Source organism: Haliotis rufescens, unplaced genomic scaffold (genome assembly GCF_023055435.1).
Source record: "Haliotis rufescens isolate VD_foot unplaced genomic scaffold, xgHalRufe1.0.p SCAF_2, whole genome shotgun sequence".
Taxonomy (NCBI): Eukaryota; Metazoa; Mollusca; class Gastropoda; order Lepetellida; family Haliotidae; genus Haliotis; species Haliotis rufescens.
The window spans coordinates 17,288,301-17,779,625 of NW_025963890.1; the positions used below are offsets into that span (position 1 = coordinate 17,288,301).

Here is a 491,325-nt window from a genome sequence, read left to right on the forward strand (position 1 = left end):
GTGCTCAAAGTGAAGCCCTTTCCCCTCTACATTCTCAACATAGTCTCTATCAGAAGTGTTTGGCTTGTGTTGGGTCCGACTTGGCCCGGGCGGTCAAAATCAACTTTAAACGCACAGATGTATCTTCAAATGTGATTAAATCTATAGATTAGTATTATATCTACCTATACACCACTTTATAATGTCACAGATCGCAGTATTATTAGAAAACAAGGTGCTCAAAGTGAAGCCCTTTCCCCTCTACATTCTCAACATAGTCTCTATCAGAAGTGTTTGGCTTGTGTTGGGTCCGACTTGGCCCGGGCGGTCAAAATCAACTTTAAACGCACAGATGTATCTTCAAATGTGATTAAATCTATAGATTAGTATTATATCTACCTATACACCACTTTATAATGTCACAGATTGCAGTATTTATAGAAAACAAGGGGCTCAAAGTGAAGCCCTTTTCCCTCTACATTCTCAACATAGTCTCTATCAGAAGTGTTTGGCTTGTGTTGGGTCCGACTTGGCCCGGGCGGTCAAAATCAACTTTAAACGCACAGATGTATCTTCAAATGTGATTAAATCTATAGATTAGTATTATATCTACCTATACACCACTTTATAATGTCACAGATTGCAGTATTTATAGAAAACAAGGGGCTCAAAGTGAAGCCCTTTTCCCTCTACATTCTCAACATAGTCTCTAAGTGTTTGGCTTGTGTTGGGTCCGACTTGGCACGGGCTGTCAAAGTCAGCAGATGTATCAAATGTATTAACATGTATAGATAGTGAAGCATTGTTTCGCCTTAGCCAAAATTCACCATAACCTTATAGATTTAAACGTTGTATATGTCATTTTAACTGTAACCTTTTGATTAAAATCCTATTCTTTAGTAAAGGAAAATAACTTACACGTTTAAAGGCCTCCCAATCGTAAATCCTTGGTAGAAAACGATTGACAAGGTAGACGTTACCCATAAAATTGTGTCTACCTTGTCATCCGTCAACTTCAACAAAGAGAAAACAAATGTTTCAACTGTTAGATGCATGGACGTAACACATCCTTCGATCATTGTAGTGGTCAGTTTACTGACCCGGTGTGTTGACATTTGTCATCAGCAGGTTGTCAGTTACTGACCATACCAAACCACACCACGTGTTTGTGTCTACGTAAACATACCAATTGTGTTTTTTAGATCACAGACCCCTACGTATGAAATGAGTCCTTTATAATTGAAAGAAACGCCGGAAAGGATTATACCCTCCTCTCTCTCTACATATCACTAATTAGATCAAAACTAGACTACGGCTGCGCCATATACAACACCCTAAACAACTCTCTATCTAAAAAACTTGACTCAATACAATATCATACTCTCAAAATAATTACACGCACCCAACATGGCACCTCCTACACCTCACTTCAGGCCTTAACAGGAGAAATGCCACTAAGTCTACGCAGGGAACAGCTAAGCTTAAATTTCTGGGCCGCGTCCCAATCAAACCCTCTCATCCAAAACTTAATAAACCAAAACATCAGCCCCAAAAACCAAGCTCTAGCTCGCAAACACCCCTTACTTACCCCAATATCCCAAAGAATAACAAACTACCTAAATGAACACCAAATTAAAAATCTTAAACAAAACTGCAAACAATCAAATATCTTCACCCCTAAACTTAAAATACCCAAAATAGACACAACACTAGCTAGCCAAATAAATAAACAAACCGACCCAAACATAGCTAAAACTACCACACTAGCATACATACACGAAAATTGGCCAAATTGGTGTCACATTTACACGGACGGATCCTCAGATCCGACCTCCAAACACACAGGTTTCGGAGTCCATACCACACAACCAACTAAAACCACACGATCCTTCCGACTCCCAAACAACCAATCAATATTCACGGCAGAACTAATGGGCATGGCCTCAGCCCTCCATAATCAAGAATCCAAAAAACACAAAAATATACTAATACTTACCGACTCCCTAAGTGGACTGCAAGCCCTCCAAGACAAAAATACCAAAAACCGACCTAAATTAATAAATCAAATACTTAAAAGCTCCAACGACCTAACTAAGGCAGGCAAACAAATAACCTTCTTGTGGATACCCGCCCACGTAGGAATATACGGTAACGAAAACGCCGATAAAGCAGCTAAACTATCCCTCAAAATCCCAGAAATAAGCTTAAACTTACCCATCTCAAAATCAGAAATTAAAAGTGTAAACAAGCAAAAACTCACAAAAAAATGGCATAACCTATATCTAAACTCAAATAGCCAAATCATAAAAGTGCTCAGCAAACCACTAACCAAACCCCAAATTCTCCATCCATCGAAAAAAATCGACAGAGTAATCACTAAACTCCAAACAGGGCACACCAACCTAAATAACCACCTTAAAAAAATAAAAAAACACACTACAGGTAACTGCCCACACTGCAAAAAAACAGAAACCCCAGAACACGCACTCATCCACTGCACACACTACCTAACACATCGAACCGCATTACAAACCACCCTCAATCTAAACAAGGCTCTAACTCTAGAAGCAATACTAAACCCACAAAATAAACTAGAAAACTTCAAGGCCTTAGGCGTATTCTTAATAAAAACGGAACTAATAAAACGCATCTAAAAACACAATAACCTACCAAATCAAAATCACATAAACAAACAAACATCCACCATACCCAGCTCCCTTAGTTCTCCTCCCCAATCCCATCGGCATCTATTCCAAATCTCAAAATTCCCAAATTCTATATAAGCAACCCCTAAAACCCCCCTCTTGGGTTGCACAGACCACCTTCGCCCCTTTCGGAAACACATTAAATGGCCTGGCCGGGCCCGTGTGCGAAATACGCATCAGTCGGAAAGCGCACGTTAAATCTCCAAAGTAAGTAAGTAAGTAAGTAAGATTATTCCAAATAATTAGATACTGGCAGGCTGCGTAGACGGGGCGTAGTTGTTGGCATCTAATTGTGTCACTATTAGTACGATGTATGTACTACATGCCATTCCACTTCCCGTTATTAGTTATACAATATTTATAATTCCAAAATAAGTGAGTAAATGCTTTTGACTTCCCCATTCTCGAGATTAATCTAAGCTTGTATACCTTGTTTGATCTCATTGTAGTGTAAGTTTTGCAGCTATGTTGCTGAATAAATTGTAACTTAAGCTGTTTATTCCAACAACAGATAACGTGTGTTGAAGTCTTGGCATGTTTATATGGTGTCATAAGCTATGATCTTTAGTCAAACGTGTTTTGAATTTATAAGAAATGTAAAAAAACACTATTTCAAGACTCACACATGTTCCATTTTTATGCTGATTCAGAAAACCCAACATTCATATTCATATTTATTGTAATGTGAATTTTAAACATGTGTTTTAACTTTCTCAATTATGTTTTGCCATTTTACGCAATATTTGTTCTTACATCAGGTGTAGACACTTACGGTTTCTTTCCCGAACGCAAATTATAATCTCAGACGATAACTAAACTGTAATTAGGAATATACCGATGCGGGTTGAGAATGCATTTACAAAACTGATTCACATGTACTCATAAAACAAACGCATAATATTTCCAATTGAGAATTATTCGTAACGTACTACTGGTTAACACATGTGAACACATCTCAATGTTGAAGATTATCGTGAACTGTTAGTATTTGTACTTACATCTGAGGTACCACTTAGGGACCAGGTTTTCGTACCTTAACATATGTACATGTACATCTTTTTTTGCCAGAAAAACACTTCCTGCACCCGAACTTGAGTTGATAACATTAATGTTTGGTTTCACAGTTCAAGCATCGTCTCACAATACGCTAATGTGATTATTCGATTATACTGGAGAAACGTTTTTGCCTTACTTCAAGTCTTGTGTCTCATCGATCCTTCTCATTGCGTCCGTATATGCACGTTAAGTGTGGAATTAATCCAAATTACACCTGTACCCAGCTTGCTTAATTGCCCCTTGCTTAATTGCAATCAAGTAGGGGTTGCGTAATCAATCAACCATTTGCCCTTAATTAGCTGTCTTGAGCTGTAGTTAATAGCAGACCGTTTCATTGATAATAATGCATTTGGTGAGGCTAATTAACAAAACCCATTTATTTTCTTAAAATACGTTAAAAACTTACGTTAACATGTTTGTCCTAAAATGCTTCCAGAATACTTTTGTAAGCTATGATAGTGTCGTGTCCCTCGCAAATACGAAATAAAGTTATAACATATCACCATATTGGTATGAAAGATACTATTTCATAAAACATACTATCACTGGCCACTGACAAACATTAGCAGTATTAGAATAAGTTAGTGAGTGAGTGAGTACGGTTTTACGCCGCTTTCAGCAATATTCCAGCAATATCTCGGGGGGGGACACCAGAAATGGGCTTCACACATTGAACCCATGTTGGGAATCGAACCCGGGTCTTCGGCGTGACGAGTGAACGCTTTAACCACTAGGCGACCCAACCGCCCTATTAGAATAAGAAACATAATTAAATACAGTATGACGTTTAAGCATACAGAAAACTAAGAGAGCCCAAATTACTTCAGTTTCTGTACTGTACTTGGGTTTACCTCCTTTTGCATCCTGCGTATCATCCTACCCGTCGGATCGACTTGACCCGGGTGGTTAATCATCTTAAACATCACGACTGTAAAAACAAAGTTCCTAGATATATATAGAACTTTAATTTTCGGCGTCTTTTCCCGACTAGAACAGGATATAAAAACAGGACAGCTAAACAAGCAATACACCATAGGCATATTCCTCGACTTCTCTAAAGCTTTCGATATAGTATGGCACCACGGGCTAATACAAAAACTTAAAAAAATAGGACTAAAAGGCCAAATAATAAACTTCATCCAAGATTTCCTAAACAATCGCAAAATAACCGTGGGTATAGACCAGTGTCCCCTAGAAAATGGCACTCCCCAGGGCAGCATCCTCAGCCCAACCCTCTTCAATATAATGATAAACGATCTATTCGAGGGCTTATCCCCTAAACTAAACACTTCAAAATTCGCGGATGACGGAGCCCTATGGATCCTCACTAAAAGCATTAAAATGGCAGAAAACTTAATCCAAAAATCTCTAAATAAAATACAACAATGGGCAGACAAATGGGGCTTCTCCCTTAACTCAGATAAAACAACAGGAGTAGTATTCAAACATAAAAACATGAAACCTGCCTTCCCAATCCTCCAGCTAAACAACCAAACAATCAAATTCCAAAATCAAACCAAATTCTTAGGACTCATTTTCGATCAACACCTCACCTGGGAGGCTCACGTCCAAAACCTTAAAACTAGATGAAGCAAAGACCTTAACACACTAAGATGTCTCACCGGCTCTAACTGGGGAGCCTCCAAAGATACCCTCCTCTCACTCTATACAGCACTAATTAGATCAAAACTAGACTACGGCTGCGCCATATACAATACCCTAAACAACTCTCTATCTAAAAAACTTGACTCAATACAATACCAAGCCCTTAAACTAATTACACGCACCCAACATGGCACCTCCTACACCTCACTTCAGGCACTTACAGGGGAAATGCCACTAAATCTACGCAGGGAACATCTAAGCCTTAATTTCTGGGCCGCGTCCCAAACAAACCCTCTCATCCAAAACTTATTTAACCAAAACATTAGCCCAAGAAACCAAGCTCTAGCTCGCAAACACCCCTTACTCACCCCAATATCCCAAAGAATAACTAATTACCTCAATGAACACCAAACTCAAAATCTTAAACAAAACTGCAAAAAATCAAATATCTTCACCCCTAAACTCAAAATACCCAAAATAAACACAATGCTAGCAAACCAAATAAATAAACAAACCGACCCAAACATAGATAAAACCACCACACTCGCATACATACACGAAAATTGGCCAAATTGGTGTCACATATACATTGACGGATCTTCAGACCCGATCTCCAACCACACAGGCTTCGGAGTCCATACCACACAACCAGTTATATCCACACAATCTTACCGACTCCCTAACAACCAATCTATATTCACGGCCGAACTTATGGGCATGGCCTCAGCCCTGCATAACCAACAATCTAAAAACAACAATAAAATCCTAATTCTCACCGACTCCCTTAGTGGACTACAAGCCCTCCAAAACAAAAATACCAAAAAACGACCTAAATTAATAAACCAAATACTTAAAAGCTCCAATGACCTAACAAAAGCAGGCAAACAAATAACCTTCTTGTGGATCCCCGTCCACGTAGGAATTTACGGCAACGAAAGCGCCGATAAAGCAGCTAAATTATCTCTCAAAATACCAGAAATAAGCCTAAACCTACCCATCTCAAAATCAGAAATTAAAAGTGTAAACAAACAAAAAATAACCAAAAAATGGCATAATCAATATCAAAACTCAAATAGCCAAATAAAAAAAGTGCTCAGAAAACCACTAGCCAAACCTAAAATGCTACACCCCTCAAAAAAAATTGACAGATTAATTACAAAACTCCAAACAGGACACACTAACCTAAATAACCACCTAAAAAATCTTAAAAGGCACACCACAGGCAACTGCCCCCACTGCAAACAACCCGAAACCACAGAACACACACTCATCCACTGCGCCCACTACCAAACACACAGAACCACACTACAAACCAACCTCAATCTAAATAAGGTTCCTACTCTAGATGAAATACTAAACCCTCAAAATAAGCTAGAAAACTTCAAGGCCCTAGGCGTATTCCTAATCAAAACAGACATAATTAAGCGCATCTAAAAACTAATTAATCTACCAATCCAAAATCCAATAAACATACAAACACCCACCTCACCCGGCTCCCTTAGTTCCCTCCTCCACCCACCTCGGCATTTATTCCAAATTTAAAAATTCCAAAAATTCAATATAATTAAGCAACCCCTAAAAGCCCCCTCTTGGGTTGCACACACCACTTTCACCCTTTTCGGAATAAACTAAATGGTCTGGCCAGGCCCGTGTTGGAAATACGCTACAGTCGGAAAGCGCACGTTAAATCTTCTATATCAGTCAGTCAGTCAGTACGGCGCCTTTTAACCATCACGACCATAATACTGAGTGGTCCAAGTCAGGTTCAGGAGAAGTGTGTTTTCACTGTACGAGCTTTGTCGGAAATGGCTGCTCGGAGATGCAGCATGTATTCTCGCGGTATGGCAGATTACAACTGTCTCAGATAATCCTGTTTTCCTAAACACACAGATAATAGAAGCATTAAGCAGGGTTGAGGGAGAGGTTTATCCTGAAATCCAAAGTGTCTCACCTTACCTTCTCCAAGTGTTACCCTATATAAGTGACGAGGTAGCGCACTGACATCCCAATCCCAATCCGCCACCCCTTCAGACAACACCCCCCAGCAACCCAAATTCAATCTCAAAAAGGCTGACTGGAAAACATTCCACACACTCTGCAATCAAATAAACACACACCATATACACAACACTGACAACGACATTTTCAACACAAACTTTACAAATACAATTCACAATATAGCCCTCCAATGCATCCCAACAGTCAAAACCTCACCGCACCATATCACTGTCCCCTGGTGGAGCTCAGAAATAGAAAACTCTAGAAAACTTAGGAAAAAAGCACTAAATAAAGCCAAGCGGGACATAACCAAACTCCCCTTGGCAAAAAATCTCAGAAATTCAACTAAACAACTTATAAGAGCAGCCAAAAGAAAACATTGGCAAACATTTACCAGCTCCTTGAAAATTGGGAAACAAAATACCAAAATTCTATGGAAAAAACTTAAAGCCATAAAGGGCACTTCAAAAACCTTCTCAGCCCCATCTTTTCCTAACCTAAATACAGACAGAGAAAAGGCTAATGCCATGGCTGCTCATTTTTCGGCCACTAGCAGCTCCGCCAACCACACCCCCATCATGCAAGACACTATTAAAAACCACCCCACCTATTCTCACAGACCACCCCTCACAAGCATGTCATACAATAAAACAATAAACATCTATGAACTACAAACAGCCATCAATAACAAAAATACAGCCCCAGCCACAGGCCCAGACAACATTAGCTACACTATCCTTAACCACCTTCCCCCTAAAATTCAAAAACTCCTTCTTCAATTATTTAACCAAATTTGGATTTCTGGCTCCCTCCCCCATTCTTGGAAAACAGCCCTAGTAGTACCGGTTCTCAAACCAGGCAAGCCCCCAAAGAACCGGATTCCTACCGCCCTATCTCACTAACTTCCCATATTTGCAAAATAATGGAATCCGTCATAAACAATAGACTAAAATTCCAAATTTCATCCCAAAAATTACTTAATGAGGACCAGAGTGGTTTTATGTCTAATCGACAAACTTTAGACCACTTTTTTACATCTAGAACATGACGTTAAAACAGCACTCGCCCAAAAACAATATACTGTGGCCATTTTCATCGACTTTAGTAAAGCATTTGACATGGTTTGGCATCACGGCCTAATCCAAAAACTTAAAGCAAAAGCCATAGATGGTAGAATTCTAAATTTCATACACTCTTTTCTAACAGACAGAAATATCACAGTTAAAACCAACAACACACTATCTGACCCACATCCTTTAGACAACGGCACCCCACAGGGTAGTATAATCTCTCCAACACTCTTCAATTTTATGATTGACGACATTTTCCCATCTAAAATTAAAAGAACAACTACTGCAAAATTCGCAGATGACATTCCTTCTGGACGTCGTCAACATCTCTAAAACAGATCCAAAAAAGAATTCAACCCCTCCTGAAACACATAGAACTTTGGTCAACCCAGTGGGGATTCCAAATTAACACTAATAAAACCATCGGCTTACTCTTCAAAAATAGACATATGCCAAATTGTACACCCAAACTCACCCTTAATGATCAAACCATTTTATTCAAAAAGGAAGCTAAATTTCTGGGAATTACTTTTGACCAGCACCTAACATGGGCTCCCCATATTCATAATTTGGTCACATCATGTCAAAAAGACTTAAATCTAATGAGAGCCATCAGCGGCACTGATTGGGGCGCTGACAAACAAACATTACTGAATATATACAAGTCATTAATTCAATCTAAGATTGACTATGCCGCTCCAGTCCTCAACTCCATATCAGAAACACTCAATAACAAACTAAATTCTATTCAATATAAAGCCCTAAAGATAGCCCTGGGTACCAGGACCGGTACAGCCCTAAATACCCTCCAGCTATTATCAGGAACCACCTCCATCCAACTCCGCCGCAATCAAACCACTCTCAACTACTGGGCTGGGGCCCAACAAAACCCTATCCTAAGACAAATCATCACTAAATACAACACTCTTAGACCTGCAACCTTAAAGAAATTCAAAAACAATCACACACTAGCCCCCTATCTCACACATCTCTACAAACTCTTAAAAACATATAAGTTAGAAAATATCAAACACATAGACCCCCCAAACATATTCATAAATGACAAACCCCCCCCTGAAACAGACCTCTCACTCCACAAAACATTCATCTCACATCCTGACCCCAAAAACCTAGACAAAAAAGAAATATCAAATAAGTACATACACCAAAACTGGCCCAACCACACCCATATCTATACCGATGCATCACAGACTAATAACGACATAACAGGACTAGGCATACAGATCACACAACCTATACCAATCACCACAAACTTCCACTATACCAACTACACACATATCATCACAGCTGAACTACTGGCTATACAATGTGCATATCACTACATAAAAATATCTACTGACACTAACTTCCTTATAATTTCAGATTCATTAGGCGCACTAACCCAAATTCATAATAAACAATCTAAATCAAGGCAAGACATAATAAACAATATCATAGACATTCACACAAAACTCATAGAATCTAACAAAACAATAACTCTCCTATGGGCACCTGCACACACTGGCATAACAGGCAACCAACTAGCAGACACAGCAGCAAAACTAGCCACCACCCAACCATCACCAAGTATTGACTTCACCACCAGTAAAGCCGAGATAAAATCACTAATCAAAAGAAACACATTATCTCAAAATTTCAAAACAAATATTCAAAATTGTAAGTCAATCTTGACAAAATCCCTTTTCAATAAGCCAGTCACAAAGTGTCGGAACTTCACAAAGTCCATTTTAGCAGATAAAATCATTAATAGAATGTTAAGCGGCCAAACTAATTTAAACGAAACACTCCACAAACAAAACAGACACCCACATCCAAACTGCATACACTGCAACACACCTGAAACACTAGACCATATATTCAACCACTGCTCACAATATAAACAACAACAAACACAACTATACAACTCTCTTCCCCCACAGCTCAAAAACAATATCCAACTGCTCCTAGACCCCTTCAACCATACCGCTAAATTTACCCATATAGCCACATTCCTTAAAACAACAAATCTAATAAGCAAACTTTAGAAAAATCCCAACAAACTACAGCTTAAACACTATATCTAAAATCCACACAATTACAATTTAGGATCGGGATCCAAATTCTCAGCGCGGACCGACTTCTCCGACGTCCGCGCGACAAATTCGCCCATATCCATACTATAATAAACATGACCATTTAACCAGCCACCAACCCAAGCTCAGCTTCCACGCTCACGGCCAATACTCTATAATACTTTTACTTTACAATACATATTATTACATAGCATATCAGCTTAACTGATTATATATCATTCTAAGTCTCTACACTAGTTACTTCCCTTAGACTAGGTTTCTTACAGCTCTACACTACTACTGCTAAACCTCTCTCCCCTTCACACCCCTTTACTATATTTCTTTCTTCTTTAACCCCCCTAATTTACATTTTTTTGGGCCAGCCGATTACTTATGTATTACCCACTATTGTTTATTACTGTTTAACCCGTCTGGCCCCGACTGCGAAATAGCCAACGGCTGAAGCGGTCGTAAAATCTACAATACTACTACTACTACTGACATCCTATTCCAAATATCACGATCAGAAATGACTGCAATACTCGTTGGCGACTATTTGGTCAAATATCTTGGACGGTACACTGAGAGAGAAGACATAGTTACGAGATCTCTGTCAGGAGCCAAGGTGGCTGACGTCCCCGATCTCCTCTGGGACATTGAGAGGTTTAAGGTAGGAGACGTCTTCATATCATATCTTTTAGCAGTTAAAGAAAGTAACATTTTGCACATTATGAGGACTGTTCCACGCACGTACTAATGAATAATCAGTCATCATAAACTCACCCCAATGATAATTGAAACCGGTTTGGATAGTTGATACAGACACTGTGTGGTAAAACATATTTCCAAAAACCTACCTTACGTTTCGGACCGAACATTTCTGACTTGGATTTTTTTAAGAAAATACAATAAAAATGCTTCACTTTAACGGCGCAGATTTCATTAAATGCGATACACCTGGACATTATAAATTGGTGTATAGGTAGATATAACACTAATCTATAGATTTAATCACATTTGAAGATACATCTGTGTGTTTAAAGTTGATTTTGACCGCCCCGGCCAAGTCGGACCCAACACAAGCCAAACACTTCTGATAGAGACTATGTTGAGAATGTAGAGTGAAAAGGGCTTCACTTTGAGCCCCTTGTTTTCATTAAATACTGCTATCTGTGACATTATAAATTGGTGTATAGGTAGATATAACACTGGTCTATAGATTTAATCACATTTGAAGATACATCCGTGAGGTTTAAGTTGATTTTAACAGCCCGGGCCAGGTCGGACCGAACATTTCTGAGTTGGATTTGTTAATGAAAATACAGTATAAATGCCTCAATTTAACGGCGCAGATTTCTTTAAATGCGATACACCTGGACATTATAAATTGGTGTATAGGTAGATATAACACTAATCTATAGATTTAATCACATTTGAAGATACATCTGTGTGTTTAAAGTTGATTTTGACCGCCCGGGCCAAGTCGGACCCAACACAAGCCAAACACTTCTGATAGAGACTATGTTGAGAATGTAGAGTGAAAAGGGCTTCACTTTGAGCCCCTTGTTTTCTATAAATACTGCGATCTGTGACATTATAAATTGGTGTATAGGTAGATATAATACTAATCTATAGATGTTAATCCATTTGATGATACATCTGTGTGTTTAAAGTTGATTTTGCCCGCCCGGGCCAGGTCGGGCCGAACACTTCTAACAGGGATTCTCTCAAGAAAATACAGTAAAAGAGCTTGACTTTAACGGCCCAGTTTTCTTTGAATGCGATATACTGTGACATTATAAAGTGGTATATGGGTAGATATAACACTAATCTATAGATGTAAACACATTTGAAGATACATCTGTGTGTTTAAAGTTGATTTTGCCCGCCCGGGCCAAGTCGGACCGAAAACTTCTAACAGGGATTTTTTTAAAGAAAATACAGTAAAAATGCTTCACTTTAACGGCGCAGATTTCTTTAAATGCGATACACCTGGACATTATAAAGTGGTCTAAAGGTAGATATAATACTAATCTATAGATGTAAACACATTTGAAGATACATCTGAGCGTTTAAAGTAGATTTTGACCGTCCGGCCCAAGTCGAACCCAACACAAGCCAAACACTTCTGATAGAGACTATGTTGAGAATGTAGAGTGAAAAGGGCTTCACTTTGAGCCCCTTGTTTTCTATAAATACTGCGATCTGTGACATTATAAATTGGTGTATAGGTAGATATAACACTAATCTATAGATTTAAGCACATTTGAAGATACATCTGTGTGTTTAAAGTTGATTTTGACCGCCCGGGCCAAGTCGGACCCAACACAAGCCAAACACTTCTGATAGAGACTATGTTGAGAATGTAGAGGAAATATGCTACTGAAATATGAGACAATAAAATGGTAAATAATTAGATATAATACTAGTCTTTAGATATAAATAATGTTAGGAACTTTAGAATGCAAAAACCTCTGCCCAAACGGACTGTCCAGGCATATGCACACCCTGGTGCATCCACTGCAAATCCATAAAACACTCATCACTCTCGAACCAATGCCCCCACAGACTATCACTCACCCAACAGGCCAACAGACATATAGACATAAACACGGCCAAAATCCAAACCAAAAAACCCACACCGCAAGCATACAAACAACTACTACCAACACCACCCCCAAACAACAACACTAACGCACGCAAAACAGTATACCCAATCTCCGTATGGGACCAAAATCAGCGAGACGCATACATCGCAAATGAAACAAACACCCCACACATCCCACAAACTCACACTCTCACCCTCCCCGCCTCTCACCCCACAATTACCACATCTACACCCGCAAGCAAAACCCAACGCACAACGACCACCACACAACCAGCACCAACACAAGCCATCACAGCCACAAGGGCAACAACACTCCAAAACCTACAGGCACCCCCCGAACACCCAGTCAACAGGGAAACTACAGAAACCACTCAGACTCTCTCACCCAAACCCAGCATGCAACCCACCACCGAAGAGAGTGACCAAACTAAAGATAACTTAACCGAAGAGGACGAGTACACATCCTCAGAGGAAATAAACGATCTTACCATGTCAGCCCCCAAAACCAAAAGCTATAGAAAAAAACTCACCCAAAACGTAGCAAGCAAAAAACTAAACAACTTAGTCATCCTACTAGCTTACATGTTAAAGCAGTCTAATCCATAAGCCAGCTCCAAAGCCTTCTTTGGTGTAGCACATAAACTAAAACTCGTCACCACCTCTTTTGACTGTTTCAGCAGCAACCTTAATAACCTACTAAAGTAAATACCTAAACCAAGCCTAAACCAAACATAAATTCACCCAGTTTCCCAATGGAAGGCCTAAACATTTTTCAATGGAATGCCAATGGCCTCGCCGGCCATGGTTCTGAACTTAAAGCTAAATTCAAAATAGATAAAGGTTCCCATGTAGCTTGTATTCAAGAAACCAAATTCTCACATAAAACTAAATTCAACCTACCAGCTAAACCACCACACCGACGCTAGGAAGGTGTGGCGCAAAATTCACGCCATCCGAGGCATCAAACGGCACAAAAAAGCCCCAATATAAACAACTCAACTAACCCCACCCAAAAGGCCAACAACCTAGCCAAACACTTCTCTAAAGTTAGTAGCAACAGTAACTTCAGTAAGAAATTCCAAGATAAACTAAATAAAGAAACCAAATTCTCCAAAGAAAACAGACAAGACAACCTAGAAATAAATCAACCTTACACCATAGAAGAACTAAATCACGTACTAAAAAATAGAAAAAATGGAACAGCCCCTGGTCTAGACCTCACCTCTTACCAAATAATCAAACACTTACCTACCAAACTACTCCACTTTACTTAAACTATACAACCTAGTCTACCTAAACGGACAGGTCCCATCCTCATGGAAGGAAGCTCTAGTAATCCCAATACCTAAACCAAATAAACCAGCAGATCAGGCAAACTCCTATAGGCCCATCTCCCTAACCTCAAATCTCTGCAAAATAATGGAACTTATGACTAAAAATAGGCTACAGCACTACCTAGACCAAAACAACATCATAAACCCCGACCAAAGCGGCTTCACTCCTGGCCGATCAACTCTCGATAACCTTGCCCGACTAGAACAGGATATAAAAACAGGACAGCTAAACAAGCAATACACCATAGGCATATTCCTCGACTTCTCTAAAGCTTTCGATATGGTATGGCACCACGGGCTAATACAAAAACTTAAAAAAATAGGACTAAAAGGCCAAATAATAAACTTCATCCAAGATTTCCTAAACAATCGCAAAATTACCGTGGGTATAGACCATACGCTATCGGACCAGTGTCCCCTAGAAAATGGCACTCCCCAGGGCAGCATCCTCAGCCCAACCCTCTTCAATATAATGATAAATGACCTATTCGAGGGCTTATCCCCAAAACTAAACACTTCAAAATTCGCGGATGACGGTGCCCTATGGATCCGCACAAAAAGCATTAAAATGGCAGAAAACTTAATCCAAAAATCTCTAAATAAAATACAACAATGGGCAGACAAATGGGGCTTCTCCCTCAACTCAGATAAAACAACAGGAGTAGTATTCAAACATAAAAACATGAAACCTGCCTACCCAATCCTCCAGCTAAACAACCAAACAATCAAATTCCAAAAACAAACCCAATTCTTAGGACTTATTTTCGATCAACACCTCACCTGGGAGGCTCACGTCTAAAACCTAAAAACTAGATGCAGCAAAGACCTTAACACATTAAGATGTCTCACCGGCTCTAACTGGGGAGCCTCCAAAGATACCCTCCTCTCACTATATACAACACTAATTAGATCATAACTAGACTACGGCTGCGCCATATACAACACCCTAAACAACTCTCTATCTAAAAAACTTGACTCAATACAATACCAAGCCCTTAAACTAATTACACGCACCCAACATGGCACCTCCTACACCTCACTTCAGGCCCTTACAGGAGAAATGCCACTAAATCTACGCAGGGAACATCTAAGCCTTAATTTCTGGGCCGCGTCCCAAACAAACCCGCTCATCCAAAACCTATTTAACCAAAACATTAGCCCAAGAAACCAAGCTCTAGCTCGCAAACACCCCTTACTCACCCCAATATCCCAAAGAATAACTAACTACCTCAATGAACACCAAACTCAAAATCTTAAACAAAACTGCAAAAAATCAAATATCTTCACCCCTTAACTCAAAATACCCCAAATAGACACAACGCTAGCAAACCAAATAAATAAACAAACCGACCCAAACATAGATAAAACCACCACACTTGCATACATACACGAAAATTGGCCAAATTGGTGTCACATATACACTGACGGATCTTCAGACCCGATCTCCAACCACACAGGTTTCGGAGTCCATACCACACAACCAGTTATATCCACACAATCTTACCGACTCCCTAACAACCAATCTATATTCACGGCCGAACTTATGGGCATGGCCTCAGCCCTGCATAACCAACAATCTAAAAACAACACAAAAATCCTAATTCTCACCGACTCCCTTAGTGGACTACAAGCCCTCCAAAACAAAAATACCAAAAAACGACCTAAATTAATAAACCAAATACTTAAAAGCTCCAACGACCTAACAAAAGCAGGCAAACAAATAACCTTCTTGTGGATCCCTGCCCACCTAGGAATTTACGGCAACGAAAGCGCCGATAAAGCAGCTAAATTATCTCTCAAAATACCAGAAATAAGCCTAAACCTACCCATCTCAAAATCAGAAATTAAAAGTGTAAACAAACAAAAAATAACCAAAAAATGGCATAATCAATATCAAAACTCAAATAGCCAAATAAAAAAAGTGCTCAGAAAACCACTAGCCAAACCTAAAATGCTACACCCCTCAAAAAAAATTGACAGATTAATTACAAAACTCCAAACAGGACACACTAACCTAAATAACCACCTAAAACAACTTAAAAGACACACCACAGGAAACTGCCCCCACTGCAAACAACCCGAAACCACAGAACACGCACTCATCCACTGCACCCACTATCAAACACACAGAACCACACTACAAACCAACCTCAATCTAAATAAGGTTCCTACTCTAGATGAAATACTAAACCCTCAAAATAAGCTAGAAAACTTCAAGGCCCTAGGCGTATTCCTAATCAAAACAGACCTAATTAAGCGCATCTAAAAACTAATTAATCTACCAATCCAAAATCCAATAGACATACAAACACCCACCTCACCCGGCTCCCTTAGTTCCCTCCTCCACCCACCTCGGCATTTATTCCAAATTTAAAAATTTCAAAAAATCAATATAAGCAACCCCTAAAAGCCCCCTCTTGGGTTGCACACACCACTTTCACCCTTCTCGGAATACACTAAATGGTCTGGCCAGGCCCGTGTGCGAAATACGCTACAGTCGGAAAGCGCACGTTAAATCTTCTATATCAGTCAGTCAGCCAGTTAGAAGTGCTTGGACAGTTATTAAAACGTGTCGTGTCAGTCTTTTGACATTCGCGAATATCCACTTCCAGAAAACATCCTGTGTTGTTTAACACGAATTAGTAAAGGTTAATTACCTTAACACGTTAATTAATGAAAGAAGAGTAGTCGAAACACTGTCGTTTCCTGCCCAGGACATCACACCCCTACACACTAAGGTCGGTGAGAAGCATTCTAATCAAAGAATACACACAGTCAAGACGCTGACTCACGGTATGTAGTCATAATCATCAGTTACCGTATTCGCCGTATAAGCGCCCCTCTTTAATAAACGCCCACGGCGATATTTGCTAATATATTGGCTAGTGAACAATCCCTATTAGCACCCCTTCCGATTGAATAATGTGCACAAGACTTATTTATTCGTGTATAATACACACTCGTGTGTTATATGCACCCTTAATTATGGGCAATTAAATTCTGGAAAAATATATATGTCGTGTATAATACGCATAGACTTTTATTTTGTATTATTTCAGACTGTCAGCATAAACCACGGAATTTACGATCTTTCAACTCCGGTTTTTTTCACCCCCTATCTGTAATTTTGAGAGCGCCCTGGGCGTTTATTACGTCGAATACGGTAATTACATTGTTGAAGGTGCATTTTTATACAAACTCAATTAAATGAGCAAAACTATACGTTTGTGGACATTTGAGATCTGCCTAGATATGCGCGTTTCGTTTTATTATTCTGCAATCCATTTTTAGTATTACCCGCTGGCCCGGCCCGGCCCGACTTTTCTTGGCCCGACTTGTAGGCAATCCCTAAAACTTGATTTAGTTGATTTAGTTGTAATCGATACGAATGTTGTTTTGGCTTGAAACCGTTTCACTTGATGCAAAATACCCACGTCAACTTCAACCGGAAGAGTAGATGTTTTGAAATCATTCGCAATTCGTGTTATAATGTCATAATGTCACATATTATTATTTCTCTAGTTTACTGACCTCATACTGAATGCGAATGTGATCATTGACCCCAAATCGTGTCATATGATGATTTGACATGGACACGGAAAAAGAAACATTATAGCGTCTATGTATGGTTTGCCATATTTTGTTAATAAATGTAACCTTCTTAAAGGGGCACTGATCTAACGCAATTCCCCGGACTGGTTACTGTTTAAGTCATGAGGAAATATCTGTTTGTGACATTTAGCCAAAGATATTTGCACTGGCATCGCAAGATTGTTTCATGGCGAGTCGCCAGGGAAAGTGGGTCAGAGGGAGACGTGGGTCAAAGGTGGCCCAGGCGGAGAATCGTTAACAACATGGCGAGCACAGCACTAAGCAGGGATATTCCTGACATCGAGGTACGGTACTTCTTCTTGACATCCTATGTTGCCATATTTCATCAATGCAGATGTTCGTATTGCTTTGCGTAAATGACAAATAATAAGCACAAAGAACGCCACTGTAAGCAAGGGACCGTCAGTACTTTGCATTTGAAGCGCTCGCTGGTGTACACGCATCGTGTACACTGTAAAGTTTAGACTCGACTTGGATTAATATTGATTGAGCTTGGGGCGATCTTATGATGCAACAGTCAACAATGTCGCCTTGGCACTGTAAAGGATAAAATATAATTGACGGAGCACAGTTGTCATAAATTCCAGTGTTAGGGCCTATAAGTTTTTTTAATCTTGACTGCGAATGGGACTCAAGAACCGATTTTCAATATATGCTATGTTAGCAGCTTTAGTCATATGACAGCTGATACGTTGTATTTCATTTGCACAGTTTAGCGAAGAATACATGTCAGAATGCACACTGTTAGTTGTGAGAGGGGACGAGAAACCTACAAGTATCATTTGACACTCTTTTTAGGACCAACACTTAGTCAATGAAAACATTTCTTTAAAATTATAATAATTTGTTTCTTCCAAAAAACCTTTCCTCTTCTGCTGTTGTGCATATGTGTAATCAAGCAAAGTAGACTTGGTGTAGATTCTAGTTTGATCTAGACTTGCCTAGGCTTTTAGTTTAAAAAAACTACCTAAAAAATATATAAATGCCACAGTCATGGTGCATGACCAACTCTTTTGGATTCTGTATACTTTTTGAGCAGGCACCTGCATTGTGTGTCCTATTCACCTGAACAAAAAAGGCATGGATGTAGGCAAATGTGCCAGTCCTGCACATGACTGTGGAAATTATATGTGTATATTACTATATTAGGGCTGCAACGATTACACTATGAGGCGAAATATGATTTGTATCAGAGTAACGAATACGAATATTAATTCACGAATACAATAACAAGTCAGCAGCTGAAGTATTATTTGTTATATTCAGTGAAACATCAACAACATAAATTATATGACATGGTTTGTTAATTATTAATATATTATACATTTATATACTGCACTTATCCAGGTACTAGTATCTGCTCAAATGCGACAATGACCAGTGACCACAATACTGTCAAATTAAATATTGTAAGAGTGTTGTCTTTATAGAAATCTATGCATATAACATGTTCTTATGGATATTTTTTAGGTACAGGGTATGTAAATGCACATGATTGCATATTCATAAATATTCAATTCTAGTGGCCATGAATAATGAATTCAATTCATGAAGGGATACTTTTCGTTTCCCCGAATATGCGAGTGAACTGTAACAGCCCTAGTATATTATATACATGTATGATTTTTGTTACAAAAAAAAGCCTGGGCAAGTCGAGATAAATCTAAACCAAGTCTAGTTTCCTTCACTCTACATAGGAGAGGAGGAAAGGCTCTTTTGACAAAAATAAATTACGATTATTTTAAAGAAATGTTTTCATAGGCTATAGGTGTTACTGTTAGTCTAGCAATATGCAAAATCTATTGAAAATGGAACTTTTTTGTTGTTGACATTTTGGAAACTACAGAGCTATGAAGCTGATTTGTGACTCTGGGGTATAATAGAATATCCCACTCTTGTTTAAGAAATGACTAGGCCTTTAAAGGGGCACTGATCTAACGGACTGGTTGTTGCCTTTGTTATTGTTTTCCCCCCGTGAGTACCCGGATGATACGCAACGCAACTGAGCGTGAGACCAGAGACTGGGGTACCGTCTGCAAGGACAGCTAAATAAACTTGGAGGCTGGAGGCAATATTTGTTTTACGCATTTTTGAACACTGATTGGTTAACTGTGATCTATAAAGATTTCGACAAAGGGCGCATGTTAATTAATTTCTTCAGCCTAAACAAACAGACAAAAAGAACAAGGGAGCTCATCGGATGTCGTCATTTGGAAATACCCCAGATGGTTATAGTTTAATACTAAAAACAGTATCCATGCAGTGAAAGCATTTTCGGATTTCGGCTTGCGTCATCCACGTTTTCTCGTATAACCCTACACTTGTGTATTTGTCGTCATTCACTTGATGCTCAGTTAATGAATTTATTACAGGTACAATTAGTGGTAGCACCACTTATATTACCTGACAAAGGTTCCCATTTGGCATTTATTGTGTCTGGGGTAATTATTCAATCTAAATCCAGGTTTGAAGTGAGGTGAAATGTGTGTTATGTAATATGCACGTGGCAGCCCAGCAAGAGATGAATGATCAGTTGATTTACTTTTTTTTGTAAATCAACGGATCGTTCCTAGTCATCAAAGGATTAACAGAAAATACGTTGATTGATTAATCACTGTTATCTTGCACAGTGGATATGTCAAGAGTGAGTGTTTACATGTCTAGGTTTACTAAAACAAAGGGAATACACTCATATCATGGCGCGAAGTGCCGATGTAAAAACAACATACTTTGTTCAAAGGGTTAACTGATAATACGTTGATTGATTGATCATTGTTATCTATCACTCAATGGAATTTTTAGGAACCGTGGACGCTATGAAAATAGTTGTCACGTGGGCTTTCTCAGCCGACCATTGAGAATTGACACCTATGTAAAACACCTGAAACAATCCAAGCGATCAGTTGAGAACACGGGTTATAATATCCCGAAACGATATATATCTTTTAAAATATTTGATTGTTACTGAGACAGGTGACATCGAATAAGTTTCTTTGTACAGCTGCAGACGAGTGGGATATTGTTCCTTTGTGTGGATATTCACGGATACATTCCTCCAACAAGGAAGCTGCCTAAAACTTATACACATAAATTTGGTAGGTTGTAATTATGATATCTGCATTTTGTTTTCCTTCATTTGAACCGATTCGTTCTTGTTTCTCTACGTCTTGGTTGGGAAATTCTTCAATGCGCGATAGACGTTGTTGTCACAGGTCTTTTCCTTTGTAAGCGTGTATATATTACCGTCAATTTGTAAAATGTGATTCTCTCAGGCAATTTATAAAATGTGTAAATATTTCAGTCATTTTGACTAAAAAATCTGTCCAGATTGATCAAGACGATCAAAAAGGCCTACAAACATCACAACAGATTATTATGTAGGATTAAAAGCCAAACAACTTAGAAATGTACTTTTCAACGTTACATTTTCAGTCTCTTGGTGATGACATAAACATCAAAATGTTTGGAATTCGTTGTCATAATAATACAGATGGAAATGTTTTACAGTCACTTTGTAAAATAACTGAATATTTAGACGTTTAATAAATTTGTTACACATTTGACAGTAAAAAAATATACACACTATAAAAAAAGCATATGCTCAGGTGAAATATATACTTTGTGTTGCAAGTCAAAATAGTGTAAACGAAAATCGCAAATTACCAAGCAAGTGACTTATCAAAACTTCGTCACCATTACCGATGCTGCTCACAAAGATACCTACATTTCCTTATTATCTCGAAAACTGTATTTCCTTTTGTTGATCAATGTGACCATACGCCCTTATTACTACCCATAAAAGTGACTAATGCGCTTACGAATGGCGCAGCAGAGGTCGCGAACTAGTCTAGATTTCTGCTATACATCCGGGTATTCACTGGGAAAAAACAATAACAAAGGCAACAACCAGTCCCGGGGAATTGCGTTAGATCAGTGCCCCTTTAAGTGCAAGCCTCATGGGTATATTCCACTTTGCAGAATTGGATAGATCGTAACATTGTTAATGCAAACATCGCAGTCAAAATATCAAAAGCAGTGCATAAATAAGATTTATTTGCACTTATACTGTCTGTCAATTTCAAAGGCAGAAACGAAAATACAGGGAAGATGGGGTCTTTATATACAGATGCTCCATATATGGTCATGTTGAAGGAAATGTCCTCCCAAATTACATGCTTGATTGCACAACAGGGACGCCCCTCCGTTCGCACCCTACCAAACAAGCCTTCGTCAGTATTGGCTGCAATATTCTCTGCAAAGGATCTGGTGTCCCCCGCCGTGATATTGCTAAAATATTGCTAAAGGCGGCGTAAAACCAAACTCACTCACTCTCTGCAAAACAAGTCTATTCTTCACTCTTTTTGACCCTCAGCCATTCTCCAATACAAAATTAAACAATTTTATTCATTTTGGTTAGACTTTTCTTTGTTGGAAATACTGGCTGATCTGTGTGTAAAATGATGAGGCATCGATCATACTTACTTCGTTCCTTTTCGTATTATTGTGAAAACAAATTGATCCTAACATGCCGATATGTCCATCTCTCAGAGTGACACTTGTTTTTGAGTTATCATGGAATGTGAATGTTTCTCGGAAGATGAATGGGTGATTTTTCAGGAAGAAGTACAAGTGAGTCCCTATGTATATGTTTGAACCTGTGAACCAAAAATAGTGATGAAAGTAACCAGGACGATCCTTATGCTGGATGCATGGATCACAGGTGATTGCAAGACACAGCTTTCTTAGTTTGTTTTATAGTTTCTCCAAATCATGGTGTCCCGTTGCGGTCTTGAAATAGTATCTTGATAAAACATTTATACTAAGTTTTCAGACCTGTGAAGATTCCGGGGTAGAATAAGTCTTCAGCAACCCATGCTTGCCTTAAAAGGTGACTATGCTTGTCGTAAAAGGCGACTAACGGGATCGGGTGGTCAGGCTCGCTGACTTGGTTGATACATGTCATCGATCCCAATTGTGTGGATTGATGCTCATGATATCAATCACTGGATTGTCTGGTCCAGACTCGATTATTTACAGACCGCTGTCATATAGCTGGAATATTGCTGAGTGCGGCTTTAAACAAAAAACCAACCAACTAAGTTTTCATGTAATAATTAGATCCACAGCAAGCGCTTTTATAAGTTATCATGGTATAACATTTATACAAAATTTCATATAATTATAGAATAGCAAGTAATACGTATAAATCAAGGTAAAATTCATATACAAAATATTAGTAGTTTCAGTTATAGCATTTTGATAGATGCTAGCCTGAGGTAACGAGAACACATCTCCTAGACATAATATTCAATGACAAAAGATATGTTTACATAGTTTTATAGATTGCCTTGAACCATTTTATTTAAGTAAATCTGTCATCACTTATATTTTTAAGACATTGAAAATCGTTCATTGTTCTTGTAAATAAAATTGTAGTTTGTCTCTTGTGACTCCGGTTCTTTGCTGACTAATTCCCCCCAAGAAAACCAGCACTCCATTTGGACGGTTTGTACATCAGAAGGTCTCCTCCCATTAGTAAGACAGCCTAGTTGTGAGACACCTTAAGACAACAATGCCATACCTGGTTGCACATGTTAATCAGGTAATGAACCCCTATCATGAAAAGGGACTTGTCTTATTATAGACAAAAGAAATGACTCAAATGCTTGATACCCTCTTTTACTTTATTTCATTCAACATTTTAATTCAGCATCAGAACAGAACCATCATAATAGCCCTACAAAGGTGAATCGACATGTCATAGACTCTGTTACACAAAGCACATGGGCATTTATGATCCCAGGACTGACTGCTAGCATACACTATGCAATGATCTACTGCAGGTGCATGCAGTTGTTGTGAGAGGACAGTGACTGCAGGTGAGACAAATACTGTTTGGGTTAATTAGCACTAATTGGTGACAAAGATCAATCAATATTTATCTTTATAACAGCAGGGATTAGGGGAGGGGGGCCTAAATTTGAAAAAGACAATATTGTACAATGTTAAGATTATATAATTGATGTTAACTTAAAGGGGCACTGATCTAAAGCAAATCTAAAACCTAAAATAACCAGCACTAAAAGAATTACATCAAATAGGAACGGTAGAATAACCAACACGCCGATAGTCATCATAAACTTCCAAAAATCAGAAACGTATCCAGAAGCCCCTAAACACATCTCCTTCGGAGCGTCATCTAAATTAGAAGTTAAACCCTATATCAAACAAGTCAAACAGTGCACAAACTGCCTCCAATACAATCACACCGCTAACGGATGTAAATATCAAAAAACTAAATGTAGAAACTGCGCTCAACCTCAATGTCTAGGGCCATGCGCCCCCTGGTGCATTCACTGCAAAACAAACACCCACTCCTCACTATCCAACAAATGCCCCCACAAACACACACTCACCCAACAGGCCAACCGACACATAAACATCGACTCGGCCAAAATACAAACACGAAAACTGACACAGCATCCAAGAACACCCCTACTACCCACACCACAACCAAACAACCAACCACACCTACAGAGCCCGTACGACGGCGTCCTCATGCCAACACCACAAGCATCAGCCACAAACACCCAAACCCAACACTACCCGCCAACATTCGCCACACCCAAACCAGTCGCCGCATCCACACCCGCACCTAAACCAAAACTCACTAAACCTACCATATCTCACCCCAACACCATACAATCTACAGCCACCAGGGCAACAACAACCACACACGAGCAAGCAACACACGAAAAACTAAACATTACTAAACCCATTGAAATACCCAGTACACCTACTCCAACACAACCAAACACCCACACAACTCCCATGGATAGTGAGGAAACCAATCTAATTAACCTAGATGACTCCCAAACCACAACTGATCAAAACATAAATGATAAAACATTTTCAGCCCCCAAAACCCTGAAAAATCGCAAACGCAAACCCCAAACTCAACCTGAACCCGAAACTTTAACCACCAAACTAAATAGCTTCACACTCCTACTAGTATACATGCTTAAAGAAATCAAACCAGACCTTAAAGCCACTAACCTACACCAGGTAGCACATAGACTAAATCTAACTACCCAAACCTACCAAGAATTCTACGATAGTTACAACCTAGCAATCGCAGGACTATAAACCAAAAACCAAACCAAAATCGTAATCTCCAAACACTAAAAGCCCACATAATGACAGGCCTTAATATCTTTCAGTGGAATGCGGCCGGGCTTAACTCCCACAGCCACGAATTAAAAGCTAGATTTAAACTAAAACAAGGACCACACATAGCGTGCATCCAGGAAACTAAATTCTCCAATAAATCCAAATTTCACCTACCAAACTACAACATAGTCAGACATGATCGACCTAAAACCAAAATAATAAGAGCATCAGGTGGCCTACTAATACTAATTAGAGAAGACATAAGCTACGAGGAAATCAAAATAAACACCCCAAACCTAGAAGCCAATGGTATCCAAATCACCCTTAAAAACCAAAAAATAAACATCATAAACATCTACCACTGGCAACAACAGAAAATCCAACCGGAGGATCTAAACATACTCACAAAGATAGGCAACAAATCTACCATCTTTCTAGGAGACTTCAACGCCCACCACCCTTCCTGGGGCACGGGAGATAAACTAGATAATCACGGCAAACTAATATCAGAATGGATAGAAACAAATAATTTAGTACTACTAAATAACAACCAACCTACCAGATACGACAAAAACAATAAAAACATGTCGGCTATCGACCTAACCATATGTACAGCAGACTTAGCTCAAAGTACCCAATGGGAAGTTCACGACGCCCCCCTAGGAAGTGATCACTTCCCCATAAACATAACCATAGGAAACACTAACGTCCCAAATCAATCCGAAAGTTCAGAACCTAAATTTAACTACAACCAGGCTAACTGGGATAAATTCCAAGACATATGCAACCAAGCTAACCTAGTAGAACTAGAAAATAGTGACCCAGAAATATATTGCCAAAACCTAACGGACTTCATAATAAACGCAGCCAAAAGCGCAATCCCCTTTAAAAAACCCAATAAATCGGGTAGGCCCTCTGTACCCTGGTGGAACGAGGAAATAGAACTAACTAGACAAAAACGTAAAACAGCCTTCAACAAAGCCAAACGCGACCATAACCACATACCAGTAGCTCACCAACTAAACCACAAGGTACAAAACCTAGTTAAAATAGCAAAAACTAGAGACTGGAAAAAATTCTGTGAGGGATTAAACAACCGTACAGACGCCAGAACGGTCTGGCGTAAAATCCACGCCGTTAGAGGCCTAAAACGTCACCAAAAGACACCTAACATAAATAACTCAACAACCCCTAGCGAAAAAGCAGACAACCTAGCAAACCACTTTTCGGCCACAAGCAGTAATAACAATTTCAGTGACAAATTCCAACTAAAACTTAAAACAGAAACCAAACCTAGCCAAGACCCAAATAATGACGCCCTAGAAATAAATCAGCCGTACACAATAGAAGAACTCAATTATGTACTCCAAAATAGGAAAAAGGGAACAGCCCCAGGACTAGACCTAACCTCCTACCAAATATTAAAAAAACTCCCCCCTAAATTACTCCAGACACTACTCAAACTATATAACCTAATCTACATAAAAGGCCATGTACCAACCCCCTGGAAAGAGGCGCTAATCATACCTATTCCCAAACCCGGTAAACCAACCAACCAAGCTAACTCCTATAGACCAATCTCTCTTACTTCCAACCTTTGCAAAGTAATGGAATCCATGGCCAAAAATAGACTTCAACACTATCTATCTCAAAATAACATAATAAACTCAGATCAAAGCGGTTTCACTCCTGGCCGCTCCACCCTAGATAACCTCGCTCGTCTCGAACAGGATATTAAAACCGGTCAACTAAACAAACAATACACAACAGGCATCTTTCTGGACTTCTCTAAAGCCTTTGATATGGTATGGCATAACGGATTAATCCAAAAACTTAAAAAAATAGGACTTAAAGGTCAAATCGTAAACTACATCCAAAGCTTCCTCCAAAACCGCAAAATTACAGTGGGTATAGACCAGGCCTTGTCAGAGCAGTGTCCCCTGGAAAACGGCACCCCTCAAGGCAGCATTCTTAGCCCCACACTTTTTAACATAATGATAAACGACCTATTTGATGGCTTATCCCCCAAAATAAACACCTCAAAATTTGCGGATGACGGAGCCCTATGGATCCGCTCCAAAAGTATCTTAACATCTCAGGACTTACTACAAAAATCCCTAAACAAAATACAAAACTGGGCAGACAAATGGGGCTTCTCCCTAAACTCCGAAAAAACGACAGGAATAGTATTCAAACACAAAAATATGAGACGGGCCTCCCCTCTCCTCAAACTAAACAATAAACCAATCATATTTCAAAAGCAAACTAAATTCCTAGGTCTAATCTTCGACGAGCATCTCTCCTGGGATGCTCACGTCCAAAACCTAACCACCAGATGTAGCAAAGATCTAAACACACTAAGATGCCTAACCGGCTCCAACTGGGGAGCCTCTAAAGATACCCTCCTCAGCCTCTACACATCCCTAATCAGATCTAAACTAGACTACGGCTGTGCCATATACGATACCCTAAACGAAACCCTAACCAAAAAACTAGATTCAATACAATATCAAGCCCTCAAACTAGTAACACGTACTCAACATGGCACCTCCCTCACATCACTTCAGGCCCTTACAGGAGAAATGCCACTAAATTTACGTAGACAACACTTAACACTAAACTTCTGGGCAGCATCTCAATCAAACCCCCTTCTCCAAAACATGCTAAACCAAAACATACGTCCCCAAAACCAGGCACTAACTAGAAAACACCCTCTACTCACCCCAATATCCCAACGAATAATAAACTACCATAACGAACACCAAATAGGAAACCAACAACAAAACTGCAAACAATCAAACGTATTCACCCCAAAACTTAAAATCCCCAAAATAGACACATCCCTAGCCAACACAATAAACAAACAAACCGACCCAAACCTAGCTAAAAGCACATCACTAGCTTACATCCATCAAAAATGGCCAAATTGGTGTCACATATACACAGACGGATCCGCTGATCCGATCACAAATCACACAGGTTTCGGAGTCCATATAGCCCAACCAGTCAAAAATACTCAATCCTTCCGACTCCCAAACAACCAATCTATATTCACCGCAGAGCTCATGGGTATCGCCACGGCGCTCCACAGCCATCACACCAAAAACCAAAAAAAAATCTTAATACTCTCAGACTCACTAAGCGGACTTCAGGCCCTCCAAAACAAAAACACCAAAAACCGCCCCAAATTAATAAACCAAATTCTCAAAAGCGTAAACAAACTAACAGAGGCAGGCAAAAACATACAACTTATCTGGATACCAGCTCACGTAGGAATTTACGGGAATGAAAACGCAGACAGAGCCGCAAAACAATCCCTAAAAATACCAGACATAAGCCTTAAGCTACCAATATCTAAAGCAGAAATCAAAAGTATAAACAAACGTAAAATCACCCAAAAATGGCATAACCTCTATCAAAACACAAAAACCCAAATCCTAAAAACCCTCAAAAAACCCCTCACCAAACCAAAAATCCTCCATCCCTCCAAAAAAATCGATAGAATAATCACCAAACTCCAAACAGGACACACCAAACTAAATAACCACCTTCTAAAACTAAAAAAACACGCAAACGGGAAGTGCCCACACTGCACTCACCCAGAAACAATAGACCACGTACTACTACATTGCACCCACTACCTCACACAACGTACAACATTACAAACCAACCTAAATCCAAATAACGCTCTTACCTTAGAAGCAATCCTTAACCCCCAAAATAAAATAGAAAACTTCAAAGCCCTAGGCATTTACCTAACCAAAACAGAACTAATTAACCGTATTTAAAACTTCACTAAACCACCAACACTAAACATCCAAAAAACATCAACTCACCCCCACACACTCCCTTAGTCCCAACCACTCCCCCAAGGCATGTATTCCAAATCTCAAAATTTCAAAACTTTATATAAGCAACCACTAAACCCCCCTCCTTGGTTGCACTCCTCTCGCTACCACTTTTATACCACTAAATGGCCCGGCCGGGCCCGTGTGCGAAATACGCTCCAGTCGGAAAGCGCACGTAAAATCTCCTAATATAAGTAAGTAAGTAAAGCAAATCCCCGGGACTGGTTGTTGCCTTTGTTATTGTTTTTTCCCAGTGAGTACCTGGATGTATAGCAGAAATCTAGACTAGTTCGCGACCTCTGCTGCGCCATTCGTAAGCGCATCAGTCACTTTTATGGGTAGTAATAAGGGCGTATGGTCACATTGATCAACAAAAGGAAATACAGTTTTCGAGATAATTAGGAAATGTAGGTATTTTTGTGGATAGCATCAGTAATGGTGATGCAGTTTTGATAAGTCACTTGCTTGGTAATTTTGCGATTTTCGTTAACACTATTTTGACTTGCAACACAAAGTAAATATTTCACCTGAGCATTGCTTTTTTTATAGTGTGTATATTTTTTTACTGTCAAAATGTGTAACATTTTCAAATTTATTAAACGCCTAAATATTCAGTTATTTTACGAAGTGACTGAAAATCTTTTCCATCAGTCTTGTTATGATAACGAATTCCAAACATTTTGATGTTTAATGTCATCACCAAGAGACTGAAAATGTTACGTTGAAAAGTACATTTCTATGTTGTTTGGCTTCTTATCCTACATTATTATCTGTTGTGATGTTTTTAGGCCCTTTAATCGTCTTAATCAATTTAAGTGATTCTGGACAGATTTTCTGTCAAAATGACTGAAATATTTACACATTTTATAAATTTCCTGAGAGAATCACATTTTACAAATCGACGGTAATATATACACGCTTACAAAGGAAAAGACTTGTGATCCATGAAAACAACGTCTATCGCGCATTGAAGAATTTCCCAACCAAGACGTAGAGGAACAAGAACAAATCGGTTCAATGCTACAGCAAATAAAGGAAAACAAAATGCAAATACCATAATTACAACTTACCAAATTTATGTGTATAAATTTTAGGCAGCTTCCTTGTTTTGAGGAATATATCCGTGAATATCCACACAAAGGAACAATATCCCACTCGTCTGCAGCTGCACAAAGAAACTTATTCGATGTCACGTGTCTCTGTAACAATCAAATATTTTGAAAGATATATATCGTTTAGGGATATTATAACCCGTGTTTGTTTCTCAACTGATCACTTAGATTGTTTCAGGTGTTTCACATGGGTGTCAAGTCTCAAGGGTCGGCTGAGAAAGCCCACCTGACAAGTATTTTCATAACGTCCATGGTTCCTAAAAAATCCATTGAGTGATAGATAACAATGAGCAATCAATCAACATACTATCAGTTAACACTTTGAACAAAGTATGTTGTTTTTACATCGGCACTTCACGCCATGATATTAGTGTATTCCCTTTGTTTGAGTAAACCTATACATGTAAACACTCAGTTTTGACATATCCACTGTGCAAGATAACAGTGATTAATCAATCAACATATTTTCTGCTAATCCTTTGATGACAAGGAACGATTTACAAAAAAAAGTCAATCAAGTGATCATTCACCTCTTGCTGGGCTGCCGCGTGTTTATTACATAACACACATTTCACCTCACTTCAAACCTGGATTTAGATTGAATAATTACCCCAGACACAATAAATGCCAAATTGGAACCTTTGTCAGGTTATCTAAGTGGTGCTACCACTAATTGTACCAGTAATAAATTCATTAACTGAGCATCAAGTGAATGACGACAAATACACAAGTGTAGGGTTATATCAGAAAACCTGGATGACAACAAGGAAGTAGTAATCATATTATCGACGCAACCCTAAATCCGAAAATGCTTTCACTGCATGGATACTTTTTATTATTATTAAACTATAACCATCTGGGGTATTTCTAAAAGACGACATCCGATGAGCTCCGCCGTTCTTTTTGTGTGTTTGTTTAGGGGTAAAAAATTAATTAATATGCGCCCTTTGTCGAAATCTTTATAGATCACAGTTAACCAATGAATGTTCAAAAATGCATAAAACATATATTGCCTCTAGCCTCCAAGTTTATTTCTTGCAGACAGTAGCCCAGTCTCTGGTCACGCTCAGTTGCATTGCGTATCATCCGGGTACTCACGGGGGAAAAACAATAACAAAGGCAACAACCAGTCCGGGGAATTGCGTTAGATCAGTGCCCCTTTAAGGTTACTTGACCCCCCCCCCCCCCACACACACACACACACACACACACACCCCACACCCGCCCCCCCCACCAAGGCATACTCTTGACATCCATACTGGTGTTACATATACAAAACACCACAACTAATGTAACGATCGCGTATATTCTGTACCCGGGTGGTGTTATACCCAATCAGCTTGCAGGCCTAGCCGGCCGTTAATTAAGCCACACTTCCTTGTCAGTGCTTTTATGGTTCTCTCTCTCTTCTTCCCCCATTCTTCCCCCACCCCTGCCAGGTTGCCTTAACTTTTCGGACAAATCTTTTTCGACCAACCCACTAATGGCCTGGCGGGTCCCTACAGAAAATTTGCAATATGTTAGAAAGCGCACACAAAACACTGAACTCAGTCAGTCAAGTATTTTTAATTAAATGATTAACACTAGATTTACATTCTCACACTGTCTCTCTTGGCCATCATATTCTACATCAAACCTTAATGGATGGATTGGTCAGACTGAGTGTTGATTGTGAAAGTCTTACATTGATTTTGGCTTGGTTTAAAGATCCGCTGATCTTAAAATGTCAAGATTGTTTTAATACTGCCGTCAGTAACAATCGCTTTAACAATAATAATAATCCAAGAGTTTTATATGTGACTAAAACAGGAATTTTTCCAACGATAAATCTTATGATTTTATCACCTACCATTCCAAATCAAACTTTTAGATGATTAAAATAATCCAGTACCTGGCATTTCTTCCCCCTATATACTGACCAGATCTTTCACTATCAAAGTCTGTAAAAGCCCGCAAAAAGAACAAATCTGTCCTAGTCTTTGTGCCCTATTGGCATAAATAAGTGCTAATGCTTTCAGTCACTGGTTCACTTGGCCCAGACTTGATTATTTACAGATAACTACTGGAATAATTGTTATCATTATCAAGAGAATAGCCTAATATACTGAGGATCAGTGTGTAACTGTGACGTAGCTAAGGCATTTAACAAATTTTGGCAACTTTGGAGATATAAATTGGGAAACAATTTCGCAAGGACACTAGCCACGTAGACCACTGCAGTTCTGAACCTTTCCCCAAAATTAAAACAGTTGGATTTGGCCGAAATATGTCCGAATTGATACCTTGTTTCGTTTTGTTGTTGTGTGTACATCTGACCTCACTTCGCAACGTTATGACAGGACAGGCAGACTCGAAACAAATGTAACGTCTCATGGGCAGTTACTCTAGTGGTCAGACTGATGGATTACCATGAAAGGCAAGTAGAAACAATCTGTATTGGCAATTGACTATATTGACTTTTGTGACTGTCCAACTGACACATCACTTACCTTCTGACGTAATATACATTAATGTGCACATTCCAGGAGAACTTGAAATGTTTAGATAATGTTTGTGAGTGATGGGAAGAGACACAGAGCACAGAATTGAATTTTTAGGTAATACAATGTACATAGTTCTGACCGGAAGCCATTTAACCAATCAGGGCACTGCTCTCCTTCACTGCCAATTAGCTTTCACTTGGGTGCCATCTTGTCCCCCAAACGCTAACGTTAGCCAAGACCTTTACAGACATGTGTTGTATTAGCGTAATGGCATGAAGATGACTTTTATTTTAAGTATTCGCATGAAGGCGAATGGCAGTGCACATATAAGTTTCATGTTGTTTTGCTTGTATTTATTTAAGGGACTATGATTGAAGGGGCGGTGTGAAAAACTAATCTGTACTCATTGGTGTTAGCTGCATGTCCAAAACCTGAACTATGTTCATTTAGAACTGATTACTAAACTTCCTTCACCTTATCTTAATCTGCATAAAAGAATCATTAATGTATATATATATTTTGATTTACATATATAATTTGCTGAAGTTATGTGCATCAAGTTTGAGATTTTTTCCCACACCCATAGGTTGTAGTTATTTGTGTGATGGTGGTTTCATGTATACAACTGGCAAGATAAAGGCAGGAGAGGTTTATTGTATTGAAGATGCAGGATGCACTATGCAACATTGATAAGAAACTGTGAGGCACAAGAGGGAGCAAGCCATGCATGTCAGTTTATGAGCAGTGTTATTGTACATGAATGGGTGAGCAGTCTTTTTGCTTGTAAATATATGATTATTTAACAGGTTACCAAGTACAAAGACTCTTGTCATTTGCTGTAGCACTCAGTTACACTGTTTATTTGGATTTCCGATATGTATGTCATTGTTATTGCCAACTATGCTTGTTGTAAGAGGCGACTAACGGGGTCGGGTGCTCAGGCTTGTTGACTTGGTTGATGCATGTCAATGTATCCCAAATGTGTGGATCGAGGCTCATGACATCGACCACTAGATTGTCTGGTCCAGTGTGTTCAAACAAACAAACAAATGAAACATGTGTTAGTGTAATTCATCCCCAAGCATCTGATCTGTAGGGGATTCAAGGGCAGAGTGGGTCCCATACCCAACTTGAACTTGATCACACCCATTGTTCTGTATATCCATTCATGCTTATCGTAAGAGGCAACTTACGGGATCGGGTGGTCAGCTTCGCTGATGCATGTCAATGTATCCCAATTGCATGGATAGATGCTCACGATATCAATCACTTGGTTGTCTTGTCAAGACTGACTTTTCTACAGACTGCCGTCATATAGCTTGAATATTGCTGAGCGCAGCGTTAAACAACAAATAAACGAGGCTGCAGCAAATGTCAAATATTCCTAAATTGGAATTTCATATATTTAATATTCATAATTTATTTTATAGCTTATTGCAGGTGACTTGTATTACACTGACCAATTTGAGCAAAATAGATTTTTGTTTCCCAATTTGCCTGCCAAGGGCATTTAATTTTAAATCATGGATAAATCCCAGGTCTGTGTCCGTTAACAGAAGCAACTGTTGGAATAACATGCTTGCTATGGTGCTAGAAAACTTTGCTCAAAGCGATTGGACCTGGTATTACAAGATACTTGCAAACATTGTATTTAGAAAATCACCAAGACAACCATAGATTTAAATAATTGAGTGTTAAAAATCTTAAGCTTAGTCAAATAGAGTATATTTTGGACATTAGGTCAATTGACCTTCTCCAGATACCAGTGTTCTGAGGTCACTGACACATGTTGTCAACAGAGACTATAATGATAGGAGTCAAGAAAGTGGACTATAGAGAAAATCAATCTATGTCAACATGATGAAGTTTACCAGATGGCAGATGGCACATCTGGTACACATTGAGATATTGAGACATCCAGTATGTGTTATTCTGTTTCTACCTAAGTGAGCCTTAGGATGTTTTGTCAGTTTTCGGGTGACAACTTCTAAATCTCATTAATACAATATATATTTAAAGCCCCCCCCCCAAAAAAACAACAACAACAACCCACCCCTCACCACCCCCACCAATCCAATTGTGAGATACTGTGATGTTTAGCAACAGACAGAGATGAAATGTGATATTTCCGAGCTGGAAATGAGATATTGCTGGGTGCAGAATGTGCAGATCTGTGACAACTCTGTGAAATCAGAAATCACAGTGACTGGTGTTTGTAAAGGAATCGAAGTTGTGTCCTGAAGAAGTTGTCGTGAATTTATTTTTATAGAACTATTTGTTTTGAAATTGAAACCTGATGTGGTATGGGGTGAATTGAACTGGTAAAACAGATCTTTTTGCCAAACCTACAATGTGGAAACTGTGGAAGAATTAGGTCGTAGTATGACCTTGAATGACCTAGTGTGTTATCAAATAGGTTCCAACAATAGGTTAACCGAATTGGCCTTATCATCATAGGGTCACTGGACTCGGGAGAATTCAGTGTATATACATCCTCAAACATTGGTCATGTAGGTCAAGATTTTAGATGTCATTGTCATCGTCATGGAATATATAAGCAGGCAGTTAGATGGTTCAGAAATGTGTGTCTAGTACACTCAAATGGATAGAATGGATGCAGAAAACTAATATGTTGCAACCTGAGGAACGTATATTGATATCCATTGTACAAAACTCTTGACAAGAAATATAATGCTCCTGTAATTAAAGTAGGTCAAGGTGAAACCCTGCAGTGTATGAGAAATGCTGAACAAAATAGTATTATCTGTCTAAATAAGAATGAAGTTTACATTTTGTTGTAATTCACTTGTAGTGTATGAAGGTCAAGGGAGGGAATAATTAAAGTTCTATTTAAAAAGGTTTTCAGGATATCATCTTTTTGAAAGGTGCTGAAGTTGACAAATGTCATTCCTCAAGTCTTTGGGGATGTTCTCAGGTTGCATGTTTGATAATTGCCCAGATGATAGTCAGTCTCTGATGTTGAAACAGAACATGTATTTGCTTTGATTGTAACACTTTTATAAGTAAGGATCAAATATGAAATATACTATTTTAGAAAAAAAGAACTTGTATTAATCTTTAATGGTGCTTTCAGCTTTCTAATAAGCAAGCAAGCAATATGTTATGTTTTTCACAATTTAAATGTATGAAAACACTTGTTTTACAATATACAATTTTGTATAGGGAACCCATCGGGACCCTCATATATGCAGTATTACTGCAAATGTCACATGTTGCTATTGTCACGAATAACCTATTAGTAATTATCACATGATGTTGATTTAAAAATACTTTAGACACATGTCATTTTTTTTATAGTTTTCAAAAAGTAGTAAAATTTTATAACATTGGACATATGTCGATAATTTTATAGTTGTTACTTAAGTGTGGTGAGATAATGCTCAGCAGAAAATAAATTTTGCTGGTTATCGCAAACTGGTTATAAACTAGCGTTGTCACAGGTACTCAAGTCCTCAATAATGTGGCTGGTGTGGACAGACTAAACTCCGTCTCTATGGACACTGTCTACCTGAGGAAAGGGAGATAACTCTGAATGAAACCTGTTGATAGGGATATATATAACTCTTGTTAGCAGTACACATGGTTGCAGTAGGCCCATGAAATGGATCAGAAACCATTCAGAACTGTATGGTCACACTTTGACCTTGATAGGTCTAAAAATAAAATAAAATGTCGGTTATGGGCCCTATTGAAAAGAATCAGTGGAATTTCAACCAACTTAACATGTAAACACGTTCGTATTGATATCAAGTTGTTGCAGTCACAGCAAAGCACAAGGCAAACTTGGTGACTCTGCTACATTAAAACACAAGCCTCTGGACCGGGAATTCTACCAGATCCTATCTGCTAATGTAATGCATAAGGCTGTGCGAGCTCTAGGGCCTCTTAGTACTAAGTTCACTATTGTGTGAGTTACCATTTTTATCAGCCTTGTGTTCTTGTCGACATTGGAACATTTGTTGTACTGTTAGGATTCACACCTTGATAAGCAGTTGATACAAGCAAAATGCATATTTGTTGTTGATAGATAATTTAAATATGACACCCGTAAAGATCCAAGGTTTAATAGGTCTTCAGCAACCCATGCTTGTGCTAAGAGGCAACTATGCATGTCTCAAGAGTCGACTGATGGGATTCAGTGGTCAGGCTTGCTAACTTAGTTATGATTGGCCAATTTCTGATATCCCCCGCCGGGATATTGTTGGAATATTGCTAAAAACGGCGTAAAACCATACTCACTCACTCACGTGTTATGATTGCAAGTGATATCACACAGGGTGGTCCATGCATTGTTAATGACACACAGAGGGTGGTCCATGCATTGTTATTGATTACACACACAGGGTGGTCCATGCATTGTTAATGATGACACACAGAGGGTGGTCCATGCATTGTTAGTGATAACACACACAGGGTGGTCCATGCATTGTTAGTAATAACACACACAGGGTGGTCCATGCATTGTTAGTGATAACACACACAGGGTGGTCCATGCATTGTTAGCGATAACACACAGAAGGTGGTCCATGCATTGTTAGTGATAACACACACAGGGTGGCCCATGCATTGTTAGTGATAACACACACAGGGTGGTCCATGCATTGTTAGCGATAACTCTCACAGAGGGTAGCCCATGCATTGTTAGTGATAACACACAGGGTGGTCCATGCATTGTTAGCGATAACACACAGAAGGTGGTCCATGCATTGTTAGTGATAACTCTCACAGAGGGTAGCCCATGCATTGTTAGTGATAACACACACAGGGTGGTCCATGCATTGTTAGCGATAACTCTCACAGAGGGTAGCCCATGCATTGTTAGTGATAACACACAGGGTGGTCCATGCATTGTTAGCGATAACACACAGAAGGTGGTCCATGCATTGTTAGTGATAACTCTCACAGAGGGTAGCCCATGCATTGTTAGTGATAACACACAGGGTGGTCCATGCATTGTTAGCGATAACTCTCACAGAGGGTAGCCCATGCATTGTTAGTGATAACACACAGGGTGGTCCATGCATTGTTAGCGATAACTCTCACAGAGGGTAGCCCATGCATTGTTAGTGATAACACACACAGGGTGGTCCATGCATTGTTAGCGATAACTCTCACAGAGGGTAGCCCATGCATTGTTAGTGATAACACACACAGGGTGGTCCATGCATTGTTAGTGATAACACACAGATCAACCATTTACTGACAAAATGAAATTTCAACCTGTTTCCAATGAATCAATTTATGTCTTTGAATGAATTTACTGACTGTGACTGCCTGCTGTCTGAAGACCTCCCCAATCATCACCCTCTAAAAAGTACTTGTGCACATTTGTATCCTGTTTGGTTCTATGACTAATTTGACCTTTGTATCTCAGCCCACACATGAATGCTTCCCCAGACATGACAGTAACCTAAATTTCCTGTTAAATTTCCGGTCATAGTGCCGTTGTCAGTTGATAATCAAATGTAGCTTAGTTGGTTATTATACTTCAGGTTTAAAATGTTTGATTTGGCTTTGTTTATACTATATCAAGAAACTGGTTTGGGTGCCATTGGTTTTATGCACACAAAGTCCAGGCGGTCTGTAAATAATCGAGTCTTGACCAGACAATCCAGTGATTGATATCATGAGCATCAATCCATGCAATTGGGATCGATGACATGTATCAACCAAGTCAGTGAGCCTGACCGCCCAATCCCTTTAGTCGCCTTTTACGACAAGCATAGTCACCTTTTACGGCAAGCATGGGTTGCTGAAGACCTATTCTACACCGAAATCTTCACAGGTAATTGCATCCATGACATCAGCTGAACAGATATCAGTATCTATGACATCAGCTGAACAGATATCAGTGAATAGATATATCAATGAACAGCTCAACTGCGAAGCGCTAGACGGATGTTAATCCTTTATGAAAACACTTCCTGGAAATTGTGTCACATTTCCTGTGCACACACCATGCCATTGACAGCGAGCTTGCAGTTGTAATCCAGTCTTTTGTGTGTACAGCTTTTATGTGTGTACAATCTCATTTGAAACATGTACACATTCTATGGTACAGACTTTGCCATAGAAAGTCCTATCATGTTCAGGGTTAGCTTAGCCAGGGAGAACAAGAGATGACTTGTACAATATACACAGGTTTATTTACATGACCATCATAAATATAAGTAGCTAACAATATATACAACAATGGTGAAAAACAATAGACTTCCCGAGCATGTTCCTAGGAAAGTGCATGTCTGTAGACACTGGGTAGGTAGATTAAACATGCACTTTCCAGCTGATAGGAGAAAATCCCAAGCGTATTTCACACGCAGGGTTGCACTATATTTCTGGTTAAAAAAAGTTTGCAATAATTAAGTGAGAGGGCAACCCAACCGGAGCTGTACCCAGAGGCCTTTTCTTCTGAATGAGGTCTAAAGAGATGGAGATGGTGGAAGTCTTTGTGCTATAGCTGGTGTTAAGGGAAAAGTCCCCAACGCGATATGCTAAGAGCGGTTCCAGGATGGAGACTAACTCCCTCGGGAGAGCTTTGCTAAGTTCACGTGGCATTGTAAGTGTTTGTGTCAAAGCCAACTGGTGGTGTGGTGGTGCAGACACTTCTTCCGGACCGATATTTATCCTGACAAGTCTACGTGGTATAGTGTTGGTTTGGGTAAGGGGACCAATCACAACAAGGGTAGGTTGTGTACACCGACCATTACTGTAGCTTCATATAGATTAATAGCTGATATTTACATTATGCAGTAATAATAATAATGACTCATGATTACTGTAGCTTTAGTACATATCCAACGGCATCAAGAAATTGCATTACAGTTTTTCTTCCACTAAGAAGCTGTGTCTTTATGTATATTTGGTGAATAACCACCACTTTCTAACAGTAACTTCAGTGTTAAAAATTAAGCAAATTACAAAACTCATGTTCATATTTAATGCCATTGATAGTCCACTCAATTCGCTAGAATGGTATCTAACAAGAATGAGTGTTGTATTTTCTAAGTATTCTATCCCTGCTGCTGTAGCGATCTGGAGTTAATGATGTATTGATCAACCTACCATGCTGACAGTGAAATAACTAGGATAATATGGGCTCTTGTTGATCGAACACCTGGTGTAATGTAGCAGTTGGTTGATAACTTATGCATACATCAATACACAATATGTTTATGTGTGGAATGTTTGCACAAGCATGATATTATTTCCCTGTGTTATCATACCCAAAAGCAGGGGTCTGGAAACCGTCATATGCGCCGGACATGTCCGATTGGGAATCTCAAATGTCCGGTTGAAAATATTGCTTACCGGACATTAAATTTTTTCTGTCCGGACATTTTAAAAAGTATTGTCCGGACATTCTTAAATTTTGACCGGACATGATCAACAGTTAGGACTGAGCAGTTTCTGTCTGCAGTTGTAACACAATGAAGATTATCTACACTGACAAGCTTTGTTTGTTTGATTGCTGTAAATACATCGTACCGACATGATAGTCCAATCGGTCAATCACTGTAATAGGCAATAAACTGAGTTGACACTGATTAATCGAGGATTAATTACTGAGAACATCTTGTTAATTTGAGTGAAAGGTGTTTACAACTGTACATAAATACTTTGCATCATCGATGTACCTCATTATCCTCACAATGCGACGATACGTAACCTCAGACAAGTAGCGTAAGCGTGACGACAGCCAGTCGACCGAATCTGCTAAAACCCTCAAAGTCTGGACGATCATTTGTAAGATGTGGCTAACTACTTTCACTTGGTTGACATTCAATGAGGATTTGCAGATTTTATTGTTTTCAGTAGCTAGTCGTATATTGAATCTTGATTGACCGCCATTTTGCTTTCTGTGACGATCGATAAAATTTGTATATGGTCAATAATTAAGTACAGATGAAAAAAGTATTCAAATAACTATTGCTATCAACGATATTTTAGTATTTGTGATTATATTATCTGTCTTGTTTTAAATAATCTTTAGTTTAAAAAAACAACCGTTTCCCGTGAGGTCACGTGATAACCAAATATGGGATAATAGTCTCGATCCAAATGTTACAACGCGTACACTTGAGCAGACTCATGAATATAACTCATGAATATTAATTAAACCATTCACTACATTAACAGATCGTTATTATAACAGAAACAAACGTATGTTTTCCATGTATATCAAAATGATATTATTTGTTATTAATTGTCCGGTGAATTAACAATTTAAATTGAAACAATTCATAATTCATCATATTATGAATACGTAAAAACTTGTAATGTGTGTGAAAAGTCGTCCTAAAATACGCTTTTTGAAGGGGGCGTGGCCTAAATGCAAATGTCAGATTGGGATTTAAAATTTTCCGGACCCCTGCCCAAAAGGCAATTAATTTGTAAAAAACATTTTTATGGATCTGCCAACATGGACATGAAAAATGCAAAATGAGATTATATTAATAACGCCAAATCTATTAGCTTAAAATTTTATAAAAATTTGTTCACATGAAATATCATCCAAATTAGGGAATTAGAGATTCCGGGTTAGAATAGGTCCCAGGAACCTCTGCTTCTATGTGTGACTGTATGGATTGCGTGATCAGTGTTGGTGACATGCTTGATTGTTTAGCATCGTACACTGACAGCATCAACTTCCTGAGGCAAGCTTATCCTCTAGCCTATATCAATTAAGGCCTAGGTTCTACCCTTGCCACATCAAGGCCACGTTTCTTGGCTCGACCCTGTTGCCACCTCAAGAAGATCAAGAGTTTTTACCCTTGTAATGAAAACGTGATATCCAATCAGATCACTGTTATCTCGTATAGCTTCACAAAGATGGCGACTACCTTGGGCAACGACCTAGTCAAGCAGATAACGAAAACATTCATGTTTCACTGACACAAAAACATAGGCAATCGTTGCAGGATTTAATACATGTAGATGAAAAACATATTCATGTCAACAACGATAGGCAGTCGTCCCTGACTTTATTGCACGAAGGTGAATCAGTCGTGGATGTTGATTTTGTGAAACATTCTCTGATTGGACTGTCGATATGTGCGATAGTCCAATCATATATAGCACAGGAAAGGGGGCTTGATTTGGCAAGGGTGGAAACAACACTTTGATAAAAAGGTTAGTGGATACTGACATCAATCACTTTATTGTATGGACCAGGCTCAGTATTGTGCAGTATTAAACAACGAACATGTCCAGCCTGAATTTCATTTAAATCAGATCTTAATTCTCCCTACCGCTAAACAAAGATCTGACGACATCCATGAATGGTAACGTCCCATTCTACCATGACATTGAAGAATGCTTGATTCTGATTGGTTAAAAAGAGGTTTCCTTTTTACTTCGGAAATCCCTTTTGAATACACTAACCCTTTTCACACAAAAAACGTGCACGAATACATTGATACATCGATTCATAAAAAAAATGGCTGCCGATCAATCACCACTAGGAACTGTAAATGTATCAATGTTTCCTCTATTACAGGCTTGGTCTGTGATACATGCCAAGTCAATGGCTCTCACGAAATTAATACATGGTCTAGCGTCTAATAGAGGAAATATGGTAGTTTGATATCAGATGTTTTTTGGGACGAAATGTTGTTGTATGCATACAACCATGGTTGACTCAAGGGACTTAGTCCAAACAAATGGGTTCTTTTCAAATCAATTTCAAATGGAGGTACGGGTAATTCCACTGCAAGAACTTTCCAGAAACTATCAAAGTTAATGTGTATACTTATAAGTAGACGTGACATACTTCAACGAGTCCTGTATTCGATCAAACAATGGAATATCATGCTTAGATTTGCATAAGTAAACAGTCGACAGGGGATATGGATTATGAGATTTACAATTCCACAGCTACAGCAACATATGTTTGTCAAATGAGGTGACATTAGGGAATGGATGGTCAGACTCAGTGACTCTGTTGGTTGTGTGTCATCGAATCCTAGAGTGGATCATTGCTCACAATATCAATCAATGGATTGTCTGGATGGCTTTTGCCTGATGTTTTGTAAAAATATTGATGAAAATATAATAATGCATTTGTTTTTATGGTTGTGAAAATTTCCTGTTTTAAAGAACACAGTTGGGAGACCAATATTACATGTCCTCTGACCCGTGAAGATCCAGGGAAGAATAGATTTTCAGCCACCCATGCTTGCCGTAAAAGGCGACTATGCTTGTCGTAAGAGGCGACTAACAAATTGGGTGGTCAGGCTCGCTGACTTGGTTGATGCTTGTCATAGTATCCCAATTGTGTGGCTCGATGCTCATGATGTCAATCAGTGGATTGTCTGATCCATACTTGATTATTTACAGAACGCGGTTATAAAGCTTGAGTATTGCTGAGTGAGGCGTTAAACAAAACATGTTCTCTATTGCTAAATTAGATATAGCTATTCAGCCTTTGTCCTTGTACTTCACAGAATATCCTGTCCCTGAACCCACGGGTGACAACTCATGCCAATGCTGTCCCCAGCGCTGTCACCAAGACAGCCAAGAAGCTCTGGAAGAGGAACCAGGACAAGTCTTGCTCTGTGAGTAGTCCCATTGGGGCACTGGTTGTACAGACTCTGTGAGTAGTCCCATGGGGCACTTGTTGTACTGACTCTGTGAGTAGTCCCATGGGGCACTTGTTGTACTGACTCTGTGAGTAGTCCCATGGGGCACTTGTTGTACTGACTCTGTGAGTAGTCCCATGGGGCACTTGTTGCACTGACTCTTTGACTAGTTAGGATAGGGATTTGAAAGATCACCGGTCCCCTAGAAGACTACTTTACTTTTTCGGAATTTCTTTTTGTTTTACCCTGAATTCTCTAACTTTAGTGATATTTCATGCGAACATATCTTTATACAATTTTATACTATTAGATTTGGCAGTATTAGAATAATCTCATTTTGCTTTTTTTCATCATGCTACATAAAAATGACAAAATCAAAAAATTAATTGCCATCAGGGTGTGGTGACACACAATCTGCCAAGTCACTGAGTGTTATCACCTGATCAATTTAATCACCTGTGATACCAGCATAGGATGCTGGTGACCAATTCTAACCTGAAATCCCCACAGTACAACCAGCATAGGATGCTGGAGACCTATTCTAACCTGAAATCCCCACAAACCAACCAGCATAGGATGCTGGGGACCTATTCTAACCTGAAATCCCCACAAACCAACCAGCATAGGATTCTGGAAACCTATTCTAACCTGGAATCCCCACAGTACAACCTGCATAGGATGCTGGAGACCTATTCTAACCTGGAATCCCCACAAACCAACCAGCATAGGATGCTGGGGACCTATTTTAACCCAGAATCCCCATGGTACGATCAGCATAGGATACTGGGGACCTATTCTAACCTGGAATCCCCACAGTACAACCTGCATAGGATGCTGGAGACCTATTCTAACCTGGAATCCCCACAGTACAACCTGCATAGGATGCTGGAGACCTATTCTAACCTGGAATCCCCACAAACCAACCAGCATAGGATGCTGGGGACCTATTTTAACCCAGAATCCCCATGGTACGATCAGCATAGGATACTGGGGACCTATTCTAACCTGGAATCCCCACAGTACAACCTGCATAGGATGCTGGAGACCTATTCTAACCTGGAATCCCCATGTGGGAAGCCAGAAGCAGTATATCTTGGTAATTCTATGATAAATATTTGAATTTCATCTTTTAGAAATGCTGCATGTTGTATAAGTAATGAAAATGTGTTAAACATTTTTTGCTCATATTTGAAAAATGCCAAGAGCATTATCGTCTGTCATTATCAGATGCTATATTTACATCATGTCACAAGTATAGCTCCCTTGAATGATGGTTCATGCCATTGTTGCTAGACCTGTAATCAGGACGTTAGACAGGAATCATGATAAATGAACATTGTAAGTGGCTTTGAAGGGTTTTCTGATAGGCAAATGTTGACAAAGGTCACTAAGCCACTGATAATCTGGATTGTTTGAGGTACACATACTCAAGCATAGAAGTAATCTTGCCTAGTAGTAATATTTTCTGCTAAAAGATTTGCGTGGATGACAGTTCTGAAATAATGTACTTTTATCAGTGTAGTCCGCTGACTTCCCCATTACCACAGTACTGACATGCACATGCTCACACCTATATTTGTAACCTTGCTTACATACATTTTCCTCACATACAGTTGGGTTGCTTAGCTCAGCTTGTCACAGTTTGCCGAGCTTATACAATGACATAACTCCAGCATGTATGTCAAGTTTGTCAAGTTTTATGACCACCCCAAAATCTAGGCAAAAGGGTCAAGGTCATGAGATCATGGCTGAAAGGTGAATGAAACTTGTTTTGAACAACAAATCTGGACAAGTAAGATTCATATCCAACTGAATTACATAATATTAAGGGTTCAAAGGTCACATTATGATCATGACGTTCGTAATATGTTCTTGAACTGGTTTGAACTTTAATAGACATCATAACGACAGTCCAATGGCAGTCCAGTAGCAATGGAGTTTGCTGATATGAGGTGCTGTGTTTGAACATGAACTACCAAGACGTCATGAACTCTGAATTTTTAATTAATTGGTTGTAATGATATGTGCAACCTCCCCCAGTTTGTTTTGTTGTTTAACGCTGCACTCAGCAATATTCCAGCTATATGATGGTGGTCTGTAAATAGACAAGTCTGTACCAGACACTCCAGTGATTGATATTATGAGTATTGATCCATGCAAGGCTATGATGACAAGCAGTCAGCCAAGTCATCAAGTCTGACCACCTGTTCCACAAAGTCGTTTCTTATCACCAGTTTAGGTTGCAATGCTGGGGACCAATTCGTATCTCTTTTCCCCTACGATCGCCCAGAATAGTTTGTACTCCCTCAAGTGACTTCAGAGCAGTTCATACCAAGGGCAGTTATGCAGAATAAACAAGATCAACACGATAGTAACTGCAATTAAAAGTATTTTGTTTATCAATGAGAAATAAAGTAAAGTTACTCACCAAACTATGAAGGAAATGGAAGACACACATACTCGTTCAGATTGGGAGAAAAAAACTGACCTATTTTAATACTGAGCTGGCATGTGAAAAAACTCTCTTACAGCCTATCATTAACCTATATACCGACTTTTTCCTATCACCGACTTATCCCCTGACTAAAGTATAACTATAGGGCCTACATCTATTACCTTGTTTAACACTACTAATATTCCGGGATAATCACTATGGGATACGGTGGCCTCCACCTGAGGGTCCCCTATCTGGAATTACTTATCAGGAAACCTGACATGCTGGACAATGGCCATGACCGTATTAGGCCCTTATTTACCCTGAGAAGTTCACCTTAAAGAGGTAAATATATCAAGGGGTACATATAGGTCTCACGGACATTGTCCAGCCAATGCTAGCGCTAACCAATCAGACAGAGCATTCCTGTCACAACCCACATGAGAAAACAAAGATGGCAGACAAACATCATGGTTACTACGTTGCTCAGTTACTCTATTAAAGCTGGAGACCCTTGAATATCTGGGCTAGAGTAGGTGTTCAGCAATTCATGCTAGGGCTGCAACGATACAGGAAGGTCACGATACGATATGCACCTCGATATTCTGGTCACGATACAATACGTATCTCGATACGCCAAAAAACAAGACTTAAAGCATGTAAAGATTGAACCTTTCATGATTTTGGAACAGTCAAAATTATTTTATAATAACAAGACTACTGAAGTTGTTCAACTTTCCTTCAAAACAATTCAAAGTTCAAACACCAGAAAATAATTAATGTACTCCACCAGTGATACAACTTAAAAGAATTTTGATGCAATGGTCGAAGAAATTTTATCTGAAATTATTGTTTTATCAGGAATAATTTATTCCAATATCGTGTTACCTTAGTTGCAGCTTTTACTATATAATTATATATATAATTATAAGAACCACAAGTGTAGCATTTTGGTACTGGTGATTGCTGTTGCAGGATAATTTTACGTATGGAACAATTTGACCAGTCACCCTAGGGACTTCCTGGCTACATGTATTTTGATTGTGATAACGTTATGTTGACATATATTAGCCAAATTGCCATAAATATGACTTTTAACGAGTCAAAGTATGGCATTTTTAATATATGTATCCATTCTCTAGCAACTAAAGTTCGTTTCAATGCGTCAAAAGCGGTAATCCGATCGTGGTTGCTTTATCTCTTCACACCCGATTTCACATAACTTAATGAAAACAATATTAAATGAAATTTTGAATAAAATTAATAAAATATATTACAAACACAAGCCCAGATTCAATGAACACGTCTTAATAACAAGATAGTATAATAATGGTATTGAATTGCGTACTTCAGTTCGGATTTGCTGACTGGTATTTTCGGTGTTATGTGCTTGCGGTGATCAGCTGATAATGTTTTATGAGATGTGGAAAAACATCTGTCGGTGTAAAACCTGAGCTTATAACAAATGTAAGTACGTTTTTGGGAGCCATGCGTTAACGCGCTATAATCAAGTTAGCGGTTTATTGAAAGGCACAATACCGAGGAAACACTGTACTTGAGATTTGCGTTCCGTATCGTGGCGTATCGATAAATGGGCCCATGTTTATCGTATATCGTATCATGGATCAAGTATCGCGATGCATCAGAATATTGGTGTATCGTTTCACCCTTCATGATTGTCGTAAGAGGCGACTAACGGGATAATCAGGCTCGCTGATCAAATCAACCACTGGATTGTCTGGTACAGACTCGATTATTTACAGACTGCAGTCATATAGCTGGAATATTGCTGAGTACGGCGGTTAACAACAAACAAAATAAAAAAATATTAAAGCTGGAAATATGCCTGAAACCTGAATTGTATGGTAAAGCATAAGAAGTGGAACAATGTGCTAAAAATATTGTCTCACAAGTGTAAGCTGTTGTACAGTGTTATATTCTGTTCTCATAAATATCTAAACACATCTAGCTGTCCTTTCCACCTTAATATGCAACTTCTTCCATGAGTGAGTGAGTGAGTATGGTTTTATGCCGCTTCTAGCAATATTCCAGCAATATCACGGCGGGGGACACCAGAAATGGGCTTCACACATTGTAACCATGTCAGGAATCGAACTTTAACCACTAGGCTACCCGCCCGCCCCACTTCCATGAACAATGACCGTGTGTATTGATGCACTGGTAGGGTGATGGGAAGCGCATTCCATTCCACAACTCATCTCCTTCTCAGCTCCGTCAGCCTGAACTCAACCCTCTCTCAGCTCAGGCTAAAATTACGAGACTTATTAATGGAGGGTTCCCTGTTAGAAATATTATTAATTCCCTTATACATGTACCTAACATTACTTGGACTGTATCTTGCATTTGGTGTCAGTTGTACAATAAAACCCAGGTTAATAATATTTTTTCAGAGTTGTAACAACTTGGTGAAAAACTTTGACGACATCAAACACACGACACTTAGCGAACGCGCTGCACTTCGGGAGTCAGCACGATGTCTCAAATGTGCCGACGCCCCCTGTCAGAAGAGCTGCCCCACCCAGCTGGATATAAAGACGTTCATCAGCTGCATCTCTACAAAGGTAGCTGAAGCTCATCCTTGAGTAGCCAGTATTGTCCATCTCTAATCTACTGAGATCACATGCCCTGAACCAATTCACTGCAATACTTTCACTGACAGTCAGGTTCGAATGACATGGTGGTAAAATTAGAGGTCCAATAAAATTACGTGTTTCTTTTCATGATTTTTACACAAGCTTTGTGTGCAACCTAAAATACACTGAACTTTCAACCCAATCTTAGAAATACAAGTTACTGTTTTTTTGGTTGCCTAAGGAAGAATATGCAACATTGTGTATTGAATTGATTAACTTTTGATTAACAATGTCTCACAAAGAAACATTTTAATGTCATGATTTGTCAGTAATTTTGTGAAAAAAGTTGAAATTATTTTCTTTGAATTTTCGAAATAATTGTTTTGCTGTTAATTAAGGGGGATGTTTGTTTCAGAATTACTATGGTGCTGCCAAGGCCATCCTGTCAGACAATCCTCTTGGGTTGACCTGTGGCATGGTGTGCCCGACCTCTGACCTCTGTGTCGGAGGTTGTAACCTTGATGCCTCTGAAGAAGGACCAATCAACATCGGCGGCCTCCAGCAGTTTGCCACTGAGGTAAGGTGACGAGGATTAGGAGGATAATGACAGGACAGTCCCGGGAGGGATCCAATAGCTTGCCATACATTAAGAGCCAAGTGATGATTGTTTATTGTTTACTGCCGCTATCAGCAGTATTCCAGCTATGAGATGGCAACCTGTAAATAATCAAGTGTGGACCAAACAATCCACATTATCGGGGCCTGATGAAACATAATCAACGAGCCTGACCACTGATCCATTTTGTTGCCTCTTTCGACCTGAATAGGTTGCTGGAACCAATTCTAACCATGAATCCCTGACTGAGAGGCTAGTGGTTTTCCTGGTCCAGATATAATGCTATAAGCTGCCATAATGTAGCTGTAGCTGTTACCAACTGCAGCATAAAACAACATTCATTCACTCATGATATTGGACAGTGAATGTGATATGAGAATACTCTACATTTTTAGCTCACCCGACAGAAATTCAAGTGATCTTGTCATTGCATGTTGTCCATTGTCTGTTGTAAACTTTTACATATTCAACACGTCCTCTACAATTACAAGACCTAAAGAGTTGAAACTTTGCATGAAAGATCTTAGCAATGGTTTCCTTGAAATGTGCCAATCTGATATTAAACATAGCGAGGGCACGGGTGGCCCAGTTGTCTAAGGCGCCGCAATTCGCTTTACAGAGTTGTGTCCTTTGGGCATGCAAGAAACCTATGATAGTGGGTTCGAATCCCGATTTGCCCCAGCTTGTGGGTTTCGCCAAAGTGGTAAACACCTGGTTCGCCCCGATTATGAAAACTTCTAGGTTTGTCAGCACCATACCCATGCTTGTGGTTTTCACCGAAGTGGTAAACATCTAAGACCTGCATCATTTCGGGCTTTCCTCCCACATTAAACTGACATGCCGTGATATAACTGAAATTTTTTAGAGTGGCGTTAAACCCTACTCACTCACTCACTTAAACATGGCACTTAAACAATTCCAGTGAGCTACAGAGGATGTGGTCCTATTTTATTAGCATTAGTATGCTGAATGTTTTATAAAATATGGTTGATCATGAAACATGTTTGCTTGTACAAAGCTGTGCATTGATGTTCTTCTTTTAGATATTTAAGACCATGAACATACCTCAAATCCGTGATCCGAGCTCAGTCCCTATTGACCAATTACCTGCCAGCTACAAGTACAAGATTGCCTTGATTGGCTGTGGCCCAGCCAGCATCAGTTGTGCCACATTCCTTGCTCGACTTGGATACAGTGATGTCACAATATTTGAGAAAAATGAGTATTTGGGAGGTCTCAGGTAAATTAAAAAAGACACTCAGATATTTGCAGACTGCTTTGATATAGCTGGAATATTGCTGATTTGTGTAATCTGGAATTTGACATAAACTTACATCCTAAACTGAGACTTGGTGTGTGTGTATTTCAGCTACTATGATTAGTACAAGAACAGTCAGTATTTGTACCGAAAGCATCTTCGAATACAGTTTGAGCTAGGTGAGCTATTTATTATACCATGTAGACATGGTGTGTGTTTTACTTGGGTATCATACACTGCATGTTTCAGCACGTCAGAGATCCCCCAGTTCCGGTTACCCATCAGTGTTGTCGACTTTGAGATCCAGCTGATGAAGGACTTAGGAGTCAAGGTGTGTCTCCTTGCTTTTACTCTGAATTGATACCTTTCTGCTTCAAAATCTGCCATGATAGGGCTGTGGTATAGCTGTGATATTGTAGCAGGGCGTGGAGTCATCCCACAGAAGGCAGCCTTATCTTGTCAGCTTGATGATGGCATCTTTATATATATATAAGTCCCTTACCAAACTAGGCTGGAATTATGGAGTTTTATTTTGGCTGGACCAATGAGTCCAATCAAAATTGCATAACAAAATCAGTATCCCCTTCGGAAACTGTTTGCAAATTTCGGTCAATTGCAGGATTTGCAAAGCATGTGTACTGCCAACCAATATTTTCCAAATCTGTTCATGTTTTTAATCAAGGTGCTTACATGATTTGATGCACTTTTTGAAGTACGACCCATTTTATTAGATCTTGATCAGATTGTCTTGACTGGGTGCCGTTAGTGATATGAGATGTGGAATCTGATTGGTCAATAGGAGGGACATAGAAGTAGACATCACTCGTAATATCCTCTGGTGGTGCTACAATCGAGCTCAGAAATTCTAACCTAATTCTGTAAAGGTGGAAACTGGACTTTTATGGAAAGATGGATGACAGGGTTAACCTTTTTGTCATATGGACAAGGCATTTGACCTCTGTTCTGAAGGTCATCGCTGTGATATAACTATAATACAGCCATATCACTCTGATATAACTGTAATACAGCCATGATATAACTGTGATATATTATAATACAGCCATAATATCGCTGTGATATGACTAAAACAGCCATGATATCGCTGTGATATGACTAAAATAGCCTTGATATCATTGTGATATAACTGTAATACAGCCATGATATCACTGTGATATGACTGAAACAGCCATGATATTGCTGTGATATGACTAAGACAGACATGATATCATTGTGATATAACTGTAATACAGCCATGATATAACTGTAATATAACTGTGATACAGCCATGATATCGCTGTGATAGAACTGTGATACAGCCATGATATCACTGTGATATAACTGTGATATAGCTGTATTATGGTAGACATGTGACTGTTTCTGTAATATAACAACGATATAACCATGATAAAGCTGTAATTGATAATGGTGTAATATTGGAGACTGTTATAAACCAACATCCTCTCATTGACTGTGTGTGGCTCAGGTTGAGACAGGTAGATCCCTCAGCACCAAGGACATCACCCTCAAGTCACTGCAACAACAGGGCTACAAGGCTGTCTTCATTGGAATGGGTAGGCAGGCTCACTAGGAACCAAAAATGCTTCATACTTCCAATTTTCAAAATCATATTGATACCAACATGTACATGTGTTTGAATTGTTGATGTATGCATGTACCTAAGGTTTGAACTCTCTCCTTTAACAAATGCAGGGTCTCCTTGTGATGTGTTTCAAAAGTAACTACCAAATACAAAACTGAATACCGGTATGCTTCATAAAAGCTCTTTGGCCAGCTGTTGTTTGTTGCTAGAGGTGAGGTGTGTCACATGATCAGACTTGGTGACGTGTTTGATTGACTTGTGAAGATCCTGGTCAGAATAGGTCTTCAGCAGCTCATGCTTGTCGTATTAGGCGACTAACAGGATCTGGTGGTCAGGCTTGCTTACTTGGTTGATGCATGTCATTGTATCCCAATTGCGTGGATGTCAATCTCTGGATTGTCTGGTCTGGACCCAAATATTTACAACCTGCCATCACATAGCTGGAATATTGCTGAGTGCGGTGTTAAACAACAAGCAAACACAACATCGTAGCCTGATGGCATGGGAAGTGCTCATAATATCAGCCACTGTTATTTGTGGTGCAGGCCGCTGTGATATAGCTGACATATATCTGACTGCCGCATAAAACAACAAGCAAACAAAACTGTTCTAGCATGTAGGTCTGTCATGTCGAATTTTCCTATCTATTATCATGATGATTCCATTGTTACAGGCCTGCCAGACCCCAAGAAGATCCCAATATTTGCTGACCTCACGGAAGACATGGGTTTCCATACGTCCAAGAGTTTTCTGCCAAGGGTGGCAGCAGCAAGCAAAAGTGGCATGTGTTCATGTAAGACACAGCTACCTCAACTCCATGGCAATGTCATCGTCCTCGGAGCAGGAGATACAGCGTTTGATTGTGCAACATCGGCGTTGAGATGTGGTGCTAAACGCGTGTTTGTTGTCTTCAGGAAAGGCTTCACCAACATCAGGGCTGTTCCTGAAGAGGTAGATCATGCACTTGATTTGAATGAGTTGGATTGCATAATAAATGCCATATAGGAATATCTGATCAGCACTCCAGTGTCCAGCGCATGTTGTAAGAGCACATTAATGGGGATCTGGTGTTTAACTCGTGGATGCATCGCTTGAGAGCCAAGAGTTTATCTTACTGTTGAAACAGCACTTGTAAAGAATATTATTTATGATACCTTTACCATTAGGACCACCGAAAGGGTTGTTTCAAGTCCCCCCCTTCCTCATTTTTACCCCCCTGGTCTTTTTAAATTTTTGGACTTTTTTTAAAGGGCAGGTAGCTCTAACCTGCTTCCCTAAAACAAACATACAAACTGACCATGATGCTCGATGCGTCTCGTGTCTTTGCAGGTTGTGCGTATGTGGAAGATTATAAAGATTATAGGATTATTGAGTGCAGTTTAGACATCACTCGGTGTGAAAAGGGCATTTTAATACCAGAGACAACTATATGTTCTTGCCTTCAGATGACAATGTCATGCAAGATGTCATTTCAAAAACAAGCAAAAGAAAGCCCCACAAAAGCTGCGCCATCGCATCATGAGACAAACCAAAAGATCAGAAACAAGACTTTTAATCCCCCCTGCAAATAATGCGGGGGGATATAGTCATCATCTGGCCTTTCTGTCCATCAGTCCGTCTATCAGTCTGTGTTTTGTTGCCAAGCAAAACTTGAAAACCATGAAAGATTTTTCATCCAAACTTGGTACATGTATTAACCAGTGGCTGAAGTGCTTCCTTTTGCTGTTATTGGGGCCAGGGGGATTTGTCATCTACTTACGACTCTTGTTCTTTTAGCCTTAGGCAAACTGACAAACTACTGGCAGACAGATGTATTGAGAACTGTGCAGATGCATTTATGCAACGTATGCTTAGGACCATACCATTTGGACAGGTAGTTTTCCTTTGCAAGCAATATACCTACCTGGCAGCCACATGCATAGGTACTAGGGCTGCAACGGTTCGGTTCGGTGCACCGAGAACCGGTACTTGTCGTCTCAATTTTATCTTCGATCTACAATGTCTAGATTTCGATTCAGTTCATTCCAATTTTTGTAATAAATTTAAAATTAACAAAAATAACCTACCTCGTTGGCGAAAAAAATAAAAGACTTGAGTTCATATCGACGAAGTGAAAATGTCCAAAAAAGCATTTGTTTGAAACTTTTGACAACTGTCACTTGAAAACGAAAATAGACCTCCCTTTGAAAGCATCGCAGACGACGTGCTGTAACCAGCCCCAAGTCATCTAAAATCTAAGGTTTGGGCTCAAGTGTGGCTAGTGAGAGGGTCTTTTCAACAGCCGGGGATGTTGTGACTGCTCAGAGGGCTTCCCTCAGTGGTGACAATGTGGACATGCTTGTGTTTTTATCCAAAAACATGATCATCCCTGATGACCTGATTGACCTCACAGTCTGAGGTGATGAGTTTGTCCTGTTGGTGCACAGTGTTGCACTGTTCAATAAAAAAGTTAAAGTAAATACATGTTTTGTTACTTATTTATGCATATTATACATGAATCATTATATATTATTAGACTAATGAATCGAATCGAAAATAATAGAATCGAATGGAAATAATCGAGCATCGAACCGAATCGAAGTATTGGTGAACCGTTGCAGCCCTAATAGGTACATGTGACTGTGCTGTGCCCACACAAGTATGGCATACCCATAACCCCTTACAAAATTTGGATAGTGCCACTTATTCATATTCATTGGGGCAGGTCTCAGTGTGTAGTTTTCAATTTCTACCCAAGGCTAAAGATGACTTCACAATATCTAATGTGGTTTCTATTTCTGTATCTGAATCTAGCCATACCTAAAGGATACTTTACAATGTCTAATGTGGTTTCTGTTCCTGTATATGAATCTACCAATGACACTGTTGTCCACAGATGGAGCTAGCAAAGGTGGAGAAGTGTGAGTTCATGCCGTTCATGTCACCCAAACAAGTGTTGACCAAAAATGGCCGAGTTAGCGGGATGGAGTTTCTGCGAACTGAGCAGAATGATGCCGGAGACTGGGAGGAGGATGAAGAGCAGCTTGTCCGAGTGAAGGCCGACTTTATCATCTCTGCCTTTGGATCTGGACTCACTCTGGAGGATGGTGAGAGTGTCATTATTTGTGAATCGTGAACTAGTCATAACCACAGGGAATTCATTTTGGACAGTTTTTGAACATTTTGAACATCACGGCATGTTAGCTTGATGTGGGGGGAGAGCCTGAAGTAATGCAAGTCTAAGACATGTACTGCTTTGGTGAAACCCGTGAGCATACTGATGATTTAAAACTATTTTATTGCGAGAAATAAGATGGATTAGTCACATGGAAACACTTAAAAGGCCTTCTCCAAGAAACATAATCATGGCAAACCGTGATTTGAACCCATGATCATAGGTTTCTGTTGCACTTAAGGGAAACAACTCCGCACACCCGAGAAAAATTGTGTTAGTACTTAAACTGGTAGTTGAATCACTAACTTAGATATGGAATATAAAAGTTTTTATGTTTTCTTGAGTTTTGTTTGATATGCCAAACTGTCCAGGTATTCATGCCCCTGGCTTTGTTTCAGTGATTCAAGCCTTGGACCCCATTAAACTGAACAGATGGAACCTGCCAGAAATGAACGACAAAACAATGCAGACATCCGAACCGTGGGTGTTCTGTGGCGGTGATATTGCTGGGGTAGCTCAGACGACGGTGGAGTCCACAAATGATGGGAAGATCGCTTCCTGGCACCTACATAGATACTTGCAGGTGATGACCGGGAACTCCGAGGGGAAGGGGCTGCACATCAGACCTGCTTCATCCCTGGATGGGCACCGCAGTGAGATGTACCGTATATTGCTGTCTATAAACTAACCCCACTGTAAAAGCCATGAAAATTGATGCTAATTTATATACCCTGTCTATATAGTGAAATGTAATGAAGCACATCACCAGTGCACACACACAATCCCTACATTTGAAATAAAACGTGTCTTCTGCAGAAAAAATTTACATCATATCCCTTCAGCGAATTCAGGTAAATGAACAGGTGATAACAATTTATATTTGTCAATACAGATTTGCACTTTGAGATAAAAAATCACTAGATATGACAGGGCCTAGTTCTATACAGCTGCAGTAACCATATCTATGCCCTGCGCCCTTCATTTTGACTTGTCGCACTACACAGAGCTACAGGCTGTCCCATTATGTTCTAATATATTTCAATTTCGGAACATACACAATTAACAGCCATGCCTTAATGTACATGAATTGTAACCCATGAAATCAACAACATGATCCGTTTCCTAAACACGTGCTTTGAAATATGTGTACTTCTTTGATCATGCTACTTTCCATGTACTTATTGGGTTGGGAATATTGAGAGGGTGCAGATGTTTGGTCACCATCACTGACCGCAATTGCTCACAAAAAATCTTTACAGATCCAGTTTCAAAATTGATAAGTAAGTATATTATTGCATGATCTAAAATATAAGTACTCATATTTAAAGGCAAGCGTCTTAGAAAGTGAATCATGTCGCATTTGTCGTAAGATCACGACACGTGAACATGGCTGTACCATATATATTGCAATGCATATTTGGATTGGGAATCTGTTGGATAAATAGTATGGGACAGCCCGTAGCTCTGTGTAGGGACACGTCATTATCTGAATCGTTTATAGGGAGCAGCACAGGGATACGGATACCGCAGCTAAGTGACATACAGCTGATTTAACAATAAGTTTGCAGGGTGTCGTAATTCCTTGTATTAGGACACATGGAAAATAATGATCATTCTTAGTGAGCAGTGTGGTTAAGAAAGCTGCAGATGGAGAAATTGATATGGTTATTATCAATCTGAATGAAAAAAAGGAGTAAACTATCTAAATAACAACGGCTTCGTTTGGCCCAAGAAGGTGATGTGTGTCCAGGAACTAACACGGATAATGGATCCATATTTCTGTTGCAGAGTCGAGATGAAGTCATTGTTGCCCCAGAGCCAAGTCTGCCCAACTTCTTCACCCCTATAGACGAGGTTGACCTGAGTGTGGAGATCTGTGGTCTCCGCTTCCCCAACCCCTTCGGCCTGGCCAGTGCCCCGCCCACCACCAGCAGCCCCATGATCCGAAGGGCCTTCGAGGCGGGATGGGGGTTTGCCCTGACCAAGACATTCTCCCTCGACAAGGTACAGGCTTTGGGATAACTTGGGTGACTACTGAGGAACATTATAGTATTGCCATAGTATTTCCATAGTTAACACTGTTACAATATGTTGCAGTATATTATAAGCCAGCAAGCATCGTCCACCTGATCCCATTAGTCGCCTCTGACGACAAGCAAAGTGGCCTTTTACCTATTCTATTCAGGTCTATGAAGCCTGTATACAGAGTCCTAGAACCTGTGAATATCCGGGGTAGAATTGGACTTAAGGAACCCATGCTTGTCATAAAATGCAACTATGCTTGTCGTAAGAGATGACTAACTAGATCGGGTGGTCAGGCTCACTGACTTGATTTATACATGTCATCGTATCCCAATAGATGCTCATGATGTCAATCAGTGGATTGTCTGGTACATACTCAATTACATACAAAACGTCATCATATAGCTGGAATATTGCAGAGTGCAGCATTAAACGCCAAACAAAGAAAGTCCTAGGTTCAGCTTAGTATATTGTTAGTGTTAAGAGAGGTACCTTCTATTTTTGTCTGATGTATAATGTTGAATATTTTCTGAATAGATACACTCGTCTTTACATTCAATGTGTATTTTGGATATCAATGAATGGAAAGGTTTGTGATTAACAGTATTATGTCATTTTATTTTGTCTTTCGATACTTGCGATAGCGTAACTCAACATCAATGTCAGGTATTTGAACTGGTTATCAGTGTATTGCAATGCATTGATCGATTGTTACAACCCTAACTGAAACATATGGTTTCTTAGTTGTATTCAAGGCTGGTTAATTTCAGGTCATGCATCACTGTTGGGATTCTGTGTCAGCAGGTCCCAGCATCCATACTTGTCAAAAGTGGGAGGTCAGACTCACTCAGGCTAAATGTGTGTCTTTGTACAGCCACCGTAGAAATTGGGATGCTGTTATAATCTCATCAATATCAGTCACCTACTGGTCCAGATAGTTCCTTGACAGATGATCGTAGGGGAGTCTGACTGGCCAAATGTGTGTCATCGTACAACTTGGGATGTTGATATAATCTCATTAAAATCAGTCACCTACTGGTCCAGATAGTTCCTTGACAGATGACCATAGGGGAGTCTGATTGGCCAAATGTGTGTCATCGTATAACTTGGGATGCTTATATAATCTCATTAAAATCAGTCACCTACTGGTCCAGATAGTTCCTTGACAGATGACCATAGGGGAGTCTGACTGGCCAAATGTGTGTCATCGTATAACTTGGGATGCTTATATAATCTCATTAAAATCAGTCACCTACGGGTCCAGATAGTTCCTTGACAGATGACCATAGGGATGTCTGACTGGCCAAATGTGTGTCATCGTACAACTTGGGATGCTGATATAATCTCATTAAAATCAGTCACCTACTGGTCCAGATAGTTCCTTGACAGATGACCATAGGGATGTCTGACTGGCCAAATGTGTGTCATCGTACGACTTGGGATGCTGATATAATCTCATTAAAATCAGTCACCTACTGGTCCAGATAGTTCCTTGACAGATGACCATAGGGATGTCTGACTGGCCAGATGTGTGTCATCGTACAACTTGGGATGTTGATATAATCTCATTAAAATAAGTCACCTACTGGTCCAGATAGTTCCTTGACAGATGACCATAGGGGAGTCTGACTGTAACACTAACCTACAGTTACTTGCTTCTTTTGTGTAGGATATTGTGACCAATGTGTCCCCCCGTATTGTCAGGGGAACCACCTCAGGTCACCTTTTTGGACCAGGTCAAGGGTCGTTCCTCAACATCGAGCTGATCAGTGAGAAGACCGCAGCCTATTGGTGCTCCAGTGTCACTGAACTCAAGAAGGACTTCCCAGACAGGGTAACAGTGCTCACAGTCTTGTAGTCCCATGCTTCATATGTAGATTTCCCCTGGTGTACGTGGGGTAGAATGTGTCCTCAGCACCCCATTGCTGGTCGTAAGAGGCGACCGAATTGGGCTACCTTTGAAGATCTGGGTTAGAATTGATCTTCAGCAACCCTTGCTGTCATTAGAGGCAACTAATAGGATTGAGTGGTCAGGCTCGGTGAATTGGTTGATGCATGTCATTGTATCCCAATTACGTAGATCTATGCTCATGATGTCAGACACAGGATTGTCTGGCCCAGACTCAATTATGTACAGACAGATGTCATATAGCTGGAATATTGCTGAGTGCTTCTTTAAAAAACAAGCAAACAAGACTATATGCAGGTTATTATGTAAGTGTGTCATCATGTAGCAATAAGTGCCAGAATTTGATGACTGTTTGAGCACTATATTGGGTGCGTTATTAATAGTGTTGGCATATATTTACCATGAAAAAATGATCTTGTGATGTTTTCTGTCATTTTCAAAAAGGAAATGGTGATTTACAGAAGACCAGTCGTAAATAGTCATTATTTTTTAAAAGTTTTTGCATCAATGATGATCACTTCTGAAAATCTAATTGTAAACAAAAATGCAGGCAAAAAAGCAGGATCTTGTGCTATGTAAAAACCCTTCATATCAGTAAACACAAAAACATGTTGTTTCTTTTGCATTTTCGTACCTCATAATCAGCAGTTGAAAGAATTGGAAGTGAATTTTCATGAAAGGTCCACATCTAAAGGCTTCCAGAAGTATTATGTGACATCAATATGTCATGCTTTGAACACCTTCCTTTTACATTACACGTACTAATTGTGACAACTATAGTCAACTGAACTGCTTTCCCTGATGCTGTTTGCTTTGTTGCAGATTGTGATAGCCAGCATCATGTGTGGCTACAGCAAGGAGGACTGGACACTGCTGGCCCAGATGGCCGAGGTCAGTGAGCAGGAGCAGTGTCTGGTCAGGGATTTATCTCAACCTCTAAAGGGGCCGATATTCGGCCCCAAACCTGCAACAGATGATAGTGAAAAGGCCCAAATTGAAATAATCTTTTCCCAATTCTCCGGAGTTTATTTATATCATTAAAAACTTCCAATTTTGAACAATATTACCAATTTGGGCTAATTTTAAAAGGCACTTAGTTTTGAATGCTAGATAACTCCCTGCAGGTAGACAAATCCCCACCCAACCCCACCCCACCCAGTACTAAGAAAACCTTCCCCAACTTCCCCCCCCCCCCCCCCCCCCCCAAAAAAAATAAATAAAAATAAAAATAAAAATATCTCCATCCACATCAATCCATTAGCCAAGTGTGTTTTCATATCTCAAAGGCTTGCATACTGGGTAATACATGTTTATTCCTAATATATATATATGCTATTTATGATACAGAATCACAGAAGGCTAATGATCGTATATGGTGTCATTCTTAAAATGATATATTTTCATACACGAAAGCAATTTCAAATGTCTGAGTGAATTGCCCTATTTATTGTATAGACACAAATGAGGTGCTGCCCAGTTTATTTCTGGAAGCACTCACACATTGAGAAACCCTATCTAAATATGTTGGTATCATCAGCAATAGTTTTCAGTTCTCAGATCAATGTATGGAACTTACTGCAAGTAGTCCCTGCCAGAGGGCCTCATTTACTTGTTTATCAGATCATGATGCCAAATTTATCAGATTGTTTTGTGTTTTTTGCATTGATAACACTTTCAACTGTATGTTAAAACATTACCATGCATATGTTTACCATTGTACCATTCTAGAAAGCAGGGTCGGATGCTCTGGAACTCAATCTATCCTGTCCCCACGGTATGGGAGAGAGAGGCATGGGGCTGGCCTGTGGACAGGTGAGGGTGACCTTGTGTTTTGACTGTATCCCACAGGTTCATTTTGACCTGAATGTTAAACACTGTTTCCCACAGGTTCATTTTGACCTGAATGTTGTCTGTTTTTATCAAGAATTAAAATAAGAATGGGTTGAAAATATCACTGATATTATTAAAACAAGATTTAGCCATATAAAGTCTTGTATAATGATAGTGATCTTTTAATCTCATCTCAGGATCCCGAATTGGTGCGAAATATTTGCCGGTGGGTGAGAGAGGCCATCAAGATCCCATTCTTTGCAAAGCTGACCCCAAATGTGACCAGCATCGCTGTCATAGCTGAGGCTGCGTACGAAGGTGAGAGTGTTGCTGCTGTTGCATGTTGTCATGGTGTTACTGGTGTAACCATGTAGTCTGAAGTCAGTAGCTGTTGCCTGGAGCTATTTATATCTGTCTTATTTTATTTTCAATTTAATCTCTTGCATTTTGACTTTCAAGTTAAGTTTAACATTTAGTTAAACTTTATGAAGTCATAATACCACAAGAACTTTTAAAAGTAAGCATTATTTATTTTGAATTTTGACTGAAGAGCATAGTCCCCCTTTCACTGAACTCCTTAAGTTTTGACAGCATGTATCAAGATGAAATTGAGTTTTGCTTTTGTTACCAACCACTGGTTTGTCTGGTCCAGACATTGCCGAGAGACCACCATGATATAGCCTGCTGTGCCATGACACAACTGTTTGCTTCCTGCTATGCTTATTAAATCCATAACTAACATCCAGGTAAAGCTGACGGAGTGACTGCCACAAATACTGTCTCCGGTCTGATGGGATTACGGAGTAATGCTACTGCCTGGCCCAGCATTGGCAAGGAACATCGCACCACATATGGAGGTGTGTCTGGCAATGCTATCCGACCAATTGCACTGCGTGCAGTGTCTGACATTGGCCGCCACCTCCCTAACTTCCCTATCCTGGCCACTGGTGGAATAGACTCAGCTGATGCAGGACTGCAGTTCCTTCAGGCTGGGGCTTCTGCTCTACAGGTAGGGTCACAAGGGTGGACAACTCTGAACACAAGGGTGGACAACTCTGAACACAAGGGTGGATAACTCTTAACTCAAGGGTGGAATGTGTAAATAGTTGATGTATTATTTTTTCAAAAATATTTATGTTGGTTCATTGAAAGGATTAGTTGATGATTACAGGCTATCTAACCCAAATTCTTCCATGTAGTATGGCTATAACATAGAGATCCTGAATTGAGGTATGCTGTATGGAACTTGGTAATGCTACAAGCTCCTCACAGCGATAGTACGTTCCCAGAGCTCTCTATACTATCGCTGCCACCAGTCAAAACTCCCCACTGTGAATAGGTGGCCACAACCATGCTTGGAGTTGAACTCGCAACTGAATGACCGTTATGTTTACAAACAAGTGACGACTGTCGGGACGCCGTATACACTTATCGCTGCTAAATTACTTTCTTCGTTTGTCAATTTGAATTTCTGTTTCATTAAAACTATCGTGTTATTGATATAGTAAGAATGTAAGGGAGAAGTTGGTTGATTTTCCGTTAGTCTGCAATCTCGAACCAATCTGATTATCAAAACAACAAAGTAAATTCATCTGGAAAACATGGTCAGTCGTAAACCTTTTCAAATTGAAATATGATGGCATTCCCAAAGACATAAACAAAAGTATAAATGTTACTACATATGGGGTTTTATTTTGCTGAATTATTGTGACTTTGGAGCTGTGATCTCAGTTTTTGTCAGTGACTGTATTTTTGTCATTGCCGGTCAAAGTTTCTTAATTATTGCTTTTATCCGCTTTGTATTTGATGGGTGTGTTGTTGTGAATAATGCTTTATCATGCTCATTAAACTTATACTAATTAAGGAATGATTTTTACACTTCAGTTGTGCGAGGTTCACTATTTAATACAATATAATTCATCTAACATTTCATCATGTAACTTTGTACTCATATTATACTTGTGGTAAAATAATGGCATTTGCGATTAAGGTAATTTAAATTTTTTAAGTTTTGTTATTTCCATGTGAACAAAACATGACTTATTTTCTTTCTTTCATTACTTTTTTCTTTTTCTTACTCTTATTATCAACAATTTTTTTCATAATTTTTACAAGGAACCATTGTGGTAGGGGGGTTATCTACCTGTGTACGACAGTTCTGACCCATGCAGTGTTGCTGTAGGTATGCAGTGCTATACAGAACCAGGACTTCATGGTGGTGCAGGACTATATATCTGGTCTGGGGGTGGGGTTGGGTTGGGGAGGGAGGGGAGGGGAGGGGAGGAGAATGTCGTCTACCTGTCTACGACAGTTCTGACCTATGCAGTGTTGCTGTAGGTATGCAGTGCTATACAGAACCAGGACTTCACGGTGGTGCAGGACTATATATCCGGGCTGAAGACCCTGCTGTATCTGCAAGGCATTGACCAGCTGGTCAACTGGGATGGCCAGAGTCCTCCGGTCCCAAAACACCAGAAGGGAAAGCCCGTGCCCCGGGTTGTCGACCTCATCGGAAAAGTGAGACTTAATTGTTTTCCTTGACAGCATGTCTAATAATAATTCCAAACTATACTGAGTTAGTGTCCATGGCTTTAAAGAGGTTACAAATTCAATTTTAATGGGTGTTGTTTAATAGATAATTTCTATATGGAAGATTTCCAGAATGGTGGTTGTTTTGTATTGGAAATATGGACTGAGTCTTTATAAGTTGTATTTGTTGAACCTTTGTCACACAGCATAGTAATTACATGTGCAGAGGTCTTCTTTAAAAAATAAGATGAATATATACTACTCAAAAGAAGTTGAGGACCACCTGATTCTTTCTTATTACTGTAGTTATTTTGTCATGCAATGACATGTTATATCACAGCATGACATCTTGATGTGGGAGGAAAGCCTGAAATGATGCAGGTCTGAGACATTTACCACTTCAGTGAAACCCACAAGCCCAGGTATGGTGTTGACAACCCTAGAAACATAAGTGATGCAAACTGGGATTCTATTCCACAAGCATAGGTTTCTGGTGTGCCCAAAGGATGCAACTCTGCACTCTGCGATGGCCACACCACCTGTAAAATGGCTACTGTCAAACTCATTATCAGTTATATCATTTTGACATCTCCAATTACCAGCTGGTAATTGGCAGAGAATAGGAGCCCCTTGGAGTGTAGACAGGTTGCATCTGCTGCACTGTGCGCAGGTGCTGTATGTCACAGACTGGCTTATCGACTGTCAAAGGTGAAGGGCATGATGGAAATGTTTGTGTTTGGTCTTCCAGCATCTGCCATCATTCGGTCTGTACATGAAAGAACGGGATGAAGCTATAGCAAAGGTGAAGGTCAAGGCCGACTTGCTGGGGAATGACAACAAACTGGTACCTCTCCGACCAGCAAATGCGCCAAAGAAGTCTGTGCCCTCTGTGAAGGATATGATTGGTAAAGCTCTCCCGATGATCGGCACTTACAATGACCTTGACAACAAACAGCAAGTAGTTGCCTTGATAGATGAGGTGAGCGCAGATGGTGGATTGGTATTCACAATAAATAGATTAAAGTTATCCGTGATGTTTTGCTATATGGCAATTATTGTAAATGAGAGTCATCAGCTTGAACGCATCACAGGCAATTTTAAATACATGGGTTTTTTTTATAGATTTTTTATAATAGGATAAAAATAATTGACACAATATGTCACATGTCTCAAGTGTCATTAAGTGTTCCTATCTCCAACCCTGTGATGTAGACACACACACACACACACACACACACACACACACACACACACTAACGCACACACTAACACCAATACTCACTAACACACCCAAACATAAACACAGTGACACACCCACACATCAACACTAACACACTCACTGACACATCCTAAAGCACACACACACACACTGACACACCCACACACTATTACACACACCCTACAGCACTGTCTTCACTTCCAGGACATGTGCATCAACTGTGGCAAGTGCTACATGACCTGCAACGACTCCGGTTACCAAGCCATAGAGTTTGACCCTGAGACGCATCTCCCTCATGTAACAGATGACTGCACAGGTAGGCAGGAGCAGGCAGTTACGATGCTACTTTGTTTGTGGATGTATGAAACTGTAGGATGTCAGTTCACCAGGGATGTCACAAAAGTTGGAATGTAATTTTGATAAGTGGGTTCACAAAGTGATGAGAACATAAAGGTCGTATTGAGATTCTGTTTGCCTTGCGTCTGCAACAAAGATGGCAGCTACAGTATGTGATTGTATGTCTGAACATTCATTCTTACAGCCTCTCTTTCTGTTGTGTTTGATGTATACTGCTCAAAAGTAGTTAAGGAACTCCCGCTTGTTTCATATTACTATAGTTAATCTGTTATGACAGATTAACTATAGTAATTTGAATAAATCAGGTGTTCTTTAGCTTCTTCGGTGTAGTATACTTTCGTTTTTAAAAATCTTTTTGCATCTACTAATGTAAATTGCATGTTTGTGTTATGGGATGTAGACTAGTGGATAATTTGGTAGTCAATCGGTAAATGGATTGAAGTTCATTGGTTACATTGAAACCAAAATGATTGAGTGTCAGTGGTGCTGTCAAAGCTTCAACACAGTGGTGCAGTGGCCTAGTGGTTAAAGCGGTCGCCTGTCATGCCAAAGACCAGTTTCGATTCCCCACATTTCGTGTCCTCCGCCTTGATATTGCTGGAATATTGCTAAAAGCAGCGTAAAACTTACTCACTCATTCAACATGTTCAAGTTTGTGCTGGAATACATATTGTTATTTGTTTTTGTCAGTGAGAAACAAGAAAACAACAACAGTGCCTCAGCTTGACCAAATACTAACGTTAGAGGTCTCTGTTCCACAAAGAAATCCTAGAACAATGACTGTTGTAACTCGCTTACTCCAACAGTGAGTTTTACGTTGCTTTTAGCAATATTCCAGCAATATCATGGCGGTGGACACCTGAAACTCGGCTTCCCACATTGTACCCGTGTGGGGAATCAAACCTGGGTCTTAGGCGTGACGAGCAAACACTTTAATCACTAGGCCGGCCCACCGCCCCTTACTGGAACAGACCTACATTGGAGCTATGATGGCATGTGGAAGAGCCATTGCTTTCAGTTCTGTAGCAGGAAACTATGGTTAGGATGGGGCACCCTGTTTGACCTCAGTGCTGTTTGACCCAAGTGCTGTCATGGCTGTATGTTGGTCACTCTGGTTGTGTTGCAGGCTGTACCTTGTGCTTATCCGTGTGCCCGATCATGGACTGCATCACAATGGTCAAGCGAGAAATCCCCTACATCCCCAAGCGTGGCATATCCCTCAATGTCAGCAACATCTCCGCTCCAGCTGTCGTCTTGGCAACCAACTAGAGAGACATGCCAACATAAGTCCAGATGAAGTCTGCTTCCTTGAAATAACATTTACAACAATCATGTCTTTTGAAAAACATACAGTACTATTTGAAGCCAGTTGTAAAATCGAAATATTGCCTCTTAAATATTTTAACCACATATGGATAAGACGTTCATCTATACATTTCTGTATGTTAGTGTGCTATCGTATTTACTGTAACAAGGGAACTTAGGAAATTGGCATAAACAAAAGGAGCGAGGAGACTTATTAATACCTTACACAAGTTAAATTTGTTTTTAGACATCAAGCTTTAGTGAACTAACTCAGAACAAACTTCAATGAAACAAACTTTTTCCAGAATAATTACTTGACATTTATCTACCTTGATATGCAGCTGTTTCCTGCAACATATCTGAAATATACACAAGAACATACAGACTGTCATGACAGTTTTCGCTCTTAGTCAGAGCGCATATATAGATTAATTACAATTTGGCCTAGAAGTTGTTCAGGTGAATATGGTAATTATTTAGCAAATGGATAAAATGTGTGCATTTACATATTTCCCTCAGTTTCCAACATGCATTTCATTTCATGGATGATGTGATACAGTGCTATGATGTCATGAAACGAGGTTACACAGCTTTGCAATAATTCCATTCACTTTTGTTGTAAGCAATGATATATGATGCCATTTCTTTAACGTTTAGTCCATTATTCTCAGCTTTATCGTTTCATCTTGACAATGGATTTACCGGTACTTAAAATATGTTGTTAAGGGATTTCTGATACACGACTTGAACATTATAGTTATAGGTGCAAAATGGGATTTCAAGTATGTGATGTAAATTTGATATTGATATCACTAAGTTTGCCTGTCACCTTAAAGTAAATTGGGACAAGAATCTCTCTGTTGACATTATTAGGATTACCCATACACTAGCATAAACTATTTACGCTGTAAGAAACAAGATACTGCTGTCCTGTGTTTGGGAGTAATTTTGTACACGCAACTGCCGTGAATGAATGAGGTGCACATCATATTGGGGTCATTCAGATATCTGCCCAAAATTGAGAACGCAGCAGACTATTAAGAAAACACCATAGGAATAAAGGCAAATCAGCTGTATGTGAGGAAAGTGTTAGCTAGCAGTGTTGTGTTTGAGTTTTGTTGTCAACAATACATCTTTGAAAAAGTTCTCAGGGAAGTGGTGCTGATGGTGTATTAGAATATCAACTTGAGGCCATACAAGGGAATGCATGCTTCTTTTCCTGTTCCCACTTAATACATACATGCACAAGTACGCATCAAAATATGTATGAACATACACATCCAAATGACATCTTTGAATTTGTTATGACAGTTGACTTAATAGTGATGGAGTCTGTGTCGAAAGGCAACAATATGGATATAGTTATAGTCATTGGAAATTGAGACCATGCCTTATGAACTGGATATGAAAAGCTAAAGAGGACATATTAAAACAATTACAAACAAATCTGACATAAAAAGAATGTTATGTATGTAGATTTTATGATGATTGTTATAATTGTTTTTTGTGAGAAGAATATCTGTATTAATGTACTATTCCTTCAGCTTAATGAGGGTTATTTTTTTTTCAGTATTCGGAATATATGGTCAAATGCATGGTATAAATATGTATATGTTAACATTTGTTGATTTTCCTTGTGGTTGATTGTTAGAACTGTTGCATGCGTCCACAATCATATGTTGATCTCTGATGGAGAATCGCTCCTCTCAAGTCAAGTGCTTGTTGAGTATGTTAGTATGACCTAGCCCAGGATGTCATTGCTTCCTTCTGCTGTATGTAGTGTGTGTGTCAGGGTAGGTCATGTACAGTAACAGGCTCTATACGGGCCAGTTTGTTGTCGACTACCTTCCATGTAGCGGTCGTAGAGCTACAACTAGCGTAAGTCTAAACATATGGGAGTTACAACAATCACCCCACCATGGTAGCATTGTGGTAAACTCACCAGTATTTGGATCACCGATTCAACATTGAAACAAATGAAAAATGGTGTACGTAAAAATGTCCTTTATAAACAATTTTTTTTAGTAATTTGTGATTTGTGTTAATTAGTATTCAGGATTTGGGGGTGAGCAATGAGACTCAGAGTGAACAATAAGATGGTATTTGGAATTCAAGTGAGGGGCTCAGTGGTAAGATCGCTTTGTCAGAGACACCTCCGGTAGCTAATGTGATAAACTCATTTCACAGAGAGGCCTTAGTGACATGTCAATCATGGTATGTGTATTGTAGTAACACAGTCTCTTACTGTTCCTTGCCCAACTTCAAATGGTACTCACAGCTTTATATCTAATACATGTTGTTTTCTGTACAATTTGAGTTTCCAATTGTGCATAAGTTTTGCTTATGATCAAGGCATTCATTACAATCTGTTTCAGCTCATCGTTTACGTACCATTTCATGGTTTGAAGTGAGCTCAATATTCCCAGCATGCAGAGTTTTACTGATTCTTGACCTTCAGATAACCTTGACCTTCAGGATATACATGACCTTCAAACAACCTTGACCTCTTGACATTAATCCAGTGTATAGATCTTCTATACTCCCTCTTGTAACTCAGGTGAAGTTAGGAATCACTGACAGTGCTGCATCAGTTCATCTGGTCATATGTCATGTGAGTTTGGTGTGACAAGTTGTCCTGTGTCATCTGTAAATGTTTCATACGTTCAACTTCTCCAGAACTGCATGACGGATTGAGCTGAAAGTGTGCCTTATACCCAGAGAATCCAACGCCTTCAGATCTGAAGCCTTGTTAACAATATTGTAAAGTAGTTTACAGATCCAAGCATCATCTTCAATTAGATTGCATCATGGTAGATGATCTTGGTAATAATATTTGCTGTTGTTTATTCCATGAAAACAACTGATACAGTGATTCTGAAAATGTTCATGGTGATTACACCTGTTTTCTCTCACCAAATCATAAATTGGGATGGAATTTTTTTTGAGACAATGTAATACCAAAAGGCTAAGTGTACACCGTGACATTTGATTTGTGCAAGGCGAACTTCTCAGTAAAGTCTTTTTGACATTTTTCCCAATTTATATTACTAGTTTACCAGACAGGTAATTATGTAAATACTTGGCATCATGCATGTTTTGACCTATACATGAAACAGGAATCCAGTAGAGCATTCACACTGCTTATACAAATATTCAAGACACAATTTTGGGGTCTTTTATAATATTGACTTGTGGTTGATCTATGTGTCACCTGACCTCCATAATCTCAAATCAGTGACATATTGGGGAATATGTATGCAAATGTAGACAACTGGCAATAAAATCATACATAGATAGTGACATTGTTTTGTTTTTAATATATATATATATACTTATTGTACAGTATTAAATAAGACAGTCCAGTAAGGATTTGGGGTAAAATAGGTGGTCAGCAACTATGCTGGTGGTATGAGGCGGTAACAGTTTTGGCGGTTATGTTACCCCATCTGGGTGGATTGTTGCTAGGGCTTAGATGGGTCCAAATTAACTACCTGGGTACCGATACCCCTATTGCGTGACCCTACCCAGGTACCCACTGTAGGTTTCAAGAGATATGTACAAAATATTCGATATAAATAGTTTGACCATAGCCCTGGGAAATGTATTGCGATACATGTATAAAACGATCTGATCATGCATACATTGAAGTTGACTGAAGTTTTATCCTTATTCAAACATATAATAGTCAGAAGGAGTGGGTGCATAGTCAGAAAGAAATGTGAAAATTATTACTTGTGGCATAACGATAGAGTTAGATAATATATCATGTGACTAACAATTGGGTCCTTTTGGTCCTGTGGGTACCTGGGTCCTTCTCAGGAAGTTGGTCCAACTGACCAGAGTACCCGCATTACCTGTCCAAGCCCTTATTGTTGCTCATAATATCAATCATGGGTTTGTTAGGTTGACACATATTTCTTACAGACTGTGTCATTTATCATCCAGCTCCCGCAGGAGATATCCTTGGGTGAGATCTACATTGTAGATATCGCTGCAATGATATTGCATCAAAATGCTTTGCAGACCATTGTGATGTCATTGGTTACAATCAAATGAAATCACTAATGGCTCTGCTACTGAAGCTGTTAGCAGTACTTTTTACACATAAGACACTGCTTATTACTGTCTACAAACTGAAAAAGTTGGAAGAATGATGTTGGATGACAAATAAAATCTCACCCTGGTGTCTTTTGATAGCAAATAGCAATTGGTACATGATGACATGCATCAAACTAAGTCAGCCTCGCTGACTATTAGATCCTGTTCTCGCTTCTTGTCACAAGCATGGGTTGCACAAGACCAATTCTGCATGGGTCTTTTGAACATTATGTCAGCCATATCAGCTTTAAATGGATGTAAGCCCAAATTGATATTGATTTTTACCACTTGGTTGAAATCCACCTGCACAGAGGTTCATAGTCAGTGAAACTGGGCTTTCGAGCCCAGGGATCCAGGCATGACAAGGGAACGTAACTCTGAAAAGGTGTATTTTTGCATCCACCACTGGGTCTTCCTTGCCCCAAGTAGCATTGAAGACATTTGCATCTGAACCAGCATACGGCAGTGGTGATTCTGGGTTAGAATAGGTCCCTAACAACCTATGCTGGTCGTAAGGGTCAGGGACTTGGTTGATTGCACGTCATCATACCCAACGGCAGGGATCGTTGCTCATAATATCAATCACTGGATTGTCGATTATTTGCATCCAGCTGGAATATTGTTCAATGTGAGTCAATATTTCTTTCATTGTCAGATCAAGTTGGTTTGACTGTATTATACCACATGCCTTGAATTAGAAAAATAACACAAACGTAATATTCTATTAAAAAAAGGTTAAAGAACACCTGATTTTTCATACCACTACACTATATAAAGCGCCATGGCAGACATAACTATCCTTGAGTAGTATATTGACAAACAAAACAAAACCGTCAGTCTGAAATAAATCTGACCCAACATCGTAAAGTGAGCCAATAAGGACATAAGGAGAAACACAACGGTTATTTTGGGGATGAATAGTAATTTTTCTTATAAAATTTCCACCAATAATCACATGAGGAAACTTAGTTGGTTAAGCAAATAAGAAGAATAAACAGAATCAATCTGTTTCTAAGATGTATTTATTTTTATATCTAAGATATACATTATTTCGTCTTTTGTTCATTCCGAATGCGGTAAAATCCTGTTTCAAACTCATGTGAACCTGCAGGGTGGTTTAGGCTACACCCCGATGACTTTTACCCGCTGTTAACTCATGTGATTATAATGGTACCTACGCGATAAATCGGAAAGAGAAATGAAGAACGAAGCATGGTTTGTTTCGGGATAAAACATTGTTCTATCATAAGGTCATTTCTGGAGATTCGAATATGCGCTCGCAACGTGATGACGACGTGATGATATTGGACGACGTTATTTTTGAAAGGGAAGTGTCCAGTGAGTTGTTCCCCATAGATGTAGCTGGGGTACGCAAATAAACGCAGTGGCCGAACGATCGCATCCAAAAGTGGGATATGGCAATCTGGGGCATTAGGGGAAAGGGTACAGATAATCGAAGTAAGGATTGTGGGAATATGCGGGAAAGAACAAATTTAACCCACCTGTTCTTAAAATAGACGTGTCCGACATTGCCGAGGTCATCATATTAAAATAAAGGTAACTATTTGTAAAGCTTGCACATGTTATCAACATCCTTAAATAGGCTATACATAATAAAAAGCTGCTGTATTTGGGTCCTCACTTCGGGTGTTTCCGTAAGAAACCGCTGCCTTGCGCCTCTCATGGTTTATCCTCCCTGCAATATTTTATTGTAGGATAAACAACTCCCTAGACTGGTTCCCGGATCCTCCGCTTGCTGTCACTTTTCTTGCTCTGCTTTCCAAGGAAAGGACTGGTATCGCCCACCCGTCTGTCGCAGGAACGAACAGGAACCAGTCTAACAACCCCCACTCTTCGTTTATTTCTTAATTAAATGTATTAAATTTTATTTCTTTCATTTGGTAATTATAAAAGCTCCAGGAACATAAAGCACCTGGAATATGAGATTTTTGAACTAAAAACAACAAACCAAACCAAACCAAAGTAGGAGGCAGCCAGATGTAAGTCGTGTAATCCCGAGCAAAGAAATTGTGACGACTACAACACTATTACGTCATCACAAAGAACGTGACGCATTACACACTTGTGACGTCACAGAAGGCAAGCGGGCTTTTCTACTCCACGAAGGCATCATCGCAGAGAGTTGCGGAGAACTGCAATTTGTTAGTAGTACAGTTTAACTACGCCAAAGACGATTTTGTTTCCACACAATGGATAACGGGTATGCTTTTTTACCTTTGTATTCGTAGCATCTATGAACAATGACTACCTTTAAACGAAAACACATCTTTCAAAGATATGTATGCCGTTGCCATGGCTTGTTCATCAGCTTGAAACTATGCTGCCCTGATAAACTTTCCCTGGATCTACACATAATGACAAGGGGTAAATCCCCTTTAGACACCTAACAACTCGTATACATCTTCGTTACGTGACAAATGCAATATATTATTGATCAAATTCATTTTAAACTCTACAGTATATACTGTAAGTTGATACGTAAGTAAGCACATTTATTCAGAATCAGATAAATACTTGTTTTTTTTCATGCACAAATGTGCACGCTAATGTATCCAACTACAGCGTGTGATATCCGATATATACAAAACATGTATATACCAATAATACACTTGTACACATGGAAATGAAGACGCCACTTGTAGAATATAAGTGTGTTTACATTATTGTTTATTCGTCATTTGACAGATCACATGTATGTAGTTGATTATTTTCACGAGATAAGGAAATCACAGCATGACAAACACCTCATAACATTTACTTAACAACATATGGCCTGAACTAGACATGAAATTGTTTTACCCACAGACAAGAAGGACCCCCACCCCCTTCGAGGGATGGGCATGGCAACACCCGGAGGGTCATCGGCATCAGGAGGTAGGGATGCTACTCTTTTGACACTGTCCCGCCATCTTGTTATGCTTACATATCTTGGGCTGTGCAAGGAATTAAATATTTCTAGGGCACTGGAATACTGAACATGTGAAACATTTACAGGACTGTAAATCATGAACTTAATGCGAGTGCCGATACTGAACCAAAAATGCCTCCTGAAATTAATGCGAGCAGCCCAACCTTTGATATTTCATATTATATATATGTTATGCTTACATATGTCGGGCTGCGGAAGGAATTAATTATTTCTTGGGCACAGGAATACTGAACATATGAAACATATACAGGACTGAAAATCATGAAATTAATGCGAGTGCCGATACTGAACCAAAAATGCCTCCTGAAATTAATGCGAGCAGCCAAAACTTTGATATTTTATATCATATATATGTTGTTTTAATAGAAAGGTCTAGTGTGCGATTTTGTGTAGTGATTCCTGAAAAATACTGTCTTCTTTTTCGCCTAGTAACGAAGGATTAAAACATCATAATATTGTTAGATTAGAATATCGTATACGTTCTACGCAACACACTGTCAACGTGTGAAGACGTACCCTCGACCTGCTGCAGTAACTCTTACATGTTCAGAGGGGATGAGATGCTATTTAAAACTAATGTGGTACAAATAAATAAATAAATAAATAAATAAATAGCGAAGAAAGACACAACGAGTGACAGTACCGTGTCTGAAAATACAGCACTGCCGCAAAGACAAGAACCCGACAATGTCTTTAACAGTTTCATGTTCTTGCTTTGCTTTAAAATACATTTTTTCAGGTTAATAGAAATTGTACAAGGTCGTTCAAAGGTCTAAAAATGTCTTTTATTCTCATTTTGTAAAATTCCCTTATGTAGTTAGAATTATTACCTTTTCACTTTGATTTATTTTACGTATCAAACGTTCAATTCATTATTATATTTCTACCTTCTTCTCTTCCGTTGTCGCATGCTTTAAGTATATATACCACTCAAAAGAATAAAAGGAAATGTCATGACAGATTAACTACAGTAATATGAAAGAATAGGTTTCTTTGACGTCTTTAGAGTGGTATCAATATAACATACGTTTTGTCTTATATTTCTCAAACACTAATGTTTTAAACACGTGACTTATGTTTACATATCCATTTGTGTAGAATCCACTACGCGGGGACAGGGCTTCCCCCAGTGGAGACAGCGGATTCCCCCGAGAATATCCACAGCGGAGGGGCCAGTCCTTCCGAGCCAGTCGCAGAGAAAGAGGGGTGGGTGGATTGGAGTTGTGGGCTGTTTAAAGGGTGGGTGGGGGTTCGTGGTCTGTGAAAGGAGAAAGTAGTTTGTGTAGTCTTGAGTTTTGTGTTGAGTTTAGCTTTTTTTTTTTGGGGGGGGGGGTATTTACATGGGTAATGAAATTTGAGCAATTTTGTGGCAAACTTTCATAAATTAGATTTGAAGAGGACATTGAATCCATCACTATAAGCACACCACCACCACCATCATCATCATCGTCACCATCACCACCACCATCATCATCTATTATGTCTTATGATAGTTGATACCTTAACCCTCGTGAAATTCTGATAAGAAAGCATTACAGCTTAGTTTAATCAGATTCTGACTTCCTACCCTATTACAGCGAATCCCCCGAGCCTCCAAGCTCCCCGGAACTTCCCGTCCTCAACCAGCAGGAGATCCAGGACTTCTACAGGGAGTCTCTCCTCGCCCAGAAGGCCGCAGACAGGTCAGAGATAGGCCTTGGTGTACAGCAGGGAGTCTATTGTATGCCTTAGTTTAACGAGAGATCATATTACAGCAAGGACACTGTATTAAGCCTCTTAGACGCCATGGTTTAGTGTAACGAGTGAAGATGTTATAGCAGGGAGTCTATTGTATGCCTTAGTTTAACGAGAGATCATATTACAGCAAGGACACTGTATTAAGCCTCTTAGACGCCATGGTTTAGTGTAACGAGTGAAGATGTTATAGCAGGGAGTCTATTGTATGCCTTAGTTTAACGAGAGATCATATTACAGCAAGGACACTGTATTAAGCCTCTTAGACGCCATGGTTTAGTGTAACGAGTGAAGATGTTATAGCAGGGAGTCTATTGTATGCCTTAGTTTAACGAGAGATCACATTACAGCAAGGACACTGTATTAAGCCTCTTAGACGCCATGGTTTAGTGTAACGAGTGAAGATGTTATAGCAGGGAGTCTATTGTATGCCTTAGTTTAACGAGAGATCATATTACAGCAAGGACACTGTATTACGCCTCTTAGACGCCATGGTTTAGTGTAACGAGTGAAGATGTTATAGCAGGGAGTCTATTGTATGCCTTAGTTTAACGAGAGATCATATTACAGCAAGGACACTGTATTAAGCCTCTTAGACGCCATGGTTTAGTGTAACAAGTGAAGATGTTATAGCAGGGAGTCTATTGTATGCCTTAGTTTAACGAGAGATCATATTACAGCAAGGACACTGTATTAAGCCTCTTAGACGCCATGGTTTAGTGTAACGAGTGAAGATGTTATAGCAGGGAGTCTATTGTATGCCTTAGTTTAACGAGAGATCACATTACAGCAAGGACACTGTATGAAGCCTCTTAGACGCCATGGTTTAGTGTAACGAGTGAAGATGTTATAGCAGGGAGTCTATTGTATGCCTTAGTTTAACGAGAGATCACATTACAGCAAGGACACTGTATTACGCCTCTTAGACGCCATGGTTTAGTGTAACGAGTGAAGATGTTATAGCAGGGAGTCTATTGTATGCCTTAGTTTAACGAGAAATCATATTACAGCAAGGACACTGTATGAAGCCTCTTAGACGCCATGGTTTAGTGTAACGAGTGAACATGTCATAGCAGGGAGTCTCTTGTATGCCTTAGTTTAACGAGAGATCATATTACAGCAAGGACACTGTATTAAGCCTCTTAGACGCCATGGTTTAGTGTAACGAGTGAAGATGTTATAGCAGGGAGTCTATTGTATGCCTTAGTTTAACGAGAGATCATATTACAGCAAGGAAACTGAATTAAGCCTCTTAGACGCCATGGTTTAGTGTAACGAGTGAAGATGTTATAGCAGGGAGTCTATTGTATGCCTTAGTTTAACGAGAGATCACATTACAGCAAGGACACTGTATTAAGCCTCTTAGACGCCATGGTTTAGTGTAACGAGTGAAGATGTTATAGCAGGGAGTCTATTGTATGCCTTAGTTTAACGAGAGATCATATTGCAGCAAGGACACTGTATTAAGCCTCTTAGACGCCATGGTTTAGTGTAACGAGTGAAGATGTTATAGCAGGGAGTCTATTGTATGCCTTAGTTTAACGAGAGATCATATTACAGCAAGGACACTGTATTAAGCCTCTTAGACGCCATGGTTTAGTGTAACGAGTGAAGATGTTATAGCAGGGAGTCTATTGTATGCCTTAGTTTAACGAGAGATCATATTACAGCAAGGACACTGTATGAAGCCTCTTAGACGCCATGGTTTAGTGTAACGAGTGAAGATGTTATAGCAGGGAGTCTATTGTATGCCTTAGTTTAACGAGAGATCATATTACAGCAAGGACACTGTATGAAGCCTCTTAGACGCCATGGTTTAGTGTAACGAGTGAAGATGTTATAGCAGGGAGTCTATTGTATGCCTTAGTTTAACGAGAGATCATATTACAGCAAGGACACTGTATTAAGCCTCTTAGACGCCATGGTTTAGTGTAACGAGTGAAGATGTTATAGCAGGGAGTCTAGTGTATGCCTTAGTTTAACGAGAGATCATATTACAGCAAGGACACTGTATGAAGCCTCTTAGACGCCATGGTTTGGTGTATCACAGCAATTACATAAGAGTAGACGCCGACATTGGACGGTACACATGTATACTCTCTCAGGACTTGATCAAATTACTCGTGATGGGTTCTCCGCTGAGACAGAGGGACCGACCATTGGGTATTCTGGTGGGGGCGTGGGGTTTTGTAAGGAAACTGGGTATTTTTTCAGCTATATTTTCAAATCCATAAAAAAATGTTTAATCAAAACTATGAGCCTAAACATTTCTTTACCCAAAACACGTTGCAACAATGTTTACCCATGCACAAAAGTTAAGCGCCACCCACCATATTTGTGAGCTGTTACTTTTGGCACTTAATGATGACTTTTATAACGAGATGAACAATTGTTATAAGCCGTATATGTAAATCTCATGTGATGCAAAAGTTGTCCCAAAGCAAGTTTATCTTGTGTTCCAAAAGAATATGAGCAGAAAGGAATTTTACCAAAGACCAGAAATTGAAGGATTAGAAAACATTGAAAAACTTTTTTTGTCATGTAACTGTCATGATATGATCAGACCATATCAGATGTCACATAGACACCCTAGGGAGTGGAGAGGCTATTGCAAGACCGAAACGTCAGTAACGTGTGTATGATCCACGGACATTGACCACAGCTTCAACCCTACGCCTCATACTCATTACAAGTCGTTGAATGCTTCTCTGAAGCAAACGGATCCGTTCTTCATGAAGTGCGGCTTCAAGTCCAGCGAGATTTTGAACTGGGGGATCACGATGGCTGATTTTCCAGCCAAGAATGTCCCAGAGATGCTCAATCGGATTAAGATCCGGACTACAGGCCGGCCAAGGAAGAGTGGCAATAGCTTCTTGACGCAAATAAGCTAAAACTGCCCGAGATCTGTGTGGTCTAGCATTGTCGTCCATGTAAACAGGTCTTGTCTGAAGGGGATGGTTGTCAAAATGAAGGACTACCACTGGACGAAGAACGGCATCTTGGTATTGTTGGCCATTCAGGTTTCAACGAATTGACACCAGCGGAAATTTGCAGCCAAAGGAAACACAACCCCATATCATGACAGACCCCCGCCACATGCTAAGGTCTTCTGGATGTTCCTTGGTGCAAAACGAGTGTTACGTTGCCTCCAAACACGTATTCGACCATCAACAGTTCGTAGCAGCATTCGACACTCGTCAAACCAATGGATTCTTCTCCAGTTGGTCAAGTTCCATCGACTACGGGCACGACACCATATCAGACGATTCCGCATGTGCCTCTCAGTCAGGACGTTTTACTGGTCTTCAGCCGCTCTGAGGTGACACCTTACGGTCATCGTCGAGAGTCTCTGATGGGTAATCCACTGCAGTCTTAAATCTGTTGAAGTGGCAAATGGATCTCGTCTGACTATCCCGAAAAGACGTCTATCCTCTCTGTTAGAGGTCTTTCTTGGCCTACCAGACCTATGCCTGTCATTGACAACATTGGTTTGACCATGTTTGACAATCAAACGAGTGATAACACTGTGATGACGACCCATTTGTCTTGCAATGGTCCTGCATGACATGCCAGCATTTTTCATCACTTGCCATCTTTCAGCGTTCGTTAACTTTCTCCTCACCATGGCTGATTTTCAACCTCTATTGGAAGGGGAATCTCACACAGGAGCAAAATGCAACCACGTGTCTGAAACTTGAATTTCACTATTTATAGGGTAAGGGAACTGCAGAAACACGTAAAGCACGCTTTCTGTGTTGTATCTGGACAAATTTGGGTTCTTGAAACTATGGAAGCCTAATTCAGTCATACATCATCATGTTTCGTATTTCTGATTCCCACACGTGACATCAAGAGACTATGAATATGGTGGCGCTTAACTTTTGTGCATGTATATATTTTGTGTGGCGGCATAATCTGGAAGCATAATAATTGTTTTCAAGCATTTTCTGGGACAATACCTTCTTTGCGATAAAATCAATGCCATTTAAAAGATATCATCGCCTGTCATGTCCTCACTGGGATAACAATCTTGTGTGCTCTAAACGGTTATACACCATATATGATATGTGGTTTCAGTGCCAGAAAGCTGACCACATCCACTAGCCCGGACAATGAGCTGATGTTCTATGACTCGTAAGTTTCCTGTCTCCATTAGCACTTACTTAGAACATAAACTTCTCTCCGACACTCTGGAGGATTAATTTCATTACAGAATGATATACTAATCCACTTTTGATAGGGATGTTTGGTTTTTTTTTATCTTTCTAGGATACACACAATTGATTCTTATTGCACGTCACATGTATATTTAAATAAAACGACATATCTGATTGTCCCTGTCAAAAGTTGAGTAGTATATAATAGATGTGGTCTTGGCTACTAGATATATTCTAGTTGTTGTCCTAACCAGACGTGTATTTACCAAGCCCAATAAAACCTACTTGTCGATGTTAAAAATGGATAATATTATTGGCTGAACCTATTTGTACATATACGATATTCAAAACCAGTTCAAGAACACCCACAATGGGAAAGCTCAGTGTTGCAATATCGACTAGCAATGACAGATTAACTGTAGTCGTAAAAACGAATCAGGTGTTCTTTAACTTCTTTTGAGTAGTAAATACAGTGAGCTGAAATGGTAACCATGGACACCAACACCAATCCCCAACACGAGGGGTTGTGTGACAAATGGTTTTCTGTCGGTACCAACAGTTCCCGGGCCCTATTCCTCAAAGCGATCTTAGTGCAAAGACTAAGCTGACTTTAAAGATGGGAGTCACAACCTTGACTCCAAGGCGGCTAAGATCGAATTGTGCATAATGAATAAGGTTTCGGTATGGTGATTGTAAAGTTGATTGTAAGCGCCTAAGATCGATTGTAACTAAGGTTGGTCTGTACAAGTGGAAGGGCACGGGTGGTTGAGTCGTCTATGGCACCGCGATTCGCTGTGCAGAGTTGCGTCCCTTGGGCACGCAAGAAACCTATGATTGTGGGTTCGAATCCCGGTTCGTACCGATTATGTTTCTAGGTTTGTCAGCACCATACCCGTGCTCGTGGGTTTCACCGAAGTGGTAAACGTCTGAGACCTGTATCACTTCGGGCTTTCCTCCCACATTAAGCTGACACGCCGCGATATAACTGTAATACTGTTAAAACCGGCGTTAAACCCAACTCACTCACTCACTCACTCACTCACTCACTGTATAAGTGGGCCCTGGAATTGGTTTAGTTTAATCCGAAACATGAACACGGGTCTGCTGCTGAAATGATGTTATAACGAATCAAAATAACATTGATATTGTTCTTTCTGGTTCCCAAAGCCAACTAAACACACATTTCAGACTGTTTTTGTATATACAATGCTCAACATTTGCCAAGGACCAACATTGTCATCTTCGGGCGGTGATCCTTAGCAAATGTTGAGTAGTATAGTTATTGTACACACCAGTAATGGTATTATTGCTGTAAAATAAGACTTGACAATAAAAGGACAGGACACTGATGTTTGTTGCCTCGTTTCCTCAAAGCGCAAGCAGTGGAAGCCAGGCCACCAACCCAGAACTACTGGAGGCAAAGACTGGATCGAGATCCGACATGGCACCATACGAAGACAGGTACTTGCTTTGGGTGAAGTTAAAAAGTACAATTTATGATAATACACATTTCCGTAAGTATGGAGAAAAATACCCCACAACTACGACGGATATGTACGGAGTTAACGGAGTTAACTTATGGCGATTAGAGATTTTACTGTTTGACTGGGACTGTCAAGGTGTTATGATTTTTATCCAACATCAAACTATAAAACTGGTGTTAGAGAATGTTTTTTTATTGAGTTAAAATTAATAATTTTGGGAGTTCTGAAATAAAGGAACATGTGTTTCAGTGTTATTTTTGTTTGATTTACATGAAAAATAGAAAAATAATAGAACGTGTTCCCTAAAACCACATCTGAGCGTTCGTCGGATTCGTTTTATATAGTTAAAACAGTCCACATCATGCCCCATAACCTCTCCACCAAGGCGTGAAGAACGAACCTCTAAGAACCGTTCAAGTATCTGTTTACCTGTATTTAAGTCTTTGTTATCTTTGGTGTTATTTATTCATTAAACATATGATCAGTTTTCAATAACACTTGTTTCCTTTTGAAAAACATGAGGCTGTGTCTACATTGGACACGGTTGAAACGCATGGCATTACTATTTGTTCTTTGAATAATACAGGTCATATTTACGAAATGTTATCATTGTGAGTCCCATTGCTAATGTCAACACTTTATATAGTGTATGTATCACTAACAACATTGACATTACTTATGAAAGATTCTTTCGTTTGTTGCAATTCTGTATTCCTATTTCAGAGGTCTGTCGCCTAGTTCGCTTGTGAACGATGACTTAAAATGCGAGGATGCACGTGCAATCTCACCCTCACTGAGTGTACACATCTCACGTGCCACCTCACCAACAGGTGTTAGCATCTCACGTGCAACATCACCAACAGCAGGTGTCAGCATCTCACGTGCCACCTCACCAACAGCAGGTGTCAGCATCTCACGTGCCACCTCGCCAACAGGTGTTAGCATCTCACGTGCAACATCACCAACGGCAGGTGTCAGCATCTCACGAGCATCAACACCAACAGTAGGTGTCAGCATCTCACGTGCCACCTCGCCAAGAACAGGTGTCAGCATCTCACGTGCAACATCACCAACAGCAGGTGTCAGCATCTCACGAGCATCAACACCAACAGCAGGTGTCAGCATCTCACGTGCCACCTCGTCAACAACAGTTGTCGGCATCTCACGAGCATCAACACCAACAGCAGGTGTCAGCATCCCACAAGACCCCTCAAACGAAGGTAGAAGTTCATTGAGTATATATATAGTGAGCTCAGGAGGCGATGTGTTGCTCAGGAAGCGCTCGTAAAATTTCAAAATCTATGTAACATATCCTCAAGCAACATTGATCAATAGTAACAATTTTCAATATAATGCAATAACCTGATGCATCCAGTTTGATGGTAGATTTGGTCGGTAGTGAAGCAGTCGGTGATGGGATGGCCGGTAAGAGGAAACTGCTAAAAATAACCTACAATTACCTGTCACATATCCTCTAGTTGTCTCACAGTCCCAGAACCATATCCTTTCCCCATCCGCCTAGCCCTTACAGTAATGCTATAGCTCTTAAAGAAGCAAGTTTAGATTTATTATTGTTCTCAATAATATCATGTATTTACTTACAGTGGTATCTGCAGCCAGGCAAACAACAGGCATCCGCAGACGCATTCGTCGGGTAGGTACATATGTCCTTGATAAATTACATTTACTTGTCATCAAACACAACCACCAAAATAGTCCGTCATCAATTATATAATCACTGCAATGTGTTTTTTCAAAGGTATCTGACAGTGTCTGCTGTCTGTTACTTCATGCCAGTGCCTGCCAGTGTCTGCTAGTATCTGACAGTGTCTGTTACTTCATGCCAGTTCCTGCCAGTGTCTGATAGTATCTGACAGTGTCTGCTGCTGGTGTCTGTTACTGCATGCCAGTTCCTGCCAGTTCCTGTCAGTGCCTGGCAGTGTCTGCTGGTGTCTGTTACTTCATGCCAGTTCCTGCCAGTGTCTGATAGTATCTGACAGTGTCTGCTGCTGGTGTCTGTTACTGCATGCCAGTACCTGCCAGTGTCTGCTAGTATCTGACAGTGCCTGACTGACAGTGTCTACTGCTGGTGTCTGTTACTGCATGCCAGTTCCTGTCAGTGCCTGGCAGTGTCTGCTGGTGTCTGTTACTTCATGCCAGTTCCTGCCAGTGTCTGCTGGTGCCTGACAGTGCCTGCCAGTGTCTGCTGGTGTCTGTTACTGCATGCCAGTGCCTGCCAGTGTCTGCTAGTATCTGACAGTGCCTGACTGACAGTGTCTACTGCTGGTGTCTGTAACTGCATGCCAGTTCCTGCCAGTTCCTGTCAGTGCCTGACAGTGCCTGTCAGTGTCTGCTGGTGTCTGTTACTTCATGCCAGTGCCTGCCAGTGTCTGCTAGTATCTGACAGTGTCTGCTGCTGGTGTCTGTTACTGCATGCCAGTACCTGCCAGTGTCTGCTAGTATCTGACAGTGTCTGCTGCTGGTGTCTGTTACTGCATGCCAGTACCTGCCAGTGTCTGCTAGTATCTGACAGTGTCTACTGCTGGTGTCTGTTACTGCATGCCAGTTCCTGCCAGTTCCTGTCAGTGCCTGACAGTGCCTGTCAGTGTCTGCTGGTGTCTGTTACTTCATGCCAGTGCCTGCCAGTGTCTGCTAGTATCTGACAGTGTCTGCTGCCGGTGTCTGTTACTGCGAGCCAGTACCTGCCAGTGTCTGCTAGTATCTGACAGTGTCTGCTGCTGGTGTCTGTTACTGCATGCCAGTACCTGCCAGTGTCTGCTAGTATCTGACAGTGTCTGCTGCTGGTGTCTGTTACTGCATGCCAGTGCCTGCCAGTGTCTGCTGCTGGTGTCTGTTACTGCATGCAGGTACCTGCCAGTGTCTGCTGGTGCCTGACAGTGTCGGCTGGTGTCAGCCAGTGACTTCTGGTGCTTGGTGGTGTACGTTACTGCATGAAAATGTCTGCTAGTGCCTGACAGTTTCTGCTAGAGTCTGCCAGTATCTGTGAGTGCCTGATAGTGTTTGCTGGCGTCTGTTACTGCATAACAGTGTCTGCCAGTGCCTGACAGTCCCAGCCAGTGTCTGCTAGTGCCTTCTAAAGCATGCCAGTGTCTGCTGGTATCTGTTACTACCTGGCAGTGTATGCCAGTTCCAGACAGTGTCAACCAGTGTCTGCCAGTGTCTCCTGGTGTCTGCTAGTGCCTGATGATGTCTGACTGTATCTGCTGGTGTCTGTTACTGCATGCCAGTGTCTGACTGCCTGACTGTCTGAAAGTGTCTGCTGGTGTCTGTTACTGCATGCCAGTGCCTGCCAGTATCTGGCAGTGCCTGACTGCCTGACAGTGTCGGCTGGTGTCAGCCAGTGTCTGCTAGTGCCTTCTAAAGCATGCCAGTGCCTGCTGGTGTCTGTTACTGCCTGCCAGTGTCTGCTAGTGCCTGCCAGTATCTGACAGTGCCTGACTGTCTGACGGTGTCAGCCAGTGTCTGCTAGTGCCTTCTAAAGCATGCCAGTGCCTGCTGGTGTCTGTTACCGCCTGCCAGTGTCTGCTAGTGCCTGCCAGTATCTGACAGTGCCTGACTGTCTGACGGTGTCTGTTACCGCCTGCCAGTGTCTGCTAGTGCCTGCCAGTATCTGACAGTGCCTGACTGTCTGACGGTGTCTGTTACTGCCTGCCAGTGTCTGCTAGTGCCTGCCAGTATCTGACAGTGCCTGACTGTCTGACGGTGTCGGCTGGTGTCAGCCAGTGTCTGCTAGTGCCTTCTAAAACATGCCAGTGCCTGCTGGTGTCTGTTACCGCCTGCCAGTGTCTGCTAGTGCCTGCCAGTATCTGACAGTGCCTGACTGTCTGACGGTGTCTGCCAGTGCCTGCAAGTGTCTACAGCTGTCTGCTAGTGCCTGAGTGTCTGGCAGTGCCTGCTAGCGTCTGTATTTCAATTTAACAGTTAACATTACACAGACAAACCCGTGAAGATGAGGGTCTTCAGCAACCCATACTTGTCGTAAGAGAAGACTAACGGGGTTGGGTGGTCAGGCTCGCTGACTCGGTTGATGCATGTCACCGTATCCCAAATGTGTAGATCTATGATGTTTATCACTGGATTGTCTGGTCCAGACTCGATTACATACAGACCGCCGTCATACAACTATTGCTGACCCCGGCGTTTAAAAACAAGCACACAAACAAAACACAGATACACGGTCTCAGTTTCAGCCTTGTATTAAATACAAAATGTAGAACAAGGCAGCAGATAGGCAGCAGATCCCTCCTTGAGGATATTTGTTATCTATTCATAATACACAAAACTGATTCTCATAACATGTCAAGTTTAGATTCAAATAGAATGACGTATCTGGTTTTATTACCCATATGGGCTCAAATATGCAGTGTAATAACTTTTTGATATTTGCACAGTGTGCAATTAGTGATTCTTGATCGGCGACAGTTGATGTTTTTTTTCTTGAAACATGTCTTTAATATGAATATGGGTAATAAATAGAATAACCCACTCGGTACGAGTGATTACGCAAAATATGTCACTCGTGAAATTAATGTTTTAAGTTCCTCGCTAAAGCTCGGAACTTAAAACATTAATTTCACGTGTGACATATTTTCCGTAATCATTTGTACCTCGTGGGTTATTCTATAAATCCCTACCAAATGTTCAGTAATATAATAACCAAAGTGTTCACTTTGCTAGCCCTGGAGAAGGAAACGTGTTGCTTGAACTTGCTTTAAATCATGAATACACAACTGAGTTTAAACATTATTTTCAGGCATTCTCCCGACTTCTCAGGCCATTCAGATCCTGCTTTGGCCACCGCTAAGATCCTTGGTTCAAAACGATATCACGGCAGCAACACTATCATTGGCTCTCCAAATCACGTGTGTAGAGGTCAAAGGTAATCCAGGTGTGTAGTCAGGGTAGTCCTGTAAAAGTGCATTGTGAAAGGGTGGGATGGAGAGGTCGTCAATGTCAATGTCCCTGTTTTGATGAGTACTCTGTTAGATGGAAGTTCACAATGCAAGTGATATTTTTACCTAATCAGTGTTTTATCCCCCCAAATATGGTGTGGCATTTTATCGAAATACGCTTTGAATTACCTGAAATTTGTATCTATCAATACATAACAATGTACGAAAAGCTATGTATTGATATAATACAAAGATATATTGCAAAAGATTAGTGAATAATATGTGAATTAATTTGAAATATAAGCAAAATGTTATGAATATGAAACACACAGGCAAAACCTGAACAGAGGCAAAGCATCAACGCCCTTGGGGTTGTGACAATAAGTTTCACTTTCTCAATAACTGAAATGCCTATTCATATGTACAGAAGCGATAAATTAATAAAGCAATTATAACTGATAATTTCGTAATGTAAACTAGTAAAATACGAATTATGTTGTGTGAAGGCACAATAATGTATGTGTTGTTGTCGATAAATGTCCAGTGAAAACAGGAAAGCAATGCACCTGCTGGTTATCAAAACTATTTGTTTGATATCGGTAAAAAGCGTTTAATATACATCCAGTTAAATAATAAGAATTGTGTTTAGTGAAGGCACAATAAAATATGTATTGTTGTTAATAAATATCTATTGTTGTTAATAAATATCTAGTGAAAACCGAAAAGCAATGCGCCTGCTGGTTATCAAAACTATTTGTTTGATATCGGTAAAAAGCGTTTAATATACATCCAGTTAAATAATAAGATATGTGTTTAGTGAAGGCACAATAATATATGTATTGTTGTTAATATATATCTAGTGAAAACAGAAAAGCAATGCACCTGCTGGTTATCAAAATTATTTGTTTGATATCGGTAAAAAGCATTTAATATACATCCAGTGAAATAATAAGAATTGTGTTTAGTGAAGGCACAATAATATATGTACTGTTGTTAATAAATATCTATTGTTGTTAATAAATATCTAGTGAAAACAGAAAAGCAATGCACCTGCTGGTTATCAAAACTATTTGTTTGATATCAGTAAAAAGCGTTTAATATACATCCAGTTAAATAGTAAGAATTGTGTTCAGTGAAGGCACAATAATATATGTACTGTTGTTAATAAATATCTATTGTTGTTAATAAATATCTAGTGAAAACAGAAAAGCAATGCACCTGCTGGTTATCAAAACTATTTGTTTGATATCGGTAAAAAGCATTTGTAAACTGAAAATGTCGTAATATATATACGGTGAAATAAGAATAATTGTGTTTAGAGAAGGCACAATAATATATGTACTGTTGTTAATAAATATCTAGAGAAAAGAGAAAATCAATGCACCTGCTGGTTATCAAAACTATTTGCTTGATGTCGGTAAAAAGCATTGAATTTACATCCAGAAAAATAATAAGAATTGTGTTCAGTGAAGGCACAATAATATATGTATTGTTGTTAATATATATCTAGTGAAAACAGAAAATCAATGCACCTGCTGGTTATCAAAACTATTTGTTTGATATCGGTAAAACGCATTGGTAAATTCAAAATTTCATAATATATATGCAGTGAAATTATAAGAATTGTGTTTAGAGAAGGCACAATAATATATGTACTGTTGTTAATAAATATCTAGTGAAAACAGAAAATCAATGCACCTGCTGGTTATCAAAACTGTTTGTTTGATATCGGTAAAAAGCATTTAATATACATCCAGTGAAAAAATAAGAATTGTGTTCAGTGAAGGCACAATAATATATGTATTGTTGTTAATATATATCTTGTGAAAACAGAAAAGCAATGCACCTGCTGGTTATCAAAACTATTTATTTGATATCGGTAAAAAGCATTTGTAAACTGAAAATGTCGTAATATATATACAGTGAAATAGTAAGAATTGTGTTTAGAGAGGGCACAATAACATATGTATTGTTGCTAAAATATATATAGTGAAAACAGAAAATCAATGCACCTGCTGGTTATCAAAACTGTTTGTTTGATATCAATAAAAAGCATTGAATATACATCCATTGAAATAATAAGAATTGTGTTTAGAGAAGGCACAATAATATATGTATTGTTGTAAATAAATATCTAGTGAAAACAGAAAAGCAATGCACCTGCTGGTTATCAAAACTATTTGTTTGATATCGGTAAAACGCATTGGTAAATTCAAAATTTCATAATATATATGCAGTGAAATTATAAGAATTGTGTTTAGAGAAGGCACAATAATATATGTAGTGTTGTTAATAAATATCTAGAGAAAAGAGAAAAGCAATGCACCTGCTGGTTATCAAAACTATTTGCTTGATATCGGTAAAAAGCATTTAATATACATCCAGTAAAATAATAAGAATTGTGTTCAATGAAGGCACAATAATATATGTATTGTTGTTAATATATATCTAGTGAAAACAGAAAATCAATGCACCTGCTGGTTATCAAAACTATTTGTTTGATATCGGTAAAAAGCATTTGTAAACCGAAAATTCCGTAATATAGATACATTGAAATAAGAAGAATTGTGTTCAGTGAAGGCACAATAATATATGTATTGTTGTTATGTATATCTAGTGAAAAATAGAAAATCAATGCACCTGCTGGTTATCAAAACTATTTGCTTGATATCGGTAAAAAGCATTTAATATACATCCAGTAAAATAATAAGAATTGTGTTCAGTGAAGGCACAATAATATATGTATGGTTGTTAATATATATCTAGTGAAAACAGAAAAGCAATGCACCTGCTGGTTATCAAAACTATTTGTTTAATATCGGTAAAAAGCATTTAATATACATCCAGTGAAATAATAAGAATTGTGTTCAGTGAAGGCACAAAAATATATGTATTGTTGTTAATATATATCTAGTGAAAACAGAAAAGCAATGCACCTGCTGGTTATCAAAACTATTTGTTTGATATCGGTAAAAAGCATTTGTAAACTGAAAATGTCGTAATATATATACAGTGAAATAGTAAGAATTGTGTTTAGAGAGGGCACAATAACATATGTATTGTTGCTAAAATATATATAGTGAAAACAGAAAATCAATGCACCTGCTGGTTATCAAAACTGTTTGTTTGATATCAATAAAAAGCATTGAATATACATCCATTGAAATAATAAGAATTGTGTTTAGAGAAGGCACAATAATATATGTATTGTTGTAAATAAATATCTAGTGAAAACAGAAAAGCAATGCACCTGCTGGTTATCAAAACTATTTGTTTGATATCGATAAAACGCATTGGTAAATTCAAAATTTCATAATATATATGCAGTGAAATTATAAGAATTGTGTTTAGAGAAGGCACAATAATATATGTAGTGTTGTTAATAAATATCTAGAGAAAAGAGAAAAGCAATGCACCTGCTGGTTATCAAAACTATTTGCTTGATATCGGTAAAAAGCATTTAATATACATCCAGTAAAATAATAAGAATTGTGTTCAATGAAGGCACAATAATATATGTATTGTTGTTAATATATATCTAGTTAAAACAGAAAATCATTGCACCTGCTGGTTATCAAAACTATTTGTTTGATATCGGTAAAAAGCATTTGTAAACCGAAAATTCCGTAATATATATACATTGAAATAAGAAGAATTGTGTTCAGTGAAGGCACAATAATATATGTATTGTTGTTATGTATATCTAGTGAAAAATAGAAAATCAATGCACCTGCTGGTTATCAAAACTATTTGCTTGATATCGGTAAAAAGCATTTAATATACATCCAGTAAAATAATAAGAATTGTGTTCAGTGAAGGCACAATAATATGTGTATGGTTGTTAATATATATCTAGTGAAAACAGAAAAGCAATGCACCTGCTGGTTATCAAAACTATTTGTTTAATATCGGTAAAAAGCATTTAATATACATCCAGTGAAATAATAAGAATTGTGTTCAGTGAAGGCACAAAAATATATGTATTGTTGTTAATATATATCTAGTGAAAACAGAAAATCAATGCACCTGCTGGTTATCAAAACTATTTGTTTGATATCGGTAAAAAGCATTTGTAAACTGAAAATGTCGTAATATATATACAGTGAAATAATAAGAATTGTGTTTAGAGAGGGCACAATAACATATGTATTGTTGCTAATATATATCTAGTGAAAACAGAAAAATCAATGCACCTGCTGGTTATCAAAACTGTTTGTTTGATATCAATAAAAAGCATTGAATATACATCCATTGAAATAATAAGAATTGTGTTTAGAGAAGGCACAATAATATATGTATTGTTGTTAATAAATATCTAGTGAAAACAGAAAAGCAATGCACCTGCTGGTTATCAAAACTATTTGCTTGATATCGGTAAAAAGCATTTAATATACAACCAGTGAAATAATAAGAATTGTGTTCAGTGAAGGCACAATAATATATGTATTGTTGTTAATATATATCTAGTGAAAACAGAAAATCAATGCACCTGCTGGTTATCAAAACTATTTGTTTGATATCGGTAAAAAGCATTTGAAAACTGAAAATTTCGTAATATATATACAGTAAAATAAGAAGAATTGTGTTCAGTGAAGGCACAATAATATATGTATTGTTGTTAATATATATCTAGTGAAAACAGAAAATCAATGCACCTGCTGGCTATAAAAACTATTTGTTTCATATCGGTAAAAAGCATTTAATATACAACCAGTGAAATAATAAGAATTGTGTTCAGTGAAGGCACAATAATATATGTAGTGTTGTTAATATATATCTAGTGAAAACAGAAAATGAATGCACCTGCTGGATATCAAAACTATTTGTTTGATATCGGTAAAAAGCATTGAATATACATCCAGTGAAATAATAAAAATTGTGTTTAGAGAAGGCACAATAATATATGTATTGTTGTTAATAAATAGCTAGTGAAAACAGAAAAGCAATGCACCTGCTGGTTATCAAAACTATGTTTGATATCGTTAAAAAGCATTTGTAAAACTGAAAATTTCGTAATACATATACAGTGAAATAATAAGAATTGTGTTTAGAGAAGGCACAATAATGTATGTATTGTTGTTAATATATATCTAGTTAAAACAGAAATGCAATGCACCTGCTGGTTATCAAAACTGTTTGTTTGATATCGGTAAAAAGCATTTGTAAACTGAAAATGTCGTAATATATACATCCAGTGAAATAAGAAGAATTGTGTTCAGTGAAGGCACAATAATGTATGTATTGTTGTTAATAAATATCTAGTGAAAACAGAAAAGCAATGCGCCTGCTGGTTATCACAACTATTTGTTTGATATCGGTAAAAAATATTTAATGTACATCCAGTTAAATAATAAGAATTGTGTTCAGTGAAGGCACAATAACATATGTATTGTTGTTATTAAATATCTAGTGAAAACAGAAAAGCAATGCACCTACTGGTTATCAAAACTGTTTATGTTTGATATCGGTAAAAAGCATTTGTAAAATGAAAATTTCGGAATATACATCCTGTTAAACAATAATAATTGTGTTCAATTAAGGCACAATAATATGTGTATCTTTGTTATGGAGTTTGAAAAGGATAATATACATCAAATATAATAATATGTGACATACTGATCAAAAAGGTAATATGGTCAGTGAAGCTAAGTGAAATATTTTGATACATAACCGTACACAGAATATAAGTATTGAATCATTTTGCACGTCTTATCATGAACAAAAGCATTGAATCATTTTCTGTATAATGTATCATCGTTAAAAGTATTGAATGATTATTGTCTAATAATGGACCAAATAAGTTGAAGATTAATCGTGGACACCAGTGTGAACAGGAGCATTTGTTTATAATCATGGACAGAGTTATGATAAGTTACTTGAAGTAAAACCATGAACGTATTTTCTCTGCTTGGTAGCTATAGGACCTGAAATATCCACACAGGCAAAGGTAACTGCGACCGTGTTCTCAGTGGTCCTGTTTTGTTTTGGGGAAGCATTAAACTCAAAATACCCCTATCGTTTACATTGAAGATTTAAAATTTTCTTGCATTTAAAAGTGAACCCCAGAGGCTTTCTTTAGAATCCATTAATAATTACAATGTAGACAACTTTCAACTTCTACTTCTGTTTAGCAATATAAGAGTTCTGGATGCAAGTTGGGGTGAACTCTCTGGCTATTTTCACCCTCAGTTAAAGTTGTACAACAGTTGGAAATAAATATCATTGGAGCTGTAACTTTTTTTTACATTCAAACCGTATTAAGTTCATGTAACCCAAATGTCAAATTCTACTTTTGCTTGGCTGTATCGGAGTTGTGGTGAAAACTCTGGTTATTGTCATCATCCATTAAAGGTGTACAGCAGTTCGAAAAGGAAAGATAATTTGAGCTGTAACTTTCTATTTTTCATTGATACTCAGTCAAACCGTATCAAGTTCATAAAATTGAAGATGGTGAAATCTACTTCTGCTTAATATTATTGGAGCTCTAAATACAAGTAAGGGTGTAATGTCTGGTTATTTTCATCCTCAGTTAAAGGTTGTGAAGCAGTTTGAAAGAAATATAATAATTATTGGAGATGTAACTTTCGTTTTTACAGTCAAACCGTATCAAGTTCCTATAACTCAAAATGTAAAATTCTACTTCTGTAATTCTGCATAGCAATGTCGGAGTTCTGAAAAGGGTGAAATGTCTGGCTATTTTAATCCTCAAAAAATGTGTATAACAGTTCGAAAGGGATAGGTAATTTCTGCTATAGCTTCCTTTTTTACATTGGTTCTCAAACCATACCAGGCTTGATCTTGAGTTGTTTATACAAGTTTTCACACATTTCGAAACCTGATTAATCTGTGAAGTCATTTAGTCAATAACACAATAGTTATTATGCATTTTCAGTAATAAATAAATTTAAATGCCCACGGTTTCATTTGCATCTGAGTACTCTAGTCGACAATAAATCCGAACAGGTAGCTGTTCCACAAAGCAGTCTTAGCGTTATGACTGCTATAAGTCTATGTTCACGTATGGGAGTTTGCGGAAGCGGGACCTGAAGAAGTAAGTGTCAAATTGTTTATGTCAATTATAATCACCAGCCGAAGTATCAAATTATTTAATGTATAATCATGAACAGTAATATATGTAATTATTTGTTATAACAAATCCCTTTTTATATCATGAACAGAAGTGTTGAATTTTGTCGAATCATGAACAAAACTGCTGAATCATTGTATGTCTAATCACGAACAGAAGAACTGAATCATTGTATGTCTAATCATGAGAAGTATTGAAGTATTTCATGTCTGATCACGAACAGCAGAATTGAAGCATTGTATGTCTAATCATGAACAGAACTTGCTGTTTAGTGATGAATATACATTGTATGATTGGTAGCTACAGGAGCAAGACCTGAAGTATCACGTTATACTCACAGGCAAAGGTAACTGTGACCATGTTCTATGTGGCCATGTTATGCTTTTTGGAAGCATTGAACTCAAATCACCCCTAATGTTTACATCGAATATTTAAAATGTACTGGCATTTAAGAGGCGAAATATGCACCCCAAAGGTTTTCTAAAGAATCCGTTTTAAGAATTAGATTGGAAGCAAATTTATAATTTCAACTTCTACATCAGCTAAGCAATATTGGAGTTCTGAATACAGGTTATGGTGAAATGTTTTACTATTTTTATCTTCAACTGATGGACACAAAGATAATTGGAGTTGTACCTTTCATTTTTACTTTCAAACCGCATCAAGGACATATAACTAAAACCGTCGAATGTACTTCTGCTTAGTAATGTTATCCATAAAGATCCTGGGTAGAATATGTCTTCAGCAACCAATGCTTGCTGTAAAAGGCGATTATGCTTGTCGTCAGAGGCGATCGGGTGGTCAGGCTGGCTGACTTGGTTGATTCATGTCATCATATCCCAATTGCATAGATCGATGCTCATGATGTCAATCACTGGATTGTCTGGTCCAGACTCGATTATTTACAGACCGCCGTCATATAGCTGGAATATTGCTGAGTGCGGCGTTAAACAAACAAATAAAGCTTAGTATTTCCACCCTCAAAGGTGTTAAGCAGTTCGAAAAAGAAAGATAATTTGAGCTGTATCTTTCTTTAAAATTAATACTCATTCAAACCCTGTTAAGCTTGGTCCTAAAATGTTTTTTCAAAGCACACATTTGGAAAACTAATTAATCTGTGAAGTCATTTAGTCCATTCGAAAAAGAAAGGTAATATGAGCTGTAACTTTCTATTTTTACACTGGTACTCTTCAAACCTGAGCAAATTGTAATAACTCAAGATTTCGAATTCTACTCTGCTCAGCAATTTTGGAGTTCTGAACACAAGTTCTGGTGAAATGTCATCCTCAATTAAATGTGTACAGCAGTTTAAAAAAGAAAGATAATTTGAGCTCCAACTTTATTTTCACATTGATACACATGCAAATCCCCAAAAGCTTGATCTTTAGCTGTTTATTCAAGTTATTTGCTATGCATACATTTCAAAAACATGAATAATCTGTGAAGTCATTGAGTCCAAACCACAATGATTATTATTAATTGTCAGTTCAAAAATAAGATAATTTGAGCTGTAACTTTCTTTTTTACATGTGACAGTCATTCAAACCTTATCGAGTTCAAACAACACAAACGCCGCGATACAACTGGAATATTGTTAAAAGCGGCGTTAAACCCAACTCACTCACTCAAACAAAACAAGATGTCAAATTCTACTTCTCAGCAACATTGGATTTCTGAATACAAGTTCTGGTTAAAAGTCTGGCTATTTCGTCCTCAATTAAAGGTGTGCAACAAATCGTAACATAATTATTATGAAGTTTCAGTCATTAATGACTTTAAATACTCAGTTTTACATCCTCAATTAAATGTGTACAGCAGTTCGAAAAAGGGAGATAATTTGAGATGTAACATTCTTTTTACATTGGTACTCATTCAAACTGTATAAGCTTAATCTTCAACTGTTTATACAAGTTATCTGCTTGCACACATTTCGAAACTTGATTAATCTGTGAACCCTTTAAGTCAATAATAGTTATCATGAATTTTCAGTAATGTTTCAATTTAAATGCTCACAGTTTCTTTTGCTTCGGAGTACACTCGTTGATAATACCGAACAAGTCATTGTTCCACAAAGCAATCTTAGCATTATGACTGCCGCAAGTCTATGTTAAGTATGGGAGTTACGATTATCTTAGCGCTAAGATCGCTTTGCTGAGCTAGCCCAGAAGTAGTAAGTATCCAATTGTTTTGTCAATAATATTGACGAGCAGAGACATGAAATTATTTAATGTACAATCATGAATAGTAATAAATGTTATTATTTTTTGTAATAAATCCTTTTGTAATTATCATGAACAGAAATGTTGAATTATGTTGTCTAATCGTGAACAGAATTGAATCATTGTATGTCTAATCATGAGAAGTATTGAATTATTGTATGCCTCATCATGAACAGAAGTATTGAATTATTTTATGTCTAATCATGAATAGAAAGTATTGAATTATTTTATGTCTAATCATGAACAGAAGTTTTGAATTTTTTATGCTTAATCATGAAAAGAAAGTATTGAATCATGTGCTGTGTATTGATTCACAGATAAAATTATTTTATTATTATTGTCTAATCATGGACCAAATCAGTTGAGGATTAATTGTGGACACTAGTGTGAACAGTAGAAATTGTTTATAAGCATGGACAGAATTATAATCTTAAGTTACTTGATGTTTAATCATGAAGATATATGGTATGATTGGTAGCTACAGGAGCAAGACCTGAAGTATCACATTATACTCACAGGCAATGGTAACTGTGACCATGTTCTTAGTGGCCATGTTATGATTTTTGGAAGCATTGAACTCAAATCACCCCTCTTGATACATCGAATATTTAAAATGTAATGGCATTTAAGAGGCGAAAGATGCACCCCAAAGGTTTTCTAAAGAATCCGTTTTAGGAATTAGAATGAAAGCAAGTTTAAAATGTTCACTTCTACTTTTGCTTAGCAATATTGGGAGTTCTGAGTACAAGGTAACGGTGAAATGTTTTGCTATTTATATCTTCAATTGAGGTTGTACAACAGATGGAAACAAAGATACTCGGAGCTGCACCTTTCTTTTTAACTTTCAAACCGTATTTAGGACATATGACTCAAGCTGTCGCATTCTACTTCTGCTAAGTAATGTTACCCGTGAAGAGGCCACACTTGCCGTAAAAGGCGACTATGCTTGTCGTCAGAGGCGACTAACGGGATCGGGTGGTCAGGCTCGCTGACTTGATTGATGCATGTCATCGTGTCCCATTTGAGTAGATCTATGTTCATGATGTCAATCACTGGATTGTCTGGCCCAGACTCGATTATTTATACAGACCGTCATCTTATAGCTGGAATATTGCTGAGTGCGGCGTAAACAACAAACAAATAAAGCTTAGTAGAGTTCTGAAAAAAGGTTTGGGGAAATTGTCTGGCTATTTTTATCCTCAATATAAGGTGTACATCAGTTCAAAAATGAAAGCTGATATGAGCTGTAACTTTCAGTTTTCACACTGATACTCATTCAAATTTTATCAATTTGAGATTATTCAAGATTTCGAATTCTACTCTGCTTAGCAATGTTTGGAGTTCTGAATACAAGTTCTGGTAAAATGTCGGGCTTTTTTCATCCACAATTAAATGTGTACAGCAGTTCGAAAAATAAAAATAACTTGAGCTCTAACTTTCTTTTTACATTGGTACTCGTTCAAACCCTATTAAGCTTGATCTTCAGCTGTTTTTGCTATGCACACATTTGGACAACTAATTCATCTGTGAAGTCATGTAGTCAATAATACAATAATTATTATTAATTGTTTAGTTCGAAAAAGATAGTTTGATACTCATTCAAACCATATTGCGTCCAAATAACTCAATATGTCAAATTTCTTGCTATTTTCATCCTCAATTGAAGGTGTTCGGAAATGAAAGATAATTTAAGCTGTTACTTTGATTACATTGATACTCATTCAAACCGTATCAAATTCATACAACTCAGACATCAATTTCTACTTCTCCACAGCAATTTATTTAGTTCTGAATACATTAGGGTGAAATGTCTGGCTATTAATCTTCTCAATTTAAGGTGTAAAGCAGTTCGAAAAGGATAGATAATTTGAGCTGTAACTTTTATTTTACTGTGATACTCATTCAAAGCTTGATGTTCGGCTGCTTATACAATTTAATGTACACATTTGGAAAATTGATTAGTCTTTAAATCCACAACACAATTATTAATTGTCAGTTCGATAAAAAAGCAAATTTGACCTGTAACTTTCTTTTTCACATAGATATTTATTCAAACCATATCAAGTTGAAATAACTCAAGAATTCGAATTCTACTTCTGCTAAGCAATGTTGATTAATCTGAATAATCTCTAATGGTTAAATGTCAGCCTATTTCATCCTCAGTTAAAAGTGTGTTACAAATCGAAGCAGATACTTGTTATCAATTTTCAGTAATTAATAACTTTTAATGCTCATGGTTTCTTTTGCTTCTGAGTATATTCGTCAATATGAAATACCGAGCAGGTCATTGTTCCACAAAGCGATCTTTGCGTTATGACTGCCGTAAGCCTATGTTAAAGTATGGAAGTTACGATTGTCTTAGCGCTAAGATCGCTTTGTGGAAGTGGGCCCTGAATTGTTTTATGTCAATTCATAATCACAAGCCGAAATATCAAATTACTTAATGTATAATCATGAACGGTAATATGTATTTATTTGATATAACAAATCCTTTTTATAATCATGAACATGAGTTCTGATTTTACTTTTTACAATAGACCAACTTATTATTTTGTTAGATATATTATCATGAACAGATGCATTGAACTGTGTGATTTATAATCATGCACTGTACCGAAGTTATAGGTTAAATCATGTTCATCAGTATTAACTATTTCATGAACAGTTAAATACTTAATATAGAATCATGAACAAAATATTGAAGTAAGTTGATGTATAATCATGAACAGGGCCCCATTCCGCAAAGCGATCTTAGTCCTACGACTGTCGCAAGTCTATGTTAAAGTATGGGAGTTACGACAGTCGTAGCGGTTACGTTTAGATCGTTTTGTGGAGCTGGGCCCACACATTTTAAGTTGTTTATTTCGAATCATGAACAAGTGTGTAAAATTAAAGTTGATGTATAATCATGGATAACAATATTAATTAAATTATTTAAATTATTATGAACAGGGGTGTAATTCGATGCTAATCATTGACCATTTATTGAATTAGTTGATGCAAGATCAACAACAACGTTATTGAACGAGTTAAAGTGTGAGTACTAAGAGCATGGACAGAAGCATTACTTTTTCCTCAAGGCAAAAGTAACAGTGATCAGTCTCTCGGTTAATAATATGTTTTTCAGATAACTCAAAACTCGTGCCGAGAATGGACCCAAAAGGCCTTTAAACGATGCTGAACTTTGTCATTTTCATTCCTTAGTTTATTTCTCATAATGCTCAACAATTAGGAAGGGAAAGAAAATTGAGTTTTGAGCCAACAGCACCTAGATTCCCTGATCTGCCTTGACAAGTGTTTTACTGTGTACACGTATAAAATTGAATAATTCCAAACTTCATCTGGGCCACATTGTCACTGGGTTATGAACACAACTGATATGATCACAGGTACTTTTGCCACAGAGAGTATGTGATGGGGAGAATCATGAACAGCAATGATAAATGTATTAAAAAGATTATGAACAGCAATGATAAATGTATTAAAATTATTATGAACAGCAATGATAAATGTATTAAAATGATTATGAACAGAGGTCATAAAATATTTGATGTATCACGCACGGAAATATTATATTACTGGATGTATTTACACAAAGAAAAAAATATCAACAACTTCAGATACAGTGTCAGTGCCGCAGGGCTGGTACTCTAAGGTGATACATTGCAAGATAGTGCACCACATTAAATACAAATCCTCTGTGAAAACATAATCCCGATGCCATGTGATTAGAAGTGAACAAACCATATAAATAAAATCACATTCATTCTAAGCATGGTTATAAAAATATATCAAAGCAATCACGAAAACTATATTTTCTGTACGAACAAATGATATAAAATCTCATGAAATAAAAGTGGTGTTCATGGATGGCACAATAACACTTCTAAGGTATATGTCAGGTATATGAAAACGGTAAACCATCCAATATATTTGATGAATATCTAAAGTGTGTGTTTGATGTTAATAAAATAGCATTTGTAAAGATACTTGAAAATGATTAAACATCAATAACATTGAAATGTATAATTGAAATGAAAAAGGTAGTGAGATCTGAAGATACTACCAACATAAACATATCTAAACTAAAACGTATATTAAAAGTAAACTGTATGATCCAGAATAATGGAGAGATTCCTTATAATCTTATCATATGATCACAAAATAAAGGCTTTAATTGCATTTGTGCAATCATGAACAGAGATATTGAATCATTTTATAATCACGAACATTTAAGTTTCATGTAAAATCATCGTATTATCATGAACATATAAGTTTCATGTTATCATGAACATAAGTATTACAGTGATGTAATCACGAGGAGAGCTTTTATTAATTAGTTTATCATTACTTGATGCATGATCATGAACAACTAACTTTTTTTTACCTAAAATCATGAATAGATCTAACTTAGTTACTTCATGATAATGAACTAATACTGTATTTAACGTGTAATCATGGATAGAAGATCTAAATTAGCTACTTCGTGATCATGAACAGGACCACCGTTCCACAAAGCGATCTAATGCTACGACTGTGGTAACTTCCATACTTTAACATAGGCTTACGCCAGTCGTAGGGCTGAGGTCGCTTTGTGCAACTGGCCCTGAATGAAAGTGAACAGGACCCCGTACCACAAACCGATCTAAACGTAGCCGCTACGATTGTCGTAACTTCTATACTTTAACATAGACTTACGACAGTCGTAGGACTAAGATCGCTTTCAGTAACTGGACCTTGAAGTATTGAATTATTTGTGTGATGTGTAATCATGAATTAATAGATGAAACTATTTGTGTATAATCATGAAAAGCAATGAAACCAACCTCCTCCACCCCAGCCTAAATCTACTGTTGATTATGTTTTGATTTTTGGAGATGATCAACACACCTGAACACCTGACCTCTACACACGGTACTTTCCAAAATAATTGTTTTATGTAATATTTGCTTTTAAAAATATATAGCTTATCATTTTGGAGAAATAATATCCAGTCACATTTTATTAAATTGTGTTGCATGCCAGGTGATATAAATATGATTGTAAAAAAAAGGTGTTCACCACGGATGTTTTTTGCATTTGTCATGAGTTTTCTTCACAAATACTGTCAGATCTTTCCCATTTCACACACTTTTTATATCATGAATTCTCATCATGGCGAATTGTACACTTTTGATTTTGTGGAACGTAGCGATAATTTCTTGATTTTCTGTACCAACTAAATAATGTGCAAATATTTATTCAGTAAGATTTTGGTATATTGTTAATTTGTGTAAAAGTAATATCTGGGTATATTATTAATATGTGTAAAATTAAGATTTGGGTGTATTGTTAATGTGTGTAAAAGTAAGATTTGGAAATATTGTTAATTTGTGTAAAAGTAAGATCTGGGTACATTGTTAATTTGTGTGAAAGTAAGATTTGGGAATATTGTTAATCTGTGTAAAAGTAAGATCTTGGTATATTGTTAATATGTGTTTATTCGAAATATTTAGGTATGTTTAGGAATTGTTAAATAAACGATAATTACACTGCAGTATGTGGTCGTTATGTTATGTATAAACACGTGAACGTTGAAGAGTTTGGTTAAAGGCAACTTAGATCATGTCTTTCACTTATATCACTGCGTGTCAGCTTGATGTGGGAGGAAAACTCGAAGGAACATAATCTCGGCAGATCGGGCATTAATACTCGAACCCACAATCATGTGTGTCCTCCACGCGGCGGGTGAGAGTGAAAATTTAACGTCGCATCGGCTATATTTCAGCCGTATAGCGACTCACGCGGGGGACCTCAGCTCTGCACAGGGAATTGCGGTGCCTCAGACGACTGGCCAACCCATGATCCCAAGATGACCTTTCGCTTATGAGTGTGTGAGCTACCTATCAAGTAAACCCCGAATCCGTTAAAATATTTTGTAGCAACTAGATTTTCATGAGTATACACGGAACAACATCCTGGGATAATGCTTTTATCCCCTTTTACAACCCTACCGGTCATCTGGTCATTCTGGGCTATAGATCTACACACCCAGTAAGTTCATCAAAACAATATCTGTTGCAGCAAAGGCATTTCTGTTTAAATATAACTGTGCTTTTAACGTCAACATTCCAGAAATTCTCAACTTCCAAATTTGTTTGTAAGTTCCCTTGATAAATTCTGAAAATACCAGTCACCATAACCCGAAAAGCTCTTCCCGCACACGGACATTTCAAACATTGCCCATTAAGTCTTGTAATCCAATCGCTGTACATCAAAAGAGTGAGTATTTCTGTTCCTTCATTTCTGTTATTCGTGGCCATTAGTATCATTCTGGGTCAAGCCTTCTTCTACAAGAATGCGAATGTAGAAGTGTTCTGTACCGGAGAAACTACAACCATCAAAGTCATCCGCATCAACCCCTTGTTTCAATGAAAATCTGAGAACACATAATACATAGGGGTGTGTGGATCACGAAAACAGTGTCTGGGTGTTGTATCAAACTGTCGCCTACATTGGAAGTCACTGTATCGCCTCAAGCAGTCTTTCCCACTGTACACTGTCAAAGGCTTGAAACGGCTTGATACAATTCAATGTGTCTGGAGTCTCGCATTCCTTGATCTTTATTGGGAGAACCGTGTTGCTCTGTTTCTGGTTCAACATCCTGGTGATGGCCGTCTGCATTTCATGATTACACCAGGCGTTGTCAAGGAAGTCGGGACTCAAGATCAGCAGGGCCTTGTAACTGTTCTCAAGCGCATACTCAAAATTATGCAAATGGGATTTGCCAGGAATAGCATCACGGTCATCCACAAATCCCTTGAAACTAAACTCTTGCTCAAGTTTGAGCAGAAGTGAATACAGGACCCAAGGCCTGTCGCCATCGCTGTAGATGATAACAAAGTCATACTTGAACCCGCATTTATTTCTGGCCGTGGGCGCCCTGGTCGACAGAACGAACTGTTGCGAATCCTTCATGACAGAACAGGTTTCCCTCATCCGCTGCGCATAATAACTAGCGCTCGTGGCCTTTCCGAGTCTCAGACATATATCTGAACATATTTCTCCAACAGAAAATGCCTTCTCTGCTATTGCGATATTGATAGTCATATCAGTAAATGCAAGCGGTTCCTTTATAGCGCAGGCCTCTAAAGCCAGCTTAAGTCTCTCTGCGTCGTATTTGTCGAAAGCAAATATTACCCAGAAGGTCATTTCAGAGAGGATGGAGTGAGACTGATCCCGGTCGCCGTTGTGGATGTACTCCTTGCACAGACTGTCAAGAAGGTGTTCCAGACAACCTGTCTTCTTGCTACCTTTGCTGTGAGACTCCACAGAGCGCTTGAAGGCTTCGATGGCGTACCTTAACTCTCCGAAATTTTTCAAGCAGAGTCCGTGGAAATAGTGGATATGTGGAAGTTGACGCCCGTCTAGGGTAAACAGAGCCTGCTGAAAACACTCCAGGGATTTCATGGTGTATTCATTGGCTGAAATACGCAACAATCGGTGTCATTCTATACTTATGTTTAGTGCATACATGTATAGGGGTAACATGAGCATTCAGTCACGTGAGGTGAAATGTGGTTTTACGTCGCGTCCAAAATTATTGCACTCATACAGCGACGGCATGCACGTATTTATGTGTGGCTGCTTGTACTAGTCCAAACTTATGCTGATTTTATAGTGCTATCCAATTGAGATACCTTGCCGCCGTTTAACATGAATACCCTACTCAGACACAGTATACTGTCTCCGAGCCGACCAGTCCTTGTTTTTGCCCCTTAATGCCGAGCGCCAGGCAGGGTGACAAGAAGTACCATCTTTTAACGTATTTTGGTATGACGCGGCTGGGGATCGAACAACCGACTTTCTGCTCTCCGGGCGGGCGCTCTACCACTAGACCACGGAAGCGGTCGCATTAAGTCAGCTTTTGTTCTGTTATGATGGTTTTCTCCTTAATTAAGTCCAGTCTGGGCCGGACACATCAGCGGGGTACGATGACCTGCATTTAGTCGCCTCTTACTAGCTGCGCGCTAGGTTCCAAATTCAAGTCTTATGCCGTCAAGTCAACAAAGCCTCTGCACTGAAAACACAGTTTTTCTTCTGCTTGCCGTAAAAGGCGACTACGCTTTTCGTAAGAGGCGACTAACAAGATCGGGTGGACAGGCTTGCTGACTTGATTGACGCATGTCATCGTATCCCAATATCAAGGGTTGATGCTCATGATGTCAATCACTGGATTGTCTGGTCCAGACCGCTGCCATATAGCTTCAATATTGCTGAGTGCGGCGTTGAACAACAAACAGTGAGTGAGTGAGTGAGTTGGGTTTAACGCCGCTTTTAACAGTATTCCAGTTATATCGCGGCGTGTCAGCTTAATGTGGGAGGAAAGCCCGAAGTAATGCAGGTCTCAGACGTTTACCACTTCGGTGAAACCCACGAGCACGGGTATGGTGCTGACAAACCTAGAAACATAATCGGGGCGAACCGGGATTCGAACCCACAATCATAGGTTTCTGGCGTACCCAAGGGACGCAACTCTGCACAACGAATCGCGGCGCCTAAGACGACTGGGCCCGTGAACAGTCCAAGTTATAACAGGGGGTGTCAGCTTAACGTGAGAGAAAAGCCCAAAGTGATGTTCACTACCTTGGTGAAACACATGATCATGTGCATGGTGCTGACAAGCCAAGACTCATTTTCAGAATAGGACTCAATCCAACGTTCAAATGTTGGCACGTCGAAAGGACATAGGGGAATTACTGCGCTTTAGACGACTGGACCACCCGTACCCCTAGTAAAAAATGCGATAGATGACTAAAATACAATATCGGTACGTACCCTGAGTTTCTTCAGTCTGTTTGTAGTTCATTGCAATTTCACAATACACCATAGCCAGTTCACATGTATAATATGGACACGGGGTGCATTTGATGATGAACAGGTAGTCCTCCACAGCTTTGAGAAGCAGGCCCCGGTCAGGCACAGAGCCGCTGTCTTCCCATGCCCGCTTGTCTGCTAGGTACTGCCTTCTGCGAATGTCTGCTCGCTCGAACCTTGCAAACCAGTTGACCGGAGATGGATCAATGCCGATTGACTGCTCAAGAAGTTCCAATGAGGTATGCATGTCTCCATTCAGATACAAACTCATTGATCTTGCATACATGTTTATGACCTTGGTGCTACTTGGTGCCAAGGTCATTGCTCGTTTGAAGCATTCCAGATGATCTTCATACTCCCAAGAAAGATTGGTGTCTTTTGCTTGTAGCTTTGATTTCAAATTCCACTGACTGTTATCAATGTTTCTGAACTTCTTTGACAAAAAATATCCGAGATGAACCAACGCATGACCTTCCAATAACGCATATTCCTTTTTCCCACGAACGGTTTCGTAGAGACTACAAGTGAGATCCACGGCCTCTTGGTAATATTCTTTAATTGTTTGAGACGTTTGCTCAAGACGATCCCAATTTCGACAAATATTTCTGAGATTTGTTATCATGAGAATCTTCCAGCCACCAAACTCCCTTTCAAAAGGCAGATCCTCAACTAAGGACAGTGCTCTGGAATAGAGTTCATTTGATCTGAAAAACCCGTCGGTGTCGGCAAAGGTGGCGGCACACGTTCCACGTACTGCAAAAGCCTGTTCAGCCAAGCACCGAGCCAGACGTCTTGCCATATCTTCCTCCGTGCCGCCCGCATCATTGGCCTTTTTCAGATGGTCATCGAATTGCCGACCGCTTGGACTTTTTAAAGAGAGGTGTACGTGATGCAAATTTGCCCGCGCGTTAATATTCCCAGGATCTTCGTCTAAAACTCGTTGAAAATAGCCTGAAGCCTCCAGAAACTCTCCTTGGTGAAATTTGAATGCCCCGAGTGTATTTAATGCTGCCAATTTCAAATTCTTAAACTCAGTTTCCTTTAATATGCCTTCAACGATGTTTGTCCGGTATTTAAGGTACTTTTCCTGAGCCCCAATCTTCAGCGTCAGGCTCAGAGTGCCTGGTTGGGTGTCAGGAATCATATCCAAGATGTCAGAAATATGCCTATATGCTTTTGTCACGATTTATCGCTGTCATCTCCTATATGATTAACGCGACTGATTCGGATGTTGTTGACACACTGAACGTGAACAACCTGACAACAATCATATAGTGAGATATATAGGTCGCACCAACGCTTGTATATAATATAGCTAGATTGTGAAGCCAGCTCATCGCATGACGCAACGGGTGTGCAATTACATCTCAAAATACTTGCCTCATCGGGACACATCGATTGTGCGTGTCCTGGGTTGCGCTTACTGATGCAAGGTGAGACATGTGACACTGGTTATTTACGTTGTCATGCTCAGTCAACCGGAACTGGTGTTCCTGGCTGATGAAATTGCGTAACAACTATCTCCTCATCTAAATATCTTTTCATATGCGTCTACCCTTCAATATGTCCTTGTGTCAACCATGCCATCTCCTTCCTACCTACACACCCAACTAGCATTCCCACCCAGCTGCCTCTCCAACCACCCACCAAACATTTTTCATCTTTCAACCTAACCACCCTTCTATCTCTCTGCCTGACCACCCTTCTATCTCTCTGCCTGACCACCCTTCTATCTCTCTGCCTGACCACCCTCCTATCTCTCTGCCTGACCACCCTTCTATCTCTCTGCCTGACCACCCTTCCATCTCCCTACCTGACCACCCTTCTATCTCTCTGCCTGACCACCCTTCTATCTCTCTGCCTGACCACCCTTCTATCTCTCTGCCTGACCACCCTTCTATCTCTCTGCCTGACCACCCTTCTATCTCCCTACCTGACCACCCTTCCATCTCCCTACCTGACCACCCTTCTATCTCCCTACCTGACCACCCTTCCATCTCCCTACCTGACCACCCTTCTATCTCTCTGCCTGACCACCCTTCTATCTCTCTGCCTGACCACCCATCTATCTCCCTGCCTGACCACCCTTCTATCTCTCTGCCTGACCATCCTTCTATCTCTCTGCCTGACCACCCTTCTATCTCCCTGCCTGACCACCCTTCTATCTCTCTGCCTGACCACCCTTCTATCTCTCTGCCTGACCACCCTTCTATCTCTCTGCCTGACCACCCTTCTATCTCTCTGCCTGACCACCCTCCTATCTCTCTGCCTGACCACCCTTCTATCTCTCTGCCTGACCACCCTTCCATCTCCCTACCTGACCACCCTTCTATCTCTCTGCCTGACCACCCTTCTATCTCTCTGCCTGACCACCCTTCTATCTCTCTGCCTGACCACCCTTCTATCTCTCTGCCTGACCATCCTTCTATCTCTCTGCCTGACCACCCTTCTATCTCCCTGCCTGACCACCCTTCTATCTCTCTGCCTGACCACCCTTCTATCTCTCTGCCTGACCACCCTTCTATCTCTCTGCCTGACCACCCTTCTATCTCTCTACCTGACCACCCTTCTATCTCTCTGCCTGACCACCCCTCCATCTCCCTACCTGACCACCCTTCTATCTCCCTGCCTGACCACCCTTCTATCTCTCTGCCTGACCACCCTCCTATCTCTCTGCCTGACCACCCTTCTATCTCTCTGCCTGACCACCCTCCTATCTCTCTACCTGACCACCCTTCTATCTCTCTGCCTGACCACCCTTCTATCTCTCTGCCTGACCACCCTTCTATCTCTCTGCCTGACCACCCTTCTATCTCTCTACCTGACCACCCTTCTATCTCTCTGCCTGACCACCCTTCTATCTCCCTGCCTGACCACCCTTCTATCTCCCTGCCTGACCACCCTTCTATCTCTCTGCCTGACCATCCTTCTATCTCTCTGCCTGACCACCCTTCTATCTCTCTGCCTGACCACCCTTCTATCTCTCTGCCTGACCATCCTTCTATCTCTCTGCCTGACCACCCTTCTATCTCCCTACCTGACCACCCTTCTATCTCCCTGCCTGACCACCCTTCTATCTCTCTGCCTGACCACCCTTCTATCTCTCTGCCTGACTACCCTTCTATCTCTCTGCCTGACCACCCTCCTATCTCCCTGCCTGACCACCCTTCTATCTCTCTGCCTGACCACCCTTCTATCTCCCTGCCTGACCACCCTTCTATGTCCCTGCCTGACCACCCTTCTATCTCTCTACCTGACCACCCTTCTATCTCTCTACATGACCACCCTTCTATCTCTCTACATGACCACCCTCCTATCTCTCTGCCTGACCACCCTCCTATCTCTCTGCCTGACCACCCTCCTATCTCTCTGCCTGACCACCCTCCTATCTCTCTGCCTGACCACCCTTCTATCTCTCTGCCTGACCACCCTTCCATCTCCCTACCTGACCACCCTTCTATCTCTCTGCCTGACCACCCTCCTATCTCTCTGCCTGACCACCCATCTATCTCTCTGCCTGACCACCCTTCTATCTCTCTGCCTGACCACCCTTCTATCTCTCTGCCTGACTACCCTTCTATCTCTCTGCCTGACCACCCTTCTATCTCCCTGCCTGACCACCCTTCTATCTCCCTGCCTGACCACCCTTCTATCTCTCTGCCTGACCACCCTTCTATCTCTCTGCCTGACCACCCTTCTATCTCTCTACCTGACCACCCTTCTATCTCTCTGCCTGACCACCCTTCCATCTCCCTACCTGACCACCCTTCTATCTCTCTGCCTGACCACCCCTCCTATCTCTCTGCCTGACCACCCTTCTATCTCCCTGCCTGACCACCCCTCCATCTCCCTGCCTGACCACCCATCTATCTCTCTGCCTGACCACCCCTCCTATCTCTCTGCCTGACCACCCTTCTATCTCCCTGCCTGACCACCCCTCCATCTCCCTGCCTGACCACCCTTCTATCTCTCTGCCTGACCACCCTTCTATCTCTCTGCCTGACCACCCCTCCATCTCCCTGCCTGACCACCCATCTATCTCTCTGCCTGACCACCCTTCTATCTCTCTGCCTGACCACCCCTCCTATCTCCCTGCCTGACCACCCTTCTATCTCTCTGCCTGACCACCCTTCTATCTCTCTGCCTGACCACCCCTCCTATCTCTCTGCCTGACCACCCTCCTATCTCTCTGCCTGACCATCCTTCTATCTCTCTGCCTGACCACCCCTCCTATCTCTCTGCCTGACCACCCTTCTATCTCTCTGCCTGACCACCCTCCTATCTCTCTGCCTGACCACCCTTCTATCTCTCTGCCTGACCACCCTTCTATCTCTCTGCCTGACCACCCTCCTATCTCTCTGCCTGACCACCCTTCCATCTCCCTACCTGACCATCCTTCTATATCTCTGCCTGACCACCCTCCTATCTCTCTGCCTGACCACCCTTCTATCTCTCTGCCTGACCACCCTTCTATCTCTCTGCCTGACCACCCTCCTATCTCTCTGCCTGACCATCCTTCTATCTCTCTGCCTGACCACCCCTCCTATCTCTCTGCCTGACCACCCTTCTATCTCTCTGCCTGACCACCCTCCTATCTCTCTGCCTGACCACCCTTCTATCTCTCTGCCTGACCACCCCTCCTATCTCTCTGCCTGACCACCCTTCTATCTCTCTGCCTGACCACCCTCCTATCTCTCTACCTGACCACCCTTCTATCTCCCTACCTGACCACCCTTCTATCTCTCTGCCTGACCACCCTTCTATCTCTCTGCCTGACCACCCTTCTATCTCTCTGCCTGACAACCCTTCTATCTCTCTGCCTGACCACCCTCCTATCTCTCTGCCTGACCACCCTTCTATCTCCCTACCTGACCACCCTTCTATCTCTCTGCCTGACCACCCTTCTATCTCTCTGCCTGACCACCCTTCTATCTCTCTGCCTGACAACCCTTCTATCTCTCTGCCTGACCACCCTTCTATCTCCCTGCCTGACCACCCTTCTATCTCCCTGCCTGACCACCCTTCTATCTCTCTGCCTGACCACCCTTCTATCTCTCTGCCTGACCACCCTTCTATCTCTCTGCCTGACCACCCTTCTATCTCTCTGCCTGACCACCCTTCTATCTCCCTGCCTGACCACCCTTCTATCTCCCTGCCTGACCACCCTTCCATCTCCCTACCTGACCACCCTTCTATCTCTCTGCCTGACCACCCTTCCATCTCCCTACCTGACCACCCTTCTATCTCTCTGCCTGACCACCCTTCTATCTCTCTGCCTGACCACCCTCCTATCTCTCTGCCTGACCACCCTTCTATCTCTCTGCCTGACCACCCTTCTATCTCCCTGCCTGACCACCCTTCTATCTCTCTGCCTGACCACCCTTCTATCTCTCTGCCTGACCACCCTTCTATCTCTCTGCCTGACCACCCTTCTATCTCTCTGCCTGACCACCCTTCTATCTCTCTGCCTGACCACCCTTCTATCTCTCTGCCTGACCACCCTTCTATCTCTCTGCCTGACTACCCTTCTATCTCTCTACCTGACCACCCTTCTATCTCTCTGCCTGACCACCCTCCTATCTCTCTGCCTGACCACCCTTCTATCTCTCTGCCTGACTACCCTTCTATCTCTCTGCCTGACCACCCTCCTATCTCTCTGCCTGACCACCCTTCTATCTCTCTACCTGACCACCCTTCTATCTCTCTGCCTGACCACCCTTCTATCTCTCTGCCTGACTACCCTTCCATCTCCCTACCTGACCATCCTTCTATATCTCTGCCTGACCACCCTTCTATCTCCCTGCCTGACCACCCTCCTATCTCTCTGCCTGACCACCCTCCTATCTCTCTGCCTGACTACCCTCCTATCTCTCTGCCTGACTACCCTTCCATCTCCCTACCTGACCATCCTTCTATCTCTCTGCCTGACTACCCTTCTATCTCTCTGCCTGACCACCCTCCTATCTCTCTGCCTGACCACCCTTCTATCTCTCTGCCTGACCACCCTTCTATCTCTCTGCCTGACCACCCTTCCATCTCCCTACCTGACCACCCTTCTATCTCCCTGCCTGACCACCCTTCCATCTCCCTACCTGACCACCCTTCTATCTCCCTGCCTGACCACCCTTCCATCTCCCTACCTGACCACCCTTCTATCTCCCTGCCTGACCACCCTTCCATCTCCCTACCTGACCACCCTTCTATCTCCCTGCCTGACCACCCTTCCATCTCCCTACCTGACCACCCTTCTATCTCCCTACCTGACCACCCTTCTATCTCCCTGCCTGACCACCCTTCCATCTCCCTACCTGACCACCCTTCTATCTCCCTGCCTGACCACCCATCTATCTCTCTGCCTGACCACCCCTCCTATCTCTCTGCCTGGCCACCCTTCTATCTCTCTGCCTGGCCACCCTTCTATCTCCCTGCCTGACCACCCTTCTATCTCTCTGCCTGACCACCCTTCTATCTCTCTGCCTGACCACCCTTCTATCTCCCTACCTGACCACCCTTCCATCTCTCTGCCTGACCACCCTTCTATCTCTCTGCCTGACCACCCTTCCATCTCCCTGCCTGACCACCCTTCTATCTCTCTGCCTGACCACCCTTCTATCTCTCTGCCTGACCACCCTTCTATCTCCCTGCCTGACCACCCATCTATCTCCCTGCCTGACCACCCCTCCTATCTCCCTGCCTGACCACCCCTCCATCTCCCTGCCTGACCACCCATCTATCTCTCTGCCTGACCACCCATCTATCTCTCTGCCTGACCACCCATCTATCTCCCTGCCTGACCACCCCTCCTATCTCCCTGCCTGACCACCCCTCCATCTCCCTGCCTGACCACCCATCTATCTCTCTGCCTGACCACCCTTCTATCTCTCTGCCTGACCACCCTTCTATCTCTCTGCCTGACCACCCCTCCATCTCCCTGCCTGACCACCCCTCCTATCTCTCTGCCTGACCACCCTTCTATCTCTCTGCCTGACCACCCTTCTATCTCTCTACCTGACCACCCTTCTATCTCTCTGCCTGACCACCCCTCCTATCTCCCTGCCTGACCACCCTTCTATCTCTCTGCCTGACCACCCTTCTATCTCTCTACCTGACCACCCTTCTATCTCCCTACCTGACCACCCTTCTATCTCTCTGCCTGACCACCCTTCTATCTCTCTACCTGACCACCCTTCTATCTCTCTACCTGACCACCCTTCTATCTCTCTGCCTGACCACCCTTCTATCTCTCTACCTGACCACCCTTCCATCTCCCTACCTGACCACCCTTCTATATCTCTGCCTGACCACCCTCCTATCTCTCTGCCTGACCACCCTCCTATCTCTCTGCCTGACTACCCTCCTATCTCTCTGCCGGACCACCCTTCTATCTCTCTGCCTGACAACCCTTCTATCTCTCTACATGACCACCCTTCCATCTCCCTGCGGACATAACAAAAATATCACTTTTACATCACCATCGCCAAATGTGTATTAAGTTAGTTGTTTATTTGCGGTGTATTTAGTGACAATCTGCCAGAAACCTATGCTCGTGGGTTCGAATCCCAGTTCGTCCCCGAATATGTTTCTAGGTTTAACAGCACCATCCCCGTGCTCGTGGGTTTCACCGAAGTGCTAAACGTCCGAGACATGCATCACTTCGGGCTTTCCTCCCACATTAAGCTGACACGCCGTGATATAACTGGAATACTGTTAAAAGCGGCGTCAAACCCAACTCACTCACTTTACATCTCCATGTATAACTGAAATGCTGGTCTGTATTATGCCTCTATACTTGGTCGTACTAGTAAACCTGCTGCTCATGTCCTACTTGCCCGATATGACTTTACTTCCTGCTGAGCATTGCACTGGGGTCACCGTTGTAAATCACAAAAGATGTAAACTAACATGACATTAACACGCCAGAGGGGATTTTTTAAAGATTTGTAGCTGTATAAATATACACCGAGTACAACGCATGTCGGTGTCAAAGAAAACTGCCGAGTCATTTCAGAAAGGAAAACTTACAACCTGTAATGGCTTACTGAAATAAAGTGAGAGGCAGGATAAGGCCTTTCTTGGCCCACTTAAATGTAAAAACAATGAGAAGAGACGATTTATCAAAATTCAAAGACAAACTAACAATGACCACGACCGTGACTGGTTTTTGTTGTTGTTTTTTAATGGAATCTAAAAACATTAACTTGGGTCAACGACGTGCTTTTATTTAAATATCAGAGAAACGCTTCATGAAAACCTCTAAAATCACTCTTTTGACATATTTTAGTTTTAACTTTTAATTTAATGTTGTAAGTCCGAAATATGCTAGTGTTGAAATAAAAGTATCATTATGAGCCATGTGATAGCACATCTGACGTGTTCCCCGTTTCTTAAATAATGCAGATCCTGAGTGTCAAAAGGTGCCTTTATCGTAACATATCCTTTGTTTCTAAAATCGCTTTGTGAAACCGGGCCCTGGTTTACAGGAACGACTAGTCTGGGGTTGTTTGTTTGTTGTTTAAGGCCACACTCAGTAATATTCCAGCTATATGATGACGGCGGTCTGTAAATAATCGAGTCTGAACCGGACAATCCAGTGATTGATATCATGAACATCAATCCACGCAATTGGGATACGATGACATGCATCAACCAAGTCAGCGAGCCTGACCACCCGATCCCGTTAGTCGCCGCTTACGACAAGTATGGTCGCCTTTTACGGCAAGCATGGGTTGCTGAAGACCTATTCTACCCCAGATATTTACGTGACCTATTGTTTGTATTACCGTCCTAGTTGTGTGCCCTTCCTCACGCCGCGAGCTTAATTACACAAAATGGCGATCTTGATATACATGTTGATGTTTTTGGTATTGTTGGACTATATTGGGTGAAGAGTGACATTGGTATTTCTTTTTGTGAGGCCTAGTTGTCCGCTTAAAACTTCACACCAGAGTAAATATCCGTGATCTAATTCAGGATATGCAAACAGGATACTTTATTTCATAAACTTGACATTTAAACAGGTGTAAGAGTTAACATGCAATGCTCGTGACGATTGCATTTGATTTGTTTATACCCCCAGAACGTATGACGAAACAAGGAATGTATCACTCATTCCCGGATTTAGGTGACACTTAATAGTTTGGACACACCGACTACCACACATCTCACACAAACGTCCACCTAACTGATACAAACGCTGCCTAACCCTCACACGCAGAGACCACAGACGTCCCCTCTTCACACCGCCTTTTACCCTCTCAAAGAAACGCTCACCCCCTCACACTAACACTCACCTCCTCACACTGACACTCATCTCCTCACACTGACACTCACCTCCTCACACTGACACTCACCTCCTCACACTGACACTCACTCCCTCACACTGACACTCACCTCCTCACACTGACACTCACCTCCTCACACTGACGCTCACCCCCTCACACTGACTCTCACCTCCTCACACTCACCCCCTCACACTGACACTCACCTCCTCACACTGACACTCATCCCCTCACACACGCGCTCACCCCCTCACACTGACTCTCACCTCCTCACACTCACACTCACCCCCTCACACTAACACTCACCTCCTCACACTGACACGCACCTCCTCACACTGACACTCACCTCCTCACACTGACACTCACCTCCTCACTGACCCTCACTCCCTCACACAGACACTCACCTCCTCACACTGACACTCATCCCCTCAGACTGACACTCATCCCCTCAGACTGACACTCATCTCCTCACACTGATGCTCACCTCCTCACATACACACACTCTCCTCCTCCCACAGACGCTTACCCTCTCACACAGACGCACATACCCTCACCTCCTCACACACACGCTCACCTCCTCACACACACGCTCACCTCCTCACACACACACACTCTCCTCCTCCCACAGACGCTTACCCTCTCACACAGACGCACATACCCTCACCTCCTCACACACACGCTCACCTCCTCACACACACGCTCACCTCCTCACACACACACACTCTCTTCCTCCCACAGACGCTTACCCTCTCACACAGACGCACATACCCTCACCTCCTCACACACACGCTCACCTCCTCACATACACGCTCATCCCCTCACACAGACGCTCACCCCCTCACACAGACGCTCACCTCACACACACGCTCATCCCCTCACACACTCACTTCCTCACACAGACGCTCACCCCCCTCACACTCACACTCACCCCCTCACACTCACACTCACCCCCTCACACTCACACTCACACTCACCCCCTCACACTCACACTCACCTCCTACACACTGACACTCACCTCCTCACACTCACACTCACCTCCTCACACTGACACTCACCTCCTCACACTCACACTCACCCCCTCACACTCACACTCACCTCCTCACACTCACACTCACCTCCTAAACACTGACACTCACCTCCTCACACTGACACTCACCTCCTCACACTGACACTCACCTCCTCACACTGATACTCACCCCATTACACTGACACTCACCTCCTCACACTGACACTCACCTCCTCACACTCACCCCCTCACACTGACACTCACCTCCTCATAAACACGCTCACCCCCTCACACACAAACGCTCGCCCCCTCACAATTCCCCCTCATACAGACCCTCACATCCCCACACACACACGCTCACCCCCTCACACACACGCTCACCTCCTCACACAGACATTTACCCCTCACACAGACACTCACCCCCTCACACAGACACACATCCGCTCACCCCCTTACACACACTCACCCCCTCACACAGACGCTTACCCCCTCACACAGACCCTCACATCCTTACACACACGCTCACCCCCTCTCCCACACACTCACCTCCTCACACACACTCACCTCCTGACACAAACAACCCTCACACAGACGCTTACCCTCTCCCACAGTCTCACAACTGATCACACATACGCTCACACCCCGTCTACCCTGCGAACACCGTTGACGATTGGTTATGAACATGAACACGTATTATTGTGTACCTGTGAGGGCAGAGGAGACATATAGTCTGTACCTGCTCACACAACATTTCGTCAACTGACTCAAACAAAAGCACTGTGAACCGATATACTCAGACCCTGTATGTCACAGTGTATTTCTGAACTCCCAATATCACAACCTACTGAAGTCCCTTTCTTTCGCCTCAAGTATGATCCTATGAATGACAAAGGTAATACTTTCCAACATGTCCATGAATAATCTCCCCTGCTTGTAATCAAACACCGGCGCGAGCCACAAAGCACTCTTAGTGCTGTTTGGCCCTTACTACATAAGCAGTAATAATTAAATCTTTTATACATGCTCACAATTGCTGCTACGTTGTAGTCCCAAACAAAGTTAAACAAAGAATTGCGCTGGGCAACTGGGTTCAAATCTCAGACCTTTTTATCGGGATCAAGTCGCAAGAGATGGCACATGTGACCAAGCGTATGGTGAGTTTTATGGTACTTCCTATCTTTCCTGTCCTTATATGATGAGTATTTAGGAAGTTGAACTTCTATCTGTCACGTTAGGCATGAGCGTTAACTCTGATTTATGTATTTTTAATTAATTTGTCACCAGTCCAGTAAGGTTGTGTATCTGCTGCCAGTCGATCTTTGAACGTACACTACTATTATTATTGTTATTATTTTGGCTGCCTATCGTATTAAGCATTTCTTCCAAACACCCACCTACCTACCTCCCTCCCATCATCCACGCCGTCGGGGTACGATGACACCCAATCAACCATGTCACCGAGCCTGACCACCCGATCCTTTTAGTGGCCTCTTACGACCAGAATATTTGAAGATCCGTGTTAAAATAGGTCTTCAGCAACCCATGATTGCCGTAAAAGGCGCATATGCTTGTCCTAAGAGGCGACTAACGGGATCAGGTGCTCAGGCTCGCTGACTTGATTTGATGCATGTCAACGATCCCAATTGTGTGGATCGATGCTCATGATGTCAATCATTGGAATGTCTGGTCCAGACTCGATTATTTACAGACCACCGTCATATTGCTGGAATATTTATGATTGCGACGTTAAACAACAAACAAACTTCACTCAATATGTCAACTTTCAAAAACATATTAACTGATTACCTTCCACTGTCGACAGCCACATGCTCAACCTGTGTCTGTGTGCACTCAGGCAAAATGATCACACCGAATATCAGCGATGTTTGACACTGTAGCGTGTGTTTGGACTGTCAACCGCCATCCTTGCTCTTGGAATGTACGCGTTTGACACCTGTGCACGTGCACTAACCATACGCCGTAGGGGCGTGGTGTCACGTTCTGCACGTGCACGATATTCAAATTCAGGCAGACGGCTCTATATCACGACAGACACATATTCCATTAAATATCACTATATAACGAATAATTTAAGCTTGAGTGTACATGTTTACAAGGGAGGACCAGGAGTATATTTTATTACTGAACAATATGTCAGTAGGTCGGAACTTGTTTTTTAGATTAAATTGGGTAAATATGTGGAAACATCTGGTGTCATGTGTCATTTAAATAGAATGTAATTTTGTTTGTTTGTTTGTTTGTTGTTTAACTCCGCACTCAGCAATATTCCAGCTATAAGATGGCGATAACATGCATCGACGAAGTCCGCGAGCCAGACCACCCGATCCCGTTAGTCGCCTCTTACGACAAGCATACAGTTGCCTCCCTTAACCGTGCCATGCAGGATCCGCAGATCACGATTTCGAATCGCAAATACACCCCATTTATGACCATAGATTCGTCAGTAATATACCTTTGTTCGTGGTTTTCACATTTCTCTGGGATTAATTCCGAGAGTGTAAGTGACGTAAGTCTTGTTTATTTTTCATTTTCCATTTTCATCAGTGGTACAAGCATGGCATGATCATGCTGATATAGTCATAGTCATTGTCAATATTTAACATTTACTTTTCGATTGACACGGAGAAGGACATAATAAGATATAGGCAATTTCTAATACTGTACAGTTATGTATATCTTGTATTAGCCTATACTACGAAAATTAACATACAGAAAAGGCCTCAATAATACGAATAAGAAATTATATAAGGGGATGAAATAAAGACTTACTGGTGTATGCATAATTGACCAGAAACAGTAGAAATAGTCCGGTTTGCACACAGTGAGTGAGTGAGTGAGTTTGGTTTTACGCCGCTTTTAGCAATATTCCAGCAATATCACGGCGGGGGACACCAGAAATGGGCTTCACACATTGTACCCATGTCGGGAATCGAACCCAGGTCTTCGGCGTGACGAGCGAACGCTTTAACCACTAGGCTACCCGACCGCCCGGTTTGCACACAGAGAAATATATACATTTTGTAATAATAGGCGTGTTCGTTGGTTTTGCCAAAGTGGGTGACTCTCCTCCAACAATAATCAGATACGACACTCGCCCGTTATAAAACCGAAGCTGCCATGCATTAGGTATCACCACAGCGTCTAACTTCAGACCGTCTGTCTGACGCAGGCAAACACGTGCATGCACGTCGCTATTTAATTGAATGAAACCCCATTTCAGCTCGCCACAACTGGATATTTTACTGTCGCTTCAACATGCTTGGGCTATGGAAATAGTGAAAGGTGCGAATATAAATATACATCAGCCGCGGTGGAATGTCCTCTTAATACATGCATCATGTATATGCATGAAACGAAACTGAAGAGGCAGTGACAATGGTTGTACGTCTAATTAATATGTGTGGACAAGACATCACAAACACACACCTGCAAGTCGCTTGCGGGCGGCATCGAGACAAAATAATTCAAATTACTGGTGTCAGTGGTAAGGGGCACGGTAGCATAATAGAAATTGTTGCAAACGTTATCAGGTATAAAGGTAGACTAAAATCTAGTCTCTGAAATGAACATATCGTACATAAAAAAAACAGTTGTTCAGTTATCTTAATAAAAATATAATAAAAAGGAGCCCAGTGGCAGTGATCTAGACTTGCCAAACATTATAGACTTGCATGGGCTGTATTTGATATATATTTGTATCAGGGTCTGTAAGACAGACTAGTATAAAGGTAGTATTTGAGAGCTAAACCACCATTGATCACAGACGAGTCCATAGCTAGATTTTCTCTTGAAAGTTGGAAACGGTGGCCCATTTCTGCTCCTTTAGCCATCCCTGTGTACTTGAACATGCCAGAAGTCAAACGTTGCAAGTGACAGAAAGATAGAAGGCTATTTTTCAATCATTTGAAAATGTCTACTATTTTTTTTATACCTTTATTACAGAGTTGCAGTTATTTAAAACTTTACTGTGGGCTAAAAAGGACCTTTTTCCTATCTCGTCCTCTTCAGAAAAACAACTTGTGCCAGGGGATCTGTATTAGCTATAAGGGTATTGTCAATAAGCACGTGGGGTATTATGTAAACATGGTCACCATCCATTCCATGTCATTGTGATGGGGGTGTTGCTTTCTAAAATAATTCCTCTTTTTGTACACAAAAAAACTCCATGGGAACTAATTTAGCGCTCCCTGCTATTTTGGCCACGAGCTTTCAAACCTTGTGTGCTGGCCCGAAATGTATGACACAGAACATGTGCTGTTTCCTCAAAGAGTAATTCTTTATCGATAGATTAGTTCAACAAGCATGACAGTTATGAACGAGGTGTCTATGATATTTGTGGACAATTTACTGTGAGTATTGTTGTCAAAATCGGTACGTGACTAAAGTGAGGACCTGCATGGTGCCCTAATAATGGCCGTTACGGCCCCAACATGGCTGTCTGTGACGAGCATGTCAATGGTCACGTGCATGTTCTGGTAACCATGCCCACGTTGTAGCCATGGGACAAGCTACCCGATTATGGCTGATCCTTCCCCAAAAGGAATAGTCCTGCACGCTGACAGGGGAATATATTTATTTTATGAAAACAAAACCAATCTAGATATGCATTAGCCAGCTCTATTCCACAGCATTAGTAAAATTATTTGTTTTGATTTTAGAGGAGAGAAATGTATTGTATAATAAAAGATTTCATAGAATGGGGATTATGGGACGAATGTTAAACTCTGGGCATATTTCTTTGCCACAAGACCCGTCACTCATCTGTGATACGCAACAAGAATCTGCTTCCATCCGACTAGTAGTTCTTCATCCATGTCCTCAGACTCCAACAACGCCTTAACAAACACCACGCAAAACTGTACCTGCGACGGTAGGACTCTTGATCACACTCCTTGACCCCAAACCTGCTGATCTGAGCTGACTTCTCAATGTCCGTGAATCCGTGAAGATCTGGGTTAGAAATGGTCTTTAGCAACCCATGCTTGTCGTAAATGGCGACTATGCTAGTCGTATAAGAGGCGACTAACGGGATCGGGTGGTCAGGCTCGCAGACTTGGTTGATGCATGTCATCGTATCCCAATTGCGTGGGTCGATGCTCATGATATTAATCACTGGATTGTCTGGTCCAGCCTCGATTATTTACAGAGTGCGGCGTTAAACAACAAACAAACAAACAATATCCGTAATGACAGTTGTCTGTGAGCATCCAGTTCTCCTTCAGACAGGTGCTCGTGGCAAAAGGGTTGTCCGCTAACCATGCGGAGTAAGTCTCGAATGGTTGCATGTGCAACATGCACGTGCTTTGCGCGAGTGAACTGCAAGCCAACATTCACATCTTAGCCATGATTGTATATCTGTTCGCGCCCACACAAAATGATTATACTTTTGACATCTGCGGTTTATATTATGAATATTGTATGGTTATGATGACATTGAACATATTGAATGGCCCGAAAATACATTTGACTCCTTAAATAAGCGCGAATATAAATTCCCCCCCCCCCACATCCCCCCCCCCCCCCCCCCCCCCCACACACACACACACACACCCCACACCCCACACACATACACACCCCACCCCACCCAAAAATATATCCCAGAGTGTATAACCATTATATTCTATATTCCAGCAAGACATTTAAAAAGAAAATAATAATATCTTTATTATTTACATCATTCTCGATTACCCGGTGTATTGTACCTCCATATAGTACTATGCACATGATAGAATGGAGATATATGATACTCTGGACTATCAAGGAGGTATAAATATTTGCTGACGTATTAATCTATATAACTTATAACACCGGCCCATCCTGTGTATACGAGTTGACAGGTTCAAGAGCTCATCCTTTTTGAACGATGCCTGCCAAGGGCGGCATAACAATGACTCTGAAATGACTTTTGTCAAGTACCTTTTTCTCATGTTTATATCGCGTGTGTGTTTGTTATACATTCCCTCCCGGTGTGCAAACAAACAATGCATGGGTTTTAGCAATGGCAATTCCTACTTTCCACATTCTGGCGTTGCGCTGTTTCTTCGTGCATTTTACTGTTATATATAGACAGGCTGATATCTTCACTCACGAATTGCACGTGTAGATTTTGTTACAAAGAGTCATTTTGACCAGGGATGTTAGATCGAATACCTGATATTCAATTCGTTGCTGATATATTAATATTTGCCGTGACAAAATATAAATATCGTTCAGTCCTCAACAACTAATGTCATTTCCAAAACAGAACAAATAACAGTAGTGGAGATTTAAAACAATAAATACCACAACGTTAGTTCACTTTTGGGAGGTTCAAATTACACATCTATCCTACATGTATGGTCTAATTACGAGTGTTTGAGATAATAATTTCCTTCATAATAAATATTTCAGCTATATCATGCCGATGTTGTGCACATCATCTACAACAAGAGTTTGCCACTAACGTGGCTATATCCCCCGCCCCTGTTGCAGAATTTATGACATAATTAAATCTAAACAAACCCTAACCTTTTTTAACCGAGGTGGAACTTGTCATGGAAATTGTAAAAAAAAGAAGAGTTTGGACCCTAAGTCCATCTTGTTGCCATGGAAACGTAAAAAATAAAAATGTCTAAATAGCAAAAGGCACCAGTTCAGCATGTATCTGACAAACCTACAAAGTTTGATAAAAAAATATTGAACGGTTTATGAGTTATGCTCCGGAAACGAACCCTACCCTCACAGAACCTAAGTCCATCTTGTTGCCATGGAAACGTAAAAAATAAAAAATTCTAAAATTTCTCAATAGCAAAAGGCACCAGTTCAGCATGTACTTGACAAACCTGCAAAGTTTCATGAAAAAATATTGAACAGTTTCTGAGTTACGCTCCGGAAACGAAACGTGACGGACGAACGGATGTACGGACGCCCGTTTCTATATCCCCCGCCAACTTTGTTGGGCGGGGGATAATAATTAAAGATATAAGGCACCCATGTCAGCAACTCCGGTATAAGGCACCAATGCTAGCAACTCCAGTATAAGGCACCCATGTAAGCAACTCGAGTGAGTGAGTGAGTGAGTGAGTGAGTAAGTATGGTTTTACGCCGCTTTTAGCAATATTCCAGCAATATCACGGCGGGGGACACCAGAAATGGGCTTCACACATTGTACCAATGTCAGGAACCGAACCCGGGTCTTCGGCGTGAGGAGCGAACGCTTTAACCACTAGGCTACTCGACCGCCCCGTGTGTGTGTGTGTGTGTGTGTGTGTGTGTGTGTGTGTGTGTGTGTGTGTGTGTGTGTGTGTGTGTGTGTGTGCGTGCGCGCGCGTGCGCGTGTGTGAGTGTGTGAGTGTGAGAGAATAAATTAATCCTTTTGTAAAGATGAAATCTACTCAAAGTATATATATTTATATTTGTATGCGTGTATACTATATAGTAGGTGTATGTATATACCCTGCGTGATGTGGGGTGTCCGGGTAACAGTATGAAGTCTCCAGTACCTGATTGTTGCATAAAGAGTTCACTGAAATGGGATCCGACCCGTGAAGATCAGGGTTAAAATAGGTCTTCATGCTTGTCGTAAAAGGCGACTATGTTTGTCGTATGAGCCGAGAGGTGGTCAGGCTCTCTGATGACATCGTAACCCAATTGCGTGGATCCATGGTCATGATATCAATCACTGGGCTGTCTGGTCCAGACTCGATTATTTGCAGACCTCCGTCAAACAGTTGGAACATTGCTGAGTGCGGCATTAAGCACCAAACAATCAAATAAATAGAATCCAGTGCTAAAGCTCTGTGATCTAACTGATTGCATGACACGCAAACAGGTGGATCGTCACTGGATGTTCAGTCACTGGTTTATCCCAGCAGTGCATACCGCTGTCGTCTGTCATACCGACCCTGAAACATACACATCCAGTACAGCCCATGAAAATCTATAATAGTTTGCAAGTCTAGATTACTGCAGTTCTATGTGCACCTATTTATTATATTTTATTAAGATACTTTAACAACGTTTTTTCTATAAAATATTTTCATTATTAGATGATTAGATGTTAGTCGATATACCCAAGCCGTGAAATCATTTTAATGTTGTTGGATGTCACAGGACAAACCCTACATATGGTCAAACTCCAGTTTTATGTCTTCATACATGGACGTAGCTCTATACTAAAATTGTAACTTAAAGTAGAAACTGGTAGCTGGTCTAGACATAGCTGATTTGAATATGGCTTCAGTACAGTACTACATATACCGTATTCGACGTAATAAGCGCCCCGTTCTAATAAGCTCCCACGGCGATATTTGCTAATATATTGGCTCGTGAACAATCCCAATTAGCACCCCTTCCAATTGATCGATGTACACAAGACTCATTTATTCGCGTATAATAAGCACTCGTGTGTTATATGCACCCTTAATTATGGGCAATTAAATTCTGGAAAAATATATCTGTCGTACATAAACATTTCAGGCTGTCAGCATAAACCACGGAAACTCTGGGTTTTTTCGACAAAATAATATTCTATTAAGAGCCCCCTATTTCTAATTTTGAGAGCGACCTGGGCGCTTATTACGTCGAATACGGTATATCGAGTAAAGCTATAAGGTGACTTAAAGCTTTGATTATTTATGATTTAATGACAAATGTTTTCTTTGTTAGAAGCTGGACACAAAGAGTAAATGAACACGTGGTTTGTTTAAGATAAAACCGCTTAGCAGATTTACTACCGATTATAGTCTGTTCGTGAGTAACGCACTTAAAGCCTCTTCATCGCCCTTCATTCTGTCAACTTTGACCGAGTACCCGACATGGCAAACTTTGGAAGAGTTACTTCCCTTAGTTCGTCTGCTACAATCATTTTGGAAGATTTCCGAATGTTATATTTTTATTTTGAGTGCATTGTCAGATGTTGTATAGGTCTCATTGATTGGTGTTTTGGGTGAGGTCTATTAGTAATAAGGGTGGTGTTGACAAAATAATACGTCGTTAGAAAAATACATGTTGACATGTGTGTCGACAGTATTAGTTCCCTGTGAAATATGGTTACTTTTGAGCGGGGATATTGTTGATGAGAATATCATAGTACTTAATCATAAGTTTGCTCGGATAAACAGTCTACTGAATAATTATGTGTTTTGCATTTATATTGTAGTATTGGCATCGTCAAAGTCAATGTAACAAAACAATCGTATTATGAATAATAAAAGACCGGATAAAATATTCCACTTCACCGAAGACTGCCGCGCGAATGTGTAAACAGCAACGATAGTGAAACTAACACGCTAGCCTTTCAGATGTAAATGTTATCGGAGAACACTATTGCCTGTGGCCTAAGCAAGGCTGTTAGCAGGGTGGCAACAGAAGCAAGCCGTAGCTTTTTGGAATAGAATGCTTTGGATCTAAGTTTACTGTTTGGAAAAAATAGCAATCATGCCGAAACTTGGGCGCCGGGTAAGTTATTTGTCAAAAGTTATCTGTTCATATTTAGAAATTGATAGTTTATGATTCATTTTAATATCCATTCTCTGGCTAAAGGATCAAGGGTATTATCTAAGTGCCCGTTTCTTGATCATTTCATAACGGTATTCTGTAAGAGGGATTTTGTATATAGAGCCGCTTTCCTTTGTAGAAAGGCGCTCGGATTTGTTGACAGTATCTCATATCTTTCGCATTGAACAAGTATTTAGATGAAAGATATTTCTTAATGTTCTAGATGTAAGATAGACTAAATGGCACGAGCAGAATTTATCACTTGATATCATGCTACCCTGTGCCACTCAGCCTAACTTTACCTGAAGTTCTATTGTTTTTGTTCATGTTCTTTGATGTTGCGAAGCATTGTTTTCTTCAGCACGGCGATTTTTTCTGGTGCTGAAAGGAATTTTTCTCTGAAAATGGAAACTCAATAGATTTAATCATAAGGCACTGTGTTTGAACGCAATGTCTTAACTTTGATTCCAGGCTATTTAAGACATTGTTTGAAAGGATTATATCATGTAATTTTACAGTTTTGTAAAGCTTATTAATAATAATGATAATAATAATGATAATTTGTCAGAACCTTTTTGCAGTGACTACTATTGGCTATGGCATTTGTGGAAAAGTCAGTACCAAATACATAATTAGACATACATATTGTCTGTTTGTAATTATGTTGTCATTTATGGAAATACTTATTTCAGGATTAATTGTTAATTGCCTTGAGAGGTGGATATTGTCTTGCAGTAGCAATGTAGGCACAAGGACTTCAGGAACCCCTTAATTTCTGACACTGAGTAAGCACAAACATGATTAAGGGGTGGGTGTAGTGTTAGCAGGAGCACAGGGGACTTTCATCATGTGGTTATTGATGTAATAGGAACAAATTAAATTGTAACCCAAGTTACCCAACCAAGTATGACTCAAAAATATTATTTCCCAATCAATGTTTATTTAAACTTTAGTTTGTAATAAGCAGTTTCAAAGTTTATGGAACAAATACTTCTGGAGTGAAGTATCTATCCTATAGACAGTAGATGTATTTGGGTTTGCTATCATTTTGAACTAAACAAACCTATTCAGTCGTCATTAACACTTGACACATAGGTGCCCTATAGGTGGGTTAAGAGCCAAACCCACTCTGAAGATAAGGTAATGTCTTTAGATCAGATGCAACATTGAGGCCCCATATGGGAGACCCATTTGGTATTCTTTAAAATCATTCAATCAAATTATATGATATACTGATATTTGAAATAAAAGTTTAAAATATATGGTAGGTATTTAATCAAATTTAAATTTCTTAAAAAAAGTTTTTCTTGTTGAATTTTAAACTGTTATTAGAAAAAAAGGTTATTTGAGTTGTTGAACCCCAAATACCCCTACCCCCTCCCACACCACCATCACCTACCCACCCCACCCCTCTCTCTCTTCCCCCCTCTCCCTACACACACACAGAAGCCTATTGAGTTCATCACACTACACAGTTAAAATGTATATCAAGGTTGAAGTGTCTTTTGAGTGTAGTTAGGGAAGGATTATTTATGTTGTTTAATTTTCAAGTGAATGACATCCTTGTACACCTGATTTACAATCTGTTTACTTTGTGGATAAACAAGTTGTAAACATAGGGCATGGACCATGTCACTCTGTAGAAAAGGTTTGTTTAACTTAGCTAAATGATATTGATCTATCACTTTTAAATAGGTTGTCTACTAATTTATGCATTAATTTGGTGCAAATATGCTTTTCTCTGAGAGTTATTGTCAATAAATTGTGTTGTAAGAATTCAACTTGTCACAGGGCTAAGACTGTTCAGGTTATACCAGTGTATAGTGGAATTGCTTGATGTGTTGGCAGTTAATAACAGTGATGAACGTAAACTCTTGGTGATAAACTAAGTTCACATGAACAAGTACTGTTTGTGATCTCTCTGCTTTGGCATAGACCTAACAACCCAAAACAAATTGATAGACATCAAGAATCAAAAGCCAAGGATCTTTAGATAAGACAGTCTGTGTCAAAAACTTTGGAACTGACTTGACCAGACTTGCCTCTGTATCATTTGCAGATTTCGGTGTTATATGGACTGTTTATAGCTGAACTATAGAATACTAGATCCAGGCTTAGGACTAGTTGCTAAAGTGAAACCTTCACTTGGTTCCAGACAGAGATTTGAACCCCAATTTTTTTATGTAAAGTGACTCAGAGCACATCCTGTGCAGGTGTTGGCAGATCTTTCACGCAGAGAGGTACTGACTGAAGAAAAAGATGTGGCTGTTAATGAGCTTTATGTTTCTTGATATCACACTGGTGCACTCTTGATTATTTACAGACCACTGTCATATTTTAGCTGGAATATTGCTGAGTGCGGCGTAAAACAACAAACGTTCAAAACAGATTAACTACAGTGATATGAAAGAATTGGGTATTCTTTAACTTCTTTTGAGTAGTATATAGTGTAGGAGCAAGTGGCAGTGGGTGTCAGTGAGGGATTGTGAAGTGTTCGATTGATAAGTGATCTGTCACTGGATTGTTTATACAACAATTGACTCTCTAATTGTCCGTGGAAAGTGACTCAGAGCACCTCCTGTGCATGTGTCGGCAGATCTTTCACGCAGAGATAAAGATGTGGCTTTTAAAGAGCTTGATGTTTCTTGATATCACTGTTTAAAAAATAAAATTGGAAGGTAGGTCAAATTTTAATTTTGTTTTGATTTACCCAAAACACTAACCTATATTCACAATTCATATATATTGTACTAAATGAAAGAAGAGTATGGGCTAGATTCCCGCATGTGACTCTACCGAAATAAAAAAGTAATAGTATTTGTACTTTACTAAGAAAGTGTAATCCCACTTGTAATATAACATGTTATAAAAGAAAGCAACCACAAAGCCTTTCTTGAGTTGATACTTTGCTGGTCATAAGGATGCATTACACCAAAAAGTGCAACTGTGGAATGGAAAATAACTGTAAACTTGTAGAACTGGAATAAAGGTCACAGTCTTTTCCACTTTTGTGAAACCACAAGCACTAGTATAGCGCTGAGAAACAAGGATCATCACCATGGCGACAGGGATTCAAACCAGCTATCAGCACACAGTGAATTATTGTGCGTTTGACTGCTGGTCAACCCTTCACTTTGTGTGTTGAGTAGTACATATGGACCCTACTTTTCCCGAACTGGCAACTTGAAAATTGTAGGGGTGCTCAAGAATTGAGTTGGACACACTAACTCTCACAAGGTCATAGCAGCAGCTATGGTCTCTGATAGCAGTGAGGTGGTCTTAGGGGATAGCTGGGGTGGTAATATCAACACTATGCACCTGTTCCTAATTTAATTGAAATGCTCAACACATTAATGATGTTCTGGGTAGCTATTCTGTCTCTGGAACCCCATGATGACTTATAACAAAGGGCTCTTAATCATCTATGTATAAGATCATGGTACAGTCTATGTCATGATTGTACATCTCTAGCAACAAGCCAGGTTGGATAATTGGCAACAAATAAACTGGCCTCTCCTCGTCAAAAAGAGGTTTTGGGATAGATAACAGGACATCGGGTTCAGCAGCCTTAGAAATTACAATTTACAAAAACTAGTCCAAAACTCTTGTGTAAACCTTATTTTACTAGTCCTCAGAGTTGGTAGCTAGTCCTGGTTGAACAAGACAAAAATATTTACTATATTTACATTTTCTGTTCCATTTAGTTGCAAAATTGAAACCAAACTGGTTCAGAATTATAGCCAAGAAATGTTGCCAGTCATTGAGAACTACATGTACCATCATTGGATTTTTACTTGTCCTCAGCAAAATTTATTAGTATCGGGCTGGACTACCAAGAATTTTGAAGGCTTTTCAGTAATACATCTATTGTATTCTTTAAAGAGTAAATAAGTCAGATAGAATTAAGAAAATCAATACATTTTGTCACACACCGAAACAATAGAATTGGTGAAGCCACATACCTCCTATTATGTCTACAGAAAGTGGAGTGAAATATTTATATTTCTTGATTCTAAACTCTTGGCTCTTCTTAAACTCGTTTAAGGCTCATATATACACTGATGTGAAGTTTGTTGACCAACTGTGTATTTACACTAATTGACCTTTCAGCGAAAGTGATTTTACAGAACTTATAAATTGCAACAATAGTCTGTAGATGTCCGACCATGTTGTCGTATGAAACATTGAATCGCAGTGCCACTCAAATTATAGTTTTTAATATAAGTATTTGTTTGAACATAACAAAATGCTTAAAAGAAGTGTTTATTTTCATTCTTGTCTACGACAGAATAGACATTTCTTAGGCGTTGCTATGGGCAGGGGGTCATAAATACAGTTCAATTCTGTTGAGAATAATCGACACACTTCGAGGCATTTATCAATTGATTGCAGTGCCTATACACTCAGCTCTAATGTTCAAATACCAACCGTTGGCCACTGATTTACTGTACAGCTCTGCATTTGTTGCCTTCATGAAGAAACACTCCTGTTAATTTGCAAAGATATCTGTCTTGGCAAACAACGGTTGTTTGATATTGTCAGGAGAAGATGAATTATGGCTTTATATGTTCTGCCTTTCCTTTGTGTTTCTAATGTGGACACAGCGGGGACTGACAAAAAGTAACACAATGGTGAAAATGACCTGTTAATGTTTATAAAGGTAATGTGTGACATAAAAGTTTTGAGGACTTCACTGACGTTGACTGAGCATGATGAAAAAGAGGACACGAATAGATATAGATAGTACATTAAGATAATAACAAGATGTAGAGATATGGTGTTGTGGTTACTAGGTGTGTCCAAGACTGACCAAATTTATGATCATCATGAATCATTTGGTATTGATTTAATCATTCAATTTTGTATCAGAATAATGTTACCAACACATATTATATGAATTAAGAATATATATTTTGGTGTACTATGGAAGTTTGTTTACAAAATCAATACATCTTGTTTTCATTGATTATAAGTTCAGAAGCCCTGTAAGTTAAGATTTATGACATGGCCTTAAGTAAAAGAAAGAAACCTTTTGGTATATACTATGTCTATTACACATGCGTTGTGACCATAGCAACATCCAACAAAGTGGTGGACAAAGTTGTCAAAAATGTGCTGAGAAAGTCTGATACAAGGGTCCATTTTTTATTGAGGTTAATAAGTTACAGATGAAAGAACAAATGCAACATATGTGGTATGTTTCGCAGTACATTAATCGTTATTGAAATATATTGCAATATGAAAGTCAGGCCAGGTCACTACTGAAAATGATGCCAAGAGACAATTTTGAGCTGTTAGACTCAAAGGTTTTTGTCTCTGTTGTCCCGTTGAAATTGTCTGGAACCAAAATTAAAAATCATTATTATTAATCAAATCATATATATAAACATCCAAACAGTACTTTTTCCGGAAATAGGGTTTCAGAACAGATAGAGTTTCAAAGTAGACACAATTTATGGATAACAACTTCTTTAATACTGTATAAGACTTGCTTGACAAAGGTATAAGTATCTATACAGTATAAGTATCTACACCGAAATGTCGCTTATACAGTATTAAAGAAGTTGTTATCCATAAACTGTGTCTACTTTCTCATCCGTCATCTTCTAAGTAATGCCTATCAAACAATTCAGAGTTTGTTTCATAGATTCATAAGCTTAATTGTACTGTTGTATCATTGATTTCATTTCTTTTTTGTATTGGGTGACCAGTGTCACAGAGTGCAAGTTGTCTTACATATTAAGTCTGACACTTTCCAAACACATGATACAGTTACTTGCATGATCATTGACAGACCAGCAAACTTATCACCCAGGGCCCGTTCCATAAAGTGATCTTCGTGCTAAGATGATCATTACTCCCATACTTTAGCATGGACTTCCGACGATCGTAGCACTAAGAACAGACAATTTTAATACAGCTCTTTGAAAGGCCAGTCTGCCAGACTATTTCATGGATGAGTTTGTATGTTTAGGGGATTTTTGTTTCAATATATCTAGCATGTTTTGTAAAGGCAATAAAGTTTTATACGTCATGTGTGAGCTCGTCATGCAAAATCTCCCGTGCTTATGAAACTCATAGGCTTCAATAATACCATACATTTTTATAGTTGTATAAACATAAGTAAGTATTCAGATAACCTGTTGGGGCTCAAGCCTTTCTCTATTCATTAACCATGTGAAGCTATCACATAATTTCGCATTTGACACCAAAACCCCCAACTCAAAACCATGTTTATTGGAGCATGTGTCTGGAACAATGATACCATGATATACGAAAATCATGAGTATTTATGCCATGGGATATATCTCCATTTCAACACTAAGTACGAACAGCGGGACATTTATATATTCTGTCACGCCACAAAGCTTTCTCAAATTGTGCTCCAATAAGATTCATAGCAACTGGGTGACTGTTACCCTCTCACAGAGCTTTGTAGCTGTCAGGTCCGTGACTTGTATACCCCGAGTAACAGATACCTATTAATGAATGTGGATTGAATTTGGGTTATGATAGTGGGCTCCTGTGTGGTGTGCTTCATGCCTGCTGGCTTTCGTCATGTGTAAGAGAGTATTTACTTTTGTGTGAGGTCTATCATTGCAGTACTATAGAGTTAGCCTTACACATGTCTCCCTCTGTGTTACCGTTCTGCCCATTTAACGTCCACGGGAAAGGTAATTTATTATGAGATCGAGTGGGATGGGGGTGGGGTATCTGGGGGAGCATTGCCATTATATATGAAATCTTCAGGGGTCAGGTTGTGAATAAATACAAACATTGGGGACAGTTATTTTAGTTTAGAATATAAATTATATTGGAACCTACTTTGACAATTTTGTGGAGAGGTCCATGAAACGTGGAATAGCATTCAGGAAAGGTTACAGTTGGGAAATGGCAGCCTGTGCCAGTTAGACTAATCTATACTAATATTACAAAAGGACAATCCACTAGTAGTCGAACGATACACCAATGCATCGGTGGATCACGATTTAGTACTTCTCAAAACAAGTATCGATCACAATTGTACTCTAAGTGTAAAAAGTATAGATTCTTACCGAATATGTATTTTTTTATACATGTTAAACCAAACACTAATTTCTAGAGAAAATGAGTAGTGAAAACGTAAATATTTTCATCCATGTGTCGTACTTGACACTGCCAACTGTAAATCGTCAGTGTGCCAGGTATTTGGCCACAGATAAGAGCACATTCAAGTATCGTGATATGTATCGTATCGTGAGCAAGGTACCGTGATACATATCAGATCGCACAGTTGGTGTATTGTCCCAGCCCTACAATCCCCTCACTCAACCACCTCCATCGCTTTACCCCTCACTCACTCACTCACTCATCCACCTTACTGTCTCAACCACTCACTCAGCCATGCTTACTCAACCACTCACTCACCCACCCAACCACTCAATCAACCAATCAACCAATTACTTTACATTCTACAACCACTCACACACTCACTCAATCAACCACTGACTCAGCCACTCACCCGTCAATATCCGGGTTAAAATAAGTTTTCAGCAACGCATGCTTATCATAAAAGGCACGTAGATTGTCAGCGATGCTCATGATGTCGATCGCTGGATTGTCTGGTCCAGACTCGATTATTTACAGACCGCCTTCATATAGCTGGAATATTGCTGATTGCCAATTACGTAATCATCAGCGATGCTCATGATGTCGACCACTGGATTGTCTGGTCCAGACTTGATTATTTACAGACCGCCATCTTAAAGCTGGATTGTGGTGATAAACAACAAGCAAAGAAACAAACACTTAACCACCTCACTCATGCAGTCAGTAAGTCAGTGTAGCAGATTCAAGATCATGTAATTCCACTGTGTTTTCACTGCGATTTGTCACCAAGTTTAACTGGAGGACTATAATGTGAAGCAATAAAACCAGGTATAGCAGTACAGCAATGTTCACAGTGTACATGGTCTAGTTCAAGTCCACAGGCTGAATTTACACCTGTGCACTCAACAGTTACATAGAAAGCAGTGAATAGATCCCCGTTAACACTGCAACTTGTTAATGTGTCAAAGAAAAACAGACATTTTTAAATCCCTCTTGGACAACTACTGGATCAAGTTTTCATTGTCAGAACCATTGATAGCATTACTCACAACAGAACTTGTACCTAAATCTCATAAATGTAATGCCACAATGAATAATCTTATTGTGATTAAGCACAGTGAGATAAAATATCTCATAAGGTTCATGGCCATTGGCAGTCTGTGCAGAAAACTTTTAAGTCTACAAGCCCGAACTTGTATTTTAATGTTATTAATATTTTCAGTACATTTTAGTCTCAATAGACAATTAGAAGACTCCCAAAATAGAATATACTAGATTCAGGCTTCAGACTAGTGGCTAAAATCGCAGGCTGCATGTATATTCAATGTGTTTAAGCTTTGAATTATTTGTGCAGCAAATGCTTATGCACATATACATTCTGCACATGCAGGCTGTTTGATTGGGAGCATACGATCCCTCAACCCTAGAATCTATGGATCCTGAACTATAACCTTTTCTTTGAAATTTATTTGCAATGTCAGCTGGTTTGAATGAAACATGTCTGGTGTTTTCGATATTGAGGCTTGGGAAGGTATCCAAATAAATGTAATCAATGTTCATAATCTGGTTATAGATCTAATAAAAGTTTATTTGGTCGGGAATAGAATCGCTCTGAGATTTAATGGAGTCACCAGTGAATTTTTTATATCATGCATTGTTTAACAGCTGGTCAACAAGGGAATTCCATTGTGAACTTTGTATGGCATATCATGGATTGAGTTCGTGTATCAGCACAATGACGAGACTATAATTTGAGTGATACTGGGATGTTTGTTCCTGGGAGTTCCTTTGAAACTTTATTAAGTGAAAAGAAATGTGCACAGGGGTGTTAAAATTGAAAAAATGTTCAAAAACTGTCAAACTGAAAAAATATAGTTAACACTGATATTGAGCATTGCCTTTGATGAGTTAAGTCATATACTGCGAAGATTGGCGATGTCAAGCATTAGGATGAGTTTGATATCAAGGTGAATTTATTATTAGTGCATTTATTATCCCCCGCAATGCGCCCATGCAAGATTGTTTCTAGAGCAGATCTTGAAAAACGTACAATATTTCTTCACCAAACTTAGCACATAGATCGGTCTAGCGGTGAACTGGAGTCTTTTGAAGGTTTGGGATTTTAATATTTTTAATTTTTTTTAGTTTCAATGGCAACAAGTTTGACTGAGAATGGAAATGGCAGTAGTGTTTGTTTCCAGAGCAGATCTTGAAAAATGTATAATGTTTCTTCACCAACCTTGGTATATTAATGGGCCTAGTGATGAACTGGTGCTTTTTGGTAACATTGGGATTTAATTATTTTATTTTTTTCGAGTATTAACCTTGGCAACAACTTTGACTAAGGCTGGAAATGGTTGAAGTGCTTGTTTCTGGAGCAGATCTTGAAAAGGATACTACATTTCTTTACCAAACTTGGCACATAGATAGGTCAAGTTATGAGCTTGTGCCTTTTCATAGTTTTGATTTTTTAACCCTTTCAACACTGCAGGCCGTTCCACCGAGACATCATGAGTCTCCAGACTCCGCAGGCCAGTCAAAATAATATTTTTATGAACATACATGTCATATCATGCATTTATTAAATATCTCTTTTCACAAAGTCTGAAAATATGTGTGTCATTTCAGTTTATTATATTTTATCCATAGATTTAAAATGTATTTACTATTTCCTGCAATGCTATTAAAAAAATAATTCTGGGACACATACTTTGACCACGGGTCCATATCAAACATGTCAAAAGCAAAATAAACATGCTTCAAACAAATCTTTTAATATATCACTTAAATAAATAAAATCAACCAATCAATCAAATAATGTAAAAGTTGTCAAACTTACATCTCAGGTATTATTTCCATCTTTTCGAGCGTCGCGTGTAATGTAAGTCGAATGACATCTCGGCTTTTGTTGCCTCGATTTTTAGGTCAGAGTCTGACCGTCAGACACAATGTTTAATGCCAAAGTATATACATGAGAAATCTTTGTCACAGGTCGTAATCTAGCCTGATCCATTCATGAAGTTACATATATTTAATATAGGTTGCAATTTCCTGCTTAAAACATCCAGAGTAATACAATTTAATCAAAACCTTTTGTCTTTTTTGGAATTTATCATACACGAGGACGGTATCCATCACTGTAATTTAATCGGCTGCCTTAGTCACATGCTTCATTTTGGCCAATCACAATCCTTGTAGCTTATTACACAAAGCATCTAGAAATCAATTTCTATACAATAAAATCGCATGTTACAACTATGAAATAATCAAGGGGAGGCTACTGTAATATTATTGATGTTCACAGCTTACTAATGGTACCAAACACCAAACGAATCGTCACATATGTTATTCATACAAAGCTTCTCAATAAGTAGATATTATGAATACTTACAATTGGCAAAAATGGCCCCAATTATTGCTTTCTTGGCACTTAATCTGGCCATTAGGAATGTGTTAGCTTACATTTTCTTTTAATACACAAACTTAATTGTAAGTTGTAAATGCATTATTTGAATAATGTAATAAACGTAACTTTCATATTTAGGGTTGCAACAAATAACTATGAGGCGAATACGATTCGTACCACGAATATAAGATAATGAATACGAATATTAAATCACGAATACAATAATAAGTCAGCAGTTGATGTATTATTTGTTATAGTCAGTGAAACATTAATAACATAAATTATTTGACACGGTTTGTTAATTTTCTATATTATACATTTATATACTGCACTTGTCCAGGTACTTAGTCTTGGTATCTGCTCAAATGCTACAATGACCAGTGACCAAATTCCTGTCAAATTAAATATTATAAGAGTGTTATCTTTAAAGAAATCTATGCATATCATATGTTCTTATGGATGTTTTAGTTACAGGCTATGTATATGCACATGATTGCATATTCATAAATATTTGAATCTAGTGGCCACGAATAACGAATTCAATTCATGAATGGATACGGTTCGATTCACCGAATACGCAAGTGAATCGTAACGGCCCTATTCATATTTATGAACAGTAGGATTTGACCTTTTAAATGATGTATAACATGTAGTAGCAAAGGTAATTTCTTTGATAAATGTCGACTTCATCTATCACCCAGTAGTCTCAGGTAACTTGGTGTCATAGAAGTAAAATATTCTGGTGTTGAAAGAGTTAAATAAATATTTTTTGTGTTATCATGGCGACACTTTTCATATATTTATTCTCAACAAGTATTTACCATTGCGGGGGAAATTGATGACTTGGTCCTCTTGTTACAACTTGGAAAACAATATATTCTGTAAGTATATGAATGCAGGGAAATTTGAGTAGCTAAAGATTAAAAATCACTTGTCGCATGGTCATGGTCAGGCATGGTGTTTGCTCACCCCTTGTAATGAAATGTGATATCGCACAAGTTAACAATATTAGAACTATATCATCTGTATTGGCCTGTACATTAGCAAACCACTGGTTAATAGTATGAGCATTAACCCACAACATGGGGGTACCATGGCACACAATCAGAAACGTCACACATTTCCTATTCTCAATTCAAATTCTCATATTTATATGCATGCAATGGCAATCTCATTAAAATCCGATCTTTCCTTCTGGTACAAAACATTTCTACATGAAGATCTGATGACATGTCCATAGGATATTGCATCAGGTAAACTTTCTAATCAGTGTCGAGGCTGGTACATTCTTAGTATAAGTCAGCAAATTCTGTTCCGAATGTCAATAATAAAGCATCTGTAAACTTGAAAACATCATAAACTGACAAGTTCCAAATGTAGATAAATAAGTCTGCTCCATTATGTCGTGGATATTTGGCCCCAAGTCTGCAGTAAATGCCATTAGATATTCCCAAATTGAGTTACCGTATTTGACGTAATAAGCGCCCCGCTCTAATAAGCGCCCACGGCGATATTTGCATATATATTGGCTAGTGAACAATCCCTATTAACCTTCCGATTGATCAATGTACACAAGACTTATTTATTCGTGTATAATACGTGTGTTATATGCATCCTTAATTATGGGAAATTAAATTCTGGAAAAATATATCTGTCATATATAAACATTTCAGGTTGTCAGCATAAACCGTGAAATTTACGATCTTTCAACTCTTTTGTTTTTCACCAAAATAATATTCTAATAAGAGCCCCCTATTTTTTTTCAAATTTGCCTGCAAAGGGCACATAGTTCCAAAATCCTGGATCATGTGGATAAATCCCTGATAGAATTGACTGGCAGTGTTGCTTTGCACTGACAGTGACAATGACTAAAAACACAATGACTTTTCTTTGTGTCTCGTTGACATTCAAACCACAGGAATCCAGATTTCCACAAGATGGTAACACTGTGAGCGACATGCCTGGACTCCCCCAGGTATTAACACAGGATCATGAGCATCATTGACTTTTCATATATGATGTATAGTAACACAGCTGACATGCTTGCTAGGGCATGGCTGACTTGATTGAATCTTTTTAGTGCTCAGAAGTCATACTGCCATATCCCTTGGAGACTTAATTCACAATGACTTACCAAGACGCTGATCTCATTGTGGCAGTTTGAGTTATGAATGAAAGGTTTGAATACGGTTTGATTAAAATTTTCAGTCATTTCAAGGTTTATGAACGTATTATTCATGGTATCGTATTCAATCTCTCTGACATGATAAGTCAGTGTTTAATGAAAGGGTGAGAAATAGTGGGCTTGGAGGTGCTACTCCTGGACAAGGCTGCTTATCTTGATTTCCAGATGAAAATATACCTGTATATCGAAAACCTGAGAGTTGGCCCATTCCATGTGTTTTTACAATATACTGTATTCGACGTAATAAGCACCCAGGGTGCTCTAAAATTAGAAATAGGGGTCTCTTATTAGAATATAATTTTGGTGAGATAAAAAAGAGAGTTGAAAGATAGTAAATTTTGTGGTTAATGCTGACAGCCTGAAATGCTAAAATGAAGAATCTGTGCGTATTATACATAATAGACATATTTTCGAGAATTTAATTGCCCATAATTAAGGGTGCATATAACACACAAGTGCATATTATACATGAATAAATAAGTCTGTACATTGATCAATTTGAATGGGTGCTAATTGGGATTGTTCACCAGCCAATATATTAGTAAATATCGCTGTGGGTGCTTATTACATCAAATACGGTAATTCAGTATGAGATGAATTCTGAGGTAAAATTATCCAAATTTTGCACTAAAATCACCAAAATTCTAGGCTAAAATTCCACAATTCTGAGGTAAAAACAATACCATTCCCCCCTAAAATATTTACTGCTTTTTTTCTGTTATGTTTTTTTACTCTTGCATTTAGACATTTCAAGGCATAAAATTATGCATGTAGATATGCTAAGTGTCACTGACATTTTTAATGGTTAGATGTAAACATAGTTTATGTAGACATAATACCACAAGAAGGTTTAAAAGTGAGATTATTTATTTCAAATTTTGTTTAATTGTAGATTCATATTTTATATGATTGAATCATGTGTCAAACGTTTAGGCATCATTCGAGAGCAAAATTCGAGAAGAATAATTTTCTGCAATTGTTTCGGTAAATTACATTTTCTGCAGATCTTTCCTCAATCGCGGAATCCCAGAATTCGTCTGCGACTGATATGTTGGACTATTATGATTCTGTTTGGATTCAGGATCAGAATAGGTTGCTACTGGATGCTTACAGTGTGGCTGGGGGCGGTCGGGTAGCCTAGTGGTTAAAGCGTTCGCTCGTCACGCCGAAGACCCTGGTTCGATTCCCAACATGGGTACAATGTGTGAAGCCCATTTCTGGTGTCCCCTTTCGCGATATTGCTGGGTTATTGCTAAAAGTGGTGTAAAGCCATACTCACTCACTCACTCACTCAATCACTTCAGTGTGGCTGCGATTATGTGTCATCATATCCTACTGATGCAGCTGCTAAAATCTTTCGTTGTGACATTTGTCCGATGAACAGACCTAGACTGCAATGCCCATTTACCCCAGTGAAGGTTAGAATTGGTCTTCAGCCTCCTATGCTTGTCTAAAGAGAAGACTAACGGGATCAGGTGGTCAAGCCCGCTGAATGTCATCATATCCCAATTGCATAGATTGATGCTCATGATGTTAATCACAGGATTGTCTGGTTCAGACTCAATTATTAGACTGCCATTATATAGCTGGAATATTGCTGAGCATATGAGTATGGAGTGAACAACAAACAAATATTAGTTAATACTGTATTCGACATAATAAGCGCCCTGCTCTAACAAGCGCCCACAGCGATATTTGCTAATATTTTGGCCAGGGAAAAATCCCAATTAGCACCCCTTCCAATTGATCAATGTACACAAGACTGTATAATATGCACTCGTGTGTTATATGCACTCTTAATTACGGGCAATTAAATTATGGAAATCTATATCTTTCATATATAAACATTTCAGGCTGTCAGCATAAACCACGATTTTTACGATCTCTCACCAAAATAATATTCTAATAAGAGCCCCTTTTTCTAATTTTGAGAGCGCCCTGGGCGCTTATTATGTCGAATACGATACCCATTTATCATGTATGTCCAAATATATATTGATGTTTGTCACCAGACTCAGCGGGTTCGAGATATCAAGCTTTTACTGTCACCATGCAAGGTTAAGAAAATGTGAATCACCAGAATTTAAAAAATGCCACTCAATGACATAACAATATCTGACCTATCAATGTGCAAGGTTGTTTTATCTTGAGGGGACGATTACTGTGTAGGTATTCCACTTAAATCCTGCATTTCAATGTTGTTAAAGTTGGACATGACTTTTAGATCTCAACTTAAGGTTGAGGGTGCAGTAATTGATTATTTTAAAGCAGAAAATCAATAATTACATTATCATCAATCATGTTCTGTTAAGCTGTGTTTGATGTTCGCATAAAAAATAACACAAGCATTGTATATATAAGTAAGTAATAAAAATTGATAGTAACTATCCAAAAAGCATCTTCAACACAGAGTACTTCACAGTACCAACTTGTAGTTGCATAGTAAGTTGTCATGATTCTTAGTGATACTCAAACACATGTGTCTAACATTAGTCGTTAAGCAGTGAGGACTGCTGCTGTGGTCTAGTGGATAGAGAGTCTGCCTGGAGAGTATAAGGTCTAGGATCGATCCATGGCTGCGTCATACCAAATGATGTTAATAAATTGTACTCAGCATTAAGGGGATTAAACAAGGAGTGGTCGGCTCAGAGTCAGTATACTGTGTCTGAGTGGGGTATCCATGTTAAACTGTAGCATGGCATCTCAGTGGGCTATCTTTATGAAACCTCATCAGACTGGGCTAGTGCAAACAGTTACTAAGTATTGGGACGATACATCGGTTGATTGGGCTTTTTCTCTTCTCGATACAAGTATCAATCTCAATCGGACGCTAAGTAAAAGATATCAGTTCCTACCTTTTAAACGTTTGCTTTAATAAATTTTTCATCAAACACTAAGTAGTAGCGAAAATTAGTGGTGAAAATGTACATATTTTCATCCATTGTGCCATACTTGACACTGCCAACTGTAAATCATCAGTGTGTCAGGTATTTGGCAATCTTGTCTATGAAAAAGATGGCTTAAAGTTAAACTCCATTGATAAACGTGCATGCAAGTATTGTGATATGTATCGGATCATGAGCAAGGTATCGTGATGTGATACTTATCGAATCGCACTGTTGGTATATCGTCCTAGTCCTAGCAAGCAGCCGCACGCACGCACACACACACACACACACACACACACACACACACACACACACACACACACACACACACACACACACACACACACACACACACACACACACACACGCATGCATATGTCACTATATAGGAGCAATAATCTTGAACAAGACGTTTAACCCCATATCACCTCACCATTAAACATTGTTTGAAGTTCAGAATGAAAGGTCCTTGTCAAAACCCTAAGTAAGTGATAAGATATTTTAATTTTTGGGGTCCATAGTTTCAGATACTACAACAACAACAAAAAACAGGCCCTAGGACCCACTAAGTTTCCAACTTTGATAAACCATGTCATGATAAGGTTTCAAACTCACATTGTAGACTGTTAATGATTTGAAGTATATTCAAGGGAGATAACTGAATGTGATCCCATACCTGAAAACCATTGCGGCAGGTACATGTTTGACTTGTATGCCTGGCTGGTAAACACTCAAGTGGGGAAAAGTTAGAATTTTACTTGAAACCACTTTTTGTCTTGCTATTCAAAGCATTAAAATAAATAACAGTTAATAGTTATTTTTAACATATATTGTAACCATTGTAATCCACACATAAACTAGTGTCAGTATGTATTATGTTGTCTGTATCCAACTGATTCGAAAGCCTTATCCATGTGTTAACAGTGGAATTACTGGAAATTAACACTAATGTAATTTCATAGGTTAGCCATAAAACCTTGGTAATACTGAAATAGGATTACCATGTTACAATAATGAAGTCATGACTGTATGCATATCAAGATACTTGATGCATGTTGTTTGATTATAGATAAGAACCTTTGATATAAACTTGTTAGAATATACTGTTGTTGAATAAACTATAGTCAGGTAAAACAGTGTTCGAAATTTAGCATGAACGCCAAGGGCAGTCTGCAACTATAGCAACTAGTCCGAGACCCAAGTCTTGTAAAATTCTGTTTGGTCTTGAAAGCTCAGAAATATGAGTCCATACAAAAACACCAAAATTTACTAAAAATAATGCCGAGAGCCAAATTTGGGCGAGTAGCCTCAAAAACTTTGGGCACAGACTAAAGTGGTCTTTGTCATAACCCTAATGTTTAATGTTTAATATATTAGGGGGTACCTTGATTCAAATATTATTGGAGCAATTCACAAGGACCTGATGAGGACCCCTCATGTCATGACATGCACCCTAAAATAACCGCTGATCTCCATAGAACTGTCAAAGGATGGACTGTATTGAAAGTGTTTAACTGAATGGAAAGTATGATGGTTATTGATGGTGATGTATTTGATACAGGTATCATAGTTACGTTTTGGACCTTACGTTTGCAGTGTTTCGTGACTGCTTTCAAATCCAATTTTCTAATGTATACTTTGTGTTGCCCTGCAGATTATGTAACTGCTGACATACAGTCATCGATTTTGTAATGTACATGGAAACAGAACTTGAAAGTAATTGTAGCAAAAGGAAAAAGTAGGAAAAGTGCCATGAGCTGTGCTATCTTGTGAATATATATGGTAGCTAGTATATATATGATTCTAGTACTGACACATATTTATCATATCTGACTGGGATTCTCAATGATCAATCTGCAGGTACTTCTCGAAACATCCTAGTTTGTAATGATTTGTCAATAGACTTTGTCCCACAGTTGATATATAGCAATAGTTCCAGACATCACCACTAGTCTATTAATGCCAAGACAGTTAAAACCTGGAAGTACTACCTATTTTCTCCACATCGGGTAGAATAGGTCTGGGTAGAATGGGTCCCCAGCAACCCATGCTGGTTGTACGAGCAGACCAAATGAATCAGGTGGCCAGGCTCGGTAACTTGGTTGGTGGCGTGTCTTCGTACCCTAAAGACCTGGATCATTGCTAATGTAGCACCCATAAAATGTCCAAGTGCTGTGATGGGATTTGAACCACGACCTTCTGAACTGAGGTCGGATGCCTTGTCCACATGACCAAAGAGGTTAATCCTGTCAGCAAGCTAATGTTGGTACTCTGTTGATTGACACTTGGTTCAGTTGATGCCGTCCTCTTTATATACATCAACAGACATTTGCAGGGAAAGTTTTGGTGAACATCAACTAGTGTTACTGTAGATCTTGATTGTCAAAAGTAGTTTCAGGTCAGCCGGCAGTTTATTGATGTTGGTTTCCTGCTCCATACAGCTATACAGTACACATACTAGGGCAACAGTTGGCCTTTAAAATAATTGTTAAACATATTTTTTTTCCTAATTTGATTTTGTGTAAGTTGGTCAGTTTTGTAAACCAACAAGGTCTACAAAAACATAACAGGGCACTGTGAGTCAAAACATCATGGCACATCAGTGAATAGTTATATCTGTCTTGAATGATTTAGCATGTTTAGAAGAGACTGTAGGGAACATTTTGCCCATTTTACTTTAATCAAAACAATTGCTTCACATGTTACCTCATTGCAAGTCAGTGGCCCCATGACCTAAATATCTTTAGGCTGTCAAACACGAAGAGTGTCAAATTACAATGACAAATATCGGGAAACTTAATAAGAAGCATATGAACATGATCAGCTCCTCAAACCATATTGTATGTGAGTATTATAGCTATCTATCTTTTAAGTTATTGACAACCACCAGTTGCTGGGGAGGGAAGAATTTTATTGACTATTTTCTGTTCATAAGTGTTATATCTTGTCTGTGTGGGATTACTGTATCAATATTTTGGGGGGAATTTGGTTTTCCGGGGCCGGAAATATTTCATCAAGGAATATTGTACTGATATTGGATGACCATCCCCAAATGAAACTACCTGCAGCATCTGCAGCTGCTGATGCAGTCACATTTTTAGTTAATACATTTTCTTTAGCTACCACCATGAAGATCTGGGTTAGAATTGGTCTTCAGCAGCCTTGTCGTAAAAGGCAACTACAGGTGGTCAGGCTCACTGACTAGGTTGATGCATGTCCCTAAACTAATGCTGATGATGTCAATCACTGGATTGCCTGGTCCAGACAATTCTTTGCAGACAGCCATCATATGGCTCCAATATTGCTATGTGCTGCATCAAACAACAAACAAACAAGCACCTAACCAACTGAAATTTGTATAGAAACTGCTACATGGCTCGAAAAATCTTAATCTATGAACCTGCATTAAAAATAACCAGAAACCATCTGTGAATATTTTTTTTAATTTATTCTTCCTACAACACTGGTCAATTCAAACATGTGAAAGGGAGTGTCACAGTGTGTACCAGAAGTGGTTTAGTCTACTAGTGTGAACTTGTATTTTCTACTAGGGCTGGGAGGAGTCCAAATTTACTACCCAGGTAACAGACCCCTATTTCCCAACACTACCTGGGTACCCGCTGTAGGTCTCAAGAGTTGGATAGAAAATGGTTTTACTGGAGAAGGAATGTGTGCATTGTCAGAAAGAAATGTGGACATTTGCGACTTGTAGTGTAACCATGGAGTTATATTGTTATTGTCATTAAACAATATATAACATTTGCTAACCATGGGTCCGGGTAGTCCTGTGGGTACCCAGGTTCTACTCAGGACCCACCTGACTCTAATACCTGAGTTACCCATCTCAACCCTACTCCATACCCCGATTTAATTGGCTTTATCATTGTCACTATTGATGCCAATCATGCTAATTATAGTAAGCATTATGCCTGTGATGTGGTTTAAAAACAACAACAACATAATCATGATAATAGTAAAGTAAGATAAACACAGCATACAATCTGTGTGTATTTAAATTATTATATGGACTATTAATATTATAACTGATTTGATTGAAAAGAATTTACTTGTCTCAAGCTTGAGATTAGTGGTAAAGACACAGACATATGATGTGACATGTAAAGCAACAGGTTTTGTTTGTATTCTTGTTTTGGTGGTTGCTAAATTTCACAACTGACTCCCAAGTGTTTTCAGTCCAAAAAATGTTAACAATTACATAGAGCCCTGCTCTTTGTTGCTAGGGAAGTTAGCAGGGTGTTGAAATAACATGCACACTTTGCCTGATCCTGTACATTTGACTTGCATGACAAGCAGACATTTGTATTGTGGTGCGCGGTTAACAAGAGAAATATTCACAAGTAATTTAATAATGTTTCACATTTCCAGATATTGTATAATATTTGTGGCCATATGCTATCCATCCCGTAGGCAGGTGAATTAGTCCCTTTATTTCTGGAACAAGATTTTGTACACTCCCCATGAAATTGAGAAAATCAATTTGAATGTGAGCTAATCCATTGACTAGGTTTATAACTCTGAACATGCTCCTGTGCCATGTCTGTGGTGTGACTACATTCTTGTTTCTTTTTTATTGGAGATAAAGTACTTAAGAAATGCACCCCTTGCCTTGCACTGAGGAAAGAACTGATGCATCTCAAGCAAGCAGTTTTATTGTAAACATTCAAAACAACCTGGTGAAAGGTAGTTGCCTCAAACAGGTGAACAGGCCCATTTGAATTTCCACCTAGACGTGGGAGGGGCAGATAGGAATAGGTGCTGTCCACCCTCCATCACTTTCTCTTTCTTGAGCACAATACAAGACCATTCAATAGTTCTTGATCAACTTTTGCACAGATATCAGTTTAACCATGAACTAGTGCATTTTGCTATTTAGAAATTTAAAAAAATATTTTCAAGCTTTCATGACATGAAACCATTTGTGTTTCTTCACTTATCAGTCAAGTGATCAACTGGTAACTTTTATGTTTTTGGAATGTTTGCTCTCATTGCATGGAAACAAGGAAAAACCCCATTGTATCAAATGGTAACCAGTGCGGCCAGGGATCTTCTCATAGTGACAGGATGAGGACCTACTGAAGTGGCTACATGTGCCATTCAGCTAGCAGCATATTTTACATTGTTATATTTAGCGTCATTGACTTTTAGCACAAGTCCCAGGCAGCTTTTGTGGTCAGCATGGTCAGAGGCTTGAGTCTTACACTCAGTATGACATACTGTCATTGGGGAATATGAGTATTTCATGCTTCTTGAACTAGTCCTGGTTGCATATTAGGTGAGAAATGGCAGATTTGTTGAGTATGTATCAAGTGTATGAACATTCTCCTTATTTGAAAGAGTTGACATGGTTAAGATTGTTATCAAATCAAATTTATACAAAGTAGTTCTCTACTGAAGTATCTGATAATGCCTGACATGGTAGGTCAAATTGCTCTGTAATCCGGTTCTAACAATTGCTGAAGATTCTTTAAAGGTACTTAGCCTACCCTGGAGGCCTCCAGGGGTACATAGGAGAACACCCTCCACACAAAACAAAACAAAACATTCTCAGTGTTAGAAATTAAAGGGAGTTCCGGGGCCTTAAGGTTTTCTGCTGTAGTATTTTAAGCTAGGGCCCCTTTTAATCTTAAGCACTAGGGTTATGTTAAAGACCACTTTGACTTACACTTGTCTCACATTCTGAACACTGCTTTTGATGTGTTCAAGGATGATAGTGTTGGTGTTGATGTCTTTAAATGGCATTTATGTTACAGTGCACTGTGGCAATGTTTTGACAGTTCTTAAAAAGTACATCAAAATGTCAGTCTGTCTATAAATATTTGTTTCACAAAGCACAACTCTCCAATCAATATGCCTTGACGAAATCTTTGCACATATAACAACTTTGAGGTAAATCATTTGATGCCTGATTTGATTTGGTAAATTTCCACCCTTTTGACATTTTCATTGAATCGACGGGGACTTAATTAGCATTCTCAGAATCATTTTCAAATATATCTGAAAAATTTATAAAATCCTTCCTGAATTTGGTTGCTTGGGAGATAAGTAATCTGTTGATAAATCTTGCTTTGTGATTTAAAAACACTTGACACAACACCTATGTCACATCGGTTCCCATGCAGTGTTAAATGCAAAACCTGACACTGGTGTATAGGAGATATTTGTTATAAACATGACACCATAGTATACCTCTTGCATGCAATAGAAAGCGCTGCTTTAACAGACTGAAGAACTACCCTTGTTATTGTCTGATGTAATAGATTGTGGTTTTAAAACAAAAACGCAACCTTACCTTGTACACTTGGCTGAAACTTGCCACTGTTAACTTGGTTATGGGTCTATATACTTAGTCTGAAGACTGATTTCACACAATTCTCGATGGAATTGTAGCATATACACATGCGTATATAGACATGTGGCACAATGCTGATATGCAGTTAACATTATGACAAGTTACTTCATCATTATACTCTGCACATAGGTCATGGCTGACCAATGAACACTCTACAGGGAAAGTTCATTTATAACTACATTTATTACATCTTCTTTTATTTTAATTCAATATATTGTAGATACATTTATACCATTTTTATGAAGAAACAGCAATAATGGAGCATATGAGTGTGCTTGAAAACTAATAAGATATAATATTTTGAAAAAATGAAAAGAGCACGAAGAATGTACACTATAACACACTAATGTGTCACTATGGTAGAGAAACATGATAGTCATTGGCCTTTCTTCTTTTTCCAATTTGTATCTAAATTTTCTACATGCCACAAAATTTAATAACTTTACCAATGTGAAATTATTTGATAGGCATTACTTAGAAGTTGACGGATGACAAGGTAGACACAATTTTATGGATAACAACTTCTTTAATACTGTAAAAAGCGATGTTTCGGTATAGATGTGGCCTTATGTAATCTCATATAAAGATATAAACTATGTTGATTTAAGTGGTTAGTTTTATAAAAGCATACAAGCCTTAATTATCAATTATTTCAAATTCATTTGAACACAATAGCTTAAAGAAAAGTACCACAACTAACCTTGCAAACACGCAAATACATTTAGAATACTATTTGTGTTTCAAATCACCCTGTCAACCTATACGATGTGCCTATGTGTTATCGAATGCTTATGTTCAAAGGTTTTATCAGTCTTACTTCGGACCTTTGTGTAAATGCCATTTCGTTTTGAAAGATTAATTGTTGGCGATAAGTGTGTCGACAAGGCAATGCTAAGCCCTAAGTAAACACAACCAACAAGGTCACGAGCTACAGTCTTTTGCACACCAATTACAGCAGCATGTGTATAAGCTTAATGAATACAGGGAAGAAATATAATATTTATGTAGGGTGTGTACATAAAATATAGACGACAACAAAGTCGTGATGTCTGAATAGATATGGTTAAACATGTCTTAAAGAGGACCTTGTGAACATGTTCCACCTTAGAAACAGATAGTTAAGGACTAAAGCCGTCCCCCTGCTGTAAACCCTTCTCTCACACCATGCTTACGCTCGTATCTTGCCCCCTTGAGGTTGCTATTGGAGAGTAGCCTGTGTATTGTGTGATTAGTTGTCTCTATGCAAAAATGGCGTGGATCTGGCCTCAAACTCCGACTTCTTCACCAAAAGACAAACGCCGCACTACAAATGTGCTACACATGTCTAAAGAAAATGACATTCCATTTAAGGTAGGAGTTGTGAAAATACTAATTCATTGTTATCTGAGATGGTGGTAATTTCAAACCAATGGGTGTTGTTTAGGGTGGAAATCAATGAGGCATACCAGAGCAAAGTGACGGTTCGGTCAGGTTCAGGGACTTATTTGTAATGAAACCAGGTGTCTGTGTCAATAAGAGACTTGGAAGACTTTGTATGCTGTGTAATTAATGTGTTCAATGGCTGGATATTGAACGAAAACTGATTGATATGGAGTTTTTTATTGTTCGTTTATGACCTTTTGTGATTCAAACAGTGTACAGACACTGAGACAGTATGGTACAAAGTGGTCACTAATTCTGTTACCTGTAACTTCAAGTATATTTACAGTAGTTCAGTAGGGTGTCAGTAGATTGTGGTTTTGAATTTCTATTAATTATTGGTGATGATTTTTTTTCTCTGGGTTTAAATTTTGTCACAGTTTATGAAATTAGTTCATTATTTTGTAGTTTAAATGAAATAATATATTTCTGAACTCTTTCGAAAAAATATTTTTTGAGCGACAAATGTGGACATGTCTGAGGCAAAATATCCTGAAGGTTTCATGTAATCCAGAAAGTTCGGGACTATTGAATGTAATGACATACAGCATGTGAAGTACAAGTAATTAAGGCCACACATTTTTGTCTTTGATTTACAGATTGAGACGATCTGAGCCCAAACACACATGCAACCAGAAAATGAAAAAATATAGTTGAAATAAAATGGTTCTTATGATTGCAAATTACCCACCCTTGATTTTCATTAATATTTAAATGTCGACACAAGGGAAAGGGTAAAGGACAGAACGCGTATAACCTAGAAACCAAAGTGACCACCAGTTTAATGGACATGAAGACATCCTTTGCATCAAAAAGATTTTTGAGGGCTCTCTTTTTCGTGTCAGTTTTTCAATGTTGAATCTTTCGCAAACTCGATCATAATTCATGGGACTGGCCAACCCAACATTGAGACTAGTTTGTAACCTCAATTCTGATTGGTACATAAGACCCAGTAGAGTAGCCAATCAAACTGGCAAATGGAAGTCAAGGGCAGGTAATTTGAGATTGCGAAAACCACGGAATGGATCCTAGAGTTAGTGTAGGTTTACTGAAATGTTACCCCTGGAGATACAGAGGATGTAATAATAGGGGCAAAGACACAGTTCTAAAAACATGATAGTCCAAAGACCAATCTCTCCATGGCCCCCAATAAAAGACTAGTCCCTTAACAGTATGTGCCAAATACTTTTAAGTCTTCTAGCCTGAACATGTATTTTGGAATTATTTCCTATTAGATAGGGTGCCAAAAATAAGTACTATTGTACATCGGCCCCGAGCTATTCAGCATGAGTTTTGTACACATGTGTATTTAATGAAGACAGAGTTGACTTCTTGACTGTTTCAATGCAAACTTCAGTGCAGATATCACTTGTTTGATAAAGGTACTGGCATCTGTAGCGAAATGTCACAGAGGAATATTAAAGAAATTTAAATCCATATCAACCCTGTCTTCACTGATACTACAGCTTCTAAAATGCCCTAGCTATTATACTTTTGAATGGCTAATTTTATGATCTGATTTGACAAAGAGTTTACTGAAGCAGGCAAACTTGGATCATATTTGGCATAAAGTTGGCACTTCCAAATGTAGAAGATAAAACTGATACATCAAAACAGAGACCAGAAAATAGATATAATATTATATGGTCACTGGGATTTGAACCCTAGATCATAGGCTACTGGTATGTCTGAGGAATGCAAGTCTGCACAGAGAATTGCTATATCATAAATGAAGGTGCCAACACTCCTCTGAATCCTGAATACCATCTAAATTTTCCCTCTAAGTCTCATTGTTCACCTATGAATCCCAAATACTACTTTACACAAATCTTAAAAGTATTGAGAAAAGGGTGCAATTTCAAATTTAATTACTGAAAAAATATAACATTTAAAGGAAATATTTACATATACCATTATTTTTTTTAAATGTTGAATCCACGTACCAAATACAATTTTATTTGTGTCCCGCGTACCACACTCCTGAGTCCTGAATAACCTGTAAACAGACCTCTGAATCCCACGTACCATAAGTGAGTAATGTCTGCTCATTCAGAGACTTGAAGAGGATTTAAATGAAAGAGGATAGCCTTGTCGATTTCTGTACTGATATAGCTTTCTTGACTGAAAATATTTAAATGTAATGTGCAAGAAAGCTTTTTTAAGTCAAAAGGATCATGGAATGTTTTTTGTGCAGATTTTTTTCAATCCTTTCCCCCAGTGATTGACTGCCATTAACAGATTTGACAATACAGTTTTGATCTTAAAAAACAAATTCTACCAAAATATACAATTACTGTCAATGCAGGGTGTGTGAACATTATTCTGTTGTATACAGTACTCATCTCAACACAACAGAACGAGAAAGTATATGTAGGAGGACAATGGAGTACTCTGAGGACACTTAGGACTTTCAGTTTGGGGCCGACAATGACAAGAAGATATGAATTATGTATATAGGGTTGATTGTTGGACAGGGTCGAGGAGAGTGCTGTTTGTGATTTGTAATGACTTTCACATGTAGGACATTCTGATCTAATGTCTGCCTGGCTTCTTGCATACACCCAGCAGAGTGTTCAAGTTTCTAACCACCATGATCCCTACCAAAAGTTATGGATATGTAGTTCATCTGATCACAAAATAACATATAAACCAGTCAATGATTTATGGATTCCCCTTTGATAAAAAAAACGGTGTTAGCCCAAAATGAACTTATTTGTGTGAATTTATTTGGTTTGAGTAAATAATCTTTAAATGAGTGTCCATTTACCAAAACATACTGACATTTGAACCATGCACCTTTTAGCATATCATTGTTGTAGATACCCCCTACAAAGTCGTGAAATTCACAGCATGTGGTAACCCTGAGGCTTTTGGGAAAATAAATAAAAATATTTACTTGTGAAATGATGATAATTTTCATTTGGGATCAGAAGGTTCAGAGTCAATGAGTGTTTTGTAATTCAATTGCTGCCTAGCCATGGGAAGATTATGTCCCTTGTGATGAGGACAGTTGCATACTTGTTCAGGAATAGGTCTGTTTAGGTGGTCTGTTTGGATATTATTTTGTGGGTGGTTACACAAAACCAAATGTTTTCCCATCTTTTTCTACAGTAACGTTATATTATCTTTTTCAATTACTACGCATTTAACAGCCATTACATGTACATGTAGGCACAGTCTGGCCTTAAAGCTGTGATAAAAGTATAAATTTTGGCTAGCTTAGCCAGTTCCTTTCCGAGTACAGGAAGCTAAACACACCACCCCAGCTCTGCTCCAAATATCACCTGTTTGAAAATATCTGTGGTCACATTCAGCGTATATCCTAATGTCAAAGAAAGACAGCACTAAATACTGAAAAACATTGTCAGTTTTAATTACTGGATGGATGTTCGTTTAAAAATCATACACAATATCATCCCACAGGCACAGCTGCCCAATTTCTCAGTCTAGACTCATCTTCTCTGAGAAAGCATCTGTCCAAACAACTGATTCTGATTGGTGTAGTAGAACCTCTAAGGCACCACAATTCACTGTGCAGTAGTGCGTGCTAGAACCCTGAGGTCATGGGTTTGAATCCAAGATTCGTTTGATTATGTTTCTAGGTTTGTCAGCACCATACCTGTGCTCGTAGGTTTCACCAAAGTGGTAAAGGTCTAACACCAACATCAATTCTGGCTTTTCTCTCGCATCAAGCGGACATGCCTTGATATGACTGAATAACTGTTCAAATTCAGCCCAGCCCGTATTCATGCTTACAGTATGCATATTTTACTTGTCTTGGAACATTTTGTTTAAAAAAATAATATAAAAAATAATTCCATTTTCTTCAATTTGAAATTAGGATGAAAATATAATTTTGTGTGGACTAACACCAAATATTTCAATCTTTACTGTTTAATTGGCATTCTAAAAGTTGGTTAGTAAATAAGAAAATGTACATCTTTATGGAAACTGACTTCTGTTTTTTTGCATTAGCGACAGTTGTTATCCATAAAGATGTATGTTTTATTTTTTGTCCTTATCAGCCAACAACCAATGCAGAATAGAGTACCCAAATGGTAAGTGTAATAAATATCTTGAATGACAATGAGAATTGCATTTCCATCTCCAGTTGACATCGTTGTAGTCCAACTAGTAGTTAGTTGTTAGACCATCTAGTAGTTAGTTGTCAGGTAAACAGTGTCAACTGTCTGGCTTCTCTTGGCAACAATGCCTACCGTACATGGCTACCGAGGACAGGTTGGCAGAGTCCTATGTCTGATCTGTTGGGTTTTACTTATGTCTTCTGTTGCCCGAAGTTAACACTTGACAATCTCAGACTTATCACACCTGATCATGGCATTTGGTTGAAGTGTGTTTGGGATTTAACTTGTATTCTGATGTCATTATATTTGTGTCTAATTACTCTTTTATCATTCAAAATGACAAATAGTTTGAAGTTGTTAAACTGTTGCTAAATCTTGTAAATCATTTTGGTATTAGGCCCAAGTAAAAGTCAAATTTCACTTGGTAACTAAGGACAAATGACAGTATCTTTTAGTAGCTGATATTGATATACATATGTCTTTGACAACAAAAGGAATATAAAATGTCCTTGCCTGAGAATAACTACCGTATAACGAGTAAAGTGCGCACCCTAGTCTCAATTATTTTACAAAACAGATGCCATTAGGCGTAAAAGGCAAAATAGCGGCGAAAATTGTATGTATGGACCACTTAAAATCACCTACAATTCCCAGCTTATCTGAAGCTGTTACACTCCTAATAGCGAATACAATGATGGTATTGCAATAGCAAGTCATGAAATTGTTGATCTGATTACAATAATATTGTATTTTGATATTCTATTTCAGATATTCTGATTCTTGAATGGCAAATTGATTTAAGACATAATAAATATATCTTTAACTATTTCATCATAGTTAGTGAGTGAGTGAGTGAGTGAGTATGGTTTTACGCCACTTATAGCAATATTCCAGCAATATCATGGCGGGGGACACCAGAAATGGGCTTCACACATTGTTCCCATGTTGGGAATCAAACCTGGGTCTTCAGCGTGATGAGAGAACGCTTTAACCATTAAGCAGCTCTCACACTTTGCCGAGGTAGTTGCCGAGCTCGGTTAGGACTCGGAAAGAGACTACATATATACGAGTATCATACAAGTACGCTACAAGTGTGTTACGAGCCCCATAGGAGTCCAATATGAGTCCTATTAGGAGTCTATTAAGAGTGGCATACGAACACAACGATCTCGATACGAGCTGTACGACTTTGGTACGAGGTGGCTACGAGCTTCTAAATAATTCGGCAGGAATTTGGCACATGATTTAACATGGAATCTCGTCTAGCTTGTATTAGACTCGGTCAACTCGGCAATAAATTTTGCAGACGATCCTCATACGAGTTCTGTATAACCACCATGAGGTCGCCACGATGGTACTACGAGTAGGACGAGTGTGTTACGAGTGTGTTACGAGTTTGTTACGAGTTTCTTAGGAGTTGGCTGGCGGCCCGAATGTTTTGAGCAGTTCCAAAACTCTCGTAGATCAGTACGAGGTATCCGGAGTTACCCCGAGTTTAGTACGACCTCGCTACGAGCTCCATGTGAGTTCCCCCGAGTCAGCTCGGGTCCATACTCAGGACGCAACTCGGCAAAGTGTTAGAGCCCCTTTAGGCTACCCCACCACCCCTATTTCATCATAAGTTTATTTCGAAATTTAATATAATTTTTAAAGGGTCTGTTACCAAGAAGTTTTTTTGTTGTCAGCAGGCTGGTTCATAGTAGGGATTGTCTAATGTTTATATCCTCTGCTTATAGCATGGGTCGAGTGTATGTACTTGTGTGAGTTGTACACAAACTTGCATAAAATTAAAAAAATGACTCAAAGAATCTTAATGAGATATTTATTGAATGGAATATGTTGTTAAGTCATAACCTGCCCACTGAGTGAATGCTGCTTGAGGCTGCACAGAAATGGGGACATTTTTCCTTGAACATGTTAATTGTGTTATGAATAGGGATTGATAAATGGGTTATGAAAAGGATAAATGTATATATTTGAAAGTCAAATATGGATCTCTGAGATTTCATTTGCTGTATTCTTAGATATTATAAGTTGCTAACCAGTCTCGAGGGGGACCGAGGGACAACAAATTCATTTTACCACATACCTGATATTATATTACAGGTATGTCTTATGCGTGCTTGCTTTAGTCCGAATCAGTAAGAATACCTCAGTTAGGCATTTATCCAAATAGCAGATGACAGAAAAACAAACTTAGAATTATTCCCCCCTGTTTCTACATTGGAAACGTAATGCCAACAGTTTGGCAATTTGCGCAGGGAACATAGCATATGAACCTCAAATGTTAACAGGGTTTGAACTAAACTTAAAAGCTTCACTAAAGATAAAATGCCCTTGTTAAAACAATGGGGAAATTTGAAAATTTGTACTTGCCCACAGGAATTTGTACTAGCCCCAGTGTAACATTGAAAATAATAGAAAGCTTCTCAGTATTATCGGTAAATTGAGGTACATTTTTTCCATGATACGTATCACAATATCATTTTTCAATGCTCGATATATCGGGTGATTTCAAATTGTGATTTTTATGATTTGTTTAATGTTTTATACTTGCCAAATGTCTTTGCTGCCCCAGGGCCATAAGATGGCTGTGTAAACTTTATGTTGTACCAGCATCTTGTTTTGTATTGTGTAATATTGCCAGTTAGAATGATGTCATTTGCTAATGCAGAATAGGTTCTCAGTGACAATAGATTGGTAATATTAACACGATTAAGTCAATGAAACTGATGACATTCTTTGGACGAGGCCACAATCGGAAAAGTTCTTCAGTAACCTATGGAAAATATAGAAAAATGTTTGTTTCTTGTGTGCAGCTACTCTATTGTTGGAACGTCACATAAAATCATGTGTGATGTCACAAACAATGGATAATGTAATCTTCAATAATTGATGACAATATGTTCCTATGATGTCACAGTGCTTTGAGCTGCTTTGCAAACAATGAAGACAGTGGAAGAATTGGAATGAACTAGTCATTAATCGTGAAGTAAACATTATGGTGCTCAGTAACAATTACTGTAAATAATTGCATCACTATCAATGCCTCTATGTATAATATATTCTACTCAAAGGAAGTTAAAGAACACCCAATTCATGAAATGAAAGATTAAGTATAGTAATGTGAAAGAATGGGGTGTTCTTTAACTTCTTTTTAGTTGTATATTTGCATAATTTCACTTAATGCACAAGTGATTACCAGTAATGAACTGACTTGTCCAGGCTGTAAATTATTATATTACTGTACGCAGGTGGTGGGTAATGATGATTTCAATCCCCAGTGATAGTCTACCTTGCCAATCTTGTAAATATTAAAACACGATGTTTTTTTATGAATAATAACTTGTTTAATCTTTGTAACAACATTTCAGGGCTGTACATATTTCTGTACCCAGGTGTCGGGCAATGGCAATTTCAAACCTCAGTGATAGACTAACATGTCCAACCCGTATATGTTACTGTACGTGGGTGACAGGCAATGGTTTCTTAAATCTCTATGTACTAAATAAAGTAAAATGATCACATGCAACTATGAATGATATGTGTTATTGTGTATCCATAACAAGGGTGAATTAAGAGCATTATATGTATCTAATTTCAGAGCGAGCAACAGCAGTTTGACTTGCATCATGTCAATACATCTACAAGGTATGCTCCCTTTGGTACCGAAAACACACCTATGTTCCGCTCCAAAATAGTTGGTGGGAAACTAGTACCAGTTGTTGAGAGGCAAGCCAATCCGTAAGTAGTCATGTTAAGTATTGTAACTACATGTCTGGGATTGTCAGAAACTTGCATTGTAAGGACAAGAAACAAATTCTAGTGTTTCAGATAACTAGGCACTGACAGATATGGGATGGTTTGTAAAAAGAAAAGAGAATGATTTGTAACATATATGGCTTGCTTTGAACTGATTAAAATATTCAGATGGAATATTTCTTGGATTTGTGGGCCAAAAATGATATGAAACATCCAATGTATTTCAAAATGGAAATATGGGTTTCTTGGCAGTTTCTTCTATCTTGGTCACAAGTAAAATAATGGGTCAGTCAGGTTACATGAAACACAAGTATTTCTTTTCACTGATACCAGCTGAGGGACTCTCTCTTCCAAAAGAAGCTTTGGACGGGATTTGTCTTAAACTTGCATCACAGCACCTGTTGAGAGACTAGTTCTTACATAAGACAAATTTGGTTGATTTTCCTGATACAAAGTTCACAATAGGGTTATTGTGTCAGAAGAATATCACTTGAATCCAATATGAAAAAAATAATTCTCATCCTTGGTCTTTTAGAATGCAAGTTTTACTATGTTGTACCTGTGATTGTATTGTATTGTATGTGTATTGTATTGTATGTGTTGTATTGATGACTGATGTTGGATATGTTTATGTTTTGCATTGAGTATATTAACAGGCTTTTTACCTGATAGATTTTTCTCTGGTGTTTTTCATCATGGCAAGACCAGTCTATTTTCTTGATGTATAGATGAGCCTACTATAGATAAAATATAAGATATGATTTTTAGCACCTAGTTTGTATTTGTTAAAACTTCAGTTTTAAGACATATTTTTCAGAAATTAACTAAAAACAGCCTGACAATAATTGATTTGGTTCGGCTTTAATTTGACATTATGTCATCAGTATTACATACTTTTAGGGATATACCTTGGTATGTATTTCCTAAGCTTACCACTTAGGGCTGGGACGGGTAACAAGGGTACCCGGGTCGGGTGGTTACTGAATAGGACCCGGGTACCCGCAGGAATACCCGGACCCGTGGTTAGTCACATGATATATTATTAATAAATAATTATCTAGAACTCTATGGTTACACTAAAGTCACTAATGTTCGCATTTCTTTCTGACTGTGCACCCATTCCTTGATATAACTTAATTCAAATTCAGTGTATGAATGACCAGATTGTTAAATACATGTATCTAAATATGTTTTGCCAGGGCTATGCTAAAAATGTTCCCAATCGACATTTTGAGACATCTCCTGAGACCCACAGTGGGTACCCGGGTAGGGTCAGGTAATAGGGTGGTGGGTACCCGGGTAGGGTCGGGTAATAGAGTGGTGGGTACCCGGGTAGGGTCAGGTAATAGGGTGGTGGGTACCTGGGTAGGGTCGGGTACTAGGGTGGTGGGTACCTGGGTAGGGTCGGGTAATAGAGTGGTGGGTACCCGGGTAGGGTCGGGTAATAGGGTGGTGGGTACCTGGGTAGGGTCGGGTAATAGGGTCGTGGGTACCCGGTTAGGGTTGGGTAATAGGGTGGTGGGTACCCGGGTAGGGTCAGGTAATAGGGTGGTGGGTTCCCGTGTAGGGTCAGGTACTAGGGTGGTGGGTTCCCGGGTAGTAAATTTGGACTCATCCCAGCCCTACTTACCACCACATTTTACCATGCTTAATCTCACACAGCTGGTGACCTTAATCTGTTTGTGTACTTTATCAAACCACTATTTCTACTATAATGCATTCTCCAACAAATATTGAATAACATCAACAACAACAACAACAACAGATATCTGTCAGAGTATATTCTATGTTTGTAAGAAATGAATACCAGTATGTTTTATCCAGCTGGCTGCTGTGTTTACAACATTACAAAAGACCACATGGCTTGTGACTTGTGACAAAACAATGTCCCTATCAGATTCTATAATGTTTGTGTCCTGAAATCTGCCTTTCAGTTTGGTAGATCAAGCATTGGGTGCAGAGCAGCTTAACAAGTAATGTGATATGATAACATACATATTTTTCTAGGTTTGGTGTTTTTGTTGGCAATTTTTATATACAGAGACTTGGCTGACCTTAGATAGCGCTAGATAGATATTTGTGTGAGATGGGAAAGATGTATGTTTTAGTTGTGTAATATTTATTATCATATTTGGGTGTCTATATTTGCAGTGTTCAAAATTAAGGGGATCCCAGGATCCTTGAGTTTTCTATATTTTTCAAATCTATGGACCCCTGAATCTACACCTTTTTAACATTAGGGTTATGACAATGACCCCTTGACAGTCGTGCTTGATTGTGAATCCAGCATTTATGATGCACGTGTATTCCATGTCTATATATTGTTTACCCCTTTTGAACCTCAAACTGTTGCAAAACATGTAGCAAAAATTCAGATTCAAACTGTTTTAAATAAAGCAATGTTCAAAATATAGAGGACCGAGGTCCTTTAGGTTTTCTGTTATAGTAGTTGAATCTTTGAACACTGTTAATTTGCGTTCTGACAGTTGTGATGAAAAAAACAATAGAAAGTTAAATGTATATCATTTTCACTTCACTATTTGTTTACATTTATTGATTTTATCAAATTTATGATACTTCCTGCTTTGAGTCTGATGAATTGGAGTATCAACTAATTTCCGTTTTTTCAATGTAGGTCTCTTTCTATGGATGAGTGAGTGAAACTTATGTTATTGCATGAAAAAAAAATTCACAAGAAATAGATTTGTGTAGAATTTGGGTCTCTGCCATATACTGTAGTGTTAACCAGAAATGATCCAATCCATTCACAGCACATTGCATATTTTTATTAAACTAATTTTTATCTCGATTAAGGATTTACTTTCTGATGTCATTTCCATTCCTTTGATTGCTTCACTGAGGTGAATCACATCATTGTGGTTGTTGTGTCATTTGAAATATGTTTATGTATCTCTATTACCCACACCAACCTTAACCAACCCCAAGTTACAGTGAATGTGAAAGCTGTCTTAAGTTATATCACAGGGGTAGATTTAACAACAAATTTGTATGTTCCCAGCATGGCATGCACCTTTCAAAAGTAACTGACCCTTCTCCAAACTAACTGGCCCAAAACTAAATTTTGGAGGCCATGGCTGAGTTACCCAGGGTGCGCTGAAAATTTTAGAACTCTTCACCCCTAAAATGTCATTTCCGGCACTCTGAGATTAAATCATGGCTTCCATTTGCTTCATTTTGTGGCGATTTTATGAGCAAATAAAGATGTTGTTAATTACAAATAATTACATTACAAAATAGCCCTCTGTTGTGTCTTTCTACCAAGCATTCGTCACCACTCGCCCCTTTCCATAACCTCAAATAACACTCGTCCCCCTATCGATGAATGTTATGTGCGAAAATACAACAAACCAATCAGAATGCATGTATGATTTCAAATTCTTTGTCAAAGAATCCCTCAAGAAATAATTTATTATTTTACATATGTCTTGATTTGAAAAATATACCCAAGACGCAAAAATGGCCATGAGAGGGGCACGAGTCGCTATTCAGCTTGTCCTGGGATAACACGAGTTGGTCACAAAACTCAACCGAGAGCCACCATTCACATGACTTCATCCCCAGCAAATATTTTCTCATGAAAATTACATGATTCACAAGCAGTGTCCATTTAAACTTATTAAACATACACAGAGAAGGGATGACATTTTGACAAGACAGATGTGCGATCTACTTTATGTTTCAGCAATCCTTTCATAGGTTTAACTGACCACTGCTTGTGAATCATGTAATTTCGATGAGAAACGGGCAAGCAGTTAAATCAACCCCTGTATCAGAGATGCTGTTATGTAAGCTATCTTGGAGTGAAGGACATTCTCAGACCAAATATATTTGCACCCAGCTCTCATATCAGTGGGTTTATCACATCCTGGATAGGCCTCTGTACAACAGAATTTATCATTGCCCCTATTGTAATGTATGTCCTTTTGTTAGCTGAAAATGAGTCAATTCATTTATTTTTGTAATTATATCCTTTTTTGTAATCTGCATAATTAATGCCCCCAAAAAAGTCAGGGATGCATACCCCTGTACCTCTCCTACACCACATCATGGCTATATATATTCGCAGGTGTTGGATGAACTTAGTGTACACAAACCCTTGCAATACTGACGTTAGAAGCCCAGGGGCTGTCTGACATAACATCAAAGGGTGAATTTACTTTTCAGTTGTTTATTTTGTGTAAGTAGTGTAAACAGTCCCAAACATGCCATGGTAACTTTAAGTATTTTCACGTATCTACCCTATCCACGCTTCATAAAGTAGATTTGTTACAGAAAAATACACTCGAAATTGTTGATTTCCCTGAACACACTTAATCTCCACTTCATCTGGCAAGCAGGTTCGATAATACCAGTGTCAAGCATGCGTAATGACAGCCTTGATGGATCAGCTGATGCTATTAAGATCGTTCCTACAGTGGTTTCTTTGTCAGCCCTCGATGATGTAAAACCCCCTTAATCCATACGAATGTGTTCCTACCGTCCATGTTCCTGCTTGATTTCCATCAATCAATGTGCAGAGGCGTGAGACGGCACATAAATACTCAGTAATGACACAGTTTTGATTGACAGGTATGCATTACATTTGTTGTTGATTGCTGTTGTCAATGACATGCTTGGTAATCATGTTAATTACGAGCTGTTAAGTAGCCACTGTATAATATTATTTGCTATTCAGCTTGAGCGTTGATATTCCTTCACCTGGTAGGGCTGTAGAGACACAGCTGTATGAGACTAGAGCCTGGTGCTAAGACTAAAGCTGGTGACTTTTGAAGCATAATTTTTTGTTCCTATTTACATTATTTTATTATTGAAATAACAAGTTCATATTAGGGAAATGGCTACATTTAAGGACTGTTTGTTCCAAAAGAAGTTTTTGTGACTGGTTAGAAATTGTCTTTTGTGGTCATTTTTAGTAGATTCTTTGGTTAATATATCTACAATATTAGATTATCATACTAGACAGAATTCCAGGTTAGTTCCCTAGCAACCAATGCTTGTCGTGTGAGGCAACTAAATGGATTCGGTTGTCAGGCAGGTGACTTGATGGATAGCGTGTCATTGCACCATGATGGCGTTAGGATTCCTGTTTAGATTTGGTCCCCAGCAATCGATGCTTGTCATACCAAATCTAAAAATATTGGTTGGTCAGATTCAGTGACTAGGTTGATTACATATCATGGTACCCCATCTGTGGGACGCTGCTCATGATATCAATCTCTGGTTTGTCTGGTACAAACTTGATTATTCACAAGGTGCCTCATATAGCTGGGATATTGATGAGTGTGTCATTAAACAACAAGCGGACAAATACAAGACAGAAAGACATCTTGCTGGATTCGGGCTTCAGACTTGTGGCTGTGATAAATTCAGAAATAGTGTTTCAAATGTAACAAATGTTATATCTGGGATAATACTTTTTTAGTAAAGTACAGATTCTAGCACTTTTTTGGGTTGATTCTGATCCGAGATTGGAACCCACACTCCCAGAGTAAAACAACCTAACCACGAGCACACAAGCTCAGCGATGTAAGCCACTTAACCACTGAGGGTTCCACAAAAATGAAATTCCGACAACTGCTAGTCTAGATCACTTACTTTGTGTACCCCTCTGACAAGTGTAAATTGGCACTTCTCCCATCATTATCCCAAATATAACATTTGTTACATTTGACCACTTTCTAAATGACACTGTGTATTCACAGTGTTTCCAGCACTGGGAGTTTCACAGTACAGAATTGAAATTTCTAAGCTATTATTTTTATTTCATGCAACCATGGCAACCACAATTCACAAAGTTTCCTGATAAGAACACTTGAAATTTTTGCCTAAAGCCAGGCTATTATGTGTTGTGATCAGAAACTGAGAGGTAAAGCTTTAAACAAAGGTGATTTATAGAGGACCCAGCCATGGTTGTTTTATGTGGTCGAAATTCATGGATTCAAATCACCTCTGATGTGAAGCTGAAGGTGGGTGTTGATAAGCTTGAGTCATGTTGGGTATTACACGGCCTTCCCCTACATAGCTTACCTTATCATAGAATAAGTGAATTGGTTTAACACTGCTTGGAATAGCAATTCAGTTCTATCGCAGTGTTCACTAATGTGTGAGGACAGCCTGAATCATGCAGGTGTTTAATGTTTACTTCTTGTAAAACCCATGAACATGGGCAGGGTCTGACATAAACGTACGTTTTATAGAGACTAGTCAAATTGTTGAAGTACTAATTAGATTTCCTTGTGGACTACCACTTTTGCCATGACACATGGCTGCTCTGTAGAGTATCATTTTTGTGGACTGGTGGAAATAAAAATTAATTTCTAACCCTTATCGGAATGGTGCTAACAAACCAAGAATCATCATCAGGGCAATTCTGGGATTTGAACCCATGATCATAGCATCCTGGCATGTCTAAGGGATGCTACTCAGCACCGCAGGTTGATGTGGCTTAGATGTCTAGGCCATTCATGGCATTGAGAACAAGACTTTGGAGAAGAGTAGTCTTCACAATTGAATGATGCATTGCTTGACTGTGGCCAGCACAGAAAACTGAGGACCTGTTATTTTAAGTCAGTTCCCAGCTAGGCCTGTATATAATACTGGTCTTAGCTAAAATCGTATGAGTCTACAAGCTCGAATTTGTCTGTTAGCATCATTTTCCGATGATATTAGTTTCAAGATGTGGACTAATGGTTAAAGTCTGACTGTAGTACTTGGCTAGTGACAGTTTTGCAGGGGCAGTCATTTTTTATCAGTCACTTTTCATATAAGAAATCTCTGCCAAAAACAATTGTACGATTCCAACATGAGCATGTGTTTATGAATCACTATCAAATAGTGACAATACCGGGTGTTTGTGCATAGATGAGCATATCCTGCCCCACTAGTGGCCCCTGTCACAAACACATGCAAAGCCAAGTCAGTTGTTGACCTGAAAAAAACATGGGAAGATATGGTACAAGTCAAAATAGAGAATTGCATTGGACATAGTTATGTTACTGATGCCTCAAAGTTAGAAATGTTCTCCACATCTCTACCATGAAACCTTTTGAAAGCTTTACTGAGGCCTGGAATGTTGTAGCCATGGTCAAACAATTTTGAACAAGAGTTGTGTGCCGCTTTTTAAAATCTTGGTAGAACTAGCATGCTCGATTGTACCTTAAAAGTTGTGAAATGTAGACAGCAAGGGCTTGAGCTGCAGGAATATTTAGGGAACTTGATTCAACTGCACCAGACAAAACCAGGTTGCATCCTGGTTCCATAAATTTATCAAAGTTGAAATGTGCACCTAATTTTGTAATACCCTCATTTTCATGGCATTAAGCCCTCAAATGCATTACACATAGCATGGGGATTGAAGTCGTATGGTAAATAAAGCTTAAAGGTATTGAATGTGTTCAAAGATCGATGTTGTGTGGACATGTAAGGGTTAGACACACGTGAAAGATTTCAGCATGCAGTTGGTGCACGTAGACATAAATATTAGGTTGCACCTTTAGATCACATGTTGCGCTGGTGCATGTTTTATACAGTTAAATCTAACCCTGGGAATGATTCCCTGAGAAAGAGATTGTTATCTCAGGATAAATTTTTGAAAAAGATAATGTTTCAGCACACTTCCAAAGTGCTACCAGGCCTTTTTATCAAACATTACAATGATCCTGATGATGCTTAGTTGAAGGCTTTAGCTTAGGCTTTTGCTTCATATCATTGTAGGAGGAGTAAGAGTATGACTTTACATGGTAGAGCCATGTTTGTTTGTAAACATACAGTGTTCAGTAAATGTTTTCTTATATTAACCCTGTAGGGACCTGGGTCAGATAAGCCCACAGGACTCTATTCTTTGGCTAGCGGGATGATTAAATTGGATTGGGCGGTTAGGCTAGGTAACTTGACTGTCATCATGCCCTGATGACATGGGATGTTGCTCTGGTCCAGACTCGATTATTTCCAAGGCATCATCATGTAACTGAAATGTTGTGTACCTTGGTGTAATACAACAAACAAATATAAGATAATCATGTTGACCAAACAGAATGTTCATGATCATATTTAACCAGATTTGTTAATCAAGTAGGTCACAGTTCGAATAACATTTCTATAATTCAAAACATTGTCAAACACTTTACATACAGATCTGCGATAATTATTTCCTTTACAAGAAGAGTGAGTGAGTGAGTATTGTTTTCTGCTGCTTCGAGCAATATGCCAACAATATCATGGCTGGGGACAACAGAAATTGGCATCACAGACTGTACCCATGAGGGGAATCGAACTCAGGTCTTTGGCGTGTAAAACCAACGCTTTAACCACGAGGCTACCCCACCACCCCTTTAACTAGAAGAACAATGAAAATCACAGCAACACTAATGTGTATAACAATAGTTTAATTACAGGCATTTACATTCACTGTGTCAAGTGTACTACATTGTAGTCCTCTCATAAATATATTGTCCCAGGGCGATATCAGATTGCCGTCAAGGTTGTCAACCCTTATCTTGGACCTGGTGCCGTACCATTTGATAAATGATATCACATACCACCATATCCAGGCAGTGCCATACGAAATCAGAAAGGTCAAATATTGACTTCTCCTTGATTGAGATACAATCAGTATGACCTATAAAAAAGTTTGATAACATTATTGCACCTGTATTGAGAACTCTTAATTGACTTGGCTCGTAAGACCTATTTATTGCTGAATTGTACTCAAACGCCTTTGATGAGCTGTAATACGCACATTGCTTGTCAGTGAAGAGTGAAAGTGTGAAATATTGCTCAATCTGGGAAATAAGTGTGATAGTTCGTAAGTTAGTTCATGATAAACTGGCTGTGTGAACTGATAGAAGACAAACTATTTGCTGTTTATATGTGACAGACGAAGGAATAAACAAAAGCCAACTGTGTTAGGCTTGTTTGCCAATGGCTGATAGATAGATAGACATAAATGATTTCAGTTTGACAGCCATTTGTGGTAATTCATCTGCTGATACTGTGATAGATCGAGGCTAAAATAAAATGATTGTGTTTTGGATTGGGTGAGCTGTGTAAGTTCTAAACTCAAACCATGAAAAATACTAGCTCAATACCAATAAAGTACTAGCTCAATACCAATAAAGTACTAGCTCAATACCAATAAAGTACGAGCTCAATATCAATAAAGTACTAGCGCAATACCAATAAAGTACTAGCTCAATACCAATAAAGTACTACCTCAATATGTGCAAAAGTAATATTGTAATAGAAGAAAAAACACCTGTTTTGCTCTTTTTATTATACTGGATTTTATAAAACATATTCTGTTTGAAGATATGATGACATAATACAACTTTGCTGTTGAAACTACATGTCCTCACAACTTCTATGATGTCTATACAGGGTATGACACCAAGAAGTATCTCATATAGCCCATATGCCGATCAAAGAATATGTTCTGGTAACCCCAGAACCTTGGAAGTTGGACCACCCCACGTGTGAAATGTTCTGGTCCTCTAGGGGTGTACAGGGGCATGCACCCCTTGTAAAGTTTAAAATCTAGACTGCAAATGGTCAAATAGGGTGCAAGAATAAAGACCTTTTTCGAACATATTTCTTGTTGCATTTTAAGCTGGATAAATGAATAGATGTTGTCAAATCGACAAGATGAATGATGTCTGAACAATTTAAAATGTGTAAACAAACTTATCACTTCGACGTTCTAACTGATCCTATAAATTTAATCTTCACGGACAATCGGTCCAGCTTAGTTTCTCTCATCGCAGACCAATAAGCATTTTGATAGCTACAGGCCATAGGTCTGATGTTCATTTCGCACGCTGTATGTACACCTAAGACATAAAATCCCATGTGTTAAAATACTGTCCAATCTAACGATAATATTAAATGTCTTGAAGGGTGCAAATAAGAATTGTTTTTGCATTTATGGAGGTATACACGTTAAATAGTTGTGCACACTCCATTAATCTGCATCCATAAACCCAAATAATATTGAAGTCAAATCTTATAAATACATAAGTCAACAATAATAACTTCCCGGACTATTATTTAATCATTATCATAAAAATATGTAGACAAAGATATGATATTAGTGGCATCAATCAGTACAGTAATGCAGCACAAACTTTACCCACTCTATAAGCAGCCAATCAAGAAACAGTAGTCTGTATGTGGGCATGCTCTAATATATTTTAAGTTTATAAAAACAGGAACACAAAAATAACTGCTTGGTTAGCTAATCAAATGCCATGGAATCTTGCAATGTATTTATACTACTTGAAAGAAGTATTCATATTGCTATAGTAAATCTGTCAATCTGGTGGTCCTTAACTTCTTTTGAGTAGTATATATGACACGTTGATCTCGACCCAGAATGAATTTGGGAATAGATTATAAATTTAGGGACTATTCATACAGGGTTAGAAACTAACAGTCTTTGTCCACTAGTCCATATAATGATAACATATAGCAAAACCCTTAAAATAGGCCAATTTCTACTAGTCCTTAGGATACTTTTACTATTAGGCAGTTTGGTAAGGACTACAGTGCCAATTTCTAACGCTGTTCATATTGTCAAAGTACCAGTCAATTCACCAATGAAATAATTTAATTGGAAAAGACTAATCTTTCCTTGAGCTAAACAGAGCTGTAGGTTGTATTGCAGGTGACATGGACAAGATTCCTGGGATTACCTAACATCAAGTGGTATATCTTAATCTCCTGTTTTCCTCAGCTCCAACATGCCACAGTAAGGTGTAGGCTTCAAGTGCTTCTATATAGAAACCTCAAATCTCAGATCCAATATGATATATGATATATGACAAAATCAGATTATGCATGGCATTAACCAAACCATGAAGTACAAAATCCCTTGTCATAGCATGCTTTACAGGCAAGACAGGTGTGTTCCTGTAAATCTGGTAACATGAATCCTCCACTGGGATAATGTGTCCTGTTTCTTTCTTATGAAGATGATACTGACAGACTCATCTTGTGACAAACAGTGCTGAGTATGTGGGATTAGACGACTATTTAGAAGGTATTCTGGACTTGTTTCATGCAGTATGCAGGGCGCAGATAAAATTGTATTTAGTATGCAGATTTAAAAATAATAAATCCATTTTTTATACAGATAAAAACAAACTGATCCATAATATATTTTATTATTTTGATATTTTTTCAGTAATGTTACATCAATCACACCATTTCCTCAATGTTTTTGAGATATGTGTCAAGTAGTAGGGTGAGCAACAAGACTTAGAGTGAAACATTAGATGGGATTCAGGGCTAGGGGTTGGCACCCTCACTTTTGGATTCAGGGAGAACTATCGTGTTTCTTTTGTTTTGTTTTCTGTGAACTCTCAGAAAATATAAAAATGTTTCATCTCAATGAAATAAGCAACTGTATAATGTATTTGTACCTGGTATGTTCACTTCATGTCTCTGTCAGTGGTCGTGTCCTTCCATCATAACATTTTGATGGATGACAAATTACTTCCTGAGAACAAAGTGAAGAGCATTTAAAGCTGCAGTCAGCAATATCCCAGGTACAGCACTGGGGCCTGTTAATGGTCAAGTGTGGAGTTGGTCCCCAGCAACCTCCGCTTGTCGTAAATGTAAATGAATGAATTTGGTGATAAGGCTCAGTGACTTGGTTCATGACATGTCATCATACCCTGACAGCATGGGACGTTGTGCTCATGATAACAACCACTGGTTTGCCTGATCCAGACTCAATCATTTACAGGCTAGAGTCATATAGATGGAATATTGCTGCATGAGGCGTTAAAATAACAAACTAACAAAACAACTATGAGTAGCAGATTAAATGTTTTAGTGCTAAGGAACTTCAATACAATCAGGAAACAGAAGGCGGTCAGGAAAAAAGAGGATTATGGAATAAGACAGTACACAAACTGCAGCTGTCACTGTACAGACTCAATGGTGAAGGGTAGTCTGTATTCTAGACCCTTGAGAATAAATTAAAAAATTAATCCAACTCAAGTCTGGAATGATTTGGCAAGTCTAGATTGCCTCAGCAGTGAAATGAATCATTGTTCTTGGCTCCATTTGGGTTTTATTTGGGAGTTAGTAGATGTATATTTTGAAATAAGATCATTTTATTTCTGGGACTTAATGTTAATCTATGTGGAGGGTAGTAGGGACTATTACACCAGGATAACACACAACACCAAATCCTACTTCCTCAATCCTTCAGTCTACTATGGTTGAGGTGAAGTCAGCTATCATAGCAACAGACAACACAGTTGGACCTGCAGGAGACCTCCTGTATTGTAATGCTGGTTTGTTTATCACAATGGGAGCAGAGTAGTGCCATATATCATACTTTGGGGATGTTTGCTTTTCAATCTTGGTATCTTGAATCCTGTGATCTTGAATCTTGATGTAATATGGGTAGGAATAAAGGGACCTATTTTACAGCTCGGTCCTAGTGAGATTCATAGAGGTTATTATACGAGCATGTGTGTCATACTGGTTTTACGAAACGAGTGTTAGAATGCTTGTATTTCTCGAGCGGGTGCGAGGGTAATACATGAATTCTTACGTGAGTTTTATAAACCCAGTATGACACTCATGTAAGTGTAATAATTTCTTTATTACCCATCATTTCATAATCCTTTTGAGCACCCCTTTACAAAAAATGCCCTGATCACCACGGGTGTCCTAGAAAACAGCAATTTGGTGAATGACTTCAATAATCTTCAACTATGGCGTCGTGATGTCATTCCGTCCTTACGTCACAATAAGATTTAAATGACATCAACAATGACCGGATGGTGGAAACAACACACTGGCGCTCAAGAAGTGATATTTGCACAAGTTCACATACGTTTTTTATTAACTCAGTTATTTCTCAGCCTATGGGTAATAACAGCTGTTAAGTATATCATGTGTTGAAGGATATAGGTGTAGATGCATTGGGCATTTTTGCTTGGAGTGTTCTGATTTACCTATGTATCTATGCATTGCAAATTTATCAAGACAGTATGATACACTATACGCCTACCCATGTATTGGTATTTAGACCAGACCAAATTAATTACTTCTTTTACAGGATTTTTTTTAAATGCCTAGTTGGAGGGAAAATATAAAAATATAATAATTTGAATCTATAATTATTGAAAACAAGCAGTTATGCATAGAACTGATGTCTATCACATGTTTAGTTTGAGATGGTTTGTGTTTTTCTTCAGATGCACACGTGAACTGTTTATAAGAACACTCTCGATGTTCATTTTGTCAAGAGCATCTAGTCTTGAAAATGACCCAATAAATTATCTGTGTCTCAAATAACCCTTAACCTGTGACTTTAATCACACCCTCGTACTCTGTGCACGAATAATTCAAACAGACTTCAACATCATAATGGTGGCAGAAAGTGGACACTTGACCAGATATACCAAGTACTGCAAGGTTCAGAGATACTCTCTCGGCCACAGCACACGCACATTTACTGATTAGACATGCTTGAGTAGTGTCATTCACAATACTAATGCCCGGCTTATGGTGGCCTGAAGGTACTATAGAATGTTTATGATCCGTCCTAAGCAAATATGAGTGTTAATTTGTAGTTTAGTCAGGAGGAATGTCATGTCAGGGACAGAGACTAGATCTTGGTTAGATATTAGGACTACTATTGTAGCTGTCTCGGACAAGAAACTGCAGACAAGTCAGTGCTTGTTCAAGGGAACAGTTTAAAGATTTTAACTTTATGGTGATGGTTGTGGTTGTTTACATCACAAAAACAACAATTGAAAGCATGTTTTTTGCTCAAGACATATTGTTACATAGGTGTGTTATAGCAGTAGGCAAGATATTTTGGTAATAGTGATGTTCAAACGAATAATTTGAAATAGCTGTACAAGAATCTTTAAAACGAAATAGATCCCATGCAGTTTTTCACTGCAGATATTAAGAATTATTCCCAATAAATCCTAAGAGCAGTGAAACATGGAAAGGTATTTGGCGTCAAATTGTTGTTTTAAAATCAGAATTTATCATATTGCCAGAGGCCATCGAAAAGCATATTTTGCCAGTTACTTCCCTTGGCAAACTGCAGTATGAGTCAGCTCAAATTAGTGTTTCAACAATATACAAAGATCACCCAAAGCAGGAAATATCACATTTGTAGCCCCATCTAAACTTTCCCAGGCAAAAGAGTTAACTGACATTAAAAGTCCAGTGAAGTCAGTTGACTCCCTTGCCTCAGGAAGATGGCACCATAATAGTGTTTATTCATGTGACCAATTTTGAATTCAGCTATCTCCTTGACAAGTATGGAGAGTAAGTAAAAGAGTTTTTGACTCTATGTAGTTAGCAACACCATGTCTGTTCTCATATCTGCATAGTAGTAAATAGTAATGCCACAACGATCTGCAGTAATGTCTTGCTGTACATCTTCAGTAACAATGTCCACTTCTTCAGCAGTGTTTGAAATTAAGTTTGAAGACCAATAATATTTCATTTTAACGTTTGGGTCATGACAAGGACCCTTTCAATTTGTGCTTAATTTCGCACACTGCTCAGTAAGTCCTATTGGGTATTCTGCAGTATGTGCGTACTTACTCACTTTGAATATGTTATGTGACTGTAAAGAATTATATTTTTTAGTTGGATTACAGAATTTGGTTTTGTTCTTACAATGAACAAAAAAAGAAATCTCCCCAAATCTCAATTGCAATGCCAATTGACCAGCTAATAGACTGAGCAACAGGATATGTCCTATAGAACAGCCATAACTCTTATCGGTCCACATCACTTGCAGTAGACACTTTGCTATGTATTTCATATTTCGCAATGAATCATAAACTATTTGAGTGATATTTCATGTTAACTTATTTTTTTATAAACAAATTTTGTAAATTTTGGTATAAAAAAATCTGGAAAAAAAATAATTTAATTATATTTTCTTTTTGCTATTTTCAATGTCAGTGGATCCACAAACCAAAGTTTTACCAAACACAAATATTTATTGCCTGATCAATGTTCAGTGATCAAAGTTTTCTGTTTCAAACCTTGCTTTACTGTCGTGGGTATTAATGATCTATCATGAAAGATTGTAAGCAAGAAATTGATCAAAACATATGTCCTTCTGCCTTATTTATTTTCTGAGAACAGATATGGTAATGAGAATGATGTACATGTATGCCTTTGCTATGTGATTATTTGAATTGAAAACTGCTTAAAAGTTATAACTGCAACAAGTGAAATGTATATTAACTATTTCCACATCATCATCACTATCACTGTCGACCCGTGAAGATCTGGGGTAGAATAGGTCTTCAGCAACCAATTCTTGCCGTAAAAGGCGACAATGGGGATCGGGTGGTCAGACTCGCTGACTTGGTTGATGCATGTCATCGTATCCTAACTGCATGGTTCGATGTTCATGATGTCAATCCAGACTAGATTATTTACATATAGCTGGAATATTGCTGAGTGCTGTCATCACTGTCATTATCACCATCGTAACAATTTCAGAAATTGCTGTTGTATAAATGAGGCAGTATTATTATCTTGTTTAGTGAGTTTTCTTTTCTTTGATTGGCTTACTAATTTAGTAGCACTATATGCAAATAGAAAACCAACTTTCAGCACCTGAATATAAGTATTATGCTCATAATAAACATCAAATCTATAGACATTAATTGTCTTTGCGTAGTATAGTACTAATATAGGGCTAGTTTATAAACCTTTCATCCATTATTTAACATTTGAACAAAAATGGCATCTTAATTATATAATTTTGTTAATATCAAGATATTAGAAGACTGATTTAGGGTATGTGAAGTAGTAGTACAAGTAGGAACTCGGGGAAAACTTGGGTAGCAGGTGGAACTATTGACACCCAAGTTATGGGGATATTTGGCACCAAGAGTTATCTTCCTTGATGTGTCCACTGTTTGATGATGATAGTAAGCGTTAATGATATTCAATGATCGCACTCCCATTTGTTATGGACCTTACAAACAATCCTGGGTCGTTCCCTCAGATGTTTGTGTACTCTTAATCACCCTCTCCCCACCATTTTTGAAGACCATGCCTCCTAAAGAATTTTGAATGTACCGTAGCCCTGAGATGCCTTTACCATCACACAACTTACCAGAAACAGAATAGTGCGTAGGTGCTAAATGTTTTCTTTGCGAATATGTGACAGTATATTTGACATTGTATGTTTCAAGACAATATGCTGTAATCAAAAGATAATATATCTTTTACAAACACAACCTTAATACATATACTGCTCAAAAGAAGTTAAAGAACACTCGATTCTTTGGTATTACTATTGTTAATCAGTCATGCTATATTAAAGCCTTGACATGACAGATTAACTATAGTAATATGAGAGAATTGGGTGTTCTTTAACTCATTTTGAGTAGCATATAATGCAATCATGGACCTTATGTGTAGAAAACAAGATTTAAAACCACAATGCTGTTTTTGTATTTTGTTTATAATAAGATCAAAAAGTTTACCTGTTAGAAATGACCTCCATATTTTAGAAGTTCTTATCATAATAAATGTGCATGTAAGTGGCATGTTTGTGACTTCCTAAGTACAGTGTTTGTACCAACAGGCTGACTCTAGCAAAGGTCTGGTTGTAATGTGTTGCTTCCACAGTCACAATTCCATTCTACGGCTTCTTTAAGAAATATGTTTTTACAAAAGAAACGTGTAGTTAATATTTGCTTTGAATGAAGTGTGTTTGTGTCATTGCTCTGTGGGTTTTTATCTGTGACCTTTTGTGTATGAAAATAGAACAATTATATGTTAAACACAACACAGACTTTTCTTTCTGTTCATACCTGTGATAAATTTAAGTCAACAAATTTTGTCTCTTGATAGATATCTAGAAGAGGTAGGGATGTCATTGTATTTTGTGATATTGATGTACCCTTAAATTTGTAATATTGATGCTGTACATGTTGATGCTAATTTCATTTCTCGTAACTATTTCAGCCAAGGAGGAGTGAGTCCACGCGTCTACCCTCGAGTAGAAACACTTCATCCAATCACAGAAAAGCCGAATCACCTTGACCCCGCAATGCTCCGAGAATATACTCGAAAATTGCACAACGTGAATCAGGTAAGTAGAAGAAGTGTAATTACCTCATGTTTGATTAAAACATACCAGTAAGTTAAATAACTTGAAAATTAAGGAGAGTATTGTGGACATTGGTCGTTGCTCATTTGTGTTAATAATATTATCAGCAGCATTGTCACTATTATTGTTATTTTAATCACCAGCATTATTATATATTATATATTATTATTATTATTATTATTATTATTATTATTATTATTATTATTATTATTATTATTATTAAATAACTTTCTATTATTTGAGACATTCTGTTTGATATTCAGCATGTGGAAACAAATGAAGTTTAAAGAAGTGCTTCATAATAATCCTTTAATCTATCAATACATCATTCCATAAACAAATTATCTGCTCAAACATTTTTCAAACCATTCTATGGCAGCATCCACTCTGTTCCATACAGATGCAATATTTAAGTTTTTCTTCACAGAGTTATAAGTCTGAAAATTACAGTTTCAATTTGAATTAATTTGTCTGCTCAGCTGATCTATGAAGAAACTTATATGCATTATTTTTCCTTCTTATTTTATAAGTAAAGTTTACAGAAAAAGATCCATGCTTAATGACTATGACAAGATGTACATTAAATTATATTCCTAGTCCAATAATGTTGACTATGAAATAGGCAGTTTAAAAAAAGAAAAATTGTTTCTGAATGAACAAGAAAATATTTAATTCAGAATGTATAGAAAACCTTAAGTATTAACAGTAAACTATTTGGAACCAACCAAAACATGAAAACAAGTGTCATGATTAATACATTCTTTCTCTTATTCAAAGTTAAGTTTGTAATCAGGAAATATGTAGCTACATATTTTACCTTTCAGATTGAAAGCAAAGTGAATGCTTATAAATATGGACATTGGACAACAACTTTGAACTCTCTTTTGTTCTGAATAGTTTCAGTGTTATTAGATATCTCATAATGAACTAAATACAAATGTGACTTGTCAATGTGACTAAAACTTTAATTCTAGAATTTCTGTTTCTGAGAGGATCATATAATCTAATTTCTGTTGGGAATATTCTATTGAAACAAAAGGAGTTGTCTGGGAAACAGTTTTAACATCTGTATTTGATGTTTTGTTTTATTTGTGTGTCAGTGTGTGGAGGTTGAGGTGTTTTAGCCATTGTAGACATATATTTGTGATGTTAGAGGTAGTTACAGATGTAATGAAAACTAATTAATGGTTTTAGGTAATCATAAATGGGATAATGGTGATTGATAGCTATAATATGGTTATAAATAACACTAATGGTATTGATAAAAATGTTTATATTCAGATCAGGGATAGAACTTTGTAAAGTTATTGGACTTTATGTCATAGTTAGCAAAGGATTAACTATGAAATGGCAGCTCTCTCCTTCAAGATCTGAAAAACTCTCCATTGATTGCCCCGTCAATGAAAAACAAGTGCTTTTTTCAGCCAAATGTCAGCTAACGGCTTTACCACGTTCTAAGTTTTGTCAACACAATCCGCTCCCTGCCACTTTCTGGCCCTGATTTTAAAATTTGGTTCGAAATAAAAGAATAATACTAAAACACAAATGTACTATTGAGAGAACACCCTTTTGCATGTAGATGCCATGGTGCTCAGAAAAAAGACAAGGCCTATTAACATTGTTTTTGAGATACCAAAATCAGATGTGTTGCTTTGAATGCTTTGCTTGCTCATCACCCACACTCATTCGTGACCAACTCGTGTTACTCGGGGACAAGCCGAATAGCGACTCGTGCCCCTCGCGTGCATGGCCATTTTGTGACTGGGTTCCGTCTTAGTGCAAACGGGCATACCTAAAACAATTGTCAACTCATTGCGTAATGGTTCACATATATTTCTCCATATATTATATATATGTCAGATGCAATTTAAAGCACATCGGGACATGCGTAATTTTACAGTATGATTGAACACATTTAACTGTGTCTTGGGTATATTTTTAGATGCAAGACATATGTAAAATCCAAAATTGTTTCTAAGGGATTCTTTGATGAAGAACTTGAAATCATACACGCATTCTGATTGGTTTGTCGTATTTTCGCACATAACATTCATCGATAGAGGGACGAGACTTCTTGCAGGTTACGGAAAAAGGGGCGAGTGGTGACGAATGCCCCCACACTAAGAAAATAGAAGCCGATTAGAAGGTTCACCTGACATGACCTACTATGTTGGGGTTGTTAGAATTTAATGCAGAGGGGTAGCCAATCAGAGTAAGAGAACAGATTGCAATGATATTTCAGCTGCCAGGAAGGAAGTGATTGGTGTTTTCATATTAACGTATTTAAAATAAATACAGGTGCTAATTATGAACTTCTATCCCTGATGAGGTTATAGTTTTAAGAGATGTAATCAGCTTGGTAAATAAGGGACTAAATACATGTTCATGGGATTGTATAGCAGTGTCTGAAACAATAGTTACTTCCAACAAGCCAGACGGACTGGTAACGCATACAGGTAACTAGGCCATGTTGAAAGTTGCTGGCCCGTATTTGTAAAGACATGCAACAACAAAAATACAGTGACAGCCATTTCATCGACTGGAACCAGTACTACGATTAGACATATATTTTAACAGTTCATAAACGGAAGCTGATAAGCAGGTAATGTTGACATGACTTGGATGAAATGCAGTCGTGATTTTCAGTAAAACAATTTTAAAGTACATTAATCGACACTGACTGTCAAGTTGAATACAGTTAAAAGTGCTGGATAGTCGGGCAGGTAGGAATAAATTTCACCTATCCCGACATAAATGTTACCAGTCACGGGAAGCGGGCAGGCAGCTATATCAGACACTGTCCTACAGTAACAATGCAGCGTAACAATATACATACATGTACATACATACTCTGTGTCCTGTTGTAGACTTATAGCTGGGTTTGGTGTGTGGTTGTTTATACATGGTCATTGACTGGTGAAACTTTATATACCCTAGATTTTATTATGATAAGTAAAATTTTACGAATATAATGATGCGTCTGTAGTATAATCACACCTTTAAAACAAAATTTAGAATAAACATTGATAAAGACAACTTTCTATGTTTTTTCTTTGATGCATATTTGAATTGATAGATGAATTAAATTATACTACTTAATTTTTGATGGAGATATTCCAAGTGGAACAGAATGGGATGGATTACATTGAAATTTTGTCAAATGAATCTAATTTTGTTTTGTAACTGACACATTGTTAATTTTGTTTCAGGTTAAAATAGACATAAGTACACATCTCCATACGTTGTTGTCCACTGAGTTTTGTAAATGTATGGAATTTCTCTATATCCCTATCAAAAGTTGAGTAGTATGGTTCGCTGCCTGATGCTTTGTGGTATATGTAAATAGTGATATTTTGCATCTGAATGGAACCTTTCAAGCTTGGCATGTTAAGTGACTATTTGAATCTTTCTTCAGCTGTGTTTGTTGCATGCAATAGCTCAACTTAGCCAGCATTGTATCAGTGTTTGTTATTTGAAACAATAGCCTGGGGTGTTTGATGAAGTAATAGAAATATGACATATGACTGGATCAACGCTAGAGGCTGCTGGACTGTTTTGTGGATGAGTTGTCAAATTTGTTTCAAATGCCATTGTCATGACAATTAATAGTTATGAAAAATTCAATTTTATTCTAATCTAATTAACATCAGATCTTTTTCTCCCATACCACACCTCACTTAGTCAAGATCTGACAACACATACATAGAAAGTCGCACAAGGTGAACCCTGAGTGAAGTTAGACCATCCAATGTAAACGAAGGAAGCATGGGTTCTTGAACCAGTCAGGTTTCTAAAACAGATTTCTTTGCGACCTAGATTCAGAAATATCGATCTTACCAAAAGAGAACTGCTATAGAAAACAAATATAACCTTGATAATAATCTTTTTTGGAGTAAATGCCATGGCACTCAGAAACGAAAGTCATTGTATGGATCGATGCTCATGGTGTCAGTCACTGGATTGTCTGGTCCAGATTTGATTGTTTACACAGACCGCCGTCATATAGCTGGAATATTGCTGAGTGCAACGTTAAACAACAAATAAACAAACAAACAGAAAGGACAGGATGACTAGACTATCTACAACAATATAATTGCTCTGCTCTTTGCATTTGGAACTCCCTGATAATAGTCTTTTCTTCCTCTTTTCATCTGTGCTATTACTCAGTTGTATAGGATCTTCACCTTCAGTGGATCTTTACGCAGAGAGGATTCATTCTATTCCCATGTCAAGTCAAAAAATATTATTATATTAGAACACTTTTTCACCATTATTAAATGTGTTTCAGTGTTCCATAGCTGAAACAACATGAGAAAGTAAAAACAAATATCCTTTTGTAAAACTGTTAATATTGAACAAAAGATTTAAGTAGTGTTTACTCTTCAATCTTATATCTACTTCAAAGGACTAATAAAGGCTTAAGATTGTTTGAATTTCAGAGTGAAAAATAGTTGCCACACCTTGCTATATTAAAAATCAGTTTGGATGAGCTGTTTAACAATCTGGATATTAAACTAAGAGGTGTTCATTGTTTACCAAGAGTATAGGCCAAACCCTTTGCTTTTGAAATACCAACAGTGTCAACCGACATTGACAACAAGCGTCCTTCAAAGGTTGTCAATGTTGACAGAAATAAACAAGATTCGATAAAAACAGCTGACTTATGAAGTGTCACTATCACATGTTTCCGTGGGAGTGGCACCTTGTTTGATATTTTACATGGCTATCCAAAATTGTAGATTCATTTATTTAATGCAGGATACTTTATGTGTGTGTATACTGTGGCTATTTATGGCCTTATTAAAGACTGTTGGGTGATTTGTTTGTTGGTTTTTATACTTTTGAAGAAAACAGGTCGTGCTGGGGGTTTGTTCTGTATAATGAGCTGTTGAAGTTTTTTTAATATTTATGTGTACTTGAAAGTTGAAAGAAAGCTGAGTCATATTTGTCTGTTACCAATCATTTTTTTATTACTTAGCTTTATGAATCTGCCAACCCCAATTTTTCATAAAATTACAAATTGTGATTCAGTCAAGTTTAGTAATTACAGTAATCAAATCGATTCAAAGTATCTTATTTTAGAAAGAGAAGCAATCCTTAACTCATCATTAACAACTGTTTTTCTATTATTTCATAATACTTGACATCACCTGATTTAGATCTTATTTTATAAAAATCTTGTATTCAAATTTTTATTCTTTTTATTTAAAATATGTATGTAATCCAAGTTGTTAAAAATATGAAGAGTCCCAAAGGAGGAAACTATCAACATCGGTCTGTAGGTCTGAATGATGAACATTTAAATACCATTCTCAGTTGACAGGATCATGTCGGTGAAAGGTTCATATGGTTTCTTGACTAAATATGTGTTTAAACTGTTTAATTGAAATAGTGAAATTCACTGACAAAAGAATTGGTGTTTGGTAGCATTAAAAAAGGTTTTGCTTGAAATTTTTATAATTATTTTAAGAAATTGTAAGCTCATTGGATCCATAAACATAAATTTGGATGGTTGTGTCATTCTCTTAATATTCCCAAAATAGCAGATTTATTTCCACTCAAGTTGCCAATTGTGTATCTAGGGCAACTTTGGCATGGGTGTTGGTGTTTCGAACCCCTATGATGTTACAGTTATTGGTCCTGCTGTTGACAAGGTTAGAGAGAGGGAGTATATATCTGCTTTGTGTGTATAGCACTGAGCACAAGTCTAGGGCTGCACAATTCAATTATACACTTCTAAAAACTGGAGCACAACTTGTACCATCATAGGACACCAGTGAGTTCACTCTCTATTCCAAGTCCACGTTTTGGAAACATTTTGAAACCTATTAGATCATACCGGCCAGATCAGCACTGTCAGGGTACAATGCCACACAAACACAGCCAGGTCATGACTGATACTTTGAGTCATTCTGGAACACTGTCAGGGTACAATGCCACGCAAACACAGCCAGGTCATGACTGATACTTTGAGTCATTCTGGAACACTGTCAGGGTACAATACCACACAAACACAGCCAGGTCATGACTGATACTTTGAGTCATTCTGGAACACTGTCAGGGTACAATACCACACAAACACAGCCAGGTCATGACTGATACTTTGAGTCATTCTGGAACACTGTCAGGGTACAATGCCACACAAACACAGCCAGGTCATGACTGATACTTTGAGTCATTCTGGAAAACTGTCAGGGTACAATGCCACACAAACACAGCCAGGTCATGACTGATACTTGGAGTCATTATGGAACACTGTCAGGGTACAATACCACGCAAACACAGCCAGGTCATGACTGGCACTTTGAGTCATTCTGGAACACTGTCAGGGTACAATGCCACACAAACACAGCCAGGTCATGACTGGCACTTTGAGTCATTCTGGAACACTGTCAGGGTACAATGCCACACAAACACAGCCAGGTCAGGACTGGCACTTTGTGTCATTCTGGAACACTGTCAGGGTACAATGCCACGCAAACACAGCCAGGTCATGACTGGCACTTTGTGTCATTCTGGAACACTGTCAGGGTACAATGCCACACAAACACAGCCAGGTCATGACTGGCACTTTGTGTTATTCTGGAACACTGTCAGGGTACAATGCCACACAAACACAGCCAGGTCATGACTGGCACATAGGGTCATTCTGGAACACTGTCAGGGTACAATGCCACGCAAACACAGCCAGGTCATGACTGGCACTTTGTGTCATTCTGGAACACTGTCAGGGTACAATGCCACGCAAACACAGCCAGGTCATGGCTGGCACTTTGTGTCATTCTGGAACACTGTCAGGGTACAATGCCAGGCAAACACAGCCAGGTCATGACTGATAGTTGTGTTGTTCTGGAACACTGTCATGGTACAATGCCACACTTCCTTGTTATATATCCCACTATTAAGAGAAAAAAGCAGATAATCTGTGATTGAAGAAATAAACAGATACATTAAAACCCTTTCTATAACCATAAGAAATCTCTACTACAAGTAGAGTCCATTGCATTATTCTGACTGTATCATAGGTATGGGTTTATGATGATATGAGGTGTTCACGAAAAGTGTATCCTGCCCCAACGATGGATTGTGGGTTTCACCAACATCTTAAGCTTGCACCAAATTGGGCATTCCTCCCACATTAGGCTGACATGCCTTGGTATAACTAAAATATGGTTCAAAGAACATTAAACACAACTCACTCACCCACTATACTGTACACACAAGTTCTACATTTGTTAAAAAGACATATTCCATCAACAAAGGGAATTAGTAGGGGCCATACCAACACATATTCAGCAAATTTGATTCAACTGAAGTGACATCACTTGAGAACTCTTTTAAATATTATCTGAAAGTGTGACATTGGGATTTGTTTTCAAACCTGTTAATATTTCTTGTTTCATCCTTCTTGTTCAGTTTGTATCAATTCATGAGTCGAAGACATCATAATATGATATTCATATCATGGCACAACTATTGCAATGCACTAACCAAATCTTTTGGTGTATCTTTACACCACTAGAATATTATTTCCATTGTCCATGAGATCTATGCCCTTTCTGTCACATTGTCAACACTTCTTGTTTCAAAGTCTTTCTATAAGTACCCACTAATAGACTCTACTAGATTTTTAAGGTAACCATGTCAACATGTCCAAACTAGACCTTTGTGGTACCCATATTAACTTGTTCACTAGCTGTTCGAGGTACCCTTATCAACTTGTCCCTACTAGACCTTCAAGGCACCCAAGCCAACTTGTTCACCAGACCTTTGAGGTACCCATGTCAACTTGTTCACTAGACCTTCAAGGTAACCATGTCAACTTGTCCTGATTAGGCCTTCGAGGCACCATGCATCAACTTATCCCTACTAGACCTCGAGGTACCCATGTCAACTTGTTCAATAGACCTTCGTGGTACCCATGTCAACTTGTTCACTAGATCTTTGGGTACCCATGTCAACTTGTCCTGATTAGACCCACGAGGCACCATCTATTCGCTTGTCCCTACTAGACCTTCAAGGTACCCATGTCAACTTGTCCTGATTAGACCTTCGAGGCACCATCTATCAACTTGTCCCTACTAGACCTTCAAGGTACCCATGTCAACTTGTCCTGATTAGACCTTCGAGGCACCATCTATCAACTTGTCCCTACTAGATCTTCAAGGTACCCATGTCAATATGTCCTGATTAGACCTCTGAGGTACCCATTTCCATTGAACCACACTTTTCAGAAATAGTTGGCTCTTGGTTTGTCCGATACAAAGATATCCAGGGTTTATTTCAAAGTGATCATAAGTGATTTTTGCCCAAATACTGTTGTCCAGAAAGTAAGAATGTATGCCTGTTGTCATTTAATAAATCCACATATCTTCCTTGTTTCAGGAATTCAATGTTGGGTACAACCAACCAACAACTTATGCACGAGCACGGCCCGATTCCAAAGACTTGGGCCGAAGGTATGTCAACCTGCCTCCTATTGACCACAATAAAGTCAAGAACCAGAGCTCAACTGTCTTTGAACCAGAGCCTTGGACTAGGAGGTACCAAAATAGGACAAGTGGAAACAGCGTCAGACTTCAGGCACCAGACGACTCCGGACAGAATTACAACAATGGTGGCATAGATGGTGGCTACCATGCTGGTGGTACCGGTGGAGGCTACAACAACGGCGGAACCAGTGTCGGCTACAATGGAGGTTCTGGTGGCTACAATGATGGTATTGGCGGTGGCTACAACATCGGTGGCCCTGGTGGTGGCGGCTACAACAACGAAGGTACCAGTGGTGGCTACAGTGGTGGACCAAGTGGTGTTATTGTCAATGGCCGAGAAAGCCCAGCACTCTATGACCCCATGCCATCAGAGAGAAGGGATTACCAGCCAGACACACGTCGTCGATCATTGACACTGGAAGATAAGAAATATGAATTCATGGCTTTATTACCCAAAGATACATTTTTGCCAGAACAACCTCTGGGCTTAACAAGGGATGAGGAGGCCACTGTTTTGAAGATGGTTTCTGCAGAGCTCCAAGGAGCTGATCCTGTCAAGTTAAAAGACACATATCTTGATATTACAGAGAACTATGACAGAACACTAAGTGGATGGTGCCATTATAAAAATGTATTTTTCTCACTCAAAAACAGCAAGGTAAGTGCAAATGGCGGTAGAAGCAAAGATCATTTTTCTGAGCGATCTTATAAAATATAGTTTTGTACCATCTGTACATAAATATCTGCAGGGAAAACAAAAAGTAAAATGATTTAAGGCACTGTGCTGTACTCTGAAAATTTCTGAATTCTAAGAGAGCAGATAAGATGTGAACGTTAAAACTTGATTCTTTAAAATTATGAAGAATATGGAATAATGATTATTATGTTGGTATATTTTGATTTATTTCATTGATGAGGCGATATATATTTTATATATTTGGTTTACAGGTCTACAACCTTACATACATAAAAAGCAAGGGAAAAAATGAAATAAGAAATCTATTTTGTTTATTCATGTGCTGACCCGAAAACCAAGACTGGTTTGACAAACCATGTTCACTGGGCAATATCTTCAGTTATATCACTACGATGCATTATGTCCATTGTTTTCTTGGGTGGTTATTTTTTGTAATGACCCTGCACATTCAATGTGCAGAGGTTGGACTATACAATTTAGATGAGAGGGGAGCAAGCCTTGGTGTCAAGGTTTTTGCAGTGTAGCTTTCGTAGCCCACATGGTATAAGTAAGTTAGTGCCCCTACTCTACAGGTGATATGGAAAAGTTAACAGAAGTCATTTATTAAAATTATTTAACATGATAGAAAACAAAAGACATGTTTGCTTCATTGAAGATATATATTCAAACCAAATAAATACTTTCCGTTTTCAGTTGACCTTGTCATCAGACTTGCTGCGTTTGATAGCTTCCATGTTTGTATCCCCAACCAAACTGCAGGAAGTCAATTATGAGAAATTCCTGTCATTTATCGGAACTGCGATGAAGGAAACAAACAGCAATGGGTAACTTTAGTTGACTATTGGTTTTATTGTGTGCTTTGACTCAAATAACTTCATACATCAGTCAACCATTGAATCAGAATGATTAATTCTGTAATGGCTGACTCATGTTTTCGCAACTGATCAACCATTTTTAAAAAATTAATTCTTAATTAATATTGAGAAATAATAGTTTCTATTAAAAATTGTTTATCATGACTGTTTTAAGTCAATATTGTTATTTTTTCATGAAACATTTTATTAATATTATCAGACTGAAATTGGATACCATCACAAACACATATGTATTTGAATTGTTGATCAGTTGCCATGGTTTCTCTGTTGCACATCCCTGTTTGAACCCTCACAGTAGACTGCTGTGCCTGCACTTACCATACTCACAAGAGAGACTTGACAGGGGTGGTCAGTAGGCAGTAGGCAGTAAGATTAGGGCCTATGGTCAGTAGGCACTAGGCAGTAAGATTAGGGCCTATGGTCAGTAGGCACTAGGCAGTAAGATTAGGGCCTATGGTCAGTAGGCACTAGGCAGTAAGATTAGGGCCTATGGTCAGTAGGCACTAGGCAGATATTATTACAAAGTAAAATCAATGTAAATAAAACAGTTGTTTTATCAGTTAATGATTGAACACAGCAATGCTTATGTTTTTATCTGTTCTCAAGTTTTCTCATGGAAGTTGTGTTTTACCAAACAGTTTGCTCCAATGACCGCCTCAAAGTACTTAATAACAGTACATTGAAAATGCCTAGTGGGGTCACACACATCAATCAATCAATCAATCAATCAATCAAGAGGAAAGTAGTGTGAGATGAGGTTAAAAATTATTGCTCTTATGTAGCGATGTGAACGCACATGTGTGAGTGACTGCTTGTATTAAAGCTTTATAATGCTAAGAGATACCTTGCTGCAGTTTAGCATGGATACCCTACTCATTACATTTACCCGGTGCTGGCCAGTCCTTGTTGTATCCGCTTTGTGGCGAGCACCAGGCAGGGCAACAGAAGGTACTATATTCTAAAATGTTTTGGTTTGACACTGCCGGGGATAGAACCACCGACCTTCCCCTCTCTAGGCAGACCCTCTATCTGCTGGACCACAGACAGGAAAGTTGTATATACAAATCTTGTGAAGTATTGACGATGTGCAATGGTATAACATCATTATCACATACCGCATTTGCCCTAATAAGCTCAACTTAGAAAATTGACAAATGGGGGCGCTTATTAAACCATAAACAGCAAGTTAATTTTGTTGCCAGAGATGGAGCGGTAGTGAACATAATTAGCTCAAACGTCCATGAAACTAAACGTTATTTGATAATATAGGCAATTACATACGCATTCTACACTGCTGGCTTTTTTAACAAATCTGTAATGTATACACGCAAACACAGACTGCCATGTTAAGTTTTGGTCTTAGTAGGTGGTGTTTAAAAAGATCATGTTTGTTTTAGAAGTTGGTCAGGGTGCTCTTGTTGGATCAGGGTGTGAATATGGTATGCTTGGTAATACAATATCATTGAAAGGGGGGGTCATGAAAAAATGACAAAGTTCTATATTTTTTTTTTAAAGTTATAACTTTGAACATTATTCTTGGCGTAGTCATTTATTATAGACAGGGGAAGGGGGGATGAAAAAATGTTGGGGGTCAGCAAAATATGATACAGTCTTAAAAAAAAGAAGCATACATCCCCCACCCCACCCCATAAAATAAATGACCAGTTCCTAATACCGGTAGGTGAATGATTGATTAATCAAAGAATAGTGAAACAGTTTATAGTCTTTTATAATAGACTCACCAAAATTATAGAGTATATAGTATTAATCTCTCAACAACCTTGTCTAGAGTGAGTAAGTTGGTTATAGCAATATTCCAGCTATTTATGGCACTAGACACCAGGAATGGACTTCACACATTATACCAATGTGGGGAATCAAACCCAGTTCATTAGCAAACAGGCCAACACTTTAACCACTAGGCCACCCCAACGCTTCTGCCTAGTTAAAACAATATTTACATAGAAGATATTCTTGCAGTCAGTAGAGTATTTAGTTCAAAACTAATACAAGAATTTGTTCTGTAAACATAGAAGACAGATTAAAATGATTAGTTGATATATTTTTTTATTCAAGAGGTGGATGTTTATCTTTATTAGTAGCTGACCTGAAGTGGTACAGCTTAGTTCAGAATTGTTGATAAACTAAATGGCATCCAACAACTATCTACCATTTTCTATTGAAAAAGAGACCTCTCAGTGAGGGAGATCACACTAACAATATGTATGGAACTTTGATTTCTGCGCTAGACAAAAATGAAGAACAGAATTCTCAAATTGTGCTAAAATGACACCTGTCTTGGAGGCACTTAATGTTTTATGAAAATGTAAAACTATTTCACCTATGGCTAGAATGTTTTCTCTCCTGTCCAGTTGGCCAGTAGACCTTTACAGTCCTCGATCATACATGTCGACTGGTAAACAAGGTCATTACTACACAAATCATGTTGACGGTCCCAGGCCGTGGAGTCCGTAAGTATTGCAACAATGTAGTCCAGATTTTGATACACATTGCCGAGAAGAAACATCATTGAAAATCATTGCTACCTGTGGGAGTGGGCGTTAGTAGGGTTGGAAGGTGTTCCAATATCTGAGAACCAAGAATATATATTTATGGAGTCAGTCACCGGTGTAAGCTTGTGTAGCTGTAAACCAGTCATTCATACAAATATTGTTATTTTGTTTTAATATAACATTGACCATTGTATCCTTGCTCTGAGTATGTTTGTATATATGCACAATACTGCAGTGTCCCAGCACCAATATTGGTGGGTCCAGAGGGGATGCAGGGGTGCACCACACTCGCTGTATTTTGTCACTTTTCCTGTCACCTGATGTCAGTCCCTTCATGCATGCTTGTTTACTTTGCAATGTGAGTAGTGTGCATCCCCACCCCTCTTCCATCTTCCTGAGGCAAGGGAGTTAACTGACTATAAACTCCGAACTAGGCTGGAAATTCTGGCCTCGATCATAGCGCCACTAATGGCGATTACGAGTTATGACACTGCCAAGTCAAGATCTGATCAATACTCAAGATCTATATTGTAATAAAAGGGGTCGTACCTTCTGAAGTGCATCAAATCACGTGAGCACCTTGATTAAACACATGAAAAGATTTGGTAAATATGCCCTGTTGATGGTACACATAATTTCATGCAAATCCTGCAGTTGACCAAAGTCTGCACGTTGAAATCCATGTTGTCTACGAACCGGATGTCGATTTTGTTACACGATTTTGATTGGACTATGCATAGACTCATTAGTCCAGCCAAAATATAACTCCATAATCCCAGCCAAGTTCGGCAAGGGTGGAAACTAGACTTTTACAGTCAGTTAACTCCCTTGCCTTGGGAAGATGCCCCTCTTCCCCCTCCACTTTTCAAACTTCTGGATCCACCTCTGACTACACTTTGTATGACCATTGCTAAGAGTGAGGTTTTGGATTGGCTGTGATTTTGGTGCTGGTGTTATGGTGTGCTGTGTGAGACAACTTTCTCTGTCATATATATTTCTACATCATACTTACATGTAATATATGTAATTCAATGAGACATTTATAGATTGTTCATGGTCGTCATTTGTCATGAAGTTGTGTGTCCCAAAACACAGGACATAACAAAAATAGTCATGCTGATTACAACTAGTCTATTGCAACATAATATTTGATAATATTTAAGTTTATTAATTTGAATAGGTTTGTTGATTATCATGATTATCAGCCTGTATTTCTGAAATGATTAGAAAAACACACTTTAATTGAACATTACAACAAAATTTTGGATAATACCAGCACTTAAAATAATGGGATCAAGCTACCAAGCATGTTCAGTAAAATCAATATTTATATATGATATGTTGTGATAGTTTGCGTGAAGTGAAGTTTATGAAAACAATTCAATTCTGCAACACACTCAACGTTGATAGTATTTTACATTGTTCTGTCCGTAGTCGAGCAAGTCGTCCATCCTCCCCGTACTATGACAGTAACGTGGGGAAATTACTGAACATGGCTGAACAGCAACTTCAAGAGGATGGCATTGACTTCGAGGGTCTGGTGGCTCGCTTCCAGGCAGCTGACCGGGAAATGAGAGAAACTCTTTCTGCAGATGAGGTATGATAGTCAAGGGGAGATGACTCTCAAGACCAGCTTTTGTCAAAATTGTTGCATCCCTTCAGATTTATTTAAACTGTATATTAGTGTAATGAAGCCTAGGTTCTAAAGCTAAGCTTACAAAATATATATTTGTCTTCTTGTTGCCTTGTAGTCTATAATACAGACCTTGAATCAAATACATGTAGATCCAATATAGCCCATGCAAGTCTATAATATAGTCGGTAAATGAAGTGAGTCTCTGGCCTCCTTTTTATTATTTTTTATTAAATTAATTTAACATTTTTTTCTGCAAATATTTTCATTTCAGAGACTAGATATAGACAAGATGTTAATCTTGACATTTTCTCTCTAAGGGGCAATTGGGTAGCCTAATGGTTAAAGCGTTCGCTCGTCACGCCGAAGGCCCAGGTTCGATTCCCACATAGGTACAATTTGTTAAGTCTATTTCTGGTGTTCCCCGTCGTGATAATGCTGGAATATTGCTAAAAACGGTGTAATACCATACTGATTCACTTGACATTCTTTCTGATGCAGATAAAGGGCATCGTGTTCTCCAAGGGCGTCAGACTTCAGGAATCTGTGATGAACAAGATCCTCGCTAAGTGTGAAGATACCAATGGAGATGGGCAGTACAAGTAGGTTAACTGTAGATATTTGTTTGGTTGTTGTATATGATGGTGACCTGTAAATAATAGAGTCTACAATATGCTACAAAACACCACAGGCCCTATATTCAAGATACACTATCATTGCATGTTGGAATTTGTGTGTTCTGACAAATGTTCCTCATCTTCTAGCTGGGTGAAGTTTGTGGAGTTTCTGGAGAAGGTGCAGCCAGCAAAGACTGGCCTGAACATCCCCAGAAGTAAAAAGCCCCTAGAGTATGCTAAGCAGGTGCCCTCTCCAGTCAGGAGCTGGCCTCGAGCTGTAGAGAACAACCCTGTCCAACAGGGACAACAGCCTGTGACACCACTGTGGAGGAAGGATGTAGGTGTTATCTTCTGAAATGTTGGCTGATCTGAATGTTTAGGAAATATTTAACCTCCAAATATCATCATCAGGGATAAATCTAAGATAGTGCATGTGGCAAAGTGGTGAAGTATTTTGCCCCGAATTGGGATTCTTTTAAAAAGCCATTTCTCATGAAATTCAGAAGTAGCATAAACCTTTTTCTCTCCCTTGATCCTGCAAAAACTAAAACATTAGTTACGATAAAAACTACATGAGTAGGGCAGTGTTGGGGGAAATTTCAATATTCAATTTGGAAATATTTTTTTCTAACTACACCCATAATAATGACCCAATTGTCTTACTAATGTCTTATCTAAGTCATAAGCCAACAAGTTATCTACCATGTAATGGTGTTGCTGGGCAGGGCTCTGTATGACAGAGCCATCTTAGTCCTTTGACGCCCATTCTTTAATGTAGTCTTAGGCTGTTATAGCACATTTGACCAGCACATATCTTGAGTGGTCTATCTGGTGTTGAAGGCACCACATGGCCATGACAACTTGTATGAGAAGAAGGATCATTATGACATGGAGACAGATCAGCTGAAGAGCAACCGAGACACCATACAGAAGCTGGACAAGGACCTCAAGCATCTGGAGGCTGGGTATGAGGTCAGTGTCCTCTGTTGTAAGCCATGTTAACAAGACTCATTCACTATTTGGTAGGTGTGAGGGTGAACGAGCAGGGTTTTGAACCACCTTTAGCAATATTCCCTCAGGGTACACGTAACTCAGTGTAACCATGTAGGAAACGGAACTCAAACCTCTAGCGTTATACGTTTTAACACTTTAACCACTAGGCTAACTCACTTCCCTATTTGGTAGAGAGATTTGTCACTTTGGAGACTTTCTTTTTTCGTGATATTGTTTATGTGTTTAATTCATGTACGTTTGTTGGCAATTATGCCACCGTCAAAGAATAACATATCCCACAAAACTTTGACATACCCTTTAAGTACACACTAAGATTTCTTGATGGAAGGTAGTTTTGATATGAGATTGTAGTAGTTTGTAGTGGTGAGTAAAATACTATTGGAAATGATTGAAATGATAAATTACTACCAAGGCATCTTGGTTCCCTCTTCATGAGTATATGGTGACACACATAAGCACTGTGAATTCAAGTATCAAACCTGCACTCAAGGTTTCAGGCTTGTCAAAGGGATGCAACTCTGCACAGCTGGTTTGTCACCTTAAACTACTTCGCCACCCATAGCCTACCCTTTTCATGAACAGGTGTGCTTGCTCTATAAGGTGTTCAGACCAACTTTGTGGTAGTGGTTCAATCCCCTGCCGCATCATACCAATAAATGATGGTACTTGTTACCCTGCCTGGCACTTGACATTAAGGGGCTAATCAAGACTAGTTGGCTCGGAGTCAGTATACTGTGTCGGAGTTGGGTATTCATGTTATGCTGCGGCATGGTATCTCAGTGGGTTAGCACTATAAGTTGGCATTCGTCTGGACAAGTACAAGCACACACAGACAGACACATCACTATATGAGTGCACTAATCTTGAATGCGACATTAAATCCTATTTCCTCTTACTTCACCTCCACTTTAGGTAATGAAGAAGAAACTTGCATCTCCCCGAGATGACTCCCCTTGGTTCAAGATGTTCATGGAGTTTGCCAACGCCCTGTACAAGCAGGACTCCAGAAGCACAGGTCAGTGTCTAGCACATACATATGTCTGGTATGACGATAGGTCATTTCATGGTGTCAGTGTGCCTACTTGTTGTCATAAGAACATCTGGACATCAAATAGTGTTTGATGGGATAGGGAGTTAAGGATGTCTGCTGGTCTGAATTCAGATTATTTAACCGTAGGTATTTTACAAAAATATTGATGTATATGTATGTTACCTACACTTATACATGTAATATTACATGTTACTCTATGTGAAAACGTGTAGCACCGGTACCACATCCTGAAATGATTACAAAAATAAAATAAAAATATTCATACTTAACTACAGACATATCGAGAAATCACCCACCGTCTTTACAGTTTGCATAAATGTATAATTACCGGTAATAGTATTTCACTTTTTAAAATACACTACCATATTTTTCAGACTAAACATATATGATTTTCTGTAAAAGTGAGAAGCTTGTTGAGCTGTTCAAGTTACTGATTCAGTGAATAATGTTTTTTTATTGCAGGCAGTTTTATATTCATGAATCTATTAGGAAATTACTGGTTCTAATAAGTGCTCAGTTCATTTGAACATCAGTTAAACTCCTAATATTTTCATGGAATAGGAGCAGCTTCTAAACATTTGGTACGATTTTTTATCAAACTCATTTCAGTTTTGAAGAGAATTCAAATGTATGTAAATACAATGATCTGTGGCAAAGGAAAATAGTTTCATTTTAAAGATTATGATCAAATCTGTTTTGGTTCATACCAATAGGACTGCTCCCCGCAGAGGAGGTACTAAACTGGACCAACCTGTACAACAAGTCTTACAACCTTGACATTCCTGAGTATGTGATCATCCACACTCTCGGAGACTGCTCCAATGGAGGCAACGTCAACATCCACAACTATCTGACTAAATTGGGAAGTCGAGACTGGTGATGTCAGACAAGAACATATTTCTGGCTATGTCTGCATGCTGCATTAGTGACTTTTGGATTATTTATTCCTAATTTGGAAAGAATGTTGAATATATTTTCAGTCAAACCCAACTTGGCACTTATTTGTACAAATGTAAGAGATCAGGCAAATTCAATTATGAATACCATATTTCCTTGATTAAAAGGCCAGGCGTATATTTCTTTCAGACACTCTTTTACCCCTGGTGTTTAATAAAAGAAATAATAATGGGGAGAATTCTGTGCATGAAAACTCTCCGGATTTTAATCGAGGACAGGCGTTTGAGGTAATATGGTATTTTGCCTTTAATGATTTTGTTATTGATCAATAGATTATTTTGAAATGCTAGGAAATGAAGCAAAACTATTTCAAGAAGATAGATGACCATATGTTTTTACAAACTACTGTAAATAATATTAAATATGAAACAGATTGATGTCTGGTGATATATAGCTTGATGCTGTGACAAGGGAGAAATCAGTTTATTTCTTCAGCTTAATTATCTTCAAAACTGCAAGTGTTGATGCAAGATTAAGGACACATTTGTGTAAATACTGTCAAAAATTCTGTGTAAATAGTGTACAAGAAAACGATTAATTTTGCATTCAAATATATTTTGTTTCATGAGTAATAATGCCAAGCATAAACCCGTAGGATTGAACCCCTTGATTAAGTGTTGACTTTAAATGATGGGTTTTTTTCATGATCGAGTCCATTTAAGTCATCTCAAAATGCAGTTATGATATTTGCATTTGTGGACAGACCATTTCCATTTCTTTGTTATTTTTTAGTTTGATCAGTTAGGAATTTTGTTGTTGTCAAGGTTGATTAATTTAAAAATTAACAAAAAAATACAGCCTCAAAGACAATTCACAAAAAGCTTATTTCAATAATACACATGTTTACAATATTTTTGGTGTGTTCAAAGGTTAGGCTTGGCCTGTTCATAATAAAGAAATAGAAACCGGTCTGGCCTAAATGACTCATGCAAATATGTTTAAGGAAATCATTTGCAGCCTCTGGTGACAGAAATCCGTCCATCCCTTGTGCCATTGGAGGATCCTTGTTTGTCTTTAGACAGTGAAATCCTCTTATATGTCGATGTATTATCTTCTGTGATATCCTATTATTTATTAGATCTTCCATTTTACCCATAGACTATTTTGACTTAGTTTATTCTCAGGAACATATCCGTTCATAATATGATTGTGTATATATGTTATATGACATGGCTGTCATGCTCTGTTACTTATATCAAGAGTTATTTATTATGTATACTTCAGTTGTCTGTGATAGTTCACCATTATGTACACCTGTTGAAATACACATGGGTTGAACATTGTTTGTACACTCAATACAAGTTTAAACATCAGTCAAAACAGTTTATTTTAATTCCACTAATTTGCTGATATATTGATTTATTCCATATTTTTTTAAAATGTTTATTCTGTTGTACACATGGCAAGAGGAACATGAGATGCTAACATAATCTTCGTTTCCGAAGTGGGGACCCAAATACTGCAGTCTACCCACATAATATACTACTCAAAAGTTAAACTCCCGATTGTTTTCATATGGCTATAGTTAATCTGTCATGGCCATCACATATTAACTAAAGTCATAGGAAACATCAGGTGTTCTTTAACTTCTTTTGAGTAGCATATTATATTTATAAGGTTTTCCTTGCATTAATGATATCAACTAAATGGACAGTAGGCTGTTTCACGAAACATGAAAATCTTTACAACTTACTAGTTGTATTCAGTGTTCAAAATTAAGCATGAAAGTCAAGTTGTGCTTGTTGTAACCTTCATGTTAAGAGTTAAAGATTCATGGGGTTCCTAGTTTCAAATAACATAGAAGACCTCACGGACCCCAAAAACCCCATAATTTTCAACACTGCATATTGCATATTCTAGCAATCAAGAGTTGGTGACATATGAAGTTACTTTTAACCCCTGACACTTGATATATCACTTGATATATTATTGTACCGTTCCCAGTGTCAATACAATCTATTAATGTGAATTAATCCATGCTGTTTTACCTACACCTATGATTTCAGGTAAAACTTTGCAATTTAGAAACACTGAGCAGTGTATTTTGCCTGGTGCAGCAATCTACTTTCACTGGTAGCTTTATGTGGGGAAAAATACTTTTGCAAAATAGATTTGGTTTTGAAATCAGGCTCTTCCTTGGTGTATGCATTAGATGGTTGTTGTGAATTTAACTGTGTATTTACTACGTTCACAAATCATAGAGAAAACATCCATTGTAAAGATATTTTGTGTGTGTTTACCTTATGAATGGATGTTAGTGTTAAAGAATTGTCACAAAATGAAGCCAGTTTTAATATTACCTACTTTATAAGAGAAAATGTCAAATATTTAGGAAAGGTTTTGTCTATACCATAGTATACCGGTAGATGGGCATGTTTCATGAAAACTGCTGTGTACTTTGCTAATATTAGCAGTAGGTTATCTGAAAGTTTTGATTCCTTGATTTAATACACTAGTCTGAAGCCTGAGATAAGTCAAATTCTGTTTGGGCAACTTATAATAGTCCATATTATTACTCTAAAATATGAAATGCAAAGTTCAGCCAAGTAGACAGAAATGATTTTGGCATAGAGCCACACAATGTTGATATCAGTAGTCCAAAAAAGTTATTTGAAGTCATGACACCTGTTTACAGTGATTTGTGCATGTTATTTATTTCAAGCAGGAGTTTCACGCAGGTCAACCTTCCTCATCAGGAATAAATGCTTAAACGCTTAATCCACAGAAGTAATGTAGTTCAAATACATTATGCTGTATATTTGTTTGGCTTATGTCAAAATAGATGTTGCTCACAAGGTGTTGAGATGGAAATTGAAAAATATAACTGCTGGATGCAACTGAAGTCTAGGTTTAGTCTAAACACGGAACATAAGTAAATTTTACAATTTGGGAGGCTGCCAGGCAATTTCCCCCAAAATTATCAGCCTTGGGGAATTCTTTAAAACAATATTCGATTTTGGATAGAATGTATCATTGCAGATTCTTTATGTTATGGGTGGACAAAAAAACCATCATCTGTCAGGATATAAAAGTTGCATGTTTTGAAAAGAAATAGCATTACAGAATTAGTTACCATATTGGGGCCATTGTTATACAGTGCAAACACGGTAGAATTGTTTCATTGGACAAAAGTCACAGAACCAAGAATATGGATGAAAATCTAGGTATACTTCAAAATGTTCTTTGATACTACGCGACTTCTGCATATTATTTCTAATCTGTATTGTGTAGAATAAACATCTATTTCTAGATGATTGACTTCAGTTGTTTTGTCTTATGTATGAAAGTATATTTATAGAGAATTGTTGGTGTGACAACATATGATTTGAGACTGACAGTGGTTGCTGGAGGTTTCAAATGTTTCAATTTCTTAGCATAAAATACGGAAAACATCAGTAATTATTAGCTTCTCTCCACAGTTGTGAGTATGGTTTTATGACGCTTTTAGCAATATTCCAGAAATATCACGACAGGGGGACACCAGGTATGGGCTTCGCACATTGTTCCACAGTTGTGAGACAGATCAGGCTGGAACATCGTGATACAATCAATGACATCATATGTTTCCATGATAAGTGACCTGCCTGTTCAGCAGAATGCACAAAACTAAATCAAAATTTTCTGATAAGCTTTGATCAAACGAAATATTATATTAGTGTTGTAATCTATTTTGCTAAGGAAAATGGTACATTTTTAAAATTGAAGATTGAGAGAAAAATAATATGGATCATCATCCTATATCACCATCCATGATATGACTCCTTTTCTTGAATCAAAAAGATATACAGTATTCATACACAGTCAAAGATTTCCGGGGACCGGTCAAATTTAATAACTTTTTTCAACCATTCACATTGCAGCACGCTCTTCCATTCATTTCACAAAAGTGATATAATATTTGCATGTTCTTTCCTGATGTGTGAATATCATGCCAAGGTATCAGTGTATACCAAGTATATTTTGGAAATTTCAATGTATGGCTTACTTCAGATAAACATCATGATAATGAAATGTCCTTAGCAAACAAATGAAAACATTACAAACATGAACATGATAAACACAATTATGTATTCAAAACAGGAAAAGAAAATCAAAGATTAGAATATATTTACGTTTTAAATAATTATATTTACGCACATAAAATATGGGCATACAAAAGTCAGTAAAAGAAAGTAGTACCAAGAACATATACCCAAAGTAGGACTTCCATGTTGAAATGTATGGATGAACTGTGAACGGTGTTGCATCATATCTGTTTAGCCGAGTTCTCGCCTCTATTCAAATCAGATAGAAACTAACAGTTTTAGTCCACTGTGCCTTTTAAAGATAACTTATAGCAAACGCCTTCAAAATGGCAAATTTCTACTATTCCTCATGATACCTAAACTATTGGACATTTGGGCAAGGACTAGAGGACTTGTGTCAATATCTAACATGCACACACAGACTGCCAGAGATGGATAATCTCCTTATCAACAGGGGGTAGTGGGTCCCCTCTGTAATATTCCTGGAATATTCCTTGAGAAAATTTGTCCCCTTTGAAAAGCGGATAGACGGACTGAAAGACTAAGAGAGAAGGACAGATGGACGGACAAACTCCGTTCCAATATACCTGGCCCCACATCATGGCGTGGAATAATAAGGTGGGTGGAACGCCTGTTTATATGGTACACCTGTATCCCTTCCCAGATGTAGCAATTGTTTATGGACTACATGTGTGATCACCATGTGTTAGTCGAGAACATAGCCAGAACATAACAGACAAAGGAACAAATCAACACAAAACAAAATGTTGTAACAAATAATGTATTTCATTAACATAAAGAAAATAGCCAAAAACAAACAGAGATAGATTTTATGTATTTCCCAAATATTGTAACAAATGCCTCAACAGTCCTAAAATGATTCATAAATGTTTTGTATATAAGTATATACATATGTGTTCAGAGTTCACTGCCTAATCATCCTTCTTCTTAAACACACTCTTGACTCTTCTGAAGAAGTTGGCCACCCTGGATAGCAAGGCCTTCAGGAAGGAGTGGGTTGGCTGGATGATCTCCTCATCCACGAGATCTACTTCAACAAAGTCAGTGTCGTCCACGATGTACTGACCAGCGATAGTGAGGGACACAGAGGGGACAGTGCTGGGGCGAAGGGTCTGTGGGACGGGCAGGTGAGACAAGTGGGCAGGGATGGTCAGGGACTTTGAAGTGGGTTGCTATAGATAGGGAGGTAGTGGAAAGAATGGAATGTGAGGAAAGAATATTATTTAGATGGAAAAAGTTATTCAATCATTGAATTTTATTGCAGCAAATAAAACATTTTGGTGGTAAAGACAGAAAAGGTGTGAAAAAAGAAACAAGGTAAATAAATATGATATAAATAGTAGATACCGAAAGGTAGATAATGCAAAGGGAAGGTAGATAGTTTGTTTGTTGTTTAAAAACGTCACACTCAGCAATATTCCAGCTACATGACGGCGGTCTGTAAATAATCGAGTCTGGACCAGACAATCCAGTGATTGACATCATGAGCATTGATAGAAAAGATGATGACTTGAAGGATATTCTTCGAAATACAAATGTGACAATTTTTACAGAATTACTGAAGCCTTTGAACCAAAGTACTTTCAACATTTGTAATAGGGTTATATTAATTGCTTACTGTTGGTTTAAGGTAGAGAAATAAACATTCAGTTACAGGCTGTTACAGCATTATTGAAAACAGGGACCAGTACATAGAAGTGTTCAACATATTGGTGAAAACTCATGGAAGTGCTAAACAGGCATTGCTAAAGACAACCCTTTATGACACCTACATGGCAAGGGGCAGGATAAGTCAGTTGGGACAGAGGCTGGAGGAACCAGATCATCCGATCAACTGTGGGGAAACAGAAGAATAAACATACAGGGTATTAAACACCCAGAATGTACGTTGCTGGTCCCTAACCTTTGGGTGGTGACTTGTAAATAATATATCATTTTCCAGTTAATAAATTATCTGTGCTGACAGATAGGTTGTATATAGCTAAGCCTTTAGGGGTTCCCCTTTTCCAAAATGTTCCAGTTTTATGTTGGATAAAGGGTAATTGTAATAACCAAGGGCAGCTAGCCTAGACACTGCAAAGTATATCTCCCTGTTACTTTATAACTTGAACTTGATCCCTTCAGACAAAATATTGGATAATAAGTTACAGTTTACCTTTTACTGCTAAACTAAGTCTATTTGATAAAATACAAGGGATTCTGCCTAGCCATACAATATTGATTTGGACTCAGACTGCTGTGTACATTCTGAGGGTTTATAAGAATCATGAGTAGATCCAGGATTTAAAAAAAGGAGTTAGGGCAGGGGTGTGTTCCACTCTGGCTATTTGTAACTCAAATACGGGCAGTTCCCACCCAAAACACTTCCCCAAGACTCACAAACACTTCATGTAAACCACTGTTAATAAATTTACGGAATTCATTTTACATCCAAATCAACATGTTATCATGGTAGGAAAGGCACATAAAGAATGTCAATGAGATGTAAAAAATACAGAGAACCCACATTTTCTAATAATGTTTACAAGTTCAAGGTACACAAGGCCCCCTACATTCAACATCTTAGCCCCTAAAGCATGCAGTGTTTGAAAATCAGTACAGGAGCCATGATACACTATGCCTCATCACACTAAAATACCAACGTGTAGGTACAGAATCTACTGAAGCGTAATTAGAATTGTACCTTGAACATAAGTGCTCGCATTCATGGTGGCAGGTTCAAGAATTACAATAAAGTATAGGAAAATAACGCTTTCAGAACAGCCAAGTGCAGATGTAGCATCAAAAATGGCGTCGATGTAACATCAAAGTGACAACCGTCGTCAAGGAGGACATGCAGTCTCGTAAGATCACGCGATATTACAAAATAAAGTTAAACTGGCTCCCGACCTTATTTGCGCTTGCACTGGGGTGTTGGAGACGGAGCTCGGCTGTATTTTAAGGAGAGAAGTTAAGTCGCGCCATCATATAAATGGAGCAAAATAATTAATTATGAGCTGAACTAATTCCTCCAGGCACGATTCTGGGTGTTACTAGTTACTATTCAACCAGCAGCTTGTAAGGGTCCGTCAAATTTAAGGTACGACAGTGACTATAATCATACTATGACTATTTTCATAACCAGCAATATGAAGGGTGCTAGGATTTATTCTGACCGGGACCTCACGGGGACTGGTATATCGAGATGACAGGTACCATCAGCAGACCCTGCATGGTTGTTGGTACACTAGTTTCAGGTCATGAGTGAGTGAGTATGGTTTTACGCCGCTTTTAGCAATATTCCAACAATATCACGGCGGGGGACAACAGAAATGGGCTTCACACATTGTGCCGATGTTGGGAATCGACCCCGGGTCTTCAGCGTGACGAGCCAACGCTTTAACCACTAGGCTACTTCACCGCCCCTTCAGGTCACGATCAGGTCATGCCCAGGGGCATGATCAACAATACTTGTCTTATGGAGTACACTGACTTGCTTGAACAGGATTGACATGACTTTACCCGAATAAAACACTTAAAACATTAAGTAGGAGACAGCTTTCATATTAGCTTTTTTCATTAAAGAAAAGATATTACATGGGGAAAATATCATGATATGAATATTTCAGTTTAAGAAATATAAATTAATGTAGAGGCTTCGTTAAAAATTCAAAACTGTCAATCAATGAATGGACATTCCTTAAACAAGGTTTTTATGAGAGGTTTGCACCTGTTTAAGTTGCTTCAATTAGAAGTTCAGTTTATTCATTATGATTGGTATTGTAATAACTAAATTGGCATAATTACAAAGGTAAATCTTTCAACCTTTAAAAATTAAATCAACTTAGAAAGTTTGATGTCTCATTCAGCTTTCAATCTTTTCCTGCAGCCATGATGTTCACAAGATGTCCTGGGAGGTTGTTAACAAGCTGTATGGAGTAGCTGGGACTGGGAGACGCTGCAACATCCTGCTCGTGATAGATTTGATTCTGTCTTTGCCAGCTGCAACTGCAGAATGTGAAAGGGGATTCTCCCACATGAAAATTATAAAATCTCAATTCAGAAATAACCTGAAGAGTTCATCTATTACATTGTTGATGACAAGACAGCTACATTCTAATCATTCTAATGATTTACTACCTGATGAAGCCATCCACAAGTGGAACAAGTCCCATCATAGGAGGCCAGACTTCATGGACTATAAAAAGACTGTGCCAGAGCAGCTGAAAGAATCCCTTGAACAACTTGACCAATAAGACGAAGAAAATGATGATGCCATTGCAAGAGCAGCTGTTACCACGGATATTGCTACTAGATATCAAGATTCTGACTATGAGTCAGACTTCAGTGACCTCGTTGAAGGAAGTGACAATCACAATCACACTGACAGTGATATGTACATTGATTGAAAGTCATGAGGCCCTATTTAGGAATAAGGATACTTACATGATGTATTCTAGGATATTAAACACAAACCTGACCTATAAAGTGTTTGCTATTTCTTTTCTTGCGTTACTTCATGTTCAATGAATTCGATTTAAAGTTTTAATTAAATTATCCTGAGAAACATATGATTATAGTGGGCAGGCAGGTTTTGGTCAGGGCTGGCAAGTATTTCAGCTAGTCAGTCCTGTGGTCTGGCTGAAATTTTTGGGAGTTTCATACCCTGTCAATGATCGATAAGTAATTAGAATAAGAGGCCCATAAGGCCTGTATCGCTCACCTGGATATTGACGCAATCATTACAAAATATACATTTGCATTGTACACGTGTATAATACTGCAAATATTTCGTAATTTTGACTCTGTCAGTATTTAAAATTGGTGGGTGGCAAATCTGACAGCATAAACGTGTATTTATGTAGATACAAATGTGGCACAAAAATCTGAGCCGTTTCCATGTTATGATCCCGGATATATCATATTAAAGGTATTATTCTCTTCATAACAAACATATGTATACAATGCATCTGTTTGTTATAGGGTGGGGATAATATCGGTTTGCATGTAATGGTCAAGGTTTTAACTCCTTTGGGAGTGCCAGACAGATGAACAGAAGGGCCAGTCCTGGTAGCATATGTGCAATCCTCTCATTATACTCTCAATTGTACATATGGTTTATACGGTGGGGATCTTAACTGTGTCCAAGTTATAAACTCTTTTTAGCCCCGCCCCTTAGTCCCCGGGGGTGGGGGTAGGGTTCAGCCCCTCCATTTCTCCAATTTGAATCCCCATCATTGGAGAATGCTTCCATCCAAATATGATTGATAACTATCTCTTAGTTCCAGAGAGGAAGTCGTCTGAAGCAATATGGCCGATTTACCCCCATTTCGCCCCGCCCCTCAGCCTCTTGGGGGGTGATCAGCCCTTTCATTTGTACAATTTTGAATTCTCTCCACCGGAGAATGCTTCCAACAATATATGGTTGATATCTATCTCTTAGTTCAAGAGAAGAAGTCGTTTAAAACAATTACGCCAAATTACCCCTATTTGGCCACGCCCCTCAGGGGGTTGGGGGTTGCGTCCCAGCCCCTCCATTTGTACAATGTTGAATTCTCACCACCCGAGAATGCTTCCAACCAAATATGGTTGATATCTATCTCATAGTTCCAGAGAAGAAGTCGTTTAAAGCAATATAACCAAATTACCCCTATTTGGCCCCGCCCCTCAGCAGTTTTGGGGGTGTCAGCCCAACCATTTGTACAGTTTTGAATTCTCACCACCGGAGAATGCTTCCAAACAAATATGGTTGATATCTATCTCTTAGTTCTTAGTTCTAGCCAAATTACCCCTATTTGGCCCCGTCCCTCAGCGATGTCAGCCCCACCATTTGTACAATATTGAATCCCCAACACCTAGGGATGCTTCCAGTCTAATTTTGTTAATTTCCAATTAGTGAAAATTGTTTGATAGGCATTACTTAGAAGTTGACGGATGACAAGATAGACACAATTTTATGGATAACAACTTGGCAGTATTAAAGAAGTTGTTATCCATAAAATTGTGTCTATCTTCCAATTAGTGGTTCAGAAGAAGAAGTCGTTTGAATAAATTGTTGACGTACGGACGACGGACGACGGAGGCCAGGGTATGGCATGAGCTCACCTTGGTCGGGTGGTCGACTGTTCGGCTCGGAGTCAGTATACCGTGTCTGAATGGGGTGTCAATGTTAAACTGCGGCATGTTATCTCAGTGGATTATAATTAGCACTGTAAAACCGACGAGTTCAAGCAGCCACGCAGCACACACACACCTGCATGAACGTCGCTATATGCGCGACGTTAAACCCCATTTCACCTCACCTCACCTCACCTCACCAAGGTAATATCCATGTTGAAATGTATGGATGAAATGTGATAGGCGTTGCATCATAACCGTTTAGCCGAGTTCTTGCATCTATTCCAATCAATGTCAGGATGTTATGACAAAATGTTCCCAAGCCTCCAAATTATTATTGTCCACACTGAACCATGAACACAGATTGCCAGAGATGGATACGTTCCTTCTCAACAGGAGGCGGTGGGTAGTCTATTGTTTAAAGGGTTAGCTCCTCATGCCGAAGACCCAGGTTCAATTGCCTACATGGGTACGTGTGCATATCTGGTGTCCCCCGCACTGATATTTGTGGAATATTGCTGAAAACGGCGTAACTCACTCATTCGTTTTAAATTCATTTTAAATGTTTGATTTGTATCCTGGGCCTACCAGGAACAGCCTGGTTGTCAAAGATGAAACATATTGCAACTGTACCAAAATGTAGACCATTTAGTCAATAAGAAATGTTGCAACCAGAGGATTTATTCATCTTCGTCACTCTGTGTGTTCATGGTACAGTGTGTGCGTGCGTGCGTGCGTGCGTGTAACAATTGTTTGGAACCTTGGAAACACAATGCTGTGGGGCCATGACATTAATCCGGTGTTGGAAAGAACTCCACAAAATGATTTGTGGTACAACGTCTGCCACACTCCATGCATTAATTTCCCATGGTGGTCAGAAGTTATGTATTGCTCGTGGTACAACTTTCTACTCCATGATTTGATTATTACCAAACATTTTGCAAGTAATATTTCCTAAATATTGTAACAAATGCCTCAAGAGTCCTAAAGGAGGACTCACTAATTCATGAGTTTCACATATTTATTATCCTAAAAACACTTGTGTGAAGATTAAGTAATGCCCGTGTAAACTGCTCAGTATGTGAGTGGATGTGGCGTTTGGAATGTTAATTTCTTTCCAGAATTAAATAGGTTAAACACCTGTTCAAATGGTGCACCTGCGTGCCGTCCCAGATGTAGCAGCTGTTTATGGACTACATGTGTGATCACCATGCGTTAGTCTAGAGTGAGTGAGTGAGTGAATTGGGTTTAACGCCGCTTTTAACAGTATTCCAGTTATATCATGGCGTGTCAGCCCGAATTGATGCAGGTCTGAGACGTTTACCACTTCGGGGAAACCCACGAGCACGGGTATGGTGCTGACAAACCTAGAAACATAATCGGGGCGAACCGGGATTCTAACCCACAAGCATAGGTTTCTGGCGTGCCCAAGGGACGCAACTCTGCACAGCGAATCGCGGCGCCTTAGTAGACGACTGCGCCACTGCGTTAGTCTAGAACATAGCCAGAAAATGAACCAATCAAAACAAAACAAAATGTTGTAACAAATAATGTATTTCATTAACATAAAGTATATAGCCAAAAACAAACAGAGATAGATTTTATGTATTTCCCAAATATTGTAACAAATGCCTCAAAAGTCCTAAAATGATTCATAAATGTTTTGTATATAAGTATATACATATGTGTTCAGAGTTCACTGCCTAATCATCCTTCTTCTTAAACACACTCTTGACTCTTCTGAAGAAGTTGGCCACCCTGGATAGCAAGGCCTTCAGGAAGGAGTGGGTTGGCTGGATGATCTCCTCATCCACGAGATCTACTTCAACAAAGTCAGTGTCGTCCACGATGTACTGACCAGCGATAGTGAGGGACACAGAAGGGACAGTGCTGGGGCGAAGGGTCTGTGGGACGGGCAGGTGAGACAAGTGGGCAGGGATGGTCAGGGACTTTGAAGTGGGTTGCTATAGATAGGGAGGTAGTGGAAAGAATGGAATGTGAGGAAAGAATATTATGTAGATGGAAAAGGTTATTCAATCATTGAATTTTATTGCAGCAAAAAAAGGATTATGGTGGTAAAGATAGAAAAGGCGATAAATATGATATATATATATATATATATATATATATATAGTAGATACTGAAAGGTAGATAATTTGTTTGTTGTTTAAAAACGCCGCAATCAGCAGTACTCAAGCTACATGACGGCGGTCTGTAAACAATCGAGTCTGGGCTAGACAATCCAGTGATTGACATGATGAGCATCTATAGTAAAGATGATGACATGAAGGATATTCTTGGAAATACAAATGTGACAAACTTCGCAGAATTACCGAAGCCTTTGAACCAAACTACTCTCAACATTCATAATAGGTTTTTATTAATTGCACACTGTTGGAAGGTAGGAAAATAGTATAAACATTCAGTTACGGCTTTATGAAAACAGGGACCAGTACACAGAGGTGGGTGTTCCACATATTGGTGAAAACTCATGGAAGTACTAAACAGGCATTGCTAAAGACAAGCCTTTAGGACACCTACATGGCAAGGGGCAGGATAAGTCAGTTTGGACAGAGGCTGGAGGAACCAGATCATCCGATCAACTGTGGGGAAACAGAAGAATAAACATACAGGGTATTAAACACCCAGAATGTATGTTGCTGGTCCCTAACCTTTGGCTGGTGACTAGTAAATAATATATCATTTTGCAGTTAATAAATTATTTGTGCTGACAGATAGATGGTATATCGCTAAGCTTTTAGGGGTTCCCCTTTTCCAGAATGTTCCAGTTTTATGTTGGATAAAGGGTACTTGAAATAACCAATAAAGGGCAGCTAGCCTAGACACTGCAAAGTATATCTCCCTGTTACTTTATACCTTTCACTGCTAAACTAAGTCTATTTGATAAAATACAAGGGATTCAGCCTAGCCATACAATATTGATTTGGGCTCAGAGTTTATAAGAAATCATGGGCAGATCCAGGTTTATAAAAGTGGGGGATAGGGGATGTTCCACTTGGGCTATTTGTAACTTCAGTGGGGGCAGTTCCCACCCAAAAGACTACCCCAAGACTCACAAACATTTCATATAAACCACTGTTAATAAATTTACGGAATTCATTTTACAACCAAATCAACATGTTATCATGGTAGGAAAGGCGCATAAAGAATGTCATGAGTTGTAAAAAATACAGAGAACCCACATTTTATTATAATGTTTACAAGTTCAAGGTACACAAAGGGCCCTGCATCTTAAGCCCCTAAAGCATGCAAAGTGTTTGTGGTTCAGTACAGGAATCATGACAGATCATAAACATGATGATACACACTACCTCATGACACTAATATACCAACATGTAGGTACGGAATCTACTGAAGCGTAATTAGAATTGTACCTTGAATATAAGTGCTCGCATTCATGGTGGCAGGTTCAAGAATTGCAATTAAGGACAGGAAAATAACGCTTTCAGACAAGCAAAGTGCAGATGTAGCATGAAAAATGGCGTCGATGTAACATCAAAGTGACAACCGTCGTCAAGGAAGACATGAAGTCTCGTAAGATCACGCGATATTACAAAAAAGCGTCAACTGGCTCCCGACTTCATTTGCGATTGCACTTGGGTGTTATAGAGAGGAGCTCGGCTGTATTTTAAGGAGTGAAGTTAAGTCGCGCCATCATTTAAATGGAGCAAAATTAATTATGAGCTGAAATAATTCCCCCAGGCACGATTCTGGGTGTTACTAGTTACTATTCAACCAGCAGCTTGTAAGGGTCAGTCAAATTTATGGTACGACAGTGACTATAATCATACTATGACTATTTTCATAACCAGCAATATGAAGGGTGCTAGGATTTATTCTGACCGGGACCTCACGGGGACTGGTATATCGAGATGACAGGTGCCATCATCAGACCCTGCATGGTTGTTGGTACACTAGTTTCAGGTCATCACCAGGGGCATGTTCAACAATACTTGTCTACTGGAGTACTCTGACTTGCTAAAACAGGATTGACATGCATGACATAACCATAACAAACCACTTAAAACATAAGTTGTTGTTTAAGGCCACACTCAGCAATATTCCAGCTATATGACGGTGGTCTGTAAATAATCGAGTCTGGACCAGACAATCCAGTGATTGACATCATGAACATCGATCCATGCCATTGGGATACGATGACATGCATCAACCAAGTCAGCGAGTCTGACCACCCGATGCCGTTTGTCACCTCTTACGAAAAGCATAGTCGCCTTTTACGGCAAGTATGTGTTGCTTATAGGGCTGGGACGGGCAACTCGGGTACTCGGGTCGGGTGGGTACGGAGAAGGACCTGGGTACCCACAGGACTACCCGGACCCGTGGTTATCACGTGATATATTGTTTCGTGACAAAAATTCACTATATAACTGCATAGTTACATGACAATTTTAAGTATCTAATGTTCGCATTTCTTTATGACTATGAACACACTCCTTCTGACATATATATGTTTAAACAAAGCTAAAACTTCAGTCAACATCAGTGTATGCATGACAACATCGTTTTATACGTGTATCTATACATTTTGCAAGGGCTACTGTCAAACTATTCCTAATTGGACATTTTGTACCTTTCTTTTGACACCAACAGCGGGTACCCGGGTAGGGTCGAGTAAAAGGGGTGTGGGTACCCGGGTAGTAAATTTGGACTCGTCCCAGCCCTAGTTGCTAAAGACCTATTCTACTCCGGACCTTCATGGGTTAAAACATTAAGTAGGAGACAGCTAAGAATATATAATCTTTAACATCTTATTGATATTTTATCAGATTATCAGATATTATTTCATTAAAGAAAAGATGTTATATGAAGAAAAAAAATATCATGATATGAACATTTCAGATTAAGAAATATAAATTAATGTTGGGGCTTCGTTAAAAATTTAAAACTGTTAAACAATGATCGATAAGAAATTAGAATAAATACTTATTTTTTTCCAAGCATTCTTTCTTACATCTGTTACGTAAATAGTAAAAAAGTGAAACGTAATTTCAAATGATTTGATAGTTTATTATAACGGTAAAGTATAGAGGATATTTGTCCTTTCTTATCAAATAACATGTTTATCTCATGGAGTGGCGTGACCGAAAGACCGGATCCGTGGTTTGGTGGATAGAGCGTCTGCCCCGAGAGAGGAAGGTGAGTGGTTCGATCTCAAGCCGCATCATACCAAAGACGTTAAAAGATGGTAAAACAACGACTGGTCGGCTCGGAGTCAGTATACTGTGTCTGAATGGGGTGTCAATGTTAAACTGCGGCATGTTATCTCAGTGGACTAGCACTGTAAAACTGGCTAGTTCAAGCAGCCACGCACGCACACACACATGTGCATGAACGTCACTATGTGCGCGACGTTAAACCCCATTTCACCTCACCTCACCTCACCAAGGTGATATCCATGAGGAAATGTATGGATGAAATATGATAGGCGTTGCATCATAACCGCATCTATTCCAATCAATGTCAGGATGTTATGACAAAATGTTCCCAAGCCTACAAAATATTACTGTCCACACTGAACCATGAACCCAGACTGCCAGAGATGGATACTCTCCTTCTCAACAGGGGGTGGTGGGTAGTTTATTGTTTAAAGGGTTAGCTCCTCATGCCGAAGATCCAGGTTCAATTGCCTACATGGGTACATGTGTGAAGCGCATTTCTGGTGCCCCCCGAACCGATATTCGTGGAATATTGCCGAAAACGGCGCAACACCGTACTCACTCACTAATTCGTTATAAATTCATTTTTAATGTTTGACTTCTATCCTTCTATTTCCTAAATATTGTCACAAATGCCCCATGAGTCCTAATGGAGGAGTCACTAACTCATGAGTTTCCCATATTTATTGCCCTAAAAAACCTAGTGTGAAGATTAAGTAATGTCCATGTAAACTGCTCAGTATGTGGGTGGATGGGATGTTTGGAATGTCAATTTCTTTCCGGAATTAGATAGGTTTAACACCTGATCAAATGATGCACCTGCATGCCTTTGTGAGAAAGTGAATTGATGATAAAAAAATTTCCATGGTCAAAGGGAAGTAACTCTTTGGATGGGTGCGCTACCACCCAAAGGTCAACTGACGTTGTGCATCGGGAGCCGGGAACCAGCTTATGGACCACTACAAGTGTTGCCCTTGATGTATGAATATCACACTTTTAAAAATTAAGTAGATTTTGTATACGTTCCTATGTCTATGTTGTAGTATCGCCGAGCAGGCTACATCATATGCATGCATTTCAGGTTGTACAGCGGTACGCGAAATGTGAAGGTCTTATGCAACGTAAACTTGACGGTAGTCTCAATGTTGTGAATATTGACAGCAACACATGGAAGTATTTGTCAGATATATAACTGAGAGCAATGAGAAATTTTTTCAAGAAATTGTATGAGAAACAGGCACTGTAAAATTATGTCACCAACTCGATATCAAAATAAAATGTTCAAAATAAAAGAAATGGAAATCTCTGAAATCTGTTTGATTATTTAAGAGTTAATTGATGCATGTTGTATATAAACGGATTTTATGTATGAATGGTGGCTGTTTGTTGCCAAATACTACCATGATTATATTTCAATATGATCAATGAAAGATATATATTATTTTGGCCTTTTTTTAAATTTTACAAAGTAGAAAAAAATAATTTTCAGACACAGAGGACCCTATATATTAGATCTAGTTAAAAATACACATTCAAGAGTATTTGTACCAACTACAATTTTTTATAAAATAAAACATATATTCATTCTTATTTTCAATCTCTATAATGTTGATTGTAGTAACATTGCAGTGTCTACATCCAGTTTGCACTGACAATAATCATATGATTGTAACACTGATAAAGCTGATTCTTAACTTCATTAGGCCTGGCTTTTTATGTTTCCTTGTTCTAAACTGATGTTTCAGATTCCAACATAAACAAATTATTAATGTTATTCTTTTTTCTCTTCACACAAACAGATATCTGCATTGCAAATGAGTCTTATTTTTTCATTAATATCTTGGAATACTTGTGCATGTGTACTAGTATTTGATTACACATGCATGACTTTTTAGCAGTCATTTGTTTCTGAACTGAATATTATGCCAATAAAGATAAGTAACATAAAAAGAACTCTGGTATTATTTCATGTTTGGAGAATCAATCAATTTCATTGTTAAAACATTTTTAATTTCTTACATACCGGTAAGTTACTTTGATCTTCATAAGATGAAAATAGATCTAAATTAAATTGAGGAGGATTAAATTATGCAGTCTTATTCATTTCAGCCAGTCTGTCTAAAATCCGGTCCTATTTTTCAGGCAATAATAAATGAATGAAAATTTAAGAAAAAATATGCCTTACCTGAGTGAATCAGTCAATATGCATATTGACTGAAATTTTCAGTCAAAATACATATTGGGCCTGATTATAGACACTGACTGTAACATATGTAAGTATAATCTGTTATATGCAAAAACAAATAACATAAATAAATCCAATTATCTACATGGAATGACTGTGGGGTTCAATTTGCATTTATTTAACCATCAGAAGATTTGATAATAAACTTTCATATTCATATTTTCATATAAATATACTTTATACTACAGGTGTCTTGAAGTACTGTTGAATGAAAATCAGGATACTTAGATACAGCAGGATAGTGTGTGGGTTTGTATGGGAAATAGTTTGTCAACATTAAAATAAATATAATGTTACTAAAACAAGAAGAAAAAACACATGTTATAAGGGGCAGAATGACATGGGTAAATCTCTTATTTCAAAGAATGATGGCTGGTATGTATATTGCAAATGAGTAACTGAGTGCTAAATAGATGCATGGTAGATGTTCATTTGGCCTATTTCTAAAAAAAATAATATACATTTAAATATTCAGATGCAACTTTAATTTTGATATAAAAAGATACATTTAAAATCAGTTGTTTTATTATTGTGAACGGTATTTCTTCTTAAGATATTTGTAAAGGCACGGATGTATACTTACTATATAGATCATTGGTAAAGGCCTGTCAAAGATGTCTGTGTGCTGCAAATGTTGGCGTATCACTAATTTTATTACATTGAAATCCATGGTAGTATTTGTTGAGATTTGAATGCTTGAATTGTTGTGGGAAATAACACAAAGGCTGATAAATAAAATGAGTTTGAATTATTTCATCGATGCAATATGTTAGCCCAGACTGACTAATGTCTCGCTGTTTTCTGACGTAGAAAATACCGTGGCAATGTACCATTTTTCATGACGTTTTTCCCGCTATATTCCAAAGTGACAATTCGTCTTGTAGTTGAAGACTCAATAAATGTTGATATTATAGACTAATAATCACTACAAAATATGTGCTAGTTAAAAATATTCAGTTGTAAACGACCATTTTTGAACGCAGGTGCAACAGGATAACTCTTTAGCTTGGCTCCGTCTCTACATGTCCGTCGTTGTCTCAGCGCGCATTGATCCGGGAACCAGACCGGAAGCGACAGTTTGGACCGTCGCTTATATCATTTCAAAAGGAGAGTTATTGCCCTTTGGAACAAAAAGATCGCCCATTCTAAAGGTAGGCCCAATCGAGTAACTGAGTGCTTATAGATGCATAGAAGATTTTCATTTGGCATATTTCTAAAAAAAATAGTACAAATTTAAATATTCAGATGCAACTTTAATTTTGATATAAAAAGTAACAACGTTATATCTTCTTAAAATATTTGTAAAGGCACGGATGTATACTTACTTTATAGATCATTGGTAAAGGCCTAGGCCCGTCAAAGATGTCTGTGTGCTGCAAATGTAGGCTTATCACTTATTAAATTGAAGTCCATGGTGGTATTTGTTGAGATTTGAATGCTTCGAATTGTGGTGGGAAATAACACATGCAATATATTAGCCCAGACTGACAGAATCATTCTGAGAATGCCTCGCTGTTTTCTGACGTAGAAAATACCTTGGCAATCTACTGCTTTTTCATGACGTTTTTCCCGCTATCTTCCATAGTGACAATTCGTCTTGTAGTTGAAGACTCAACAAATGTTGATATTATAAACTAATAATCACTACAAAATATCTGCTAGTTAAAACAATTCAGTTAAAAACGACCGTTTTTGAACGAAGGTGCAACAGGGTAACTCTTCAGCTTGGCTTCGTCTCTACATGTCAATATTTGTCGCAGCGCGCATTGATCCGGGAACCAGACCGTCGCTTATATCATTTCAAAAGGAGAGTTATTGCCCCTTGGAACAAAAATCGCAAGCTCCTTCCCAGCGCGTGACACTTCGTTACACTCTCGGTAACATAGTATAGAGAGCTCCGCGAACGGGCCATCGCTGTGAGGAGCTCACAAAAATCGCCCATTGGGGGGTATGCCGTTGGAAAATAAATGGTGACCTGACATCTCTCTCTCTGTTTTAGGTATGTATGCATTAATATTGGTCGAAATAAGGCCGCCTTGTATCACATATTGCAAATAACAATGCTAGGACATAGGTTGTAGGTATTCTATTAGAAGTAGCATCGTATATTTGTTATATTTTCGATTTATCGAGCCAAGCAAAAACCTAGTGGTTAGCGTTAGACGTTCCGTCATTGACAGATTGTGTTTTCACTTTTTGACTATTAAAGGAATGTGATTCCCATTTTCGGTATGGGAATAGGATTCTAATAGTTTTGGTTCAGGAATAGAATAGTTGTTTTGATCTTTAAAGATTAAGTATTCACCAACGCTGTTTAAACTCTGAGGGGGCACGGGTGGCCCAGTCGTCTATAGAGGCGCCGCGATTCGCTGTGCAGAGTTGCGTCCCTTGGGCATGCCAGAAACCTATGATTGTGGGTTCGAATCCCCGTTCGCCCCCTATTATGTTTCTAGGTTCGCAACACCATACCCGTGCTCGTGGGTTTCACCAAAGTGGTAAACGTCTTAGACCAGCATCACTTCGGGCTTTCCTCCCACATTAAGGGGATATAACAGGAATACTGTTAAAAGCGGCGTTTAACCCAACTCACTCAGTCAATTAAACTCTGGTTATCACCTATTTTCGTGGGTCACGTGACCGCATCAGCTAGATTCAGGGGAAGTAACTCTCATCTTGTTACGTTCCTGAAAGCACATGTCCTGGTCACTGAGGATCGAACATTTTTGTTATTGTTTTGATTTTGAATTATGACCGTTCAATGCAATCTTTTCCATTATATTCAATTAGTAACTGCTGCTGAAAGGCAAAAGAAATGTCATGTGGATGTATCATATAAATATCTTTATTTTTAAATGCTTATATATGTAAGTAAAGACATCGGAGAAAGTCAGTGTTTAACCCACATGAAATTAACAGTCTGGGGAATGTTTTTGCTAATTGTGAATTTGGGGAGGCAACAGAAGACATCACAGCTGGGGGGTTCAAAATCAGTACCTGGTGTGGCCACCACGGGCGTTGACTACAGCCACACATCTCATGTACATGGAGTGGACTAGCCTGTTGTTGAAGGCCATTGGGATATGGGCCCATATCCTCAGGAACGCTACACACAGTTCTGCTGCAGTTGTCGGCCTTGGGTGTACGCCGTTGAGTCGGCGTTGGATCTCATACCACAAGTGTTCAGTGGGATTCAAATCCGGACTGAGGACAGGCCAAGGCATGATTTGGATGTTGTGCTGCTGGAAGAAGTCCCTGGTGACTCTGGCAGTGTGGGGACGGGCGTTGTCTTGCTGAAAGGTGTGGTTTTGATGACGGGCAAAAAAAAGGTACGATATGGGGTCTGAGGACTTGGTCAATGTAGCAGAGAGCTGTGATGCCATTACCCCTGCCTGGACTAATATTCTGAAAGATCACAGGTACCACTATCTGGTTCAGTCTGATTCCACCCCAAACAATGATGCTTGGGCCGCCCCACGGGTCTCCATAACACAAGCATCAGCATAACGTTCGCCCATCCTTCGCCAGACCCTGAAAGAAAGATGATTCTTCTCCATTGCTGTTGACGCCAATTTTGATGCTGCCTGGCCCATTGCAGTTGGGCCTGTTGGTGACGATCTCTCAGGATGGGTACACGAGCAGGACAGTGGCACGAGATCTTGTTTGCAGTTAGGCGACGTCGGACTGTGCGAACCGATCATGAACCGATCATGTCTGGGAGTAGTGACTCCAGGACGACCACTACGCGGTCGGTCGTCGGTGGTGTTGTTGGTGTTGTGGCGATGTTGCAAACGATATATTGTTCTGACATTGACATTGAATGCATTTGCAACGAACTGTGCACTCTGGCCTGCTTGCAGTCTTCCGATCGCTTGTTGTCTCTCATTTCCTGATAATCTTGGCATGGCTGATGAAGCGAAATAACGAAAGCCAGCTTAACAGTTTTGGGTGTCTTTTATACCCATACCATCCACGAGATGCACGTGCATCATGTTTTTGGCAAGACCTTTCCGCAACTGAGTCCAATTGCTTTTTTGTAGGCTGCGTTTGGGCAAAGCACTCCATTTTAAACTCAATTTTTAAATGGACTTTAAGGCAACAAAAAGAAGCAGTAGAATGATAAATGAGTTTATTGACCACAGAACATGTAACTGCCAGTGTCTGTTAAGTTTTATCAGTATTTTCAGAAGTGATGTTTCTTTTGACCTTCAGTGTATATGTAATAAGTTGGCATTGTTGAACTATTATTCTATTTACATGTAACAGACTTGAATGTCCAAATATGTAATCAATGATCGGTCAAATTATGCATATTGTTGCATTAAATACACAATCCGGAAGTAATGTTTTTTGATTAAGCCTAATGGCATCGTGTAAACGTGACTATTTGCATGTATTATTTCCATTATGAGAATTGTTTTTTCTTGCTAAAACTTGTACCAGAAACAGTCATTTTTGTATAATATGTATGAAGGCTGTTTATGCAAGTAGTATTCTAAATACTGTATTCCGGTTACAGGTGTGTATTATGATTATTGTAGACATCTTGTATGTTGAGACTGATGTATCAGCAGTAGCTTTCATGCAGTATTGTGTTGTTGTTAAACGGTTACATTGAAGTTCACAAGTTGCTTTAAGTGATTATACCCAGTAGGTCATTATGTTTCCTAGAAAAGTGTCACTAGGTAAACTATTTCTGATATGTGTTCAGATGCATTCCATTGCACATTGTTATTGAGACTTTGGGCTATATGCTGTTGGAAAATAAATGGTGACCTGACATCTCTCTCTCCCTCTCTGTTTTAGGGTATATTGTTGTGAGGCTGACAACTTGGCGAGCGTGCAAGGATCAGCATATGCTGCTTGAAGTCCACTACGACAATATTGAAGATGTCAGAGACAGAGTGGAGCATCAAATCCCGGATGTTCAGTCTGGATGTTGGTGTGTTGACAGAATCGCTGGAGTGGCTTGGAATACCTGTCAAGGCTGGTACCGACAAATCACCGTGTTTGACAACTTTAGAATCCTATATGGTAGAATGTCGTTATGATCCAAGCATTGGGGGAAAAGAAAATGCAGCTATTACCAGCTGCTGTACCTGAAACGTCAAAGACCACATCACCGCCAACAATTGTGAGGGTAGCAGATGTTAAGGAGTTCAAGATTCATGGGTCTGTCATCAAGCAAGGAATAGGTTTCATCAATTTGATATGACAGATTGAGGCTGGAGAAGAAAGTGGTTACAGTACTGTTGAGATTATTGATGGTGTTCTTCGAGTCATTCAACCAACAGAGTCACTGAGGGGATACATTGAAGGAAAGGCTGATCTTAGTTTACCCATTCTCAGGAAGCTTCTCCAAACAGTCTATGAGGAAAAATCTGTGGCAAAACTTTATCAGGACCTTAGTTGTGGTGTTCAAGAGGAAAAAGAAGAAACTTTAGATTTTGTTTGGAGGATTCTTGACTTGAGTCAGAAAATAAATTTCTCCTGCAAAGAGGATGGATCTGATATAAGGTATGACAAGAACCTGATGATAAGTATGACCCTGAGAACAATACTCACTGGCTTGAGAGACGCCATTATTGCACAAGAATTGAGGAACACTCTGTCATCTAATCCTCTGGATCATGAGATAATTGGTCAGGTTGGCGCTGCGGTCTGCCGAGAAGGAGCGGAGAAGGAAGAGCACACGTGTTGCTGATGTTAGGTCTGTAGTGTTTGAAGAATCAAAGGATGAAACAAGTGAACTGTTAGGCGACAGTGAATGGCTGTCAAGGCTGCCAATGGGGAGAACACACCCTTTGAAGGATGGGTTGAAGTATCATTCGAACTGATGAAGGAAACCACTGATGGGAAATTGTCTGTTCCATTTTTAGTTACTGCGATGTCCAGCATCACTACCCCAATCATAGGTATTAATGTGATCGAGCAATATCTCTTCAGTCATGCAGAGTGCAGCAGAGTCAATGTCATGCAATCAGGGCTGTCAGCAATTAGGAAAGAAAAACTGGAAGCTGTAGTTAAGCTGTTGCAAGAGGAGCGACCTGATGCAATATGTGACTTTCACAGTGGAAGACCAGTATTACGTGTCAAAGCTGGTCAAGTGTTACAAGTGAAGTTCATAGTCGCCACTAATGTAAGTGAACCCACCACTGTCTTATTGGAACCAAACATTAAGGAACCTTGGCCTGATGGACTGAAGATTCAAGGATCGCTTCTTAGGTTGAAGAGATTCACCCAAACAAACATTCCGGTAACATTAATGAACTGTACTAGTCATGACATTAAAGTTCACAGCAGGACATGTCTTGGTACGCTGCAGCAAGTGAGATCTGTTATACCATTACAAGGTGAGAACGAGCCAGATCTTGACCTGAATTTAGATGATATCCTGGTATCAGATAAAGACATCAGACACCACAAGCATACAAGAGCACTGGCATCCCCCAGTAGACTTAAGTGATGATTTATGTGAGGAACAACATGAAATGATCAAGCAGATGTTATATGAAGAGTCAGATGTGTTCAGTAAGACATGATGATATTGGGACAATAACTGATTTGAAAATGGACATTCAACTTACTGATGATGTACCTGACAGAAGTCATATGTGTCCATACCAAGTCATAGTACTCGAGCCCTCTAGTTTGTGTCAGAAGAAAGGACTCGAGTCTGAGACTATGTGTTGACAATCGGGCACTCAATAGTGAGACAGTCTGTGACAGGCACCCTCTACCATGCATACAGTTTGGGTGGAAACCAATGGTTTATCTTGCTTGATCAGGGGAAGGCCTATCACCAGGGCTTCATCAAGGAAAGTTGTAGACCATATACTGCTTTTATTAGTCCTTGGGGGGGCTATATGAATGGACATGCATTCCTTTTGGTTTAACTGGAGCACCAAGTGCATTCAAGCGCTTCATGAACACTTGCTGACAAGGGCTGGGGGACACTATTTGTATTCCCTATCTTGATGGTGTTACAGTCTTCAGCAAATATTTTTCACAACATGTAGTAGATGTAAGGAATGTCTTGCAACGGTTAAAGGAATCTGGGGTTAAACTTAAACCTCGTAAGTGCAATCTATTTAAGAAACAGGTGCGCTATCTTGGACACATTGTCTCAGAACATGGTATTCAGATGGACCCAAGAGTGAGTGAGTATGGTTTTAAATGGTCTTCACACATTGTACCCATGTCAGAAATCGAACCCCAGTCTTCAGCGTGACGAGCGATCGCTTTAACCACTAGGCTACCCAACCACACCCGATGGACCCAAGAGACAAGGAAGCTATTCTTAACCTCAAATCTACCCAACAAGCTACAGTGAGAGACGTGAGAAGACTATTAGGATTCATTGATTACTACAGTAAATACATTCCAGATTACTCTCGCAGAGCAGTGCTTATTCGAACTGCTGTGTTGTTCCAACTCCAATACTGTAGACAAAGGTGTGAAGGTGCGATGGAAAAAGAAAAATCGTCAGTTGTCCTCAAGTCACAAAACCACATGGACAGATAAACATAACCAGATTCTGCATGGTCTCATAGATGACTTGTTAACTGAAAAGGTGATGGCTTACCCTGACTGGGAAAAAGAGTTTGTATTGCATGTTGATGCCTCTCAAGAAGGACTGGGTGCCATTCTGTATCAGTCACAGGAAATTAGAAAATTAGCTGTTGTTGCATATGGATCACGATCACCGTCTCCAGTAGAAAAGAACTACCATGCTCATTCAGGGAAGTTGGAGTTTCTTGCTCTAAAATGGGCAATAACAGAATGGTTCAGGGACTATTTGTACTATGCACCCATCTTCACAGTCTTTAGTGACAACAACCCTCTGACTTATATTCTTACTTCAGCTAAGCTGGATGGTACCAGACACAGATAGGTAGCAGAATTGGGTGACTATAAATTTTCAATTAAATACAAGCCTGTGAAGAAGAACTCTGTTGCAGATGGACTGAGCAGAATTCCATCAGATATTGACAAGTATATGTCTGAGTGTGTCTGTGAAATAATTCAAGAATCAATTGAAATGTCAAATCAGGTTACCAATGCTAGGGAAGAGGGTGACATTGTCTGGATTTCATCAATTACTGATGACCATACTTGTCTTTCTGAAGTTGTCTCCTCTTCCGGCTGCAAGCCTACTTTCCATTGTTTTAGTGCTGAACAAGACGATGAACACATCAGACCAGTATTGAAAAACAAACAGAAGAAAAGGACACCCAATAGAATGACTAAACACAGGACAGAAACTATGGACCTGTTCCGGGAATGGAGGAAACTCTTTCTTAATATGGATGGCGTTCTGTGTAGAACAGTGTTGTATGGCAGTGAAGAAAGGACTCAAATAGTACTTCCCCAGCAACTTAGAGCACTTGTGTTAAAAGAACTTCACAATGAAATGGGGTACGTTGATTCAGAAAGAGTTGTGGCACTGGTGAGAGAGAGATTATTTGGTCTCGCATGCAAGCTGATGTTGAATGTTATGTCACTAAGGAATGCACTTGTCTCAAAGACCGCACGCCAACAATTCCAACAAAAGCACCCCTGAAACCAATATCAACATCTGCACCCTTTCAATTGGTGTCTATCCACTTTCTTCATTTGGAAAGAAGCACAGGTGGCTATAAGTACATTTTAGTTGTCTGCGACCACATTACTAGATTTGCACAAGCATATGCAACGCGAAACAAGTGAAGACTGCTGCAGAGAAAATTTTCAAAAACATTGTGCTCAAATTTGGGTTTCCAGACAAACTGCACCATGATCAAGGCGCAGAATTTGATGAAAAGCTTTTTCATCATCTGCAGAAATATTGTCGCAAGGCGAGAACAACTCCGTATCATCCAGAGGGGAATGGACAGGTAGAACGCTTCAACAGAACTTTGTTGGGTATGCTTCGTACCTTTCCCAGCAAAATGAAAAGTAACTAGAAAGATCATTTAAATAAAGTAGTCCAAGCAATACAACTGCATGCGAAATGATGCCACCGGTTACTCACCTTTCTTTCTACTCTTTGGGCAATCACCTAGTACCAGTGGACCTAATGTTTGGACTTGGTAACAAAGATTTAAACAGTGATCCTAACAAATATGTGAACCAGTGGCGACAATGCATGCAACAAGCATATGATCAAGCAAATGTGATTGCCGATGAGAATGCATGAAAGGGAAAGAAGCAATATGATAAAGAAACATGTCTGAAAGAGGTGGTCCGGCAAAGTTGAAATCTTATTGGGAACCAAAGATTCACATTGTGAATAAGTCATTTGTGGGTAAAAGTCCTGTATATGAAGTGAGACCTGAAGATGGAATTGGAAGGACTAGAGTTCTACACAGAAACATGTTGCTTCCTTGTGATGGACTTCCAGTTGACAAGATTGTTGACAGAGCAAAAGCCCACAAAGCTGGAACTCAAACGCTCCGGATGAAAAAGCACATTGTCGATTATGAGCAGTCAGGGACGGACAGTGATTCTTCAGAAGGCAGTGGCCAAGTGGAGATCGATGTGAAGGAAGTTCATCCTGAGAAGCATTTTGCTGCGTCAGAAAATGCCAATGAAACACAACACCCAGTATCAAGTCGGTCGACGGATCATGGTTCTAGTAGTGTTGAGGATCAAGATGATACTGATGTGAGTGCAAGTGAGCAGTCACTAGATGGTGACAATTCTGTGAGGACCTGTGACCAAATAGATCTACAGCTACAATCAACAGAGAGTGAGGAAGAGTCCACAGATTTTCATTATGCCGATGATGAAGCAGAGGTGAGGAAGTCACAACGACGAAAGAAATGTCCTGTCAAACTGACATATGCCACACTAGGAAACCCAACTGAAAACAAACATGAACCTTTTGCGACTTGCATGTCCTGTGGTACCTGTTTCATGGTATTACCCATACCAAATACTGTTAACACCAGTGATACATTACCCATGGTTCCATCCAGAGAGACCTTTACAAGTGATGACCTAACATTGAAACTTCACTATGAGCACAATGGTACGACCTTAATATGTATGGGTTGCCTTATGGGAAGAGACATCCAAGTTTGTTGTATTTAGTACAGTCTGAAGTACAAAAGGTATTTCCACTTAGAATAACATTATGTAACAGTAAAAGGTTTGCAGTATTGTTTGACTGGACGTCTAGCAGAATTGTTGCCTTCAGTGTCAAATATCGTAATAAATGTTCACTACAGGTTGTACACTTTGAAAGTGGTATTTTGCTGCCACTGAGGAACTTATTTGCCACTGAGGAACTTATTTCTTAATATTTTAAGTAGTTCTTTCTGTTAATATGTTTTCAAAACTATTGTTGAAGTTGTATTTGTAGTTCGCATACATATCTGTTGAAAAGTCGGGCCGATATTTTTTTTTATGGGGGGCAAATGTAAGAAAGTGAAATAATGATAATGTCCATGGTCAAAGGGAAGTAACTCTTTGGATGGGTGCGCTACCACCCGAAGGTCAACTGACCAATCAAAATTGCCGGTTTGCTTTGGGCTGTATGCCGTTGGAAAATAAATAGTGACCTGACATCTCTCTCTCTCCCTGTTTTAGGAATGTATGCATTAATATTGGTCGAAATAAGGCCGTCTTGTATCACATATTGTAGATAACAATGCTAGGACATAGGTTGTAGGTATTCTGTCAGAGGTAGCATCGTACATTTGTTGTATTTTTGATTTATCGAGCCAAGCAGAAACCTCACGGTTAGCGTTAGACGTTCCGTCATTGACTGATTGTGTTTCAGAGGCCTTTGACTATTAAAGGAATGTAATTCCCATTTTCGGTATGGGAATAGAATTCTAATAGTTTTGGTTCAGGAATAGAATAGTTGTTTTAACTTTTAACATTAAATATTCGCCAATGCTTTTTAAACTCTGGTTGTCACCCATTTTCGGGGGTCAGTGACCGCATTAGCTAGATTCAGGGGAAGTAACCCTTATCTTGTTACATTCCTGAAAGCTCATGTCCTTGTCATGTTTGTTATTGTTTTGATTTTGAATTATGACCGCTCAATTCAGTCTTTTTTATTGTATTCAGTTAGTAACTGCTGCTGTATTATATATGTACCATATTCGACATGATAAGGACCCAGGGCACTCTCATAATTTGAAATAGGAGACTCTTATTAGAATACAATTTTTGTGGATTAAAAAAACACATTTGAAAGATCCTAAATTTCGTGGTTTATGCTGACAGCCTTAAATGATACAAAAGAAAAGTCTGTGTGTATTATACACAACAGATATATTTTTCCAGAATTTAATTGCCCATAATTAAGGGTGCATATAATACACAGGTGTGTATTATACACGAATAAAAAAGTCTTGTGTACATTAGGGAATTGGAAGGAATTGGGATTGTTCGCTAGCCAATATATTAGCAAATACCGCCATGGGTGCTTATAAGAGCGGGGTGCTTATTAGGCCGAATACGGTAATAAGTTGGCATTGTTGTACTATTATTCTATTTACATGTAACAGACTTGAATGTCCAAATATGTAATCAGTGATTGGTCAGATTATGCATATTGTTGCATTAAATACACAATCCGGAAGTAATGTCTTTTTATAAAGCCTAATGGAATAGTGTAAAAGTTTTCCTTGGAGCCTTGGAAACACAATGCTGTGTGGCCATGACATTAATCCGGTGTCGGAAAGAACTCGACAAAATGATTTGTGGTACATTTTGTGGTACAACGTCTGCCACACTCCATGCATTAATTCCCCATGGTGGTCAGAAGTTATGTATTATTCGTGGTACAACTTTCTACTCCATGATTTGTTTATTACCAAACATTTTGCAAGTAATATATTTCCTAAATATTGTAATGAATGCGCCAACAGTCCTAAAGGAGGACTCACTCACATATTCATGAGTTTCACATATTTTCTTATCCTAAAAAATCTCCTGTGAAGATTAAGTAATGTCCAGTCAGTATGTGAGTGGATGTGACGTTCAGAATGTTAATTTCTTTCCAGAATTAAATAGGTTAAACACCTGTTCAAATGGTGCACCTGCGTGCCGTCGCAGATGTAGCAGCTGTTTATGGACTACATGTGTGATCACCATGCATTAGTGAGTGAGTGAGTTGGGTTTAACGCCGCTTTTAACTGAATTCCAGTTATGTCACAGCATGTCAGCTTAATGTGGGAGGAAAGTGATGCAGGTCTGAGACGTTTACCGCTTTGGTGAAACCCACAAGCACGGGTATGGTTTTGACAAACCTAGAAACATAATCGGGGCGAACCAGGATTTGAACCCACAAGCATAGGTTTTTGGCGTGCCCAAGGGACGCAACTCTGGACAGCGAATCGCCTTAGTACTGGGCCACTGCGTCAAATCAAAACAAAACAAAATGTTGTAACAAATAATGTATTTCATTAACATAAAGGAAATAGCCAAACCAAACAGAGATAGATTTTATGTATTTCCCAAATATTGTAACAAATGCCTCAACAGTCCTAAAATGATTCAAAAATGTTTTGTATATAAGTATATACATATGTGTTCAGAGTTCACTGCCTAATCATCCTTCTTCTTAAACACACTCTTGACTCTTCTGAAGAAGTTGGCCACCCTAGATAGCAAGGCCTTCAGGAAGGAGTGGGTTGGCTGGATGATCTCCTCATCCACGAGATCTACTTCAACAAAGTCAGTGTCGTCCACGATGTACTGACCAGCGATAGTGAGGGACACAGAAGGGACAGTGCTGGGGCGAAGGGTCTGTGGGACGGGCAGGTGAGACAAGTGGGCAGGGATGGTCAGGGACTTTGAAGTGGGTTGCTATAGATAGGGAGGTAGTGGAAAGAATGGAATGTGAGGAAAGAATATTATGTAGATGGAAAAGGTTATACAATCATTGAATTCTATTGCAGCAAATAAAAGATTATGGTGGTAAAGACAGAAAAGGTGTGACAAAAGAAACAAGGTAAATAAAGATGATATATAGTAGATACCGAAAGGTAAATATTTGTTTGTTGTTTAAAAACGCCGCACTCAGCAGTATTCCAGCTACATGACGGCGGTCTGTAAACAATCGAGTCTTGACTAGACAATCCAGTGATTGACATCATGAGCATCTATAGTAAAGATGATGACTTGAATGATATTCTTGGAAATACAAATGTGACAAACTTTACAGAATTACTGAAGCCTTTGAACCAAAGTACTCTTAACATTCGTAATAGGGTTATATTAATTGCATACAGTTGGTTTAAGGTAGGAAAACAGTATAAACATTCAGTTACAGCTTTATGAAAACAGAGACCAGTACATAGAAGTGTTCAACATATCGGTGAAAACTCATGGAAGTGCTAAACAGGCATTGTTAAAGACAACCCTTTATGACACCTACATGGCAAGGGGCAGGATAAGTCAGTTGGGACAGAGGCTTGAGGAACCAGATCATCCGATCAACTATGGGGAAACAGAAGAATACACATACAGGTATTAAACACCCAGAATGTATGTTGCTGGTTCCTAATCTTTGGGTGATGACTAGTAAATTATATATCATTTTGCAGTTAATAAATTATTTGTGCTGACCGATAGGTTGTATATAGCTAAGCTTTTAGGGGTTCCTCTTTTCCAAAATGTTCCAGTTTTATGTTGGATAAAGGGTAGATCTAATTGTAATAACTAAGGGCAGCTAGCCTAGACACTGCAAAGTATATCTCCCTGTTACTTTATAACTTGAACCCCTCAGACAATATAAGGGATAATAAGTTACAGTTTACCTTTCACTGCTAAACTAAGTCTATTTGCTAAAATACAAGGGATTTTGCCTAGCCATACAATACTGATTTGGGCTCAGACTGCTGTGTCAGTTCTTAGAGTTTATAAGAAATCATGGGCAGATCCAGGTTTATAAAAAAGGGAGTGGGGGACAGGGGATGTTCCACTTGGGCTATTTGTAACTTCAGTAGGGGCAGTTCCCACCCAAAAAACTTCCCCAAGACTCACAAACTCTTCATGTAAACCACTGATAATACATTTACATTGTTCATTTTACATCCAAATCAACATGTTACCATGGTAGGAAAGGCGCATAAAGAATGTCATGAGATGTAAAAGACACAAGAACCCACATTTTATTATAATGTTTACAAGTTCAAGGTATACAAAGGTCCCTGCATTCAACAACTTAAGCCCCTAAAGCATGCAGTGTTTGAAGATACACACTACCTCATCACACTAATACACCAACGTGTAGGTACGGAATCTACTGAAGCGTAATTAGAATTGTACCTTGAACATAAGTGCTCGCATTCATGATGACAGGTTCAGGAATTGCAATTAAGGACAGGAAAATAACGCTTTCAGAACAGCCAAGTGCAGATGTAGCATTAAAAATGGCGTTGATGTAACATCAAAGTGACAACCGTCGTCAAGGAAGACATGAAGTCTCGTAAAATCACGCGATATTACAAAATAAAGTTAACTGGCTCTCGAATTCATTTACGCTTGCACTGGGGTGTTAGAGACGGAGCTCGGCTGTATTTTGAGGAGAGAAGTTTAGTCGCGCCATCATATAAATGAAGCAAGATTAATTATGAGCTGAAATAATTCCTCCAGGCACGATTCTGGGTGGTACTCGTTACTATTAAACCAGCAGCTTGTAAGGGTCCGTCAAATTTATGGCACGACAGTGACTAAAATCATACTATGGCTATTTTCATAACCAGCAATATAAGGGGTGCTCAGGATTTATTCTGACCGGGACCTCACGGGGACAGGTATATCGAGATGACAGGTACCATCAGCCGACCCTGCATGGTTGGTACACTAGTTTCAGGTCATGAGTATGGTTTTACGCCGCTTTTAGCATTATTCCAGCAATATCACGGCTGGGGACAACAGAAATGGGCTTCACACATTGTGCCCATGTTTGGAATCGACCCCAGGACCCTGTTCCACAAAGCGATCTTAGCGCTAAGTCGATCGGAACTCACTTTCTTTAACACTGACTTACGACAGTCATAGCGATAAGATTGCTTTGTGGAACGGGGTCCAGGTCTTCAGCGTGACGAGCCAACGCTTTAACCACTAGGCTACCCTACCGCCCCTTGAGGTCACTATCAGGTCATAACCAGGGGCATGTTCAACAATACTTTTGTTATGGAGTACATTGACTTGCTTGAACAGGATTAACATGACTTTACCCGAACAAAACACTTAAAACATTAAGTAGAAGACAGCTTTCATATTAGCCTTTTTCATTAAAGAAAAGATATTACATGGGGAAAAATATCAGGATATGAATATTTTAATTTAAGAAATATAAATTAATGTTGAAGCTTCGTTAAAAATTCAAAAATTCGATAAGTAATTAGAATAAGAGGCCCATAGGGCCTGTATCGCTCACCTGGATATTGACGCAATCATGACAAAATATACATTTGCATTGTACATGTATATAATACTCCAAATATTTCGTAATTTTGATTCTGTCAGCATTTAATATGGGTGGATGGCCAATCTGACAGCATAAACGTGTATTTATCTAGATACAAATGTGGCATAAAGATCTGAACCGTTTCCATGTTATGATCCAGGATATATCATATTTAAGGTATTATTCTCTTCATAACAAACAAATGTATACAATGTATCTGTTTATTATAGGCTGGGGATAACATCGGTTTGCAAGTTATGGTCAAGATTTCAACTCCTTTGGGAGTGCCGGACAGATGAACAGAAGGGCAAGTCCTTGTAGCATATGTGCATTCCTCTCATTATACTCTCAATTGTACATATGGTTATACGGTAGGAATCTTAACTGTGTCCAAGTTATAAACTCTTTTTAGCCCCGCCCCTTAGTCCCCGGGGTAGGGGGTAGGGTTCAGCCCCTCCATTTCTCCAATTTGAATCCCCACCATTGGAGAATACTTCCATCCAAATATGGTTAAAAACTATCTCTTAGTACCAGAGAGGAAGTCGTCTGAAGCAATATAGCCAAACTACCCCTATTTCGCCCCGCCCCTCAGCCTCTTAGGGGATGATCAGCCCTTCCATTTGTACAATTTTGAATTCTCACCACCAGAGAATGCTTCCAACAATATATGGTTGATATCTATCTCTTAGTTCTAGAGAAGAAGTCGTTTAAAGTAATATGGCCAAATTACGCCTATTTCGCCCCGCCCCTCAGGCTCTTCAGGGGTGATCAGCCCTACCATTTGTACAATTTTGAATTCTCACCACCCACCGGGGAATGCTTCCAACAATATATGGTTGATATCTATCTCTCAGTTCAAGAGAAGAAGTTATTTAAAACAATAACGCCAAATTACTCCTATTTGGCCCCGCCCCTCACTAGTTTGGGTGGGGGTGGGATGTCAGCCCCACCATTTGTACACCTAGGGATGCTTCCAGTCTAATTTTGTTAATTTCCAACTAGTAGTTCAGAAGAAGTTTAAAACGATAACGCCAAATTACTATTTGGCCACGCCCCTAAGCCCCTTAGGGTGTGATCAGCCCCTCCAATTGTACAGTTTTGAATCCTCACAACCGGAGAATGCTTCCACCCAAATATGATTGATATCTATCTCTTAGTTCTGGAGAAGAAGTCGTTTAAAGCAATATAGCCAAATAACGCCTATTTGGCCCCGCCCCTCAGCCCCTGGGGGAGCCCCACCATTTGTACAATTTTGTAATCCCACCACCTAGGGATGCTTCCAGTCTTATTTTGTTAATGTCCAACTAGTGGTTCAGAAGAAGAAGTCGTTTGAATAAATTGTTGACGGATGATAGACGGACGACGGACGCCACGGTATGGCATAAGCTCACCTTGGTCGGGTGGTCGACTGGTCGGCTCGGAGACAGTATACCGTGTCTGAATGGGTGTCAGTGTTAAACTGCGGCATGTTATCTGTGGACTAGCACTGTAAAACCGGCTAGTTCAAGGCAGCCACGCACGCACACACACACGTGCACGAACGTATGCGCGACGTTAAACCCCATTTCACCTCACCTCACCTTACCAAGGTGATATCCATGTTGAAATGTATGGATGAAATATGATAGGCGTTGCATCATAACCGTTTAGCCGAGTCCTTGCATCTATTCCAATCAATGTCATGATGTTATGACAAAATGTTCCCAAGCCTCCAAAATATTATTGGCAACACTGAACCATGAACACAGACTGCCAGAGATGGATACGCTCCTTCTCAACAGAAGGCGGTGGGTAGTCTATTGGTTAAAGGGTTAGCTCCTCATGCCGAAGACCCAGGTTCAATTGCCTACATGGGTACATGTGTGAAGCGCATATCTGGTGTCCCCCGCACTGATATTCGTGGAATATTGCTGAAAAAGGCGTAACACCGTACTCACTCACTCATTCGTTTTAAATTCATTTTACATGTTTGATTTGTATCCTGGGCCTACCAGGAATAGCCTGGTTGTCAAAGATGAAACATATTGCAACTGTACCAAAATGTAGACCATTTAGTCAACAAGAAATGTTGCAACCAGAGGATGTATTCATCTTCGTCAGCCTGTATGTTCATGGTACAGTGTTCATTGTACATTGTGTGCGTGCGTGTAACAATTGTTTGGAACCTTGGAAACACAATGCTGTGGGGCCATGACATTAATCCAGTGTCGGAAAGAACTCCACAAAATGATTTGTGGTACAACGCCTGCCACACTCCATGCATTAATTTCCCATGGTGGTCAGAAGTTATGTATTGCTCGTGGTACAACTTTCTACTCCATGATTTGATTATTACCAAACATTTTGCAAGTAATATATTTCCTAAATATTGTAATAAATGCCTCAAGAGTCCAAAGGAGGACTCACTAATTCATGAGTTTCACATATTTATTATCCTAAAAACACTTGTGTGAAGATTAAGTAATGCCCGTGTAAACTGCCCAGTATGTGAGTGGATGTGACGTTTGGAATGTTAATTTCTTTCCAGAATTAAATAGGTTAAACACCTGTTCAAATGGTGCACCTGCGTGCCGTCCCAGATGTAGCAGCTGTTTATGGACTACATGTGTGATCACCATGCGTTAGTCTAGAGTGAGTGAGTGAGTTGGGTTTAACGCCGCTTTTACCAGTATTCCAGTTATATCACGGCGTGTCAGCTTAATGTGGGAGGAAAGCCCGAAGTGATGCAGGTCTGAGACGTTTACCACTTCGGGGAAACCCACGAGCACGGGTATGGTGCTGACAAACCTAGAAACATAATCGGGGCGAATAGGGATTCTAACCACAATCATAGGTTTCTGACGTGCCCAAGGGACGCAACTCTGCACAGCGAATCGCGGCGCCTTTATAGACGACTTGGCCACCCGTGCCCCCTCAGAGTTTAAACAGCGTTGGTGAATACTTAATGTTAAAAGATCAGAACAACTATTCTATTCCTGAACCAAAACTATTAGAATCTTATTCCCATACCTAAAATGGGAATCACATTCCTTTAATAGTCAAAAAGTAAAAATACAATCTGTCCATGACGGAACGTCCAACGCTAACCACGAGTTTTTTGCTTGGCTCGATCAATCGAAATACAACAAATATACGATGCTACCTCTGATAGAATACCTACAACCTACTTCTTGGCATTGTTATCTGCAATATGTGATACAAGACGGCCTTATTTCGACCAATATTAATGCATACATACCTAAAAGAGAGAGAGAGAGATGTCAGGTCATAGTCTAGAACATAGACAGAAAATAGCAGAAAAGGAACAAATCAAAACAAAACAAAATGTTGTAACAAATAATGTATTTCATTAACATAAAGGAAATAGCCAAAACAAACAGAGATAGATTTTATGTATTTCCCAAATATTGTAACAAATGCCTCAACAGTCCTAAAATGATTCATAAATGTTTTGTATATAAGTATATACATATGTGTTCAGAGTTCACTGCCTAATCATCCTTCTTCTTAAACACACTCTTGACTCTTCTGAAGAAGTTGGCCACCCTAGATAGCAAGGCCTTCAGGAAGGAGTGGGTTGGCTGGATGATCTCCTCATCCACGAGATCTACTTCAACAAAGTCAGTGTCGTCCATGATGTACTGACCAGCGATAGTGAGGGACACAGAAGGGACAGTGCTGGGGCTAAGGGTCTGTGGGACGGGCAGGTGAGACAAGTGGGCAGGGATGGTCAGGGACTTTGAAGTGGGTTGCTATAGATAGGGAGGTAGTGGAAAGAATGGAATGTGAGGAAAGAATATTATGTAGATGGAAAAGGTTATTCAATCATTGAATTTTTACTGCAGCAAATAAAAGATTATGGTGGTAAAGACAGAAAAGGGTATGACAAAAGAAACAAGGTAAATAAAGATGATATATAGTAGATACCGAAAGGTAAATATTTGTTTGTTGTTTAAAAACGCCGCACTCAGCAGTATTCCAGCTACATGACGGCAGCTGTAAACAATCGAGTCTTGACTAGGCAATCCAGTGATTGACATGATGAGCATCTATAGTAAAAATGATGACTTGAAGGATATTCTTGGAAATACAAATGTGACAAACTTTACAGAATTACTGAAGCCTTTGAACCAAAGTACTCTCAACATTCGTAATAGGGTTATATTAATTGCATACAGTTGGTTTCAGGTAGGAAAACAGTATAAACATTCAGTTACAGCTTTATGAAAACAGACCAGTACACAGAAGTGGGTGTTCGACATATCAGTGAAAACTCATGGAAGTGCTAAACAGGCATTGCTAAAGACAAGCCTTCAGGACACCTACATGGCAAGGGGCAGGATAAGTCAGTTGGGACAGAGGCTGGAGGAACCAGATCATCTGATCAACTGTGGGGAAAAAGAGGAATAAACATACAGGGTACTAAACACCCAGAATGTATGTTGCTGGTTCCTACTCTTTGGCTGGTGACTAGTAAATTATATATGTATTATTTTGCGGTTAATAAATTATTTGTGCTGACAGATAGGTGGTATATCGCTAAGCTTTTAGGGGTTCCCCTTTTCCAAAATGTTCCAGTTTTATGTTGGATAACGGGTAGATCTAATTGTAATAACCAAGGGCAGCTAGCCTAGACACTGCAAAGTATATCTCCCTGTTACTTTATAACTTGAACCCCTCAGACAAAATATGGGATAAGTTACAGTTTACCTTTCACTGCTAAACTAAGTCTATTTGCTAAAATACAAGGGATTCAGCCAAGCCATACAATATTGATTTGGGCTCAGACTGCTGTGTCAGTTCTGAGAGTTTATAAGAAATCATGGGCAGATACAGGTTTATAAAAAAGGGAGTGGGGGACAGGGGATGTTCCACTTGGGCTATTTGTAACTTCAATACGGGCAGTTCCCACACAAAAGACTACCCCAAGACTCACAAACACTTCATGTAAACCAATGATAATACATTTACAGAATTCATTTTACAACCAAATCAACATGTTACCATAGTAGGAAAGGCGCATAAAGAATGCCATGAGATGTAAAAGACACAAGAACCTACATTTTATTATAATGTTTACAAGTTCAAGGTATACAAAGGTCCCTGCATTCAACATCTTAAGCCCCTAAAGCATGCAGTGTTTGAAGATCAGCACAGGAGCCATGATACACACTACAGACTGTACCTCATCACACTAAAATACCAACGTGTAGGTACAGAATCTACTGAAGCGTAATTAGAATTGTACCTTGAACATAAGTGCTCGCATTCATGATGACAGGTTCAGGAATTGCAATAAAGGATAGGAAAATAACGCTTTCAGAACAGCCAAGTGCAGATGTAGCATCAAAAATGGCGTCGATGTAACATCAAAGTGACAACCGTCGTCAAGGAAGACATGAAGTCTCGTAAAATCACGCGATATTACAAAATAAAGTTAACTGGCTCTCGAATTCATTTGCGCTTGCACTGGGGTGTTAGAGACGGAGCTCGGCCGTATTTTGTTGAGGAGAGAAGTTTAGTCGCGCCATCATATAAATGAAGCAAGATTAATTATGAGCTGAAATAATTCCTCCAGGCACGATTCTGGGTGGTACTCGTTACTATTAAACCAGCAGCTTGTAAGGGTCCGTCAAATTTATGGCACGACAGTGACTAAAATCATACAATGGCTATTTTCATAACCAGCAATATAAGGGGTGCTCGGGATTTATTCTGACCGGGACCTCACGGGGACTGGTATATCGAGATGACAGGTACCATCAGCCGACCCTGCATGGTTGGTACACTAGTTTCGGGTCATGAGTATGGTTTTACGCCGCTTTTAGCATTATTCCAGCAATATCACGGCTGGGGACAACAGAAATGGGCTTCAAACATTGTGCCCATGTTTGGAATCGACCCCAGGACCCTGTTCCACAAAGCGATCTTAGCGCTAAGTCGATCGGAACTCACTTTCCTTAACACTGACTTACGACAGTCATAGCGCTAAGATTGCTTTGTGGAACGGGGTCCAGGTCTTCAGCGTGACGAGCCAACGCTTTAACCACTATACCCTACCGCCCCTTCAGGTCACGATCAGGTCATAACCAGGGGCATGTTCAACAATACTTTTCTTATGGAGTACATTGACTTGCTTGAACAGGATTGACATGAATTTACCCAAACAAAACACTTAAAACATTAAGTAGGAGACAGCTTTCATATTAGCCTTTTTCATTACAGAAAAGATATTACATGGGGAAAAATATCATGATATGAATATTTTAATTTAGGAAATATAAATTAATGTTGAAGCTTCGTTAAAAATTCAAAACTGGTAATCAATGATCGATAAGTAATGAGAATAAGAGGCCCATAGGGCCTGTATCGCTCACCTGGATATTGACGCAATCATGACAAAATATACATTTGCATTGTACATGTATATAATACTCCAAATATTTCGTAATTTTGATTTTGTCAGCATTTAATATGGGTGGATGGCCAATCTGACAGCATAAACGTGTATTTATCTAGATACAAATGTGGCATAAAGATCTGAACCGTTTCCATGTTATGATCCAGGATAAATCATATTTAAGGTATTATTCTCTTCATAACAAACCAATGTATACAATGTATCTGTTTATTATAGGGTGGGGATAATATCGGTTTGCAAGTTATGGTCAAGATTTCCACTCCTTTGGGAGCGCCGGACAGATGAACAGAAGGGCAAGTCCTTGCAGCATATGTGCATTCCTCTCATTGTTCTCTCAATTGTACATATGGTTATACGGTTGGGATCTTAACTGTGTCCAAGTTATAAACTCTTTTTAGCCCCGCCCCTTAGTCCTCCGGGGTAGGGGTAGGGTTCAGCCCCTCCATTTCTCCAATTTGAATCCCCACCATTGGAGAATACTTCCATCCAAATATGGTTAAAAACTATCTCTTTGTACCAGAGAGGAAGTCTTCTGAAGCAATATAGCCAAACTACCCCTATTTCGCCCCGCCCCTCAGCCTCTTGGGGGATGATCAGCCCTTCCATTTGTACAATTTTGAATTCTCACCACCAGAGAATGCTTCCAACAATATATGGTTGATATCTATCTCTTAGTTCTAGAGAAGAAGTCGTTTAAAGTAATATGGCCAAATTACGCCTATTTCGCCCCGCCCCTCAGGCTCTTCAGGGGTGATCAGCCCTACCATTTGTACAATTTTGAATTCTCACCACCCACCGGGGAATGCTTCCAACAATATATGGTTGATATCTATCTCTCAGTTCAAGAGAAGAAGTTATTTAAAACAATAACGCCAAATTACTCCTATTTGGCCCCGCCCCTCACTAGTTTGGGTGGGGGTGGGATGTCAGCCCCACCATTTGTACACCTAGGGATGCTTCCAGTCTAATTTTGTTAATTTCCAACTAGTGGTTCAGAAGAAGTTTAAAACGATAACGCCAAATTACTATTTGGCCACGTCCCTAAGCCCCTTAGGGTGTGATCAGCCCCTCCAATTGTACAGTTTTGAATCCTCACAACCGGAGAATGCTTCCACCCAAATATGATTGATATCTATCTCTTAGTTCTGGAGAAGAAGTCGTTTAAAGCAATATAGCCAAATAACGCCTATTTGGCCCCGCCCCTCAGCCCCTGGGGGAGCCCCACCATTTGTACAATTTTGTAATCCCACCACCTAGGGATGCTTCCAGTCTTATTTTGTTAATGTCCAACTAGTGGTTCAGAAGAAGAAGTCGTTTGAATAAATTGTTGACGGATGATAGACGGACGACGGACGCCACGGTATGGCATAAGCTCACCTTGGTCGGGTGGTCGACTGGTCGGCTCGGAGACAGTATACCGTGTCTGAATGGGTGTCAGTGTTAAACTGCGGCATGTTATCTGTGGACTAGCACTGTAAAACCGGCTAGTTCAAGGCAGCCACGCACGCACACACACACGTGCACGAACGTATGCGCGACGTTAAACCCCATTTCACCTCACCTCACCTTACCAAGGTGATATCCATGTTGAAATGTATGGATGAAATATGATAGGCGTTGCATCATAACCGTTTAGCCGAGTTCTTGCATCTATTCCAATCAATGTCATGATGTTATGACAAAATGTTCCCAAGCCTCCAAAATATTATTGGCAACACTGAACCATGAACACAGACTGCCAGAGATGGATACGCTCCTTCTCAACAGGAGGCGGTGGGTAGTCTATTGGTTAAAGGGTTAGCTCCTCATGCCGAAGACCCAGGTTCAATTGCCTACATGGGTACATGTGTGAAGCGCATATCTGGTGTCCCCCGCACTGATATTCGTGGAATATTGCTGAAAAAGGCGTAACACCGTACTCACTCACTCATTCGTTTTAAATTCATTTTACATGTTTGATTTGTATCCTGGGCCTACCAGGAATAGCCTGGTTGTCAAAGATGAAACATATTGCAACTGTACCAAAATGTAGACCATTTAGTCAACAAGAAATGTTGCAACCAGAGGATGTATTCATCTTCGTCAGCCTGTATGTTCATGGTACAGTGTTCATTGTACATTGTGTGCGTGCGTGTAACAATTGTTTGGAACCTTGGAAACACAATGCTGTGGGGCCATGACATTAATCCAGTGTCGGAAAGAACTCCACAAAATGATTTGTGGTACAACGCCTGCCACACTCCATGCATTAATTTCCCATGGTGGTCAGAAGTTATGTATTGCTCGTGGTACAACTTTCTACTCCATGATTTGATTATTACCAAACATTTTGCAAGTAATATATTTCCTAAATATTGTAACAAATGCCTCAAGAGTCCTAAAGGAGGACTCACTCATTCATGAGTTTCACATATTTATTATCCTAAAAACACTTGTGTGAAGATTAAGTAATGCCCGTGTAAACTGCCCAGTATGTGAGTGGATGTGATGTTTGGAATGTTAATTTCTTTCCAGAATTAAATAGGTTGAAACACCTGTTCAAATGGTGCACCTGCGTGCCGTCCCAGATGTAGCAGCTGTTTATGGACTACATGTGTGATTACCATGCGTTAGTCTAGAGTGAGTGAGTGAGTTGGGTTTAACGCCGCTTTTACCAGTATTCCAGTTATATCACGGCGTGTCAGCTTAATGTGGGAGGAAAGCCCGAAGTGATGCAGGTCTGAGACGTTTACCACTTCGGGGAAACCCACGAGCACGGGTATGGTGCTGACAAACCTAGAAACATAATCGGGGCGAACAGGGATTCGAACCACAATCATAGGTTTCTGACGTGCCCAAGGGACGCAACTCCGCACAGAGAATCGCGGCGCCTTTATAGACGACTGGGCCACCCGTGCCCCCTCAGAGTTTAAACAGCGTTGGTGAATACGTAATGTTAAAAGATCAGATCAACTATTCTATTCCTGAACCAAAACTATTAGAATCTTATTCCCACATAAAAATGGGAATCACATTCCTTTAATAGTCAAACAGTGAAAACACAATCTGTCCATGACGGAACGTCCAACGCTAACCACGAGTTTTTTGCTTGGCTCGATCAATCGAAAATACAACAAATATACGATGCTACCTCTGATAGAATACCTACAACCTACTTCTTGGCATTGTTATCTGCAATATGTGATACAAGACGGCCTTATTTCGACCAATATTAATGCATACATACCTAAAACAGAGAGAGAGATGTCAGGTCATAGTCAAGAACATAGACAGAAAATAGCAGAAAAGGAACAAATCAAAACAAAACAAAATGTTGTAACAAATAATGTATTTCATTAACATAAAGGAAATAGCCAAAACAAACAGAGATAGATTTTTATGTATTTCCCAAATATTGTAACAAATGCCTCAACAGTCCTAAAATGATTCATAAATGTTTTGTATATAAGTATATACATATGTGTTCAGAGTTCACTGCCTAATCATCCTTCTTCTTAAACACACTCTTGACTCTTCTGAAGAAGTTGGCCACCCTAGATAGCAAGGCCTTCAGGAAGGAGTGGGTTGGCTGGATGATCTCCTCATCCACGAGATCTACTTCAACAAAGTCAGTGTCGTCCACGATGTACTGACCAGCGATAGTGAGGGACACAGAAGGGACAGTGCTGGGGCTAAGGGTCTGTGGGACGGGCAGGTGAGACAAGTGGGCAGGGATGGTCAGGGACTTTGAAGTGGGTTGCTATAGACAGGGAGGTAGTGGAAAGAATGGAATGTGAGGAATGTATATTATGTAGATGGAAAAACATAGAAAAGGTGTGAAAAAAGAAACAAGGTAAATATATATATATAAAATGATTTGGATACACTTTCCTTATATCATTTTGCAACTCTGAGTTTCACGCACCCATGTTATTACGTACGATCATCAGGCATAATGAAACATGATTTTTAGTTTAACCCTTTCTTTTTTGCTCGGCTTGGGGGTTTACCATGGCGACAGGTGAAAATGAGCTCGCTTCTTTTGTTTAGCTTGTTGGATGTTAGCGTGAAACTTAGCACGTTAGCATGGGTGCATGAAACTCAGAGTTGCAAAATGATATAAGGAAAGTGTATCCAAATCTGTATTTATGCTCTACTTGTATTGAGCACTCTCTTCTGCAATTGGATCGTATTTGTGTGTGTGTGTGTGTGTGTGTGTGTGTGTGTGTGTGTGTGTGTGTGTGTGTGTGTGTGTGTGTGTATATATAGTAGATACCGAAAGGTAGATAATTTGTTTGTTGTTTAAAAACGCCACTCAGCAGTATTGCAGCTACATGACGGCGGTCTGTAAACAGTCGAGTCTGGACTAGACAATCCAGTGATTGACATCATGAGCATCTATAGTATAGAGATGATGACATGAAGGATATTCTTGGAAATACAAATGTGACAAACTTCGCAGAATTACTGAAGCCTTTGAACCAAAGTACTCTCAACATTCATAATAGGGTTTTATTAATTGCATACTGTTGGTTTAAGGTAGGAATATAGTATAAACATTCAGTTACAGCTTTATAAAAACAGGGACCAGTACACAGAGGTGTTCCACATATCGGTGAAAACTCATGGAAGTGCTAAACAGGCATTGTTAAAGACAAGCCTTTATGACACCTACATGGCAAGGGGCAGGATAAGTCAGTTGGGACAGAGGCTGGAGGAACCAGATCATCCGATCAACTGTGGGGAAACAGAAGAATAAACATACAGGGTATTAAACGCCCAGAATGTATGTTGCTGGTCCCTAACCTTTGGCTGGTGACTAGTAAATAATATATCATTTTGCAGTTAATAAATTATTTGTGCGGACAGATAGGTGGTATATCGCTAAGCTTTTAGGGGTTCCCCTTTTCCAAAATGTTGCAGGGGTGTGTTCCACTTGGGCTATTTGTAACTTCAATACGGGCAGTTCCCACACAAAAGACTACCCCAAGACTCACAAACACTTTATGTAAACCACCTATATTAATACATTTACGGAATTCATTTTACAACCAAATCAACATGTTATCATGGTAGGAATGGTGCATAAAGAATGTCGTGAGATGTAAAAAGAACACCAGAACCCATGTTTTCTTATAATGTTTACAAGTTCAAGGTACACAAAGGGCCCTGCATTCAACATCTTAAGCCCCCAAAGTATCAAAGTGTTTGTGGTTCAGTACAGGAGTCATGATAGATCGTAAACATGATGATACACACTGCCTCATCACACTAATACACCAACAATGGCAACATGTAGGTACGGAATCTACTGAAGCGTAATTAGAATTGTACCTTGAACATAAGTGCTCGCATTCATGGTGGCAGGTTCAAGAATTGCAATTAAGGATAGGAAAAAAACGCTTTCAGAACAGCAAAGTGCAGATGTAGCATCAAAAATGGCGTCGATGTAACATCAAAGTGACAACCGTTGTCAAGGAAGACACAAAGTCTCGTAAAATCACGCGATATTACAAAATAACGTCAACTGGCTCCCGACCTTATTTGCGCTTGCACTGGGGTGTTAGAGACGGAGCTCGGCTGTATTTTGAGGAGATTAGTTAAAGTCGCGCCATCATATAAATGGAGCAAATCTAATTATGAGCTGAATTAATTCCTCCAGGCACGATTCTAGGTGTTACTAGTTACTATTCAACTAGCAGCTTGTAAGGGTCCGTCAAATTTATGGAACGACAGTGCCTATAATCATACTATGACTATTTTCATAACCAGCAATATAAGGGATGCGGTGAAGGCCAAAACGACACCTCAGGAAAACGCCACTGATTTCTCGGGCGTAGTAGTAGTAGTATATATGTATTTATTTACAGGTTTTATTATGTTATGTTGTAGTATATATGATTTATTTATATTATTTATATTGTCATTTTCTTGTTTTCCACAGTTATTCACAGTACTTCCACATTTGAATATCTTCACACCTTGTTCACAAGACTGGCCCATTAACCACAGAGCATTAATTGTGTCAGTAGTCAGTAACTGAGTCAGAGTGAGGTCCTCATCTTTGTATGTCTGCCCCACGTCGAATATCTCGTGGAGGTGGAGATGTGGAGGACTTCCTCATGTTGGCCCTGAGTTCTTCCTCACATTAGCGAAGACGCTTATTTCTAACGTAAACGTGTTTTAAGGCGATTAACATTTCAAAATTATTTGTTTTTGCAAGTGACCAAAGAGTTTAATTTCATTTATTTTATTTATTTTTATTTTAAGCATGTGATGATTTCACAATATGTTTAGTTGCGCCTCCCAATCACAGTCGGCAAGTAAATTGAAGTAGAGGCTAATTTCTAATGTAAACTTGTTTTAACATGTTACAATTATTTGTGTTTACCGGAACCCCACGGGGACTGGTATATCGAGATGTCAGGTACCATCAGCCGACCCTGCATGGTTGGTACACTAGTTTCAGGTCATGACCATGGGCATGTTCAACAATAGTTGTCTACTGGAGTACTCTGACTTGCTTAAACAGGGTTGACATTACCTAACCAAGGTCGTAGTTAACTTTTTTTTTGACAGGGAGGGCAAATATTTGTACAAGTTTGACTTGTCCCAAACTTGATTCAAATAAAACTGTTTTCTACCGGCTGGCTACGGCACTGCTAACCCGAACAAAACACTTAAAACATTAATAATATATACTGAACAACAAAAGTTCCTGTGACATTGAATAAGATTTAATGCAAAGTTATGTGTTTTTTTACCAAATCTGAAACCATTTCAGATAAAAGACTCCTGTAATTTTGTTTGTTTTGTTTGTTTGTTTGTTGTTTTACGCCGCACTCCAGCTATATGAAGGCGGTCTGTAAATAATCGAGTCTGGACCAGACAATCCAGTGATTAATATCATGAGCATCGATCCACGCAATTGGGATCGATGACATGCGTCAACCAAGTCAGTGAGCCTGACCACCCGATCCCGTTAGTCGCCTTTTACCGCTGAAAACGGCGTAACACCGTACTCACTCACTCATTCGTTATAAATTCATTTTTAATGTTTGATTTCTATCCCTCTATTTCCTAAATATTGTAGCAAATGCCCCAAGAGTCCTAAATGGGCACTCACTAATTCATGAGTTTCACATATTTATTGCCCTAAAAAACCTAGTGTGAAGATTAGTAATGTCCGTGTAAACTGCTCAGTATGTGAGTGGATGTGATGTTTGGAATGTTAATTTCTTTCCAGAATTAAAAATGTTGAACACCTGATCAAATGGTGCACCTGCATGTCTTTGTGAGAAAGTTACATGATGATAATGTCCATGGTCAAAGGGAAGTAACTCTTTGGATAGGTGCGCTACCACCCAAAGGTCAACTGACGTTGCGCATAGGGAGCCGGGAACCAGCTTATTGGGATGTATGCCGTTGGAAAATATATGGTGACCTTACATCTCTCTCTCTCTGTTTTAGGTATGTATGCATTAATATTGGTCGAAATAGGCCGTCTTGTATCACATATTGTAGATAACAATGCCAGGAAAAAGGTTGTGGGTATTCTGTCAGAGGTAGCATCGTATATTTGCTGTATTTTCGATTTATCGAGCCAAGCAGAAACCTCGTGGTTAGCGTTAGGCGTTCCGTCATTGACTGATTGTTTTTCACTTTTTGACTATTCAAGAAATGTTATTCCCAATTTAGGAATGGGAATAGAATTTTAATAGTTTTGGTTCAGGAATAGAATAGTTGTTTTGATCTTGTAACATAAAATTTTCGCCAACGCTGTTTAAACTCTGGTTGTCACCTATTTTCGGGGGTCACGTGACCGCATGAGCTAGATTCAGGGGAAGTAACCCTCATCTTGTTACGTTCCTGACAGCACAATCATGTACTGGTCATTGAGGAACATGTTTGTTATTGTGTTGATTTTGAATTATGACCGTTCAATGCAATCTTTTCCATTGTATTTAATGAGTTACTGCTGCTGTATTAAATATGTAATAAGTTGGCATTGTTGAACTATTATTCTATTTACATGTAACAGACTTGAATGTCCAAATATGTAATCAATGATCGGTCAAATTATGCATATTGTTGCATTAAATACGAAATCCGGAAGTAATGTTTTTTTTATTAAGCCTAATGGTATAGTGTAAAAGTGACTATTTGCATGTATTATTTCCATTATGAGAATCGTTTTTTCTTGCTAAAACTTGTAATAGATATAGTAATTTTTGTATAATATGTATGAAGGCTGTTTATGCAAGTAGTATTCTAAATACTGTATTCCTGTGACAGGTGTGTATTATGATTATTGTAGACATCTTGAATGTTGAGACTGATGTATCAGCAGTAGCTAAACAGTTACATTGAAGTTCACAAGTTGATTTAAGTAAGTATACCTGGTAGGTCATTATGTTCCTGGAAAAATGTCACCAGGTAAACTATTTCTGATATGTGTTCAGATGTATTCCGTTGTGCATTGTGATTGAGACTTTGGGGCTGTATGCCGTTGGAAAATAAATGGTGACCTGACATCTCTCTCTCTCTGTTTTAGGGTATATTGTTGTGAGGCTGACAACTTGGCGAGCGTGCCAGGATCAGCATATGTTGCTTGAAGTCCACCACGACAATATTGAAGATGTCAGAGACAGAGTGGAGCATCAAATCCCGGATGTTCAGTCTGGATGTTGGTGTGTTGACAGAATCGCTGGAGCAGCTTGGAATACCTGTCAAGGCTGGTATCGACAAATCAACGTGTTTGACAACTTTAGAATCCTATAATGTCGTAATGATCCAAGCAATGGGGGAAAAGGAAATGCACCCCTACCAGCTGCTGTAGCTGAAAAGCAAAGAGGTTCCTGTCATGAACCCAAGACCGTGACCACATCACCGCCAACAATTGTGAGGGTAGCAGATGTTAAGGAGTTCAAGATTCATGAATCTGTCATGAAGCAAGAAATAGGTTTCATCAACTTGATATGACTGAGGCAGGAGAAGAAAGGGGTTACAGTACTGTTGAGATTATTGATGGTGTTCTTCGAGCCATTCCACCATCAGAGTTACTGAGGTGATACATTGAAGGAAAGGCTGATCGTAGTTTACCCATTTTCAGGAAGCTTCTCCGAACAGTCTCTGAGGAAAAATCTGCGACAAAACTTTATCAGGAACTTAGTTGTGGTGTTCAAGGGGAAAACGAAGAAACTTTAGATTTGGTTCGGAGGATTCTTGACTTGAGTCAAAAATAAATTTCTCCTGCAAAGAGGATGGATCTGATATAAGGTATGACCAGAACCTGATGATAAGTATGACCCTGAGAACAATACACACTGGCTTGAGAGACGCCATTATTGCACAAGAATTGAGGAACACTCTGTCATCTAATCCTCTGGATCATGAGATCATTGGTCAGGTTGGCGCTGCTGCGTCTGCCGAGAAGGAGCGGAAAAGGAAGAGCACACGTGTTGCTGATGTTAGGTCTGTAGTGTTTGAGGAATCAAAGGATGAAACAAGTGAACTGTTAGGCGACAGTGAACTGGCTGTCTAGGCTGCCAATGGGGAGAACATACCCTTTGAAGGATGTGTCGAAGTATCATTCGAACTGATGAAGGGAACCACTGATCAGAAATTTTCTTTTCCATTTTTAGTTACTAAGATGTCCAGCATCACTACCCCAATCATAGGTATTAATGTGATCGAGCAATATCTCTTCAGTCATGCAGAGTGTAGCAGAGTCAATGTCATACAATCAGGACTGCCAGCAATTAGGAAAGAAAAACTGGAAGCTGTAGTTAAGCTGTTGCAAGAGGAGCGACCTGATGCAATATGTGACTTTCACAGTGAAAGACCAGTATTACTTGTCAAAGCTGGTCAAGTGTTACAAGGGAAGTTCATAGTCGCCACTAATGTAAGTGAACCCACCACTGTCTTGTTGGAACCAAACATTAAGGAACCTTGGCCTGTTGGACTGAAGATTCAAGGATCGCTTCTTAGGTTGAAGAGATTCACCAAAACAAACATTCCGGTAATGTTAATGAACTGTACTAGTCATGACATTAAAGTTCACAGCAGGTCATGTCTTGGTACACTGCATCAAGTGAGATCTGTCATACCATTACAAGGTGAGAACGAGCCAGATCCTGCCCAGAATTTAGATGATATCCTGGAATCAGATAAAGACATCAGACACCACAAGCATACAAGAGCACTGGCATCCCCCAGTAGACTTAAGTGGTGATTTATGTGAGGAACAACATGAAATGATCAAGCAGATGTTATATGAAGAGTCAGATGTGTTCAGTAAGACATGATGATATTGGGACAATAACTGATTTGAAAATGGACATTCAACTCACTGATGATGTACCTGTACAGAAGTTGTATGTGTCCATACCGATGCCTCTTTACAAAGAAGTTAAAGATTATCAAGAAGACCTTATAAACAAGGGATGGGTACGACACTTGAAGTCATATTACTTGAGCCCTCTAGTTTGTGTCAGAAGAAAGGACTCGAGTCTGAGACTAAGTGTTGACACCCTCTACCACGCATACAGGATGCCCTTGACAGTTTGAGTGGAAACCAATGGTTTACCTTGCTTGATCAGGGGAAGGCCTATCACCAGGGCTTATCAAGGAAAGTTGTAGACCATATACTGCTTTTATAAGTCCTTGGGGGCTATATGAATGGACACGCATTCCTTTTGGTTTAACTGGAGCACCAAGTGCATTCAAGCGCTTCATGAACACTTGCTTACAAGGGCTGAGGGACACTATTTGTATTCCCTTTCTTGATGATGTTACAGTCTTCAGCAAAGATTTTTCACAACATGTAGAAGATGTAAGGACTGTCTTGCAACGGTTAAAGGAATCTGGGGTTAAACTAAAACCTCGTAAGTGCAATCTATTTAAGAAACAGGTGCGCTACCTTGGACACATTGTCTCAGAACATGGCATTCAGATGGACCCAAGAGACAAGGAAGCTGTTCTTAATCTCAAATCTATCCAACCAGCTACAGTGGGAGATGTGAGGAGACTATTAGGATTCATTGGTAACTACCGTAAATACATTCCAGATTACTCTCGCAGAGCACAGTGCTTATTCGAACTGCTGTGTTGTTCCGACTCCAATACTGTAGACAAAGGTGTGAAGGTGCGATGGGAAAAGAATGGTCAGTTGTCCTCAAGTCACAAAATCACATGGACAGATGAACATAAACAGATTCTGCATGGTATCATAGATGACTTGTTAACTGAAAAGGTGATGGCTTACCCTGACTGGGAGAAAGAGTTTGTATTGCATGTTGATGCCTCTCAAGAAGGACTGGGTGCCATTCTGTATCAGTCACAGGAAAATAGAAAATTAGCTGTTGTTGCATATGGATCACGATCACCGTCTCCAGCAGAATAGAACTACCATGCTCGTTCAGGGAAGTTGGAGTTTCTTGCTCTAAAATGGGCAATAACAGAACGGTTCAGGGACTATTTGTACTATGCACCCATCTTCACAGTCTTTAGTGACAACAACCCTCTGACTTATATTCTTCCTTCAGCTTAGTTGGATGGTACCAGACACAGATGGGTAGCAAAATTGGCTGACTATAAATTTTCAATTAAATACAAGCCTGGGAAGAAGAACTTTGATGCAGATAGACTGAGCAGAATGCCATCAGATATTGACCAGTATATGTTTGAGTGTGTCTGTGAAATAAATCAAGAAGCAATTGAAATGTCAAATCAGGTTACCAATGCTAGGGAAGAGGGTGACATTGTCTGGATTTCATCAATCACTGATGACCATACTTGTCTTTCTGAAGTTGTCTCCTCTTCCAGCTGCAAGCCTACTTTCCATTGTTTTAGTGCTGAGGACATCAACAAGACGATGAACACATCAGACCAGTATTGAAAAGCAAACAGAAGAAAAGGAAACCCAATAGGATGACTAAACACAGGACAGAAACCATGGACCTGGAAGAAACTCTGTCTTAATACGGATAGCGTTCTGTGTAGAAGAACAGTGTTGTAGTGAAGAAAGGACTCAAATAGTACTTCCCTAGCAATTTAGGGCAGCAATTTAGGGCACTTGTGTTAAAAGAACTTCACAATGAAATGGGGCACGTTGGTTCAGAAAGAGTTGTGGCACTGGTGAGAGAGAGATTCTATTGGCACAGGCAAGCGAATGTCGAACGTTATGTCACTAAGGAATGCACTTGTCTCAAAGACCGCACGCCAACAATTCCAACAAAAGCACCACTGAAACCAATATCAACATCTGCATCCTTTCAACTGGTGTCTATTGACTTTCCTCATTTGGAAAGAAGCACAGGTGGCTATAAGTACATTTTAGTTGTGTGCGACCACTTTACTAGATTTGCACAAGCATATGCATCGCGAAACAAATCAGCGAAGACTGCTGCAGAGAAAATTTTCAAAGACTCAAATTTTGGTTTCCAGCCAAACTGCACCATGATCAAGGTGCAGAATTTGAAAATCAGCTCTTTCATCATCTGCAGAAATATTGTCGCATGGCCAGATCGAGAACAACTCTGTATCATCCGGAGGGGAATGGACAGGTAGAATGCTCCAAAAAAACATTGTTGGGTATGCTTCGTACCTTGCCCAGCCAAATGAAAAGAAACTGGAAAGATCATTTAAATAAAGTAGTCCATGCATACAACTGCACTCGAAATGATGCTACCAGTTACTCACCTTTCTGTCTACTCTTTGGGCGATCACCTCGTACCAGTGGACCTAATGTTTGGACTTGGTAACAAGATTTAAACAGTGATCCTAACAAATATGTGAACCAGTGGCGACAATGCATGCAACAAGCATATGATCAAGCAAATGTGATTGCCGATGAGAATGCATGAAAGGGAAAGAAGCAATATGATAAGGAGAGAAGCACTACTTTGATGACTGGTGATCTCATGCTTTTGAGAAACATGTCTGAAAGAGGTGGTCCGGCAAAGTTGAAATCTTATTGGGAACCAAAGATTCACATTGTGAATAAGCAATTAGTGGGTGACAGTCCTGTATATGAAGTGAGACCTGAAGGTGGAATTGGATGGACTAGAGTTCTACACAGAAACAAGGTGCTTCCTTGTGATGGACGTCCAGTTGACAAGATTGTTGACAGAGCAAAAGCCCAGAAAGCTGGAACTCAAACGCTCCGGATGAAAAAGCACATTGTCGATTATGAGCACTCAGGGACGGACAGTGATTCTTCAGAAGGCAGTGGCCAAGTGGAGATCGATGTGAAGGAAGTTCATCCTGAGAAGCATTTTGCTGCGTCAGAAAATGCCAATGAAACACACAACACCCAGTATCAAGTCGGTCGACGGATCATGGTTCTAATAGTGTTGAGGATCGAGATGATACTGATGTGAGTGCAAGTGAGCAGTCACCAGATGGTGACAATTCTGTGAGGACCTGTGACCAAATAGATCTACAGCTACAATCAACAGAGAGTGAGGAAGAGTCCACAGATTTTCATTATGCCGATGATGAAGCAGAGGTGAGGAAGTCACAACGACGAAAGAAATGTCCAGTCAAACTGACATATGCCACAAAGCCAACTGAATGTGAACAGAAAACAAACCTGAACCTTTTCGACTTGCACCGTGGTACCTGTTTCATGGTATTACCCATACCAAGTACTGTTAACACCAGTGATACATAACCCATGGTTCCATCCAGAGAGACCTTTACAAGTGATGAATGAACTAACATTGAAACTTCACTATGAGCACAATGGTACGACCTTAATATTTTAGGTATGGGTTGCCTTATGGGAAGAGACATCCAAGTTTGTTGTATTTAGTACAGTCTGAAGTACAAAAGGTATTTCCACTTAGAATAACTATGTGTAACAGTAAAAGGTTTGCAGTATTCTTTGACTGGACGTCTAGCAGTATTGTTGCCTTCAGTGTCAAATATCATGATGTATGTAAAACTACAGGTTGTACACTTTGAAAGTGGTATTTTGCTGCCACTGAGGAACTTACGTCTTAATAATTTAAGCAGCGCTTACTGTTAATATGTTTTCAAAACTGTTGTTGAAGGTGTATTTGTAGTTCGCATACATATCTGTTGAAATGTCGGGATCACATTTTTTTATGGGGGGCAAATGTAAGAAAGTGAAATAATGATAATGTCCATGGTCAAAGGGAAGTTACTCTTTGGGTGGGTGCGCTACCACCCAAAGGTCAACTGACCAATCAAAATTGCCTGTTTACTTTGGGCTGTATGCTGTTGGAAAATAAATGGTGACCTGACATCTCTCTCTCTCCCTGTTTTAGGTATGTATGCAATAATATTGGTCGAAATAAGGCCGTCTTGTATCACATATTGTAGATAACAATGCTAGGACATAGGTTGTAGGTATTCTCTCAGAGGTAGCATCGTATATTTATTGTATTTTCGATTTATCGAGCCAAGCAGAAACCTCGTGGTTAGCGTTAGACGTTCGGTCATTGACAGATTGTGTTTCACAGGCTTTTTTATTATTAATGGAATGTGATTCCCATTTTCGGTATGGGAATAGAATTCTAATAGTTTTGGTTCAGGAATAGAATAGTTGTTTTGAACTTTTAACATTAAATATTCGCCAATGCTTTTTAAACTCTGGTTGTCACCTATTTTCGGGGGTCAGTGACCGCATTAACTAGATTCAGGGGAAGTAACCCTTATCTTGTTACATTCCCTAAAGCACATCCTTGTCATGTTTGTTATTGTTTTGATTTTGAATTATGACCGCTCCATGCAGTCTTTTTTATTGTATTCAGTTAGTAACTGCTGCTGTATTATATATGTACCATATTCGACGTGATAAGGACCCAGGGCACTCTCATAATTAGAAATAGGTGACTCTTACTAGAATAAAATTTTGGTGGATTAAAAAAACACAGTTGAAAGATCGTAAATTTCGTGGTTTATGCTGACAGCCTGAAATGATACAAAAGAAAAGTCTGTTTGTATTATACACGACAGATATATTTTTCTAGAATTTAATTGCCCATAATTATGGGTGCATATAACACACGTGTGTATTATACAGGAATAAATAAGTCTTGTGTATATTGATCAATTGGAAGGAATTGCGATTGTTCACTAGCCAATATATTAGCAAATACCGCCATGGGCGCTTATTAGAGCAAGGTGCTTATTAGACCGAATACGGTAATAAGTTAACATTGTTGAACTTTTATTCTATTTACATGTAACAGACTTGAATGTCCAAATATGTAATCATAGATAGGTAAAATTATGCATATTGTTGCATTAAATACACAATCCAGAAGTAATGGTTTTTGATTAAGCCTAATGGTATAGTGTAAAAGTGACTATTTGCATGTATTATTTCCATTATGAGAATCGTTTTTTCTTGCTAAAACTTGTAATAGATATAGTAATTTTTGTATAATATGTATGAAGGCTGTTTATGCAAGTAGTATTCTAAATACTGTATTCCTGTGACAGGTGTGTATTATGATTATTGTAGACATCTTGAATGTTGAGACTGATGTATCAGCAGTAGCTAAACAGTTACATTGAAGTTCACAAGTTGATTTAAGTAAGTATACCTGGTAGGTCATTATATTTCCTGGAAAAATGTCACCAGGTAAACTATTTCTGATATGTGTTCAGATGTATTCCGTTGCGCATTGTGATTGAGACTTTGGGGCTGTATGCCTTGGGAAATAAATGGTGACCTGACATCTCTCTCTCTCTCTGTTTTAGGGTATATTGTTGTGAGGCTGACAACTTGGCGAGCGTGCCAGGATCAGCATATGTTGCTTGAAGTCCACCACGACAACATTGAAGATGTCAGAGACAGAGTGGAGCAATTGCTTATGGACTACAAGTGTGATCACCATGCGTTAGTCTAGAACATAGCCAGAAAATAGCAGAAAAGGAGCAACTAAACAAACAAAATGTTGTAACAAATAATGTATTTCATTAACATAAAGAAAACAGCCAAAAAAAACAGATGAATTTTATGTATTTCCTAAATATTGTAACAAATGCCTCAACAGTCCTAAAATGATTCATAAATGTTTTGTATATAAGTATATACATATGTGTTTAGAGTTCACTGCCTAATCATCCTTCTTCTTAAACACACTCTTGACTCTTCTGAAGAAGTTGGCCACCCTGGATAGCAAGGCCTTCAGGAAGGAGTGGGTTGGCTGGATGATCTCCTCATCCACGAGATCTACTTCAACAAAGTCAGTGTCGTCCACGATGTACTGACCAGCGATAGTGAGGGACACAGAAGGGACAGTGCTGGGGCGAAGGGTCTGTGGGACGGGCAGGTGAGACAAGTGGGCAGGGATGGTCAGGGACTTTGAAGTGGGTTGCTATAGATAGGGAGGTAGTGGAAAGAATGGAATGTGAGGAATGAATATTATGTAGATGGAAAAAGTTAGTCAATCATTGAATTTTATTGCAGCAAATAAAAGATTATGGTGGTAAAGACAGAAAAGGTGTGAAAAAAGAAACAAGGTAAATAAAGATGATATAAATAGTAGATACCGAAAGGTAGATAATGCAAAGGGAAGGTAGATTGTTTGTTTGTTTGTTGTTTAAAAACGTTGCACTCAGCAATATTCCAGCTACATTACGGTGGTCTGTAAATAATCAAGTCTGGGCTAAGACAATCCAGTGATTGACATCATGAGCATTGATAGTAAAGATGTTGACATGAAGGATATTCTTGGAAATACAAATGTGACAAACTTTACAGAATTATTGAAGCCTTTGAACCAAAGTACTCTCAACATTCATAATAGGGTTTTATTAATTGCATACTGTTGGTTTAAGGTAGGAATATAGTATAAACATTCAGTTACAGCTTTATAAAAACAGGGACCAGTACACAGAGGTGTTCCACATTTCGGTGAAAACTCATGGAAGTGCTAAACAGGCATTGTTAAAGACAAGCCTTTAGGACACCTACATGGCAAGGGGCTTGATAAGTCAGTTGGGACAGAGGCTGGAGGAACCAGATCATCCGATCAACTGTGGGGAAAAAGAGGAATAAACATACAGGGTATTAAACACCCAGAATGTATGTTGCTGGTTCCTAATCTTTGGGTGATGACTAGTAAATTATATATCATTTTGCAGTTTATAAATTATTTATGCTGACAGATAGGTGGTATATATAGCTTAGCTTTTAGGGGTTCCCCTTTTACAAAATGTTCCATTTTTATGTTGGATAAAGAGTAATGGTAATAATCACTGCAAAGTATATCTCCCTGTTACGTTATGACTTGAGCCCCTCAGACAAAATATGGGATAATAAGTTACAGTTTACCTTTTACTGCTAAACTAAGTCTATTTGCTAAAATACAAGGGATTCCGCCTAACCATACAATATTGATTTGGACTCAGACTGCAGTGTACATTCTGAGAGTATATAAGAAATCATGAGCAGATCCAGGATTTAAAAAAAAGGGAGTGGGGGCAGGGGTGTGTTCCACTTGGGCTATTTGTAACTTCAGTAGGGGCAGTTCCCACACAAATCACTTCCCCAAGACTCACAAACACTTCATGTAAACCACTGTTAAAATACATATACGGATTTCATTTTACAACCAAATCAACATGTTACCATGGTAGGAAAGGCGCATAAATAATGTCATGAGATGTAAAAGACACAAGAACCTACATTTTATTATAATGTTTACAAGTTCAAGGTATACAAAGGTCCCTGCATTCAACATCTTAGCCCCTAAAGCATGCAGTGTTTGAAGATCAGTACAGGAGCCATGATACACTCCCCCTCATCACACTAAAATACCAACATGTAGGTACAGAATCTACTGAAGCGTAATTAGAATTGTACCTTGAACATAAGTGCTCGCATTCATGGTGGCAGGTTCAAGAATTGCAATAAAGGATAGGAAAAAAACGCTTTCAGAACAGCCAAGTGCAGATGTAGCATCAAAAATGGCGTCGATGTAACGTCAAAGTGACAACCGTCGTCAAGGAAGACATGAAGTCTCGTAAAATCGCGCGATATTACAAAATAAAGTTAACTGGCTCCCGACTTCATTTGCGCTTGCACTGGGGTGTTATAGAGAAGGAGCTCGGCTGTATTTTAAGGAGAGAAGTTAAGTCGCGCCATCATATAAATGAAGCAAAATTAATTATGAGCTGAATTAATTCCTCCAGGCACGATTCTGGGTGTTACTAGTTACTATTCAACCAGCAGCTTGTAAGGGTCCGTCAAATTTATGGTACGACAGTGACTATAATCATACTATGGCAATTTTCATAACCAGCAATATATGGGGTGCTCAGGATTTTTTTCTGACCGGGACCTCACGGAGACTGGTATATCAATCTGTTTATTTGTACTTGAGGCCTCGGGCCCATATAGAAAGTATACAAAGTATACAAAAATACAAATTTTCCATCAAGGTGATGGTGGTTCATCATACTTATACACGTATATTCAATGATAACATAGTGTACAGTAATTATTGATAACATGCTCTCCTTACAAGTGAAGCTTTACAGAATTTTAGCAAGTTTTCTACTATAGCTGGATCATAATCATTCATTAAATTAACAAAACATTTGGATGTGCATTTCCTTAAATATTTCTCTGGTACAAAAAGATTTCTCAAATGATTAAAACATGGACATTTCATTATTATGTGGAATTCATCCTCTAACTCATTTAAATTACAATTCTGACAGATTCGTTTACTTTTTTTTAACATTTTTCCATCTTCCAACATTTATGTAAATTTTTGCACCTCCAGTTCTTAAAAGAGCTAAGTATCTTCTATGCATTAAATATGTTTTGCAATACACATATGGTTCACCATTTAATGAAAATTTGTATTTACTGTAATTATCGAATCTTGTACTTTCTCTTAATTTTGCTTGCCACTCTTGAAAAGAAATATCTCTTAATCTAAGTTTAATCATGCTTATTAAATAATCAATATTACCAACACCTTGAGAGACCTATCAAACATAAAGATTCTCTAACATTTGTTACCCAATTTCTCCTATCACATTCATCTAAGTGTTTTAACATATTATACGACTTTTTTGGTATTCTATCATCTGACGTGTATTAATCTTAGCCAATATTTTATACATTGCACAAATGAATCAACATATAACGGGTATCTACCACATTCTCCTACAGCCATAGCATTTGGAGTTTGTGACGTAAACCAAGAAATCTTTAACATGCATAAATCTGAATTTTCTCAAGTGGATCAAATGTATTGGTGCCCCAAATATCTGCACCGTATAATAAAATAGGCTTAATCTTTACATCAAATATTTTAAAGAATATGTCATAAGACAAGCACCCAAGTTCATTTAATGATCTTAAAATTTCATAAAGTGCTAATTTACCTTTTTGGCATGTGTATTTCACTGTTTTTATCATATTTATATTTGAGTAAAACATAACACCAAAATATTTATAGTGTTTTACTATTTCGATATTTTGGTTATTAAAAGTCCATCGTTCGTGTTTTTTCAAAATTCCATATTTTCTAAATACCACTATTTTTGTTTTGTCTAAATTAACTGTCAATTTCCATTTGTTACAATACTTATTGAGAGTATTTAATTGGTTTTGTTAACCTGAAATCGTATCTGAAAACAATACAATATCATCTGCAAATAAAAGTATCAACAATTCTATATATTCAGGAAAATGTTGTACACCTCTAACGTTTTCGTGGTCTAAAGTATGAACGAGTTCGTTTATATACAGAGAAAATAATAAGGGGCTAAAAACACACCCTTGTTTTAAACCTATGTGAGATTCAAATATATCTGAAAATTGTCCATTAGACTTTACGGTATTTCTAACCTTTTCATACACAGATTTAATAGCATTAAACATATTTCCTAATAGACCTATATGTTCCAAGAGATATAATAAATATTTTGTATCTACTGAATCAAACGCTTTTTTAAAATCTACGAAAGCGACGTAGAATCTACCTTTACGCTTAGACAAATGCTTGTCGATTAGAGCATTCAAAACAAAAATATTATCAGAAGTAGAGTAACCTTCGCGAAAGCCAGCTTGTTCCTCCGATATTTTCTTAGAAATATTTGCCCAAATTGTTAATCTATTATTAATGATTGATGTATAGAGTTTGCTTAATACATTCATTAAAGTGATGCCCCTATAGTTATCTGGCTTTGTTTTGTCACCACTCTTATGCAGAGGAAGAATTATACCTATGTTCCACGGATCCGGAAAAAGACCATTTTTAAAGAGATAACTAAATAAATCAAGGAGATAAGGAATAAAGTAACATTGTCCTGCTTTCACATATTCCCCTAAAATTTGATCTAAACCTGGCGCTTTCACATTTTTCATCATTGCGTATTTCCCTGTTATAATCATCATCAAAATTCATTTCATATTTGTTTGACATACAAATGTTAATATCACAATCAATCTCTATGTGGTCACTATGCAGTGTTGAAAAATGATCAAACCAATCCGTTATCTTTATATTACATGGAGTATGTTGATACCGACGACTTCTAATTTTTCGCCAAAAAGTTTTTCCGTCTTGTTTTACTAAATTATCTAGATAACTTACAGTCTGTTTTCTAAACGTGATCTGTTTTTCTCTCCGTAAAGCCTATTTCTTACCGATCTATATTTTCTAAAGTTAACAGTTGTTCTTTGGCAACGTAGTTTTCTAAGCGCACGTCTCTCTTCTTTTCTTCCCTTTCTGCATTCGTTATCAAACCACGACTTTTGGCTTATATCGTTTCGACATTTAACAGTTTTACGGAAACAACTACTTGCTTTACGAATTACATTTGTAAAAATTTCAATTGATTCGTTAACATTATGTTGTATGATAGATTGAGTATATTCTATTTGGTTAAAAGATTCGTTAGATGATATATTCAAAGCAAACTCCCCTGCTTTATCATCACTCCATATATTTTGTTCCATATAACTGGTCGACTTCTCATCAAATGATCCTATTGTTTTCATAACTATGATATTGGTAGATGACTAGATTCGGTCCTATTTTCAACATTACATTATTTTACATAATCATTATTTTCTATAGACGTTAAACAATAATCATCTAAACTACTCCCGCAACTCCCATTAAATGTAAAACTACTTGTCTTAGACTCAGTGCCATGTCTCCCACTGAGAATATAAATACTTAGGGATACGCAGAGATCAATTAAAGATTTTCCGAAAGTATTAATGACGTTATCCTCGGATATCCTTTCATCCATCTCTATCTTATCTACGAGGGCCATTCAATATATAACCAGCCTAAGCTATTTATCAGATCTTAACGGTTGCATGTTTGTCACGTGCTGTGCACCAATGTATGTCACGTGCATAGACAAAGTTTCACTGAGGAAATTGTATTTGAAGTCACACACGTGATCTATAAAGATGGCAAGGGTAGATTCTGCCAAATTTTCGTCAAAGGTTAAATACAGGGCTGCTATTAGGTACCTCTACTTAAAAGGGAAACCGGGAAAGGAGATACATGATGAATTGTCAGATGTTTATGGTGACAGTGCACCTTCGTATGCACAAGTCAAATTCTGGGTTGCAGAATTTAAGAGGGGTCGGGTGAACCTGGAAGATGAGCCACGCCCTGGCAGGCCTGTAGAGGTGACCAATTACCAAACCATTTAAGCTGTGAGACAACTGGTTGTCAAAGACAGGCGAATGAAGGTGTCAGAAATGGCCAAGGCCTTGGACATTTCAGAGGGAAGTGTCCATACCATTTTGCATGATCGTCTGGGTGTGAGGAAGCTGTCTGCCCGATGGGTCCCGAAATGTCTGAGTGATGATCAGAAGGCTGTACGTGCGTCAATGTGTCAGGCACTTTTGACGCAATGCAGTCGGGATGCAGACAACTTTATGGAGAGAATTGTTACTGGTGATGAAACCTGGGTACACCACTTTGACCCAGAAACCAAAGAACAGAGTAAGCAGTGGACTTGCTTTGCTTCACCCTGTCCCCACAAGTTTAAGACTCAACCATCGGCTGGCAAAGTCATGGCAACCATCTTTTGGGATACCAAAGGGGTCTTGCTCATTGACTACTTGCCACGTGGCCAGACTATTACTGGAGAGTACTACTCCGATCTCCTGGACCGTTTGCCGACTGCTATTCTTGCCAAACGTCGTGGAAAGATCACAAAAGCTGTGCTGCTCCAACATGATAAAGCCAGAGTGCACACCTGTCGACTTGCGGTTGCCACAGTGAAGTGGAACGGGTTCAAAGTATTGCCTCATCCACCTTACTCACCAGACCTGGCACCAAGCGACTACTTTCTCTTCCCAAACTTGAAGAAAGAACTGCGTGGACGTCATTTCCGGTCCGATGATGAACTCACGACAGCAGTGGAGGGGTGGTTACACAAACAACCCCATGGTTTCTATCAAAACGGGCTTTTAGCTCTCACACATCGCTGGACAAAGTGCATAAACCTCAATGGTGGTTATGTGGAAAAAGAAGAAGTGAGGAGCAGTAGCAATAGGTTAGGCTGGTTATATATTGAATGGCCCTCGTACATCATCTCGCTCTGTACTATCTGCTAGAGTAGGAAACACTTCCTGTAAATTACCTGTTCTAGCATTCAAATCACCTATCAATAATATAGGATCATATCTAAACTTAATAGCTTGGTCTAAAAGTAACTCTTCTAATTCAATAATACCATTTTTCTCAAGTTTGTTGTCATAATATCTGGAATATTGTGGTGGTATATATGTACATCCATACAACACGTCACGATTATGACAAAATATCATGATATGAATATTTAAATGTAAGAAATATAAATTAATGTTGAAGCTTCGTTAAAAATTCAAAACTTGTAATCAATGATCGATAAGTAATTAGAACAAGAGGCCCACAGGGCCTGTATCGCTCACCTGGATATTGACAAAATATACATTTGCATTGTATATGTATATAATACTCCAAATATTTCGTAATTTTGATTCTGTCAGCATTTAATATGGGTGGATGGCAAATCTGACAGCATGAACGTGTACTCGTATCTATCTAGATACAAATGTGGCATAAAGATCTGAACCGTTTCCATGTTATGATCCAGGATAAATCATATTAAAGGTATTGTCATAGCGACTGATTTACGACACCCATTGTCTGAAGAACATTTAATTGCAAAGGTTCATTACCCTGGAGCCGTGACATCTTTATGCCTTGAAAGACTTAATTGCTGTCATTTATAAGATACTAATCCTATTTGTTAATCCCCATTTTTGTGTACATCGTCCGTCTGCCATCCTGAACGAGATGTGCAAGTATGTCACTGATGATTTACTGTTTACATTTATATTTATTACTTACTAAATGTCAGGTGACCTTGGCTATATAAGCCTTGGTCCAGAGAGGAGAGAAAGAAAGGTCTAACCCTAGGGTTAGGCTGGGTGCTCGGGGCACCAAGACAACAACCACAACAACTATGTGCTGACCTGGCACAAAGTGTCTTTTGTATGTATATATCTACATGTATAAAGTAAAACTGTATATACCGCAAGCCATCGTCTCCAAGTTGTCACTTCCTACAGGAACCATACGTCAGATCAGACAATTAACGCCAAATTACTCCTATTTGGCAACGCCCCTCCATTTGTACAATTTTGAATTCTCACCACCCGAGAATGCTTCCAACCAAATATGGTTGATATTCTCTTAGTTCCAGAGAAGTCGTTTGAAGCAATATAGCCAAATTACCCCTATTTGGCCCCACCCCTCAGCAGTTTAGGGGCGGGTGGGGATGGGATGTCAGCCCCACCATTTGTACAATTTTGAATCCCCACCACCTAGGGATGCTTCCAGTCTAATTTTGTTAATTTCCAACTAGTGGTTCAGAAGAAGAAGTCGTTTGAATAAATTGTTGACGGATGACAGACGGACGACGGACGCCACGGTATGGCATAAGCTCACCTTGGTCGGGTGGTCGGCTCGGAGTCAGTATACTGTGTCTGAATGGGGTGTCAATGTTAAACTGCGGCATTTTTTCTCAGTGGACTAGCACTGTAAAACCGGCTAGTTCAAGCAGCCCATACGCACACACACACACACACACACACACGTGCATGAACGTCGCAATATGCACGACGTTAAACCCCATTTCACCTCACCTCACCTCACCAAGGTGATATCCATGTTGAAATGTATGGATGAAATATGATAGGCGTTGCATCATAACCGTTTAGCCGAGTTCTTGCATCTATTCCAATCAATGTCATGATGTTATGACTAGATGTTCCAAAGCCTCCAAAATATTATTGTCCACACTGAACCATGAACACAGACTGCCAGAGATGGATACGCTCCTTCTCAACAGGAGGCGGTGGGTAGCCTATTGGTTAAAGGCTTAGCTCCTCATGCCGAAGACCCAGGTTCAATTGCCTACATGGGTACATGTGTGAAGCGCATATCTGGTGTCCCCCGCACTGATATTCGTTGAATATTGCTGAAAACGACGTAACACCGTACTCACTCATTCGTTTTTAATTCATTTTACATGTTTGATTTGTATCCTGGGCCTACCAGGAATAGCCTGGTTGTCAAAGATGAAACATATTGCAACTGTACCAAAATGTAAACCATTTAGTCAACAGAGATGTTGCAACCAGAGGATGTATTCATCTTCGTCAGCCTGTATGTTCATGGTACATTGTGTGCGTGCGTGCGTGCGTGTAACAATTGTTTGGAACCTTGGAAACACAATGCTGTGGGGCCATGACATTAATCCAGTGTCGGAAAGAACTCCACAAAATGATTTGTGGTACAACGCCTGCCACACTCCATGCATTAATTTCCCATAGTGGTCAGAAGTTATGTATTGTTCGTGGTACAACTTTCTACTCCATGATTTGATTATTACCAAACATTTTGCAAGTAATATATTTCCTAAATATTGTAACAAATGCCTCAAGAGTCCTAAAAGAGGACTCACTAATTCATGAGTTCCACATATTTATTATCCTAAAAACACTTGTGTGAAGATTAAGTAATGCCAGTGTAAACTGCCCAGTATGTGAGTGGATGTGACGTTTGGAATGTTAATTTCTTTCCAGAATTAAATAGGTCAAACACCTGTTCAAATGGTGCACCTGAGTGCCGTCCCAGATGTAGCAGCTGTTTATGGACTACGTGTGTGAGACTAGAGTGAGTGAGTGAGTTGGGTTTAACGCCAGTATTCCAGTTATATCACGGCGTATCAGCTTAATGTGGGAGGAAAGGCCGAAGTGATGCAGGTCTCAGACGTTTACCACTTCGGTGAAACCCACGAGCACGGGTATGGTGCTGACAAACCTAGAAACATAATCGGGGCGAACAGGGATTCGAACCCACAATCATAGGTTTCTGGCGTGCCCAAGGGACGCAACTGCACAGCGAATCCCGGCGCCTTTATAGACGACTGGGCCACTGCGTTAGTCTAGAACATAGCCAGAAAATAGCAGAAAAGGAACCAATCAAAACAAAACAAAATGTTGTTACAAATAATGTATTTCATTAACATAAAGTAAATAGCCAAAAACAAACAGAGATAGATTTTATGTATTTCCCAAATATTGTAACAAATGCCTCAACAGTCCTAAAATGATTCATAAATGTTTTGTATATAAGTATATACATATGTGTTCAGAGTTCACTGCCTAATCATCCTTCTTCTTAAACACACTCTTGACTCTTCTGAAGAAGTTGGCCACCCTAGATAGCAAGGCCTTCAGGAAGGAGTGCGTTGGCTGGATGATCTCCTCATCCACGAGATCTACTTCAACAAAGTCAGTGTCGTCCACGATGTACTGACCAGCGATAGTGAGGGACACAGAAGGGACAGTGCTGGGGCGAAGGGTCTGTGGGACGGGCAGGTGGGACAAGTGGGCAGGGATGGTCAGGGACTTTGAAGTGGGTTGCTATAGATAGGGAGGTAGTGGAAAGAATGGAATGTGATGAATGAATATTATGTAGATGGAAAAGGTTATACAATCATTGAATTTTATTGCAGCAAATAAAAGATTATGGTGGTAAAGACAGAAAAGGTGTGACAAAAGAAACAAGGTAAATAAAGATGATATATATAGTAGATACCGAAAGGTAGATAATTTGTTTGTTGTTTAAAAACGCTGCAATCAGCAGTATTCCAGCTACATGACGGCGGTCTGTAAACAATCGAGTCTGGAATGGACAATCCAGTGATTGACATGATGAGCATCTATAGTAAAGATGATGACTTGAAGGATATTCTTGGAAATACAAATGTGACAAACAGAATTACTGAAGTCGTTGAACCAAAGTACTCTCAACATTCATAATAGGGTTTTATTAATTGCATACTGTTGGTTTAAGGTAGGAATATAGTATAAACATTCAGTTACAGCTTTATAAAAACAGGGACCAGTACACAGAGGTGTTCCACATTTAGGTGAAAACTCATGGAAGTGCTAAACGGGCATTGTTAAAGACAACCCTTTATGACACCTACATGGCAAGGGGCAGGATAAGTCAGTTGGGACAGAGGCTGGAGGAACCAGATCATCCGATCAACTGTGGGGAAACAGAAGAATAAACATACAGGGTATTAAACATCCAGAATATATGTTGCTGGTCCCTAACCTTTGGCTGTTGACTAGTTAATAATATATCATTTTGCAGTTAATAAATTATTTGTGCTGACAGATAGGTTGTATATAGCGAAGCTTTTAGGGGTTCTCCTTTTCCAAAATGTTCCAGTTTTATGTTGGATAAAGGGTAATTGAACTTGAACTTGAACCCCCCAGATAAAATATAGGATAATAAGTTACAGTTTACCTTTCACTGCTAAACTAATTCTATCTGATAAAATACAAGGGGTTCCGCCTAGCCATACAATATTGATTTGGACTCAGACTGCTGTGTACATTCTGAGAGTTTATAAGAAATCATGAGCAGTTTCAGGATTTTAAAAAAAGGGAGTGGGGGCAGGGGTGTGTTCCACTTGGGCTATTTGTAACTTCAGTAGGGGCACTTCCCACCCAAAACACTACCAAAGACTCACACACACTTCATGTAAACCACCGTTAATAAATTAACGAAATTAATTTTACAACCAAATGAACATGTTATCATGGTAGGAACGGCGCATAAAGAATGTCGTGAGATGTAAAAAAAACAAACCCAACAGAACCCACATTTTCTAATAATGTTTACAAGTTCAAGGTACACAAAGGGCCCTGCATTCAACATCTTAAGCCCCTAAAGCATGCAAAGTGTCTGTGGTTCAGTACAGGAATCATGACAGATCATAAACATGATGATACACACTACCTCATGACAGTAATATACCAACATGTAGGTACGGAATCTACTGAAGCGTAGTTAGAATTGTACCTTGAACATAAGTGCTCGCATTCATGGTGTCAGGTTCAAGAATTGCAATAAAGGATAGGAAAATAACGCTTTCAGACAAGCAAAGTGCAGATGTAGCATGAAAAATGGCGTCGATGTAACATCAAAGTGACAACCGTCGTCAAGGAAGACATGAAGTCTCGTACAATCACGCGATATTACAAAAAGTTAACTGGCTCCCGACTTCATTTGCGCTTGCACTGGGGTGTTAAGAGACGGAGCTCGGCTGTATTTCAAGAGAGTAGTTTTGTCGCGCCATCATATAAATGAAGCAAATTTAATTATGAGTTGAATTAATACCTCCAGTCACGATTCTGGGTGTTGCTAGTTACTGGTCAGCCAGCAGCTTGTAAGGGTCCGTCAAATTTAAGGTATGACAGTAACTATAATCATATGGTTGTTTTTGGTTTTGTTACAAGTTAAGACTTGCTCACATTCTGTTTGGTCTGTTATATCACATCATGCACTTCTAAACTCTAGTGTTCCCCATTCCCCTTCTCTAGACGACTCACAGAATCTCCCTACATGCACCTTTCTCTGAAACCTGGCAGAGGCAATGGGGATATGTTATGACGCTTCGTGTGTTTTGGTAAGGTTAATATGCAAATCAACTCAATCATGTAACCATGAGGGGTTGTCTTTCACGAAAAGAGTGAGAGAGTTAAAATTTATTGTCGCATCGGCATTATTGCCGCCATATAGCGACGAGAACATTATTGATATATGTACAATTAAATCACGAATACAAAGTTATATTTAAAAACAAATTTTGTCAAACATATTGGGCAAAATATCATTTACTGTTTGAAACACGGGCTATAAGCCACCAGCAACCACAGCTAAGCCACTTCGCTGAGGATCATGGGGCCTTACGGTGCCTCAGTTTGATTACATCATGGTAAATAACGCTCTTTCACTTCGCAGAAATGCACGGTTAAACCCCATATATAACACTTCAGCTAAAACAAGGATTTCACGAGCAGAATCAGATAGGGCCATTCGGAAACAACGGGTTCGTAGGATGATTCGAAATATATTTCTCTTTGGAACTCCTTTGGGGGAGCCATAAAACAAAGTGCCTCAAGTGTTAGGTTGTACATATTGAACACAGACCTAAGAAAGGTTTTAATTTTTCAATTTTAAATGAGCAGGGGAAGCCTATTTGGATGAGCATGGCGGTGTAAGCAAGGCTGGAGAGTCAGTTGTGGAACATATAGCTTCCCAAACGAGAATGGATGAGAAGTCATCTTGCCTTGAAGCAGCCTTGACCTCACATCCTTAGTATTGTGTCTACGCAAAACGTTTCATAACCTTTGGCGTGGCGTGGCGTGGCGTGGCGTGGCGTGGCGTGAGCTAGACTAACATTTAGTCCCAGAAATATAGTTATCTTATCCAAAAATATATATCCACAAAATATAGAATATAAACAAATGGAGCCCCAAACAATGCTTAATTTCATTGTAGAGCTGAGGCAATGTAGACTTGCCAAATCATTCTAGACTGGAGTTGGATATATTTTTTATATATTGTCTTGGGCTAGAACTCAACATAATCGAAATACACTCATGCGTTTTTCCTTGTCTTAGCTTCTTGGCTGAACTCTTTGATTTGATCACGGGATAACAATAATGGCGCCTCTCTCGTCGACCACTTAAATTATGCCTTGTATTATGACATTGAATCATGGAATTAAATATTTTGGCAAGATAGACAATATATTTAGATATCAATATTATTTGACTTTAACAACTGGGCATTTTGCTTTCGAAGTTTATTGACATAAATACAGAAAACACTCACACTTAAACAACCGAATCAAGGTTTCTCAAACTCCTTCTCGAGTTACATCACAGAGGTCAGTAAAATATAATGTTTTATTCATATTTATTCAGCTGATTAGATATCATTTCATTAAGAAAAATATATAGTAATAAAATATCATATGAATATTTCAGTTAAAGAAAGATATAAATTAATGTTAGGGTTTTCGCCAAAAGTTTAAACCTAATGATCGATCAGGAAAAATACATATATTAAATAAGTCCAAACCAGTTGTGTGGAAGGATATTACAGGTGTGAGGGTCTCATCACCAGAACGTACAGTCATGGTACCTATCTGATGCTCACAGGAGCACGGCAGCAATCTCATTAAAATCTGAAACGATACCTGTATCAACCCTGTTGTGTCAATAACACAGGTAAACACCCATATAACAGCATCAACAACACAAATATCATCGAAATCTAGATTCTTTATTCAGCAGACATTTAGTATATGACAGCTTTACATAGTACTGTTATAAGTAACAACAAGTAACAACTTTAAAAGATCAAAGCGTTAAATGATGTTAAAAAAGTAACGTCAAATAGGCTCTCTAAATACAGGAGGTATCTCAGGTTATCACAAAACAACATCAAACAGTAAGTGGTTAGGGCATGATCCGTGATCCTTGAACATTGCTTGGGTTCTTTTGTTTGTTTTTACTGCAGCAAATACAAAGAATATCACATGGTCGGTCGCATTCATCTTGTTACGTGTTAGAAGAAAGCCAAAAGTGACGCAGGTTTTGTTTGTTTGTTTGTTTGCTGCGTATTTGATGAAACCCACGAACGATAACAACGGATCACACTCGGGGCGAATTTTGGATTCGAACTCAGGCACAGATAAAGACAGAACCATGGACACCTAATACGTAAGGGTTCATGACAGAACTCAGCAAAGTGAGTTGCAACGCCTTATAGTACTGGACCACTTGGTTCTAGTAACAGGATCATAGTCAGGGGTGTAATAAACTATGTCGTATTTCAATTAGGAGCACTGCGGGACAACCTTAAACTATATCAATTATCAACATATACCCATCAACAGTCTCAAACCTTTAGGCAGAAGTTTCAAAATACAAAACTGAAATAGTCTCCAAATGACGCATCCCTCACATCGACACTTATTTTCTTGAGTGTTAATATATCAATATCGTCCTGAATCACCTCCAAATAAGTTTCCGTTAACTGCAAACTTGCGGTTACGTTTTACTAGCTGTTTGCTATGACAATAAACTTATATTACGCCATATTACGGATCAACCTCACAGAAATGTGCATTCCAATGTATTAATAGGCAATAATTATCTTGCGGTTCCAGTATAACACCAATAGTTCAGATCGAAAACAAGAACCGGTGGTTGTTTCGTGGAAGCCGCCATCTTGTTTTCCAAAACCCGTCAAGTTTTCGATCTGGAATCCTTCTTCAAAGTTCAGGATAATGAAACGTATTTGGAGGTGATTCAGGAAGACATTGATATATTGATGTTCCTTGATAAAGATATGATAAATGAGTACGCTATGAGCTAATGATTAGTCCCATGCCGCGATGTCAAACTGTGGTGCTACAACTGGGGGAACGACAATGATCCTTAAGACCACTATGACATCAATGAAACACTACAGACACTAAGAACTAAGACAGTAACTATCCAAAGACAAGTGAGAGGCACAAGACTAAGGAAAGAGTTTGCTACTTGATTGTATAACGCCAGTTGGCCGGTAAAGAGCATTACATGGTCTAGATTAGCTTCTATTGGGCGAGTATTTGTATCTATTACAAAGTGATAATAGTAACGATATCGTCCTCGTTTTTCTAAAGTTCTCCTCCCAGCCTTCTAGAAGCGTCCACTTGTGCCAGGCTGTGATTAAGTGAGTTTGGTTTAACCTGGCTATGAACAACATTTCATTTACATCACATGGTGTCAGCTTCAAGATGGAGGAAAGTCCCCAGTGATGCAGATCTATTACCACTTTATGGTGCTGACAAACCAAGTAACATAATCAGGGGGAAAAGGTTTCTGGCATTCCAAAGGGGAACATAACTCTACACAGCGAATTGCGGCACCTCAGACGACTTGACCACCGGTCCCTCTCCCAGATTTAGTAATGCCTGAAGTAGACGAGGGCGAACAACATGACGAACATGACACAGAACTTGTGAACAGAATGGGCGAAACAGTGAGAGAAACTGTTGCTGTTGTGAACGATGTGCGGAGCTTGCAAGGTCATGTACACAAGGGTCAAGAAGCAGGACAATATGGCGGCGTCCTCCCATCTCCCGACACTCCAGTAATTCCTGTAATAAAATTCATTTACATGAATGAGTTCGTTCGGAAGCTTGCTTTGGTTTGTTTGATGCTTAAGGCAACATTCTGCAACATATTATTCCAGCTATATCCCGATGGCCTGATAATCGAGTCTCGACCAGACAAACCCGTACTTGATATGTTTAAGCAATTGAGTGGGGTGGGGATGTGGGGGGTTGGTCTTATGTCTGTATCATATTTTGTGCCCTCGGCCCTTTATGTAACATTTTGTATACCCTGCTCCAAATACATGCAACAATTTTTTTATGACCCCCGCCTCACCCCCTACAACATATGGCCAATCCCTCCCTAAATAATTTTCAAATATATATAAAAAAAGAAATATTAAAAGAAATATAACTGTGTCATTTTTTCAGGCCCTACCCCCTACCCCCTGAACGATTTAAGATAAAAAGATAAAGCTGTCCAGAAAGGACACAATATATGCACAATGCATTTCACACATTAATCAGTCCACAGAACAGTGTTTGCTAAACCAGTGAAGTTGACCGAAGGTTAACAATTAATTTGCCTTTTACTAGTGGTGTTATAGCTAGGTACTCACTCCATGAGGAACTTGAGAAGAACTACAAGCCCAACATCTGAAACAAGGGCGGTAATCAGATATCTGTCACCTATCCTCCGCCCCCAGGGGGCGTTGTTGTTATACCACAGGAAGCTCATGGCTTCCGCCAATACCACTGCAATCACCATTGAGACGCTGAAGTTGACCTTGATTTCCATGGCAAAGAAGTGAAGAAATGCTACCTGCAAAAAAAATGGTTGTCAAACATTCGTTTTGGATATATAGACATGTCCGTTTACGGGTATGGGTTACTGAAATATATGGAAATGATTATTAATACATCATGCAGTTGCTGACCGATCGTTAATATAATGATGACAACTGAGAGAGTGAGTGAGTGAGTGAGTATGGTTTTACGCCGCTTTTTTTTAGCAATATTCCAGCAATATCACGGCGGGGGACACCAGAAATGGGCTTCACACATTGTACCCATGTCGGGAATCGAACCCGGGTCTTCGGCGTGACGAGCGAACGCTTTAACCACTAGGCTACCCGACCGCCCCACAACTGAGAGAGAGAGAGAGAGAGAGAGAGAGAGTGCTTCATACATTGAGCCCCATGTAGGGAATCGAACCCTGGTTAACCATTATCCAAAGAAGGTTTTAACCACTAGGTTACCCTACCATCCTTGTATGTATACCTATGTAAAGCTATGTATGCGTATTTACCCTTTATAAAGAGCTGATTTAACCCCTGAAACTAGTGTCATTTCTCATGTACATAACCAGGTAAATCGAACATAAATGTGAATCCTATTAACTGTAATACCTGTACAAGACAGAGTAATACAGTGAAACCTTGTTTAACCGGAAACCCCTCCTTCAAGGCAATGGTTTTTGTTTTGTTTTTGTTCGGAAAGACATATACAATTAAAGGGACGTTACTCTATAACAGTATTTGTTTGATTTGATTACAAGAGCACCTCGCTCGCTGTAAACAGTCCCACGAGTTTCACTGCATGTTCACATGGAACGTGTAACATATAAACCATGAAAATGTGCAATACACTTTCTTTGGTCTGTATCATACCACGGATACAAGTCCGTGATCATACGTAAAGAACCTTGATGCAAAATCCACACCCCCATTCACACACCCCCTACGCGGATTCATACAGTTTGCACATCGTTTTTTCGCACGCACGCACACACACGTCACACGTCACACATATTTACATTATCCTAAAGTAAGGAGTATCAATTATATCTTCTCGATAACTGTCATGACATGAGCATAATACATATCATCAATGTTATCATACACTCACCCATTGCATAACAGTAATTTCTTCATATACATACAGCCATTTGAGATAAATCTACAACCATCCCTTTTCTTTTTTAAATCATAATATTTCCGCTATGGCCAATTTTATCATGATATGCATAAATACAGAGATCTATATAATATTCATTTTGTTTTTCATTTCCTTTGATATTAAAGTGTCAAGAGCTTCTGTTCGCCTCTGTCGTCTTACGAGAACCCAACCCTCTTCAACGCATTCCTTATCTTGACAAAGCAACAACAGGTAATACAATGCAAGTGTTTGTGATAGGCATGCATGGGTCCACCTGTTTCGTGTCGATAGACAAACTACCAAGTCAGCAGAACTATTCGACCGTGCACACGGCCGTACAGTTTATCTTCAAGCAGTGTCAATGTCAGGGGGAAATATTACCCTCCAAAAGAAAAATTGAGTTGGTATCAACATTAAAACTGAAAATTGTTTGAAAGTAATTTGTTATGCTTCACATGTATCTAACCGCTGCTAACTGCGTGATCAGAGACCATATAATAGTATATGGTCTCTGGCGTGATGTATTAATAAACTGAATATACATTTTGACAGGCACTGCGCATATATACGACATGATAACCTGTTAGACACATAGATCTATGTAGAATGTGAGTTCGATCTTGAAATCCTAATGAAAACATAACTGACCAACCCTCCCTGCCAAACGGCAATCGGTTCTCGGCAAACTGTTTATGAATATTGACCACAAATCGAGTTCACAAATTCACTGACAAAATCGAGGCTACATTGTGACTGTAGCTGAAAGCAGTTTGTGATGTGAACAAAATATCAACATAAATATCAATTCGATATCGTGAAACATCAACACCAAGCATACTAACCTGTCTATAACGATAAGTCTTCGCAAAGGAACGCGCTTTCAACAAAGACCTCTGAGCTCATCGGGTCAAGGTGAAGGCCGTTTCCGCCACGATGCTTTGTTTGTAAACATTCAGAAGGGCATAACGCATGCTCCTTACCGCGGAATATGAACGTGCCGGGAAGATTCACTTGTTGCCCACATAGGCGATGTTTGTGTATCGGAGTGGTCATCCCACTTTCAAGAAAACAATGATTATTATTTATAAATTAGAAAGTGTTCCTCATGTATAGTCAATAGCGTGCTCCCAGGGATAATGAAATTATTTTCAGTAATTCTCCCTGAGCATCCTGAGTTTTGCTTCATGCGGCCCGGCTGGTTCACGCTCCGTTGTTTTCAATGACTTCAACCTTTGTTCATTGCGTCACATACGGTTTTATTACCCCTAGGGTTAGGAATAACCGAGTTATTAAAACTCGTAAGTGCAAAAGTGCAAAAAATCACCAGTGTATTGTTGACGTCATTCGAATCTTATTTTGTGCATTTTTTTAAAGGGGTGCTCAAAATTATTATATAACACTGGGTAATATAGACGTTAATACACACGCTCGTGTGCCATACTGATTTTATAAAACTCGTGTTCGCTCTCGTTCGGGGAATACAAGAGTTCTGACACTCGTTTTGTAAAATCGTATGAAAACACGTGCTGTATAGTAATCTGTATTTATGTGACGTTGTTCCAACATTATACTGAATGTGCTGATGGCGAGGGTTGGTGGGGGGGGGGGGGTGTCAAGGTATAATTTTTAACTCCGTATAATCAGTGCGTTCGATCAACATACTTTTTTTTTACTTGATTCCACCGAGATTAACACATTTCTGATTCAATCGGAATGAACCAGTGTTAATCAAGAATTACCCGGAACAAGTCCCGTGAAGATTCGGGTTAGCGTTGGTATTCATCAACCCATGGGTGGTCAGGCTCGGTGACTTGGTTGATGCATGTCATCGTATCCCAATTGCGTGGATCGATGCACATGATGTTAATCACTGGGTTGTCTGGTCCCGACTCCATCATTTACAGACCGTCGTCCGATACTTATGCGGTGTTAAACAAAAAACAAAAAACACAGTACCCGAAATAAATCGTTAACGAAGTATATTTAATATAATGAACCAGGTTTGATAGTACATATGTATTCTGATTTGCATCCGTGAAATTATTGTTGCATTGTTGATTCTAAAGCATGTATATCAACAATTGATGTTCTACGCTTTGTTTTGAACTTTATGGTTGTTTTACATACAATAAACAGGAAAGGCACAATGGCAGCTTTGTCAAACAATGAAGTGGTTGTTCCCCTCGCATAGTTGTGTGTTATACCAATACACATGGCTGTTCTGTTTCGCCGTCTCCTGGCATCCATTCTGTATTATATCCGAGGTTGCATTTTGTGCGGTTTATTTCGGATACTGCCCTAAGTTATCCTTGATCAACACTGGTTAACGAAGGTTGAATCTAGTCAACCCCATTTACCAGAAATGTGGTAACCTCGGTTGACACAGTACACTCAAATTGTAAATAATTGAACGCGCGTTCTGATTTAATAATGAAAAATAAATTTAAAGTAAATGGATATATTTAACAAGGTATTGATTGTATATATGTATCCTGATATGCCCCTTGGAAATTTAACTTTCAGTTGTTGATACAAATACTTTTGAATTAAGGCTCAGTTGGTATGAGTAACTTTGGTCAACCAAAGCATGACATATATCAGTTATAACATGTGCCAACATTGGTCAACCAAAGTTAACTTGCATTTGCCTTGGTCAACACGGGTTCACCTGGGTCGTCTTTGGTTTTGAAATCGAAGTGAAGAAGTGCAGGTCAGTGGCCAATCTCTGTCACTACATATAGAGGTTTCCAAGAGAGTGCTTTCGAATGGTAAATATCCTGTATTGGAAATACAGAGTTGCGTCCCTTTGGTACGCCAGAAACCTCTGATTGGGGGTTCGATTTCCGGATCGGCCTGATTTTCTAGTTTTGTCAACTCCATACCCGTGCTCGTGGGTTTCACCAAAATGGTAGACGTCTAAAACCTGTATCACTTTGGGTTTCCCCCCACATTAAATCTGACACGCAGTGATATAACTGGAATGCTGAGTGTTCAAAGCGACGTTAAACCCAACTGCCTCAGTCTAAAACTCTAACGTCGAAAATAATATTATCATTGCTCTCAAACGGTAACTAAACAGAAAGTTTATCTTGGAATGTGCGCAACAATATATTGCATCACGAGTCAATGGTTAGTCAGTCAGACAGTGAATGTACCTCCATTTGAAATTTGTTTTTAGACTTAGACTATTTTTATACTTATAACAATGACGTGGTACGTGACGACATAATTCAATGAAAGTTCGAAAAATATCTACAAAGGTTGAATTCATGTTATAGGAAAACACTTAAACTGATCATCACGGATGCCGTCTTCATCCCTTAACTCTATTCTGTCGAGAAACCTACCCATTTTATGATAAATATGTAAAATAACACACACAAATTACGCGTGTGCTGTTGTTTTTAAACCGTGGTGCTCAGGCAATATTAATACAGATATCTAAAAGAGTTATTATAATACCATATCGTGATTATACAGATCCGTACGAACACACACAACATAGCATAGCAATGTACACAACCTTTATTCGCGGGAATGTATGTGCTGGCGAGCCATGTTCTTATACGTTAAAGAGTACGTGGATCTCATTTCTTCACATATACCAATGCCAGCACTATCAATGAAATGTTCACGAAAGCATGTGTAGTTTTAAAAATTGCAGTGATGCAGCTAAACACATTCGGGATAACTGCGATGGTGGGGTAGATATTTAAGGAGTAGAACGCTGTCAGGTATCCGGCGAGTTTTAGTCCTTCTTTCCAGTTCCTTACTGGATGTAGACGTCTGAAACACAACAGTGACTGAAATTATTTTGTTATTTTGATTAATCATTATCACCATCATCACCGTACCCCGACGGAGTGGAACGTTATCATTTTATAATATCAAAATATCGATCACTGAATTGTCTGGACCAGTTTCCGAATATTTACAGGTCGCCGCCATATCCTTTGTACGGCGTCAACGAAAAACCATAGCCGTTTTCAACAGTATTTCAATTATATCACGTCGTGTCATCTTAAGAAGGGAGGAAAGAAACCATTGACAATGTCTCGGAATTTACCATTGTACAGTGAAACGCACGAGCACGGACATGGTGCTGACAGACCAAAGACATTATCAGGGCGAGTTTGGAACTCAAGCCCACGACCATAAGTATGTGCTACGCCTAAGGGACGCAACTCTGCACAGCGAATTGTGGCGCCAAAGACGCCTGGGACAACCGTGCCCTAGCTTGGTCTCGCGACTGTTTCGGGAGCGTTATATACTTACTCTATGATATATCTGATCATGTAGAACAACCCGATGTCGCAGATGACGCTGGTGATGAAATGTCTTCGATCGCTACCCAACCATCTGAAGTAAAGCATAGGCGCAAGTAGCAGCTCCGTCACTAGGATTGTTATCACCATGGCAATATAGAACTTCCGCTTGTCCATCTTGGTACTGAATGCAGCAGTGGCCATGGGAGTCGGTAACTAAAATAGAAATATGGATAGTTTCGATACGTTCGTAAACATTATGTAGGGACTGTGCAGTGGAATACTTTGGATTGCTAGCAGTTAAATGATCTCAATGTATTGTCGACCCAGCAAAACTAAACTCAACTAAACTTAACGTGACATTACAATATTCCGACTACACGACACATTGTAATATATATCTACCACGATGAACTGACCCTGCGCCCATCATGGTTTATTCTCCATACAGTGTTTTATTGTACGATAAACAACGACCAGGAGTAGTTTATATCTTAAGTTCAAGGTAAGTGTGTGTTTGTGTGTGTGCGTGCGTGCGTGCATGCGTCTGTGTGTGCGGGTGCGGGTGCGGGTGCTTGTACTAGCCCGGCTTTATTGTGCTACGACAGTCCGTTGATATCAACATAAATGTACACGGATTTTTTTAAGTACACTTCGGTCTGTTATCGATACTTTAATAAGCAGAATTTATGAATATGAGGATCAAGGTACACATACACATTCGCACATTGTTTTCGTGGAACGACGCCACTGGATTGTCTTAATTTGTAGGCCGCCATGACAAATAGCAATATTGCTTCGTTGAATAATATTCTTTATGAAATAACCATCAATGATATAAAACATGTTGCATCTGCAATAGAGCCAACTTGGAGACGGTCATATCACAGGGGGTGTAAAAACCAGACCCTTATTTTGGACACAGCCGGGTTGATATGGCGCGGCAATGCCTTTTGAAGGGACGAGGGTATAAGAAATTAGAGTTACGTCCCCTAGTGTGTCGTCTGCTCGTCTGCTAGGGCTGGCATTCCCGTGACGAAGTCTCCGAAACAAGGTAAATATGTATTGCATTCCATTTGATTCCAAAATTATTGTGAAATTATCCAGCAGGTTTGTTAATATCAAATGCAAAATATTTTGATATATGACATGGTTTACTCGTGGGGATTCCGGGTGAGAATATAGTCCCTAGCAACCTATGCCTGTCGTGCGACTAAATGACCGGATGGTCAGGCTCGGTGACTTGGTTGATTTCTTTTTATGTTATATTTTTTTTTATCCCAACTGCGTTAATGCCAGTCACTGTATTGTCTGATCCGGACTTGATTATTTACAGACTGTTGTCATATAGCTATCATATTGCTGAGTGCAGTGTTAAACAACAAACAAGACTTTCATCGGTTCTCGAAAATCGCACTATTGCATTTTAGATTTAACAATAACCTAATACACGTTTGGTGATGAGTAGGCATATATTGAATTACAGTAAACTACGCTTATAACGAACACGCTTATAACGAACTGACCGATATAACGAACTTATTTTTTAGTCCCGGCCATTTGTTGGATTATAATGCTTATAACGAACTAAAATTAGTGGCTCCTATGAGTTCGTTATAACCGTAGTTTACTGTAATTGTTGTAAATACATTGTATAACTGTTCCTATCCCAATAAAATATCATGACCACTCTACGACCCTTAATTTTATACTTGATATTGAAACTGACATTGAAATGAATGCATTGCTGACGAAAAATTGACGGGTACGTATTTCAACGAACTTTTCAAGATACTGCACATTAATAATGTAATTAAATGTCTTTGATACCAGTTGATTTGCTGTCAATGTAACCAACCTGCATAGTCGTCGTAGCCAAGTGTGGTGTATATTCTATATTTACCTAGTGAAAACAGAAGAGAGCAGAGAACTAGCGAAGCGAGGAGTTTGGATTTCAGGCCACGTCAAACTCTTGACAATCATGAGTAAACTTGCTGGACAAAGACAGGAATAGGCGTGTCCCGGTATCTAGCCCCGTTGTGGACATTGGTCTACTTCCAACAGACATACGAGTCAGATAACTTATACCATGGCAATTTGACACGACACGTTAAAGGTCTTCCAGCCATGCATATGAAGGTAGAAATACAACAGCCGTCATATATGTCATAATGCTAAACATACACCACATAAAATGCTCTCTCAGAACAAGGCGTCAGGTGTTGCCTGCATATAGTGTAGAAATCACTCAACTCCGTTGATTCTACTTCGGGAATCAACAGATTCAAGTGATTTCTCCTATTTAAACAACCATGTTATGGTTGATATATAATTCTCATAATTTTACATAATGACCAATATAGTTGTATCAGATTTGCTTGTTAAATTGCAATTTCAGCATGACCATAACATTACTGGCTCAGAATCAACTACAACAATACCGTGATCCCATATGATGTCATTAGAGTGGTTCAAATGACGTTAATCATATGATGTAAATATCGCTCGCTGTCAGAGCGTACTTTATAGATAGCCGAACAGCGCTATTCATACCATGCAGCTTATAAATAAGCACCGGGTTAGATGTTCAATAAGAAAGTATATTCCGTCACATATATGATGTTTCGTAAATTTAATAATTGGTTATTGTATGTCAATGGTTTCAGGGAAGCATGGGCCGAATATGAATCGTACATTTCACAATCTCTTGTATATAGAGTTTTGACGCGGTGGTGTACGACTAGCCGTATCGCCCATGTAGGCCACTCGATGTGTGTAAATACTACCATCTCTCTACAGTAAAACCACCTGTTAACTAAACTTTTTCTGCTGACTCGCTGGAAGTTACAAGCGAAGTTTAGATACCGCATGCAGAGATTAAATGAGATTTATAAGCCTAGATAGTTAGTTGATGGGATATTGTTGCAGAGAGAAGCTCACCTTATCCTGATGGTATGTCTGAGATGGGTGGGACGAGATTTGGAGAACGCTGGCTACGCTTGACCTGTGAGGTCAGTATGACTAAGGTGAAAGTAAGGTGGGTGAGTTGAAATGGGATTTACGTGGCGTTCAAGATTATTTCACTCGCAGAGTAACGTGCAGGCGCGCGTGTGCGTGCGTGCGTGCGTGCGTGCGTGCGTGTATATATACGTACATGTACAAGTCCGGGTTTATGCCCGTTTTATAGTGCCAGCTCACTGATATACCATGCCGCAGTTTTTAGCATACATAATTATACCTGGGAGACTACACAAAGTTTGATATATAGAGAGACTCCCTGATTATACTTCGTGCCTATCAGTCATTGTTTTATCCCATCAATGCCGATCGCAAGGCGGGGTAACAGGTAGTACAGTTATATTATCGCCATGAAGCACATGTTTTGAAAAATAAAATAATTACTTCAGTATAAAGTAAACATAAGGCCACAATAAATTAATTACTTTATTTTCATATAACAAACATATCGAGGCATCAGTTAACATTACTGTCGAGGGAAGGGGCTCACGTGCGTGGAGGACTGTATGGACGTCGTATTTTATAAAGTAGATCAAGACGGGTATAGCGATTTTCTTCATCTGTAGGTACTTGGGGACTGCAAAATAATGAGTAATTAGTTTTGGTAGAACATTGTTAATCACACGAACATATAACTGTATAATACAGAGTCAATGTTCTTCAGATTTTGTAATCATGTTGTATCGAAAACTTGTATGTGTGCATCGCAAACAATCAGAAGTGATAAATGCACTTTTGCATGTATATTTTTGTTTGGCGAAAAAGGAACGAGTATTCGCCTCTGTAGACTGTCTGACAGACCCTGATACAAATATATCAAAAACAGCCCATGCAGGTCTATAATGTTTGGCAAGTCTAGATTACTGATTTTCTGAAAATGATGAAATTCTCCGGGCTCCTTTTTATGATGTTTTTATTAAGATAATTAAACAACTGGTTTTTCTCTGTACGATATGTTCATTTCAGAGATTAGATGTTAGTCTACCACCTCTGTGCCCATTTAGATATTACCCTTTATATAGTCTGGCCACTAAAAGCCATATTTACCTTGTGTGCTGTATAAATATGACCTGTCACTGCCATTGTTGTAAATCTGTTTGACTGATCTAGGTATAATTACCTTGATGCAGCTGTCTCTACCATTTCTATCCCTATGTTGTACAAGCACAGACACCCAATAAGCTTTGGTCTCTGTGGTATCAGGCTTTGCCCAGAAGGCTGTGCAGACTTACCTCCCTTATGGTGCCCGAAATCTACGATTGTTGTTCAATTATGATTATGTTTCTAGGTTTGTCAGCACCATACCCACTGTAAGTTTCACCAAAGTGGTAGCCCTGCATCACTTCAGGCATTTTTCCAACATCAAGCTGACGGGCTGCTAAATACTGTTTAAAGCAAAACCTTAAATCGAACTCACTAACTCCCCCCCCTCCAAATATGTATCAATGCCATGGAACTTGTACACGAGCGAGAGTAAATGTAAAACGAATGGTGTGTACTGCAATCTGATTTTTTGAAAAACATTGATAAAAGGGAAAATGGATACCACTTAATTAAAGTTTGATCAATATTTATCAGCACAACTTCAATGTAGTTGTTTATTCACATTGTCACATGATTGTGCTAACCAGTCAGTTCAGTTACTACAGAAGCATATGTGTGGTCATCCTTTGTCATGAGGTCATTGCATTCCAAGGTGATGTCGGTTCCACGTTTCTGGACATGCAATACTCAACAAAACCTGCAAATATGAAAACACATGATGTTTATTTCCTAATCAGAGTCCTACAGTTTAACACTGCTTCAAGATTATTGCACTTATATAGTGGTGTTCATGGGTGTGTGGCTGCTTGTACATGCTTACTTACTTACTTAAATTGGTAATTTAATTTGCGCTTTCCGACATATGGTCGAAAAGGGTATGTCCAAAAAGGTGAGGCAACCTTTAGGATTGCTTACTTAATTTGGAGGACAAATTTGGAAATTTGAAATATGCCATGCAAAAGGAGGAGGGGGGACTAAATGGAGTTTGTGTGTTTTTATAGGTCGTACATGCTAGGCTAATGGTTTTATAGTGCTAGCCAACTACCCGGTATAGTGTGGCAGTTAAACATGGATACCCAGTTCAGACAGTGTGCTAAGGTTTGTCGTAGTTATTCCCCCTCAATGCTGAGTGTCAGGCATAGGAACAACAGGTACAATGAACACACAATGCCATTTAGAAAGTTGTCAAATGTAACAAATGTTATATTTGGGATAACACAGGTACAATCCTTTAAGGTATATTTTGGCATTATGCGGCCACCGACCTTCCTCTTCATGCATCAACAGAGGTGGTCACTTTGTCAAACAATAAATCCCCAGCCATTATTCTCATTAACTTGCAATGTTTGATGAGTGTGTGCTGTGCTGTACTGTGATGTGTATGTCCACCGGTTGATTGTAACTCACTGTGATATCAGGACTATCACACACACTCCCTCCTTAGATTGAAAACAAGATAAATCTGTTCCACAATGCTGTCTTTATTCAACCATGTGTTGTACATGACGCTTACAGCTGTTCGCATGACAGACTGGGTTGGTGACAATATTTACATACACCTCTATGTACAGCTTATATACACCAGACATCCTCATCACCCACCACATCTGACTGCTTCATCATTCTTGTCCACTATCAGTGAGGCAGCAAGTTTTCAACTTTCTCTCATGAAGGTATTCTTAGACCTGTTAAACATTGGAGTACCCAACAATTTTAATCCAGAATATTTCATATTGCACTCTGCCATTGACCAACTTGAAGTAAGGCTTGATGTTTAGTTCAGTGCATATATTACCCTTGATATAGGTAGTGAAACAGGTTATTAGAGCACTGTGTACTTCAAAGAATATAACATCATTGTTTTCATCTATCACAATAATTTATTCCCCATTTATTATGGAAGGTATCATTCGTGACCAACTTGTTCCATTCTGGGGCAAGCTGAAATTAGACCTTATAGCTTACGGAAACATGCGAGTGCTGACGAATGGCAGAGAACTCAGTCCCATGGTTCATCTATTAATAGCACAGCACTGGAACCACTGACCGCCTGCCCGCCCACCCTTATGCGTCTGTCTGTGTGTCGTCATTAAACTAGTCACTCCTGTTTTCCCTCTCTTCCACAGAGATTTATCAATCGAGGTAAAAGTTACTTCCTGTAAGGATGATGATATAAACTACTAGTCATGATATACACAACCAGTAGTATACGACTAAAAAATTTTATTGAGATACTGAGTAATTTCAGACAGTGACCAAACTCTGATTAACAACTTATTGAAATGTGTTTTTGTCTGCGTTTACTTGAAACAGTGATATGTCATGGCAATATCAGACACTATTTGTAGGACAACTTCTCCCCAATCAGTGACATTCAGTTCTCACCTGGACACTCAGATTATCCTTTTACACTTTTACAACATGAAGGATGATCTGACAGTACAATGACACTGCCAGAAACCATATCTTAAATCAATCATATACAATATGTTTTAATGTAAATTTTCAAGTAACATTGACAAATTTTACTTTGCTATAATCACACATATTAAATAAGAGGTGTTGGTCCTGAGCATCTATCTGAGTGATGCATCGTCGACTACAAACACCTGAGCTATCTCATCATGTTCATAGGTGCGCTTCAAGAAGTTGTCTGTAAGTCGCAGGCCTGATATTGTCTGGAAAAAATAATAATAAGGTCACTATAACTGAATTATTAGATTGTCAACAAAATTATTAGTCCCGGAATGGTGGTCAGCATGGGGGTGGGTGGGGACTATGTAAGTATACCTGGAGTCCCGGAATGGTGGCCAGCAAGGTGGGGGGTGGGGGGGGGTACTATGTAAGTATACCTGGAGTCCCGGAATGGTAGCCAGCAAGGTGGGGGGTGGGGGGGTACTATGTAAGTATACCTGGAGTCCCGGAATGGTGGCCAGCATTTGGGGATAGGGACTATGTAAGTATACCTGGAGTCCCGGAATGGTGGCCAGCATTTGGGGATAGGGACTATGTAAGTATACCTGGAGTCCCGGAATGGTGGCCAGCATTTGGGGATAGGTACTATGTAAGTATACTTGGAGTCCTGGAATGGTGGCCAGCATGGTGAGGGGAGGTGGGGGGACTATGTAAGTATACCTGGAGTCCCGGAATGGTGGCCAGCATGGGGTTGTTGGGGTAGGTGGGGACTATGTAAGTTTACCTGGAGTCCCGGAATGGTGGCCAGCATGGTGAGGGGAATGTCCATGCTGTCATTCTGCTGCAGCTTTCCCAGCTGTTTCCCCGAGATGCCACACCACATGAGACCCGTCACGCCCTGGTTCTGGAGAGCCAGTGTCAGGTCCATTGTCCTCTCACTGAAACAACATCAGACCACGTCACACAACATCCTCAACATGACCACCACATAGTTTGTCACAGGGTCTCACTATGAATGTGTCTGGATGCTACATTACGCCCCTATCCCTACTTCCCGTACTGTATGTATGTGTATAGACTTTCTCTCCTGGTTTAGAATCAGTGATGTAAGAAGATCATAAAATTTAGCCATCAGCATGAACAAGTGTGTGATAAATTATTTTCCTTAAAATAAAATAGGTATAAGTACAGCATATTCTGAAAAAAAAACCCATCTGAATGATAAAAACTTTTTTGGTAATGCTACAATCGTGGGATCATTTATCAAAGATATAAAACTAATTATAAGAAAAGGGAGCTAACTCCCAATTTAATACATTGCAGGAAACTTTAAAGTGCAAAGTCATTTGACTTTAAACTTCGGCAGATCAACAAATAATTTAAACTTTTCAGTGCAATATGTTTGTGACGTCATCATGTCATGGATTCTTCAAGTTATGTACGTAAACAACAAAAATATTTTTATATTATTTAACAAATGAGTTCTGAACATGGTGTCATCACACATTATCAAAGAGATAAATAGTTGTAATATATTGATTTAACAGCAGAGATGAAAATGTTCGCCCAATTCAAGGCATTTTATGAAACTGTAAACCTTTTAGCTTGGAAGATTTAAATGTAAACATGTTTTCATGTCTGTGCGTAGGTTTAGTTTGTTGACCTAACCAACTGGTATGTCAAGAAACACATATTCCAAATTTGGTGACATAGTCATTCAAAACAGATGAATTGAACACATTTTCAGCCTTAATGATGCTAAACATATGTATTTTCTTGCTCAATGTATTTCAACAAAACATTAGAGCATTTACATCTCATTGAGTGACTGATACAGTTGTAGTGAACAATGGGGATGTGATTAATCAGTAGGAAAGTGTAGGGAGCTGACTCAGCAGCTTGAGATACCCACCAGCAGTTTGTGATCCTGCACGTGAGAGCGAAGGTCCCCTCTAGCGCCACAGTGTCCGGGACAGACTCCACTGTCAGACGGATGTCACCAAACCCAGGAGCCTGTTGAGAAGAAGCAATCAGAACATACACAGACACCATGCAGCTCTCAAAACTAGTTTGAAAATGACATCATAAATCTGACTCTCTAAATCTGCTCGCAAAACTGATATGAATCAGGGCATTGGATAGAATGTTTGATCTGTGAAAATGTGATCTCCCTTCCACTGTACAATGTCACTTTATATTATTCTCACAAAGAGCCTAATGGAGACTGTCAACTTCCTCTACCTCAATGTCCATAACACAAGTTACACTCCCTAGACAGATTGTAGGGAGAATCTACCTTTCACTATCACAAGTTCCTTCCACTCCCTGGAGCTGATTGTAGGGAGAATCTACCTTTCACTATTACAAATTCCTACCACTCCCTGGAGCAGATTGTAGGGAGAATCTACATGTCACTAACACATGTTCCTGCCACTCTCTGGAGCAGATTGTAGGGCAAATCTAGCCCTATTACAAGTTCCTACCACTCTCTGGAGCAGATTGTAGGGCAAATCTAGCCCTATTACAAGTTCCTGCCACTCTCTGGAGCAGATTGTAGGGCAAATCTAGCCCTATTACAAGTTCCTGCCGCTCTCTGGAGCTGATTGTAGGGCAAATCTAGCCCTATTACAAGTTCCTGCCACTCTCTGGAGCTGATTGTAGGGCAAATCTAGCCCTATTACAAGTTCCTGCCACTCTCTGGAGCAGATTGTAGGGCAAATCTAGCCCTATTACAAGTTCCTGCCACTCTCTGGAGCAGATTGGAGGGCAAATCTAGCCCTATTACAAGTTCCTGCCACTCTCTGGAGCAGATTGGAGGGCAAATCTAGCCCTATTACAAGTTCCTGCCACTCTCTGGAGCTGATTGTAGGGCAAATCTAGCCCTATTACAAGTTCCTGCCGCTCGCTGGAGCAGATTGTAGGGCAAATCTAGCCCTATTACAAGTTCCTACCACTCTCTGGAGCTGGCTGGTCTGCAGTCGCCCCTTCTCCCCGAGGTTTGTCTTCCACACAATATCAAGCTTGCCAATGTTGGTGACTCCCTTGAGCACCTTGTTCTCCGAGTACAGCTCCGGTCGAGGTGACAGACAGTACAGGTACTGGCGGGTGTCCATTTGGTTCAAGTAGTTGGCTTTGCCAAACACCTGCTTCATCCTGGAAGTAATGGCAGATATACCACTTTAAAAGAAATCTACTGTTTGTATGAACACAAATACATTTCCTGTAGTGCGTTCACATGGCGTTGAAGAATTGTTTAACCATTCTTCTCATGGTGTCTCATAGTGTTAAATTATTGTTTACAGTGTTCCCCCCTAGTGTACTGCCAATGGAGCTCCTATAGTGTTCCCAGTGTGCTCAGAGTGTCAGAATAGTGTTCACTCACTGCTCACATACTTTACAGTGTTCCCCCCTAGTGTACTGCCAATGGAGCTCCTATAGTGTTCCCAGTGTGCTCAGTGTCAGAATAGTGTTCATTCACTGTTCACATACTTTACAGTGTTCACATAGTGTTCATTCACTGTTCACATACTTGACATAGTGTTCACATAGTGTTCACACACTGTTCGTAGTGTTACCATGGTATGGATTTATTGTTCAGTGTTCACTCACTGTTCACATACTTTATATAGTGTTCAAATGGTGTTCATATACTTTACATAGTGTTCACCCACTGTTCACATATTTTGCATAGTGTTCACTCACTGTTCACATACTTGACATAGTGTTCACATACTTGACATAGTGTTCACATAGTGTTCACTCACTGTTCATAGTGTTACCATGGTATGGATTTATTGTTCACAAAGTGTTCACTCACTGTTCACATACTTTACATAGTGTTCAAATGGTGTTCACTCACTGTTCATAGTGTTACCATGGTATGGATTTATTGTTCACAAAGTGTTCACTCACTGTTCACATACTTTACATAGTGTCAGCATAATGTTCCTATAAAGCTAATGTAGAGTTCACACACTGTTATTTACATAGTGTTCCAATAGTGTTCACAGTGGTCACATTGTAGATATATAGTGTCCAGACTATGTCAACAAAGAGTTCCCATAGTGCTTGGCACATTGTCTTTGAGACAGCCTGGTAGACTTACCCTGTGTCTGGAGTGACAGAGTTGAGCTCCTTCACATGGTACTGTGGTGACGGCTCCAGACTGACGTGGTCCATGTAGATCGGTCCGGGGGTGATGTTCTGGATCTGAGCCTCCAGGTAAACCTCGTCAGACTACAGGTACATACAAGCCAGAGTTCCCATCAAGCAAACTCAGGACATATTCATTTACACATTTCTTTATTTACAGAAGTTAAAATACTATGTTGTGGTATAACAGACATCTAATTTATTTTTATATAAGACATTGTACATATCAAGCTGAAGAAGGATCTATAAGAATATCCAAAAAACAAGAGTTCCAAACTAATCAAGGTAAGGCATTCAAGCATTCAAAGTACCATATATTTACTCTAATCACATAGGCTTTCTCTCTATATTTGACAAAACAAGATGAATTATGTTAATACATCTACTTGGCAATACAGTGTGAATCAATTTGACTGCACTAACACTGACCAGAGTTAACCCATGTATGATAGTGATAACCATTAATGTGAAGACACTGGGGTAGGATAGTGACAAAACTAGAACAGTATATGCAAACTAGAATCAGAATACAATGATACTTTAAAAACAAAAACATTACTTTCGGACCTTGATCAAGAAAACTTCTAAAGATCCAAGTGGCGGTCGGGTAGCCTAGTGATTAAAGCGTTCGCTTGTCATACCGAAGACCCGGGTTCGATTCCTGACATGGGTACAATGTGTGAAGCCCATTTCTAGTGTCCCCTGCCGTGACATTGCTGGAATATTGCTAAAAGCGGCGTAAAACCATACTCACTCACTCTAAAGATCCAACAATTATGCAATTTTCTTAATTGTACAAGTAAAAGTGCAACAGTAACTGTCAATAAACATCTTCCCAAGGCAACGGCGTTAACTGACTATAAAAGTCCAGTTACACCCTTGCCGAACTAGGCTGGCATTTCCAGGCTCAATCGGAGCGCCACTAGTGGCTATTACGAGTTACCGGTATGTCCCTTCTATGTCCCTCCTCAGGATCTATATTGTAATAAAACATGAAGTGCATCAAATCACTTCAGCACCTTGATTAAAAACATGAAAAGATTTGCAAAAAATCTGTTGACGCCAGTTGGCGGTACACATGCTCTGCAAATGCTGCAGTCGACTGAAGTCTGCATGTTGCACTTCATGTTGTTTATGAACTGAATGTCTAGTTTCTTAAGCGATTTTGATTGGACTATGCATAGACTTGTTAGTTCAGCCAAAATGTGACTCTGGAATTCCAGCCTGGAATAGTTCATCAAGGGTAGAAACTAGACTTTTATAGTCAGTTAACACCCTTGTCTCTGGAAGATGGCAATAAATGATATGACCATGTTTAACACTAACCTCATAGATGACCTTGACTTTTTATATCAGGATTTGTAAAGATCCATGCAAACATAAAGTTTCATGCCTGTAGAGGTAACCATGCCTCAAATACTGACAACGTTAGAACCATCTTTCACAAAAACCTGAACACTGACCTTGACCTTCAACTTATCTTGACCAAAACCTTTGACCTTTTCATGACATTTGCCAATAGAATTCCAAAGGACCAATTGGAAGAAGTCCATGGAAGAATAATCTCTTATGTCAATAATCTTTGTGTGGTAAGAAACATCACCAATGGCGGCGGCAGTCAAATTCCAACAAAAACTTGAGGCAGTGCTGCTAATGACTGTTATAAAACTATCATAGACCACAGACATATATACGTCTTTGCATAGACATAATCATTAAATGATATCTCGTAATTCACTGCTTCTGAGAATAAAGTGAAACCTCGGTAGTCTGGACGATTTTGTTAGTTTTTGTTGTTTGATGGACGGTATTGTTGTTAAATGATATCTCGTAATTAACTGCTTCTGAGCATACAGTGAATCCTTGGTAGTCTGGATGATTTTGTTAGTTTTTGTTCTTTGTTTTTTAATATCGCACTCTGCAATGTTCCAGCTACTTAACAGCAACCCTGAAATAATCAAATCTGGACCAGACAAACCAGTGATTGATATTATAAGTAAAAGTCCCACACTGTCTGGGTACGATGACAATCAACCAAGTCACCATGTTTCAAAAGGATTATATTCTTTAACGATTATTCAAGATGTTTGTTAAACTGGATGAAATCAGTTGGAACCATACCGTCCAAATCAATGAAGTTTCACTGTTTAAACAATGGTAGAGATAGTAGGCAGTTTGTTAAAAAAGCTGTCTTAGGTATTTTAAATGACACCTTGAAATAAGAGAAATAAGAGATTATATACAATGGTTGAAAGATACTTTGATGGCTAGTATGTTATTAAGCTGTCTTAGGCATTATCATTAAATGATACAAGTATCTTGAAATTAACTGCTGTAAGAGGATATGTACAGTGGTAGAAAGATAGATTGAAGGCAGTATGTTAAAAAGTTATCTCAGACATCATCAAATGACACCTTGAAATTAACTGTTTTTAGAGAATATATACAATGGTTTAAAAATATTTTGATGGCAAGTATGTTACAAAGCTGTCTTTGGCATTGTCATTAAATGATACATATATCTTGAAATTAACTGCTGTATAAAGAGGATATGTACAGTGGTAGAAAGATAGATTGCAGGCAGTATGTTAAAAAGTTAGCTGAGATGTAATTAAATGGCACCTTGAAATAAACCACTTTAAGAGAAGTTATACAATGGCAGAAAGGTATATTGACAGTGATTAAATGATCCCAGGAAATGAGCCACTTTAAGAGAATATATGCAGTGGAAGAGACATAGCCTGATGGCAGTGAGTGAGAGAGGGAGGAGGCTTGATGCAGTATGTCACTGCAATGGGATGAGGCCAGAATCGTGCACATGATGTTCCATGCCCGGGGTAAGATCGCACACCAAGCCAGCCAGACCATGATAGGTGCCAGGTGACATAACTTTCAGATACCTGAATCCATTTCTTACGAAAAGCATGGTTAATAGGTATGGGTTGTCAGTTCTGAATAATAGGTACTAGTTTCTAGATGCTGAACATAAAAGTATGAGGGTAACTACCCTGAGATACACTGATATTGAGAGAAATAAGGTGATATGAGACCTCATATAATAATTATGTCATCATGCCCCCTGGCCTACCACTTGTCTTGTCAACACGCCGGAACCACGGTGTTACATTTAGTTAATTATGTTTCGGTTTCGGTGATAGTGATATATCAAATGTTTTGTACTGCTTGTAGTAGTCTGGACCGCAGTCGGTTTTATAGTGCAAGCCCATCGAAATACCATACGTTTATCATGCATACCACACTCAGACACATTATACGGACTCTTAGCCATCGGGACCTTGCTTTGTGCCCTTAATGCCAAGCACCAGGCAGGGTAACTAGAAGTACCATCTTTTTAAAAAAACATATTTTGGTATGACACGGTCGGGGATTAAATCACCGATCTTCCTCACTATCCACTAGACCACAAGGGTTTATCTGGTTAAATAAGATGATAATAAACAAAGATGCAGGTGGACCCCAACAAAGGGATCAACTTATCCAGTTTCTAATGAATGAAATTTGTATGACATTACTCCTAATTACAGTTCATTTTTTCCGGTTCATTATTTAGTTGAAATAACTAATTCACCATGCTTTTCATATACAGTACAAATTTCCTTGATTGGTGGTCCAAAATGAATCTAATTGTGTGCCAATCTCAGACGAATGACATAAATTAGTTAAAAACCAATCAAGATGCCACAAGGATTTTATCCGTGAATACATTATTCCAAGATGCAGCCAAGCATAGCAACAGGAATGATATGCAAGTTCAATCACAAGCAATTGAAACATAACTAAGATACTAAACACATTTAGTGAAAGGGAACAAAAAATTAATGAATCAAAACACCTCAGTAATATGACAAAAGCAATATCTGTACAGCGAATTGCGGCGCCTTTGACAACTGGGCCAACTGTTCCCCTGGCTATTGATGAAACCTTAGTTACTGGTGATCACTACTTCAATATATGCACACTGGCACTTTACGTCTATCAATTCACATCTTAGAACCTGAGGACATTTCTCAAGCTACCAGTAAGTAAGTGAGTGTTGTTTTGTGCTGCAGTTAGCAATATTACAGCTATGTGAAAGAAGCCTGGATACAATGATGGTTGGTTGGTTGGTTTGTTGTTTAACGCTGCACTCAGCAATATTCCAGCTATATGACGGCGGTCTGTAAATAATCGAGTCTGGACCAGACAATCCAGTGATTAATATCATGAGCATCGATCCACGCAAGTAGGTTTGATGACATGCATCAACCAAGTCAGCGAGCCTGACCACCCGATCCGTTAGTTGCCTCTTACGACAAGCATAGTTGCCTTTTACAGCAAGCACGGGTTGCTGAAGATCTATTCTACCCCGGATCTTCACGGGTCCTGTATACAATGAAGCCTTGTCAGTCTGGACCCTGTAAATCTGGACACCCAACTTCAAGGGGGTTCCTGAATAATCATCTCCTCGCTAATTGGCACATAAACAGCTCATAGGACACATGGTTAGTTTAAAGGTATGATAATACACCTTTCATCAGAGCAACATGGGCAAACAGTCTTGTTTTATTTGAGGATGCCATACCGCACAGGTGAGGGTATACAAGCAGCAGGACATTGCATGAAACACTACTACATGAACAGTATTGGAATAATTCCTTGTATTATATATACATAGAGATTTATTCATGTTGGGTTTTTTTACCATTTAGATTCTATTTCTGTCTTGAACTATCCAATAAAATTCAAAATGTTACTTTCAGGACAAAAATTACAAAAGGGGTGTTCAGATGGAACAAAATTGTCAAAAAGCTTAGCAACATTAAGGGAAGTGAATGTCTAGTGGGTTGATATTGTTAGGATGTGTATAGTAGTTAGACTTATGAGTGACATGTGGGCCAGTGAATGAAGTGATGCATATTTAGGTCATTTAAATTTGATCAGATGGTTTATGGATTTGTTTTGAAAATGTAACAAATTGGGTGGGGAAGATAAAAAGATAAAATTAGAATGCTCAGTTTTTCATTTTGTTTTTCAGTAAAATGTGTATGTGAGATATTAACATAGATAGATACACACTGCTTTGAGTACCAGTGAAGCAAAGACTATGAATAGTTTTCATTATGGCCTTAATTATTTCAAGCTTTGATCCAACATTTATAGGTAAATGTATCATTTGGCTGGGTGAGACAGGAAACCATTTGCATTTCGTTGTTGTAAGTATCACCATCAGGTTTGGCGCCAATAGTGAGTTAAAATTTAACATCGCATCGGCACTATTTCAGCCATATAGCGAGTTTTTGGCGGCAATAATAAGTTTTTAACTGGAAATTATTCTGATGACCAGAAAAAGCAGGCATGCGAAAAAAATAATTTCCAGCTAAAAACTTTGGCGACAATAGGGTCGGGGGATCAGTAAACCTTGTAATAAAAACGTCTTTGTAGGTTATTGTTAGGCTGTGTATGGTCGTAAATATTTATGGGTAAACATGTGTGGCAGTGAATAGAGAGACACTGGATGAGCGCCTTTATGTTCATCAGTGTTTGTACCAATCTTTACTCCAATGCAATACCTCTCTGCGTGAAGATCTGACAGCACTTCCATAGAAGGATGTGTCAGGTGAACACTGAGCGACCTTTGACTATCCCATCTAAATGAACAATGCATGGGTTCTTGAGCCAATCAGATTTCAGCTTTATAAAATGATTTGGCTTCATTTCTTTACCACCTTAATTTGGCAATTGTGATTTTAACAAAAGAAAAGCCAAGCAGAAAACAAATATATCTTCAATGGTACTCCATTTTCAGAGTAGAAGCCATGGATCTAAACAGTAACAGGGTGTATAAAATATCCACAACAATATAACGGCGGAGATTTCATTTTGGTTGGAAAGGTTGTTTAGCTCGAGATACAGAAATCAGATATGCTGGCCTGAATACTTCACTTACTTGTACTGAGAATGTAGAAGTCTTAACACTGATTGGCTGATCAGAAAGTTCACCTGACATGTTCTCATTTGAAGGTGTTGTCAGATTTTCATGCAGAGACTTATCACGTGACAGTGGATGAGACGATGCAGACGGCAGGCAGTATATACAGTGTTAGTCAAGGTGACAGCGGAGTTAATGGGCTAGAGTGGACAACAAAATGTTTATACATACATCCAAGTTAGCCTTGAAAATGAAATATCTTAATTCAGTACAGTTTTCAGGTTACACAGAAGTCAGATGCCATCACCACTGAGCCTCACTGCACTACTGCTGAAAATACTGCTCTTGAGTTGTAACTCACACACTATCGAAAGAGAACCGTTAGGCTCTTTGAGTGTGTAAGTTGGGCTTAACGCTGCTTTGAACAGTATTCCAGTTATATCACGGCATGTCAGCTTAATGTGGGAGGAAAGCCTGAAGTGAATCAAGTTGCAGACAATTGTTTACTACCTTGGTGAAACCTACGAGCAAGGGTATGGTGCTGACAAACCTAGAAACATAACTGAGGCAAAACAGGATTCAAACCCGTAAATAGGTTCCTGGCATGCCAAAGGGATGCAACTCTGCACCATGAATGACTGTGCCCCCTGTGCCCCCTGTGCCCCCTGAGGCACTGTAGCTCATCTAGAACTTTTGTAAGGACATACCATCATTGTCAGGAGTGGGGTTATTATTTTTTGACAATAAGAAAAATGTAATTCCCACCAAATATGACAACTTGATGCCTTCAAACATATATCCATCGTTTTCAGAAGTAGAAACTAACATTTTTAGTCCATTAGTCCTTATAATGAGGAGCAAAACCCTCAAAAATGGCAAATTTCTACAGACCTTATGAACCCTTAACTATAGGGCAGTTGGGCAAGGACTACAGGACTAGTGCCAATTTCTAATGTTGCTTCTTTCCTTTGTGCATCCTTAACATGTTCTGTCATTAGGTCTCCCTGAGCCATAAAATGTTAAAAGTTTATCATGAAAAATAAACCATGACATCAGCTCGCTTCAGAGTTGTTACAGTGCCAACGGCATATCTGGCTGTCACCTTCCACCAGTCCTACATTACCATCCCAATCAATTATAGAAGAAAATGTGCTAATATCAGCCCCTTTGCAAGCATGAATATTAATCATTCTGATCTGGAAAATAAAGAAAAGTATTTTCCATTTTCTAAAAACAAAAATGCTGTATTTTATCTCAAGGATATTTGAAGAAGCTATTATTGGTGTTTCCTGAATTGAATTCAACAACCCATTCAAAATAAGTCTAAACGCAAACTGTTTCACTCACTAATTTCCCTAACCTCAAAGAGTTTGTGCTTACTTTTGTCATACTACTGTATTTTCTTGAGTATAGTGTGCACCCATGTATAATGCGCACCCCCCTCTAGCGGATTCAATATTTTGGAGAAAAAAAAGATTTGAATATCAAGCACAGAAAAAAATTACACCGTGAATCTACCCCTTCAGCGAATTCCGGTCAACGAACGGGTGATGAGAAACTTGGTCAGTACAAATTTGAAATTTGAGATAAAAAAATCACCAGACATGTTGATTTACCGTTTTAATTGTATTTTTTGTTCTGCTAGGCATTGTTTTACATCCAGGGATTAAGATTACCTTGTGTATTTTCTCTTAAACTAAGCCAGACCAGCAATCAGCTGTACACATGTTTTCTTGGAATCTACTGGTGATTCGGTCAAGACACACCCAATGGTATAACTTTAAAGGATTTTAATGCAAGGATCGGCAAAAATTGTATCTGAAACTATTTTTTTATCAGGAATAATATATTCCAATATCTTGTTAATTTAGTTGCAGCTTTTACTAAACACATTTAAAATAATAATAAACCTAAACGAAGCAGCTGATCGCTATTGCCGGTTATTATTTTTCACATGGAACCAGTCCGACCAGTCACCGTCAAGGCCCCTGCGCATACTGTTTTCAATTGAATGTTAGGTTACCTGTTGATTTAGCCACATAGGAATAATGTCCCTTAGAAAACTTTTATTTTATAGTGCCAAGAGATTTTCCGACATGTTTGTTTACATAACCACTCACACATCAGGAAACCTCTGCCTGAACATTTTGGGAAAATACAGAAGTCAAGTGATGTTTTGAGAAATCGTCACCTCATTTGCATATTTATCCATAAACTGTTCTGTATAAATACATGGTCTCTGGTATATTGCATCAATGACACTATCTATTGTATGTTGAAGCAATTTATATTTATTAACCTAAAGTGCCAAACAAAATAAAGAACTGCTCATTGCCATAAAACAAGGCCTTTGAACAGATCAAACATTTTCTCACCTTGCTGTTGCAGTCATTGAATCAAACATCTTTAGAAGAACTACCTACTAATCACTTCTATGAAACAACATCAAGGTAACGTACATCTAGGGGAGGAATTGGGGAACTATCTTCATGGGAAAATAATAGTCCAAAACATGTACAACATCTACAGTAAGGAATTGTTTCATACAGACCTTATAATTAATTATCATACCTCCATGTCAGAATGATGGGGTGAGGTGAAATGGGGTTAAACTGCACGTCCAAGATTATTGCACTTATTTAGCGACTTGCATGCACGTGTGTGTGTGTGTGTGTGTGTGTGTGTGTGTGTGTGTGTGTGTTTCTGCTTGTACTAGTTCAGATTGATGCCGATTTATAGTGCTAGCCCACTGAGATACCATGCCGCAGTTTAAAATGGATACCTCACTCAGACACAGTATACTGACCAGCTGACCAGTCCTTGTTTTAGCCCCTTAATGCCGAGCACCAGCCAGGGTAACAACAAGTACCATCTTTTAATAACTTTTGGTATGACGTGGCCGAATAATACCCTCAGAGATTGATCTGTTTGTTGTTTAACCAAGTCACTGAGCCTGATTCACCGTACCATTAAGTCACATCATACAACAAGCACAGGCTGCTGGGGGCCAATAGCAAACCAGGACACCCACGACAGTCTCACATACAGATCTTAAAGCACACAGGGAACACACAGGGCTCAAAGATTGAGTGTACCAACTTTCTGATATTGTCATATTTTAGCATTTTAGCATTTCTCAAAGATGATTTGGTCAGTCGAAGCAATATGCTATGCCACTGTTGCATTTCTGAGAACACTACAATTTGATGTCACAAATTGATAACATTACATCATCTGTACAGAAGATTTACATCAGTGAAATTTGTTTAAAGGTGCTGAAGCTTTATCTCTCGTCTTTGTTCCTTTCAGAAAATGACAATGGGTAATGTACAGAATAACCTTGGCTCAGAGATCACTGGTCTCATGACAGATTAACTATAGTCATATGAATGAATCGGCGTTCTTTAACTTCTTTTGAGTAGTATACAATTAATACAATTCCAGCACTTTGTTTGAGAAATGTTAAATTGAGTACTTTTCATTGAACAGGGTTGAATTGAAGCAAATTTAAGTTTCAATAAGAAATAATAGTTCAGAGGTGACAGAATGGACTGGATGGTCGGGCTCCTTGACTTGCTGATTGGGAGTCATTGTATCTGATGACGTGGATTGTTGTTCACTTTATCGGTATCAAGATTGTCTGCTATAGACTAGTGCTGGGATGAGTCCAAATTTACTACCCGGGTACCCATCACGCTATTACCCGACCCTACCTGGTTACCCGCTATAGGTCTCAAGAGTTGGGTACAAAATGTCCGATTAGGTATAGTTTGACCGTAGCCCTGGTAAAATGTATTCAGATATACATATAAAACGATCTGGTCATGCATACACGGAAGTTGACTGAAGTTTTATCTTTATTCAAACCTTTAAATGTCCGAAGGAATGGTGCTTAGGCAGAAAGAAACGCGAACATTAGTGACTTGCAGTGTAACCATGGAGTTCTAGATATTTTTTTGTCATTATACAATATATCATGTGACTAACCATGGGTCCGGGTGGTCCTGTGGGTACCCGGGTCCTACTCAGTACCCACCTGACCCGAGTACCTGAGTTACCTGTTCCAGCCCTACTATAGACTTGATTATTAACAAACAAACTTTGTCAGCAACTAAGCTTTCCAACAATGTAACCTCTGAAAAACTATTTTCACTTTCAAACATGTCAGATTCTTTTCATAAACTCAAATAACATACAGTTTGGTTAAAAATTTCATCACTGATATAAAATATCAAATGTTTTTTGGCAAAGTGGTTATTTTATACCACACTCAACAATAACCATGGCTTGGGAATAATCAAGTTTGAACCAGACAATCCAGTGATTGGTATTATGAGCAACAATCCACGCTGTAGGTGTACGATGATACGCAATCAACCAAGTCACTGAACCTGACCACCCGATTTAGTCATCTCTTACGACCAGCATTGGCCAGTTGTAACCTGGAATTCCCACAAATACAAAACAAAATGGTATCAACAAAGCATAAAGTTATTTAAACAATTTTAAGAAAAGATAATATAAAAGTGATATGATAATTAGAAAAATTGATTGTGTCAAGATTACGAACATTCGTAAAGTGATGTGACATTTAACAGACAAATATTCAAAAAGGAGTGAGTGAATGTAAAAAGTGAAAGGGGAGGTAACTGGGATCTAATGGAAGTCAATATTCAATGAAGTACAGGTGTGTCTATGTGTAAACAACAGACCATGCTATTTATTCTACTTGAGAGAAGGGCCACCAAGAACATCCACACTCATTTCACTATCTACCAGAAGTGGAGGTACTGGTATTATGCTGTGTCAGCAATATTGCAGCTCGATCAAAGCTGCCTAATAATTGTGTCCAGGCCAAGCATGCAGACTGCCATCAGGTAAAACGACAGGCAATCATCAAGGTTACACACTGTAACCACCTAACCCTCATTTTAGTCAGGGGGGATGGGGACCTATTCTGCCCTGAATCCCTGCATCCATGCAGGGGTCTTCAAGATGTACAGATCATTATGTAATTAAACCCTAAAACTAACCAGCTCCATCCCCACCTTTTCCTGAATAACCTAAACTTTCCCATCCGAAACATGGAACATTTGATCAAATCAGGGGACAGCTGACCTCACCGGTTTAATCACACCATTTCCGGTTTGGGAAAACATATACCCCAATGCAAGGCATGTCTTAAGGTACCTTAATACGACAGTTATATGCACTTTCAGTTTAATAACTTTCTTCTTGTCACTGTGAATATAATTTTTGAGCTTAAGACCTTATCATATTTTAATGACATTCCAAAGGGCTGCATACGTCTAATATGATATCAAAGGAAGAATGTAAATGTAAAAACGAAAATATGGCATATTGATATACTCATAGACAATATGTCACTGTGACCTATCCTCACCTGTGACACATTCATATTCAAATGATATACCAACTACATTAAAAGTTAAAAATATATAATGCCTCCAGCCACATTTTAAAAAATTTGTTTGGAAATCTAATATTGTGGCCTTTTGTTTAGTTTTTATAAAAAATCTCATAAATTATTTTGGCTTTAAATCTATTAATGTGTGACACATGTATACCTCCTGTTAGGGTTTCCATGGTTACTATTTTATTAAACCTCACATCCTTCTATAATACAACACCTTATATCCATTCAAGAAAATTGATAAAAATTAGTTTAAAACAGTGAAACCCCCAAATCTGACTCGGGGTGAAACATGAAGGCAAATCAGTGTAGCTGAACAAGCATGGTTAGTCACAGACCAACAGAAGATTGAAATCACTTACTAAAAAGTCCTGCTCATGCAAATAACAAGGAAACAAGGAGAAGGAATTAAAATCAAATATATAGCATCAAGTGAACATTAAACATAAATATTGGCCACAGGAAAATGTGATCAAACAGATTCAAGAACAGAATTTTAGCTGTGCTTTGAGCAGAGATGACTTGGATGACTTGTGAATTGTCAAGTATTCTTATTTTGATGACTTTACAATATATTCTTGTTACATAATCTAAAAGTTATACAAGGAAATATTTCAAGAAAATGAAACATGACATTTTATTTACCAAAGATAAAATATTTTCAGGAAAGCATTATCTTGTGATTGAATTTGGAGCTGAGTGCCATGTTTGACCGTATAAATGCTTGGCAATAATCCTAAAATCATGCTGACAGATGTATGTGTGATATCTACAGATGTAATCTCAGTTAAATATTCCTTCATATGAATATATCTCAAGGAAAGATTAACATATTGATTGAAATACTGATGACAGAATGATGATTCATTAAAATGGATCAGTTCAACAATGAACAGAAATTAGAGTTAGCCCCTTGATCTATCACAAGGTGGCACAAAAATATTAGTTATTAGATTACAAAAGGCAAATCTTGAGCAGAAGTTGTAAAATAAATCTACCAATTTTTAGTATCTTTACTGTATGAAAATAGTATTCAATGCATTTATAAGGCCAAACTCGGTTGAAAATATACCATGAGATTATTGAGAATATTATATATCAAAGAGACTGGTAAAACCTCCATTTATGTCATTTTACACTATACAAAAGGTCATTAGTTCAAAAAAGTGTTTTCAGCAACGAGGGTGCAAATAACACAACTTGTACACTGAACAGAGGAATGTACCATGGCTCTTACCTCGGCATTGTAAAACTTGGTTTTGACATCAAGTGGTTTCAGCACCTACAACACACACCCTCTCCTTCATCACAACTGTTTCTCAAAATTCAACTCTTGCACCAACAAGAACAGGTAAAACTAAATATGTTTAGTGTCAGCTTCAATAAAATTGGATCTTTTACCCTTATTCCATGCCTCTCTCCGTCTTAATCTGACACTGAACCCACCAAAGCTGACTGATCAAAGCTCCAGTAAAATATGCACTTTAGCTAACCCCATGGTGTTGCGTGTTTGTCCACACAGGGGTTTATCTGGACCCGCTCAGAGGCCAGTTTTCAGCCTTGAGTCTGCAGCAAATGCCATTCAAAATTCCCAACTAGGAATTATTAATTTCCCAATTTATGTTTAATATAGTTACATCTAATGGCTATTTAGATATAAATTGTACACCACAGATAACAGAACCGAAAAAGATGAAGCAGCTTTAAAGCTTAGTATTCCATTATTGCACTGAATGTAAAGTACTTCCTCAGAATTTAGGAAAGTAGGAACTTTAAAATCCCAATTTTGAACAAAATAATAATTTTTTACGAATTTGGCTGTCAATGGCACTTAGTTTAGAATTTTAGATAAATCACTGTCACAGGAATCCTTGGTGTTATGAAACTATATGTCTTTCTAGGTACTAAACATCTCTCTACATGTAGACAAATACCCCAGGAATGCATACCATCACAGAATAGTATGCACCCCACTTCCATCTACTGTGTTGTATTTCAATGACAAAATCAATGTAATCAGCAATTATTGGGTCCTACGTTATCAGTATGAGTTTGACTGTGCATCCACAACTCTGAACACACTCTGTACCTCCTATACGTCTTCATGGTTTACTTACACATACGTTGTTTGTTGTATCCAAGAATCCATGATGTGGTGATTATTTTAATCAGTATTTTGTTTCCTATAGTTTATCCACCCAACAGACTGCTCCTGTTGTTATCTTACCTGAAACTTGAAGAACTTCCGGAACTGCAACTTTTCCCCCGACTGTGGCGTATAGCTGACAGCACACACCAAGCTGGAACATTTGGGTGGGGGAGTGAGTGAGAACGAAGAGTGAATGTGTGCCCAAAGAACATTATTGAGGAGACCTAACCTACAGTATATCTTGTCTTCTCTTTCAATATGTACAATGAAAGGGAAATAGCAATAGCGAAGGGTCAGTACTGGATATACATACATGTGCGTGCCAAGCTCCTTGACCTCATGGTGTATGACGTCATCGATGCTGTGGTCCGGCAGGAGCTCCATGATTGGCTGAGAGTTGATGCTGGACAGCGACAGTCGCTGGGAGCTGGTCTGCAGGTCTGCCTGTAATAACGAGTACAGTAGTTTCAGTGCAAGAGGAATGGATCACCATGGACTGACTATAACAATTGGTCATGTGCATGGCCCGTACAAGGGGCGACTAGCAGGTTCAGTTGACTATACAACTCAAAAGAAGTTAAGGACTTCTTGGCATGACAAATTAACTATAGCAATATGAAAGAATCAGGTGATCCTTAACTTTGAAGTAGTATATTTCAAGGGTATCACAATAGTTAAAAGCATGATTGATAATCTATTGCAATATTGGTGGGACTATCGCAGTATTGCAATATTTCGAGTAATTTTACTATCCCACTATGTAGATTTCATAGCAATATTTGGGGAAGGCCAACATGTCCGCCTAGTGCATAACTCCACAAACTGCTTGGGAAGTTCAGGGAGCTTCAAGCCTCTGGAGTTATTAATATCTGACTGTCTCACGAACAAATTCTCACTGACCATCTATGTGTTTCTTCAAACAAGTTTTGGATCAAAACAAAAGGAAAAGTTGACTGACGTAGCTTTTCAATCCATTTTGTACAAACAAATCATTTCCAGCAAGTTAATTTCTATTTTGACGGCCATCTATCATCGGCTTTCATTCTTTCCCATACTTAAGTGGAAAACATCTTTTGGAACACAAACATGATCAAACTGTGTAGCTGAACCTGTACGAGTAGTGAAGCACTACCTACTTGCCTATATCCTCATAGCTCAAACTAGAGTTATCCCCCTTTGACTAACACACTCAAAACCTTGTTCAGCTTTTTGGAAACCAAAAGTCTTTTGACACATTCCACACAATAATATCAAAGTCCAGGTTTCATAAATGTGCACAGAAGGTAACTATGGTTATAGTTACACCACTGAATATGGAGTTGTAGGTATTTCATCATTACAGATCTACAAACAAATGTTAGCATGCTTTCTAAATATGAGGCTGTTGGACCTGTGTTGAACCCAGAGCTCAGTACAGTTTAGACAGCATGCCTAGATACCAGTGAGAAATAATCAAGAGTTGCATCCCGCTATGAACATATGTGATAGAAGACAACATTTATTTAAGTATTGACTTTCTTTGCGTTTATAAACATATAAATGTAAAATCTAGTGCGCATACTGTGTAAATCTGCACAGTGGATTTACACAAAGTGTGCACACCGATTTCTATGTTATCGCAGACAGATATTGAAGTAAATTCTTGTAAATAGATATATGAACAATAACAACTTCACAGAAGGCTTATTTAATCATTAACACACAAAATGTAGAAAAGGATATGAAATCAGTGACATCGTATAGCACAATAATGCGATCAATTCCCTGCCCATTCTATTATCAACCAATGAGCAAATAGTAGTCTGCTTATGGGCGTGGCGAAGCTTTTGGGGGGGTTTAAGGAAGGATAAACACAAAAAGAAAACTGCTTGGCCATCCCATCAAATGCCATGGAATCATTTACAAAATATTTATTTAAATCTATACAAGTCAGCTCCCTGTATCTACTTTATTTACAAAGTAAGTGAAAATCATATCTTTATAACCAAAGATAAATGCACAATTCATTCTCATTAACTGAGATTTATGCAAAACATAAGAATGAATTTGGAAAACGTTTTAGTTGTAAGCATGACAGAATAAATGCTCAGCCATGCTTGTTAAGATGTGATGGCTATTTACGCTGAATTATGAAAATAAAGACATGGTTGTAAGAAATATGATTCTGAATTCAGTTTTCAAAAAAATCATTCATTTTACATACATTTGATAAGAAGTGAAAGTAAATATTGTTTTGATCAATGTTGACTGAATAAAAGCATTTACATTTCACGCAAATTAACTTCTATTGTTTGGCAAGTGATCTCACTTCCACGAAATCAATGGCAGCTAGGAAATGCCAAATATAGCACATTCAAATGAGTTAGTACACTGCCTTTTTCCAGCAAAACCCAATAACATACGACAGGTTATTGATGAGAACAGCTTACCAGATGTGTGAAAAGTTATTAGGAACATCAGTTACTGGTCATCCGGGATAAGTTGAACCAATTCACAAAACGAGTTTGAGACAAGTAGGTTGTGTACAGAATTTAGACACACATTTGGTTTGTTACACGTAGAGAGGGTGCACGCATGGTGTGCACGTGCAAGTCATGACTACGCTCCCATTGACGCATGTGCTGCTCATAAGACTATTAAGAGGTCGGTGTGACAAGTTGATACCAGAATTCTCTTTAAAGTCGTTTGATAGAAGTTAATTACAAACAAATAAACATGTCAAAGGTCCGTAAGCCTAGCCAAATCATACATTCTCAGGCTCGAGAATTGGCCTATGACATAAAGTACATGGAGCAAGAATGTACAAATAAATCTCAAGCTTTGTCAAAAACTAGAATTGCCATTGGTCTGTCTGTATCTACGCAAAAGCACATCGAGACAGAACACGCACATATCCATCGTACTACTTGTCGCGGACCACCCGCCACCCCTTACTTCACAATGGTACGCAGCAGTGGGCATTGTAATACTATTGCAACAGCTGTACCTATGTTGCAATAGTATCACAATAGTATTTAAACTACCATTTAAACCCTACAATACTAAGTATACAAAGGGTCTATGGTATAAGACATTGACAACTAGAAATATGAAGCCTCTTTGATTCCACTACCTTGAGGACGATGTCCCGGCAGATCTGATCGCAGTCATTGTGGACGCTGATGTAGCTGGAGAATGTCTCACCGAGGAAGATGTTCCTGAAACATACAGATCAACATCTTAAAGCATCCATTCTTTTCTTTCAGCACTATTCCCACATCTCAGTAGCCTGTAAATAACCAAGCCTGTGACCAAGATAATATTCTTATGTGTTCTTTTTTCTTTCAAGAGTCGGCAAATTTGTAAGTCTTATAGTGAGGATGGCAGTCTGTAAATAATCAAGCCTTGAAAGGACAATCCAGTGATTGACATCATGAGCATCGATCCACACAATTGGGATACGATGACATGCATCAACCATGTCAGCGAGCCTGACCACCCAATCCTGTTAGTCGCCTCTTACGACAAGCATGGGTTGCTGAAGACCAATTCTAACCCGGATTTTCACAGGTAAGACACAATGCAATTTTGTTGATGAGGTACATATTTGTGAATCAGACAATACCTAATTGTATAAAATATTTCCATTGCATATATATTTGGATTTCATTTTTCATAGGATACATATTGAATATGTAACTGAAGTACATTCTGTGCCTAGGGAGACACCATATGTTCCATCGTGAAGTTCACATTTGAATCACAAACACTCAACAAGTTTATCAAACACTGTAGCAGAGTTCACGAAGCAATTCAGTTAAATGAAATAACTGCCTGCCTGCCAGCCCGTGGCTGCTAACGTATCTCTCGGGCTGCATGAAATTTTCCTCCAACTGCCCGACTGTCTGGCAGTAATTTTAAGGCTACCCAGTATTCAGTTTTATTATAACTCCTTGTAGATTCTCAAGTAATTGTTTGCTTTATTTCAACTGTATCAAGACGCAATTTGTCTCTTACTTTCGTGATTTTTCAATATTGAATGCAGGCGGGTAACTTTTAAGATGGGCAGGCAACATTTATGGGTCACCTGCCCAACTGTCTTGTTGGGTCTTAAAATTATTTAAACACTGGCAGTGATACTGTGTATGTCAGCTTAACACATGAGACATTTTCTATTCTAGTTTTAAAAAGTAGCTAAGTCTCTAGTCTTGAGCAAATTTCCTTCATTTTCAGGTCTTTTAAAAATGTTTTCATCTTCAAATTGATAAATATCCTTATGGAAATCAAAAATATTCATTATTACCAGTTTTTTAAAGTGACAAGCTTGTGTCTGGAAAGGCTCCTCCAAAATCAATAAATGATTTTTTAAATAAACGAGGAGCAATAATGTTGGAATGAAGCCATTGCAGGAAAGCATGACAGTTATAAAGTTTGTTTAATTAGTGTGTACAGTCAACACAACTCAGGAAAATGTTCTTCTAAACTGAATCATCTTCTGCTATGAATGAAATTTGATTTTCTAGAATATAAATTTTCCAAATGAATGGAAATGCCATGTAATTGCCAATGCAGTGCTACATGATTGTAAAACTGCAAATTTGTCCTCTATAAATTTGATTAAATCTTAATATCAGCATTCATAGTCATAAGGCTTCCTTTAGCAATACATACTAAACAGCACACTTGTAGGGGTGGTCACTGGAAGTTAATGGAGGCGAATGAAGGGGCATGAACAAGGGAGGAATTCAGATGGGAGGAAAAAAGAAGGGTTGGAAGAGGATGGGATGAATGAATAAGGGATTAATGGTGATGTGGTTAAAGGATGGGATGAATGAATAAGGGATTAATGGTGAAGTGGTGAAAGGATGGGATGAATGAATAAGGGATTAATCGTGAAGTGGTGAAAGGATTGGATGAATGAATAAGGGATTAATGGTGAAGTGGTGAAAGGATGGGATGAATGAATAAGGGATTAATGGTGAAGTGGTGAAAGGATGGGATGAATGAATAAGGGATAAATGAAAAAGGATGAAAAGAGGAAGGGAGGAAAATGAATAGAAGAATGAAAAAGGAATGAAAGAGGATTGGGTGAAAGAAGAATGGAAGAATGAAAAAGGGTGGAAAGAGGATGGGATGAAGGAAGGGATAAATGAAAAAGGATGGAAAGAGGAAGGGAGGAAAATGAATAGAAGAATGAAAAAGGATGGAAAGAGGATGGGATGAAAGAGGAAGGGAGGAATGAAAAAGGATGGAATGTAAAAGGTGACAATAAGATAAATGTATTAAGAGAAGTGGAAAGAAGGTGGGACAAATAAGGAAGTAACAAAGAGGGTGGAAGGAATTGAGAAAGGTGGAAATAGGGTGTGTGTGTGTGGGGGGGGGGGGGGGGGGGGGGGATGAAGAAAAGAGGAAAGAAGAAGGCTGGAAGATGATGTGGGGAAAGAAGTGAGGGCTGAAGGAGGAATGCAGTAGGCAGGATTGAGGATTGAAGGAATGAAGGGAGGAATAAGGATGAGGAATTAAAACAGGAGGAATGAGGATGGAAGAGGGTGGAATGAAAGAAAAAGAAAGAACTGGGGAGGAATGCAGTTGGCTGGAATAGGATTAAAGGAAAGAAGGGAGGATTGGAGAATGAAAAACGAAGAATAAAGAAGGGAGAAATGAGGAAGGGAGGAATGAATAAAAAAAGGGTCAAAGGAATGAGGAATGGACAAATGGAACAATAAAGGGAATGTGGATGGGAGGAAAGGAGAAGGTTGGAAAGGGGATGGAGTAACAAAGAAGGGAAGAATGAGGAAGGGTGGAAAGGGCTTAAGGAAATAAGGAGGGCAGAGAGAAATGCAGTAGGCAGGAATAAGGATGGAAGTAATGAAAAAAATAGAAAGAGGAAAGGAGGATGAGAAGAATAAAGAATAGAGTGGCATAGCAACACATGAAAAGTAAAGTAAATAGTCAGACTTTCAAAGAAGGTGGCCAGTTTGGGGGGTGAATGTTGTTTTATGTCACATTCAGCGATATTCAACCTTGAAATAATCCAACCTGGACCATTGGTTGATGTTTGAGCAAAGGACAATACCGTCATGGTTTGATGGCACAATCAGCCATGTCAATGAACCTGACTACATGGAACAAGCAATAGAGTGCATGGGACCTAAAGTACTCATGGAAATGAAAAAAACCCTGTTTTGCTGGATTTAATAATCGACACAAAGCATTACGTAGATGTAAATATGAAATAACAAAACAACTGGAAAAGTACTAGTCTGGATTTGCTAGTTTTACCTCAGTCCTTTATACAAAATGTACTTTACAGGAGGTAATTTGTAGGCCAAATTGACATGGCAGAAACAGGCTATAGGCATTATGCAAATTAGCCTGAAAAAAAAGTTATCAAAACAACAATAAAAATAACAGCTATGTTTATGTACATAATAATAATGACATGTAAGTTGTTGTTTGAGAAGGGAATATGTTACTTTTACGTTCTGATATTTTGACGATGATTCACGTACTATCCCACAATGCCACTCACAAATCACTAACCACTGACAAAGAACATGCACGTGGGTTTCAAGCACCTGTTTTCACCTGTCGTCAAGGTGTCATAGGTCATGGACATTCACCTTGATCTACTAACACCTGGTTATGCCCAGTTTCACAATAGTCTGTTTTGTTCTTATGTTTACACACTTTAACGTGTAAAAAGACATAAAAACCTTTGATACGCTGTATTTGTGCCAAGGCCCAATTAGTACTAATTGAGTTGTTTGAATATTTACATATTTTGTATATTAACTGCATTTATTTAAAATCTGAGATCGAAAAAACATGTTCATTTGTAATCTCTTACAATAAGCTAGGGGTGCACGGGTGGCCCATTCGTCTAAGATGCTGCGATTCGCTGTGCACGCCAGAAACCTATGATTGTGGGTTCGAAATCCTGGTTTATCCTGATTATGTTTTTAGGTTTGTCAGCACCATACCCATGGTCGAGGCCTTAGTTGCAAATTTGTAACAAATATGAAACATTTGTGAAGGCAACTCGGCGTGTTTCTTTCCCCATGTTACTTTGGGTGAAGATGATTGGGACTAACATGAAAGAAGCTAATCATCCATGTACAGTTTCAGCTTTACTGCTTATTGGTTTTAGAGATGCTCTTAAACTATATCTTAAATTAAATGTAATATGTATTTCTGAAAAAAGCAGAAGTCTTCTTAAGATCAAGAACATGTGCACAATATTAAAAACTCAAGCAAACAGTCCTGGAGAATTGGAAAACATTTATTTTTGCAACATCATCCTTAACGGCCAAAGCCACTCGTGATGATTCAGTCAAATCTGAAACTACTTCTTTTAGTTTGGTTTGTTGTTTTACGCCGCACTCAGCAATATTCTAGCTATATGACGGCGGTCTGTAAATAATCGAGTCTGGACCAGACAATCCAGTGATTAATATCATGAGCATCAATCCACGCAATTGGGATCGATGACATGCATCAACCAAGTCAGCGAGCCTGGCCGCCTGATCCCGTTAGTCGCCTTTTACGACAAGCATAGTCGCCTTTTACGGCAAGTATGGGTGAAACTACTTCTAGATATTATTATGCATGCATATCAGGTTTTCTTAGCCTTGTGGTATTTGGATAAAAGATCTTTTCAAATCAATTCTTTTTGCCTTTTTCTCACTTGTTTCATCTAATCTCTTGCGTGAGTGCATGCTTGTGTGTGTGTGACATAAGCTCATTTGAATCATAGGTGCAGGTGAGAATAAAGTCAAAAATGGTAAAAAGATTTTGCAGAAAACAAGACAGACAAAACAACACTATGATCCCATATGGACCTTTGTGGCATGGAAGCTGAAATATTGTTCCCATGAAAAAGATACACATAGTCACAGAGTAGAGAACTACATGCAATACTCCAGGGACATTTATGCTCTGACTCAAGAGAGACTATAGATGTTGATACCAAAACAAAAATGTCTGAATATGCATGAATGTCGCTAAATGTCCTGTGCATGACAATACACGTGAGCAGAAAGGGAATTCCCTCGACCGTAATACTGTGATTCCCCGACATTCCATAGTAATAAAAGTAGTCCGCTTCAGTGGGCGTGGCTTAATATTTTACATTCATTGGGAAATGAATGCAATAACATGTGACCAATTCAGCTAAACAGTATGCAGGAATTTCAGTGAACACAACAATTATTTCATTATGATGCCTTGAATCTTCTTGTCGGCATAAACATGCATACAAAGGTTCAGCTAACTTAGACTTAAGGTTTAATGAAAAGAAAACTTCTTGTGAAAAATAAATAACAGTAAAATCAGGAGTTGAAGAAAATATGATGCCATCACATGAAACATTCATTGAAAGTTCAGCTACCACAGTAACATATGTATTGACATGGTTGAGTCAAATTACTTTTTAAAGATAATATACTAAATTTAATTACAAATTGAACAAACAATGCAGAGTAATGGCTTTTCCAGTTTGGCTGCCATGGAAAGGGAAAATCAGACCAGAAGTGGGATTGAGGTGTCATCATTGATGGGAATAAGCAAAATTTTGAGAAGGCACATCAGTTAAAGAAGAAATAAATAGTCAAGCCTAATATTAACAGTTTATTCTGTCATAATACAAATTTCAGAGATGTTGCTTATAGTATGGAATCGTTACCCAAAATTCTGCGGCAATGTCAGCATGTCTCCCAGAGGAAAGCATTCTAGACCCCGTGGCTTTGCAAGGTCAAGGTTGTTCTGCTGCAGGAACTGATCGCCACACAGATCACGTGACTCGCACTGGATTGGATGAAAGGGCATCAATGTCGGCTTTGTAAGCCGCATCACTGCAAGAGAAAGGGATAAACTCAGCAAATCATATGATAAACAGAACTCAAAAGTAACACACAGATCTTCAGTTGGAGTTCTTCAACCCCTAAACAAAGCATGCATCCCTTAGCCATGCCAGGATCCGCTGTTCCTAGATTCGCCCTGATTATGATCCTTCAGGTGCGTCAGAGCTATACCTGTGCTCATGGGTTTCACTGAAGTGGCCTTTGTTTGACACCTGCGTCACTTCCAGCTTTCTCCCAAGCTTAAGTTGACATGCTGTGATAGAACTGTGTTCAAAGCACTGATAAATCCAACCTGAGTGAGTGAGTGAGTGAGTGGAGTTTATCACTGCTTTGAACAGTATTCAAGTGATATCACGGCGAGTCAGCTTAATGAAGGAGGACAGCCCGAACTGAAGCAGGTCCTAGACATTTACCACTTTGGTGAAACCCGCAAGAAGGGGTATGGTGCTGACAAACCTAGAAACATAATCAAGTGGAACCAGGATTTGAACCCACAACCATAACTCTGCTCAGAAAATTGTTGCACCGCTTAGACAACCAGTACCGCCAAACAAAGCTGAAGCTAAAAGAATAGGAAGAGTTTGATAATTCTATACACAGGAACTGCATACATGTAGATACATCTGCTGAATCATTTCAAGGTTGGCCTTGAGGATAATTTCTCAAAGTAGTGTGTGGTTACATCAGCTGTGAATGAGAGCCTCAGTGATTAACATTGAATGGTGCAGTCAGCAAAATTTCAGCTGTATTATAACCATGAAAACCAGAAGTTGACTGCATGAGCATCAATGAACACCATAGGGGTCTCATGACATAATATCAGTCAAATCACACATCATGAAAACCGGATCCTCATTATAGCCAGTTGTTGTGATGAGCATGGGGCTCTGAGGACATGGGTGTCCATAAAACGTTCATCACTGTGTGTATGCTCCACTAATAGAAGCATTCCAGCAACATCCCATCGGAAGACACAAAGAATGGACTTAACACATTTTGACCATGTGTGGAATCAAACCTGTCTCAGCCATTTTTAAATTAAATTTTCAAAATGAATTTTGAACTCATACAACATAAATGTGTAACCACGCATGTATAAAAACTGATAAAGATAAGCTGTGATGAGTACATCCTTTTGATAAAATCTGCAAAGTGCTGACTCGTTAATTTACCAGCCAGACATTAGTCAGCTAGGATCTTCAGTTGGGGTCAGACCACTAAATCACAGCTGACCTTCACCTCTGACATAACAACTAACAAGCCAAGTATCACTTACAATGGCTAGACTGTATACTATATATCGGTATGTTCCATGTTTGTATGAGGAATTTCCTTTGAAGCAAATCATCTGTACATAATCCCAAAGGTTGATCAATTCCTCCCCTTACAGTTATCACACACGCCCCTTCCCCGAGTAGTCAGGTCTGGTGCTTGTCTGCATGACAATGATGAACCCAGCCCCACATCCACTTTGTCCAGCAACTGATATACCAATTAATCCAACATTAACATCATTGAAACATTATAGCAAAATCTTCTGGATGGTTAAATGTTTCCCTCTAAATATGTGAATATATCACTACAATGATATTGTGATGAATCAGGCATCATATCTAAAGGCAAATCAACTTTGTTCCCACCTTATTCTAAGGTAAATGATACTAATATAAAAAATCAAATCTGAAGTCATTAAGTTTGTTTTATTCCAACCAGTGAATATTTGCATGTTCACAAGATCAAACCCATTCCTTACCAACCTATGGTCTCTGGTCTTCTGACCCTTGAAAATAGCTTAATTAGAAAAGAGATTAGTCATAAACTATACATGAAATAAAATCAAAATCTACCTGAATTCAAGAAAAATATTTTGACACAAGCCTTTCCCCACCCCTACCCAGTATGCTCTATTCCTTCCAACAATCCTCCACCTTAACCCACAATCTTCCACCTTAACCCACAATCCTCCACCTCCAAGCACAATCCTCCACCTTAACCCACAATCTTCCACCTTAACCCACAATCTTCCACCTTAACCCACAATCCTCCACCTCCAAGAACAATCCTCCACCTTAACCCACAATCCTCCATCTCCAAGCACAATCCTCCACCTTAACCCACAATCTTCCACCTTAACCCACAATCATCCACCTCCAAGCACAATCCGCCACCTTAACCCACAATCCTCCACCTCCAAGCACAATCCTCCACCTTAACCCACAATCCTCCACCCCCAAGCACAATCCTCCACCTTAACCCACAATCCTCCACCTTAACCCCCAATCCTCCACCCCCAATCACAGCCCTCTACCCTAATCCTCCTTACCCATCCATAACCCCCATCCTTACCCACAATCCTCCACCCCACCCTAAACCCTCCACCCCACCCTCAATCCTCTACCCCCACCCCCACCCACAATCCTCCATCCGTCAGCTTTCACAGTATAAGCTACATCAACCAGACAAGGTCTTCCATGCAAGCTGCAGACAGGCGAGTAAGTCCCAGGCAGAGCGGGATCCCTGTCCTCAACCCCTGGGAGGCTTCTGTATCTACAGGTTTACTTATCCCATACACTTAGTCCACTGGCCAGGCTCTATCTTATAATCAATGTACTGACTCTGGTAGCCAGGGGAGAGCAAACACTCGGTCTCAGACCTCAAACAGTCTCCGTGGATGTTCATGGCTTGGGACAAACTGTCTAAGATGGAAAACCTCAGAAGGTTTCTGTGACATGTGCCATTAACTAATCGGAATTGTCTGTAGTACAAGCTTCCTGTGTGGAGATACTACAGTGAAGAAGCAGGGAAAGTGGTAACACTTTATGGCAACATCTCTGGCACACACCCTCTCAACTTAATATGTTGCAAGTGTCTGTATCTCAAGCAACGTGATTACTATATTAATCGTGTCAATATTGGCATAACCGAATGGTGAAGCTGATGAGATGGGTTTATCTAAGAATTAGTCAATACATGCAATATCTAGGATTTATTCATGGGTACTTGTAAAGGTGTAGAGATTAATATTCATCTCTGATTCTCATAATGATCGTAAATGAGTGAGTGAGTTTGGTTTAACACCGCTTTCAACATTATTTCAGTTATATCACAGCATCAGCTTGATGTGGGAGGAAAACCTGAAGCGATGCAGGTCTTAAACATTTACCACTTTGGTGAAACCCACAAGCATGAGTATGGTGCTGACAAACTTAGAAACATAATCGGGGCAAAGCAGGATTCTAACCCACAATCATCGTTTTCTGGCGTGTCAAAGGGACTCAACTCTGCACAACGAATTACCAACTCCAAAATGTGAGCTGGTCTTTCTGGTGGCTACATGGTATTTCTATATAACTTATAAGACTCACAGTGAAACTATCGTTTGTCTGTTGTTTAATGCCGTAGTCAGCAAAACTTCAGTTATATCACAGCAGCATGTAGATAATCAAGTTTGGACCAGACAAACCATCGGTTGATATTATAAGCAATATTCGATGTTGTTAAGTAAGTCACCAAGACTTTAGTGGACAAGCACAGTGGAAGCAGATCACATGGCAGGGAATAGTTGCTTCGACTTTACACGGCTTTCAGAATTGTATCACCCATACCTTGGCAGGGTTGGCACCAAGAATGGCTTCACACATTGTACCAATACGGGGATCAATTTTCGGTATTGAACCTGAAGCACTTGACTATCTATTGATGTTTTAGTATCACTGTGTGTCACTGTGACAATCAGAGCATGCTGTCACCATGGCTCGGAATATGGACTCCAGTCTACCAATGAATAGACTGAAAAACAAATTATGTAAAAGATACTGTTCCATTGTACCATCAAGTTTACACAATAATTGACAATTATGAAATGAATTTTGACATGCATTTGAAATTACTTACAAAAAAAGTTATTTGCTGAAGCATGACATTTTTTTCACTTCACTAAATGGAAGCAGATGTGACATATTTTTGCAGCTTTTTTGTGGCACAATGGTATTTTATGCAGGGTGGTAATGGTGTGGACCCCCCCCACCCCTACACACACAGCATGAGAAACCAATCAGACATGACACCATTTTCATGGACTTTTTATCAAAGTGACAGAATTTCATGGATTTAAAAAATAAATATAAATAAACTATACAGCACAATAGCTATCTATAAATTTTGAGCAAGTTAAAATGTCAAAATATACAAAAATAATTAAGTGAAATGTTTAATGATGTATGTAAAACTTTTTCCATCACTAAAATCCAGCAATTCCACAAATGGTGTATTATTGACAGTAAACAGTTGTAACAACTGTATGTGGATGACTAATTCTCACCTGACTGTTGGTCACATGGTTAACTCTGGTCAGGTGTTAGGTCGATTGACCGTCCTGGCATTTTTTGTAAATTTGTCAAAATCAATAGTGTACATCAATCTAGTTGAAAATGATTGCCTAATTAAATAAGAATAATGTTTAAATTCCACGAGTTATTGTGCTTGTTGGATTGTCTGACTAAATAATCAAGTCTGGACTAGACAAACCAGTGATTGATTTTACGACACCATCGAGGTATGATGACACGCAACCAACCAAGTCACGAAACCTGACTACCAATCCAATAAGCTGCCTCATACAATAAGCATAGTTTGCTGGGGACCATTTGTAACCCGGAATCTCACAGAAACATCCCAAGTGTTATGACAGACTATATATAGCAAGCACACAGGACAGACTCTCCCTTTAAGAGTGGGGCCATAAAAATCCCCCTTCTGAATAAGCACTGTCCATAGAATCCTTACAAACACTGCTATGTCAGTGCTTATGAAGTCTGAAATTGGTATATAACTGCAGACTGACCTAATTCTTTGACAGTGAAAGGTCATTCAGCAGCTAGAGCCCACCCCCTGTGGGTCACATCACAATTATACATTGATGGTCATCGGTGTGAAAATTGATAAAACCTGTAATCTCACATCCTTCCTGCTGATAGAATCAATATGTCACAAGAACTTATATAGGAAATGATGTCTAGGCAGCATCTATCATGGTTTCATTGACCTGTTCTTGTTAGATTGTGAGCTGATGTCAGTAGACATTCTTTACTTCCCTGAGATTCATGGTCCAATGCACACCTTGAAATCATTGTGATAATCATTTGACGGATCATTTCATTCTTCCTTCATATTTAGAGCAATGAAATATACTATTAAAAAAACTTAAGGATCACCGGATTCTTTCATATTACTTCAATTACCATGTCAATTACCATGTCATGGCATGACAGATTAACTAGAGAAATTTGAAAGGGCCGGGTGGTCCTTAATTTTGTATATAGAATATATCACTCTATATAGGAGTATATATAATAATATGTTCCTGGAACTTGGTAGACTACGTTCCATGTTTTATCATTTAAATCTGAATGAAGAATGTCTTTAAACCTAACTGACACCAGTGTGACGGTCAAAATTGCTTAACTACATGTGTACACCAAGGTCAGTGTTCGAAATACCTGCCTGCCCGACCGTCCGAGACGGGTTGATTTCAACTCGGGCTGCCAGATTTTCAAATCCCCCTGCCCGACGGTCAGGTTATATTTCATATGTGAAAATATTCTAAATATTTCCTAATGATAAGCATTAATTCACATGTAAAGATGAATGATAAAATGTAACCAAAAAGAAACCCTGTTAGCTTATCCTGAGAAACATATGATTATATATTTGGCAGGCAGGTTTCGGTGTAATACTGTTGAGACAGTGGTATACATATGTATACCACTGTCTCAATACCACACTCTACATACATATGTATACCACTGTCTCAACAGTATTACACCACACACTACAAACATATGTATACCACTGTCTCAATACCACACTCTACATACATATGTATACCATTGTCTCAATACCACCCTCTGCATACATATGTATACCACTGTCTCAATACCACACTACATACATATGTATACCACTGTCTCAATACCAAACTGGACATACATATGTATACCACTGTCTCAATACCACACTCTACATTCATATGTATACAACTGTCTCAACAGTATTATACCACACACTACAAACATATGTATACCATTGTCTTAATACCACACTCTACATACATATTTATACCATTGTCTTAATACCACGCTCTACATACATATGTATACCACTGTCTCAATACCACACTACATACATATGTATACCACTGTCTCAATACCACACTCTACATACATATGTATACCACTGTCTCAATACCACACTCTACATACATATGTATACCTCTGTCTCAATACCACACTACATACATATGTATACCACTGTCTCAATACCACACTCTACATACATATGTATACCACTGTCTCAATACCACACTACATACATATGTATCCACTGTCTCAATCCCACACTCTACATACATATGTATACCATCGTCTTAATACCACACTCTACATAGATATCGGTATGTATACCCAAACATGACCTACATATGTCTCCATTCCCCACTCAATACATATGCCATTAACTGAAGCATGCTATAACATGACATATTATCAAAAAGAGATCTGGTTATGACTGCATACCTGCAAGGTCTATCTCAATGCCAAACATGAATTTCCCATAATGCATACAACTGCTACAAGTTTCAATCAGCTCAGCAAGTGAGAGGTCACACAGAACACTGTCACCTATTCAGCAAGTGTGGCCTGTGACAATCTGTTTCCACAAGCAGCAGAGAAAGGACTATTGAGTGACTACTACCTCACTACTGGATTGATTAACAAGTTGGTACAACCCCAATACACTCGTGTTGGACGGTGACTGACACATGCACCGGGGCCATCGGAGCTGTTGTGAAGGTATTTAAATATCTGTCATTACTCTTTCACTGATGAACTTTCTAACAACTGTCCACTATCTACAAAGTGTTTGAAGTTAAGTGGATCCTGGTGTCATGGACACTTGTGGATCCAGAGGGGGTGCTGGGTGCACCCATACTTTTGTCAGACATCTTGCATGTCAACTGCGCCCTAGGCCAAGTACCTTCGTGACCTTGTGACTTATGTATTATGTGCACCCGTGCTTTTCATAAACTCCTTGATTCACTTCTGCTTGAGGTTGTTCCTGTAGTATTTGAATTTATTGACACCTAAACTCTTTACCTTTTAACATCTAAATGCTTTAACAAGGACCCATTACCTTTCATGCTTAACTTGGAACACAAGAATAATGATGTTTCATGACCATTTTCACATGTATGAACTGTTGAATGCCCTATTCTGTATCAGTATTGTTAAAGATGGGGGTGGGGTGTAATTGAACACTACCTTAGGAGGGGTGCAGTTTGTGATTTGGCAATTTTCATATTTTTGGAAATATATAACCAAATGAGTTAAATTAGTGTTGTAATACTGTTACTTTTAATGCTTTGAATACCCAAACACCTTTAAAGCTTCCAAGTGTATGAAAATTTGTATGTTTCCAAAAGGGGCGATGTGTCGGATCCCATTACAGTGGGTTCGAATATCACAGATTCACCCTGAATAAAACAAGTCATCTGGAGATGACATATCCGCCTGGTCTGGGGTAATTCGGAAATGGAGTTTGGCTACTCACAATAGACCCCACTTTGGAGTTCACTGTCATTGTATATCTTCAGCTCAGTGCAGAAAACAATCTCTACCCTCATTTTCAGTAAAGCCCAAGTTGTTGTCATGAAAACATGAAAAACAAAAACAAATCCTGAATGATCAAAAGGCACCAGTTCACCATTAGACTGATTTGTATAGCAAGTTTCAACAAGAAATATTCAACAGTTTAGGAGTTCTGCTCTGGAAACGGAAAACGTAAGGACAGACGGACAGATGGACATGCTGATCCCTAAATCCCCAATTTTGCAAACCGAGGGGATAATAAAAAGGACATAATCTGCAATTTCTCCACTGATGAGCAGCAATGCCAAAACAGGGACGTCAAGTCAAGAAAATAATCTATATCACCTACAATACATTAGATCCTAATAGCCAAAAAATATCTATCCAGTCCCAGCCATCTCACATCTCAGTTTAGAATGTAGTGTTTATGCTTATCTGTGATGCCATCACTACAGATGGGGAGTCCCTCCCTCTCAACACAATGCAGCTGTAGATGCTGATACAGCTGTGGTGCCCATCTACATCATACAGGCAGCGAGCCTCTATCTTTCAACACAATGTAGCTGTAGATGCTGATGCAGCTGTTGTGTCCATCGACATCCTACTGGTAGAGAGCTCATCCCTCTTAACACAATGCAGCTGAAGACCTTGATGCAGCTGTTGTGTCTATCAACATCCTACTGGTAGAGAGCTCTCCCTCTCAACACAATGCAGCTGTAGATGCTGATACATCTGTTGTGCCCATCTACATCATACAGGTAGAGAGCCTCTATCTTTCAACACAATGTAGCTGTAGATGCTGATGCAGCTGTTGTGTCCATCGACATCCTACTGGTAAAGAGCCCATCCCTCTTAACACAATGCAGCTGTAGACCTTGATGCAGCTGTTGTGTCCATCTACATCCTACAGATAGAGAGCCCTCCCTCTCAACACAATGCAGCTGTAGACCTTGATGCAGCTGTTGTGTCCATCTACATCCTACAGATAGAGAGCCCTCCCTCTCAACACAATGCAGCTGTAGACCTTGATGCAGCTGTTGTGTCCATCTATATTCTACAGGTAGAGATCCCATCCCTCTCAACAAAATGCAGCTGTAGACCTTGATGCAGCTGTTGTGTCCATCTACATTCTACTGGTAGAGAGCCCATCCCTCTCAACACAATGCAGCTGTAGACCTTGATGCAGCTGTTGTGTCCATCTACATCCTACTGGTAGAGATCCCCTCTCTCTCAACACAATGCAGCTGTAGACCTTGATGCAGCTGTTGTGTCCATCTACATTCTACAGGTAGAGATCCCCTCTCTCTCAACACAATGCAGCTGTAGACCTTGATGCAGCTGTTGTGTCCATCTACATCCTACTGGTAGAGATCCCCTCTCTCTCAACACAATGCAGCTGTAGACCTTGATGCAGCTGTTGTGTCCATCTACATTCTACAGGTAGAGATCCCCTCCCTCTCCAAAAAATGCAGCTGAAGACCTTGATGCAGAGCTCCCTGCCATCACAACACAATACAACTGGCAATACACACACATCCAACAGATGGCACCACTCAGCGACATTATCAGTAGGTCATACCAAGCAGGTAAATCCTTCCTTCATACAATCTGCTGATAACAAGCCAATAAACATTTACTACATCTCTGATATTTTCTTTTATTGGAGAATAGATTTTTCTTTTTTCCTGACACAATAGTGATTGGCTCATTGAGGTTAATAGCATGAACTCTCAGCATTTGCAGCTGTGACTCCCTACAAAGCCTCCTACATTAAGTGTATACTATTCAACAGACTGGATGGTCCATGCTTCTGACTTGATGGATGTACATACGACAATGAGGTAAGGTACAGACCGATGGTCCACAGTGAGGTAAGGTAGAGACTGATGGTCCACAGTGAGGTAAGGTAGAGACTGATGGTCCACAGTGAGGTAAGGTACAGACTGATGGTCCACAGTGAGGTAAGGTACAGACTGATGGTCCAGAGTGAGGTAAGGTACAGACTGATGGTCCACAGTGAGGTAAGGTACAGACTGATGGTCCAGAGTGAGGTAAGGTACAGACTGATGGTCCACAGTGAGGTAAGGTACAGACTGATGGTCCACAGTGAGGTAAGGTACAGACCGATGGTCAACAGTGAGGTAAGGTACAGACCGATGGTCCACAGTGAGGTTAGGTACAGACTGATGGTCCACAGTGAGGTAAGGTACAGACTGATGGTCCACAGTGAGGTAAGGTACAGACTGATGGTCCACAGTGAGGTTAGGTACGGACTGATGGTCCACAGTGAGGTAAGGTACAGACTGATGGTCCACAGTGAGGTAAGGTACAGACTGATGGTCCACAGTGAGGTAAGGTACAGACTGATGGTCCACAGTGAGGTAAGGTACGGACTGATGGTCCATGTCTCTGGCTGGCTGGATGTACACACCACAGTAAGGTAACATACGCCAAGGACACACACACCATGGCCCTCATTTATTGTAAACTACAAACTGAAAAGGTCCAACCGTATATACACATAGTCTGTACTTTAGACTAGAACTTGATGGTTCATACTTTTCTCATATTTCTTATATTCAAATTTCAGTGAATATTGCTATTTCATGTTTAATTTTCTTACACCATTCATTCCTTGTGACATTAAGTGTATTTAATTACATAATGTTTAATCTTGCATAAACCTTTTAAAAAAATGATTATTTCAGCAATCAGTAGGAAATGATATCATTGAGGTTTAATGGTGACATTTTCTTCAACCATGTGTCAATGCTGTATAATATTACTATCACAGATGTGTGACAAAAATGCCAGTCAGCTTACAAAGACATTCCATGGTACAAAATCCTCCCCAGCCCTATGCTATGCATCATATTGGATTTAATAAGGGACTGGGTGTCCAAAATGGCTGTTTTGCAAAATCATATGTTGACTGAAGTGATGCACCACTTAGCTGGCTCTGATGGTGGGGGGAGGTGGGGTGGCCTGGAGAAGTCACTCTTCATATCAAAGGCCCGGGTAGGGGTCCCAACATGGGTGCAAAGTGTGAAGGCGTCAAGCCCACTTCTCATGTCCTCTGACATGATGCTACTTGAACATTGCTTAAAGTGATGTAAACCCATAACCCTTCACTTACACTGGAGGCCGTCCTAGCTGTAGCCTGACTGAAGTTTTGTTCTGTTGGCACTGCTTTGTATGCTCTGGGCACCATCACACATTTGTTGCTATTTTGAGTTTGTTTTTTCGTGAACCAGTACAACTTATTTGTAGATTTGGGTGGTACAATTATACAGTTGAAAGAAGACTTCAATATCTAGCTATGTTCTAGGGAATCGGTTGCCCTGTGGTCAAAGTGTTAGAATTTGTTATGCAGAGATGCATCTCTTAGGTGTGCCAGGATCTGATGATCTATTTGAATCATAATGCCTAGTTTATGATCCTTGGTTTCTCAACATCTCACCAATGGCTTTGGTTTAACATCTACACATGTCTTCACACATCAACATGTTAATTTAAACTTTTCTCCTTCATTAAGCTGACACACCCTGATAAAATGGAAACACTGTTCTACTAGCAGCATGAAACCAACCTCATGTCAGTTTTATCCTGAAAACGCTGTCCTAGTAGAGGTTCCACAAACAAGGGATTCTATCGAAAGGTCACATGAGGAAAATGGGGAGGATTTGTGGAATTGATGTGTGGATGGATAAATGAACATGTGGGAGGATGCATGAATAATTATTGTTTATGTTCAGAAAGATGGGTGGGAAAATGAGTGTGTATGTGGGTCTATGAATGGAGACTATTTAGATGGGTGGGTATGTGGGTTTATGAATGGAGACTATTTAGATGGGTGAGTATCTGGGTTTTTGAATGAAGACTATTTAGATGGGTGAGTATGTGGGTTTATGAATGGAGACTATTTAGATGGGTGGGTATATGGGTTTATGAATGGAGACTATTTAGATGGGTGGGTATGTGGGTTTTTGAATGGAGACTATTTAGATGGGTGGGTATATGGGTTTATGAATGGAGACTATTTAGATGGGTGAGTATGTGGGTTTATGAATGGAGACTATTTAGATGGGTGGGTATGTGGGTTTTTGAATGGAGACTATTTAGATGGGTGGGTATATGGGTTTATGAATGGAGACTATTTAGATGGGTGAGTATGTGGGTTTATGAATGGAGACTATTTAGATGGGTGAGTATGTAGGTTTATGAATGAAGACTATTTAGATGGGTGGGTATGTGGGTTTATGAATGGAGACTATTTAGATGGGTGAGTATGTGGGTTTATGAATGGAGACTATTTAGATGGGCGAGTATGTGGGTTTATGAACAGAGACTATTTAGATGGGTGAATATGTGGGTTTATGAATAGAGACTATTAAATGAGTATGTGAGTGAGTGAGTGAGTGAGTGAGTGAGTGAGTATGTGGGTCTATGAATGGAGACTATTTAGATGGGTGGGTATGTAGGTTTATGAATGGAGACTATTTAGATGGGTGGGTATGTGGGTTTATGAACAGAGACTAATTAGATGGATGAATATGTGGGTTTATGAATGGTGACTATTTAGATGGGTGAGTATGTGGGTTTATGAATAGAGACTATTAAATGAGTATGTGAGTGAGTGAGTGAGTGAGTGAGTGAGTGAGTGAGTGAGTATGGTTTTACGCTGCTTTTAGCAATACTCCAGCAATATCACGGCGGGGACACCAGAAATGGGCTTCACACATTGTACCCATGTTGGGAATCGAACCCGGGTCTTCGGCATGACGAGCGAACGCTTTAAAATGAGTATGTGAGTATGTGGGTTTATGAATGGAGACTATTTAGATGGGTGGGTATGTAGGTTTTTTGAATAGAGATTCAGACAGGTGGGTGAATGGGTGAGTGTGTGGGAAAAGGGGTGGATGCATGGATGAGTGGGTTGTACGGGTGAACTGGTTGATGAGTGGACAACAGAATGAGGGGTGGATGGTAGGGCTGGCTGAAAAGATCGATAATCAGAAATGTCGTCGATGGGAAGGAATATTAAGAATTTTTTATATGAAAATTGTGTCATTGATAATTTCTTACACAAGCTATTGTGATGAAATAAAGTTTTAACTTACTGAAGCAGACTTGTTTTTGAACATTGCCAAAGATGGCAAGCAACTGATTTTGTCATATCTTAAATGTCCACAAAGTAATCCATGCAAATATGTGTCACCACTCACCAGTGACGTGAATATGTTGTTTTGTCTCTGAGCTTTTTGCATATTTTACTTCTCTGATATTTATTGATAATTGATCGTTATTTAGTAAACGAATATAGATCTGTAAAATTTATATTGATAGCCAGCCCTAGTGGATGGCTGAATGAATGTGTAGGAAGGATGCATGGATGAGAGAGAAGGTGATTGTGGGGATGTGTGGTTCAGTGATGTGAGTGGAGTACTGACAACATCAAGATGTTATTCTGTTGACCGAGCAGCTGTATTATCATCTTTCATCAGTTCTTAAAAACTCATCACAAGCAGATAATGGATGTGTACATGAACAGGAAAACAACACGAAAACACTGCTCTGACAGATGAGATAAAACTGTAAATCCTCATCCATTAAGACGAGCCAATATACTCAACATTGATTTTCCTTTCATCCATTGCCTTGTTTCTTGTGTAAGCTCTTAATAGTCCTATTTTATAGGAAACAGCCAAAGACAGTGACCTCAATGTGACTAATTGCTTGGCTGCATTAATAGCATGTAGTAATTACTTCCTTCTTAACAAACTGAAGTAGTTTGATGGCCTAGTTGATTCAGAGACACAATCAGAGACAATGTTCCTCACAGCCTCTCTTCAGGGAAGCGTAATCCCATTAAAAGGTAATTGTGTTTCACAGAGCTGCTAATCAGACTTGCACGGACAACTGCACGAAACTGCTCTGCATCGTATTAGCTGGCTACCATGTTCAACAGCATTCCGTGAAATTTGAGTTTGATTTAATTGTGATGGACATGATTTCAAGTTGGCCCAAGGCTGCAAGTTCAATGGAAAAAGTATCCAGGTTACTCAATGCTAAACAGATGGCTAGATTCCAAATATTGAAACGCAGGTTGTATAACTAATTATTTTTTTAAGTATTGGAGTGTTCAGACAAGACCTAGAAGGCCTTGATATTATTAAAGGAAAGGAGTTGAACTGATGCTACATGTGTTCATTCATACAAGAGACAGTGCCAATATTACCCTGGGGCAAAACATAGTGAGTGCTCCCATTTCTGATATTTGCACAGTGTGCACATATTACGTTTCAGTTATTCTAGCCATTTGATTGGCTGATTGCCTTTAAGGGTCTACTTTCGCTACATTCATTCATTCATATTTCAGTCACAAGAACACTGTTAGTGTCTACCCTGAAAATGCATCCAGAGAACGGAAAACAAATTGAAGTAATTTTTATTTGTAATTTTAATATTAAATTATTATTAAAGTACTTTATCAGAAAATGGTATATGAAATAAAATGAACATGCAGCTGATCATCTATTTTGCTGAACGAACATGTGCCAACAGCATTATTGTCAGATGGGCCAATCATTCAAACGAGCACTTCTGAATGGTTATAACTCTAAAACAGTACAAAACATGTGTGATCATTTCATCTTGAAACAACAGCTGATGAAAGCACAGAATCTACAATTACAATTATTCAAATTCCTTCAACTGAATGAAAACCATCCTTCACAAAGCAATAAACGTTGCTTTAGAGCGTTTGAATTCACTCAAATTATGGCCTTTCCTGCTTAGCCCCCTAAAATATTGGACAGCAATATCCTAAATCCTTGCATTTAAATGGCTGACTTTATTCCAACCATGGCCTTTATGTTCAACTTCCTTGCCGATATTCAATTAGTCATGGGCCGATGCTGGTTTTTACAGCCAAGTTAGCAGGTAGGAAATGACTAGGTGACATGCAATGGGTTACGTGCATGGGCCCAGTGTGGTATGAAGGTTGGACCCCATCAAACAGCCAGCCAGAAATCTCATGTTATACAATGGTTAATTCATGTCATGGTTTAGTGTCAAATGGTGGCTGTAGATTAATTTAACTCAAAACACCCAGAAGGAAAACACAAATGTTTTAGGGTAATACTGCTTGCTTTATGGGAATATGACTATTCTCTGTGGACACCCTGGTCTATTCCTGTCTTTATTTTGAATGAGTAAAAAGGAAAGTTAGGCACATCAGTAAAACAAGTGTGCATTTGTTCAAGATGTAAATCATCTTTATTATTATGATCATTGGTATCACCGTTATTATTATTATCAATGTTTCATCCAAATCATCATTACAATCTTCATCGTGGTCATCTTTATGACCAACACTATCATCACCATCCCCACCAACATCTCCAACATCATCAGTGTCTTTACTCATCATCTTGTTCACCTGGGCCATTAACAAGGCATTGCAATTCACTCTGCAGAGTTTCTTTCCTTAGTCATGACAGGATTTGATGAGTGAGTGAGTGAGTGAGTGAGTGAGTGAGTGAGTGAGTGAGTGAGTGAGTGAGTGAGTGTTGTTTTAAGCTGTTCTTCGCAATATTCCAGCAATATCACGGCGGGGGACACTAGAAATGGGCTTCACACATTGTCGGGAATCAAACCCCTGTCTTTGGCATGACGAGTGAATGCTTTAACCACTAGGCTACCCAACCGCCCCAGGATTTGATGATCAAGGATTCATATCCAAGATTTACCCTGATTATTATGCTTGACTTTTTAAGCACTGTAACTGTGCTCATAGTTTTATGAACCTACTGCCACATTTGTCTATTTTGTCTATGTAGGTATCTTCCTATCTCATAGTAACATTTAGATGGTTCATAATTTGTATAAAACACTCTTGCTCGTTTTTGGTTGAAAATGTAAAACCTTGTGCTCAGGAAAAACGTTCCCTTGCTCACGTTTTTACAAGTGTTTTATAACTTCATCAAAGGGGTAAATGCCCAAAACCTGCGTAACTCCGAGCTTCTCACATTAAGCTGACAATTCAAAGCAGCACTTATCATGATCTGTGCTAACGTAGTAAATTTGAACACGAACTACTCGAAACCATCCTCCTCATCCCTCATCTCAAAATAACCACTGTAATCATCACTATTCCTATCACACTTGCCATCATCATCATTTCCACTAGTTACATCAACATAAACATTTGGAATTACATTATCCTCTTGTCTTTTGTTTTAATTACATGAATTTTGCTCTAATAATCTAAAGACACTAAATGTTAAGAAAATACTCACAAAAATGAAACCAAAGTACTTTAGAATGTGAAAAATCCCTTTGGGTGTAGCACTATGAACATGTATTTTGAAGTCTTTGACAGGCATTTAGAATATGAAAAGATGAAACTCTTTATGGGTGATGACTTCTGTTTTTGTAGTATGGTTTTATGCCGCTTTTAGCAATATTCCAGCAATATCACGGTGGGGGGCTTCACACATTATACCCATGTGGGGAACTGAACCCAGGTCTTCGGCATGACAAACCACCAGGCTTCCCCACTGCCCTGCATTATGTTTAGTAAATTCTGCCTTAGTATAAACTGATCTTATAAACAAAACCAGGTCAAATGTAACTTGTCTCAGGCTTTGGACTCAGGGCTTTTCGGTGCGGATTCTTTTTTTCCTGCCACCTCCACTACCTAATACAGACAGACATCCCGTCACTGTGTCTATGGTATCATAGCTACAGACACCTGTCCATGCATGAGTGTTTTATCAGGTGCCCTTGAGCTTGTCTGGTAGTGATGGTGAATGGTATCAACACCAACTGTTACCATTCACATTGCCTAATGGACCTTGGATGTACGCACTTACCAGCTTCAACAATGCATATTATTTAATACATATATGTACGGATGAATGGGAAACTGTAAAGTACTTTATTGAATCAGATCACAGTTCAGCAAGAACACCAGTAACAACTCTACTATCAGTGGTCAGTCGGCAAATCACATATCCTGGCATGGGTAACAGACACAATAGCAGGCACAATATATTTGAGCATCTTGGACCATGTGACCATTCTTCCATCGATGCATTAGAGAGAGTGAGTGAGTGGTTGTTTGGTTGAGCGAGTGAGTTTCTTTTCTTAACACTGCTTGGAACAGTATTTCAGTCACATCACTGTGCATAAGCTTGATGTGGAAGGAAAGCCTGAAGAGAAGCAGGCCTCAGGTGTTTACCACTTTGAGTGAAACCCACGAGCACAGGTATGTTACTGTCAAATCCTAGAAACGTAATCGGGGCAAATCTGGTCTTCAAACCCACTGTTACAGGTTTCTGGCATACCTAAGGGACACAACTTCCTTAGCAATTTGCTGTGCTTTTGACATGTGGTCCCCCTCACCCTCTGGAGCATTAGAGAAACGGAGTAAATAATCAAAGCACGATCTGACAACATATTGTGTCGGTAGATTCAGACAAATCCTCAAGTCTGAGTCTACATTGAACATATTTTGGTATGGACATTTCTCAAATAATAAAATAATAAATAACACAAAAATATCAATGCATGTTTTATTACCCTATATCACTTTCTTCACAATTTACATGTTTTTACACACGAAAAGTCACATTCTCAAGACAAATCGATAGCTTCAAATAACAACCAAAGCAGAGTTCGCCATCACTTGACGAAATATCACAGTCCCCTAAATAAATGAATGGTAAATTCGGAGTCAATGTCAACTCTGTTCATTAGAAATTCCCAGACACAATTACTCGGCAAATCCAAAGGCAGCAATGAAAAGGAAACCCAGCCATTCATGAATTTCCAAGATGCTTTATTCAATCCCTTCAACGTCATTCTAAGTTCCGATGGGCTTCTATTAAATCAGCACAGTTAAATACACCAGGAAATATACTCAGCGAAAAGACACACAATCACCAAATAGGACCAATACATTCATCCCCTGGACAATTTCAAAATCTAAGAGTTTGAGCAATTCCAATTGTTACGATTTTCCAAAATTTGCAGACTCTTAACAATTCTGTCAACACATTCAGGGCCGAGAGAGCAGATTACTTTTTGAGAGGAAGCCATTAAGATCACATTTATTACAACCATTCTGTAAGTATTGACAGCTCTGACCTTTAAAAGTGGAACTGAAGCTCGTCGGGCTCAAGGTCACTCTGTCCTTTGGATGTAGCATTTGCCTTGGGAATCCTATTATTCCTGTAGAGAATTGAGTCTATAGAATTTACATCCCTTGCATCTGTTAGATATTGCACAACAGGATATCAATTTCAACCATTTTTCTGCACAATTTTATTTCAATATTGAGGATATACACAGAATTATGAAAGATGTGAAGAATATGCATTGGTCAGCACAAGCATGATCCTGCAATTCCACATTAATGGAGAAAAGTGTTGAATCTCTCTTGTTTACAGACGAAGTTGTTTTGCTCAACAATTAGAGAATTGTTTAAGGGTGTCTGATTTATACACAAATTTAGCCATACTACTCAAAAAGAAGTTAAGGACCACCTGATTCTTTCATATTACTGTATTTTATTTGTCATTGCATGACAGCTTAACTATAGTAGTATGAAAGAATTGGGTTGGTCCAAGGTTCACTTCTTTTGAGTTGTATATTTTTAAGTTAGAAGGTTCAATGAAAGAATCCGTACCTTGTTCAAAGGATTACCTACAACCTTGCTTGATAGAGATTTACAACCAATATAACATCAACAAAATTAATCAAAGATTACTATGTATATTAAGAAAATCTGATTTAACTAGAAGAGATTTAAATATGCTATAAGACCATTATACTCAAGTTTGATCCGTACACAAATGGATGATTATTAAATGGTGATTTTATATGTGTCATTTCTGGGTTTGCACCTTGATTTCTTCTCACAGAAACACTTTTCTTGTAACTCAAAAAATATTCTTTTCATATTTTTAATGGAAAATACAAATCATTGGATTGCAGAATTTTAGAAATAAGGTGCAGTATTCCGCCAAATATGTCAAGGAAATTGAAGCACTTTGCACTGGACTCCTATAGTCACTGTACCAATATCAACATGTCTGCATCTCCTAGAGAACAGACACATACAAGGCTTAGGCATCATCTCTGGTACTGTGTATTCTGTTTGGGAGTTCAATGTCTAATGATAAGCTGACTCAAAAAGTTTTAGCACAGGCTGAACATACTTTCAAAAGAAGAGGATACAGGATAAACAGGCCCGAGATAGCTAGGCTAAGGGTGAGTATATGGCTTATTAAAGCTGCAACTCTAGGACTTTGTCATCAATGAACTGACTTGTGTTAAATGCAGCATACGACATCCTATCTCTCTGCACTTTGTCATCAGTTATTCTGTAAACCAACTTACACAAACACAATGTTATCTGCAGACAGTGAACTGACAATGTCCAATACAGCATTTGACATTCTGTGATGCTGTCTGACACGATGTCTCTGAACAACACTAAACCATGCCACTGTTAAATGCAACATGAAACTGACCATGATCCAAGCAATCTATACCCACAGCATGAGACAGACACAGAAGCATAGACTAAACCCCCTTTACAGCAAGACACAAATTAACTCATAAATCATCCACATCAAACTGATATTTCCAGCCATCCAAAATGAGTGAAGAAATTGTCTGGCAAACACTCTGCCCATCATATCCAATCCTGCTTCCTATACATCACCAATGTGGAATACCTCCTGCTTCTTTCTGCACCATAAAACATACAACAATGACTTTGAGGATGCATTATTAAGCATCTTCCCCACCATCCGACAAGAAGGGTTCATGTCTGCCCCCGAGCTTGCAACAGTGCAGCGCAGGTGTGCGTTAGCAGCTAATGCACGAGACGTATTTGTACGTTGATTAGAGGTGCACACTTCCTTCTATGGCTGAAGTCAGTCTGCAGACAACCAGGGAAGTTTATGATGGTGATAATTGAGGCAACATCACTGCCAAACCCTTGAAGGCCAATTTAAGAGAGAGGCACTTTTTAAATGTCTACGAGGTAATCAGGATTACATGGCGAGTTAATTCAATCATCGTCTGCCAATATGAGGTCTAGGGTTTGTCCGTCAGAAGTTTGTTACTTTTTTTCTTTCACGAAGAAACTTTTTCTCTTTTGAGGCCACTCTTGGAGTGCTTCTCATACAGGACTTATCACTGAATATAGTACATTGTCAAAGTTTGGATGTGGTGATAACACCTTTTAGTGCTGGATTTACAATAGCTCACATACTGAATCAAAACTTGACAGAGTGTGTTCAATTGAACTCCAATTAGAACAGTATTATATTTATCATATTTCGACATGTCACCAGTTCTTTCATTGAAGCCTCCTACACTGTTCCCTTTGTGCAATGGATGGGTGCAAAAGTGGAATTTTGTGACAGGGTTACCATTAACCTCCTAAACTGTGATTACCTAACAGGTAGGATTACCATACAACCTCCTTAACAGTGATTGGCCACAGGCAGGATTACCATACAACCTCCTCCTAAACAGTGATTGGTCATCAGACAGGGTCATCATACAACCCGAAAAACAGTGATTGTCCAAAAGAGACAGTTATCATACAACCTCCTAAACACTGATCGTCCAACAGGCAGGGTTACCATACTACATCCTGAACAGTGATTGGCCAACAGGCAGGGTTACCATACGACATCCTAAACAGTAAACAGTGATTTGGCCAACAGGCAGGGTTACCATACGACATCCTAAATAGTGATTGGCCAACAGGCAGGGTTACCATACGACATCCTAAACAGTGATTGGCCAACAGGCAGGGTTACCATACGACATCCTAAACAGTGATTGGCTAACAGGCAGGACTACCATACAGCCCCCAAAACAGTCATTGACCAAAAGGGCACAGTTATCACACAACCTTCTGAGCATCAATGGGCCAACAGGCAGGGTTACAATAGTGAGTGAGTGAGTATGGTTTTACGCCGCTTTTAGCAATATTCCAGCAATATCACGGCGGGGGACACCAGAAATGGGCTTCACACATTGTACCCATGTCGGGAATCGAACCCGGGTCTTCTGCGTGACGAGCGAACGCTTTAACCACTAGGCTACCCGACCGCCCCCAGGGTTACAATAACCTCCAAAACAGTCATTGTCTAAAAGGATTGGTTACCATAAACCTACCTGTACACTTTTCTTGTCTTGGCCTGAAAACCATACTCTTTACTGTTGTCTTCTAAGCACAATAATCAGAGGAAAGTATTGCTATCTCAGCCCTAAGACGCACTGACCTGTGCATAAGGCCACAGAGAACTCTCAGATCACTCTGTAGAAAAGAAGTTAGCTTGGGTAATTGAGCAATGTTTTCATGAACCTGATGCCCCTCTTTGTTCTATAGTGCTTCTTCAGCATGTGCTGATACCCAGTTGCACTGGCCCCATCAGTCAGGAACAGCAGCAGGAGATCCATCCACAGCATGCACCGGTACTGATAGAACCGAGGGGAAACATATGGCTCAGCAGATTGGGTTTGACTGATCACAGAGAGCAGCACCTTAACACAGCAATATTTCTTTGTCACTGCAGGGGACGTTTAGTACTAGGGAAACTACTGGTGCAGGTTGCCCTGACCAAGTGTTGTCATGCAACATGGTGAGTGAGTGAGTGAGTGAGTGAGTGAGTGAGTGAGTGAGTGAGTGAGTGAGTGAGTGAGTGAGTGAGTGAGTGGTTGTGTGTGAGTGTGGGTGCGAGTGTGAGTGTGAGTGTGAGTGTGAGTGAGTGAGTTGGGTTTAGCACCGCTTTTAACAGTATTCCAGTTATATTACAGCGTGTCAGCTTAATGTGGGAGGAAAGGTCGAAGTGATGCAGGTCTCAGACGTTTACCACTTCGCTGAAACCTACGAGCACGGGTATGGTGCTGACAAACCTAGAAACATAATTGGGGTGAACCGGGATTCGAACCCACAATCATAGGTTTCCGCACAGCGAATTGCGGCACTTAGACAACTGGGACACCCATGCCCCCCGTATGTGTGTGAGTGAGTGAATGAGTGAAAGTAAGTGGGTGGCCCTGATCAAGTGCTGTCATGGAACATGGTGAGTGAGTGAGAGGATTGCCCTGATCAAGTGCTGTCATGGAACATGGTGAGTGAGTGAGTGAGTGAGTGAGAGGATTGCCCTGATCAAGTGCTGTCATGGAACATGGTGAGTGAGTGAGTGAGAGGATTGCCCTGATCAAGTGCTGTCATGGAACATGGTGAGTGAGTGAGTGAGAGGATTGCCCTGATCAAGTGCTGTCATGGAACATGGTGAGTGAGTGAGTGAGAGGATTGCCCTGATCAAGTGCTGTCATGGAACATGGTGAGTGAGTGAGTGAGAGGATTGCCCTGATCAAGTGCTGTCATGGAACATGGTGAGTGAGTGAGTGAGAGGATTGCCCTGATCAAGTGCTGTCATGGAACATGGTGAGTGAGTGAGTGAGAGGATTGCCCTGATCAAGTGCTGTCATGGAACATGGTGAGTGAGTGAGTGAGTGAGTGAGTGAGTGAGTGAGTCCATATATCTGTATCCTGTCTCACCCATTAAACCACAAAACATGTGGACCTGACATGGTTCAGTGTGTATGGGCACAAGCTTGATGGCTAACAGTCTCCTCCTTTCACGTCAAGAAAGTACAACCATTGCATGCACATGACAAACAGCTCCCTGGAACCCTTCCCAACTTCTCACAGTGACAGAACATTTGTTGTGATATATTGCCTACAAAAAACAAGTTTAGCTCGATTTCCTTTTCTTAACTATTGATCCAGAAAGTTGCACTTCTAATGCATTGAATAACAAGCGTCTAGCCAATATTTAACACATGCAAATTGTTAGCACCTTCTAAAATGCCATCACCAGGAATAATATGAGACTATTCCTAATAACTGGACAATACGAGTCTTGTCAATGTTTAACATACACAAAGTGATAGTGCCTTCTATTGATGCTGAACAGATAAATATTCAATGTTTATCTAAGACTTCAAGACCGCAGTAATGGACCTTGAATTTCCCTGAATGCACTTATACTTGGCTGTGACACAGATACATTTGCACAGTGTACATTCATCATGGTATTGTTCACATAAGTAGTCCTGAAGTGTTCCATTAGTACAATGAGATCAAGTGTTTCAAGTGGTCATGGTGATAGTGGAATACTTTCTGTGATGAATGTTTGTAGGTTTTCATTGTCTCCTTTGGGATGTGTTTGTGAGATTGGATTGTCTTCTCAGGTGTCTGGTTGTGAGATTGGATTGTCTTCTAGAGGGTGTGGTTGTGAGATTGGATTGTCTTCTAGAGGGTGTGGTTGTGAGATTGGATTGTCTTCTAGGGGTTGTGGTTGTGAGATTGGATTGTCTTCTAGGGGTTGTGGTTGTGAGATTGGATTGTCCTCTAGGAGTGGTGGTTGTGAGATTGGATTGTCTTCTAGGGGTTGTGGTTGTGAGATTGGATTGTCTTCTAGGGGTTGTGGTTGTGAGATTGGATTGTCTTCTAGGGGTGGTGGTTGTGAGATTGGATTGTCTTCTAGGGGTTGTGGTTGTGAGATTGGATTGTCTTCTAGGGGTGGTGGTTGTGAGATTGGATTGTCTTCTAGGGGTTGTGGTTGTGAGATTGGATTGTCTTCTAGGAGTGGTGGTTGTGAGATTGGATTGTCTTCTAGGCGGTGTGGTTGTGAAATTGGATTGTCTTCTAGGGGGTGTGGTTGTGAGATTGGATTGTCTTCTAGGGGGTGTGGTTGTGAGATTGGATTGTCTTCTAGTGTTTTCTTTTCAGATTGGGTTGTCCTATGGGAGGTGTGGTTTTCAGATTGAATTCTCTTATAGGGTGTGTGGTTTTCAAATTGGGTTCTCTTATGGGGTGTGTGATTGTGAAATTCGGTTGTCTTCTGAGATGTGTAGTTTTGAAATAGGGTTCTCGTCTTGTTTGTTGGTATGTTTGTTGTTTAACACCTCACTCAGCAATATTCCAGCTATGTGACGATGGTCTGTAAATATTCAAATAAGGACCAGGCAATCCAGTGATTAACATCATGACCATAGATCTACACAATTGGGATATGATGGCACTCATCCGGAAAGTCAGCAAGCATGACCACCCTATCCCGCTAGTCACCTCTTATGACAAGAATGGGTTGCTAAAGACCAATTCTGGTTGTCTTCTTGGTGGGTGGTTGTGAGGTTGAGTTGTTGTCTGGGGAACTGGGGTGTGGTAGTTATAACATTGGGTTGTCTTCTGGGATGCATGACTCTTGAACTGGATTATCTTCTACAGTATGATGGTTTGGAATTTGTGTGTTCCCAGCTGTCTGTGATGGTGTTCATTTCAATCTAAAGAATACTGTAAAAACTGAAAAACACCACCAATTCCCTAATTGATCTACACACAACAGGGACTCACATTTCAGTTAACAAATTGAGTTGCATAATTTTCAAAATTTTGAGCAAGCTTACCCAATAAGAATCAACTATTACTATGTTTTATTTAAGCAAACAGGAATTAATACAATCTATTTAACATCTTATTTAATAAGGTCTTTGTCACCTGTAAGAATACAAAATTCCTAATATTTGTTCACCATGTCATATCTTAATTTGAACAAAACATCTTTATCAAGATCTATAAAGGCATCCTTTGGAATGGTATACAAGGGCAAGGTCAATAACACATTCCTCTGACTCTTGTGTACACAACCATTACATGCAAGTAATCATCGGACATACAATTTGATCAGTTAAAAGGGTGGGCAATAAAATGTTCACAAAACCACAACTGGGACTTTTGATAGTTGTGACCTGCAGAATGAGGCTGAGAAACCAAACATGGTCTTATTTATTTGCTTGGGCAGAGAGTTCAATGGCTTCCATACATGCCATCATCACAGATCATGCACCATGGCTGTGTTCCTGACTTGGACAATGGACTGCAGATCTGCTGAGCCAATATTGTAACTGTTCTAGTTATATGAACAGAAATAACTACAAATAGTGCAAGAAATAAACTCATTTCTAACTTAATCAAATCAAATAAGACATTTTTTAACTCACATAAATGGACAAAACAAAATCATTGTTTCTAATTTTAGCCATCTTCCCGAGGCAAGGGGGTTAACTGACTGTAAATCGATCGTAGTGCCATCAGTGACTATTACAAGTTATGTCTCGTCTATGTCCCACCTATTGACCAATCAGATTCCACATCTCATATAACTTGCATTTGCTTCAAACAAAATGGCGGTGCCTAGTGAAGACAATATAATCGATAACCAAGATCTATTTTGTAATAAAAAAAAGTCCTACTTTGCGCAGTGCATCAAATCATGTGTGCACCTTGATTAAAACATAAAAGATATCGGTTGACGCTATGCTGGCAGTACACATGCTTTGCAAATCTTGCAATCAACCGAAATCTGCACGGCAGTTTACGAACTGGATGTAGATATTGTTCCATGATTTTGATTGGAATGTGCATAGACTTGTTTGTCCAGCCAAAACATAACTCCATAATTTCAGCCTAGTTCGGCAAGAGTGGAAACTGGACTTTTACAACTGAACTGATCAGCAGCTTCGTTGACAAACACATAAAAGAGTTCGTCAAACATTATCCCAGCTATATTAGGGACACCACCCACTTCATGCAAACCGTGGGCTCCATCCACCTACCACCCAATAGTGACATCATTCTGGTCACTATGGACGTCACATCCCTTTACACCAACATACCAAACACGGAAGGCCTCCGTGCAGTAGCTCAGGCCATTAGACGCTTCAAACCTGACTGGTCCATCAGCCCCACCAGCTTACTCTCTTTACTTACCGGTAGACTTGTTCTATACAAAAACAATTTTGTTTTCAACAATGAACATTTTGTACAAACCGGAGGAACAGCCATGGGTACCAAACTAGCCCCATCATACGCAAACATTTTCATGGGAGAATTAGAAGAAAAACTTCTAAAAAAACCCACTGATAGCCCCAACCTATACGTCAGATTTATAGACGATATCTTCCTCATTTGGACTTTGGGCTACACTAGGTTAGAATCTTTCATCAAAGAAATGAACCAATCACATCCCACAATCAAATTCACTGCCGAATTCTCTAGGTAAAAAGTGGCTTTCCTAGACACATGGGTCATATTCAACCAGGATACCAATAAACTGGACTTTGACCTATATTGCAAACCCACAGACACACATTCTTATCTGCTATATACCTCCTGCCACCCGCGACACATTAAAGTCAAAGGACCATACAGTCAATTCCTCCGACTCAAAAAGATCTGCAGCTCGCAATCACAATATGAGTTCCACAGTAACAATCTAGTAAAGTATTACCTCAAGAGAGGTTATCCCAAGAAAATTCTCTTGGACAATGAAACAAAAGCCAACGCTAAAGAGAGAACATCCTTCTTAACACAAAAACAGACACCCTCCAAAGACACTAAACCAGTGATCTTTATCACAGATTACAACCCCACTGCACTCAAGGTCAGCTCCATGATTAAAAAATCCTGGCACCTACTTCTAGGTTCAGACACCTGCAAAGACACCTTCCGAGTCCCACACATCACGGCATACAGGAAGAACCGCACTCTCAGAGACATCCTCATGAGAGCGGCAATCACCTATCCGCCACTTAAACCACAAATCAGTGGCCGAACTGTGCCCAACTTAGATGACAGCTGTCACAAACAGGCATGCAAAATCTGCATAAATATGAAATCGGTCAACACCTTCAATAGCCACACAACAAGAAAAAAAAAAAAAAATAAAATAACATATAAATGTCATCCGCATTTCACTTGCAAAAGCAGAAACATAATCTACCTGCTCAACTGCATCAGATGTGGCAAACAATATGTAGGTGAGACCAAACGACACTTCAGCATCAGACTCAAAGAACACTTTGCAGATATAAACCACCAAAGGGACAAACCTGTCGCTGAACACTTTAATTCCGTAGGACACTCAACCAGAGACCTACATTATCAAATCATACAACAGCTCAAAACAGACCCTGAGTCAGCTCAGAGCACGGCCAGACGCCGGTCCATTGAACTTAAATGGATATTTGATCTGAAAACCATCCACCTGCAAGGCATGAATGACAAGACTTAATCCTGGAATTCCCAAACCCACTCACCTATTCTGGACTTTTATAGTCAATCAGTTACCTCCCATGCTGCGGAAAGATAAATTTTATCAAATGAGGTTAGACCTTTTCCCCATTCATGTGCAGAGTAATATCAATTCATGAAACAGTACCAGCTTAGCTGAGAAAGAAAAATTAAATTACCAGCACTTGTACTCATGTACTAGTTCATTCAGTGTTTACTAATGAATCGAAAACAGACATCATTTACAGACAAACTGCAATGGGGCATCCCTTAGGCGAGTCAAAAAGGGATGGAACAGGTGGTCATCAAACCAACACATTACTATTGCAATACTTATGCTATTTATTTTTGTATCGCAATAGCATTTTGATTATTTTAACTCTACTGGAACAGCAAAAATGACTTATATGGCATAGGATGTTTGAAATAACCAAACTTTCGAGAATTCACAGTGATAAAAGAAAAAATACCAAGATCTACGTTTTGTGAAGTATTAAGTTATCACTTTCACTGGACCAGAAAACAACATAGCCTGTTTCTGAAGCAAGTCCCAAAGACTGTAAGATCTGGATCTAGAAATACTTAATTTTGAAAGAAATTCCAACACAGAAGGTAAAGCTTGCTCCAATCCGCCCCAGACATTTCTTTAGTAATTGGCCCAGAAAGCAATGTCAGGACCTCAATAAAACTCAGCCCCATGGAGCTGATCACTCCATGACCACGTTCGATTCTCTTGTCTGGGCTTGTGGTGATATACAAAATCATTTCATTGAGACGAAACATACAAATGTCACACCTAACAGGATTAAATGTCCGGGCAGCCACAGACATGGGTGTTGGGAGGCCGTCCGACTGAAATATTGAACATGATGGTGCACTAACATTGTGGTACACAGGAGACTCGTCAAATTCACTTGCTGATTCTCCGCATATCCCAGACTTATTGGGGCTTAAATTCCCCAAACACAAATCCTTTCCGCGATGTGCTCAATTGGTCTGAAGTTTTCATTCATTTTCATGTATTCGATTTTGTATGTACTCATGAAATTATCTCTCCGAACATGCATATCTAAGTTCTGTTAGGTTGTAAAGGAGTGAGTGAGTTGTGTTTAACACCGCTTTTAACATTATTCCAGTTATATCACAGTGTGTCAGCTTAGTGTGGGAGAAAAGCCCGAAGTGATGCAGGTCTCAGACATTTACCACTTTGGTGAAACCCACTAGCATCGGTATGGTGCTGACAAACCTAGAAACATAGTCAGGTGAACCGGGATTCGAACCCACAATCATAGGTTTCTGGCATGCCCAAGGGATGCAAGGTCGTAAAGGAACAGGTCCCATAAGTGTATGTTTGGCAGTTTGAATATTTGCTACTTCCACCAAGATCTGCATCCAAGATGGCTCCAGTCCGCTGTGGCATGGAGTCAGATGACAGACACAGTGTATCCAGTGATTGTTTTGACTGCCAGTAGTACTTTTCACCAGTCCTGGTTTGATGACAGTTTACTTCTTTGGTCATGTGGACAAGGAATCTGACCTCGGGTCAGTTTGATACCTTAGTTTGATGACAGTTTACCTCTTTGGTCATGTGGACAAGGAATCTGACCTCAGGTCAGTTTGATACCTTAGTTTGATGACAGTTTACCTCTTTGGTCATGTGGACAAGGAATCTGACCTCAGGTCAGTTTGATACCTCAGTTTGATGACAGTTTACCTCTTTGGTCATGTGGACAAGCAATCTGACGTCGGGTCAGTTTGATACCTTAGTTTGATGATAGTTTACCTCTTTGGTCATGTGGACAAGGAATCTGACCTTGGATCAGTTTGATACCTTAGTTTGATGACAGTTTACCTCTTTGGTTATGTGGACAAGGAATCTGACCTCGGGGTAGTTTGATACCTCAGTTTGATGACAGTTCTTTTGAGTCTTCAAGCTTGAACTGGGCATTTACTATCTCTCAGTAGATTTTCGTATTATCATATGAACTATTATGTGCTGACAAAACAGAATTTTACAAGATTCAGGCTCCAGACTTCCAGTCATGGACAATTACCAAGGTTACACCAGAACATGTTGCTGAACATACATAAGAGCCTTATCTCTAGGCAGCATGTGATATGCTTTAATTCTGTTGGGGAGTATATGTAGCAGGGCATGGAGTCATCCTCTCCTTGTCAGAGTGCTGATGGCTAACCTCCTTTGTCACACGGGCAAGTTTGAACCCATTGCAGGCAAATAAAAGCAACAAAACCCTTTCCATGTTCAAGAAAACATCCCTGGCATTGTGACATATGTCACAGTGTTAGAAACTGGCACTAGTCCTGTACAAACTGTCCAATAGTTAAGGTATCAGAAGGACTAGTAGCAATTTGCCATTTTTAAGGGTTCTGCTATATGTTATCATTATAAGGACAAGTGGACTAAAACTGTTAGTCTCTACCACTGACAACAAGTTAACAAGCATTGATCCTGGATTAAATCCATTATGTTTATAGAAGAGACCACATTTACCTGTTAAGTCTCTCCAAGTTGTACTGGTCTCTGATTATCTGAGTTAAAGGAAGCTGACTATCTGACTCCTGTCTGAGTCACTTTTCACAAAATATACAATTTACAAAATCAGTATTATTTGTTGGCAAATTTCCTTTTCATCTCAGAACTACTTTACTGCAGAAAAATTGCTTGTTAATACAAAACAATATTATTACATTAAATGCACTGTGAATATGAATTGGTTCCAAAGTAAGAAAATTGTTTATCATATTAAGTGTAGAATAATCTTGTCTTGCTGCTTTCTGAGTACCCCTACAGTGTCATGAAAGTTATGTACATACTGTATGTACATCTGGCAACACAGCCTCACAAATATTCATGTCAAATGGTAATATAAAAAAAATGTATTGGATACAAAAACGTTGACAGTTACATCTATACTTTGCAAAACAGTCGATGCAGGAAAATACAAAAAGACAATTCAGCTAACCACAAGAGCCCAAATGTCATTAAAGAAAATCAATAATGTAGTTAAAAGGCAAAAAACAACAAAGTACCATCAATGTAAATCTAAACCATAAAAAATCATTACAGACCAAAAAAAAAAAAAAAGCAAAGGTCAAAATAGGCAAAGGAGGTCCTATATTGAATCAGAGGATACGTCAAGAAATGACCTGGTTCATTCCCTGCTTACGACGACATCAACAATCAGATGTGCACAGCTTTGGGAGAATGATCATCAATTAAGGAATTGTAGCCAGAGGTAATTAGACATTGCTATCAGTCTAACACTTGAACCATCCTGTGATTACACACAACACGCAACATGCGCTTCTCAGCCGATCTTGTTTCAGCAACAGACCGGCTCCAGTATAATTCTACATCAGTCCCTTGTATTGATCTCTTCAGAGGAAGGTTCACATATTTCCATAAAATGTAATCAAAATTATTTTGTCTGCATGGAATGGCCAACCTTTGGGAAACAGTCATTGCAAGGAAATTAGGGATCTACGACTTGCGGTAAAACAGGTTTTTATCCCGTGAAGATTTTTTACAGAATGTGGCCATTCCTTAGCGTATAATGCATAGATGTAGTTTTTACAATGATTTATCATGAACAAGGAAATTGGGAATAAACAGCTGACAATCAAAGAAATGAGGCTGACAATGCTAATCCCCATCTATTCACATGATACTGTGCAATGTTTGATTGGATAGTCTCACACAATAATCAAGGTATAACATTACCTGTAAAGCTTCATTTTGTTATTCATCTCCAACATAAAGTTGATAATGAGACGAAACCCTGCATATACTTTTGCATATACCTTGATAAGGCCATGATGAATTAATTATCTGATTTTCATCTCCACCTCCTCTCTAATAACCACCCAACCTCACATACCCAACCTCACATCATTTTCTTAAACCTAAGTGCCTACAAGTGAAGATAACCTGTCTCTCCTTTCTTTACAAGATAAACTACAACATACTGGGAGAACTTCCAAACTGTCATGCTGCATGTGAATTACAGTCAATGATCAAAGTGGCCTTCAAAATACAAATTAAAAAACTAAAAGTTTTAAATTTGACAGATAAAAAAATTATTTCATTGTAGCTTTACAATAGATTAATTTTATTCACTGTTTCAACAAATATTTTTTTAAAAATCTGGAATTATGTCAAAAGGACAAACAACTTATATTCTGTTACAAACTGATTTGTAAACAAGTCAGACATCTTAAAAAGTTATCTGACCAAATGATGAAAGGTAATTCACTGAACAGTTTTGTCCAGGTATCAGAAAGCATCCACTCTAGACAAATCACGGTCAGTTTACATTGACCAATTATGGCCCACAGAGTGAATCATCTTCTCTCCACACAGTCACCACAGCTCTTGTTGCCCCAGCTCCAGTACACTAGGTGTTTCACTATAATGGACACCCCCCCCCCCCCCCCCCCCACCCCCACCCCCCCCCCCACCTTCTGTGAGAAGTACGCAAAGACCAGAGCTTCCATTTTCAAGGTCATCATTGCTATGACTTCATACAGCTTGTGTTATGTCTCTGACGACAAAGAGTCTGAGTGTCAGCCCAGAACTGGTAATTTCTCTGTACTGGTAATTAGCTTTGTGCTTTTTAAACTGATAGTACAATATTGTTCCCCACAGGACTGGCTTCAGTTAAATGAGTTCTGAAAGCCACGTCATCTTGTTTAGCCTTGCAGGATTAACCTATGTAAAGTAATCTGATTGTAATAACAAGTGTGTGTCAACATACAGGAGCTGTGATAATTATGACATTCATCAAACTTGGTTGAATAGGTTCTTGATGAAATAATTACACAAATTACTTTTTATCTTCAAGAACACTTTATTGTAAACATGTACTTGAACATACGACCATTATAGTCAAAACTAGCCAGGGACAATACAGAACTTCTCCATTTTCTCAGACAGCCAGGGACAATACAGTACCTCCTCACCTTCCAAGACAGCCATGGACAATACAGTATCTCCTCACCTTCCTAGACAGCCAAGGACAATACAGTACCTCCTCACCTTCCTAGACAGCCAAGGACAATACGGTATCTCCTCATCTTCTCAGACAGCCAAGGACAATACAATATCTCCTCATCTTCTTAGACAGCCAAGGACAATACAGTATCTCCTCATCTTCTCAGACAGCCAAGGACAATACAGTACCTCCTCATCTTCTTAGACAGCCAATGACAATACAGTATCTCCTCATCTTCTTAGACAGCCAAGGACAATACAGTATCTCCTCATCTTCTTAGACAGTCAAGGACAATACAGTACATCCTCACCTTCTTCGACAGCCAAGGACAATACAGTACATCCTCATCTTCTCAGACAGCCAAGGACAATACAGTACCTCCTCACCTTCTTTGACAGCCAAGGACAATACAGTACCTCCTCATCTTCTTAGACAGCCAAGGACAATACAGTACCTTCTCACCTTCTTAGACAGCCAAGGACAATACAGTATCTCCTCACCTTCCTATACAGCCAAGGACAATACAGTATCTCCTCACCTTCCAAGACAGCCAAGGACAATACAGTATCTCCTCACCTTCCTAGACAGCCAAGGACAATACAGTATCTCCTCACCTTCCTAGACAGCAAAGGACAATACAGTACCTCCTCACCTTCCTAGACAGCCAAGGACAATACAGTACCTCCTCACCTTCCTAGACAGCCAAGGACAATACAGTACCTCCTCACCTTCCTAGACAGCCAAGGACAATACAGTATCTCCTCACCTTCCTAGACAGCCAAGGACAATACAGTATCTTCTCACCTTCGTAGACATCCAAGGACAATACAGTATCTCCTCACCTTCCTAGACAGCCAAGGACAATACAGTATCTCCTCATCTTCTCAGACAGCCAAGAACAATACAGTACCTACTCATCTTCTCACAAAGCCAAGGACAAAATAGGACCGGTATGAAACAGCCAAGGAAAAAACTTGGCTTAGCCTAGGCATTCAAATCTGTTTAGCAATGAATCACCTCACAACAGGCTTGCATCACTTCTTGCACACAATGAGCGATTATCACACCATCAATCTTTCCAAGCTGAAACTTGCAGCAAAGAAGAGAAACAAGATGACAGTATTTGATACTGTTAATTCAACAGCAAAATGAATCTGGACCGAGTAGAAAGAAATAACTGTTAATGATCTGCAAACCAGCTTTTTGTGAGCTGCTGTGCCTTTTCACAATAGCCTTCACAATCAGCATGATTGATCTAAACAACCACTTGCTATGAAATAGTTCTGGATCAAATAAAACTTCTGCCTGAGAAAGAACCAGTTGATGGGTGGAGAATCGATACATTGAATGACCCAAATGACACTCAATAAAAAAACATGATTGGTAGATTGTGTGACTTGACTGATACTCAATAAAAAAAATCATGATGTCCTTGTAGTAGGTTCAATGTAAACGTCTAACTAAGGGAGACAACTCATCTGGGTCATGTAATGTGCAAGGGAGATAACTGGTCTGGGTTGTGTATGTTGGTAGTCCACTTGGTAATACATCTGCAGAGAAACAGCCTTAGTCCCAACTTCTTGAACAAAATGTTCAATATGAACGCTACAAGAACACTGGTGTTCAACCAGATTATGAGACATGATATCCCAATTGAAATGAAGCAATAGACCAAGGGACTTTTTCTTTTATCAAGGGATATGTTAGAATTATATCATTCTTTAGGCAACAAAATACATAATAAACAGTCGCATGATGGTGGTTCAAGTTTTGTTAAATCTCCAGGGATACAGATAACCTGATTGTTTGACCATCAAACATTGATTCCTTCTGTGATAACAACATGATTCCGACATTGATAATAAACTCTACAACTGGGCTAAGAATGAAATGATAAAATGATTCTTATGGCTGGATGATGTGCAACATATTGCCAAGCCCTGTCAAGAAGCTATACACTTAAATGTTTTATGCACTTTTGATATCTTTTGAGATAGGTAATTCTTTTTAATGTTCTCTTTCAACTTTCATTTCATTCTGAAATCATCACTTGGGGCAAAATATCATTCAAATTGCTCAACAAATTCACATCACAAGAATGGCATAGAAACTTTCTAAATTCACATTTTCTTTGATCTTTTCTTCTATGATAATTAACACATGCAATTCCAAGTTATGGTGGTTGTGAGAGGTGAAATGGATCAGGTTGTCAGGCTTGGCTGTTTGCATGTCATCATACCTGACAGCATGGATCCTTGCTCATAATATCAATCACTGGTTTGTCTGGTCCAGACTCTATAATTTACAGGCCAGTCTCTTACAGCTGGAGTATTGCTGACTGTCATCTTGCCCTGATGGCATGGATACAGCTGGAATACTGCTGTCTGTCACTTTGCCCTGGTGGCATGGATACAGATGGAATATTGCTGACTGTCATCTTGCCCTGATGGCATGGATACAGCTGGAATACTGCTGTCTGTCACTTTGCCCTGGTGGCATGGATACAGGTGGAATATTGCTCACTGTCACCTTGCCCTGATGGCATGGATGCAGATGGAATATTGCTGTCTGTCACTTTGCCCTGGTGGCATGGATACAGGTGGAATATTGCTGACTGTCACCTTGCCCTGATGGCATGGATGCAGATGGAATATTGCTGTCTGTCACTTTGCCCTGGTGGCATGGATACAGGTGGAATATTGCTGACTGTCACCTTGCCCTGATGGCATGGATGCAGATGGAATATTGCTGTCTGTCACTTTGTCCTGGTGGCATGGATACAGGTGGAATATTGCTTACTGTCACCTTGCCCTGATGGCATGGATGCAGATGGAATATTGCTGACTGTCACCTTGCCCTGATGGCATGGATACAGGTGGAATATTGCTGACTGTCACCTTGCCCTGATGGCATGGATACAGCTGGAATATTGCTGACTGTCACCTTGCCCTGAGGGCATGGACACAGCTGGAATATTGCTGACAGTCACCTTGCCCTGATGACATGGATACAACTGGAATAGTGCTGACTGTCACCTTGCCCTGATGGCATGGATTCAGCTGGAATATTGAGGACTGTCACCTTGCCCCGATGGCATGGATACAGCCTGAAAATTGCTGACTGTCACCTTGCCCTGATGGCATGGATGCAGCTGGAATATTGAGGACTGTAACCTTGCCCTGATGGCATGGATGCAGCTGGAATATTGAGGACTGTAACCTTGCCCTGATGGCATGGACACAGCTGGAATATTGAAGACTGTCACCTTGCCCTGATGGCATGGACACAGCTGGAATATTGCTGACTGTCACCTTGCCCTGATAGCATGGATACAGCTGGAATATTGCTGACTGTCACCTTGCCCTGATGGCATGGATACAGATAAAATGTTACTGACTGAGTCACACTTTGTATTGATGGCATCGATAAACATCTAACGGCACTCTTTCAAATCGGCCACTTTTTCTGGAAGCCAATATATTTAATTTTGTTCAACACACACATCATGTACACCAGTGGGAAATCTGCTGAGGTTGCAATTCAAGAACCGAAAGACCACAAAGGGAAAATTGCTTCCTGTCCATCGTATAAAAGATAACATTTGTCAGATGTGCTCTGTTATTTCAACAGCTGAGTGGGAGGTAAATGAATTGTTATTCACAAAATATGCTGCCACTGGTTCTTGATGAAACAAAACAAAAGACAGAGCAGTTCCAAATTTGATTGAAATCTGACCCCATGATTATTTCCTACTCAATCGAAACACTGGTTTCTTCTAGCCCTGCACACTTGGCATATGTTTGGAATTCCGAATCTCAAACCTGACACATACTTTGTATTCTTGGAGCCGACACAATCAAATCCACTGATGATGTAACAATGGTCATGTGACCATGCAATTGGTTTGTGGTCTTGGGTTGAATGGGTGTGTGAGTGCGAGACATTGTTTTACTGCATGTTACTTCTGGTACAGATTGCAAATAGTGGCAGTTTCTTGGAGACCAGAATCAACAACAGGAAAAAGTACTGTCAACATTTGAGTGTTGTAAGTGGAGCGAAACATTGCCTACTGTCACTGCGTGGCAGCGCTAAGCAGGGACATGGAGCAGTGAGAAGAGCCACTAACCTTTGAGGGTAACCATCTGGGTGATTGGTTATTCATGAGGTGCTGTCTGAATCTGGGAGGGAGAGGAACAAACAGCAATATCTTGATAGCGTGCAATGTGTTTATCTCAGGGCATCCCTCTGTCAGACCAACACAACTAATCAATGTTCACTGCCTTCTCCATCTCATTCAGCCTGCTCTCTGCTCTACTACGGTTGAAGCGTGGGAGAATCACAGCCTGCAGGCTGGAGGAAGGGGTGGTGGGTGGTGAGGTGGGTGGGTAGTACAGATTCCAGATGGTGGGGTTGGGGTTCCTAGAGGAGGGTCCTGTTGTGGCTGTTGTAGAGAGCAAGGAGGGATGTCCTAGAGGGGTGTCCTGTGGTGGGTGTTGTAGAGAGCAAGGAGGAATGTCCTAGAGGGGTGTCCTGTGGTGGGTGTTGTAGAGAGTTAGGAGGGATGTCCTAGAGGGGTGTCCTGTTGTGGTTGTTGTAGAGATTTAGGAGGAATGTCCTAGAGGGGTGTCCTGTGGTGGGTGTTGTAGAGAGTTAGGAGGGATGTCCTAGAGGGGTGTCCTGTGGTGGGTGTTGTAGAGAGCAAGGAGGGATGTCCTAGAGGGGTGTCCTGTTGTGGTTGTTGTAGAGAGTTAGGAGGAATGTCCTAGAAGGGTGTCCTGTGGTGGGTGTTGTAGAGAGTTAGGAGGGATGTCCTAGAGGGGTGTCCTGTTGTGGTTGTTGTAGAGATTTAGGAGGAATGTCCTAGAGGGGTGTCCTGTGGTGGGTGTTGTAGAGAGTTAGGAGGGATGTCCTAGAGGGGTGTCCTGTTGTGGTTGTTGTAGAGATTTAGGAGGAATGTCCTAGAGGGGTGTCCGGTTGTGGCTGTTGTAGAGAGTTAGGAGGGGTGTCCGAGAAGGGTGTCCTGTTGTGGTTGTTGTAGAGATTTAGGAGGAATGTCCTAGAGGGGTGTCCGGTTGTGGCTGTTGTAGAGAGTTAGGAGGGGTGTCCGAGAAGGGTGTCCTGTTGTGGTTGTTGTAGAGATTTAGGAGGAATGTCCTAGAGGGGTGTCCGGTTGTGGCTGTTGTAGAGAGTTAGGAGGGGTGTCCGAGAAGGGAGTCTTGTGCTTGTAGAAAGTTAGGAGTGGTGTCTGAGAAGGGTGTCTGGATGGTGATGTGGGGGGTTTGGAGGTGTTAGGAGGGGTGTGCGGTTGTGATGGTTGTAGAGAGTTAGGAGGTGTGTCCTAGAGTGGTGTCTGGATGGGGTTGAGTGTTAAGAGGTGTGTCCTGTTGTGGCTGTTGTAGAGAGCAAGGAGGGATGTCCTAGCGAGGTGTCTGGATGGGGTTGTGGTGTGTTAGGAGGTGTGTTAGGAGGTGTGTTAGGAGGGGTGTAAGGAGGGGTGTCCAGTGAGAGATGTGCAGTGACAGGTGATGTGAAGGGTGGAGAACAGGGTGTTGGGATGTGTGTTGGGTCGGTTATCCAATAAAGGGTGTGAAAAAGCATAGAGAAAGGAGTGTTTGGATGTGTCTTGGCAGGGGTTTGGGTGTATGTTGGGGTGGTTGTTAGGATGTGTGTTAGGGTGTGTGTAGGGTTGTATGGGGCTAAGTGTTGGCAGTTCTTTTAACGCTGCATGTACAAAAACACAATGGAACTTCCCTTATCTAACAACTGTCTTTGTAAATATGTCTTGTTGATTAAACATCTAGGTATCTGGGTCTGATTGGAAGGGGTATTTATTTGAATAGCAATCCAAGACTACCATTCAAACGTTAACTCAACATCACTGCTTTAATCAATACTGATTGATAAACCAAGTTCATTTATTTTAGTCCGATTAAATCTTCAGAAGTGTCAATACTCCACCTCTACCCTGCACATGACCAGTGAATGCCCACTCCTCAATGTGGGGGCACCAAGATCACCTAAACAAACATCGCTCCCCATTTTGATTGCGTTGGTTGAGTGAACCAGTTTTATGTATCTTCAGCCATTTTGGTATATAAATATGGCTTTCTTGATCCAGAAATTAGATTTCCGGATAAATGAATAAATTAATGTTGGAACAGGTTGGTTAAATATCACCTACAAGATGGGAATTTCACATATCTAGTCAGGGGTTAGAAATAAATTTGTAGTTTAACTTGCCGCAAAAACGATCCACTACAGTTTTATTTTCTACGGAATAGGAAAAGTTGTAGACACAAGGCATGTCACATAAAAGTCATAATCCTGAAAGTTATTAGTCTCAGGCTAACATACTTATGTTACTCTTGAACGCTGTACATGTCAAGACAAGTGAGAGTTACTCAACAGACTTTACCAAGAAGTGAAACTTTGTAGTATGAGGACTTGATAGATCACATGGGTGATGGGGGTGGGGTGGTAGTTAGACTAGTGGTTAAAACGTTTGTTCGTCATGTCGAACAGCCGGGTTCTATTCCCAACATGGGACAATGTGTGAAGCCTAGTTCTGGTGTTCCCCGCCGTGATATTGCTTGAATACTGCCCACTCACTTACATGGGTGATGGATAATCCATCTCAAGGATAACAGCAGATACAAAAAGCCTTGTGGGTGAGTTTGGGGTTTTACGAAACAGAAACACTTATTTTTTACATGGGAAGACTATGACTCGGGCCATATAAGTGGACCAACTTAGGCATGCTTTTTGTACATGTGTAAAAGCTGAATTCAAACCTACGATCAGTGGATGTAAAGGGTTCACAAATACAGCAAAAAGGTTCTGTAGCTCACCTGAATTAGGAACAAATAATAGTAGCAATGTCTTCAATCAAATCGGAATTCTGTGACTACTTTTTAGAGACACTGTATCTGGGATAATTCATATATAGTTTCAGCCTTGTAGCTGTAGATGAGATGTTGAACATGCAATGACCTTGAAAAAGGTCAAAGGTCAAAGGTAGTAGATTGTAAAACATGCCAAACAACATATAACATGTTGTACCAATTACCTCATGTTTGTTGCATAACAACTTATCATAATGACACAAGCAGATATGGCTGGGTGATAGACAAAAATGATATTTTCAATATGGCAGCGGTGGTGTCCATGTTTAAAATCAGATTGGAATTCTGTGTGCATGTTATAGAGACATCATGGTTGCAGTCACTCATACAAGGCTTAAGCTCTTAAGGCCTTATACTTTCAGAGGAGATGTCGGTTAACAATGGACCTGTGAAGATTCTGGGGTGGAATAGGTCTTCAGCAACCCATGCTTGCTGTAAAAGGTGACTATGCTTGTCGTAAAAGGCGACGAACGGGTGGTCAGACTCGCTGACTTGGTTGATGCATGTCATAGATCCCAATTGCGTGGATTGATGCTCATGATATCAATCACTGGATTGTCTGGTCGATTATTTACAGACCGCCATCATATAGCTGGAATATTGCTGAGTGCGGCGTTAAACAACAAAACCAACCAACCAATCAACAGGACAGACAACATGCCGCAAGATAAGCTCATTTGACTTTAGTTACAGTTCAAATGTTGTCAGCTAAAGAGACCCCTGATTTCAGCAAACTAATTACACATGACAATTAGGAATATTAGGCTGTGCTTCCTCAAACCAATTGGGAACTTGTAGATGGGTTGTTGACTGTGTGAGGAAGCCAGGTTCTTGGCCTAGTCCTCATCTGCTAACTGTGTGTGTGGTTCAGGCCTGTTAGCTTCACTTGCTCAAGTCCCAGGAGTTGAGGTCAGTTACACAAATGTGAATGGCATACCCCCATGCCAAATCCCAATGTATCTGGATTTGCTCAGCAAGTCAGGATTGCTTGCTTTAACACACATCATTCCATATGCAGTGGTGGCTTATTCGGACTCTCGTCCATGTATCTGGCGCTGCATAAACACCATGAAGATGAATGAACCATCGGATTCTATGGAGCACGCTTTGTCCATGGCATTGATAGCTTGGATGTTGGTGGAGAGAATTATTGTCAAGATTTGTTGGGAATCATACTCAGTGAAAGTTGTAGATATATTTTATCAGGTTGGCCGGGTGTTATTGTGATGCTTGATCAGGGAACCACATCTACAGGTTCACAGCCATTTAAATATTGCTGCTATTTAGTCAGTTTGTTTTTAGCTATTGTATTGTAACATAACAATACTTTTGCCTGGATAACATAACATAATTTACAGGTAGAGCTGAAAAGAAGCGTGTTAGAATGTGTTGGTGACCCACGTTCGCCTGCTAAAATGTGTTGAAACCACTAAACTATCAGCATCAATGATTTAATTACTTTACAATAACTTAATAACCTTCACATGGAAACTAATGCAGTGACTATAATATCTTAGCTACTTTAGGCTTACCCAACGGAGATCAATGTTTACCGAAATTTTGACGGCGCAGTCTCAAGGTAAAAAAACAACATGGAACCCCTCTCTTTTCAAACCTTGCACGATGACTTCATCATAGTTTAATAGACATACTAGATACACCTTGTTGTATCAGTATTTTAATCTAATGTCAGACCAATTTCATTACCGGGGGTACTTGTTTAACACATTCTGTAATAGGAAAAAATCCAGTCTAGTAACCATTTATCTTAAAATGTACATTTACATTGACATTTTGACTCTGCTTGTCCTCTCCTGCTAACTCCAGAGAAGACTTCAAAAGCAAAGTGTCTGTGTTAGTGAGTGAGTGGAGTTTATACTTCTTTTAGCAATATTCCAGCAACATCTTTAGTGGGAAGAGGCCTTGATAGATTCATGATGAGAACTGAACCCGGGCCTTCAGGGTGACAAGCAAAAGCTTTAACCTCTGGGTCACCCAATCATCCGTTGTCTATGGTAAAGGTATCCAGAGAGCTGGTCAAATTCCAGACCATTCCATGCGGATGGGGGGTCGTCGCTTAATTGAGTGAATGTTAAGTTGCATCCCCGCAATCATGTTGGAAGCTAGAGGTATCTATATGCAAACAGGAACCCATGACCCAGCAATTTGTCCCACCATACATAACTTTACATATAAGGTACATCATTGATGAGAATGATCATATAAGTAGTCACCGATTACTGGGTATCCTGAAATGGCAGATCCAGAGAACATGACAGCTTATTTACCAAGGAAATGAAGGTTTCAATAATTCTTCTCAGCTTCTGGTACCTTGTGTTATTGGCTAATCATTCCATCATCTTCTTGCAGTATCAGGTTATCTTATTAACTCTCTTCCAAGCTATCTCAACTGATAGAAATGTTCCCCTGGGATCAGCTCAAAGAACACAACCAAAGGTCAACCTAGCTTATCTTCATCTCGTCCATAATACTGTCGCCTTGCCAAAGAAACACTCTCGCAATTGAAGTGCAAGCACTGATCTAATACCAAATATGGGCCATAGTTAAATTTCTTTTAAGTCAAAAAGCAACCGTTGGGATGTGACACTGAATTGTCTATAAGATGCAAGCAGCTTAATGTCCTGATAGAAAGCAGTGAAATTATTGATTTCCTCATTGCTGAAGCAATGGGAATTATTTGGCTCAACTTTTTCCACAGAAATGCAGAAGATTGTCTCACAGCATTGTCTGTTACAATAAAAGTGTAGGGACCAACTGTTGTGTAGGCAATATATGCCGGCAGGCCAGAACACACTACGATGCAGTCCTACTGCCAAACTGCTGCTGTGGGGGTCTCAGGGGAGTGTCTGTCTCTGGCCAGCACACAGATGAGGTCTCTGTATGAAGGTGTGCACTGGATGGTGTTCATCACCACTGGTGCAGAGGACCTATTCTTGGTGGCATGATGACTAGGAGTACAACTAAAAGGTCATTTGTTTGTCTGTCTGTTCATTTGTCCATCTGTTGGTTGTTTGGGTTCTTTCCTTCTTGAAAAGTATTTCAGTAATATCAAGGTATGTCAGGAGAAAAGCCCCAAATGTTGCCAAATGCAGACTATAAGTTTGCTGTTTGTTGTTTAACGCCTCACTCAGCAATATTCCAGCTATATGATGGCGGTCTGTAAATAATCGAGTCTGGACCAGACAATCCAGTGATTGACTTCATGAGCATTGATCCATGCATTTGGGTACGATGACATGCATCAACCAAGTAAGCAAGCCTGACCACCTGATCCTGTTAGTCGCCTCTTACGACAAGCATAGTCGCCTTTTAAGGCAAGCATGGCTTACTGAAGACCTATTCTACCCTGGATCTTCACAGGTCACCCAAGGGCAGGGTTATGGTGGCCAAAGGATCATATTTGGGACAAATCAATCCATCAATTTGTTCATTCCTGCGCTTTGTACTACAATTATATCAAGGCATGTCAGCTTAATGTGGAAGGAAACCACTTTGCTAAAACCCATTGTGAAGGTGCTGGTAGACAAAGGATCATAATCTGGGCACAAACCCCAAACCAGCAGATCCTGCTATGGCGAAGGGACCCAACTCTGCACAGCAAATTGCAGCCCCAACGGCTCAACCTTAAAACCTTACCTCAAAACCACTTGTTGATAGCATGAGCATAGATCCACACTGTCATGACACTTTCAGTCAGGTCACACATTTTAGCCATCCAATCCTCATAAGTTGGTTCCTATGACTGGCAAAACCACTGGGGACCTATCATTTCCAGAATGTCCACTGGGGCCAGGGGATAATGTCAAGTCAAAGCAATTATGCACCAGTAACACATTGAAAAAGTAACGCAATGCACAAGTAACACAATGAACAAGTAACAATGCACAAGTAACACAATTCACAAGTAACACAATGAACAAGTAACACAATGCACAAGTAACACAATACACAAGTATCACAATGAACAAGTAACAATGCACATGTAACACAATGAACAAGTAATACAATGAATAAGTAACACAATGAACAAGTAACACAATGAACAAGTAACACAATGAACAAGTAACACAATGCACAAGTAACGCAATGAACAAGTAACACAATGCACAATTAACACAATGAACAAGTAATACAATGCACAAGTAACACATTGTGTTGGTCTGATCATTCCATCTACATACTCCAGCAGCTCCAGTTTTATCAACCATATTCTCTACTGACTTACTTTGCCCTCTCTCATCTCTGCAGTGCTGTCAAGACGTTTACATATTTCTTTGGCAAATTCAATTATATGATTATCTCCAGATGAAGTTCAGTGTCCTGAATGTTTTTACACCTTCTAGCAAAGCAGATTAAAATAAAGTCACTGAGGTATAAACACTTACTACTTTTAGCAAAGGTTTACACATGATGTTGTTACTTCCATATTCTTCGCTAACAAACACACTGTTTGTAATTAAAATGAAATTAAAAAAGCTGACATTTGAATAAACATCTCAAGGTAAACTATGAATTATCACCATGCCACAGTTTTTTGAGCCTCACTTATTTTCAAGCCCCTAAACAATACGTAACCACGCACTTAATGATGTAATCAAGGTAGATGATTCAAAGCCCAACCCATTGAACACATCAAAGTGCCACTTGCCGCTGAACTTATGTTACGAATAAAGCTACACAAGATAAGATATTCACTAAGTAATGAAAACATACCTCAAAACTTACTTTTTCACTAATGCACATATTAATTAAACTTGACCTGATGATAATTTTACTTCAGAACAATCGTATGCACTAATAATGTATCGGCTGCTGCTTGTTAACGTCCTGTGTTAAATGTCATGTAACTAATGCATCCATTTTTAACTTGACTGTAATGGAGCACCTGGAAATAATGTGACGTTAACAAGATGGTGCCTGATCAACTCGTCTCGCTCGGCGAGGCATTATCAGTATGAAATTAAGAAGACATGGTTATTTGACCATCCAAGTGTTAACAGAAATAAATGTTCTCAAAGGTGAGACATTATTTTAGTGTACTCGGATTGTTATTAGACATGTAATCATAAATACTTCTCAAAAACTCGTAACATGAGGATACAATTAGATGTTGTCCAAGGACCTTGTAAGTATTATAATTTATAGCTCACAAACCAGTATCGCTCTTGAAGATGAAGTGAGGTGAAATTGGGTTTAATGTCGCGTTCATTGCACAAACAAAGCAACATACAAGCATATGTGTATGCGACTGCTTGTACTACTCCGGAATAATGCCGTTATATAATGGACCATACTTCTTGTAAACCAAAAGATTAATGATCAAAGGCCAAGGAACTAAAAATAATTTGAGATGTGTTAGGAGCTAACAACTGCATTGCTAATTTAACTACATTTAACACTGATAAAGTACTTGGAGCTATACTGAAACGTCACGTTGAAAGAATACATAAGTTTTCCTCCATAAGTTCACTACTCTGTCTTCAACATCGCTGATGAAGTAACTTGGGAGTGCCATTAACCTCTATTGGCATACATGATAGCATATGAGCAGCATCAGTAGGCTCCTAGATCCTGACTAACTCAACCTATATACGGAAGACCAATCTTTTCTTCATAGATTTCCCCCTGACATTTTGTGAATCTCATTTGTAAAACAAGGAAAATCAATGAATCTGGCCTTATGATGAGTTTCTTAATCTGAATGGAATCAAGACATTATGCTATATATCTGTAAATCTAGATTCTGACTTGTGATTGATTTACTGGATTTTTTTCAAGTTCTTCAGGCTTAATATAGCAATTCATCCATCCACAAGAATGGCAGGTCAACATCTGTGTGTCCCGTAATTGGTTAGAGGAAAGCCTCACTGATCACTGTTTGCTTGACCAGTTCTGTTGGTCAATTCCTGACTCATCTGACCACACACCAGTGGTACCAACTAGTCTGAAACTGGCCAGATATTGACCACTCATATCTCCATCCAAGCAGAGCTAATACAGCAACATGTTCACTTGTAACGTGTATGTACTGCATCAAGCATGCAGCTGAAGACCCGGAACTACGTGAGTGTCATGATTTATTTATACTTCTAATGTTTTACCTTTACTTGTTCTTCTGTTGCTTTTGGAAAAAAAATGACTTTGCTGAGTGAGTGAGTTGGGTTTAGTTCCTTCAGCACAGTATTTGAGACATACCATGGCTTGTCAACTCAGTGTGGGAGAAACATCCAAAGTGAGACATGAAATTGGATGTTACGACACACAATAACGACTATGTTATTATCCGGGAATCTGGAACCCATGTCCTGCAGATCATGGCATCAACCTTTCTTCTACTTTTACCACTTATCAGAAGCCCGGGTGTAGCGTCATTTCTTTCTGTTTGCTAAGGTCACCTAATATCAGCCCCTCATGAACACCAAAATCTACTGAAATAGATATTTGGAAAAGTGATGCAAAAGTTTTTGGCACTGACTGTCACTAAGGGAAGCAACTCTGCATGTACATCAATGTGCAGAATGTTAAAGAAACAGACATAAAAACATACAGTCATACACTGACAAAGGTCTGAAAACTTAATTCCTCACCTCACTCAGTCAGGCCACACTATTGATTGGTGTTATTAGTTTTGATATCTAATTTTGTGCTGAAACAATCATCATCAATCTTAATCAGTTTCTCATTCCTAACTTTTCTCATACATATATATATACACTTTTGAACTTTTCTATTGAATGATGACAGTTCGTAAACTATGAACATTTTCATCGGAAGGATGATAGAGCATAACTGTCAAAATACACCATTCATAGTGAGAATTACAGACTATCTGTCTGTTGTGAAATCCATGTGAAATGGCCCTCCATAAACGTGAGGATGTCGGACATTAACTTGAAGGCAGAGAGATAATCCATAACTCCTGGCTACTTAGGCCATGTTCCCCATAATGGAATAGGAATCCTATATAGTCCAGTCAGGAAATGTGTGCAGGATAGTGCTCCAGGTAAACACCATTGAGCCTCTCACATCAATACATGAAAATTGCCTCACTAATGTTTTACAGCCTTAAGTATCACAAGCTGATCGCTTTCACAACAAAATGAATTGTGAGGATATGTTGCTGTAGTGCAGTGTATTTACATAAAGAATATGAGTTTCTTTCATCCTTATGGCTGCTTTGTCCTGTGAGTGATGTGCACACTTTCACCATGCAAGACATAAGTGGCGGTCCTGGCCTGGCTAGACTCGGTTATGTTGACTCGATGTCTTTGTATTGGATATATTATATGTGCAAGAAATGTGATCTCATGCATGTGATTTATGTACAATAACACTTTATTCTGATACTGCAGTCTGTGGTATTGTACTGTTGAAAATTGTGGCAAAGTGGCTTCTTCACTGCATCTTATTCCAATAATGCAGATGTTTGGGAGAAGTACAGATGGCAAAGTGCTTTGATGAAAAGTACAACCTGATCCTTTATAAATCTTCACAAAGGATGGGTACATGAAGCTGACATGCTGTGAAGTAGCGGAAACACAGGATTCAACCCCAACTCAAAAACTAAATAGCAGCATCATTAAAAATGCCATGAAGGTACCACAGCTAATGCATCTGTGTCCAAGACTTCTGTCTCACATCCAATATTATTTTTCTTGGGAGTTAGGGGTACGGGTGGCCCAGTCGTCTTTGTACCGCAGTTTGCTATGCAGAGTTGCATCCCTTGGGCACATCAGAAACCCATGCTTTGGGGTTAGAGTCCCAGTGCCCCGATCATGTTTCTAGGTTTGTCAGCACCATACCCCTGCTCATGGGTTTCACCAAAGTGGTAAATGTCTGAGACCTGCATCACTTCAGGTTTTCCTCCCACATTAAGCTGGGATGTCGGGGTACAACTGAAAGACTGTTCAAATTGGCGTTAAACCTGTCACTCACTCACTCACTCACTCACTCTTGAGTGTTGACTATTGTGGGGATTGGGTGGTCACAGTGTGTGATTGGGTGATGTTTTTTAAAGCAATTAGCAACCTTGTCAGAGCTTACTCATGAAGACATCGATCTATGTCTGAGGCTTCTAAAGTGATAACCCCTTAAAATAATGTCAACAATGAAATCCCTTGTGGGGCTAGAGGGTCAGAATAGGTCCCCTGCACATGGTACACATCATGAGAGTTGTCTGACATGAGGATTGGGTGGCTGTGATGTGTGACCTGGCTGGTGTGACCAGGTTTCTCATGTTTTCAGCGGAGTTACCTGCCATTGGTCCAAAGTTTCCCGTGGGTAATGATATCACAGATTCTTGTTCCTTATGAATGCTGACACAATGCAGATGGCAGAATTAGGTACCTGAATATGAGCAGACTGCCTCCATGGTCTAGTGGTAGAGCGTCAGCCTGAATAGTGGAAGGTTGGGGCTTTGATCCCAGGCCGTGTCATACCAAAAGACGTTAAAAGATGGTAACCTGCCTGGTGCTCAGCATTAGGGGACTTAAACAAGGACTGGTTGGCTCAGAGTCAGTATACTGTGTCTGAGTGTGGTATGCATGTTAAACTGTGGCATGGTATCTCAATGGCTTAGAACTATAAAATCGGCAATAGCCCAGACTAGCACAAGTAGCAACACACACGTGCATGCACATCCCTACATAAGCGCAATAATCTTGAACATGACGCTAAACCTGTTGGAAATTAGACCAGTCTGCATTGGTGAAATCTGTCAAACTACAAAATGTGTCAAGCTCAAAACAACCTACAGTTTGATGACTCACGTTATGCCATTGAAGTTTAAAAAATCTGTTCTTCCATGTGTGATTACTCATAAATTTTAATAACTGTTTATCACAAAACAATTTTGAATTTACATTCCATGCTCTCATTGAAATGTGCAAAATTTCAATTTGCATCTGGTGATGCTAATGTTAATATCCTCTGCCAAACACCGTGAATTCATATTGTCCACACAGGCCTAATACAGTTCTATGGCAGCGTTTAATATTCAGAATCATTCCAGCTGAACTGGCAAAGCTAATGTACTGTCAGTTTGGTTAAAATGTTGCCAGTCCATAATACTTTGTCACTGGACTGTGAACAATACAGAGAAACAACAACAGCGAAGAATAAATGCATCAATGATCTATATGTGCAATAATTATTGCAAGTTTTCTGCAATATACTAATATCGGGTGACTCTCAAAATAACTTCATATCCTTTATTTTATATACAAACTCTACAAAAATAATTCAGCCAGACCATCGGACGTGCATCTTGTAATTGTATTTATGGCTTGACACTAGGTTGTGTGGACATTTCAATCCCATAGTAACAGAGTATGGTTTGACACTAGGTTGTGTGGACATTTCAATCCCATAATAACAGAGTATGGCTTGACACTAGGTTGTGTGGACATTTCAATCCCATAATATCAGAGTATGGCTTGACACTGGATGGTATGGACATTTCAATCCCATAATAACAGAATATGGCTTGACACTAGGTTGTGTTGACATTTCAATCCCATAATAACAGAATATGGCTTGACACTAGGTTGTGTGGACATTTAAATCCCATAATAACAGAAGATGGCTCGACACTAGGTTGTGTGGACATTTCAATCCCATAATATCAGAGTATGGCTTGACACTAGGTTGTGTGGACATTTCAATCCCATAGTAACAGAATATGGCTTGACACTAGGTTGTGTGGACATTTCAATCCCATAGTAACAGAATATGGCTTGACACTAGGTTGTGTGGACATTTCAATCTCATAATAACAGAATATGGCTTGACACTTGGTTGTGTGGACATTTCAATCCCATAATAACAGAATATGGCTTGACACTAGGTTGTGTGGACATTTCAATCCCATAGTAACAGAATATGGCTTGACACTAGGTTGTGTGGACATTTCAATCCCATAATAACAGAATATGGCTTGACACCAGGCAGTGTGGACATTTCAATCCCATAGTAACAGAATATGGCTTGACACTTGGTTGTGTGTACATAAAAATCCCGTAGTAAAGGAAAATGGTTTGACACTACGTAGTGTGGATATTTAAATCCTACAGTAACGGAATATGGCTTGAAACTAGGTTGTGTCGACATTGTATTTCCATAGTAACGGAATATGGTTTGACACTTTTAAAGTAGTGTGGACATCCAAATTCCATACTAATGGCAAATAGCTTGATACAAAGCAAAGTGTACATCAGGGTTAGAGCTAAACTCAAAAGCTTTTGCCCCTGAGATGCTAAAACAATGGTTAAATTCGGAATTTATACTAGCCTGCAGTAATTCATACTAGCCTGCAGTAATTTGTACTAGCCCTGTAAAATGTAACAATAGATTATGGCTTGATACTGGGCAGTGTGGACATTCAAATTCCAGTCTACGACCAAAATAAAACAAAGGAATTCAATCTACAATCTGATTTCCGTCACCGCCATGGGACATTTGGTTCCTTTGGGGATTCGTGTCCAAAATCTCTTGGCTGAAATTAATTTGATTTTTGTGAAATTTCTTCACATTCAACTATCACATCAGTGCTAACCAGCTTATCCCCATAAAGATCAATACCAGTGGTCGGGGAAATATTTCGCAAGAATGGTTGCTTGTGTTGTGCCACATACAATATATGTATAGAATGCAGCCATGCAGGGATTCAGGACTCACAATCTGTCAGTGATATATGTGCATGGCTGCAGCTATTGCTCTTGAAATCAGTATCCAACTGCATCTTTTATATACATAACCGCCTCTTGCAAAGTCCCTTTGGAATAGTCAACAGCAGAAATATCATTTCCAATTTTCTGATCTGAATGTTTTTTGGCTGCTTCTAAAAGTGAAATAGTTTGTATTCATTGAAATCATTGAATTTTATAGAGGCTATTTGTTAATTTCCCCAACTGATCAATGAGAACGATTGGCTTTGGTCATAACAGACCGAGAAAAGGCATCAAAATCTGTTTCAGAAAGCTATGGAAAGTTGAGAATTCCATCTTCAGGACAGTTGAGAATTAATTTGCTTTTGTAGTGATGCAGATATGGAGTCTACACGCCCAAATGTATATAGCTCCACAAAACAGCATAAAAGCACATGTTTGCATTCACAAGCACTAAAGTTCCTATGAGCATATGATAATGTTCCTACAAATATGATGATGTTCCTACAGGCATATGATTGATGATGTTCCTACAGACATATGATGATGTTCCTACAGGCATATGATTGATGATGTTCCTACAGACATATGATGATATTCCTACAGACATATGATGATGTTCCTACAGACATATGATGATGTTCCTACAGACATATGATCGATGATGTTCCTACAGACATATGATGATGTTCCTACAGGCGTATGATGATATTCCTACAGGCATATGATGATGTTCCTACAGACATATGATGATGTTCCTGCAAATATGATGATGTTCCTACAGGCATATGATCGATGATGTTCCTACAGACATATGATGATGTTCCTACAGGCATATGATGATGTTCCTACAGACATATGATGATGTTCCTACAGGCATATGATTGATGATGTTCCTACAGACATATGATGATGTTCCTACAGACATATGATGATGTTCCTACAGACATATGATCGATGATGTTCCTACAGACATATGATGATGTTCCTACAGGCATATGATGATATTCCCACAGGCATATGATGATGTTCCTACAGACATATGATGATGTTCCTACAAATATGATGATGTTCCTACAGGCATATGATCGATGATGTTCCTACAGACATATGATGATGTTCCTACAGGCATATGATGATATTCCTACAGGCATATGATGATGTTCCTACAGACATATGATGATGTTCCTACAGGCATATGATGATGTTCCTACAGGCATATGATGATGTTACTATAGGCACATGATGACATTCGTTCAAGAAAATGATGACATTCCAGCCAGTTTACATTAGCTGCCTTGGTAAGGTATTCCCAGTCCCATCCTAACCGAAGCATGTTGACAACCTTACCATATGAATTATTGATGGAAAGGTAGCTGAGGTACATTAAAGTGAAAGTGGGAATACCTATGTTGCCACTGCTGCTTAAAATTCTCCCTGGTGGGGCAAATGTGTCCTTGGATCTTGACATTTGTATGATGCACCATGAGATGTGTTGCAAGTACCCAGAACAGGGCAATAATCATTGTGAACTCAACCCAGTGATTCAAGATATTCAAGGTATTTCTCCTGACATGAATATTCTACTGTCTGGTACCTGAACAGCATTATACACGGCGCTGTGATATCTGATAAAGAATACAGAGTAGTGATGAAAGAAAGTGTTCTGGGACCCTAAAGATACATAAACAACAATGAAGTGCTTATAAAATATGTATGCTACAATACAAATGTTGGAATTAACGAGCAAATATATTTGCATGGAATAACAGAAAAAAAATTAAGTATCAAGATTTCTCTTAGTCCTTTAGGCAAAGCAGTGGAATTAGTATTACTGGTAATGCACTTATTGTGCTCTGTTAAATGTGAGAGGAATTCAATGTTTAACTTTGGTCTGTCTGTATCATCCATCAGATTTTGACTTAATGATGTATTATTATATGTTGTATTGTATCAACTGTTGTCTCCATCCAGTGGGTGAGTGGGTGAGTGAGTGAGTGAGTGAGTGAGTGAGTGAGTGAGTGAGTGAGTGAGTGGGTGGGTGGGTGGGTGAGTGAGTGAGTGAGTGAGTGAGTGAGTGAGTGAGTGTTGAACGCCACAATCAGCAATATTCCAGCTATATGACGGAGGTCTGAAAACTAATTGAGTCTGGACCAGACAATCCAGTGATTGACATCATGAGCATGGATCCACGCAATTGGGATACGGTGACATGCATCAACCAAGTCAGCGAGCCTGACCATCCCGATCCCGTTAGTCGCCTCTTACGACAGGCATAGTTGCCTTTTATGGCAAGCATGAGTGATTGAGTGAGTGAGTGTGGTTCAACATCAGCCATAATGTTTGTTGTTTTACTCTGCTGTCAGCAGTTTTCCCAGAAAATCAAGTCTGCTGAAAATAATTCTGAGCCTAAAAACACAATGGTTGATAAATAAGCAACATCAAATGCCTTTGGGACACAATGACACACAATCAACCAATTACTGACACTGACCACGCCATTTTCAACAAAAGAATCCTGGGGGTCTTTTCCAACCCAAATCGGGATATCAGCGATAGAAATTGATGCTAGTTTTGGTATATGTTATTATCATAAGGACTAGTGGCTTAAAACAGTTAGTTTCTATCACTTTATAATGCCCAGCCATATCATTACAGGGGACCTAAAAAAAAGCTTCACACATTATTCTCACGTCAGATTCGAACAGGTCAGCCTGCTGAATGAACACTTTAACCACTAGGCTACCCAGGTGCCCGAACACAGCAGGAACCATGTTATCAATGATGAATAAACAGAGGCAGCAGTGTTTCCGGCCACCTCTGGATCACATTAGGAGCGATCATGTCTGGAGCTGGAGTCTCCCTGTGTTGGCCTGGATCAAAGGCTGGCATCTCAGCTAACTCAGGCCTACTTCAAAGTGGGATGAGGTACAAATGGTTCACTCCTGTCATGGGTCTGCTACATCAACACTCGCCAGTCATGCACAGTGGATAACTAGTCACTTGGCTTTCAACTTCCTGACTGCTCCTAACAGGTTTTCTTTGTGACTGGATTTTTTGGATTAATCATCAAAGAAACTATGGAAGCGACTCAGGGATTATTTCAAATGCACATTTAGAGTGCTTGTATTTTCATGGAATTAGATAAGGAAGTGGATGTTCATCTGGTGCTATCCCGAACTTGGAACTAACTCAGAAGTGCAACCCTTTCCTTTCTGAGTTTGAACAGGTCCCTTGCAACATGCTGGTGGTAAGACGCGATTAAATGGAACGCGTGGTCAGACTCGGTGGCTTGGTTGATTGCATGTCATTGAAGCCAAAGGCATGGATCGCTGCTCAAAAAATCAATCACTGGATTGTCTGGTCCAGATTCAATCATTCTCACGCCAAGTCATATACCTAAGCTGGAATTAATTTTGAGTGCAGTGTTAAACAAAAAACAAATTCTGTTCATACAACAAATAAACTGAAGTCCTATAACAATAAACATTAGGTGTACTTTCCTTCCCCTACCCCCACCTCCTTGTTTTCTTGAAGGAAAACCCCAAAAGGCCTTGCCTTATAACAAATGTCACCAACTGACTATTCTTATTCCCTTCTAACAAACAGCCCATTGTCGAGCCCAAGCTAAACAACCCGCATGACGGGTGGGCAAGTAGGGTAGCCCCATCTCTTCCTTCAGGGAACAGCCCATGATCCCAGCTGAACAACCCGCATGACGGGTGGACAAGTAGGGTAGCCCCATCTCTTCCTTCAGGGAACAGCCCATGATCCCAGCTGAACAACCCGCATGACGGGTGGACAAGTAGGGTAGCCCCATCTCTTCCTTCAGGGAACAGCCCATGGTCCCATGGGAGCCCTACCCTCTACACAACACAGGTGACCAGTTCCATATGTCCCCCCCTACAGGAACCAGCCCCTGGCACTCTCTACATGACAGCCCTACACTCTACACAACACAGGTGACCAGTTCCAGCTGTCTTCCCCTACAGGAACCAGCCTCTGGCACTCCCTACATGACAGCCCTACTCTCTACACAACACAGGTGACCAGTGCCAGCCATCTCTTCCTACAGCACCTGGCACTCTCAATGCTACAGCCCAACACTCTACCTAACACAGGTGAGCAATTCCAGCCATCTCTTCCTCCCTCCCTCCAACACCAACTCAGATCGGCAGCATCATCTCAATCAGCAGTCAGGTGTCATGTATTACGGGAGATGATCACATTCCAATTGGCGGTATTCAGTGATGAGTGTAATGGTAACCTCTGAGCCTAGGCTAAACACACCGCTCTCTCAAAGCAAATGCTCTTGATCTGCACCCCAAATTCTCATTAGCCACCACCTTGCTACCTGACAGTGCTCGAGGAGGACTTCAATAAATCATTGAAATAATTTCCCCATAGCTGCCTCACCCTGCCTCCACTAAAGGACCCGAACCAGTCGTCACACAACAATATGTCAGTGTGTTTGAACCCTGCAACTGCGCTGGTCTTGAAAACTGAGTGGGGAAATCTCATGATCTCCCCTGGGTAACCAGTGAAGCTAGATACACATGATGAGTCTTATAATAGTCTGTGTGAGACCACTGGCAGGCTTTATATCCAAGGAAGACATGGTAGGTGCGAGGACTGGCCATAACACTACTTTATGTGTATATATGGAGGAAATCGGCATCAGATGAATGCTTACACTTCACTATATTCTTCTCAAGTAGACTTTCAGGTAGGACGGTGTTTTTAATATTCCTTTTCTCATTTCTGGCTTGAGCATGAACTTTATATGTATGTGACGTTTACTTTAGAGCATAAAAAAATAAGTCTTTACTGAGAATTATGTATTTAATTTATTACATTCATACTGTTTACAGAACATGCAAAGCAACTTATTTCAATGAATATTCAATAGCATAAACATATTTCAGTTATTTATTAACAAGATTTTTGGTTATAACTTCTTTTCTTGTCTCCTTGATTAACTGTTTTACGTAAATGACACGACTATTCAAATGGTGATATGTTATATATACAATTATAAGGACTCGTTGAGGACCTTTTTGCAAATTTCTGTCTTAATAGTCTTCAGTTTAGTGTTAACGGTCTAAAATTTGTGAGAATTTGTGAAGCACAAATTTCACAACTTGTGTCTTTTGTTCTCCCAATACATATTCCATCCCATATCTAATCACAACTTAGTCATTCAGAAGTGAATATAAGATTTTTTGTGACTGGATAATAATAAACTGTCAAGTCATGTTAGCGTAGGGCCTGGTTTGAGACTATATGCATCGCACATGCATGCAAGATGGTGGGATATTCAAGCAGATGGACTTTCTTCATTCCTCGGTTGCAAAAGCACAGCAAATCATAAATGAACATAAGAGTAAAATCTAAAGGAGTGAGTGTAATGTTTCTTTAATTCAGCAATCAGTGATTTGATATTGGAACTGGCAATAAAAGCAGTTGCCAGAAACACGGGTGATATCATGTGTTACAGATCCACTGGGTTCCCAGCTTCACAGTACTGCCAGGGAAGTTGTGAGGGAGAGTTTCACAGAGAGCTAGAACCATGATAAAAGTAATATAAGTCACTGCAAGGATCTTTTGGATAAATATTAATGTTGAAGCACTTACTGTAGATATCTTTAAGTGTTGATGTTGATATTATTGTTTGTTTTTAACAACATCAAGGCCACTGAGAGTCTACACCTGGCAACCAAAATGCAAACTCTCAACAATCAGACCTGTCAACCCTCCCGCATTTTGCGGGAGACTCCCGCAATTTGATGAAATCTCCCAGTCTCCCGCAAGATGGACTATTTCTCCCGCAAAACAGAATTCTTCATTATTTAAAAAATTCGCCTCCATTGTCCTGTGAGTGAAAACAATGAACGGGAAGTTTGCGTCCCGATCTGTCCGGTAGGCTCCCGGATTAGCGACCCTTATCACAGCCACCCGCAGGGGGACCCAGATGGGCCTTTGTTCAGTAATCAGCTGGTAATTAAATTCATATGGTGAACGATTGAACAATGTAAACTGTTAAGAAAACTCGGATAGTCCTAACAGGTGCCTGAAGGGTTGAACTTGAAATGAAAAATCAGCCAAGTATTCATCACTTCATGAAATGAACTGTTGTCTTCATGTTCTTAGCGTGTTTATTCTTCCATAATTTAAGAACGTAGATACATATGGCCGGTCCAGTTATACATGACTTTATTGGTTATCAGATTTTGTCAGAAACTTTGTTAAAACATAAACATACCTCAAAGTTACGTCATTGAACTCTTGGAAATGAAAACAAAATATGTCCTGCAAGCGCCGTCTTCAGAAACAACACTATGCGTGATTGGTTGATTCGGTAGTCGAAATAACAATGAGTTACACGATCAGGCTTCCTCACAGCTAGGATTTCAAAGTCAAAGTTTAAAGTGAAACTTATAAATTTCCTTTTGACTGACATCGTGACTTGTGTGCACAGAAAATATCAAAACAGAACTTTATCAAATTTCGCGAGAATGTATCGTGATTATTTTACACGATTTGATTGGCTAATAGTTTGCTTGCGTCCCAGATCTGCAATCTAATTTGCATACAACAGTACTAGTCAACCAATGAGATTAATACACGTGAAGGTCAGAACGGTCAACAACGACAACGAGACTCATATCATTCATAAATTGTAGTAAAACGTAATAGTACTTCCAAATATGGCATACATTTCTTGGAATGGAATAACGTGAACATTTCTAGGAAATTTAAGAAGCGAAGTAATGGGACTGTCAACAGACTACCGCAGACAGAAAAAAAACCAGTATATCTTATTGAAATTAAGGGTGATGTTGCGTCAGGATAAATGCATTTGATATTTCTTTGGCAAATTTTGTAACCAACATCGCGCCAAATACTCAGAAAACGTGCATCGTAACGAAGCCTGACAACTGGTCGGATTGAACACGTCGTCAACTGGTCAAGCTACCGATTGTGAAATTTCAATATCTGTTTGCGTTTATCTGAGATGATCTTTGAACGAAAGTTATATGGGTAGATTGTGCTGGGTTTATTTTTGGAGGAGGAAAATGCAAACGGAAATTAAGCAAGCTGTACGTATAAGAAACTTATTGATTATTTATTGTTTCAAAATATTTGGTTTTCTTTGTAACATTATTAAAAATAAATTTAAAGTTGGAAATTATCTTATCTTCACTATCTTAAAAATCTCCCCCTTTGGAGGCAAATCTCCCCCATTTTGAAGTCAAATCTCCCACATTGTCATGATGAGGGGTTGACAGGTCTGTCAACAATATGTATTGCAATACGATATAAATGGATTGGTGTGTTGAGAATATACAAAACCCAGTGTACTTCTTAACATCATTAATGAAATAAATTGTCCTGGTACCACTAATCTCAGATGAATAAGTATTGTTACTCACAACAATATGTCTTTTGTTTATGTCAAAGAGCTAAAAAACCCAACAAATAACATCAGCTCTGGTTCACAAAGATGCTGAATTCATTGTGAAAGGTTTGAGGCCATACAGTGTGTCTGACACCCCAGAGGTCACTGAGCTTGTAACTTGTTTGGATCAGAAGTGCAAATGTCCTTCATGGACAACTTTAAATAATCATGGCAATATACTGTAAATCTTGAAATTAACATGAGCATGAATTAAATGCGAAAAATGTGAGTGGTCTTTGTTCGCATTAATTGTTCGAAATTGGCACTTGTCTATAGTCCTTGCCAAACTGCCCAGAAGTTCAGGTACCATAAGGTGTCAAAGGAATAGTAGAATTTTGCCGTTTTTAAGGGTTTTGCTATATGTTATGATTATAAGGACTATTGGACAAAAAATGTTAGTTTCTACAATGTGAATACTGTTGAAGGCAGCCTAAAACCAAACTCAGTCACACACCTGATACTAACTTAGTCACTGATGTACTGCCATAGGACTAAGCGTATATCTTGGTTTACAGATTATTATTATTATTATTTTTATTTTTTATCATTATTTAAAATCCTGGGCCACATTCCACAAAGCTATTGTATTGCTTATGACTGTCTATGTAAGTATATGTTAACGTAAGGGAGTTACGATTGTATTGCTATGACTGTCGTAAGTCTATGTTAAAGTAAGGGAGTTACGATTGTATTGCTATGACTGTCGTAAGTCTTTGTTAAAGTAAGGGAGTTACGATTGTATTGCTATGACTATTGTAAGTCTATGTTAAAGTAAGGGAGTTACGATGGTATTGCTATGACTGTTGTAAGTCTATGTTAAAGTAAGGGAGTTACGATGGTATTGCTATGACTATCGTAAGTCTATGTTAAAGTAAGGGAGTTACGATGGTATTGCTATGACTGTTGTAAGTCTATGTTAAAGTAAGGGAGTTACGATGGTATTGCTATGACTATCATAAGTCTATGTTAAAGTAAGGGAGTTACGATTGTATTGCTATGACTGTCGTAAGTCTATGTTAAAGTAAGGGAGTTACGATTGTATTGCTATGACTGTCGTAAGTCTATGTTAAAGTAAGGGAGTTACGATCGTATTGCTATGACTGTCATAAGTCTATGTTAAAGTAAGGGAGTTACGATGGTATTGCTATGACTATTGTAAGTCTATGTTAAAGTAAGGGAGTTACGATGGTATTGCTATGACTGTTGTAAGTCTATGTTAAAGTAAGGGAGTTACGATTGTATTGCTATGACTGTCGTAAGTCTATGTTAAAGTAAGGGAGTTACGATTGTATTGCTATGACTGTCGTAAGTCTATGTTAAAGTAAAGGAGTGACGATTGTATTGCTATGACTGTCGTAAGTCTATGTTAAAGTAAGGGAGTTACGATCGTATTGCTATGACTGTCGTAAGTCTATGTTAAAGTAAAGGAGTTACAATTGGGGAAAAGGGGAAGGCAGTGGGGGGAAGTGGGATCTGTAAACCAATCATTTAAAATGTTGCTCCTTATTCCTCGCTTTTTAGCAATATTTCAGCAATATCATGGCGGGGGCATGAGAAATCATCTTCACTCATGGTACCCATGTGGGGAATCAAACCAGGGAATCAAACCATGATAGGCAAAAGCCTTAAACAATAGGCTACCCCACCGCCCTCTCACTCTCTCTTAAGGTTTTGGTGTAGGAAGTGTAACATCTTGTAAATTTAACAAGGCATCTTCTTATCTTTAAATTCTGGACTCCATCTCCTTCTCAGACAGACTGTATTCTCTCTGGACAACTATTCAAACCTACACAGAAATTGCTGGTCTAAGTTATAATGCAGACGAGATACCATCATATTCCCTTTTCCATTAAAGACGACCACTGGTCCCAATAGTCTAGACTTGTCATAGACAGAATATTCATTTGGCTTCAGATAAAATATTTCATATACACACACTTATTCCTGCATACAAGGGAAGGGTTGAAGCCCAGTTGTCTACAGCACTGTTATTGCTGCTAGAGTTGTGTTCCTTAGTTTTGCCAGGATCTGCTTTCTGCTCCAATAAGCTGACTTGCAGGACATTTTTTTTTTATTGTTTAACGCCGCACTTAGCAATATTCCAGCTATATGACGGCGGTCTGTCAATAATCAAGTCTGGACCAGACAATACAGTGATTGACATCATGAGCATCGATCCACGCAATTGGGATACGATGACATGCATCAACAAAGTCAGCGAGCTTGACCAAGGATATTAGTGAAATTGAGATACTGTTCCGGGCAGTGTTAAACCCAGCTCACTATTCTTGCATACTTCCATCACCATGACTTTCGTGTGGCCAATTTCCAGAATGACATAAATGGTAAACAGTTTCATCAAGACACCAAATCTCCTCCAAACCTAATCAATTTACTGTCCCAATGTTCCTGGGGAGTCCAAAGTGGATCTTCAGAGTACATGTGCAATCAGCTATCACCAGGGTGGAACTATCTCAAGTTGTATGTACCAGATCACCCAATGACTACAAGGTTGTGCACCTACATCAGACACTGCTCCGAGTACACGCATACACTATATACTCTTCATATTGGTGCACTCGCTGCATTGCTTAGGTAGGGCTGATTAAAAGCTGTTTCTTCATTTAGTTGATCTAATGGGAAGTCATGAAATGTCCGAGTTGGAAGCAGGGAAGTGTGGGAAATCAATGCCAGACTTGCCCGATTTGTTAGTTGATATCAGATGAATTCATTATTTGTAGTGGGAAACGTCACAGAGATATGAAAACTGATTCATAAACGTCAAATCGAAAACTGATTTTGTTATAAAAACAGCATTGTTGGTTAATAATCTGTACAAGTAGACTTTGTCTCAGGACAAGTGATTTTTTTCTGTTCGCAATGATGAACAATCATTATGAAAGTCCCAACACAGAAAGTATTACTTACTTCAGCGAAAGAACTGTGTTAACTTTGTTAACTGAGTGTTAAGTCACCATTACACTATCAAAAATATTAATAAAAAACTTGGTCAAAGTCCATTTTGGCAAAGTATTTGAAAGTCGATACAGTTGAAATCTTTTACTTTAAAGTGTTTGGAATTACTTTGCTGTAATTTAGCCAATCAGAATGCAAGAAACATCTACCCTTTGCCTTTGATGTACGGCCTCACTTTTTCAAGAAGAAACCTGAAAGTTTCCCTCTTCATTCTTAGATACATGTAGTTGGCATAGGCACTGAAAACCTCTCTATCCAACTCTTGGAGAAGAGCATTGTAGGCACTTAGCTGGTGCCTCCTCTGCAGCCCATCCCATAACCATATCTTCCTTAGCCTACCCCGATGCCACCTTCTACACATGACAAAATACAAAATCCATCTAACAGCGAAACAATCATACTTAGCAGCATCCAAATCTTGGCTAGATAATTTCCGCCAGAACTTTGATGGCCAGTCAAAAACTTTGATGAGTGTAAACAGCCCAACTTTAACCAAGTTTTTTTCAACGTTTTTGATACTGTAACAGGGGCTTTAGTTACTTGACATTTTCTGACAACACCAGTATACTAAGTTTAACCTTTCACTACAATGTACCCAGCATACAAAGAAGCATACAACAATGTAACAGCAGGTCCAGTCATTTGAGTTTTGTAATACCCGGTAATCAGGAGGGACTAGTGACATATCCTTGTGGACTACCCCTTTTACCATGCGGTTGACAGTAACTCTGCAGCAAATATTTTTTGCAGCCTCGTGAACACAAAACTTAACTTCTAACCCTGAACAATGTACTGGTATACAAATAACCCTGAACAATGTACCGGTATACAAATAACCCTGAACAATGTACCGATATACAAAAATGTTGCAGTGTACTTCAAAACCGCCCTCACCCTCACATCTGAAAGTTCTGTCAGACAATGCTCACCCACTCAACATACAGCACCATGAGGGTTTTGCTAACAACAATGAATGTGACACATTAACTCAATCTATCCATTTACTGTACAAACAAAGCAGGTAGTTGCTGAATGTATACCACAATTAATATCATTAATTTTTTCCCTTTGGAATAGATGAGGTAATGACAGCTAGCACATCGTCTCTATTTTCCAAACATGAATACCTTGTACTTAATCAGCTGCAATGACGCTGAATTGGAGATAATTTACCTCCTAAACTCAGTGAAAGCATTTCATGCTGGTGTGGTATCGGATGCCCATTACATTATCAAGTCTAGGAGATAATCACGGAAAAAGAGGAAGGTTTATTGAAGAGAGAAAGAAGGCAGCCCCATCTGACAGGAGGACATTATTTACACCAAATCACCCTGCGTTTTCTGACAGATATTCAAGGCAAGCTTCTCTTTAAGAAAAAAAATATTTTTGAGGAAAAGATTAAAAGCAATGAGGGAAAATATGTGTAAATCATTCAAGGGAGACATTGCTAACTTGTTTCATTATGTTTTGATTTGAAGAAACAGTTGTTCAACCTGCAGTTTAGCAAACCATAAAAATTCTCCTCTTTGAACCTGAATTGTTCTGTCTACTTTTGTAAGCAGGAACAGGGCCTGTGTAATCACTGCTTTAATGTAACTAGAAACAGGGCAAGTCTGTCTCCCAGACCCTAGAGAATATATTAGAAAAGGAGTCCAAATCAAGTCTAGAATGATTGGGCAAGTCTAGTCCAGGAATTAAGTATTGCTCTGGGCTACATTTTTATTCTATTATTATTATTTTGTAGATATTTTTGAATAAGGTAACTTTAATTCAGGGACTCAATGTTATTCTAAATCCGGGCCTTTGTGTTTATGTGAAGTGTTTGAGTGGGTAAGTGAGTGAGTGAATGTAAAAGCTGCAGTTATTCCAGCTGTATAATGACAGTCTGTAAATAACTGACTTTGGGTCGGACAATTCAGTGATTGATAGTATGAGCAACAATCCACACCATCAGCGTACAATGACACGCAATCAGCCAAGTTACCAAGTCTGACTACCCGATCTATTTGGTTGATTCTTAGACCAACATAGATTACTGGGGGCCTATTTTAACCCCAAATCCCAAGACTATCCAATGACTGATATTATGAACAGTGATCCATAGTGTCGGGGCACAATGACACTACATCAACCAAGTCACCAAGCCATACTACCAAATCTGTTAGTCACCTCTTACGACCAACACAGATTGCTGGGGTCTGACCAAGTGTAACCCCACTGTGCTTGCAGTGTAGGGAACCTGTGATGAGAGAGTGAATCCAAGTTTCATGCCACATGATCTGTATGGATATATCACTGAAACAGGTGCTGTGATCATGCTGGGTCCAGGCAAACCAGCTCCTAGTGCCAGCATGATCTACACTGTCTGAGGCACTGGCTACAGTGGTCGCTCATCATGTCTGGATGCAATGTGTCAAGCCATTCCTGGTGGCACCAGGTATGATGTTGCTGAAATATTGGTTAAAATGTGGTGTGAAGTGCTCTCATTGTCTGGGTACAATGACATGTGTTACAAAGTTGTGAATAACATTCACTCTCTCAGTAAAATACCCACCCACCTACTCTCTCACTCATTCACACACACATAATCACTACCACACTCACCCGTACACCTTCGGCCCTCACACACTCACACACTCCCACACCCACACCCACACCCACACCCACACTCCACACTCAAATGGTACAATGAGAAGTTACCGAGCAGATCCGGGGTAGAATAGGTCTTTAGCAACCATGATGCTTGCAGTAAAAGGTGACTATGTTTGTTGTAAGAGTCGACCAACGGGATCAGGTGGTCAGGCCCACTGACTTGGTTGATGCCTGTCATCGTATCCCATTTGCGTGGATCGATGCTCATGACATCAATCACTGGACTGTCTGGTTATTTACAGACTGCCATCATATAGCTGGATTATTGCTGAATGCTGCGTTAAACAACAAACAAACAATGAGACGAATTAGAAAGTTGCAAATAACACTCACTCATTCAACCACCCATTCTCTCACTCAATCACTCACTCACCCATGCACCTTCTCTCCCTCACACACTCCACACGGTCATTGTACAGTGACATGTTTTACAGGTGCAAGATCAGATTTGCTGTTAGATATTTTTTATCTCAGCACCTTTGAAGAGCATAAACCATCAGCACGTTGACCATGGATATGAGCCAAACATGTGACAGGTGTTGATAAATAAAAGCCACAAAACCCTATCCATAATCACAGGAAATCTCTGCAACTAAAAGCATGAATAATTCTCTTAGCAGCTCAAGGCATGAATAATTCATGATCAATGATAAAGAGTTGGGTCCAGTGAACAGAAAGGGAACTGATTCTGTTGAGGTGTGTATCATGGCTTACATCTCTAATGACCTCATCCAAGGTTTCCAAGCAATTATCTTCACTATATAATCAGGTGGACTGACTCCCTCTTCAGGATCTGTTTATTCAGTTATGTAAATACACTTGCTGAAATTTGAAACATGTTTATGCTTCTCTCTCTATTAGTTAAACGTAAGTTTCTCTGCACACATTAGTCATAATTCAAAATTAACATATCGTTTTTAGTTTCAACAAAATCAGTAAATGTACTATCGTGTTGCTGGCATTCTGGCTAATCACTTTATTGTCTGGTTTGTTTACATGCCACCTTTGCTTGGTTGGAGTACTACTGTGCGGTGTCAGGCAACAAACACATACTTTTTATGCAAATTGTGAGAGTGACGGGTGCTACCGGTGGCGAACACCTGGTGTCACCACTGATCTTCAGTGAACCATTCCTATATTTTCACTGCTAGTTTGCCTTTTACACCTTATAGAAGCTGTTTCACCAGATAGTCAAGAGTGGGTATTTTCTGGATTTGATGTTTTATATTATAAAGAACTCAATCCACTGTCCTTAGAAATAACAAAACTTTATAAATGTAAATAATTCTTCATGACAAAAATTTCACATACTGGTAGATATCTTAAATATTTTTTCTGTGATTTTAAAAAAAATCATAGGTTGTGTAAAATAAAATAAAATATACTTTTTTTAATAACTTGGGGTTAATTTGTTCATGTATGGTTCTACTTCAATCTTTTTTTTAACAGAACAGAAATTAGATTTGATTAAAAGTCAAACAAACAACATTCTCAAAATTTATCTAACACTTTGAATATTTGGAGTCAGCAGATCAGTTAACCAAGTCATTTATTATCATTTATTTAATCAAAGAAAAAGAAGAGAAATTGCACTTCAATTAAACATTATTTTTTTCAGGAACCTCTGTATACATGTTTTGTCTTTCCAGATATAAAAAAATATGCAGTGTTTCAAATTTCTTTTAACAAGCCCAAGGGATTTTGCATCTCCTTAGGTAACTGTTTAGACATTTCTAAATGATCAATGTCTCCTTGGCCAGCTTCTGTACACACAAACATTGCTCAGGTATTACTCTTTACTTTAACATAAACACTTGGCCTGTAAGTGTCATTATTTGTCTCAGATAGATAAACTCCACCAAATTTACCCATCATTCTGAAGTAAACAAGTGAGAAAAAAGCCTGATTGTTTGTTTAAGAACAATTCCTATTTTGTATCTTCAGAGTTGTTGCCATGGCAATTGAAAGAAGATTGTAAACAAATGATATAACATGCACATTGTATTGTTCCTGGAGTTCAGACATATGCGCTGATCACATGGATTTAGGTCCGTTTCTCTCAAAACTTAAAAATAGTGTTTGATGTTTAAGTTGGATCCAAATGTGCGTGTCAAGTCTTGACCTTACTGTATACTATGTGGGGCTGATGGTGATGGAGTCGTTGTTGGCACACCTTATACTACTATGTACCTGGGTACTTCTGAGTATACTAACTCCACGCACTTAAATGACCCCGGCAATATCCTGTTGTGAGACTTTTACGACATTACCGGTTCCGTTCAACACATTGGTATAAGACTTGTTCATGGCTTTGAGACTCTGTGGGTACTTTTACTGGTGATGTATCTGTGTTGATAATGGTAGCTAGAGAAACAATGATACATGTCAGTTATTTGACATAAACTCATAACAGTATTACCCAATTCGACGTAATAAGCGCCCCGCTCTAATAAGCCCCCACGGCGATATTTGCTAATATACTGGGTAGTGAACAATCCGAATAAGCACCCCTTCCTATTGATTAATGTACACAAGACTTATTTATTCGCATATAATACGCACTCGTGCGTTATATGCACCCTTAATTATGGGCAGTTAAATTCTGGAAAAAATATATCTGTCGTACATCAACATTTCAGGCTGTCAGCATAAACCACAAAATTTATCTTTCAACTCAACTTTTTTTCTCACCAAAATAATATTCTAATTTTGAGAGCACCCTGGGTGCTTATTATGTCGAATATGGTATGTTCCAAGGTCATAAAAGGGTGCATTTTGTAGGTAAATGACTAAAAAATGAAATATACAAAGGAAATGTTTACATACATCAATATTTCTTTTTTAAATGTTGAAACTGCGTACCAAATACGATTTTATTTGTGTCCCGTGTACCACAATGCTGAGTCTCAAATTCCCTCCAATTAGACACTGAATCCCGAGTACCAAAAGGGGGTTGGCAGCCTCAAGATTTCCTTGGGCGTCAAGACTATTTCAATGGTAGATATATTTGAATCTACCTTTTATCCTGTTTTTGTGTTGTTAGGATGCTCATGTCATAGACTAGAGTTATCACCCAGCAGTGAATGGGTACCCGGTAGGATGACTGTAAACCTTCTTGCGCCTGATAGGCAGCTTGGGTTGTATACTCCCCAGGGAGCTGAGAATGAAAATCAAGTGTACACAGATCCATTGACAGGGGTAAGAATAATGTAGCACCATGAACATTCGCTTGATAATGGAATTGTGGCACATTATAAATCGACTGTAAGTAAGTGTCACTATTTTTTCAGTAAAAAATGTTGTGATCAGAATTAATATTATTGACATAGATGTATGTATATATGTTTTATAGCATATAGACAAGGGCATGAGTACGTCACTTCATCTATCCTTAAAGTCATTCGCGCTAAAACTAATCAAATAATAACACACTTCTATATACTGTGTTGATTGATCTATTCATGACTTCTGAGTCACTGTAACCACACACTGAGCTCAAAATGCCGAAAAGGCTAAACCAATTTCTCCTGCTAATTCAGCTAACAAGTTCACAGAGGACATAGAATCTATTTCTCCTCCTTCCAATGAAGAACTTGAACCACGAGCCCTGGAAATCATCCAGAAGAAACAACTGTAATGTAGTCTAAAAGGGTTGACCTGTCGGTCTAGTCTCTGAATTACACGTCATATAATCTTTGTTAAATGGCTATGAAATGCCCAAAAGACCCCAAGTCTCCCTGGAGGTATGGAAAAAATTAACCCAAAAGGTCATATGCATAGAAAGTCGGCAACAGTGCACAAGGAGGATGAATACCGCGACAGGTAAGTGGCATGCACAGCAATCTGACCAGCAAGATGTGACAGCTCAGAAATTACTTCTGGATGTGGAATATTCAGTATTGGCGTTGAGGATCCTCATGTGAGGAAACCCCATTTTAATATTCTCAGGAGCATTCGGAAAATTATCAAAAGAGAAATGTGATTAGCTTCACGACAACCTTTCTCACAGGTGGGCCAGTCGGAGGTCCTCTAAAGAGCACTAGATGAACGTGATCTGGGTCTGTTTTTCTTGGCATAGGAATTCCCATTGTGACGATGGTAATATTGGTAAGCTATACATCACCCTCATATCAGGCCAGTAATCCCCCATTCTGGGATCTGGGGCTATTGGAGGCTTGTTTTCCTTATCAGATTTAGAATACTGGGATGAACAATTATCTCTCATCAAGAAATAAAAGCATTTCTGACTAAGTTTTGACCTCTCATTATGATCACATGTATCTTTTATAAATAGAAATATCACACAAGTTTTGAAAATTTATAAAAGCAACAGTACACTTGGGAGATGTGGAAGGTGGAAGGGAGTGCTCCCAGCTTTAATTGCTGTTTCAATAAAACACTGCAGGTAGAATAAACCATAAGGGCGCACCCCTGGGTGGTTTATTCTCCCTGCAGTGTCTGTCCCACATATTCTCAATTTGCATGTCAATTATCTGTACCTTTTTTCCCAATAATGATTGTCATATCTCTCCCACTTTTGGATGCGATCATGTGGCCATTGCGTTTATTTCTGTTGCCCAGCCACATCTACAGGGAACACACTCAATAGACACCTTCCTTTAAAAAAACAACGTCATCCAATTTACGAAGTTATCAACACATGTTCAAATCTCCAGGAATGACGTCACGATAGAGCAATGTTTTATCTGAAATATACCACGCTTTGTCCTTCATTGTTCTTTGTGATTTATCGCGTAGCTATCTTATATATTCAAATAAAAAGTGACAAAACCCTTTCCATAATGAAAAGAAATCTCTGCCAATAGCAGAATTCATTGTATGACTACCCTATACACTATACTCAAGAAAATACGGTACATCATAAGCATGTGCTCATGAAAAACTTTCCAGTACCGGTAGTGATGATACCAGGTGTTCACAAAGAAAATGACTGTATCTTGCTCCACCAGTGGCACCCATCACAAACACATGCACAGTCAAGTCAAATCTTCACCAGAAAAAAACACAGTAACATATCTCACAAGTCAAAAGAGGGAATTGCATGGGACACTATTTTTGCCACTGTTGCTTTCAAATTTGGAACTGTACTCCACATACCTAGCACAAGACCTTTTGAGGCATGGAATGTTGTGACCTCATCAAACAACAATGATGCTCTCTGAAATCTTCAAAGAAAGAGCATGCTCAATTGTACCTCAAAAGTTGTGACATTAGGTCACTAGATGCCATAAGGTGTATAAGAAGTTGGCTTGGATGGGTTCTGATATTGATTACCCATTCAACCCTAACAACTGTATTGACATTTTCATCAAATCGATCACAGTTATTACTTTTACTCTATTTCATTAAAATGTCAAAACATCAAACCATTGCAATTTATTTTTTAAAAATTGCCGGAATTGAATTTAAAGAAAACAATACATTTTAATCAAGAAAAAAAATTAACAATGAAATTAATTAAATACAAAATACAAATATAAAAATTTAAAAATGTCATTTTTTCAATTTTCTAGTCAGCAGATCTTGCATGGCAATAAAACAAAATTTCTTACGATTCATATTACAAGTTATCTTTCTGTGAACATTTGTTCAATAATTCATAAGTACTCGAATTGTTTGAACTTGTCGAACACATAGCTTAAGAAAACTTGTTCTCAAGAATAACAGTGAATGTTCAAATATCCCTGAAGCTGGTACCTGCATGACGACACTATATTCAGAGTGGCAAAGCACTTGACTCTTTCATGACTCCATCAATACAAGACGGGTAATGATGTAACGTTCACATGGTCAGTGCAGATGTAATTACTTTGGAAGTGTACTTCTGTAATCACGATAATCCAATAAAACATGGCTCTCTCAGTCAATACAGCTGGAAGTATCAGCTGTTTCAACATTGGTGGTTGGTCGATAAATAATTGACGATGCAACATGATTGAAGAATGTGACCTTCACACTTAAGGGAATGAAATCAAAATCAAATTTGTTCCATGAAAACTTATTTGTGACTGTTTGATGTACATTTCCTGCGTGAAGTTTTATCTTATCTGTTAAATCTAATTAAGCATATAGTCCTAATTCCTCGAATTACATTCTTTGAGCAATATTGTTACAGATTTCACCAAATACAGATCATGGAATTATTTGGTTGAATAAATACTTGAAGTCAGTCCATCCCTGTTGTGAGTTGGGTTTAACACCTCTTTAAACAGTGTTTCAGTTTTATCACAGCCTGCTTGGCCTTTTGTTTGATGTGGGAGGCAAGCCAGAAGTGATGCAGGTCTTGAACATTTTGAGAAATCATGGTGCAAGGGTATGCATTCAGCAATATTCCAGCTATATGATGGCGGTCTGTAAATAGTCTGGATCAGACAATCCAGTGATTGACATAATGAACATCGATCTAAGCAATTGGGATTCGATGACATGCATCAACCAAGTCAGACCACCCCATCCCTGGTCCACTAATTGGCACTGACATCTGGTCCATAAACTGGCACCAATGGTCTGGTCCACAAACTGACATCAATGGTCTGGTCCACTAACTGGTACTGACGTCTGGTCCACTAACTGGCACAAATCGTCTGGTCCACTAACTGGCACCAATGGTCTGGTCCACTAACTGCCACCAATGGTCTGGTCCACTAACTGGCACCAATGGTCTGGTCCACTAACTGGCACCAATGGTCTGGTCCACTAACTGGGACTGACATCTGGTCCACTAACTGGCACAAACATCTGTCCAGTAACTGGCACTGACGTCTGGTCCACTAACTGGCACAGACATCTGGTCCACTACCTGGCACTGATGTCTGGTCCATTCACTGGCACCAATGGTCTGGTCCACTAACTGGCACCAATGGTCTGGTCCACTAACTGGGACTGACATCTGGTACACTACCTGGCACTGACGTCTGGTCAACTAACTGGCAGTGTTGTCTGATCCACTAACTGGCACCAATGGTCTGGTCAACTAACTGGCACCAATGGTCTGGTCCACTAACTGCCACCAATGGTCTGGTCCACTAACTGGCACTGATGTCTCATCCACTAGGTGGCAGTGACGTCTGATTGACTAACTGGCACTGACGTCAGGTCAACTTACTGGCACTAACGTCTGTCGACTAGGTGGCACTGACGTCTGGTCAACTAACTGGCAGTGATATCTGATCGACTAGGTGGCACTGACGTCAGGTCCACTAACTTGCGCCAATTGTCTGGTCCACTTATTTGCACAAATGGTCTGGTCCACTAATTTGCACAAATGGTCTGGTCCACTAACTGGCACCAACGGTCTGGTCCACTAACTGGCACTGACAGCTGATCCACTAACTGGCACTGATGTCTGGTCCACTAACTGGCACTGACGTTTGGTCAACTAACTGGCAGTGATGTCTGATCCACTAGGTGGCACTGACGTCAGGTCCACAACTGGCACCAAAGGTCTGGTCCTCTAACTGGCAGTGATGTTTGGTCCACTAACTGGCACTGACATCTGATCCACTAGGTGGCACTGACATCTGATTAACTAACTGGCACCAACGGTCTGGTCCACTAACTGGCATTGATGTCTGGTCCACTAACTGGCATTGACGTCTGGTCCACTAACTGGCACCAATGGTCTGGTCCTCTTAACTGGCACTGACGTCTGGTCCTCTAACTGGCACTGACGTCTGGTTGACTAACTAGAAGGTCTAATCCAGTAGGTGGCACAGACGGTCTCATCCAACTAGGTGACACTGACCATGCCATTGGATATAATAACAATCAAACAACAAAATCACCGAGTCTGATCATCTGATCCATTTAGTCACCTCTTACAGCCAGCAGAGGTTGCTGGGGATGAATTCAAACTAGTATAATCCCCATGTGGATATTTTATAAATGATTACATCAATGCCACATGTGATGCCAGATCTATAAATCATACATGTATTTGTTTAAAATTGTCCTATTCATTACCATGATGAAGTTCACAAACAAGATGCATAACAGTGACTGGGTTAGTAAATGGGTAAAAAGCCATGGTAGGATAAAGTGAACAATTTGAAACAAACTAACACCTCTCTTTACTTCTAACACAGACACATTAACAGATTACCAAACCGTCAGCTGTATGTGTGTAAATATTTAATGAAGCTAAAAGCTGTACAGGAATACACACACTGTAAAACATACCTATTAGTTTCTGTCAATAACAGAAAGCTGGGAAGTATGTTAAATTACCATTATTCAGTTCATGGTTAACAACATTCAGAGACACTTGATTGAGGCTTCAACACCATCGCCACTAATCTTGTCAATTCCAAGATATGAGTCTGGCAGAAAGAGGTAATGCTTCTATATTATCACTGATTTCTGCTGTTCAAATAAGGCTGTTGTTTTTCAGCATGTCTGAGAGTGGGACAAGTGATGACACAACACTGTCACCAAGGGGTCTGTAAGGTTACAGCTGGTTTCTGTCGCTTTGTTGACATCAATGACTGATAGAGTAAATTATTATGTTGTAATGATGGCCAAATCACATGTGACTTGAGGTCAATGTTTGAATGTTTCTTTGACACCAGATTTATTTACATTTTGAAATGTGTAGAAAATTCACAAAGTAAATTCCAGATGCATTTTTGACAGGTCTTAATTTTCTCAAGAATCTAGTGATTTCCTTTATAATATTGATTATCAAGACATGACAATATGTAACACACTGCCGCCATTGAATGTCCATGGCAACATTGTCCAGCTGTTGACCAATGCTTGGATATCATCACTGACTTTAACAACCGGAACATTTGTTTCCAATCATTCCACCTAATTCACTTTTATCCTGATTGAGAAATTGGCCTTGTTGAGGTTGTCATGCACACATGCCATCTCCATGGTGTTCATTCAAGCGTTGCTTACACAACCATTAGCATGACAATACAAGATTAGCATCCGTCTCTTAGCAATGTCTACTACACATCCCTGCAGCACTCAGTGACACTGATGAAAACCTATAAGATCTGCACCAAACATCTGCATATAGATCCTGAGGGCAAATACAATAGTTTGTTTATGAACAACAGAATCACCATGAGTGACATTCAAGGAAGTGTTAATTGATGTAATAATGACCTTCAATGACATAAAACTGTAATCAATAATTGATAGCTGTGACAAATATTTTCATATACGTGGGTGATGATGTGCAGGACCTGATATAAGTCGGAACATAGGATTTCATCCTGCAGTAAGCAAAGTGACCATGTTGGGTATTTGCTAATCCTTCAGTGCCCCCTGATGGTGATATCAGGAATCAATACCATTAATCAATGTTGTTCTCCAAGGTGTGTTTAGACTTGCAGCACTTCCCATGCTCTGGGATACACAATGTAACATACAGAAGCTGGGTCTCCATGGATTAAGAAGGAGTAGTTATTATTCTCAATTATCAAACTTCTATAACCGGTGACAGAATCAATGCACGACTGGTTGACGAGGTCCTCACAACCATCATCAAAGTGGGGACTTTGCGTTAGCGAGACGAGAGACAGGTAGGACTTTTCTTGACTTTTAATTCCAATTGATTGCCGTCATACATGATTGACTCGTCTCCTTTGAGAAAACAGGAGCTGCGATCATCGTCGCAAACTTCGTTAATAGTTCATTAGGTGGGTGAGTCTTCACTTTCTCTGCAGACATATTGTTTCATAAAATGCATGAACGGTCATACTTCCCTGTGTGAATGTGCAGTGGTACATGCATTGGTGAATACGCAAAGTGAGTTTTACTCGTTATCTGTCCCGGACAAGCTCAGACAATGTTGACAGGCTGCCATTCCTTGGGGAATTTTTCATTCCTAACTGGGCTGGTTTGGTTTGAGAACCATGCTTACTCTCAGGTGACTGTTGATTTGTATTCTTGACCAGGACTACCTACATCAGCCAGACAAGTAAGTACATGTTTTTCGCCCAGGAGCAGCCTGATTGGTCAAGAGCTGTCAGATATTTCAGTGTGCTATACATAGATTTTATTTATCTAAATAAATTTCTCATGTTGAACTTCACACAATGAATTAGCTTCATTACGAAGAGTCTTTAATTTAGCAAGTGTGACTAGGTGTACCATACTAATTTTACAGAACTTGTGTCAAAATCCATGTCTATTCTTTGCTCTTGAACAAAAAACTACCAAAATTATGACGCTTGTTAAACAAGACTCATCAGAAGATGACAAATCCCTGCAGCCCCACAAATTCGAAAAAACAAATCGTCTGACTGTAGCTTTAAGTCCAACTTGATGAGAGAATTTCTATCTAATCGGGAAAAGAGAGAAAAGAAAGATGAAAAGAAAAATCAGTATTCCGCACATGAAGAATTTTTGGGGACATTTCATTTTATTGTTAAAATAACAGCCACCACCCCTATCCCCAGCATATCAATGGTTGGTCCCTGATAACAGTGGGATTCCTATAGATTGAAGGATTGACAGACATGGAATTGGCCCGTACTGTTAATTTCAGACCTCTATTGTAAGTTGGCAGGACACAACAAAGTGGAAGATACAGTTTGCCACAACTAATTGTATCAAGTCCACAACTCAGAGAAGATTGTGACAGTCAGTCTGGCCAAGTGTTCTCAGATGGAATAATGGCTTTGGGGACCAGGAAACACTGTGATCAAATGACAAACTGATATAAATGCTGCTGATGTTTCTTTTCTTATTATGTGTGTGCATGACGGCATGCACCATATCATCTTGAGTATAGGCCATATTTTCCCCTACAGCTGGACTTGTGCTTGTAATCTAATTATATTAATTTTAGTCAAAATTTCATTCCATGTTGTTTGTATGAATTTCAGCGAAATCGTGTGTGAACTGATCAACTGATCGCTCCATCTCATTTTCTTATTCACTAACTTTGTTCTCACCTGTTTCTTCACCTGAAGGGATTTGATGTAGATTATTACAGCACATTATAATCCAAAAAGAATTTTTGTCCCATACTACTGCATCCCCTAGAGAAGGGAGCTCAATATGCTTGGGCGCATACTGTACTATAAAATACTGTATGTGTGGGTGTGTGAGATTCAAATCACTGAGCCTGACCACTCAATCCATCTATTTGCATATTACAACCAGTTTAGCTTGCAAAGAGAGAGTGAGTGAGTATGGTTTTACGCCACCTTTAGCAATATTCCAGTAAATCACGTCGGGGGACACCAGAAATGGGCCTCACACATTATACCCATGTTGGGATTCGAACCCTGGTCTTCGGCTTGATGAGTGAACGCTTTAACCACTAGGCTATCCGACCGCCCCAGCTTGCTAAGAACCAATTCTAACCCAGAATCCTCACAAGTTCCCTGTTAAGTTGCCTCTACGACTAACAATGGGGTGCTGGGGACACCTACCCGGGGTCCCCATGGGGTCAGTAAGTCAATGAATTGGGAGATACACTGGTAACTAATGGGGTAACTTTTTTTTATATCGCAGGTTGTGGTTCTGTGCTGTTTGGTAGAGGTTGTTGTGGTTTAATGTAGGTTGTGGGGTTGGGGGGTTGTAATGGCTGACAGTGGGGTTAGATGAAGGCTGCTGGCAGTTCAGCAAATGATGTGGAGATCATTTGTACAAGTACTGTGCTGACAAATGTTCCTAGTCAGGGCAAATCTGGAATTCAAACCCAGCACATCCTGGCCTACCTAAGGGAGGGAACATGGGGCCACTGCACCACATAGTAATGGTGAAAGACAATAGTGTGAAATGTAAATGTAAACATTTATTTGAACATAGATATCTTCAATATATAGAAATAAGATCAGATTGTTTGGGAGATAATTCTTCTAATTTTCAGTTACAGTATCAGATATCAGTAAATCAGATTTCTTGTTGTGACCAAGAAAGGGTAACACAAATCTTAGCATTCCAATGAAAATATTGTTTGCTGAACAGTGGCATTTAACGATTTGTTTACAATGCTTCAGGACATTATTAACAATAACAACACATCTATCATTATTACTTGTTTAAACCATCACCTGTCAATCATGATTACACATCGGCAATTGACACCCTCCTAACTCCTACCCAGTCAGTCATTGTCAATCACAAGGTTTGTTCTTCAAAGAAACATCCTCTGTGTAGAACATGGATGAATAGACTCTCTAATAATGATCGATGGTATTGCAAGTTCTCCAAGCTTGAAAGCATAATTACGCATATTACCTGCGGAAATTAATAATGTTTGAGAATGAGGTCGGCCTGGCATTAAGCCTTTGGAAAGTCAATTCAAATTGGGTGGTAAATTTCACTCCTGGAGATCAATGAGATCAATACTTGACAATGCCTCTCCATCGATCACTTCTGTTTTTATGCAGTTGTGTTGAACAGTGGTTATTTATTTAACATCCTTTGTTATGAGAGAATGTTGAATTAGATGGTACTAATAACAGATAGAAATATGTCTGAATAAATTATTTCTTTTAAAAAATAAAAATAAAAACAAAAATTAAAATAAAAAGGGGACAAAGTCATCGATATCCCCTGCAATGATAAATACTTGTCAGGAATGTCTCCCAAAGATTATTTTTTTTAAATCACAAACTATCAAAAGGAACCAGTTCACCACTAGATGTATTTATGTGCTAAGCTATGTGAAGAAAGATTTACAGTTTTCAAGATTTGTTCGGAAAGAAGCACTACCCCCATTTTCAGTCTAAGCCAAAGTAAGGAAAAAATGATTTCTGTCGAAAATCCAAAACTATCAAAAGGCATCATCAGTTCACCACTAGACCTATCTATGTGCCAAGTTTAAAGAAGAAATATAGTATGGTTTTCAAAATTTGCTCCAGAAATGACATCTTGCACGGACGGATAGTGTCCAGTTTAATATCCCCTTAAAAACGTATTGCGGGGAATGACTAAAAAAAAAACCCACTGTAATATTTTCATTGAGATCAAATGTTCCATGATTATTTTCTAAAATATATGTTATCATGAATGAAAACACACAATATATATTTGAAACATGAACCATCAATATGAAATTTATCACAAATATACTAGCCACATTAAGAAACTGTGCACGGAGAAAATATAGATATAAGGGCACACCGTCCATATATGAAATATAGGTTTGAACACAGCAATTATTGGAGACATTCAAACGCTCATGCACGTGCCATGCGATATGACGTCATTGATGGGGGCCTATGGACGTGCAATGTGTTACTGCACGTGCATCCTGTGCAGCTGTACACAGCATGTGCAACTCAAAATTCGCTGTCACTTTGGAAAGCATGATCTGTGGTCATTAAAAAATTCAAAAATTCTCAGGCGCAGACACAAGCATATCACAAGCAAATCATGCCAAGATTGACAGCTGCACAGCGTCATGAAGCCATTGGAATGATCCGAGCAGGAATGAGGCAACAACAGGTGGCAACACATTTCCAATGCCATCGTAACACGATATCGGCATTGGTGAGGCGTTATCAGAACACAAATGACGTTGCCGACCACCCACGTTCAGGACGTCCCCGAGTAACGATGCAAAGACAGGACAGATGGATTCGAGTTACACATCTCCGACACAGGTTCCAAACGGCAGTAACGACGTCCCAGACAATTCCTGGACTGCGCCGTATCCATCCCAACACTGTCAGGAATCGTTTACGTCAGTACGGGATTCGACCACGACGCCCTGCCATACGTCCCATCCTGACACACCGTCATCGAGTCAACCATCTAAGATGGTGTCGAAATCATTTTCGCCAACCTCCTATATGGTGGAGAAATGTTGTCTTTACAGATGAATCGAGGTTCAACATTTCCCACAGTGACGGGCGCCAACGTGTCTACCGGCGTTTGGGAGAGGAATCGTTTTGGAGGTGGCTCTGTGATGATTTGGGGTGGGATAACAGCACGGCACCGAACCCCTTTGGTGGTTGTTCAGGGCAATCTCACCGGTGTTGGCTACAGAGATCAGATTCTGATGCCTGTGGTCATTCCTTTCCTGCAACGTCATGGCCCGGGATTGACATTTCAACAGGACAACGCTCGTCCTCACACGGCTAGGGTCGCAATGGATTTCCTTCACGATAACAATGTCATGTTACTGCCACAGCCTGCAGTTCCTCCAGATCTCTCCCCAATCTGCGTCGTCTTCCACATCCCCCAGATAACATCCGTGACTTGGCACAGGATTTGAGGAGGATATGGCAGGCCATTCCCCAGGCCTTCCATGCCCATTTGGTGGACTCCATGCATCGCCGATGCACTGATGGATTCACGCACAGGGTGGTCATACCCCTTATTGACTTTGTGACTTTGTTGTATGATCCCCTACTCCATTTTGATCTTCTGACGTCATCGTAACAGATGTTGTTCAGGTCCCGTTGACATTTTCTTATGGTTCGATCATTCAGCTGCTACAGCGTCTGCATCATTTTGTTCTTGCTGTGTTGTATTTCAATCCAGAATATATTTTCTCCGTGCACAGTTTCTTTATGTGGCTAGTATATTATCCATACATTGCAAAAATAAAGAAGATTTTGGGGCTTCAAATCTGGTTGACTATTTCTTCTAAATCCATCACACTGCAACATAAACACAGTTGTCTTGAAATCCCTGTATTATAAACATGTCATCAAAAATCAAATAAGGAGGGACGGTTGGGTAGTCTAGTGATTAAAGCATTCGCTCGTCAACCCCGAAGACTCGTATTCGATTCCCGACATTGGTACAATGTGTGAAGCCCATTTCTGGTGTCCCCTACTGTGATATTGCTGGAATATTGCTAAAAGCGGCGTAAAACCATACTCACTCACTCAAATAAGGAAACATAATTCACTCAAACACTGTTGTGTCGAAGTTGAAGGGACTTGCGTACATACATGTACTTCGAGTTATTTGAAGTTCGACATAACTGAAAAATGATGATTAAAGGAGGAATATGCAGGGAACAATTTGTTTACTTCGAGACAACTGTAAGTTCAACACAACAGTGTTTGTATGAATACAGAAAATATGACAGTATTTGAGTCATTTCCAAGACATGTCCAAATCAAGATTGAAGTTTGAATGTTGAGTTTTTGAAAATTAAGCCTGGAGTGGAACATTCATGGAAAGCAGCTTTCACAAGTCAACTGTAACGAGAAATGTTCACAACAGAGCGCTTCAACACTGACAGCCAAGCTGTTGCAACCATGCAAGTATATCTGATCCACTTCACTGAATGAAAGAAGGGTATAAATTAATAATAACCCTTGGGCAGTGTGAACAATTAACACTGTTACAAACTTGTCAGTGTGGTGCCTTCAATAGATTCCAATGTGTAGATTGTTGGCACAATGTCACAGCATCTTGTTCAGGTGTATCACACGCAGAGTTGTGTCAGGCTGGTGATGAAAACACTGCTTCACCGTGCATATCACCTCTCCCCACAGCATCTTGTTCAGGTGTATCACACACAGAGTTGTGTCAGGCTGGTGATGAAAACACTGCTTCACCGTGCATGTCATCTCCCCCCACAGCATCTTGTTCAGGTGTATCACACCCAGATCTAGAGTTGTGTCAGGCTGGTGATGAAAACACTGCTTCACCGTGCATGTCATCTCCCCCCACAGCATCTTGTTCAGGTGTATCACACACAGAGTTGTGTCAGGCTGGTGATGAAAACACTGCTTCACCGTGCATGTCACCTCTCCCCACAGCATCTTGTTCAGGTGTATCACACACAGAGTTATGTCAGGCTGGTGATGAAAACACTGCTTCACCGTGCATGTCATCTCCCCCCACAGCATCTTGTTCAGGTGTATCACACCCAGATCTAGAGTTGTGTCAGGCTGGTGATGAAAACACTGCTTCACCGTGCATGTCATCTCCCCCCACAGCATCTTGTTCAGGTGTATCACACACAGAGTTGTGTCAGGCTGGTGATGAAAACACTGCTTCACCGTGCATGTCATCTCCCCCCACAGCATCTTGTTCAGGTGTATCACACCCAGATCTAGAGTTGTGTCAGGCTGGTGATGAAAACACTGCTTCACCGTGCATGTCACCTCCCCCCACAGCATCTTGTTCAGGTGTATCACACACAGAGTTGTGTCAGGCTGGTGATGAAAACACTGCTTCACCGTGCATGTCACCTCCCCCCACAGCATCTTGTTCAGGTGTATCACACACAGAGTTGTTTCAGGCTAGTGATGAAAACACTGCTTCAACGTGCATGTCACTTCCCCCTACAGCATCTCGCTGCACCTCTTGCTATTGTCTTCTTACAAAGGTGGACATATTTATCCTCAAGTTTCTCTTTTTGTGTTGTGTCAAGCTGATGTGTAGAGAGGTCAGATTCTTCTTGCGATCTATGCTGATGAATCTATTTTAGCAGATAAGCGTGTTGGCATTTCCACTGTTTGTTTAGCGCTGCCATTTTTTCATTACCTACTTTTAGGGAAACCTTCTTTCATAGAGATGCATTTTGGGATTTCACAATGTTTCAAAGTCATATTAAACAAAGAGGAAATCCAAATATGCTTGTCTGCTACAAATAGTAGCCGGCTGGAACACACCAAATATGACCAATGGCTAATGATCCTTAACAATTTCCAAAAGTATTTAGAAGTCAATTAATACCCTTAAGTCACTTACTGATTCAAATGACATGGAACATACTATTTTAATCTTATTTGTACAGTTAAGGACCATTCATGCATGATGGGGATGGGAGGCAGTCTAATGATTAAACTGTATGTTCTTTATGCCCAAAGCCTGGATTCAGTTCTCCACAAGGATCCAGTGTAGGAAGACCTTTATTGGTGCTTCCTTGTGTCTAATTGATTTGCCTGGAATAATTCTACAAGCAACAGAACACCTTACTCACACTCATTCACTCTTCTATGCACAAGAAACAGATGGACTATTTACTCCTATCAGTAAGAAGTGCGACTTGCATTCATGGACAAGCAGAATACATTGTGGGGCTGGCTATTCCTTCCTATCAACATTAGGAGAAACGAGCCCACTATTTAAACAGTTCTTGAACTCTGGTATTCTGTAGAGTTCCAGCCCATCTGCCAAAGTGTTTGGGTAATTGAAATTGATCTTCTATTATTTTCTCCTTTAATGAGTCGCTGCCTGCAACTGTAACAGCCAATCAATTTTCAATCATCTTACCGATGCTGTAACACAATTTTAACGGAGGTAAAACACCTTTGTAATGGCAAATGTTCTTCAGATCAATGAAAAAGTAACAAGTTCCATGACCAACAGATATTAGAAAACCAATATTTGTATGATTTCTTCTCAGAATGGTGCATTTGTAGCTGCCTAATTTGTAATTAGTGTCTGAAAATGAGCCCAGGTTGTATTGACATACACTATTGGCTAAACTGGAATAACATGATGGGGACTTGGCTTCCTTTCTGCAACACTTAGGAACCAGAGAATGGTGTGTCTGTGCTCAGGTTCAGACCAAGATAAATTGCAGTTAACAGGATCACAGCCAAGAGGAGGCTGCTGTGGTAGCCAAGTGGTTAAAGTGATCACTCGTCATCCCGAAGGACTGGGTTCGATTTCCCACACAGGAACAGTGTGTGAAGCCAATTTCTGATGTCTTGTGTCATGATACTGCTGGAATCTTGCTAAAAGCTTAGAATGTTGTTGAGGAAAGATTCTATGCAGAAACCCAAATTTAAAATTTTCAATCTTTTTCAAATTTAATTTTCTTTTCTCAGTAAATATTAATTGATTGAAATTCACAGATCAGTGTGAAATAAACATATCTGTTAACCACTACAATACAATCCTTGAACTTTGCATTTTATGTAAGCAGGAACTATGTATTGTTTCTATAAGGGTGAAATTAACTCTTTATTATGTCATATATACTAAAACACCAGAAGTTGAGATATTGCTAATTTTGTGTAAAATCGAATAATTCTGTTGAGAAGCATCATACATTGCATCCTTAATGCTGTAGTAGCAATATTTCATTTCCATAATGGTGGATTGTAAATAATAAAGTATGGGCAAGACAAACCAATGATTGATATGAACATCTCACGCCATCATGGTACAATCACATGCAATCAAGCAAACCACTTAGTCGGAATATGTGCAGCTTAACACAAATTACCTATATTTTCTTGAACCTCACTGTTTGTGCTTCATCAATAAGACACAGACATGTACATACAGGTACTTCAAACCATTCCAATCCACTATCACAGCAATTACAATGATCAGTTCTTGTTGTGCAGTGTGCCACCAAGTATACAGCAAATTACTCAATATTTATATCTCTGTTCTTCTAAATAATTCATGACTTGATGCATTTGGCGACATGACACTACAAGGAGGTCACATGATCCTGTGATCCAGAGGAAGTGACGAACTAGACAGGTGAATTGGTCAGATTCCCTGGACAGAGTAGGAGAAGGGGTAGTGTGCTGCCTCGTGGTCTCAGTGTCAGGGTACAAGGTCATCTTGGGTCACTGAGTATCTGTCATGAAAGGTAGGACCAGGTGAAACAACATTCACCTAAATTTCTTACTGATTTTATCTGTTTCATAAACATTTTACTCAACTTTACATCAACTACACAACAAATAGCACATCTTCAAACCTGAATTTCATTAAAAAAATATTTTTAGAATAAAATAGATGAAAAGAAGCATATTTTAAAAAGGTTCATTTAAAGGAAAAATTACAATAATTACAAAAAAATGTTTTCAAAGACCAGGTGTTAGTCTATAAGAATGTATACACTATGATCTAGAGCGTTAGTATACACCAGGAAATTGAGATATTCACTGTAATCAGGATATACGACAGTATGCAATCCTTCATTCTACATTTACATCTCAACACAATCTGAAGGATTGTTCTGATACCAAACCTCACAAGGAACAGGATGTAAGTGGAGCCGTATCACCAACCTGAACATGCCTCTGTTAGCCCTGCTATCATATCACTCCCTCACATTAATCAGCCACTGATTAACCTTACATCCTGGCCAAGTCAAATCCATCCCAGAGGCGGAATTAACATCATATTATTATGAATCCTTATGACAAGAAAAGTATACCCAGGTATTTGTTTGTTGAAATACTTGTGTATGGTGAAGTGATCAAGCCCTGTCCACCCAACACACATTCTAAAAGTGAGTCACACCACCCCCAGGGTCTGCCTCCGCATCTTATCACATGCATTGAATAAACACTGATTGATAAGTCCATGGATGCATGATAATTTTATCCCAATAATAGACAAGACCAAATAAGTGGACAGTATTTAATTATGCCAGTCTTTTAAAGGGACATCTTGTTATTATTATATATATATAATCAAGGAATTATTATCAATAATAACAATCAATGTCTTAGAGACTTGTGCAAGTCTAATGGATGCAGTAGAAGTTGGTTTTCCCTATTACCTACAAGATCCCCTCTGAGGCAGATACAGCAACACAAGGCGGGATCCCTACCGATAACAAGGTGGGATCGCACTGTCCAGTTGTGCTATTCATTATCTCAAAGGCAACTGACGACACAAGCTGTGCATCTGTTGGAGATGTCTGTATCGTGTCCGCTGCAGCAGCCCTCCAGTCATGCTTCCACATAACACCTTACACCTATAGGCAGCTCCTACCATAAACTAAGGCCACACTTGGAGTGTACTGTTTACGGAATGTTTACCTCCCTATGAGATTGGGTTGGTAATTATAAGAATGAGAACACATTTGTGTAGCTCAGTGAATTATAATATCATTACAAATATTATACTTGTTTGGGTTGATCAGCTAAGTGAGAAATATTCAACTGTATATTTATTTTAGTGTTGCCTAATGTTTTTACTTCCTTTACAGGTATAATATGCTGAAGAGTTGAGTGTGTATTGTAGGGATTTAATTTTCAGTTAGTGAACACCGTGATAACTACACAGTCAAATTAAATTACATTTCATGTCTCAGGACCACACGGACCTGGTGTCAGTGTGGTATCCACCTATTATTTTTAATCTTTGGAAATTCCACAAAACAATGGTCTGCATGCACATAAATGATAATTTACTTATGTGTTCTGAATTCCAAGTTTTGTTTGTTTGTTGTTTAAAGCAGCACAACAACATTACAGCTATACCACAGTGAAATATGAATAACCAAGTCTAGATTACATAATTCAGTGATTGATATTATGAGCAACGAACCAATCCCTCTGGGTATGATGACATGCAATCAACCAAATCACCAAACCTGACCACCCGATCCATTAAGTCGTTTCTTCGACAAGCATAGTTTGCTGGGAACAATTCTAACACAGAATCCCCCATTGTCATGAATTCCATGTAAGTGTAGTCCAACAAAAAAAATCAAGGTTTACTGATTGTAAATATTCACGACAGACCAAACAATGCGCGGAAGAGGATCTTGACACTATTCAGAATTCTGTTGTCATAATAATTGTAAAACAATGCAGATTATGACAGCATTATCAAAACCACTGGGACAGCTCAAATTCACTGAGAAATCATCTACATAATATTATATATAGCTAGGTCATACAATTCAATTAGGAATCTAGGGAGTGCAACGCAAAAGCCCTTTCATCAAGTTTATTATTAGCAGTGTAAGAAAGCCTTTCAAAAGATATTCATGTATATGGTTGGTACTTTTCAGGAGGGGACATCATCACCAACTAATGGTCCTCCAGGGAGAGCCTACTCGTTTTGTGAATTCTAAGTGAAGAGAAGATCCAAGCTGACAAGGTGGCTATGTATTGTTCAGTGTGACTAATCACTCCCCCAGGAGGCTGGTAATCAGGAGAGACTACCTCCAGTCCACACGTGTCTCTCAGTTTAACATGTGATGATAGGAACAGAGACTGTGGAAGGAAGGTCATCCTCAAAGTGTGCAGTCATGGAGAGTGACTTGTAGTCATCTGGGTGTGTTGACAGTGTGTTGTGTGTCATGGAGAGTGACTTGTAGTCATCTGGGTGTGTTGACAGTGTGTTGTCAACAGAATTGTGTCACAGAAGGAACTGCACATATTGTCAACTACATTGAGGATAGAGGAGTTACCTTCTTATTGTCAACAGGATTGTGTCAGATACGTCATCTGCACATGTATTGTCAACAATATAAGTGATAGAGGAGTTACCTGCTTATTGTCAACAAGAGTGTGTCAAATACGTCATCTGCACATGTACTGTTAACAATATTAGTGATAGAGGAGTTGCCTGCTTATTGTCAACAGGATCGATTATGTCAGATGAGTAGTGTCTGCATGAGGGTAGAGCTGCTTCTTATCATCAGATGACAAGGTACCTGACATACGGCCTGGCTACATAGCCTGCTGGAGATGACCCTCTACACTGTACAGGGGACAACTCTGTTGTAGTCAACAACTCTGTCTGAAGTCAACAAGTCATCATATCCCCGCCCACAAGACTGGTAGTGAAGAAGTACTGAGTCAGGTGCAGATGCACAGTCCTATTGTATCCCCAGCCCACAAGCCTGGTAGTCAACAAGGCCTGTGTTTGAATCTTAAAGGTACAGGTCATATTGTGTCGCAGCCAGCAGTCCAGTGATCGAGGTGCAGAGGTACCTGACACATGCTGTATCCCTAGCCAACAACAATGGTGTCAGGGGAGGGGTCTGCCATATGGTGAGTTGGCAACAATACTGGTGTCGGAAGTGTACAGATTATTTGGTGTCTGATATGTACAGCTGATATTGATTGAAGATAAGTAAAGCAGATATAGGAGTAAAAAATCCATAGGTAAAACTAGTGCGACATGTGTACAGACTGTGGGATGTCAGCTAGTGTTTGTGTTTTTAGTGTGGTGAACCCTGGCTACAACAACAGTGGAATACATGCAGTCAGAGAATCACCATCCCTGGTGGCAGTGTAATACATTTCGGTGAACCACATGTGCCACAAGGACTGAAGCTACTATTGTTATCAAAATATCAAAGCTACTATTTATATCAGAGGATTAAAGGTACTATTTGTTTCAGGAGATTGAAACTACTATTGGTGTCTGAGGATTGAAGCTATCATTTGTTTCAGGAGATCGAAGCTACTATTGGTGTTGGAAGATTGAAACCACTACTTGTTCAGGAGATTGAAGCTACTATTGGTGTCTGAGGATTGAAACCACTACTTGTTCAGGAGATTGAAGCTACTATTAGTGTCTGAGGATTGAAACCACTATTTGTTCAGGAGATTGAAGCTACTATTGGTTTCTTTGAGCTACCTGTGATTATTGTCAGATATTGTGGAACTAATATTGCATTCTACTTAGTGAAACTACTGGAATACCAACAGTCAAACAACATACTATTCAGAGTCAGATGTGAACATGTCAGATTGCCTGAAGCGCAACAAAAATGTAAACCTACATTGTTTCAATGTAATCAACAGCTGAACAACCCACTCAGTGTTTGTGCCTTGCTAAATAAATTCTGTATCAGCTCACAATGATGGAGCTCCCAGGGTTAGCAGCCACCAGTTAATGTAAATCTACTTGTGGTGTTTAATCTATCAACACATTGGAATAAACACAAGGCACTTTGTTCCATATGGATTAATTCTGGATCACAGATGTAGAAGTTGTGATTGTATATCACTCTATCAAATATATCTGCACAGGGAAAGTACAATGGCTGCAACACACCAGCGACCAAACATCACAACTGGAGGAAAATTCCCAAGCTGGTCCTCAACAAGAAAAGCTTAGTGATTGTGAACATTCTGGGATATCTCATTGCCAGCTTATTGACAGCTCGGACAGGCAAACAGGCCTCTGAGGAGGAACAAGAGGAACACATGTAACTTTCTATATCAAGTTGTAATCACAGTCTGTCCAGGTCCTGCTCACCCAGGGTCAGTCCCACCATCCGACTACTGTATGCTTGGAGTCACAAAATAATACTATTTCTGTTGCTCCTAAATAACTCACACTGTTAAATTATATGATAATACAATGCATACTATGCCATACTGATACCCTAAGGAATACTGAAGCCAATATCATTTTCAAATATCTGACATGTTATTGCCATTTGAAGAATACATATTCATGAGTAAACTTTGAAACAAGTATATTTTTTTTTTGATATTCAATTCCCATGTGTTTATAAACCAGAATGCTATTTGCACAATTTACATTTTGATTAAGCAATGCTGTCGTTCAAGCTGGTTTGAAGAGAAAGGTTAGTTTTTCCATCTGTTTCGAACTGTGTTTTAAACGGACAACGCTATCACGTCTTGTGGGACGCATGACAGATCACAAAGGGTATGTTGATTTTGTAAAGTTCAGACTTATTTAGAGAACAAGTCATCAGATTGATAACCTCCAATGAAGTTAAGAAGCTAAGGCAGCCCACACCACAAGGATAAAGACACAGAGTCTGAAATTTGACAAACTGCAGCTGCATTGCAAGCCAACATCATTCCTTGGGGACCATAAAAACAGAGTGGCATCTTGGATTTCTGACATGATTTTGAAAAGTCCAGGATTATTCATGGTGAAAAATATGGACAGTTAACACTGAAAAATTGTTGTCAGATGTGAATCTCAAGAGAATTGCAAATTACAATTACTGCGATATTGCCCAACTAGTCATCAAACAGGATATGGTAGGTGATAAAAAGCCTTGGGACAAATCTGCAAGTATCACACATTTCATAATGCATTACAGCCATTTTGTCACTTTACACTTAGTGGTGTCGCAGTGTTTCCTCACAGTGCTGCAATAGTGATCTGTCTACCCTGCACGGCAGAGGAAGTGGCTCCATTTAACCCATGCCGGCCATGCACCAGCATGTAGGTGAACTGTGAATGGGAGATTGTGACATTGGAATCTTCTGTCCATAGCTTGAATTTCGTCTATGTCTTGCACAGTCTAGAAGCTGTGTGGAGGAACTGCCCAAGAAGCACCATTAAGACAAATCAATGAGAAATCCTTCTGGATCATGCCTATTGTGACCACAGTGGGGTGGACAGGAGGGTAACACTGAGAAAAAACCATAACAAATGACACGGGGCCAAGACAGAGAAGCTCATTGCAATCAGTACCTACATTCCATCTGATTCCAATAAAGCTGAGAGCAGGTATCCGCATTTGAAACATGAACTTAAAGTGTCAGATTTACATAGAAAGTATCATGATGATTCTATTGAGTATTGAGAAAATCAATGGTGGATCCCACAAGGTGCAGCTCAGCGCACCCCAGAATGAGACGTTCCTCGTCTATTTCAATCCACCAGTGATCAATAATCTGAAAGTGAATTCACGACAGAGCGTCTATTTCAACTGCTCTCCGCTCGAGCCTGGCTCTGGTAGCCAGGAAAATATCACTTCTTATGCATTTGTGATAATCTCGGACAATGACAATATAGCCCGGCCAGTGGTGGACAGTCTGTATGACAAGTCGGTGGATATGGAGCAGGAGGAAAGATACGCTGTCATGTCCGTGGAAGCTGACCGAGAACATAACTTCACCATAGAGGCTATGCATGTTGGGCGTGTGACGATGTCTGTCGCGATGCTCAACACGTATCACAACAGCATGGATGTACCAGAGGCCCACTATGTCCAAGCCATCAGTGTCTCCGTCAAACGTGAACAACGTCTTGCCGATATTGTGTTTAATAGCTCGGCTGCTGCTGTGGCCATCCTTATAAGTTTTGGCATAGGCTGTGTGACTGATACAGAGAGCCTGAAGAGACAGCTGAAATACCCTGTGTCCCTCGTCATAGGCTTCTGTTGCCAGTTCATCCTCATGCCTGTTGTAAGTATTACCTCTGATACTCACTCCATAAAGATGCCTACGTCCTGTCTAGCTCAACAATCTACTCATAAATTATGTAAGACTAGAAACCATTATGAAAGGCATCAAATATTGCTGCAAAACTTACAATAACCAGTAATATCCATGGTTTCAGATCTGCTCATTTTTTAGGACATATTCTCATCTAAAATTCCTTCAGATATATTTCAAATTTGGTTATAATGTAAACAAAAGTCCCAGCAAAAGTTGATAAAATTATGAGAATATCCTGATACCATTTATCTCTAGCAAAAAGTAAATATATTTTATGTAACATGATTATAATTTGTTTCTATTTTACAATTGTTAATTGTTTATGAATGTGTCATGTGTTTAAACTGGTGACATTAGCTTGTACGCAAATCAGTGTTTCAGAGTTTAAACTTCCTTATTATCATGATGATGACATAACTAGACTTGCATGGTAACAGTCTCCTGTAAAGGCTAACAACAAGACACTAACTAGTTCCTGCACAGCGTTTTACAGCAAAAATATTCATAATAATTCCACACTGGCTATTTGCATTTGGTTTGACCTATCTTTACCATTGTACTCGACAGGTCATACAAGTTACACAGTTCTTTCATCCACATGCAGGGCCCCTTCCTGCTCTGTCAAGAGCCCTGCCTCTGTATAATGATACAAACTACACAGGCCACTGCCTCTGTATAACAATAATCAATTCAAAGAACATCAATACACATTTCCATACTATCTATCCCATGTTAATTGTTAACCGCTTTTCCCCATTACCACGTAAACCATACCTATTGAAATGCAGGATAATTTAAGTAAATGTTTCGACATCCTAGCAAAGACTGCACGACTGATTCAAAATAGCACAACATTTGCCGCATTGTCAAGTAATGTAGAACTAAATTCAGGAAGCTTGTCCATGAATGTATGATATCTGTAACATTCCACTGTGTGTAATAATGCACTGACAAAAAGGCCTCCACAATAGAATCTTTTCCCCCTTCCTTCACACCAGCTCTTGCTTCAAACCATGGCATTCACTGATCAACTAAACACAACACACAACTCCACAAACTAATACATGCCTGGAATTAGTAATCGAATGTGGCTCATGAAAGGAGTAGGTTTTGGGACATTCTACTGTATCTTCACAAGGAATGTTTACCTCGAGTACACATGGCTTTAGCTGGACACCATATGAACATGAATAACACCGTGGATAATCAGGCCTTGGTATCGATGTGGGGTTGGGCTGATACTGACGCAGGCACCAATCATCGCCTCTAGCTTTCTTAACGTGTTGTCCGATACTGTAACACGGCCTTGCAACAAATGCCACTTGAATTAGATATGAAATATGGTTCTCATGATAAACAGACCAGGAACAAACATGTGTCAGGTAGGGCTGGCTATTGATATAGATCATAGAGATCGATGATCGCTTAATAAATGGCGATCAATCGATAAATATCGGAGAAGTCTCTTCAAGCAAATATGCAAGACAGACTTGAATGAAATCTACATATTTCACACCACTGGTGAGCAATGACACATTTATGCATGGATTATTTTGTGGACAATTGACATGAGTGACATTAACAAGTCTGTTTCGGTAAATCTAAACTTTTTTACATCACAATAGTTTGTAAGTTATTATATTATGATCAATGACAACAATTTCACATCAATAATCGTTAATATTTCTTCCGTTCGGTGATAATTCTGATTATCAATTTTTATAGCCAGCCCTTACATAAGTATTGGGCACAAATTACATGTTGTATTCAAAATTAACCAACAGCACATATATCTACGGACCCCAAAATGTTGTATAGAATTCAATATATATTAGATTTGTTGAAACTAATGTTTCACAGTTGAATGAGCATTGCTGGCAGATAAATCAAGCCCATATTCACTGCTATGATCAACTTGATAGCCAAAGTAGAAATTAGAATTACCGAAATAAAACAAGACCAGGTGACAGTCTCATGATATGGAGGGTCATGTTTCCTTATCTATGTGGTATTCTTAGATTCATCCATCTGACACAGTCTCAATGGCAGTTCCTTAAATAGCATGTTCAATTATAACCAGAATAATCAAGTGATGACATGTTGTGGTCAATACCCCTACTAAGAAGTTGTCTGCTCTGTGACGTCAGTAGAATGGAGATTCTGTGTCTAAAATGGTAGACATTCAGTCCAGATAGCAGCTCGTTGGGTATTTCAAGGCCCATCATCAGTGTTGTGTTTAAGCATCTCAAGCTAAGGAGGCTAGAAAGAGAATTGACAGGCTAAAATGGGAGAGTTCCACCAAGACAGCACCTCTAGTGTTTGTTACAAATCACTGAAAGGGAATTTATGTCCAAAATCATTTTATGTTTTAAAGTGGACTGTTGTAGCCTTTCAGCCTATCTTAAACTTTCACCATTGACCAAATTAAGGTGTGTATAATGATGACGGTCTGTAAATAATCGACTCTGGACCAGAAAATCCAGTGATTGACATCATGAGTATCAATCTCAGCAGTTGGGATCGATGACATGCATCAACCAAGTCAGCGAGCCTGACCACCCGATCCCGTTAGTCGCCGACAAGCATGGTCGTCTCTTACGGCAAGCATAGGTTGCTGAAGAGTAGAGGATGCATGTTTCAAGTTTTCAACCCCTCCCTGGGTAGTAACCATTTCATGATCATATTCTGTGACAGGGGCATGAGTAGCAATGTGGTCTAAGATACAACTTGCACTGTGTGGTTGCTTCCCTTAGTTGTACCAGGATATGCTAGTTGTGGGTTCACCCTGACTATGATCCTTGGTCAACACCACACCTTTACTCCTTGTGACACATGGTAGTATACATGAGAAACCTGCATCACTTCAATCTTGCTTCCAAAATTACATGTGACATGATATGATATGAATCAAACACTCTTTAATGGACTTTGGTTTTAATCAGCTTTCAGAATTTTTTCAGCAACATCACAGCGAGGGACAACAGAAATAGGTGTCACATAATGTACCCGAGTAGGGAATCGAACCCGGGCCTTCAGTGTGATGAGCAAACACTTGAGCCACTCTGCTAGCCCATCGCCCGAATCATTCCATGAAGCTTGTATTGGCCAACCTTAATAATTACACAACACATACCTACACAAGGGCAAGCTAGTTCAATAGTCACTCCAGCCTTGTCAGGTAGCTAATCAATATCTGCTGTGAGGAAAACATCATTTCATAACTGACAAGTAAGTCCTCAACATCTGTTTTAATGCGAGCATCAATAAACTTGTACTGAGAGTATAGTGTATGAGAGTGTGATACTAACTAAATAAAACACACCAGACAAATATGCCATGAATTATTAATAGAAGAATGTGATGGTGCTACTTGTCCATGGTATACAGGGCACGTGACCATGGTGAACGTAAATGTCATCAAGCGTTATAATGAAATGAGATAGCATCAGAATATCAGGGAACCTGTAACCATGGGTACCTGTAAGAATTATGGATCCTTATCACCCATAAGTGGAATACATTGATCTAGATGTTTGGGAGTGATCAAGTGCATAATATTTTGTAATACAGGAGGAGTGACATGAGTGAGTGAGGGAGTATTGTTTTACCCAACTGAACAGGAGCCCTTCCCTCAGCTATTTCTTTTTAGTACTGGCGCCACAATGAAAATAACACCAGAAATATGTGATGCCAAATTAATGTATGTTGTCACAACATCCCTATGCCCATTCAAATTGCACAATAACAGTCAATAGACCATGATTGCTCTCATTTATCTCTCTACATAAAGAATCAATAAAACCTGCGGCTGCTATCTATCAAAATTATGTAAAATGCAAAAATACAAGTGGTATATGTGCCACTGCACTTTTAATGTTTCGTTAGTGGGTGGAGATCAGTAAATGTGCTTGGCACTGGCATAAATGGCTGCCACTGAAGCAGCATGTGTCTTGCGGTGTGTGATGTGCGGTGCAGCATGGCATGGCGTAGCGTGGCGTGGCGTGGCGTGGCGTGGCGTGGTGTGAGTGAATGAGTGAGTGAATTTGCTTAAATATATCAGTTACATCACAGTGTATCAACATAAAATGAGTGGAAAACTTAAACACTCACTCTAGTGAAACATATAAGCATGTGTGGTGCTGACAGGCAAATCTTGATCTAAATGACAGCGGATTCTGACATGGCTAAGGGATGCAACTGTGCACTACAAACTGTGACACCTAAGGGCAGTGCACCACCTTCCTTGCACTGGAGAGAGACACTGGCAGTTGTTGTATAGATTGAACCCCCAAACACCTTAACATACTTACAGATAGGATATCCAAAACACAAACACTGTTTTTTAAAATAAACTAACATTAACGAAAGTGCAATTTCACTCAATTTGAATTACTTTTAACTGTCCAATTCCAACTGTCAGCAATTTGATTACAACAGCCGTGTGTCTGAGCTCTCTCTACAGGAGAGGCTGACATGTATACAACCGCCACACAGTGGTGCTTTACTCCCCTTCTTTAACCATATCAGAGACCAACAAATTATTTTTACCCTGAAAGTTGGAGGCCTTCAAACTTGTGTTATTCTAAATCCAGTCCCATAATAATTGAGAACTTTTGCTGAAATGAACAAATTGCTTAAAGCGTCACTCAGCAGTATTCCAGCTGTATGATGGCGGCCTGAAAATATCATGCATGGACCAGACCAACCAGTGATTGATATTATGAGCAACATCCAATACATAGGGGTATAATGACACACAATTAATCAAGTCACCGCGTCTGACCATTCAATGGATCAAGTCACCTAAGACTTAATGACAAGGATAACCATTTCCAGCAACACTCAATCAACGATAGAAACTGGCACTAGCCCTATAGTTTAAGGTGTCATAAGGACTCATATAAGTTTGCCATGTTTAAGAGTTTTGCTATATGTTATCATTATAAGAACTAGTAGACTAAAAATGTTACGTTCCTATCCCTGACAAACCATTTTCAATCCCAGAAAAACACAACCATTTTCCATCCCAGAAAAACACAACCATTTTCCATCCCAGAAAAACACAATTAAGCCTGAAAGGTACTTCCTTCCAGACCACAAATAACATTTATCCATCCTTATATTGTTCGTTAATAATCTAACACATTGAAACACTGAGAGCTAATCTGCGAGGCATCCTAAACAAACATGTCAAGATTTTCCCTTTAACCTCAGCATCCCTGGTTCATTATTCATTACGAGACATCTGACTTTAGACTAATAGACTTTTTTTTTAAACAACCAACTGTGATGACAATCACTCTTGGATGATCCTGCCTGCTTTGCTCCAGGACGTGCTAAGCCTTGTTGGGCAGATCAACAGAAAAAAACACTAAGCAAAGAGACTTGGTGTGAGTCTATGAGACTGTAATGTTACTCAATCAGGGCTATGCACGCAGGACATACAGATCTCATGATTAGGCTGTGAATATTGGATGAACTTTTCACACTATAAACACGTCAGTACCAGGAGTCTGTAGATCTGCTATAGTCACATTCTTCACCATTCACAAACCAACTTCTTAAATTAAAGTCATTGATTTAATCTGTGCATCCAGGATACAGCAGAGCTTGTTAATGTTCTTGTCAGGATTATGTATTAAGCAGCTGTGATTTGCTCTTTCTATCACTAAATGTTTGTTGTTTGATGCCACACACATCAATATTCCAGCTGTATAACAGCTGCCTGTAAATAATCTGGACCAGATGATCCAATGAACGACATTGTGAGCAAGGATCCATGCCATCGGGTACAATGATAAGCAATCCTCCAAGTAACCAATTCTGACCACCTGATCCATTTAATCACCTCCTACAATCAGCATAGGATGCTGGGGACCTATTCTAACCCAGAATCCTCACAGTACAACTAGCATAGGATGCTGGAGACCTATTCTAGCCCAGAATCCCCACAATACCATCAGCATAGGATGCTGGGGACCAATTCTAACCTGGAATCCCCACAGTCCAACCAGCATAGGATGCTGGGGACCTATTCTAACCTGGAATCCCCACAGTCCAACCAGCATAGGATGCTGGGGACCTATTCTAACCTGGAATCCCCACAGTCCAACCTGCATAGGATGCTGGGGACCAATTCTAACCTGGAATCCCCACAGTACAACCTGCATAGGATGCTGGGGACCTATTCTAACCTGGAATCCCCACAGTACAACCAGCATAGGATGCTGGGGACCTATTCTAACCTGGAATCCCCACAGTCCAACCAGCATAGGATGCTGGGGACCTATTCTAACCTGGAATCCCCACAGTCCAACCTGCATAGGATGCTGGGGACCTATTCTAACCTGGAATCCCCACAGTCCAACCAGCATAGGATGCTGGGGACCTATTCTAACCTGGAATCCCCACAGTCCAACCAGCATAGGATGCTGGGGACCTATTCTAACCTGGAATCCCCACAGTCCAACCAGCATAGGATGCTGGGGACCTATTCTAACCTGGAATCCCCACAGTCCAACCAGCATAGGATGCTGGGGACCTATTCTAGCCCAGAATCCTCACGGTACAACCAGCATAGGATGCTGGAGACCTATTCTAACCCAGAATCCTCACAGTCCAACCTGCATAGGATGCTGGGGACCTATTCTAACCCAGAATCCTCACAGTCCAACCTGCATAGGATGGTGGAGACCTATTCTAACCCAGAATCCCCACAGTCCAACCAGCATAGGATGCTGGGGACCTATTCTAACCTGGAATCCCCACAGTCCAACCAGCATAGGATGCTGGGGACCTATTCTAACCTGGAATCCCCACAGTACAACCAGCATAGGATGCTGGGGACCTATTCTAACCTGAAATCCCCACAGTCCAACCAGCATAGGATGCTGGGGACCTATTCTAGCCCAGAATCCTCATGGTACAACCAGCATAGGATGCTGGGGACCTATTCTAGCCCAGAATCCTCACAGTACAACTAGCATAGGATGCTGGAGACCTATTCTAGCCCAGAATCCCCACAATACCATCAGCATTGAATGCTGGGGACCTATTCTAACCTGGAATCCTCACTGTACAACCAGCATGGAATGCTGGAGACCTATTCTTATCCAGAATCCTCATGGTAGGACCAGCATAAGATGCTGGGGATCAATTCTGAACTGGAATCCCCATGGTACGACTAGCATAGGATGCTGGGGATCTATTTTAACCCAGAATCCCCACAGTACAACCAGCATAGGAAACTGGGGACCTACTCTAACCTGTAATCCTCACGGTACGACCAGCATAGGATGCTGGGGACCTATTCTAACCTGGAATCCCTGCGATACGACCAGCATCTGTTGGGTTAACATGGACATAAACAGTGTGACCCCCCAAAAGAATTGCGTGGCTTCTCCTTTCAGAAAAAATGTGATGAAGCAGTGAAACAATATACAGCACCCCCACATACACACACCTCACCACCCCCACACATGCCATCCCCACACTGCCACCACCCATCCCCACACCCCCACCCCACGTGAAGACCAGCATGAATGCAATCACTGCAAATTAATGTCTTAGAACATAACAGGTAGTACATGGCAACCATGAACTTTCATATATCTGTAAATACATTTTCACATTGTAATATCCATTACGTTTCTGTTTGTCAGATTTTGATCGAACACATTTTATTATGCATTATTATTTAAGGTGTATAGTAAAGGTTGATGTATTGTACATGTTTTGTGTAAATGTAAAAATAGCTGAATAATTACGATTTAGCCCTATAACAAACTACATGGGAGCTTGAAAATCTCTATAACTGCTAAGGGATAAGGGTTGGTAAGTTTCTATACACATCTGATAAATATATCCCGAGATGAATGCTATATTATTCTCACATGCATACATCAAAATACCCAATAAAGGAATTATCCTACTCAGTTACATCCCTAACCATGAGGGTATTTATGAACAAACAGTCTAAATGATACGCTGTCATAGAATTCAATTTGGCACAAATACATATAGATAACATAGAAAATCTATGGCTCTATATCATGGTGCATCTGATACCATAGTATGGATGAAACTACGACCAATCATACGTTATTATCAAGAACATTGCTCCCACTCAATAGCATCAGTAGCATCCACAAACTGATGCCTTCACAAAGAAATAAGAAGGATGTGATTTATGAACAATTTTGTCTTCATTATCATTTATTGCTCATAGAAGCTTCGAGCTAGGTGGATTTTCATAAATATTCTAAAGGTAAATATAGGACTGTCAATATAATGTTAATAAATGGAATAATTTTACTTTACCTACCTACCTACCTACCTACCTACCTACCTACCTACCTACCTACCTACCTACCTACCTACCTACATATATATATATATATATATCATATATATCATCATGTTCATTTCACTTCATATTTATATGTGAAGTAAAAATATTCAATTTATAATGATTATATTGTTGGAACAATGGGATATACATAAATATTATGTCTGTGGATGTGAAATGTTCCTCTTGGTCCTCCGGAGTAAATTACCACTCACTAATGTATGGTTTCTAGAATATTTGCGTTAACAGTTTGATAACTATCGCATTGTTTAATATCAGCAGGCAACCAAACCATAAGAACAGCCTGCTCTCACGGAATATCGGTACCAGGTTCTTGACATCTTGAAGCTGTGGTATCATTGCAGACAGGGTTGACTTACAGAATGCAGTTGCTTTTCTCTTTCAGTGCAATGTTACGGTCCAGATGCTCGTACCTTCATCACTTTCTGACCAAGGTACGACCATTTGTACTGAAATGTCACAGTGAAGAAAGAATAAAAAAGCTGACATCCATAATTCAGCCTGCCTCATCTTTGCTCATTAAGATTTCAGCAAGCTTGTTACTATCTAGGACATGCAGCATCACTTTCTCCCACAACAACCGGAGGGTCCTCATTGGGTATTTGTACAGCATAAAGCAACTAAAAACATTTATCGTAAAAGTAAGACAAGTCAAACTTTTTATCTCAAATGATTAACGTAACTTGTGCATAAAAAACTGCTTTGAGTAAATTATTATGTTACTGTTAATCATAATCATGCTAAAATCTCATAAAAGTTGTTGTTTGTTTGGTTTGTTGTTTAACGTCACACTCAGCAAGAATCCAGCTATATGACAGCGATTTGTAAATAATCGTGTCTAGACCAGACAATCCAGTGATAAATATCATGAGCTTCGATCCACGCAATTGGGATCGATGACATGCATCAACCAAGTCAGCAAGCCTGACCACCCGATCCCTTTAGTCGCCTTTGACGACAAGCATAGTCACCTTTTAATGCAAGCATGGGTTGATGAAGACCTATTCTACCCCGGAATCTTCACGGGTCCCATAAAAGTTGTACTCTACTTGGTCTAACAGCACAATAAAACAGTCAGTGTTTTGGATTTTCAAAACATAAATTACAGTTATGAAACAAAAGGAGAAACAGCTGTACCCATGTTGCCTTACAGACAGGCGATTCACATTCGCTTTGAGGTGATTTCGCGTTTTAGATCCAACTTGACAGCTTGTCCTCTCTCATGTTGTTTACAGGGAACAGCAGAATCTTCTGTCATGATGATAATAACTAAACATGACTTCTTTGAGACACCTTTCAAATTTGATGACTAAACATGATGCGGAAATCAAGTCCATTTATAATGTGCCATTCCACTCAAGTAAATGCTCATGGCGCTACACTATTATTACCAATGGATCAGTGTGCACTTACTTTTCATTCTCAGCTCCCTGGAGAGTAAACAATATAATGAGAAATGATCCATACCATCAGGGTATGATGACACGCTATGCACAAAGTCACCATCCAACAAGTCAGCTCTTACGACCTGGGTCCGTGCCATAAAACAATCGTAGCTCTGAGGTGATCGTAACTCCCATACTTTAACAGAGACTTATGACTTTCATAGATTACTTCGGGAACCGGGCCCTGAATAGCTGGCTGGGGACCAACTCTAATCAGGGTCAATGGTCAGCTGGTCTGTGACAGAGGCTGAATCGTAATAACTTGCAGTTTAATCCCAAACTGCAGTAACGGTCCATTAACAACTACTCTGAAATGAAAGGTAGACATGTTGGATTCATCTTATAGTGTTTTGACAATCAGAATATTTCATGGCAGCTGTGACCCAATTATGCTACAGGTGCAACAGATCTTGTTTTCAAGGTCGTATCATGTTTTCTAGGTCGTATCATGTTTTCAAGGTCGTATCATGTTTTCAAGGTCGTATCTCATTAAGGTCATTCATGTAGTTTGTTTTCTGGATTATGTCTAATTTTGAAAGTTAAATCAGGAGAATACTGTTTTAGTTGTTGAATGTACCAATAATTATCATTTCTTTTCGTTTTTTCAAATGTAATTATGTTATTTTCTAGGTTACATGTATGTCTGAAACCAGTCATTGTGGACATCAACCTATCTTCACTACTCCACAACTAAATGATCATTAAATACACATAATTAAACAACAGTTGAACATGGTGCCTTGTCCTCCATTATAATAGCAATTTGAGAGACCTCTACGGTCTATGCCAAATTCTTTGAAGTCTTCTCTACTGAACATGTCTTTTGGCATTATTTTCAGTAAAACTTTGCCTTACCATATGGACTAGACAAAGCAGATGTTACTGGATCAAAATACATTAGACAAGATTCACGCTGAGGACCAGTGCCTAAGCTGTGTGGTGCACGCTGTTTCTACCCTATGAAATACAGCTCTGTGGTGCACACTGTTTCTACCCTAAGTAATGCAGCTCTGTGGCGCACGCTGTTTCTACCCTAAGTAATGCAGCTCTGTGGCGCATGCTGTTTCTACCCTAAGTAATGCAGCTCTGTGGCGCACACTGTTTCTACCCTAAGTAATGCAGCTCTGTGGCGCACGCTGTTTCTACCCTAAGTAATGCAGCTCTGTGGCGCACGCTGTTTCTACCCTAAGTAATACAGCTCGGTGGCGCACGCTGTTTCTACCCTAAGTTATGCAGCTCTGTGGCGCACGCTGTTTCTACCCTAAGTAATACAGCTCAGTGGCGCACGCTGTTTCTATCCTAAGTAATGCAGCTCTGTGGCGCACACTGTTTCTACCCTAAGTAATGCAGCTCTGTGGCGCACACTGTTTCTACCCTCTGCAATGCAGCTGTCTCAACAACTTCAACAGCAAATACCACATATCCTCTTCTGTTGGCAATGTTGAAAATGGTAGTTAAATGTTGTCCTTTAGATTAATGACAAAATGTCTGACTAACTCATCTATCTCACAGTAATTCCTCCCACTTCAATGACAGCACCAAACCTCAGAAAACAACCAGTAACAATGCTGTTTTCTCACATGTCTCATTATCCTCCTCCTCAAGGCACATTAACTTGATTTATTTGGCATCCCCAAGGTCAATGCAAACAACTGTATATTCTTTTTATGATAAATCACATTAAATGAATGCATTATGTATGAGGTCAGATTTAGTGGATAACAGGAGAATGACACCCAAATGGATATTGCCGTGTTTACCAGCATCCACATGTGTCCATATGGACCTAGTTAATTGGTCAATATGGCTGTCTGGGATGAAATAATCTTGTCTGTTATGTATTCAAACTGGTCATGAAGATTACTTTTGGGTACAAAATATGCATGATTTGGAAATGTTAGGCTTAATTTTCCTCGTAAAAAAAAACAAATTTTGGGTTTATCTTCACATATCATTTGTATTTCCTTGTAACTGATCCACGACACAGTAGGAAATAGTGATTGAGTATAGTTTAATGCCACTTATAGCAATATTCAAGCAATATCACAGCAGGGGATGCCTAAAATGGGCTTCAAACATTTTAGTCATTTGGGGAATAGAACCTGGGCCTTTAGCTTGCCTAGCAAACGCTTTAACCACCAGGCTACCCAACCATCCCAGAAAATAATATCTTTACTTATAGTTTTAGAAATTTTGTCATTGGTCCAACTGATACTTTAATTCCATATTTATTGATATAACATATTTGATACATTACAGTGATCAGAGTGCCATACATATTATATTTCAAAAGTCAATACTCTTCACACACAGTATATGACTCTATTAAATATTAATGATGGCCTGGTGACTGATCGCACTTCCAGTACAGGACATCCCACCTCAACAAACAGCCCTGATGGGATACCATGATGGAATTGGTCCCCAGGAACCCATACTTGTCGTAGGAGGCAACTTGTTGGATGAGGTGGATGATTGTGTGTCATTGTACCATCCGATATGAGACTTTGTCTGGTCTAGACTCAATTATCTCCTCACGGCTTGAATAATGCTGAGTGTGTCATTGCACCATCCGATATGAGACTTTGACTGGTCTAGACTTGGTTATCTACATACAGCTTGAATAATGCTGAGTGTGTCATTGCACCATCCGATATGGGACTTTGTCTGGTTCAGGCTCAAATATCTCCACACAGCTTGAATAATGCTGAGTGTGTCATAACACCATCCGATATGAGACTTTGACTGGTCCAGGCTCAAATATCTCCACACAGCTTGAATAATGCTGAGTGTGTCATTGCACCATCCGATATGAGACTTTGTCTGGTCCAGACTCAATTATCTCCACACAGCTTGAATAATGCTGAGTGTGTCATTGCACCATCCGATATGAGACTTTGTCTAGTCCGGACTCAATTATCTCCACACAGCTTGAATAATGCTGAGTGTGTCATTGCACCATCCGATATGAGACTTTGTCTGGTCCAGACTCAATTATCTCCACACAGCTTGAATAATGCTGAGTGTGTCATTGCACCATCCGATATGAGACTTCGTCTGGTCCAGACTCAATTATCTCCACACAGCTTGAATAATGCTGAGTGTGTCATTGCACCATCCGATATGAGACTTTCTCTAGTCCAGACTTGATTATCAACATACAGCTTGAATAATGCTGAGTGTGTCATTGCACCATCCGATATGAGACTTTCTCTAGTCCAGACTTGATTATCAACATACAGCTTGAATAATGCTGAGTGTGTCATTGCACCATCCGATATGAGACTTTGTCTGGTCCAGACTCAATTATCTCCACACAGCTTGAATAATGCTGAGTGTGTCATTGCACCATCTGATATGAGACTTTGTCTGGTCCAGACTTGATTATCAACATACAGCTTGAATAATGCTGAGTGTGTCATTGCACCATCCGATATGAGACTTTGTCTGGTCCAGACTCAATTATCTCCACACAGCTTGAATAATGCTGAGTGTGTCATTGCACCATCTGATATGAGACTTTGTCTGGTCCAGACTCAATTATCTCCACACAGCTTGAATAATGCTGAGTGTGTCTTTGCACCATCCGATATGAGACTTTGTCTAGTCCAGACTTGATTATCAACATTCAGCTTGAATAATGCTGAGTGTGTCATTGCACCATCTGATATGAGACTTTATCTGGTCCTGACTCAATTATCTCCACACAGCTTGAATAATGCTGAGTGTGTCATTGCACCATCCGATATGAGACTTTGTCTGGTCCAGACTCAATTATCTCCACACAGCTTGAATAATGCTGAGTGTGTCATTGCACCATCCGATATGAGACTTCGTCTGGTCCAGACTCAATTATCTCCACACAGCTTGAATAATGCTGAGTGTGTCATTGCACCATCCGATATGAGACTTTGTCTAGTCCAGACTTGATTATCAACATACAGCTTGAATAATGCTGAGTGTGTCATTGCACCATCCGATATGAGACTTTGTCTGGTCCAGACTCAATTATCTCCACACAGCTTGAATAATGCTGAGTGTGTCATTGCACCATCCGATATGAGACTTTGTCTGGTCTAGACTCAATTATCTCCACACAGCTTGAATTATGCTGAGTGTGTCATTGCACCATCCGATATGAGACTTTGTCTGGTCCAGACTCAATTATCTCCTCACAGCTTGAATAATGCTGAGTGTGTCATTGCACCATCCGATGTGAGACTTTGTCTGGTCCAGACTCAATTATCTCCACACAGCTTGAATAATGCTGAGTGTGTCATTGCACCATCCGATGTGAGACTTTGTCTGGTCCAGACTCAATTATCTCCACACAGCTTGAGAAACGCTGAGTGCGGCATACACAAAAACAACAATGAAGAACAAAAAGGGGTGGACACTGTGAATTATATCAATAAGTCCACAGCTCATGTTTGACATGTGGGTGTTGTAAATTTTACTAGATTATAGCCAGAAAACACAACCAGATCACTGACCCTGTCACTGACTTTAGGGCTAATTGCTTTGTCTAACCCCAAACAAGCATCACAAAATAAAGCCATGTGACAGCTGCGCTGTATTTATCTATGTTCAAATTACTATGTAAATACAATTAATATTGTCTGTTACAACATGTAATTAAAAGGGCAGATAAAACTACAACCAATCAATTTTACATCAGTGATCCAAATTGATTTCACACATATATTTCAGGTACTGTAAAACATAAATCACCCAGTTAGCAATTAGAGACAGTCTGGATTGAACTAATGAGAAGGCCGAATCAATATGATTTTCAAATCATACAGAGAAGCATGCACAGGGACAATGGTTTTCTAAGCTTACAGTCACTTCAACTGAATCTCATTTCACAAAGGCTATGTTTATAGGCAGTTGTAATTTTGAAAGTTTGTCCCTTCCTTTTCATTTAGGTTGATAATAACCCTTTCATTCAAACTACCCACTACATATTGTGAATCATACTGTGAATGTAGCGTGTCCACGTGTATATAAATATCCATAGTATTTGTCACATTTACTTGTGGTTTTATTTAATAGCATTGCCACATGGTGTTTGTAAATATGTGATTTCTAAGTGTGTTCTTCAGGCACTGGGAACATGCCTTAATTGTGCCATTATGATTTAAACTGTGCCATCAACACTAAAATACAATGACTGTTTGTCACAATTTCAAATGCACCTTACACACAATTAGGTTATAAAAACTGTCAATAGCTATGAATGTAATTCCAGTTTATTATATATTATATTTACATGTCCTCAAGGACCTGTGAAGATCCGGGTTAGACTAGATCTTCTGCAACTCGTGTTTGTCATAATAGGCTTCTATGCTTGTGGTACGTGGCAACTAATGGGATCAGGTGGTCAGGCTTGCTGATTGGTTGATGCATGTCATCCCAATTGTGTGGATCGATGCTCATGATGTCAATCACTGGATTGTCTAGTCCAGACTCATGTCAGAGCCCTTACCACTAGGCTGCCTAAGCACCCTGAGCTAGTTGGTTGGTTTGTTGTTTAACGCCACACGCAATATTCCAGCTACCGTATATGACCGCGGATAAGCCGACCCCGTAGATAAGCCGAGGTGTTAACTTGACCATTGAAATACGAAAGAAAATGATATGACCCGCAGATAAGCCAAACCAGGAATTGAAAAGGCAAAAAACACTGCGAAGTCGGACTGCAAGACATGTGCCGGTACTCGCAGATATTCAAAAATATAAGATGAAAAACGTTGTAATTATATTGAAAAAGTCATTATTATTTCTAATAAAGATTTAACAAACCAGTCATCCACTTTCATAATGTGGAAAGCTGTTTCTCGTGTGTTTTTTTAATCTCATAATGATCGTTATATGTTGCCATCAACAACGAAGCCCCATTTTGTGAATCGGTGTATATAGAATTATGAACCCGTGAGAAAATATATCGGCTAGAGCGAAGACTCGCAGTTTGAATTCAGCATCGTAAGCATGGCGTTTTCGTTTCAAACTCATGATGTGAATGTCAGTCAGTATAAATATAAAACTTTTATAACCCCCTTTACACCACTATTGTATGTTAATCCAATTGAATTAAATAAACTATCATACTATGAACACATTGAATGACCATCACTTACTCACAGGCTTCTCCAGTTTATTAAACTAATCTGTCGAAAACAAAGGAGTTAAGCCCCTACTCCCAACACTATCGCTAAGCACCCACAACTTGAAAATGTTTGTGTAAACAACATGACAATACCAATCGGCCCGTTATTATCAATGCTCATTTCCTTGTGTACCGTGTTGCTTTTTAAACAACAGGAAGCAATCACAGTGGTCACCGTTTGTGACGTCACAGGAAACAGCTGATCACATGTTTTTGCAAATGGCGAACGGAAGAACAGTTGTTTATTTGCCTCTTTCAATAAAGGTAGACACTTGTTCACTATCAATTTATGAACTTTGCAAAACGTACGTAATAGCTATTGGCGATTTTATCTGGGGATTATATATTATACCTGTGAATTACATATATTGTTACATGTAAAGATCGCGGAGTTTACGAAGAACGATAAACTTTGAACATTCAATTGAAAACTTATTATCGGAAGTAGTAACATGCATAACATTTTTTTAATAATGACAACATTGGTGTATAATAATAACTTTATTGATAATTTATAACAATAATGGCTCTAGTCGTGGCAACTTCCAAACTTTCGGGAAGTTGTGATCTAGGCCTATCGGACCGTCATTCAGGCGATGTTTCTGACAGATCACGATCTGAAAAATACTATCATGAAAGTGTTTCCCGTGGATAAGCCGACCCCTTTCTACAGAATCTTTTTTCTGGTCCTCAAAATTCGGCTTATACGCAGTCATATACGGTATATGACGGCAGTCTGTAACATAATCGAGTCTGGACCAGACAATCCAGTGATTGATATCATGAGCATCGATCCACGCAATTGGGATCGATGACCTGCATCAACCAAGTCAGCGAGTCTGACCACCCGATCCCGTTAGTTGCCTTTTACGACAAGCATAGTTGCCTTTTATGGCAAGCATGGGTTGCTGAAGACCTATTATACCCCAGATCTTCACGGGTCCCCTGAGCTGGTGTTGAAGAACAACATCTTATAAACACCATATGTGTTCTGATATGGCTGGTTAAGGTTATATAGATGGAGTTAAACAATATTCACTCACCCCTAACAGAGCCATAGATGACCTTTCTGGTCCTACACAGATGACAGTGTATGTACATCAACCTTGGCCTTATCAAAACCTGGTACAGACAGACAATTAAAAGAACATCTGACACCAACTGAAGGCGACAAGACACTTTAGGCAGGACTCGACATATAACACAATATAACTGTTGGTTTTCTAGACAAGGCTGAAATACCATCACACATTGAAATTAGCTTTCACAATTCCACATAGGATTAACTCTTGGAACCCTAAATAACTTCCATCAACAAAACTGATATAAATCAAGGCACTTGAGAGACAGATAATTGCTCAACACCCTCAGGGTATGTGGTACAAATTAGAGATGTAATTGTCAGGCAATTTGTCAGTACACAGTTCTCTCCCTTGACACCTTTGCCTCAAGGTGGCAGCACTGTCTACAGCCACATTTCCCTGACAACTAATCCAAGGAGGCCAATTTCTACATTACCTCAATAACTAGCTTGTCTTTGACCCAATATTCGCCCACACATCATTGTTGAATTACGGAATCGCAGGACCGGATGATATTGATTCTTGGCATGATGAATGTTTGTAAGGTGGAAATCTAAACCCTTATAATCTGTTTATGGGGAAAATATGCTATATTTGCCTTTGATTTCATGTAATTTGAGTATTAAGCTTATGAAGCAAGTCGAGCAGGGTATACACAGGTCAAACAAGTCAGTCCAAGGGTCAATAACAAAATGGCTCAGCCACGACTGGAACCTCCAACAGGCTGAGGCAAGCAGACAAAGTGGAATGTAATTAAACCAGCAATTTCTCCACGGTACCAATAAGTGAATGGATGTGAAAACATTATGTGAATCAAATTGGGCTAAGAATCCAATTATTTTTTTGACAGAAGAAACAGTCTGAGACAGTCGTGCCATTACTAATATTATCTACATGCCATTTGCAAAATATGGGTAATCGCTTCAATGGGATTGCAGCAAACTATATGATAGATGTCTGTTTTATAGACACTGATGTAATTCCTGTGATTACTGACTCAGTAACTTATAAGGCTGAGGGATCTTTTAAAAACACGGGTCTTAAACTGGTATCTCGCATAGACTTGAAATGGAACATCTTTTCTTCGGCAATTTTTGAGAGTGGTTTGTTGCAAAGTTTGGCCATACTGGTCTACACAACTGTTTTAGGTGTACAAAGAGTTGTAGCTGTTCAGATGAGATGGAACTAACTTCGTGGACAGCTAACTAGTTTTGCTGCCTAATGTTTTATATCTAAGCAAACATTTTACTGCACCAAAAGTTTCTTTGGAAAACACAATTTGTACCAAATTCAGAATTCTGCCAAACGATAATTCTTCATGCTCCACTTCAAATGTACACTTCTAAAAGCTGAACATGAACATGAACTTCTCCAAAGGTTCACATATGGTTCATGGGTACTTTATCACAAGACAAAGTCCAACCAAAATAGAAACATGAATTCTAGAACCTCGACTCATGAATCTCTGTAGAGCTACAGCGATGACACCAAGTGAGAGAGGATTGTCCACCCACCCGGTCTACTCAGCAATTTTCCAACTGTATGATGGCGGCCCATAAAAAAATCAGGTCTGCACCCGACAAACCTGTGATTGATATCATGAGCAACATCCTACATTGACCAAGTCTGAAAGTCTGATCCATTTAGTTGCCAGGCCACAAGAATAGGTTACTTGGGGCCTTTCAATGATTTCGCCTTCCCCACGTCATGCAAACAGCCAAGTTACTGAGTCACCACTGATCCATTAAGATGCTTCATAGAACAAAGTATAGGCTAGTGGAGGCGTATACTACCCCCGAATCCAGTTAGACCTTCTAGTAGCACAATTAGGGGCAAGGTTACCATATCGAAAATGACAGATTTTTCTCAATAATTCCCCAAATGATGATAACATAGTGGACAAAAAAAATCAAAACTTCCATATAAAAAAGATATATTGAACATTAAGAAGAGGTACCTTCAGGCAAGTCCAAGAGTACTCAACATAGTCCATACACCATACCGTTGGCCCTAGAATATAATTCTTTGAGGGCCCAGGAACTAGTTCAGATCTAGTTCCTCCAGATCAATACCCACACCAAGCAAACTTTACAAGTCACACATGATGTCTTGAAGGAGTCTCACATCCATTACTTGGGATCCTATCCTAACTACATCCAATTGTCAATGGCGGAAAAATGCGATTGCTATTAGCCATTCTGCCTGCCTGACCATAAATCACAGCTGTCATGGAACTGATCGATCCAAAAATAATAATCCTTTGATGAGGAAATGCTCTCCCAGCATCTGATGGTAAATGATATTGAATTCCTTTGATCAAACAATCAGAGTTGTGATGAAGAAAATATTTTTACATTGGTTCCTGTTTATATTCTCAAAGTCACAGATGGCATTGTTTACTGTTATTCATGTTAAAACTAATAACGAAGGGTCGTGACACCATATGTCTCACAAACAAGTGTTTCTTAACACATTTATGCATATTTTTGGCAGAACAGTATTTTTCCATGAATACACCTGTGATGTCTAACTGCCTCAGTAAATCAATGAATCATATCAGCAACAAAATACAGCATTATTGAAGTGAGACAAACCAAACTATGGAATATTTACGCACTTTAAATAAAATAGCCTCACAAATTACAAACAAGACCCAATCCTCATCAAGTGTGCATCGTAATGATTAAAACCCACCACATTTTCAAATGAGACGACAACCTAGTGCATGCGCACTCAGTTTGTGCGGTCTGCATGCTTTACTGTTTGGTTCTATAGTTTGGTTGCTCCGCTTGTTTTCTTTGATAGGTCTATAGGAGGGGTCTAGACTCAGATCAGCAATAACAGCAACTTACATTGTATCAGCAACTCAGTACATCAGCGTATAAATTTAAGAGTGATTTTCAAAGTGTCCATGTCAAAAACCCAGGGTTTTACCTTGACAAAACTAGCGGTCCCCAATAGTTGATTTCAAGGGTCCTGCAGGAAATAAGAAGGTCTTGTAAGTAAGGAACTGTTGTAGTGAACTGTACTGTAAGATCTCTTAGATCTGACAATTACATTAATTACAGGACCTTTATATTTCTCCTCAAGAATATGGTACAATGTATATTATTGTGCATCCATTGGATTAAGTCTCTTCTATACATTTGTGAATACTGGATGCACAGGTCATGTAAAACCTTATAAACTTTACGACACATGCTAAATATCAAAGTTATAGAAGGGGATCTAGATTCAAATACTACAGCATAAAAACATGGAAAAAAACACAGCCTCCTCCTTATTTTTTAACACTAAACATCAAAGTTACAGGGAGTTCCTATAGTCAAATACTATAGTGAAAAAAGTTAGTGAGACAAATCAGACGATACACTTATTCATTGGTGGATCACGATGAATCTCTAGCCTAGTGGTTAAAGCGTTCGCTCGTCACGCCGAAGACCCGGGTTCGATTCCCGACATGGGTACAATGTGTGAAGCCCATTTCTAGTGTCCCTCGCCATGATATTGCTGGAATATTGCTCAAAGCGGCGTAAAACCATACTCACTCCACTCCACTCAGTGGATCATGTTCTTTTACTCCCAGATACAAGTAATGATCACAGTCGCACACTAAGTAAAAAATATCTAAAATGTTTGCTTTTATAACTGTTACACCAAACACTACTAAGTAGTGAAAATATTTTCACCCACTGCACAGGACTTGACACTGCCAACTGTAAACCATCAGAGTGCCAAGCTGTTTGGCCTTCCTGCTTATAAATAATATGCCTTATGCACTATAGATAAGCGCACATGCAAGTATCGTGACATGTATCGTGAGCAAGGTATCGTGATACGTATATTGGATTGCACATTTGGTGTATCATCCCAGCCCAAGCAAAAAGCATCTCAGACCCCAGGACCCCCTAACTGGCACTGTATTCCCTGACAGATGTAAGCCTGACAAGTACTTCATCACATAACGCTTAGTGCTAATGTAGGTGGCAAGGGATTTCTACACATTGTGCAAACTCATTACAAGGTATTCATTTATTTGGATGCACACAGTTATTACCTGTGTAAATAAATGAAGTCACATTCAGCATACTGCTCACGCAATAAGGTATTTCAGAAGCTAGGAACAGTGCAGCCTGCCAGTAAATTGGAAGAATGCCATCATACTGATTTGTGCAAAGGCAGACATTGTGCTGACTTTCTGGACTTAATGGCCTATCCTTGAGTTCCAACATACAAAATACATCTTTGAGTTTGTAATTAAATAGCATATTTGCCATTTTATTTTCAACTGAAACTGGCCTACATTCTTCTCCCACTGCACAATGATAACCTTCATGTTTCTCCTACTGTACAAAGACTCGTGTCTATTCATGTTCTCATGATGTATCCATTCACCATGTTGACCCTAGAATTACAAAGTTAAAAAGTTTCAAAGATTTCTTTCGTGTTTAGAGTTACACTGCCCCTTAGACAAAGCAAAATAATAAATTCTCAACAAACTGACATTTCTTTTACCATTTTAAATTCTATTCTACTAAACATGGTGGTGATGTCATGAGAAAAGATTTATCTATAAATCTATAAAAACAATTTGAAGTAGAAACACTTTAAATTTTAAACTGACATATTTTTTCCCTTTACTGAGCATGATAAAAAGAATTCTTACTTAATTACTTCAACTAGATTAAAATGATTTTTCAGAAACTTCTAAATGACAATATGCACATTGCATACAGTATGGCATCTGTCCAGGAAATTCAGTATGAGGAATTTCTTCCACATTTTCAGAAAATTACAGCATAACAAGGGTTCGTTACCCTGTGTATCAAGCAATCAAGGGCCATCTAAATGCAATGTCATTTCTGTGTTATGCCCTCTCCAACATAATGGTGAGTTGGCGCTAAGTCTTGGCCAGTACCAGAACTTGAACACAGAACCTGACTTCAGGTTGATCCCAAACGTGACTCCATGTCCTTTCCACGACAACATTCCTACAACGTGCCGGTGTATTCACGCATCTTGGGTCAATAACTCATTTCTCACTGGACCAAAACAGATTTCATCTATTTTGAAATACCAAGGGAATAACAGCTTCATTTTTTCTTTCGTCCGCCAAGTTTTGCACATTTAGCTTTTTATTGAAATTGACTGGGTTTTTTTCTGCAAAATGACAAATTTTCATCAGATATTTTATTGACTTTATCCGATTGTGAAGATTCAATAATCTTCACATTTCAAGGGCTGTTTTTTTTTTATTTCTTAGATAAATATCAGATTTTCAAAAGTAGTGATGTTGATTTTATCAGACACAAACATCTAACATCTAATAATTGACTTGCAGAGGAACAGCATTATTTATTTATTGGGGAGTTTCATAGGATAAAACAAATTAATCTGGTACAAATCTGTGTTTAATCCAAATATGCAACAAACTAAAAGGGTAAATACTGTATCATTATCTTGAATAAGATTGCATAGTGTTGATTGTGTATGTTGATAATGCAGGTTTACATGTTCATGATTATGCAGCTTCAACAAACACAAACTGTCCTTGTAATAACCCACTTCATCAGTAAACACCAATCCAACTACCAGTAGGCCACAACTGATTTGTGATTTGTAGTTCAGGACAAAACTACTAATCCTTATCCTCCGTGGGAATTCCGGGTTAGAATAGGTCTCCAGGGTAAAGCTTTTGTGTTAAGTTTCAACCATCAACAGTCCCAAGGTGATTAAATCAATAAATTTGTGACGAATCAAATTTTTAAAAAACTTCACGAAGGATTTTTTCATTTCCAAAATACCTCATGTCAAGCCTGTTCTCTAATTCTGGGCATCTGCCAACAATAAGCAATAGTAAAAGATTCTGGAGCTTCACTAAAACGCAGGCTTGAAGGTCAAAGCTACATCATTTGTATTTCTTTTCCCGAAAAACAAGATAACATGTAAAGCTCATAAGAACATGATGAAATGTCTGTCATACACCTACAGAGAAGGGCTCCCTCATCTCACTTCCCCAAAGCGAAATATTGTATAAAATATAAAATATAGAATAATTCAAAATCAAATCAAAGATGGTAGAAGTTGATACATTTAATGTTTACAAGAGTGATATCATTTATTGTCACAATAAACTCTCACTATGAAAACAGAAACATGAAATCACTGAAATTAACAACATTAAGTAAGACAGGATTTACATGGTCAGCATTTATATTAAAAGAGTATGTATCACAATACACTACACTTGATCTGAAAAGTTATACACACAAAATTACATACAATCTGTATGAGTTACAGATACATACTCATGATAGGGCTCTTTGTATTCTATCATAAGCCCATAATCTGGCTAAGAAGCACAAACCCTGGAACTTATTCAACACCTGGGTCATAAGGAATTCAGTCAACCTATAACCTAATATACATTATCAGGGCCTTTCACTACCCACTATAGCCCTAATCAAGAGTAATCCTTCTATAAATACAAAATGAACATAAACAGCTCAACACACCAGATCAGATGCATACATACAAAATTACAGCACATGAGCCTTTAACCAAAACAAAATTCTTTTTCATCTCCACTTTTCATCTTCATTTCTGTAAATATAGAGTGTCCAGACACAAATGAGCATTTTCTGTTAAACAGATCAAATGCTACTGTAATATTTAAGAGTATTTGAGAGCTTTTCCCAGTCTCCTTCGTGGCATCTTGATTGGACAGATGGGCCAAGGAATGACAATGAGCCACTTGACTTGGCTTGGAAGACATTTTACATTGGCTACTTCAGCGGATGGCAATGGACTTCTTTAGGGTTTTTCAAACTACTTAAGCAAAATTTAATTTTAAACATGTCAGATTTAACATAGTGTGGCCATCCTGTGTCTGGGATTGTTGAAATGTCTGGGATGAAGACACAGAGTAAACAATGCCTGGGAGAACGTGTCACCAACTGATAGCAGTGATTGAATTAAGGGAAGGCCCTGGGGCCCTTGAGGTTTGTTCTCATAGAACTCAAATCTTGGACTCCCCTGAATCTTTACCTTTTAACATTAGGGTATTGACAAGGACCCTTCGACTTTCAGGCTTTATTTCAAACATGGGATAGGTTGTGAGAGTCATTTGAGAATCATTTGAGAGTCATTTGAGAGTCCCCCGAACATTTTGGGTTAGAATTGGTCTTCAGCAACCCATGCTTGTCGTAAGAGGCGACTAACGGGATCGGGTGGTGAGGCTCGCTGACTTGGTTGATTCATGTCATCATATCCCAATTGCGTAGATCGATGCTTATGATGTCAATCACTGGATTGTTTGGTTCAGACTTGATTAATTACAGACAGTCGTCATATAGCTTGAATATTGCTGATTGCAGTATTGAACAACAAACAAACAAACAAACATTTGAGACTGGGAATACGATACCTGGTAAAATATTTCCGAACTTATCACTTCACAATAAATACAAATTTAAAAAATACAGCACACATTCCAAGTCATATGTATGAACTGATGGAATGAATCCTAAATCCACCAACTCTACTGACCATCAGTCAAAACACCCAAACCAGTTTCTGTCCAAAACGTTTGAGTCAAGCTAGTCTACTGGGGCCTTTTTGATGGACTATTATGAATTTGGTGAACTTACTGGACCAAAATAAATGGCTATCGGACTAGTGACTAAATTGCTTACTGCTGACATACTCTTATCTTACGCCATAACAACTTTTTACCCTGTAGATAAATATGTGTTAAAAGCAATGTTGTCACTATTTCAGCCATGTTGTGATAAATGATGAATATATAGCCATCTGGCCAATACTATGGATGCTATCTACACAACAAGTTTTCCTGCTGAGAATGTCTTTGACAGCAGCAATGTCATTACCTTTAAGCACAGCAGTGTAATCACTTGACAATAACTATGAACACTGCACATAATCATCACCCGAAATCTGACAGCTGCTGGTCCCACAGGACTATTTTGTTGTTCTGCTAACACCCCATAAATGTAGGAGTTGTGAAACCCCATCAGCTGGAAACCTCAGGGGCTGTAATTGCTGACCCAGCACATTTTGTGGTTGTCCCACTACACCAAACTGCCCAATTGCCCTTCCACCTTATAGTGCTCTAACCCAACACACACCCTTGAGAATCACTATGTGATTACCACTCTTCTGATTAGGCTTTAATCAATTAATTATTAGATTTTCATCCCTGGCCACCTCACTGCTAATGCCCTGCCTCATGTTATTGTCCCAGGTACCTACAGATCAAGAAAATCACTTCACATGTTGCTACTTTCCTTAGTTGATGAAACACACCATGCACACAGTCCTACCATACATTCATGCCTCATGTTAATCACCTCTATCGGCAGTCTAAGAGAAGTCTTAACAGTTTGCATTAAATATATAAAAAAGAAGAAAAACAATATGCCTTCCACCTCACATTAAGACATCAAGTCATTGAGTGAGTATGGTTTTATGCCGTTTTTAGCCATACTCCAGCAATATCACAGCGGGAGACACCAGGCTTCACACAATGGGCTTCACACATTGTACCCATGTCGGGAATCGAACCCGGGTCTTCGGCATGACAAGCGAATGCTTTAACCACTAGGCTACCCGACCACCCCACCTCACATTTAGTACAATATTGGATGAAAAGCTAAACATCCTTGGGCTTGCACCATTGCTTCACTCAGGACATATAATTCATGACTTCTTGTAGTTGGTTCGTCATTATAAATATTAACTTCTGTAAGGTTCAACAGAGTGCTTCATATTTGTTTGATGTTTAACCCCCCACTCAGCAATATTCCAGCTGTTTGAGGGTAGTCTGCAAATAATCAAGTTTGGCCAGACAATCCAGTGATTGATATTGTGAACAACAATCCACACTTTTGGGGTACGATGACATGCTATCAACAAAGTTCCTGAACCTGACCACCAGATACATTTGGTCACCTCTTTGGGCTAGCATGGGTTTCTGGGGACCTATTCTTACCCGGAACCATCACAGGGTAGCTTCATATCAACAACAAAAATTGCTGAATAAAATTTATTTTTTTTACATTACACTGAGTGAACACACTTCTACTTTATTGTTACAACTGTTCCCTCATTCCTTTCCGTCATTTTATCAGTGTTTGTTACTCATGGTACCTGTACTACCAGTCATGACATCATGTTCCTTCTGTTCCCAGGTGGCGTTTGGGTTAGCGATGTTGCTACCCGTCAATAAAGATATACGTTTTGGATTACTATGTGTGGCATGTGTGCCAGGAGGCGGCCTTGGGCACGTGGCTGTCATGATTGGCGACGCTGACGCTCCTCTCAGCCTCACCATGAACATGATCAGTGTTGTGGCTATGTTAGGTAAGTATATATCCAACATAGTTATATGGTAATAATATTCTAACAAGACATTTTAGAATCCTGCATTCTGATTGGTCTGCCTGCAGTTTCAAATCTACGTTAGACCATCATTTTGAGTGAGTGAGTGAATACTGCTTAACGCTGCGTCATCAATCTTGTAGCTATTCATGGCAAAGATGATAAATCACTGCAAAGGCAAAAAACATTATTTGTAAGCACAAACTTGACCAGTAGGCAATTTCAAATATTTATTTACAATTCTGTTTGGATTGTGATAGCTAAAACACAAATGCAATACCTGGTAACTATAGTAACAATATATATTTTTTCCAACATGTATAATCTGGAACAAATTTTTTTTTTTAAATTCAAAACTTAAAAAAATCACAGGCTTCTTCCTGAATATCAAATGGTGGTCTCTTCATATTCTTACTCTGCATGAAAAGAAAACGAGAATAGGTTGGGTAGTCAGAACAATACAACGTTCTGTATGAACGTTATCACCAGCGTTAGAACAGTGACCTGTAGAGCATCACTACCAAAGGTTTCTGTATTCCAATTCTTCATTATGTCTAAACGAACACAGATCTAAGTAAGGCAAAGCCTGAACCAACATGGCTTCCCCCCATCAGACACTGCACACACAGTAACTGTATCAAGTTGATCAAAGGTTATAATAAATTACAAAGCTAATGTAATGTCTGGCTGTAATGAAGATCTGCTGGTGCTGCAGATCAGTATGTCTTCACTTGAGCTAATGTTAAACTTAATCACAGTGCGGTTGTAGTCCCCTGCCAAGTCAACACAGCAAGGGGGTTTGTACTGAATGCAATCAGAGCCTGCACCATGTACCTTGCCTTGTGTGTTTGTTCATGGTTAGACTTCGTCACAACCCTCCGGGCACCAGTTGTAGCTGGACTTGGTGGGTCTTCCACACATGGAGAGGAGTATTTGATGGGGAACGATGTTCCATGCTGCTGTCAGTGTAAAGCTGTGGCAAACACGGTTTACTTCCACCAGACCTGACCTACTGGGCTAACAGATGGCTGCTGGCCTGTGTTCAGAATATTTAACTTTCTCAAAGATAGTTATATTTATAATCTAGACGATTTAATCTTACATTCCAATTGAATAATGTGGGTTTGTGTGCATTCTACTGCACTAGGCACACTTAATAAATTCACATCAAAATAATGACATATAGGAAAATTCTCACCATGTTAACAGTTTTGAATAAAGGTACAATTAATGGCATTACTTTTCTCAAAATAATTTTACCACCTTTGGATAAAACATTCATGCATAAAAAATCATAAAAATCTGTATATACTACATTGTAGTTTGTTAATCTTTAGCAAAGGACCAAAATGTAAGCATTTACTTATTTCCGTGAATCTCTATGACAGTGCTAGGGTGTTACAATGCAGTGACGTCACAGTTGAAACAACGGTACTGGGTGTGTGGGTGAGGCAGTGGTTTCTTAATTATCAAAGTAGGTCTGCGTATGTAAGGAAGTGGTTATTTCTGTCCTTTCAGGCAATAATATTTATCAATATTCTTGACATCTGTAACATATGTCTTGATCTTTAATAGGCTAAAGCAACATTTGCTCATACACGATAACTGTGTCAAAATGATTACTGGAGTAGAGCTACATTCTCAACTTCAGAAAACTCAGTCTTTCAAACTGAAGTATGTAATAAATTCTCATATCACATGGATACAACAGAATATCAATATATATATTCTGATATTACATGGATAGAAAAGTATATCAATATACACCCTCTCATATCACATGGAAAGAACAGTATGTGCCCTCTGATATCACATGGATAAAACACAATATCAATATGCATCCAATGATATCATAGGAAGATGACTCACCCTTCTCATCAGTCATCCAAAAAAATAATAGCATATAGACAAAATATCAACAATCAGAAGCTCCAACTCATCAAATGGCTACTTTTAAAATGGGCAAGATTGTTTCAAGTGAGTGAACAAAGTTTCTCCAGTATATTACCTCCTTGAGTATTGAGCCAGGGATTTTTCTGGACCTGCTAACAGGCTGATAATTTGGCTCTAAGTCTGCAGCAAATGTCAGCAAATATTCCCACATTGGAATAAAAATGTCACAATTCTTGTTTATATAGGTATAACAAATGTAATGTTTTTTTGTTTTTTTGTTTAACGCCGCACTCAGCAATAGTCCAACTATATGACGGCTGTCTGTAAATAATCAAATCTGGACCAGACAATCCAGTGATTGATATGAGCATCCATCTACGCATTTTTGATACAATGACATGCTTCAAACAAGTCAGCAAGCCTGACTTACACAATCCTGTTAGTCGCCTCTTACAACAAGCATAGTTGCCAGTTATGGCAAGCATGGGTTGCTGAAGACCTATTCTAACCGGATCTTCATGGGTCTAATGTAATGTATGGATTTGCAGGGGTGACCTGTATTTTACTGACAATAGCACCAATACAGAGGAAGAGGCTTTAATTTATTGAATGCAAAGTCAAAATATCTTAATATTAAGCAAAAAGTAACTTTTTCCCAGTTTGCCTGTCATTGGCAAGAAGTTTGGATTCCTAGATAAATCCCTGTGAGTCCTACATAATGATCATGTGTTTACGAACAGTTTCTCAATCATCATGATAATTAGTGGTTGCTCTTTGACCAACAAGTAGGTCTTCCCAATCAGTGTCTGAAACCCAACAATGTCAACTTTCCCTCAACCCTCAATTCAAGGACCAGTTTCGCAATGAGAGGAGACACATTAACCTCAAGTTAATGACCAAATGCAAGAACAATTTCAGCAGTGACCTGGTCAATATGGCCAATGGTTCTTCTTGTCTCTCCTTCATCTAGAGTCACATCCGGCAATTCTAGAACCAATTTTCTTCAACTCGTATCTCAGGATGGATGTCTGATTATATGTCTTGCAAAATAACATACGTTCATGAGATGAAATGGACAAGAGCGAAATTGATGTCGACAACAGTCACCGAATCAATACGCACCAACCTTCAGTTAATTCACCAACCTCAATTATTAAAAAGCTGTCCCTTTGAATAAACGATGATGATTATTGCCTGGGTCTGTACATTAAATACTGACAACCCTTGTTTATGCAGATACCAATGCCTCAATTTATTCAGATTCCATCTCATCATGGGAATATTCAGAAAAGTTGGAAGGTTCTGAAATATTCATATGCTTCTATTCCTGATCAAACCCACTGCCAGTCAAAACTTATGCTCAAAGGGTTTCTTGGAAATTGTTGTTATTCTATTCCTAAATATTTTACAAGTCTATTTTCACTATATATAACATTACCTAGACACATGAATCTGAAAATGACCATATTGATATTAAACTTTACATGAACTATTTTCTTTCATAAACATTTTAGGCCTGTTATCAATATTAGAATACTTATTTGCAATAACAAAATCGTGCATCCTTTCCTTTGTGTGGAGCTGTTTATTGATATGATTACAAAGAATTCTATTTAATATGTCATTTGCCATGACATTGTTTGGGTCGATCTGTTTAGTTGGAAATATAGATGCTACTACTGTAGGGCAGGATTCTAAACATTGTCACAGTAACATGCATATGTAGTGAGGCCTTAGAAGGCTGTGTTTTCCATACATAAGGTGGTCAATAGCCAGAGACTACATACAAAGCATTTCATGAATTAGCGGTAAAAATGTGTATGAATTTTGTATGTTTGTATGTTTTTACAGCTCTTTCAAAGATCGATTGGTTTTGGCAACCAAAATAATTTGATGATATTATATTTCCTTTACCATGATTGCAGCTTTTGTCTGCGGTCAGTTGAATACAAAAAGAAAGATAAAGAAATCTGTGGCCTAATATTCATATGCATTCCATGAAAAAAAGGAGCAGGAAATATACTACCCAACTTTTATATGACTAAAGTTAATCTGTCATGGCCATGAAAAACTGAGTGTTCTTTAACTTCTTTTGAGTAGAATATATTTGATTCGATCAGTTTCTCGGGGGCTAAGTAGATTATTTACAAAGGAAATATCTATGCATAAAAGCTATTAAGTTCCCTTCATAAATCCAACCTAACAAGGCTGACATGTCCAAACACTCCCATTGAAATGTACAAGCGCATAGTGAAATAGACAACTTATGCTCCTGTCATTAATTAGTGATGCCAATGATTACTCTTCTCAATACTACTCATTTAGCACACTCACTCTACCATTATTGCTGAAAGGGAGCAATGAGGCAAAATTAGACGCAACAAAACAGTCACTTGTTCCACTGAACCACATTTCGAGTCATTAGCAACACGAGGCTCAGCTTCAACACAACAAATAACCCAGGAAAAGCTTGAAATAAATGGCGCCGAATCGAAACATAAAAACATTAGCGTCTATGCATTAAATGGTCACATGATAAACCAGCTCATGAAGGAGAAGATTCATTGCTAACAATGCCCATTGATGAAGACGCCACAACAGTTGAAATAGGCAGTCGTCAATTTCAGTAAAACTGTTTGTGATCGATGCGTATGATGAACAATCAACACGCAGTGTTTTAAACTAACACTATCTCGAATCAGTTTGCATGTTATATGGAGCTGAAGAGGCAGATCTGTTGGATGAATGCTAAACATTCTAAAATCCCCAACATTAGGTGTGATATTAAGGAGAGTTTGGTGAAAAGGAATACTTGTTGAAATGTTTTTTCCCAATATCGAATTGCTCCATTTCAATTCCTGATACATTATTCTCTGCCTTCATTTCCACTCTGGCCAACATGGACCAGATCATGGGGTCTCAGCAAAGTTTGAGTATTTTGTCATGCTATTCAACATCACCTAATCAACACATATAAAGAAACAATAGCGGCAATGAATGGGGAAATGATTATTAAGTATCAATGGAAACTTGTTTTTGTCCTTTTGAATGATCAGGGAGAGTGCATCTGTGCTATGTTGTTTTTTAAAATATATTCTGACAGCGTTAGAAACTAGCACTAGTCCTATTGTCCTTGTCAAACTGCCCAATGGTTAAGGTATCATAATGACAAGTAGAAATTTGCCATTTTTAAGGGTTTTGCTGTATGTTATCATTATAAGGCAATAAAAATTTAATAAAAATAGTTATTTTCTATTGCTGTTCTCCTATGTAATTCTTGTTCATGTCAACAACCAATATGGACTCTTAGAGCGATTACAGGCTTGGCAAATTGGCAGCACTAGTAAGTTTGATTCCAGTAGTTCAAATTCAAATTTTACTTCGTACTATAGTGTCATAGTAGGTCCAAGGGCGTATCAGATTATTTTTTGTCCAAAGTTGGTGGGTTGGCTATTACCAGCAAGTAACCAATTCTGTCCTCAAAACATTCCAGAGCCAAGATATCTACTGTGTCAACCAGTAGCAACAGTACTATTGCCTATGTTCACCCAGCAGTGAATGGGTACCGGAGGATGAGATAGTAATGTGACTGTTATCCTTCTAGTGCCTCGGGGCAGCATGGGTTGTATACTCCCCAGGGAGCTGAGAATCGAATGCACACTGATCCACAGACCGGGGAAATGAAAATGTAAAAGCGACTGTGAGCAGCCTAGTTAGAACTCGACACTATATGAATAGATTATTTTAAATTATACGTAATACACACATACCTTTGTGTCAAGGAATAGTTTATATCAGTTTTTAACATCAGTATCAAACTAGCAGTAAATCAATACCCCAGTACACAGATGCAGGGTCTCAGGCATACATAACACTAACAAAATCCATTCAGCAAAGTCCCACTTTAAATAGATCCATATTTTAAATTTTCTTCACTGCTGAATGGTTTAACTTTTATTACAAGATAGTTCCTTTTATCAGAACATTCTTATACAAGTGTTTCATTCATTGATATTGTACATATTTGATGCAGTTGTATCAATAATTCCATCAAGTAAGGACAAACAGCACCTATGTCCAGTGTAATAGTCTCCAGCACCTTCAGCCACTAGGGCGAGGAACTTGGAGTAGGTGGCACACACCTGAAGCTGCATTCCATCGGGAATCATGGCTCAATTTGTACCATTGTTTGACCTTATCAAATTCAATGGCCATTATGAGGCTCCTCTAGAAGAGCCAGTGTCCAGTGCCTCTAAGTTGCCCGAGACACAGCAGATGGAGACACCGAGGCGCATTAGCAGTTGTTTGGTCAAACTTCAGTGGCAATCTTCTGTTTTCCACCTGGCTGAACTCACAGAAAGATAACGAGGATACAAAACCACTGAAGTGTTAATTGGGCTGAGGTAATCGCACCAATTTACATAGATAGTAAGCATTAGAGACCCTCGAACATTGGAACTGCAACCTGTGTGACACTATCTGATTCTATAGCCAGTACCACCATTGACTGATTGCTTCCATTGGGCAGAATACAAGGAGATGCAGTAATGGTGAATGTGTTTAAACTGAGCCACTGGCTGGTGATGAATGGGAAATGACACTGACCTACTTATACATCTAAGATGAACATCAACATCTGGTTACTTTCCTTCAAGTATACCAATTCCTAGCTGTCATGTATTTTCAAAGGTCAATAGACAATTACTGATATCAATACGAATCGTCCCTACAATTCCCTTAGGAATAAATTGGTACAAATTTCTTATTTCTTAAAGAACAGATAGGAACTGTTACCCAAACAGCTGGTCAGTGTCAGTACACAGATGCTATCCTATTGTGCCAGTTGTTTTTTGTTTTTTTTGTGAGTGAATTTTATTTATTTGTGGTATCAGTTCTTGTATTTGTGGATGAAGTTTTTAATGAATTTGTAACCCCGTTGGTATTCCGGGTTGGAATAGGTCCCCACCAACCTATGGTCATCCAAACTATGGTAGTAACGATTCGATCTGTATCTAGGCTGGCAGTGACTGTCTTCAGCAATCTAAGACTTTACCTTAGTGTCTATTTGACACATCTTTAATCACCTTTCAATGATCGGCCAATTGATCAGTGATGACTAAAACATGTAACCATGGGTTCATTAGCAACTCCCGAAATCTCTCCATCTCGTTTATCGTGTCGGCCATTTTGACGTCTTGTACTTGATGTAAATGTATAACGACACACTGTTATTGTGACTGACTTACTGAGGTAGTTCTTAACAGACATTTCTCATCTAACTGTAATATTATATGAATACATGTGTTGCGTAAGATGTTTCTGAAGAGCAAGTTGTGCATCCTACGCTCATGTCACCTCTTTTTGAGGAATCATTTCATTCCGCAATATAGATAGTTGTTGTATGGCTGTCCGTGTAAACATGAAGTCACATGAACTAAATAAAATTGTGTATAGATCTTGGCCAACATCCTTTGAGGTAAGAAATTGTGATAACAAATTATAAGAATTGACTTTCACTTTGTGTGAGTTCATTGGAGTATGAACCTTCATAGAGTGAGGGCCAAACATTGTATGAAAGTCAACTCTTTAATGAATTTGTTGCTCCAAATTAAATGTGATCTGTGTTTCGACTGAATTCCTGAATTTCACAGCCTCCATTACTCTGATCTGTTTCATTTACAAGTTTCAAAAACTGACAAACCAAATTTTCAAAACATAATTGACAGCCATGTTTCTGTTCTGCTATGACAGACAGTACTACAAATGGGATTTCAAAACTGCATACAATGGAGAAAATAGAATGCTGAGGATACAGCTCCGACATTTAAATGTCATCGGGGACATTGTATTGATTTGGTTTTGTGAAAATCTTAACTCCCTTGTTATTCTGCCAACACTGATCTGTGTCATTTCATTGGTTGGTTTGATCTGATAGTCGTAAGTACTGCTGGGCCTAAGCAATATGATTGTGGAAGACTTGCAAGTCAAATTATGATTCTGTCTGTGACAAAATTTCACTTTCTACAAATCAATATGGAAAAGGAGATAGCTCCAAGGCAGATGAATGCTGAGATGGCAATGCCTTTTGAAGGCAAGGAAAATGTGAACACTTTGATTCATTTCTGAAATTCCTGAACTTTGCTTACTCATACAACATACAAGATCTCCATGGACATTTTCAAAAACGTATCTGTGAATCTCACAAAGTGATCGCTTTAGTGACATTTACGGAGAGGTATTTATCATTTGAGAACTACCACCATTAGGTGGCTAGTATTGATCTTGTCACTGTAAATTCTGTCTGACCCTAAAAGACTGAGGCTCAAATCAATGGACAAACCATCTAGAGCAATAATTTGATCAGTGGACTACGCAGCAACAGCCCAACACCTTTCACAGACCCTTCCTAAGTCGTCAAGAATTAGCACCAGCATGTTGTCATCATCAAGACACGATTGATTTCACCAATTGTGGCATTGTCTGCCTTGTAACAGTATAAACACCTCAGAGAGGATATTAACTACTACAAATGCCAGCCAAATTTAACCCTTGAGAATCCAAAATGGCATTTCAAGTCAAAATATATTCTGAAAGTTTCCAAATCGATATCTGCACAGGGATGTAACAGGTGACATGTTTTATGGTCTTTTGAATGAGCTACAACATGTGGGATTTTTTAATGAATTTCTTTTTGGTTGAAAAATCTTTAAAATATTTGTTCAAATTGCTCAGACCATGCATAATCGAACATGACTAAGTTGGAGAGGGCAAGATTTGGACCTGGAATCTCATGAGACTGTGCTTCTACTTAAATCACGCTCACAGCAACTTTACAACTTAAATTGCCTTAGTTTAGCATTCTATCATCCCAGAAGGTTGCTGGGAAGCTGTTAAGCCTGTGCCTGGTTGGATGTTGGAAGAACATAAGACCAAAGTTGCATGCAGACAAATCGGCATTAGGAGGAAACCTCCATGGATATCCTTTCATGCACGAACACTAGTGGTGGCAAGTCAGACCTAGTAGTTCCAGTAACCATGCAACATTCACAAAATATCAAACACAACATCATGACTAACTGATGTATATCCCCTGGTCACTGGATACTAAGTGGAGTCACTTATGCCTACAAATGGACACAGATGTGATTTGACTGACTTGAAACAAAATTAATCTTTTGTAAAAGGGGTGCATGGGTTACTAATCCTGCATTTGTCACTTTCCAGCAGAGGCGGTGGGGTAGCCTAGTGGTTCAGCGTCAGCTTATCACGCCAAAGGCCCGGGTTTTATTCCCAAAATAGGTACAATGTGTGAATTAAGCCCATTTCTGGTTACATTTTGGAGGGTTAAATGCCCCTCTCAGCAATATTGCAGCAATATGATTGTAACTAAGTCTGGACAAGAAAATCCAATGACTGATATTATGAGCAATGATCCACGCCATCATGGTATGATAACACTCAATCATCCACCAATCCATTTAGTTGCCTCTTATGGCCAGCATAGGTTGCTGGTAACCCATTCCGTATTCTAACATGGAATCCCATGTGGCAGTGTTCAAGTATGGAGTAAACTGCCCACATTGTGGCCCAGGTAAATGATTCAACAGGGTCTGTTACTTCCAAGCCCCTGATTATAGAAGAAGATATAGGTCAGTCTGTTCCAGCACAACCCTAATGTGCTTCCTCCAAACCAGGAAGCCATTGAACAAGTGACCAGCAGTGCCCTGATTTATGAAAATGTGGTAATGATTGCAATAATTATCTCACAGTAAGCTGTCTTGCACAGATCATAAATCACTTCTCAACACACACTGGGCGACATTCACAGATAATGAACATGTCAGGTAGTACCCATTCACAACTTGCTTCAGTGGCAATAAACACGCATCCATTCGGCCAATCAGAATTAGATTTAATGATCTCAGGCTAAGACAACATGTAATAGCTGGCAAAGTGACAGTCGCAGTTAACTCACGGTCATGGGGAGCAGTGGAAATATATCTGAAATACATCGGAAATAAATAACATAATCTGGGTTTTTTTATGACAAGTGGAGTGGAAATGTAAGACTGTTGGGTGTTGATACTCTTCTGTCAGGATCATTAAGTTCTGTCATGTACATGGTCTAAATAATAAATTGTGTTCATGGTGTTTAAATTGTCACACTGGATTAGTTTTTTCAAGATTTATTATTACATGATTGTGGTGTGGGTTCAGCATGAGGGATGAGGAAGCGACATGGTCAGAGAACAAAAGCCTTGAACCACAGCACAGTGAAACCTTGTTGGGCAGGAAACCCTGGTTTGTGGAAGATTCTGTTAGGAATGTTTACACACGTACAAAGGGTATTACAAGGATTTGTTCATCCTGATGAATTCAGTGGGAACTGTACTATCCAGGCGTCAGGACAGGAATTGTACCAACTGGACGTCTGGACAGGAACAGCACCAAACAGCCTCTGAGTTTCACCACAAACACTGTTATCATATGGATCATCAGTCTGAAAGGTCATGTCTGCTGACAGTGTGGATCCATGTGTTTAGAGCCGTTAATTATAGCCATCAACCAGACACTTTAACTGACCTATTTTTCATCAAAGTTAACATGCCACATTGATTAGTTTCAACCACACTTCCTGCCTCCCACCTCCCCCTCCACAAGACAGTTGCAGACCATTAATGAGTGCGCTTAACATTACTATGGGCAGTATTTCAGTGTATCACGACATGTCAGTTTAATGTGGGAGGTAAGTCCAAAGTGACGAAGGTCTTTGAGAGAACCCATGACCATGTGCATAACGCTGACAAACTTAGAAACATTATAAGGGCAAACCTGGGATTCAAACCAATGATCACAAGATCTGGCACATCCAAGGGGCACAACTCTGCATGGTGAATTGTAGCACCTTAAGTATGTGGACCACCCATGCCCCCCTAAAGGACAATCCTAAGTACCAGTATGGTTTGATAAAGCCCTTGCAAACCAACGTATCATAACAGATGATTTACCATAATACAATACACAGTGGTGGTTCCAGGGCAGTTATTCTTCCATGTATCCTATGCTTGCCCTGTAGATCCTATGAGATCCCCGAACATGGCCCCTGGTATCAGTTTCAGTACAATTTAGAGTTACTATATGGACAGAATTTTACTAGACTTGGGCTTGGGACTAGTAGCTAATGTCACAGATTGCTGTGCTCAGGCTTGTCGACTTGCTTGACTGCATACCTTTGTACCCCTGTTATATGGCCGCGGTCTGTAAATAATCAAATCTGGACCAGACAATCTGCTGATTATCATCAAGAGCATCGATCTACACAATTGCGATACCATGACGTGCATCAACCTAGTCAGCGAGTCTGAGCACCTGACCCTGTCAGTCGCCTCTTACAACATGCATGGCTTGCTGAAGACCAATTTTAACATGGATCCTCACTAAGTACCTCTCAAAGAACGGTACACAGGTAGCATATATTGCCGACCTCCTGTGAAACAAGAAACTGTGTTCATGATCCTGTTTCAGCAGGTGCTTGGTTTTGTGTCAGTGTATATCAAACCTACAACTCCTTACATCATACACTGATGAGCTCCAAGCAGGCTGAGGACATTCTTGTCATTCCAAACACCAATAAATTATGGTAGAAAAATGTGAGAAGAATATTTTACATGTTTTGGATTCTTTTCATCTGTGGAAGTTTATAAGGTACATTTTAAGGGAACTTCTAAATGTTATTTCCACAGTAAATATTCTGGGTGAATGTTCTGTGGCTGGCAATCTTCAGAAAGAAATTTAGAATTTGTAATATTTATCACCTGTCAAATCCTAGCTGCATTAATAAAGTCAACTTGTGAAATGTGAATACCATCATGGTATATAATACCCTGTAAACCCTCTTTATTGAAGTAATTCCACAGGTAATTATTGTAACCAAGGTTAAGGACTACATATCCTTACAGCACCATAACATCATTGCAGCTGAGAGAAAAATATCAGAGAGAGCAAAAATCTATGAATTGGGACAAAAATTAAAAATCATTATTCTATATATAAAGATTTCATCAAACTGAAAAAAACTTATAGTATTTAATACTTTCCTTTTATCAATTTTTTATTTGCCATCATTGAAACAGAGCCTCCATATGGGTCCAAGACGTGTAACATCTCGACAGGGAAGGATGTTTTCTAGAAATTAACCTTTTCAGCTCTTGATCCGTTCAATGCAGGGAAGGCCGCTATTTCTGACAAGCTAAGTTTCCAACACTGCTGTTTGAAATGGTTTGGCTTTTACCGCAATGACATGAACATGGTATTCACCTGACAACTAGAGGAATGTCTTTGAAGTAGTGAGATGTGTGAGGCAAGTAGTATCAACAAACAGGAACAAGTCAGCAACCAGGTGGAGAAGAGGTCATGTTAAAGTCGAACCTTTAGTAGCCTCTGGGATTGATCTTTAGTAGGCTTAAATCAATAGTTTATTGTGAGAACACCAACCGCTAAATAGGCAATTCAATAATCAGGTTTAACCCAAGTGTTATCACTGTTAGGCCATAAAGAAAATGAGTGTTTCTGGTTTCTTGACCGACCCTAAGTTATAACTGATCCTAACATTTTTTTCTTGTTTTTGAGTTGCACTATAGCTTTTCTGTATATTCCACAAGCATAAATTTGTGGCACTTCTCTATAAATAAATCTTGAATATAGCAACATTTAATTGTCATTTGAAAGTAGACTTTTACTGACATTCTGAAAATTACCATTTTCCAAAGGTAAAATATAATAAAAAGCAATCAAAAAAAGTCCTATCTATCGTCACCTATCTAAACACAAAGTATTTTGGGCCAAAACATGAACCATTTGGCCAGGCAACAGTGCTTACAGCTAATCAACAAAGACACTATGTTTGAAAATCGTAAAACAATTGCATTAAAACAATGAAATTCTCACATCATATATATCCTTACTGCTCCAGAAATTTCCTGAATCAGCTCAAGGTGAACAAATTAAAATAAATAGAATATTTAGAAAAAATGCCCTTGTTTTGCACAAAGAATCTAAAACAGTGACAATAATCCAGCTTGTCCCAATAGAAAAAGGTCATGGTATTTCTGTAACATTTGTCAAACACAACTTCCAAATGTCAGAGAAACAAAAGAAAATATAGTTGTCATGGAGCAATGAAATTGGATCCATCTGTTGTGATGACTTTAACAAAGATCACTAATTCATATTAATTGAGTAGACATGACGCCTTCCACAGTGTTCACAGTAGGAGTGAACTGCCAGACTTCAGTGTAAATGTTGCACAGCAAGGGGAGCACATGCCATGGTAATTACAAAGGAGCAAGATAAACCTGAATTGAATTAGCAGAGAGAAAGAATGGGATCAAACATCAAAATGATCTGCCACACTTGATCTGACTGTTATTACCACATTACAGCACGCTCAAGTTGAAGCACTTAGATCGGTGAGATGCAGGTAATGAAGCATGACGCTGGAACACACTGCTGACCAGATCTCCTGCTGGGTTCATCTAGTGAGGCCCCTTGTTGTGGTACACCACAGACAAGCATGTCTTCATGGTGGAGGGAGGGAGATCATAATTGGCTGGATCTATCAGACACTGCTGACCAGATCTCCTGCTGGGTTCATCTAGTGAGGCCCCTTGTTGTGGTACACCACAGACAAGCATGTCTTCATGGTGGAGGGAGGGAGATCATAATTGGCTGGATCTATCAGACACTGCTGACTAGATCTCCTGCTGGGTTCATCTTGTGGGGCCTCTTGTTGTGGTACACCACAGACAAGCATGTCTTCATGGTGGAGGGAGGGAGATCATAATTGGCTGGATCTATCAGACATTGCTGACCAGATCTCCTGCTGGGTTCATCTAGTGAGGCCCCTTGTTGTGGTACACCACAGACAAGCATGTCTTCATGGTGGAGGGAGGGAGATCATAATTGGCTGGATCTATCAGACACTGCTGACTAGATCTCCTGCTGGGTTCATCTTGTGGGGCCTCTTGTTGTGGTACACCACAGACAAGCATGTCTTCATGGTGGAGGGAGGGAGATCATAATTGGCTGGATCTATCAGACACTGCTGACTAGATCTCCTGCTGGGTTCATCTAGTGAGGCCCCTTGTTGTGGTACTTAACACAGACAAGCAGGTCTTCTAGGTGGAGTGAGGGAGATCATAATTGGCTGGATCTATCAGACACTGCTGACTAGATCTCCTGCTGGGTTCATCTAGTGGGGCCTCTTGTTGTGGTACACCACAGACAAGCATGTCTTCATGGTGGAGGGAGGGAGATCATAATTGGCTGGATCTATCAGACACTGCTGACCAGATCTCCTGCTGGGTTCATCTAGTGGGGCCTCTTGTTGTGGTACTTAACACAGACAAGCATGTCTTCATGGTGGAGGGAGGGAGATCATAATTGGCTGGATCTATCAGACACTGCTGACTAGATCTCCTGTATGGAAGGGCGGGGATATATCCTGTGTAGAGATGCAGGGGATGCATGGTTGGGGATGAATGTATGAAGGTAGAGATGCACAGCTGCATGGAGGTGGGGATATATGGAGGGATCAGGGGTGTATGAAGTGGAGTGGAGTGTTTGGAAGATGATCAGGGATATCAGAAAATGGCAGGTCGAGCAGCAGGGTGGGGTAAATGTTTCAGGGTGCTGGGGGGCGAGGACAGGATGACAGGCAGGTTAAGACGTCTGGGAAGAGTGTGGAGGAGAGGGAGAAATAAGATAGGAGTTTGATCAGGTGTTGAGATGTAGAGGATAAGGAGGGGGCTACAATCAGACAAGAGAGATAGCTATTGACGTGAGGTGTGGACAGGGTGGGAATGGAGTATGTAACAAGCAGAATTCAATCAGTCAGTTTGTTGGAGGAAATGTTTAGTATTCTCATGCTCAGTGGAGCAGAGGTAGGTCAGAGGGTGAAATCTCTCCACTAAGAAACACAAATGTCATAACAGATTTCACACCAGAAAACTCTTTACATATGTTGTAAATGCAAGGCACCCTGATTAACGTCTCTTACTTACTGTCCTTCAAACAAATGCAAATATATTATACATATAACAGTCACAGAACAAGGTAAAGCAAGGATAATTTGACAACTACTGACAAATTTGACCCAACTTGTTTCTCTTTGTTTATTGATCTTATTAACATGTGTTCAAGTATAATCTGAACTATTACAAATGTTGTGATGAAACTTGATATGTTTATATGAAAGAATATATTCCATTATTCACTTGAGTGAAATACAACACGTCATCATTTTCATACTTAGTATGCTGTATCTGACAGAGTTATCTCCCTTTGTTTTCTGATGCCAATGTGGCCTTGATGACCCTATTACTCTGTATCTGACAGAGTTGTCTTCCCTTGTTTTTTGCTGCCATTGTGGCCTCGATGACCCTATTACGCTGTATCTGACGGTTATTCGGCTTGTTTTCTGCTAATAATGTGGCCTCGATGACCCTATCATGCTGTATCTGACTGAATTGTCTCCCCTTTTTCCTGCTACCAATGTGGCCTTAGAGAGACACTATTTCTTGTCATGTTACTCATCTGGTGAGAAATGGTTATGGTGACATTTCCACTCCTGCCTGAACATTAACATGTCATTTGTCAAGATGAACCAATTCATAAATTATCCTCTATCTAATCTGTTTCCATCTCCCTTTTCATACTGTCAAGGCACCAAATTTTCGAATACTTTATTTCTCACAGAGGGTAAAAATATTGCTTTCACAACTTGCTGGGACTCTTGGGATAAAATATGTTTTAGTTTTATAGGCCAAAATATGTTTTTCACGTGCCTGTGTTGAAGATAATGTGAATGATTGTCTTGTCTGGCTTCACTAGTGTTCAACACGTAACCCAAATATCTTGTCACATATACATCAGTCAGAGATCACAGACTGATAACTCCTTCCTCAAACCATACTCCAAGCAACTACAGTGCTTATCAAACATAAAATAACAAACCATTCAAAACGTCTATCTCAAAACGACTGACCGACCGACCGACCGACCGACCGACCGAACGAACGAACGAACGAACGAACGAAATGAACGAACGAACGAACACTGTCAACACACAAAGGAAACAATCAATAGCTGTATCAAAAAAGCAACAGACTTTCAAGGCAGATCCAGCAACATCAAGCACAGCAGGGGGGCATGAATGTTGATAAGAGTTGTGCTAGTTCCCAACCACCTGTTCCCCTCCCCCATTCCCAGCTATGTTCATTGAGGCCTGGATGCAGAGAATACAACAGGTCCAGATGTTGTAGGTATGAGGCCAACATACTCTAGCCACACAACAACGCTTTGCCTCTGACATTTTCAATCCAACATTGCATGCCAGGTGACATCCTTATTTCATAAAGACCACATGATTGTGGCCTACTGTTCATGCAGTTCTTTCATTGTCTACCGAGTTCACATTATAATCATGAATACAAAATATGAAAATCAAAGGTTCAGATTGGTTCATATTCTAGGACATCCAGACTGTCCCTAGTTGTATTTCAAATTTCCCAATGATACAGAAGAATGTACCATCAAAAGCTGACAAAATCATGAAAAGTCCTTATCATTTGTCTCCGTGAATATCGTAGTAAAAAACATAACAGTTAACATTCTGGATATTTCACGTATGACCGTCAGAGCTGTGACCATCGTAGTGTTAAAGAATGTGTTTGACTACTGTCTTAAATATTCTTGATATTTCACGTATGTTTCTTTAATATGTTTTAATGTTCTGAAACATGGTGACCCTCCGAGGCCTCGGTAAGTTCCACAAAGGGATCACAGAGCTATGACCATTGTAGTGTTAAAGAAGTGGTCTTACGACTGTCTTAGTACTAAGATGGCTTTGTGGGACTGGTCCCTGCACTATAGATGCACACACTTTTTGTACCAACTGTTCAGGAGCTACCTCGTGCTTCCACCTAAAGCTTGGAGGTGACATCTTAGCGCTAAGTTGATAGTACCTCCTATACATAAACACAAACTTAAGACAATCATGGCTCTAAGATTGCTTTATAAAACAGAGCCCAGGTCCATATTGCCATCTGTAAATAAGTTTTGCACCCTTCCACAAAGGAATCTTATACGACTGTCTATGTTGAAGTGTGTGAGTTACGACTGCCTGAGCACAAGGATCCCATTGTGGAAAGGTCCTGGGCCAAACAAGGCAATGGTTGAACAGTATCTTTTAAAGACAGGGGCTGCTAGGCAGTGATGTATGCAGTTTTTATGCCCAACACGCGAGAACATAATTTCACAATCAGTTTACACATCAGCCATATTCTTTTCCTGACACACTCAAGCTTATATTCTACATTATATTTGCATTTTCAATAACTCTTCCTGTATCAGGTGAAGTGTCACATTTGCCAAATATCCACTCAAATTGTACTTCAGTGGAGAAAATTGCACACGTAAAACTCTCATGCATATTCAGGAACGACAATGTTCTGGACAGCAGGCGAGAATGTTGGGAGAACACCAGACCAATTCCATCTACTTTGTATGTCTGGGTGATGAACACAGCACCATCAGCCAAGGTCAGACACATCAGGAAAGACAGTGTCTTTGCCAATAAACCCTGGTGCTTAGATCTATATAATAGGATCAGTTACTAAGATCACTAGCTCATTATAGTTATGTTCACTGAAACTTTGATAAACTGGGAACATCCTGGGACTGGGAGTCTTAGGCAGCAGTAGAAACTAACACTTTTAGTCCACTAGTCCTTATGATGATGACAAATGATATAGCAAAACCATTGAAAATGGCAAATTTCCTCTAGTCCTTATGATACCTTAACTTTTGGCCAGTTTGGCAAGGGTGACAGGACTAGTGCCATTTTTAATGCTGCTTAGGTCATATCTATTTTTTATTTATTAGAAATGTTTTCAGAAGTAATCCATCCACTATTTTGATTTTTTTTTCTGATTTCACTTTTGAAGGCCACAATTCATTAATTATTAGACTTTCATCCATATCTTTCAAAATTGGGAAGGGGGTATTTTTGTACCAGTATTGGGTGTACTTTATAATGTTAAGAAAAAGGCAAAATAATCAATGATTTTCTTATCGGCATAGGTACTTGTGGTCAATAAAATGATGTGATGCAGGATGGGAATGAAATCTAAGGTCTAAGGGTTGAATTGATGCTTATTACTGATCAAATAATTACAAACAATAACCCTTTAGTCAGTCTATTAATTTTATTACTTTAATTGGTAAACCTAAAACAACTTGAATATTTGTTTGTCAGGTTCTTGACTTGGCTAATGGGATCAGGTGGTCAAGCTCGCTGACTTGGCTTATGCATCTCATTGTATCCCAATTACGTAGATTGATGCTCATAATGTCAATCACTGGATTGTCTGGTCCAGACTATTATTTACAGACTGCTGTCATATAGCTGGGATATTGCTGAGTGTAGCGTTAACAACAAACACACTCACATGTGTTGCAATGTTTCAGTGTTTATTTGAACAGTTATCATGACTGACTTGACTGATAACAGTGTTGGGATCTACACAAAAATATTGCTACAACTTTCACCGAGTAGTTGATCATGCATACTTTTGAAATATGCAGCATTTGAAATCTAAAGTTATAAAAAATATGTCTCATAGCTTTTTCAAAATTGGCTAGGAGCATTTATTTTTCACAAGACAAATTGGTTAGTGTCTGTTTTCTATGACTGTTGAACCACGGTCTGTATTTTTTCATCAAAGTTAATTGCTGCTTCACAGAAAATAGCAACCTCCCTACAGCTTGTGTTTGATATCATCCTGTAACGTCTTCTCCTCTTTAATCACCAGACACATGGAAGACTCGCCAATATGATGTATCATAACTTGTAACGAGCAAGACTTAATCAATATATCATGTTCTTACAAATAACAAAATTGCTTGCTGCAAACAAGCCTAATTTTCTCTCTACAGGTCAAACATTCCCCCAGTCAGGAATTCTAATAGCTTCTTTAGAAGACAAATAGTATCGACTGGAAAAGGCTAGCAGTACAACTACTCCTCTCTAATATGTTGGCATAATCTTTAAAGAGACACAAAAAGCATGTTGAGATGAAGTATGGTGAACGAGTCTTTAGCTACCCCAAACAGCAGCTCTAGTAGATCAATACCCCATTAAACGTCTTCCGCATATCAACAATGATAGCTTTTTGAGAAAATTGATCATTACATAGAAATCTGTGAATGATGTTTCTTTGATCAGCAAGGAAGACAGGCAGGGCAAAAGGACACATACGTCACGCAACATTTAAGGAAGCTACATGAAACTTTTGGACATAATTTACATTTTTTTCCTTGTCTGTTTCAGGTACGGCCCCATTATGGGTTTTCGTTCTCGGACAATACTTTCAACAAGGAGTAGACGAGAAGACCACAAGGAATATTCCAATTTACGATTTCGAAATTTGGTTGGCTTCAACATTTTTTGCTTACACATTCGGACTGGTGATAAACAGGTTCCGGCCTGTGATAGCAGACGCCATCTTAACCTGGTTGATTAAGCCACTGTTACTTCTTGCTACCATTCTCTATATCACATTAGGCGTTTACATAAATATGTATGTGTTTGAATACATCGATAATTACGCAGTTCTGGGAGCAATTCTGCTTCCTGTGTGTGGATGTGCAACTGGATTTGTGTTCTCTGTGGCATGTCGGCAAAAGGTCCGCTTCATCAAAACAATAGCACTGGAGACATCAAGCATGAACTGCCTGATTGTTTTAGCTGCTCTACGTTTTTCTCTTCCTCAACCAGATGCTGATATGGCCTCTATGATTCCAATATGGGTTATGTTCACTATGCCAGGACTTTACGTCTGCTTGGCCATCCTGCAGACGGTCAAGAAGTGGGTTGATAATTTCTTGGAAAGTCGGAAACAGAAGAACTGTCGGAACTACAGTATTGTTTCTGGCATCATAAATCAGCCGGGAATAGCAGCGCTGTCTGCGCCATTGTTTGTGGCAGAGAATTCCGAGGATGAACACAATACCCCCAATGAAAAAGTGACAGTGTTATAGCATTTCTACGGCTTAGGACTTTCCAATTATCTTTAGTACATTAACAACCATTCTCAGGCCGACATCTCAGTGGTAAAGCATAAGCAATGTTTCTTGGTTTATATGTGTATGAATGTTGATTTTTATTGCAATTGTTGATACATGCTTAGGACGTTTTTTCCAGCCAACAAATCTCTATGGTGCTGGTCACCACATGCAAATGTTTCCATCTAGACGCACATGTAAAAAAAAACATATTCACGACGCACTCACAACGCTTGTCACATGACCTCAGTGTGCAAGAAGACAACAGTGCAATCCTTTCACACTTTGTCCGTTTTATTGATTTCAAATTTTATTTTTTATCATGTAGTCCCTCCAGACATGGGTGGATGCCCCATATGTCCTTCAGTGATTTGTGCATAGCAACAGTCCATCTGCCCGTAACTCTTATCCTGTTGAACAAACATACCCAAGGTTACATCTTGGAGAATCCTGCAGTGTCGGTAGGGTAGCCTGGTGATTAAAGCGTTTGCTCGTCACACCAAAGACCCAGGTTTGATTCCCCACATGGGCATAATGTGTAAACCCATTTCTGGTGTCCCCTTGCTGGAATATTGCTAAAAGCAGTGTAAAACCACACTCACTCACTCTGATTCTGCAATGAACTGATAATCCTCATTTGTTTCTTTGCCTAGTTAAAATTTAGTCTTGCAGGAATTTTCTAACTGAATAAAATATATAAAGGCAATCATGGATTTGATGGCTGTAACAGTGTAACTGTCGATATTTTATCCGAACCTAAACGTGAATTGTATTATCTCTTTCTAAAGCCCTATTTTACACCAATTCAACACTGTTCAACACTTATGCCAGATCAAATTCATTCTGGCCTAATAGGATAAGAGTTACGAGCAAAAACAGACCGTCTAAAGATTTTTTCCATGTTTACTTGTACATATGATACTGCCTAGCTTAGATTGAGTAGCTGTGATGCAACATATTGGCCACTCTGATTATCCAGATATTGCATCTCCATCTTCTATTATGATACACATGCAGGACCAATTCACCACCACAGCATCATTTTGAGCGAGGGTTGAATGATGCAAAGCTAAAAATAACCGTCCAATCAAATTGCAACAAGCAGTTATAGCACTATTACTTGACTCACCTTATTTCTCATCTACAGCTCGGAATGTTGCCATGAGATGTTTCCTCACATCATAAATACTCAGATAAACATCTTTTCAAGCTAAAATTTCATTACTCAGAGTCTTCAGATGCAATAGAAAATATTGGGGGCTTGTCGTATTAGGCCGCACTTTTAATAGCAGAAATTGCATTCAGAACAAACATTTTGATTGGCTGTTGATTTCAAGGTCATGAGCAAGTGCAATTCTTTGCTAACTTATACGTGATAAGAGAGAAGTGTATGGTGGTCACTTCCCGAACGAAACAGTACTGGTAAATCAGTCCAGTATATTTATTGTAATAGAATGGTGATATAATATACTGGTTTGGAGTTGGCAAACTGATGCAATATATATCAATCACAGACAGATTCAATGAAGTAGTGACACTTAGCTGTATGGTATTGGTGCATGTGTGACTGTAATACCAACATCCCACCAATCAATGACTTGTATTTCTTGGGTGATTCTGATTGGTTAACTGCCAAAACTCTAGCACATGATTGGTGGATACTTTGAAGTAGTGACACTTAGCTGTATGGTATTTGTGCATGTGTGACTGTTACCAGCATCCCACCAATCAATGGCTAGTCCAAGGCCAATTCTGATTGGTTAACCTCCTCATCTGTAGCATATGATTGGTGGAGGCTGCAGTGAGATCAAAAGCACCATTTGGTGTCATAAGTCAAGCAAGTTGTAGATTGTGCAGACACAACACTATTCAATTTATAGCAAGTAACATTAGCAGAGATGCCAACCCCCAAATTTGTAAATTCCAAAACAAATTATTTATCACCATTAGCATGGTTGATTGACTGTTTTGTTAAAAAAAGAAAGAAAGATCTTTGGCATTTCTTCTAAATATGTAAACCTTCCAATCACAAGCTAAACAAGTGATTATTTATTAATTGATTATAATTCACTTGATTATATCAGCGGAATTTGGCTCAAGTTGTTCAAAATTGCACACCAAAATTGCACAGGCTGGCATCTCAAAATTACGAGCATGAACCTAATGGAGCAAGTTGTATATGCAGATATCAAAACTGGAGACATTTTCTTATGTAACCTGAATAAAGATGCATGAGAAACAATACATCAAATTGTTCTGATAACCTAAGGGAACATTCATTATCTGACATCAAACTAAAATCTGATTCAGCTATCAGGGCCTCGTTTCACAAACTCGTTTCAGTCTTAGTGCTAAGACAGTCGTAAGTCTATGTTAAAGAGTTATACTTATCTTAGTGCTATGATCACTTTCTGAACAGCACACTGTCCCCTCGAAAGGGAATGAATTTGCATGTTTGAGAAAGACAATAAAATCAGTCTTTAGCAAAACCATAAATAATCGGTCTGTACTGACCGTTACTTAATGACAATTACTTGGTCACTGTTTATCCTCTCCACTAAATTCATGTAGAAAACCATGCATTGTTAGAAAGTAAGGGGGATCCTGGGCAGTGTTTGAAATAAAACAAATTGCCAGGCTGCCATCAAGACCCACAGACTTTAGAAGATATGGGCCCTGACTAAACTCTTAAGGCCTTAGTTTGAAAAACTGCAGCTTGTTGTGACGAACAAATCAACACATAAATTTACTGCAGGCCATAAGGACCAATACAAATTGTAAACTACAGGCCCTACACAAGATCAACCTACCACGAACCTACGGGCAAGCTCTTATTTCGAACACTGGTCCTGGGGTTACTGAGGTTTGCTACCAAAGTATACAACTCAAAGAAATTAAGGACCGCCCAATTATTTCATGTCACTATAGTTTTTATCTGTCATACGATAACAGATTAACTACAGTAATATGAAAGAATCAGATGGTCCTTAACTTCTTTTGAGTAGTATATTTAAATTGAGGGACCTCTTAAATCTTTAACTTTCAACATTTGGGTTATGACAAGGACCCCTTTGACTTTCATGCTTCATTTAAACACTGCCATATATTCCTGATGAATTTGAAAGCAATGGCAAAAGATGTAGAAACCGTAAAAGAATTGTGCAAATCAGGTGTTGGGGGCCATGTTATACCCCTTTGTGAGGCCAAGCTTCACCTGGAGCAATTGCAGCTGACAATGTTACATAAATGAATAAAAGATGGTTTGAGAATATGCACAGGGTTGCTCATGTGGACTTGATTAATGGTGACTATTCTAAACCAATGTATAGCATGTACAGATGTGTAGGATACAGAAGAGGAAATGTCAAACATCACTATATCATGTCAGTTTCTAGAACAAAGATAATCAATTATGTTCAAATTATTCATGGAAATGCCACATAGCTAACAGAAATTATTACTCTTATCAGTATTTACACTTAGCTGTACATACTCTGCGGAATATAGACTGTCTTATCTTTCCTTCAAGAATGAGAAAGCATAACGTAAATGTCTTTTTATTACCCGGCAGACACTTAAGCATTATGTATGTCATTCTTAACACATACAGCAGGAAAAAATAATATTTTTACCAAATTTTTCAGCAGGATTATTTCAGAATGCCCTTGATAATCCCACATCATAACGCAATTGTACTTGGATGTACAACTTTATTTCGGTCTATTTGAATTTTGTAACCAGAATGTAAAAGAGACTTTCTTTCACAAGTGTCCAACTAACAGATACATAAATAACCAGCCAATTCCCCAATATGATGGATGACTCTTAAAAGAGATCAGTTTTTCTCAATCTTCAAAGGGACTTCAAAGGGAGGTTACTCTAAAGCTTTTCACCTTTTCTTTGAGCCTAAAGAGCAAAAACATGTTATGGTATAATGTGATGAAGTCCCATGTTGTGGAACAGTGTCTGTTTCAAGACCATTAAGTGCAGGACATCTTACAACCTCCAACAGTCTCAGACTACCAGTCTCGGGTTTAAAGTCATTTGTGTCTGCTCAATACTTTTTGCTAAATTATTTACCAAAAGAGTTAGACCAATTGATATATTCATCAATAAAAAAACATGCGTTGTAAAGTGAAATCCTGTTTATCCACACAGTACAGTTTCCAGTGAAACAGACAGCTTAACAAATGTCTGGTTTAACAAGTCGGGGGTATGTAGCATTGTTTCCCAGTGTATATATAATGGAGCTACTGAACGTCCACCAGCCATAACAGTCATTAATCGAAAAACCAACAGCAACATTATTTGTAAAGTAACAAAACAAAGTTGGCTGAACTCTCATCCTCAGTCAATAATATGTATCAAAATCTTTATGCCAACAAATAAGAAAACAATCACTTATCTTTCGGTATCTTGCCATGTTAAAAACTTGTTTGTTTGTCATTCATTAGTAGCCATACTTATCTTGGAAGTGGGGGCATAGGTGGCCCAGTCGTTTCAGGCACCGCTATTCGCTGTGCAGAGTTGTGTCCCTTGGGCACGCCAGAAACCTATGATTGAGGGTTCGAATCCCGGTTCACCCTGATTATGTTTCTAGGTTTGTCAGCACTATACCCGTGCTCGTGGGTTTCACTGAAGTGGTAAACCTCTGAGACCTGCATCACTTCGGGCTTTCCTCCCACATTAAGCTGACATGCTGTGATATAACTGGAATACTGTTAAAAGCAGTGTGATAACCCAACTCATTCATTATGTTGAAAGTTCAGAAAATTCAGAAAATCAGAAAGAATGCTGGTCTCTCTCTATGTTTTAACACATTTGCAGTGTTTTGAGCACTGGTATAACATCGACTTATTGTTGTTACTGAGCAGCACATGCCACAGGTCAAAGTGGATTTTAGGAAATTAGTATGAACACTCAATATGCACTGCCAGTTTGATGATTTTATAAAAAATGAACAAATAAATGTACGTCCTATGGTATTTGCTTTAACCCTTTCACTCCTTTCAATGAACCATTGTCTTCTGTTGAGGAGCACCCTTGAATATATGTGTACATGCAAATTATGAAACTTGTGTCTTCAGTAATCCTTATACCATCATAGTTAGAAAATACAAGCTGTTTACATGCAATTTATATCCTTGAGGCATCATTCATATACAAGCCATGCAAAGATACCTTGCACCTTTGTCCTTCAGGATGGCAATGCATCAAGGACTCACTTCTCTCCTCAGCTTTTGATTGGTCAGGATTGACCTCTGACCTTCAAATGACCCCTGTGAACCTCATACATTCCTTAGTCTGTACCCATATATGGGCATGATAGTTACAAGATGCATAAATTTGCATATCATGTAATTATTTTTCAACTTTGATGTGATGTATTAATTATTATTAAGAGATTGAAATGTAATCTATGTACTGTCAAATTTCAAATATGATGAATATGACAATGAGTATCATGATAATATGCACACTATTGCTCTCAGTGAGTATGCCTGAGTGGTTTATGATGAGTATTATTGAAATATTTCACTGCTAAATGATGTGATACGTGGTATGTTGAGTATGATGACAAGGATGAAATCACAACATTAGCATATGCATGACGACACATTAACAGTTTTACACATAGCCCATGAATTCATTATCTGTGAAATCTCTTTCCCGTTTCATATTGGGGATAATTTTATTAGAAATAAATCAACCATTCCACAATACTCATTACCATAAATATAATAATACATGATGGTGTTATTTTACATCGGATACAATGAACATGTTAAATACATATGTTCAGAGAGCATCTTCATTATTGTCATTGCTAAAGTAATAAGGATTGGAATCAAGAATAGAAATTAAAATGAGAATAAATTGACTCTATTGGTACATGTGTCCATACTATGTGTGAGACTACTTCCAATGTGTGGTCATCAAACACACATCCAGACATTCACATCTGAATGAGAAAAGTAACATGACAACACAGCCCCAGGTTTCATGGTACGTTTGTCACAATACATCAGCCTTACTTGATATTATTCTGAATCATATTATCGGAAAACCAAAGTGACATGCTATATTTTCAGAATATATGTATACAATTGGATATAAATGGATTTGAATATATGGATTTATGTGGAATTAACTTATCCCAATATCTACTTTTTGAACAAATGTCATGCATTCAAACTATTGTGTTCAAAATAATTTTGTGAATTAGATAAGCTTAAACTAATGCAAGTTTTACAGTAATGATTTGTTTGTCCCACTCCTAAGAATCTAAAGAACAATTAAAGCTATACAGTGTTCCCTCGCTATTGCGCTCTTCAATATAGCCCTAACTCGGTTATAGCGTGCGGTAAAGCATGGCTCCCAAAATTTACTAACATTTTTAATAAACTCAAATTTTCCAATGATACAATGTTTTCCCCCATCTCAGAAAACATTATCAGCTGATCACCGTGATCAGGTAACACCAGAAATACCAGTCAACGAATCCGAACTGAAGTACGCAATTTAATCCTATCATTATAATATCTGGTTATAAAAAATTTGTTCATTGTTCATCTGGATTAATGTTTGCAATGCATCTTTTTCATCATATTCAAAATTTCATTCAATAATAATAATAATCTGTACAATAATTTCAGCGAAATCGTATGCGAAGTGATCAGTAGATCGCACAACTCACCGTTATTTACAGCAACCATGGTCAGATTACCGTTACTGACGCCTTGAAACAAACTTTAGTTGCAAGAGAATGGATACACATATCATAAATGCCGTACCATGACTCGCTAAAAGTTATATTTGACTCGACCTTGGTTAAACCACTGATCATCTATAACGCTCATCAATTATCTGGACCCCAACAATAGCATTGTAGCGAGGGATCACTGTATTCGGAAGCCCCAAAGAAAAAACAATTCACCATTGTCCCTAATTTGCCATGTTTGAGAGGCATAAAGCTGTATTGTTAGGTCACCCAACTGTAACCAACTTGTCCTGGCAGTGAGACTACAGTGTGTTGACTAGGTCCAATGAACCATGCTAACATCGAGGTATATGTTTCAGGAGTGGAAGACAAAACAAGGCAAAGATCAACCTATGCAAACAAGTCCAAAACCTAACCTGCTAATGCTACAACATATCTTGCCAAAAATCAACTAAAATGCCTTATATAATCCACAGGAAACGTGATACTGTACTTCAGGTTGATGGAAATGAAAGACTTCAAACTGTTCCCTGAGAGAGAAAAGATGGTGTTTCCAACATCTGTTTCATATGTGTGAATCGTACACCAGGCTACAAAATCAAACTCTGAATAGGAAAATGATAAATGAATTATCAGTATCTTAAACAAGCAAAAACAGAAAACAATCATGTTATTATGCAAAGGGTATATATAATATATACCCTTATCATGCTAATCTAGTTACATGTAACTGTTTAACATAACTGATATTACTGTTTTTAATATCAACATATTTACAGTATAAATTCTGAGAGATTTTGTCATTATTTCAATTAATGTGCAATGTCTTCATTTAACAGTGCCTAAGTTCTGTTAAATATATATATACCCGTGCTATCAAAAAGACATAAATATGCAATGACACCCAGTATTACTACGCAGTACCAATACCACCAAGAAAACATGTATTTGAGGTTTGACAGTACAATTGAACTGTAATATAGTTTTCAGTCATTTTAAAGAGATATACAGGCATGAGATTTCTTCCCCAAATCAAATATGAACATATTTCAGATGTTTTGATGAATCGGTTAAAATTTAAAAACAAAAAACAAAAACAAATTCTTCAACACATTTAAGAACATATCACTTCGCAACTTATTCTGCTGATATAAAGTATTTTACAAAACACAGCAGGAAACATTATTGTACAAAATGTTTAGTGTTCCTTTATTTTTAGCCATCAGTATATTTCCTCAGAAAACAAATAATCAAATTTTAAAAATACAAAACTGAAAGGTTACAAGTCTGGTGTGTAAGCCTTGTTTCTATCACTGGTACAATGGTAAATGCAAGAATGGGAACTTTTGTGCACGACAATCTGATGCCTGTATACTGTAGAGCACTGGAGGACAGCACTGGGTAGGCCCTGTATTCTGCACTATTTCACTTCTACATAGTCTAAGTACAGCATTATATAGTTGTTTATTATGGGATCAAGCAGGATTCTGTGGTAGCAGTAAGATTGACTTAGGCATTGTTATTGTTCCAATAAAATATCATTGGTTTTCATAACTTGTTGTTATGTTGTCATTTTTACCACAGCATACCTTCCAGGTCATGACCCATTTTTACCACATTGTACCTTCCAGGTCATGACCCATTTTTACCACAGTGTACCTTCCAGGTCATGACCCATTTTTATCACAGAGTACCTTCCAGGTCATGACCCATTTTTACCACAGTGTACCTTCCAGGTCATGACCCATTTTTACCACAGTGTACCTTCCAGGTCATGACCCATTTTTATGACAGAGTACCTTCCAGGTCATGACCTATTGTTATCACAGAGTACCTTCCAGGTCAACACCATCTGTGTCATTGAAGGACAAGCCGCCCTTTTGGTGACCATTTTTTAAACTGGGTCTTAGTGCAAACTAGCCATGGTCAATGTGGCTTCAGGCACTGATCTCTCTATACTTCAGGTGTGGCGGCTTGGCCAAAAGAGGTCACATGGTACTGCAAATGGGCACTGAGGAAGAAATAGTCAATTTGTTGTACAACATGACCACAGCTGATTCGTTTACAAGCATATTTTCAAAATAACATGATTGCCATTTACAACCATCTTGGACTTGATTAACTTCAGTATGGTAACATACGTGTCACTGACACTACGATATATTTTGTTGAACAAATTACACCTGTAAACAAAAGTTATTTAAACAGAATGCCTTGACCAAATGTCATGTGCACATTTTGATTTGTTTGTGATGCTTTGCCCCATAAAACTAGCCGATAGTGGACAAGTTTTCTTGCAGGTTACGGACAGGGATGAGTATGAATGGATCTTTCCAGCATTGTCAGACTTATGTTTTTACCAGATGTAAAATATCGCATCCTATGCACATACCAAAGTTGTAACAGATGCAAATAACTTACATTGCACAGTGATAGAAACTAACAGTTTTAGTCCACTAGTCCTTATAATGATAACATATAGTAAAACCCTTAAAAAGGGCAAATTTCTACTAGTCCTTATGATACCTTAACTATTGGGCAGTTTGGCAAGGAATATAGGACCCGTGCCAATTTCTAACACTGTTGTATGTCCTGGGCGATGCAAAAAGACGATTCCAAATTGTAGTTTGCATGTTACATATAGCTGACATTCTATTCAGGTAAGTTTTGTTTGTTTGTTTGTTTGTTTGTTTGTTGTTTAACGCCGCACTCAGCAATATTCCAGCTATATGACAGCGGTCTGTAAATAATCGAGTCTGGACCAGACAATCGAGTGATTGACATCATGAACATCGATCCATGCACATGGGATCGATGACATGCATTAACCTAGTCAGCGAGCCTGACCACCCGATCCAATTAGTCGTCTCTTACTACAAGCATAGTCGCCTTTTACGGCAAGCATGGGTTGCTGAAGACCTGTTTAACCCGGACCTTCACGGGTCTCTATTCAGGTAAGAAACACTCTCAAACTTTAGAGTGCCAAAGGTTGACGTTTACCAATTACAATCTAAAATTGAAATCCACATCCATAACAGCTTCTGAGGATGTGCATATGACGCTAAACATTTTGAACAAATCCCTGAGACAGCAATCTTTGAACCAACATGCATACTGGAAACATTAACATTGTCTACATACATCCTCTGTGAATTTCATACACAATTGTTTCAAAGAATTGTGACATATTTACTTATTTTGACTATTACTGACTGTAATTGTTGTAGCTACAGTGGACAAAACATCCCAGCATGCAGACACATTAGCATGTGGTATTTAGTGGTCCTTGTACATTGAGCTTTTTGTCAAAAGAAATTACCTCTGGGTATATATAACATACTACAAAACACCACTTCATTAATCATTGTCATTGGATTTGATAACTTCAGTATTGCATTAGACCAGTGTTTCCTGTTTGAGGTTTCATTGTGTTAAACATGTTCAATATTGATACATGAATACTAATTGAACAGCATGTATCAAAGCCATGCATGGGAAATATTGGTATTATTATATGTTATTATTCAGGTGAAAATATTCTATTTCCTTCATTAGTAAATTCATAATAGTATCTGAATCAAGACTTTTCCATTATCAAGTAGTAAAAAAATAAATAAAATGATTGTTTAAAGCTTTGTGTATTTAAGCCAAACCTGATCATGCTGATAATCATGCTTACAAATAAAAAACGCAATAATTGTTTCCCTGCCTCACTGAGACTAGTGGTATATGCTGAATGACCAACAATTGTTTGCGCAAATACTATTCATTGCTTCATCGGTCCTCCTAACCATGTGTACCTTTGTTCTCATTTAAATGCTGTATTAGAAACAACAAACATTACAGTCATATGTTTTTAAATGCCAACAGAAAAATAAAGAATTTTAATTAAAAAATGTTCTTATCCTACTTTTTACAAAAACAAACACAAAAGTAAAAACAAAATCATTCAAAGAGTCTAATGGTGTTTTGAATTCAACCACAGACCAAAGGTTTCAAGAGAAATATCCGTAAACCAATAAATAAAAAGAGGCCTAACTATTGTAAGCCTAGATGATCAATATTTCATCCCTCCCACACATTCCACATCAAGTCGGTTTACAGTTACTACCGAACTGTCAAAAGCTATAGATGGAAATGTTGACATTTTAAATCTAGGTAAACACGACCATAAACATGCGAGTGTTCTTCAGAGCTGATGTATGTAAGCTGGTGGCCATGTTGGTTCTATGGGAGTTTTCATCCCTACATGTCTCTGATTCAGAAACGGGTATAAATCTTGCAGGTGGTTACATCCTTTGGGGGCAATCCTTGTAAATACTGGGCAATTTTTACTCTATGCATTATCCATTCTACTAGACTTACACCTCTAGGGTATTAATTCAACCCGTAGAGCATCCATTCAACCTGTAGGGTATTCATTAAATCTGTAGGGTATTCATTCAACCTGTAGAGCATCAAATCAACCTGTAGCGTATGCATTTAACCTGCAGGATATTTATTCAGCATGTAAGGTATCCATTCAACCTGTAGGGTATTCATTCAACCTGTAGGGTATTCATTCAGCCTGTAGCATATTCATTCAACCTGTAAGGCATTCATCAAACCTTTAGGCTATCCATTCAACCTGTAGGGTACCCATTCAACCTGTAGCGTATTCATTCAACCTGTAGGGTATTCATTCAACCTGTAGGGTATCCATTCAACCTGTAGCGTATTCATTCAACCTGTTGAGTATTCATTCAGCATGTAAGGTATCCATTCAAACTGTAGGGTATTCATTCAACCTGTAGGGTACCCATTTAACCTGCAGGGTATTCATTCAACCTGTAGCGTATTCATTCAACCTGTGGGTATTCATTCAGCATGTAAGGTATCCATTCAACCTGTAGGGTATTCTTTCAACCTGTAGGGTATTCATTTAACCTGTAGGGTATTCATTCAACCTGTAGGGTACCCATTCAACCTGCAGAATATTCATTCAACCTGTAGGGTACCCATTCAACCTGCAGGGTATTCATTCAACCTGTAGGGTATCCATTCAACCTGTAGGGTATTTATTCAACCATTTGATATCCATTCAACATGTAGGGTATTTATTTGAAACTTTAGGGTCCTCATTCAACTTTTAGGGTATCCATTCAAAGTTACAGTTTTCAATAAAAAGGGTATCCATTCATTCTGCAGGGTATTCATTGAATATTTAGGGTATCCATTAACCTTTAGGGTAGTAATTAAACCTCTAGAGTATTCATTATACCTTTGGGGTATTTATTAAAACTTTATGAGCTCTACATTATTAAATATTTTATGCAAATAGCACACAAATTCATTAGAACGAACGCTTTTTTACATAGACTTAATATGCAAACAATCCGAGAATGATTTTATTGTCACATGATACAATAGATCTGAAAGTCTTTAGGTGGTGTTTGATGGGAACTCTTAGAAAGTCTGCTGCTCTAAAACTTAAAAACACAATTGATACAATCAACAGACAAATCCTTTGAACACTTTCTTTAAGCAATGAAATTAAATTCATCTTCTGAACCGTCCAATCCTGTTGGTAAAATATAAAAAAAATGCCTTTTCCAAAAAAAAAGCAATTTGTAATGTTAACTTGTTCTGATCATCTGTGTAAATAATGCATCCCCAGGGTTAAGAGTAGAAGCATAACCACATAGGAAATCCTGTCCCATTAAGGGAGTGATCTACAGCAGGGACACAAGCCTGGTGGCTCGGCCAATCTCCTATATATTCCAAGCATGAATGCCCAAAACATACATCAATACTACACTTGCTCCTATCTATGAATGTCAATGATTCTGACTCGCCTTTTGCTTCAGGAAAAATAACTTTTGTTTTATAGAAAAAGAACCATCAGTTCTTCTTGTCCATGTGCTATATATCAATTCATACTGCTTAAACAATAACATGTTATTAGTGATAAAAGTGGATTTCTTGGAGACAGTTTAGGACATTTTATGAGTTCATTAACTTTTAAGAGGATGTTCTTCTTTACCATTACATTCTGGAAGAAAGCCCAAGAAAAAGAACATATCTGAAACCTTGAATGCTGCTGCTGCTGCTGCTGCTGCTGCTGCTGATGATGATGATGATGACGACGACAGGGGATTAGTGAATGAAATGTAATGTTGCATTAGTGTGAGTGAGTGAGGTTTTATGCCGCTTTTAGCAATATTCCATCAACATCACAGCTAGAGACACCCGAAATCGGCTTCACACATTGTAGCCTGCAACCTCAGGGTATCGCGGTACTTGTTATGTACGCTAAACGGAACAAAATGCACTCACTAACCTTTATGATTATTCGTGTTCTCTATATCAGATGTCATTTATTTTATCTAACAATGCATATTTTACTGATAAAACTTCATTATTTACATTCGTAGCGCCGAGTAAAAGCCTGGCCTCGTGCTCAGTTTGACAAGGGAAAGATCTCCATCGTATCGCGGTACAGAGAAAGTTGTGTATGGAGGTCCGAATTGGACAAAAAGAGGACATCATTGTACCAACCACTTAGTATGATCATGCCAGACATCAGTGATTTGTCCAGACAAGTGCAAAGACAGCACAAGTAAAATTCTAAATGTGTTATCAGTAATAGGTATTCAATGCATATTTACCGAAAAGTAAGAGAAAATATTTTTAAAATCAACAACAAAATATCAGAAGTGATATTTTAAGATAGTTTTTAAAAAAAATTGGATGACAATCATATGTCAAAAAAATGGAAAAATGTTAAACGTCAACAATAAATATATAAAAAGCACACCTAGTATGCCCAAAGTATGTATTTGTCTTTAGGCTACTTGTGAAGAATGCATTTCTAAGTGTGGCATTATGGCCCTTAAGATCTTCTAATAGATTCTGGGCACAGTGCGGGGGAAAATGTGCGGACTAGATGCAGATGATCTAGTTCAAGTTGACAGAGAAAGTTTCCTTGGGGAACTGCGGGTTATATCGTTGGCCATTGATAGATGGGGGAAAGGCAATATAAAAAAGATGCCAGAAGTAAGTATCAACGCGTTAATAACCCCTTACTTACAGCAGACGCAACATTCCGAGGGAACTGAAATTGTTTATGAAGCAGGCACTTCCTGGTTACTGATATTTATTAATAGACAGCCGCTAAAAGGCGTGTCTCGCGTGAGCTACCGGAAATCACAAATACCGCGATATGATGAATGCTGCGGTACCACGGGGTCGGAGTATACCCACGTCGGGAATCAAACCCTGGTCTTTGGTGTGACGAGCTAACCACTAGGGCTACCCATCCACCCCTTCTGCATCAGTAAAATCTCACCATACAATGATCGGTTCAGTTTCTCGGACTTGGATTGATTGTAACCCAAAATGTCTTAAAGATGTTTTCCAAATTTGGTTATGATATAGAGGGGTGTCCAATCAAAAGTTAATAAAATCATGAAAATGTCCTGATGACATTACAATGAATATACCACCACCAACAACAACTATACCAGCAAGACAGGTTTACATTGCCTTGTTTCTAAGCCCTAGAACATGGAAATGGTGCTACCCAATATTCCTACTGACTATTTGTCTAAGCAAGTGTTATACTTCATATGCTACAACTGCCTTGCAGTGATCCAGGCAGCATTAAATTTCTGTTGTGTACACAATACAACTGCTGATCAATAATAATAATATGTTGGGTGGGTGGTTGACAGTTCATGTTCCCCGTGGAAAAAGATGGTAATTTGTTGTTATATTGACCGGTGTGGGCAGGTGGATGTGATTTCATGTCACAGCAGAGATGGAAACCAGACTGTTACTTATATGCTCTTCACAGCCTCTTGTAAGCAAGTCCAGGGAGGTCTTCATGTTGCAACATTGTGTCTGGGTGGAAGGTATTGGATGTAATGTTTCTGACTGCTCTCATCAGCCTTTTAAGCAAGACAAGGAAGTAACCAAGTATCTAACACTGCAGGATACTTAATGTCATTGAGGGTGGACTGAGGCTGCTTACATCCCTGAGGGTGTGTCAAATAAAGGTATCTAACACTGCAGGATACTTAATGTCATTGAGGGTCGACTGAGGCTGCTTACATCCCTGAGGGTGTGTCAAATAAAGGTATCTAACACTGCAGGATACTTAATGTCATTGAGGGTCGACTGAGGCTGCTTACATCCCTGAGGGTGTGTCAAATAAAGGTATCTAACACTGCAGGATACTTAATGTCATTGAGGGTCGACTGAGGCTGCTTACATCCCTGAGGGTGTGTCAAATAAAGGTATCTAACACTGCAGGATACTTAATGTCATTGAGGGTTGACTGAGGCTGCTTACATCCCTGAGGGTGTGTCAAATAAAGGTATCTAACACTGCAGGATACTTAATGTCATTGTGGGTGGACTGAGGCTGCTTACATCCCTGAGGGTGTGTCAAATAAAGGTATCTAACACTGCAGGATACTTAATGTCATTGAGGGTCGACTGAGGCTGCTTACATCCCTGAGGGTGTGTCAAATAAAGGTATCTAACACTGCAGGATACTTAATGTCATTGTGGGTGGACTGAGGCTGCTTACATCCCTGAGGGTGTGTCAAATAAAGGTATCTAACACTGCAGGATACTTAATGTCATTGTGGGTGGACTGAGGCTGCTGACATCCCTGAGGGTGTGTCAAATAAAGGTATCTAACACTGCAGGATACTTAATGTCATTGTGGGTGGACTGAGGCTGCTTACATCCCTGAGGGTGTGTCAAATAAAGGTATCTAACACTGCAGGATACTTAATGTCATTGTGGGTGGACTGAGGCTGCTTACATCCCTGAGGGTGTGTCAAATAAAGGTATCTAACACTGCAGGATACTTAATGTCATTGTGGGTGGACTGAGGCTGCTTACATCCCTGAGGGTGTGTCAAATAAAGGTCTCTAACACTGCAGGATACTTAATGTAATTGAGGGGAGACAAGGCAAAGCAGTAAAGTTTCAGGCTTGTATTGAGAGGAAACATATCACAGCGTTGACAGAAAACAAGTGTCCTTCGACTTTGTCAAAGCAAAATACATTAAGGCGGAGGCAATCTCCATCTATATGAATGATAAAATAGATAATATGGAAGAGCTTAATGAATGCTTCAGAGTCTTATCTTTCAAAGACAATCTTCATTGATTCCAGACTGGCTGAGAGTGGCAGTAAAGATGAAGTAAGAATCTTAATACTACCTCTCATTCCAGTCAACGTTTGAAGATAAAGCTGTGTGATAATGTCTTATTTTATTAGCAAGCGAAAACTACGAATGAATCCCAGTATTAGCAATGGTTATATCAAGCTGCCCTATATCTGGATCAATAGTTTATGTTATCCAAGTCTAATATCTGAGAATCACTGAATTTCAAAACATTCACCTTTATGAACTGTCAAACCCCAAATGAAATATAACACCCAAATTATGGAATCATGAATAAAACCAATGCCTTTAACTGTGACTCATAAACTTAGTAAAACTAATACTTAGTAAAACATTGCAGAGTAACCAAGAGGAGTGATGTGGAGGCCGACTCACATCTTCCCCTACAATCCCAAAAGGCTGGCCTCCTGAGGTATTGATTGTTGAAGCAATGCAGGCTAATACATTCTGACAAGTCTACTAATTGCATAGCCATTGGGGCAAATGTGGTCAAAAATCTCATCAAAATCACAACAAGTCTCATCAGGGTGTGATGAAATGCACTTGTCCACTATACACAGTCAGGCACTGTCCCAATAATCCTGATCAGCCCGTTCAGGAATCTGGCAATGATGGCCACTTCTTTATGCAAGAAAGTATAAGGGTTTGATTATCGACAGGGGTTATGGTCTGGTTTGATCAGTGGTCCCCATGTACTTATTAAACTGGGCCGCCTTCCTCATTCCTGGTTCCATATTGATTTGTAGTTGCTAGCCAGTATACTGCAATTTCCAAAATTGTTGATGATAATATTGCTTTGATCACATTATTCGGTCTTGTAATAATGGCCTGGTAATATTGGATCAATTTTATCATTGGATTTAGCCTAGGTTGATTTATTAAAAACTGCATCATCTGGTATTTGATTATTTCAATATGTACAGAGCACTGATACTGGTATAGTATGTCACTGCAAACATATAACATATATATCTCCACGTCAGCTGTTTTTGAGCCTCACTTTTTTTCTAGCCCCTTAAAAATATGTAACCACGTGCCTAATGACGTAATCAAGTTAGACGCTTCAGAGACAACTGAAGACATCAAAGTGTTTGCCACTTGTCGCTGAGTGAGTGAGTTGGGTTTAACGCCACTTTGAACAGTATTCGATTTATTTCAAAGGATATCAGTTTAATGTGGGAGGAAAGCCTGAAGTGATGCAGGTCTCTGAAGTTACCATTTTGGCGAAACCCACAAGCATGGGTATGGTGCTAACAAACCTAGTAACATAATCAGGATGAACCGGGATTCAAAACCACATTCAAAGGTTTCTGGTCCGCCAAGGGACGTAACTCTGCACAGCAAAATTGCGGCGCCTTAGACGACTGGGCCATCCGTGCGCCCACTTGCCGTTGAAGTTATGTCGCGAATTAAGCTACACAAAGATAGATGTTCAATAAGTAATGAAAACATACCTCAAAACTTACTTTTTCACGAATGCACATTTTAATCAAACTTGATCTGATGATAATTTTGAATTGGAATAATCAGATGTACCAATTATGGATTGTCTGACGTTTGTAAACTTCCTGTCTGTAATGTCATGTGACTGACCATGTTTCTAACTTGACTGTAATGGGGGGCCTCCAAATTATGTGACCGAACAAGTTGGCACCTGATCAATTCGTCTCGCTCGGCGAGGCATTGTCGCTGTACAATTAACAACCAAGTGTTAACAGAGATATAGTTATGATACCTTAACTATTGGGCAGTTTGGCAAGGACTATAGGACTAGCGCCAATTTCTATCGCTGCTGTGTAATATTTGCCTGTTTGTAAAGAGTAACAAAATATAATACCCTAAAGGTAATGCAATGCTGCATAAAAAATATTTGGGGAAACGTATTAACAGCTCAGGTAATGGCAGCCTATTTGTACCATATTTACGTTAGCAGAAATCAATAAATGAATTTACTCTAAGTAATGGCTTTGTTCCCAGGAAACAGGAAGTTATTAAAAGAGATACATGTTCTAAGAAATGGGAATTATATATCGTTCAAGAAACCATTATAATACAACAAACATGGAATGAGACATTCAATAAAGCTTGTACTAATTAAAGAATGCTATAACAGGCATGAGGTAGTTATCTACTCATTATTTATATCCAGATGACGAGAAGCATTAACCTTTTTTCTCAAGCCTCCTTCCATGTCTAAAAGGGAGTCAATGGGCTGGGCATATTGGCAGTCCATGCATGATTGATTCAAACTTTCAAATACCATTATATTTGTCTGAGTCACATGTTAACATAGCACCAGTTCATCAGTTAATGATTACTATAATTACACAAAGACATTGTTTTAATTTCACACATGGCACTATTTACAACCTCTTAATCTGGAGGGGGGGCCTGATGGCCCAGTTGTCAAAGGCAGAGTTGTGTCCCTTAGGCACCTCATAAACCAATGAAAATGGGTTCAAATCCCAGTTCGCCCTGATTATGATTCTAGGTTTGTCAGCACCATACTTCTGTTTGTGGGTTTCACCAAAATGGTAAACATCGGAGACCTGAATCACTTCGGTATTTCCTCCTACACTAAACTCATATGCTGTGAAAGAACTGGAATACTGTTCAAACCCAACACTCACTAACTCACCCACTCACTCATCCACTCACTCAAAGACTAAGGTATGTACTTCAAGGTAAAAGTGCTTTTACAAAATCACAATATGGTGAAAAAGAATATGATCCCGGTTACTTTGGTTATTGAGTATATAAATATATATTACCCAAACTTTTGACAGATAGATATAATCAGATATGTCAGATATATTTAAATATACACTTGACATATTATGTGAATCATTTCTGTGTATCATGGAAATACAAAATATACTAAGGCCAGACCAATTTAATTGCTAGGATTACGGATTTTTTCGGGCAAAGTGGCTGAATGGAGGAGGGAATGTAAAAAAACCAAAACAAAGTACTTGAGAGAAAAAATTTTCGCAGGTATTACGGATTTTAGGAGGCAGGAATGCTGATAGAAGGAAATAAAAAAAAAAAATTTAGTCCAAAGTCTGCTAAAACTTGCATAGGTGTTGTAAGTTCGACAATATTCCCGTAGGAACCAGCCTTGGATTCTGTTGCATGCACCTCTTGTATAGAAAGTCCATCTCCATCGGCGATTGACGATACGGCTTTCGTCGCCAAATCACCAACTGTGTCATCCAGTGGACTTTCCATGATTCGCTTTGATAAGCACACGCTACCCTTCAGAACGCTTACGCTGAAATACTTTGCTGACATTGTCAAAAGACAGCAGATAATAAGAGGCATTAAAATACCAAAACTGACACCCCATGTCCACATGGTCCCGGCATATTCTAAACACGTTGTGCGCATGTGGGAAACGCTTGTAATTGAGAGTACGCATTCGATTGGCTATGTTCGCGTGGAACGACCAATGGAATTTGCCGACACATGTGCGTAAGGAATTTTAGTTAAAAACTAGAGTTACTTCCCGTAACATGTATTTCTCTCACAACAAGGCTTATCGATCGATGTTGGATGTCGGGTAGAATATTTTGAAAAAAAATGATAGAATTTCATTTTTATTTTTTTCCGATTTGGCGAAAAATGGTGTCGGCGGATCCGTAATCCTAGCAATTAAATTGGTCTCGCCTAATCAACATTTACTAAGGATCAAAATATTCATCCTTATAATAGTCAAAATACTCAAAGGTGTGAACCTTAGCAAATGTTGAATAGCTCTACTATATCCCTATCAAAAGTAGAGTATTATATCTGGCACAACTTCATGATTGAGGAAATGTTAATAAATAGGATCAATTCATTACTTTTCCTCATTTTAGTCAATTTAATCTCATCACTCGTTGCTAAAATGAACACTCCCCTGCGGCGTGTCCTTTTACCCTTTCACAGTACACAGGGGTCCTTGGGATGAAAATATAACCTAATGCATCTTTGTCTAAGATGGGGATGGACGTTCTTCATTGATCTCACAGGCAGCTACTTTGGCCCCCTATGGACCCATACAATGGGACATACTGAAATCAGGCTGGAACACTTTCCAAATTTATCCAGCAGCTACGAAAATAACCACAAAATTGATGACTTGACTGGTTTAAATGTAACTTTCAACTGTTAATGTTATGTGAAGGCTGACGCACCTGAGTTCTGGGAGTCGACAAGGTGATGAAAAAGAGATTTAAATGCCTCCCCTGGTAGGTTACCATACAGGCCTAGCCAAAGATTAAAAGTCGCAATCATACATATCAGTCCTTGTCAAACACATTTGAGCCTACAAGCCCTGCTGTTTCTTTATCCATATATTTTAGTCATACTTACTAAATTGAAGGCAATTAAATTGCCTTTGGCTTCAGACAAGTTACTGAAGTTGCAGGCTGATACATACCCTGTAGTGTTAAAATTAAGAATGGAAGTCATTATTCTAAGAGATTTAGGGGTCCCTAGCTGTCTGTGCCTGAAAGCGTTTGAATCTACTAGCCTGAACTTGGCTAGAAGTATCATTTTCTATAGATTTTGATGTTGTATTAGACTATTAGTACCAGCTGAGCTTACTGGACTAAACAGAATTTTACTAGACTAGTGGCTTAAGTCGCCGACTTCCCTAGACAAAGACGCTGTAAGTAATAAGCCACATGAACCCCGAAATCTGTCAAATTCTAACTTTTTCATATTAAACAGTCAGGTAGGAGCAAAAATTATAACCATTTGAGCTGTTACCCCAGAAACATACAGAATAACCGTTTTTATGTTAAAAAATTGAGAACACCAACTTATAAGATCCCATGACTATTTCGCTAGATTTTGCTGTGCTGAGATGTTTGGCTATATTTGGGTGCTGTACTGAAAACATGGAAACTTTCTTGTATACTACTCTAAAGAAGTTAAGGACCAGCTGATTCTTTCATATTACTATAGTTAATCTGTCATGGTATCTAACTTCTATAGAGTAGTATATTAGCTCAGGGTACCCTCCTGCATACCAAACATTGCAGAGTACCCTCCTTACAGTGGGTTGGGGGCTGCTTGTACTAGTCCAGAGTTATGGTGGTTTTATAGTGTTAGCCAATGAGATTCCTGTCAGCGAGTGCAAAGTCCCAAATTTCCCCATTGTTTTAACATTACAAGGGCAATTTACCTTTACCTGGGCAAGTAAATCTTTTGAATTTAGTTCTTATCCTGCACTACAGACACTTGACTGGGTTATATAAGATAGCTCCTTGATAAATCGAAACGAAGAATGAAGCATGGTTTATTTCACAAAAAAACATTGTTCTATCATGTGTCATTTTTGGATATACGAACATGTGCTCGCAACTTGATGTCATATATTGGAGGACGTTACTTTGGGAGGGAAGTGTCTAGCGAGTTGTTCCCCATAGATGTAGCTGGGCAACGCAGATAAACGCAGATAAACGCAGTGGCAAAAAGATCGCATCCAAAAGAGGGAGAGATATTACAATCGGTATTGGGAGAAAAGGTACAGATAGTCGACGTGAGGATTGTGATAATATGCGGGAAATATCAAACTTAACTCACCTGTTCCTAAAATGGACTTGTCCGACATAGCTAAGGTCAGATTCTAATTAATGAGTCATCATTATTAAAATATGGGTAAATATTTTTAAAGCTTGTACATTTTATTAACATCATTTAAGGGGCTGTACAAAATGTTGATATCTCATATAAGAAATAAACGACTCGTGATCGTTGTTTATCGTACAATAAAACACTGCAGAAAGAATAAAACATGAGGGGCGTATGGTTTATTCTCACTGCAGTGTTTTATTGTGCGATAAACAATTCCCACCCATTGTTTAATTCTAAAATCGTGGAACTGCAACTGCAGCTAACATGCTACAGGCTAACTAACATGTAACAACAGCATACTGGTCCCGCCTAGACTGCCCGGCTCAGTTCACGCTGTGAAGATGAAACAAAATAAATTGAGCGTTTGCTTATTGTGAAACATATCCCACCTCCTGAAACTGAAACAGTGGATCAATAACAACCTTCTGCCAGTAACAGGTGTTTAATTTAATGCAAGAATTCCTGAAACCTCAGTTGTGATTTATTCTGATTTCTGAAGATATCTCAACTAATTAAAATATGCTGTTTTGTTCAGTTTTATATGTATTAAGTTAGAATTAAGGTTAAGGAGTGCCAATATAATTAATACATGTAACATGCTACTGTAATCTTGGTAATATAGATATTTTGCTCAAACTTTTCTTTACCTAAAAAAACCACATTACATGTATGTATATTGATGACTCACTTATATATAACCATAGCCTGTCTATTGATGACTTACTCATTATATGTTTAATACAACTGCAACTGGCAATGACAATAACAAAAACAGTACATGGTGCCAATAAGATGTTTTCAGATGTTATTCTGGATATGGTATCATACAATAGGATCAGGGTTAGGATCAGGGTAAGGTCCGGTTAGGGTTAGGTTATTGTTATGGCAGGTTATGGCTAGGATTAGGGATAAGGCAGGTTAGGATAGGCTTAGGGTCAGCGAGTTTGGTTTAACGTCACTTAATGGGAAACAACACTCCGAGTTAGGGTTATGGCTAGGATTAGGGATAAGGCAGGTTAGGATAGGCTTAGGGTCAGCGAGTTTGATTTAACGTCACTTAATGGGAAACAACACTCCCGGTCAGGGTTAGGGTAGGTTAGGTAAGGCTTAGGGTCAGCGAATTTGATTTAACGTCACTTAATGGGAAACAACACTCCCGGTCAGGGTTAGGGTTATGGCAGGGTTAGGGTTAGGGTTAGAGTTAGGGTTAGGGTTAGGGTTAGGGTTAGGGTTAGGGTTAGGGTAGGTAAGGCTTAGGGTCAGCGAGTTTGATTTAACGTCACTTAATGGGAAACAACACTCCCGGTTAGGGTTAGGGTTATGGCAGGGTTAGGGTTAGAGTTAGGGTTAGGGTTAGGGTTAGGGTACGTTAGGCTTACGGTAGGCGAGTTTGGTTTAACGTCACTTAATGGGAAACAACACTCCGGGTTAGGGTTAGGGACTATTCTTGCTGCACTGGGCAAAGCGACACATATTTGAGGATGGAAGAATGAGAAGCTATATATCATAACAAAGGATATTCAATAAAGAGCTACAGCCAGACTGACATCTGTTTTTGCTGTTGAGTTTTGCATACTCGACTTGAAAGGGTGAAGCTATCGGTCAATATCATATTATGCACAATAAAAAAATACATAGTATCCATTCAGAGAATTAATGTAAACGAACAGGTGATAACAAACTTGGTGAATAAAAATGTGATGTTTTACCATTTACATTGTATTTTCTGCCTGGGATTGTTTTATACGCAGAAATAAAGATTGCTGTGTGTATTTTCTTGCAAACTAAGCCAGAAATAGCAATCAGCTGTACACACATTTTCTACCAATCTACCGGAGATTCGGTTAAGAAATACCCAATAACATAACAATGATTGAATGTATTATATATGAAGCTATAAGTTTATCAGAAATCATATATGCCATTCTGAGTTATTTAATTGCAGCTTTTACCATATATATTTCAAATAATAATAACCACAGGCGGAGCATCCTGGAACAACTGCTTGCTATTGCCATATTTTACATATGGAACAATCACATCAAACTTCACATCCAGATATGGGTGTATTCTGTCTGCTTCTGTAAAACCTACCGGTACTTATTTCGACAAATCCACTGTGCAAGAAAACAGTGATTAATCAACCAACGTTTAATCGTTTAATTCCTTTGATCGAATATTTTTGCAACTCAACTGACCAATCCTTTCTTGCTGCGTTGCAACGTGCATATTTCATAACACAGCGTTAGAAATTGGCACTAGTCCTATAGTCCTTACCAAACTGCCCAATAATTAAGGTATCATAAGGACTAGTAGAAATTTGCCACATTTAGGGGTTTTGCTATATGTTATCATTGTAAATTAATTAATTGTGAATTAAAAATGTTTTTATCCCTGTAACATGTAATTCACCACATAGGACCTGGATTTATAACACAATCTTAGAGTGAATAACTACCCCCAGACACAAGAAACGCCAAATGCGAACCATATGTAATGCATATATATATACAGGTAGGAGGCAGAGTTTAAATTATACATCCCCATCTACTCAACTGTATAAACATAAATAACATGCACGTCACTATATAAGTGCAATAATTGTGGATGCAACATTAAACCCCTTTTCACCTACCCTCTCCTGAATGCTTCTAAAGATATGGGTGAAGCCCATTTCTGGTGTCCCCCGCTGTGATATTGCTGGAATATTGCTAAAATTGGCGTAAAACCATTCTCACTCACTCACTCACTCACTCACTCACTCTAAAGATATGGATATTAGGGGAAACTTTGGCCAAGTCTCCTGTCCACAAGACTAAAAGAGTTAACTCCCTTGATTGAGTGCATGTTGAGTTTTCTTGCTGTTAAGATATTTTATGTCTCTTCAATAAACCATACAAAGTATGAACACACTGAGAACTGCCATTAGAAACCCCGATGAAACACTACATGGACAGGACATGTTTAAGACAGCTTATGATAGTCTAGCAAGTAGGGATAGATTCTGTCAGTTCTAGGATTCTTGATTTAAGATATTTAATGTCTCTTCAATAAACCACATAAAGTTGACGCTGCATTTAGTAGTATTCAAGCAATATGACAGTGGTCAGAAAATAATCAAGTCTGGACCAGACAAACCAGTGATTGATATTATCAGCAACAATCCACACCGCTGGGTACAATGACACACTAACAACTGAGTCGTCGACCAAAAACAGACTCTCCACAAAGTTTGATGAAACCAGCATAACACTACATGGACTGGAAAGGTAAAGGCTTTCTATAATATTCTGGGAAGCTGGGATAGTTCTGTGTGCTCACAGATTCAGCCAACTTATGCTTCTACAGAGAAGAAGAAAATGACATATAATTGTTTTGCTGAAGACATATACCTATTTCATAGGCTGTCGGTAAGGCATAGATTTCACAGCCACTGGCTCTCAACAATTCCATTGTGAAGCATCAGAAGCTGGGTTACCATATCAAAGTCCCAGCATTCATGAGTCCTGTATTCGCCATGTTCACATACAGTGTGTACCTGTTACCATGGTTACTTAGTGTTATCCCATCAGGCCCAGAAATCTTGAAATTTGGCCAATTACGGTATACCAGGATCAATGAGAAAATAAGTACAGAAATCAAACTCATATCCAGAAGATCTACAACAACAACAACAACAACAACAACAACAATGTATTTGGGTCCTGTTTAAAGATCGAAAATAGATAGCAATCATAAATTAATAATTTCACCATATAGTCCACAGATGCAAATTTTCATTTGTCACATTGACCGTGTATTTGACAATCCAGAAGTTGGTCACTGAAGAAACAAAAGCTGCACAGTACCACTTGATCTTTCACTTGACCACTTCACTGTGAATTCAGATAAACTGGCAGGCCGCTTTACTTTACCTTCTTTACAATAACAAATAATTTCCCGATGTTGCTTTGCTACTTATTTAGTTTTCAGCATGCATCACCATTTCAAGGATGATGTCATAATCATGTTATCATGGCCATGACATTGTAATGTCATCACATAATGATATAAAGAAGGTCATGGTTCAGAACACATTCACTTTCACTCAAAGTAGTTTGCACAATAATTAAGCAACCTGTTGTAATTCTTGGACTAAAATATGAATATTTACTGTATACCTTCTGTCATATTAGTAAGGAATGTGCACAAGCTCCTTTCTTTTTAATGGATTCTATGTATTTTAGCCACCCTTTTTAGCCACCCCCTTGATGACAACGGGGTTGAGAAGGCTTGCCCCCTACACAACAACTTGAAACACATATTTTCAAAGCTCATGTCATTTTTAGTTTAGCTGATAAAACTACTGGTACATATTTGTTGAAATTTGGCCCCAATGGATGTCACTGATGAGAGTTGCCGCACACCACTATGGAATTTCTATTTTTGAATAATATTTCTGTGTTGTGTTCAGTTTTGAGGTTTAAATCATATTAACACTTTTACTGTAAGTCAATAATTCTTGGCTTCATGCTTCATTTATGATGGCTTGACCAAATAAATGTACATGACATTTTGAAGTTTACAGGAAAAACACTGACTGACTGACTAGGCTCAGGCAAACTGCCATCATGTAAGTTTGCACCTGTCTGATTATCATAAGTCACAAGCACCTGTTTTCTCCATCTATATAACCAGTTCCATGTCATTTTCTGTATACATGTTTCAATGCATGAGTCTGTGCCTCATCATCATAACTCACAGTGTAGGCATTATGTTACAATTAGTAACAAATGTTACGTAAAAACATTACGGATATGTCTACAATGTCATATTGCATCTTTAAATGAACAACAGATTCAACACATGAATGAAGAGGTGCATTCTGAAATTTGGAACAGTTTATCATACATTCATAATCAACATCAATCAACATACAAAGAAGCACTTACCTCGTTCTAGTCAAAACTATGGTTATTAAATTGGGCTGGCTTTCGATATAGATTATAGAGATCGATAATCGCTAATATCGATCAAATATAGATAAACATCAGAGAGGTAACTTTAAGCAAATAAGCAAGAAAGACCTGATAGAAATCAACACATTACATGCCACTGGTGAGCAGTGACACATTTATGCATGGAAATAATAAAGGTGGACATTTGAGATATAACAAAAACACTTGCTTTCTGTCTTCGACAACTGACATTATTGACAATAACAAGTCTGTTTCGGTAAATCTAAACTTTATTTCATCACAATATTTTATGTAAGTTATTATTGATGATAACAATTTCATATCAAGAATCGTTAATATTTCTTCCCATCGATGATAATTTGGATTATTGATCTTTTTAGCCAGCCCTATAATTAAGAATGTATATTTAAGGAAGGCCAGGCCTATTTCAATTCTTGTCTAACAGATTATCAATCTGCAAAGTGACAGGATAACAAACAATTTTTGGGTTAACTTTAGTATGTCAGTCAGGGGGAAACAAACATTCCATGTAAACATAAGAATTCACTTATTATTTTTATTTCTTTTGTTTAGTTAGCCTTCCTGATTTATTTCTTTACACTAGTTATTGTATTATAAATTGTAATACATCTATTTTTTATTTAGATGTAATTTCAATATTTATAGATTAGTTATCATATTTTAACTTCTTGGCACTAATTGTTTTTATCAAACAAAATCAAGGCAGGTTTAGAACTTAACACTAGCATGCTAGCCCGGGGCTGGTACAAATTCCCGTGGGCTAGTAAAAACTTCTCAATATCCCCATTGTTTTAACATTACAAGGGCATTTTATCTTTACTAGTAACTGTTTTGAGTTTAAATCTAACCCTGGAAGGAAAGGCTTATCTGAAAACAAGAGTAAAATTGGTCCTGTTAAATGTTGATGATGTGGTTATTGTCCTGATTACATGCATCTTAGACATGTAAGAGTTAGAAACCATGTATGAGTGAAACAAATTGTCACATCGTATATTGTTTCTCAAACAAATGTGAAATATACTCACATGCAAAAGAAACGCAAGTGGTTTCAAGCAAATAGGTAACAAACATGGAACCATAAATTGATACGAGTTTTAGCATGTAGTGAAGCCTGATGGTGTTATCAATATTTTTGGTTGCATTTTGGAAGCCCCGACTAAAAACGCAACATAAAAAACGAAATCCCAAAAACGCACCATTTCAATGAATATGTGGGTATCAGGCACCCATTTCTTGCAAAATCGAAAATGCACGAACTGTCAAGAACTGTCGTGGGTATAAAACTGTGGCCGATTCTTGGACCTACCACTCCTTGGTCAACAATGCCACACCTAACTCAAATTCAGAGAAACCAGGCTATCGGACATTTGGAAGCTGGAGAGTCTGTCCAAGATGTTGCCTGTCATTTCAACGTTAACATAACCACAATTTACCGTCTCCTACAATGATACACAGACCACAGATGACCTTCCTCGGAGCGGTCGTCCTAGGGTCACCACACCTCTCCTGTTCTCCAACCACGGCATCGACAAGCACGACTTCAGTGGGCACAGGGTCATCACAATTGGCGTCATCGTGAGTGGAGGCGTGTCATCTTCTCTGATGAAAGTCGCTTTTGTGTCTCCCATGCAGACGGAAGAGTCAGAATTTGGCGGCATCAAGGTGATCGTTTCGCTGACAGAAACGTTGTGGAAAGGGATCCATGGGGTGGACCTAGCATCATGATATAGGCAGGGATTGGACTGAATGCGAGACTTGGACCCATGTGCTTTCTGAATGTTGGTCAAGGTTGGGGACACGGTGTCACTGCTCAGCAGTGTATCGACCAAGTGATCAGACCCCACGTTGTTCAATTTTTTGCTCAACATCAGCAACACATTTTCGAGCAGGACAATGCTCGTCCCCATGTTGCCAGAGCTACCATGGCCTTTCTGCAATAACACAACATCCGTGTTCTACCGTGGCCAGCCCTCAGCCCTGATCTGAACCCCATTGAACACTTGTGGGATGAGGTTCAAAGGAGTCTGCACAATGTGCGCCCAGTCCCTACAACTGCTGATGAACTACGCACAGCTGCTCTGGATGTGTGCAGGAGGATCCCTAGGGCCTTCACAAATCGTCTGATTCACTCAATGTACAGGAGATGTGTGGCAGTGATCAATGCTAATGGTGGTCACACCAGGTATTGACTGACATTTTGGATATTGACCCGAAACTGTGTAAGCCCTTAACATTTGAAAAAAAACAATTATGTCATCTGCCTTTTAATCCATTAAACTGTCTTCAGTCAAATTTTTGTCAATCTTGCCCTATTAGTATTTCTTGTCTTTACTTGTGAAAATAAATAACATGTATACTGCATACTCGACTTGCGTTTCTTTTGCATGTGAGTATATATATGACAACAGACTGTTCTGATAGGTGTACAGTACATCACATGAACCCAACATTGACAGGTTGGATGTGTGCACTGTGAAGTCTGCAGCTTTGATGATGTTATACCTCTCATTAGAACTTGCTAAATCATGATCAATATAGCTGTAAGAAAAAAGGTGTCATTCTAAATCAGGACACTCAATGATAATATATAAGATGATTTCTGCTGAAAGGTTATTTTGAATTCCACTAACAATTCTAAAACAGAGTGACATACATGCACCTACAATGCATGCACTGACTTATCCGTGTGAAGCATTTATCTTCCTGAAATCAAACATTATGCTGAGCCATTGAACGGGTAGGGTAATTTCAGCAGCTCTGATCTTCAAAGAGACAAACTTTCACACCTTACTTCAATAAGAAGAAGCATGCGTTCGGGATAATATCTTTGGCAGATGACATATCTATGTTACAGAAAAAGCGTTCACAGAAAACAGAAAAATATTCGTCTGCTAGCAAACGTCGACTGCTACAGTTCCCAAGGAACGACTGATGCGAACAGTTGTGTGGCAAAATAAACAAAACTACTTGTCATGTTATTGTCATATTAAGGGAGCACAATTGTATGTCTTCGATGTGCACCATACATCAATGATTGTGTTCATATATTAAACAGAAGCTTATAAATACACCTACCTTTCAATGCCAACAACTGTTCTCGTTCTCTTCCGCCCTCCATGATTGCTTGAAATACAGCTCCGCACAGAACGGGCACTACTTCCGGTTTTGTAAACTTACGATTTTAAATTTGATAATTGATTAGTATTAAAAGTTACAGAATTATTCACCATTTGAGGAGCGATATCTTTTATGTGGAGCCATATAAGATATATTTTGACGATTTGTCTAAGATTACATGGAAATATACGTCACTGCGGAGAACGTAAACTTCCAACATGGCGTCTGGTGGCCAGAGGATCTATAATACTGTCAGTGTGACAACCCCTCTGAATCAGAGTGAACCAGAAAATGTACGTTCAAACTACTAATGATTAGATGCACAGTAGACAAGTATTTGTGTTTTTAGCAAAAGAGAAGGTTGTCATACCTGATTTTGACAGGTGAATATTTATAAACATTGTGAATGTCAGACGTCGTAGCTGCGAAATCGTTGTTAAACGGACCATTTTGGAGAATTTCGATGGATTCAGTTAGCCTGCAGGTCTGCTGCCGGTACCTATGGTTATATACAATAGGCATACGTACTGTTCCGTTTTCACTATTCGATATCTATGGGTAGCTTCTGCATAGATTCGCAAAACATCAATTTACCGGGCGCTGCTAATATAGGGCAAATGGGCTGGGGATGTAGGCTTCACTGATCGCACATCATTAGGGTCAGTTGTGTTAGGGTGAGGGTAGGCATGGGCACTTCATGGGGTAGGTTACCCCCAACTCTATCCTTAGCCCTTGGACCACCGACCCTCTTTCTGATCAAGTACCCATTTACGAATATTAGCATGACTAGGGTTAGGTACCCCTTGCCAATCAAACACACCTTTACTTAGGATCCTTCGGGTTTGCTCCCCATTTACCATGTTTACCATCCTTTAGGTTAGCTGTGAGTTAGTATCTCACATCTTTTAATAATGAATCAAATATCTGTACAATTACAGCGTCATACCAAAAGATGGTACTTGTTGTTACCCTGCCTGGTGCTCAGCATTAAGGGACTAAAACAAGGACTGGTCGGCTCGGATTTAACAGAACTGTTCCAAATTGGGTAAAACCCAAGTCGCTCGCTCACTCACTCAAAACTGTGTAAAGTGAGTAAAGGAACATGCACTTTTGTTTCAAGAATAAATGAAATATTTTTGCTGATGAGAATGTTAATTTTGATTTCAGACGAGTGAGTGCAGGGTCTGCAATGAAGTTTTCCGTTTCCAAGGTGACAAGGTACCACGATTGTTGGTCTGTGGCCACACATGCTGTCACCAGTGTCTCACTCGCCTACCACTCCATGGTCGGTCTGTATTATGTCCATTTGATCGGCAGCCAACAGAGATTGGAGATTCTGGTGTGTGGGGACTGAAGAAAAACTTTGCTCTACTTGAACTGCTGGAAAAAATCCAATATCCTAAACAGAGCCAGAACTGGGCCATTTCAGAAAGAGCTCTGAACCGAGAGGAAGGGGTTTGTATTTTTACATTATTATTTCAAATGACTTGCCTGTCAACAGTGTTATAAATGCTTGTCAAAATTACTGGGGTAGTGAATTGAACATGATTAGTACACTCGAAATTTCAAAGAAAGCTTAGTTTTTTTCATCTGTCTAACATGTCTAAATGGTTTACCATGTTCACAATGAATTTCTAGGTTTGCATTCTTTCACACTCCTACTATCATGTATCAGCTGACTATGTTGCAGCCAACATCAGAAGACTATTTTGTAAGTTTTCATGTAACAATGTGTTGTAAATGATGTAAGCTGTAAAAATTGTTTTTGTGTCAAGTTCTTTATGTAATGCTAATCCCAAACTTCTATGTTATCAGTACTGATTGAGATAGTGAACATAATTTCTTAATACTCTCATTTCTGATCTCCATACAGCATTATTTCTCCATGGCCACTACTATTATGGCTAATTCACCATATTTTATTCGTTTTTCAAAGCTGTGCAATAAATCTGATTTTGTTTTTCATGTTTTAAAATGAAATAATGAATATACAAAGATGTCTTCAATGATAAATCAAGTTAAAGAAGTTTAAGATGAGATGGGGTAGCTTGGTGGTTAAAGCATTTCCGTGTCATGCCAAACATCTAGGTTCGATTCCCCATGTGTACAATGTGTGAAGCTCATTCTTGGTGTCGGTAACAAACTTTCCAATTACTACAGTTTCACTCAGTTCTTTGCTTGCTTCCAGTTTGCAATTCCCTGTGATGAGAATGAGCACCACACAGCGGTCATCTTCTGTATTGTGTGCAGCACCCATCTGTGTCTGGACTGCTCGGAAACATCCCACTCCACACGGACACTGGCCAGACATAAACGAGTGCCAATATCAGAGAAGCCCAGAGAGAACCCTAAGTGTGTGTTTCATCCAATGCACCTCGTTGAGTTTGCCTGCCTGGAAGAGGAATGCAAGACAACACCCCTGATGTGCTACATATGTAAAGATTATGGCAGGCACACCAAACACAAGGTAAAACTTCTGTATATACTGTAAATCTTGAAATTAATGCGAGCATGAATTAAATGCGACAAATGCGAGTGGACTTTGCTGGCATTATTAAACATTGCGTTTATATCAACAATAAGACATTTTGGATAGCAAAAATACCAACTAGACATATGCTGAGAACGAACAACTATCACTGTTCATTGAGCAGCACTTAAACAAGTACATAAACAATGTCATTCAAACACTACTTATATCCTGTGAATTATCTTACTTATGTCATCACTGATCAAACATGCAAGTCCAGACAGACGCCACCCACGCAACACAGTGTCTTTGTTCTTTGCGACTGCATCAAAGGCCGACACGAGCCAGTCCGCATGTATTGTTTTAGCGGAAGTACTCTACTAAGCTCTAATAAGCGGTGCTATTTGGTGTGTGATTAGATTAATGTAAGGTTGGTTTAAGGTGAGGAGTCTCCTGTAAACCTGACAGAGGACATTTTCTTTAGATATAAATTTACTGATGCTTGAGAGGAGAGGGGCATCGCATTCATATTGAGTCGCAATTTTGGTTAGGGGCCAGAGGTCGCATTCTTTTCACGATTTACAGTATGATATAAGTATGAATTTAAACTAGAACTTGAATATAAGTTGTGCGAAATCTTGTTCCTTTTAATGTTTATCATATTTATGCAATGTATCATGCAGAGTTGCTTCCCTTAGCTGTTTGAATAAGAAGCTCCTCCTCTCAGGAATAGCCCCTTCGCAGAGATCCCTATGCTATCGCAGCCACCAGTCACAGCTCCCGACTGTGCTACAACATTACGTTTACAAACAAGTGATGTCTGTCATGATGCCGATTTCTCTTGCCCCAGCTAATTTATTTTGTTTGTTTAATTTGAATTACTATTTCATTTCAATTATCATGCAATTAGTTTAATGAGAATGCAAGGGGGAGTTATACTTTTCTGTTAATCAGCAATCTTGAACCAATCTGATTTGAAAAATATACCTAAATTCATCTGGAAAATTGTAAGTTGTAAATGTTATCCCATTTTACTAGAATGATATTCCCAAAGACATACACAAGAAAATAGATGTCACTACATTTGGGGTTAGAGGGAAATGCTTCCCTGGTGATAACAATGATAACAGGAGGATGACGAAGGTGTCACACTCTGGGAAGGTTTTTTTTTATTTGGATAAGGGATGTTATCGAAAACATAAATTGTCCCTAAAGTTTTTGAAGAAAATAATTATGCTTCAAAAATTGCCAGCCACTCTCAAAACAAAGTTCAGGCTCACAGTTTTAAATTAATAAGTATCTGGTTTTGTAGCTCTAGCCGAAAAAATATCTAATCACGATACAAAATCCCAGCCTCACCCAACCAGAATATTAAATGGTCGGTCCCTAATGATCCATGAGCTCATCATGTCATGTGTTTATGTCTGCCGAGTAGGGTTGAAACGATACAGTGGTGCACTGGTTTTCATGTGACGATACAATACATTTTTTACTGTTTTGATTCAAGACAATACACTTGCTAAAATGAATTAATTACTACTCACATTATGACCCCTTCAGCTTTTTTTCAAATATTGAAAAATGTGTTGTAATAAGCGTTTCAAATTCACATATAAAATAGTCGCAAGCTTTTCCTTTTGAACCTGCTTTGAAATATTTATAGTCAAGAAATGTCCAAGCGATTTGACGTAAATGTGTGTCGTGACACATATTGTAACGTGATCTTGCTGTATCATTGTAACCCCTACTGCCCAGGACATCTTTTTCTGAAGAAACATCTTTGCTCTTTGTTTATCTGTATTCATAATTCATCAAGAGAAATCTGTTTTCCCAGCATGCTCTCTTGGAGAATGAGGCGGAGAGTGTGAGATCTTCCATCATCAGCGCCGTGCAGAGAATCCGATCGTTTGCCGAGGAGGTAGCGGAGTCTGCCAGGAAGTTGGGGTCCGTCATCCAGCACATCGAGGGGGGCCTGCATGTGATCACGTCAACTGATGGCAGTTCCTCCACACAACAGGTGGGGTCCTCCTTTAGTTTTCTTTTAGTACTCTTACCCTCCATTCAACATGTTCCAACCTTGATTAGACCAGACAAACTTATTTTATATTTTACAGATGTAACATATGAGCAAAGGCTAAAATTTTCAAAAGTGTTGCAAGAAAGATGATATTATGCTTTTGTTCATACTTTTGTTTTATTATCATGATAAGAAGTGTTTAGTGATATCATTTTTATATTCTGGCTGCATGAGACTCCATAAATTACTCACTGAACAATAGAGGAGCCTCAGGGTTAGCTCATCATGTTGAAGACCCATGAAGATCCGGGTTAGAAAAGCTCTTCAGCAACCCATGCTTGTCGTAAGAGGCTGCTAACGGGATCGGGTTGTCAGACTTGCTGTCTTTGTTGATGCAGGTCATCGTATCCCAAATGAGTTGATCGATGCTCATGACGTCAGTCACTGGATTGTCTAGTCCAGACTCATTTCTTTACAGACCGCCATCATATCGCTGGAATATTGCTATGTGCGCCATTAACCAACAAACAAACATCATGCTGAAGGCTCATGTTCAATTCACTGCGTGGGTACAATGTTTAAAGCCCATTTCAGGTGTTCCATCACCATAATATTACTAGAATATTAAGTCCCAATGTCAGTGAAATCCAATCTCATTAAAATAAGATCTTAGTTTTCGCTACCGCTAAACAAAGATCTGAGGACATCCCATTACGGGTCACGTCAGAACGACCTTTCGCGAATTTTGACCGACCAATGAAATGACCAACAAGAAATCGACATTAGCCAATCAGAAGGCAGCTTTCTCGAGCTTTACGACACTAGTTTCAAACTGGCGACTTCGCTTCGAAACATATTTTGACGTATTCTTGATTAAAAAAATTTCAACTGATAAGAAGAATATTCTGGAATGGCTTATAGATGGCCTAGATTGTATGGATATAATCATAAAACCCGTAACTGTCATTCGGAATACCCCGTTTTAAATATTTTGTGGTTGCATGATTAGAAAACACATTCTGACTGTCACGTTCATGATCTGGTAAGCGACGCTCTGATTGGTTGGATGAAAGGTCGTTCTGATGTGACCCTTAATGGGATGTCCTCAGATCTTTGTTTAGCGACAGCGAGAACTAAGATCTGATTTTAATGAGATGAGTGAAATCATATCTTCGTTATCGCTTACTCTAAATAAAGATCTGAGGACATTCCATTACAGGTCACATCATAATGAGTGTACTTTGACCGACCAATGACATGACTAAAAGAAGTTGACATTAACCAATCAGAACGCAGCTTTCTCAAGCTATACAGCACAATGGGATGTCCTTAGATCTTTGTTTGGTGGTAGTTAGGACTAAGATCTGTTTTTAATGAGATTGTAGTGATCCTGGAAAGTGCTCACAGAATATCTGATCTATTTTAAGCATCCTAGTTGCAGTGAAAATGTCTTATTTGCCTAATATAAGAAAGCTACGCAATAAATCCCAAAGAACAATGAAGAACGAAGCATGATTTATTTCACAATAATACATTACTCTTTTGTGACATCATTTCTGGAGATTCAAACTTGCGCTTGCAACTTGATGATTGTAAATTGGACGACACTGGTTTGAGATGGAAGTATCTAGTGAGTTGTTCCCCATAGATGTAGCTAGGCTGTGTATATGAACGCAATGGCAAAAATGATTGCATATGATGAGTGGGAATGGGAGAAAAGGTACAGATAATCAACGTGAAAATTGTGAGAATATACAGGAAATGCCGAACTTAACCCCCCTGTTCATAAATCAGATTTGTCAAACACTCCTGGGGTTGGATTGTATCATAATTTAGATACAGGTAAATATGTTCTAAAAGTTTGTAATTTTATTAACATCCTTTTAGAGTCTGACAGGTGATGGGGTAGCCTAGTGGTTAAAGCGTTCACTCATCACGCTGAAGACCCGGGTTCGATTCCCCACATGTGTACGATATGTGAAGCCCATTTCTGGTGTCTCCCACCGTGATATTGATGGAATATTGCTAAAAGCGGCTGTACAAGAGGCTGTACAAAATGTTGATATCTCATATCAGAAACAAACGATTGCACCCTTAAGGTTTATTCTCCGTGTAGTGTTTTCTTGTATGATACACGAGGCATTTATTTCTTAAGTACCTACTACTTAGGTGTTTCATTTGTATGCTTGGGAAATTCATTATACCTGGTTTGTGTAGTAACATATTAACAGTGTAAATTTGTTGATGTGCCCTTACATTAAAGTATAGCCTTCATATATGTTTCCAATGTAGTAAGCGATGTTAATTTTGTGCTAAAGAGTCCTGTGCTTCTCTATATTACATTTCAATAAATTGATCAGTTTCCAGTTGTCAGTATTAATCTGTGTTGACAGATTCCTGGTACCGCTGAGCAGTCTCGTCTGAAGATTAAGCAGTACTTCCATGATCTGCGTGAGAACTTGAACCGGCAAGAGATTGCAGCTCTGACGGCAGTGGACACCCACATCCGGGAGAAGCTGTGCATGCTCCGGCAGCAGCAGGAGGACATGACGATGCTGCTCTCCCAGATCTCCTCCGTCTGTCACCAGTGTGAGGGGGCGCTGCAACAGGTACACACTTCACTCATGTGTTTGTCTGGTTATGTCTATCAGCGGGGAAAATATATATATGCTAAATCTGTGACTTAGGTGGTTCAAACCTAAAATAATGTATTTTTAAACTTATCCTATGTCACACTATGTATTTCTTTTTTCTTCTTTTGATCCTTCTGTGCTTCCAGCTTCTGAAAACAATTCACCCAAACACACCCCGGCATCACCATGGTCACCATCCAGATAAATGTGTCACACACTGTAATCCTGTGCATAGCGACCCACACAAATATTATCATTATATGACTACCCCTGCCACATCATTCTCTGGACCTGTGAAGATCCAGGGTAGAATAGGTTTTCATCAACACATGCCTGCCGTAAAAGGCAACTATGCTTGTCGTAAGAGGCGACTAACGGGATCGGGGTGTCAGGCACCCTGTCTTGGTTAATGCACGTCATTGTATCCCAATTGCATAGAATGATGCTCATGATGTCAATAACTGGATTGTCTGTCCCAGACTCGATTATTAACAGACAAAAACATGGCAGATGGGCTGTTCTCTGCGAAGAGAGCCAAGAGGGCCATCAAGCCGACTGTCCCTCTCCAACTTCCACTGTACTGATTCAAAAGTCTGTCCCCAGTGCGTCCGTGTCCACACCTACGTTGGTTCAACCAGCCACCTCAGATGTATGCATGGTTCTCTCTGCAGATATCTCGTCTAAACCAGCTTTAACAGCGTCACCAGTCGACCCTCCTAGCGTTCAAAGAGAGCCAGCTACTAGTCTATTATCGTCCCCCACTCCTTCACGTGATGTTCCTGTCATCGTCAAGCCAGCGTTAGAAATTGGTACTAGTCCTGTAGCCCTCGCAAAACTGCCTTATAGTAAAGGTATCATAAGGACTAGTAGACATTTGCAATTTTTAGGGGTTTTGCTATATGTTATCATTATAAGGACTAGTGGACTGAAACTGTTAGTTTCTACTGCTGCAAGCGCTCCTATTCGTCTAAGGATACAGCCGTTCCTCAATCAACTTCGTCTCTTGATGATCACACTCATTGGTACTCTACCTTTCACAAGGATTGCTGTAGCCGAGATTGCATTCTGCCAGGGATCGCCATTCTTCATCTAAGAATCGCCATTCCAAGGATCGATGATCGGTGGATTGACACAATCAGGATTGACAATATCAAGAATCAACGCTCCTAGAATATACACACTAAGGATCAACGTTCCTGTTAGACAGATTGCTGCATTCACACAATTGACGCCTGGAGGATCGCCCTTCTCGGGATCAACAATCCCAAACTGACGCTATCGATTCATCACATACCACTCCTGCTCGCCATGATGATCGTTGCCTTTCAGAAGGATGACTGTTCTATGGATTCGGCTGATAATTTGTCAACTTGGTATCCCTCCCTGTCTACAGGTCATACAGATTGTTGTTGTCGCCAGGAGTGTACCTGTTCTTCTGACTCTAACCCTCATCGGCAGGAATTTCATTATTCGTCTTGGGATCATTGTCTTAACAGTAGAGGGATCCATTTCATTCGATGCATGGCTACCCTTTTGCATCGCCTTATCCTGTCTACCACTCCTTGCTTACCTACTACCGTTATACACCTCCCCAGGATCGTGACAATCATTGTTGATCCTCTCCTTCTCGTCGGAGCTCATCTCCGGTGAGCACTCAAATGGATCGCCTTTCTCCCAGTCATTCTCAGTCGCCATCAAATCTTCTCTGGTCTGCATGCGACCTGCCCCGAATGTACTGACTCCTACTACGGGGGATCCCTCCATCCACAGCTGCTGCCTACAGGCTCTGCCCTACAGAGTGGATTGTACCTCCTCGTCTATGCAGAGTCCCACACAAGTTGTTCCTACTGGTTCCACAGCTCCTGTTCCTCAGGATGTTCCGGCTTCATCTACGGGGAGCTTCGACAACATCGACCCTGCCGTTATCGTCGTACACTGGATGATCGGCTGGCCTGTTACGTCGTTCCAACCGCTTGTTCCTCTACCATCATGCTGCCTCCTAGGCCTATGCTTTCTGATGTAGCTACTAATCTCAACAAGACCTTTGCTTCTTTCCACCAATGACATGAATGACTACATTACATGACTCCTCGCTTCAACTTAACGATTGTCTTCTGCAGCCATAGCTCTCGAACTAGATGGTGATCTTGCGATTCATTGCCCCATGTGCTCTTTGACTGCCTCTCTTGTAGAGGATTGTGATCTCACACACGTAGATACCAACATCTTATGAACACTCCTGTAAACACTTCTGAGCAGTTTGTTCACAGCGCTGGTACAGCTCGCAGAAAGAAAGTTCCACCATCTTCCGCAGCTGGATAATCTTCTGTTCCAGCCTCATTCCCACCTGCTACAGCAATTGCCTGAAACCCTCCATCTTAGCATCTTCAGAAGTCGCTTGTCTCCAAAGGGTACCGAAGAGAGTACTACTACCAAGACCCTATGTGACCATCAATGGAAAGCATTCAAAGCCTACTGTCAAGCTTGTGACACCTAGCCGACCACCGCTTCTCTTGAACAAGTCGCCAAATATCTCTTACATTTGCAATGTACTCACAGTTTTAATGGTCCACTTTGGCTACCTATCTCCCTGTAATCAACTCCCTCATTGCCACTACAACTCGATCAAAGATCTTTACGGTTGCTGAGCTACACACAGTCCCTCATAGGGCCCTACAAGTTGGATGATCAGTCATCTCTCTTCCAGCGTATGAACCGCTCTCTGATATGACTTCAAGTTGATCACCTTTTAGACATTTTTTCTCCTGGCCCTTGCAACTGCTGCTAGAGTGAGTGAAATCCATCTTTGAATGTCAACAGGGTCCAGTTTGTGCGTTTACAGAATGGGAAGGTCTTTCTGGGCCTTCACTTGGACTTCATCGCGAAGAATCAGCTTCTGGGACCATCCATTGCTGGCATCCATTCTGGGCCCAGATGACCATGAAGGATATATCTTTTTGCCCGGTTAGAGCGCTCCGTATCTACGCCGAGGCTGCGAGAACAAATGGTGCACCCGCAAGAGACGCTTCATCCCCCTTTCTATGGTGGCCACAACAGAAATCTCCCGTACTACAGTCTCCATTTGGCTTTGTTCGACTATTCTGCGAGCCTACGCCTTCACAAGATTGCCTCCACCTGTGAATCCAATCCATGTGATCAACTCTCCTTGTCTGCATTGTGGAGGGATGCTTTTGGAAGTCAAATACTGTCTTTGCTTCCCATTATCAATGTGACATCTCCATCACCAATATTCAGGGCCTCCACCAGTACAGTTCCTTGGTCCTGGCGTAACAGCTGATGAATGCACACCAGCGCAGATAGAACCCGCACCTCCTACTCAGTACTCCGTATCCTGTACATGCAGAATAAATCTTGGAATATGGCTCCTGTGTTTATTGTCTTTATTATTCGGGCTCCCAGACTGAGTAGTCACTGGAGTGTGAAACATCTAGTCTGTAGAGACTCTGGTCTCCAACATTGTAGTCGCCACAAGGCGCAACCGTTTTGGCGGTGTCCTCAGCCCTTACCTACCCACTTCTGCCCTGTGTATGTGACACATCAGATTTGGTTTGTAGATTCTCTTATGGTTATTGTTGATCGTTCCTTTTCACGTCTGTGCATGGTTCAATCCCTCAGGCATGATTGATGCATTGTTAAAGAGTTGCTGAGCTGGCTCACCCAATTGTCCGTCAGAGATAGTGGTGTGGTCTGTCTCGATGAATCGATTGACTGGAGACCCTTCCAGATCGATAATAAGTCGTATGCTGAATGGATTGCTATTCACAGTCGTTCATGGCCCATTTGTTTGGGTGGTGACCATGGTGATGCTGGGATGTGTTTGGGTAAATTGTTTTTAGAAGCTGGAAACTTTGTTCAAACACTTTTTCAAAGAAGGATTGAAAGAAGAAAGAAGAAATATATAGTGTGACATGGGATAAGTATATATAAATATACAATTAAATGTAAAATCTACAATTTTGAGGTAATATATATCAATGACATGCCAAACCAATCTGCCCATAGTAGACATTTTACCTTTCAGGACGACACCAAGGTGTTGCTGGCCAAGCCAGATGTGAATAACTTACTGGACACAATACAGAAACAGCAACAGCAGTTCCTGGATCTCCCAGACCAGCTGGCTCTCGACCCAACCATTCCCATCACATTCACCAAGGTGGGTGCCATGCTGAAGTTGACCAACACTTTAAGACGGATTTGATTCTAATGGGCCATTAATTGTGATGACATAACTCTTATTCAGACAACTATTGTGTCCCGATGACGTGGATGATTGCTCATGGTTTCGTTCACTGGTTTGTCCTACTTGATTGTTTGCAGGTGTCCGTGACATAACTAGAATACTAAAGGGAAATAAATTTTTAATTTGACGTTTACATGATTATACAGTTTGGTCCTCACTCTATGAAGGTTCATACTCCAATGAACTCACACAAAGTGAAGGTCAATTCTTAAGTGTACTCACAAAATCTTTCAAAATTTCTTTCCTTTATGAAACAAAAATTCAGTTTTGGTAGGGATGTCATCGTACATTGCGATATGGATATCTCGGTAAATATTTAATGTCAATGCTGTATATGAATATCAATGCTAAATTACTAATCCACGGCCACATGTTTACATTACTCAGATTACAATGGATGGATAGAGAAATGAAAAGGCAGAAAATTAAGCATGTTTAAATGAAACTGTTTATCATTAATTAAATTGCTTAATAGCAGGTTCGGGTATATTTTATCTTTACACAAGCAGAATGTTTAATTTTGTGTTATTATTTAATTTTGTATAGTATGCTGTAAGACTGTTTGCCCTTCAGGATAACCGAGTGCACATCGGGCCCAAGATAGAGATGAGGGTAGTGACGCTAGGCCTGGATGCAGCAGGGAAGACTAGCCTACTCTTCAAGCTGAAACAGAATGAGTTCATACAGACCATACCTACAATAGGTATGTTAATGATCGTTGTCATAGCTGTTAAGGGGTCGACCATTTGAAATCCTTTAAGGTGGGTGGGCCCGTGATGTTTTTGTAAAAAACAACTTCTTACTGGTAAAAGTGATTATGCCTAATGGTTATGCCAGATTTGCATCATGAAATTTCACATGTGTTTTTCTTTGAATAATGACTTGATTTGGAATTATGAAGTTATGTCTGTTGTCACAGGTTTTAATGTTGAGACTGTTGAATACAAGAACTTCAAGTTCACCATCTGGGACGTGGGAGGGCAGCATAAGATCCGACCTCTCTGGAAACACTACTTCTTTAATACTCAAGGTAAGTGTGCAGTTTAGAAGTGCAATATTTGGTTTGCAACTACTATCAACATGGTGGACAGCAGCAACAAGAAGCTGTACAGCTTTTTTTACTTGAACAGTGTAATATTGATGGCTTGTATAAAACTGATTGTCTGTGTTCGCAGCTGTGATCTATGTGGTTGACAGCAGCAACAAGGAGCGTCTGTCAGAGGCCCACAGTGAATTGGCTAAACTGGTCCAGGAGAAGGAACTGAAGGAGGCTTCACTGCTCATCTTCGCCAGCAAACAGGTGAGTGCTGAGAGGGGCTTCAGGCACTGTTAATAAACAGGTGAGTGCTGAGAGGGGCTTCAGGCACTGTTAATAAACAGGTGAGTGCTGAGAGGGGCTTCAGGCAGTGTTAATAAACGGGTGAGTGCTGAGAGGGGCTTCAGGCAGTGTTAATAAACAGGTGAGTGCTGCGAGGGGCTTCAGGCAGTGTTAATAAACAGGTGAGTGCTGAGAGGGGCTTCAGGCAGTGTTAATAAACGGGTGAGTGCTGAGAGGGGCTTCTGGCACTGTTAATAAACAGGTGAGTGCTGAGAGGGTCTTCAGGCACTGTTAATAAACGGGTGAGTGCTGAGAGGGGCTTCAGGCAGTGTTAATAAACAGGTGAGTGCTGAGAGGGGCTTCAGGCACTGTTAATAAACAGGTGAGTGCTGAGAGGGGCTTCACGAACTGTTAATAAACGGGTGAGTACTGAGAGGGGCTTCAGGCACTGTTAATAAACGGGTGAGTACTGAGAGGGGCTTCAGGCACTGTTAATAAACAGGTGAGTGCTGAGAGGGGCTTCAGGCAGTGTTAATAAACAGGTGAGTGCTGAGAGGGGCTTCAGGCAGTGTTAATAAACAGGTGAGTGCTGAGAGGGGCTTCAGGCAGTGTTAATAAACGGGTGAGTGCTGAGAGGGGCTTCAGGCACTGTTAATGTAGGGGTAGAACTTATCTATTTACCCCAATGGGACCGGGGTGAGAGTAGGTCACTACCTACCGAATGGAATGGGTGGTCAGGCTCACTAACTTGGTTGATGCATGTTATTTTACAACGGCATAACACATAGCTCATATCAACTATTTGTTTGTCTGGAGAAGACTCAGTTTTATTCATTCCACAATGATATTGCTGGAATATTGTGACTGGCGTAAAACAAACAAACAACAACAACGAAAAGTTAACCCTATGGGATGCTGGCCAGACTAGGCCCCCGTTACCCCTATGCCCATAGTTTGGCAGAAAACAAATGACAATCAGGTTGTTATGAATTGAGACCTGGTTTGTGTGACATCAGAACTCAAGAGCAAATCATTTTGCTTGTCCAGAAAAGATTATTGAAAGCTGCTGTAATGTTGCTTGAATATTTCATACGATGGCTTTAAACAGTATTTATCAATGTGTAGGTTTTAGGCTATTGTAGTCTGTTCTGAAATGGTGTTTGTATTTCAGGACATTGAAGGATGTGTGACTATAGAGGAGATAACTGAGCAGTTTGGTTTGTTCAAGCTTTGCTGTAACAGGAGCTGGCACATCCAGGCATGTGATGCCAAGAGCGGGTATGGACTTTGTGATGGGCTGGAGTGGCTCTCTAGACAGATGGTGGCTGCAGGGGCCCCTGAACTTGCGTAAAATCTGGAGTGGACTGTGTGATGGGCTTGAGTGGCTCTCAAGACAGTTGGTGGCTGCAGGGGCCCCTGAACTTGCGTAAAATCTGGAGCGGACTGTGTGATGGGCTGGAGTGGCTCTCTAGACAGATGCTGGGCACAGGGGCCCCTGAACTCATGTAATGTCTGGGGTGGTCTGTGTGATGGGCTGGAGTGGCTCTCTAGACAGATGCTGGGCACAGGGGCCCCTGAACTCATGTAATGTCTGGGGTGGTCTGTGTGATGGGCTGGAGTGGCTCTCAAGACAGATTCTTGGCGCAGGGGCCCCTGAACTCATGTAATGTCTCAAGTAGACTTGTGATATGGAGCTGCTCTCTTGACTGATGGTGGCCACAGGTGAACAGTGTGATGTTGTATTGAGTGACATTCAAGACAGCAGCAGTGCACTAAGGATGTGGACCATGTGGATATGGACTGTGTGACTATCTAGAGTGCCTCTAGACAAAATGGAAGCATACTTTTAATCTGGCATGAAAATACCAACGGAGTACTATGTGATAGTGTGTGCTACAGTGCTTCCAATCGGAGCCGAAAGCGAGACCTCATCAGATCTTACAAGAATACGCCTGTGGCCTGAGTTAAGCTGTCCAGCTTAGAACACCGTCGCCATGAATCACTGCATGAAACACCACTTCACCTATGTTGTTGACCAGAGGCCCATGGACATATGTGTTGTTATTTGAACGACTGTAATGGTAGCTTGTTAGACTGGGCTAAGAGTGTGGGAATGTGTTTTAAAATGTTGAAGGATACCTGTGATTGCTGTGGTGTTCAGAATGGGATGTTGGTATGCAAAGATCTGAGGGGAAATGTGAGGGTGACTTTTATTCATTTGACACCTGCCAAGATAATTTGATCTTCCATATTATTGCAGTCATCGTTATACATGTTATGAGATGTCCAAGTTCCAATCCTGGTATTAATTCAAGTATTTGTGGGAATCGCCAAAATGATTACCTTATATAGAACAATGTATGTATAAAAAATGAGTAAGTTTCTCATTTGCATTGTTGATGTGGCTGGTTAACAGACAGCAATTCTTTTCATGAAAAATGATAAAAGTTTTCTGATGTCTCATCACAATCTCTTTGCATAAAGATCTGAGGACACCTCAGCAGAAGGATGCTTCAAGTAAATCTTTTGATCAGCTGACCAGCATTGAGGCTTCTGAATTTGTAGTACTAGTGAGCGAAGCATTGAGAACAGCACAAAGGATTTTGGTATCTCAAAAACGATCTTAAACAACCTTTCCAGAATGTACATAAATAAGAACAAGCTTTTTTCTATACACCCTGTTGCGCAGCGTTCTCCTGACACAAACTTCTATGGGGTGACCTCAGATCCTAACGCAGAGAGATATCATATTGGCATAAAACATCTGTTTTCAGTGAGGTTGGGCTGATCGCATGTTAAACTAGGACAAGGATACGACAAACTGGTAGTCCAAGCAAGGTAGATTCAAGTCGTTCAAACACCACTTTGATTTTTTGAACTTAAGGCTTAACCTGTATCATGAGGGTCAATATGCAGTTAATGATTATCCTAATTGCACAATGAAAATGGTCAAATTTGACACAGGGCACTAATTGATCTGGACAAGACATGGGCACCAAACTGTGGAGATTGTCTTTAACGGCCATGACAACGCAAGTGTATTGCTGTTATGTTTCTAGTAATATGTAGTGCAATAGTTTGTTAGGGGTAGGCTACATTATTCAAAATAATATATTTATCATGGAAAATAATATGTAACTCTTTCTAGATGTATGTTTCTTATGAAAGAACATTTCTTACTTGACATAGTACCAGACCTTTCCTGTACACTGTCAGTAGTCTACTTTACATCTATGTCTGCTTCACATCATTCCTGAATCTTGAATTCTGAATTCTTTTATAATGAACAATAATGAAAGACAGAATGCCAGAATCTTTTGTAGTCCATGGGTCACGCTATTTTTCAGAGCATTATCATTTGCAGAAGCCTGAGGTCTTCCATTAACTGTTTGACAAAGGAGGGCAGTTGAAAAGACCTAGGGCTTCAGCAAATGATAATGCCCTGAAAAAGAGTGTTACCATTATTATAGCAAAAATGGATGGAATTTGTTATCAAATAAAAAGAAACACCAATATCAGTTTTGAAACATTTACTGCCATCAACACAAATGTCACTGACCCACTTTTACAGATATAGAAACGTTATAGTACAAACCAGATGATGTCACTATTGAACGTGATGTCACCTATCCCTACCCTATGACGTCACCTAACAACGTGCGTGATAATGGACCGTTGTCAAGCAGTATGAGGGCATTATCAAGTTACAGTGGCCCGCTGCTTTCTGATAACATGCGGGCGGTTTAATGATAATTCTATCCATTTTAGCTATAAATACATGTTAAATCAGATTATTCTACCAAAATGACAGCACTTTTGGAATGATAAGTTTTTGAATAATTTTGGCAACCAACTTGTTTTTGCTAAAGATTTTTTATGTGACACAATTCTCTGTGATATTTGTGGATGTTTTGTGACAGATGATCATGATGATGACCTGTAGTGCAAGCTGTAGAGGCTGTACTGTGCACACTTGTCTGTTACTGACAACTGATAACTCCACTGAAGTGTTGTAAGGTGATGTTTTACTGCCATTAGAAGCTTTGAACGCTGGGCAAGATGTTGATCAGGAGGATGGTTTGGTGATAGCAGGGTCTGGTGTATCTGCAGCAGACTACCGGTAATCGGGTTCATCCTAGTGTGTTCAGTTGTTTTGCATATTGGTGAGAGTTTCAGTGGACTAGTTGTTGATGTTAGGTTTAGATGGACTCGAGCACTCGATCAGGGAAGATAACTCACATCCACAGAACTAGTTGTTGAGTTCATAGAAGGAAAATAATGTTGACTAGTATTCTGATGGGAACTCAAGCACAGGTTAGGTATAGATGGACTCGAGCACTTGATCAGGGAAGATAATTCACATCAGTGGAACTAGTTGTTGAGTTCATAGAAGGAAAATGAAGTTGACTAGTATTCTGACAGGTACTCAAGCACAGGTTAAGTATAGATGGACTCGAGCACTAGATCAGGGAAGATAATTTGCATCAGTGGAACTAGTTGTTGAGTTCATAGAAGGAAAATAAAGTTGACTAGTATCCTGATGGGTACTCAGGCACAGGTTAGGTATAGATGGATGCAAGTATTTGATCAGGGAAGATAACTCCCATCTTCATTCTTTAACACTCATGTTGCAGACACGAACGAAAAACAGACCAGGGTCTGGTCGCATATTGACTTTTATGATGCTGAGAAAAAAGGAGGAAATGTCAAATGTGTGTCATACTATTTAGGTAGTTGATTATGGGTGGGTTTTGAGACGTGGTATTGAAGTTGGTTTTCTCCTACTCATCAGAGTTTGTAGTTAGATGTTTGCTAGATGTGTGTGTTATTTGTTGTAGAACTCTTGTGACAGAATGCTGTTCATTGTCTCTCTGTTATATCATCTCCATTACATCATCTCTCTGTTACATCGTGGCGTTTGATCTCAGGATTTGTATGATTTTAATATTTGGCTCACATGTCGCTATTGATATGATGAAGACAGAGTGTTGCTCTTATTTTGTCCAATTGTATTCACACAGTTTGAGAAGGAACGATGTAGAACAAGTAATAACAAGTTAGAATAGAATGCCTTAACACCCTTAAATCTTACATCTATCCTTACCTTGCTTATGGTTATGTGTGCTATATAGCACCTTTGTAGTGTGTCAGGGCATGCCATCATGGTGCAGAGTTACCTCCTCTGCAGTGTTGAAGCCAATTCTCACATTCACAATTGATTTTGTGATTAGGAATGTTAAAAACACACTGATTCAAAATCAAGCATGTTTTGTGTTATGTTATTGAAATTGATATCACTTTTGAATTTTTTCAGATATAACATATACTTTCTTTCTCACTTGTTGCAGTACAGTCAAGGGAGCTAGGTAACTCTGATTTTGAACTCTGCTTTTTCAGGGGGCATTGGTGGCCCAGTCGTCTAAGTTGCAGCAATTCGCTGTGCAGACTTGCGTTACATAGGCCAGAAACCTTATGAGTTTGCTTCACATCCCAGATTCTCCCTGATTATCTTTCTAGGTTTGTCATTACCATGATTACCATACTCATGGGTTTCACCAAAGTGGTAAACGTTTGAGACCTGCATCACTTTGGCTTTCCTCCCACATCAAGCTGACACACCGTGATATATCTGAAGTACTGTGCAACTTTGCATTAAACAAAACTCACTCTCTCACTCTAGAAGTGAGACTCCACATGGATGATTGTTGTCACATCATTTGTCTCAGTTTATGGATTCAGAGACTGTTCCACAGCAAACAAGGCACTACAGCGATCGTATCCCCCATATTCTAACATAGACTTACGATCATTCTAGCGCTAAGATCGCTCTTTGGAACGGGCTCAACACTCTCTCATTTCAGTAAACCTACACTAACCCCTGGATCCATTCCTGTGGTTCATACAATCTCAAATTACCCGCCCTTGATTTTCATCAGCCATTTTGATTAAGCTACATAGTCTAACGGACCAGTATGTATGAGAATTAAAAACCATCCTCAATGTTGGATTGGCAATATCTACAACATGGCAGTCAAATAGAGTTTGCAAGAAATTCGACTTTGAAAAACTGACTGACACGCAAAAGAAAGCCTTCAAAGATCATTTTGATGGAAAGGATGTCTTTATGTCCATTAAGACTGAGGGTGGCATGTCCTTTTTCCATATTGTTGATTGGTTGATGAAATGTTGATGAAATGTTGATGAAGATCAAGGGAGGGTAATTTGAGATCCAGGGGTTGGTTTAGGTTTACTGAAATGCGAGCCCTGGAGATATAGAGGATGAAATTCTGTTTGAAATGTTTCATGCTCATCTCTATGTTGTTGAATGATGTTCTTGTGGTTTATAGCCTTTAGATTCTTATGTCATAAATATATGAACATATCACGATTGTGTGGAACGGCATCAGTGTTTGTTGCTACCAATGTGTGTTGATAAGTGGTTCATGTTTTAAAAAGACTTTCCTAAATGATATGTAATAATATGTATGCTTTTCTACATTTATAGTTTAAGATCCTAGTTCTAGCTGGAAATATAGTTGGAGGATGCAAGATATCTGTGATACAGGAATATAAAGGTGATTAAGAGGCTGAACCTAGTAGTGTAGAATAACATAATACAATGCCTCCTATCAGATTACTCATGTTAACACAGTGCTGAAGTATTTGTATTGTGTTTTGAAAAATCAAGTTGGACCATGCATGATATTACCATTTTAGTAGATTTTAGAAAGTTGTGAGATTAGTGTTAATCAGTTCTTGGTAGTCTTTGATAGGCATTTAGAAGTTGGAAGACATGAATTTACAAATATTTGGATAACATGGTTCTTGGTTTTCATTAACAAAACATGAATAGACGACAAGTTGGTTACTTTTCGTCTGGTCTTATTCCCCGAAGAGAGGATAGACATTTTTGTGTCAACATAGGTTTTGAAGAATGAAATATTTTTTTTATATTTCTCTTAGCAATTGTTGAAAAATAACTTATGGAATAATATGAATATAATATTGATTGTGCTTTTAAGGTTTTTCCAAAGGCGATTTTAAGTTTATTGTGGACCTAAACCTATCTTTGCTGTCCATATTTGGCAAGTTTAGTGTTTAAGTACCTAAATCTGGTGGTAATCTGTTCATGATCAGACAATCACTACCAAACAACTTTGTAATGTTTACTTAATTTGGTTCAGACATGCTGTGTCTTTGTTCCAATTGTATGCTGTGAAAAGTTCCTCTTTGCTGTTTTTACTGTGGGTATGCCCCTCTGTATGTCTGTGTATATCATGGCATCCCTGTGACATCTCATCCAAGTAGGAGTAGAGGGGAAGTCAGATTAAGTGGGCCACATGTCACTGGCGATACAAACAAGGGGCACATCAGTGGGTCTGTACAGATACAAACAAGGGGCACATCAGTGGGTCTGTACGGATACAAACAAGGGGGACATCAGTTGGTCTGTACAGATACAAACAAGGGAGACATCAGTGGGTCTGTACAGATACAAACAAGGGGTACTTCAGTGGGTCTGTACAGATACAAACAAGGGAGACATCAGTGGGTCTGTACAGATACAAACAAGGGGCACATCAGTGGGTCTGTACAGATACAAACAAGGGGGACATCAGTTGGTCTGTACAGATACAAACAAGGGGTACTTCAGTGGGTCTGTACAGATACAAACAAGGGGCACATCAGTGGGTCTGTACAGATACAAACAAGGGAGACATCAGTGGGTCTGTACAGATACAAACAAGGGGCACATCAGTGGGTCTGTACAGATACAAACAAGGGGTACTTCAGTGGGTCTGTACAGATACAAACAAGGGGCACATCAGTGGGTCTGTACAGATACAAACAAGGGAGACATCAGTGGGTCTGTACAGATACAAACAAGGGGCACATCAGTGGGTCTGTACAGATACAAACAAGGGGCACATCAGTGGGTCTGTACAGATACAAACAAGGGGCACATCAGTGGGTCTGTACAGATACAAACAAGGGGCACATCAGTGGGTCTGTACAGATACAAACAAGGGGCACATCAGTGGGTCTGTACAGATACAAACAAGGGGCACATCAGTGGGTCTGTACAGATACAAACAAGGGGCACATCATGTACAGTTACAAACAAGGGGGACATCAGTGGGTCTGTACAGATACAAACAAGGGGCACATCATGTACAGATACGAACAAGGGGCACATCAGTGGGTCTGTTCAGATACAAACAAGGGGGACATCAGTGGGTCTGTACAGATACAAACAAGGGACACGCCAGTGGGTCTGTACTGATACAAACAAGGGGCACATCATGTACAGATACAAATGGTAAGATGTCTGCGTGATAAAAGATTGAGTTTATATGTCATCAACATGATGCTAGGTAGATATGGTTTTGACAGATTGTAGCGTATGGATGATTCCTAGCTGGTATTATTTTACCATACCTGATATTTATTTCTTGTTATTATTTTGTTATGTACCATGCCTAGTGCGCAATTTTGTGTGATACTTACATGGAATAAAATATTGAAATATGAAATGAGTTTGTTGTTAAATATTTTTGAACAGACACTGAAACAGACTTTATGATGTTTTTAGCTGAATTTAACTGTTGCTGCATTGTTTTCTCAACCGTCAGCTCACCTTAGGCATGTCATGCCAGATATGCAGAGTTGTGCCCCTTAGCCACACCAGGATCATGTGTTTGAATTCTTCAGACTTCCTTTTCACATGAAGCTGACATACTGTGTATATAACTGATATATATTCACTGCAGTGTTAAGCCAAACTAACTTCAGCCAGATACATGCTAACATCACCTTCCACACACCTGTTGTTGTTAACATCACCTTCCACACACCTGTAGTTGTTATCATCACCTTCCACACACCTGTTGTTGTTAACATCACCTTTCACACACCTGTAGTTGTTAACATCACCCCCCACACACCTGTTGTTGTTAACATCACCTTTCACACACCTGTAGTTGTTATCATCACCTTCCACACACCTGTAGTTGTTAACATCACCCCCCACACACCTGTAGTTGTTAACATCACCCCCCACACACCTGTAGTTGTTAACATCACCTTCCACACACCTGTAGTTGTTAACATCACCTTCCACACACCTGTTGTTGTTAACATCACCTTCCACACACCTGTTGTTGTTAACATCACCTTCCACACACCTGTTGTTGTTAACATCACCTTCCACACACCTGTAGTTGTTAACATCACCTTCCACACACCTGTTGTTGTTAACATCACCTTCCACACACCTGTAGTTGTTAACATCACCTTCCACACACCTGTAGTTGTTAACATCACCTTCCACACACCTGTTGTTGTTAACATCACCTTCCACACACCTGTAGTTGTTAACATCACCTTCCACACACCTGTTGTTGTTAACATCACCTTTCACACACCTGTAGTTGTTAACATCACCCCCCACACACACACCTGTAGTTGTTAACATCACCTTCCACACAGCTGTAGTTGTTAACATCACCTTCCACACACCTGTAGTTGTTAACATCACCTTCCACACACCTGTAGTTGTTAACATCACCCCCCCACACACACCTGTAGTTGTTAACATCACCTTCCACACACCTGTTGTTAACATCACCTTCCACACACCTGTAGTTGTTAACATCACCCCCCCACACACACCTGTAGTTGTTAACATCACCTTCCACACAGCTGCAGTTAACATAACCTTCCTTGGCACATGCAGTTGTGAGCATTGCCTTCTGGTCGTGTGCAGGGGAATGGAAGGTTGAGGTTCTACTACACCAAATCAGAACCAGTTTGGACAGTGCGGTTTTAGGTTTCGTAGGAGCCTTCAGTGCAGATCGAGAGATATCTGCAGGCTGTGATTGGAGGATAATCTGTAAGATTTTATATCTTTCAAATGTACATCCATCCAGTTATTAAAACTGACCATGTTTTTTCTATATTTAGTACTGTCTTTTTCAACATGATGACTTATGCTGAATGTGACCACAGCTATTTTCAAGTAGGTGACATTTGGTGCGAAACTGGGGGTGGTGTGTTTAGCTTCCTGTACTCGGAAAAGGAGCTGGCTAAGCTAGTCATTTTTTATTTTTTTATTGCTGCTCTAAGGCCAAACTGTGCACACACGTACAGGTAATAGCTGTTGAATGCTTAGTTATTTTAAAAAAATATATAAGTATCAACGTTACTATAGAAGTCTATGGGAAAACATTTGGTTGTGTGTAACCTGTAGGCTCACCACTAAAAGGGCGTCTGGAATCTTTTATATATTTTATTAACGTTTCAATCAATTTCAGTCTGCTCATTGCGAATAAGCTTATCTCGGGCGTTCAGGCTGATATCTTCAAATTCAAGATAATTGGTCCATTATTAAGTATCGCCATCGGTCTACCATTGAGCTGATAATATCATCAGTAACATACAAGTGAAGCTAATAAATACACGCATGCTTACATCGGAATTACCAGCTTAAACAAATGTAATCATGCAGCCATTGTTGGACACTAATGCGTGATAATGAACCACTTAAGAGGCGAGCTGTAATGGCATCGTCTACTGGATTGCAATTAAGCTTCATTGACAAAGCGTGGCTGATCAAGTCGTGAGTAAAGAAGATGGGTTTTCCGTTGACACTGTTGTACGGAGACATACTGCCAATAGGAGAGTGTCATTAGGATCCGGGCCAGAATAAATCCCTATGACTGTCGTAAGAGCATAAGCACGGACGGCCCTACCGTCCCACAATGAGCTGTGCCGATTTGCGTCCCTTTAAATAGGCGTGCCAGAAACACATAAGCATTGGTTTGTAAGAAACATTCCCGTCACTCACTCACTCACTCATTGTTGTGAGAGTTGATCGTAATGAGGATTGGATGGTTACAATGTATGACCTGGCCCATTGTGTGTCATTATACCCCAGCGGCGTTGATCGTAGCTGGTGCCATTCTCAACGTGTCCCGTTAAACAGCTGGATATATGAATATCTGAATGCGGCACCCAACAACATTCGCATTCGCATATCCTCTGCACGTGACATATCGATTTATTTTATCTCATCTCAATCATAACATACCCTCAACAGATTGAATAGGTTTTAACCTCTTGGCAGGCTAGCTCACGTGCCACAACGGCCTCCCTGGGGGCACAGTTCCATGTCGGATAAATAACTGCATGAATCACACCCCTTCACCCCTAAGGAGATTTTTCAGAAAGAAAGATTAACACAAGTAATAGTACCACTGCTAGACTAACCCTAGTCTCTCAAATGAACATATTTACTGAAATTTAACCACTAGGCACCCGACCGCCCCAGTAGTCATTGAATGTATATGCGCACAATCATATTAGTTTCACTATTATGAGAGTCTACAGTCACAGTCACTATTATAACTACAGTCACAAATGATAAGGACGTGGATGTGCCGCAATCCCACACATGCCTTAATATAGACTACGTTAAGTATCTGAAAATATATGATTTAGATAGAAACAAACAACATTTAAATTGAAGAGGGTCCCAAGTGAGATGGGAAATTCAGAACCAGTGGAAAATCTAGACTTGCTTCATTTGGGGCTATAGCATTACAGTAAGGGCTGGCGGGGGGGGGGGGGGGGGGGGGGGGGACATAATATGGTTCAGGAACTGTGAGACAGTCTAGCCTTCATACTGTTATATCCTCTCCCAGGTGTGATCAGTGACGGTTGGTATGGCAATAAGGTAACACGCAAAATCTACAGTTCCATGGACATTTACAGAAAACATTATCAAAACTGTTACCCTTTTACGTTATTTAACGAGCACTGCAAGCTCTTCCGTAGACTAACATTTAGTCTCTGAAATCTTATATTACACAATATCCTTCTTGACTCTAAAAATAAAAACAATTCTCTATGCTGATTTCAGATTTTGGAATAGAGCTAGCTTGAGATGGCTAGACTTGCTTTTGTATGCATTTCTAGATTATTATTTTTTCATAAAATAAATATATTCCACGGTCATGGTGCAGGACTAGCTCTTCCGTAGTCTGTCCCCGAAACCCTAAAGACTCAAGTCTAGAATGATTTGGCAAGTCTAGATTGCCACAAAATATAAAATTTAAGCATTGTTCTGGGCTCCATTTGTTTTTTTCTGTTATATTTGGAAGAAACATATTTTTAAATAAGACAACTTTATTTCTTGTACTAAATGTTAGTCTAGCTCTTCCGTTTACGTTTACGACAAAGTGTCTTTAATAAAAAACAGGGGTCTATATAGGATAGACTGACTGATAAAATAAACAATAATAAATTGAGAAATGTTCGATTTTTTATGGATTTCTTGCATGGATTTCGTGATCTTAAGGGGGCACGGGTGGCCCAGTCGTCTAAAGCGCCGCGATTCGCTGTGCAGAGTTGCGTCCCTTGAACACGCCAGAAACCTATGATTGTGGGTTCGAATCCCGGTTCGCCCCAATTATGTTTATAGGTTTGTCAGCACCATACCCGTGCTCGTGGGTTTCACCGAAGTGGTAAACGTCTGAGACCTGCATCACTTCGGGCTTTCCTCCCACATAAAGCTGACACGCCGTGAAATAACTGGAATACTGTTAAAAGCGGCGTTTAACCCAACTCACTCACTCACTCGTGATCTTAATGTCACTGAGATAGACTGAAGGTGTTCCGGCATGAAGTGTATTTCACTCGAGAGAAGCATCCTTATCTTTTGGGAGATAAATATAGCGTCTCTTCAAAAAATACACAATAAACAATGTTTCAACTACATTCTAATTGTCCAGAGTGGTCCTCACGGGCCGTTCTCGAAAACCGTAATGGTGGCTTCACAATATGCCCTTGTCTGGAGGACGCATCAAGTCGTGTCAGGTTCCCTGATTGCTGTTTAGATATATATTTTATGTTCACCATTAAACCGTGTTAGACCGGTGACCGCTTAAAAAAAATAAAGTAGCAGTTTTATCAAACAAACCGAAATCGATGACTTTCTAAAGTTGGGCGACAAATATGTTCCACCCCGATGACCATACGGCACTAGCACTCACGTGTGACCCCCGTCTGCGTCAACCCTCCCCCTATCCCTCACTGTCTGATAAAGTCATAAAGTACATCTGTGGCGTGCTAGTATCCACCGTATCCCCAATACACCCCTCCCCCTCTCGAACCTCCCCTGCCATCTGCCTCTTAGCCCATGAATCTGCCTTGGCCTGAAGCCCTGTATTGATTGCGGCAGTTTACGTTTGGTTGTTTCAGCACTTTGGTCACAGGTGCAGAACTTGTTTCCGTGCATAGAAGTCTTGCCCGAAGGACGTTGATAAAGTAGTTGTATTCACGCCTGACAGAACTTTAGACTGATGTATCGACGTGTTTATGACTCTCAAAAACACTTGACGCAAAATGTAAAAAATAAATAAAATTAAGAAAGCCTAGTTTCAAAGTGACACGTCTTGTTTGCGTTGGTTTTTTCCGTCTATTTTGTTGTCGGCAGCGGATTGTTGTGTGTCCTCGTGTGGAAGATAAGCTAATATATTAATTTTCTAATATTCATATACGTGGAATAATTATGGCCAGCTCTTTTTGTGTATTTTCATCATCTGGACTGGTTTTGATTAAATTAAATGCAGATATTCCGCAGTCATGGTGCGAAACATATATGGCGTATCTTGTCCAGGGCCAAGGATATTTTATACTGATATCTTGCAAGGTAATTTGCTCGATAAAAAGTCCATATACTTCAGGTGATACATATTAACGGAGTAACTGGTTGTCTTGTTGAATACGTATTTAAACAAAATACTTTAAAAGATTAGTGTTTCATCCTGTGACTATTCACATCAACCAATACAGACTGACAGAAATAAATTGTGATTAATATACAATATACCATAAATTATAATCTAAATGGAGCCCAGAACAGTTTCAATTTCAGGAGCAATCAAGACTTGCCAAATATTTCTAGATTTGAGTTGGATTAATGTTTTAAATTATTCTCTATAGGGTATGGGAGGCAGACTACAGCCAACATAATGTCTGGCGCCCGTGTGTTGCGGCCATGATCTAGTCGTTATGAGATCGCCAGAAATCAATGAGATTATAAGAAATGCTCGGCGCATCATGGATTATAAAAATCATTTAATATCGACAACATGTTTCTAAGTTTCTTTTTAAAGCGTACTGTATGTCCACTCATATTTGTTCCATCTATCTATTATTACCTTCGAGAAAAACTGAGGGAGGAGGCTTTGGTACCCCAGTGTTGTGAAGCGCCACCATTTGACCTACCAGGATCCGCTGATCGTTGATGTGTTGTTTGGATCCTTGGTTTGTCAGCACCATACCCGTGCTAATCGGTTACACCAAAGCTGTAAGCTATGACCCACCCCACTTCGGATAGACTAACGAGACAAAATTTTGATAGAAACCAGCAACATTATTTAAAGTGAAAAGAAACCCCAGTGAGATGGGGCGTCAGAACCTGTGGAAAATCTAGAGTTGGGCTATAGCATTACAGTAAGAGCTGGGAGGGAGGGAAAATAATATGGTTCAGGGACTGTGAGACAGTCTACACTATGGGCTCTCCTCCCATCTTAATTTAAACTTAACATTAGACCCAACACACTCACTAAGAATTTCTGGTATTTGTCGGTTCTTTAAAGAGACTCGGTGGTTAGTTTTAACAGTGAAATCGTCGGGATTAACACATTACCGAATTAACGGGTACAGATAAGTCCACCACGATGTTTACTCATGCCCATCCCAAGCGGGTGGGTTTCCGGATTAACGGTGTCCGGGCTAACCAGGTTTCACTGTATATGACTGTGTGTGTACTCATTATAAGATCGCTAATTGCGACCAAACACGTGGCTTTGTGAATCACTTCCAATTAGTACTGACACACTATTCACTAAATATTTCCTAAAACGTCCCTACTTCGGCATTAACCATGCACCAATAGTCCTTTGGATTATAAACATATCATATATATTCAGACATTTACGATAAGCGGATGTGTTTTAACATCAAAGTGTGTTTTTACGCATTTGTATTCACGATAACATCACCCTTTACAAAAAGTTTGTGGTCACTTTAATAGCCAGGGCAATCGGAACTCTTTGAAGTGATAAACACTCAAACAATTAAAGGTTGAATGGTCAATAAAATATAGGTCGGCAATTCCATTATATTTTATAACAATAAACAGTACATGAAGTCAGTACACACTAAAATGGCTTTTCTCGATATCAAAATATGCATAAAGAGACGATTCTAATTTCCGATACAATGTTACAAATGGAAAAATATATTATTAAAAATAATGTACATGTATTTTATTATGTGTTAAGTGGTTGACCACGTTCGTAGTATCAATCCAGAGATGACTAGATTGCACGTGATAATCTCTCATCTCATTGATGTTTGGTTTTCGGAAATTCACTTTGTTGGTTGTCTCGGAACCCGGATAACTGGAACTATTTTCCAGTTCGAAATAACGAGATTAAGTTCGACTGTGTTATATTATATAGATTTAAGGCCACAATAATTTTATTGTAAGATTTTCAAT

The 491,325-nt window shown here is 39.3% G+C and overlaps 17 protein-coding genes and 1 long non-coding RNA gene across 38 annotated transcripts; 7 read left to right on the forward strand and 11 right to left on the reverse strand.

The window, feature by feature from the left end:
* Positions 1-17,818: 17,818 nt before the first annotated feature.
* LOC124138758 (dihydropyrimidine dehydrogenase [NADP(+)]-like) lies at positions 17,819-69,374 on the forward strand. 2 transcript variants are annotated; one of them, XM_048399702.1, is made up of 20 exons: positions 17,819-18,323; positions 43,116-43,226; positions 48,096-48,266; positions 48,694-48,855; positions 49,938-50,134; positions 50,402-50,483; positions 51,636-51,723; positions 52,426-52,703; positions 54,628-54,838; positions 55,305-55,489; positions 56,695-56,910; positions 58,598-58,762; positions 59,660-59,728; positions 60,566-60,649; positions 60,865-60,985; positions 61,414-61,676; positions 63,005-63,184; positions 63,945-64,175; positions 64,620-64,731; positions 65,899-69,374. In XM_048399702.1, the coding sequence occupies exons 1-20, from the start codon at positions 18,141-18,143 to the stop codon at positions 66,039-66,041; spliced, it is 3,252 nt and encodes a 1,083-aa protein (XP_048255659.1). In that variant the 5' UTR covers positions 17,819-18,140; the 3' UTR covers positions 66,042-69,374. The 2 variants fall into 2 exon arrangements, with proteins under 2 accessions (XP_048255659.1, XP_048255660.1); XM_048399703.1 differs by lacking the exon at positions 17,819-18,323 and adding an exon at positions 39,096-39,355.
* A 5,193-nt stretch (positions 69,375-74,567) lies between these two features.
* LOC124138841 (pheromone-regulated protein PRM7-like) lies at positions 74,568-85,406 on the forward strand. 2 transcript variants are annotated; one of them, XM_046505726.2, is made up of 6 exons: positions 74,568-74,807; positions 78,937-78,993; positions 80,391-80,477; positions 81,224-81,720; positions 82,105-82,154; positions 85,275-85,406. In XM_046505726.2, the coding sequence occupies exons 2-6, from the start codon at positions 78,980-78,982 to the stop codon at positions 85,323-85,325; spliced, it is 699 nt and encodes a 232-aa protein (XP_046361682.2). In that variant the 5' UTR covers positions 74,568-74,807; positions 78,937-78,979; the 3' UTR covers positions 85,326-85,406. The 2 variants fall into 2 exon arrangements, with proteins under 2 accessions (XP_046361682.2, XP_048255661.1); XM_048399704.1 differs by lacking the exon at positions 74,568-74,807 and having other exon boundaries at positions 78,706-78,993.
* A 14,055-nt stretch (positions 85,407-99,461) lies between these two features.
* LOC124138842 (tetratricopeptide repeat protein 22-like) lies at positions 99,462-104,823 on the reverse strand. The gene is made up of 2 exons (XM_046505727.2): positions 103,537-104,823; positions 99,462-102,182 (listed from the first exon to the last, which is right to left on the reverse strand). The coding sequence occupies exons 1-2, from the start codon at positions 104,717-104,719 to the stop codon at positions 101,221-101,223; spliced, it is 2,145 nt and encodes a 714-aa protein (XP_046361683.1). The 5' UTR covers positions 104,720-104,823; the 3' UTR covers positions 99,462-101,220.
* Positions 104,824-123,119: 18,296 nt separating this feature from the next.
* LOC124138759 (keratin, type II cytoskeletal 1-like) lies at positions 123,120-192,808 on the forward strand. 10 transcript variants are annotated; one of them, XM_048399706.1, is made up of 13 exons: positions 123,120-123,318; positions 154,404-154,543; positions 156,496-156,534; positions 171,557-171,683; positions 180,087-180,851; positions 181,584-181,714; positions 184,138-184,236; positions 185,713-185,875; positions 186,413-186,513; positions 186,676-186,865; positions 187,369-187,500; positions 188,455-188,557; positions 189,307-192,808. In XM_048399706.1, exons 1-13 carry the CDS (start codon positions 123,298-123,300, stop codon positions 189,471-189,473), a joined length of 2,178 nt encoding a protein of 725 aa, XP_048255663.1. In that variant the 5' UTR covers positions 123,120-123,297; the 3' UTR covers positions 189,474-192,808. The 10 variants fall into 10 exon arrangements, with proteins under 10 accessions (XP_048255663.1, XP_046361564.2, XP_046361568.2 ...); XM_046505608.2 differs by lacking the exon at positions 156,496-156,534 and adding an exon at positions 168,857-168,880; XM_046505612.2 differs by lacking the exon at positions 156,496-156,534 and adding an exon at positions 168,857-168,880 and having other exon boundaries at positions 154,404-154,450.
* Positions 192,809-192,837: 29 nt separating this feature from the next.
* Positions 192,838-196,699, reverse strand: LOC124138760. Its single transcript, XM_046505613.2, has 3 exons — positions 196,280-196,699; positions 195,369-195,430; positions 192,838-194,768 (listed from the first exon to the last, which is right to left on the reverse strand). The coding sequence occupies exons 1-3, from the start codon at positions 196,302-196,304 to the stop codon at positions 194,508-194,510; spliced, it is 348 nt and encodes a 115-aa protein (XP_046361569.2). The 5' UTR covers positions 196,305-196,699; the 3' UTR covers positions 192,838-194,507.
* A 4,509-nt stretch (positions 196,700-201,208) lies between these two features.
* Positions 201,209-202,432, reverse strand: LOC124138763. Its single transcript, XM_046505616.2, has 2 exons — positions 202,234-202,432; positions 201,209-201,656 (listed from the first exon to the last, which is right to left on the reverse strand). Exons 1-2 carry the CDS (start codon positions 202,285-202,287, stop codon positions 201,396-201,398), a joined length of 315 nt encoding a protein of 104 aa, XP_046361572.2. The 5' UTR covers positions 202,288-202,432; the 3' UTR covers positions 201,209-201,395.
* A 14,552-nt stretch (positions 202,433-216,984) lies between these two features.
* On the forward strand, positions 216,985-245,427 carry LOC124138765. Of its 3 annotated transcripts, XM_048399710.1 has the most exons (3): positions 216,985-217,144; positions 237,502-237,681; positions 244,683-245,427. In XM_048399710.1, the coding sequence occupies exons 1-3, from the start codon at positions 217,009-217,011 to the stop codon at positions 244,829-244,831; spliced, it is 465 nt and encodes a 154-aa protein (XP_048255667.1). In that variant the 5' UTR covers positions 216,985-217,008; the 3' UTR covers positions 244,832-245,427. The 3 variants fall into 3 exon arrangements, 1 of the variants encoding a protein (XP_048255667.1); XR_007222171.1 differs by lacking the exons at positions 216,985-217,144; positions 244,683-245,427 and adding an exon at positions 236,342-236,417 and having other exon boundaries at positions 237,502-243,219; XR_006861687.2 differs by lacking the exon at positions 216,985-217,144 and having other exon boundaries at positions 237,053-242,696.
* LOC125382034 lies at positions 219,635-220,852 on the reverse strand. The gene is made up of 2 exons (XM_048399711.1): positions 220,508-220,852; positions 219,635-219,936 (listed from the first exon to the last, which is right to left on the reverse strand). Exons 1-2 carry the CDS (start codon positions 220,667-220,669, stop codon positions 219,676-219,678), a joined length of 423 nt encoding a protein of 140 aa, XP_048255668.1. The 5' UTR covers positions 220,670-220,852; the 3' UTR covers positions 219,635-219,675.
* Positions 225,852-227,979, reverse strand: LOC125382035. Its single transcript, XM_048399712.1, has 2 exons — positions 226,874-227,979; positions 225,852-226,299 (listed from the first exon to the last, which is right to left on the reverse strand). Exons 1-2 carry the CDS (start codon positions 226,925-226,927, stop codon positions 226,039-226,041), a joined length of 315 nt encoding a protein of 104 aa, XP_048255669.1. The 5' UTR covers positions 226,928-227,979; the 3' UTR covers positions 225,852-226,038.
* Positions 232,328-234,457, reverse strand: LOC124138761. The gene is made up of 3 exons (XM_046505614.2): positions 234,282-234,457; positions 233,623-233,684; positions 232,328-232,707 (listed from the first exon to the last, which is right to left on the reverse strand). Exons 1-3 carry the CDS (start codon positions 234,304-234,306, stop codon positions 232,447-232,449), a joined length of 348 nt encoding a protein of 115 aa, XP_046361570.1. The 5' UTR covers positions 234,307-234,457; the 3' UTR covers positions 232,328-232,446.
* On the reverse strand, positions 245,042-246,933 carry LOC124138764. The gene is made up of 3 exons (XM_046505617.2): positions 246,793-246,933; positions 245,902-245,963; positions 245,042-245,302 (listed from the first exon to the last, which is right to left on the reverse strand). The coding sequence occupies exons 1-3, from the start codon at positions 246,815-246,817 to the stop codon at positions 245,042-245,044; spliced, it is 348 nt and encodes a 115-aa protein (XP_046361573.1). The 5' UTR covers positions 246,818-246,933.
* A 7,454-nt stretch (positions 246,934-254,387) lies between these two features.
* Positions 254,388-256,500, reverse strand: LOC124138762. The gene is made up of 3 exons (XM_046505615.2): positions 256,346-256,500; positions 255,462-255,523; positions 254,388-254,892 (listed from the first exon to the last, which is right to left on the reverse strand). The coding sequence occupies exons 1-3, from the start codon at positions 256,368-256,370 to the stop codon at positions 254,632-254,634; spliced, it is 348 nt and encodes a 115-aa protein (XP_046361571.2). The 5' UTR covers positions 256,371-256,500; the 3' UTR covers positions 254,388-254,631.
* A 2,097-nt stretch (positions 256,501-258,597) lies between these two features.
* On the reverse strand, positions 258,598-263,341 carry LOC124138766. The gene is made up of 3 exons (XM_046505618.2): positions 263,219-263,341; positions 261,059-261,261; positions 258,598-260,483 (listed from the first exon to the last, which is right to left on the reverse strand). Exons 2-3 carry the CDS (start codon positions 261,235-261,237, stop codon positions 260,288-260,290), a joined length of 375 nt encoding a protein of 124 aa, XP_046361574.1. The 5' UTR covers positions 261,238-261,261; positions 263,219-263,341; the 3' UTR covers positions 258,598-260,287.
* A 2,544-nt stretch (positions 263,342-265,885) lies between these two features.
* Positions 265,886-269,650, reverse strand: LOC124138771. The gene is made up of 3 exons (XR_007222172.1): positions 269,582-269,650; positions 266,652-266,857; positions 265,886-266,162 (listed from the first exon to the last, which is right to left on the reverse strand). It is a non-coding gene; the product is annotated as an uncharacterized LOC124138771 (long non-coding RNA).
* Positions 269,651-272,166: 2,516 nt separating this feature from the next.
* Positions 272,167-463,080, reverse strand: LOC124138770 (trafficking protein particle complex subunit 13-like). Of its 7 annotated transcripts, none has more exons than XM_046505623.2 (13): positions 463,014-463,080; positions 299,445-299,613; positions 293,895-293,979; positions 291,096-291,226; positions 290,861-290,933; positions 289,871-289,915; positions 288,996-289,004; positions 283,431-283,442; positions 277,224-277,354; positions 276,070-276,271; positions 275,031-275,131; positions 273,903-274,056; positions 272,167-273,381 (listed from the first exon to the last, which is right to left on the reverse strand). In XM_046505623.2, the coding sequence occupies exons 1-13, from the start codon at positions 463,054-463,056 to the stop codon at positions 273,280-273,282; spliced, it is 1,257 nt and encodes a 418-aa protein (XP_046361579.1). In that variant the 5' UTR covers positions 463,057-463,080; the 3' UTR covers positions 272,167-273,279. The 7 variants fall into 7 exon arrangements, with proteins under 7 accessions (XP_046361579.1, XP_046361584.1, XP_046361582.1 ...); XM_046505628.2 differs by lacking the exon at positions 463,014-463,080 and adding an exon at positions 335,581-335,722; XM_046505626.2 differs by lacking the exon at positions 463,014-463,080 and adding an exon at positions 320,472-320,520.
* On the forward strand, positions 371,309-435,649 carry LOC124138769 (sodium/bile acid cotransporter 5-like). Of its 2 annotated transcripts, XM_046505620.2 has the most exons (5): positions 371,309-371,682; positions 382,806-383,793; positions 384,199-386,925; positions 413,232-413,403; positions 432,704-435,649. In XM_046505620.2, the coding sequence occupies exons 3-5, from the start codon at positions 386,263-386,265 to the stop codon at positions 433,411-433,413; spliced, it is 1,545 nt and encodes a 514-aa protein (XP_046361576.2). In that variant the 5' UTR covers positions 371,309-371,682; positions 382,806-383,793; positions 384,199-386,262; the 3' UTR covers positions 433,414-435,649. The 2 variants fall into 2 exon arrangements, with proteins under 2 accessions (XP_046361576.2, XP_048255670.1); XM_048399713.1 differs by having other exon boundaries at positions 382,806-386,925.
* Positions 463,081-463,253: 173 nt separating the features above from the next.
* On the forward strand, positions 463,254-483,775 carry LOC124138768 (E3 ubiquitin-protein ligase TRIM23-like). The gene is made up of 10 exons (XM_048399714.1): positions 463,254-463,348; positions 464,223-464,510; positions 465,244-465,522; positions 467,360-467,542; positions 469,936-470,151; positions 474,218-474,352; positions 475,013-475,142; positions 475,359-475,469; positions 475,615-475,739; positions 476,929-483,775. The coding sequence occupies exons 1-10, from the start codon at positions 463,274-463,276 to the stop codon at positions 477,106-477,108; spliced, it is 1,722 nt and encodes a 573-aa protein (XP_048255671.1). The 5' UTR covers positions 463,254-463,273; the 3' UTR covers positions 477,109-483,775.
* LOC125382036 lies at positions 479,557-484,278 on the forward strand. Its single transcript, XM_048399715.1, has 2 exons — positions 479,557-483,929; positions 483,993-484,278. Exons 1-2 carry the CDS (start codon positions 483,098-483,100, stop codon positions 484,079-484,081), a joined length of 921 nt encoding a protein of 306 aa, XP_048255672.1. The 5' UTR covers positions 479,557-483,097; the 3' UTR covers positions 484,082-484,278.
* Positions 484,279-491,325: the final 7,047 nt, after the last annotated feature.

Excerpts from the sequence above, each read along its gene's own strand:
- LOC124138769 (XM_048399713.1), top strand. The coding sequence starts at position 386,263 with ATGAACTTAAAGTGTCAGATTTACATAGAAAGTATCATGATGATTCTA. Across the intron at positions 386,926-413,231 it reads AGTTCATCCTCATGCCTGTT|GTGGCGTTTGGGTTAGCGAT; the intron begins GTAAGTATTACC and ends TTCTGTTCCCAG. Across the intron at positions 413,404-432,703 it reads CAGTGTTGTGGCTATGTTAG|GTACGGCCCCATTATGGGTT; the intron begins GTAAGTATATAT and ends TGTCTGTTTCAG.
- LOC124138841 (XM_048399704.1), top strand. The coding sequence starts at position 78,920 with ATGATATGTGGTTTCAGTGCCAGAAAGCTGACCACATCCACTAGCCCG. Across the intron at positions 80,478-81,223 it reads ATGGCACCATACGAAGACAG|AGGTCTGTCGCCTAGTTCGC; the intron begins GTACTTGCTTTG and ends TTCCTATTTCAG. Across the intron at positions 81,721-82,104 it reads ACAAGACCCCTCAAACGAAG|TGGTATCTGCAGCCAGGCAA; the intron begins GTAGAAGTTCAT and ends ATTTACTTACAG.
- LOC124138760 (XM_046505613.2), bottom strand. The coding sequence starts at position 196,304 with ATGAATGCGAGCACTTATGTTCAAG. Across the intron at positions 195,431-196,279 it reads TGCGAGCACTTATGTTCAAG|TTGATCGGATGATCTGGTTC; the intron begins GTACAATTCTAA and ends GTTTCCCCACAG. Across the intron at positions 194,769-195,368 it reads CTTATCCTGCCCCTTGCCAT|CAACCCACTTCAAAGTCCCT; the intron begins GTAGGTGTCATA and ends CCCTATCTATAG.
- LOC124138768 (XM_048399714.1), top strand. The coding sequence starts at position 463,274 with ATGGCGTCTGGTGGCCAGAGGATCTATAATACTGTCAGTGTGACAACC. Across the intron at positions 475,143-475,358 it reads ACAGACCATACCTACAATAG|GTTTTAATGTTGAGACTGTT; the intron begins GTATGTTAATGA and ends CTGTTGTCACAG. Across the intron at positions 475,740-476,928 it reads TCATCTTCGCCAGCAAACAG|GACATTGAAGGATGTGTGAC; the intron begins GTGAGTGCTGAG and ends TTTGTATTTCAG.
- LOC124138770 (XM_046505621.2), bottom strand. The coding sequence starts at position 306,240 with ATGCATTATGGGAAATTCATGTTTGGCATTGAGATAGACCTTGCAG. Across the intron at positions 293,980-299,444 it reads ACATTGCCGCAGAATTTTGG|GAACATCTTCCTCGGTGAGA; the intron begins GTAACGATTCCA and ends TGTATGTTTCAG. Across the intron at positions 274,057-275,030 it reads TGCAGGATCACAAACTGCTG|TGAGAGGACAATGGACCTGA; the intron begins GTGGGTATCTCA and ends ATGTTGTTTCAG.
- LOC124138763 (XM_046505616.2), bottom strand. The coding sequence starts at position 202,287 with ATGATCTGGTTCCTCCAGCCTCTGTCCAAACTGACTTATCCTGCCCCT. Across the intron at positions 201,657-202,233 it reads CTTATCCTGCCCCTTGCCAT|CAACCCACTTCAAAGTCCCT; the intron begins GTAGGTGTCCTA and ends CCCTATCTATAG.
- LOC124138758 (XM_048399702.1), top strand. The coding sequence starts at position 18,141 with ATGAGGAAATATCTGTTTGTGACATTTAGCCAAAGATATTTGCACTGG. Across the intron at positions 48,856-49,937 it reads TCCAGCAGTTTGCCACTGAG|ATATTTAAGACCATGAACAT; the intron begins GTAAGGTGACGA and ends TTCTTCTTTTAG. Across the intron at positions 54,839-55,304 it reads TGGACTCACTCTGGAGGATG|TGATTCAAGCCTTGGACCCC; the intron begins GTGAGAGTGTCA and ends GCTTTGTTTCAG.
- LOC124138765 (XM_048399710.1), top strand. The coding sequence starts at position 217,009 with ATGTCCTGTGGTACCTGTTTCATGGTATTACCCATACCAAATACTGTT. Across the intron at positions 217,145-237,501 it reads ACTTCACTATGAGCACAATG|GGTATATTGTTGTGAGGCTG; the intron begins GTACGACCTTAA and ends TCTCTGTTTTAG. Across the intron at positions 237,682-244,682 it reads AGCTTGGAATACCTGTCAAG|GGTATATTGTTGTGAGGCTG; the intron begins GCTGGTATCGAC and ends TCTCTGTTTTAG.
- LOC124138762 (XM_046505615.2), bottom strand. The coding sequence starts at position 256,370 with ATGAATGCGAGCACTTATGTTCAAG. Across the intron at positions 255,524-256,345 it reads TGCGAGCACTTATGTTCAAG|TTGATCGGATGATCTGGTTC; the intron begins GTACAATTCTAA and ends GTTTCCCCACAG. Across the intron at positions 254,893-255,461 it reads CTTATCCTGCCCCTTGCCAT|CAACCCACTTCAAAGTCCCT; the intron begins GTAGGTGTCATA and ends CCCTATCTATAG.
- LOC124138759 (XM_048399705.1), top strand. The coding sequence starts at position 146,544 with ATGGCGTGGATCTGGCCTCAAACTCCGACTTCTTCACCAAAAGACAAA. Across the intron at positions 156,535-171,556 it reads GGTGCAGAGCAGCTTAACAA|CCAAGGAGGAGTGAGTCCAC; the intron begins GTAATGTGATAT and ends TAACTATTTCAG. Across the intron at positions 187,501-188,454 it reads ATCTGGAGGCTGGGTATGAG|GTAATGAAGAAGAAACTTGC; the intron begins GTCAGTGTCCTC and ends CCTCCACTTTAG.
- LOC125382034 (XM_048399711.1), bottom strand. The coding sequence starts at position 220,669 with ATGATATATAATTTACTAGTCATCACCCAAAGATTAGGAACCAGCAAC. Across the intron at positions 219,937-220,507 it reads CTTATCCTGCCCCTTGCCAT|CAACCCACTTCAAAGTCCCT; the intron begins GTAGGTGTCATA and ends CCCTATCTATAG.
- LOC124138764 (XM_046505617.2), bottom strand. The coding sequence starts at position 246,817 with ATGAATGCGAGCACTTATGTTCAAG. Across the intron at positions 245,964-246,792 it reads TGCGAGCACTTATGTTCAAG|TTGATCGGATGATCTGGTTC; the intron begins GTACAATTCTAA and ends TTTTCCCCACAG. Across the intron at positions 245,303-245,901 it reads CTTATCAAGCCCCTTGCCAT|CAACCCACTTCAAAGTCCCT; the intron begins GTAGGTGTCCTA and ends CCCTATCTATAG.
- LOC124138766 (XM_046505618.2), bottom strand. The coding sequence starts at position 261,237 with ATGGAAATCAAGGTCAACTTCAGCGTCTCAATGGTGATTGCAGTGGTA. Across the intron at positions 260,484-261,058 it reads CTTCTCAAGTTCCTCATGGA|GAATTACTGGAGTGTCGGGA; the intron begins GTGAGTACCTAG and ends ATTTTATTACAG.
- LOC125382036 (XM_048399715.1), top strand. The coding sequence starts at position 483,098 with ATGTCACTGGCGATACAAACAAGGGGCACATCAGTGGGTCTGTACAGA. Across the intron at positions 483,930-483,992 it reads ACAAACAAGGGGCACATCAT|TGGGTCTGTACAGATACAAA; the intron begins GTACAGATACGA and ends GGGGGACATCAG.
- LOC124138761 (XM_046505614.2), bottom strand. The coding sequence starts at position 234,306 with ATGAATGCGAGCACTTATGTTCAAG. Across the intron at positions 233,685-234,281 it reads TGCGAGCACTTATGTTCAAG|TTGATCGGATGATCTGGTTC; the intron begins GTACAATTCTAA and ends GTTTCCCCACAG. Across the intron at positions 232,708-233,622 it reads CTTATCCTGCCCCTTGCCAT|CAACCCACTTCAAAGTCCCT; the intron begins GTAGGTGTCATA and ends CCCTGTCTATAG.
- LOC124138842 (XM_046505727.2), bottom strand. The coding sequence starts at position 104,719 with ATGATTCCTGACACCCAACCAGGCACTCTGAGCCTGACGCTGAAGATT. Across the intron at positions 102,183-103,536 it reads ACAGACTGAAGAAACTCAGG|CCAATGAATACACCATGAAA; the intron begins GTACGTACCGAT and ends TGCGTATTTCAG.
- LOC125382035 (XM_048399712.1), bottom strand. The coding sequence starts at position 226,927 with ATGATCTGGTTCCTCCAGCCTCTGTCCCAACTGACTTATCCTGCCCCT. Across the intron at positions 226,300-226,873 it reads CTTATCCTGCCCCTTGCCAT|CAACCCACTTCAAAGTCCCT; the intron begins GTAGGTGTCCTG and ends CCCTATCTATAG.